This window comes from Drosophila suzukii, chromosome X, assembly GCF_043229965.1.
Source record: "Drosophila suzukii chromosome X, CBGP_Dsuzu_IsoJpt1.0, whole genome shotgun sequence".
Taxonomy (NCBI): domain Eukaryota; kingdom Metazoa; phylum Arthropoda; class Insecta; order Diptera; family Drosophilidae; genus Drosophila; species Drosophila suzukii.
The window spans coordinates 6,174,371-6,644,072 of NC_092084.1; the positions used below are offsets into that span (position 1 = coordinate 6,174,371).

The following is a 469,702-nucleotide window of genomic DNA, read 5'->3' on the forward strand; positions in this document are numbered from 1 at the left end:
TAAAGAGAGAGCTACTTAAAGAAGTCAGCCGACTGCACAGGAAAAAATTATGTTAAAAAAAGATCCATTTTATTTCCAAATTTATAACATCTGAAATTATAAAAAACGATTCTGATTTGTTAGAAATATTTTTGTGGTGTTTTTTTCCCTCAGTGATTTTCTTTGGCTGCAAGTTTTTATCAAACAATTCACCCAAGTTATTGTTTATACAAGATTTTCTTTTATTTACAGCTGCGGTCAAAATAATGGAAGGCTGGTGAATAAAACATGAAATAAGAATTCAGCTCAGGCGAAAACAAGATATTTTTACCCTTTAATTGCTACGAAAATGTTCCATATTTTGAGCAACAATAGGGGCAAGCTTTGAAAAAGAATTGTTTTGAAAATGTCTTTGTTTAAATAAAGTACATTTTGTATATTGTCATTTGTTAGCAGCCTGTGAACTTTCTTTCAGTGCACAAGCAATGTTTCAAACAATCCCGCATTGCACTTGCTTTAGTTTTAGTTCCAGCCCGAGTTTTGATTTACGCACTGCGTAACGCATTTTTGAAATCACGACCAAAGTCTGGGGAATGGGTAAAACTTTTCCGAAGCATCTTTGACCATCGCCCCCCGCCCATGGAGTCCCCCATTTCGGCCCGATAAATCCAAAGTCCGGCAGCAGCTGGGCGCTTCCGGCGCAGCATTAATGAGGGGGTGGGGCGGGAGAGGGGGCGGCGGGAGACATGTAAGTAGAAATGAAAACGAAGCACAATGAGCACATCCGGCCTTGTTTTGGGGGGAGGGGGAGTAAATAGCGATAGGGGTAAGTCTGCACTCTAAAAAAAACTAGGCAAAGCTTTCTCACTAAATGTATGTGTAATTTTAAACACTTCTTACTACTTTTGAACCATAAAAAAAATGTATTGATAATCTTTACAATGGTTTAGTATATTTAAGAAGTAATTTTTTCCATCTGTTGCCAACTGTATAATTATAAAAATATCTGTTCATATGCAATATATTTTGTAAATTATTCATTTTTAAACCTTCTTCAAGTTCAACACACATATTCAATTGAAAATAATGTAAATTAATAGGCTTGTGCTTTGTTTATACGGGTTGGGATTTAAGTCAATAGGGTTTGAAATCACTTATAATACATAGTTTCTAAATCTTACAACAATGTATGTATTTCGTTCCTATACAAACATACTTTGGAATTTTTATGCCACCTCTATTACGCACTACCTAAATTACTCTTTTTACATTTGCTTCTGATTAACCGAGAAATTCTTATAATAGATTCCCAAATCAAGTCCACTTCAATAATTTGGGAATTTTGAAAAACAATGGGGATTTTATGGCAGTGCTGCTGTGGGTTAGGTGGGCCAGACAAACGGGCAGCAGAAAACCCCCTCGTCTCCAACGCAAGCCATTAAGAAATTTGAAATTCTTGAAAAATTAGCAGTGCAACAAGAAAATAAAGAAGAAACCGAAGCGAAGCGGAGAAGAAAGCGAAACCAGGCGAACTCTTCGCCGAGAATAATTAATGGAATTTTTGAACTTTTAGAGCAAAATGCCTGGGAGACAACTGCTTGAACAGCATTTTCATTGATGCCATGCTCCTGGCTGCATGCGCCACAAATAAATTTGTCGTCGACTCTCGACTCTGGCAGATTGTTGCAACTGCCGTAGTCGTCCAGCCCCCCAAAAAAATACCAGGCGTTGTGAATGAAAATAGAGCAATTTGCATTATTCGCATTCGAGCAGATTTGCGCTTTAATGAATTGCACACAACTTGCCAAGAAATAAAGATGAGCACAAAGTACGGTATGGTAAATGAGATACGTCTGCATCTGTCTGACTTGGCACTTTGTCTACAGGGGATGGGGATGGGGATGGTATGGTATAGGATGGGTAAGGATTGGAGTGCATGCATAGTAGCCTTACCTCCTCCTCCCAAAGATCCCTATCTGATATTGGGATTGGGGTGTCTGTGTCCCCGCAATCGGAATTCGCTCATCTCCATCAAAGTTAATGCGAAATATCATTTGCATTCGGTCCGTGCAGATCGCCAAATGAAAAACCCACCAACAGCTGTGTGTCTGATTCGCCATATTTCGTTGTCAAAAATAACAAGGGAAAAATAAAGCACCATAAGGCAAAATGTGGAATGCCCTAGAAATCATTTTGGAAATATTGAAAGCCTACTTTTAGACACCACATTCTCCAGTGGTTTGAATCTGATAGAGTAACCCAAAGTATCTTTGAGAAATAGCTAAAGAACTATTTTATTTGACTTCCCAAAAGAGATAACACATATTTTTTTGTAAATCAAACTTCATAAACATTCCCGGATTCATACTCCAGAGATTTCAGTGGCACCCCTGCACAAGTACATTTCGTAATTCGATCTGGTGAATAAAAACAAAATCGCTTCCCTGGCTTGTCTAAATTGTTATGTATGCCCACTTCAAGGGTAACTGGAAAAAAAAAGAAAAGCGAACAAACGAGCCATAACTCATGTCGGCATGTTCATTAAATGTGCTACGTTTGTCCAGTAACTGGCAGTGCCCACTGCCTACTGCCTACTGCCACATCCACACCCACTGTAACTGCCACTGCCTTTTGCGCCCACTGTCAAATGCACCGGGCCCAGGACCTGCCTTCAAAAGGGGGTGGCCGTGGCGGACTCGTATTTTATTGTCTATGTGCGCATATGGTCAGCTCATTGTGCAGTCAGTTGTATTGCCATTATCATCTGCGACAGCCATCAGCGTGCTCATCGTGGGGCGATTAATGCGCCCTTCATCCAGTCGCAGATACGTGTTACATCTATCACACATCGTAAACAGTCCTACTTCCCTAACCCGAACCGCCATCTGGTAGCAAAATAGCTAGAGTTGCAGATACTTGAGGTTACAGAATAACCATTTATTCTATTATTGAGGGTTAAAGAAATCCCTGGGGTTTTTAAAAAGGTTTTTGTATGGAACTACTTAAATATTACAAAAAAGTTAGAGTTGCCGATTCTTCAGATTAGAGAAAAACATTTTATTTTATAATCAAGGGTTACAGCAATCTTTGGGGTTTTTAAGAGTAATGGAAATTTGAAATATTATTTAAGACTCAGCACGTTCATATTAACGAAGCTCGACTGTATTGCCCAGGGGTGGGTGGACTGGGCTCGGTTCGTGGAAATCGCTGAAAATGTGGAAAACCGCGTCCCGTTCGCTGACATTTGTCCTCGGCGGCCTGCAAACTGCACATGTGGCCGGGCCCTCGGGACCCAATGATATTAATGCCGCTGCCGCTGCTGCTGCAACATACCTACAGCGAATAAAAAATAATGAAAAAAAGCTGGGATTGATTTAAGCCAGCTGCGGAGACTGCATCAAAAACACATTCAACACCAATCCAACCCATAGAACACATCGTTCTTGTGCAGAGGCGAGAACAATTTGCACTCGGTCGGATTATGTTTCGTGTGAAAGATAATGACTCTACATATGTAAATATTTATGGCCTCACTTTGAGGAACAAAGGCTTTTGAACAGAATTTAAAGAAGAAAACATATACATAGACTTCAACCTTCAAATATAATTTAACTTAGAAAACTTAGAAAACAAACACTATTTTAAGACCATTACTAAAATGAAACCATATATTAACATATTCATATTCAAAATTAGAAAAGTGTATCATTATTTTTAAAAAAATGAAACATTTAAAAAATATTTTTTGCAATTTTTAAAAGTTTTTGTTTTACTAATGGTAAGTCTTTTGCATGAAGGTTATATGACTTTTAAAATTTAAAAAGTAAATACATACATAGACTTTAACCTACAAATATAATTATAAAATTTAAACCTAACACAATTTGAAAACTATTGTGTACATAATATTTTGAAACAGGTATTTAATGGTTAGAGCTAAATTAGAAAAGTGTATCATTATTAAAAAGAGAAACATTTAAAATTCTTAAAATGTTTTTTTTTAATTTTTAATAGCATACACTTTACCAAGGGTAAGTTTTTCGCACGAAGGTTATATGACTTGTTCATTAAAAATGCCACAAAGTTAAAAATAAATTAAAAAAAGGAAATTAGTTAATTTGTGTACATATCTTTAAATCAATCAACTTGTGAATTGGATTTCTATATTAGGATGGTGTATCGGCTGTCAGGAGAGTGACAGCCAATAGGAAGGAGTGTATCTTGGCTATACCAGGAGGGTGTCTCTGCTATGTGCATCCTTTTTCTGTTGCAGCTGAACGGGCACACTGGAAAGCTAACAAAAAAGGAGGAATACATTTTTTGCAGCAATTAAAAGGAAAAACTAGAAGGGGCGGCATAAAAACAGATAGTTAAGTGCTGTAACTAGGAAAGAACTTATACCGATACCCTGGCATAGTAAGTACTGGTAACTCCGCCGGCGCAAGCCGCCCTTTGAAAAACAAGAGAAGTGAAAAGCGTGATCTACCAAGTGAAAAAGTGTGAACAAGAAAATCCAGTGCTTCGCTCGGGAAGAGGAAGCAAAAAAAAAAATAAAGAAAAAGGAAAAAGGAAAAGAGGAAAAGAGGAATCCGGAAGCAAAGGTAAGTGCTGACCCTGGGCAATTTCCGTTCACTGGTGTTCTTTTTTGTGTGATTCCCATTCGCAGGATAGGCTTTGGATTTTGATTCGGATTGTAGAAATTGTATAGGAAGTAATCATGAGTTTTCTGCCGGGGGAGCCGGTTCCGCCCGGTTTCGAGGAGGAGGATGTGACCCGATCGGCGGTCATTCAAAAGCAGATCGATAACTATAGCGGCGGTCCCCTGATCGGCACCGAGTACACCATCGAGCTGCACGAGCCGGGCCAACTGCGTCCGGATTACTTCTGCGTGCTGTGCCAGACCTGCACAGACGGCCGCAGTGCCTTTGTCCACTGGACATCGCACGCCCATCGCATCAAGTACCTAAAAACGCATTTCCAGAAGGCCCACGAAGTGCTGCAGCAGCTCAAGCGCACGCCCAACAGCGCCGGCGATCTGGTGATTGCCACCGGCAATCTGGTCAAGTCGATTGAGGAGCATTTCGGGCGGTCACGCAACATGTTGACCTCGTCCGGGGAGGATTTTCGCCGCTTTCGAGGCAAAATGTGCAGCCAGGTACGGGATACTTTCCATTTTGATGAATGTGCCGGGCCAGATTTTGCCGAAGAGGCGCAACGCATTTTGCGCAGCTTGAAACCGGATGAGTCTATTAAGATTAGCATCAAGACGAAGGACCTGGCGCCCGCCGGCGATGGTAACAGCAACAGTAAGGGGGATGATAACAATATAATCTCCTTGGACGCCATCTCCAGTGATGATGAGAACTTTGGCGCTCCATCGGCCCCAGTCGTTCAGATCCCAAAGGCGATGCTGCGCAAGAAGAACATGGCCGAAGATGCCAGCGGGCGTGGCGTGAATCGCTCGCCCCCGCCTCCCGGCGGTGTGGTCAAGCCACAGCAGCTGCCCACGCCGAAGGAGCTGTCCATACAGGCCTCCATCATCGCCCAGGAGCGCTATAAGTGGGAGAAGTTCCGTTGTATGCTGGAACTGCAGCTTAAGCAGCTCCGCGACGAAACGGAGACGTACGAATCGAATCCCGAGAAGCATCCCGATTACCCAGATGAGTGGAAACAGTTCTGGAACCGGCGCTACAAGCAGCTGCAGGAGGAGAAGAAGTGCGATCCGAATCAGTACGACTACAAGCCGGAGTGGATTAGTTACTGGAAGGATCGCCGCATCGAGCTGTTTAACATATCGGTGAATAAAATCAAAAAGGATCTCAAGGAGAAGTTCAAGCTGGGCGACGAGGACGAGGAGAAGACCAAGGAGCTGATGGAGCGCTACAAGATCCGTGTGGCCAGCCCGAGGGAGGCGCCGTCCAGCGCCAGCGTTGTTAATCGCCACAAGCAGAACTTTCGCAACAATCGGGCGACCGGTGGTGCGGCTGCAGCACCTGAAGCTGTCATTGATATTAGCGATGATGAGGTGACCAGTCCGCCGACACGTGGTCGCGCTCCCTTTGGTCGACGTTCCATATCCCGCTCGTTGTCTCCGAAGCGTGGCGCAGGAGGACGTCGTCCCATCCGGCGTTCGCGCAGCCGTTCGCCGCGTCACAACTACCGGCGTGGATCATCGCGCTCACGATCGCGTTCCCGCAGTCTGAGGCGCAGATCCCGGTCGCCGCTCTACTATCGGCAGCGCGAACATCGTGGTCACCCCTCCAGAGAGCGAGTCCCGTCGCCCGGCCACAGGGATTATGGGGACCGCCGCAGCTTGGAGCGGGAGCGCTCTGCCGAGTACTATTCCCGCACAGAGGGCTATGCTCGAGGGCCACCGCGCAACTACGATCATGTCGAGACATTCCGCGTTCTGGACTCTCGCGTCTATCCCGAATACAACATGGCCAAGGTGCGCTCGATTTCGCCAACCGTCTCATCCATCAAGGAGAAGGAGCCCTCGGAGCCCGTCGAGGAGGGCCCACTGACCGTGGTCAGTGTGCTGCGCATGCTCTCCGCCGTCGAGGAGCACCTGGGCAGCCTGGGGCCAAAGGCCCTCAATCTGCTCAGCAAGGCGCTGGCCATGGAGATGGTCAAGCCGAATGCCGCCGACGATCTGCTGCTGAACGACGATAACTGTGTGTTCCTCGAGACCACCAAGGAGAAGCTGAAGGGCATCCTCATCGCCGAGGTGCTGGACGATCCGCAAAAGGTGCGCGTTGTCAAGAAACTGATCACCAACATAGCAGCCATCATCTTCCAGGCGAGCACCCGAGGTAAGGCTACCCATTTATCCATATCCCAGCTCACACGTACTTCTATCTCTCTCTTTTTCGCGATCGTGGTTAGAGGTTAGAGGAGCAGAAGGTAAGTATGAGTGTAGAGAATAAAGGTGGCCATCCGGATGGCCTTTGCCCCTGATTTACTTGGCCGCGATTGTCCGTTTTTTTTTTCGATAAGTCCTTTCCTTATTAGTGAAGTTCCAAAGTTTAACTCCTCCGTTTTGAAGTAATGTGAGTTTTGTGCCAATCGGTTGAATACTTTAGATTCGGATTTTCAAAATATTCAAAGTCGTTTTCGAATGAAACCTGTTTATGTGTTGGTGATTAAGAAATATAAATTAGATTTTCCTTATTTTTGTCTACTAACCTCTGCGGTTTAACACCAAAAAAATTAAGTGTTTTTCACAATAAGTTTCCTTAATATTAGCATTTACGAAATAAATGATCTTGGCTGCTGTTTGGTACAAACTGGGGTTATATATCTATGATATAATATAACTTATATCGCATATCATTTTGGTTCTTTCTCACTATATCATAAACGACAAAACTGTTCAACGAGAATCCGAAATAAATAAAAACTTCTTTGAATTCTGGGCCAGGTATTTCGATCGTTAGGTGAATTAATTGTATCTCTCGGTTCGCCTACAGGGTTTAAAAATGGTATAATATGTAAGCGTGTTTTGAATTGTTGCTTGTTGTGGTATTTGTTGGGATTTTCTGGATTGATTTCCATGCTTAAGGGTTTCTCACAGATCAAGTGTATTCATTTTTTCGATAATCTGGTTTTCACCAAAGTTCTTAATATAATTTCGCCTTATGAAGGTCATTTGATACAGACCTGCTAAAAATAAAGGAAAAAAGGTCACGTTTTGATTGGGCAGGTCTTACATGTTAAGAACTTCTATGCTGGGGGCTTATTTTTCAATTTTTAACATAATTGGGTAGAGTTTTACGAAGTTTTATCATACAAAACATTGGCGAATCGCTGTGATTTTCAGCAAGAAAGCACATGCGCCTGTAAATATTCGGTATATTCGATTTCCGGTCAGCTTTCCCTTATTTTTGATGGGTGTGTGAACAAAGTGTGCCAACAAACCGCCAGCAGTCCAGTCGCCAATCCAAACCACACCACATTCACATAAGTATAAATGTAATTTTCGTAGTTCCGTGCGATACCGAAGCCGAGGCTCCATTTGCAGAGATCTCTGAATACACACGCTTGCCAATCCTTACTGATTGTTTTCTTTTGTGTTGTTCCCTTCCCCACCCCAACCGTGTCTGGATGATCTAGGTATTACCGATGTCATCGAGGCCAAGGTCAAGGCGAATGCCAATCCGGCGCCCATTCAACTGCCCTTCGACCGGAATGTGGTGGCCCCCAAGCTGGCCAATGCTTTGGTACTCAAGGGCTACTACGATGTGAGCACCGGCGACATGAACAATCTGCTGCACTTGCTCGCGCTGCTGGTGAAGACGGACAAACAGCGCCGTCAGGTGGATAATAATAATGGCCTGACCTTCGGGGAGATTCAGTCGAAGCTTGGCCTGCAAAAGGAGACGCCGGCCGATAATATGGGCATCGATCTGGACGAGCTGATGAAGGAGGTGGAGAACCAGCTGAACAAGGAGACCTTGGACGTGATTGTCGCCGGTCCGGGAGCAGCGGCCAAGACTCAACCGGATGCCGCCGTCGGCGGTGGCGGCAGCAACGGCATGGAGTCACTGACCGACTCCGATCTTCAGACCCTACTGCAGAACTTCAAGTTCTTATCGAACGAGGAACAGGTGCATCTTATTGGCCATCTGCGCAAGCTGGAGGTCCAGGAGCCGTCGCGCGTGGAGCGCCTGCGCAAGTATGTGAATCTGGCGGAGCTGAGTGGTGATGGCGAGTCCTGCAGTGATTTCCTGTCGCGCGTGGTGAACATTGGTGGGGCAACGAAGGCTCCGGTAGAGAAATCCAAGTCCACGGCTTTGATAAAGGGGGGCATGGCCTCCTCCTCCTCCGGCGCCGCTATCGCCTCCTCGGCCGCCACCAAGATTGTAGCTCTCTCCTCGCTGACCACGCGACGTCCCAGCACGGATCGTGAACGGGATCGCGATATGTCCAGCCTGCCTATCAATAAGCAGCGACGCGGCCGAAACACGCCCAGCTTCATGATTGACGACGATGACGACGAAGACGACTATAACTTTGACGATTTGGTAATGAAGGCCTGCGATTCGAATGGTAACGGCGGCGCCGGTGGTGGTGGCGGCTCCAAAAAGTCCGGAAACGCGCCCATTATACCCGTGGAATCATCACCAAATGCTCTTACTTTCAAGCCAGCTGCTGCCTCCAAGATCTCGCTGAAGGACACCGAAAGCATTATAGCCAATCTGATGGGCACTTTAAGCAAGGGCGGGAATTCTGGAGGATCGAGTGGCGGCTCCTCAGGAGGTAATCGCAACTTTATGATAAACCAGCAGCAACAGCAGAAGAATACACCGACCAAAGGGCCGAGTATGGGTCAAAAGCCGGGCCAGAACCATGGCCAACAGCAGTCGGGTGTGGGCTATCCCAATCCGGGCTATCCTGCACAGCAACAGCAGCAGCAGGGCCGGAACTTTAACCAGGAAGCCCAGCCCTTGATGAACAGCGGCGGACCCGATCCCAGCCAGTATCAAAATCAGCAGCCCTACGGCGGCGGCGGCGGCGGCTATCATCCGTATGCGGGCAATGGTGTGCAGCAGAACTATGGGGCCATGGGACCCGGACATGGACACGGACCTGGCCATGGAGGCTATGGTGGCCATGGCCCTGGCCCAATAAACCCTTGGGCCAACAATGGACCGCCGCAGCCGCCGCCCTTCAATCAGATGCCCCAGAACTTTTTGGGCGCCCAGCAACAGCAGGCGCCTCCGCATTATAACAACATGTTTGGGGGACGTCATTAGAGCCAATAAGTCTTAGATCCTAACTACTTTTAAATCATAATGATTTAAACATAAACTATAAACGAGAAAAATCCCTTGAAGTGCCCGTGTATGCGCGTATCTGCTAGTTGGCAAGTGATTTGAACACCTTTTTTTTTAAGTCCGACACGAATGCTGCTTTTGTTGCTTACAACTGAATGATGCGAATCAAAAGGAAGACAAAGCATTGTATCTGAACAGCAAAAGAATAAAGAAACACGAATGTTAACCTTTTTACCGACTTTTGTTTAGCAATGGCCCTGGTTTCTAGTTGCATTTAAAATTGTTTTTATTAATTGGGAGCGTTTAGTTCTCTAGTTGTATAATAAAATAAATTCTAGAGCTTAAATAAAGAAGACCCTCGAACAAGTTTCGAGTTTTAAATTTAACTTGAGCTCCATGAACGTACTAATTTCGTGAATTGAACTTAGTAAACGTAAAAATTGTGACCAATCAAAGAGCAATAAATGTTTGTGGCTCCAAAAGAGTTATTAATTGTGGAATATCAGACTGATGTTTTGATGTCCCTAGAAGAACGTTCAAGAACCGAGGTAAATTTTTATATTATATAACTTAAGCACCCATTTTATAGCTAACTAACCCAAAGAAAAGCCATGTAACTAAAGTCCCTTTTAAATCTACATGTGTAAAACTTATAAGTGAATGCTATTTGACTACTTACTTTTATTCAAACTCCCACAACACTTAAACCTAACAGCAAACTATTCTTATAGACAAAACATAATTGCAGGCAATAAGATCTGAAAACCGCACCTCCTAATAAATATGATGAATCGAATGCAAAGCCTTGAGACTTTTTATAAAGGAAATTAAGCTTATTTTGGGGTGGTTTTTTCAAGGTTTCAAACAGGAGATATCGAATTCCCAGCAGATCAATAAACACATATCAGGTCAAACGTTTTAACAGACTTTTTATGGTGGAAGGAAGCTACTCCCGTTTCAACTACAGTATGGCAAGTGCAGAAAGTCCACGGACTGGGAATTCAGTATGCCGGGTATCTCATCCTGCAGCAATTCGTGCAGCGACTGACCACTGTGCTTGTAGATCCACCTGCCCGCCGCCACGGTGCCCACAAAGTCGAATCGCTTGGGACCGCTGGTGGGCGAACTGAGCCAGATCTGCTTATTGGGCGTCTGCCGGTTGATCACGTAGGTGCCATGCTTGTGTCCCAAGTTCACGGTGAGCACGCCATCCTGCGGAAACGGATACGGAAACCCACTTAGATTAGACCAAAGGCATGATGTAACAGGCGGATTGAGGGACAGGACTTACGCCGTAGGCTACATCGGTGCCCTGGAGCTCGGGGGCGTTCTCGGTGAGCTGCTCGAAGTAGTCGCACAGACCATCCAGGGTGTCGGAGCACACTCGTTCGTAGGAGGCACTGTCCAATGTGGATTCCGTCTCAATTTGGCTGCTGAAAAAGCGCCGGCTTGCACTGGGTTCCTCCAATTGAATCGCTTGTGTGCCTGCAGTTGGTGTCCTGGGCAAGTTCACTTGGCCGACGAGTCCCTGAGACATTCGCCAGCTTCCAATTGTGGCCAAACATGTCTGCTTGCGGTTCAGGCGGGCGAGCAAACGACCGGCAAACATTTTCAAACCTTTCGTTTTGTTTATATTTTAGAATCGCAGCTGTGGGGCTGCCAACTTGCTGAGAAATGTTTGACTTTCGGTATTTTTCTCAGTTACCATATACCATTTTGGTATATTGTGGGAAGCAACAAATTGTGGTTGTTATATTAATGTTGTTATATAATTAATTACTATTGTGTTTTATTTTTTTTCAAATCATTACAATTTTTTAACTTAATCACTGCAGTATGGCATATGTGAAATACTGAAACTATATTTTAGTATTTGCAAAGCTATCGATAAGTCAGCGATGTTTCCCCACCTCTAGCACCAACGCCGACAGAAAATGGCGTCCGCCTGAAAATTGTTGTCTTTATCGGAGAATATCCACGCTCATTGACCACGAAAACGCGAAAAGATGGCCCTGCCCAGCAACTACAAGCAGATAGCCGTGGGCGGCCAGGGACCCGGCTCGGCCACGCCGCTGCAGGGCGTCGTGGGAGGCAGCGGTGGCGGCACCAGCGGCGGTAGCCGGTCGCGATCATCCGGCGGAGGCGGTGGAGCCGATCGCAACAAGGACCAGACGCCCATCTTCACGCACAGCAACTACGGCAATCCGGCCTTCACTCCACAGAAAGTGACCAAGTCGTCGAGCAGCAAGAACCAGAACGAATCGCGGCTACCCAAACCGCCCAAGCCGCCGGAGAAGCCTATCCTGCCGTACATGCGGTACTCGAAACGCGTTTGGGATAGTGTCAAGGCCCAGCATCCCGAGCTGAAGCTCTGGGAGCTGGGCAAGAAGATCGGGGCCATGTGGAAGCTGCTGCCCGAGGATGAGAAGACCGAGTTCATCGACGAGTACGAGGCGGAGAAGCTCGAGTACGAGAAATCGCTAAAGGCCTACCACCAGACGCCCGCCTACCAGGCCTACATGTCGGCCAAGAGCAAGGTGAAGACCGATGTTGACATGCACGAGACTCCCTCGCGCGGCGGCGGCAGTAAGTCACAGCACGAGCGGCGCATTGATATCCAGCCGGCGGAGGACGAAGATGATCAGGACGAGGGCTACACGGCCAAACACCTGGCCTACGCCCGCTACCTGAGGAACCATCGGCTGATCAACGAGATCTTCTCGGAAGCCGTGGTGCCCGACGTGCGATCCGTGGTGACCACCACGCGGATGCAGGTGCTCAAGCGGCAGGTCAGCTCGCTGACGATGCACCAAACCAAGCTGGAAGCGGAACTGCAGCAGATGGAGGAGAAGTTCGAGGCCAAGAAGCAGCGCATGGTGGAGTCCAGCGAGGCCTTCCAGGAGGAGCTAAAGCGCCACTGCAAGCCGGCAGTGGACGAGGACACCTTCCAAAAGATGGTGCATCGCATGTACGAGGACATCAAGCGTGATCGCCAGCGATTGGATGAACCGAGTGCAAATAACTCTACGAATCCGGTTGCCGCTGCTGCTGCTGCCGCTCCTGTGGTGCGGAGCGAGGAGGCGGCAAAGCCTCCAACTCAGCCGGGCCAGCCAAGTGCCACGCCCGCTACCCAGGAGGCGCCAGCGCCTGCAGTGCCGCCCAAGGAGACACCGCCAGCTGTGAAGCCAGCCACGCCAAATCCCACACCGAGCGCGACGCCCACTCCTACACCATCGGTGCATGTCCATGAAACGGCCAGCAAAACGGATCCCGAGCCCATGGACATTGAGCCGCCGCCCAAGCCTTCGGTGCCGCCGCCGCCCATTAAGCCGGAGAAGCTGGAGATGGCCGCTGCCCTGCCGCCGCAGTCTACGCTCGTCGAGCCCCCGAAATCAGAGCCCGCCAAGGTGATGGCCCAGCCCGGCAAGGTGCCCACACCAGTTCCGACGCCCACGCCGCCTCCAGAGGTGGCTCCAGTGGTGACCGCAGCAAGTCCTGCGGCGACGACAACGACGACGACGACACCAACGCCACCGCCGGTGCAACAGCAGGTGCCTCTGGCCCAGCAACAGGGCGGTCCAGCTCCTCCGCCAGGCATGCCCCAGATGCATCCACATCCCGGGCATCCGCCGCCCGGCCATTCCCTAATGCCACCGCACATGGGGCCACACCAGCCGCCGCCAGGAATGCCGGGCCTGCCACCTCCACCTCCGCACACGGGCTATGCCAACTACGGGGGACCACCGCATGGCCCACCTCCTGGTCCACCGGGTGGACCCGCACGGCCGTACTACCAGCCTCAATACGGAGGACATCCCACGCCGCAGCCCTACTACGCGCCCTTCTCGCCGTATCAGCAATCCTACGGCCCGCCACCCGGGTCACATTATATGTCACCGCGCCCGCCGCCGCCACAGCACAATGGCAATCCCGGACATCCGTATGCACCCGAGCACGGAAGCAATCCGCCACCTCCACCACAGCAGCAACCGCCGCCGAGTCACCTCCACGAGCCAAGTGGAGGACCAGGTGCTCCAGGCGGAGGACCAGGAGCGGCGACGGCAGCAGTAGCAGCGGCAGCAACGGCTGGGGGCGGAGTGTATCCCACGCCTGGAGCAGGAGCGGGACCGGGAGCCCCGCCACCAGTTGGAGGAGCACCGCTGGGCGAGGCAGCAGTAACTGGCGGAGCTGCACCCCCGGCAACGGCGCCTGGCAAGCATACAGAGACGGAGAAGCACGAGGCGGACTAAGGCCAGTAGGAGGAGCCATCCACCTACCTCCTCATACCCAGATCCTAGTTGTAGTCCCTAAATTATAGATACATGCATCGATCCCTGTGTTGTAACATAGCTGTCCCCACTAAAACTCCGCCTCTGTTCGCTGTATACCGACAGAAATACCCCAACTTTGAACCCCTTTTAGGCGACCAGAACAACTCCCGCATCAAAACCCATTCTCAATTAAGTTTAACACACTTTTTTTTCGCGAGGCCTAATTTTAATATTTTAATAATTGAGTGTGCGTCGCATTTTGGACTGTATGCTAAATATACGAGTAAAATAAATGTACGTTTATATGTAAATGAAGAAAATGTCTGTTGTTTAAGTTTTCTGACTCCGCGGGATTCAATTTGCAAGTTAAGGGCAATTTAGTTGGAAATACTTGAATAATCGCCTGGAGATCTCAGCATACTTGCAGGAAAACACTTTAAAATAAAACCATTAAAAATAATTGCCTTTCCTGTCATCAATATTATTTGTTTTTTTTTTACCGAACATTATATTTTAAAGTCCCGCAAACTGTTTGAAAGATGTTTAAAAAAGTTTTAAAGGCAATTTAAAAATGATTCAAAGATATCTTTTTCTTCACATAATTATTACTTTTATTCAACATTTATTATTTTAAAGTGTTTAAAGAAAGAACACAGCTACTTAAATCTTTAACCCTTTTGGCTTAAGTTCTTTAAATGAACCACAGAGGCTTAACCCTTAGCAGGCTCTTGTTGAAAAAAGCCGCTAGGTGGCGCCACTTGGTGGCAGCCTTGAAAAGCAAAACAAAAACATAAAAGGGGGAAGCGCCAAAGCCACCCAGACACACACAAATGCAAGCAGCCAAACTAACACTAGCACACGTTCAAGACACACACACACACGCACCGAGATTATCACACGTAAACAAAGCGAATGACGTTTGCTTTTGATTTTTGGAGCCAACTGTACCATCACAGTACACCTTTCCCCCTCTCGCCATCCCTCTTTCACCATCTATTTCCATCCCGCTTTCGCACAAAATAAAACATTTTGTTGGTGTTGGGTTTTTTGGTTTCTTCTATAGAAAAAACCGTTTATTTTTTTGTTATTTTTTTTGCTGATGTTTCCAGTTATTTTTGCTGTTGCTGTCACTGTTTTTTAGTTATTTTTTGTTTATCGGGAGACTGTTTTTTTAATTGTTTATTGGTTCTTGAAAGCTACGATATGGTATAGACACATATTTAGCCCGATTTGTTTAAATGTTCAATGTGAAACTAGTTATCGACACCAATTTACAAGTATATATATATATATGCATATATTTATGGGCGTTTACAATTGATTACTTTGCATGTGTTTCAACTACATATAAATATTGAGAAATATTCAATGCTTTGCTGTTTTGTTTTTTGTTTCTGTTATTATTCGATGCTCTTCCAAATCTATAGACGTGTATTATTAATTTGATTGCTGAATCATCTTTATATCTTTTCCATCTTTTCTCCTCTACTTCTTCCGCCTAAACGTATAAAATGCAAGTAAATCTAAAATCTTATTTAATCAACTAACTCTGTCACGCCCATCCCTCTTCGTTATATATATATATATTATTTATATATATATATTATATGCTCTGTTTGTGATTTGCAGTAACGAAAGGTGAACAAAATAAAGAGAGTATTAATGTCTAGTGTTTTCGTTTTCTAGATATATATATATATATATTTATGTATATATGCATATACGTAAGTGTAAAGTTAAGTGTACTCAATTCGGTCTTCGGTGTTATATGTGGATATCATCTTCATCATATGTTAAATGCCGTGTGTCTTCGGTTTGACCGCCAGATGGCCACGCCCTCGCCGCCCTTCCAGATATCCGGGGCATCCCCACCGAGCAGTCCGCCATCGTCTGTCCGTCTTACCACGTCCAGCTGGCGTTACGTTGGCCCCGATCTCCAGTTCCGCGTGCCCCGGCAGCCAGATGTTGAGCTCCCCCTTTAGGAAGTAGAAGCAGGCGCCTTAAAGACAACGGATTTCTCGAAACCGGGGTCTGCCAGCCAGACATTTGTTGGAGTTGTTGGTGGCGGATGTTGCAGGCGGACAGACGACGATGGCCGCTCGGTGGAGTTCTCCTCCTCCTCCAAAACAATTGGTGGTGGACCCGGCGGAATTGGGTTCGAAAACAGCGCGGCATCATCAGCGCGAACGAACCGTCGACGCACAGGCGAGAAAAAAAACTTAATAACTAATATATAATAGTAATAATAAGAATTACAAATATTTTAAGCATTACAGTAATGTTGTGTGTTGTTTTGTGTGTGGTGTTCTTCGCATCGGCATTCTGACGATCCGATGATTGACCAACAAAAGGATGATAAATGTATACATGTAAATATGAATGATAGATTGGATCAAAGTGTCGCTGGTGCTCTTCTTCAGGCTCCTTTCCCTCAACAAAACGTAAATCAGAATGGTCTTTTCGGGGATGGACGACAGGGATCGATCCGTTTGCTCCTTGGGATGCTGACCCAGCTTAAGCACGCTCTCCTCGGATGCGGCGCGCCAACTGGATGTCCTTGGGCATAATGGTGACGCGCTTGGCGTGGATGGCGCACAAGTTGGTATCTTCGAACAGACCCACTAGGTACGCCTCCGAAGCTTCCTGCAAGTCGAACAGAAAGGAGTTGTAAAAACCATCAAAAACATTATTACAAGATTGTAACATTTTAAACCCCCCAGTTCACTCCCATAGTATACACTACTAAACCCCTTATAATATTCCCGCGTTTTCCATTCCGTAATAGAGCAAAATCCTCACCTGAAGAGCTCCAATGGCCGCGGACTGGAAACGCAAATCGGTCTTGAAATCCTGGGCGATTTCACGAACCAGTCGCTGGAAGGGGAGCTTGCGGATGAGCAGCTCGGTCGACTTCTGATAACGACGGATTTCACGAAGGGCCACCGTTCCGGGACGATAACGATGGGGCTTCTTTACTCCACCGGTGGAGGGCGCCGATTTACGGGCAGCCTTGGTGGCCAGTTGCTTACGGGGAGCCTTTCCTCCGGTCGACTTACGGGCGGTCTGCTTAGTACGGGCCATATTATCTTCTTAAACTGCAATAATAGAGAGAATTGGTAGCACAAACATTAGATTATTTGCCAACAACCCTTCTAAAATGTAATTTTTATTCAAGCCCACGCATTTTCTCGTCTGCATGTATGTATGCATTTATAAAACTGAACTTAGGATAGACACAATGCAGTTTTTCTGCCAACTTAAAATGCAATATTGAGTTATTTAGGTCTAGAATTAACCAGCTTTGTAGGAATTTCGAGAACAGAACTAATCAAACTATGAATTAAGCCCAAACACTTTAGTTTTCATTTTGATTTACTAATTTCCCCCACTTGTAGTTACCACAAAAAACACGGCGATGCTTTCCAGCTAAGAAGCAAAATGCGACTGTGAGAAACTTTTCACGAACTCTGAACTTTTCGGCCAGCACAGGCGCAGTGCAGCAGCCTGCAGGAAGGTGCAACTGGCCAGGATATTGACGGATATATACGGGTGAATTTGGGGCGGTGAGCCAAAGTTAGGACCGATGCACAGCGCCGAAGCGCTGGCGGCCAACTGACGAAGAACCAAGATTCGTGGTCACAACGAAAACGAGGGTTGAACGTGAATTCGTCGAGACAGCTGCCTCCTTTACCCCCCATCTATTTTTTTTTTTCATCTTCTGGGAACGCAGCACTCGAGAAACTTCCACTTGAGTGGGAAAAGAAAAAATCGTGCCTTGGCAGCACACGCTGAGAAAAATCGAAGATATTTTTTATAATTCACATAATTTACAAGAGAAAATACAAAAACAAATTTTTTGAAACTGGTTTAACAAAATGTCCAATTCACCACGCAGCATAAGAATTTATCCTATTTTAATACATATATTATTATTATTATTATTAGATTATAGATCAAGACTGAATTAAAAAAGATTTCATGAAATGGATCATGGATCCCTTGATCGCTTAATATAATGTATTTTAGATAGTTGTTAAATATACACCTTGGTATACCTATGGATAACTCAAGAAATACAAGTCTCAAGGAATCCCAGCTTTCGATATGTTCGAATTTTGGAATTAATTTTTTTCTCCAGTTAATAAGACCTAATTATACAGACTTTTCTCGCCGTGTAAAAGTTCCACGATCGAGGACCACTTGAAAATCTTATTTCTTTTCTTTGCGAGCAAACAACGTGAGTCGCTGTTTTTTGTGTTCCCCTTCTTTTTGTGTACTGGCACTCGAGCATTTTTCGTTTTATGCGGAATCAATCAAGCTGAAGTAATGAGTTGTAGTTTCCAATTTATTATTACTTCTTGTGCAGGCAAGGAGAAAATAATATATAGGGGAAATGAAAGAAGACTGGAATATATTGGGGCGCCAAAAGAGTAAACATAAACAAAAAGAGGGAAAAAGCGAGCGGTAAAAACTTGGCGCGCATTAAAAGGCGGCACGTTGGAGCGAGACAGTCATATGCTTGTACATGTGCATATTCGCATTAGAAAGAGAGGAGAGGATTGTGAACAGTTAATTGCGTCGTTCCTTCGCTAGCCATCGTGCATGTGTGTGCGTGCAGAGATGTGACAGCTGCACATCCTCACAAAAGACAGCACCGAAAAAAAAAACAATTATGCAATAATATATGGGCAGGAAGGCGGAGCGAAAGAAAGGGGGCATACTGCGCATGTCAAGCGCAGACATGCACATTTGCATTCGGGGGAATTAGTATGCGTTTTTAGTATACACACACAAAACACCCGAGCCAAATAATTAAATAAATTACTTTTATCTGTTTACGCCAGCATAAATACGATTACTCATTCTTTTTGGCGCCAATTTTCGGGCACAAGCTTTTTTCCTTTTTTTTTTGCAAATTTAATTTGCGACTGCAACTTTATTTGTTGCTCCTCTCCTGCGTTGCGGCCATTTTGGAAAAAGCAGCGCACCACAACTACAACAATAATGCAACCATCGTGCGAATACGAAACCTCTCACATCTTCGTGCATTTGTGTGTATCCACCAGCGAGACTGTGTGCGTGTGTGTATGCGCGTTGGAAAATAGGGCTCCGCTGGACGGCCGGCGGAGCCCCGTCAACAGCAAACACCAACTTCCATTAGAGGCAACAAAAAAAATAGAGCACAGCGCACACACACTTTCACCGCCCACAATCACGGCAGCTCCAAGAACAACGCTTAGAGCTACTCAATTCAACTCACTCACCGTTGAACACGACAAAAAATGTATATTTTCACAAGCGTAACTTTTTAACACGAGAATGAACAAATTCGAACAAATTCGGACGGGAAAAAATTTCACAATGACAGAAGTGTGATCGGGGAATTGTCGATACATTTTACCAGCTGGCTTTTTTAGTCCGTGTTTTATTTTCAATAATACCAGAAATATACCGACAGATAATAAATACACTGTTATTGATTTTGTATCGACAATGTTATCGGACATTCCATCCCATTTAAGTGGCAACTCTTCTAAAAATGTGTGAGGTGGGACAAACCGTTATTTTAAAAAATAAAATACATTTCTGAGTTTTATGTTTAAAATAAAAGTTAAGAGATATTCTAAAATACAAATGACAAAAAAACGCTCTAAATTATTTTTATTTTAAAAAGTCGCTTAACAAAATATATATTGTGGTCAAAAAGTATTTTAATTTTCAATTTAAACTTCGCGGGCTTAACAATTCTTTTTATCTTGAGTTGGCAGGACTGTTATTAGCATCTGAGCTAAATTTCAAGTCAATGTCATTATCACTAATATAATTACGCTTGAGTTTACCAAACCAAGAGTGCATACTTCGATTTTTACAATGTCTAATTTAATTGAGCAGAGAAGTGCCATCAAATTTTGTTTGCGGAATGAAATTTCGGCTGCGGAAACGTTGAGGATGTTGCGGAAGGCCTTTGGCGATTCTACCATGTCGCAGAAAAATGTTTATAAGTGGTACAAGGACTTCAAAGAGGGTCGAGAACGTGTTGATGACTTGGAGCGCTCCGGACGACCAACGACGTCAACAGATGACCAACACGTCAATGAAGTGAAGGAATTAGTGCTCAAAAAACGTAGGTTGACTGTAAGAGAACTTACTAATAAGATCGGAATATCAGAAGGATCTGTGAAAACCATTTTGAAAGACCATTTGGGCCTGCGAAAAGTCAAAACTTCTAGCTATCGCCTAAAACCAGGAGACCACTCCGGGAAACGCGTTTCGAGTCGACAGAGGAGACAAAAGCTGAATCGAAAAGGACGCTGATGGAATATAAGCATTTTTTCTATCATTTGTGTGTTGTACATGTGCTGGCAGAGGCTGAGCAGAGCTATTCCCTTAGCCCGCTTAATGGGACGCTGCTATACCGGAAAGTTTGTTCGGCATGTTTCAAGGATTGGAAAAAACGGTGGCACAAGTGCATTTCATCGGGAGGGGATTACTTTGGAGGGGATGGCATTGATTTAGAAAAATTAATAAAGATTTTTTATTTTACAAACGAATTCACCTCACTTTTTGCCGAAAGTAGTGTAAAAAAAGGCATATGCTTTAAATTTGAATGATTGTTAGGTCCTCCAAGCGAGGAACTCCTTTATTTTAGTGATTTGTGTGTTACATTTGAGGTGAGTAAACTACTGCGATTTCTTGTCCTCCTTGGCGGACCTGCCCACGGGCTCGTCCTTGAAGTGGAGGAACACGAACGAGAAGACAAACACGCCGATCATCATGGAAAAGGCGCTGGTGTAGTAGGGGAACGCACTGGGGATAAATCGCTCATACTGCGTGTGCTCCAGCGGACGCACCGACACCTGGGTGGTGCTGTACAAATGCGTGTATCCCACGCGATCGTAGTCTACCTTGAACTGGTAGACGCCGTAGACATCGGGGATTTTGAATTTTGCCTGGTAGGCGCCCGAGTTGGTCTGCTTCAGGTAGGTGCGCACAAAGGGATCGATACGCACGAACTCTAGCTGGATGTCGCTGGCCTTGAAGGCGCGCCACTGACCCTGCACCAGTTCCTCAATACCGATGGTGTAGACGACGGGATCGGTGATGGTGTACGCCTGATCCGGTGGCAGCAGCTCGCCCTCCTTGTGATGCTGCACGGACGCCACACGCAGGCGTCCCGTCTCACCAAACACCCACTGGCTAATGGACTCGGCCACGTCGCGATTACCGGCCAGCTTGTGGAACACACCGCTCTGGGCGTACTGCACCGCCGTGGTGAAGCTTTCGTCGGAGAAGAAGAGCAGCGAGCCGGAAAAGACGACGCGGGCGTTGTTCCTCGCCTGCAGGGCGGCAATAAGCAGGGTGCCACGGCCAACGGCATGCGGATAGTCCGAGACACTGGCCTCGGGATTGTAGCTGTAGGCGGTGCTCTCGGCGGTCAGGAGCTTGAGCACCAGCGGATTCTCTTTGTCGGCAATGAGTCCAGTGCCGCGGTACAGCAGCGGAGCTGAATCCGCCTGCCTGTTGGCCTTGCCCACGATGGTATCCGCCTGGATTAGATTCTTGGCCGATGTGAGGATGGTTGTGTGCTCGCCGGCATCACTGACATCGTAGTGCAGATGATCGATGACCGCCGCGTTCTCCTCGTCCAGCTCAAAGCCGCACTCGGAGGCGAATTCGCGCAGGGCGTCGCCGGATTTCTCGCTGCCCGCCACCAGGACATTGCCGCCATCGTCGACGAACTGTGCCAGGCGCTCCACGCTGACATCGCCGCCGAATTCCTCGACACTTGGTGCGAAGATGATCACGTTTTTGTACAGATATTCGCCGTACTTGGACAGCAGCAGGCTGGAGTCATCGGCCAGCTTGTAGGTCAGTTTGAATCCACGATCTGGAGTAGTATAAGAACAAAAATTTAACTCATATTTCACTTTTTTTTGTCCACGTCAGAGGTTTGCCGGCATTTCAACTCACCCTGCAGCGACTTGAAGAAGATCGAGTGCGTCTCGCGAATGGCCAGGTTGTCCAGCAGAACCAAGGTGCTGGCGTCCGTTTCAAGGACCGCCTGGCAGTGGGCTATCGCCAGGACGGCAATCAGCAGAGCCTTCCACATCATTTTCTTTTATTAATCTTTTCTCTCCGGCTTTTCTGGACACACACACAAATTGACAGGCGGCAGGGTTGCCAGGGTGCGGCTAGATACCAAAAAATACCAAGGAAATGCCAGAAAATTCATCGCCTTCATTGCATTATATATCGATGGATCGATGTTATAATCGATTTGAGTTCCAAACAATAAACAACCAATTTTTTAAAATTCAAACTTGGAATTCCTGTGGCACCCCCCGTGTAAGACGGACAACAAATCAAGATGGACATCTTCGAGAGCTTTTGCCGGACGTGCGGCAACGAGTGCCTGGAGTCACTAGCCATCTACGAAGAGAGCGTCCGGGCGCTGGACAAGATGGTTCCCATCGCGGAGATGCTGGCGGCCTGTCTGCCAGCTTCCCTGCCGCCCCTGGACCAATCCGACGACTATCCCAAGCAGATTTGCCGCATCTGCGTGAGGAAGCTCTCAATGGCCTACGAGTTTAGCCACCAGTGGCTGGGCGCCCACAGCGAGTTCAACGTGGCCCTGAAGTTCGAGCAGCGCAGGAAGCGCAGCTTGGCCAGCAGAAACCAGTCCCAGACCACAACACCATCCCACCAAGCCAAGCCGAAGGATGTCCAGCTGCCCATCGAGACGGCGGAGCCAGTGATCCCGAAAATCGAGCCGGGAGTGGGTGAGCAACTAGGATAACCCCTTCCCTTCCAGTTCATGTACCAAACAACCCCTATCATCACAATGCAATACCCGTAGTGTTCTCTAGTTCCTAATGCCTATCCACCTTCAATCTTCTGCAGCACCTGAACCTGCTACCGTGGAGACGAAGACCAACAGCGACCCCCGGCTTGGTTTCAAGTGCGGCATCTGCAACGAAACTTTTCACACAGAGAAGGCCTGCAAGTTCCACTTTAAATTCTCGCACAAGGATCTTTAGTGCACCTATGGACCTAATCATTTTACTATTAGTTATCTTGCCCACTAACTGCACGACTAGATAGCTACCATTAAATGTATACATTTTTTAATTGCATGCAAATTATTTGTTTTCAGTTAAGACAGTCTTGTGTGAAATGACCAGATATTATTGTAAGCCATATCCCTTTAAGATTAACCATGTTTCATGTTGTACATTTAGATATCTGTATTAGATAGCTATAAATAAATTGAATTTTAAAGAAACGTAATGGATTTGCAAAACTCTAGCTATATAATAAAAGAGAATAAGATAGAGAAAGAACTGACATCTTGAGATTCCTCTAAATTATCCTCGTTGACTAGTTAATGAAATCAAGTGGACTTGTGGAACCTTTGCAAACTCTGTAGAATCTAGATCTAGTGAAAATAAAGGGAAGCGGCAAGGAACCCCCAAGGGTGAACCACTGGACACTGCCTTCTGTACATTTAGTTGTTTGTTTTACTTAGCTATAGCGTAAACAAATAAATCAAAGATGAGCCCGACTTTCGGGGGGTGATCCTCTAGTCGTCCTCGTCGTTGCGGACTTTCTGGGCGCGCGGGTCGTCGTGGCGGAAGACGACGTAGCCGAGCTTGTAGCGCCGGTTGTCGCCGTCCTTGGCATAGTAGTTGGCCACTCCGATGGTGGCCATCACGATCCCGGCGAGGGCCAAGGCGGATCCGCCGACGATGTCCGGAATCTCGTTCCAGGCGCGCTTCAGCAGCGACGTGGAGCCTCGGGCAGCGGATGCGGACATCTTGGTGCTCTGTGGGATCGGAGTAACCCTTTGTTAGTCCACCTAGTACGTTAATTGATTAAGCACAGCATATTTACCAAAAATTAAACGCGTTTAGTTCAGTTACACAACACAAACGGAGACCAAACAGCTGGCAACTAGGCTGCTGACTATCGATAGTTGTTATCGCTGCAGGTGACCAAATTTCGATATGTTAAGTATTGGAAAAGGGCTTTTTAAACTAAACTTTTCGAAAGTTTAAAAAGAAACAAATGACTTTTTATAGAACCCTGACTAGATGTAGGTTTGTATTTTATTTTATTGGTTTTGAAAAAAAGGTTAATCGACAAATTGCAAAAATAGTTAAATATTAAAATTTTTCAAGCTTTTAATAAATGAACAAGTTTATAATTTATTTAAGGAGCCTTTAATTTTTCACAATATAATTATCAAGGATAAAAAAACAAATTGATTTGATTTGGAATTAAAACTGCTATTGCCTAGACGCTACTCGTATGCAACTAAAGCTGGTGTAAATGCAGAGTTCAACACCCAGGATCCAATCATCACGCATCCTGCTCGTAGCCCTCCGTCTTCATATCATTCAAGCCCAGATCCTCGTTGTCCTCGAAGGAGCGATCGTACCGCTCCACAACCAGCCTTCCATCCGGCTCAGCGTCGTCGTCGCTGAGTGATTGCACATATGTGTTGCCGGCCGGATCCTCCAGCACCAGCGTTATCACTTCCTTTAGGTTCATCACGTCGTCGAAGGTTTCGAGGAATCGCTGCATCTGGTTCTTTGCCGCCTCGTCGGCCGAGTCGCGGAACAAGGTGCCGTCCAGCTGATCCCGCATGGCCACAAGCAGGCCTTCAACGGTGGTGAAACGTCCGCACAGAGCGTGCGGACCCACCTCCAAGTCCAGCTCCGGGATGGACAAGCTGCACGTCTCCGACTTGAGTACATCACGTGTCAGATCCTCTTTACCGGCAATCTGTACCCGGAAACGGATACCCTGCGGCTCCACACCGCCGCCGGACTTCACCTCGTTCGTCTTGTGACCACAGGAGCCGCAGACGGTGGCCATGATGACCACCTCCTTGAAGTGCGGGATGTTTGTCAGCTTCATGTTCGTCTCGCATGGCGCCTGGCAGTTGGGACAATTGGTGGGGAACTGCAGCACCTCGCCGTGCAGATTCTCGATGGGCCACGAATCTTCGGCGATGGGCTTCAGCAGGTGTTGCTCCTCGTGGTTCTGCTCGTACAGGCCTGGAATGGAATTGGCAATGTAGTCCATAGCACAATGCTACCTAGCGAACCTCCGATCCTTACCCAATTGCTCGTTTTGCTGCCGGCTGCGGGAAAAGTACGATGTTTTTAGCTGCGGATCGGCGGCGGGGGCAAATGGATTCTCGACAAAGCTGTTGCCGGAGATGTCCTCGAGGAGCAGGCGAAAGGGCGTGGTCATCTCCTTCAAGCGGCGCAATCGCTCGATGTAGTCGTCAATTGAGGCAGCCGCCTCAGGATGATCGATGCGCCGCTTCTCCTGATCCTGCGACAAGCCGGCTATCGTCCGCTCGATGATGCCCTCGACGGTGGTCACCTCGCCCTTCTGCGACTGCACGGGTATCTCCAGCTCCACCTCCGGTATGCTCATACTGGAGTTATCCGATCGCACCACCCGCCTATTGAGATCGGCAACGGACTGCACCTGCAGCTCGATGCGAATGCCGGACTTCTGGATCTCCGACGCCGACTGCATCTCATTATTGATGTGGCCGCAGTGGTCGCACTTGAAGGACATGAGAACCACCTCGCGGAAGAAGGGTATCTTAGTGGGCAGGAGCCGGGTGATGCCCGTTTCGAAGCATCTCATGCAGGCGGACTCGATTTCGACCACTTCGTCGGCCTGCTCCGCGTTGATCTCCCGGAAAATCGGCTCCGGCCGGACGGAAGCGGCCTCCTCCGGCGGACTGGGTGCATTACTGCCGCTGGCGGCGCTCACAGTGGACATTTTTCGGTAGTTATTCACGTAAATCCAGCTGCTATTGTTTAAATTGAAGGGGAATATTTTTGCAACGTGAGTGGTGTGGTGTGACCACCTTGTAAAACTAAGAAAATTCCCTAAATTTGCCGCATATATACTGGTCAACTGTTTCAAAAGCTCGTTCTAGAATCTTCTCGTGTCTGCAGTAAAGCGCTAAAAAATTCTTTTCCTTTGAATTGCACTGCAATGCGGATGTGCATCTGCAAGCGAATTTTTCCAAATTAAAGAGCGTACCTAAAATTATCATTACTTTATCATTTGGATCACCTACACCTGGACCTCTAAAACCGTCATGAAACCCCATACTTAAATTAAAGGGGAATATTTTTGCAACGTGAGTGGTGTGGTGTGACCACCTTGTAAAACTAAGAAAATTCCCTAAATATGCCGCATATATACTGGTCGAGTGTTTCAAAAGCTCGTTCTACAATCTTCTCGTGTCTGCAGTAAAGCGCTAAAAAATCCTTTTCCTTTGAATTGCACTGCAATGCGGATGTGCATCTGCAAGCACATTTTCCCAAATTAAAGAGCGTACCTAAAATTATCATTACTTTATCATTTGGATCACCTACACCTGGACCTCTAAAACCGTCATAAATCCCCATACTTGTTTCCCATCTGCATGTTAAACCAGGTAATACGACTTACCTGACCAATGTTACCTCCTTATTTTACTTACCTAAACCTCTTTAAAAAAAATTCAAAAAGCGAATATATAAACCTCCTTTCATCCCAATAATTTCAGTACAAAGATATCCTTTGTTGTGAACTCATTTAGTTTATTATTTCTATTTTAGCGCAGTGCAAATTTGGTCAGCTCAAAATGGACTCTTCAAGCATTAATTCCTTGCTGGCAGATCAACTGGAACTGGGTGAACGGATTCAGAGCATCATTCGAAATTACAAAAAAGACTCCAGGGGAAGAAAATCGAAACCTGGATATTATAAGGAGCGCCTAACTAAACTGGAACTGCTGTGGGATCAATTTTTCGCAGGAGAGAGTCAAGTTCAACATGCCGTTCGAGGAATGCAAATTGAACATAAATACTTTATTAACGACGTCTTTACGAAAACAAAGAATGTTCTCCTTGAAACTAAGACGGAATTCGCTAAAAAGCTGAACCCGAAAACAGGAGGCATTAAACTAAAATCCACTCCATCAATTAAAAAAAAAATTAAAGTTGAATCAATTTCGCCAATTAAACAAGATATTAAATTTGAATCAATGTCGCCAATCAAAGGAGGTATTGAATTAAAATCAAATTCACCAATTAAGAATGTTCTCCTTGAAATTAAGACGGAATTCACCAAAAACCTGAACCCGAAAACAGGAGACATTAAACTAAAATCCACTTCACCAATTAAAAAAAAAATTAAAGTTGAATCAATTTCGCCAATTAAACAAGATATTAAATTTGAATCAATGTCGCCAACCAAAGGAGGTATTGAATTAAAATCAAATTCACCAAATAAAATCTCATTGAATTCAATGTTCAAAGAACAACAGGTGTTGATGGACAGGTTAGATATTATCATAAATGAAATGTCCGCCGAACCACAAGTTGGTCTTAACCCAGTCTTCTTACCGTATTTGATTGAGATGAAAAATATGCACGAGCAATTATATAAGGACTTTAAAGACTGCCTGTAACTGTTTTATTAAGTTATCTATTATAATAAAACCAGTACAAAATAAATATAAATAAAAACAAATATAATAGCCTTAAACACACATTTTATATTATTATTCAAAAATTTTGTTTTTTGAAATGGTCCTCCTGGTACAATATATCCCAATTCAAAATTTCAAAGGGAAATTCAAAGTCATTTCTGTGCAGTGTATTCTACTGGCACTGCCAAATATCGATAGCCGCAAAGCCAATCGATGTGTGGTGCTGAAGAAAAATCATCGCAGCATCGATAGGTCCATCGCTGATTCTCCACCTCTGCCGCATTAGCGTTTCTTGAGGAAAAGTGCACAAAAACCGCTGTTTTCCGGTGCAGTTAGTGAAGCTGTTTGCTGAAAAGTGAGTATTGTGCGTTTGCCGTGGTGCGCCAAGAGTTTTCCGTGGTCCCCGGTGGTTTTCCCGTGCGGTCGCCGCGTTTTCCACGCATTTTCCGTGTTGCTTTTTTTTCAGCCTGCATGGTGCCCCAAGCCAACTAACACTGACACACTGCTGCCCGTGTACGTGTATGCGTGCGTGTTTGTGCGAGTGCGCATGTATGAGTGCACTTCGTGTTGGTATCGTTTTTTTTTTGCTTCCAGTAGCGTTGTTTTTTTTTTTGTTGTTTATTTTAGTTTTGCAGGGAGCAGGGAGCCCTTGGCCTGCACTGGGTTTTCCCGGGACACAAAATTCCCGGGCGCCCAGCAGGGGTCGTCGTCGTAGTCGTCGTCGTCGACGACGTCGTCGGTGCAACGCGGTGCATCCACTTTCCAGCTAATCTCGCGCCATCCCGCTCGCTCTCCTAGGCCACTCGGCTGCCCCGAGATGTACACACAAATATTCGGCTTTTGCCGAGAGGAGCGCGCTGCAGTTCCGGGAGTCCCGAGTCCGGAGTCCTGGGCTCCTGAGCTCCTGAGTCCAGAGCTGCGCTCAATCCGCATCCTGCAGTCGCGCAACACGGTCTTCAGCTCGCACGAAACTTCTAAAATTGACTTCTGCAGCCTAACAGCTAATTGATTTGCCCTCTCTTTCTATCGTTGCAGCTTGTGGCGCGAACTGCGACGCAAAAACGCATTAAAACTAAAACTCCAGATAAACAGAAGCTACTGAAGGCTGAAATCGCAGGAGATGTCCAATTCGGAGAATATGCAGGGCCAGGAACACGACAACGAGCAGTCATCCGACTTGGAGGTGCGTTTTCTGGCCTAAAAGCCCTGATTTTCATGTCCTGGTTTTAATATCCGATATCTTTTTCCCCCCTGCAGGAGTCCGCCGACAATGTGGGCCGTGATGAGGGCACCGACGAGGACGAGGACAGCAATGGCAACATGCAGCAGGAGGACGGTGACGGTGATGGGAACAACGATGGCGATAACCAGGAGCAGTCCGGTGATGAGGAGCAGAACAATGGCCAGGGTAACGACGGCAATAACAGCTCCGGCCAGCAGCAGCAGCAGCAGCAACAACAGCAGCAGCAGCAGCAAATGGACCGCACCAGTGCCACCAATCTGATCATCAACTACTTGCCCCAGGACATGACCGATCGGGAGCTGTACAACCTTTTCAGCGGCTGCGGGCCCATCAACACCTGCAAGATAATGCGCGACTTTAAGGTAAGAGCTCGGGTTCACCTGGGGATTCGGTCACCAGGTCCCCTGGTTTTCCAGGTGGGCTGGTTGCCATGGGTTACCAGGCCTGGGTGAACTGCACGTCACAGGTGCCATCCCTGTCGCACGTTGCATACACACGAATCTGGATGCTCACCCACGCCTCTCCTCTTCCACCTATTTCCTCTTCCATGAACGCCCACGGAGCAGACCGGATATAGTTTCGGCTACGGCTTCGTGGACTACAAAACGGAGTCGGACTCGGAGGACGCCATCCAGAAGCTGAACGGCTTCTATGTGCGCAACAAGCGATTAAAGGTGGGTTCGTTTGCATCCCCTTCGTATGCCCGTGTATGACCCTCTTTTTTGTATTTGTTGCTACCCGCCCACAGGTCTCGTATGCCCGACCTGGTGGGCAGTCCATCAAGGATACCAATCTGTACGTCATCAACCTTTCGCGGAACATCAACGACGACATGCTCGACCGCATCTTCTCGCCCTTCGGCCTGATTGTCCAGCGTAACATCCTGAGGGACAAGCTCACTGGACGCCCGCGTGGCGTTGCTTTTGTGCGGTGAGTATGGATACGGGAATCGGGAAATGGGATACGAGGTGCGAGATGATCGAAAAATAGGTCAACGTTTCCGATTTAGCATCCAGGTTGGCCCAGATTTATGCAGGAAAATTACACTTTGATTTCCGGATCACCTGTTTTGATTAAAATCTGTGTTCATCCAACAAAAGTGCGCTTTCCGATTTGCTTGTGAAGTAGTTTCAGTGTAAAAATATAAGTGGTATAGAATAGTAACATTTAAACTAGTGCAACGTTGCAACTTTTTGCTGTGCTTATTAAGCGATTATAATCTTAAAAAAAACAATGAGATACAAAGTATTTTGATTAAAAACATTGTGATGCCAATAAATTATTATTAATTAAGAGTAGGGTCAAACCTTCGAGTTCGCGTACGGTTTTTTGGTTTTAAAAACTACTTCTAGTTATAAGTGCTGAATAAGTTGGTTTTAAATTGAAACATTTCATACTTTTTTTACGTTTAAAACCTACTTTTTGTTTACCATGACGAGGAAAAAAAGGGTCTCAGTGTGGCAATATTGTTATTATATTTCAGATCCGGCTAGTGTTGTTTAAATTTGTGTACCAAATCAAGAACCAGATTAAGAAATCTTTTAAAAAACTAGATTGCAACTCAATTTTAAATATCACTAGAAGAGTGACCTATCTCATAGAAGAGAATTTCGAGATCAACGCATTTAAAGATGTCGCGTGTCTTCTAGAAAAGCGATCACAACTTTTGCATTTCTCATACTCTGTGTATGATGATGAAATATATACACTTTCTGTTCTGCATCAATAAAGCAAAAATAGTTTTTCTTCTAGTATATGATCGATATGTAGTTTCACATACCGAAGTGATTTTTATTCCAATGTGAATCAAAGTATAGTCTTGTTTACTTTCAACCTACAATTACTCAGACTCTTAAGTTAGTTTCCCATTCTAAAACTATTATCTCTCACTTGCAGCTACAACAAGCGCGAGGAGGCTCAGGAGGCGATCAAGGCTTTGAACAACACGGTGCCGGAGGGCGGATCGCAGCCAATCTGGGTGCGACTCGCGGAGGAGCATGGCAAGGCCAAGGCGGCCCAGTTTATGTCCCAGATCGGAGGTGGCAACGGTGGTGGAGGCGGTGGCCCGCCGCACATGGGTCCCGGTGGACCAATGCAGCCGCCGCATCACCACAATAACCACCATCACAACAACCACCATAATCCGCATATGCCGCCACATCACCATCAGCAACAGCATCCGCACCAGCATCCGCATCACCATCCGCCGCTGCACCACATGCAGCACCACCATCCCAACAACCACAACAACAATCACCACAATAACCACCATCATAACAACAACAACCACAACAACAACAACAACAATCACCACCACAACATGGGTGGTCCGCATCCACACCACATGCAGCAAATGCACCCGATGGGCATGAACATGGGCATGGGCGTGAACATGGGAATGGGCATGGGCATGGGCATGCCCATCCATGGAGGCGGCGGCGGTGGTGGTGGCGGCGGTGGTGGAGGCGGCGGCGGCAATGGAGGCGGTGGCGGTGGTGGCTTCCACCACATGGCGCACAGAGGTAGATCAAATAGAACAACACGATCTCAAAAACCGCATCCATATAACCATGCACAGAAATTTATCTAAAAACGCCATTAATTTCTTTACACGATATTAGCTGCATCTCACAGGTGAAGTGTTCATGCTGCCATTGCCGATTTGCAGCCGATTCCCCAGCCAGCCGCATCCCGTAGGCAATGGCACTCGCCACAGCCCCAACAAGAACAACCAGAGCAACTGCACCAGCAGATTCAGCAGATTCAGTACGAACCACCGCCCGTCGTAGGCCACCAGAATAGCTACGACCAGATATTATCCCAATCCAACTCCTCCGACTACCTAGTGCCGGTCTACTTCCCAGTCGCCACCTATCCATCGGCCGCCGCCACCTCCACTCCGCCGGCAACAATTACGGCCTATCCAGCTGTGTTGGCCGTGTCCGTTCCAATAACTTCTGACCCAACAACCATGATGGTACCCATTTCCGATGCAGATCCCTCAACCATTTCACTTCCCGTCCCCATGGATGAGGCCATGCACTACTATAACAATAACGAGGAACTGGTCAACTCGGTCACCTACTACGACACGGCCAACGGCGAGTTGTGTGCCCTGGGACTCGTTTATGTGAGCTACCAGGAGCAGGAGCCGGTCATGCCAGAGGATACCATGGATGTCACGGATGCCATGACATTGATTGCCCAAATGAGCAGTGCATCGTTGGCAGATGGAGACGACGGCGACGGCTACGGCGAGGAATAATGGACTGGCGGGGCAGGTGGACTGGGCGGCGGACGTGGCGAAGAGAACGGGCGCGCAGGCGGTGGCAGCTCCGAATGAAAATAGATCGAGTCGAATCGGAAGAGAAAAAAGAAGATGAAGTTGAAGTTGAAGATGAAGATGAAGATATAAGCCAAAACTAAAATATCAATATCCAGTATATTCAATATCCAATAGTAGCCAGAACTCTCTCGCTCTCTCTGTTACTCTCTATGTGTATGTATGTATGTTGTTACCCATATATCATATATGTATATCCATGTCGAGAGCCAGGATCGGTTGAGGCTATACTATATAATATATATTATATCCAAAAATATACTCTGGCCAGGAATAGCAAATCCAAGCATTGGCAGCAGGAGGCGGCAAATACGAGATGCACGGCAGGCATGAACAGAAACCGACCCGAAAGAACACTATCACAGACATAGATTTTAGCCAAGCAAAGTTGATGATGCATAGCGTGTAATAAGATGTAAGAAATAATGTTCCAAAGTACACAAACCCCACACACAAAACCCCCAACCACAAACACACACATAAAGACGGTCGGAGTCGAATCCTTGATTGCACGATTTGATGATTTCGAGAAAGAAAAGAAAAACATAAAATATATATGCACTACGATGCGAATTTTTATGCAAAGTAAGAAATAATTCCAATGAATTTGTATGAGGAGCATACAAAACAAAAACCCCAAACGCAAATGCAAAAGTAATCCGCAATTTAAACCGCGACAAAAAAAACGGAAACTTAACTTACCTTAACCCTAGAGTACGGCGACTTTTCCGGTTACGGCCGGATACTGCGACACGGACAGACTTACGGACAAACGGATATATAGATACCCTACGGACAGCGGACATCGGACGGCTTGCTCTGAATAGATGGTTAATTTGTAGACTTTTAAGAAAACCTACAACAAGAAGAACAAGGGTTCGTTCGCGGCACTTGCTTTTTACTAAATAATAAATAAATTATTGATGTATAACCAACAACCCAAATACACAACACTCTACACTAAACAAACACCTATATATTAGATAATATATATGAATGTATAAACACCCGATTTGCCGTAAACCTCCAACAGAAACTCGACAAGATGATCGCTGAATATGAAATAAACTTGAAATTTTCCAACCAGCATACCGGTGGGACCCCGAAAGTCCCAATTTTTTTTTTATATATAATATTCATAATCTTTAAACGTAAAACCTAGTCTCGTAGCATTATCATAGTTAAGGTAACGTTTTTTTTTCAGAATAAACTTAACTCGCGAAAGAAAATACCGAAATACATGTATTTAAACTTTAAATTCTAAAGTTAATTGATAATAAAACAAACACAAATCGAATTCTTGAGCCTGCGAGCGAGACGGCACGATGGCAGCGCAAGCGAAAGAGAGCGAGAGAGAAGATACAGATGAGCGGTACAGTCAGCACGTTACAATGTTGAGTACAGTGCGGAGTGGAGCTTACAGTTGATATATATTGTACATTGATGTTAGGCTAAGCAAATAAATAGCCAAATATTTGTTTTTTCGCCTAGCTGAATATCCACATATTACGTATTTACACAAATATATAACTTTATTAGTCCTTAAGCGGGCCCATTCGAAAGGTGAAACCAAGGAGCTGTGGCAACCTTTTACTAAAAAAAATGAAAAACCAAAAACTTACAAATTTAGACATATACACACATATTTGTGAACAAACTGAAAACTGAATTTTATGATAAATCTATGAGAATTTTTAGGGTCGTATTCTTGATAAATTGATATTTGAATGTTGAATGTACACTTTAACCAGACACTTAAAACACACACACACGAACACACAGAGGCATCCTGCTATTGGAGTGAATCAAGCAAATTATAATATTTCCTCGGTGTACTAGGTGTATTGATGTATTTTCAGTGTCCAAGCCAAAGAGCCCTTTACAAAATCAAGTTGGTGTAATAAATGTGTGTTTTAATCACAATGCGGCCATGTTTTCCCTTTCAATTGGATATCAATGAGTTTTGAATTAGGCACACTGAATAGGCTTGGCTTTTCGCTCGCTTTTCGACTGATAAGTATTATTTCAGATATTTTCACTTTTAGCCCCACAGACAATCTAACAATTTTTGAATTGCCCGCGCCGTATTGCTTGCAGCCCTGGCGAAAGTCGATCGCCGATTGCCGATAGCAGCAGGCTATCGATAGGCACTGGAAGGCGAGAAAGAGAGGGGACGCGAATCAGCTGCTGGAATGACTGTTGTTGGAAGCGCCAGCGCCTTCCAATGTCAATTAAATAAGCAAAACCAAAACGCGAAGAAAAGCCAAGCGAAACGGAAAGCAGATTCTCGTTGCCGCGGACGAAACTAAAAACCAGGAAATCATCACCAGCACACACACACACATTGCCAAACACCGCACACCACATCCGCATCCGGACGAGGTGGCACTGCGGGCAGGAAGAACGTAACGTAAGTGTTCTATTCTCCGTTCTCTTCTGTTGATTCAGCGGACTTACACTACGCAATAAACGATAACGACCTTCCCCTCGTCCACCGCCACCCTCTGAAAACCACCACCCACCAACCCACTCCCCTACAGCGCAGCAGTGGAGCAGCACCTGCCCACCAACCAGGAGCTACCAGGTCGAGATGCCCCAGATGAGGGCAGCGGCCGCTGAGGCGGTGGCCGCCGGCAGCGCCAACGGGCAGCCGCTGGTCAAGATCGGTCATTACCTGCTGGGCGCCACCCTGGGCACTGGAACCTTTGGCAAGGTGAAGATCGGCGAGCACCAGATCACCCGGGTCAAGGTGGCCGTCAAGATACTCAACCGGCAGAAGATCAAGAGCCTAGACGTTGTGGGCAAGATCCGGCGAGAGATCCAGAACCTAAAGCTCTTCCGTCATCCGCACATCATCAAGTTGTACCAGGTGAGCCAGCGCGCAAGCACTTAGGCATTCCACATATGGGGACTCCGCCCTACAATGTATACTCTTGACCATAAACAGCAACAATCAATTGATTACTTTACCGAAACGTACAACAGAAACGCGATCCTAAGTACAAACAATGAGTTTTCTCGTCATCCTGGTCATTGACCAGGGTAAACAGATCCCAAAGACCAGGGCAGCGAAGGGTTCCTGGAGGTACCGCAGAAACTGGGGCACTAGTTTGCTGGTGACAAGGCCGTTAGCCAGAAAACAAAATAAACATGATTAAAATAAACAAATAACAGAACAAGGGCTTCTTTATGAGAGCGAAGTGGGGAATACCCTTCAAGAAAGAGGATTGGTTCTTGGTGATATAGGTTCCTAACTTTAACAGAACTTTAAAACCCAAACATTCGTTTATAATAATAATAATAGTTTTATAATAGTTTTTATATGGATAACCTATGCCCAAAGAACTATAAAAAATATTAAAATCGGGACTGAGGGACTTCAACCAATAATACAACTCCCATTAATTGATAACCCACTTTGTTACCCCCCAAAGGTTATATCCACGCCCTCGGACATCTTCATGATCATGGAGTACGTGAGCGGCGGAGAGCTGTTCGACTACATCGTAAAGCACGGCAAGCTGCAGGAGCACCAGGCGCGCCGCTTCTTCCAGCAGATCATCTCGGGCGTGGACTACTGTCATCGGCACATGATCGTGCATCGGGACCTGAAGCCGGAGAACCTGCTGCTCGACCACAACATGCACGTGAAGATCGCTGACTTCGGGCTCTCGAACATGATGCTCGACGGCGAGTTCCTTCGCACCTCGTGCGGCTCGCCCAACTACGCGGCCCCCGAGGTGATCTCCGGCAAGCTGTACGCCGGACCCGAGGTGGACATCTGGTCGTGCGGCGTAATCCTGTACGCCCTGCTGTGCGGCACGCTGCCCTTCGACGACGAGCACGTGCCCACGCTGTTCCGGAAGATCAAGTCGGGCATCTTCCCGATACCCGAGTACCTCAACAAGCAGGTTGTTAATCTGGTGTGCCAGATGCTGCAGGTCGATCCCCTCAAGCGGGCCAACATCGAGGAGATCAAGAAGCACGAGTGGTTCCAGAAGGACCTGCCCGCCTACCTCTTTCCCTCGTCCATCGAGCAGGACTCCAATGTGATCGACACCTATGCGGTGGCCGAGGTCTGCACCAAGTTCGGCGTCAAGGAGACCGAGGTTCACAACTCGCTGCTCAGCGGCGATCCGCACGACCAGCTGGCCATCGCCTACCATCTGATCATCGACAACAAGCGCTTCGCCGACGATGCGGCCAACCAGATAAACGAGATCAACAACTTCTTTGTGGCCGGCTCGCCACCGCCGCCGCCGCCACCGCCCGTTCCCCACCAGTCGTCGCTGGACAACCAGGCACCGCTGGCCACCGTGACTGTGGGCGGAGGCACTGCAGCCAGCTCCGGCACGGCCACGCCCGTGCCACCGGCCTCGGGCGGCACGCCTAGCAGCACCATCCGGCCGCATCCGGAGCGGATTGCCCCGATGCGGGAACGCCAGCTGGCCATGTCCGTGCAGACGTCGGGCGGCGGTGCGTTTCCGGAGAAGACCGCTCGCGGCGGCACGCCCATCAAGCGCGCCAAGTGGCACCTGGGCATTCGGTCGCAGAGCAAGCCGAACGATATAATGCTGGAGGTGTACCGGGCCATGAAGGCCCTCAGCTACGAGTGGAAGATCATTAATCCGTACCACGTGCGCGTGCGACGACAGAACGTAAAGACGGGCAAGTTCTCGAAGATGTCACTGCAGCTATACCAGGTGGACGCCAAGAGCTATCTGCTCGACTTCAAGTCGCTGACCAACGACGAGGTCGAGCAGGGCGACGACGTCATCATGGAGAGCCTCACGCCGCCCCCGCTTAGCGTGTCCGGAGTGATGCCGCTGCAGCCGACCGGACACCACACCATGGAGTTCTTCGAGATGTGCGCCGCCCTGATCATCCAGCTGGCGCGCTGAGAAGCCCGGTGACCGCCGTCGGCCGCAGCGGATTCGATGGGATCTTCTCGGTTGGCGATCTGCCATCTCGGACCGCCCTGAGGATTGACCAAGACCACCCGGATGACACAGTCCCACAAAGGAAAGCTGCGGAGGCATGGAGTTTGGGGTTTCAATCACTTGACCACGTTCTAAGATTCGACACAACCACTGCTGATTTCAATCGGAATCGATTCCGATGCGGAATATGCCCTTTGTCCGCTTCTCGAACCCTATTGAATAGAATTAGATGCACAACAAATTGCATGCACAAGAAGCCCTGTTGCCGTTCATAAATTTTATTAAAATTGGAAAAATGTAACATTGAAAATGTAGTTTTTCGAAAATGTGCAATTCGGTGAAAATCAAGGAGTACCCATTAAAAACGGTGGCAGGACTGAATAGCTTTTTAACCATAACACTTGAACTCCGACCCCAGCTTCCCTTTGTGCGGCTGTGTATTCTGAATAAAATGTTTTTGAATTCGGACGACCGCCGGCCGTAACCGCTGATATGCTACCGTTACCCGCTTTTGCCGCATCCATTTCCGCTTCCGGTTAGTCGTAAGTTTGTAGGTTCCGCCACCAAAATCGCACCGATCGGTCGGCGGACTTTGAACCGCCTCTGTTCTGTTTCTATATCGATTTCTTTGTTTATATATACAATGTTGAGTTATATTATTTTACCCGAGAATCCATACCGTATGTGTACGTCTATTTGTATTACGCCTAACGAGAATTGTAATCGGCACCTTGTCTGGGGCATGTTGTTTGGATTGTAACTAGATAACCAGATTTGGGCCAACGAGTTTTATGTATCTGTATAAATAAACCACAATAAAGCGATCCATTAATATTCTAAACCATTAAAGTAAGATTAGTTTTTATTGCATATTAAAGTATTTTGTGCACACTCAGTTTCAATGATTGCAATTCCCGCCTCGACATTGGGCTGTATCGCAGTAACAGTCTCCCGTTTCATTTTGTAAAATCATGACCTCCCAGTTGCAGATCCCAGATCCCATCCAATCCACCTATCCTTCCTTCCATTGAACTACTGTTTCTGCTGCTGCTTCCGCTTCAGTTTGTCGATGAGCGTCTCAATGCTGTTGGCGTCCACCAGGCCGATGAACTTGTCCACGACGACGCCATTCCTGAAGGCCAACACAGCGGGCACGGCCTTCACCTCGAAGGTCTCGACGAGATCCAGGTTCGTCTCCACATCGATGACCGCCAGGTCGATATCGTTCGAGTTCTCCAGCAGCTCTAGCATCTTGGGCGTGAGTATCTTGCAGGGATCGCACCATTCGGCGTGGAAGTTCACGATCACCGGGTTGTCGCTGTTGATGACCTGTGGAATAAAGGATAGGGCATTAGAATTGATGATATATAATTTGTATATTTAGTATTGTTTAAAAGTGTTTACACAACGCAGTGGGGTATTTCCTAGGAACCCATCATAGTATTATAAGGTCATGCACATAACGTCATACTTGATCAGTTTACTTATAGGCATAACGTCATGACATTCGGAATGATTCATCTTGTAGTTTTGCCTGCTATATTGGTACATTTAAATTCCTGTCACTTTCAGATAACCATATTTATTCTTTAAGTTATAGTGGGATGGCAAATAATGGCTACTGCTGAATCTATAGAACACTATATACTATATGATGTAGTTACCCCTCTTCTTATCTTGCCTAATCCACCTGCAATTGATAATGTGTGGAGCCATGTGCTGGTGGATCTTCTGCAGCTGGCTCCCCCAACTGGCTAAAAGGGGTTCAAACCGGTATGCAATATTTTTGGGGGGGCTCATTTGCATACTCGAGCCACACGGGCAAACAAAAACAAGCAATGAGGCGAGTGTGCGCATACACATGTTTGGACACGGGTCGGGTCCATGGCCAAGTGCGTCATGGAGTGGATCCAACACCTCCATCTCCGTCACCACCCCTTTTGCCTTCTCCGCCCCTGCCCCCCCACGGGAAACCAATCACGTACGCCAGCAGCAACGTAGCAAGGTCATTTCCCAATTCCATTCCCGTTCCCATTCCCGCTCCCCCTTCCATTGCATAATCCTGACTCACCTTCTGATCGAACTCGTAGTGATCCTTGATGACCAGCATCTTGTGGAGGTGCTGCGACTGCGACAGGTACTTCTGGGTGGCCTTGGCCGCCTGCGGAGCAATCCTGTGGCAGCTGCTCTGGGCACTGGTGGCTCCGATGGAGCAACAGGCAGCCAGACGTGGCGCTATTCCCTCGGCGGCAATCTTCAGCATTGTGGACTGGGTTACTGAGCTATTCGGTGCGGGGGCGATTGTGGATGTGGATGCGGATGCGGAACACGGGGATTCGCAACGATTAGATTGCGGCGCTTGGGTGTTTAAATAGTTTTTTCCGTGTGTATACTGCGTGTGCGTTTCAATGTTTGTTTATAAACTGCGGATGGAATGCCAGCGCTGTGCAACACTGGCACTTGCGCGGCGTTGCCACCTGGCGGTATGCAGCTCCTCGAGGCACTAAAACTAGCTAGAAAATATAGGGTAAATATTGAAATCGCTTTAATTATCAATCAATCTTATTGCAAAAATACCGTATAAAATCTGAAAATGAATAATTACCTTATGTGACTTTATTCACTCGATCTCAGTAAATTATACGTTAAAAACTAACTTTCCGCTTTTAAAATTCTTTAGTGGTTGTTTACAAAATAATATTATACATTTTATAAGTTATAGCGCAGGAGATATTTTGAATGGATTTTCTCTTTACTCAAAGTTTCTCTGATCACTTTATAGGTTTTGATCATATATTTATTAGACTAACGCACTAATTCAAACAGTGTTTTAATTTAAGCCAAATAAATGATTAATAGTTTTAAAAGACCATCGTAAACTTCTATTCTTTTAAGTTTTCTTAAGTTTTTAATACATGTAATGGAACATTTGTATTTTTATTTATTTAACAACAATTCTGTTCCGACCAGAGAAAAATCACCAGTTGCTTGATTTCCTCCTTCACTGTTTTGAATTTGGCGCCCTGCCCTCCCCTCCTCGTCCGCGCTCCCCCCTCCATCACTCTGTTTCTTTTCGCCGTGCCACAACAAAATCTGGCATTTTGAAGTCGCGCGTTCGCCTGTTCAGCCGCGCTGCCGCCAGAGCAGAGTGTTGTTGTTGTTGCGATTGTTCCGTTCGTTCTGTTCTGTTTGTGTTTTGCTTCCCGTTCTTATTGTTTTTCCCGACTGGAGTGTGTACGGTGCCTCGCTTCCAGTACCTTTTATTTTTTTTTTCTAATTTTTGTTTGGTTTTGGTTATAAAGAGCGAAAAGCGGCAAAGCGTCCTGGCGTAACTGTAACTGTAATTGCCACCCACACACAGGCACAGGCCCACAGGTTGAAAGTCGAGCTCAGAGCGTACATATGTATGTGTGTGGAAAAAAGTGCTGCATAAGGTGCGAAAGAACATTGCGAAAAGCGGAGATTGTGGCATTTGAGGACGAACCGAAGCGGAAGAAGAGGAATACGAAAACGAGCGTGAGTAAAAAGTAGCATAAAAATCGCAGAACATAACAAAAATCAAACGTAATTCGCCATCAAGATTCCAATTGAAGTTTCAAGCTCCGTCTGTGTGTGTGTGTGAGAGAGAGAGGGTCGTTGGTGTGTGTGTGTGTGCGTACGTGTTTTTCCACCCCAGGAGCGCCGCTTGAAAATCCAAGTTGAAAAAAATCCAAAACGCGGTTTGGGTTTCGGATTTGTTTAATACCCTCCCTGTTTTCCCTTTGAAACGTGTTTATTTTCCACAGCTGTTTGCACCTTTTTCTTCCTCTTGTCCTTTTTGCCTGCGATTTATGACATCAACACACGCTTTCAGCACACACACGCACACACTTTGACCAAAGCTTTGTCCTTAGACCAAAGCTCTCGCTTGATTCCGATTCGTGCTTACGGTAAAGTCGCAGTTGCTTTGCTTCCTTTTTACGTCCTTTCCTTTTGGAGCGCGCTTTATTGTTGCTTTCGTTTTGTCCTCGACTTTTGTCGCATTAATTGTTATCGATTTATGGCGAAATGCCACTTAACGTAATTTCCAATCAATGAAGAGCAGGGGAAACGGATATGTACAAATGAGGTTATGATCGTAAGCCAGAGTTTTAATTAACCAAATTAGAGCAGAGTTGATGGTATCTTTTTCTAACTAAAGAAATATTACTTTTGAAAAACATGTCAATTGCAGTTTTTAATGATTCATCATTCGCTTTTGGGAAAAGTATATCATTCCGTAAATGCCTTTAGTTTTTCTGTAAGAGAAGTGTTCCACATTACTTTAATAGGAATATTTTACCCTAGTTTTCCCTAGTTCTCGCGTTGATCAATAGTTTCCAAAAATTTTTACCCAAAAATAATGGAAAACTGAAAACAAAAATTGGAAAAGCTGCCGCACGAACTGTGGGTGGGGGGAAGGAAAACTTTTATGATGATGCTTTGGCCTAAAAATACCGCACCCAGCAAACGTCTCATTTTTCCGAGAGTGCTCCAAACGAATTCTCCAAGTTCCATTTGCGATCCCCTATAGCCGATCTCATGCGATCTGATCTGTTGATCTGTATCTGAACCCAGATCGCCTTGGCACTTTGGAATCATCGACTGAAGGGGATAGGTAGGGATATCCGCGTCTAATTTTGGGCTCGTCTTGAGCAGCAGGTTCTTCTGCCGTCTACCGTCTAGCGCCCAGTACCCATTTCTATTTTCCCGATTTCCATTTCCAGCCCCATGCCATGCCATAGACACACTCGAAGCCCGCACTCTTCTATTTCTGATCCGGCTATATATAGAGCCCCGACTTCGACTTCGGCTTAGTTCGTCGGGATGGGATGGGATGGGATGGCAGGCAGTCGAAAGGTGGAAAGGGAAGTTCAATTACCTTTAAATGGATTACACAAACAATCCAGGAGAGGGGCGGAAGCCTATATTAAACACAGGCACGCACTCACACCCCAGAACTCAGACCTCAGAACTAGATAAAGCAACACAAACAGAGACACAATGCGGAGCAAGGCGATCGGGCCTCTGATCCCGAATCCGATCGCGATTCCGACTCCAATACCGCCCCTTTGAAAGGGCCCCCTGAGCCCCCCGAGCCCCCTGAGCCCCGGAAAAACTGGGAAAAGCGGGAAATGCGGGGCCAGGGGGCGGGGGCACTGCTCTGGCGGTGCTGCCAAAAATAAATTTGAACTCAAATCGCAGCGTCAGGCGCGAGAGGCGAGGAAAACGAGGAGGAGAGGCTGCCAAGGAAAAGAAAAAACCAACGCAACGAATTCGCCTCCAAAGACCGGCCCATGTCGCTCTCTTTGGACCTGCGGTAGTACTTCTGGCTACCCACCCAAATCCAGCACTCTTCGCATCCGACACTGGTATTGGGAGGGTACATATGTACCTGCATATAATAATTAGTTTATTATCATCTTGAATTGCTTAATTTTTGTTGACCCAATCTTAGTTTTCATATCCTATTGATGTGCGAGGTATCGTAGATCTCTTTGCTGTTAAAACTCGCAGCTTATAAATATAAAGAGTGGAGACCACCATTCTAAAAATCCTTTCAGGCTAATAAAAGATCTCATCACTATGAAATCAGATTCCTATATGAACCGTAATTAGACGTATTAGATGTATAAAACCTATGGTAAAACACACACTGATAAAAAAATGTAATAGTATTGAATTAAAAATGTTTTATTTCATATTTAAATGTAATACAATAAGCATTATATTAGGTATAAATATTAAAATTGCATGATTTGATATGAACATATATATAACAAGGTGATATTAGCTACGATTTGATTCAAAGTTTAAAACCCTTAAAGTGTCTATTTTTTAATTTGATAAGATCTGCAAAAAAATTAAATCATGCAAAAAATTTGAATTAGAAAGAAATTTAAGGTACACACAAAGTTTTTATCTATATATTCTTTTTTGTCAGTCTACGTACTTTTCCTATTGAGATTCAGCTTGATTTTTTTCAAAAGTGTGGTTCAAGTTCCCACCAAACTTTACAGAACAAGGACGTTACCATGATTTTCACTGAAACGGATTTCGGCAGGTATTACGAGGCCAGCTCAAGGATGGTGAAGGGGCAAAAGGTAGGGGCTCCAGAAGTCGGATGGGACTACGTGGTCGACCTCATTAGTTTCGAGTTTCCAAAAGCGCACACACACCAGTGCACGTTCAACCAGCCGACACACACGGGAAAACGGAGAAAATGGTGAAAAGCCGAAACGGAATATCGAAAATGGAATATGGTTTTCCATACGTTCGGACCCATCAATTTTCATCATCGGCGAGAGAGCTTAAACAGGGGCTATTTGTAAACGCAGGCATCTGTTAGCTGCTCCCGCCGCCCATTCCGCCCACCCCACCCCGCTTCTAGCCAAAAGCCAAAAATCAAACCGATCCCTCTCTCGCCTCTCGTTTCCTCCGCCTCCTTTTCTACTCCTCCTCTCCTCCCCTTTTTGCCTCATCTTTGGGGCAGCTATTTTTAAAGTCGAAAATACTTTTCAGCTGCCAAGTTGCGAGATGCCAAGTACAGTTGCGTACTCGAGCGATTGGACCAGATCAGATCGGTTTGGATCAGGTCGGGTTGGATGAGATTTGTTCAGACCTTGGGGGCAAGCGGAGGGCAGAGAGAATCAAGCAGGATCTGTACCGGATAAGGGGGTTACAAGGTCCCCCCACAGGTGTCTCCAAAGAAGTCTTAAAGCTCACAGGGACAGAAACTCCATTTATAGTCTCGAAGCTCTTGGAATCAGAAATTCTATCTAGAATTTTGAGTTTAAGGCAAACCAAAAAATGATTATACTACCAGATACTATTGAGGAAACTTTTCAAAATATAGGATTAAGAAAGAGGGTTGTAAGGTATTTTATCCTTCCATTAAAAACCCAGGTGTACTGAAGTTAAAAAGTTAATAGGGCCATATATTACTAAACTATACGAATTTCTGAGGGTTCCCAAGTTACAGAAGGAGATCTCAGGATATGGATATCTTAAGATACGATCAATTGAATGCAAGAGAAGATCTAAGTTAATCTTTCCAAAATATGATTGATAAGCTTTTTAAGGACTCTGGACATCACCGATTACTCCAAAGATTTACGTAATCCTTTGGATGGCGCCCCTGTTGAGGGCATACAAAGCCATACCAGGCTGGATTTTCTTCGGTTTTCCTTCTGACCTGCTGATCGGCCTGGCGCTGCTTTTCACTTGCTTGTGGCTGTGCGCAATGTAAAATCGTTTTTCCCGAAGCTCCGCTCTTTCTCTTTCTCTTGGACAGACACGCAGCCACAGATACAGATACGGATATACGGATACAGATACAGATGCGCGGTGGCAGAGCAGAACTTTCGGTTGGAAATTTGCCAACCCCTCATGGCGCTTTTCGATGCGATCAGCTCGACCCCAATAGACGGCGGACTGGGGACTGGGGACTGGGGACTGCGGACTGGCCAGCAGGGGGGTGCGGGGGGGCGTGCACCTTCGGAGACGCGGCCAACAGGCTGCGACGGCTGCTCCGGCTGCTCGGACCGCTCGAGTCTCGGTATTCTGCGGCTGAATTCCGAATTCGCTTTCAGTATCAAATTAGACTGCGACGGCTGCTCTTTGAGTGCGGCCAAAGAACGGAGATCGGAGCAACATCAGAGCAGAGCATTCGTTTTGATTCGAATCCCGAATCGGGCCAGTTCGGAACGGTAAGCGGTTGGCAGCGGTTATCCGGTACGGTTATCGGGTAAGGCACGCTCTCGTCTCTGCGCTTTGATTTCCACTATTGTTTTTATATTTTATTTTGTTTCGCGTTGATTCTTTGGGGGTCTTAGGGGTCTTAGGGGGCTACTTACGGGCTGCTTGGGGGCGGGGTGGTGGTAAAAGGCCGGGATATCATTTGTTTTTCATGCCAAGAGAAGAGGCGTGGCGTGTGTGGGCTGGCGGAAGCGAACCAGATGAACAGGGCCAGCTCGGAATGCCTCTGCTTTTCTTTGGTTTTCGCTGTTGTTTGTTTGCAATTGTAGCGAGCACAGATCTGCGTCTTCTTCATTCCTCGAATTCTTGATTCGTCATAAGCACATGCATATATCCCTAAAGCTATATATCTTTATAGGTATATAAAGCGTATGACTAAATCTTTGATTTCTGAATTTCCGATCATTTCCATCATCCAGAATATTTGGTTGAAAAGACGGGCTTGTCAACGATCCATTGCTAGAAAATCCTTCAGATAGACTTGAACTTCTCAAGAGTACCTAGGTAACTTGTATGATCTTGAGACTGCCTTTTTGTATAGCTTAGATCTATAGGTTGTTTAGTCTTGGAACTTTGTTATTGATTTAATGTTTTATAATTATGTGTTGTATAAATACATAAATATTTTGTGAGGAAATCCATCAAATATCAATATTTCTAAGATAAATGATAAACAATAAAGATGCAGATATTTACAGAATAGGAAGAAAATGCAATAATGTCAGGCTAAAGAGGTTTTTCCAGATTTAAGTAAACTTTTTAAAGATCCTAGTTTGGGCTTCAGAAACTATGCTCTATAGGGTAACCTTATTTGGCCGTAGCTTATCGAGTCCGGCGGATCAGGTGGGTAGTGGGTGAATCATCCACCCAACTTCCAAGTTCTCGTGGAGCCACAAGCCCACCTTAAGGCGATAAGATAATGCCGGGTAGCCATACAGCCAGATTAGATATTAGTTTCAGTGCGGTTTCAATGAGGCCTAACTTTCCGAAAAGAGAGGGCGCCATAGAGCAGGTTCTGTTTGGAATTCGGTTTATTTTGTACTGTTCTGATCTGATCTGGCTAGATAAGAGGGCTGAAATGGTGGGATCGAGATCGCAGGGCAGCACTCAAGTCAAGAAGTCTTCTTCTGTTCTTAATTCTGATTCAGTTTGTGCTGTGTATCCATACACACTTACACCTATACTTATGCCTGCGCTTTTCCCCGCCGCTTTTCCGCCAGCTCTTTCTCCGCTAATGTTTACGTTTTGGCGTGATTTCGTATTAACAAATTCACTTCTCTATGTATTTTTAATTTTAGTCCAAGGTTTGAAACAACAACTGTGAGCAGTGGAAACAGAACGAGCGTTCAGTGTTCAGCGTTCAGCTATAAACGATATCAAAACCAATAGGAAGAAACGCACACAAAGACCCGAAAACCAAAAACCAAAGACAAAGTCTTCGAGTCTTCTAGTCTTCGGGAGAGAGTGCTGTGGAGAGGGACAGAGACGGGGCGAGTGTGTGAGCGGGACGGAGACGGCTGGCGGTCAGCGACGTTGGACAAGTAGTTGAAAATATTGCGCATACGCCGCGTGTACCGAAGGCAAGAAACAACAAGCCGTGCGCTCTTCTTTTTTTTGAATCGCTCCGATTCAGCTCTATAAAATAAAGCAGAATAGAGGACCAAAGGGATAAGATAAACATAGAGGAGGAGGAGGAAGAAGAGAAGGAGGAACAGGTGGAGCAGGAGGAGGAGGAGGAGACCAGTGAAGAAGAAGAAGAAGGAGAAGAGCCGAGGATCAGCGGCTACGAAGGGAATCCATTTCAGACTGTAGCCGGCTATAAATCCAGGTGAGTCCAGGGTAAACCTTTATATAGGCCAGGTTATAGACAGTTCGATAGTTCATGGTTCATGGTTCCTTGTGTTACAGTAATACATGTTAGAAGAAACGTTAGGACTGGGAATCCTACATTGAAAAGAACATCATTAAAAGTTTTCTGTAAGCCAACTCAAAGCTTTCCTCTACTCAATGCTTCTTGAAGAGTTTAATAATGATGTATTATAATGATCCTTAGCCGGACTGGAGTGGTTTAGAAACTGGAGGCGAGACGATGGGGATGGTTCTTGAGTTCGAAAACCGAACCCAAATCCGAACCCGATCGTGGGTCTCAGTTTCAGCCGCTCGAGATTGGAAATTGCACAACGCCGGCCAGCATTTGCAAGCGCTTTTGCTACGCTCCCACACACAAATGTGGAGGGAACATTACACCCATTGAGACGGTGTCGGTGAGCGCTGCCCGATTCCACGATTCCGCTGCTCTGACAGCCGAGCGGTAGTAGTAAAAATTGTCAACTCAAGCGCTGCGGTCGGTGACGCTCGGGGAAAATGCGTACCCCTCAGTCGGCCGGAAAGGAGAAGAAAAAGGGAAAGCACGCGCGGATTACCAGGAGACTTCGGGGCCCGAGTCGTCAGTTGGTGGTCACGAGGAGGAAGAGCAGAAGAATAGCTCCAACTGCAGCGGGCACAGGCACTTCGATCGTGGGACGCAGGTGCGTTTGGAACCGGGGCTGCCACAGGAGGGGCTTTCGATGGGGAGAGACAGACCTGGAGGTGGGGGTTTCAGGTTGCACCGAGTTATCAGCGTGCAAACAAAGCCAATTAGAACTTGAAACCCTTTCCCACCCCCCAGAGAAGCTCCACACCAAACCACTCCACTCCACTCCCACTCCCACCTCGATTCTTGATTGCCCCCCATCCCCGCGTTTCCTATCTGGGGCTCGCTTTTATCAGCGGCTTATCAGTAAATAATTCCACCTGTTGCGCGGCTTGTGCGAGTGTGTGAGTGTGTAGATAACTTGAGGTGAGGTATCGCATTAAGCAACGCTTGTGCTTGTGCTGTGCTGTGCTGTCCCTAAAAAGCAAACTTTGCTTGTTTGCACTGCTCAGCGCTACGCTGGAATGGAAGCCCCATTGCCAGTGGATTTCGTAGATAACCAAACTGAAACCAAACTGAAACGAACTGAAACAAAACCAAGCGAACCCACACTTGTGCACATGGTTACCGATACAGATACAGATACAGATACAGACAGTCTGCCTCAAATCTTATCTTAAAACTTGACTCGACAGCGGCGCAGTGACGCAGACGCTTAGCAATGCCGCTTCCATTGCTCAGACTGCGTCTGTTTATCGGGCAATCGATCAATCGTAGTCAGGCTATTCCGTTTCCCTGCCATAAACCATCCATTGGAACTTCCGCCCAACATCCTTTTTTTTTGCTTTTAATTGGATGGTTCAGTATGGTGATCAGTATACACTAGATCCATCCGAATTTATATTAGGAAACTTCATGTTTATTATGTTTTTTGATCCTGGAACCATGTTTAAAAAATCCTTGTTCCTTTAATATTTCATATTTCCTACTTCAAAGTTATCCTTTAACCAGGATTATAAAGAAATTTGGATATTACTTACATCCTAAGGTCCTGATATTGTAGGTTAAGTCTCTTTTAGCTGGACTTTAAGCTGGACTTCCCCCCCCCCAACTCATTTGAGGTTATGTAACCCATTCATTAATTAAAACCGCGTGGACCCACATACATACATATGTACATTTGTATGTATTTTGTTCTTCAGCTCTCTTTCGCACTCACACGTCAGCTCAACCCTTACTTTGTTGCAGCTTGAAAGCGGCAAAAAGAACAACGTTTATTTATAAACTGCGCTCATTGTTGGGGGTTTCTCTCTGCTCCAAGTTTCGCTCTCCCTCTCTTTCGCACACTTATTTGCTGTTCTTAAGCCTCTTCTTCTTGCTTCGACTTCGCCTCTTCGCAGGGGGTGGGGGGAGGGTTTGTTGGTTTGTTGTTGTAAACTCGGTTTCAAGCTTTAATTACGTCTCACACATAAGCACTGTGTTGTGTGTGTGTGCAAACAGTTGGGCTCATTGTGGGCGTGTGTGTGTGTGTTGGAGACAGGAGGTCTCTTATGTGGAGAACGAGGAGGAGGAGGAGTAGGAGCAGAGCTCCATTCTTCTTCGCCAGCTATTCCTATTTTTGTTTGCCCAACGCCGACGTCGCTGCTGCACTCCAATCCAACGGTACTTCTGAGCGTGCCCGAATTCGAATTCAAATTCAGTCGAGCTTTGCGCCTCGTCGCCGCCGTTCGCGAAGTTTTGCTGGGCTCGTTCGTTTTCCCCACTCTCTCCTGCTCTCTGGCTCGCTCTCTCCTGCCTGCCACCCACTTTTCTTCGCCCGCTCGCCGGCTTTGGCGCGGCCTCAAAACGTGAGTACCCATTCTCTCTCCCCTCCCTGCCCTGTCTATGTGTGCGTGTGTGTGTGTATGTTTTTTTGTGTGGGAGCGGTGAGTTTCACGCTAATCTCCAATTTCCAGATTAGATATCAGTTAATGCAGCATGTTGTTGCTGTCGCTTGCTCCTCTCTTGCGAACTCTTCTATTTTCCACCCCCGCTAAGAGCAGCTTTGGTTCCATAATCTTCTCTTCATTAAGAAGAGAATCTTCCAGGATCATTTATCGATAAATGGCTTTTGGCCTTTGCACTTTTATCGAGGATTTCAAAGATGTCCGTGGAAGAAAAAGAGAGGGTACGTTCTATGACCTAACTTGTTAATGATAGACAGATTCACTTTAATTTTGACGATTGAGTAACCAAAAATTACAATATCCAGTTTCAATTTCACTTTATTTAATGGTATCCTGTGAATATGAATTGGTATTAATCGTTTTATGTCATCTGTTGAATACTTATCACATATCCACCGTGTTGTAGATATCTATTTATGTGTTTCCAGTGCACTGCTCTCTTTTTCCCTCCCTTTTTGGCTGCGTCGGCAGCTTATCACTCTCCCAGAATGCGCCCACATGTGTGTGTGTGAGTGGGTGGGTGGGTGTCAAAGAGTGGAGCAGTTGCGTTTGTTGTTGCTTTTGTTTTCAATATTTTATTAATTAAAGAATGTCGGTGGGATCGGATCGATTGCAGGGGGGTGGCTGTGTAGTCAGGAAACGGCAAGGGGGAGGGGGTGGCTGTGGCTGGACGGGATCTGTATGGTGCACAGCTGGTGGAGTTTCGTTCAAAAGAGCTTGAGTGAACTTATTTCAAATTCAATTTATTAATTAAATATAAAAGGTATTTCAAGGTAATGGTAACTTTTAAAGGTATTTCGAAATGGAAAACAAATGGGTAAAGTTATAGGTTCAAAAGCAAAGGTCTGCATATCACTTGGAAAATTTTAAAAGAGTAACAATTTTAGACCAACATTTAAATATATGTTAGTTAAGTATACGATTTCAGTTACAAGTCCCTTCCACTTATTTATATTTTATAGCCTTTGAAAGATCTATAGTTATACTTTGGTTTTTACATTTATTTTTTGATTATTTTAGAAGTTAAAGCCCAAAATTTTGGACAAACAAGATCTTAAAGCGATATTCATGTAACATCCTTAAAATCTCCATAAATCTACCTCAAATAGTTTAGTTTTAGTTCAGATTTATATGAGTGTTAAAGCCACAATCTCAATCTTGAATCTCCATCTCGTTGCAGCTTCAAGACGTCTTGCAAACGGCTGAAAATGGAGAAGACTCCCCGGTACACGCAGCGGGAGCGGAACATGGTGTTGAGCTACGCGGCGCAGTACAAGGACGTGATCGAGAACAAGCGCACGGACGCGGAGTCCAATCGCAAGAAGGACGAGGTCTGGCTGCAGATCGCCGACGAGTTCAACTCGCGGGTCTACCACCAGCGTAGCGCCAAGCAACTGCGCCAGCTGTACAAGAACATGAAGCTGCTGCTCAAGAAGGACCTCTGCGGCGAGGACAAGGACAACCGGTCGTTCATGGATCTGCTGAACACGCTGGCGCGGCAGGAGTCCGTCGCCCAGTACATTGCCGAGCAGCTGTCGCCGGAGGGCGCGGGGGGCGGAAAGCCGTGCCTCACGGGAAGCGGCGGAGGCGGCGGCCAGGGAAACGGACACCATGCGGATGACTACGAGGACTCCAAGGTGGGCTCTCATACTCTCTCATGCTACAGAACTGTTCACCTATGAATTAACCCATACTTTCAACAATCATTGTATCTCATACCTTTTCCTTGGCAGCTTATCCTATATCTGTACTCGTAGACTACCAATCCTAACTTCTATGCTTTTCCAAATACCCTAACTCTATGCTAAGCCATTGAAACTCCCCCACTGAAACTCAAACTAAAACGCTGTCCATAATGATTTCAGTATCATTTGTTCTCCTCCCACTTGCAGATGCCCCTCTATCCCGAGGGCATGGACACGGACGTGATCCTCATCAAGTCGGAGACGATCAGCGACAACGAGCAGACGGACAACGGAATGGACTGTCTGGATGACGACGACGACGATGACAGCCTGAGCCCCAAGGCGCCGGAAGTGTGCCTGGAGGAGGAGGACGATGTGCTCTTTCCCACGGATCTGCGTCAGCTGGTTGGTTCCTCCTCCGGCGGTGGCGGCGGCGGCGGTGTCTCCTCCGCCTCGCTGCCCGGGAATGTGTCGAGCAATGGGCTCACCGATACCGTTCGCCGTGCCGCCAGTTCGCCCGTGTGCTCCACAAAGACCTCGGTCAGTTCTGGCGGTGGGAGCTATGCCTCCGCAGCGCCCAAGCCGGACATCACCATTCAGACTGTGGGCCACATACGCGTGGGCAGCTTCGCCAACATCAACAAGACGCTGCAGAATGGCGGCTCCAATCCGTCAGCCATCCTGTCCAATGCCAGCAATGGTGGCTCCAATGCCAGCGGAGTACTGCCGCTGACGGCGGAGCAAGTGCAACAGCACACGCTACTGAACGGCCTGGGCTTGTCCGCCGTCAATCCGTCGCAGTCGCTGCAGGCGGCCATCAATGCCCCCTATGTGTCCGCCACTCCTGTTTCATCGCTGGCCGTCAGCAGTCGCCGCACACCGCCGACTCTGCACCTGCCACGCCTACAGCGCGCGAACAACAACAACAACAATAATAATAATAACAGCAGCAGCAGCACCGCCGGCCACACGAACATCAACAACAACCACACCACAGTGACCGCCAATGGAGTGCAGCTGCTGCTCAACGGCAACCACCATGGCCAGCAGACGCACCATCATTTGGGGCGGGACAAGACGGGCGGCGTGGCCATTGGGGCGGCAGGCAGTTTCAATGGCTACAATGGACTGGCAGTGTCGGCAGGCAGCAATGCTTGCAGCACCTTAAACAGCAGCGGTTCCGGATCCGGAACAGGGAGCAGTGCGAACAGCAGCGGCGTGGGATTGACCAATGCGTCGGGGGCAAGTCCAAGCGGTGGAGCGAGAAGCCAGCACCAGGAGCTGATTAATTCGCTGAGGATCGAGGAGAGCAGGCAAAAGATCGCCCTAATCAATGCCCAAATCGAGTATTGGCAGACGCTGACCCGCAAGCTGAACAGTCAGCCGGGTCACATGCCGAATCCTGCGTGTCCGTGCCACTTCCCCGGAGCCAGTGTGCTCTCACCAGCCGCCGTGGCCGCTGCCAGTGCCTCGTCCTCCGCCTCAGCCTCCGCCGCCGCCTCCACATCTGCCAACTTGCTGCAAACGCAGGCCAGCACCAGCTAGTCCGCAGAGAAGGGGCGGCGGCGAGCACCAGAGGGTCCTCCAGGCGACGATGACAGCGACAGCGACATCATCTCCATTGTGGACATAGACGATGAGCGGTCCGAGGAGGAGGAAGCGGAGGAGCCGTCGGAGGACGAGGACCAGGACATAACGGATTTGACGCTGCCCGACGTGGACGATGAAGATGACTCACAGGATGCCTTGGTCAAGGATGTGGGCGTGGTGGGCGGCCTATCGTCGCCAAATTCACCGCCCCACTCTCCTCCGCCGCCAGCGAAGCGCTCGAAGCGCGAGGAAGCTACCTCCGAGCTGCTGAGACAGTTGGCCCTGCAGCAGAATCAGGAGCTTCAGGAGGCTCTTCAGGAGGATCTCCAGGAGGATCTCCTGGAGGATCTTCAAGAGGATCCCAGGAAGGCTGCCCATCAGGGGTGCTAGTATTTCGTATTTCGTCTAGTTTGCATGCCACCTTTAACTACTATTACCATATTACCATATTTATTTACGCCTAGTTTGAGTGCCAAAAACAAAGATAGGAGCCTTGCCATCGAGAATGCTTGCCAAAGGACCTGGTCTACAGGTCACAACCACTCGCAACCCGCTATTTAATTGCTTACCTAACTTAAAAACAGTGTTTAGTTGAACTAAGTCTTTTTATTGCCCGCTTTTTTGCGTTCTTTTTTTTCTAGCGTTTTTTTTTTCCTTAATTAGTGTGTTTAATGTTAAGTTTGTTCTGTTTGAGAGCTGCAACCAAAAAGAAAGAAGGAGGAATATCTTGACTTTGTACATTTACCTTATAAATTTAGACGTAACTTACTTAATTAGAGCGAGCAGCTAAGAGAACACAAAGAACGAAAACTGTACAAATGTGGTTCCTAATCTAGTCCCTAAACAAAGGAGTGAAGAAACGAAAATGATGCAGAGAGCTAAAATGTTATGCCTAGCCGTGAACTTGTGTATTATTTTTATATATATATCAACCCAGAGAGTTCCCAAGAATCCCTATTCTAAAACCAAAAAAAAAAACCATCCAAAAAACTATAGCTAATTTATGTACTTAAAGAATCCCCGAAACCAAAAAAAAAGGAAAGGAAAAAATGTAGTCTGTACAGAGATAAAAAGAGACAGGCGAAATAGAGAGAGAGAGAGATGGAGAAACTTGCTAGTCGTTGCTGCATAACTGTATTTTAGTGTAGCATATAAACCATTTAGTTATTGCTAATTGTACGTGTAAAATACATATAATTGCCTACCCAGTAACCACAATTTACAAAGAAGCACATGCAGAAACCCAGAAACCAAAAGTGAAAAATCCAACAAAACCAAACAAAACTCTTTATACAATTTTGTAAACAAAAACTTATTAATAAAACAAAGAATTTACTTTGTGGCCTAGCTAGCCTGTTTTTTTATCTTTGGGTTTTTGGGGAGAATAATAAGTTAGTAAGCCCCTATGGATTTAAATTGCTCTGCACTTGGCGCCAAACTATTTTGCATTACCCAACACAGGCCTTTGGGGATATAAGGTTGCCAGATGGATAAACCCACGGCTCATCTGTGAACTAGTTTCCACATCTGGAAAGGGAACCAGTTAATCGTTACTCATCGCTTCTGGTTCCAGTTCAGCAAAAATTGGCTTGCAAATAAATTGCGAAAAGCAGATTGTTTATTTTATGTGAATCGGCAGAAATTGCAGCATCGGATCGGCTCAGCAGAAGCAACAACAAAGCGAGTGAATGAAGTGAACGCGAATCCGACTCTCACGCACACTAGCGTGGGTTGGCCAATCTGAGTGTGTGTGAGTGTGTTTGAGTGCGAATTGCAGATTGCGCATTTTCCCCGCCCCTTGGAGCACCTCAAACACCTGGACCACCTGGCACACTTGTCCACTCAATTGGCCAGCATCCCCAGCATCCTTTGGAGCAGGACAACTGAAGCGGGTCTTCAGTTCCCAAAAAGGAATCCCAAGAAATACCAGCTTGCAAGCAGGAGCTCCCTAGTGACCACCACCTGGATGCCCGGCTTCCACCTCAATGAGATGGGTGAAATGGTACTGGACGCCATCGACGACATCGGCGTGGTCGATGTGTACGATCTGGCCTCCGATATTGGCAAGGAGTACGAGCGGATCATGGATCGTTTCGGCACGGACGCCGTCAGCGGTCTGATGCCCAAGATCATCAACACCTTGGAGCTGCTGGAGGCGCTGGCCACGAAGAATGAGCGCGAGAATGCCACCATTCAGGAGCTGCGCGACAAGGTGGCCCAACTGGAGAGCGAGAAGCTGGAGAAGGCCGAGTTTCGGCGGCGATTCGACAAGGAGCTGGAGCTGATCGAGGAGCAGTGGCGCAGTGAGACCAACGAGCTGGTCGACTTGGTATCCTCGCTGCAGGACGAGAACAAGCGGCTGGTGAAGCAGACCCAGGACCTGCAGTCCTCCTCCGCCCAGAGCTCCGGCCTGGGCGCCAGTCTCACGGAGAGCATCATCAGTATGACCAATCACGAGCTGCACGGCGCCCTCTCCGACACCCAGGTGCTGCAGCGGCTCAAGGAGCAGATATACAAGCAGCGGGACGAGCTGAAGAACCGTGAGCGGGAGCTGCAGGACAAGTACAGCGAGCTGGAGCACGTAAGCTAGATAATCTCTATTGGATAGAAACCTTAACACCTAATCCTTAATCATTCGCAATGATCTTCCCTAGCTCACTATCCAGACGGAGCGGCTAAAGGCCTCGGAGCGGGACACTCGGCGCCGCCACAAGCTGATGCAGGCCCAGGTGAAGACTCTCTGCGAGGAGCGTGCCGATTTTCTGGCCCAACTGCAGGACCAGAGCCGCGAGATCAACCAGCTGCGCAAGCGCTTGGGCCTGGCCGAAAAGGAGAACGAGGATTTGGTGGCCTCGTACGACGACGGCCAGAACGATCCGAATCGGCCGCGTTACACCACGCGCGAGCTCAAGGAGCTGATCAGCGAGCGCGACGAGCTGCTGACCACCATCGACAGCCTCAACGAGCAGCTGGCGGAGCTAAAGCCGCCCAGCCAGGCGAAGGCCAAGCGGCAGCGCCACTTCTCCAGCTCCGACGACAGCGACGAGGAGGACGATGGTCATGTAGCGGACAACGACGATGACGACGAGGAGGAGGAGGCGGCCGAGGCGGACGAACTGGAGCCACCGGCAGCCGGAGAAACGTGAGTGAATCCTCTACATATATTTAAGTCTACTTTTCAGTCCCCATTAAGAAAAGCACCGTTTGTAAGCAATTGCTTAGAGCAAAATGATTAATGAAAAACCATTTACCTGAGTCATCTTTTTTTTTTACCAAGTGCTAACAATATTCAAATAGACCTTATGATGCAAACACTTCATAAACAGGTGATTCATTATTTGTATGTCTCTTTTTGCGTGTTTTGTTTGCAAGGTCAGCAGTTATTTGAATATCGTTGGGCGATTATTGAAATAATTGAAGTCAAACAGAGCTTTGATATTGCGTTTACTTATAACTTAACCACAAAAGCGTTACACTTTAGTATTGCCCCTTAATTTTAGTTATAGAGACTTGTACTATATAAATATACTTATAAATAAATCATTGTGTTTCAGACCGCCTGGTCACGATGCGCCTGTGCAGGGACCGCTGCCCTACGAGCCGGACGATGCGCCCTGGAAGAAGAGCTCCGAGTCGGGAATTCGCAAGTTGTAAGGATACCGCAAAACTAACGAATAGATTTCCCCAAGAAAACCCCTTGTTTACACCTTCAATATTTCGTCTAATAGCTTCCGGAAACTCTTCTCGGATCCCTCGGACGGCAACAACACGTTCCCGAAACGTTCCTTGGCCACGCTCTCCAAGATGGCACTGTCGGCCACGCCCGGTTCCGTTTCCGCCTCCGCAGCGGCGAAGTAAGCGCCCCTTAAAGCATCCGAGTTGGCGTGCATTTCACTTTTCGTTTGTTTTCTGTTTTTCCGTTTCCGTTCCGCTTCCGTTTCCGTTTGCACTGCCCCCCGCACCCCTGCATCTTGCATCTTTATTTATTTATTTATTATTTATTTTGGCTTACGTTTACGTTTAGTTTAGGCAACAGCCTGTATCTGACCCTGTCCCTCGCCATTCACCTGCTCCGCCTGAGCTGTACATACATAGTTTACACACTCGATTGCTGTGCCCTCGTAATTCTAAGTTGTTATGCGATTTTTTTTACGTAATACGCGTGTTTTTTTCGTAACTCGTAACTCGTAACCCCTAACTTTAATGGATATATTTTATACGAAACCACTTTGTATCTTTTGTACTTTCGATTTATTCTAACTTGATTAACGACTACCATTTAAGACTCCAAACATACCACAGCCCATACATATGCAAGTGTTCTAAAGAACAAGAACAAGAATTGTGCAAAGATTGCCGAGTGAGTTTTTAATGAATTTAGACAAACGACAAGGAAAACAAAGAAAAAGACAAAAACAATCCCCATAAAATGTAGAAACAAATGAAAACGAATCGATTAGACTCTGGTTCTGGAACCCCAGATTTTAGAGAGTGCAAGAAGAATGAGAAGGTTTTGCTTCAATTATCCGTAGTCTAACTATCCCCATAACACTTGATTCCCCTACTATCGCTAACCCATATGAGTATACATCTGTTGGAAGGTATTTTAGCATTCTCATAGCAGTTGCCCCAAGCGGCCTTATACATATATATATTACAAATTTATCAAAATACGCAAACTTTAGAATGAAAAAAGAAACCTTAAAACAAAAAGATATATAATTGATATATAATTAGCAAACGTTACAACCTTAGCGCATTGTTTGTTGAATTGAATTAAACTAACTAAACGAAACCAAACTAAGCATATTAGATTCCATTGATTGCATTAGAGTGCACAAAGATGCCAAAAAAAATAAAGGGAAAATATCTTCGAGTAAGCCGATTGTCGGCCAGTCTGAATCAGCGAATGTTTTAGCCAAGAGTTTTACCATAGACTTAGCCATTGACCAGCTCTCTCGAATTGTTGTTACCGAATTAATGTGAATACGAATCGCGCACGCCCACGCCAGTAGCTGTACGAGCAGATATATGTATCCTTCAAAGCCTTAACCACTTATAAGCCCAGTGCTCCCAAGGAGATCTTAGTCGACCCCTGACCCCCCAAGCAGATTCTAATATTCTAATCCATTGTATTAACCCCTATCAGCTTAACCGTATGTAAAAGCAAGTTCTAAAAGGAATGTATGTTGACTTCCACAAAGCACTGCAAGATAATTCGGCGAACAAAACATCTATGGTGATACCGCTTGTATTCCGTTCGAGGGTCAATCTCCGCCTCCTACTCTTACTTAACACCCGGTTCCCACTTTCCACTCACCAAGCACAAAGCGAGGAAGCTCCGGTTACATATCAGCTTTATCGACATCATCGATTTAAACGTGCCAAAGACTAATTGTCAGACCCCCTTTCACCCGACTCTTTCAACCCCATCCCGATCCCCCGATCCCAAGCACCCCACGAACAATCTATCTCGTTTTAATTACAACAAATTGTGGCAACTGAACTTTTATATATATTTGAACATGAGAGCGTAACTGTATCGATATAAAAAAAAAAGATGGACTAACGAAAAGAGTGTCAAGATCGTTTGAGAGAAGATCACAAAGCAAATGAGGATGTTGGAGATGGAGAGACATTGAGTATTTGGTGAATTAATGTTAACTAAATTTATATACACATATACACATGCATTATACATAATATACTTTACTATATACTATGTAATATCGTATTATATGGAACTATGACTAACCAAAAAGAAGGCAACAATTATACAAAATTAAAAGCGTACCAGGGTGCCACTTGGACCACGGGAGCGACGAGAGCGCACTGGAGGATCGGATCGGATCGGATCGGAAGCGACGACTCCACATCCGGGTTTCCTTCTACCCCTGTACGTACATACAATTTATGAGTGGCTCCCCGTGAGCGACCATCAAAAATAAAACTTATGAACCATTGACGTGGATTTCGAGTGCTTGATTTGGGTTGGAGGCAAATGGACAATACCGTTTATGAGGAACTCCAGGTGCTTATCATATCATCCAACGTTATTTCTTATTTTTATTTTACTAGGTTTATTTTAATTTGGTTTTCTTACATTCTTGTTTATTTTTATCTGGTATCAAAATTATTTACAAGGAGTGTTAAGAAAAGTCAAGAATTTGTATCAAGAAAGACGGATGGTGCGTGTTACCAATCTGGAGTTATAGATGAATGATGACTACGAGGGTTCAGTACCATGTTAGCAAATGGAGATTTACGACGATCTATGATTACTGGGCTTTGCCTGATTAGAAATGCGTGGGATCAAAATTATTTAAAAGAAATGTTAAGAAAAGTCAAGGATTTTTATCAAGAAAGAAGGACGGCGCTACCAATCTGGAGATATAGATGGATAATGACTACAAAGGTTCAGTGTTAGCAAATGGAGGTTTACGACGATCTATATAAAATTACTGGGCTATTTCAAATCACCTGGGATCAAAATTATTCAAAGGAAATGTTAAAAAAGTCAAGAATTTTTATCAAGAAAATCTGGAGTTAAAGATGGATAATGCCTATATAAATATGATGGGCTTTGCTTGATTTTAAAGGTTAGTAGAAACTATTAAAAATACCATTCCATAGTATCCTTAAGTCTAGGTTTTAGTTTTAAAACCCTTCATTCCAAATTCTATGGATTTCTTTTATTCTTTCATGAGGATAATGTAAAAATGTTATGTGGCTATGGTATTTGGGTTATTACGTAACCTCTGGCAGGGCAGGTTATCCTCTAGGATTCCCACATGACTCAGACCCATAGAGGTGGAGCTTTCTCCCCAGGAGCTTTTCGACTGAGCTTTGCCCCGGGTCTCTGGCGTGGGTCTGGGTCTGGGCAAGCCCAACGTCTTGCATCATCATCATTAATCTGCGCATCCGCGTCCGCATCCTGCATCTCATGTCCTGCGTCAGCAGCATCTCGTGCCCCCCAAACATCTGGGGTCCTTGCTCGGCGTTCTGCCGCTTACTGGGCTCCTGTTCCCCGTGCCGGGTTTGAGGCGTATCTAGGGCGTGGTGGTTTTCTCCGTTCGCACGACCTTGAGCCACGCCCCCTTCTCCTCCCCCTCCCCGCACCACCTCATCTGCGGCTGCGTTTTAATTGCCCAGCAACAGGCGGTGGTTGTTTTTTTTGTTTCGCTTTTGGGGGTTGCTCATCCTTCATCCGGGGATGCGTTTTGGGCATTCTCAACGGGATTTTCACGCAGTTCCAATTAAGCAATTAAAAATCTGCCACCGGCTTTCGGGGCAAGACGGGCGAGGGGTGTTTGGCAGCCGGAGACGGCGTTGTCAGCTTTTTAATTAAGAAGATGTTAGCGTAATAGGATAGAAGGATATGCGCTGCAAAAATCGTAGGTCGAAATGGGCGCAGCTAATGAAGAAGCCCGCCCTGCGTTTGTGGTCAGTGGGAGTGGGGCAATTTTGCACTAATTGGCCTGGCCAGAAGGAAAAACAATGGGGGCTGGGCAGGGGAAGTTCCCCCGTGGTGGATTAATTAAAAGAAGGAGCATTTAATGGGCTTCTGCAGAGGCCCCGTGCGACGATTTCAGGGGCCTTCAGTCAGTCGATTTTCGAACAGGCCCGCAGCAGCCGCAGCACAGGCTCCATTGGATGCGGAGGGGTAAACTCTCGAAACTCCCGGCAGAGTGCGAGTACAGTGCTCACTGGAAAAGGGCGATGGATGAAAATTTTCAGCAGATTGTGGCACAGTTCTCACTCGATACAGTGCACGCATGAAGATTATGCTTTGCTTAATCCTAAAGATATATATATTATTTAATTGAAATCACTTCCACTTGAAAAAATTTTAAAAGCAATTTTAGATCACTTTATTAAGATGGAGCTTTGCTTAATCCTGAAGATATACTTATATTTTTTAATTGTATTCACTTGCACTTGAAACAAATTTTAAATGCAATTTAAGATCACTTTGTTAGTAAAACTAGATTACATTTACTAGCATGTTAAAACAGTTAATATTAGATTATACTCAGTCCAAGGCTATCCAAAAAAATGATCAAGTAATGACCAGATACTACCAGTTGTCCTTATTAAGAAGTTCTGTAAACATGATTAACACAAATTTTTAAATAAATAAATACATATACAAAATTAAAGTTAAGAATCAATTTGAAAAGCTTATATTTAAATAATGTTTGTATGTATTCCTCGCATTTAAATTTTCCTTTTAACGATGGTACCCTGGTGAAAAGGTGCTGGGTTTGCTGATGATAAAGTGTTTTTTAGTGCTAATAAAGTGGCAAAAAGAGGGCTTATTTGCTGATAGAATTTTTTTAGTGCTAAAAAGGCTCTGAAAAGGCGATGAACTTGTGTCACTTTTGTGCAGAAATGAATCGTAGGACATGTCTATGAAAAAGGGTATTTTTAGTGCTAAAAGAGTGGTAAAAAGGAGCTGTATTTGCTGATGGAAAGGAGATACTGTAGTACTAAAAGGCATTGAAAAGGCGTCGAACTTGTGCCACTTTTGTGCATAAATGAATCGTAGAACATGTCTATGTTAAATTCATCACCACTTTTCATACAAAATCACTGCCAAAACATATTCGGCCAAGTCATGTGTGCTCTCAAGCACCTTAACTAGAAATTGAGAGCACATTACTAGGCTTTACTGTGTTTTAGCTCACCGAAGAGAGGGGCGCCAGAAAATGTTGCCGGGCAACATGTTGCGAATCTTGGGGCAGAGCGAGAAAAAAGCTGCTGCTGCTCTAACGCACACTTTTCGTGCTTTTGCACTGCTCACCGGCCGACTGCTGCACTCCGATGAGCGCCTGTGAACGAAAACTGTTTTTTATACAAGGACATTGCCATCTCATGGCCACCCTAAGATTAAAAGAGCGAGAGAGAGCACGCCCACGCATCTTTCTCTCAGAGAGCGAGAAAGTAGTGAGTGTAAAAGTCAGTCAGAGCGGGATGAAGATAGCGGATTTAGTGCGCGGACTATAGTTGGCTCGCTTGCGCCGCCACCGGCTGCTGCTGGTTTCTGGGTGCCTGGTTAGCGGCCAGCGCCAGGTTGGAACAAGAAAGCGAAAGTGTTAACGCTCGCGTACAACCGCTGCACCGTTCCGCTCCACTGTGGACCGCTCCCGGCGCTCCTGTCGCGTGTGTGTGTGTGTGTCTGTTAGCCGTCCGCCGTTTTCGAGTTGGCCATATGTGACTGACTGGGTAACTGGAGGAGGCCATAATCAGTTGCGTCCGCGTCCGCGTCCAGGATTACCCCAACGCCCCCGCCATCCCCCGTCTCCATCGCGGCACCTTATTGCCATCCCTGTTTGCCTGCTGAATTAGCGACGCGCATGACGCGATGTCGCCGCAACATGTTGGGCGCACTCTCGCCGCTGCTGGCGCCTCTGGTGGCCTGCTTCGTTCGGGTGAATTCTACGAGTTTTGGAGCCGTTGGCTTGGAGCGCTTTGCGCGAGATGTTGCAGCGCGCTCATTGGAATGAACATTCTAGGAACTTGCCCTAGACGGATTAGCAGGCGCCCAGCTTTCGCCAGCAGGCCAACGACCCAAATTCGCAATAAATAGTGAGTAAGCTATATGGTTGTCCCTCTTCCTCTTACAGCCGGCGTGGTGAGTGGTTGGAGCGGGATAGCGTAAGAGCCCGGTTTAGAGTGGGATAGCGGGATAGCCTGGAGTGAGTGCGCCCGGTTCGGGTCACGGCTAAACTTAAAATGTGTAAATTAAGCTTTGAAATTCGCGCGAAATTAAACGGGTTTTTGAAACTGCACACAGACCTCAAAAATATGCCGATGGGCAAGTGGTTACCACATAAACCATATCAAGAAGTAGTAGCAATTTCCTCCGTTTGGCGTTCCACAGCCGCCGCTTTTTCTCGCCGCGACGTGCATTTTTTGTACAATAAGTGCTCCACTTCGGACAGGCGAGCATAAATCGTCTAACGTCGAAATGAACAAGTTCTCCTTTTTGTTGGTTCTCTGTTCTTCCCTTTCTGTCATGAGTTGTTGGATTCCGACTTTGAAGTGGGTTACCAATTTTCATGTTCATTTCTTCCGTAAATATAATGTTTAAAGAGGGTCAGCATTTTGGGTGGGTTTCAAAATAGGACCCTGAAGCTGCACTTCTAGATTCCATAAATTAAGTTATATGATTCCGATTTTGGTGTGGGATACCTCTATGAGTTTGATGTTGAATTCTCTGATAATCTACATTCAAATATTTCTTTTAAAAGGGGTTCAAAATTTTAGCCTGTTTTCATGTTCGATTTTTCAGTATTTCCAATTGCTTTCAGAATGGGAGCCCAAATCTGGAGTTCTAAATTCCATAACTTAAGTTATTGGATTCCGATTTTGGTGTGGGATACCTCTATGAGTTTGTTGTTGAATTCTCTGATAATCTACATTCAAATATTTCTTTTAAAAGAGGGTCAAAATTTTAGCCTGTTTTCATGTTCGATTTTTCAGTATTTCCAATTGCTTTCAGAATGGGAGCCCAAATCTGGAGTTTTAAATTCCATAACTTAAGTTATTGGATTCCGATTTTGAAGTGGCATACCTCTATGAGTTGGATTTTGCATTCTCTGAAAATCTACATTCAAATATTTCTTACAAAAGGGGGTCCGAATTTTAGCCTATGTTCATGCTAGATTTTTCAGTATTTCCAATGGTTTTTGGAATGGGAGTCCAAGTTTGGTCTTCTAAATTCCATAACTTAAGTTATTGGATTCCGATTTTGATGTGGGATACCTCTATGAATTGGTTGTTGAATTCTCTAACGATATACATTAATATATTCCGTTTAAGGGAGGGTTAAAATTTTAGCCTGTTTTCATGTTACTTTTTTCCGTATTTCCAATGGGTTTCAGTATGGGACCCCAAAACTGCACTTCCAGATTCCGTAACTTGAGTTATTGGATCCCGATTTTGAAGTGGGATGCCTTTTTGGATTGGTGGTTGAATTTTCTAACGATCTACATTAAAATATTCCGGTTAAGAGAGGGTCCAAATTTTAGCCTATGTTCATGCTAGATTTTTCAGCATTTCCAATGGTTTATAATGGGAGCCCAAATCTGGACTTCTAAATTCCATAACTTAAGTTTCTGTATTCCAATTTTGAAGTGGGATACCTCTATGAATTGGTTTTTGCATTCTCTGATAATCTACATTTAAATATATATTTTAAAAGGGGGTCCAAATTTTAGCCTATGTTCATGTTCAATTTTTCAGTATTTCCAATGGCTTTCAGAAAAAAAAGTGGCCCAATGTTTTTTTTTTATATTTTGACATTTGAAAATAGATTTATGAAGACAAAATGGGACTAACATCGCTCCGACCACTGCTAAAAACAGTTTTTTTTTTTAACGCGGGCAAAGTCGCGAAGAGAAAAAAAGTATATATAAAAGATTAATCTTCATTGCAGGTAAACATAAGTGATACCTTAGAAGAGAATCTTGGACTTCTTTGGTTCCCTGTTCGAAGTTTGGAGCCTCTCGTTTAACTGGTCACTGGGATGGAGCGATTAGGAAGCGGGCGAGGTGGGCGAAATGGTCACAAGAAGCAACCGAATCCTCGCTGGTCGCCGAACAAAGAAAATCCGGTGGTCAAGTGCCGGACAATGGTGAGTGTCAAGTGTTGATATTTAAGCTTCAGAGCAACCAGCCCCTGGGGTTGTCATTCCCCCCAAAAATGCAAGGATATAAAATTTGGTCAACGAAAGTACGAGATACTAGGGGGCGCAGCAGGCAGGCAGGATGGTGCAATGAATATATGGCAACTGCATTGCAGCTAGCCCCTGAGGCGGGGGCGTTCGTGGGTTGGGTGGGGGCGTGGCAGGGCCTAACAAAAGCAACTGTGGCAGCTGCACTCGTCCCACAGTAAATTCAACTCAATTTAGCTCAGTTCTCCGTACTCAGCTGTCGCCTTCCGAGGAAATCCCATACCGCCCTGCGGCTGTTTTTCGTATAGTTGAATGCCTCTTCGTCCTGCGAAATGGCGACAAAAAGTATGCAACACTTGCCGCGCCGTACCGGAAATGGCATTTAAGCGGATTCCGCCAAGTGCTAAGCTCACAGAAAGACCGGGAAGGGCGTTAGGGGTGGGCGAAAGGTATGCCCCGATCTGAATCTGAATAGCCAAAAGTTTTCCACCGAGCACATTTCGAGCACATAGCATCTTGCCACCCATTGAGCCAGCCTCAAAGGAAACGCCTGAATGATATTTGAAGACTCCCGCTGGGATAACAATGTGAAAGCCAAGCGAAAGCAGTGTAATGGACATAAGTAATCGTTGTAAAGTAAATGGTGAAACTAGGCTTTGTACCGGTGGTTACCTCACAATTACAGCCAGCCAAATTGATTCTTCATTTGTATACCCCTGCTGAAGGTAATATGATTTCAGTCAGAAGTTTACAACGCAGTCGGAACAAGCCGTGTCGGATAAACATATTCTATAGTTCTCATAGGAATGATTGGAGAATGAAATCATATTGCTCTGGGGTAAAGCATTATTTTAAGATTTCATATATCACATAGCCGTCATAGGAACTACTGGTATAATTATATACAAGTCCCACGAATATACGGTTCCTGTAATATGTTTCTGTAGTATGGTTTAATTAGCATGATATGGTTTAAGCTGCAAGGGTATATAAACTTCGGCTTGCCGAAGGTAGCTTCCTTTTTGAATTTGTTGAAAATGTTTTGGGAGAGAATATGCTAGCATGAATACTGAGCCTTACCTTTTAAAACAGAACCACTTGAGATCTTTAAAATCTCTCTTTAACAATATAATGGTATACATATTACAACAAACTTTTCTTAATTGTTTTCGTTTGTGTATTTATCAATGAGAAGATGTGTTCCCTTGGGCACACAAGACACACCCCACAATTTGTTGACGGCTGACACGGCGACAAGGACAAGGACATTGGATATTGGACAAGGACATGACGGGTAGCCGCCATCATCATCAGACGGGCATAATTTTAGCCCATTATGCTGCCCGATAAGTTGATGGGCAGCAAATCCGTTTTGAGCTATGACATAATGTCACATGACTGCAGGAAAAGTTTGGGGCAAGCGAAGAAGAAAGAGAGTTGGTACTGAGTTCAACTACTACCCGTATACGGTGGTAGCCTCCTTTGCCGGCATACTCGAAAGCTTTTTTGCTGCACCGCCTCTGAGCTTTTGCGATGGATAGGGATGCTCCTCCCTCTTGCCAGAGGTCCTTCCACTGGCCATGTGCCAGGACAGTACAGACACAGGACGCTCGTTTCCAAGCGCTGGACGAAGAGCTTTGCACCAGGACCAAAAAAAAATCATATGACTGCGAAAGCTTCTCTGAAGAACAGCTGTTGGGTAGGCGGCGCCCCGATGACGCCATCGAACTGAGGGGCAGCCAGGGGCTAAGAGAGTTCAGGGGTTCAGGGGTTCAGGGGTCGAGGGTCCAACACCCCACACCCCACATCCCACATCCCATAACCCACCATCCAACCATCCAACTAGAGAAGCTATTAAAGCGAAATGTCCTGACAGATGTCTAGACAAAGAGTTGAGAGCCACCTGCTGGGGAAAAAAGTTAAGCGGGAAAACGTTGGGGAGTTTGACTCGTTGATTGATCGATTTCCCAGCGGAGTTACATCGGCCCCGCGATGCTTGACCGCCCCTAGATGGATGAAATATAAAATATATAATATATTGTTTCACATCCCAGCACCCTTAACCCGTAACTCATTTGTCGCGATGCCCGTTTGCGTTTGCGTTCGCGTTTTCGCTGCGGTTTCTCTAGAGCACTTGCCAACTTGCTGGTGCGTTGCGAGCCCCCAGCAAATAGAAAAACACATAAACACAAATAAGGATGAATGTTTGTGCATCTGTAGTGTACAGTGTTTACTATGACCAGCTACTACATATATTATATGCCATATAGTGCACGGCATATAGCAGGTATTCACACGGCCAGGAGTGCTTGTACTTTCAATGGGCTCCCAGCTGCATGGCATTTAAAACATTCGCATTCGTATTCGTATTCGCATTTCACCTGCCACCGATGCGGTGTTTGATTTTCCGCTCTGAGCCTGCCACGCCCACGCGAAAAGCGGGCGGATTGACGTGTTCCTGACATCTGTCCGGACATTTCGGAACTTTATACTTAAGAAAAAGCACTTTCAACTGCTGAATTGGTAAGGAGAACTTTCAAATTGTACATAAAAGGAGGATATGATTTAAGTCATTTCTCCAAGAAATTACAAAATATGCTTGTGATAAACTGTTGGGTCTAAAAAAAAATCCCATACCAAAGTTTCCTGGATTACCTAAAGTAACTGTGAAAGTTCTCTTAAGGTAATATTCGTCTTATAGAATATTCGTTGGTTCCTAGACTTCGTTTTCAGTATGTTAAAGAATTAGACCCTATTTAAATGTCCATTTCGGCTGTTGAATTTAAGGGTTCTGCATTGCACGTATTATGATCGTAAGGATTTCATGTGCTTTCTGGAACACCCTTAATTACCACCCTCTCCCTTGCATTTTTGTATTTTATTTTATAGTTAGTTCGTTCGTTCTTATTCTGCCGTTCTGTTTCTGCTTTCTATTTTCTATTTTTTCTATTTTTCTGTTTTTCTGTTTTCTGTGCTGTTGCCGCGGGCTGCGTACATCGTAGAACGGGGCGTAAAGTGGCCAACAAGCCGTTAAACATGCCCAGCCAAGTCCCCCGTCCTTTTGGCCCTGTTCTCCTAAGCTGTAGAACTCAAACTAAAGTTGGCTTTTTGGGGGAGGAGTTGCATTGGCCAGGCTGCCAGTTTACGCCACCCACTTCCCTCCCTCTTCCCTGGAAGAAAGGAGCGAACAATGCCGAAGCCTTGCATACACAATTATGCAACAAGAACAACAGCGTCTAGAGGAAGATGTTGCAGATACATTACTGCCATCTAGTTGGAGGATTTTCAGAAGAAGAAGGTTGCAAAGTTTGGACAGCCCCCCCCCATAGAATGTGGGTGGAATGGGGAGTTACAGTCTGTTTTATGCTACCATAGGTTCTTATGCATAGTATGCAAAAAGCATATCAAATGTATTGTTCTACGTTGATTGAATTTATTAAGCCATCACGTGGCCCAATCAATATAAAGAGGGGTTTAGCAGAGACTTTGAACAGAAGACTTGGGAAAACTGCATGAGTTTTGCACTAATAATTTTAGGCCAAAACTGTCTAAAAGTATGTAACTATATATTTAAGATTCGAAACGCCTATTTTTTTCAGTTTTTAAAGTGTTATTTTGTGTTTTCCTATATCCTACTGTTACTATAATTAGCAATTTACACTTCAGTTAGAAACCGTAAGACTAATAGAATCATTTTAAAGAGGAATTTTTTTACTGCCTACGTTAAGACACCTTTTTTTGATTTAACAATCCCATATGGTTTTTTTTTTGAGGGTTTCACTTTGAGCCTTGAGTTACCCCTGCGGACTTTGGTTTTTTTTGTCAGGTCCCTTTTGTGGCTCAAGTGATTTCCGATCGTCAGGCTAGTTATTTAAGCCATTATCTTGTAGGCGGTTGCCAAAGAGGGCAGTAAAAGTCCTGTAATTTGGCCTACGCCTAACCTCGATTGTACTTCTTGTGTTCCGCCTCTGCTGCATTCGAATTGAAATTAAAATGTTCAATTTCCAATTTAGTTTGATTGTGATTTTGCGGTCGGGTTAATCGATTATGCTGCATCGATCGATCGGCGATTCAATCTGGCAGCTCCTCCATCACTGCAGTCCATCAATCAAGCGCCTTAATTTCACCTGGCTTTCTCCCTGTCTCATTTGCAGACCCCCTTTGAAGAGCTAACCTTCCCCCCTTTGGGGCGACCTTTTATGCAATTTGCGTGGGCAGCATGGTTCATGGTTCCCAAAGGAAGCCGAATGGGCTGTGGCACAGGGTGGTGGCTTAATTAATGCACTTTTGCCCGTTGACATTTCATAATTGATGCCCAGCCCAGCAGCAGACTTACAAAAGTTGCATAAGCGGGTTGAAAGGGCCCTAATATTATGTAATATATCTCAGATACTTTTAAGAAGTGATTTAATGACTTGTCATTCTTCATTCAATCGAAGAGGGGCCACGAAAATTGCCAGATATTTAAAATCACTTAAGAGTAGCCAGTTTTTATAGTTACGTATGAATGTATGAATCAGATCAGATATATCAGACTAAATTTAGCCATAAAATTAAAGATTGGAAAATACCTTCATTAGTACATGCCTATACAGAGAGAATTATTCAAGTACGTTGTTCTTGAATTGAGAACATTCATTCTTAAAAACCGTATAAGTTCATTTTGGTATCAATGTTCTCAATATTAGAACGAAATGGTGAGACGACAAAAAGTTAAATTGAGTTTATTTATCAACTTTTTGATAAGTATACAATTCTGACTGGTCTAATTTGTTGAGATGTACAATGTAAATACCGCCAATTCAACTTCATTCCATCAAACAAAAATATCTTCAACTTAAAAAATGCCGAGCTATTTTTAAAAACATTTATAACTCAGATGAAAACGTCATAATTTACTTTGTGTATAAGTTTCAGAGGCTAGATCATATGAAACGTCGAGATTTGAACAACCTGGACTGCTACGGCTTGCATGTGCAATCGATTAGGGCAATTGTTCCGATTCGATTGGATTAGATCCGATCGAGATGTCCTGCACTTGGCTGACGTCGCTTGTTATTGGGCTCGTTCGTTAGCGTTTTATGGCTTATTTATTTATGGTTCTCCCAATAAATATTGAGGACACTCGCAGACACGCACTCACTTACACTCACGCCCTCTCCTTCTGGTTGTTGGCCAACTGATGACCCACTCTCGATGTGTGTGAGTGTGTGTGTGCCGCACTGCATAAATCCTTTTGGGCCATCCCCATCGGGCTCCTTCTTCTTTTGACCGGGCTCTAATGTGCGTCCTCGTTTGGCCTGCCATCCTGCCAGCCTGCCAACCAGTCAGCTGCCCCCCGTGGGGTGCCTCGTTTAATTGGCCAACCGACTGCCGAGGGGCAAGGGGATTGGGGCAGGACATGAAGGACATGTTAGCCATTTGGCAACTGACAAATGCCGCACGAAAATGCCGCCACTGGCGGACTTTATTGAATTTGCTCTTTTGGCCCGGCGACTTTTTCCAAACTGCAGTTGTAACAATTGTACAATTGTACAATTGTAGCTGCAACAGCGATTGCGATTGCGACACAATGGCGGATGCGACGCGGCTCCTGCGGTTATCATCCTGACTAGAGCCAAGACGCCGCCCCCGCATCCTCCATCCTCCAATCCCTAAAACCCCATCCTCCACCCCTCATTTCCATGTGAATGGTTCGTGGGCAGAGCAGAAATCAAAAACATTGCAAATCAAGAGGTCAGCAGATTGAGGAAGAGCGGGGTGCCATGAACAAGAAAACGGGTGGGTGATTGCGACCTCAAGGGGGAAGTGTGACCTCACCAAAATCTTAAAGGAGGAATACAGTGGGGTAGGCCGAAACACTTCCTATTTCCCCCTTTCACCTACACTGAGAGGAATGGGCAGGCATTCGAACTAAAGGTTAACATCTTAAGCATATCGCACACTTTTAAATACCATCATATGAGGGTTTCAAAGAATTAGAAAGATATGTTAATCACAAATTGCATTATTGAAATGCTGGAATTGTAAAGTTATACAAAATTCATAAAGGCAACCAAAATAATGTCAAAAGATACCAAAAAAGAAATTTTCTTCAGTTGTCATATTTGTTTGGGCTTTAAACATTTTTATCGTTTAACATGCGGTTAGAGGGTTAGAGGTAAGAGGTTTACATGGTTAGAGTGTTATTTATGATTTAAACTCGTAAACAAATGTAAGAACAAATTTAACTATTAACCAGCTTGTAAATTTTTCTCGGTGCATCGAGACGGCTGCTGACATTTCGCTTCGCTTGAACAGTTGCCATTGCTAAGTGCCGCCTCGGGCGGGCAGCCGTCCCCCAACCCCCCTTTTCGGGATCCCCTTTTCTGAGCCCCCCCCCCTCCCCTTTTAGCCGGTACTTTCTCCGTTTTGGCCTAATAGATGTGTACAGCGTTGTCGGCGGCATTTCAATTTAACTTGCCACGTGTCAAAGCCGCTCGCAATCCAAAGTGACACTCAAAAAAAAGGGGATCGGGTTGGGGTTTGGGGGTTGATGGCAGGGGGATTTGGGGGGATAACGAAAGGTACAAAATGTTATCCATAAGTGCAGGAAAGTGTGATGGTGTGGGGTGTGGGGTGTGCGGTGTGTGTGTGCTGCCTTCTACTTTATGGTTGCTGTGGCTGCCGCATCGATTTACGCCAAAAACTTGCGCCACAATGAGCCCCTGCAGTGCTCCCTCGGCCAAGAAAGAAAGGAAAGGCAACAAAAGACGGCTCAAATAAAACGCAAGCAACGCCCAGCAGGTGGCGCCTTAATAGCCAGAAAACACCTTTTGGCCTTAATGCCAGCTGACGCGGTCCCTCCGAACGGGAAACTTAATTAAGGTGACCGGCCTTTAGGTATTTTCGGAATAAGCTCCTCTGATTTAAAAGTAACCACCGGTTCTATAATTAAACGATTGTTTAATTATTTATTTATATTTCTTTTTATTCTACATCATCAAATGTTTTTTATTCTCAGAAAATTTGGTAATTTCTTTTTACCCCAGAGGCCTTAACTTTTGGAAGTGCCAACAAAGTAGCCTTTAATATTTAATGGCAGCATTAAACATTCAGCCATCACAACATTTTGAGAATTTTGATCTCCGAAGCATTTCTTCTTCCCAAATAGTTTCATGAATTTTATGTTTGGTACATTGGCCAAAGCGAGTGTTTCGTTCTTACTTAATTGCCAACAAGCTTAATCGTTAAATTTTAATAATGTAAATGTCGCCCCAAATCGCCAACCACTCCCCTCCTCCAACTTTTTAACTTTTCGGGGTGCGTGCGTTGGCCTAAAAACAGAAAAAAAGCAGCTGAAAAGCAAAAAGGCAGCCAACAGCTGGCTCTTTGACCTTGAAATTCGTAACTTGATATAACGCAAAATGCCCCAAAAAGTATGCGATGGTTTTTTGTTGTTCTTTGCTTAGGCTACGACGCCATTTCGGGCCAAAAATTTAAGAGGATGGGGGATGCCGGGGGAATTTTGTATAATAAAACGCAATTGTAGCAAGTGCGTGAGGGGTGGGTGGTTTGTTTTGGAAGCCGCCCGAAAGGAAATGAAATATTAATAACAATGAAAGCAACAAGAGCAGAGGAAATCAAGATACCACAAGGCCCATCCCCACGCCCTCAAGACTTGCCATAAAAATAACTGAAAGCGGATATATCGCTGGTGGTGGTGGTGGTGGTGGTTAGTATTACTTACTGGGCCAGGGAACCTGGAACCGGGAACCGATGAGGAACAGGGGTACGCGGGGGAAGCCCACTTGGCTTCGACCTTGAGCACTTGGACTGCGGTCGTAATTGGCCCCTTAAATAGTCGCCGGCATGGAGTGTCCCGAGGATAATTAGTGACTGGACGTATGTATTTAAAGACAAAGACACTTGCCGAGCCCCACACACACGGTAAAAACGATTCCGATGGGAGGTGGTATGATTAATGAGGTCCAGTGACACTACTTTTTATGATTAAGAAGACCTAACGTATCGCTTCAAACCATTTATTATTCTTTCACTATCTACTGATACCTTTCAAAAAGGAAACGATTTGGTTTATTTCTAAAAACTGTTTGTAGTATTTAGAAGGAAAACTCATAAGGATCAACTAGATATTTGCATTATCAAATATAATTTTTGCTATGTTTATAATAAATAATGTACATTTGGCATTAAGGAATGTTATTTCTTGCACAATTTCAATTGAAATGATCATCATATCATAACAATCTTTGCTGCAGTGAAGTGAAGCCTGTTTTTGTTATTAGAGATACATAAAATTTGTATAGCATTTTTTTTGCTGTGTAGCTGGCGACGCTTGTTTTCAAGCACCAGACAAGTGGGTCACAATATTTATTCCCCAAAAGCTGTCTGACTGCTGCTAAATGCATCGAAGTTGTGCCAAGGATTGGGGGCATGGTGGGGTGGCAGAAGTTGGACTGCGGCAACTTCAGCGCTTTAATCTGGGGAATTAGTGGTGGCGCACAGCTCCTCCAGGGACACTCGGGGCTGCATCTTCTCAGTTCTGAGTCCTTAATTAATAATACGTCCGGGCAGGGAGGAGCACGAGGAGGAAGGCTCCAAGAGCCACGAGGCAGCTTGAACTTCTCGGGCTTCCTGTTCCTGCAACACCGCGAACGGACATCAGATGACAGCGGACAGCGACGCATGCCACTTGCAACTTCCGTTTCCGGCCGGCGGCGTCAGCGAATACCACCTGCAAAAATGGTAAAGTGCAGGGAGCAAAACGAAAAAAATCGATGCGAAAACGATCCGAAAGTGCCATAGACTTTGGTTACGGCGCTACGGTTCCATGTCCGTCGGGGTCCTGACATTTTCGGGCCTGTTGGCTGTTGAAATTTATTAGGATTACGCCGCAAAACAGGCCCGAAAACAAGCAAGGACATGGCAAACAGTAACCAACTGCCAAGAAAACAAGTGATACAAGGCACAAAGCGAAACGAACCCAACCGTACTAAACCAAACCGAACCAAAAAAAACCCCACCAAAAGTCAGGTGACTCCCGCGGGAGGGGTGGAAATTAATCCAATACTCGTTCATTAACCCTAGAATGTCAATGGTTGCGAAGTTGTTACTTTCAGTTAACCAAAGCTCGGATTTAATTGTTTTGTTTAGGGGGTGTTGAAGCTATGCTATACAGGTGTGTTTTGGTGTGTTTCATTCGACTGTGGGTTTTTTGGGAAGTCGGATCCTAAACTAATGAACAAAAAGTTTTTGTTCCTAATGAATTAGTAGTTATTTCGATGTCAGGATCATTTTTACCATTGCATAATGTTAAATTGTATTTTTCGTTTTCTCTCTTTTTCGAAGATTCTCAGAAATAACCAAAGCGAATTTCATTAAAACTTGAATCTTTTCTTATTAATTTGTATGTCAGTGTGTCTTAAGAAGCATTTGCACACCATATTTTCAAAGGTAACCTTTCGAAACTTGGGTGTGAAAGGAAACAACTTTTCTGGGGTTAAATGCTGGCGCTGCATTTCCAATTCCTTAGCCCATTTGGCTTACCGTCTTCGTTCGCTTTCCCTGGACTCCTCCTTGAAGTCATTTCTTATAATTAATAAAACGCAATTTATTGCGCCGCCAAATGCCAAACGGAAATGAGCAGCGTGGGGAGAGGTGTTTCTTCTTGAGTGCTGTTATAATTAAAAAGCCCCAGAAATTTAATAAATTTATAATGAGCGTAATTAGCGGAGGAAGCGGTGTTGAAGAGAAGGCAATCCGAGCGGCGGTAAAATAAATGTGGCAATAAAATCAATTGCGTCATACCGCCACAGGGATATTCATTCAAAATGTTGTTTCCTTTTTTTCGTAATATTTTTTAATATACATATATATAGCTGTTGTAAAAAAAGAAAGCGAATGGACTGAGTTTAGCGGTCGGTGGTTGTAAGTGAGCTGCGCACGCGATGCACCTGCAGCTGTCTCTTTCCCACGTGGGGTCCTCAGCTAAGTATCCCTAAGTTTGTTTTTCCCCTTGTATTTATTACATTTCAATATTTTTGGCATGCTTCCGTATTTCGTCGCAGTCGGAGCTCCCCGCTCCGCACTCTTGGCTTCTTGTATCGTGTCGCTAACTTTTTAAAAGCGACAGCAGACTAAAAGCAGTGGGACAATGTATGGGCTTACACAAGGAGAAAAAGGTGTGAGTATCGATTAAAGATATCACGATTGATTTATAGACTTTTCAGAACGATTTATTTCCACCAACAAGGGTCAATAATGTATTGTATACTTTCATATCATCAAGATATCATGATATTATGATCATTTTTGTCTAAAACATTAATCAAGGATATTATCAGGTTTAGGATTATAAATTAAAAGCAGTGGGACAATGTATAGGCCTACACACGGAGGAACAGGGGTGAATATCGATTTATGATTTCCTGATTGATTTATAGACTTTTTAGAGCGATATCCTGATTGATGTAGACCATTACCAAGTCTCAGAAAGGAAATCATTTTCCGTTATGGGATTATATATTCGGAATACTAAAATATATTGATAGGATTTATCTCTATCTTATTTCTATGGTCTTTATATAATTAGAATAAACCCCACAGTGCGTATGCTTAATTATTTTTTGCACATTACGTATACGTTATTGCTTGCAGTGTTTTGGGGGGCCTGTAGAGGGGGCCTTTCCCAAGACCTGCAACCGGCGCCGTCGAGTATGCAACGCCGTTTCGTGTTAAGTTATAATTAAATGAAATCCAGCGCGGAATTCAAATTCAAATTTCGAATTTCGGCTGGCTGTTGTTTTTGTTTTGGTTTCTTTTTATCTCCTTTCGCCCTATGGCACTGGAAATGTGGGACTTTAGTTGGATTAAACTGGGCGTGGTTCCCCCGGTGGCAAGTTGCTTCACTTTGCTTCCCTCCACTCCACTCCACTCCATCCCACTCCCGATTCCACAGCACTTTTCTTCCTGTCGCGGTTGTTACGTGTCTGCCTTGTTTTTTGAAGGCTTTGAAGGGGTCTAGAGAGCGTGGGGTCGAGAGCCGGGGCTTTCGTCTCGAGCAATAGACGGGCCGAAATTTAAAGAAATTCGCTGGAAAAGTTTTCGCCACTTTGCCAACTTGGCTCCAAAGCGACCGCAGCCAAAACAGAATTGCCTCGTTAAGCGGGGATTCAGTTCCACATATAGAACATGTGTATCAAAATGCCACGGAAACTAATCAATATTTTAAAAAGGGTTTTACGCTGGTTAAATGTGGCTGTTTGCATTGCAATGTAGGGTTTGTGTGTTAAGTGATACGCGTATTTAGTCTAGGGATCAATGGACTTTTATAGAACTTGGTAACTTTTTTGTTAGTTGTGAATTAAGTGAAGAAAGATGACTATAATTGCAGTTCAGTTAGGTACTGTTCCCATAGCTGGCCAAGTTCTAGGCTTCTTAGGATATGGTTTTACTAGGCTTCTTAGGATATGGTTTTACTAAAAAAACGAACTTGTCATGTTGACTCGTGTTTGTCTAGAGGGAGAAGTTGGATGTGTGTAGTAATTTATATTTTCATTTCCGCAAACTTATCCATAGCCAATCTATATCCGGCCGCATTTGCATTCCTCGCATTTCCCGACGGCATCAGACGCTTTATGCTTGGTTTTAGCGACCGGCGGCGTCTGAGTCTTGACACCACACCTCCCCATGCGATGCCCCCGATGTTCCACACATGCCCCGAAATCCCCGTTTTACCCAATTCTGTTGCAAACCTAACCAAATTCCCCCTTCCCTTGGCTGTCGTCGCTTTGGCTGGCAGCAATCAGCTGTTCGGCTCCGCTTCGCCAGCTGTCGGCTGCGGTGGCGCCACTGCGCCTGCGCTCCTGGAAGTCCGGCGGCTCTGTCACATGTTTTTCGAACATGCTCGAACACGAACGGACGCGAACGAACACGAACGGACACGAATGCCGCTTCCAGTGTGCCAAAAAAGAGCAAAAGCAAGAGGAAGACGCAGCCGAAAACGAGCCGATTGCTCAGTGTGTTAGTGTGTTTTCCGTGGAAGAAGAGGTGGTTCTTGGTGGGTGGTGAGGGGTGTGTGGAGGGGGGGTTAGGACTGCTAACGGTAACGGGCGCCTAGCGGTAACGGTAACGGGAATGACAAGCGCAAGAGCAGAGAAGCCAGAAGCCAGCGTCGCCTCGTCGGAGATTCAGAAACAGAATCAGAAACAGAAACAGAGTCAAGACAAGACCCAGAGTCCATAGCGAACAGCAGTTCGATAGGAGAGTTGCGATAAACTCAAGTTGCGATTAAATCGAAGCGGAAAAGCCACGAAAATTTACAGCACTGCACTGCACTGCAAATGCGGAATGCGGAATGCCCACTAGATAAACGCTAAATTTCAAAATTCAAATTCTAAATGCTAAGTGCCAGCGCCCGAACCAGCGGCAATCAATCAATTAGGCCCAAAGGGCTGGTGCGCCCCAGTAGCAACAAATACGGCCGGAGAGAGCAGCCGGATACCAATCGACAGCAGAGACAGAAGTTGTGACAGAGAGAAAAACAGAGACCCAGTAGCAGAGACATTGAGAGAAAGAGCGAGAGCATTGTTGGCAGTGACAGCAGTTAAAAATCAATATCCGTCTAAAGTTTATTTCGGTTTCGGTACGGACAACTCAGAAACTTCAAGTTTCTCTAATCGAAATTCCCCTAGAAATTAATAGGCCAAAATTATCCTACGTAGCTTAACTCGATAAAAACTAAAATCCATGCTTTTTGTCAATCGCGTCCGCTTTGTGCTACAAATTTAACATATAAACGTTTTTTGCGAGTGTAATCGTGTGTCCATTTTATGCTAAACTTGAACATAGAGTTTAAAGAAGTAACCAAAGTTTAAGAACAACTTGCTCCATCCAATGCCATGTGTGTTTTAATAACGTTAGAACGGCTCCGGTCCAAATAATTAGTGACAAATAACCAGTGCAATCAGCCAAGTAAATCCAAGTTTGACCAAAAAGGTGAGTAGTGCTCTCGATGAAAAGTGATGAATGAGTGTGTCGTAGGTCAGGGCACTTTGGTGCTTCATGATCAGATGGACGGCTGCCTGGGGGCGGGGATTAGGCCTTGCATGTTGCATCTGCATCTGCATCTGCATCGGAATCTCCGTTGCCATCTCCATCTGCATCCCAGACCGTGGATTTGCCGCACAGCAGGAGCCAACGCCACCAAGCTGTTCGAAATCCAACGCTTGGCTGCCTCTGCGCTCAGCTGAGCGTTACACAAGCACACACAAGCGCAGTCCGCATCAAGAGTCAGCTGTTCGTATACACGATTCTGTGTCCCCCCCCCATCTACCACCCACCCACCTTCCATCCTCCAAGTTCTCGGGGACCCGACAGCCCAGCCGGCAAACCGACATTCGCGACGAAGGCTAAATCGATATCCCACTCTGCCGCTGGCAGCTGTTCGCAGCTAGTTTGGCTGGAAAATCAGATGGTTGGTCTAGGAGGCCTACCCGGTCGCTTCCAGCCATCTTTGCCAGGCCAAAACGGATCATTGAAAGATATAATAGGGTGCCTTCTTCTATTCACCACTTGTATTAAGCTCTAATACATTAAGAATCCAATGTATTTGTATTTCCCGAAACCGAAAATTAAGGGAAGATGGTCTCCTATATTTCTTTTCACAATGATACTGATTCAAAGTTTTATTTTTTAAGTTTAAAGAAGCTAATTTATGTGTACTTTTTTTGGTTTAATATGTATACCTTATAATTTCTTTATATGATCCATGATTTGGTATCCTTAGGCATTAGACGGTATTACCCCTAAGTGATCCTCACTTTCATCTTCCCGGACCGGACTGGAAATTGCGTAATTTCATTAGCGTTAAGCCGACTTCCAGGCGTGCGCCGCTTTCCCGCCGCTCCCAATCGGCGAGCCATTCAGTCTGGGTTGCTATTCCGATTTCCGATTCCTATTTCGATTCCGAATCCGAATCCGCCGCCCCGGTCTTTGTCACATTCAGTCGCTGTTCTCCGAGTGTCTTGTGCAGTTGATTAGCCGCTAAAAGCCGGCGCCAACAGCTGACCACGTGTGAGGAGACCAGAGTAAGTGCGTCCGGGCAGGATCCTTCTGCGCGCGGCGATGTGGGGGGGGAGGTCAGCTCTTAAAGTTGCGAAAAATCGACAATGACTGACGAAATGGGGAGAGTAGGAGCCGGGTAGGGGGGGGGCAGGGCCATAACGCGATGCCGGTGCCATAAAGTGCCGGTACGGAGAAACGAAGCGAGCCCCATAACCGCTAACTGGAAGCGGCGAGCCAGCGAATCCGAATCCGAGTTCCCAGTCCCGAGTCCGAGTCCGGCGAATTGCCGAGTCATCCTTTGGACGCGACGAACCCACAAGCCGGCCCCCAACGAAGGGCACCCAAGTTGCGAATACCCTTGCAGAACAAGGAATTTTGTTAAATACATAGTTGTCGGTGCTTACAGAAGGTGATTAAAACTGAAGTAGAATTAAGAAATAACAAAGGAGTCTCATAGAAAGCATCAATAAATTCTACTCTAACGGTCCAAAGATCTTTCTTCCGAAAAACGGTTACTGCACACCTTTAGACACATTTTTGGGTGATTTTTGTGCATTTCCCCTGAAGAAGGTAGATTTTCCAAGGTATTTTGTTGCTTCTTATATCATAAATATAAGCTTGAGCTTTAGGAAGGTATAAAAACAACCGTATAAATATAGGATTCCTTGGAGTGTCATACTCCAATAGCTCAAAATAAAGTGACTAATTGATACATTTCAATTAAAAAGGCACTAAAATGTTCAATCAAAATGTTATTAATTTTGAGACTTAAATTTTTTTGGCTTGTTGATTGAAGTTAGTACTAGGTTTTAGGAAAAAAAAAATAAAAAATCAATCATGTTTTTTTTTTAATGAAAATGTAGAGCATATGGAAAACAAAGAAAAGCGTTTTTTTCAATTGTTATTTTAATTCAATGTCATTTAAATATTTGGAAAATTATCATTATTTGATTCATTATTTGTTTGTCCTGGGGCTAAATAAAGGAATACTGTATGTGTCGGCAGAGATAGGTTCTAGAGATAGAATTCAGATAGAACACCCCTGAAAGACGCCCGTTTGGTAAGGGTATTTGAGCAGGCACACGGCCAAAGGACTCTAGACGAGCCCACAGCTGAGCGGGAAAAGGAGAGGGAGAGAGACGGCGCTACTGGGGGCGACAGAGAGCGAGCGAGCGAGCCTGCGCCCAGCTGGAAGTTCCAACCACGGCGGCAAGCGCAACTGGAGTTGCCGACAACTGCACAGCCGACAGCGAAAAACCGACAACCGACAACCGAGAACCGAGTGGCTTTGGCGTCGCTGCCCCACTGGCTTCTTCGCTTTTCGCCCTGCCTTTCGCTTCGTGGTGCGCGATGGCTCGATTGAAGAATCAGTCGTCGTCGAGCTTTCAAACCGTTTGCAGCGAGCGCCAGAGCAGCACCGCCAGGGATTCCTGTCCAGTCCAGTCGAGCCAGAAACTCCACTCCACTCCAGCCACAGCAAAGGAAAAGCAGGCAGCCGCAGCAGCAGCAGCAGCAGCAGAAGCAGCAGCAGCAGCAGCAAAGCAAAGCAAAAGCAGCGAGCAGAAAGCAGAGAGAGAGGGACAGAGACAGAGGGGAGAAGAGCCAAAGTAAATTGGCCAGAAAGAAGTTCTTTCTTTCGCCTAATTCTATTTTTTTTCGGTGTGTGAATGGTATGGTAGTGTTCTCGTGCCCCATTGATTGGGAACCTTAGTATTTTTTTTCCAAGTGCCCCTTTTTTTCTGTGGCTTCTTGCGGTGGTGATGCGGTGATATCATATAACCCACAGCACGTGCTGAGTGGGTTACCCACTTGATTCCGCCGGCTTCCACTTCCTTGCCACTGCGGCCGGAGTTGCATCGATTATTCCGGTCCCGGCTCTGTCCAAAGCAGCGTGATGATCAAAGGAACGGAAAGGAACTGCTCCCGAAATAGCCGTCTCATCCATCATTTGTTTCCGCACTCAGCCGCCGGGCACCGGGAATCGAGGACGAACCTCACCCTACATACATGTGTGTGAAATGCCGGCAACTCCAAGAACAAGAGCTCCACGAAAAAAAAGAAAAAAAAAATTGAAAAATAACCGAAGAGTATCCGATGAATCATCAGCAGGCCGTGGATACGGCACTTCGTGCAACTCCGGCGCAGTGGAGCGCATCGCTTTTGGTTACGGGCACGCGACCAAACTGCAGTTTCTAGGGGGAGTCGAGTTTTCCAGGGGGGAGGAGCTGAAGGATTACGGCAGCAGGGCGACACCAGAAAGGAGTTCGTGCTGGCTGCTTTTTATAGTTTTACAGTTGCGCCCCTGCAGCCTGAAACGGCCAAAATAGAAAAGGGGGTGAATGTGAATCCGGCCCGGCGGACGACCGACCACGGGGTGGTCTGATGACGTCGCCTTCAACGTCGTGGTTTCCATCGCCATCGTTGCCATGGAGCGATGACGACATCTTTGCCAAAGGAGCGTGTGGATGGATGTCCCTTGCCTTTACTGGCACTGCTGTTTTTTTTTTTTGTTGATTTTTCAACACCCCCAGTTCACATAGAGGGTGCATCAGTTTAAAGACCTTGATCTCTGGCTCTATAAGGGACCCGACCATCAAATTTGGTATATGCGTTTATTGGGGTCCCATTTAACTGCAGTCGAACGTTGGTAACTAAATTCTTAAAAAAGAAAAAAAAAACCCTTACGTATTTTTCTGAAGATAAAACCATAAATATCAATGATGGTGCTGTTAGCTTTTTTTACACCCCCAGTTCACAAAGAGGGTGCATCAGTTTGAAGGCCTTGATCTCTGGTTCTATAAGGGGACCGTACACCAAATTTGGTATATGGGGTAAATGGACCCCCAACCAATTGCAGTCGAACGTTGGTAACTAAATTTCAAAAAAATGTTAAAAAATTATTATATTTCGTCTTCAAGATATAACCATAAATATCAATATTGGTGTCCTTATTTTTTTTATGTTTATTGCTTTGTTAGTTCCCTTTGTGGCAGTGACCAAACTTACAGTACTTGAAAGCCACCTTGTTTTTGCGGCATATGAGTCGTTCGTGGTTGTTGTTGGTCTATATGTGCAAGGCGGCCAAAGTTCAATGGATTTTATGTGCGGCAGCTCCTGCCTTCCTGTCCGCCGCCTTCCTCCTTCTCCTCCTGTCTGTGGGCCGTCTTTTTATAGCCACTCCTCCGGCTGTTTTCCTCGGTTTTCCTCGCCCGGATGACGGCTGTCTGGCAGCTCCACTGGGAAACTAAGGGGGAGAACTTCGGACGGAGAGGCCTCCCGCTCCCAGTCATATTGCGCTTAAAAAAAGAGTTGGGGCGCCGATAGTCCTTATAAATAGTACAGTGTGAATGGACGAATGGGAGGGTATGGTATATATTCCCATGGCTAACTCTACCATTTCTTTTCTTCCTTCCAGATCCGACGATTGACGAAAAGGGTCGAGCAGCAAACGCGGAGAAAGTAAAATAAAGAAAGCAAAACCCGAAGAGAATCGAGAGTAAAAAAAAAACTAAAAAGAACACTTAAGAACAAAACAAAAATCGAATTTCCATGTTTAAATCGCAAAACCAAAATTATCGATTAACAACCAATTAAAAGGAAAACCAAAGAGACAAAAACCAAAAGTAAAGTAAATTGCTACCAGTAAACGCTAGTCCAAATCTTCACTATAAATATATATATATATGTATACAATATATATTTAATTAAAAATACTTCAAGAAGAACACGCCAATTGCCGCAAAACTTACTCCAAGCCGAAAACCAAAACCAAAACCAAAGATTTCCATTAAACAAACGCAAAATACCAAATACCAAACACAGCTTCAAAGTGTGCACAATAAAACAAAAAAAAAAAGTTAATAACAAAAACCAAAGAAAGACAACCAAAAAAACCAATATTATTAAATAAAAACGAAAGACAATTAAGCAAAGTCGAAGAAGAAAAAGAAGTACCAAAGAAAACTGCGCCAAAGTCACGGCCAGCAAACAAAAAGTACAACAAACAAACAAAACAGCAAGACATACAAATAATACCAACAAAAGCAGCAACAGCAGCTGTGAAGTGAAGCGTCACCACTGGCCACGCCCACTCCCCGCGGCCCAGCCAACCGCCCCCCGTTTTCGCAATCTTTTGGATTGGCAGCGCATCGTTTCCAAGAAATCTTGCGTGTGCCGAGAAAAATTCAAACACTAGAAATCAGTGTCGGTGAAAGACTCCCTTACCAAAGAAAGCCCATCTTTTTTTTCGAGTGTATACGAATCAGTTCCCTTTTTTTTCTGTGTGACCCAATCGTAAGGCAACAGCAACAACAAGAACAACAACTGCAACAACTGTGATGGGAGATCAGCCAAAGGCAGCGACTAACGCAACCGGAGAAGCCGAAGGCGACGCCGGGATGGCCTCCAATCGCCAGGATTCGCTGCCCAACGGAGCAGCAGGAGCAGGTGCAGGAGCTGGAGAAGGAGTTGGAGTTGGAGTGGGAGCAGCAGCTGGGGCAGGAGATGGAGCAGGATCAGGAACAGGAGCAGGAGCAGGAGACGGTGGTCCACCACCACCACCACTGATGACGGACCCAGAGGATCACTCCGTTGGTCAGGGCATCGTGGGTCCGCCCAGTCCGCTCACCGGCTGCTACCTGCTCATCGTCCTGGGCGAGCCGCACTCCGAGGAGCACAAGGACAACATCTTGCAGCATCTGCTCAAGGGTGAGTTCTAGTTTCATCCACCACTATTCTTTAGAAACCGTAGACAGAGAAAATTCGAACGTTCTAATCTGAGTTCAGAATGTTCTTAAAAATAGAACAATATTTTTAAAGATGAAAATGTTTTTATCGTGCTTAAATCAAGATGAATTGAAGGTATTTACATTGTATATCTCAGCAACTTAACTATTAGCTCAGTCAGTAGTGTATACATGTTGAAAAGTTGTTAAATAAACTCCATTTAACTTTTCTCTTCTAATGTACGTACACGGCATTTAAGAAAAAAAGTTCTCAAATCAAGAACAATGTACTTGAATATTTCTCTCTGTGTAAGCAGAGAATCGGACAATGGGTCCCTAAGTCGATAAATCCTTTAAGAATCATATCGATTAGTTTTGGAAAACAACATCTATATTAGTACAGATAGAATGATAATTGAGATTTCTTCTTTAACGTACCATCCAGATATAATATCTAATTTGTTACCTTATTCGTAAAAAAAAGTTTAAGTAAGCACATTGCTTATTTTTGTTAGACCTTACTAAAATATTTTACAAAAATTGGTTCGCTTAGAGAAACGTTTAATTTAGGGGTAAGTACTATTATCGTATTAGCAAAAGTTTCAGATTAGAATAACTAATTAGAGATTTTGAAATGGATGATATTCTAGAAATTCTGGATTTATCTGATATTGTTTTATTCAGTAAATGTTATTGAGTTTCTTGGAAAAGAAATTACTTTTAATAAGTACAGAGACAAAAATGAAGCTATAGTATACGTTGGTTCAGTATCACCCCTAAACTTTAATAAAAACATGAAAAATCCCTCCTATTAAATCGGATGTTTTTGCCAAAGCTATTTTCTCGATTATGTCTGAACTTACATCGCAAAAACTGCACCTCAAACAAGAATCTGCATACAAAAAGTTTGTAACCAGAACGTTTACACGTATTTTCTATGGAAATTTAGCTTTGGCAACAGTTTTTTTTTTGTCTTTTTTGGCTAAAAGCAACTCCTGCTAACACTGGAAAGCAGAAAATGCAAGGAGATAACTTTGCATAGGTTTGTTGATCTTTGAAATTCAACAGACTTTAATTCGTAGCGCATGTTTTCAGAGAAATTTTTTGATTTGGCACCCAAACCCAAGAAAATATCATTAAACGAAATGCATATTTAAATGCGAGAGTAGAAAGTCAGGGAATGCAAATGAGGATTGGGAGTCGGAGTTGGAGTCTGTGATTGAATGCTCGTGGTCGCGGTGGCGGTCGTGGTCAAGCCTGGCCGCTTCCCGTCGCGTGTCCCGTTTGGAGCAAGTCGGTCCAAGTCGGACTTAGATTCAGGCACTCATTCCATGCTGATCCATTCCAATCAAGAGCTATCAAAATGCACCCACCCCACGTCCAGCTTTTTCACACTTTGCTGGCTGCCGTCGCCTCGTCTGTTGGGTGCTTCTAATTAGCTGGATTGGATAGGATTGGATGGAGACGGAGATGGAGATGGAGGTAGAGATGGGAATGGTGGATCCGGTGGGGTGGTCGAATAAAATCACCTGCTGGTTTCATCTTCATATTTCACTTTTCTTCTGCCATGCTTCTGCTCCCGCGTGTCTGACACAGTTTCTCCGATTCTTAATAATAATCAACTCGGTGACGGGGAGTGGGGTAGTGATGGGTTTTAGAAGAGGTAATACAAAAAAAAATAACCTGCCATCGCCGGAAGTCTCGAGACCCAGAACGACTTTTACAAGCCATTTATTGCTAATTTCCGCTTATTAGCATTGGAATAAATTAAATGGGTTGGCTAAATAGAAAGCAGTGGTCTAGAAATCTATGCAACTTTAAGTTATTTTTCACTTTGGTAATATAGTTGAACTTTCGTTATATAGAACTTCCCTAACCCAAGGTCTCAATAAGATGGGATAGATAGATAGATGGTAATAGACTGTAAAAATGCTCATAGAGTGCAATTTATAACTTCAAGACTCTATAGCTCCAATTTTGTTGGTGGTTTGATTCTTTAAAATTCGACTGTGATGGGATTACAATTATATAGAACTTCCTTAACCCAGGTCCCAATAAGATGGGATATATAGATAGATGGTAATAGATTAAATAGATACAAATTCTCATAAAGTGCATTTTATAACTTCAAGACTCCATAGCTCCAATTCTGTTGGTTGGTTGATCCTTTGCAAATCGACTGTAATAGGATCTACCCTAAAACTTGTAGATTGTAAGCACTAGCGACTGAGAGTGCTAAATATCTGTATTCTATTTTTAAAAAAATCCTGATGCACAACCGGTTAGTTTTTACAATACCATCCTTTGATATAACGAGTTTACATATTCGTGGGCGCATTATAAAAGGCAAACAGGAGTGCTGAAAGGCTTGCTAGCCACTCCAATTACCTGCTGCCTGTTAATCGAGTTCCCATTTCCGTGCCCGGGCACTCCAAGGAGCCCTGTCCTGATATCCTGTCGACCTGGTGCTGTCCGCAAACTCAATCGGGAATGTCGCTGATAATTCGATTTAAGCAAATTGCGCATGAAAGTATGCAGGGCTGCCAGTATTCCGAGGATTCCGATGCGAGGATGCGAACTCTCCCACTTTGCCAGTTTAATTAAAATCGAAAGCGCACACCCACGTAACCCGGGCACTGAAAGGCAGGCAGTGCAAACAGTGGCGGATTGTTTGCTTTTAATTGTATTAATTATTTTCATGTTGATTGCATTACAAACAGCAACATGAAGCAACAACAGGCAGCAACAACGGCCGCTGTAATGAAAAGGGCAATTGGGTCAGAGTTCACAGTTCGCGTGGGGGATGCACTCACCTACGGATTCAGATTCAGATAGAGATACAGATGAGGATGCAGATTATTAACAAATATTTGATTTATGCAGGCGACAAACCGGAATGGGCGAATGGGACCTCCGAGGTGTGTAAAGCTAAAGGGTAAACACCAACTACCCAACTGGGAATATGGAATACGGAATTCGCAGAACGCCAGTACGGCACTTTTTTTTTTGGGGGGGGGGTGTGGCATAATTGCCGGACTCAAAACACGGTTCCCCACTCTACTCGCCCCATCCGGAAATTGCAAAAACTCGCCCGTGCGGACCCAAAATTAGTCGCCAGCCTAAGGCAAGGGGTTAGAGGAAGCTGGGTAACCTGGGGTGTGGATTACCTGGTAAAAACATTCAAGAGACACAAAGCGAACAAAAAACGTGCAATGTTTGCTCAGTTCCGTTGGTTTACATTAAACAAACAGCCCAGTGGCGGCTGCAAGGGGGTTGAGGCCTTCTTTTTAATTGATTTTGAAACAAAAATGTGGCGGCAGTTTAACGGACACCGGGGACAAACGAATCAGGAAAATATAATAAATTAGTTTTAAAGAAAATATTATGGCACTCAAAAACATGCTAGGAGTCAAATAGTTGCCTTGCTGTTAAAAACAATAAAGACTAGATGAATTGTAAGCTTTAACTTTAGGTCGTAGAACTTTTTTTCCATCCACAATGCTCCTTGCGTAGTCAAGTGGTCGCCACTTGGACACTTCACTCCGCCACTTGGCTCCTCGTTCACCTGACTTGATGATGTGGAGACCCATTTCCCCCTAGATTTCCCTTCTCCCCTCGTCACTTGATTATGAAAATTACGTGGCTCAATTGCAGTCACGCTTCCCAGTCTCCCATTTGCTTCTTTCATTCTACCTTACCAAATTTCGTGGTTCATTTTTAATTAACTTAAAAATTAATCAATAAAAAATAAAAGCCACATTCTCAAGGTCGTCCATTCCTCGGGGTGGAGAATCACATAACCTTATTATGACAACTGTTGTCGAAAAAGGGCAAAGAGCAGGGGGCGATGGGCGATGGGCGATGGGCTATGGGCGTGGCACTTAAATGTGTGTAGGCCCAAAAATCGATCAAATAAAAGGGGTAGACAGGGCAGAGACGGTGAAAGAGGGGGGGGCCCAAAGCGAAGAAGACGCGTGACAAGCTTCGATTTTGTTGATATTTTTAGACAGTCCAATGGGGCTGTCGGCTCCCGGGGGAGTGAACTTTTGGATTGCGTGACAATGGGGGCCGGGATGTGTGACAGCTGGGCGATGCAGGATATAAGATGCCGGCGGCGACAGGAGACTCTTCCTGGCCAGAAACATGCTACGTGACTCTTGCCATTCGAGAAACCCCCCGAAAATACTGGACACGTTCGCTGGGACAACAAAGTAGCGCTGACAATACAATGACAGCAATTTCTGCTGCACTCGCTGCTGGGAAAGTGGCTAAGGCTAAACAAACTGCTGACAGCCATCTAAACCAGTGTACCAGTCGATCCCGAAAAAAGATTCAACATTGCCCGACTGTTTGTTTGCCTCTCTGCCACTCTGGGTTCTTTTCGAGGTACAGGTGGGAAAAGAAGGGCTTTTGCCGGGTGTTTTTCGTAAGCCACTAGAATATGTCACGCTCGACTGAATGGCAAAGAAAGCGATCGAAAATAGGTTAAATACATAGTACAGGCACTGAAAGAAACCTGTTTTACATCACTGGACTTTTTATCTGCCGCTGCTCTGCCGGCACACGCACAGTATGTAGGATGATGTATGAGATTTTTAACCTAATTCATTTGTTTTATGTTAAATATTATATTAATGGGACTAAAAAATAAATCGAGACAAAGATTTTGCCGAAACAAAATCAGTTTAGGTTTTAAGATTAAGAAGATTCGAATTTTAAGATTGGAAGGTCTATCTCATTTCTTGAGGTTAACCCGCACTTTCAGCAGAGGCCAATGCGGCGTATGCGCGATAATCGATTTTGAATAGAAGAAACGTACGGAAAAGGGCGTTGATGTGGGGTTTTTGTTGTTGGTGGACGATGGACACTTGCGTCATCAATCAGCACACAGACAGACTTACACACACACACACACACACACACGGCAGACAGAGGCAGGGGGACATTAAAAATGCTTTTATTGCAAATTAATTGCTTTGAAGTGCATTGGAGGCCACTCACACACACACACACTCGCATGGGCAGAGATCATGCGACGCACCCGTGGTCAGCCGCAGACCACGCCCAAACTAAACCCAGCCGCCCCCCATGACCTCTGCCCTCTGCCCTCTGCTTTTGGCCGAGCTCATGTTACGTTCGTTTCACTTTAATTAGTTTTCGTTAGGCTAGGTCGTTTCTGTTACAGTTTGAGCTTCATGATGAGCGTGTCATTAAATTTGCAATTTAATTTGTCATTATTCTAATGAGCCAAATGCAGAGTGGCGAAACTGACTGTCCTGTCCAGTCCAGGATCGAATATTGGGAAAGATGGCCTAAAACTTTAGTATCCGAATACCCGATAGCGCGGACCTTTGGCCCGAAAAGAGTTTGCCAAGGGATTTGGCCGGGACGTGTGCTAATTAGCTGCTAACTGCTTCTTGATGGCCCAATCGCAATACCCCAGCCGCAGACCACTTGACCACAAATTGAAATGTCCAATGCGAAATTCATGAACTGGAAAGCCTTTTGGAGGGAGGGGGGTAGAAAGGATAAGCCCTCCGTCCACCGCCCACCATCCACCTATCAATGCTGCATCTGATCCCAAAACACTTTTTGGCTCAAAGTTTTGGCCAACAACGAAGAACGAAGAAAATAAAACCCATTTCCGAGCGGCAATTTCATGAACTTTCTCAACTGTCTGGCAATGCCATAAAGAAAATGGTGTTCCCGTAACCCCCCGATCCCTATAGCACTCTATAGTGTATACTATATGAGTATATGTAGTATATAGTGTGTGTTTGTAAACTTAAGTAAATTCAGCCTCATGTGTGGGTATAGAGTTTCCTGGCGATTTCTTGGCGAAAGGTGAGCTTCAAGGAAGGTAAAATGCAGGAGCAACTATACGAATCGACTTGGAAATACCCTATAAAGGGGCTTGGATGATATGAAGTGAATATTCTCAGGCATTATGGTTGAAAATGCCCTACAAATCATTTAGAAATGTATAGATTGGAAATATGAATTAATCAAATTATATTCCTTTGGCCAATAACCAATATTTGATGGCCTGGGCCTAATACACTCCTGCTGCTGCTGCTGCTGCACACATGGTTTTTTGGGGTGGAAGGTGAATTTTGGTTTGGGGCACAAATGTATTACCCGGTTGGCAGGCATTTTGCTTACAACTGCAAATGGAGAGCGAAAAGTTGGACTGCAAAATGGGCCGCTCCCTGGGCATGGTCAGCTATAAAAATTGCTTATCTCGTTACATTTAAAGTGAAATACAATTCGGCTAATGCAATTGGCACACGAACAAGACGCAGTACTATGTAGTAACTACTTGGGCGCCGGGATGTTGGTAATGTTGGCTTTACGGGTAATACGAAAAAATGTGGGAAAAGTAGGAGATTCGTGTGTATGCACACTCACGTAACTAAAGCCTTTCATTTTGATTAACGTTCCGTCGTTTTCATAGCGGGGAAAAATGGTTTTACGACCCTCGCAAATGCATAAGTGAGGCAAAGAAAATGAAGGAAAAGCGCTGGGAAAACTGTATAAACGGGATACTGGCAACTCCGAATCCGACTTAGCCGCAAAACTGCCGACTTGTGCACATCTTCGAAGCCACTCACACTCACTTACGCTCACTCATTGAAGCTCGGAGTGTCGGAGGAGTCGACAACGTGAAAATCATGAAAATTAATTGGCAATCTGGGCCCCCACCTCCGGATCCCTCCGTTCTCTGCCCTCTCTACTCCGCATTTTCCATTTTCCGCTCCTGCTGAGCCTGGCACAAATTAATGTGCCGCCATTTTGAATATTGCACTGGCCCCGTCTTCTTCTTCACCTCCATCCACATCCACATCCAGGTCCTCCTTCACCTCCTTCACCTCCACCTCCATTCTGCGGAGGTTCTGTATGCAAATGTTTGCCCCGCAACTCCAACAGAACTCCGGAAGTCCAACAAAAGTCGGTCAAACGGAAGCACTACGTGATTCACTCCTTCCCGACTATATATACTCCGCCAGACTTTCTGCTAATTTCATTCGGGATTGCAATCCGAGCAATTTCTATTTGAGTTTCTGATTGATTTGAACTCATTTGTTTAAGTTGGCAGAGGATGGCAGGGAGTGGCCGGGATTTAGAGGGCGAGCAGCGGAATAGACCGTGGATATGAGGACAGAAAACTGAAATATCCCCAGTTCAGGATATAAAGCGAAAATGGGGAAGATTGTCGAAAAATAGGTCGCAGTATTTCTGACAAAAATATCCCTACTTTTTCCAGTAACAAACTAGGCTACCGATACCCATCACTTTCCAAAAAACTGAAACCGACTGTTTTGAGCAGCTTGCTAGATATGCTAACGATCCCTATCTCTTTAAGAGAAATTTATTTTTTGAACAATTTTCGCATTTTTTGTAAGGGGTTACATCATCTATTTTTGCGAAAAATGGAAAAAATAAAAAATTTCCAGGTTTGAATGTCAATCGATTGGAAATTAAACAACGAGCTTAACGAGATTTGACATTCCTCATTCTGACTTTTATTTTTATTTTGGCAGCCAAAAAACGGAGTTTTTATGGCAAAAAATAGGGTTAAAATTTTTGTGAAAAATGGAGATTCCGATTTTTGCCAAAAATGCTAAATTTTTTTTCGGTTTTTCTTTCGTAGTTTAGCCAAATCAAGGCGTACAGCTAAAAAAACCGACTGTTTTGAACAGCTTGCTTAATATGCTAACGATTCCAATCACTTCAAGGAATATTTATTTTTTGACCAATTTCCGCTTTTTTTGTAAGGGGTTACATCATCTTTTTTTGCGAAAAATGTCAAAAATTAAAAATTCCTAGGTTTGAATACCAATGAATTGGAAATTAAGCAACGAGCTCAACGAGGTATGACATTCCTCATTCTGACTCATATTTTTGATATGGCAGCCAAAAAACGTAATTTTTATGGCGAAAAAAGGGTTCAAATTTTGGCAAAAATACAAACTCAGATTTTTGTCAAAAATGCGACATTTTTGTTCGGTTTTTCCATCGTAGTTTAGCCAAATCAAGGCGTACAGCTAAAAGACCGACTGTTTTGAGCAGCTTGCTTCAATTGCAATCGATCCCTATAACTTTAAGGAACATTTATTTTTTGACCCATTTTCGCATTTTTTGTAAGGGGGTTCATCAGTTATTTTTGGAATTCAGTTTTTTGTCAAAAATACATATTTTTTAGTGGCTTTTCAGTCGTAGTTTAGCCAAATCAGGGCGTACAGCTAAAAGAACGACAGTTTTGAGCAGCTTGCTTCAATTGCTATCGATCCCTATCATTTTAAGAAAAATTTATTTTTTGACAAATTTTTTCATTTTTTGTAAGGGGGTAGCTCGCTTTTTTTTGGGATTCAGACTTTGGTCAAAAATACTCATTTTTTAGTGGTTTTTCAGTCGTAGTTTAGCCAAATCAAGGCGTACAGCTAAAAGACCGACTGTTTTGAGCAGCTTGCTTAATATGCTAACGATTCGAATCAATTTAAGGAAAATAAATTTTTTGACCAATTTCCGCTTTTTTTGTAATCATTTTTTACATCATGTTTTTTTCCGAAAAATTTTGAAAATAAAAAATTTCTAGGCTTGAACGCCAGTGAATTGGAAGTCAAATTGCGAACCCAACGAGGTATGACATTCCTCTTTCTGACTATTCGTTGCATTATGCCAGCCAAAACAGGGATTTTTTATGGCGGAAAATAAGGATTCACATTTTAGTCAAAAATACTACTACTAATACGAAACATGGCGCAAAAAAATGTATGATACAATGACTTGCCATTTGTTGTGGTAATTTCTTGATTCCTTAAGATCCCAAAAATATCTGTTTCAAAGCCGAGTCATAATTACTTGCGTTTTGCCCAGGGGCAACCCATAAATCAATTAAAGAAGTTAAGACACCTAGTTCTTATCTCGGGACCCTCGTCCCTTCATGGACTTGTAATTAGCGTAACTTGTAGTGTAATTAATTGTCAACTGACATTGTTCTCATAAATTTTCATCTGCCGCCGGCAAACTTTGCTGGTAGAAATTTAAGTTGGAGCAGCTGGAAATATGAAAATGGCGATGGAGATGGAGTCGTGGAATATATAAGGTATTGGATATTGGAATTCAATCAGAGGGGCCATAAATTCGCTTTGCATAATAACAAGTATCTGGCAGATACATTTCTGCCAGTTGCCGCCGCATAAAATTGCAATTTTGATTCCTCAATTTTTTTTATGCACACATATTTCGTAATTTTATGGCAGCTGCTGCCCGTGTCCGTGGGGCAGCCTAAAAGATGGGTGGATGGCTGGAGAAGATTGGTCTGGATGGTTGGGATGGGTTGTGGGCTGTGGGCTGTGGGTTGGAGCTGGCCATTTTCATGCTGTGACTGCTGCAATTTTAGTTTGGCGCATTTGCGAAATTAAAAAGCTTCTTGCATCATTCTTGCCTCCTCCACAGCCTCATAATCATCGTCATCGTTCGCAGGCAGTCCTTCCCAGCATCCCAGCATCACCCATCCCAATCCCCATCCCCAGTCGTAGTCATCAAGTGATTTGTTGGTCGCTTGCCAAGTGCAGCTGGTGACACTCACATCCCATATCCCACAGTCACATGTTCAAATGTGTTCAGATGTTCAGATGTTCAGATGTTGGGGGACAAGGCACAGCGGACCCTGACTTTGAATCGTTTCTCGAAACTCTTTAATGAGCTAAGGGAGACTAATAGATCTAAATTGCTATGACTATTCCCCCGTAAAGCTGCGTGGGTCCTTTAATCTTTAATACTTTTTCTTGAATAACGATGGCAAATGCGGTAAAGAAGGCTGAGCAGAATATACCAAGGTAATCCCTTTTCTCCTTCAGGCCCGGCTAAAAATATTGTTTTTCCCAAACACCTCCGCTTAAGTTGAGGCGGCTTGGATTGCAGCAATTTAGCTTAGCACACCGCCCCCACAATCTGATTTATTCGTACTTTACTTACGCCCCCCCCCCCCTCCGTATTTATTTATTTAGCCCACCGCCCCACTTTGTTTTCCGCTCTTTTCCCCATGCAAAGTTATATTTTATTTATTTATGGCTCTTGCGCGGCACCGTAGAACATAATCCATCCAATCCGAACCGGTGGCTTATTGATTGGCTTGGGCATTAATTGAGCGTGCCAAAGTTGAGATTGACTCGGAAAATGCATTTTCATTTTCACTTAATCGCAATTAAAGTTCTTGTGGCCAAAGTTGAGCATGTTTTTGGGGCAGGATGCTGGAATGAGAGCACAGTGGTTGTGAAATGCGGATCTTTGATTAAATAAACTATACAGCACTTTGAACAGGTTACCTCAGATGTTATAACTCACAAAAAGGTTTGATAGTTAGGGTGGAATTGTTATCTTTAGGTAATGTGAAGATAATCGCTTTGTAAAATAAAGAAAGCATTTTGATTTCCCATACTTTAAAAATGAAATGTAAAAGACAAAATATTTCGATTTCTAAAGAGACAACCTTAGATGTTATAACTTACAAAAGGATTCGAAAGTGAGGATATCTTTGGTATCTTTAGGGGTATCTTTAGGTAATATAAAGCTACTAGCCTTGCAGAGACTTAAATTAAAATGGAATAGACGAAATATTAAGATTTCTAAAGAGATTACTTAAGATGTTACAATTTTAGGAAATTAGAAGGTTAAGAACTGTCTATATCGACAGCTGTAGAAAATGCTTGAAATTTTCAATTTCCCGTCTGCCAATGAACGATGAAATGTTGATCACGAAAAGAGCTTGCTCCTCATTTCTCCTTGGCCTTTCCCCTGCATTTTCCGCTTCCAGTTTTTCCCAGCCCCCTATAGCATGTGTGTGAGTGTGCTTGGATCCAATTTGTCGCCTTGCCTGGGAAAATTGCGAAAAATCGTTGACAAATTGCATTTGAGGCGCCCTCTTCCTCAGAGCTGCCTCCCCTTTTTCCCCATTTTCCTCACCGTTTTCCCTTGGCTGACTTTTTACCTTTTCGTGCCCGCATTAGCGTTTCCCCCACCCCCCACCCCCCACTGAACCCCTCACCCACAACTATATTCAATTGCCCTACGTTCGTTCAATACAAATTCATTTCGATTTAATCTGGCATCACCTCAGACTCAAAAAGGCGTTTCAAATGCTTTTTATTGCCCTCACGGCAAACGCTTCGTCTTTGGCCAACTTTGTATGTCCCTCGGTGGTGTGGGCGTGGCAGATAAGACTCGGAACTTACATGGCTGTCCATTGTGCAGAGGTAAAGATATGATGGTAGATGGTATAGAACCCTTGTACCTCTGTACCCCCTCATATTTAGGAGCTCTTGACATTTGCCGTTATGCAGTGTGCAGTATGCAGTAGTCAGCCATGAAATTGGAAATCCATAATGGTCGAGCTCAACACGAGCGCATAAAAGGCGCACAATTGTGCATCTATCTTCGATGCACACTCTGTAGACCATTGTTCACCTCAAAACGGATGTGGCAACAGCTGGGGAAAGAGGTTCTTTGGGGATGGGGTTACGGAATCGGAACCTGTAACTCAATGAGAGTGGTGCACTTCACTTCTTTTCCTTTTGAGCAGTGGAGTCGATGTAAATATTTGATTACAAGTGCATGTCCTTTTCCATTTTCCTGAAAATGTTGTTGTGTAGCTTTGATTTGATTTACCATGTATATCACTTGCCTGCCGGTAAACAAAGTTTTTGATTCGAGCAAGTAATTCTGCAAATTGAAGATGAAACTTTCACATACCCAAATCCTGTTGAGTTTCGAAATTGGATAGATGAATAAATAATATATATCAAAATGTATCCAACGAATTGAGCAAATATTTGATTTTTTCCACTTCATTAGTTGTTCACATCAAGTGCTGAATAATTGAATGTGCGTGTGTGTGTGTTGGCCATCAATAAATAAATGCTTATGAATTTCCGCTAGAATGATAATTTTTAAGTGGCATTCAATCCGCAATCAATATCTGAAATGCATCCTTCGTTGATGAATCACCCTCATTATTGACTTTTTGATAGCATTAAAGGATAAGCCCGACAGCTCGCAAAAACAAACACGCGCATAGCATGTTGGGAAATATTTGCAATTATGCAATTAGTGAGAAACAATTAAGACCGTCATGGCGAGGGGCGGTGCATTTTAGTGGGCGTGGCAGCCAGGTAACTAACACCCTAAACACCCAAACACCCTCAGGTGTGCAGAGCAATTAGCATCAGCTCCAGTTACATTTCCAAACCACAATTACAAAAGTTGCCAGTGCAAATTGAATTAAAGTAAGGGGTAGGGTATGATTAAAACTATGTGCAAAGGGATTTAAGGAGATACAAATGTAGGACTTCATGTAGCATAAAGTAGGAGTTCCTTTCGCAGGACAACATCGAATTAATTAGCACATAAACCATATGGATCCCTTGACCATTGAGCATGTAATATGAGAGAGTGGCCATTAAATTAAGTACATCTGGGGCACCTTTCTGGAAACCCTATTCTGTAAGTATTATGTCTCTTGTCATACCAAATTTAGTTAAAGAAATAAAAAATATTAAAAAAACGTTTGGAGGAATGCCACTCAGATGTGGTATTTCGCGTAGTTATGGGTGCTTTAGAAAATCTGAAAAAAATATAATCTATAAAATCGAGTCACATACCAAAGTATATATAATGTTAAAAAGAAAATCTGAGGATCAAAGCATTGTACATACAAACATCAACTTTAACTAGAGATCCGTGACTCTCTGCGAGTTCAAAGCGAAGATATGGAAGATGCATAAAAGACCTCGAGTGTATCTGCCAGATGAATTATTTTTAGTCATCTTCAGTAAACTTGAAATCCGAGGGATTCGCGGGTCGCGTTTATTCCCGCCTGTCATACGCAAAAATCTTGCATTCGCGCGGCTCGCGGACAAATGCAAATCTATTTTTAGTTAGTTTGCGGAAAATGCTGCAGTTGCAGTGGAAAATGATTTCTTTTTTTGTTTTATGGGAAAAGCAGACACACACACACACCCGCAAACCCGTGTGCAGTCATTGTGACAGGCGCAAGTCTGTGTCAGAAATGTTTCCTTTTTTTGGCTCTAGTTTTCGCTTCTATTTGCTCACTCCTTCTGTTGGCAGTAAAATCGAAGAAATATAAACAAACTGAGGTGACCCAGGCAGCTATAAAGGGGAAGGGGTGGCAGCCGTGACATGTGGCAGGAGATATAGTACGATATGGAGTGAAGGGATTGTCCATGCCATTCCATACCAAACCACACCACACCACACCATACCATACCATACCATTTCAATTCCCCGAAAACCCCGAAAACCCCGAAAACCGCTCCTTTCCTCGGTGTGCAAAGTGTTGTGATTTATGGAGAACGAGAGGATGGTAGGGTGGCGTTTTGGGCAGGGGAGATCGAGCGAGAATGAATCCTACAATCGGATTGCAATGCGAACTGTGAACTGCTCGGAGTTTTCCCCTCGCTTTCATTTCGATACCCTTGCAGAGAGTTTTATAGTTTTTGTAATCCGTTTCGCAGTTGGAAGCGGATTTCATTTATTATCCTTTAAAATTGTAAGAAATACATATGGCTTTTGAAGCAAGGCATGTTGAATTATAATATTTATATGGAACCCAATCTTTCTTTTTAACCAAGTAAACTTGTTCTCAAAGTTTCAAGAACAAATAATCTAAACTGGTTTGAATTATTTGGGTGTTATAAGGCAGACATCTTTTATTTTGATGATTTAACTGGACGATTTTTGTGTAGATACTTTTGAAACTTTGCAGATTTCCGTCTATGATAGTTGCCAACCAATAGTTTTTAGTGATTGGTAAGGGTATATTATTCCCGCCTGGCTGCAGTTAGCTGTCTTTTTCGTTTTTGCTGGCATTTCTGTCAGAAGCAGTCAAAAATCTCCCACAGCGGTAGGGACCAGGATAGAGGAACGAATGACCCTGGGGCGCAGCGGGTGGAAGGTAAAATTCGAGGAATGAAAATTCTGTGGAAGAGTCATACCATCCACATACCATCTCCACCGACCATCTCCCATCGACCATCTCCATCTCCCGCATGTAGAGATAATAGAATTTTCAGATTCATTTTCGGGTAGATGGCAGGTTACAGCCCACTAACGCCGCCCCCAAAAATGTTGCAACCGCACGTGGCAGGAAAACATTTATGAGCAATTTATGCAGGGCTATAAAATGTTAAAAGAGTTCACTCGCCGTCGCTGCAAAAATCCCCGTTCCCATCCTTTTTGGATCATAGTGTGTGTGTTTCCAGGGCTTGTGTTCTCTTGTATTGGGCGAATCGATAAAGTGACATAAATTATGCGAAACCCGCTCGCACATCCTCATCCTGCATCCTGCATCCTCATCCTGCATCCCCATCCCCATTCCCATTACCAATCCCATCCGCACACACATAGTGGTACATTCTTGTGGCCTTTGTCAGCTACTGCAATATTTATATGCCACAATACCCTACTTCTCTTCGCAAAATTGGTTAGTTCTTCCCACCTCACCAATCTTCCAAAATCTCACCGACCGCCCAACGAATTTGCGCATTTGTATTTCATATTCGGGGCTGCTTCTGGCCCATTCGGTCTCTTGGCCAAAAACCAAAAACGCTGTCCAATCATTTGGCCTCGTTTGCACACACAAATTCCCGTTTATTGTTCTCCGCTGTTTTGTAGCCTAGCGGTAGCCTATAAACATTGATTAGCCATTAGGGGGAACACAACACTTCAAAATATATTGCGCATTCGTCATGTATGCCAGCCAGCCACCTAGCAAGGATTGGAGGATGAGGTACTGGGGACAGGACACCAGGAGCAACCGAAGTTGGACATGACTCAGCAGTGGAGGCGATGGTAGATTATGGGCAGTGGGGACAGGAGCCATTAGATAATGACGCATGTCCCAATATGACGCAATTCTCCACGACTGTTCTCCGATTTTCAATTAAAAAATACTAAAGCTGGAAAAAAATATACCTTTTAAATCGGAACTCATTTCCAAAAAGATACTCGGACTAGTTGGGCTTAGTAAATCTATATATATATATCAGAGTAGTGTATACTTATCAAAAAGTTATAATTTTACTTTTCTCTTCTCACCATTTTGTTCTAACATTGAGAACATTGATACCAAAATGTTCTTATACGGTTTTTAGGAATGAATTTTCTCAATTCAAGAACAATGTACTTAAACATTTCCCTCTGTGAAGTGAAAAATCTTATTCCAATGAAAACGAAAGGATATAGGAATTTTAAACACTTTAGACTTGGTAGTACTATGTTTATTACTTTTAACATTTTTTTTGATGCTATACTTTAAGGATCTGAGGGAAGCGTCCTTTTGATGGTGTTTTATCGACCTCCCATGAGTTCGAGTTCCAATTAATTACAATCCTTATCGGGATATACATATCGCTGGGTGCGCAATAACATCAACAGCGTGTCCGATGTTCGATGTCCGATGTCCTTGTCCGTGTGTCTTGGCTCATCAAGCTGGCCTTATCGGCACGGGGCAATCAGGCGCAGCATTGTTTTCGCTTTTGTTGTCCTCCTTTTTGGCCCTCATCCACGGCCCCATCCTTTTTTCCATACTCATCCTCATCCTCGTTCTCGTCCTCGTCCAGGACCTGTCACAACAAAGGACTCCGATGCGATCCGAGGAGCCAGTTATTTGCTGCGCCTCGTTTACTTTACTTTCGATTCGCTTTAATTGTTATTGCCTCTCTGCTTTCTATCTTTTCACCTCCCAACTGGGAGATAACCGCCCTCCCTTTATTCACCCACTTGGTTGGCTGTCCTTCAGCAGTTCATCCTGGGGTTCCACTCCTCCTCCTTGAGATTCATCTTCATCTCGAGCTTGTTCTTCTTTGCCATCCACTTGACTCAATACGCAATTAATGGGTGCAAGTGTTTAATTTCTTTTTAATGTGTTTATTTATGCATTTCCAAACATTTAGCCCCTTTTGCGCCATTCTGCCCCCCTCTCAAAAACAGTTGCACTTTCTGCCGCTCTTTTTCTGAATCTGAATCTAAAAGGGGGGTTGTTTTTAAGGAAAGGGGGGGGGGGGGGGGCGAAGGCTGTAGGAGAAGCGCATTCATTTGGCTATGCAAACTTTTTCAACGCGCTTTTCTGGCTTCAAGGGCCTGGCAACAACGAACGAACGAACGAACGAACGAACAACGTCAAGTGGCTTTTTAGCTACATCAAAATCAACACTGCTCCCCCTGCCCATCGCCGCCCATGTAGAGTAGATGTAGTAGAGTGGCTTTTCGAGGGGGGCGCGTAGAATTATGCAACTATTTGCTGCCAACAAGAGGGGAAAAGCGGGTAGGGACGCCTATCAGTAATCATCCATGGCAAGCGGAAGCGGCGTCACGAGCAGGAACACATAGGTGTCGCAGTGGGTTGCCAGGGGCGTGGTTTCAGGGCTTCGGTGCTCCAGGGCTTCAGAGGATGTGCCCCCCCGGTGACATGGAGATGGAATGGGTATGTAGAGCCGAGAATCGAGGACCCCGGACACAGGAAACAGGTGTCTGTCTGTCTGACACGTCTGCATTCGATTACCTGGCTGTCGGGCGCTCAATCGCAGCGAATGCACAGGATAATGGGTAGGGGAATCGGAATCGGAATCAGAAACAGAAACAGAATCGCAATCGGAATCAAAGGGCCCGCGGCCCTTGTGTGGGGATGCGGAAAAAATGAGATTGGCCTGGTATAGTTCATGGGTCCTCCAACTTATAATACTTATGGATAAAACTTGTATGATATTACCTTTAATTTCCACTAACGTACTTAATTTATTTTGAAAAGTTATGGTAACCCCATATCATATCTGTTAATAAATTCATAAAATGCGATGCGGAAAAAATGAGATCGGCCAGGTATTATCCATGGGTCCTCCAACTTATAATATAATACTTATGGATATACTCGTATGATACTACCTTTAATTTCCACTAAGTGACTTCATTTATTTTAAAAAGTTATGGTAACCCCATATCATTTCTGTTTTTAAATTCATAAGATGATGTTGATTTGTAGCCCCTTATAAGGTCCTCCAACTTATAACACTTATGGATACATGACACTAACTTTAATTTCCACTAGCTGACTGCATTTATTTTGAAAAATTATGATAAGCTATATCATATCTGCTTTTAAATTCACAAACTGTTGTTGATCTGTAATCGTTTTTAAATATATCTAGCCAATAGGTCAAAAATCAAGCCAGTGTCATAATGCAATAAGCTAGTTACTTAACCTAGTAGTACTGCAAGTTAAAGTATAAACTGGGAAATGTGAATGGGATAATGCCAAGGCATAGATTAGTTGATATAGAACAGATTTACAAAGGTGTTTACATAGCTAACCCAGAATCTGGGTTTTCGATTACTCCTTATGTAACTATGTTATTTTAAGTCCTCTCCCAAAAGTTTCAATTCCATTGAACTGACTATTAACATGAAAATACATAAAGTTATAAAATCGACCTACTTGTGTTTCAGTGGTAGCAAGCAACTTTCGTTTTCCATTTTTTTTTTTTTGGTTAAAACAGCAGGGAGCTGCTGGGGTTAAGCCAAAAATTAAATATAAATAAATAATAAATAAGCAGTGAGTCTGGCCCTGGCACTGGGCAAATTGAAGTCTCACTCGCAGATATCAACGCACAAATAATAAATGAGCGACGGCGAGGGGCGATGGCAGAGGTTCTGACTTGGACTTGGAATCGGAATCGGGACGGGGATTCGGTTTCGGTTAAGGATTCGGTTGAGGATTCGGTTTCTGTAACGTTTCCGCCGCTGTCTTTCGCCTCCGTCTGAGTGGCTTCATTCGCTCGATGATTGCTCAGAGGAAGGAGGGAAGGTCCCACCGCATATATCCTTATCCTTACTTTATATATACGTATATATATATATCTATATATATATATAGTACATGCTGGCGTCGCATATCCTGGGCGCGCTTCCTCATTATTTTTGTGCAATCGCTGTAGGCGCTTTTGGCTGCCGTCGTCTGCCCCTTTTTTCTTTTTTTCTCGGCTGCCTCTGCCTTTGCTTTATTCTTCGCTTTCCCTTTTGTTTGCCCACACAATGTCCTGATCCTGCCTGAATCTGGCTTTATACTATATAGTCAGCGAGTGTGTGTGTGCGGGTTGGTTGAAAAGTGTTAAGATTTTACATTTTTATGCCTCGAGTTCACTTTTTTTTAGGCCGCTTTTGTTGCTGTTGCCAGCCATTTGTGCAAATTGCCGCAGTGAGCGGTGAAGGGCGAAGGCGGGGCAAAAGGGTAATATTGTTATATTTTTCTGGCTTAGACTTTGGCTTGGTCTTGGGATTGGGCTAACTCACCTCCACGTGGCTGATGATCTGAAACCATCTGCCATTCAATGATATTGCATGGCAGCAGTTATGCTCTCCCCGCGGAAAAGCGCTTCATTTGCATCTCCTGGCGGCGGCGGCGGCGGCATAAAAATGAAAGTTAAGCACTCATTAAGGCATCGTTTGAATAAGTTATTCACAAGAACGTTACGATGCCGGGGTCTTCGGAGGGTTCATTAAATTTTCCAAGGGGCTTAGGGATAATTTACAATCTGTCAGATCATGGAAATTAAAGGGGCTCCTACTTGGATGGTTGGGTGTACGGGTGTATGCTTGGCTCCTTTTCTGCTCGTGGCCCCTTGAACCTGTCACGTAGGCCTTAAAGTCTGAGCTTCCGAGTGCCCCAAAAGTAATTTGATTAATTTACCGGCACACACACCTGCCCCTGGCCCTGGCCCCCTTGAGCTCTTCATGCCATGCTGCATCCTCATAAATGGAAAAAACACACAGGAGGGCAAAACTATGGAAAATGTGGGGAGAGCCGGAGCATGGAGCATGAAAATGATGGAAGAGCCCGGCCCACGTTGTTCTGGGCCTGTATTTGCAAATGCTCACGTTGTGAAGTCGGACTGCTGACTTAATTTGTTGACTAAATGACATAATACACAGCTACAACGTCAGGCCAAACAAATATCAAAAGGCGTTCGGGGTGCGTCCAGTTCAGTTCGGTTCAGTTTAGTTCAGTCCATGCGTATTGTGACCTCGACAGCTCCCTCTTGACCCCCTGTTTTTGACCCCCGTCCTCCCCCTTGTTAGGTCATTTATCAAAACTGCGCATTGCCAACCGTTCACAGACGTTGTGCATAATTACACAGATCTAATGTGCGAGTGATGAATGGCCCCAAGGCAAACGGAATGATCCTGGCACCAGTTCTCGAACTAAATCCATCGTTTATTCAACTAATGCATTTCCATGTGCATAATGAAGAACTGTTATCTGTCTTATATTTCCCGGCTAGTTATAAGTTAACCATTTAACATTAATGTCTGGGATGACATAATGATTCCCACACTAAAGGCCTTATGTCCTTATGACACTTGCTTGGTTTTTGTTCTAAAAAGTTGTGACAAACTATAGCATATACCAGTTTTGATTGTATATAAAAATTAAAGTAAACTAATAATTTAGGCCTTAATTTATCTAACACAACCTTACTTCTTTCTTTCTTCACTGATCTTCCTTTACCTTATGCCTTTTCCTTTTTTCTTGCAGGTTTCCTCTCCTGGGACGTTTCCGACTGTCACGTCGACTTGGAAGAGGAGCTCAATACAATTACACAACATGCGCCCGAGGGCGAGGAGGCTCGTCACGGTAAGTCCAAATCCCGATTATAAACTATATATATACGATATCATTATCATATCATAACCCCAATTAGCCAATTAGGCAATCGCTGTGCCATTCCACAGAGATCATCGAATTTGAATCGGGCAACAGCAACAATGGTTGTTGTGTTAAATTACAAAAGTTATTCCAACGAATTATTATGACAATTGTCTGTCCACAACAGTGGGGATTCCAGATTCCGGAGGGCATGGGCTCCTCGGATGAACAACAATTGAATGCACAAAAGCCGAAAGCTCAACGCTTTCATGCTTTGTTGTTTGGCTGCTTTGTTGTTTTGGCTTTTGTGATAAACCCCGGGCCCAAAAGCAGCTGCATTTTCATTTGCCCAAGTGCAACAGCAGCATACAGCACAATCATCATCATCATCATCCTCAACATCATCATCATCCTCATCGCCATCGACAGGAGCAACAATAAGCTGACTGACGGCACTGTTGTCTTTGCGGATTAGTCTAAAATGCTGTTGAAACGCACTCAAGTGGCTGCCACTGCATCCAGCAAGTCCCGCATCCGCGTTCTTTGCTGTTTGCCCACTTTGTTGACTTGCTCTGGAGATGATTGGGATTTGTTGTTCCATCTTCATCTTCATCTTCCTCTATTCCCCACAAGCCGTGCAATTTGATCAAAATCCCGCAGACTCACTGGCTATGATTCAATCCATCCATGAAGATGTTGCCTTGTTTATTAAAGTTGGTCTAAAATTTGGAAGAGCTTGAAAGTTCCCTTTTGATTTTATACTTTCCCTATTATTGCATACGGTTAACTTTGATTTCTCAAGCCCCTTTTTGAATATGCCCGGCGTGGGAAAAACTCTCCCTTTGGAGGACATTATTTTCAAGCGACAATGAAATGAAAAGTATGCTTGAGAGGACCCGGACTTGGCAGTGATAAGGCGCGTTCTTCTTCTTGGCAGGCCTCTTGCTTGATGCCGATGGCGATGGCGACGCCGAGGCGTTGTCCTTGAAGGACATGCTAAGTGCAACACCTGCGCTCAATGCCCTCCATTTAGCCATTGTCCGGATGGGGAAAAGTTGGCAACGACAGCGGCTTTTCCATTTTCCATTTGCATTCGCAATCGCATTTTGTTTGCGTTCCCCCCTCGAAACTACTTAAACAAAATTCTCAAGTGGTGCCGCCACAGAGCGGTCCAGAGACCAATAATGATGGTGGTGCAACAGCCATAAGCATAAACCAGAGGAGGATGAGGACCTGTGGGGGTATGGGCCACTTGAGGCTCGATTGAGAATGCACAGAATGCACTCGCTTCGCCGGCCTCATTGTGCTCGCCAGAGATCCTCGTCCCTATCCAGGGATCCCGAGAGGAATAAAATACGAAAAAAAAAGCCGACAAAGGAGCGTCAGTGTCCAAATTGTCCACCTTCCTGCATGGCTGCCTTCGAAGCGAGAGGATGGACTTCTTAAACTGCCCAAGGTGCTGGCTGAAGGTTTTTCTTTAACGGCAAAAATTCGTTAACAAGCACATGATTCATGAAACCCAACTCCCTTCTGCCTTCTCACAAATTCACGTCCAACGTTGGCCTCAAGCCCCGACACTGACCCTCAACCTCATCAGCATTTCTTCTTCTTTTTGTGCAGGCCAAAAACTGAGCTTGATGCAGTTTACTTAAGTTTCCTTGTGGGACGGGAAAAGTTTGTCAACTTTAAAAGTCCACCCTATCAAGAAAACGCCCCCCTGGGTTCGCGTGATGAAGACAGGCTTCGTTAGGAAAAAGATGGTCGATTGGTCGATGGGCGATTTGCTTTGCCCTACTCGCTATATGTCCTCTACACTCGTTACGCTCACTCGCTGTCGACTTTAAAAGTTCACCCTATCAAGAAAACGCCCCATGGGTTCGCGTGATAAAGACAGGCTTCGTTAGAAAAAAAAAAATGGTGGGATGTGCAATGGCGATTTGCCCTGCCCTACTTGCTATTTGTCCTCTACACTCGTTACGCTCACTCGCTTATTACTCTAACTCGATGTTTTTACTCTACATTACACACTCACAATACCATCGTTTTCTCTCGCTGTTCTCATTCGCTGCTCCTTACATGATATTTCCTTCTTGTTAGCGCGTTCTGTTCTCTACAATTTGTTGGGTCTCAGCTTCACTTGCTAACATATTTTCTCCAACCTTGCGATCCTTGAGTTCTCACGCCTCCCGCACTCGTTCTACATAGTACCCCATTTTGTTGCCCAACCCGCTCTTGGGATTATCTGGGGATTTAGACACATTCTTATCGTGCCTAAGCCGAATCCCACATAAGCAATGAAAAGATGTTCTGATGAGAGGGCGTGGCACAATAGGACACCAAAGCCGTATCACGACCCAACCTAACCTGAAAAGCCATACAAATTCTTGAGATAAAAGCGTATGCAAAATTGATAGAAAGATAGAGTCCGTCCGTGCCGTCTACACACACATCTAAACGAATATAGGGAAATATACGAGGGCTCATGCCTACATATATCTGTGGAATAGAGCGAGTGAGATGGAAAGTGAGTGGGAGTCACGCACACAGGCGTGCCTACAAGGCCGTATTGACAATGGCCATGTGTGTGTGTGTGTGTGTATGTGACTGAGGCTCATGCATAATTCAGCCGAAGAAAGAGACGGGCAATATGGACTATTTGTATGTGACAGAAAGGGAGAAAAGCAGTTGGGCAAATAGCAAAGGCAGACTGCCAGACTGACTAACTGACACACCCACATGAAATTCGTTTTTTTTACACATGATTTGCATACCCCCTGGTCTTTGGTTTGGTTTGGGTGGAAAATTGGGTGGGACAACTGGTCTGGTCCAGCCGCGATAAGCAAATAAACTATAATGATGTAGAGAGGGATGCAGCGAGAAGTGGCGAGTGTGTCTGTAGACAAGGAATGCGGGTAACATGTTGACAGGACATCAATTAATATCAGCGAGAAGGGTGGAACAGCTGACGTCTGTCATTTGCGGAGACTCTTCGCGCCGCATCCTTTTAATTTTGTGCCACCATCACGGTTGGGAAAATGTGAGAACACATCGCTTGACGTTTACAACATGTTATTGGCTTTGTTCAACAGGAGCTCACTCCACCTCCCCAAATGTTCCTCTGAGTGGCCCATGAGTCCATCTACATTTACGTAACCGGAGAAGATTCCAGCATATTATGTGGCCTGATTAATGATGGGCGATGGCCAGTGGCCGATGCCTTTGCTCCTGGATAGCCAACCAACCATTGATATTGATACATACATATAAGGATGCCCGTGCACACAGCACCTCCCCCCAATATTCTCTCACAATGCAGCTGAAACCGCTAATTAAACTATCATCATCATAATTCCCAGGGATTAGTGTACTGGGCGTTTATAAATATGGCCATGTTGCCAGGTCGGGATAAGCGCAGCCAATTAAGCCGTCCACCCGCCCACTCGGGGGAGCTGAGAACAAGAAGATGAGCCGTGGGAAATTCACAGCTACATGAATATGCACAGCGTTAATATACATCATTCATCAGCTGGGGGATGACCTGGCCATATGTGAGCTACGGAAGCAGAACTGGCAAATGGGGATACATTATTAATGTGACTTTACACGGAATATGGAATACGAAATACGGAAGACCATCGGGCATTTCCTGACCCTTCTTCTACAAATAACAATAATAGCTATCCCCATAATATATCTTAAAGAAAAGTATTCCTAGAAAATAGTTTCCCAAGGCCTGGCGAAGATTTAAATTTAAACTCAATGAGTTGCCTCATTATTTAATTTGGAAGACTTCCGTCTTTTTTTGGGCGGAGTTTGAAAGAGGAGGGCGCAAAAGGTCATTGGAAACTTTTTTTAACACGTGCGCGTTGGTTTGACAGTAAACTTTTTCCAACTGTGGTGGCGACTTGGGTTCAAAAGTGGGCAAAAGGGTGGGTGGGAGGTCAGGAGAAGGGCCGACCGTCGCCTATAACTGTAATTACTTTGCAGCCAAACAAAAAAGAGCCGAAAAAAAAGTAAAACGAAATCATAAAACACAAAAAGTTTCCGGCTGCTGGTGTTATGCAAATTTTTTTTTTACCCTATTTCTCCCTTTGTTTTGGAAAAGTTCGTAACTCTGGTCCAAAGCCGGTTGCAGTTATTAACGGTTAATCTGGCGCCATGTTGCCACTTTGGGATGAGGTGCGGCCAGGACAGCATAGCTATTCTATGGATGAGGATCCGAGTCCGGATTCTAGACCATTCTCTCCTCATTTCCGTTCGGTATTATTTGTCAAGTGGCAACTGACTGAGCCCTTGCTGCAACTTTTCATTGTGCGTGGGTGTGCGGTTTGGCCAACTTTGGCCACTCCTCAAGTGGACCACTCACTCCTGACCGCTGACAGGCCGCTAAACTTTTCAAGTGCCCTGTTCCACTAGACAGTCCACTATCCACTATTATTATGCCATACAAGTCGGTTCGGTAGGGTTGGTTCTTATAAAATAAAAAACCATTTGAAGCGGTTGAAAATCAAGGCATACCTTAGGCATATCGAAATAGAGTAGTAGACTCTGGTTATTTATGCGATCGGTATCTTGTTTCTTGCCAGTTCGATTGGTCTCAAATTGGAATCCAGTGAAGCAAGAAGGCGCAAAGAGATTACCAGCAAATTGACAGTCAACTTGAAGCCCTATTTCAATTGGAATTTATAGCCCACTGCATCCGAGTCCGCATGCCATTCCATTCCATACCATTCGAATCCAGTTTATTCCCCTTCCGGGGGAACCACCTTGATGTGTAGGCCACTTGGCAGTGACTTGGCCACCACGATGCTAATGTCGCCTGGCCCCAGGCCACTACCCACTACCCACAACCCACTACCCCTGCGATCCCCTTTCCCCAGGACGCGACGTCTACAGCCCGGTTATAAACTAAACATTCTTACGATTATGCCCTGTGCTAGGGACAGCAAAAAGAAGCTAAAGTAGAAAAATGGCAGAGACAGCTCCCGAGGTAGTAGGCGACCTAAATTCGCCAAATTGCGTATACGCACAGGCTGTCGGTATATGTATATATGTACCTACCTATATATGTCACTGCGTTCGCTGTTCCGAGCTTGGTGCGTGAAATATAAGCCGTAGGACAACACGCAGGTTGGGTTCTGTTGGTTTGGGTTGGGTCGTCGAGATTATCATTTATAAAAAGCACAAGGGATACACACGACACAGGCCCAACAGCTGGACAGAGAGGAAGCCATACGAGTTGACCAACAGCCATCCACCGATGCTCTTGTCTTGTATTTTTTACGCGTACGTGAGCACATTTGACCACTGCCCCTGGGGAGGTGGTATATAATGGGTGATGGGTGGTGGTGCACCCATCCATCCGCTTATCCATCCACCCTGCAGTTGGCTTGTCAACGACTATTTAGTGCGGAAAATGCGTAAATTATTTACGTACGTACGCATTCGTATTCGCATAAAACCATTTCGGACGAGGGCGAACCGAAAAAGCCTCATCATAGCCCTCATCTGTCTCATCATCATCATCATCATCATCATCGTTGTTATGTGGTAACCTAGGGATAGAGGTGGAAGGTGGGAGGTGGCCAAGGTCGCCGACAAGGTCGCACCAACCTGAGAACCACACAACTGAGGGCTTAATTAAAGCATTAAAATTAAAGATTCATTAAATAATTTCTATCCATGGCAACGGCGCTTCAAGGGGATGCTGCTGGGATGCCAAAGCCGTCGAGACAATAAAGCCAACGCTTGACAATCCAAATCCACTTGATGCGCCGTGCGTGCTCGAGTCCAAGTCCGTGCCTGGCATCCCAGGCATCCCTGGCATCTCTGCCATCCGATGCAGCACCTCTGACCATCCGCTTATCCATTCATCAGGGGATGGAAATGGTGGGCGGGGGAGTGCACCGTGCACTGTGCACCACCCAGACGGTGTGACTGCCCCCTGACAGAAAGAGGTCAGATCAGAAAGGGATGCAAGTGGAAGCGATGCCTTAATCCCACCAACTCCATTTCCGCCCATAAAATCTGTGCTAGACGGACTGCAAAATCAAAAATGAACCCAGAAAACTAATATGACAACTTTGTTTGTACCCTTTTCTTCCAGGCGAACGACTCATCCAGTATGCCAGCGAGAATCTGGTGACGGAGGTGCTCATCCACCCGCAGTACAACACGCTGATCCAATGCATGCGAAACCTGCTCAGCAGCTTTACCCGCCACCGGCACATCATCCACGCCGGCTACACCTTCAGCGGAAATGGTTCCTGGATACTGCAGGTGAGTCACGGTCACGATCCGATCTCCTTGAGTTCCTAACCTAACCTAACTCGTGCCCATGCAGGACGGAACATTCTCTGTGGCGGACTTCTCGGAGGCCTTCCAGGAGCACGACGTACAAAGGGTGATCCGGGCCTATGCGGACACCATCACCATGAACATTCACTGCGCGGACGCGGGTCTGTGGCACACTCTGCCCGAGAAGGCCTTTGCTCGCCAGTGCCGGATCCGGATCAATCCCGTCGACGTCCTGGACACGAGCAGCGAGTGTATCAACGGATTTATAGGTACGATTTCCTACATCCGAGAAATGGAGAACGGAAAATAACCAAGACCAAGTGTTATCAATTTGAGAAATTAATATGAAAGTAGTACCGAGAGCAATTTAATCTCCAGTTATAATGTTTTTTCTGAGAACCCTGAACTTACCAAGCTGTATTTTTGCACAGATTACCTGGCGCCCATGGTGATGCCAACTTCGCTGAGGGAGCTGCTCGAGACCTCGGACGTGGTGGGAAATATCCGCTTCACCCACCCCACGCTATACGTCTTCCCCGGCGGCCAGGGTGATGCTGCCCTCTTTGGGATCAACGGCTTCAACATGCTTGGTAAGTACAATCATACGTAGCACTTATCTTAGTAACTCAGCCTAATCTCCTCCTGCAGTTGATGGCGGCTTCAACCGTAAGGCATGCTTCTGGGACTTTGCCCGGCACCTGGACCGACTGGACGCGGTGCTGATGACGCGCCTGAACAACAGCAACGTCCAGGGACTGGGGGCGGTGGTGTCGCGCAAGCGGGACTCCCACGTCTACCCCCAGATCGGGCACTTCTTCGGCAATGTACCTGACCGCAAGGGCCTGCCCAGCCCCGACGGCGACAAGGATCGCGACCCACTCTTAATCGATCTCTTCGAGCGCGGACACGGTATCGTCAGCGACCTCAAGGCACTGGATCTCAAACCACAGGGCTGCTACCGCAACCAGGAGCCGGTCAACCTCTACCACAAGGTGGGTCACGGCACTCTGGACATGTATGTGATAAGCCCAGCGCGCGACTCCAAGGAGGTGAAGGAGTTCCTCCAGAAGTGGCACGCCGGCGACCAGCGGCTCTTTGCCGCCCGTGAGTCGCGCGACTTTAACTTCCCGCTGCAGAACTTGGTCTCCATTTGCGCCCTGCTCGTTTGGCAGCCGGCCAATCCGGACGACACCATCACTCGCATCCTCTTCCCGGGCAGCACTCCTGACTTCAAGATCCAGGAGGGTCTCGAGAAGCTGAAGCACCTGGAGTTCATGAAACACTCCACCTGCACAGCCAAGTCGATTGCCCCAGCCATCCAGACTGTGGCCGGAACGCGAAAGAGCCTGAAGTCCGCCATTGAGTCTACTCCGGCTCCGCCCAGCGCCAGCTACAAGTCCAGCAAGTTCGGTCCCGTGGCCAGTGCCGCCATAGCTATCCAGCACCCTCATCCTCAGCAGCAGGACAACAAGGCAAAGGAGGCTGCGGCGGCGTCGGCAGCTGCATCTGCCGCATCCATTGCCCGCACCAAAGCGGATTCCATGGACACGGATGTAGAGCCGGAGCAGGAGGCGGAACCTGAACCCGCTGACACTGGGGATGAGGCTGCTCCCGCCGAGCAGGAGGCCGAAGCGGAAACTGAACCCGAGCACGAACAGGAAACCGAGCCAGTCGAGCAGGACAACAAGGATGTGGGCGAGGAGAAGAAGGTGGAGGTTCTAATCATGAAGCCCCAGCAGGCGGCAGCACCAGCAGCAGCCCCAGCCTCTGGCAAAGATGGAGTGGATGCAGCTCCCGCCGATGCCACGCCCACCGGCGGCAAGCCAGGCAAGGCGTCTGCCAAGGGCAAGGCGGAAAAGCCGCGGGCGGAGGTGAAGCCCGTGGTTCGGTCCCGCATCGACACCAAGCCGCCCAAGTCCATGGACCGCAAGCTGGCCAAGCGGGACGAGAAGAAGAGCTCGCCCACGGCCACACCAGCAGCCCGTGCACCAGCAGCCCGCGACGCCAAGCCGAAGGTGCTGAGCCGCCCAGCCACCAAGTCCAGTCCCAGCAGCACTCCGGCCAAGAGCGCCAAGGAAGCCAACAATCGCAAGGTGCTAGAGTCCAAACAGCAGGCGGCTCGCGTTCAGGCCACCAGCACAGCCACCTCCAGGCGAGTCACTAGCGCCACCAGCGAACGGCGAGTCCAACAGCAGGCGGAAACGAAGACAGCGGCGACTGGGGCCACTCAGGCGGCCCAGAGGAAGCCGATCTCGCGAAGACCACGTGGCGTTTCGCCCTCGAAGCGAGCACCGGCACCTGGTAGTCCAGTGAAGCAGGCCAAGCCAAGGGCGGCGGACCTTAAGAAGACGCGCCTGGACAAGGGCGGCACCACCGATTCTAGCCTGGTGTCCACTCCCTCCGTCGACGAGGCGACGGCTGCCAAGAAACTACAGGACCTTACCGCCTCACAGGAACTCGACGCCGAGAAGCAGCGCGAACTGGACGACCTTAAGGAGGAACAGGAGGTGGTGCGCGAGATCGAGGCGGTGTTCAGCCGGGACGAAATGAAGCGCCACCAGCACCAGCAGATCAAGGCCGAGCTGCGCGAAATGCCCGCTGAGGGAACCGGCGATGGTGAGGATGAACCCGAGGAGGAGGAGGAGTACCTGATCATCGAAAAGGAGGAGGTGGAGCAGTATACCGAAGATTCGATCGTTGAGCAGGAAAGCAGCATGACCAAGGAGGAGGAGATCCAGAAGCACCAGCGCGACTCGCAAGAGTCGGAGAAGAAGCGCAAGAAGAGCGCCGAGGAGGAGATCGAGGCGGCCATTGCCAAGGTGGAAGCAGCCGAGCGCAAGGCTCGAATGGAGGGCGCCTCCGCATCTGGACGGCAGGACCAGGATGAGTCGGAACAGGAAGCGGACCTGGAGCAGAGCGAGATCAAGGCCGAGGTGCAGGAGATCATTGCTGCTGCCAAGGACATTGCCAAGTCGCGTACCGAGGAGCAGTTGGCCAAGCCCGCTCAGGAGGAGGAGTTCTCTTCGCCAACGCCCGAGGAGAAACTGAGCAAGAAGACTTCGGATACCAAAGACGACCCAGTCGGAGCTCCAGTCGACGTGCTGCCCGTCAATCTTCAAGAAAGCCTGCCCGAAGAGAAGTTCTCAGCCACCATTGAGTCGGGGGCCACCACAGCGCCCACACTCCCCGAGGACGAGCGCATCCCGCTGGATCAGATCAAGGAGGACCTGGTGATCGAGGAGAAGTATGTCAAGGAAGAGACGAAGGAAGTAGAGGCCATTGTAGTGGCCACCGTACAGGCTCTTCCCGAAGCGGCTCCATCCGCAATTGAGGCCGTGCTGGCCGCAACTACTAAGGATGCCCCCAAGGACGCCAAGAGGGATATTTTGGGCGAGCTTCCCGACTCTGGGGAACGAGTGCTGCCCATGAAGATGACCTTTGAGGCGCAGCAGAACCTTCTGCGAGATGTTATCAAGACGCCCGACGAAGTGGCCGATCTGCCCGTCCACGAGGAAGCCGATCTCGGGTTGTACGAAAAGGACAGCCAGGACGTCGGTGCCAAGAGCATTTCGCATAAAGAGGAGTCTGCCAAGGAAGAAAAGGAAACGGACGATGAAAAGGAGACCAAGGAAGCAGAGGTCGAAGAGGAGCAGGCTGAACCGAAAGAGGAAGAACCCCCTAAAGTGGAACTCAAAGAGCCAGTCGAGGAGGTGGTTGTGGAGAAGGTCGAGGCAACTGAAGCTGCAGTGGAGAAAAAGGCAGAGGAGGTGGTTGTGACCCTGGAGACCGAACCGATTGTGGAGGCAATTGTGGCCCCCACCCAAGAGAGCCAGGATCAGCCAAAAGAGCAAGAGAAGGACATGGAAGCAGAGTCCGAACAAAAGGCAGAGTCAGGAATCATAACCGAAAAGGAGGCCAAAAAGTCGGCCAGCACTCCCGAAGAGAAGGAGACCAGCGACATTACCTCCGAGGATGAGCTGCCAGCCCAGCTGGTGCAACCGGTGACCCTACCCCCGAAGGAGGCCAAGGAACGTGAGGACACCGTCTCCATGGAGAGTCCCGCCACCATCGAGGAGGCCATAGAGGTTGAGGTGCAGGCCAAGCAGGAAGCCAAAAAACCAGAGCAAGGTCCGGCAGAGGGTGCGAAGGCGGACACGTCAACTGCTGCCTCTAAGGAGGCCTCCCGTCCCGAATCGGCGGCAGATGAAGCTAGGCCCGACGAAAAGTCTCCACTAGCTTCCAAAGAAGCTTCGCGCCCGCAATCCGTTGCGGAGAGCGTCAAAGATGAGGCTGAGAAGCCGGAGAGCCGACGGGAATCGGTGGCAGAGAGCAAGAAGCCAGATAGCGTCAAGGACGAAAAATCCGCACCCGCCTCCCAAGAAGTTTCCCGACCAGTCTCAGTAGCGGGCAGTGTTCAAGCGGAAGTCGAAAAGTCCAAGGAACCCTCCCGACGGGAATCCGTAGCCGAGAGCCATAAGGATGACAAATCCGCGCCAGCTTCCAAAGATGCTTCGCGGCCTGAATCCGCTCTTGAGCATGTCCTAGATGAAGCCGAGAAACCGGAAAGCCGCCGGGAATCTACTACGGAAAGCATTAAACCAGAAAGTGCAAAGGACGAAAAATCTCCCTTGGCCTCGAAGGAAGCCTCCAGACCAGAATCTGTGGCAGAGACCACCAAAGACGAGGCAGATAAGTCGAAGGAGCCGTCCCGTCGTGAATCCATCGCAGAAAGCGTCAGGGCCGAGAGCACAAAAGATGAGAAGTCACCGCTGGCCTCCAAGGAAGCGTCCCGGCCAGAGTCAGTCGCTGAAAGCATCAAGGATCAAGCTGAGAAGGTGGATAGCCGCAGGGAATCAGTGGCCGAAAGCGTGAAGCCAGAAAGTGCAAAGGACGAAACGTCCGCTCTTCCCTCGAAGGAACCTTCCCGACCAGAGTCCGTTGTGGAAAGTGTCAAGGATGAAGGCGACAAGACCGCAAGTCGTCGGGAGTCTGTGGCCGATAGCATCAAACCGGAAAGTGAAAAGGACAAGAAGTCCCCACTGGCCTCTAAGGAAGCCTCCAGGCCGGAATCCGTTGCAGAAAGTGTCAAGGATGAGGCTGAAAAGTCCATTGAACCATCCCGACCGGAATCCGTTGCAGAAAGCGTCAAGGATGAGGCTGAAAAATCAAAGGAACCATCCCGAGCGGCATCTGTAGCAGAAAGCGCCAAGGCGGAGAGCACGAAGGACGAGAAGTCCGCCCAAGCCTCCAAGGAAGTTTCTCGACCAGGATCAGTGACAGAAAGCGTTAAGGACGAGGCTGAAAAGTCAAAGGAACCATCCCGAGCGGCATCCGTAGCAGAAAGCGCCAAGGCAGAAAGCACGAAGGATGAGAAGTCCGCCCAAGCCTCCAAGGAAGTTTCTCGACCAGGATCAGTGACAGAAAGCATTAAGGACGAGGCTGAAAAGTCAAAGGAACCATCCCGAGCGGCATCTGTAGCAGAAAGCGCCAAGGCGGAAAGCACGAAGGATGAGAAATCCGCCCAAGCCTCCAAGGAAGTTTCTCGACCAGGATCAGTGACAGAAAGCGTTAAGGACGAGGCTGAAAAGTCAAAGGAACCATCCCGACGGGAATCGGTAGCTGATAGTGCCAAGGAGGCCAAGTCCCCGCTTGCTTCGAAGGAAGTCTCAAGACCCGGATCAGTAATCGAGAGTGTCAAGGACGAAGCTGAGAAGCCGGAAAGCCGCCGAGAGTCGGTGGTCGAGAGCATCAAGGCCGAGAGTGCCAAGGATGAAAAGTCACCGCTCGCCTCGAAAGAGGCTTCCCGACCAGAATCCGTGGCCGAGAGCATCAAAGATGAGGCAATTAAGTCTAAGGAGGAATCACGACGTGAGTCCGTGGCTGAAAGTCTTAAGGCGGAGAGTGCCAAGGACGAAAAGTCCCCTCTTGCCTCCAAAGATGTTTCGCGACCAGAATCGGTTGCCGAAAGTGTAAAGGATGAAGTCGTCAAATCCGCAGAACCTTCGCGACCAGGATCCGTTGCGGAAATAATTAAGACAGAAATCGGCAAGGTTGACCAGTCGCCTATTGCCTCTAGGGATGTCTCCAGACCAGATTCAGCGGCGGAAAGCGATAAGGATGATACTGACAAGCCAGAATCTGTGGTGGAAAGTGTCAAGCCTGTTGCCGATGACAAAACTGCTCCAGCATCAAAGGAAGTTTCACGACCAGAGTCTGCTGTCGAAAGCGAGAAGGATGCGGCTGAAAAGGAAAAAAGCCGTCGTGAATCAGTTGAAAGTGCAAAGCCAGAGAGCATTACCGACGAAAAATCCTCAGTTCCCTCAAAGGAGATTTCTAGGCCAGAATCTGTGGTGGAAAGCGTCAAGGATGAATCTGAAAAGCCAGAGAGCCGCCGCGAATCGGTCGCTGAAAGCGTTAAGCCAGACAGCACCAAAGACTCCAAGGAACCATCCCGACCAGAATCAAAGGTGGAAAGCGTTAAAGATGAGTCTGACAAATCGAAGAGTCCGTCTCGACGAGAATCTGTTGCAGAAAGTGTACAGGCCGAAAGTGCTAAGGACGATAAGTCTGCATTGGCCTCAAAAGAAGCTTCTAGACCAGAATCCGTGGCGGAAGGTGTTAAGGAGGAGGCTGACAAGTCTAAGGAACCATCTCGACGTGAGTCGGTGGCAGAAAGCGTGAAAGATGAAGCCGCCCAGTCGAAGGAGGCCTCTCGTCCCGATTCCGTTGCAGAAAGCGCCAAGGGAGAAAGTGCCCTGGACGAAAAGTCATCATTGGCATCCAAGGAAGCCTCCAGACCAGCATCCGTTGCAGAAAGCGTCAAGGATGAGGCTGACAAGTCCAAGGAGCCATCCAGGCCAGAGTCGGTGGCACAAAGCATTAAGGCGGAGAGTACTAAGGACGAGAAATCACCGCTGGCCTCCAAGGAAGCTTCCAGACCAGCATCAGTTGCAGAAAGTGTGAAAGATGAAGCTGAAAAGTCCAAGGAAGAATCTCGACGAGAGTCGGTGGCCGAAAGCGTTAGGGCGGAGAGCAGCATCGATGACAAACCTATTCCAGCCTCCAAGGAACTATCTAGGCCAGAATCCGTAGTAGAAAGCGTTAAGGACGAAGCAGAAAAGCCAGAGAGTCGTCGCGAATCTATGGCAGCTTCACCAGAAATAGCCGAAGAAGAGAAGTCTGCGGCAGCTTCAAAGGAAGTTTCTCGGCCAGAGTCTGCGGCGGAGAGCGCTAAGGGCGAGGCAGACAAGTCAAAGGAGCCATCCCGTCGAGAATCTGTAGCCGGAAGCGTCAAAGCGGAGAGCACTAAGGATGACAAATCTCCTCTGGCTTCCAAGGAAGCATCTAGACCAGAATCCGTAGTGGAAAGCGTGAAGGACGAAACTGAAAAGCCAGAAAGTCGTCGCGAATCTTTTGCTGAGAGTGCCGCACTGGAAAAAGCCAAGGACGAGAAGTCTGCAGCAGCTTCAAAGGAAGTTTCTCGCCCAGAATCTGTAGCGGAGAGTGTGAAAGACGAGGCTGACAAATCCAAGGAGCCATCCCGGCGGGGATCAGTGGCAGAAAGCGTTAAACCAGATAGTTCAAAGGATGACAAGTCTCCACTAGCTTCTAAGGAAGCTTCCCGACCAGAATCTGTGGCTGAAAGCGTGAAAGATGAGGACGAAAAATCAAAGGAGCCATCGAGAAGGGAATCCATCGCTGAAAGTCTAAAAGCGGAAAGCGTCCTGGTAAGAAATTGATATGTTCTTAATTATTATATCAACTAGAACGGCTGATCCTTTTCTTACCTTATTTAACTTTTATTTTATCTGTGTCTTAATACAACAATGATTTGTTTTAATATTTTCTTGTTTTCACCCTCTACTTAGGACGAGAAATCGCGCCCGGCATCCGTTGGTGAAAGCGTAAAGGATGAAACACAAAAACCAGAAAGTCGTCGGGATTCGGTCGCTGAAAGCATCAAGGCCTCTAGTGCTAAGGACGAGAAGTCTCCATTGGCTTCGAAGGATGTGTCCAGGCCAGGATCCGTGGCTGAAAGTGTTAAGGACGATCTTGAAAAGCCCGAAAGCATCAAGGACGACAAGTCAAAGGAGCCCTCTCGCCGCGAATCACTGGTTGAACCGTCTGCTGTCATTTCGAAGGAGTCCTCTCCCAGGCCAACATCTGTGGCCAGTGATCATGAACCTGCCGTCGCTGCTGAGGTCGAGTCCAAGCTTTCCATTTCCCCCAAAGACGCATCCCGGCCAGGGTCTGTTGGTGAAACTGCCTCCTCGCCAATTGAGGAAGCGGCCATGGAGTTCTCGGAGATAGAGGTCGTGAAGAGAGCTAGCCTTGCTCTTAATCTGCAAGCGGGCTCTGGAGGAAAACTGCCAACGGACTCGAGTCCCGTTGACGTGGCCGAGGGTGACTTTTCCCATGTCATGGCTTCTGCCTCCTCCGTATCAGCCACACTTACCAAACCAGCAGAGCTCTCGCAGGTTGGTGCTGCTGATACGGTCTCGTCTCCTGTGGACGAGGCTCCCAAATCCCCCTCTGCTCTTGAGCAAGTATCCCGACCAGATTCTCCGGCAGAATGCGCAAGTGCGGAGAGTGCCAAAGATGACAAGTCGGCACTCGCTTCGAAGGTACCCTCAAGGGCCGAATCAGTTGCAGAAAGTCACAAGGATGATGATGTGCAGCTCAAGAGTTCAGTGGATGAAAAATCCACAGAAGTGAAGGATTTGAAATCTCCAGTTGCCTCCAAGGAAGCTTCTCGCCCACCTTCGGTCGCAGAGACAGCATCATCGCCGATCGATGAAGCTCCCAAAGACTTGGCCGAACTCGTGCTACCTTTGAGTAGTGAACTAAAGGGTGATCTCCCAACTCTGTCGAGCCCTGTGGATGTGGCCCATGGGGACTTCCCCCAGACAGCAACACCCACAAGTTCTCCTACTTCAGCCCAGCCTGAACTGTCCAAAGTGGACATTCAGAAGACAGCATCGAGCCCGGTAGACGAGGCTCCCAAATCTCTTATTGGATCTCCGGCAGAAGAGCGCCCTGAATCTCCTGCTGAAAGTGCCAAGGATGAAGCTGAGAAACCTGTTTCCGTAATCGCCTCCAAAGAGGCGTCTCGGCGTGAATCCGTCGCAGAAAGTTCAAAGCCAGACAGTGTTAAGGATGAGAAGTCTGCACCCGCTTCTCAAGAGGTCTCTAAGGAAGCGTCCCGACAAGGATCCGTAGTAGAAAGCATTAAAGACGGAGCCGAAAAATTCAAGGATTCATCGCGTCCACCGTCCGTAGCTGAAAGTATTGTGGCGGATAGTGCGAAAGACGATAAATCCCCTCTTGCATCGAGGGAGATTTCCCGGCCTGGATCGGTGGTGGAAAGTCTCAAGGACGATGCTGAAAAATCTAAGGAATCATCGCGTCCACCGTCCGTTGCAGAAAGCACTAAGGGGGAAACCGCCAAGGAGGTTTCCCGACCTGAGTCGGTAGTGGAAAGTGTTAAGGACGGGGATGAGATTGCTGAAAGCCGTAGAGAATCTGTTGCTAAGCCAGATGACAAGCCGTCACTTGGCCTAAAATCAGAAACTATCGTGAAAGCTGTCGCTGAAGAGGCTGACAAATCCAAGGAACCATCTCGCCGAGAATCCGTAGCAGAAAGCACCAAACCGGAAAGTCCCAAAGACGAAAAATCTCCGCTGGCATCTAAGGAAGTCTCTCGACCTGGATCCGTCGTAGAGAGCATTAAAGATGATGCTGAAAAGCCTGAAAGCCGTCCAGAATCGGTCGTCGATAGTACAAAGCCAGAAACCAAGGATGCGAAGTCCCCAACCCCACCAGTCTCAAAGGATGCGTCCCGTCCAGACTCGGTAGTCGAAAGCGTTGCAGCTGAATCTGAGAAGTCCAAGGAACCATCCCGGCGGGAGTCTATAGTGGAAAGCCTCAAGGTAGACAGCACAAAAGACGAAAAATCTCCAGAGGCATCAAAGGATGCCTCCCGACCAGCATCTGCCATCGAAAGTCTCAAGGATGAGGATGAAAAACCAGAGAGCCGACGTGAATCGATCGCAGGCAGCCTTCCAGCGAGCAGTACCAAGGACGATAAGTCTGCGTTGGCCTCCAAGGATGCCTCAAGGCCAGAATCAGTTGTTGAGAGCCTCAAAGACGAAACTGAGAAATCCGAAAGCCGTCGGGAATCCGTTGCCGAAAGCATTAAGCCAGAAAGCTCCAAGGACGAGAAATCTCCTCTCGCCTCGAAAGAGGCCTCCCGGCCGGAATCCGTAGTGGAAAGTGTCAAGGATGAAGCAGAAAAATCAAAGGAGCCATCCCGATCGGAATCCGTAGACGTAAAGTCGCCACTCGCCTCAAAGGAAGCTTCCCGGCCAGAATCGGTGGTGGAGAGCATCAAGGACGAAGCTGAGAAGCCCGAAAGCCGTCGGGAGTCAGTTGCCGAGAGTGTTAAGCAAGGTAGTGTTAAGGACGACAAGTCGCCCCTCGCTTCCAAGGAGATCTCACGCCCAGAATCTGTAGTGGAAAGTGTAAAGGATGAAGCAGAAAAATCCAAAGAAGCTTCACGACGAGCTTCCATCGCAGAAAGCACTAAGGTGGAGACCGCAAAGGGTGAAAAGTCACCACTTGCTTCGAAAGAAGTTTCTCGACCTGGATCCGTCGTAGAAAGCGTTAAGGATGAAGCCGAGAAGGCTGAAAGTCGTCGTGAATCCGTCGTAGAAAGCGTGAAGCCAGAAAGTGCAAAGGACGAAACGTCCGCCCTTCACTCGAAGGAACCTTCCCGATCAGAGTCCATTGTGGAAAGTGTCAAGGATGAAGGCGACAAGACCGTAAGTCGTCGGGAGTCTGTGGCCGATAGCATCAAACCGGAAAGTGAAAAGGACAAGAAGTCCCCACTGGCCTCTAAGGAAGCCTCCAGGCCGGAATCCGTTGCAGAAAGTGTCAAGGATGAGGCTGAAAAGTCCATTGAACCATCCCGACCGGAATCCGTTGCAGAAAGCGTCAAGGATGAGGCTGAAAAATCAAAGGAACCATCCCGAGCGGCATCTGTAGCAGAAAGCGCCAAGGCGGAGAGCACGAAGGACGAGAAGTCCGCCCAAGCCTCCAAGGAAGTTTCTCGACCAGGATCAGTGACAGAAAGCGTTAAGGACGAGGCTGAAAAGTCAAAGGAACCATCCCGAGCGGCATCCGTAGCAGAGGGCGCCAAGGCAGAAAGCACGAAGGATGAGAAGTCCGCCCAAGCCTCCAAGGAAGTTTCTCGACCAGGATCAGTGACAGAAAGCATTAAGGACGAGGCTGAAAAGTCAAAGGAACCATCCCGAGCGGCATCTGTAGCAGAAAGCGCCAAGGCGGAAAGCACGAAGGATGAGAAATCCGCCCAAGCCTCCAAGGAAGTTTCTCGACCAGGATCAGTGACAGAAAGCGTTAAGGACGAGGCTGAAAAGTCAAAGGACCCATCCCGAGCGGCATCTGTAGCAGAAAGCGCCAGGGCGGAAAGCACGAAGGATGAGAAGTCCGCCCAAGCCTCCAAGGAAGTTTCTCGATCAGGATCAGTGACAGAAAGCGTTAAGGACGAGGCTGAAAAGGAACCATCCCGAGCGGCATCCGTAGCAGAAAGCGCCAAGGCGGAGAGCACGAAGGATGAGAAATCCGCCCAAGCCTCCAAGGAAGTTTCTCGACCAGGGTCAGTGACCGAAAGCGTTAAGGAAGAGGCTGAAAAGTCAAAGGAACCATCCCGAGCGGCCTCTGTAGCAGAAAGCGCCAAGGCGGAAAGCACGAAGGATGAGAAATCCGCCCAAGCCTCCAAGGAAGTTTCTCGACCAGGATCAGTGACAGAAAGTGTTAAGGACGAGGCTGAAAAGTCAAAGGAACCATCCCGACGGGAATCGGTAGCTGATAGTGCCAAGGAGTCCACGTCCCCGCTTGCATCGAAGGAAGTCTCAAGACCCGGATCAGTAATCGAGAGTGTCAAGGACGAAGCTGAGAAGCCGGAAAGCCGCCGAGAGTCGGTGGTCGAGAGCATCAAGGCCGAGAGTGCCAAGGCGTCCCGGCCGGAATCCGTGGCCGATAGCGTAAAAGATGACGCTGCCCAGTCGAAGGAAGCCTCTCGTCCCGAATCCGTTGCAGAAAGCGCCAAGGGAGAAAGTGCCCTGGACGAAAAGTCACCATTGGCATCCAAGGAAGCCTCCAGACCAGCATCCGTTGCAGAAAGCGTCAAGGATGAGGCTGACAAGTCCAAGGAGCCATCCAGGCCAGAGTCGGTGGCACAAACCATTAAGGCAGAGAGTACTAAGGACGAGAAATCACCGCTGGCCTCCAAGGAAGCTTCCAGACCAGCATCAGTTGCAGAAAGTGTAAAAGGTGAAGCTGAGAAATCCAAGGAAGAATCTCGGCGAGAGTCAGTGGCTGAAAGCGTTAAGGCGGAAAGCAAATCTTTTCCGGCGTCCAAGGAAGCATTAAGACCAGAATCCGTTTCAGAAAGCGATAAGGACGAAGCTGAGAGGTCAGAAAGCCGTCGTGAGTCAATTGCCGAGAGTGTGAAACCAGACGCCTCCCGACAACCTTCGGTGGCGGAGGAGGTCACAAGGACCGACAGCGTACCTGATGACAAATCGCGTCCCGAGTCCGTGGCTGAGAGTATTCAGGCACCTAGTAAAACAAGTGACTCGTCACCCGCCCCATCCAAGGAAGCATCTCGTCCAGCCTCAGTCGCAGAAAGCGCCGCCATCGACAAGTCGCAGGAGGCATCCCGACGAGAGTCAGTGGCCGAAAGCGTGGCGGCAGCGAGCGTCAAGGATGAGAAGTCACCGCTTCCATCGCGCCCAGAGTCGGTGGCCGAGAAGTCAACAGCTGCCTCGAAGGAAGCCTCTCGCCCTGCATCGGTGGCGGAGACCGCCTCCTCTCCCATTGAAGAAGGTCCACGATCCATCGCTGACCTTAGTCTGCCCCTGATCCAGACGACAACCGAGGCCAAGGGCAAGCTCCCAACTCTCTCGAGTCCCGTCGATGTGGCCGAAGGAGACTTCTCGAAGGCACAAGTTGAGCCCTCCTCAGCTCTTCCAGCTACACTTTCCAAGCCAGGAGAGCTCTCCCAGGCGGATACGGCGCAAACAGCCTCCAGTCCCGTAGACGAGGCTTCTCCAGTCCTGGAGGCCATCGAGGTAGCTGAAGAGCATATCACACCTGGCGATGGGGTCTTGAAGGAGACACCTGAAGCAGACCTGCTGGGTCTGAAGGAAACCAAATCAGAGACAGCGACCGAGACCGAAACCGTAACCAAGCAGTCGGAAGCATCGTTGTTCGAAACGATTTCCTCCAAGGTGGAGGAAAAGATGGAGAAGCTGGAGACCTCGGTGAAGCAGGTGGAGGAGAAGGTCGAGAGTTCAGCAAAGCAGGTTGAAGAGAAGGTCGAGAGTTCAGTGAAGCAGGTGGAAACCACTGTGGCCGAGACTCTGGAGCAGGTGAGCAAGGAGAGCACCGAGCAGCTGACCCAGATCAAATCTGTGCTGGACACCAAGATTAGCAGCGTCACCAGCCTACTGAGCTCTGCAGTGGAGACCGTTGAGAAGAAAGTGCAGGAGGTCACCGAGAAAGTAAGCGAGAAGGCAACCGAAGAGGTTACCGAGCAAGTCACCAAAGTATCTGAAATCTCTACGGAGAGTGGTCAGGACAAGAGCAGCCTGGAGCTGGGCACGTTCTCGGAGCTGCGGGAAACGCACATCACCACCGTCGGCTCGCCGGAGTTCACGGTTACGATCTGCGAGCGGGATGAGCCCGTATTGCACGACATCAAGGAGGAGGACGAGGAGCATCGCTTCTCTCCTCCCAGCGATGGCGACAAGACTGGAATCCTCCCGCCCCAGCCGATACGACCACTATCGCCGCGCGAGGAGGAAGTGTTTAAAATCGTTGCAGACGTGGCCAAGGTTCTCAAGTCCGACAAGGACATCACCGACATAATACCCGACTTTGACGAACGCCAGCTGGAGGAGAAGCTAAAGTCCACCGCCGACACAGAGGAGGAGTCCGACAAAAGTGTTAGGGACGAGAAATCGCTGGAGATTAGCGTCAAAGTGGAAATCGAGTCAGAGAAGTCATCGCCCGACCAGAAGTCCGGCCCCATCTCCATCGAGGAGAAGGACAAAATCGAGCAGTCTGAGAAGGCTCAGCTGCGCCAGGGAGCAGCGGCTGTCAGTCGCCCAGAATCGGTTGCCAGCCAGGTGGAGTCGGTGCCCTCTCGTCCAGAATCAGTGGCCAGCCACGAGCAGAAGGAGGCGGACTCCCTGGCCAAGGAGACCACATCTCCCCTTCCCAGCAAGGAGGAGTCCAAACGCGAGTCTGTGCTCTCCGAGAGCCACAAGGGTGAGAGGATCTCGCGCCCCGAGTCCGTTGCCAGCCAGGTGAGCGACAAGGACGTAAAGATCTCACGCCCAGCATCCAGCACCAGCCAGTTTAGTACCAAGGATGGCGATGAGGAGACGACAGAGTCGCTGCTCCACTCACTTACCACAACTGAGACCGTTGAGAGCAAGCAGGTGGAGGAGAAGTCGAGTGTGGAGTCTGTGTCCACTTTCGTTACCAAGTCTACAGTCCTCTCTAGTCAGTCGGTCCAACTCCGCGAAGAGTCCACCAGCGACTCGCTGAGCAGCAGCCTCAAGGTGGAGGATAGCTCCCGACGCGAGTCGCTTACCAGCCTGCTGGCCGAGAAGGGAAGCACCATAACAGGCGCCAGTCTGAAGGAGGACACCAGCACCTCCGCCTCCCAGCTGGAGGAGCTGCAGGTACAGTCGGAGGAATGCTCGTCGGAATCAATCGTCAGTGAGATTCAGACCAGCAGCGCCCTGAAGTCGGTCAAGGAAACCAAGGACACCAAGGAAATCAAGGAGACCAAGGAGACCAGCAGCTTCAGCACCAGCACCACCAGTGCCACGAAAGACGATAGCCTCAAGGAGACCGTGGCCGAGTTCCTGGCCACCGAGAAGATCGTCTCCGCCAAGGAGTCATTTAGCACTGAGGCCGCCAAGTCGGCCGACGAGTGCCTGAAGAAGGTCACCGCCAGCAGCGTTTCCAGCTCCAGCACCACCGCCTCCCAGCGGGCGCTCTTCGTGGGCACGGACGAGTCGCGACGGGAGTCCCTGCTGAGCCAGGCCAGCGAGGGCCGCCTAACCCACAGTGATCCCGAGGATGAGGAGCCCGATGATGACGAGGACGAGCGTGCCAGTGTGAAGGAGAGCCGCTCCAAGTCCATTGCCACCATCATGATGACCAGCATCTACAAGCCTTCCGAGGATATTGAGTCAATTGACCCGCTCGCCGAGGAGGAGCACGAACATGTGGATCTGCTGGGTCAGGAGGCCACCTCCGCCTTGACTTCCACCTCCACCACCACCACCAGCAAGACCACAACTCTTCTGCAGTCCAGTGAACAGAGCAGCAGCACAACCACTAGCAGCAGCTCCAAGACCTCTGCCTCCAAGGTGGAGTCCATCACACTCACACAGATAGATCAGCAGTCTGGCCAGGATCAGGCCCAGTTCCAGGCTGAGCCCGCTGACCGCAAGACTCCGCCAACAGCGCCCGTCAGTCCAAGCGTCAAGCCATTGAGTTCGACAGGATCTGCTGGCTCAGTGATTGGAGCCGGAGCTGGATCTGGAGCCGGTGCGGCTGGCGGAAAGTGTGAATCCAGTGCTGCCAGCATCGTCTCCTCTTCGGGACCACTGTCGCCCAAGGACATCAGCGGCAAGTCCAGTCCCGGAGGACTTACCTCCGAGAGCCAGTCCATTCCCACTCCGCTGGGTCGGGAGTCGCACACGGAAACCCCGGAGTCCTCGCCCAAGCCCACGTCGCCTTTCCCGCGCGTCACCAAGGATGAGCTCAAGTCTTTGGAAATTCAGGTAAGTCAGAAGAGTATTAATTTTGTAAATCTTATATAATCCTATCCCTTGTAGCAGCACGAACAGGAGCAGATGCTGGCAGGAGCAGTCGCTGCAGCCGGAGCTGAGTGCGAGCCAGATCTTCCCGAGCTCCACGAGCTGCGCGGACTCGAGTGCACCACCGCCCTCAGCGGCAGCACAGATAAGATAATCACCACCACCATCACCACAGTGACCAAGGTGATCTCGGCGGACGGCAAGGAAATCGTGACCGAACAGAAGACGGTGACCACCACGGACAGCTCGGAGCCGGATAGCGAAAAGGTGGTGGTAACCACCACTCGCACCACCAGCGAAAGCGAACGCGACCAGCTGCTGCCCAAGGAGGTGTCGCTGCTGCGCGACGACGACGAGGACCTGCTGCTTGGATCCCCGCGCAGCACCGCCAGCTACGAGCTGCAGCATTCAAGCTCCGGCGTGAGCAAGCGTTCCGACCTGGACGCCGATGGCGATGAGAGCCAGGACGACATTCCTCCGCAGTATGGCAGCGAGGAGCACTCGACGGCGCGCTCGATCCTGCTGCCCCGCACGGCCGATCCCATGGCCACCTCCTTCTACGGTGCCCTGCCCGACAGCTTCGGCGCCGCCGTTTCAATCAAGCCCAGCACTGAGCCAATCCCGATCCAGGGGGTCCCGTCGGGCGACAGCCAGTCGTCGGAGAGCGTCGAGAGCAGCAGCCAGACCTGGGCGGGACACAAGTTCCTCGACCAGGCGGACAAGGACTTCCAGCGGGCGCTCGAGGAGCACGTGCAGGCGCGCGGCGCCGAGGTTATGTCTTCCGTCACCGCCAAGTACTCCTACTCGCCCTCCAAGGCCGAGGAGATGGAGCAGATCGTTACCAGCACTGCGGAACGCCAACGCTTCCCGCTGAGCGATGTTCAGCGCGCCCGCGTGGCGGAGAGTGGCTTCGCCACCGTGGGCAGTGTGACCTCCCAGCCGCAGCAGCAGCAGGAGGAGGCCGTCGCCGCCACCACCACCACCACAACCACAGCTGCAGCAACATCAGCAGGCGCCATAACCACAACGAGTTCCACTGGAGCCCTGCCCAAGGACCGACTGGAGGAGTGGGGCAAGCCCCTGGGCCTGCCTTCGCCAGCACCGCTGCCCGTGGAGGGCGGTTCTGATATTCGCACCACTCCCAAGAAGGAACGCCGCCTGGTGGCCACCAAGACGCGACTGAACAACGAGAAGAACCTGCGCAAGCGCAGCGAATCGCCCAACAAGGCGGGCAAGAAGCCGGCGCCCGTCTACGTGGACCTCACATATGTGCCGCATAACGGCAACTCCTACTACGCCCACGTGGACTTCTTCAAGCGGGTGCGTGCTCGCTACTACGTCTTCTCCGGCACGGAGCCCAGTCGCCAGGTGTACGATGCGCTACTAGAGGCCAAACAGACATGGGAGGACAAAGAGTTGGGTGAGTACCGCGCTTCTTCCTAACATTGTTTCATTTGCTAAATTCCTTTTCGATTTCCTATGCCTACCAGAGGTCACCATCATACCCACGTACGATACCGACGTGCTGGGCTACTGGGTGGCTGAAAACGAGGAGCTGCTAGCCAAGCACCGCATCGACCTCTCGCCCTCCGCCTCTCGCTGCACCATCAACCTGCAGGACCACGAGACCTCGTGCTCCGCCTATCGCCTGGAGTTCTAGGCCACGGGCTTGTTTATTGCATTCGACGATGACTAGGCCAACCCACAACGCACCCAACCAGCGAAGCAGACGACGACGACGGGAATGAGGATGAGGACGAGGACGAGGAGAGCACTGCCAGGAGATCGAGTCTATGTATGGCTTACAAAGTGCTTGGACTCGAGCTCTGGCTACCAGGACAAGGACTAGGACAAGCACCATGACGACGACGACGACCACAGCAACAGGACGAGATTGAGGATCAGGATGATGATGATGATGATGACAAGGACAATGCAATATGGCAAGTTTCGTGCGCAAGCAGCCGCAGGAAACGGAAATGAGACGGACGCAGGCTGATATGGCGGAGTACGGGTCACGCGAATGACGCCATTTTGTTCACCAATGCCGTCTATTGAGCTTTCGCCGACTTATTTCTGCCAACCAAAAGCTACGTAATTAATTGATATTTAGTTTAAAGAAATTAATTACCAAACAATGCAACGCAATGCAGATCCTCAGTGGATGAGTCGAGAAGAAGACACTTATTTGTTGCTTTCATTGAATAACGTCAAGCTACCTTGCCTAGTAATCCAAAGATCAAAATAGTTTTCAAAACCGCATAGCTAAAATATACAAAGATGGAAAAAACTAAAAAAAACCAAACCAAAAACTAAGAAACCAAAAAGCTAAAAAACCAAAAAGACGAAGAAAAGACGAAAGGAGAAGAAACTAAGATGAAGTAAGAAAAGACACACACTCTATATATAAAGAAATTAATATTCATGTTTAAAAATGTATTAGTCGAAACCTTTACGAGCCCGTCGTATTGTATTCGAATTTTAAAGCGAACATTAGCTAACTGCAAGTGTATAACCCGCAAAGTCAGAGCTCTATGTAGCCGTAGGATAATAAGCGATCATAATACAGAGCGAAGGACAAAGATCGAAGGATCTAAACTTAATCAAACGTTGAAGGCTAGCAAGCGATTACAATTACGATTTACGATTTACAATTTACCCTTCACCGAAGCAAACCCAAATCCAAAATTCCATATTCGAAAACCGATAACCCAATTAATTGTATAACTCAGGCTCCAAATCGTTTTCGTAGTCCATTTTCACCGCTTTGTTTCGTTACGTTTTGTTATATTGCGTTTGGTTCCGTTGTTCCAGCAGGCAGCCGCAGAAAGACTTACAAACCCAAGAAGCTATAGCAACCGATATACGTACACTTCCACTTCCACAAATGGGGGTTAATAGGAGAGAAGAAGTAGAGAAGAGTAGGGAACTGAGAATTGGGATGGTGATGTAGCTAGGAACTGAGAGTATCGAGTAATAAGGAGCTTAGGACTCGACGCTGTTGCTGGAGGATCGAGGATGGATAAGATGAGGTACGACTAAGAGTTGGACGGCAAGACGACGAACGCAAGACGAAGACTACGATGACGACAAAGTCAATGCTGATGTTACTATATAAGGATTACAAGGGTCTGAGTGGGCTAAGCTGGTATGGGGTTAGGGATAGGAATAGAAGGCCTATGTTGGGTGGGTTGGGGTTAGGGTGGAGTAAGGAGTGAGGAGTGAGGAGACAGTGAAACAGCTATTGTGAGACAAAAACGAGAATGAGCAGAAGGTCGATAACTAAATACGAATAAATATGGAGTACACAAAGTGAATGAAGGTTATTTTTCTATATTTTTTTTACTTTTTCATAGTCATAGAATAACAAATTTGCAAACAAACAAACAAGCAAGATAAATATGCAGCAAGAGCAGGACGAGAACGAGACGTGAACCAGGCACACAGGCAATTTTAATCAACTCAACGTTACCAGTAACCAGTAACCAGTAACCGCAAAAGCGGAACATGCAATTCGAGGCCACAGCAAAAACAGTCCAAAAGAGCCAGTTACAATTATAAATTATAGACTCGGGTGGTGCGATGCGCTGCTCGGGACAGACTTTTTAGGCTACGCGTATATTTTTGAGTTGCTTTTTATATACAACAGCAACAGGTCTGCAAACGTGCAACATGCAACGTGCAACGTGCAACAGGCAGGCAGCAACAGAAACAGACAACAGTCACTGGCAACCGTCCAGTCTACAACCGTTTGATAAGCAACCAGCGAAATTTAAGCAAAATTATACACACGTAGGGCTAAGAGGGGCGGGGATACGTTACTCGAGGATGCGGCGGTCCATTGGGCCTTCCTGATAGGTCAGGGTTGTAAGGTCCAGGTCCCGATCCCCTTTCCGATCCCGATCCCGATCCCGATCCGCGTTCCCCGTCCGACCAGCACATGCGATTGGGATATTGAATACCGATCGATACCGAGCGTCTTTCGATTATTAAGTAGCATTGCAGTCTCCGCTTCGAGGATTTTAAATTTATAACCGAGAAAACTAAAAGAAAAAACAAAAAACAAGAAACCAAATGATCAAGTTTATTAAATATTAATTATTTTCCAAATTCGTGCGCTAAGCGAAACAAAACATAAACTAAAACCGAAGATGGTAAAGATAAAGAATACTCACACATGAACTATATACACTATATATATATATATATGTACTTGAGCGTATTGATGTTGCTTAAAACGAAAAACCCCAAAAAAAAAAAAGAACTCTTCTCCCAGCCAGAAGACATTTTTTGCCTTTCACGAAACGAATTTCCCCTAAGATACGAAAATATGAGAACTTGTTAACTTTGCCCCCGTTTGTTTGCGACTTAAGTTTCGTTGAGATCAGATCAATCAGATCAGACTATATACACGATACACTATACACCACACACCAAAAACCAAAAACAAAACCAAACCACACGCACATGTATCCATTGCCTTATATCCAGAGAACAAACAGATATCTGCATCATACCTTATATTAGTCTAAGAATCAAATACGATATGTATGACCTATGAGAGTTTGTTTGTTGAATTTGCTTTTACTTTTTAGCAGCTTCGATTTAAATCAAATATACATACTAAACGCACACACCCCCGCACACACGCAATCCCCATATGGTGTGTGCGATGTGTGTGGGATCTGTGTGTGCTCTATATAATCATTAGTACAGCAAGTGCATGCAGAAGGTAAAATTGTTACAAACAAGAGCCGAGCGAATAATCGCTATCTGGCGGATGCGGATGATGATAAGATGATGATGATGATGATGCATCCATGTAGCCATAGCTATACGGAGACAGGGAGAGAGCGAGCCAGCACAAAGATCCGATAATGGGCAAAGGTTACCGCGAAGAAATATATATGTATTACATTTTATGAAACGTCAAGCTTATCTCAAGAACTATTTCCAAAACAAAATCTAAAATTATAATAAACGTATTTATGTGAAGCCCGGGTGTGTTTTGAGTCCTTCTCGAGGTCCTCGAGGTCCAACAGGTCATGAGGTTAGGTATCTGTCTTCGTCTCCAGTTTCGACTAATCGACTCATTTGAGAAGGGAACCCATGTTGATTGATGGCCTGACATTGAACTAGTGGCTTAATTGATCATGATGGATGGGCCACTTGGCAAAACTGGCAGTCATATCCCTATCGCAAGGATACGAGCAGTCGTCTGAAGTTGGTGGCTTTTGCTGGACGGATTGGTGTCTGGCTTCAGTCAGTCCCAGGTTACCAAGGCTTATATCTTTAGGTAAGTAAAGTACATATAATCAACTATTATTTATAGTTCATTAGCTAGTTCTGCAAATATACGAGATCTTTAATGTAGACTTTCCTATTATTCTCTAAACTGGGGTTCGAATTATACCGATTTTGATGGGGGGCACTACCTAAGCACTTACCTAATCCGAAACGACGAGACTGACACAGAGACACCTGCGGAGCTAGTGCAATTCCGTGTGTATAGTCAAGTAGAAATCCTTGTCCTTGATATAGATCTCCCTATTATTTTCGAGACTATGAATTGTTACGTTTGCCATTGTTGTTCGTTCACTTTAAAATTTTCTTATCAACTGTGTGTTTTCCAGTCCGAGCTCCCGAACCTTTTGACATTCGAAACGCATGGAGCACTTGATTGGTCAAATGGATTGGGGATGGAGGGCACTCAATTAGCGGAACAGGGAAGTGATAAGCTAATCTAATTGATATCTTGGTATCTCCCAGATACCAAAATCCAGTGACGCGGCGTACTTGCATATCAAACAGAGAGAGTTCATCATGGATACGCTGAGGGCTCTCGATCCGCTGCACCGCGTCTGCCAGGTGTGCAACCTGTGGCCATGGCGCCTCGTCCCCCCACCAGACACCGAGGGCATCCTGCTCCGCCGATCCCGCTGGCTGGAGCTCTACGGCTGGACCGTGCTGACGGCGGCCAGCGGCTTCACTGCCTACGGCCTCTTCCGGGAGAGCAGCGACCAGGATAAGTCGCAGGAGGAAGCAGAGGAATCTTCGACCATTTCCAGCATTGGTCACACGGTGGACTTCATCCAACTGGTGGGCATGCGGGTGGCCCACCTAGCCGCCCTGCTCGAGGCTCTGTGGCAGCGGCAGGCGCAGCGGGATTTCTTCGCAGAGCTGGTCGAGATCGACCACCAGCTGTCCGAGGCCTTGAGGGTGGACGTGGAGAGCGTTCGCCTCCAGATGCGCCGGCATACGACGAGCCGGGCTGTATGGATGATGTGGGGCTATGCGGTCAGCCAGTTTCTCATCCTGGGTGCCAAGCTGCTCGCCCCGGGCCACCGCTTCCCGGTGTACTGGATCTTCTACCTAATTCCTATGCTCGTCTGCGGTTTGCGCTACTTTCAGATCTTCACCGCCACCCAGATCGTGCGGCAGCGCCTGGACGTGCTCCTCGTGGCCCTGCAGCAGCTCCAGCTGCAGCAGAAGAGCCCCGCGGTGGAAGCGGAGCCAGAGGAGCACGCCCATCTCGAGCACGCGGCCATGGAGCGGCTGATTGCCGTCAGACTCGTTTACCAGCGGGTATGGGCCCTGGTGGCCCTGCTGAACCGCTGCTACGGTCTCTCCATGCTGATCCAGGTGGGCAACGACTTCCTGGCTATCACCTCTAACTGCTACTGGATGTTCCTCAACTTCCGACAGTCGTCGGCCTCGCCCTACGACATCCTGCAGATCGTGGCCAGCGCATTGTGGTCTGCCCCCCACCTGGGCAACGTGCTCGTCCTCTCGCTGCTCTGCGACCGAACTGCCCAGTGTGTGAGTAGACCGGAGGATCCTGGGGGTCATGGGTCAGACCTTCTCTAACCGCCTTCTGGTTTGCTTTCCAGGCCACTCGCTTGGCCCTGTGCCTACACCAGGTGGATGTGGATCTGAGGAACGAGAGCCACAATGCTCTGGTGAGTACATCCCTCTATCCTGTGTACATCCCCGTGCTAATCCCCGTTCTTCCCCAGATCACCCAGTTCTCGCTGCAGCTGCTCCACCAGCGGCTCCACTTCAGCGCTGCTGGTTTCTTCAATGTGGACTGCACGCTTCTCTACACGGTGAGTGGATGAAGTCGGGATAACAGAATGCTAAAGCGCCCTCCCTTTACAGATTGTGGGTGCCACCACCACATACCTGATTATCCTGATCCAGTTCCACATGAGCGAGTCCTCCTTGGGCGGCGGATCGAATGGAGGCACTAACTAGCCAAGCGGAGAGACCCAAAAACCTTATTTTATGCACCAGACAAAACCCCTTTTATTTTGATAAAAAAATATTTTAATAACCTTATTATATTTATTTTTAACATGGATTAAACAAATATTACGTCTACTATATTTGGCAAACTATGTTGTTTATTGTTGTAGCCCTAAAATGTAGGCAATAGTTTGAAGGAAAACAAATTCACCAAAATTGACCACATCAGAGGTCAAAATCAATCAAGAATCAGTACGTAAATAACAAATTTCTTGATTTTTGATACCAGGCCAACATAATCCGCAGAAAGTGGATGGAGGATTTAACATTTTCTAACTGGAAGAGAACCGTTAGTTTACTATAGGCAGACTAGAGATGGGCAATCGCTTGGTCGGCAAGAAATGCCTTACATATTTTGAAGCGGCCCACCTCTAGGAGGGCCTTGAAAAATAATCGTTGGCCACCTACGAATTTTCCTGTTCGCCTGGTGCTTGAAATCGAAAAATCGCTAGTTTACTTCAACATTTTGAACGGCTTCGTAACATTTTATCAGCCAAAGTGCTGGATTTATTGGTCTCAGACACCAGGCAAACAGAAAACTTAGCAAGTGACAGCTGGTTGCTAAAACCAAACATAAATAACTGTTAATTTTCAAGATGGCGGCCCTTTCCATATTGCCCCACCCCCTTTTGACCAATAGGAATCTTTCTCCATTGGAAACAACCGTTAGTTGAGAGCCAAGCACAGACTAGAGATGAGCAACCATGGCCGTGTCATGATCTTGTCACGATATGCACGAAATAACTGTTAAGTCCTATGTATTTGCTTAGGCCGTGACAAAGGGGAACAGTCACGAGGGCATCTCTAATGAAGGTCAGATTAAACTAATCAGCTGATCGAATTTCCACCTGCTAAACGTTTATGTTCGCCTGGTGTTTGAAATTAAGAAATCTACCAAGTTTCATCTGCCAGAAGACAATTTAGAGCGAAGAGAGCTCGTCAAAGTGCTGGATTTTTCGTCTCAAACACCAGGCAAACAGAAAACTTAGCAAGTGACAGCTGACAGCTAAGTAAACTTATTTTTCAAAATGGCTGCCCTTTCCATATTTCCCCACCCCCATCTGACCAATAGCAATCCTTCTCCTTGAAAAACAACCGCTACTTGAGAACCAAACACAGACTAGAGATGAGCAACCATGAAATGTATCACGAGCTTGTCACGATATGCACGAAATTACACTTAAATCCTATGTAATTGCTTAGGTCGTGCCAAAGGAAAGCAATCACGAGCCCATCTCCAGCTGAGCTTAATTAAACTAATCAGCTGATTGCCATTGACTTAACAAATTTATATTTTCTATTGAAAAATATTGAAAATAATTCCAAAAAAATGCGTTCATTGAGAGAGAGTCGATTGACTTGGTTGACTTGGCCAATGGGCTGGACGATGGCTGGGCATTCCCACGGAGTCGGCCGAAGTTTGCCTTCGATAAAAAACCAGGATAGGCCAAGCGGTAACCTCCGCCTGGACAGGTCGCTCCATTTTGTCCTGGCGTCGTTCGATGGTCTCTCTTTAAAGTTCGTGTTCAGAGACCTCCTCTGCGGGAGCTCTTGTGGGTGGGCCAACGCCCTTGGCCGGCCGGGGAAATGTGTACTGGAAGTGGCTAAAAGGACAGTGGACACAGTGGCCGTAAATGGGGACAGACAGGATCACGAATGCCCGGAGGAAACATTCTCGTACGTAAATTGTGAGCCGCAGTGCCTAATGCAGATGGGACAAGCAGGGTGGGTGGGTGACGAACAGGTGAGGTGATGAGTACAGCAGCTAGTTGAAGTGGGGCGGCAAGCAGCAGCGGAAGTCGCTGCGGTACACCTCCTGGGCGGGGCGGAAGGTGCGCCAGTAGTTGGGGGCGCAGCAGATGATCCTGGCCAGGTACTCCTTGAACACATCATATGTGGGGTACACGAACCGCTCGCAGTGGCGCTTGTGGTGGTGACGGCACTCGGTATCCGCGATCCAGTCGCGCGCCAGGTGGTTCTCCTCCAGATTCTGGGCCTGCTGCAGAAGTGGGTGAACGCCAGTGGTGGTGGTGGGGCCCCCTGCGGCACCACTGGGGCGGGGCTTGCCCTGGAGGGTCACGGCATCCCTGAGGGAAACGGTTTAGTTAGAGGATTAGCGATCATCCAAATATGGCACCTACTCTAGGCCTTGGGCAATCATGCGCTGCACTCCGGGGCTCTGGATCACACGGGAGAAGTGGCGGCAGCGGTTGGCCCTGTCCAGGGTGCACAGGTACCAAGTGGGCATCAGGGCGAAGCGCACCTCGGTCAGGATGCGCTCGGCGCACTCACCCCGCTCAAACCACTTGTGCTCCAGCCAAAGGACCACCGAAAGGAAGATCTGTCGGTGTAAGAGATTATTAGAGGGAGCCAAGGGTGATCATCATCACTGGACGAACTCACCTCGATTTCCGAGTTGACGCTGAGGTAGCAGTTGCGCAGGATGTGGGTGAGCTCGTGCTCGGTAAAGTCCAGGAAAAAGGTGGAGCTGACAATGCAGAGGAAGACGCGCGAGATGCGGGTGAGCATCAGCTCGCACAAGATGCGCGCCTGTGGGTGGCGACGGGCCTCCAGGTAGGCCTTGAATGCGGTGTCCTCGTTGAAGAACTCCATCTTCTCCAGCGACGACCACAGTTGCCGCAGCAGCACCGGGATCTGCAGCACCTCCTCCGCCACGACACGGGCGAACAGCTCCCGCTCCTCGTCAACTTCATGTCCAAGCTCCTCCAGCTGAGGCAGTTGCTCCATGAAGTGGCGTGCCGCATAGATCTTGGCGTAGTTCTGCAGCACGCACTTGAAGCAGCGGTAACGCTCGTTACCGGTGGATATGCCCGCCTCCATCAGCGTCCGCTCGCGCAGAACGCGGAGCAGCTGCTCGGATACGCGCTCAATGGCCGACGGCGACGGCAGGGGTGTGGGACTGTCGTTGATGCCGACCAGCTCCATCACGATCTGGTTAGCCTCGCCATCGCCCTCAGCGCCGGCGCCGTCGCCTAGACGGGTGAGCATCCGCACGATCTGTTGGCGCCCGGCCAGCGCCTTCAGCTGGGCAGGATCGCCGGCGTCGGCCTGACCCTCGCTGGTCGAAGAGACAGGGGCGGATGCGGGACCCGCCTCGTTGTCCGACTGTTCGTTATCGCCCTGGGCGCCGCTCTCGAGGACCTCGGCCTCTGCTTCCACCTCCAGCTCCGGCTCGGACTGGGACTCCTTGTCCTGTTTTTCGTCCTTCACCTTTACCTCTATTTCCTGTTCCTCAAGTTGCTCCTGTTGTTCCGCTAGCTCCTGCGGCTCAGGCTGAGGCTGGGGCTGGGGCTGAGGCTCTGGCTGCACAGGTGGACGTGACTGAATTTGAGCTTGAGTCAATGTGGAGACGGTGGCCACCGACATAAAGACCTCTACCGGCTCCAGTTCTTGGCCTTGATTTTGGTGTTGGTTCTGGTTGTGGTTGTGGTTGTGGTTGTGGTTATGGTTGCGGTTGCGGGTGCGCATCTGGGCCTGCGCCTGGGCCTTCTGCTCGTCGGAAACGGGCCGGCGGGACATTCGCTTCATGCTTGTACGCAGAAAGGCTCGCAACATGCGCAGATTAAATGCTTGTAAAATGAGTACTAAAATTTAGATGGGTAATGACTTTCGGAGCAGCTGCTAGAAAACTAGTGTATGCTACGTTTGCTAAAACTTTCTGATTGTTCTCTGATCCCGGATGACAATCCGTGTCTGACGTTGTGTGGAAAATTGCGCCGAAATTCGAGGCCTACTCTGACATCGATTTTTTTAGGATCCACGTATGCTGCTTAGTTGGTCACGATCCATTGGTTCTCCGGCAGGATGAAACACTTCCAGATTCAGAAAGATTCGTCCTCCCTGAAGATCTCCATAAGGTAGGGGCACCATCACCGCGATCTCAAGCCAGCCCTTTTCCGCCAGTAAGGGCAACGGTTCCAGGGTGTGGAAAACGAGCCGTATGGTGGACATGGTTCCTTAATATCTGTATAACTAGTTTTTCTTCACCGGGAAATTCCCAATTTGCAGACGTTGCGCCTGCGAACCACAACAAACAAAATGGCGGAAACAAGATGGCGGTGTGCAGGGTTGCCAATCTGCGATTTTTTGGCACGAAAAGCCCATTTTCAAATGGTGGGTTTAGCTGGTTTTAAAACCCAACATAATGAATGCTAAAATGCTTGGCTTAATTTAACAATTTAAGTTTTTATATATTTTTTTAAGATATTAAAAAAGATATAATAAACTTAATAGTTGTAGCTGCGAGCGATTGAATTTAACCATCAAATCATAAACAATTGTGAGTGAATGAGCCAAGTGAATACTCAAAAGCTATTATAAATATGAGGCATCTTAATCGTCTCGCTTCGACTGGGTCTATTTATTTACAAAACAAGTCACTAACTAAGCACTAGAGTGGTCATCCCGTAGTCCGGCTATCTAATCTGGGCGCGTAGGGCAATGCCGCTGGGAATCTCTACACTGTTCACCCGCAGGAGCTGCACCAGGTTGCGCAGGAACTCCTGCGACACCTTCAGCTCGTCGTCGGCCTCCAGGCGCTCGAAGAGATCCAGCGCCGCCTCGTAGTCGTTGCTCCGGCAGAACTGCGCCAGCAGCAGGTCGTAGATTTTCTGCTCGTCGATGGTCCGCTGCACGCCCCTCACTCCGCGCGCCAGCCGGAGGAGCGTCCGCACGGCGCCCTCCTGGCCCAAATGCTCGCAGTTCTTCACCAGCAGCTCGTGGTTGATGCGGAACTCCGGGTTGATGATTAGGCGGCGCAGCTGCGTCTCCTTGCCGGATTCGGCAAGTGCGAGCAGCAGGGCGCTGTTCATGTTGGCCGACCCGTGGACGCGACTCACCGTCGCCGTAACCGCAGCCAGGTGCTGCTGCGCAGACTCGGTCGTGGTGCCGGGGAAACGGGCCAGCTCTTGCTCATCCCCATTACCAAGGCGCACCAGCAGCGACAGCAGCTCGAACTGCAGGGGAGTGTGCTTGTGATTGTTGGCCAGCCGCTGGAATTCGGCCACCGCCGCGTCCAGATCGCCCTTCAGCAGCCACTCCCGCACCACCGGTCCCAGCAGGGCATTGTGTGACTGGCAGTAGCCGAGACCTCGGAGGAAGTCCAGCGTCTCGAGGGTCAGATTAGTTTGCTTCGGGCTCTCCGCACTTGGGTTCTGCGAGGCGGCCAACTGGGCCACGTTCGTCAGCAGCTGCCACACATTCTTGATCACATAGTCGCCACCGACGACCTTGTGCTGCTCCGCGCGCCGCTGAAGCAGCTGCTTGGCGGCCTCCAGCTGTTGACCGTGCACCAAGAGGGCGGCGTAGTCGATCAACTTGTGCTCGTCAATCTGAAAGGCTGAAAGAGGAGGGAATACGATATTAAAATACAATCTATAGGGATCTTGGGGATAGCTTCTACCTGGATAGGTGCTTCTCAGGCGCTCCAGGCTTTTCTGGGCGCTCGACAAGTCGCGTAACTTAATGTGTAGGTCCAGGATGGAGGCCATCATCCCTGCGCTCGTCTGGACCTTCAGAGCCTGGCACTTGGCCAGTAGCTGCTGGGCCCGCTCCAAGCGACCACTGCGCACCGAGAGCTGCAGCAGACGGCGCAGCACGCCACGTGGGTTCAGCTGCTTGGACTCTAGCTCCACCAGATGGCACTCCAGTTCGTCAAGGCTCATGTCGCGCGGATGCTTGATGAATCCTCCGTTGAGCGAGGCAGTATCCGCCGGCAGGGAGACCTGGGAGTTTCGCATCTTCTGCAGCGTTTTGGCGAGATCCTGAATCAGCTCGGTATCCTCGGTGGACTGCCGGGCCAGGGAAAGTAGTGCCTCGGAGGCCGCAGGCGAGAGCTGCAGCTCTAGACGCCTCAGTTCGTGCAAGAAGCGGCGCAGGGAGGAGGGGTCCTGGCGCAGGCGCGTCTGCGGTCCAGTCATTTGCAGCAGCAAGGCGCCCACGAAGTCCTCGCCGCGCTGGAGAGCCTTCTGCTGCAGGGCTTGGATGACCTGCGCGAAAAGCTCGAAGCGGTTGGTGGCACGGGCATTCACCGCTAGCGATGACAGCGGTTGGAGCAGTATGGAAAGGTCTAGGCGCGTCGGATACCGCTTGAGCAGCTCCAGCACTTCGGCCATCTGCTGTTGCTGCAGCAGGTGGCTAACGACCGGTCCCAGGGTCAGCGAAGGCTTCAAACCAACCGACTCCAGTGATTTCACAGCCTCCAAGGGCTGCGTCAGCGTTTGCTTGAGGTGGGGAAGCAGATACTGGCGCAAGGTCTCCTCGTCGCACTCCACGCGCAGGCGCTGCATTTCGGCCACCAGGCGCAACATGCCACTCTCGCCCTCCCGCCGGTGGTGGTGCAGGATCAGGGGCCAGAAATAGTGTGGGCGCAGCTCCTCGCCGGCTTCGGACAGCACTTCCAGGCAGTGGAGTGCGGATGAGGGCAGCCGGCGCAGGGCCAACTCAGTCACCAAATGCAGGGCGCGGGCATTCTGGTTCCGCTGGACCAGTTCACTGGCGAACTGTAGTGTTTGCTGCAATGGGACGTGAGCTCGGAAGAACTCCTGCAGCAGCAGTGCGCCGTACTCATCGACGTTTTGGTTTTGTCCCCCGAATTTGGGAGCGGGCAACGCAGCCACGAGCTGGATGGCCACTTTGGTGCGTCCCTGGTGCACCAGCTGGATGCACAGACTCCTGATTGCGGGCGGCATGTCAAGGCCGGTTAGGAATTCTCGCGGCAGTTCCTTGACCAGCTGCTGGGCCAGCTCCGTATCCACATTCTTGCTGGCCAACACTCCACGTAGCATCTGGAGCAGCTGAGGAGCGGTGAATCCTGCCTCCGTCTGCAGCAGCTCCTTGGCCTGGGTCACCTGGCCGTTCTCCACGAGTGCCTCGAACCACAGCGCCTGGGTGCTGCTGCCGGGCTGTATTCCAGCGGCCCGCATGCTGGCCAGGACGGACTCTGCCCCGGGGAGGTCCCCGTTGCGTGCGTGGCCCAGGAGCAGGGCGTGAAAGTTGTGCTCCGTTAGGGCAAAGCTCCGCTCGCGCATCTCGGTCAGCAGCTCGGTTGCCATGCGCATGTTCCCTGCGGAACCGGCCACGTCCAGGAGAGCACTGTACAGGGCGGCGTCGGCGGCTCCGTGGTAAACAGCAATCTCAGCTAGCAGGGAGCGATGGTCGGGCAAGGGCAGGCGGTTCTGGCGCAGCACCTGTAGCCTGGTGTGGTAGTGAGCCAGCGTGGGGTGTCCCAGTTTGAGGAGTTGTGCCCAGAGGCCCTGGAAGAGCTGCAGACGCTCCTGGGCGCTCTGGGCGGGCAGTAGCTCGGGCACGCACGAGCCCAGGAGGAAGTGCAGCTGCTCGACGCTCACTCCCTGGGTCGTCGGCGTGCTTTGCAGGTGCTCCAGAATGCGCTGACAGTGCTCGTAGTTCAGCAGGCTGTGCTGCTGGTAGTACGCCTCCAGCTGCGACCACACATCCTCAACGCTGACTTCCGGCCTTTCGGAGGCGGGGCGGCGGCTCCTTCTGTCAGCCGCACCGAGGACGCCGCTGGTGCCCAGAAACCGCCGCTGCAGTGATGGAGCTGCTGGCGGCATCCAAGTCATCGGCGTCATTGCATAACGCAATCCCAGAGTGGCGGAGGATGCCCTGCGTCCTGGCAGTTGGCCCACTGACCGCCACACACTCTGCAACAGTCTTGCTCGCTGCATATCGGCCTACTTCATTCAGTTTTCCGCGAGATTACGAGATTTATTTTAAATACGTTTGGTAGGCAGGGCAAAGCAATAAAAAAAAACACAACACGCGCCGGCAATCAGCTGAGCGTTCCAGTTGGAAGTTATCGGAAACAGTGCTGCCCATCGCGAAGATCGTTTGAAATGGTTTTCCGTTACTTGGACCGTTATATTGTATGGGATTTTGAATTCATTAAAAATTTTTTAATCTGAACAAGAACTCTCACCATGTTATTTGAACTTTAATTTCTTTAAGCAAATATGATTTGAACTTTAATTTAAGTGGGTACTCGAAAAGTAGGATACAAGCAGCAAGTAAGGAACCTCTTGAGATGTTGTGTGAAGATAGGGTTTTTGAAACCCATAAATAACGTATAAAATATGTAAATATGGGTGTCACTTATACTCATTCCAGTCGTCTTGCCTGCATAGCAGCGGATCTGTATCCATGTCGCGGACCAGGGACCTTCCGTGGTCCGCCGGCCCCTCGCCGGCCCAAACGTCCTGGATACTGGTGACATACTCGGTGAACTCGGTGACATTAAAGCGGTGCTGGTACGGGAAGGTCAGGCGACTGTGGTGGTACGGACAGTTGGGGTGGTAGACCCACCGGCGCGGGAAGACCACCCCGATGCGGTGGTCATCGCAGACGGCGAAGAATTCGTCGATGTCGTCGTACTGGCAGCGCACGCCGATGAAGGAAATGGCTTGCTCCAGCGAAGTCATCGTATCCGGGTCCCGGTTGAAGGCCAGCAGCACGGGATCCGGCCGGAAGAGCTCATCCTTGTCCGCCCGATTGATGGACTCGCGCAGGCTGAACAAGAAGGTCATTGGCATGTGGTGGAAGCGGACACAGTTCATCAGGCGGCGCATGTACGGCAGGCGCGACGGCTCCACGGAGTGTCCCAGCCAGCGCAACACAGCAAAGAACACCTCTATCTCCGAGTTGACGCCTATGGCGTCCTGACGCAGTAGTATCTCCAGCACTTGAATCTCCAGGTCTAGAAACTCGGGGCTGCCCACCAGCGCCAGGAAGAAGTTGCGAAGCCGGCCGAGCATCGCTTCGCAGACCTCGCCCAGAGCCGGCAGCTCCTTGGCCTCCTGAAAGACCAGGAAGGCCCTCTTCTCGCGCACCTCGTCGGTGGACAGTACCTGCCAGCAGTCCTTCTCGAGCAGCGGGACCCGCAAGTGGCGCGCAGCTTGGAGTGTGGCCACCGCCACCTGGAACTCCGGCAGCTGCTCGGTGCGCATCCAATCGTAGAGAGCCACGAAGCCGCGTGCAGGCACCTCCTGCTCACAGAACTCGAAGCGCGTCATTCGCCAGTCGCGGTTGGCGAACCACACCGAGTAGCACTTCAGCAGGTTGGGGATGCACTGGAACAGCTGATCGCCGATCTTGATACGGGTGTAGGCGCCCCGGTTGCCCTTCACCATATCGGCCAGCACATCCGGCACCGACGTCTTGCGCGGCACATTGCCAATGGTCACGGGATAGGGCCTGACCTTCAAGTAGGAGAACACCGAGCGCAGCGGCACCTTGCAGTCGTTATCCTTGAAGGCCTTCCAGTTGGCGTATTCCTCGTCCGTGAACATCTTCCACCGGAGCTCACCCTCCTGCTGCCTGCAAAAGTCCTTGGGCCAAATGTCATCCTCGGAAATGTGGGGGGAGATGGACTTCGAGCGTTTAGGTGGTGGCTTGCCCTCAGCCTTTTTACCTTTGCTCTTGGCCCCGCTGCTCCTGGCGGTCTTGGCCTTCTTGGCCCTGTGGAACCGAGACCTAACCTTCCAAGTCTTCGGTTGTTCCGATTTCTTGGAGCCCATCTTCTTGGGTGCAGGCGTGCTCTCGTCCAAGACGAGCGTTTTATCGGAAAAGGCGCTCCTGGCCGTATCACAATCTCCGGGCTCCATGGTGGTAGTGGCTGGTCTGGAAAACGTACGGAGCACATAGGCTGACAACTTTGGACATAGCCAACTTGATCTTGTGTGCTTACCCGTAATCTACAAGCCCTACTTTTAGAGGATATGATAATTCAAGTGTATACACTGGTACCGCGAAAAAATTGAGACTTAATCCTGGAGCTCGAGCTCCAACGAACATGTTCGTACCTCTATGCACTAAACTCTTATGTCTTATGTCTTTATTATACAATAGCTAATTAACCAGATCTCCAACGGATCCCATCCTACAGCTTGCTTTTGGCTAAGCGACGTCGCTGCGCAGCCATCGGAGTGCCTTCCGCGCGCAGCTCGGCCAACAGGGGTTCCCGCCAAGGACGGAGCAAGAGACGCTTAGTTGCCAGCAAGGAGGCGGTGGGCAGGAGCAAATACTGGTCCATGCGACGCCAGAACCCCTGCGGATCACTCACCACGCTGGCCACGAGGCCGCTGTGGAGGGCAGTGCTGGCATCCGCCCGATCGCCCAGGCGCAGCAGCCAGTTGACGTGGGGCACAATCCACCCGGGGCCCACCTTGGTGCAAGCATCCATGTGCGAGAAGGCGGGCTCAAAGGCAGCGGACGGCGTGGCAAAGACCAGGTCGCACAGGCTGCACACACTGAGGCCTAAACCCAAACATTGGGCCTCGACAAAGGCCACCAGGAGCTTACTGTGCGCCAGCAGCTTTTTGGCCAGCGAGCGCATCACAAAGTTTGCCGCCTTTTCGTGAATGTACTGCTCCTCGGTATCGTTGCTGCACACCGCTTCCTGCTGGCCCACACTCTGCCGCATCCTCTTCTCCTGACCCTGTTTCAGGGCCAGCGATTCCGCCTCGCTGCCGCATCCAGCACAGAACTCTCCCGACAGCACCACCAGCTGGATACCGGTATCCGCATTAGCCAGATCCAGCGCGCGCATCAGCTCGTAGATGGTGCGGCGATTCCATCCCCGCTGGAAGTGGATGTGGAGCAACCCAGGGGGCTGCTTAATGACCAGCTCCCTAAAGTGCTTGTAGCTCCTTTCGTGCGTGGCCATCGTAGCTACTCCGTGATCGAGACTGAAAACAGCAGCCTGCTAAAAGACAAGGCGGACGTAAAAATCTGCGCTTATCAGATGGTCAAAGTGCAGCTACGCCTTCATCTCACGCATCTTTTGTGCTCAATTCAGTGCGCTAATCAACACATTTGCTGGTGGCAATTTCCATTGGTGTGTATGCTAAATATATATGCAATCTTTATGGACCTTATTGGGGTTATCTATGGTTTCCTCTGTGGGCCAAGCGATTTAAATCTTCCAGCTTAACGATGTAGGTATCCGTGTTCGTCAGGTTCAGGGAACTTTATTAGCTACGTAAGAACTATGTTAATAATATACAAGTGTCTCTCAGACACGCCCTCCGGAATAAATAACCAATGGACTACAATCAGTGCTCGTCCAAGTGTGAGAACTTCTTGCGCAGCTTCTCGCGCCTCTCCTTCTTCACGTGACGCCAGGGCTTGGCTGCCGGATCACTGCCGGCCACCAGGGAACCGTCGTTGGCCAGGCGCACATTCGGGAAGTTAGCGCGTCCCTTGACGTGAACGTGGGTGGGCTTTGCGGAGAAGAACTGATTGTCCAGCTCCTTGGACGTGCTCTTGTCAATCTGAGAGACAAGAAATATAAGTAAGCGTTAAACCCGACTAGTCCAAGTGCAAAATCTCACCCGCATAGCTCGCTGCTGCTTGCTGGGCAGTTGCGATTCCTCGACGACCTTGCGCTGGCGCTCGGGGAAAGTGTGATACTCTGCCTGGGTCACCGAGGGCGGACCCATGGCGTAAAGCAGTCTGCCATTGACGTAGTCTTTAAGCACATATCTGGCAGAGCGCGCCTGATCCGGTTGTCCGTTGGAGGTCATAAACCCGCGATTATCTGAGACATGCCGAAAAGAAAGAGAAAGGGCGAGTTAATAAATATCAGATACAAAAAAAAAACTGGGCATTATGTACTCACATCCATAGGCCAGCAGCAGCTCCTCGGAATGCGGTGGCCGCTCCATGTCCTCGCCTTCCAGCGGCTTGGCTATCACGATACCGTATTTGTCCTCAAGGACATGGCGCGGAATGCGCTCGCACAGCAGGTTGACGGCAGGCACGTGGTCGCGCATCTGGTCGATGGGCAGGATGCCGTTGAGCAACATGTCCGCCTTGGTTAGAACGAAGCTGGGCATCACCAGACCGGGACAGTCGCAGAGCAGTATGTCCTTGTCCAAGAAAAGCGTCTGAAAGCGTTTAGTTTTGCCGGGCGTGGCCGAAACGGACACCTTCTTTACTGTCATCAGCGAGTTAATTGTGCTGCTCTTGCCAACATTGGGATAGCCAACCATGCCGATGGTCACGTGCTGATCCGTGTGTCTCGGACCGGTGTAAATGTGGCGCAGAAACTCAATTAGCTCCAGGCGCGACAGCAAACGGGGACTATTCTTATCCCCAGGTAGCTGCGGCAGCCGCTCGGCTTCCTCCTCTTTATCCACCTTTAGTTTATTTTCGATGGCGGTCAGTGTGTTCTCCACCTTGTCCAGCGACTGGTGGATCTCCTCGGCTGCCTGGCGCAGCTGTTGTACCTCGGGAAAGGATTCCTGGCGCGCCGTCTCCGCCTCTCGCTTTAACTCCTCCTCCACCAGGGTGGCCGAATAAAATGCCGTGCGAATGCCTTCGCTGTCGAAGTACTCCGCCCAGTGGCGACGTTGCTCCTCAGTGAGCAGATCTGACTTGTTTACTAGGATCATGTTCATCTTTTCCGGGTCCACCTCCTTTACGTAGCGCTCCAGGTCGACGCTGCGGAATAGCAGCGGATTGCGGGCGTCCACAATCTGGACAACCACGTCGGAACGCTCCACTACGCGCCACAGCTGGCGCCAGAACTCGAGATTCTTCTCGTATGGCGTCATAAGGATCTCCTCGTCCTCCTGCAGCAATGCCAGGTCTCGGCGCCAGTCCAGGAAGGCCTCGTTCTCGGCCCGTTCCAGCTCATCGGCGCTCGTCTCCTTGCTCCACTTGGGGCGCCTCGGGATCTTCAGTTGGTCGCGGTGCTCGTCATGCTTTTGGTGCATGCGCTGCTCCTGCGTCTTGCTGAGCAGTCCCACGCGCTGCTTGGGATTCACGAACGTGATGTTGAGCTTCTCGGCCTGGAACTCGGTGCCGGCCAGCTCAGCGGTGCGCAAAAACGCCTGGAACGAGGACTCCTCGGTGACCGAGGAAAGGTTGAGGCGGCCCCAGTCGTAGCCATCCTGCAGCTCGGTGGTGTGCAGCTGGAGGAGATTAGATGATACATATTCTGACACTCTGCACCCTCCCAACTGGCGATCTTACCATTGTGTCGTTGTCCACCTTGCGGCGGGGTGTGTGGCCAAAGCGATCCTTGATCAACTGGCGGCCCAGGTTGGACGCGCCGCCATTGTTCTTCTTGCCCATGGCGCTCCTACTAAATTCGTGAGTCTACGGGACGAAGCAACTATTTGTATTTTAAATGTTAAATGTTTACAAAATATCACACGTGTTTTTGACGCGCAGTACTTTCGATTCGATTGTTGAAATCGGATCAGTCATCGATGCGCAACAGCTGAAGCTGGTATCGATATGTGTCTGTGCTAGAATGGCGGGAAAATATAAATTTCCTAAAATACCAAATATTATTTATTAAAACGACGACGATTACAGAATATTGGCTATTTGTTTATTTTTGGTACACAATCGCAGATTGTTTTGAATCTCTTTTGCTTTCTGACACACGCTTTGCACTTACAACTATGATTCGAATGGTCTTCCAGTGCGCAACCTCCGACAGAAGGCAGCACGTCCGGGAACACAGAGGTTATTCAGTACGGATCGGAATCGGTGTCCTCCTCGCTGTCGCCATCAAAGTCGCCATCCCACACAATAGGCCAGACGGCGTTGCGGGAGCAGCTTCCGCCCAGGGCCTTGCAGAACGTGTTGAAGGTGTTGGCCTGGCTGAAGCCCAGGATCTCGCGCTCCTCGTAGATGCGGTACGTGAAGGTGCTCTCGTAGGTGCCCACGAAGTAGCGGGCGTAGGCACAGACCAGCTGGTCGACCACCGCCACGCCCCCATCCTTCAGCTCGCGCCGTTGGACGTTCGACTCCGGCGCAAAGTGAACGAAGCGGAAGCGGTAGAAGAGCTCCTTCAGCTCCATCAGCTCGTAGGGCGTAGCGTCGCTAGCCAGGAACACTGTGGTCAGGTTGAACGCGCGAAGCAACTGCTTGACCTGCTGGGCGGCCGCCTTCAGGGTGGGCGTGGTCGCCTCTCGCGATCGCACAAAGTCGCCCCGCCTGAGGTGGGCGCACAGGTAATCTCCACCCCTCGCGTTGCGCTTTGGTCGCTCCAGCTCCCACATGGCGGGCCGCTGAACACCGGCTGAATCGGTTGTGGTGGCCAGCGCCTGCTGTCGGAAATCGTCGGCCACCTGGTCAAGATGCCGGGCAAAGCGCATGGAGCGTCGGGCTCGCCAAAAGTGTTCGTCGCCCCAGTGGTCGTGAAGCACGGTCTCGGCACTGAGCAGAGCGCAGGTGCGCATGTCGTCGGCGTCCTCCGTCCCCGCCGTGTCCTCGTCGATGGCCCCGCGGAGCAGCTGTTCCAGCAGTCCTGCGCTGCCCTGAAAGCGGACGCAGTGAAAGCGGCCCACGCGCAGCTCCGGCTGTTGCAGCAGGGGTCCACCCGATAGGGATCCCTCGCTGCACGGCTTGTCCGTAATGCGCTCGAACTTGTCCCGGAAGATGCCCTGCTCTAGCATGATCTCGTAGTGCTGCAGCCGGAAGGCGTGCGTCACGTGGACAAGGGGGGCGCCCGGATTGCCGAAGAGCCGCTGCTCAGCCAGAAACTCCTCGTAGTCCAACACGGGCGCGTAGCGGCGCAGGCTGGCCAGGTCGAAGAAGTGACTCCAGGGCAGTCCAGCCTGCTGCAAGCCCTGCGAGTGCCAGTGGTAAAGGCGTGGCCACGGTGGCAGGACGAGGCGCACATTGCGGAACCGCTGGCGCCTCCGCAGACGGCGCACGAACACCGCCATGCGAATGTAGACGTCCCGGCGCAGGTTGAAACCCTCGGAGATGTTCACGTCGTAGAGAATGTACACGGTGCCCCTCAGGGCGAGCACCTCAGGTGGACAAGTCTCTGGCAGTGGCAGGATCTCCGACAGCATTCGTTTGGCACAGGTGGCGCTGCTTTTCCGGAAACCGCCACTTCTCCTGCTTGCAGTCCCGTTCCGGAAGGCGGCCTCCGTGCCGACCAGCAGGTGGAGGAGCAGGAGCAGGAGGAGGTGGACATGGAGCAGCGCCAGTGCCGGAGGCCCAAGCCTGGGCCAGCTCCCTCGCATTTTGGCTTTGTTTTGAGTTGGGTGTTGGTATTTTCTTTGGGTCAGAGGAAAGCGCTAACGCTGTCGGTATTTTTTCAGAAAAAAATCTAAAAAGTATTTGAATAGGAAATTGTAACGGCTTCTGTAAATATAAAGCATAAAATGTAACTTAAGAAGTGTTTTTTCGCTTTATTTTTTACATCAGGAATTGTTGAAAACACTATGATTTATATTTCTATAAATTGAAAGCGATGTTTTTAAAATTTGTGGGCATCATATCACCGATGTCTTTTTCTTCTTCATTTTATGTGAATTATGGTGGGGTTGGCCAAAGTCTTAAAGGACTTATACAAATATCTAAAAAAGAAAATTATTTTAAAATCTGTATTCAGTGGCGTAGCCTGGATTTTGGTGCCCCCTGGATACGCCTCTGGGCTCAAGTCAAGTCATGGGGATCTAGAATCTCTAGCAAAAACCCCAAAAAGCTCTGCGAAAGCTCGCCACGCTAATCTCGAACAGCTGACTTTAGCAAAACATTGCTATTGCTATGGCATTTGGGGCCGTCGGTCTAGTGACTAGTCAGATACGAGATACGGAAGCCAGGCGAGCCGAGGAGGGCGCGAGATGCGGACGCCGTGCGTAACCACAGTACAAACTAGAATTCCAATAAGTTAGTCTAACTTAAGTTCAGGCCCCTCTCCCCATCCAATAAAAATCTGCCAAGAAAACGTAAGTAACTATTCACTACTCACCTGACAAAAACAACAACAACGATGAAGGCGGTGGATTAAATTATGGCCGACACGATCTGTCACGCTCTCGTTTACAAGCGACGTAATCTGTTTGCGTAGTGACTAGTGGGAAAGGAAAGGAGAGGAGAGCCAAACGTGCCGTTATTTTCCATTCATTTTATTCTCCCTCTCTATTACATAAAGTCCTTGCAAAAGTGCTTCCTCCTCTCGCGCCATCCCACTCTCGTTCGCATTGCGTGAGAGCAGTGCCAGGAGCGGATTCAATGCAGGGCAAAAATGAAGCATTCCAAAAAGTTACTTTAATTTCATCATTAGTAAATACAAATCCTTTTTATACATATTTTCTTATTGGACGAAAATCAACCAGTGTAATGCTTACAAAGCGCTCAATTATAACAGAAAACATAACAATATTTAATATTTAACAACTCTTCAACCAAGACAACCCCAGTGTCCGTTAATAAGAGTTATTTGTAATTTTTATTATTATTGACTACTGGTAATTTTATTTATTTTTTAACGAATTAGGCTGATTTGTATGCACTTTAAAGTTAAGTGTAAATTTAGTATTTTTTGCTTTCCAAGTTTTCTGATTGTTTTATACTTTGTGGACAAGTGTTAAAATTGCGTTATTTTTCGACTTATTAAACAATAATTCGCAATGGGCCTTTTTAAATTTAAATCACAAACAACTTTTGACTTGCGGTCCGTGGACAACACAATAGCATTGCCTCTGGGCGCAGGTTGGAAGAAACGAAATATTAATTAAGGGCCCTCAAAACCCAATAGAGATCCGCACCTGACAAGAATGCACTGTGCATATGCTGCTCTCCTCCCACCAACAGGTGCTCTGCAGCCAAGACTGCACATGTTGTTGTTCCGTCCCGCTCGCTCGGCTGAGGGTCAAGATCGGCGCGAAGAATTTCTCCCCGAAGCCTAATAATTGTGCATCCCGATTGCCATGTTCGAATTTAGAAAGTGCACTCATCGCACGGCTAGTTTCAGCGCAGCGTCCGAGACATCGAGACCCCATAGCCATAGCCCCATCATATACCACGGCAAGTACTCTCCATTCTGACCATGGCCAGCTCCTGACCCCCGCCGCCCCTCGCAGACAATGACCTTCGAATAGAATAGAAAGGCCTCTCCTCCGTCGTCGTCGTTGATGTTGTTGGTTTAGGTTAGGCAATACAATAGCTTAGGATCCGATCCGAAACGTTACATGTTCTCCATTCTGGCCAGCTCACGAGATGGTGCCACAGGCTGTGAAGCTGCTCCAGTCCTCGCTGGGCCAGTGGCGACGCGGGGTCGCCAGTGGAGTAAAGCTGCATCCCATGGCCAAGGGCGCGCTAACGTACGCAGTCATGTGGCCCACGGGCAGCCTGATCCAGCAGGCGCTGGAGGGACGCAAGCTGCGTAAGTATCCACTCCACTCGTCCATCGCATCCATGGCTAACTCCTACCCTGCACCCATAACCAATCCTTCACTAACGATTTGCAGGGGACTACGACTGGGCCAGGGCGCTCCGCTTCAGCTTGTTTGGAGCCCTGTACGTGGCGCCCACTCTGTACGGCTGGGTGCGGCTCACCAGCGCCATGTGGCCGCAGACCAATCTGCGCACGGGCATCGTCAAGGTAAGATCTCAGACTCCATCACGTGCTCCAGCTTCAGCGGACTAAGCTCACCCTCACACGCCCCTTTGCAGGCCATCACGGAACAGCTTTCCTACGGGCCCTTTGCCTGCGTAAGTTTCTTCATGGGCATGAGCCTGCTGGAGCTGAAGACCTTCAGTCAGGCCGTGGACGAAACGAAGGAGAAGGCTGCGCCCACGTACAAGGTAACGCCCATCCCGCTCCTTGCTGCTCCCAACCCGCTCACAGCCATCTCATTACTACCCAATACCACCCAGGTCGGCGTATGCATCTGGCCATTCCTGCAGACCATAAACTTCTCGCTGGTGCCGGAGCACAACCGCGTGGTGTTCGTAAGCATTTGCAGCCTAATGTGGACCATCTTCCTGGCTTACATGAAGACGCGCCACGAGGAGCAGGCGGATACAGCGGATCTCCCCTGTACATAGTTCTCCGTGTTGTCATATTTGTTACCTGTTGTACGTCCCTTAGGCCAATTGTTGAATTAGATAGCATTAGCGTATGTGAATCGGTATTTTAATGGTGCTAGTGGAGTCCTTTAGCTGCTTAGATCAGGTGGCGAACGTCCCACGACAAGCCGGCCCACCCAAAGGGAAGACAACGTGGAGGAGCTGCCCACCGTCTCCACGATCCAGTCCACATAGGCGGAAACTTCGGTGAAGACGCCTGGGAACGGTGGCCGAGCGCAGGGCTTGATGCTCCAGGAAACAATCCCCACCTGGGTGTCGGAGCCAGTGAGAATCAGCGGGCCGCCAGAGTCGCCACTGCATTGGCCCTTTCCGCCCTCGGGCAATCCCGCACAGATCTGGCTCTCGTGCAGCTGCGTCTGATGCCGATCGCTGCACTCCTTATCGCTAAACACCTGCAGCTGGACCTTCTGTAGATGCTGCTGGACTACGCCGCCAGTCTGAAATTGAATTGAATGATTTCTTATGGATACACCGAAGGATAGCTTTCTTTCTTACCGCATTCAATCCCCAGCCCGCAAGGACGGCACTCGCGTTCCCTGGCGTTTCTTGACGAGGCTCCGGTAGACGCACCGGCTGGACAAACTTGCTCAGAGTGACGGGCTGTGCCAGTTGCAGCAATGCGATGTCGTTGACGAACTTGTCATGCGGCTCGTAGCCTGGATGGACGAAGATGGCGGCCACGAGAGCTAGCTCGCTGGAGTTGCGCGCTAAGATCTGGCTGCCGTACTGTATGTTCACTTGCTCGGGCGAGGAGTTGCGCACGCAATGGGCGGCAGTGAGGACCCAGAAAGGGTTAAGCAGCGTGGCTCCGCACGAGTGGTGTCCACTTTTGGCGCGACGCAGCGAGACCACGAAGGGGAACTCCCCCGGGCCAGCGATGGTGCCGTTGACGATTTTTCCATCCTCGCCGGAGGCTCCTGCAAGGATGAAGGCGATGGCCAGGAGAAGCAGCACGAGCCCTACACGCAGAGCCATGTCGGCGTTCTTTGTGTACGGACCGCGAGTAGAGCAGGGCAATTTATGGGCCACGGGGCCCGCATTCGCATTCGCAAGTGGCTTGTTGTGGGTGGAGCTGGCCATGCAGTTGCGGGCGGGTCCTATTAGCCATGCTAATGAGATGCCATACGCGCGATTGTGACTCTGCAGGGCCGAGATTGCGATGGCGGCCCCTCTGCTGTGGCAGAACTTCAAGGCGGTCGTGGCCCGCTACCCGATAATGCGCGGCATGATATCGTATAGCCTGATCTGGCCCACGGGCAGCCTCATTCAGCAGACGGTCGAAGGCAGACGCTGGGGTGAGTTCACAAACTGCCTAAACGGCAGCGGAAGCTGCTGCTCCTGTTCATTCTTCGATCTTTCGTCTTTCAGGCACCTACGACTGGTGGCGCGTGCTCCGGTTCAGCATGTACGGCGGCCTCTTTGTGGCTCCCACGCTATACGGATGGGTCAAGGTGGGTGACCGCTTCCAAGCCAGTTATCGTTCATATCCCGTGCTCCGCAGATCTCCAGCGCCATGTGGCCGCAGACGTCGCTGAGGACTGGTGTCATCAAGGCGGCGGTGGAGACGATCTCCTATACCCCCGGCGCGATGACCTGCTTCTACTTCATCATGAGTCTGCTGGAGTCCAAGACGGTAGAGGAGGCGGTGGCCGAGGTGGGCAAGAAGTTCCTGCCGACGTACAAGGTATGTTAGGTTTTAGGTCTCACATGTGGAAAGTTCTTGTGTACCAACCTTGACTCCGCTTCCAAGGTGGCTCTATCCGTGTGGCCCCTGGTGGCCACCATCAACTTCACCCTGATCCCCGAGCGCAATCGGGTGCCCTTCATCAGTGCCTGCAGCTTGTGCTGGACCTGCTTCCTGGCCTACATGAAGCACCTGGAGCACCACGAAGTGGATAGTGCTATTTAGTGGACGTATTTCTTATAATTATGATAGTTTAAATAAAATAAAATTAGTTAGAAACACTGTGGTATTTTTCTCCAAAAGCTGGCCACACTATCATGAGCTAGAGATGTAAAAAGATCGATTGCCCACATTCGATATATTCCATCGAGCCCCACCTAGTTGTTTTTGGTTTTTTTGGGTGTGTGCGGTTGCATTTGTTTACGCTGCCCAAACTCCAGAAAAGATACTCTACGCTTGTGCTCCAACTGCGATCCCCTCGAAAACAAGGACACCTGAAACAGCAGCAGCAGCATGCGCGAACTCAATAAGCAACAGTCGCAGGACACCACGGACTCTGGCGTCGAGAAGGGCGACTATCCAAGGGCCACCAGTAAGTGACGCACTCAGGCATGCGGGTCTGACCTGAAATTGCATCCAATTGGCGATCTAAGTCCCTAATCCTCTAACCACACCAATCCCAATTCGCAGATGGCGTGGTCTTCGGCGCCATCGTCACCTTCGCCAGCTTCTTCGTGCTTATGATGTCCTTCTGCTCGCCGTACTGGATCGAGTCCTACGAGGAGACGCGGTCCAGCTTCAAGAACATGGGCCTTTGGCAGTACTGTTTCAAGGATTTCGTGTACCCCAAGTACCAGTTTCCCAAGCAGTTCAACGGCTGCCACAACATCTTCTCGCACGTAAGCACAGGCGTCGCCTTCGCCCCTTTTCTCGGATTTAGTCTGATTTTCTCTTACCCACAGGACTACTACGTGATCCGTGAGTACCTGCTGCCCGGCTGGCTGATGGCGGTGCAGGGCTTCGTAACCATGTCCTTCATCATTGTTTTCCTTGTGCTGGCCCTGCTCTCGCTGACCATTATCCGCTTGCCGCTAAAGCCCGTACTGCAGTACGAGTGGCTGCTCGTCCGCCTCTCCTTCATAGGTACCGGCGTCTCCTGTACGTGTCCCTGGGTCTCCTCCCTCGCAATACGCCTTCTAATCTGATCTCTGATCTTCACCAGCTCTGTTCATGTTTCTGGCCGTGTGCATCTTCGGTGGCTGCGCCTACCGCCGCGACTGGATGATGTACCCCAAGTTCAATGTGCTGGGCTGGTCCTACGCCCTGGCCGTGGTCACATTCATGCTCTTGGGCCTGGCCGCACTGATCCTGCAGCGCGAGGCCCGGCAGGCCTACGAGGCGCGCGGCGAGCAGAAAAACCTGGTCATGCAAATGGAGATGCAGGAGCCGGGCTACCAACCGCCGCGTCACCACCAAAGCCAGTCGCGCAGCCTGCAGGGCTACATATAAGAGCCAGCCCAGTTTTTGGCTTCAATGCATTCCACTTCAATTGAATCCTTAGATAGGATTCTCACAAGCAATCTCGTATCTGCGCAATCGACGCCGTCCAAAGTGCCTTTAACGTCCGACTGCCTCCGCAGACTTTAACCATCGAATATTTACATATTTATATGCGCCCAAGCTGCGAACTCGTCTCCGTCTCCATTTATGATTGTATTAAATAGCACATACAGTTTAAAATAAGATAAATACCTTTTTGTTTAGCCCAATTCGAGCTACTCTATTTTACATTTCTAACATAAATTGATTATTTTTACCCAGGCTCAAAAACTGTATACAACAACTACTATATATCAATATACACGATGTCCATTTATAAGAAAACTGGTGTAAAGACATATCAAATTATACGTATTGTTTGAACTTCCAAAAGTTAAATGTTGAGATCGAATTGATCATCTTTTCATATCGTTTTCTCTGCGACGACCCCCAACTAGCTTGTTCCCCCTGATGAACTGATGGGTTGCGGATGTGATCTGCGCCTAATATGTTTATGTTTGCCTTATCGCACTGATAGCGGCGCCGCTGATTGCCAATTGTTACTCTTGGCTCGCTGCTCCCAGATTCGAGACCTCGATTCCGAGAACGCCTCTTCAGTGAGTTTTGTGCGCTCCGTTTCTTTTCACCTGATCTGCGATGACTCGGAGCTGGCTCCTGATCTGCACCTGCCTTCTCGTCTGGCTCCTCTGCTGCCAGGCGGCGAGAAGCCGTTTTCCAGAGGATCAACAGCAGCCGCGTATCATCAATGGGACCGTGGCCAGGGTGGACGAGGCGCGCCACCTGGTCTCCATCCGCCTCCTTCGTCACGACAACAACTTTGGCAGTGGCCACATCTGTGGTGGGGCGCTGATCGCGCCCAGCAAGGTCCTGACGGCCGCCCACTGCCTGTACAAGTGAGTAGTGATACCGAGAGAGAGGTGCCCGACTCCCTAATGACCAGACCAATGCCCGCAGCAACCAGAGGAAACGCTTTCGCCGGGCCAGCGAGTTCGTCGTGGTGCTGGGCACGCTAAATCGCTTCGAGCGGCGCAACGGGACCATCGTGTCCCAAGTGACCTCCATGGCCTACATGCACACCTTCAGTCCAGACTCCATGCGCGACGACGTGGGGATCCTCTTCCTGCGCACCGGACTGCCGCTGCCCCCAGCCGGTGTCCACCTCACAGTGGCCCCCATCCAGCTGGCGGGTCAGGTCACACCGCCCGGCAGGATGTGCCAGGTGGCCGGCTGGGGACGCACGGAGCAGAGCTCCCTGTCCAACATCCTGCTGACGGCCAACGTGAGCACTATCCGGCACCAGACCTGCCGGATGATCTACAGTTCTGGTTTGCTGCCCGGAATGATGTGCGCCGGCCGGTTGCAGGGCGGTACCGATTCCTGCCAGGGCGACTCCGGCGGTCCGCTGGTTCACGAGGGACGGCTGGTGGGAGTGGTTTCCTGGGGCTACGGATGTGCGGAGCCGGGCTTGCCGGGCGTCTACGTCGACGTTGAGTACTACCGCCAGTGGATAGAGGAACGCAGTGGGGCACTCCCGCACTCCAGGACTAACACCCAGATGCTCCTTTTCCTGCTCCTGTTCCAACTGCTGCTGCGCTATGTTTTAGTTCTATAGAACTCGCTGATTTCTGGATTACCTTGTAAAGCTGTAGACTAAATATTTATGGGTATTCCTGCTTTGGGAAAACCAAGTCACTTCGAAAGACGTTATAATACCAACCTACTGTAAACCTATCATCCGAATTACTCGTTTCTAGCAAGATAACATCGTGTATCTTTATACTATAGAACTTGCTGATTTCTAGATTACCTTGTAAAGCTGTAGACTACTTACCTATGTAAATATTTAAGGGTACTCCTGCTATAGGGAAAACACGTCGAAAGACGTTATAATACAAACCAACTGTAAACCCATCTAGCGAATTACTCATTTCTACCAAGACACCATCGTGTACCATATGATAGCTCTTATCTATAAATCTGCCGAGTCTCACAAGATTCGGATCTCTTGTCGTGCAAATGAGCAGTTGTAATAAGACTCTTTCATTCCACTCAACAATCAACATTTATTTACAGCGAAACACACTTAGATTCGGAAACAAGAGTGAAGGAACAAAGCGGGCCGAGTTTTGAGATTCGGGATGACCATGACCCATCTAACAATTGCGACAGTTGCGCCGAGAAGGGTGCTCCTCCCGCCTGTCATGGAGGCGCAGCTGGTCCTCCGGTGGCCCGTAAGCGATGTTCGGCAGGCAGCGCGACTGCGTGAGGAGCAGGGAGAACTCCCGGTTGCAGGCGGCGTTCTCGATCCGCTCCATGACGCGCCCAACCAGGAGATCGACAGCCTCCTTCACATTGGCCCCGGTGCAGGCGCTCGTCTCGATGTAGGGCAGCCGATAGCGCCGGCAGAGGCCCGCCACCTGCTCCCGGCTGACCACGCGCAGCTGGAGGAGATCGCACTTGTTGCCGCAGAGCACCACGTCCGGATCCTCCGAGTAGGCGTGCGTCCGCAGCTGCGACAGCCAGTTGGCCGTCTCCAGGAAGCTCTTCTCGCTGGTCAGGTCGAAGATTAGCAGGAATCCCATGGCGTCGCGGTAAAAAGCGGTTGTCAGCGACCGGAAGCGCTCCTGCCCGGCGGTGTCCCAGATCTGCAGGTGGATGCGGTGGCGGCGTCCGCGGGAGTTGTACAGCTGCAGGGAAGGGGCAAGGAGGTGCATGGGCTCATATAACATATAAAAAACCCTTTTGAATAGTACTTATAAATAGTAAGCTATGGATATTATAATCCTAGTTTTATGTATTCCTCTTTTCACTTATTTGAATTCAACAACCTACAAAACAAAAATAAAAAAATATAAAACGTTTCATTTCTTAAAACAGAAGTTTCAATATTATTTACCTTGAAAACTTAAAAAAAAGAGTTTTTTTCCTTTCCTATTTAATTTAAAAAGATTTTTTCAAAATTCCAGAATCTAACTTTCAAATAATTATTTTGAATATAACTTACATTTGGATTAGTTTTATATGGAATACTGATACCTTTTTAACAATATTGTTATATCGTCTTGAAGGGAATATTTGTAAATGCGATATTCAACTGAATACTTTTCGTTTGATTTAATAGTAAGTATTTAAAACATTCGAAAATGAAAATGAGAAAAGGTCCGATAGATTTTTAAGTTCAATAGAATGTTCGAAAACTGTCTTGTTTAACATTTACATATGTAGGTTTTACTGTTTTTGGAGAATTTGGCTATTTTTTATAAACATTAGAACTCAAACTGATAATTGTAATATGTTGGGTTATATTTGTGGTCCACTCACCAGCCGCTTCTCGCGGAAGTCGATCCCCACGGTGGAGATGAACTGGGTGTGGAACCGGCCATCCGTGTACTGGTAGAGCAGGCAGGTCTTGCCCACGCCGGAGTCTCCGAGGACCAGGAACTTGAGCAGGTAGTCGTAGTCGATGTTGGCCCCCGTCATTCTGGCGTTTCTCAGCGGGCACAGGGCGTTCAGGACAGCAGACGCATCTTGTCCGCCTGGAAGCGGGATATCAAATGAGCGGACTGTGCCTCTGGAGCTTTTCTGGGTGAAGGTTCTCTGCCCTGCCCCTGCTCCTCCTCCTCCGCCTCTTCCTCTTCCTTTGTGTAAGCCCGGGCTTAGAGTGACAGGGACGGAGGAGGAGGGGCACTCAAGTCGAGAGGCATCTTCATAAGCGTGGTCTCCACCCCACGCCACCCACTTCCATCCCTAATAATGCTACCCCATACACACCCACACACGCACATCCCCGTACCGTGGCAAATATTTGAAACTCATTAAATCCCGATTTATTGATTTTCTGTCTCGTTCTTGGCGAAATTTTGTGTTTCTGTTGATGTGGAGCGGGGGGGAGGAGGGAACCGGAATCCCTTTTTTATTGGACACATTTTGTGGGATTTTTGGTTGCCACATCAAACAAACCGATCGAGATTTCGAGCATTCCCGCTGGAAGCGGTGGATACAACGGTATGCCAGGGGACAGGCTGTCTTAAAAGAGAGAAAAGAAAAGTGGAAGCACCGCAACAACAACAACAAACGGCATCCCAGGAATGCGCTTCTCCCCCGCCCCCTCTCCCTCCGCTAATTAGTTGCGGGGGAGGTGGGGGTGCAGCATCTCATTCCTGCAATCTGGTGTCCTTCTCGCACTAATCGGATTATGGACTCAGCCTGCGGTTGTAACGGTTGCTAGACAACGGTAGCCACCCCCTGCTCCCCTCGCCCACCGTCCAACGCCACTGGAAGGGAACAACAGAACAGAGATCGAAGTAAGCACATACATTCATACATATATATACATATATAAAGTGAGAAAGTGTGAGTGGCCCCCTTCCAGCACTCTATGGAATCCTTTGGTGATGTCTTGTAATCTAATTTCCTCTCGCTTCCGCCTGCTGTCTCCTGACTCTCCTCCCCTTTCCCGTCTCCATATCCGGCCATCTGTCCCCCCTTCTTCCGCTCTCTTCCAAAGAGCACGCACAAGTTACAGTTGTCAAAGAAGGGACAGGTGGAGGCTGCAGAGGGGGCAGAGGCAGCAGGAGCAGGAGCGAGGAGCGAGGAGAAGGGCAAATCGAATTAGCATGCACGCACAGCCAGCTATTGCCATCTACCTCGGCTGACGGTTAAATTTAAACCTTTATTGATTCGCAAGATCTTATTGGGCTCAGGTGGCACAGCTGAGGCCTGGAAACGGAAATAGACTCCTTTCGGGGAGGGGAGAGAGGGTGGTGAGGTGAAACAGAGCTTGGCAATTAGGACCACAATCAAACCACGAGGTATGCACCCAAGGTCGCCCCTCTTCCCATGCCCATTCCCTTCCCTTTCCTTCCAGTGCAGCCAGATGCACTCCTTGGACAAGGACAAGGACAAGGACATTGGGCAGGGACAAGGACAGCTTCCAATTAAAGCTGGCCGTAATTAGCTGCACATCACACATCTGCCTCTGCCCAGTGTGTGCTGCAGGACTTAAAAATAGCCAATGCCACCTGCTCCGCCCGCTCACCTGTTCACCGGATCCGGCTAATTGCAGAGGCGGTGGCAGAGGCGCGGCACGCATTTCCGCCCCGACGCCCGCCTAAAAAGGGCTCTGCGATTCGAATGCGACACTCCAAGGATGCTGAAGGATTAATGCGGGAAACCGTTATTTTAAGCGCGCGCAATTCGTTTGCCCGGGAGTTCCCCCGATGTCCTGTCAAAAGGAAAACAAACTGTGCTCGCTTGGCGTCCACGAGGATGCCGATTTCGGATTCAGATTCCGTTGCCGATTCAGATTGCGCCCTCGAGGATGTGGCTACGGATGCGGGCGTTGCGCTGCCCGACCTGTTGCCATGCGCTGCCCAGCACGGACTGCCGGACTGCACACGAATTGGCCGCCGCCAACGCCAACGCCAACGCCAACTGGCAACTGGCCGCGGAAGCACAGCTTTCAGCCAAAGCTTGCTTGGCCAGCTTTCGATGGGCTTCCGAGGAGCGACAGGTGCACACAGGTGTCCTGCCCCACAGGAGGCCACATCCCGTCAACGGTGCATGGGGTGAATATGTAAGTATGTACGTACGCTCCCTCGGGCAACTTAACTTTTGACAAACATTGCTTGCTTTGAGAAAAAGCTTTGAAAACGAGCTTCGACAGGACATCAGCTTCAAATAGGTTTTGGGGATTGAAAATGCATAGTATTATGTTTTATGTTTATTCGAATAGGTGATGATCGAAACATTATCTTTTTAATAAAATCACAAAATAAGTAATCCTTTAGTAGGACATTCAACATTCAATTGTTATTTTTATAGTTTATTTAAACTGATAAACAGTGCTTGCCATGTTTAATAAATACCTTGCTGATCAAAAAACCTTAATAATACATACAATTCATTTGTACATCACTAAATATTTGTATTTATGTATAAAAATACGAGCTCTGTTCGTAATACTAAATATTTTTACTGAAATTGGAACATCCGCAAATTAAAATGCGCGCTGGGCCAGAACAATCGATATATATCGTCCGAGCAGTCAGTGTTGCAAAACTCCCAATTCAATTGTGTATTCCGAGTGGCTAGTAGAGATTTGTGTTTGAATTTAATTGCTCGGTTGTGGAAATCTAATTTTTATTCGTCATGGAGCCCATGAACTCAACTTTCGACAAGCAGGAGTTCGACTGGGACGCCATCAACGTGGGCGACTACCAGTTGGATCACTCGCAGAACTTTTTCGGTGCGTATGCAGGCTTCCCCGCCACCAAGCTGAGAAATGGCGCCAATTTTGGTCGACTTTTCCTGACCATTTTCCGTTTTTCCCTGCAGCAGCGGCCAACAAGGAGAACCACAGGCGCCTCAGCAATGTTAATGTCAACTACCTACTCTCCTGTCCCACACCGCAGAAGATCTGCCGGGAGCAGTTCGCATCGGTGTCAGAGGAGCCCCAAAAAAATCCCAAACCGGAGCCCCAGGAGCCGAAGACAGAGATCACAGTTGATCACGGCCAGGAGCAGCAGAGTAACGACCTCCCGTCCTGTCCCTCGGAACCCAAAGAGGAACTTAAAACCGAGGCCCAGGAGCCGAGCACAGAGATCCCAGTTGATCACCCCCAGGAGCAGCAGAGCGACAACACCCAGGAGCAGTCCGAAGTGGTGCCGATCAATCCCAAAGCGGAGGCCGGGTCCCCAAAGGTACCTAAGGCGGAGCAGAAACCTGAGGTCCCAATAGATCAGGCTCAAGAGCAGCAGAGCGACCACAAAAAAATTATTCCCCTTAATTGGGGCGAGGACGAAGAGGAGGAGGAGCAGGAGCACATGACGGAGGCCGATCAGCATCTAGTTTACCAGGGCGCCCGTCCGCCCGGGGTTGGCGCCAATCTGCGCCTCCAGTGGAGCCCCAAAAGCAAGCACGAGCACCACGAGGAACCAGGCTCCTCTGCCGCCCCCAAGGCCTACCAGTTCAAGGATGTGTACGAAAGCAAGCGGCTGGCGGCGATGCGCAGGCGCTCCGAGGAGGACAGAAAGGCGCGCCAGTTCCACAGCCGACCCATGCCCAACTTCAGGGCCATGCACAAGCGGATGGACGAGCTGGTGGTCGTCCACAGGATCACCGTGCCCTTGACGCCCGAGGTGGTCAAGCCCTGGCAAAGGCGGGTGCCCGAAGGTGTGGATCAGGAGCGGCAACGTCCGGCTAGCACCCGCTCCAAGCCCTTCAACCTGCGCAGCGAGCAGCGCGTGCGCGACCGCCGCGAATTCGACGCCGCCGTGCAGGTCGGCCAGGAGCAGAAGAAGAAGGAGGTAACAACTAGTCCTAGTAGCCAATAAGTTCAATATCCTTGCCCGTTTGTTCGTTCAGGGTAGGCGTTTCGTTTGGTTCGAAGGTGTTTCGGTTCGATAGTCGAGGTGATTTTTAAATTGTCATTGAAACTAGGTTACTTGTTTTATTTATTTATTTTTTTTTGCTTCAGAATAGATTGTTTAATTTGATATAATAAATGTTTGTCAGCATAAGTACAGTGCGCGCTTATACCATGAACTTTTTCCCAGAGTGTTCGACTTTAGATAGTCTCAATGTTATTGATTTTCCCTTTGAGTGCCCCACTGTAGCCCGTTATTTTTGAAATTTGCTCGCCCACTGTAAGGCGGGGTTGTGCAACACTGGGTTCCCCCCGTATAAAATCGCGATCCGCGTGCGGTCACACTGCGCTCGAAAAATAACGTATTTCCAAGTTGGCCAGGCCGTTTGTTGCCCTCGTCCCCCGCATCCAAACCAAAACTGAAACCAAATATCGAGATCGAGATCGAGTTCAAGCGGGAACCGCTCCCAGTTGCCAGTGCCCAGGACCAGGAAGCCAAGACCAAAGCTGTGCCCTGTGGGCGAGAGCGAGGCAGAGAGAAAGAGAGCAAACAGTGTTCAGTGTTCACTGTTCAGTTTGTTTTTGTTGCTGTGGTGTGAGTGAGTCATGACGTTTCGGACGGCGTAGAAAAAGCCAGTTAACCGTCGTGCATTGCATAAAGCGGGAGCAGCCGCCCTTGCATTCCAGGACAGGATCCCAAACGATCCGATTCGCTCTGAATCCCCAGTGGCCGTGGCCGCCAGGACCTGCAACAGCTGCGCCCAGTCCATACAAACACACACACACTTGCGCACAGGAGCAGTGGCACCGAGTGTCACACCACACACACACACACCGATACACCGACGCACGGGCACAGCCACAGCGCACGCACACAATCGCAGCAGGCCGTCTGTCGTCACAGTTGGCTACACTTCAACTCGAGTCGGCTGGGAGTCGGATTGAACAGTCGGGTAGAAAAGCAGCAACAGCAGCAGCAGTATCAGCAACTTTCGCCGAACCCTAGCTCGAACCCACAACCAAGCCCACTCCCACTCCCAACCGCCGTCATCATGGTGGACCGCCTGGTCAACTCAGAGGCCAACACCCGGCGCATCGCTTCCGTGGAGAGCTGCTTCGGCAGCTCGGGTGTGCCGCTGGCCATGCAGGGCCGCGTCCTGGTGGGCGAGGGCGTCCTAACCAAGATGTGCCGCAAGCGGCCCAAGTCGCGCCAGTTCTTTCTGTTCAACGACATCCTCGTCTATGGTAACATCGTGATTGGCAAGAAGAAGTACAACAAGCAGCACATCATGCCGCTGGAGGAGGTTTCGCTGGAGTCGATTGCCGACAATCAGGCGTACAGGAATGGCTGGTACATCCGCACCACCACCAAGTCATTCGTGGTGTTCGCGGCCACCAGTACCGAGAAGCAGGAGTGGATGGCCCACATCAACAAGTGTGTGGAGGATCTGCTACGCAAGAGCGGCAAGAAGCCGGTGGAGAACCATGCCGCCGTGTGGGTGCCGGACACGGATGCCAGCATATGCATGCACTGCAAGAAGACGCAGTTCACTTTCATTCAGCGCCGGCATCACTGCCGCAATTGCGGCGCCGTCGTCTGCGCCGGCTGCTCGGCCAAGAAGTTCCTGCTGCCACAGCAGAGCACTAAGGCGCTGCGCGTCTGCGACGCCTGCTACGAACGCTTAAAGCATGTGCCCAGCTCCCTGGACTCTGCAGCTGGTGGCGCCGCCGCCTCTGGCAACAAGCTCAACACAACTGCTGGCGACAGCTCCAACGACGAGGACTCCGACGAGGAGACAGCCTCCCCGGGCGGCGAATCGCATGACGAGCCGCGCTTCTACGGCGACAACAGCGTGCTCTCCGCCGCCGACGACTCCTCGACGATAACATCGCCCTCCTCCGCCACCTCCGCGCCGGCGGCCAGCAGCTTGGAGGCTCCCCAGGTGGCTCCGACCGTCCAGAGCTCTCCGCCTGCCGTTGCGACGGCGGGCAGCAACTGTTGAGCGGACCAGATAGCAAATGTTTATGGTAGATATGACCAATTGAACTCTCACACACTCAACAGACATCCTGCAGCCTTGTAAGCTTTTTGTCATAGCCTCTAGCAGTCATCTTCAATGCAAGACTTTTCGAACCTAAGACCTGATGAACATCTTTTGGACCATCTAGTTGTATGTTGGGAAAGTCTAGAACATTACTCGTGACTGCGACCTTGCCTTGTCTTCGTTTTCGTTTTCGGTTTCTTTTCTCGTTTTCCATATTTCACAAATTCCGTTTGGCGCGATAATCTTATCAGCCAAGTGACTGCGGCTGCTGCTGCTCTATTTTGCGCTGGCAAACAAACGGGGTGGAGCTGGAGTTGGGGCGGATACTAAGTGGGCTGTGATGGTCCCCGTATCGGCACACAAGCGTTCCAGCCGCGCCAGGGCCGGCTTATCGGAATGAAACTGAATCTCCCGCCCGTGACTCAAGAAGCTACAAAGCTGAGCCGATAGGGTTAGATGGCGATGGCCAGTGGGCCCGTCTCCAGACGGCGATGGATGAGTCAGGCGGCCAGTCATCCCTGCCTCGGCCCGAAGCAGAGGTTGTGCATGTAAAGCCCAGTCGTAATTAGAATGCAATTTCGCAGCTGTCGCCTTCTTGTTTGCTCTCCTCTCCACTGCATCTTTTAACTACACTACACAACAATCCCATGTATATCACCATGCTTATCCGAAATCCTCTCCGCCTTTGCAGCAAGACGAACAACGGAAGCGATGCGAGCAGGAGGAGATTAAGGAGATACGCAAGATGACCGTATTCAAGGCGCGTCCGAATCCATTTAAATAGTGCTCGATGGAACCAGTCGACTACCAAACATTAATCACCTTGTCCAAATTTGTATGATGTAAAGTCGCTGCTACACATTAACCGCGTCTACTACACCGGTACATAGTTTTACCACATTAACACAGTTTTCGTCTCTAACATTACTTTTACGCGTATATTTCGTTCCCTTTTTTGGCGGATAAGAAACCACTAAAATCGTATGTTTGGCGGGAGGATTAAACTATATGGATATGTATACAATATAAGCAATTTGCAATTGCGATCATTAACTGTTTTCTATTTGTACAAAGCCGAAAAAAAACAATAAATTAATACTGTAAATTGACCAAAATGGGTGTATTAAATGTGTTGCGATGGCCCAGAATGGAGTGCAATGGCGGAGGGCTGGCTTTCTCCCTCTAATCCGAGAAGCGACTCCATTAAAACACAAGACACAAGTCAAAGAGGGATAGAAACATTCAATTACTTTGGATTTTGAGAAGCTAGGTACCGAAAAGAGTATCAATTTGAGTTCATTTTTTTAAAGACTACTTAATGTTGTATAAATAACACTATTTTTACGCTTCTCCACGGAAGGCGTTGAAATAAACAAAATTAAAAAGAATACTAAACTCTAAACTTGTTCACGATGTGTTCATATACATAAGATCACATAGGCCTTAAAAAAAGGAATGAATATTTTGGGACCTAGGAAGAACCCTAATTGAATTTGGATGATTTGTGATTTCAAATCGAAAAGTTGTCTTAAATCACGTACATAATTGTGATTCAGTTATTAATCATAGGGAGAAACCTCGCGCAAAATCACGTGGAGAAATGCTTTATATCCATATATGTATGTTCTACGCAAAAATTTAAGTTCTTATCTGGATTTCCATTTGGATATACGGGGGATGCCACAGAAATCGCAGAGCGCCCATTCAGCGTAAGTTTCTTATGTGCGCCTACATAAATTTTGCACGGCTTGGCGCTGAAGAGATTTCTTTGGCAGCTCTGACATATTTCCCGATAAAAGCCTCTCAGAATTGCAACAACGTGGTATTTAAAGTACACAAAGAGATCAAATACAGTCGCCGCGCTTGCATAAAAACGCAACTCGAGTGAAGAAATAAAAACACGTGGTGCTTAGATATAAACAAAAGATGTTTATTTATGCCGCGGCAGAGGCGCCTGACAACAAAACGCGGTGCTGGTGTAGTGCCATCTGTGACTCTGATGCAGATTCCTTAGAACTGGCCGTCGCTGCCCCAGGAGGTCTTGACGGTGTCCTCGTTCCAGTCCTCCACTCCGCCAACGGTCTCGGCGGCCACCTCATCGGCCCAGTTGGTGGTCTCCTCGACCGGATGGTCGACGGCCTCCTCGATCTTTGGTGGGGGCAGCAGCTCCTTGGCGGCGGCCTCCTCCTTCTCAGCCTCCTCGGGGTCGCGGTAGAAGAACAGGTCGACGACCACGGGCCACTCGACGCTGCGGGAGATGGTGCCGCGCAGACGGAGCACTTCACGGGCCAGCAGCCACCACATCAGACCGATGGAGTGGGCCGACTTGTTGTTGCACGGAATGGCAATGTCGATGTAGCGCAGCGGCGAATCGGTGTTCGTGAAGGCAATCACGGGGATGTTCACGTAGCTGGCCTCCATGATGGGCTGGTGATCGGTGTTCGGGTCGGTCACCACCAGCAGACGGGGCTCGCGGAAGGCGGGCTGGATCTGGTTGGTGAAGGCACCGGGGGTGAAGCGGCCGGCGATGGGAGTGGTGTCCGTGTACTTGGCGAACTTCAGCACGGCGCGCTGGCCGATGGGACGCGACGAGATGACGAAGACCTGTGTGGAACATAAATTTATTAGCAGAGGCTCTGGCTGGCGGAGATTAGGAAGGAGGGTCAATCTCTCCAAGGCGGTGAGACGTGGCTGGTCAGCGGTGAAGTTGAAATCATTGAATTTCATACCCGAAAGATTAGTAGTAAACTCATCACGTTAGCCACGCCCCGCGCTTGGGAAGCTCGCTTCCCGGAAAATAAAACATGTACTCACATCCGAAGCGTTGTCGATGGCCACGATGGCGCGGGCCGCCAGCTGCAGCTTCTCCCAGGTCTTGCCCAGGTTCAGGATGTTCACGCCATCGGCACGGCGCTTGTACACGTACTGCTCCATCTGGAAGTTGACGTTCTCGGAGCCCAGATGGGTGGTGGCCACCAACATCTTGGTGATGTCGTCCTCCTTGAGGGACAGAATATCTAAGCCTCCCGACATGTTAACGTGGAAAGAGTTACGGACCTGCGGATGGAGAAGCGCGTGTTAGTGGCCGTAACCTCAAATGGGTTGGCGATTCCACGTGTCGGCTGGAAAGGCCTGGAATCTAGCTTTTTCCGGAGGCTTCATATGGATGCAGTGCCACAGCCTGGTTCTGGGCCACCAGTCACGGTGAGAGGCCACCAGTGGAGCCCCATTGGAGAGCCATTCCAGGAAAAGATCTACCGGGACTACTTACGTCTAGATGCCGCTGGGAGTTTTGACAAAATGGCAGATTTGTGGGTCGGAATCGGGGAGGTAGACATGTTTCATGGTATATCGATATTTTTGAGTAAAAATACATAATATCGTCATATTTTGTACCCGATATATCGCTTGTATCGCTATTTTATGAAAATATATTTTTGAATCCAACGTAAACGTAAGTGCCAAAAACGTAATTTAAGTCACATACGTGTTCAATAGTTTTGAATTTGTGTATTAAAATTCCTTTTGTTTATTTTGTTCTTATAAAAATAAATAAATAAATATCAAAACCCCTCGATATATCATCGATACGATAGTATATATAGCAACAATCGACCATGTCGAGTTTCACGGAATTTTTATCTTTCGCAGACTTTCGGTATTTTTCTTAACCGCCCTGCTGTCACACTGGATATCGGTTGGAAACTTGGACTACTATTGCCTTTTGGCGGCTCATCGGTAAAATGAGAGGTGAATTTCTATATTTAAGTGTGGTAGTCAAATAATAACATCAAATAAAAGTACACAAAAGAAAAAGCGGCCTAGAGAAATGTTTCGCAAATAATTACATCAAATAAAAGTAAACAAAAGAAAAAACAGTCTAGAGAAGTGTTTAGCTTTTCCAGTTGTCTGGAATACGAAAGACTGGAAGTAATAAAAAGCAAAATAAGCCAGGTACGAGCACGTGGCAAAAATACGATCGCCGTTCCTAGAGTGTGGGTGAGTATTGTTCTAATAGCTAGTACTATATTACAATTGCATTAAAATTAATCCATGATTAGCTAGAGTTTCTTACAATACCCCGTTTCAAACTTGGTCAACTAACAGAAAAAAACAGAGAGAAACAAATTTGATTTGGTTTTAAGCTAGCACTCTGAATACAACATACATATATATTCTGGTTATTTATAATTATAATTTCAATACCTTACCCCATTCGGAAAGAAATGAAAGACCCGACACCTTTTTGTATACACATTTATTGCAAGTTGGTTTGTTTATATTTTAATTTACGTGTATGCTCCTCTCCATCTGTAACTACCACAACAATGTACGCATATTCCATTTGCTTAGTTTATGTACGTGAAACGCTTCTTCGCTCGATTCGCTGGCGTGGTTAAAAAATTGTGTCGTGTTAGTAACTTGAAATACGATCGGCCTTATGGTGCCGCACCGCTCTCTCCTTCGCTCAGGTGTGGACAGGTGTGGGCGGTCGACGAGACTCGGTTTAGACTCAGATTTCAGATACGAATTCAGCGGCGACACCCTCTGAATTCGTTGTCGTTATGTTCGAGAAGATATACATACATATCTTTGCGTTTAAAAATTGATTCGATTTCGATTTATGTTTATGATTTTTCTGGCTTCGTTTCTTCTTATTTTCTCGTTATGTTTAACACCTAACAAAATGCACTCGTTATTCGTGTTGGTGTGGGTGTCTGGACAGTGTGACTGTGTGTGTACGCTCGTTATTCGCACTCGTAACTTAATAACATTAATAATATATTAAAAAAAACATCTTTTTTGTATACATAAACCTTTTTTTGTTTGCTTTTAGTGTCATTTTTCGTGATGTTTAGCTTATTTTCATTGGGTTTAGTTTTAAATTACTAACTACTTATATAATGTAATGTTAACTTGTTTTACTTGTTTTAATTTGTCCGTAAAGGTTTTGTTTTCACTTCTCCTTCCCCTGCTTCTCCTTCTCTACCTCTTTGTCGTTCTTCTCTCCTTCTCTTCTTCCTCCTCCCATCCGTTTTAATGCTAAATTGTTGTCTGCAACATCGTTTTCCAGTTTTGGCTTAGCTTTGTGTTTTGACTCGCTTTGTTTGGTAGTACTCGTATAATAAATTTGAACAATTTGTCTTAAAAAATATATACATATACGTAATAATTAACATTTCGCTATGACCTCCGCTCGAATCATCCGTAACTTGTGTATAAAATATTTCCACTACAAAAAATCACTCTTTTGCAAATAAAACTCAATAAGTTTCTTTGTTTTGTTTTCTTGTTTTTGCTGTTAACATTGTTCTTGTTGTTTTGTCTTTCTTGTTGTTCTTGTTGTCAGCTCTCGCTGTTTTTTTCGGGTAAGTCCGCTAGTTCGTTAGTCCGTTAGTCGAGTGTTCTAGTTATATTACTGCGTTTCAGTTGCCGTCTCGCTCTCACCGCTCTCGTCGTTTTGAACGGCGAGTGGGGCGTGGGCGGGGAACATAACGGTGTAACGGTATAACGGTTTAATTGAACAGAGATGGCTTTAACGAAAAGAGTCTCAAAGAAGCACACACACAGCTGAACGGCCGTGCGTGTTTGGTTGCTGTACTAGTGTGTGTGCGTGTGTGTGTTTAAAGTTGCATTAGTTAGTTAGTTAAATTTGTTTCGTTTACATTTATGTACGCTTTGCTTTGCGCTTTCTTTGAGTATTGGTAATCCTCGCTAAACATTTAGAAGACACACATAAACAAATACCAACACAATACAACGCCTCCGATTCTTCTCATCATTTAGTTTTAGCTCATTCATTATTTACGTCGTTTTTACGTTTTAAGTTCATGCGTTTAATCGTTTAACCTTTGTACATATTTAATTCGATTTTCAAGTTTACTTTAAATCTGATTTAAGCACGTTTTGCTCGCCACAACAACAATGCACATTTATAAATATTTTTTATCTCTTTCTAGTTAGGTGAGTGTGTGTGTGTGTTGTGGGTGTGCTTGTGGGTGGGATGCGGGAGAGAGTGTGTGTGTTTGAGAGAGAGAGAAAGAGAGAGAGAGTTTGCACTAACTTTAGTTTAGGCCACATGCAAGAGAGTCGAACTAACAGGAGAAATTCTCATTTGGTTTTGCTCCTGGCCACAGTGGGAGGAGGGGGGTAGGGTCTTGCTCTCTCTCTCTTGGCGAGCAAGCGAAATGAAACTGAAAGTGAAAGAAACAAAAGAACGCTGGCAAGCAGTTGCCCAGCAAAGCGGAAAGGAGCAACTAAATTGAAGCCTCGTAGTCGTGTGGTTATCTCCTAGCGAGATGAAAATTTCGTTTTCCCCATTTCTTTTGATTCTTCTTGGGCTTTTTCTTCCTCTTTTTGTTTTCTTTTTGTTAGCGGCACATAAGCATTTTCTTTATCAAAATCAGAAAAAATATAAGTACGTACATACATGTATATTCATATGTAAATATTTCTCGTTTTGTTCTTTAAATGTATATGTAAATGTACGTGTATATGCAATAACATTTATATCGTCGTAATCATAGCAAGGTAAATACATATAAATCTGTTAATGTGTATATTTAATAATGGGCGTGGCAACCGGTGCCGCTTCTCTTCCTGCTCCTTTGTATGTATGTATGTATGTTGGTATGTAGGTATGCTGGTATGTGTGGATGCCCTTGCAATACGCTTACTTGAGTATGATTCCGTAAATATATGTATATACTATCCAAAAAAAGACAACAAACGAAACAACAATCACAAACAATCAAACGGATTACATACAAACATAACCAACTCTGGGTTGGTTCTCCTCCTCTTCATCCCCACCTTCTTCTACTTCTTCTTGCTATTCTTGTTAACGGTTAACAGTTCAATCGCCAAAAGTGTAACGGTTGATCTCCCCAGTTTCCTCTTCCTCTTCTTGTTTAATACCTCTTCTGATCTTTAAAACTTATTTTATGAAATACTCGTGCGGCGGCTGCTTTTTGGTAGCTTCTTCTTCATCTTCCATTTAGTTTAACTGTTGGTTTTACTGTTTTACATTTAGTTTAACTTTATACAATCTTTGGGTTTTCTTTTCCTAGGCTGGAAATGTTGGGGTTCTAGGGTTTCTCGTCATCTTGATTCTCGATTATCGAGTTGTGTGCGGTTTTCGTGAGGCGCTTTGGGTTCTCCCTTCTGTATCTGTATCTTTATCTTTGTATTTCTTTTCTATTTCTCATTCTTGGCTATCTTTCGCTATCTGGTATCTCCCTGTCTCTAACTTTCGAAAGCTTTCAGTTTACATTTATTTGAAACGTTGATTTTGATTAGACGTACTCGCTCTAGGATTGCTCCAGTAACTCTAAAAACGTTGCTCGATTGCGGGTGTCTGTCTAGAGTGAGTAGCAGTTCCTCATTCTGATGCTCTTCCAGCTCGAAAAGCTCCAAACGCTTCAGAGCACCGTCTCCATCTCGGCGATTTCCGTCTTGTACGACCTACGATCCATTTTGGTGTTTTTTTTGTGGGAAGAGAGAGAACGGGGTGTGCCCCGAGTGTTAGCTGGAGGATTCGGATTTGGGACACATAGTATCTAGATAGATATAGTACATCATCTATATGCTACTGCTACTTCACACCAAGCATGCTTAACGGATAAAGTGGTGCAGGACATGCTAATTAGCCTGCCAGCCAATGCAAAATGTGACAAATTGTAATCAGGCTCTCTTTTGGGGGTGGGATGGGTAGGGTAAGTGGGTAGTGCATACTGAAATACTGGCAGCTCCGATGGCCAACAAATGCGGATATGTGTGTCAAGGCAGTATGCGAGGATGTTGCCGGGTAGATTCAAAAGCATTAGCCATAATGGTGGAGAGAAAGCCGAAACTACGACGGGAATGGGATTACGGGTGTAGCGACTGGGACAACGGATGGGAACTAGAACTGGGGCCCAGGAGCTGGGCATCATCAATCAATCAGAGTCCAACGGGAGGAGCACTCAAGGGTTCGCATGTAAATAAATTAGTGCCAAAAAGTAAATGCGAAAAGCGAATCATCAAACGGGGGCAAGCTTAGGAGGTGACTGGGTTGGGTTGGGTTGGTCTTCACTGTTCAGTGTTCAGTGTTCTGTGTTCTGCGTTTCGTGTGTGTGCCAGTGATGAGCCCGTCACACGATCGGACAGGTGCTCCATTCCGATAAAGGGTTTTCCTCAGCTTTTCCCCTGGGCATCATTGCTGTCCCTTATCCATCATCAATTTATCACCCCTCCATGCTAAACTTTTGGGCTTTGACTTTGAAGTCTTATCCACGCTTTTCCCGCGGAATGCAAAAAGCGTGTGCATCCACACGAGTGTTTTGCTTCTCAATTTGGGACGGATCCGGATCCCGTTCGGTTCCTCCAACTTAATTTGCACAATTCGCTGAAAAGTTTCGTTTTTGGTGGGGGTGTTGGGGCGATAACCGGTTAACATGAAAGCCAAAAGTCAGCACGGTAACCTGAGCCGGAGGAAAAAGGATTCGCTGCCATCCATAATGATGAGCAGCCCACACACATGCAGGATGCTGGGAGCCAGGTGGAGCCCAAACCCAAGTTTACAATGGAGCCAAAGCCGACATAAATAACTATCCACTCACAGTGTTGGATAAATCTTGGCACGCCATAATGCACACAAGGTGCAGTGAAAGACACAAAGGACGAAGGACTACGGCCAAGAGCAACGGAAAACGGACAACGGACAAGCACATGAACGGACAACCGCAGAGAGTAACGCTCCACCTGTTCGGTAGGCATGTCCGAGCTCGAACCCAGCCCCGAACCGCATTCCCACCCCCCCAAAGCCGCACTGGGTTGGCAAAGCTCTCGGACTGTTTACTTGTCAGTAATTAATGCAAATGTCTCTGTGTGTCCGTTGGTGTGACTCCTAAGCATCCCTGCAGATACAGTGGACGGGAATTTGGGAAAAGACCACAAGAATCCCACAGAACTAAAAGGTAAACTGACAGAAAAACGTCCCTTTTGACTATTACTACTTTGTTGCCTACTTATAAGGGCCTGCGATCTAATCGTAAAAAAATGAACCAAAAAAAAATGAATTCTTATTTGTAATACCCCTTTAGATTTTATGAATAAATATGTGACTATAGTAGTATAAATACATAATAACTGCAAAAATCAAGAATTTTGAATATTACAAATTAATTGTTCAGGGTATACATAAGAGAACTGACCCGCCAGCTTTTAAACTGACCACGAGGTAAAGTCTGTTAGTGTTGCTTATTGAAAGTATTCATACTTTCTGGGGTCGGAAACATCTCCTTCACTGCTTTACAAATCTCTGACCAAAATTATAAGAGGGGATTTAAAAGGACTTTTCTTTCCGGCAGCGACCACTGTGCACCACCACAAGCCACAAACACAAGCGGGTGGCTACCCAAACAATGGATTCGAGCAGGAAAACGGCGGAAAGTCGAACTGGCAAATGTTCGAAGCGGCGACCACCCTGGAAAAGCCAAGCGCGGAAAAGCTTCCACGTAGAAAAAGTTAAGCACGTACGAGCTGAGAGACTGATTTGGGACTGGTTCCCCAAATGTATATTCTATTCTTGGCCAAACACCGATGAAGTGTGGCGTGTGTTATTTAATTTCGAAGCATTAAAGTTCCGATACTCGATAATGCGGCGTCAAAAGTGGCTATTCAGGCTGATCGGCATTAAGTACGGCTTAGCCTTTCTACCCCCCAGAGCTACCTTTCGTCTCGCACAGATTTATAATCCTTTGGATGGCAAAATGGCAGGATGGCTGGATGGCTGGATAGCTGCAACCCATAGTGGAGCACCGCAAAGTTGCTCCTAAGCTGTGCAACCGGCACAGAAACCAACCCCTGACCCCTCATCCCTGACCCCAGCCAGGTAGGTGGTGCAGCACAGATAAAGGTGTTGGCCCCCACACAAAACTGTGTTTGTGTTGCCGGGCTGGACGAGTGGGTGAGTGATTGACTCACTGGCTGGCTGGCTGACCAGGGGAACTTGCGGATTTAGAGGAGGATGAGGGAAGGTGGTGGTGGCCAGCTCCCACTGGAGATGGAAACGATAATGTGGATGCCGGCTACTGGCCGCCCTGATCCGTTAATTGCTGGTCCTGCTGCCAAGAAGGGGTTGCTGCCCACCGACTGTGAGGCAGAGGGTCGTAAAGCGTTCCCACATCCGATTACCTAGTCGGGTCCCGACCCATTGTGGCCGGTATGCAAATGGACGGACCTACCCAATCTCAACCCACACTCACTTCACACAAAGGCCAAGCTCCTGTGTGTGGATGGATGGAAGGATGGATGGATGGATGGTTGGTTGGATGGAGGGATGGACGGACGAAGTCCAAGGACCCAGTGAATGACAACAGGAACTGTCGGAAATTGTGCTATAACTAAAGACTATAACCAGGGACTGTCTCTCTGTGTTGTAAGGGGAATGGAGAAGGGGACTGGGAATGGGACCGGGAATGGGAATGGGAATGAGAATGGGAGCCACACACAGTCTGTCTGGGCTGAATCAGGAACCGAGATAAAGTAATTTAATAAAGTCATTTCCATATATTTATATTAGAGCAGAAAGCACAGAAATGCCCCAAGGGGAGACATGGGAGCAGTTGTAGCAGCTGCCCGGCATCATTAGCGTGGCCAGTAACGAGTCCCGGCCCCGGCCCGGAAAAAAAAAGTCCGAGCACTGGGGCACCGAGCACTGAACCGAGAGCTGGAATGTTATCTCAAGCAATTGCTTAATTTAATTACTGCCACGGGAGTGGAGACGGAGATGTGGGATGGAGATGGAGATGGGGGACACGGACACGGGTTACTGGGAATCGTGCAGAAAAAAGGCATGCACAAAGAAAACTTACCACCTGTATAGATCTTGGGCGCTGGCGGCGAGACTCAGGTTGCCCAGCAGCGGTGGCCGCTCCTTGAGATGATGATGGTTCAGCAGGTCCGAGGAGGAGGCCAGTCTGCAGGCGAACAATCAACAATTTGAGTAATTTGGATTTCCACCAGTGGCTAGATGGTCGACTCACCTCAGCTGTGGCGCCTTGATGCCATGCTTGTCCATGACCTTCTCCAGCTGGCGGACTCGCAGGCGGGACATGTCCAGCTCGTGCTTGACCTTCCAAAGGTGCGTGTCGCAGATGGGATCGTTACAGCGGTGCTTCTTGAGGATCTCGGTGGCCTCGAAGACGGCGCCGCGGAAGGTCAGCGACTTGCCCATGGACAGCGAGATGAGCGCACAGCAGTGGCCGCCATCCTTTTTGGCCAGCCGCTTGCGGATATACTTGAAGTAGACGTGCTCCAGCAGCAGGAGGAGCGCCGCCAGCAGGATGCCGGCCATCAGGAGCAGGAAGGCGGACAGGAACTGCTCGAGGGCCAGCGGGTCGGAGGACTTGTGCTCCTGCTTCCCCGGCCGGCACGTGCCCGTCATCCAGTAGCGTCGCAGCCGCTCCAGGTCTCCATTCGCCCGGAACTCTAGCAGTCGCTTGTTGAACATCTGCACGTACTTGGAGTTGCGGCTGAATGCCAGCCCATAGCCTGAAGCGAAAAAAATTGTGGCAGAACAGAACAGAACCGTAAATTACAGCCATCGAACCAGATCGAAAATACGGATGGGGACTGCGGACTCGCCATAGCATCATATTATATGTATGAGGGCGTTGCCCATAAAAACTCAACTGAGATAGAGCTAAAAAGTCGGTAGAGAAAAATATCTATCTTTTTCAATTAGGGTCTATAAGTTGAACAAATATTATTTATAATGCATGATGCATAATTATTCCACATTTGATTAATTATATATGACCTATAAAGGTCACGTTTAAAAGCAAAGGAACTACAAACACACAACCTTATGTGCAACTTTATTCCCTAAGAAACAATATCATTAAATGTTTAATGTTATCACGGCCAATTTAAGCCCAGGCTTAAATGTTATATTACAAATAAGTGAGTGTTGGCAGCAATAATGAAAAGTTTTGACAGCCTTTAACTTTTAGCCAAGTTGTTTTCACAGTTTACAAGCTAATGGTTGCTGTGTGTGGCTGGAAACTAACTTGATAATAACTCTGAACGACAACCTTATGGCCAACAAAGAGTAAAGATATTAATAGCAGCGGATGGCGGGCAATTGGCCACATATTAAAAGAGGGAAAGGACAAAAAGAAGGGGTAGGAGCAGAGGAGGAAGGCCTTACCCGTCATGGCATACCAGCTGCCCACGGTCATCAGCCGGCAGTCCTCGTCCTGGGCCACCAGATAGTCCAGCACAGTGCCGTCGTAGATGAAGGAGTCCAGGTTGCCGTTGAGCACGGCGGCCACTCCATCGGCCACGCTGGTCTTGTTGTACCTGGGGATTATCGGGAAATACAGGTGGAGGATCAGTTTCCCAGAGGAACACCGGGCTAAGCCTTCATTATCATCATCACTCACTGGCGCATATAGTTGTGCATGACGTTGAAGTACTTGTGGATGGTCGAGTCCGTGTGGCTGTACGGGATGGTGCCGAACTTGAAGGAGGGCTTATGGGAGAAGGGATGCACCAGACGGCTGTCGTTGAGGCCGCTGAATTCGTGGAACTCCTCCCTGCAGGATGAACGATGATGAGCAGAGGGTGAGAGTGCCTAAAGGATGGGTATTTTCAGCCCACCAGCTCACCTAGTTATCATGAAGGCGGCCAGGTTGGCAGTGTATATGGCCAGGAATACCACCGCGAAGAGGGCCCATACGTTGGTCATGAACCGCGAGGTGAAGCCGCGCGGCGAGTCCACATGGACGGCGGCCTGGAAGAGGACGGCCCACACCAGCCAGTAGGTGCGGAACAGGGAGAACCGGTACGGGGTCACGTTGGTGTTCTGCAGGTAGAGCTTCATGTCGTACCCGCTGGGCGAGAGCCACTCGAAGAGGAAGATCATGAAGGTGGCCGCCTGGATGGCCACGATGCCCACCTATGCCAGGTTCATAAGAGATAGAGAGAGAGAGAGGGGAACGAGCAACACTTACCCGTGAGAACTCTGGACAAGAAGAGGAGGAGGAGGAGCAAGAGCAAGTCTCTTTAAGTCTCTACTTACCAGCATCCAGGAGGCCGTGTCGAAGGGCTCCAGGAAGGCCGTGGGCGAGATGATGCCCGTCCGCTTGGCCACCACAATGGCGATGCCCGTCTCCATGAAGGGCTCGGAAAAGTCGACGACCGCCTCCCGCTCCGTGTTGATCATCAGCGAGGTGAGGACCATGTCCGTCTTGCGGTTGACCAGGTCGGCGATCAGGCCGTTCCACTTGCCATTCTCGAGGGTACCCCATTTACCATCTTCGACCCGCACCAGCTCGTAGGTGAAGCCCAGCTCCTCGGCGAACTTCTCAAGGAGATCGATGCAGAAGCCGCTGCAGCACTGGTAAAAGGACTCGTTGCGGTGTGCCTGGCCCACATCGATGTCGGCGGCCATCTCGTGATCGGCCGCCACCCGGCAGAGCACACCGCGGTCCATCAGGCACTTGCCACTCACCGGGTCCGCGGGCGACAGATTGATATAGGGTGCCTCTTCGAGGAATGTGATCTTCAAATGGAACTTCTCCGGCACGCCCTGGGGCGGGGCGTGCGAGTTGCCGGGCCACGCAATGTCGCGAATGTCCAGCTTCTGCGTCTCCCAGGACTTCCACACTCCAATCTGCCCCAATTGGAGTGGTGGATCGAGTTGATGGTGGTGGTGGCATAAGTACAAAGCGGTGCAAGATTGGCAAGATTGATCGGTGCGGGATCGGATGGATTAGTTGGGGTCGTGGATCACAGCGGATCATTGTGGATCATTGTGGATCATTGTGGATCATAGTGGATCATTGTGGGTTCGGGGAGAGTGAGCGTAAGGAGCGTAAGAGTGGCAAAGTGAGAAAGGATCGAGAAAAGCATGCGAGCAAAGCCTCCACTTACCTCCTCCCACACCAGGTTCTTGTTGTTGGCACTGGGCCGGAGATTCATGATCTTGAGCTCCGCCGAGCGCAGATCCCCGTCCGCCGTGAACTCGATGTTGGGCTTGTTTAGATCCCCCTCGATGGACACGTTACGCAAGTACTTGAAGAAGCTGTGAAAGAGTTATACATAGGAGGAGCTTAATATGAGATCCTTTGATCTAGGTTTGACTACCTCTACCACGCTAAAGAGGGGATTGCTAAGGAGGGGATGGATTCACCAATCACCACTTACATTTCTCCATTGTCCCAGCGACCACGACCCTCGTCCTCGCAGGACAGCGACTGGGTGGTCAGGCGGCGATCCCGGTTGGCCGGATCCGTGAGGTAGGCCTCCACCCCGTAGCTGTAGATCTTGATGGCGTTGGAGATCTCGTTCATTAGCGCCGCACTGGAGGTGTCAAAGTGGACGCCCAGCATGCCGACGGGGAACTGCGAGTGGGCGTCCTTCTTCTCGATGACCGACTGACTCACCACCCAGACGTAATTCTCCCCGGTGAGCTTCATCTCCTCGGCGGCCCGCAGGATGGTGATGGCCTCCGTCTGCGTGGCATAGAGCAGCATCACCCGGGCCTCGCTGTTGACCAGCTCCATGAGATCGCTGGTCCGCGTGACCACGATTGAGTTGAGGATGGTGAACTTGAAGTGCTCCTGCATCTCGGCCACCCGCTCCCGCACCGCCTGCACGAAGTCATCGTGGCCAGCTATCTGCGAGGTGACCACCGAGAACTGGTGCCACTTGTAGCGCTCCAGGATGCTCAGCATGGCGGCACTCTGGTGCTCGATGCTCGGGGCCAACTGCAGCTGGAGGGTGGACTGCGAGGCCCGTCGCTCCAGGCCCGAGTTGTCGGCGTTCCACGAGATTACCGGAATGCCCAGGTAGCCGGCCAGCTGGAGGAAGTACTGCGCCGAGGCGGTACTGTGTCCAAACTGTTCGTTGTTCATCATGTACAGGATAGCCGACACGTTTACGCGCAGGAACTCCTTGCACAGCGTGCTCAGAATGGCTGGGGGATAGAAAGACCATTTCATTAGATAATGATTAGCTTAGGGTAAACCCCAAGAAATACGATTTGGTAAATTCAAATGTGTGTAAAGTGGTTAATACACAGAGGAAATACACAGAAAAAGGGTGTAATCTTGCTAGGAAAATGTTAAATAGATATTGAAAATTTCAAACGAGTATAATTTCTGGTTCATTTTTGTCAGCAATGTAGCTGTCCTGGGAAATATGCTCCACTTTGCTCACTGCATTTCAATCCCAGTTCATTTGAATACCTGACCGACTAACCTCACCGTAAAACCGCTTCTGCTCCAGCTCCTGGTCCCAGTTCTGGTCCCAATTCCAATCCCAATCCCACACCCACCCCCACTCCCAATCAAAATCTCAATCTCAGCTCGTGCGTGTCTTGTGTACAGATGTGTGGCAATTAATTGCAGATTAGCCACCTTCCGAACTTGTTTTACGATTGGGTGGGTGCCTTTTATTGGGTTGCCAAGTGTGGTTTTGGCTGGGGGCTCAGAGTTTGGTTCCCAAAATGAACCATCCGGGGAATGGGGGGGATATTGACGCGGATTCCTTTCAGCCGCACGCGCCACCGCAGAGGCCTACTAGCTAATTGACCTACTTAAAGGAGTTGTGGTAGTGGTGGCGATGGTGATGGTGGTGGTGCTGCCTCTAGAGCTTTCTTCTCCATGGTGATCCGCTGTGGCAGCCACATGGTAATTAATTCATATGCAATCCTCTTTGGCTCGAAAAACCCAAGCGGTTTTTGGTGTCATGACTTTCGCAACCTATGCCTTTGTTCGTCAGTGACCAAAGACAATTTTGGAAGTTTGGCCAACCCAGCCAGGAGCTCTCGGGGAGATGTGGGGGGAATCGATGACAAGACATTGTCAAGTCCTAGGAAACGTGCGATAACCCCTGTTCGACCCCCTCCCCCCTGTAGGTCTGTCAGTCTTCTGTCAATGCTTTGGCAAAATGTGAAATCTCATCAAAAAGTTTAATTAACTTTTTCATCACTTTACTTCTGCTCTCTGCATTCCATCGCTGCTGGGGTGGCCATGGAGGATGGGGGATGTGGAGGAGTGGCGGGAGCATAGGTCTGCTAATTTTCCTTCCTGCCCGCAGTCGTCTTGCAGTGTCCCTGCATTCAATTACCATTTCCATGTCGGGACTCGCCCGGATGGATTCAAAGCCGCAGATATGTATATATAGATGCAAAGATACGCAGATGGATGGCTGGATGGATAGGCATAGCCATGGGCATGGGATTGGGCATAGGAATGGGCATTGGCGACCGCACTCGGGATGATGGATCGATGGGCGATGGTCCGAGGCTTGATTGGAATGCGGAGGGCGAGGGGTCCGAGGACTGTGGACTGTGAACTGTGGACCTTTGTTCGCATTTAACCGAGAATAGAAATTCACTTAACGGAATTAGGCCCGGACAGGACTGAGTTCCACCCCCTAGCCCCCACGAAAATTTAATTTCGTTTTAATGGAGCATTTTTGATTCCTCCGGCCCGTCCATTAGCAATTTAATTGCGTGCATTAGGCACCCTGTAATTGCATTACCAAGTGTCGAGTTCTGGGTCCATGTCCTGTTCCTGAGGACTCTCCTCTCCTCTGCTGGGGGACTGGGATTGGGAGCGGAGTGGGTCCTGGAATGAAATCACACTCGTGTGGGGATTAATTCACGCCCCAGAGTGCGTTACATGGCAGGTAATGTGGCGCCCGTCAAGGTAAGCGGCAATTCATCAAGGTCGAACGCCCTCCTCTTCTGAAATTATAATGTGGCGCCCCCGAAGGACTCCGGAAGTGGTGGCCGAGGAAGTTGAAAATTGCGCTGCCACAAAGGAGCGGGCGAAGCTGGCTTTTTGTAATGTGCAAATTGAATTTTGACACAGCTCCGCAGCCCCAATTTGACTGGCAAAGGAGCAGCTTTGTAGGAGGAGAGTGAGTGGAGCAGGAGGAGCTGATTGTTGTACCAGGGCAGAAATCAGCTGACAGCTGTCAACTGTGACTTGGCTCCGGCTTTGAGTCCCTTCGCATTCGTCCTCGCTCGACTTTGTCTACTCTGACAGCAGCCGCGGGAGAAGGCGGTGGAGGTGGAGAAACGGTGGGGCGGGAATGCCACTGCCTCCGTCAACTTATTATAACATCCATTAATTTCATTTAAGCATCATTCAATTGCCTTCGTTTTTATCGCAAGTTATCACAAGTTGCCAACAATGCAAGTGATAGAGTGCAGAAGAGGCATCACGACGTGTGTGTGCGACGCCCAACCACCTCGTTTCCCCATCCGCACTCACACATCCGCATCCACATCCGCATCCTCCTGCCGCTCTTGAGCAACTTTTTACATTACGCGCAACGCAGGCAAGTGGAAAAAGTGCCGACAGGCGTTCGCCTGGCAGAAACATAAATCTAGCTGCCCTCGAAAGTGTATCTCGGGCGCACAGGCAACTTCGCATCCGCATCCACATCCTCATCCACATCCGCGTCCCAGCGAAGTCGGCCTGAAGTGGCATAAAGCACAATTAGGAGTCGCAGCTGTCCCATGTCCCAGCACTTTAGCTCGCACTCGATAATGCAGAATTACACTCGATTCGCAGCTTCAATACGGGTAGAGCTGGGCTGCGAAAGGGAGGAGGTGAAAGTGGCAATGGGAGTGGATATACGGGTGAGTGGGTGGCTGGTGGCTGGAATCGGAATCTGAAACTGAAACTGAAACCCGCATCACAATCGATGGAAAAGTTTGCCTGCTAAGCCAGCGCCCAGCGTATCCGCAACTTGTGCACACAATTAAATATTTTCCGTGATAATTCCGGCCGATTAAGCAATCCCCACTTATTCCTGTCGCATCGCTGGACTCGAAAAAAACTAATTGCAATGCCGGATTGGCAGTTTGAATGACCATGCATCTTCTCAACAATTGCAACATTTAGTCATTTTGTGCATAACTATGCGGAAAAAAACTGAATTATATTGAGCCTATTTTTTGCTTGGTGGGTAATGACTTGTGAAACTATTATTTTCCAATCCAATATTTTAAGGACCATCAATTTCAAAGTTGGGAATTGTGATTTTTTTTGAAGATTTTTATACCCTTGCAGAGTGTATAATGATTACAGTAAAGTATATATATTCTTGATCAGCATTACTAGACGAGTCGATCTAGCCACGTCCGTGCAGGTGGTCTATAAGTCGGAACGAGCCAAATCGGACAACTGTGTCCTGTACCTAGCGTAGGAATGAAAAAAAAAAAACAAAAATATATTTTCGGTGTTTTTTGACATATTGACTTCTACTCTTGAGAATATCAATCTTTTTTTTATATTTCAGAATTTTGATTATAATTTAAAGCAAATCTAAACTTCGGCTTGCCAAAATTAGTTACCTTTATTGTTTATAAAAACTGCTGGCTAGAAGTTAAGTTTAAGTTGATAGGGGTCATAAAGCACTTGCTGACATTTCTAATAACTGACTATATTTATTTAAAAGATTCAGGCCGGCCCATAACATATTTGAAAACATAACGCATGCATTTCTTTTAAAGTAAATCCAGTAAGTCTGTAGAAATTTAAGCAGATGACAAGGGCTTTGAATCAATCAAGCCAGGACTGTTCTTTTCCAAGACTTGTAGGTAAAAATGTCTGTGTATTTACAACCGTACCTGAGAAATATCTTCATAGAAACTAGGTCCAACTCCGAATTCTGCAGAGTATAGTTGTGACCTCATCACCATCATCCTACGCGCTCACGCATACGCACTTATCCGCCCAATGCGCCCACTCTCCCCCCCCCCATCCCTTTCATCTGACATGGGCGTGGCATGCCAATAAAAAAGAGATGCCATGCCTGGCAGGATAACAACAACTCGAGGAGCGGCGACAGGAGCAAAGGACTGAGGGATGGAAAAACGAACTAAACTAAACTAAACTCGAGGCTTTTGGGCCCGGGCGGTGGGAACTTGCCTCATATTTTATAACTTGACGTCACGGGCCCCAGCGCCACTACCATCACCCACTCCAGCCCGCAGATACGAACAGCCGAAACCCGCATGACGACAAAGATGGGATGAAACTGGGGGAGGGGGGGGGAGGAGCAATAAGGAAGCGCCGACGAAAGCGCCCAAACATCTTATCGAATATCAAAGTGTTGCCAGATGATTTTTCGCTTTTCATGCTCTTGTCAGATGAGTTTTGCACGTGAAGTATTCGGCACACTGAAGGGAGGGGTCCGGGAGTAGGTCCTATCCCACCCCAGATTAGGGTGGGCCTTAAGGACATATAGACATGTGTGGCATGCACTTACGAGTAGCAACTATGCCAGCTTAGCTGACTCATGCTTTCCAGCTGCCCCGTGACACGTTGTCGAAGATTCTACGATGTTCCCTAAATCGCGTTTTTCTTTAACGGCACTCGAAAAAAAGCCGAGCCCTAGAACTGGAATAATTTTTTAACTTTTATTGCATAACTCAGGTCTTAAGATCTTTCTTGTGATCTTTCACATGATTTGAATTAAAACCCTAAAAAATTGTAAGCAATAAAATCTTGTTAGATCTAAAATTTTTCCAAGTTGAAAACATTTTTTAAAAATTGCTTTTATTAATGTAGTAGCTCAAAAAAAAACGTATAAAATAAAGGCTTTTAATTACTTCTATCTTTTTTTATGATGCTAGAATTGTTTGCAACCTGCTGCCAGTTCAATCGTTAAAGTAGGGCAATTCCTTCTAAAACTTGCTCAAGAGAAAAAATTTTCTTGGATGTAAAATAATTAGTTTTCTATGGGGTGCAATCTCCTTCATTCGCTTTTTTTAAGTTGTCGAAATTCCGCAGTTTTTGTTGCCATCGAAATAAATCAGATTCATTTGAGCAGCTCGGCGGGTGGTAAAGGGTTAGGGTAGGGAAGGATAGGAGCTCATGAAGGACCTCCCTCCTTTATTTTCACTCAAGGACGCGAGCGTCACAGCCACGTCAAATTACTCCGCAGATGCTGACACGACAAGGAGCTCAAAAAGGGCCGGGTTGGGATGGTGTATTCTCCTATAGGATGTAGTAGAGCCAGTCCGGAAACTGAGGAAGGTGAAACTTTGGTGCAAAGTGTTGCGTCAAAGTAGTTGTCCCCTGTCCCCTCAACCCATTTTGTTGTGCCATCTAGGGTTTCATGGAGCCCGGCAACCTGAGAGCCACAAGCAGGGCCATCCTCCTGCTGCTTTTCCATCTCCATTCCCATCTCCCATCTGCCATCTGCCTTACCATCTCCATCTCTAGATCCCCTGAGAGCATGTTGGCACCCAAACCACAGGGCTGCCTGACCCACAACCGCAACCACTTGGCCAGTTGGACCATTAGGCGTGGTTTCGCCTCAGTTCCTAGCTCCTGGATCCCAGTACCCAGTGCCCAGCTCTCAATTCTCAGCTCTCTGCTCCGTATCGGATCCGTTCGGTTGGTTCTGAGTTTTGGAACTGCCCCGTCCCACCCGAAGAGGTCCATCATTAGCAGCTGAGCGTGTATAATCAGGCAATTCAGTGTCCATTTTGTGTCTAGTCCGCTCGGCAGTGACCACTGTTTACTGCCCCCCAGCCACCAACCCAGTGGTCATCCCATCTGCTCGGCTCCTTCACCACAGGCATGTGTGCGATGTCAACAGACTTAAGCGCAGTTCATAGTTTGTAACCCGAAACCGAATCGACGCACAGGCTCCACCTCCTCCTCCTCCTACTCCTCCAGCTAGATCCAAGTTCAAAAGTCTCCCTGCACAAATAACGAGGAGAAAAAAGGTCGGGGGGGCGTGGCAGGACTAAGCCCGGGGGTTATTCTTGACCTGGCAGTGACTCCAAGGCTGCGCCTTCTTTCGACGGCGCCAATTAGTGGGACTTTGGACTCTTGGACTCGGGCTTGATTTGGGTTCCGTTCGGCTGGATTGGTATTTCTGTGGATCAGAGGTCCAGGGCAGTCATGAAAAATCTGTGTGTCTCTGCACTGGAGAAAAATTGCTGTTTGGTTTAAGAAAAAGGTTTTGAAAAACATTTCTATAGACTTTATTTACTACCCCTTGTCATTTAAGTGTAATCCCTATGCCTTGATTCGTACTGCTTAGCTTGAATGAAGCTTAAAACCCTTCAGATACCCATTTTATTTTCTATTTCTTTTCCATCCTAAGCTCTTTATTTTATGCAGATTGGATACCAAATGTTTTCTTTTTGGCCATAAATGTCATAAAGCGTGAATTACTACACCAGATGGCAGACTATAAAAGGTAATGGGAACTGTTCAATTTATCAGCCATTCGTTTGGTTTTCTTGGGAATTCAGCTACCATTTATTGATGGCATTTTTCCCCCAGTGTGTCTGCGGCGAGGACTCGATGTCTGCTGCTCCCTTTCCTTCGTCAAGGAGCCATTGTCCTGGTCTGTTCTATCCTGGCCCCAATCCCCCAAACCCCCCGAATTCCCCGAATCTTCCATCCCTTTATCTCGTTTTGGCCGCAGGCTTTGGGCCCGTTTCTTTCCCCATCTTTTCTGTCCCCACCGCCTTTTTGACCATTTGTTAGGGGCTTGTTTCGGGACCAGGACACAATGCTGCCGGATTGCCCTTGGCTCACAGGCCGGGCACACATGTACTATTTGCGGGCCAGCCAACTGGGCTCTTGTCTGCCAGCCAGAATGGCGAATGGAGAATCAATTTAGGCCGAATATTTGCACGTTGCCAATAAATATGGGGACGCAAAACCCTCGAATCCCCCGGGGAGGTCCTCTCACACTGTGATTCACTGTCCCAACTGCACTCTATGGACATTAGAGGTGTCCAGTTGGAGGAGGAGGTGGAGCTTTAGAAGGGAGCACTAGGTGGACCAGCCACCTGGAAGGTGTGAAAAGCGCTTGCAGTTAACGGCACACCTGTCCAGGCCACAACAGCTTATTAATGCGATAGTGGGCGGGGTTGTCCAGGGGGCAGTGCCATGTAGACAAGGTGTAAACAAGGTTAACGACGCTAACGTCGCTGATTCGCTGGTCATTCGCTGCCGGTTGCCGGTTGCAGTCGGTGGCCAGCCGGATGGTAATCGCAGGTTCAATGGCTAATAATAAAAGAGCCAGGGGGGAAGGACGACCATGGACCGTGGAAGCTGTCAGAACCCATACCACTTCACCCGCCGGGATGAAAGCAAAAGGGATGACAAGAAAAATGACTTACGTCTGGCAGGGATCAGAGTTGTCGGCCACTGACAATAGAGTGATATATGGTTACGTGGGTTCCGCTGGGTTCTGAGTTCTGGGTTCCGCCGATTCGTTCGATTCGAATTAAAATGTCATTTAGCAAAGTGGGCAAAGCTTAGCTTGGTGGATCCTGCCATTCATTCAATCATCCGCTCATTGACAGCCACGTGGTTTTATCGACAGGGCGGAGTTCGAGTGATAAGTTTCCCCCACCAAATTACCAAATAGTCCAATTGCAATTTGGCTATCGCTTTCGACCAGGTCGCAATGCATATGCATAGCCATAGGCGTGAGTAATCATCATCATTGGTTCTGGGTCAAACGACGGCCGACATTGAAATCGGACACTGGACAACGGACTCGGGACTTTGGACTCTGGACTTTGGCCTTTGGAATTGGGAAACTTGCGGGTCGGAACTCACTCGATTGCACTGAAATCGCTCAATTATCCCATCAATTTGGCTTCGCTGGCCCACTGGCTGCTACTATTGTTATGCAATTAATGCAAATTACCCGGATGAGCAGATACTGATGGACGCGTCAAAGAATGGGCAGTGGGCGTGGCAGTCGGAAACTAGGATAACAGATTACATGGAAAATGTGCAATGTAGACAATCTACATACATACTAGATAGATAGTACTTGTTTGCAGTACATGGCATACCAAAATGGGGTTAACCTGTCAGTATGATAATGTGGCTCTGTTGTTGATGGTTATTATTATTAGGTTGCTGTCCTGTACACTCGCTTTTCACCAAGTTTTCCCCTCATATTGCCTTACAAGCGATGGATGGAGATGGAGCATGGATAACATGTTTTTTTGGGTGTCGACTTTATTTTACCTGTCCCCATAGACTGACTACTACTCATGGCTATGGCCTTCATCTAGGGTGATTGCCCTGCCTGGTTGGCTGTGGACCATTTTCCAACGCTATCGCCATCGCCATTGCCATTGCCGCAAATGAGCCAAACTCGATAATAAGGCCATCAAAGTTTATGGCTGCCACAAGAAAGGGACAAGCACACAAACACAGCCACGCCCCCAAGAGTCGACCTGGTAATCGTTTGTTGTGTCTAGGGGTTACAGTAAATACAATTTGGTATGAAATTACTTTGACACAAAATCATCAACTGCGGCCCAGGCTGCTCACAAGGACTCATCCAACTTGCTGTTCAATGCGGGGCATGTGAATGGGTTAAATGACAAGATGACTGGATGACTGGGTGACAACTTCAACTGGACGACCGCTGAATCGAATTCAATTTCCATACGATTATTATAGAATTTGCTGGCACAAACTATGTCCAGCAATCAATGGCAGGAATGTAAAGTGGATGTGGATGTGGATGTGGAAGTGGATGTTAAAGTGAAAGTGGGAGTGCAATCAGGCATCGGCAGGCGAAGAAAGGCAAAGTTATCCACCTAAGGCGGATGCAAGGGAGGGTTATAAAGGGAGAAATCAAGGCAGCATCCACATCTATGCGTTTATTGTTCGACATTCGAGAGAAATAACAATCGTCTGAACAACTGAACAAGCCCTTTTCCCGTCAATGTGCCTGAGCGAGTGTGCGTGGGTGCGAAAGCTATAGAAATCCATTATAAATTCCCCATAGACTAACGTACATATATGTGCTATATAATATATACATATATATGGGGGGAGGGGCAATCAGCAGACGCAGACAGACATACTTTTGTTTGCCATGTGTTGTAATTTGCGTACACACAGATACTCAGATACTCGAATAGTCGACTCGACGAGCTATCTGGATGCGGGCATGTTCTCAAGGTCCTAGCCATAATAAACATTTAAACATCATTGAAAATTCATTTGGGTTTTGTTTGCACTCGCATTTTCCCCCATTTCCCGCTCTGTATGTGTTTACTTTATCAATTTGGCCAACAGAATTGTGGAACTGCAACATAAAATTTCAATATGCCCCTGAACCTCTGAACATGCCCCCTCCCCTGGCTCTCCATCCACATCCATATGCACATGGCTGACCCGGGAGCAATCAGTCTTTGCCCTGCCCACTTTCCATCGCCCATCGCCCATCACCCACCTCCACTTTTCCACTCGGAGATGTTAAGTTCCCAGTTCCCAGCTCCCAGTCCCCAGCTCCTGTTGCCGCCCTTTTTATAACTCTGCATATTTTTGTGCCACGATGCCAGTAACGGGTTGGGGTTTGGGGGTTCGGGGGCTTGTGGCACTGGCAGTTGCATGTGGCATAGAGAGTGCAATTTGTAGACATGGACACTCGAATGCAATTTTGCACTTGCAAAACGGAATCTGGAATTTGGGTTTGTGCAATCAAAGAGGAAGCGTTGCAAAAGAAAGAGCGGTGGCATAAATTGCCGAAATCACATTGGGTGCATCCCTGGCAACCCTTCATGGCTTAAATGTGCCACTTGCACCATGGCTCACCTGAAATTCGGGCTGTCGCTCAATCAAAGCAGCAGAGTGACTCAGCGTTGGAAGCTCTTGACAACTCTGGCAGAGCCTCAGAAGCAACCCTTCCCCCACCCCCATCCCCCCCCCCCAACCTGCTTGCTTTACATCTCTATTCTAAAGCTTCCCATTTGCATCTGTGGCACCCAAAGCACTTAGCCATTCTGTCGCATTTCCATCGAAATCATTGCAGATCTTACTGTGCAACTCTGCATCATAGTCGGTTGCCCTGGCAACCCTGGATGGCTAAAAGTTGGCTTTCTTTTTAGCCGCGGTAATGGTTTATTCGACTTGTCACTCAATCAAAGCAGAGAGGCACTTGGCAACTCTGTAAAATTGCTCCCCGCTTCCCTATTTCTATTCTTGGCGCGACTCACTTTTCAATCTGCCTTCAACAACGCGTTGACAACTCTGTCAGCGTTTAATTACAGTCCGGCCAGGCCTGGACATTTATTTATGTCCGCCGCGTTTTCTCGCCTCGCATTAAGCATTTTTTCTTCGCTTCCCCATTTTCATTTTTATTATAATTTTCATTTTCATTCTCGCTTTTATTGCGTCGTCGTGGGTGGCATAGGGGGGTTAAGCGCTTAAGTAGCTCCAAATGAACGGCTATTAAAGACGCGCAGGCAATTAAGAGTCGGCCAGGTGTTGAGGCCCACGACCTGCCACCTGCGACCTGCAACCTATGAACTGTGACCTCCCGTCGTCACAATACTGCCAATAAACAATTTTCCCACTTGAATAGCAAGTAAGTGTGTTTGCCGCCTCTCTGCCGACACACACACGTCATGTCAAGTTATACATCGTACACAGAGAAAATTCTGATGTTTTCACCTGAGTTGAAAGAGTTCTTAAAAATAGAACGACATTTTTGAAGTTGAAAATGTTTACATTGTGTATCTCAACAAATAAACTATAAGTCCAGTCAGTAGTGCATACTTATTTAAAAGTTGTTAAATAAACTCAATTTAACTTTTCTCTTCCCACTATTTCGTTTACACGGCTTTCAAGAACGAATGTTCTCAATTCGTAAACAATATACTTGATTATTTTCCTCTGTGTATATATTTAAGTGTATGGCAAAGGAAAGGACACTCACCTGTCGGACTGGGCGTCAGCGACATCATGTCGAAGTGAATGTTCTTCTGCTCGAAGGAGTAGTCCTTGAGGAAGGTCAGCTTGGCGCCGCGCGTCTTGGTCAATCCGGTGACCGCGTTGTTGATGCTGCGCAGATACTCGCGCTTCCCAAAGTTCGTGTGCGGCGCGATCAGGCCGATGTTGAGCTGCTCCTTGTTGGCCGCCGCGCCCTTGCTCAGGCTGCCGCCCCCGTTGGTCAGCCGGAGGGCGTGGCAGGACCTGCTGACCAGCAGGATCGGCAAGAGGATCGCGAGGGCCACGAGGAGCAGCAGTGGAGGGGTCAGGACTGGCGTTGTTAGCCGTCTATTTCTATTGCTATTGTGCTGGCTGCTGGCAGTGTTCGAAGTTGAGTCGTCGGCGGTTCGCTTGATCTCATCCTCATCCTCCGTGCCGCATTTCAGCTTGACGCGACTGGGCATCATGGCTGTGTGGGTGGACTTTGAGGTCCTGGAGTTCGCTGGGATCCGGTGCTCGGGTTGCTCCGGGTGGTCTCTAGTGCATCTGGCCGGGATGCTAGATGATGGATAGATGGATGTATGCTATTGTTCGGTCTGTGGATGGATTGCGTTTTCCTCAGCAGTCTGGGTCCGCTCGCCAGCCGCTTTGCCCTCTGTTCGCTTCCCCGGGGAGTTGTTGTGATTGTATTGGCTGCTGCGCATTGCTAAATTTAAACGGGGGCAATAGAAACCATGTAGAAGTGCCCACCCACATTCACATTAACATCCACCCCCACCATTCGAGCACACATACACCTAAACAGCAACATCTGCAGCAGCATTGGCAACACTCGTCGTTGACGTTTTCCGCCATTTCCGTTTCCGCTACTAATTTGTTATGGCCGGAACCGGGAACCGTGGAGCGCATCTGGAAAATCATGGCCACTTTACGGGGAATTCCGTTGGCAGCGTTTCGTTTTGGCAGCTCCACGGTGCCAAAAGGGAGTGTACTAGAGTATTTATGGACACACCAGCACCACCAACCAGGTGGCAGGTGCTTGCCTCCATTGTTACTGCTACCTTTCCGGTCGCCCGGCGAGGGTATTCCACTTCCACAGGCATTTCCCCAGACTTTCAGACTAACTAGAAACGGGGATGGCAAGTGTCCCGTGCCTTTGGAATGACGGCAGCTTCAAGGGTTCCAACTTATCAACTGGGCTGCTCAAGTAGTGTATCAAGTGCCCTGAATTAATTCCAACGCACAAATATATTCCCAGAAGCCGTAATGAGTCCTGAATGAACTGGAATGTCGAGGAGCAGTGCAGAAATGTGTGTACCACGTTAATGGAGACCATTGTTTCCCTGCTCCCTGTTCCCAGGGTACTTCACCCTTCGAACCCTTCGTGCCCCTAGGAGCCCCTCCATCGCCCTGCCGCCTACGCCGTTTTTCACTCGGATTCAATTTGAGCGCAGCTTGCCGTTCTACATAAATTAAATGCGACATTGGTCCGCATAATCGCAGCCCCACACACACACTCTGGATCCCGCCTCCTGATTCCTGCCCCCCAGCTTGGAATGCGGCAATTGCTCGCGAAATTTTCACTTTGAATTTTGAATGCTGCCAGTGGCGGCGGCGGCAGTAAAAACAGGGCAGAAATCAGGAATCGGGGGGTTGGACTACCCCTCTCCGGTCTCCCGCCCTTTTCTCTAGCCATTATGATAGTCATCATCATTAATATCCCCACATATTGTGGCTGCTGGTAGTTTTCCTGTATCTCATACCATAGTTCCGGCTTGGATTCGCCCTTTGTTTGTAGCTATTGCTACACCGAAAAAAGCTTGTCTAAGGTAAATTCTTAAAAGCAGTAATATTCAAAGTACCCATTTTCTCATTGGTTCCTAACCTCTTCAAAACTCTGGCTTGAAACATTTAACTTTCTTGCTTTCAAATAATACGAAAAAGTTAATAACCTCTTTCTTTTCTTTGGATAAATGCTGCATCATTTCATTTCTATTTTTTCTATGTGCACTGGTAAAACTCTGGTATTGGCTTTGGGCGTCGCCTGCTGCGGCTTCGTGTCATCATCGAATTCCACCCCCCCTGCGCTGGAAGGGGGTTGGCAGGGGTTTGGCAGGGGTTCCTGGCTCCTGCGTCAGCAAGTTGCTCGACTTCATTTCGTGTTGCGGCGGTCGTCGCCTTTCGGATCTCTTGGCTGCGCGGCAAACAGAAGCTGTTTGGGCTTATAATTTGTCGGTTGTCTGCCGCGCCTTACCCCCAAACCCCACCCCATTCCCCAGCTCAGCTCCTCCCGCGTTTTGCTTAGCCTCTGGTCTGGCTTAAACTGTGTTTTGACACTTAGCTGCCTGGCTGTCAATAAGCGGGGGAAGAGCCGTTTTCCTGCCTTTCAGTCTGCTCGTTTGCAGGAAAGAGTGATTACTTTGTTAGGGCCAAGCAGGCACAAAGGAAGCAGGGCCAGAGGGAAGGGTATAAGCAGGGGGAGGTGCAGGAGGAGCAGGAGCATTAGGCTAAGGTTCAGGTCCTGCTCCGCATGCAATGGCCGCCAAAGGCGCCGAAGGTCATGGGCTCCTCTGCGACTGTCTCCGCATTTCTCCATTTCTCCAGGCTCATCTCTCTGTGTGTGTGTGTGTGAGTTTAGGACAGCCGTAAATGTCTGCTCATTCGTGGGGGTCTCTGTGTGTGTGTGTGCGTCTACATGTGTTTCGTACTTTTCGTACATGATGGCGGCAATAAATTGTATCTTATGAGAAAAGAAACCAAAATAACAGACATCCCGGGTAACGTGGCTCATAGAGCTCTCTGTCTCTCTCTATCTCTCTATCCCCTCTCTTTCGTCCTTATCCAGGGTGGTGGCTGGTGTGTTTTTCGGGGGGGCTACATCATTCATCGGACGTGTAATGAATTCACGGCGTATTAAACTTTTGATTGAAAATGTTTGTTGCTCTGGCTGGTCTTGTTAACGTCACTTCCTTGTGTTGTTGTTGTTGTTGGTTGTTCTGTTACAATGGCATTATCATCATCTCTCTTTTGGCAGAGTGTGCGTGTGTGAGTTTATGACTTTTGCCGGACATCTTTGGGTTAGGCTCAACTTGTATTTACTATACTTTGCTGGGGACGGCTTTTGCTACAAGCAAACACACATAAGCCTCGTCTGTATAGTACACTCGAAAAGGAAGCCACAACCGTGCACAGTAAGAAAAAAAAGGTGCAGAATTTTAAGATGATATCAATGAGGTAATAATAAAATAAACCATTATAACTTTTTCCCTGTAGCTTGTACTAAGCTATACCTATTCTATTTACCATTAAAAAATAAAGTAACTTTGATTTTAGTCAATCGTTTTTTCTCGCTGTACTTATACGTGGCCCACAGCTGAACCCTTTTGACAGTTATTTACTTTTTAGCATGGCTTGCCGCTTTCCTGCTCGCCCTCTCTCTCCCTCTTTCTCTCTCTCTCTACCGCTGACCACGCCCACAAATGCAATCTATTTATTTATTTGTGTGTTTCCAGACCCTGTTCTTTTCGTCCTCTCCTTCTGTTCCTTTACTTTCGCCGTGCTTTATCGTTGCCAGCCAAGGGATCCTTGTTTGGCCAGCTCCGAATGGGTTAGCTTTGGGCCAGAACGGATGACTGGGTTGGTTGTAGTGGGTGGTTGGGCGGATGCTGTCTTATTTGACAGTGCGTCGACCGCTGTCAACCCCTCTCCCTTTCGAACACACCCCCCACCCCTCTGGACAAACATGGCTGGTTGCTTATTAGTTTGGCCCAAACGTTTTCTGTCAACGCTTTTTCTTTGTCCCTGCCGACATTTGCCTTATTTTTCTGTTCGCATATCCTCCAAGCATCCAAAACAAAAAAAAAAAAAAACAGAAAATGTGCGGCAGGCGTGAAAAATGACTGCGTGTTATCTATGTGACACTGATGGTGTGGCATGGTGTTCCATGGTGCTCACTCCCCAACGCCGACGAGTCCTGGCCGGCACCTAATTCATTAGATCAGCTCCCTCTTTAGTCTTGTTTTGGCTTGTTGTGCCGCCAAAACAACAAGCAAACAAAAGTTTGCTGCTCAAAAGTTGGCCGAATGCAAATCCCCCTGCAACAACAATGGGGCGAATCACGAGCAACAACAAAAAACGTCGGGCAGGAAGAGGAAAAACCAACACAATGCCAGCTTGTCCCCGTCTCGTGTTTGTGTTTGTGTTGGTCTTGTGTTGTTTTGTGTTTAGCCCAAAAAGTTTTCGGCTCCCGACTGAGATGCAGTTGCACATTAGCAACATCCCTCAACATCCGCTGGCCGCCGATTTTTAGTCGGCAGTTGAGGACCCCATCTGTCAGAAGTAGTTCCCTAAATAGATCTAAACGTATTCCAAGACCTGCGAGGTTCACTCGCGAAAATACAATACATTCAATTTAGGGAAACTACAAGTTTCAATCAAGAAGCAACATATTTATGAAACGGATATAATAACTATAGGTACCTCATATTATAGGTAAAATCATTTTGTAAGACTCTGATTTTTCACCAGAGATTTCTAGTCAGTGCTAAGATTTCTAGTCTTCTGTTTTTGAAGATTTAGGATATGCAAAACTGGTTGATCTAAAACTAAAGTTTATTTTAGGGCAATATGGGGGAAATGAGAAGAGCTTAGCAGAGTTTATTGAAGTCCATCGATTTTGTTAAAAATGCAGTGGATAAGTTGGATAAGTGTTTTCCCATAACCCCCGCCCCACCGCCCCCTTACGGTTTGTTTACGTTCCAGCAGCTGCAGCAGTCGAGCAGTGGAAAATGGGTTGAAAGGAGCAAAAAAGAAAGTGGAAAGTAGAATTTAGAATGTAGAATGGGGGCGTGGCAGGCGGGGGGCAGCGCGCGCCAAAAGCCGCCCAAGGCTGCTTCGCTTGGCCTTCCGCCTCGAATTAGCGAAAATTTCATAATAATAAAAATCTCAAACTTGTTGGGGGCGGCTATTGGGCGTGGGGTGGTGGTGCTGCAGTGGTGTCGAGTGGGTGGTTAGGTGGTTGGGGGTGGTTCTGGGGGGGGGGGGGTCTGTCATTGCAGGCTCTTAATTAAAATGTGTCGCAAGGGGCGTGGCAGGGGATGGGGAGGGGCGGTGTTCCTGATGGGTTGAAGCTTTTGTTTTGCTTTCGCGCTGTTTTCCTTCGGCACTTTTGATGCACTTGGCTATTGTTGTTGTGCTGGCTGCGGTGGTTGTTGCTTTTGCTTTGGCCGTGTTGTTTTTGTTGTTATTGGCACACTCACACTCACTCTCACACTGGCAAACACACACTTGAACAAAAACAAAATAAAGAGTGACAGTGACGTCGAGGCGGTCGCGATAGGGGATCTGCCATGCCACTGCATATCTCCATTGCACTTTTTCATGATTATTTTTATTATTCCATGATGTTGTAGTTGTTGCTGTTGCTGCTGCTAGGCGGAAAGTTTTTGGTTGAGAAGGGGGAGGGGGGGGGGATTGTAAGAAGTGGCACTGCCAAGGGTGGGGTTTCAAGGGGGGTGGCAAGGGGTGCGAGAAAGCCAGCGACTGAAACTGAAACATGAAACAAGTCCACACCCAAAAATTCAAAGACACGCACAAATACAACGACAACTACACAGCAGCGATGACGACGACGCAGCCTCACACAGACACACGCACACTGGCACAAAAAAAAACACACACACACACAGAGCCATGAAGCTGGCACATACACATATACAGGCGCAAGAAAAGCCACGAAAAAAGTTCATCTATTTTGTTGTTGCTGATATATTCCTTTTTTCGCCATCATTCCGCTGTGCTTTCTCTATTTCTCTCTACCCCCCCTTTCACTCCTCCATCTTTTTTTGTCCTTTTTCGATAGCTTCTGTTGCTGTTGTTTTTTTTGCTGCTGCTGCTGTTGCTGTTTTCTTTGTTATAAAACAAAACACAATTGGATTGGCACATGGGCGGGGTGGTGGTCGAATGGGGAAAAGGGGTGGAGTCGCATGTCCTGCATGGCTTACGTTTACGTTTGCATCCTGTGCTCGCAGCGTTCACACGGTCAGTGGGTCTAGTCTAGGTCTAGTCGGGGTCTAGTCCTGGTATCTAATGTCCAGTTACAAAAACCGTATACCAATTCCAAAGTCCCAAGTCCGGTTCCTGAGTTCAAGTTCAGCCGGGTCAAGCCGGGCTTAAAATGGTCTCGATTTGGGAAACAGTTTAGCTAAAAACTGATCCGATCCTAAACCTGGCTCTCTGGTCAGCTCCTGCTGCTGCTCCTGCGGATGCGGGCGAACAGAAACCGAACCGAACAGAACAGAACAGAACAGGACAGAACAGGACTCTGAACGGCACGGAGCGAGCGGAACAGAACGGAACGGAATGGAACGGAGCGCGCTCTGCGGACTGATTGCGACGAGCCACCGAATGGCACTGCCAACCCGGGACGGAGCCACGGAGCCATGGAGCCGCCTCTGTCCGCAGCAGTCAGCAGTTAGCAGCCTCCGCAGCTTCCGAAGCTGCCACGAGCACGAAGCCAAAAGGACGAAGGACGAAGTGAGCTCGGTTTTCCAAAACGACAGGCTGCGGGGATGCGGGGAGGCCGCAAGAAAGGAGCCACCGAGCACTGTCAATGTCACAGAGAGAGAGGCATTGACTTGGTTTCGATTTCGATTTCGTTTCATTTCGGCCTGTAACACGCCCTCCTGCAGCGTATACGTAATATAAGCGTTCTCGCATCCAAAACTCTCGCGCTCTCACTCTCCTCTCTTCTGGATGCTTATCGCGTGCCAAACCCATTGCCAGGGCTGCCACCCAGTCAGCAGGGATGCAATCTGATACGAACCTCTTTAGAACATTAAAAAAATCATCATAGATATTGCATTTTTTTTTAAATATCTATTTGACTGGGAGCTATAGGATATAGTTGTAAGATCCAGCTCGTTCCGACTTATATACTACCTACAATAGAAATAAGACTTGTTTCATCCCGATAGCTTTCAAGCTGAGAGACTAGTTTGCGTAGAAACGGACAGAAGGACATTTCTAGATCGTCTCATCTAGTGATGCTGATCAAGAACATATATACTTTACGATAAACCCCCACATTATACCCTCTGCAAGGGTATACAAATATTTTAAAATATTTAACAAAGACAAACAATTATGAATATATTAGAGCTTTTAATTTTATTCGCCTGGTAAATACCAAGTTGGGAATTATAGAGCCTATGCTAATATGGCCGTGGTATCTGGCAACGCCCGGAGTTCCGCCTTTGGAATTTTGCGTCTGCGCCGCTCTTTGAGAAAGAAAGAAGGATGTTGCTTAGGATGAGGATGCTGGGACTCCAGGCCTTTTGGGCCTCGCCTCGACCTCGACTATTCGACTGCTCCACTGTTGGACTGTCGACTGCTCTACTGTTCGACTGCTCCACTGCTCCAGAGGTGGCCAAAAACCACGTGTTGATTTGTTTTGATTGTGCGCACTTTGTGCGTTTCAGCTCCTGCTTCTGCTTGTGCTTTTGCTTCTGCTTCTTCTGCTGCTGCTGCTGCTAATTTGCTTTCTCTGGCTTTGGCTTTTTACGCACAACGTCTCGTCTCCAATTGAATCCTTTGCGGCATGCTCCCTGCGCAGCCAGGCGGCAGCGTTGGAGCGCCAGGACTTGGAGCCTAGTTCTAGTCCAACGGCTCCTTATTCGCTTAGTCACCCTGGTTCACAGGGGATTGTAAAAAGCTGCTACTACTTTTGGCATACAAAAATAATACAAAATGTATTATTGCTAACCTGGATCTTAATCAAAACTATTTTTAAATCTATTTTGAAATTCGATGTTGGTGTAACAGATTTATTTTTAACAAATGTATGTTTACTTGGCATACTGGTCGTATGCGTAATTTATTTTATGTTTAAGGTGAGTCTCAGCTAAAATGGTTACGTGAGAATTTGTTGATAGTTTTAAATCATTTAAGTTTTAAATACCTTAACCAAATAAGAAAAAATCATGTAAAAGAATTTGTTTTCGGTTCGACTCTTTATTGGCGTACTAGTCGTATACGTGATTAATTTCATGTCCACCCTAAGCATCCGAAGGTTTTCAGAATGGGAACCCAAAACTGCACTTCTATAAGCCATAACTTGAGTTATTCGATTCCGATTTTGAAATGGGACGCCTCTATGGGTTAGTGGTTGAAATCTCTAACGATCTACATTAAAATATTCCTCTTAAGAGAGGGTCAAAATTTTAGCCTGTTTTCATGTTACTTTTTTCCGTATTTCCAAAGGGTTTCAGTATGGGACCCCAAAACTGCACTTCCAGATTCCATAACTTGAGATATTGGATCCCGATTTTGAAGTGGGATGCCTTTATGGATTGTTGGTTGAATTCCCTAAAAATCTACATTAAGATTTTCCTTTTATAGGGGGTTCAAAATTTTAGCCTGTTTTCATGTTATTTTTTCCGTATTTTCCAATGGGTTTTAGTATGGGACCCCAAAAATGCACTTCCAGATTCCATAACTTGAGTTGTTGGATCCCGATTTTGAAGTGGGATGCCTTTATGGATTGGTGGTTGAGTTCCCTAACGATCTACATTAAAATATTTCTTTTATAGGGCGTACAAAATTTTAGCCTGTTTTCATGTTACTTTTTTTCGTATTTCCAATGGGTTTCAGTATGGGACCCCAAAACTGCACTTCCAGATTCCATAACTTGAGTTGTTGGATCCCGATTTTGAAGTGGGATGCCTTTATGGATTGGTGGTTGAATTCACTAACGATCTACATTAATATATTCCGTTTAAGAGAGGGTCAAAAGTTTAGCCTGTTTTCATGTTACTTTTTTCCGTACTTCCAATGGGTTTTAGTATGGGGCCCCAAAACTGCACTTCAAGATTCCATAACTTGAGTTATTGGATCCCGATTTTGAAGTGGGATGCCTTTACGGATTGATGGTTGAATTCTCTAACGATCTACTTTAAAATATTCCTTTTATGATGGGGTCAAAATTTTAGCCTGTTTTTATGTTACTTTTTTCCTTATTTCCAATGGATTTCAGTATGGGAACCCAAAACTGCACTTTAAGATTCCACAACTTGAGTTATTTGATTCGGATTTTGAAGTGGAATACCTTTGTAAATTTGTCTTTGAGTTCTCCAATAATCTACATTCATATTGTTAAGAAATATTTTTTTCTTCTAAATAGGTATCCAATACTTATTACATACTTAGCATACAAAAGACTTGGCCCCACTGTGACCACGATGCTCATCGCGTGTGGTGGGCTTCAAGCGCTGGCAGTTTTCCCTCGGCTTTTGGGTCTCGTCTGGGTTTGGTCTCGGTTGTTCGGTTTTCGGCTTGGATTTCATCCTGTTCCCGCTCGCAGCCAGTACTAAAGCGGCGGGTAAACGCTTTGCGGCTTTCCCTGCTCCCTGCCCCCAGCTTCCAACTCCCTGTTTCCACAGCACCCAGTCGCCTTTGTCGCTTTCTGTGGTCTCTGCCTAACTTGCCAAATTAATAAATTGCCTGTAAAAACGCATAGCCCGAAGAAGATAGCAACGTGTATTCCTTGATTAGATTTGAATGAGTAGGGCGGAGGTGGGTGGTGGCTGGGGGCTGTCTATGATAGATGATTGGGTGTTCCTGTTCCTGCTCCTGTTCGGCTTCTGCGTCTGGTGCCGCCTTCGATCGCCTGGCTGGGATGTTCGGCTCCTTTGATGGATGCGATTGCGAGTCGCTCGTATTGAAAACTCGATTAATTACGCTAGCTGATGATTTTCGGGAGAAAGTTGGAAGGTCCTTGGGCTACAGCCTCCTGTTCTGATGCCTTTGACTTTGACTTTTTTATAATTTCGTTTGCATTATATTCCCTTTAACTCACATAGTGTGTGTGCCAGTCTGCCATTCTGCCAGTGTGTGTATTTAGTAAAATTCTGTTTGCCTCACGCTGATTTCATTGGGCCGATGTTGCCTGCGAGGCATCTCTGTGAAGTCGGAAATCTGAAGTCTGAAGGGTTTTCCCCGCTTTCCTCGATTTCCCTAGCCTGCTCCAAAATCAAAGCAAACACACACACTAAAACCGAGTGGGAAAGAGAGAGAGGGAAAGTGTGTCAGAGCGAGAGTTGGCCCATCAAAGTTTGGCAAGGCTCGGCTCGACTCGACACGAAGCATTTAAAAAGACATTTCAGCAGGGGCCTACCATGCTTTCTCTCCCCTTCAAAAACACACATAGAGAGTTTAGAAATTCGGAAATTTGTAAATTTGAAAATTCGGGAAACCGGAACAGGGGCGAAGTAATTGTGAGACCCTGACTGCCATAGCTGACCACGTTTAAAGTCATTTTCTGCTTCATTGGAGGGCGCTGAAGTCGACTCGCCCTCTGCTGGACACGGAACAGCCCACACAGCCCACACAGGACGTGCGTCAATTAGATGGAACCCTCTGGTTCTGGTTCTAAAACGATCAGGAGTTCCCGACTCCACCACTTCCACTTATTTGCATAAATTCCCACGCTGCAAACTTGGGGGGCACCACTAAAATCACCCATCGAGTGCAGAGCCAACAGGGTCAGAGGGCAAACAGAAACAGCAACAGGATTGGCAATATACCACGGCAGTATAGCACGACATGGAAGCCAGCGGCGGATGGCCGATGACCAACTGCATCCCAGGCACGCGACCCAAATCCGCAATTAGATCACGCCCCCTGCCACTCCCGAAACAAAAACAAATTCGGAACTTAATCACATTTCATTTCGCCCCAGTCAAGCCTGGAATTGGATTGGTATTGTGTCGCATATTCCTACCCAAAAGTTCCAGCATTTCCCAGCCTGAATTTACTTTTAAATTGGCTTTTAAAGTTCTGCAAATCGGATTCCCATCAGCCCACCATTAAGCTTTATATTTCAACTATTAATTAGTCCCATACAGTGGCTTAAGTTTGGTTCACAATGGGTTATACACATCCACATCCAATCGTATCACCTGTCAGAAGTGTTCTCTTTGCCGTAAATTAAAAGAGGCACCGCGCCAACGATTACTTCACACGTCATTCGATTTGACATTCGATTTGATGGCATCTGTCGCTGACAACAATCAGCAGCAACAAAAACCACTGTTCCACCGAGGCGGCATCAACATCATCACCATCATCATCATCATCATCATCATCATCTATGGCAACAACAAGCGACACACATGCGAATGGGCGCGTGGGCGTATACGCGATATTAACATTCGGTATTGAATAGGCTCAGCTATTAATTGGTTCATCAGAGCCCCCGTTGACGGTAAGTGGAGCATAAAATGTGCAGATCGAACAGCAATAACTACAGCGATAAAAAAACACCATCGCATTGCAGAGCCAGAGGCAACTGAAGTGTTTTTTGTGAGGAGAAGGTGGGTAGCTGGGTTGCTGCTGATTCGGTGGAACTGTGACAACATCATTTACGTGTAGTTTACACTTCTTCAACGCCGGCTCCTCTTAAATCCGCATAAACTTGGCACACAAACATGACAGACTTCAATCCACCAGCCCCGCAACTGCCTGCTGCCCTGCCTTTGTATTCAAATTAAGTACGTGCCGGAGGCGAGTGCACAAATAGCGAAAATAGTTGGCTGCCATCATCAGCATTTCAGTGCGCTTAATCAGCCGTGGTGCTTTTGGGGTGGAATGGGGGTGGGGTTTGTGAAGTATGGTATGATTTTCAGGTGGTGAATGGGTGCACCTGCACCTCCACTGATACGGACTGCTAGTGACACGTTCCTCTGTGGCCATGCAACTTGTGACTTGTTCATGACAGCTACATTGACGGGGCCCTGCACAAAGGGGATGGGCATGGGGATGCTATCAAAGATAGCAGCAAGAAAGAGAGCAGTCCTGTCAGCTTGCCTTTAGACAGGCAGTCGAGCAGGAAAGTCTCACCTGAGTCCCGAGTCCGAGTTCGACTCCTGAAAAGGGAAACGGCAAAGGCAAAGGCAAAGGCATGGCAAGATATGGCAGGCGGGGTGGGGAATTGACTAACTGGCCTCAAAAGCACGCACACGCCAGCAGACACCCAACCTACTCCCACCCACCCCCTGGAATCCCAATCCCAATCCCCCCCCTTGGCTTCTTGATGCCTCGTTTTTCTTTGTGCTGCCATGCTTTGACCAGCTCCTCTTCTTTGCTGCTCTGATTTTTCAGCCTCTGACCAAGGGCAAAACTACTGCTGCTGCTGCTGCTGCTAATGTCCCCCAGCGACTGCGGAGGTTATCCCATCATCGTCGTTATCCCAATTCCAATCGCAGTCCGCCAATCGATTGGGGAGCAGGGGCCTCATTAGATTTGATTCGATTTCGTTGACAACAGACATCCTTCCGCTTCGAGCAGGAACAGCCAGCTTCCTGTTAGCTCTGCGACTCCCTTTTTTTTCGAGTTCTCGATACCTCTGGCCCCGTCATGGGGCTGCGTCATTCACATTCACAGCCACCACCACGCCCACACACATCCAATTAGGCCGAAGCCAAAACAAGATTTGCTGCGATTCGGTTAGTTTTTGTTGTATTTGTTGTTTATGCCAAGCACGCCATGACATCAGCTCAAAAACCAGCACCATGTTACTCCACTTGGGTCCCAGTCCGCCCTCAGACGGCCTTGACTTTGGCCTTCTCCAGCTGCTGCGACTTCACTGCAATGCAATGGGATATAGGATTAGCTATAAGTAGATGGGATTGATCAAGAACCCACCTGTGATCAGAGCATCTGCAGGGGCTGGCAAGTCGGACAGGGCCAGCAAAGTGGTCGCCGCCTCGTCGTCCTCGTCGTTCTGGTTCTGCTTGCCCTTGTCCGCCCGCTGGAGCACCTGTTTGCGCAACTTGCGAAGGTAGGCCGCCTTGTACTCCTCGCTTGGCTTGCCACCTGCTCCGTAGCTCACCTCCAACACGGTTAGCGGGATCACGGTGGAGGAGACGGGCACAAGGTCTACCGATACAATGGTTGGGGATTAAAAGGGTCCAGAGTAACAAACTAATCTTGTAGAGCACCCACCTGCCTCGTATTTCTCTTCGGGATTCAGTTTGTACAGCATCGGCGAGGAGGAGACGCTGGCACAGACCAGCAGAAGCAGCAGCATCAGCGAAAGCGGCAGAAAAGCCATGATGATCGTCTAAAGGCCACGCACTAACTGATCTTTGGTTAATCTTGCTCTCGGCTAAGCCAGATTCAAGTTTGAATTTAAATTTGAGAACTCACCATTGGCGGCAACATATATCATGCGATAGGTGGGTGTACGCGCTATGTCACAAACGGTCTGTTTAAAATATCTCCGCCAATCTAGCGGTGTCAGCCATCACACATGTTAGTATTTCAATACGGGAATATACCAGATGTATATACGACACCGTTGAGCTAGCGGTGACACCCACCCCGCATTAAAGAAAGACCGTATTTGTGGTATTTTGAGTAAGGAAATATATGTGAATTCCTCCGCGGTCCCACTAGACGATAGGCCGATAAGTCCAGTTAGTCCTGATATCGATAGCAGTCTTGTTTATTAATGAATTAATTAAATAAATTAAGTTAACTAAAAAGGCAAGGCGACGAGCAGGAAAAACAGCGAGCCGTAAGTGGAGTGACCCCAGAGTGGAAAGGAAGCAGAGAAGCAGCGACGTAGACGCAGGCGACGGCGGAGACGCAGACAACAGGGCGCAACGCAGCGAAACGCAACGTAACAAAGACGCGAGCGAAGGGAAAAGCATGAGCTGAGGCTTGAGTCGCCATCGCAAGCAACGGAATCGCGTGGACAATAAGAGCGGGCAGTTAGCGAGGCAAAGGACTAGGACGAGGTCGAGGTCGCCAGCGGAACTGACGCAGCCAGGGCCCCACTCAACCAGGACGGCGTCGCATCCGCAGGAGCAGCACCAGCAGCAGCAGCAGGTTAACAGCGGAGCACCTCAGCGGAAGCAGAAGCAGAAGCAGAAGCAGCAGAACCATGAGCACCGTGTTCATCAACTCGCGCAAGAGCCCCAATGTGCTGAAAAAACAGGGCACCGACCAGTGGGTCAAGCTGAACGTGGGCGGCACCTACTTCCTCACCACCAAGACGACGCTCTCCCGTGACCCAAATTCCTTCCTCTCCCGCCTGATTCAGGAGGACTGCGACTTGATATCGGATCGGGTGAGTCTTCCTTTCCTCCATGAGTGTCCACCGCACCCATTCCACAACACGCCCCTTGTGTATTAATAGCCGCAGGCCCCAAGTAATTGGTCATTACAGTCATTAGAAGCCCATCAAAAAAGTGTCCGAAAAGTGCACACATGACCCAATGCAGGTCATGCCAGGGGGGATGGCGGGGATCTGGGCCAGGGGCCAGGAGCCAGGAACAAAGAGCACACAGCCCAGAGAGCGTGAGAGAGCGCCAGGGTGTCCTACATTAACTGCAGCTGCAGCCGAGTGTGCTAGTTTGTGCAGTCACAGGCCCTGATTTTGCTGCTGGGCAGAGGCAGAGGCAGAGGCCTTGGGCCCCGAGTGGGCGGTGGTTTGGTGGGTGGCGCCACCAGAAGGTCGCACGCCCCCCCTTCGAAACGGGACAGGCCAAATAATCATGACAATAATCATAACATGAACACGGTCAATCGACAAACAAACATTTCGCTGGCTCCACAGCCATAAATCCACTGCAAACAAGCAAAGCAGCGAGAAATTCCAGAGGCGCACAGACAGCCGCTCTGCCTATTCCGCTTTGTATAAACAGCATTGACGGCGGCGGCGGCCACTGGCTCCTCCTGCTTACTGCCTCCTTTCCCTCTTGCCCCACCAACCCCTGTCGATGCCCGAATAGTTTTCAATAAAAAGTTTTGCACCCTGTGTGCTTGCTCGAGTGGCAGGCAGTGTGTTGTTATTGCGCGGTCCGCGCCTTTTGCTATTGATTAAATTCCGTGCTCACTACCCCCACACGTCCGCCAATTAAGGCAGCCACCACCAGGCATTCAGACAGTCGGCCATTACCTTGCCTAAACGGGCGCTTAAATTGTCTGAAGCCCGAATAGAGCAGCCCCTCGCTGACGCTGAGCAGCAACAGTGGGCGCCATCCAAGTAACAGTGGCTACCCATTCACCTGCTGTCGCTGCAAAGGGGTGCAGGTGGGAGCGTGGTTTGTTATGGCAGGCGGACCCGACCCCGCTCGACTCAAAGTCAAAGTCTGAACTAGAAACAGAGTACGAAACAGGACAGCAAACGCATGTGAATCCACGCAACTACTAATTTCAAATCCCATTCACTGGCAGGACGAGACAGGCGCCTACCTAATCGACAGAGACCCCAAATACTTTGCACCCGTGCTCAACTATCTGCGCCACGGCAAGCTGGTGCTCGATGGCGTCTCCGAGGAGGGCGTGCTGGAGGAGGCTGAGTTCTACAACGTGACACAGCTGATAGCTCTGCTGAAGGAGTGCATCCTGCACAGGGATCAGGTGAGAGTCCGGCCCTCTGCCATCACATTCGTTTCCCTACTAATCCTTCTACCAATCCTTTCAGCGACCGCATGCAGACAAAAAGCGCGTATATCGTGTGCTGCAGTGCCGCGAACAGGAACTGACCCAGGTGAGTCACTAGGTGCACCTGCAAACCTGCAAACCACTCATGCGAACGTTACTCTCCCACCACAGATGATCTCAACACTGTCGGATGGCTGGCGGTTCGAGCAGCTGATCAGCATGCAGTACACCAACTACGGGCCGTTTGAAAACAATGAGTTCCTGTGCGTGGTCTCCAAGGAGTGCGGCACGACGGCCGGGCGAGAGCTAGAGCTTAACGACCGGGCCAAGGTCCTGCAGCAGAAGGGATCGCGAATGTAAGCCAATCCACAGAGCAGCGACCACGTGCCCTCTCACTCTTTTTCGCTGCTGGCCCTCGTTTCGGGTGTGCTGTTATCACCTGGCGCTCGCTGAGCACTGTGTCTTGTGACCATTAGACATCGGAGCCGAGTACTCGACAGCAAATCGAAGGTCGACATGTATATGTGTACCTTATGTAAAAGCAGAAGGGAAGGTGGACCCTGGGTCCGCTGCGCTTCGTTAGCAACGCACAATATATTAAACGTAGATTATATGTATATGTACATAGGGGTTTCGTGTAAATTTAGGACTCTAGTGAAACTCCTCCCTTGTCTGTGACTCATGCTCTCTATCTCTCTCTGTTTAATTGCAGTCTTGGAATTTAAACGCGCTATATATTCACATACAATCCTAGAAACTGAAACCAAACTCCCCGTCATCAACAAAAAACAACAACAACAACTCATTCCCGATCAGAACCAACACAATCAGCCACACCGACCCAACACACCAATTGGATGCATTCAGCAGTCAAGGAAAGCCTCAACAGTCACCCACCAGCACCACCACCACTACCACCACCACACACACCATACAGGATACATCAGATCCACAGCCACAGCCACAGATCACCCACCAAGATCAGCCGGATCAACTCACCCAAGCAGAGCCGGCAGGGAGACTACGCTTCATTTGCATTCGAGACAAAGTTAACAGGTACCACTGCGATTCTCGCCCTCGTGGCCGTTTTGCGCTTGGCTCACTGCAGTACTGCAGCTGCAGTTCTGTGGGACAGTGCGGCACAGCAGAGGCTGTACGGCACTGTGCGGAGTGTGTGCGGGCGTGCATGTGTTCAACTTGTAGTAAACCAGATAGACCCGACTATACGAGATACGAGATACGAAAAACTAGCCCCTGCTTTGTTGCGCTCTATAGCCAAGGCTTCTCAGCTTCGAGCTTCAGCTGCACACGCAAACCAGCCAGTCAGTGGGTCAGCTATCTAGCAGAGGATCCATGATCCTTCCGACCTGCTGGGCTGCCCAGGCACTGCTGGGGCACTCAATAAGCTAGTATATACACATTTAGCGGGAGTTTGTAGGGTTAGTCTTAGTAGTTTTTATCGTGCTTACAATAACAACCCTGACGACGCAGCGGACACTTCGCTGGAGCAGTCGCGATTCCCTTGGTTAAGCATCTAGCTGACAGTAGCGTACACTAGGTTCGAGCTGCATTTACGTGTCCGATCCGATACCAAATACCCAAGCAGGAGTCGCACAGTTCATCCGTGCATCCGAAATCCGAATCCCCCGGAGTTTCTAGATCCACAGAGCTGCCCGTTGTACTGTTGAACGATATAAGATACGAGCGTGTGTGTGTTCCGTTTTGTGTAGGCCCGGTTTTACTACCTTGAGCTTTATTTTAGAAATACAAAAAAACAAGAAACAAGCAAAGCAAAGATATCAACTTTAGGAAATCAATTGAATCACGACTGAATTTATGTGAACCTGCACTCAAAGGAAATACATACATACATGGAAATTGATAGTGCGGAGACACATGTGAAATGAAAAATGTTTAACAAAAACCTATCCGGCGACGTTTTGTACAGACAGGCATGATATCTATAATATGATAAGTACATGAATGTATATAATTTTAAATAGTTACTAATTTATACACAAAAAAAGAAAACAAGCAAATTGATAATGATCCAGAACGTCGCCACCTACTCGTACCCATTTTTGTATCCATTTTGACTTATTTTACGTGCACGGCATGTGCAGTGCCGATTATATAGAGTATAACTTATGCTTACGAGGATTATTTCGACGGAGAACCTTTACACTAGCGAGTAGTAGAACCGCAGCGCCCGAGAATGCCGGACGCTGTGTCCGGCACTTAGCAATACAGAGAAAAGGCAACTGCAAGTTAATACAGACACGGCAACAGATACCGATAGAGGTACGGATAACCCTAGACCTAAAGAAAATACGATAACCTAACCCCTAACCCCTAACCCCTACTGTAACCCCGATAAGGATGTACTCACACCCACTTTACACACAACCTGTACCCTGTACCCTGCAGACGCAGAGGACCAGTCCCGCCCAGATCGCAGCTGCAGCTGGCGCTGGACCGGATCCCCGCCATCCCTCGTCCAGGCTGCCTGGACAATCCCTCACACAACATGAATATATATGAATAAACTTGGAACCCTTTTCTAAAAAAACACCCCCAACGAGTTTCGTCCTGCGCCTGTGCTTTGGGCCTAAAGCCCTTTGGAGGAGCTTGAGAGCTGTACTAGGGTAGGATATTACAGCAAGGACATTGTTCCAGAGCAGCAGCAAGTTCCCAAGACATGTTAAGCTCAATTTGGTGTGTTCCTGATACGCATCGGTAGTACATGAAATTATCAAGGACACGCATCCCAAAGCACCGTAAAAAAGCTTCAAAGGACCAAAACCAGGGAATCTTCCAGAAATCCGCAAGAAAAAAGCACAGCAAGGACACTTTAAAAGCCCAAATTGTATTTGTAAATAAGCTGATATTTCAAATATATATACTACATCTTATGTAATTATAAATAGCTTTTAAATCCATATCCTTTAGATAAGGCGTGAGGATCTGGGGTAGAAAACCTGGTTTTTGAAAATATATTTTTTACTTATCCCATCCCAAATTATAAACGAATTTCTCATCTTGCCAAGAGCGCCAATAATAAACGTTTTTTTCACAATCATTTAGTTTATTTATTTTTATTTAGTTTATTTTATTGAAAATTAATTGTTGAAACCCAGCAGACGCTTGCATTTTGGGTTTTGATCATACTTTAGCGCAAATCGAGAGAATTTCCGATTTTAAGTACCAGGCGAACATAAATTACAGTAGGTGGATATGCAATCTAAAAATGTTTTCTCAACTAACGGTTGATTTCCAGAAATTTTATTTCCCAGCAAACACTTGCTGCCTATTATGTTTGCCTGGTAATCAGAATCAATAAATTAGTCGCAAAACTTTTTGGATTTTGATCATTTTGTCGCGCAAATCGAGAGAATTTCCGATTTGAAGTACCAGGCGAACAGAAATAACAGCAGGTGGCTGTGCAATCTAAATTTCCAGCAGCCCCCAAATGCACGCAATATAAAATAATTTATTGGCCGCACAAAAGTATGCTACAAAATATATTCAAGATAAAATTATTACGACACTAGCGCCATCTAGATGTCAAGTTTTCATTGAAATTTTACGATCAGATGCCCAAAAGTATGCTATAGCAATTAAGTGAACTTTTACGATCAGCTGCCCAAAAGTATGCAACATTTTCTAGAAAGAAAAGGCTAGGAAAATTTTATTTGTGCTTTCTTCAAACCAATATCCAAAAAAAAAAAAATATTAAATATAGTTCTGTTTATTAAATTAGTGAAACAAGTCATTTATAATGTATTTTGTAGTTCTATTTTCCTTTTGTTTTCCTTGCCAGTTGACTGAAATCAGTGCTTTTTTCATCCTTCATATAGTTTCGGTGACTGAAATGAAAAAAATTGAAATTGTATTAGAAATACTTGGGGTGAACACTTCGATGCTCACCGGCTGGGCTTTTCTTTCCTTCAAACTCGACTCCACTTCGGTTCCCCCGGCTCGATGCTATTGATTAGAAGTCGCAACATTGCGAATTTATGCAAAGTACGAGCAAATGTTGGAGTGCGTGAGCTCATGGGATATTCATAGGCGAGTGCAGCTGCCTGCCTCCTTGGCCCAGCAACTAACCTCCAGATGCCAATTGCCTTATCACGACTCGCAGCTACCACCGGCAACCAGGCGGCATTAGAGGGAATAAGAATCGCCGGATGGAGGTGGCGATGGTGATGGTGACACGCGAGTTTGGCTTTTATAGATTCCGCTGGCGCGGGCGGTCCATGCACGCATATCGATACGGGCGCATTAAAATTTAACGGCATCGCAGGCGCAGACCCATTCCCATCCTCCTCCGAGCCACCCAGCCTCCAATCCGCCCCTGCTGCACTAAAGCGGACTCAAACGGAACACGTGCGCACTTGTGCTTATTCTAAACAAAGGAATAAAAACTTTGTCGCCGCGCACATGAGACCACCGCAGCGGAGGTGGGGGCACTGTAGCGGCAAACTTTTTATTTGCCAGTCCAGTCGTCGAAGGACATTAGTGCGTTTCTGGCTTTTATTTCAAGTTCATTCCGATCTGGTTCGTCCATAACCGAGCACTGGAAACAATCTGTTTTTGCAGGCAATCTGGAAGAAAATCAGAACCGAAAATTAATATTTCAACCGTTTTTAAAGAAGACTTTTGAGGGGTTAAATGTAAAACTAAATAAATACGTAAATAATAAATGAATAAAGTGAAAAGATTGCAAAAGTGTATACTCGTTTTTATAAAAAAGTTTTAGTACAACATTTTTTTAAAATCTATTATAGATAAGCTTTTTGCATCCTTGGGATAGCGTTAAAATCAAACATTCTTGGGACAGCTTCCTCGTCTTCTAATTTATTTTAAGAAATGTTTTAGCTCTACACACACAAAAATGTGTGGGTAAAATGGACCAAGACTGTACAAAATTTAAAATGGTATTTCGCTGTTGGGAGAGTAACTATTTCGTGGATCAAATTACCAATTTGAAAGGTTGGGCCGTTTATTATATTATATTGGTCAATTACATAAAAGCTTTGTGAATCAGTTTATTCTGAACAATTTTTTGACAGTGTTGCAGTTCGAAGTCTTATTTGGTTCGAAGTTTTGACCTCGCGGAGGTCTCGTAAAGCGCGGCCCAGAAAGGAACGCAGCAAGCGAGCCTAAGCGAAATTTTATTGGTTTTTACGGGCATCGAGAACTGGGAGCTGGGCTTTCACTTTTCTTTCCTCGACTTTCCTCGGATCTGCTCGTCTTGGGTCTACTACCCACCTTCCCATTTCCCATCCCGTTTCCCATTTCCCATCCCTCTGCCATATCCACTTGCACTTCCCTTTGCCGCTCTCGACGACTTCGACAATGGTAGTCGCATCGCCATCTTTGCATCTTTGCAGTGCAGCCAGTGCAGAGCGCCACCCTTCCTGGCCAAGCCACCATGCCACCATGCCAACGTGCCACCATGCCACCATGCCAATGCCAACCCCTTGTGGGGCAGACGTGTCGCCTCGCGTACGTCCTTCAACCCATTCGGCACCCCCAGACGGCACGGCCGCCACTCCACTCGAGTTCACTTTTGAATAGTGCAGGAAAGTGCACACAGCAGCCGGGAGATGCAGCTCCATCTGCCATCTACCATCGGCTTGAGCCGCCCCGGAGCGCATAAAGACAGTCCTGGCAGGAGCCACCACCGTTTCACTTTCGCTGCAGCCTCCCCTGGCCACCTTGCACCCCTGGTACATAATACCCCCGATCTCCACCAGGGTTCCCTCCTTTTTTACACCTGCCAGGATGGGGCTTCTGCCGCTTCTGGTGGTGCAACTAAAGCCGCGGCCAGCCGAGAATTCTATATCAACATGACAAGGGTCTCGTCTCGCCTCGTCTCAGCTGCAGTCGCAGCAGGCGGCGCAGTCGGCACTCTAATGCATCCCCTCCACTGCCCCTTTTTTGGGGGTGGAATCAGCGCCAAAGGGTTAGAATCCGTCTCGTCTCGTGGCTGTCTAGTGCATCTAACTGTGCAATGTTCGCAGCAGGAGGAGGAGGATTTGGGGATGCGGGATGGGGGATGGGCTAGGCCTTTGTGAGGCTCAAGTGCATGTCGTCATCGCCGGCAACGCCGTGTTAAGTGCTCCCAAACAAAGCGCCTGTTCTCTGTGTGTGTGTGTTGTGTGTGATGATGCTGTTGCAGGGGTGGGGGCGCAAGTGGGAGGAAAGGGGTGTTACAAGGAGTGGGGCATACGTGACGCGTGATTTCTGTGCAATTTAACCCCATTTTGCAGCCGGAAAAGCTGCAACGCCTAAGCACACCCCCTTGCAGTACTGATGACGCACACTTTCTCGCACTCCCCTTGCCCCCCTTTATTACCACCTTTCACCCCTATCACCATCCCCCACTGCAAGTTTCACTTTCCTGTAGGAACAACGAAGCGCTTGACGCCTCTCCAAGGAGCCGGCAAATTGGGCAGCCGGATTAGGAGGTCTCTTCACATGTCTGACATTCATTCCTGCCACTCCACTTGTGCGGCTGGTGGGCAGGGATTTTACGGGATGGAAGAGGGGTGGCAATTTGGAGGATAATCAACAAAAATATTGGTACATTTATATGTATTTCTTTTGATGAGATCATAAGCTCGTATGGCAAAGAGTTGTGTGATCACTTTCACAGCTGTTAAAAAAATTAATAGCCCCACATACACAAAAATATACAAATAAAATAACTTGTAAAAATGCCAATTAAGTAACTATGTATGTAGTTATAAGCAATTAAATCTGCATTGATGTGAAGAAAATGATCCTGTTTGGGTAAAAACATTTGGAAAATAAACCAAAACTAAGTTTTTGGTCATGTATAAAATATTATAAACATGTTTCATACGAATAATGTTTAAATAGTTGAAAGTTTTGTGATCCAAAATTGAGGACTTATAAGGAAATATTCTAAGATACTATTCTAAATGCAACAACAACCATCATTCCTTTTGAACCTAAATAAATACTGTGCAGATCTTTATTTTTTTAAGTTTTCAATATCATATCATTAGTTTTGTGATCCAAAAATTGAGGACTAATAAGGAAAGATTCTAAAATAATATTCTAGACGCAACAACAAACCTCATTCCATACTGTGCAATTCTTTAGTTTTTTTCATTTTTAATAACATATCATACTATATTATTAAAGCTATCGTATAACCATTAATGGGTATTTTCAGCCCCGGCTTGATATGTTGCTCAGCCTCGAACCCCGGATCCTGCAGATTCAGATGTGAACAGGACTAAAACTAAGCAGACGCTTTGACAGAGGAGGGCGGGTTAAATAAAAAGTAGAAAACAAAAGAAAACTCATATCCCTAAGTAATTTGCATTTGAAAGTGGGGAAGTGGGATGTGGGATGTGGGATGTCTGCACGACAGGCTAATGAATGTCGAAATACGCAAACAAGTCCAGATGCAGCAACTCCGGGGAACTCAAGGCGACCCAAATGGTATGGGGTCAAGCTGCACGCCTGGATTATTTGTCAATGCAACAAAACGAGGCGAACGAAACGAAACGAAAAGTTTGAGACGCTATTGAAGCAGCCACCCGGATGGAGGTGGGAGTTGGATTGGTGGGTGGGTGATTCAGTGGGTGGTGGGTCACCTCGCTGGGTGAATGCCAAACAAACTTGTCTCAGATTGAGGGGGTGTGTGCGAGTATGAAAAGTGAAATGAAGTGAGCCGGGAGGAGGATGGGGATGTGGATGAGGAGACGTCGTCTTTTGTTTCGTCCTGCGGCCTTTGTGCTCTGCTCCTTTTCTTCCTTGTCTTCCTTTTCATTCCAGTGCTTGTCCTGGCTGATGTCCCCGTTGTGTTCCTAGTATTCCAGCACTTGTACATGTGTCGCTCCTGTGGAAGTGGTGTGGGTTACCAACTGCACTTGAACTACACAAATTGCGGAGACAGGAGGCCTAGGCGCTACCGATAGCGATGTGATAACCAGAATGCATGGGGAGAAATCTGAAATCTGGAGTCTGAGGCTCTCAGTTGGGGGTTCTGCCAATGCCAATACCCAAGGTGTGCACGTGTATGTGTGCGATGTGCGATTTGCGAGGCCTTTAAGGGATGCAAGTGGCTGCAGCAGTGTCGTTAGGGGTTTCTAAATGTAACTGCCCCCTGCCCCCTGCCCCTGACCCCTTCCACTTTCAACTTGTCTGCTGCTTAGACATACAGCCGAAGAGACAGCGCTCTATTTGCATATTCATATTCGCATACATAGCATGCCTACATATATGTATTATATTTGCGTTGTGTAATGAGGAACCCCCACCCCCAACCCCCCTCTAGTGAGTCAACCCTTTGCATCTGTATAGGTGGGGGGCTCTTTGTGTGAGCCTTTCGTCCCTTTTCTTTTTTTTGGGGAGTTTTCATTAGAAACTTTTTTCGCCAACATCATTCAGTCAGTGAAAACAAAAAGGGTTCGCACCCTCAGCCCCCTAGCTAGCCAGCCCCTCCTCCTCCCCCTCCCACACTTCTATGTATGTACAGACGTACCTAATAGTATGTACACTTTTCCTCAGCCCCACTACCACCCACACCCCCTCCCCCCTCGTTACACACACACAGAGATAAACGCGAATGGCGATTTAGATATTTTAGACATGCGTGTGCACACCACCCAAATTGAAGGTCTGTGGCTGACATGTTGGGCTCGGCTGACCAGTGACCCTTCCCCCTACTGACCCTTCTTCTCCTGCCCCCTCCCCCGCCAAAAAGGCCGCGTAACCCACGACAACTAAGCACGCTTAATTAGAAAGTAGCTGCGGTCGGGAAGGAAGGGGGGTAAAGCTCCCCTTTCGCGTCCGCTCATTTTTCACTGACCTCGCAGCAGCCCAACCCCCTTTTTTTGGGTCTTTTTTTTGGGCTTCGAATTCGGTTGGAAATTTCTGCTCATTACATGACTTGCCTTGGGTACAGATTCGGATTTTCATTGGAGTGGGTGGTTCTGATGGGCTGATGGGCCTTGCACATATGAATATTCGCATGCTGAATTAATCACTTGGGCTTTGGGTTCCCTTTTGTTTTGTTTGGTTGAGTTTGGTTTGGTTTGCTTTGGTTTTTTCGTGTTTTTTCCAACGCTTGCCTAGTGCCACCCCCCTGAAAACCCATGGATAACCCATCCGCTGGCCAGCAACAAACATTTGACGCGGCATCAGCCACTCTAGGCGTATTTGGCGACCCATCTCCCCCTCATTACCATGCGGCAGATCGATAAAAAGTTGGTCCACTCCACTCGAACCCCCTTCCGAATCCTCTAGAGCGCCGGCTGCAGTGCCTCAGCTTCGGCCGCGGCTGGCGTCGACGCCACCGCAATCGTGGACATGTGTGAAATGCGCACATTAAATAAAAAACGTGCCCAAAAAACAAAAAAAGGATAAGAATTAAAGGGTTGCCACCTGGAAACCCCCATCTCCAACCCCTCGGAGCTTTGGCATAGAGCCACCCCCATGGGTTTACCATTGTATTGGGCGATTTCGACTCGTTTTAGATAAGGTGACTAGCAGCGGTTGTTTGGCATTTTAATGCAAAAGTTTTTATAGCGCTGGAAATGATTTCGGCGATTCATTCACCAATGGTCGCCAAATTGGGCATGGTTTTGGGGGGGGTGTGTGGGGGTAAGGGGTCAGCGATTCTGGCCCTTTGTCCGGCTCACAGTGGGATTTACGTGACGTTACTATACGTTACCATGACCAACCACCGCTCAAAAAGGACCCCCTGCATAGAAATGCGGGCAACTGTACCCCTCTGATGAGTGGATGTGGAAACTATGCCCATGTCCATTGGGGACACACAATCGTGGCCAAACGGCGTTTTTAATCGCCCGGAGTGAAGCCACACAAAAATACAGAATACAAAATAAGAAATAACAAAAAAGATGAAAGGCGCAGCGGCGACAGCGACTAAAATCAAAGACGCATCAAAGTTGGTTTTTAATATCCCGCTGCAACAGCTGCAGCTCAAAAGCGGTTGAACGGATGGACTCCCACCGAATTTGGAATGCAGAAATCCCGGATGGAGTGTGTGGGTGGATGGGTGGATGGGCGGATGGTCGGATTGGTATACTGGAATTATGTCGCTTTGAGCTTGTCGCCGCCTGTCAGCAGCCAGAAAAACACACGAGCTGCAAGCTGCAGCAATTGCATCCACAGCCACAAAGCATCTAACATGATTTTAATTATTGCACAACAGCCTCAAAGAGCCGCCTCCCCTTTCTCCCCTTTCTCTTGTACTTTCTACTTTCTCCTTTTCCCTGTGAGTTGCAGCTAGGAAATGTGGTCAAATTAAACAGCTCAGTCCCGAAACAGAATCGGCCTCAGGCTGGGCACAATATCCATTTCTGGCAACTGAGCTCTGCTTTTTAGTGAATGCGAAAAGCTTTCTAAAACCATCTCTAAAATATTCCTTTTCGATAGGGCCACACCCAGAGAAATCATATTTCCTTAAGTATAAGAATCTTTAACTAAAAAATTACTCTGACCTTATATTTTAGGAAAAGCCACTTATTACCTTCAGTTAATTTTTATAGGTAATCAGCTATTAATAATAACTCCTAAGTTGTAGGTCTTTTTTTAGTTTAAGCGCTTGCAAAATATAATATATTCTTATCTGTTCTTAGAATAACCTTTTTATACTCGAATGACATATCAAATTATGTGTAAAATACTTACTATCAATGTGTGTTGCAATAGATTAAACATGTCAATTCCATTCTTCGTAATCTTCATCAAACATTTTTTGTCGCTTGCTGAATTCCTCAGAATGGTTCCTTTCTAAAAAAAATAGATGGAGAAATTATGAATCAATTTATGCTGTTTTATTTAGCAAAAACAATTTATAATTTAATGATGTCTTATAAAAACAAACTCAGAATACCTTCATTTTTTTTTAAATAAATGTTTATGAAGTTAAAATAATAAATAAACGGTTTTGGTGGTGGTTTTTTACAACTAACTACGTTGATTACATTTTAATGTTCCAATTAACTTACATATATGTAAGTGCTGCATTAAAAATGTTCTAAGCTTTCACCTTATAAGAAATGTGAAATTGTTAGATATAAAGGTATTTTATTAAGTTTGGGGTTCTGGGTACACTATCATTAAAGATTTAGACGTACATTGTACATATATTATAATACTTCAAAAGTTTTATTATTTTTATGATGTTTAAATTGTTTATAGAATTAAGACAAAGACTTATGAAACTAGTTCAAGAAAAAAAAGCGACCAAAGCACGAAATAGTTTTTATATCCGGCTTGAACAAGTCTAAACTGTAAGTCTACTTGTACTTTCTTCTTTCTTAAATCTTTGTTGTAATAAATCACAATATATATATTTTGACCATTGACCTCCAGCCGTAGTTTTATAAATTGGTGCTCTTTCAAAAACTTAAAAATATGCGTTCCATCTGTAATCTTTGTTTATCCGCGATCCATAATCGCAGATTTTGGGCATATTCCAAGCCCCAATCCACCATCCCCAATCCCCAATCCACCATCCCCGAACCCCACTTGCCATTAAAGAATTCGATAAATTTGCGAGCCGATGACGCTGCTGTTGTTGTGGTCCGGGTCCTGTGAACCTCCTGCCGAGGGGGAGTAAAAGGGAAGTGGGCGGATGATGGGCATGGCCGAGGGGGTGGGCGATGGGCTGTGGGTGGGGTGTGCGGGTGTCGCACGTAATGCGGGCGCGATTCGTTTTATTTTTGAACATTTTTCGGCCGCCAAAAAGTAAACGAAAACTGCGCTGCAGAAAAAAAAGGGAGGCGCACACACACACACACACACTGGCGCACGGGGCAGTACATATGAGGCATGGTATGGTATGCTGTGTGTGTGACGCGGGTATATAGGCAGTTCGTGCTGGGAGATGGGGATAATAGGGGGGATAGGGAGACAGGGAGATGCTGTCGAAAAATAAATCGAAAAGGCAACACGTCATTGGTGGCAGGCTCGTCCTGGTCGTGGTTCCGATCCCGATCCTGGTCGCTGGTCGATAGGCGTAGGCCTAGCTGCAGTTGCATCCGCAGTTGCATCCGCATTTGCAGTTGCAGTTGCAGTTGCCCAAAGTGCGTGGCAAATGAGCACAAAAAGGCCACGCCTGCTGGCCCCCCTCCATGTGTTGGGTTTTCGGGTGGAGAGTCCACTGTCCAGTGTCCAGTATCCTGTATCCAGCATACCCCTCCTCTGCTGTCTTACTTTTTGCACTGGTGGTAGGTGCGTTACCATTCCCCCAGATCCTTTTTTCCCCTCTTTCCCCATACGCCTTATTTTCTGGCCATCTGAATGTGTGATGTTTTTTGTTACTCCTCCTTTTTTTTCTGTGCTGGCGATTTTCCCTTTATATTTTCTTTTTTTTTTGCTCGCATCTTTTGTTTTTTTGATTATATTTCCTGCACAATTTTAATGGATTTTTTTGTCTGTACGTGTGTGTGATGTGTGTTGTACTGCTGTTGCTGTTGTTGTTGTTGTTGTTTTGGTTGCCGCTTCTGCTCATCGTGATGAGCATTTTTTTGTGTTCAAGCAGATAATTACATTTAAATAAAATAAAAATTGCATGTGGCCCCACCCCTAGGAGCGCTAGGAACCCGAGGAACCCCCTGGAACCCCCGTGGAACCCCCTGGAACCCCAGTCGTCCGGCTTTGCCAACGGCTCCCTGCCCCCTCCGCATCCCGGGAAATGCAAAAAAAAAAGGGGTTGGGCGGTCTGCTTTTTGTTGGCATGTTGTTTATAATTCATTTCTCTGCGTTGTTTGACTTACGCGCACCCCACTGCCGGCGAGTTTGTGCCGCTGATTATGGTCTCTGGTCCTCTCCTGTCCTGGGCCATGTCCATGTCCGGAGTCCCGGGTCCCTGACCGGTGCTCCAGTCCAGTCGGCCGAGCGATGTTGTCACTGGGCCGCAAATTGCGCCGCATGCCGCATGGCGAGTGTAGGAGTAGTAGAAGCAGTAGGAGTATCAGCAGTAGGAGCAGGCAGGTCCTGCCCCTTGGAGTGGCCCAATATACAAGTCATTCGCCTCGACCTGACCAGCGCTTTGTTTGCTCACCAACTGCAGTCAAGCCGTTTGTGTTAATGCTAATTGCTGCCCAGGTGGGAGAAGGAAATGCCAGGAGGAGGAGGAGGAGGAGGAGGCGGCCATGTGCCACCGCATCCTGCGGCTGCCTTTGGGGTCATTTCGGATTCTAAGAGTGTCGAAGCTGCAGTGATCCAATGGGTAATGGGTAATGGGTAAAAGGGTTAAGGGGCTATGGATGATGGGTGGGTGGTGATGGTGGCGATGGGACAGGTGCAAGTGGACAGGTGACACACTACGTAGTGTTCGTGCAGACAGGAAGCCGCAGAAAATTGAATTGTTGCCAAATTTAAAGGTGGCAAAAAGCGACGATGCAACAGTTGCTGTTGAGGGGGGCAGGGAATTCAGGAAATTCAGGATATTCAGGATATTGTGACGGTGCCTGTGCCTGTGCAGAAGTGACAGGGTGGCAATGGCAGAGGGGGGCGAAAGGAAACGCAATAAGAAGGCGCAGAGTGCGTCAGACGCCTCTGTCTCAGTCCCATCACGGGGTCTCCTAGGCTGGACTGGAGGAGCAGCAGGAGGAGGAGGAGGAGCTGGTGGCCTCCTGGCAACAGGCCTTGCTTGTTTTGTTTGTTGCTTTTCGGCACTTCAAGGCCAACGGCCGTCGACCGACAGAAGTTGAGCTACTTCTGGGACGAGTTCATTTGCGGTTTCGTTTCGTTTTGTTCGAAGGAACTTGGTCGGTCGTCCAGACTATGGGCCTCCTCAGAACTCTTCCTCCCATCATCCCACCTTCGCACGGAAAGTCAGACCCAGTTCCTCGAGAATGACATATTTTCGGCCAATCGATATGGCGGTAACCCTTAGATTAAGGCCGCAGTTGGTGGTGGTGGGTAAGTAGGTTTCGGTACTACGAAGTCTAGGATATTTTTGGAACCCCTCTGAGGACCAACTAGCCCCCTTTTTTTGGTTCCACAAAGCTGGAGGCTTTGTCTTCGAACGGCAGTCGTAATGTATCCTGTCATCAGGTTCTTATCCTTCCGCTGTCCTCCTCCTTCTGACGGCCGCGCCAACTGCTCATTGTTCCCTAGATGGGCCACCTGAATTGGGTCTTCGGTGGGCACCTACCTTCAATCTACTACCGCCCATCTCCTGCCACTCTGCAATTGCCATTTCCCCTTCTGGAGGCGCCTTTGTTTACTCGCAATTAAATTAAAGTCCTTTGTTAGCCCAACCGGGTGTTTGGCATTATGAGTAATTACACACTTCTGGGACAGTTCTCGGGAATCACAAAGACCCGTTCTTAGTGCCGGAAAGCCGAGTGGGACACAACTGTACTCCGGCCCCAAAACCATTCTGGCCGGAACCACTTTGCGTTCTGGAACCTAGTGTTGCCTGCTTGGAAAATTCTACAAATTCACCAGAGATCTGATCATTAGTTTCGAGAAATATTCATGTTGACTTTTAATCTGTTATTCTGCAACCTGGAATACTTTTTGTTAACACTGTTGTATTAGTAATGTAATATTATAATATCAACTTCTGTGCAAATCGAATTCAAGTAAAGTACTCGAAAGGGAAAACAGGAATAATAACAAACTTTTAAAAGCTATTATAAAAAGATTTTAGTAGTATTCAGATTTCAGAGTGGCCGTGGCACCCTGCTGAAATAAACTTGCGTCTCAGAATTTCAAGAATCTGCATTCCAAGTCCCAACACTCTAGCTTTTATAGTAACCGAGATCTCAGGGTTCATACTGATAGACAGACAGACGGACAGATATTTTTGAAAAATTTAAATGACATTTTGTTTTGATTACCAATATCAAACTATTGTTCGATTGGGGCCATTTATTAAGCTATAAAAAGCAAATAAAGAGTTCAATCTTTCCTTATTCTCGCCCCATTTCGCATTTTGTCGACTAAAATACTGATTTACTGATTCACATTGGTATAGATTGGTCAATATAGAATCACAGCTAAATATCTTAAAAATTGCTTATACATCTGTGAGAGGGAGTGAAACAGCAGAAGTATAGATGATGATACTATTGTAGATTCCGTGGCTCGACGATTCGGGCAACTAAATTAATTAAAAATTGTGGAGCACTTCGTTGGTGGTGCTGCCACTGCCTGAGTGGCTCAAAGGATCCTGCAGGCGCGGGAAATGGAAAATGGGAAATGAGCAAGTTGCGCAAGGGGAACTAAGCTTGTTAGCAACTTGGCAGAGCCAGCCACACGCACTGCCGCACTGCCACGCCCCCCCGCCGCGAAGGCGCTAAGCGGGAAGGCGGTAGGGCGGTAAGAAAAGGGGGCGGGGTTGGGTGAAAAGTTGGCAAGTCGACGGCATATGCATGTATTATTGTGAATATTATTATGCATATTTTATTTCGGGTTTTGGGTTTAAGTCACCGCCTCACTACCGCATTTTCCTTTCTTTTCTTTTGCACTTTCTTTTTCTTTTTCTCTTTCTCTTTTTTTATATTTTATGTTCTTTTCCTTTCTTTTCTTTTCGATTCTTTTAATTTTCCCTGCCTTTGCAGTTTGTGGTGCATTATTTTGTTGCCGTCTTATTTTCTTGCACTTTCTGCGCTGCCTGGGATAGTTATGCCCGCTTGGTGTTGTTGTGTTTTCGGGCTGCTGCTTTCTTCTTTCAATTTTTCACCACCCCACTGCCATCGGAGTATCCACATCCACATCCACATCCCTCCCATACCCATACCCATTTCCATTCCCATTCCCGGCCAGAGTTTTCAGCGCTCATATGTGCTTGTAAAGTTTTTACTTCGTTAGCATAATGAGAAACCGCGTGTTCATATCCCAACATCCTCCCATCATCCCCACATCCCAGCCTTCCTTGCGAGCAGCCATATAGCCATATTCTTGGCCAAGTTGATTGTGCGCCTTCTTGCGCAAGTATTTTGCACGATGCCTCCAACGGAGGAGCACAGCAAATTCTATTTAAATTGTGTACAACATTATTAGAAAGTTTTCTCCCAGCGCCCAACCGAACAGCCAAAAAATAAGCAGTCGAGGGAGAGGGGATGCTGATGGTGATGGAGATGGAGTCCTCTTGGAAGAGTTGCAAAGAACGCGGGTAAAAAGTGAGCATAGAGAAAAAGTCGAGAAACGAAAATTTTTAATTTGCCTCAAGGCAACGTAGAAACACACGCGTAACCACACAACCACACACCCACACATATTTGTAAAGTGTCCTGACAACACCCACACCCCTAACCAATCCCTATACCATATTCCAAAGTCCCTATTCCCTACCCCTTCCAAGGTTTAGTCCAACGGAGCGAAACCGCAGAATTGTTTTCACTTGCCCTGTGGTCTCGACAAGAACAAGAATTTACTCCTCGAATAAAATAAAACCTTTTAGTCTGAATAAAAATATAAAAATAATTATCAATAATAATTATTATTATTATAGCCCTATTATTTTTATATAGCCGAAGGCCAAAGTTCTAAGTTGGTCTTGGTTTTGCAAACAACGCTAGCATATAAATCAAAAATAAATTATTCACTCCTCGCTTATAAGGCAAGCCATATATAAGTGCATCCCCAGGATCCCGAGTGGTCTGGCCAATTCTCCAGCAAGCTGAGCATCCATCAGGAATCATCCATCATTCTTCATCTCCGGCGATTGCTGGCGCTGACTTAAATGAGCCAACATATGGTGTCTTATAATTTCGGAACCCACCAACTGAGTATGTGCACTAGGGCGGTCCACATTTGCATTGGAATATTAAAAGATATTTTATTGAGAAAAATGCATCCAAGGTTTATCACTCATACGTACTGTTGCCCCTTTGATCAAAAGTTTAGTTTAATCTTATTGGCGTAGATATTATAACCAAACATATGTTCTATGTTCTTACTTTAATAATTATTACAACAAAATTACTTAGATAAGAAGGCTAGAAATGGTAGATCTTTTGTGGACTAAATTGTAACTGGCTTACGTGTCGTATGAGTAATTTGTAAGTCAACTTAGAGCATTTATGCGTTACAACAACGTTAAATACAAGTTGTGGCCCCTGCAATGCACTCCGAAATCTACAAAATTTAAAGGTGAGAGTAGGATTATATTTTTTGGACCACCCTAGTGTGCATATGTACATAATTTGACGAGTGGGTGGTGGGGTGACTGTGAATGGGAAAGAATTAAAACCGCAAATGTAGCTGCGACATTAGTAAGATTGTGTGCGTGGGTGGGCTAACCCAGCGCACACACAAAAAGAATTCTTAACAAACTTTTAATATGCTTGTTGGGGGTGCCACCCTGCCCCCTCCCCATCCATTAACATTACCACCCCCACCCATGCCCCATTTCTGGGGGCCTGTGGCTGCTACGTCAGCTGCGTAGGCAACACTTCTGCCCTGGCAAAAAAGTTAAACAGATAGAATGAAAGGAACTTGGAGCCGCGATGCTGCGGAGCACTTCTTAAGCATATTTCATTACATGTGCCACGAAAAAAAAAGGGGCACGGGGTGCGTCTCAGATGTCAGGCAAGATCGTTCGTGCCCATCATCAGCCACGTTGCCCTGACAAAGGAACCCATCAACCATTTGCCCCCATGCTCGCTGCTCAGGGGAAAAAAATTAACCACACGCTCGCAGTCAGCTAATTTAACCCTGAAAATCCTTGGCACACACGCACATGCCGAGTTCCCAAGCTCCATGGCCTGCTTCCTACTCCACACCTCCCTCTCTGCTCCCTGCTCCATTCCCACAATCCCCTTTGTCTTGTGCCGGGAATTAAGCCCAACTGCTCCACTGGCAACCTCCTCGAGTGCCCCGTTTCCTGCTCATGATTATTTTGAAATTAATTTAAATGCCTGGCGCTCTAAAGCGTCTCCGAAATGTTTCCGAAATGTGCCTCCCATGCATGATGGGTTCTCTTAAGAGCCGTATACCCTGTGGTTATGATCGGGGCAACCTCATATGATCGTCAGAATAAGAAACCGAACCACTGTGGCATAACTAGAACTATTCCCCATTGGACTACACAGAGAGAAATATCCAAGAACATTGTTCTCGATTTGAGAACATTCATTCTTAAAAACCGTGTAAGCACATTTTTGTACGAATGTTCTCAATACTAGAACGAAACGGTGAGAAGAGAAAAGTTAAATTGATAATTATACACTACTGACTGGACTAATAGCTTATTTGTTGAGATATACTATGCATAAGACCCATAAAATCCTCTGAATTAGAATCCAATTCGGTGGCAAACCTAGAACTATCTGCTATTGGACTATCCTTCTTTAGCCAGTGGTTTCTAAGCTCAAACACGCACATGTGTATGCAAATTCAGCCCCATCGGCCGATGGCCTATCAGGAAAACTAAGCAAACACATACAAGTGTGCGTCGGTTCGGGCCAACCACAGACACACACAAGCACACACTCACACACACTCACACACGCAGGGAATCCTTTCGCAAAGCACAATAGTTGAGGATTCAGGATATAGGATTCAGAATTCAGGAGGGGGCGGCTCTTTTTGACACGGCATGCTGCACTATTCGGCAACAACGACACGCATTTAGGTCAGGCCAAAGCGGCGCGACCCGGGGAGGGGGGGGATTGGTTGCCAGGCGGACAGATACCGAGCTCTAGTGAGACTAAGCATGTGCAAGGCTCCCATTGGCTGGCGGCCAAAGCAGGAGGGTTTGGGGCGCACAGGCCAATCACACTATCGCAAAATAATTTAAACAAATCTAGGACAGCGCCAAACCCCCCTCCACAGACCCTCGGCGCCCCTGCGGTCGGTGCTGCGTCCACGAGCCGACGCAGAAACAAGCGCAAAACATCAACGAGGTGGGAGGGAGTGGCAGTGGCGGGACGAAAGGGGGGGGCCGGCCAAAGTGGGCGGCACACGAGGCGAGCCGAATGGGAGCCGAACGGGACTCGAGGTCCTGGCTGCCAGGATGTGGCTGGCGTGTGGAAATGCCGACGGAAAAGCACGACCACGCACACACAAAAACACTCACACACGCAGAACTATGTGAATAGAGAGTGTGTGTGTGTGTGTGTGTGTGTAGAGGCGAGAGGGAGATGGCCTAGGAGAGCGAGCAAGCGAGCGAGTGAGCGGCGACAGCAAGGACGATTTGCTAACCGAAGGACAAGTTGGGACCACACATTCCCTCCGCCCCCTCTGATTAGAGAGGCTAAAAAGCAAAGCGCACAAACCAGCAGGACAGCCGAGTAGCAAACGAGTGCGCTCGCATATCCCGACGAGCCTGCCGAGTGCGGATGCAACGATTTGAAAGGCTTCTAAGTCCCGCTGCCAGCTTTGATTGGTCACGACCAGATGGCCTAGTCGGAGTCCTTCAGAGGCGGGGGTGGGGGGTGTTGGGCAGGGGGTCCTTGCTTCGTGTGGCAACTAATGCGGGTTGCACTGCCCCCAAAATAGCCACCCAACCAGCAGCTAGTGCAGCGTCATGTGGTTGGCTAAAGCAACTAAGGACGAAGACCATGGACGAAGGACCAAGGACCAACGACTAACCACCCCCACCCCACCCCTAGGTAGTAGTAACGCCGCACTGGACTCTGGGGCTAATTCATAAGCATTCTATGCATGTTGGGCGATAAACCCCGAGTTAAAAGCCCCCGCCAGATGCTCCGGATAATACGCACGCACCAAGGTCCTTACGGCCTTGCCAACCATAACCCAAACCCTCGATTCACCCACCCCCTTACACCCACCCACTCAGAGGACTCGCCTTCTTGGCAATATGCGTAAAATGTATTTATGATAATGCCAAAGAGAATTACGTTAATGTTAATGCAAAACTGTTACGACAAACAAGAACAATACGAGAAAATGATGACGACGTAGAAAGAGGCGGTGTGGGGGAACATGGGGGCATGCCACACATAACGTTATCATAAAAGCAGATAAATTCAGCCGAAAGACAAACTCATAAAGGCAAAATGTTTCATTCTATTAAAAATTTTTATTGCAAATTTGTAATTTACAATTTGCATTTCGTGTGTTGGCTTTTTTATGTGGCTTGTCCTGGTAATACGGACCCAGTTACTTTGAGTCCTTGACTTGCGACTGTTGCTGCTTTTGGGTTTCGCCTCTGAACTCTGAACTCTGGTCTCCGGGGCTCTTGAGCTCTTTTGTTTTCGCCGCGCAATTTTATAACCGTTATTCATAATAAAAATGTTATAGAACATCATTTTGGCAATACATAAAAATGCAGCCGGGTATAGATACCAGATACAAGATATGAGATACAGGATTCAGGGACACTAAAGAGCTCCACCCGCTCAATATATGTGTATATACTTATATATGTAACTGCTAGCGGGCAAGTAATTTTTTTCCTAATAAGGTCTTTCAAGCCCATATTCCCATATTCCATATGCGAACCACCTGAAGTCGCCCCCGAGCAGGCCCACACTTGCAGCACTCCTGTCGATGGCGAAATTTTAATAACATGTCATAAAATATTTCCCTGTGTTTGTATTTCCTTCTCTGCACCTCTGGTCCTCCGGTTCTGGTCTTGTACCGCGACATGGCCATAAAAAAGTCATTACCCATCCATACGTGAACCCAGTGCCTGGTTTTTGGGCATAGACCCCAGGTCTCTATCTGGTCTCTATCGACGATTGCATCAGTGACGACGACTTTTGGTAATAATATTTCGCGCTCCTCCCGAAATGAAATTGCACGAAAATAATAAATAAATATATTGTTGCCTATTTTCCATAAGGCCCAGCCACCGCCGTTTTATGATGATCCATAAATGGGGTCGAGTGGTCGAGCCAGCTCTTCAGCTCATCAGCTCTTCAGTCCAGCAATCCAGCAATCCGGCAATCCGGATCCAGATCTCCAGCTGGACTTTGGACGTTGGCCAACTGGGAGCCATGCTTTAGACTAACCAGAAAGGAAAGGCATTTGGCGGGTAAATGGATCCGGACAGGGCCATCTCTTTGTTTTACGGCCCAAGATTTGTGTCTGGCGATAAGAGCAAATAAGTTGGTCCCCTTCGGGACGAAACGGAACGGAACACAACGGATAGGGACCAAGCGCATATGGTTCTTTGTGAACTGCACGGTCTTCCTTGGGAATTTACCACTGATTTCGATAGGATGTAAGCCCAGCTCCAATATCACTGCAATCGGTCTTAAATTTTTAAATTCTTTAATGTTGCTTTACCAAAAGCCATGTAATACAAGACGAGTTAAATAGATCCTTGAAACGATACATTGAATGGCGTATTTCCGCTTAAAATGACACGATCTTTAAAGAAGTACGTACATACAAATTCCACAGCCTTAGAGAATTAAAAAACCAACCCTTGGAGGTGTCCCACTTCCAAATCGGGATCCAATAACTCAAGCTATGGAATCTGGAAGTGCAGTTTTGGGGTCCCATACTGAAACCCATTAGAAATACGGAAAAAAGTAACATGAAAACAGGCTTAAATTTTGAACCCCCTATAAAAGGAAAATCTTAATGTAGATCGTTAGGGAATTCAACCACCAATCCATAAAGGCATCCCACTTCAAAATCGGGATCCAATAACTGAAGTTATAGAATCTGGAAGTGCAGTTTTGGGGTCCCATAATGAAACCTTTTGGAAATACGGAAAAAAGTAACATGAAAACAGGGTAAAATTTGAACCCTCTCTGAAAAGGAATATTTTAATGTAGATCGTTAGGGAATTTAACCACCAATCCATAAAGGTATTACACTTTAAAATCAGGATCCAAAAACTAAAGTTATGAAATCTGGAAGTGCAGTTTTGGGGTCCCATACTGAAACCCATTGGAAAAAGGGAAAAAATAACATGAAAACAGGCTTAAATTTTGAACCCCCTATAAAAGGAAAATCTTAATGTAGATCGTTAGGGAATTCAACCTCCAATCCATAAAGGCATCCCACTTCAAAATCGGGATCCAATAACTCAAGTTATGAAATCTGGAAGTGCAGTTTTGGGGTCCCATACTGTAACCCATTGGAAAATACAGAAAAAATAACATGAAAACAGGCTAAAATTTGGATCCTCTCTTAAAAGGAATATTTTAATGTAGATCGTTAGGGAATTCAACCACCAATCCATAAAGGCATCCCACTTCCAAATCGGGATCCAATATCTCAAGTTATGGAATCTGGAAGTGCAGTTTTGGGGTCCCATAATGAAACCTTTTGGAAATACGGAAAAAAGTAACATGAAAGCAGGCTAAAATTTGAACCCTCTCTTAAAAGGAATATTTTAATGTAGATCGTAAGGAAATTCAACCACCAATCCATAAAGGCATCCCACTTTGAAATCGGGATCCAATAACTCAAGTTATGGAATCTGGAAGTGCAGTTTTGGGGTCCCATACTGAAACCCATTGGAAATAGGGAAAAAAGTAACATGAAAACAGGGTAAAATTTGAACCCTCTCTTAAAAGGAATATTTTAATGTAGATCGTAAGGAAATTCAACCACCAATCCATAAAGGCATCCCACTTTGAAATCGGGATTCAATAACTCAAGTTATGGAATCTGGAAGTGCAGTTTTGGGGTCCCATACTGAAACCCATTGGAAATATGGAAAAAAGTAACATGAAAACAGGGTAAAATTTGAACCCTCTCTGAAAAGGAATATTTTAATGTAGATCGTTAGGGAATTTAACCACCAATCCTTAAAGGCATCCCACTTTGAAATCGGGATTCAATAACTCAAGTTATGGAATCTGGAAGTGCAGTTTTGGGGTCCCATACTGAAACCCATTGAAAATACTTAAAAAGTAACATGAAAACAGGCTAAAATTTGGACCCATTCTTAAAGGGAATATTTAAATGTAGATCATTAGTAAATTCAACCACAAATCCATAAAGGCATCCCACTTCAAAATCGGGATCCAATGACTCAAGTTATGGAATCTGGATGTGCAGTTTTGGGGTCCCATACTGACACCCATTGAAAATACGGAAAAAGTAACATGAAAACAGGCTAAAATTTTGAACGCCCTATAAAGACTCTTAGAGGCATCACACTTCAAAATTATAATAAAATGGAGTAAACAAGTGCAGTGTTGTATAATTATCAACGGGTACCATAAGGGAGTTATTAGTTGTATATGTTTTGTTGAAGTAACCTTGCTTGGTGCTTACCGTCAATTTTAAACCCAAGATATCTGATGATATCAGGGGGTACGGCCAGATCATGTGTTCTAATCTGGCCGTGTGCTAATCGGCGGACGTGAACTTTGAAATTCGCACAGTGGAATTCGAGGAGCATTAGAAGCAAAATGATAGAACTGGGAGCGGAGATGTGTGTGTGGGAAAACGAGGCATTGCCAACGTGCCACAGCCACGAGCTGTATTAATGGCGGGTATAATTTGTCTTGGTGTCGTTGCCACCTAAGCGGGTCCTTCCCAAGTGAAAAAAAACCGGCTAGTTGCCACTTAAAATCGTAAAAAGAAGTCGGCAACAGCCTTCGCCCCTTCCCTTAGACAGTTCGCTGTCTAACATTATAATATTTAATATTATTTTCATTCTTTATTTTTATGGTACTCGAGGACATTTCGGGCACGCAAATGCGATTCGAAGGTGGGGGCATTGTGGGCGCTTATCGCGCATACGCGACGTGGGACCACCACATTCCGCCAGCAGTCCCCGTTCTAGGCATGGGAAATCTTGTGCAATAAAATTCCTCTAAACACTCATAAAAATTGCAGGCATATTAAAAATTGTGTTTGTTTAAAAAAAATGAAATAAAAATAAAAACGGTAACAACAAGGTAGCGGAGCGGGCCCCTTGGGTCGGTGGGTGGTGGGTGGTATTTGATGGTGGGGTGTGGGGTGTGGGTTGGTTGATGGTTAGGTGGTTGGCGGAATTTAGCTCATATGCGAAAATTTTGGGCCTTCAAAGGCGACAGGGAGCTGGAAGCAGGGCTGCCGTGGCCCATAAAACTGAATGGATATTTGAATAGAATTTGCAATAAAAAATCCCGTTAAAAGCCAGCCCAGCCCACTCAGAAATGGGCGTGTGTGTGTGCGTGGGTGGGTGGCAATAACAACTTGTGCGTTATGAAAAACTAATTTCTCTAAACATATGCGCTTCGCAGGCTAAACACGCGAATGAGCCATGGCCAGAACCGAGGAGACAGGCCTTTTACGATCCGATGTGGCGCAGTGGTCCTGTGTCCTGTGTCCTGGGTCTCCAGTATCCAGTATCCAGTATCCCCATCCTCCCCTGCCATTTTTCACATCCCGTTCATGTTCATGTGAACGACGCATGTTGACAGAGAAGATGGGGATGCTGCTTTCTGGGGCTCGACTCGAAATTGCAAATTTACGAGTATTTATATTGATGCCATTTTACTTTGATTTTAATGCGCGACCAAAATGCGTGCGAAGATTTTTAATATTTTTGCCTGTCCCCAGCATTGTTGTTCTTGCTCAGCCTGTTTCTGGAATATTGGCAACCAAATGTTGCGAAATATTTATTTATTTTGACTAGGGCCCTTTTCCCTCTTGCCTTTCATCCACATTCAAACCGCACCACGAAGGAAAGCTTCTCATTCCCTGAAGATCTGGAAAATGGCCTTTAACTTGGTAACTTATTAAATTGTTATTGAGTCTCAAACAGAACAATTAAGAAATGTCAAAATTAAATAAAAAAAATTGATTTGTTTGAGGACTCTGGGACAAAATTTGACTTGTGACTGCTTTATTGTCGTTAAAGAAATTCCTAGATGTAAAAACTTTGGCTTTTGACTAGATTATTTACTATTTTACTACTTAATCAGAAACATTTTTTTTGCAAAAAGTACGAATTTTTCTATGTGCAAATGAACAACGGACTATTGGTTTCTTTATTTAGACCTTTGATCTTAATTATATTTAATTAATAATTAATTAAGACAATTTGCAACTGAATGGTGTGTGGATATTTGGTCCAGCGTGTTAAGGAAGATGGAAATGGGGATTGTTACCCCTAGCATTAGAAAATACCTTTTTTACCTCAATCGTTTCGGATAATTAAGTCATAGAATAAGTCATTAGTCACAAAATACATCCAGTCAAATTATTTTTCATCCCCTGTGTATATTATTATATATTATTAAATATCTACTATACACTTTTTGGGTTTAATTATAACTAAACCTTCAATTTACAAATTCCGGATTCCAGCTAGAGTTATGGGTTTGATTAAGCAGATTTTGGAATTTTTTTGCATAAAAATAAATCTAAAATAAAGAATTAAAATTTGAACGTATAAAAATAGATGTATTAATCATAAATATTTCAAAATCGGATCATGGTAAGAAGAGTAAAAAGTTTGACAACTTTTGGGCATTTTGAAAGGGCTGTAATTTACAACTTGTATATAATAAATCATTAAATTTAGCTCGAATTTACTGCATATTTGGTACTTTTTAATCAGAATATCATACTGTTTAATTATGCCAAGTTGTGCTTTTAATACGTTTAAACTCCCCAGTGAAAGACCTCGAGATTCCGCTTGAAGATCGATTATGCCAATCGATTTCATCACCGGCCACTGCCAGCAGCTCGAGTAGTTGGCGCTAAGGTCAGGGGTTGCCGCTGGGACTTGGATTCTGAATTTTGTATTTTGTATTTTGACGAGTCCTTGCCTCGGCCCCTTTTCGATTGGATGTGGTCAAGGACAGTGTTGGCCCTCAATTCCTCCTCCTTCCAGCCAACCACTTGGACGACCACAATGCAACTAAATGCTCGGAATTAATTTGTGTTTGCAGTGGCAGTGGCTTTCCAGTGCCTACCTGTATGTGATTGCAGGGGGAAAGCAATCAATCAAGGGTAATACGGGGGAAAACTCGAGGCACAGGCGATTGGAGCTGCGGCAAAGGTACCCAGTTCGCTGTTAGGACCAAAAAACAAAAACAAAGGCAGCCGCAACAGCAGAACAACAAAGCAACACAACAGCCAAACAAAACAACAATAGTTTGCCAAAGCACCTGCGGGGCCAAAGGGCAAAGGGCAAGGGGCAAGGGGCAGAGAATGGGGCTGGGTTAGAGGCCGCTTTGTTGCTCTTGTTGCCCCGGAATGTTGTGCTTGCCACTTGACAATAAGCGTTGGAAATCAATTACACACAAAAGCGTCAAGTGGCAAAATGCAAATGTTTGAAAAGCAAAGCACAAAACGCAGTCAAAACGAGTTTAATTGCAAAAAGGGCAAATCAGCGGAGTCGGGTTATCGTTTTGGTTTTTGGTTTTGGGCAGGTGGGTTATATTTTTTTCCCTTCTTTTCCGTGAATGGCAATTCAGCGTTGAAAAGCCTACAAAATGTTAATCGACAGCTTAAGTCCAGCGAAATGTGGGGATGGGGGTTGGGGGGTTGAGAAATGGGCAGAGTAGCTATCAAAATATCGGTAATTTTGTAAAGAAGCGAAATTTATGTGAAAAATGCCAAACAACAACAGAGTGCAGGGCTCTGGAAAGAGTCAGACAGACGAGGGCGGCCCCCCAAAAAAGCAAAAAAAAACAGAAAAAAAGTGCCGAAAAAAGTGGAAAAGCGGAAAAACAGGCAAAGAAAGGACTCGAACTCGAACTCGATGCGATGTGAAATGAAACACGACAACCGAAATGGAGATGGGGGAGTTTGGGGGCACGGTGGGTGGGTTTGCAAAAGGCCCAAAGCTGCATGCAAAATGCCGAAAAAACGATGCCAGGGGAGGCTCACAAGGGGGGAGGCTAGAAAGGGGGCCTGGGTTTTGGGATGGTTGCGAATCGAGGCGATTCGAGTGCAGGCTGCGTGTGAAGCCGGCGATTATGCGACGAGCTGGCCAACAAAGACAGCAACAAAAAACGCCGACTGGCGACCCACATTCGGCCCCTGAACAACAGGGAGAGGAGCCCGAATCCGAGTTCGAGTTCGAGTCCGAGTCCCCCGAAAAACGCAGTACCCATAACCAGGAACAGGAACAGAAACAGAACCATAGCCAAGACCAGAGGCCATGCCACATGAGGCAGTTGCCGAGGCAGGGGCAGGGGCAATTTTTAATGACTGAAAAATAAAAACCATTTTTGGGTTTGGGATTGGGATGCCCAGGCTTACCAGGCTGTCCAGGATGCGTTATCACCAGGCAGCGGTTTGGGGGCGATTCCAGCGCATCAGCATAATGCAAGTCAATGCAAACATTTTATTTGCATTAAGCGTCGCTGCGGAAGTAGCAGAGCATACAAAAAAAAACACAAAAAAAAAAACCAACCAAAAAAGCAACCAACGTCGATAGCTAAAATACATACGCATGCAACACAAAAAAAAAAAGAGCCAAAAAAAGCGATTAAAATAAAACACAAAAATCATGCAGTACATGCAGTGCACCTACTTATGCCGCAGCATTCGGCGGCAGCCAATAAAAACGCAGCGCTGCAAGTTGCGTGCAACAGGAAGGCGAAAAAAGCGCGAAAACCAAACAAAAAGCCGCCCAAAAAGCACAAAAGACTAAAAAAAACCAAAAAAAAAAACGTAAAAAAACAACAACAGAACACATACACCGAAAAAAAAAATGAAAAAAAAACGACGACGAGAAGAGCGGGGAAAAATCAAACAACACATTCCCAATCGCAAAAGGCCTGGGTGCGAGTGAAATGACAGCAGGCTCTCTGCACTGGCCACTGCAACTGCCCAACGCCCACCACCCACCACCCACGGCCTACACCCCACCCCGCCCCAACCACCCACCACCCACCGCCCACTGGCGCTGCAATTGCAACTGCAACGGCGAATGGGAGGGGCTCGGCTTTGTTCGGCGGCACTCGGCTCGCCGCTCGGCTCGCTTGGCCCTGAAATAAAAATAAAAAGGAAGCGCTCAAAAAAAATCCTAGAAATATATAAAAATTGTCCAAAAAGTGCAAAAAAGGCGCTCAAAAAAAAACAGGCTCAAAACGCACACATCCTAAGCCCTGGGCGAGAGCAGGCCGGCCTCAGTCGGAGCGAGCGAGAGGGCACTATGTGAGATGGGGCAGCGATGCAGTTGCAGCTGCAGTTGCAGCAGCAGTTGCAGCAGCGGCAGAGGCCGGGCAGCAGCGGAAGCCTGTTTTAGTTTTTTTGCCAGCAAGTGCATTTCCCAGGAGCGCACTTCAGGGCCCCCAAAATGTAGGCAACGAAAATTGGCAATGTTGCATTTGGAAGACGAAATATACAAAGTACTGGATAGATACACTTTCTTTAAAATAAAAAGTAGTTGGGCCCACTGTTTGGAAGTTTGAGAAGTTAACTGTGAACAGCCTTAAATAAAAAAGGGGGTTTATTACTAATACTTATTTCAAACTATAAGACAAAATATACAAAATACTGGATAGATATACTTTCTTTAAAATAGAAAATTGTTGGACCCACTGCTTGAAAGTTTGAGAAGTTAGCTGTGAACAGCCTTAAATAAAAAAGGGGGTTTATTACTAATACTTATTTCAAAGCATAATAATACATTTTATTAAGTTTTTTAAATGTTTCAAAATTTTGTGGTATTACAATTCCACACACAAATAACAGTTTAGGTAAAAGTGACCAATATAATAGATAAAAATGGTTCCAACCCATCGAACTGTCAATTTGACCAACAAAATAGTTACTCCCATCACAAAAAAATGTGTTTTCTTTACTGTAGCTTATAACAATCTACAATAAAATACTCGTTAGTGTTTTTTATAGTTGCTAACCTCTTTTAACAGTTTCAAACCATCCGTATTGTCCAATTTTAGCAATAAAATATTGAAAAAATCTGCAAATTTTTTTAGGTTTCTATATTAAAGCGCTTTTGCTGCCTGTTGATCTTTTGAAAGGGTTGTAAATTATGGTTAGGCCATCAGAAACTTGAACAGTTTAAAGTTAAAATCAGTAAGTAAAAATATGAAAAACTCTAATTTTAGAAAGGGCACTCCCTCGAAATGCCCGTGATGCGCCCCTGGACCAGAAGTGCAGTTCACTGCCACAGATCGAGGTGCGAGCGAGAGGGTGCCGCGGCGGCAAGGTGAGATGGAAAATGCAGCAGGATGCAGTTGCAGTTGCAGTGGCACCCAATGCGAACGGGTGGCCCTGGATGTGGGGGCCAGGGTGCAGGCAGGCCAACGCAAATTGAAACAAAAAAAAAGTATAAAAACCATAAATAAATAAAATTAAGCAGAGAGCGCTTGGCGAAAAAAAAATCGAAAAAAAAAAGAAAAACCCAAACGATGACAGCGAAAAAAAGGACGATGCGTTGTGCATTGTTGCTGATGCAACTGCACTTTACATACAGCCCGCCGCCCAGTGGGCGGTTCCCGGGGCGCGGTTTTGGGGGGTGGGGGGTGGTGGGTGGCGAATGCAGTTTGGCAATTTAGTGGGGGGAAAAAATGACAAAAAAGGTACAAAACAACAAACGGCGAAATATATTTAAATTTGTTGCTCTTGTGTGAGTGTGAGTGGGCGGTGGAGTGGGAGTAGGACAGGGACAGAACACTGTGCGCTGGCTCGCTCGGACGCACGCAAAAAAATGTGCAAAAACTCCGCCCTAAAATGCGAGGCAATAAAATAAAAATCAATCTAATGAAGCCCAATGCAATATAAAAAAGCGCAAAAAAAGGCCACCGAAAACGAACAAAGATGGCGATAGATGTTCGTATGGGCGTATGGCGGATACGCTAATTTAAAATGTGCAACTATGACAGCTCCTCCTGCTCCTGGCTCCTGGCTCCTGGCTCCTGCTCCATCCAGATCCTGCATCCTCATTTCCACATCCATTCGCTGGACCATTGGCCATTGCCATTTATGGGCAACAAAAATATTCGATTAAGCGACCTCAGCACACAACAATAATATCATCATCAGTCAGTGGGTATGGAAATCAGAATGGTAAGGAATGGTAAGGGGTTTGGGGCCCGAAAATCGAATCATAGCACCACCAGACCCAGAGCAGGCCGAAAAATCAATGGGGCTGGGCCTCGATAATTATACAAACTGAATGCGTCGGCTAGAAAGTTTCCTCCAAGGGTCGCTGCCTGCTAATGGAACCACAACCAGCCAACCCAAACTTAATCCCAATCCCAATCCCGGCCTGCATTTTCCTTGGTTTTCCCGCAGGCGGTTGTTAATTTGCCGGATTAGGCAGAAAAACGAAGAGCCCATTGTAAAAAGAAGGAGGCGAATGGAGGGCAGGACAGGATCCAAAAGCAGGAACAGGAGCAGACGCACACAGAGAAAATTCTGGCGTTCTCTTCTGAGTTGAAAATGTTCTTAAAAATATAACAACATTTTTGGAGTTGAAAATGTTTTAATTTTGCTCGAATCAAGATGAATTGGCGGTATTTACATTGTAAATGTAAAGTCTCTTCTCACTGTTTCGTTCTAATATTGAGAACATTGATACCAAAATGTACTTACACGGTTTTCAAGAACGAATGTTCTCAATTCAAGAACAATGTACTTGAATATTTCTCTCTGTGCAGTGATGGAAAACTAAACCGCAGCCCTTTTATGACTCCGAGGCGAGGCCTTTTGTAGGTTTGCTGACGAAATGCGCCGATAACTTTTTTTATTTCGAAGCTCTAAAAATGAGACATTTCATATTACTTTTACGGCAGGAGCAACTGCCGACTCTCTTCAGGCTCAGCCTCCACATCCACATCCACCTCCTCCTCCTCCTTTTTGGTGGGCCGAAAAACAATTCTGGGCAACCCCTCAAGTTTCTGCTGTGCTCCGTTTCTTTTTTGGGGTTACGTTACGGTTAACGGACACACAGAAACCAAGGGTTGGTGTTGGGGGTCCAAGGGTTGGGGTTCCACCCACTGTGGTGGCAGTGGCACACACTTAACGGCACTCAACGCATACAAAATTTCAAAATCATCAAAAAGTAGAAAAATACGCGTTTCATGCACATTCGCGGCATTTATGAGCCCATCAACGTCGCTCATGGATGAAAGTAACGCGTTTTATGCGTCGTTTGGGTGCCTGCCAAATGTATCTTTTTATGTGGTTCGGCGGTGTTGCAAGCGCAGCTCGCTCATGACCACATGAGATACGCGGGGGCAGGATTGCTCTTGGATTGGGCATGGGTTCAGGATTCGGCAAAGTTCATGGGCGGCGGCACACGGCATTGCCGTAAAAGAAGAAGAAAAAGGAGGTGGAGGCGGGAAAGCCATCAAGTTCAAAGTTTTCGGCAACGTTTACGAGTCCTGCTGCCACACCGCTAGCCAGTAAAAAATGAAGGGCGGACCACATCCGCGTTCCGATCCCGCAAGGATCCTATTGGCCAGGATGCCTGGATGGCCTGGATGGCCGGATGGATGTGAAGCCCACCTGACGAGTGACTAGGCGCCTGCTTAGTGCGTCCGTCCGCTAAGCAACCCTCCATCCATATAACATCAAAACCAAACCCACCATCAAACCCCACCTAAAGGATCTCCCCCCCCCCTTGGGCACTCGTGGAACTAACAAACAGTTTTTATGCGCTATTAAAAATATTCTTTTTATAAGCCCTATAAAAAGAGCAGAGCGACACAGGCCCAAGGAAATCAGCCGGCAATTTATTCGCAAAGCGCTTTCCGTTCACCCAGCCCCCCCCTAAAATCCAACACCCCCGTGGAAAAGCGCTCTCGAGAGAGACATTTTATGCGCACCTAAGTCATTTCGAACAATTTCGATTAAAAAACTCATCTAAACAATTTATGACGCGGCGTAAAAATCAAATCAAAGCACTGTCGGATGGAAAAGTGCAGCATTCAGCAGGGTGGTTGTTATGTACATTTTCCATTGCCCATTTCCCAGTTTACAACTATGCGGGAAAAGCATAAATTTAGAAAATTAGATGACTGCCAGTCCTTTTGGAATTTCAAAGCATCTTCACAGCCTGTTGATTAGTTATTAAACGGTTTGTGAGGGCTTTCATCTCCACAGACTGAGTATTCGGTTTTAGGATTCAACTGGATAGCCAACAACTCAACCCAATCTCCACCGTGCATGTGATATTTGAAAGGCCTTGCAACCATTACAAAGTTTCTAAACTTTACGATTAAGTATAAAGACGGGAAGACAAGCTCCTCAAGGAGCAGGGAGCAGGGCAAGTTAAAACCGTGCGGGATATTAAAAAGTGCACGGAATAATGCTTCTTTTATGACTAAAGTGGCATCGGACGACAAGGGGTGAAGGGCATCAGGAGTGGGAGGTACTGGGGGGGTACTACTTCAAATGTCAGCGGTGGACGGGCGCGCATGAGCGCTGACATAACCCCCCCCCCCCCCCCCCCCGGGCTGGTTCAGGCTCATTTCGTTTTTAATTTCCGTAATTCCGTCAGCAGAAAAATTTTTGCAATATAAAAAGTAAATATCGAAATTTATAGACCTGCAGATGTGCTGAGGCAGAGGCAAAGGCCGAGGGGATGGCGTTAGTGTTCGGGGTGGTCTCAACCCCCTGAACCGCCTGAACCCCCTCCCCCCTTCATTCCGCTCCCAAGACGGAGGCTGAAGCGACATTAAAATGTTAAATAAAAACAGTAACAAAATATACACAAAAACAAACCGAAGAAGACAGCGGCGGCGGCAGAACCATCAACCCCCTTTGGCAACTTACACGAGGAATTTAATGACAACACTAAAAAGTTTAAGCGTTATTATTTCTAGGGTAGCCACCCCCTCCTCCCTCTCCACCGAAAATCAGCTCCAAGGATAAGAGCTTAGGCAGAGGGATGATGGATCCCCGGCAGGATGAATGGATGAATGAATGGGAGGAAAAAATACGACGGCTGTAAAATGGCGAATTCATGACCTGCAACTGCCGCTCGCCTCCACTGTGTGTGTGTGTGTGTGTGTGTGTGTGCATTCTAATGGCAACTAAAAACGAGCGGATTGTAACGATTCGGTTATTACCGTTATATTGCCGAAACAGCGCGCGCTACGAGGCACCCCTCAAACCCTCAACCTCCCCAAGAACCCGAAAAACCCAAAAACCCAGCAGCACCATCCCCATCCCGAGAGGAAACAAAGTCGAAACGCACATAACTCAATCTTCGACGGAGGTACGAAGATGGAACCAACCACCCCTCCCCCTCGTAGATTCCATATCCCCAAGATCCTTTCCCCCTTTTTTTATTGCTAATGGCAAAACGAAGAAAACCCTGGAAAGGGGGGAGGGGGAGGGGGTTTCTTGGTGCTTTTGCTGCTGCAGTTTATGCGCTGCTGTTAAACTTACGGTAGTTTACCGCCGCAACAGGCCAAGCAGCACTGCCACGCCCCTTCTTCGCCCACATTCTCTCTGGCTTAAAAACGAAACAATTTTTACAACTTTGTTGTTTGCCTGCGGCAGCCTTGGCCATTTCTAGTTGCCCCGTAAAGTGAATGTAGTAATTTTTCAAAAATCTTTGTCTTTAATGGACCATTAAGCGCTCTTTCGTTTCGTTTCGTTCCATTTCGGCCGCTGTCCCTGTCTTTGTCCCCTGTCTTTCTACGGAACCGTTCCCACTTAACTCCTTTCACCTCCTTTCGGCTACTTTCTACAACTGACAAGTTGGCTTTTTGGACCCTGGCTAGACTCGCGAGTTTTGGGGCTGAGTCCGCCGCCCATCGTCAATATTGCGATTCGGTTGTAAAAAATGCGTTTTAATGCTTCAATAAAATAAAAAGTTTGCATTAAAAGCGAGCAAGGAGCGGCAGGATCAGGGATGCGCAGGTCCGGACAAAACAATTAGCGTTAAAAATAGACGATGCAGCGCTCACAAATAATTCCCACTTTCCAGTCTCTTGGTATTTCTCCAGGAGCTTAAAAGTTGATGCGAACTTTAGAAGCATATTTTTAGGCACTCAAGAAGTGGAAACACCTTAGAATGCCAAAAGAGGTTATAAAACTGCAGAGTTGCCCCCGTCTAAAGTAAATATCCTGTATCCACTGGTATCCAATCGGTTTGCATTGTGTATTTTCGAGGCAAAATTAATGTTTAATCAACAAAGTGGTCGGTAATATAGCCCCCCTTCCCCCCGAATCCACGGAAACCTCCGCCCCTGTCATCAGGCATGTGGAAAACTAGCGAAATTGCATCAAAGAAACGAAAATATTTGCAGTGCGTGGGCCGGGGAAAAAGCGAAATAAAAATTGAAATCGGATAATGCAAACAGCAAATTAAAAACCAGCCCTGCCATTTTACAGAGAGGGTCCACCATGTGCCACCCCCATCCCATCCCATCCCATCCCATCGTCATCATTGCCTAGCTCCCAGTCCAATAGCAGATATCCGATATGCGATATCCAAAAGGTGGGCTCCTCATACCCACTCCCATTCCCATTCCGCTTACCATTTGCATTGGGTAATGCTGATGCCGTGTTTGGGCCCGCTAATTGAAAGCCACTGCCACCTTTGCGCTTTGCAGCCAAAGACAAATATTGGACGGACCGCGGCTTTATGCATATTTAAAATCAATTAAGTCAATAAATAATAAGGACAACCTTAATGCGATTGCATATGAACGAAATGCGGCAAATGCCGCGCCTGTTTGCAGAGCAAACGAGTGCAGGGATTGCCCATGGAATGCAGGGGGGCGGTTAACCCCCATCCGGATGAGGTCAAGATACGGGCCTGCAGTCCATAGAAATTTTGGACGCGACACGCTTCAAGAGCCCTCCGCTGGCCACTTGCGAGGCACTTGCAAATGGGCCCTATGCAAATGCACTCAACGATGAGTTGCAAATTGTTGCCGTTTGTGTGCCCCATTGAAGGGGGCACACACAAAGCGTCCGCCGGAGCACGCCAGCCGATGCACTCGGCCACGAAATCTGGACACAAAGCCCCATCCCCAAAGTGGTGAAATGGTCAAACTGGCCAAAATGGCTAAAATGGCCAAGTGGAGCAGGGAAAATCTGAGCCAGCGAGGCGAAATCAAATGAAACAATCGGCTAAACGAGCTCCTTCCTGCCCCACTGGGCCACCGAGCCAAAAAAGGACACAAAAAAGAGCTGGCTCGGCAAGGAGCAAAAAGGCAAGAAAAGGACCAAGCAAAAGCAAAAGGAGCTGCCACTGCAAAAGGAGCACCACCACGCAAATGTGGCACACAAAAAAGTGACTGCCGCGTTGGTGGCAAAAGCCAAAAGCAATCAGAGTACGATGCCAGGCGGCCAAAAAGAATGCAACGGAGATGACCAACAAGACAAGCAACAAACACGACTCCACCACGCACCACCCATCGACCATCGACCATTATCCAGGATACCCCTTGCCCACCACACCATGCCTCTCACACACCAAACACCGCACACACGGAGGCAATCAGAGAGTTTCATTCATGACGACGAACTCGAAGCCCCAGTTCCCAGTTCCCAGTTCTCACTTCCCAATACTCAATCCTCAGCCGCATGTCCTTGCCGGGGCCACGGCCCACTTCCACTTGCACTCCCACTCCTCATCCACATCCACATCCACATTCGCGTCCACATCCACATCCGCTTCCACATCCACATCCATATCAACATGCACATCTTTTTGCTTTCGTTTTAGAAAACTCACAGCTCGCACGACACTCGAACCCAGCCAGACCAGACCGATCACGCCAAAAAGAAACTGCAACGAATCAAGGACGAATTTTTTGGCACTCGTTTTTGCTCCTCACACGGAGTGTGCCACTGCCACTGCCATATGACCAAGGCCCCCATGCCCCAACTACCCAACTCACGGCACCAAACTCTTTTCGGTTTGGCTTTGTTTTCCGCCGACTCGACTGTTGCTCCTTTTTGCACACACACACGATGCACACGGCAATTCTTTGGCGTTTTTTGTGCCGAACCAACGACTCCGGCTGCTCGGGTTGGATGGTCCATGGTGATGGTAGCACCCAGTAGCTGGCCAAAAAGAAAGCATAACGCAGGAGGCGACCCAGATATCAGCACTTACGGAAAGTGCTGTCGGTGGCGGGATTCAGCGATACCCAAGCCCATTCTTATTCACCCGGGTGCTCACATTAGTGAGTGGAACCCGCTGACACAGTCGTACTAAAAAGCAATGGCAGTCGTAAGATGGGCTCAGCCGGAGATTCTAGAGATTCCTGAGATGGACACTCAAACTCTTCTCCTTTCCGCCGCCAGGAGGAAGCAGCACTATCAATCTGATACGGACAGGGTCAGGGCGTAGGATCCACCCTTATGGACCTCATGCATAGGTGATGAGCCGGGGCATGCAAAGAACATCCTCATCCGCATCCACGTCCGCGTCCGCATCCGCGTCCGGATCCCAGGCTAAGCCGTGATGCGAACAAAGAAGCCAACAACACGAACACAAATCCCGGTTTGTAAGCCAATTTGCACTTAGGCTTATCTAATGTCGTATCATTTGTATAATGCTCTGCTTGGCCTGATACTTGATGTCTACTGTATGTAGTCAATACTCTGTTCCCGATTCCCGACACTCATACTCATCCTACTCCTATTCAACTCACTCACACCCATTCCCAGTTCGACCCCTTAAGGCCACACTACGCTCGAGTGTGTGGGCGTGTGCGCCTTATCCTGCGGGGTTCATTTCTAAGCTCATTTATGTTTATCACAAATGCGTGCCAAAGTGTGTCGTTATTCTTCCACCTCCCCACAAACAAACGCACACACTTTCCGCCCCTCGCAAAAACCTCCAACTTTCGATGTTGTCGAAGTTGTTGGCGTGGCGCGAACAAAAACATTTCAAATATTCAAAAAAAAAAGCCCTCACCACATATAAGAAAAACCCCTGCCCCCATAAGACACCCGAAATGGGAGTTGCGAGCTGTACTCAACTAGTCGGGACATGTACTGGCCATAGAAATTCATCTAACGGCTGTAACAGGTAATTGAACTTGGTTATATGGCCCTCGGAATGGCGTCGCGCTGCAAATGGAAATGTGGAAATGCTTCGACATTCGCGGGGTTCACGGGGTCGAGGGGTCGGGTAAATGGAAATGGAAATGGAATTGAATGACGCGCGCATCGTGTGGCAAATGTGACGTTCTGAGTACTGAGCACTGAGCACTGAGAACCCAGAACCCAGAACACAGCCCTTCACAGTCAGAAGCAATGCGTGCGAACTATATAATGCGGGCATAAAAAGGATTTGCACATGGAGCATGTGTGCGTGGCAAGGGAAAGTCAAATCCAAGACTACATGCTACATGGAAAATTGCAAATTGTGCCCCTGTAGTTGGGAGGACGGGGCCAACTGTTGAACTGTTCAACTGCTGAATAATTCATGGCCAACTGGAGATTTGTGCAGTGGCAAGATGATGTCTGCTAAGCGCGTTTGATGCCGATTTGTGGCACGCATAACTGTAAATCGCCCCAAAAGCCAGGGCAGCAACATGGCTACAATGATGATGATGCCACTGGTGCTTAGATGGGAATGTGTGTTGTGGGTGTGAGCTATGGGGATTGAATGCCACATGCAACATACCACCACATGACATGTGTGGCAGGAACACTCTGCTCTATTTGCAAGTGGCGAATTGTGCCACAACACAACAGAACCGAAGCGAACCGATCAAAACAAACTGAAATAACCGAAGACAACAACAAAAGCGCGGCAATGCAGCTGCTACGCAAAAAACAATGACTCTTGCCACCGTTGACTGCACTTGCAGCACTTATTTTGCTTCTTGCTGCACACACATACCATCCCCCCCCCCCTCCACTCGCTTCTGGAATTCTCGTGGACACTTGCTGTCGACACTGGGCGCCTGGTGGCCATGCCCCCAACTCGCATGTGTGCCCCATATCCACCCAGCCAAGTGGGTGTGGTGGCGCCACCACGACTTTGGCTTGGTCTTGTTGTCCTCCCCGATTGTGTTAGGGACTTCTTTCTTTTGTTGGCCTGGCCAACAGCCAACAGCCGGCAGCCAACAGGTGGCAGCTACTACTTCTGGACACATGCAGGCGGCATAACCACAGACCACAGCCACCACCACCACCACCACCCCCTATCCAAACCAACCGACCCACCCACTGCCCACAAAGGCTGAAGGACGTTCGGCATGGCGGCGCACTTTTCTTTCCTTTTGGCATGCAACTTTTTGTGTGCACTCTGCCTGCTTCTTTTGGCAGCCGCCTCTGTGCGCTTTCCTCTGTTTCTTTTGACGATGTGGCGTGCAACCATCCCCATCCCCTATTTCCAACCCCCAACCTCCCAACGAAGAACAGTCTGTGCGGGTCGTCGGAAGCCCCTTAGTTGGCCAATCTCCGCTTGTCGCCAAGCCATTTGCCATTTTCGATGCTATTTGCATCAAGACGTTGGTGTTTATATATAAAGGTATTTATTTTAGTTAGGCACTATGGTATGCTAAAGTAATCATACTACGGGAATTTCGTGATTGGAACTCAAGTCGCAAGTATCGTCGCATTTCTAAACTGCGTTGCGGAAGCCAGCGATGTCGCTCAGTTCCAGTGGCTTCCACTGTATGTCGACATGCTTGTGGATCCGCTCCTCCTCATCGCAGCCTCCAGAGCAGTTGGACTTCTTATAATTATCAGCTGGGTCTGTGGTCGAGTCATAGGTAATGGGGGCGTCCAGGGGATATACAATATAATACACACAAAAACGTGTTATGGGTAAATATACCAATACGGATAGTTGGGTAACGTTTTAAAATGATGATGTGAATTGTGTTGTTGCTTTGGTTACTATTTAATAGTAGAACTACCATAATATAGTAAAGTGTTGGGATGTGAATTGTGTTGTTGCTTTGGTTACTATTTAATAGTAGAACTATTATAATATAGTAAGGTGTTGTGTGTACTTTGTTGTTGTGAGAGGAACTATTTCATAGGTCAAATTGACCATTCGATGGGTTATGCACCATTTGAATATGATAATATAATGATAATATAAGCTTGACTTACCGTATTTGTGGTCGTGGTCCTGGTCGCAGGACTTCGGACAGAAGACGATCTTCAGGTCGATGGGCTCGTACACCTTAACGATGAGCTGCGGCACCTTCTCGGTGGGATAGTCCTCGGGGCTGGACACTAGTGGATTGAAGGTAGGGTTAACGGGGCTCACTGGGTCGGTGGTGGCATTGGATGAGATTGGTGTTAGGTGGACCGTTTGGTTGCGGGCCGCCAGCAACCACGGTCTTCTGTTCACCGACAGCACGGCATTTTGGCGCCCTCTGGAGGTGGCCGACGGCACCATCGCAGATGATAGTACCGCCGATGCTATGGGCAGTGTTTTCGATGTGGTCGGTGTGACTTTTTCTATTGTTCTCTTAGTGATTGCCTCTAATTTTCGTTTTTCTAACGCTTTCACCAGTTGACTGGCCATGAATGTTGGTCGTGCTGTTAATGTTTTTGTGGTTGTTGATGATGGTTTTGGAGTAGATGTTTCGATTGTAGGTATTCTATTTGTTATCGTTGTTTGCATTAATGTGTGTGGAATTGGTAGCCTCGCCGGAAGCCCAACTTTGTCGGGAACACTTCTGTTTAGAACCTGGCTAGCAACACCCTTGGTTCCTAGTGCCTGGTTGAGAGGAATTTTGGAGGGAAACTGACTATCCCCGCTTGCCAGTCCCTTAAAGAGAACACCACCGGTTGCGGTCTTCGATTGCCCGTCGTTTCTCGCATCCCAAGTGGCCATTTTATGTTGCATCAGAGCTACGTGCCTCTTGGCCGTGGCTGCTGGTGGCTTCTTGGCTACTAATCCTGTGCCCCCTTCTTTGTTGTCAACATCAGAAGAATTAGCCGGCTCGTCTTCCATATAGTCCTCATCCTCATCATAGTATTCCGAGCTTAGATGTGTCGAATTCTTGGCTCGTGTCGGTGCAAATGTAGGTGACGGCGTACTCGTAGTCGTTTCAGACCTTGTGGTTGAACTCGTGCTGGAAGTTGTGCTCTTCGTAGGACGAGTTGTCTGAGGAGCAGCTGTGGTTGACGTTGGCGATGGCTTCTTGTCCTCCACTCGAGTCAGCCGCTCCTTCAGCAGGCTCAGCAAGAAGCTCTTCCTGGCTTCCAGGCTCGTGACCACACTATTCGGAACCTCATTCCCATCGTTGGGATAGTCAGAGTCCGCAGAGCTGTCGCCGTACTCCAGGTCACCAGTGGTTGTCGGCTGAGCTGTGGTGGAACTGGAAACAGACTTGGTCTGACTTGGCAAGGAAGTAGTCTCAAGACGCTCCCGCTCAGTGGTCGAAGACGGAGCCGGAAGAACTGCAGCCACCGTGGTGCTGGCCATGGCCTTCGGCTGAGTTATCGTCAGCACTTCATTGTCCTCATCTGCATACTCGCTGTCGTAGTACTCGGAGTCCTCCGGCTCCTTCTTGGTGGTGTTCAGTGACACGAGCGCCTGGGGCTGGATGGAACGCTTCTGGGTGGGGGCGGCCAGCTGCTGGATAGATAGCCGCAGGGAGTGGGCGATGAAGGGCTTGGAGGTGGCGAGATTGTGCCTGGCCATCTGGGCAAGGGTCACGCCAGGCGTACGCTGGCTGGAGGAGGATTGCTGACTGGGCGGACGTGGGCTAGAAGTGTGCTCCCTGCTTGGCGGCGTGGTGGAGATTATGTGGAAGAGTTTCTGCAGCAGGTGGGCAGCGGCCAGCGTGGACATGGTCGAAGGTCTAGCTGTTGTCGCCTGCCCAGATTCCCCCTCCCCAGAAGATGGTGCATCGTCCATGTAGTCGGACTCATCCCGCCCACCCAAAATATTCCTACTTTCAATTAAATCTATGCTGGCTTGTCTGTGGTTGAGTTCTTCAGGTTTTTGCTGTGAGTGTAGTTGAAGTTGTTTGACTTGTCGGAGTTCTTGTGTGCATGCGGGATTTGTGTTATCTGTAAGGCAAGTGTTGTGATTAGGTGTCCATGTGTTGCTTGTATGGTGGAGCGTTTGGAATGGACTAATGGATGGTTTTGAGTCAATGACTTACCTGAGGTGGAGTCGGGATCGGGACAGTGCGGTCGCGTGACAGTGGTCAGCTCAGTCGTGGTGGTGGAGTTTTGCGCGGGAATGGTTGTAGGATTCCTCGTGGTGGCGATACTCGAGCTTGTTGCCGTAACTGTTGTCGATTTACCAGTAGTAGTGGTCGGTTTTACTGTACTTGTGCTTGGTTTTGGTGAGGTCGTGGTTACTGTAGAGGTTTTCAGAGTGGTCGTTGTTGACTTTTGAGTGGTGGTTGTCACAGTAGTTGTCTTTGGCGTGACCGTTGTTGTAGGTTTCGGAGTAGATGTTGTTGGTTTTTGAGAGGTCGTACTAGAGACTATTAAAGTAGTAGTGGTTGGGTTTTCGGTACTTATTGTTTTCGTGGTGGAGGTAGTAACTGTTGACGTTTTCGGAGTGGTCGTTATTGGTTTCCGCGTAGTGAATGTCACAGTAGATGTCTTCGGAGTCGTCGTTGTTGTAGGTTTTGGAGTACTAGTTGTCGGTTCTTGACTGGTCGTAGTTATTGTAGTCGTAGTTGGTTTTTTGGTACTTGTTGTGGGCTTAGGAGAACTTTCTGTTGATTGTTTGGTGGTAGAGGTAACTGTTGATAATTTCTCAGTAGTCGTTATTGGTTTTTGAGTAGTGGTTGTCACAGTAGTTGGCTTCGGAGTCGTCGTTGTTGTAGGCTTTGGAGTACTAGTTGTCGGTTTTTGACTTGTCGTAGTTATTGTAGTCGTAGTTATTGGCTTAGGAGAACTTTCTGTTGTTTTTTGGGTGGTAGTAGTAACTGTTGACGTTTTCGGAGTAGTCGTTGTTGGCTTTTGAGTAGTGGTTGTCACAGTAGTTGGCTTCAGAGTCGTCGTTGTTGTTACCTCGGTCGTGGTTGTAGGTTTTTGAGTAGTCGTTGTAGGCTTAGGCGTAGAAGTGGTCGGTTTTTGAGTGGTTGTAGTTACTGTAGATCTTTTCCGAGTAGTCGTCGTTGGTTTTTCGGTACTCGTTGTCGGCTTAGTAGAAATTTCTGTTGTTTTTTGGGTGGTAGTAGTAACTGTTGACGTTTTCGGAGTGGTCGTTGTTGGTTTTTGAGTAGTGGTTGTCACTGAAGTTGGCTTTGCAGTTGTCGTTGTTGTTGTTTGGGTCGTTGAAGTTGGAATAGGTGTAGTAGTGGTCGGTTTTTGAGTCGTCGTAGTTATTGTAGAGGTTTTTTGAGTAGTAGTGGTAGGATTTTTCGTACTCGTTGTGGGTTTCGGAGAACTTTCTGTGGACACTTCGGTGGTAGTAGTAACTGGTGACGTTTTCTGAGTTGTCGTTATTGGTTTTTTAGTAGTGGTTGTTACTGTAGTTGGCTTTTGCGTTGTTGTTGTTGGTTTCTGGGTCGTAGTTATAGTAGAGATTTTCTGAGTTGTCGTGGTAGGTTTCGTGGTAGTGGATGTCACTTTAGTTGTGCTCGTATCCCTCGTTGTTGTTTTCAGGGTAGTTGTTGTAGGTTTGGTAGTATTCGTTGTTGTTTTCTGGCTAGTTGAGGTTTCCTGAGAAGTAGTTGTAGGCCTTCGCGTAGTGGTAGTCACAGTAGTTGGCTTCTGAGTTGTCGGTGTGGTATTCTGTGTGGTTGTTGTAGGATTTGGAGTAGTAGTTTTTGGTTTTTCTGTAGTCGTAGTTACTGTAGAGACTTTTTTAGTAGTCGTGGTTGGTGTTTCGGTACTTGTTGTAGGCTTAGGTGAACTTTCTGTCGTTTCTTTGGTGGTAGAAGTGACTGTTGACGTTTTCTGCGTAGTCGTTGTTGGTTTTTCAGTAGTTGTTTTCACTGTTGTTGTTTTCAGAGTAGTGGGTTTTTCTGTACTTGTTGTGGTTTTAGGAGTAATTGTTGTTGCCTTTTTTGTGGTTTTAGTAACTGGTGACGATTTGTCAGTGGTTGTGCTTCGTTTCCGAGTCGTCGTTGTCACAACAGTAGTTTTCGGAGTCGGTGTGGTAGTTTTTTCGGTAACTGTTGAGGTTTCCTGAGTCGTTGGTTTTGGACTCTGAGTAGTGGTTGTAGTCGTAGACGTTATCGGAGTCGTGACTGTTGTACTTGGCGTTGGTATGGTGGGGCAAGTCGGAACTGTTGGTTTTGGCGTAGTCGTGGTGGTCGTCGTGGTGGTCGTCGTGGTGGTCGTCGTGGGCAGAACAACAATATTTTCCGAAAGGTGCAAGCCATTTAATGCAGGTTTGGTTTTCGGACTCTCAGTTGCATAGGTGTATCTTTTGTGTTGATACTTGGTGGTTTCCTTTGAGGACTCAAGCTTGGTAGTCGTAGTCGCCTGTGTAGTGGGCAGGAGTACAACGTGCTCAGACAGCTTAAGTCTGCCCAAGGCTTCCGCTTTCTCAACCTTTTGGCTTTCTGCTGACGGTTCTTCTTTTTTGTTATGATGTGAAGAATAGTCATATGAGTGATAATTGTCGTATTTGTAATAGGCAGTGGTGCGCTCCGTTGTGGTTGTGGTCGTTGGTGTGGTCTTTGTGGGCAGAATAACCACATTTACCGAGGGTCTTTCAAACCCTCCCGACTTAAGAGCAGGCTGCTGTTCCTTGTCATCTGTATCTGTATCGTAGTCGTCCTCCTCGAAGAGCGGTGGCGCTTGATAGGGTGGATAGTATGGCTGTGGTGCCGGGACATAGTCGAAGCAATCGACTTCGTTGCGCGGACGACACAGTTTCCGCTCGGTGTCAAAACTATTGCTGCCGGGGCATTTAAAGCGCGTCTGCAAGTAGGTACCGCTGTCCTGCAATCGACATGTGTAGTAGAGGGCGCAGTCCGTCGGCGAGCGGAAGGTGCCCTCGCCGGCGCACTCGGGGAACTTGAGCTCGCAATTCTGTGGAATGTAGCTGCCACTGTTCGATATCTCCGTCGAGGGGCACTGGTCACCGGGCAGACACTTGCGCTCTACCGGCGAGAAAATGGTGCCCGCGGGACAGGCGAAAAGCCAGGGCTGCGTCCGGTTTTTGTCGCACCTGTAGTACACCTTGCAGTCGTGGGGATGTGGAAAGCGGCCCTCCTTCTGGCACTGCGGCGGACTGTGGTCCAGACTGTGCTGGGGAATGTGCTGCACGCAGCGTCCGCTGCTCGAACTGAAACTCTGGGAAGGTGGGAAACCGAGTTAGGGGGCTGGCGGGGTGGGGGGTAATCAAGACTCACCTCAAGGTCGCGACATTTGCTGAATATCACACAGTTCGGCTTGCAGACATAGTAGTACTGCTGCTGATCCGGATGGGGTTTGATGCCAATGTAGTTCCGAGAGCAACGATTGTTCTACAATCACACAATATAGAAACCATTTGTAAAATGTAAAGCTATTGTGAATCACAAATTAAATTTTAAATGAATTTAAGAGGGATACTATAAGATAAATGTAAATATATTTTATTAAACTTATTAGAAGTTTAGTAGGTAAAATGTTAAGTTCCTTCAAACTTTTAACCGTATTCGCCCAGAATTTTTTATAAATTTAAAAATTTATTACCTGTAAAGATAATTATACTAATACTATATAGTTATACTATACAAATACTATTTTGAATGTACATAATCCTTTTTTTGTTAATTTGAATTGTAAGCCCATTTTTCTAAGCCAAGAATAAAGTTTATACGGAATGTAACCATTTTTACAGGACTATTTACTCACATAATCAAACCGCACGGGATATCCACCGCCGGGGTAGCTCTTGTAGACTCCGAAAACGTTGTCGTAGTAGGGGCTGTAAACTGGTGGCGGTGGGGGTGGCGCCTGGTACCCATAGCCGTAGGGCGAGGGGTAAGCGTAGGGCGGCTGTCCATAGTATCCGCCGGGCAGCACGGCCGGATGCGAATATGCACTTGGCAGCTGGCGCACCGAGCGACTGGTCGCCACGGAGAGCAGGGCCAGGAGGGCCAGCATCGTCGACCAGAGGCAGTGCGTCATGGTGGGCACTCTTCTTCAAATGGCTTGGATTTCGACTGGAAACAATATGACGTCGTTACCTTGGGCTCATCTGATTGGGGTTGAGGGTTATGGAGGTCTGCTGGTATCCTTAGTATTCCTATTCCAATTCCTATGTCTTTTTGTGGAACCTTGACTGCTACCGCGGTCAGCTCTGGAGTGGCAGTGTTGACTTGGAGCGGGGCAGACGCGCTTAAAAGGTCGCTGGGTGCGCTCGCTTCCGAGAATGTTGCATAACTCGAATGCCGATTGACCGCCGCGTGATTTAAGTACGTTGAATGTACGGTCTGCCGCCCCAAAGAGACCAAGACAAATCTTGGCTATTGGCGCAGCGGGTAGAGTGCAGCGAGCATCGAGCAGAATGTAGACTGCAGAATGCAAAGACCGGAAGAGAGTCTTCGCCGTGCATGCCGTCAGATGCATGACTAAATCGAGCTCGGTGGCCCGGAGAGCGACGTGCGCCACTTCCGCTCCGGAGATGCTCCATTCCCGCTCCATTCCCAATCTTTGCATGAGTAATCTCCGATCCGACAGCTGCTCCGATCTGCAGCCGTTCCAAACGTGATCAATGGATCAGTGGCCAACGCGGAACAGATTCCTGCAATGATAAAAGAAATACGTTAAACTCACTATCACTTCACATCGCACGCAGTTTCAATCGATAGGCCCGAAATTTGGAGCCAAGGTCATGTTGCCCAAACCAAAATTTTGGCATTATTTGTCTTTTTACGATTCTTACACGTACGACGTTGGGAGTTACGCATCCGAAAATACAAGATTCGTGGCTTCTTGATGCGTCATTCAACACGTTCGTCGCTTTAAACGGAAAGACACGAATCGCCTACCGTGCCAAAAAAAATAAGCCTAAGACCCAATATCGGGCACGTTCCCCACAACTAGGGAACAGGAACCACGGATTTGGTGTCGTTATATTTCGAACTCTTAAAACTTTTAATTTAGAAGAAATTCTTGATTCCCACGGTCGAATTTTATAATCACATAGTGATGTTCTTGAGGTTGTTAATTTGCACCATCGATTCGTGCTTATATACGCACTCCAAAATCAGAAACAGAACAGAAACAAAACAACATGCGTGATTGCGTTGCAAAGATTAAAAATAAAATTGCATTTTGTATAATTTTACTCCGCCTTCGAACATGAGTTTTTAGTGATACAGAGAGAAACTGTAAGAAAAAATGTTTACTGATACGGATTAGTGGCATTTCCGGTTCTGAGCTTTAGATAAAAAGGGTTGTCCGATACTGATACTGGGATCGACGACGGATTCAATTACCTGTGCTCCTATCATTGTGAACACTGGTTTGCCTGGGCATTCGGATTACGTGATAATTTAACGGGCGCAGGCCCCCAAGAATGGTATAAAATACCAGAGCCAGAGCAATCGTCATGTCATCGGTGTTGGACAAGCTCGACATTGTCATCTGAACGGAATTCTTGGGATTTGAACACGTCTTGAATTGAGATACCAATGTGCGTGTGCAATAGAATAGAATAGCGATGAAAAAGTATAGAGATCTACAGATATTGCAATGCCATATGGAATAAACTATCTGGTAGAGCGGTTGATCAAAAGTCTGGGATGGAATGTGCTGAAGACATGTACAAAAGATTGCATTCACATGACGTAGAAAAGAGTGAGAATCTTCACTGATGAAACACATCTTCGATACATACGTTGATATAAATATATATCAAGAAAAGCAATCTAGACTCAAAAAATTATAACATTTTTCAAATTCTATAAAAGAGTGCAAACTACCTCTTAATAGAAAACGGCCATGAAGTCACATAGAGATTCAAAGGTGATAGCCGTCGCTTAAAAGTCTGCGGTGTAATGTTCGGAAGAATGCATACCGGTGAATCTTCTGGAGTCGCAGAAGAGATTAAGAAGCTCCATTGATCGTTTCTGCAGCCGGCAAAAAACGAGGGAGCGTAGAAAGAAAACTCTCCACTGCTGGTTTGAAACTCTGCTGGCGATCGAAACTGTTTAGCTCCAATTTAAGCTTTTGCATTCTCCAGTGGGGGGTTCAGAGCCCCACTACCGATCGCTAGAGCGGGGGCTCCCACCAAAGGAAAGAGCTTTTAGTTCCAATATGAGCTCTGTAAAAGCTTGATAAATAGAGCAAGGATCCTGGAAGGCGACGGGGGGCATCCTGGGATCCTGTCCTCCAAGTCTCTTAAATGACAAACTATTCGCAAAGAGCGGGGCATGCCAAAGAGAAGCCCCCTGCTGCTATACCCCAACAACCTGCAAAATCCACCCAAAAAAAAAGAAAAGGAAAAATCCGCAGGCAACAGAAGAGAAATAGTTAAGAAAAGTTTTCCTGCCGGCGGAAGGGAACAAGAAAAGTAGCAGCCAAAAAGACGAAAAATGGCGGGGGAGGGGGTGTGGGGAAAATCCGGCCAGGCGAACAAAATAAACAGTAGCAGCGGCGGCAGAGCTGCGGCAGCGCTGCCACGTCAAGGCTCAAATCAGGGGCAAAAATGGAAGAAGATGGAAAAAAAAGCGAACGACAAACAAGAACAAAAACTAAAGGAAAACTGTATAAAAAATGGTGAAGAAAACGAGACGAAAAGAGCCTGGCTTGCATTGGTATTGGTGCTGTTATATTGGTATTGGCGCCGCTTTCGCAGCCAGCGTCAACGTCGACGGCGACTGCGACTGCGACGTCGGCGCCATCGTGTGGGTGTTGTGCGGGTGTGTGGGTGTGTGGGTGTGTGGGTGGTAAGTGCGTAAGGCTCTCTTCCACCTTTCTCCACTTTTCCACGTTTCCATGTCCCCATGTGGCCAAGACTTTCACTCTCGTTCGGCCGTCGTCGTTTTTCCTTCGACGCCGCCAGCAGCGACGTCAGGTTTTTCTTTTCTGCTCCTGTCGAGGGGTGGGGGTTGGGGGGTGATGTGTGGGTGGTGGATGGTGAGTGGTTGGGGTGGTGCTGATGCCCATCAAGAAGTGCTGCCAAGCAAGCGCTAGAAAAAAGCATGCGAAAGTGCGCCAACTGATAAATTTGCCCGGCAAAAGGCAAGCCGAAAAAGGAAAATCAGGCAACCGTTTCAAGGCTGCTGCTGCCCCACGAGCGGGTCAAAGGTAACAGGTGGGGAAAAGGGGGCGCAGGGGGGGGCACCACCAGGCGACCTTGAGCAACCAGCCTGGTCTTGACGGATGGCAGACGTCATTCTCGGAATGGTAACACAATCGCAGTCCGTTCTAATTACACCAACAGCTGGAAAAGCTGGAAGTTGTGGCTGTGGCAGCAAACCACCTGTAGGCCTGTGTCCAGCAGTGGGTGTTGCCCCACATGGGTGGGTATTAGACAGGACAATGGCTGGTGGGTGGTGGGTGGATCACACACATACACCCACAGACTCTCTGGGTTTTTACTGCTCTGCCAGAAGGATTTTCTCGCGTTTAGCTTTCTCTTTTTTTTTTTTTCTTCTTACCAGGCAAAAACTGTTCTCAACAGGTTGCAACAGGCTGTGTGTTTGTGTGTGTGTGTGTGAGGGGGGTGGGATGTCCTTATGGGCGCCCAGCTTTAAGGCGACTTCATGGGGCTGGGCCGCAGCCGTGTGACCTTCAGTGTCGGGCTAAGGCTAAGCGCTGCCATGGCAGCAGTCACAGTAACAGTCCCAGTCCCTCATCCTGTTTTTAGTCAGTAATCCTGGCAACCAGACATGTGTGTGTGTGTGTGCGTGGGCGTGGACGCGTGTCCTAGCTGAGGATGTGAATGTCCCTGTCAATGCCTCACCAAATCCATCCGAAAATCGCCTGTTGAGCATGTGTATTAGGGTGGTCCCAAGAATGAAATCTTCACCCCTTTACATGGTAGAAGAAAGTGTGAAAAATATATATTCAAAAACTAAAAATATTTTGGGAATTAGACCTTGTGAAAAGTCTTCAAAGTTTCCCTTAAGATTACTAATAGCCAGAAATTCTTTTAAAGAAATTGATTTCCCCTTCACAACTTTGTCAACTCTCTTAACTTATCTGAGTTCAGAATACTCTGAAAAATAGAACGAAATTTTTGAAGATAAAAATGTTTACATTGTTCTTAAATCAAGATGAATAGCGATACTTACATTGCATATCTCAACAACTAAACTATTAGTCCAGTCAGTAGTGTATACTTATTGAAAAGATGTTAAATAAGCTCACCATTTTGTTCTAATATTGAGATAATTAATACCAAAATGTAGTTACACGGTTTTTAAGAACGAGAGTTCTCAAATCAAGAACAATATACTTAAATATTTCTCTTTGTGTACATATATATGCCTTGGGCCCCTCAAGACGCTCCCTAGCTAGCAGTTCTAGTGATAGTGTCCCTCCAATAGGCTTGACCGCTTAAGCGTGTCCTGATTTATGGCTCCTATCTGCCTTGATGTCTTAATCGCCACTCAGTATTCAGTGGGTTGAGTCCCGCTGACAGGGTGCCCACTGTAAACCTGTTTTGGCCACTGGCAACTGCATTGCAGGATTTGAAAAGGCAACGCATTAGCAGAGACACGTCAAGCGAGCCAGAAACTGGGCCCCAAAAGCGAAACCGAAGCCGCAGAAATCGGGGGCAGAGTGTTCAGTATTGGGGGGAGGGGGGATGTGGGGTTTACGTAGGGCCAGGCCAGTATTGAATTGCAGCGACCTACATAGAAAGCAGCGAGGACTGAGAGCTGCACTTTGAGATCGAGATTCGAGGCTTGAGAGGCTGTCATGCGACTGCAACGTGGCCAGAGCCTTGGATCTTGGATCTTGGGTCTCTGGTAGTATGGGATCTCGTCTTGGGACACAAATGTTACGCTCTGCACTCAATGGCAAACGCAGCGCGACGCGGAACTAACAAAACTCGTTCCGCGGAGCATTCGCTCTCCTTGATTTGGCAAACCGGTTGTTTAGCTGGGATTGGGGATCTGGGATTGGGGATCTTGGATCTTGGATCACATCAGATCAGAAGAGTATGCTAGCCGCATTTGATTGAAGTCCCAGCGTTGCTCAAGCAAAGAGGAACTCCCGGGTGACCACTTGGGGCGAATTTGCCAGCAAGCAGACAAAGTTTTCTACTCGAAAATCAAATTAAGTTCCCCCCTTCCCAATGCGGTGAAATTGACTGGGAAATTGCTCTCAAAACAGGCAGAAACACACATGAGACGATGATACGACCACTAAGCTGCGACCCAAGTCCTTGGTCCTTGTGTGTGTGCGCCTTAGTTTGCCGGCACCCTTGAGTGTTTATCATGTAAAACACCAAGAAAACATGTCAAACATGCCAAATATGCATGACCTACAAATTATGCGAATGCGACACCCCGCACACACACACACGCATGGCAGGTCAGGTCGTGGATAACCAGAAATCTGGGATTACTCGGAGCTCGAATCTTGAATCTCGAAGCTAAGAGAGACAACAGTAAGTCGTGGTCCTTTGTCCCCCCCACCCGCCATCAACCCTCAACAAATCGGGGTGAAGTCAAGATGGGTAGCTCCCCTCGTCCACTTCGTCCACTTCCGCATCCGCTGGCCAGGGACCCAAATTCAGAACCAGACCCAAACACAAACAGGCCAAACCTTCTTGACCCGCCTTCGAGCGTGTGAATCACTTTGCGGTCGAGTGTGCGTGTGTGGCTGTGTGTGCTGTGGGTGTCCCAAGTGTCCTGAATGTCCTGGGGGCCATATGCGAGCATTCAAATTAAGCAATAACACAACACCAGAGCGAACAAGTTTATTAAATAAGTCTAAGCTTTCCCCGCCTTCAACGCTCTCGGCAGACAAAAAGGAAACCACGTCAAAGGAAGTCATAATTGCAAATTACACACATAATCATTCGAAGGCCAGAAGTCAGAAAGCAGAAAAGCGAGTGAAAAACAACCGCCGCACACACACGCAGCGCACAAAAAGGGGGAAAAGCGGCACACTTAAGCAGCTTTCTACGTTGCCCCTTCTGAAAATGCCCACCCCCTCCCCGTTGTCCTAGCCCTATGAATTTATTAGAAATTCAAGAGTGAAACTCTCGGATTTCTCCACACTCGATTCGACTCAACTCGACTCGTCCAAGCACAGCACGTCCTCGATTGACTGACCCACAAATGTGTTTAGCTTGTGGTGTCAGGGGATGTCTGCCGGAGGGATGGGGATGGTTGAGGTTGAGCAGGGTGTGGGTTGGGATGGTATTTCTAAGGATGGTATGGCACCACCTTGAGACTCGGGCGGTGCGTGCTGCGTTAAACAATTTCACTCTCGGGCAAGTTTTGCCAACGTGGCTCATGATACTACGGCCTGCCTTTGCCCCAGGTATCGTGTGAATTAATTAGCCAAGACTCCTCCAGGTCTTCCGCCCACCCAAAGGCCCACCAGCACTTCCTCTAACACTTCCACTTCCCCCCTCTAGTTCTATCCCAAGGAGGCGGAAATTAACCCTAAAATGATTTGAACACTTTTATGCCACTTTTGCGCCCCCCCCTGTCCCACTGCCACATGAGTGAGCATAAGGTCAGGCCCATTTCAACACCCCTCTGAACCGAAAAGAACCGCCCCGGGTCCAAGTTTTATGCGGTGTCCGGTTGCCGTTTACCGAACAAGAACCGGAAGCCAAGTCAAACGAAGGCGGCTGTCCGCAAATTAGCATGATATGCGTGCGTGTGTGAGGAAAAGAGAATAAGGGATGGGGACGGGGCAAGGAAAGGGATGTGGAGTGGGCAGCGATTAGGCCCATCAAAGGATTAGACGGGTTTGGGACTACAGAGAGAGAGAGGGGGCAGAAAGGGTTGCCATTGCCGGGGTCAGAGGTTGAAAAGTTCTGACACGCAATTACCCGATCCGATTCAGCTCATGTGTGGGATATCCCCATTTCCATACCATCCCATACCATCCCATACCACACCATATTAACCCCACCCCATCCCATCCCAAGGGTTGTTAATACCGTTTTAAGTGATTTTATGATGAATTTGTGCCCTAAAACTCTAGCTCATTTCCACATATCAGCAACTTCATCATCATTAACACGAAACACTTATGCTGTTATGTTAACTCTAACTTGTCCTGGTTTTTGGTTCAGGTTTGGGTTGGGGTGTTCGGTTTTGGGTTTGAGTTTTGGGTCTTTTGAGTTGCGGGTTCGAGGCGAAAGTTTTTAGTGTGAAAATTTCACAGCCATTTTATAGGCGTACTTAAGTGGTTTGCCTCTTGGCGGCACTTCTAAGCCAGGGCCAACCCCCCCACACCACTGCTCTATTGCCACATTGCTGCTCTATTAGGCACACACACGCACATGTGTGTGAGAGTGTTGATTTTTGTGGCATTTAAGCCTTTTTGAACTTTGAACTTGTCGGTTGGCTGGCTGGCGGGATAATGGGTTGGTGGTTTCCCAGTTTACTGCCATTGGATTGGTGCGCTCGTTCGCTGGTAGTTTCGTGAATTGTTTTACCAGTTTGCCACCATTTGTTGCCTGTTTATTTTGACGGGTCCTGAGTTCGCTGTGTGGGGGTGTGACGAGTCATTTAATGCCATAATCCCGTGCTCCTAGTCGTGGTTTAGTCGTTGTCACTGCCCCGTTCATTGGAATGGGGATGTGGGTGTGTGGAATGGGGGCCTGTGGCTGGTGGTTTAAGTGCCTGAGTGCGTCTAAATTGGCGGTTAACCAGAAGCGTGATTGATAATAAATGAAGGATAAGTTGTTAGGCTCTAGGCTGTTTTCTACTCAGAAAGGGAGTGGGTAGTAATACAAGAGCTCCCCATGAATTAGACCATCACGAGAAGATAAAAAAAATAAGATCAACTTGGAAGGGATCATCACAATTTAAGGAATACTTCTACTAATGAGTGGGTAGACCTAAAGGAACTCACCCTGAAGAAGATCGTTACAAGAAGTTAATCACAATAAGATCACCTTAGAATAGCTCAACACAATTGTAGTATTAAATCTATATGGGAAGATCCCGAGATAAATGGATAGTACTATAAGAGCTCAACCTAAAGAAGATCATTACAATAAGATCACCTTGGAAGAAATCGTCACAAGTTAGGTGTTCCTTAGCTAAGTATTTCAAATACATCTACGTTAAAGGCTGCATTTTGATGAGTTAATGAGTGGGTAGTACTATAAGAGCTCTTCCTGCACATAACCACTTGTTAGGTATTCCTTCCATATTGGAAGAACAAAGATCTGTACCTATAGAGACTGCATTTTCCTGAGCTAATGACGCAACCTCGCCACTAATAGAACTTTGACGAGCTGTAGAGGAGCGAAGCGCGGATGAGTAGAGTACATTGATCCCGAGAGGCTTTATTTTCGATGGAGATTTCTGCACTAGTGTGTGCGAATGACTGAGACCCCCTCCCCAAGTATCCATGTATATGTGTACGACATAAATAAGCTAAACTAACAATCCGAATCCCAATCCCAGTCCCAGTCCCAGTCCGACTCCGAATCAGAGTCGGAGTCAGTTTCCGTGTCCCAAATGGGCTCCTTCACTTGTACAGTCTTTCAAAGCTGCCAAACTAGGGTCCGCTGCTCTTCCCCGAAAGAGTGACTGAGTGAGTCAGTGGCGTGGGAAGGGGGGGGTAGGTAGGTAGGCAGAGGGGAACAACACTTTTTGGCAATACATTTTTGGCAAATTTACTCAGCCGCAGAACGACGAACGAGCGGAGCTTGACGGCGATCGTTGCCTCTCGCTCTTGCCCTCTTTAGGGACTGTAGTTTGAAATGTGCATGTACCCACACATATGCACAACAAGAAAAAAAAAAAAAAAAAAAAAAGCGGACAAAGGCAGAGCCTCTCTCTCCGGGCTACTTCCTAAATTTTGTGTGTTGCCCTCGCTAGGTCGCTGAGCTGCGTTCGTTATATATATGCACTATATCAAGTGTAGTGGTGTGTGTTCTGTGTATATACATATATTGTATGAGCGATCGCTCAGTTGCGCTGGTGTGCGTTGAGAAACCTCAAAAAAGTTGCATTGAAGCCGTTAACCTCGGCAGCGCGTTCGTCGCCCGAGTTTGTTTTTGGAAATTATAAATGCCTTGCCGCGCTGTACCTCACACAGCACCCCCCCCCCCCCTACTCCCTTAAAAAAAAAAGGCAGGGGGGGGGGGGGGTTGATGTGGAAGACAGATAGAGTAGAGTCATTTGCCAAAATGTTTCCTTGGCGGCGAGGGGCTGCAAACTACAAACACATGTGCGCCACCAGAAGACGCAAAAGACCCCTGCGGAGCATGCAGTATGCAGTATGTGCATCTTTGTAGTATTTGTGCTCTGCGCGATCGTGAGTGGCACTAAAAATTACACAAAAATTACGCAAAATAAAACAGCAGAGCTGCACTAAAACCGAGAAAATATATAAAAACAGGGCACTGAAATGTAGAGGGAGGAGGTGCGCGGAGGAGCGGAGGGGGCACACAAACTCAAACTCAAACTCGTTCGGGAAAGAAGATTTGTGAGTTTGCAATTTTTGGCACACCACACACAAACGGGTTTCGATTCGATTCGTTTCGTATCGTTTCTCTTCTTTTTTGGCTTCGTTTTCGGGCTGGCATGCAACTGCCCCTGCACCACTGGCATTGTTGAGCAATTTGCGCACAGCTTTCTATGGCAATGGCAATGGGATGGTATGGTATGGTATGGTATGGTATGGTATAGTATAATATGATATAGTATGGTGTGGTATAGTACAATATGGTATAGTATTGTATGGGATGGTATGGTTTGGAATGGTTATATTATGGTTGGGGCAGTGGATGGTTATGGAGCAGGGGGAGATCCAAGATGCCTGCCCTTAAATCATGTAAGATCGATGGGGAGCCCGGTGCAGCGGTGTTCGGTGTTCGGCGATCGGGCATTCTTCAGGTTTTGTGTTTTGTGTTTTCTGGGCTGGGAGTCCGTAGAAAGTTTTTGTGCTTTGTGCGCCGATCAAAGAGCAGGAGAGGAGGGCTAATAGGGGGTTTGGGAGATTGGGATTTGTCGACGATTTCTCTTTTCTTTTTCTTGCTTTGGGTCTGTTTTTTTTTTCAGCTTGGAAGATGCAACTTTAACTTTGATCGTTTCAGGAATGCAATCTGTTCTTTTGAACGACCAGTTCCCAGTGGCAATTGCAGTGGCAGTTGCATTTCACCTGCCTAACGGAATCAATTAAAATCGTTTATGCTAATTTTTTGTGGGCCCCAGCATTTTTCATTAAGACCTGGATAAACATGTTAAAAAAAAAATAAAACAGAAAAAAATAAAGAAAAATCGACGCAACCACAAAAAAAAAGAGCAGATTGCTCGTGGGCGTGGGCGTGGGCATATGAGCGTGGGTGTGGGGCGTGGCTGACATGGCATGTGGGGAGCTTTGTCCATTGCCCAACCCTCCCACTTGCAGCGGCCCAAAACTCCCACATACCCACACATCCACCCACCCACACACCACACACCCACTAACGCATGGGTCTAGCGTTACATTATATTTTTAACATTTTAAAAATGGCTGCCTTTTTGCCCCACACGTATGTACTTGCGAATATGTGTGCGAGTTTGCATTCAGACAATTTAAGCACATAAATATATATTGGATTGGAAAATGCACAAAAAGTTGCACAAAAATCAAAATAAATAACTGCGCGCGTAGGCATAACAATTTATTGTTTAAAAAAAAGCCCCACAAGCACTCATATTCATACCAAAAAGGAGGGGGGTTACAAAAAAAAAAAAAATATAAGGCAAATAGGCAGCAGAGTGCCGGCCAAATTGCTGTTGCTATTGTTGTTGTTGTTGTCGGCCAGTCGCGTTAACGTTAATATAATCCAAAAGTATAGATAAATACCCAACCCCTTTGGCCTCTGTGTGCCGGTCGAGAGTTTTTTTCACACAGAGATGTTGGCTCATTGGAGTCCTTTGTGTGGTAAATGTGTGGATATGTGGGTGTGTGGATATGAATCCAATCCAGAGCCCTTTCCCGTTAATTCCCAAAATCAAATGCGCACACACGTAGGCTGCTGCCTACTGCGAAGTGGGCGGTGGTGCAGCAGTGGGAGTGGGAGTGGCAGTTAGCCAAAATACGCACTTCTCACCCATCCATCCACCCACCCACACACACACACACACACACACATACAATTCTTCCAACTCTTTTCCGCCTGCATGTCATTTTCATAATACGCGCACATGTATTGATGCATGTACCACGCGGCGTATGTGTAATTTGTCCAGCAAACGCCCACCCATCCACTCTGCCGCCCACTTCCACCCACCACCCACCACTCCGCCCACTTGCAATGCAGAGCGCCAGAAAACAAGCAAAACAAAAAGTGAAAACAACACAAAACAAGGCGAAAAAAAAATGATGTCAGTGGAGAAAACGAGCAAAACAAACGAAACGAAGAGGAAAAAGAGGAAAAATGAACCAAATAAATGTGCACGTGTGTGCGTGCGTGTGTGTGTGCGAGTGCGAGTGTGCGTGTGTGATTAACGAAAATGCATTGGCCTTATGGCGGACAGTATATCCGGTGCCCACTGCCACACCCACCGCCTTTTCCTCCTTTTCCGCCCCCCCCTTGTCAGCTGCATTTGCATTTTATTTTCATGCGTGTGCATCGCTGTATGTGTGTGCGTGAGTGTGTGTGTGTGTGTATAGGGCCATGTACTGAGTTTTGGGCATGTTTTTTTTTATTATTATTAAACCTTTTCATTTTTTTGTGATGTATATTTATTTTTTGACTTTTTCGTTTTGTTTCCTTGCGAGTCCTTTTTTTACGTACATTATGTATTACCAAACACACACACACACACACTCGCATATTTACATACACAGAGGCAGGGAGAGTGAAATATGTCGTTGATGTTAATGTGATATTTGGGCGCTGTTGCATTACCGTTATTTCGGGCCCCACCGTACATAGACAACCGCCCACCACAACCACCACCTCCCCCTTTCACAAACAAAAAATTCCCCCCTTATGTATTTTTTTTCGAGTCCTCTCTTATTTCCTTACTTTTTTACCTTTTTTTTTTTGAGGATTCGGTTGGGGGTAAAAAAATGTTTTTCACGCAATTTTCCAGCCGCTAACGGCAATTTGGACATCAGCACGAAAACATTTTCGGTGGCTGGGTGCAAAACTGGATGATCTGCAATTTCCCTCAGAATAGCAGCGAAACTTTCCATCCAGCGATTTACAAAAGTTGTCCAAAAAAACGCTTGACCGGTATTTAAAAATGGAATGAAAACTATATCTTTTAAGCGTTATATTAGTTATAGTTTGGAGGAGTTGGGCTTGGAACTGGTCAAAAGTACAGCTGATCTCTGGGAATTTCTTAATTTTCTTTGGATAATAATGATTTTCTTATGTGGTTATAAAATAAGCGAAGCAACTTCAACTAATTATTATTCATTAGCTTCATTAGTTAAGCAACCAATTTTATTTGAGATCCTACACCCAGGTAAATATTTTTCGTAAATTTTAATAAGTCTTCATTGATTTTAAATTGAATTATGCGAGTTTTCCTAAATTTGTGAATACATTTTCCTTACCTTAATTTACCTTGCTCAAAAACTATTTTATTCTAGTCATGCATTTTTCCAATATATTAGAAAGCTTCCCCTAGCATTTTAAAAATTCAGTGTGAATATTTTTGAGTGTAAATGAAAATAAGGATTGTAAATAGCTAAATAATTGTTAGTCAATATGAAACGCATTGTGGTTCAATAAAACAACTATGATGTCTAGAACTAGTTAGAAATAGTAGGTAGTTCGACATTATAAAATTTACAAATTAATCAGACTAGTGTTAACTGCAAATTTATTTGATTGATTGATATATAAAATCAGCCATTTCCTGAGTACTCCATCTGAGTCTTCAATTTTGAATTAATTATATAGAATTTCTTCACTAAATATAAATTCTAATATTATATTTTTAGAATTTATTAGAAACATTAGTTTCTAGGCTGCATAAAAGTGTCACTAGATCTAGTCATGCAGTTGATTGCAATACAAATTCAATATCCAGTGCAACCCATCTGGTTCATAAAGATGTATGCACTTTTTAATTACGAATAATTAAGATTATCTCAGAGTAGTTGTGTAGGCGACTGACATTAATCCTTTGCCTTTCATTACTTGGGTCCTTGATGAATACATCCATCCATCTACTGACCGCTCAACAGGTGGCTACTAGCTTTGCTTTCTAGCCGGGGATAGCTAATCCGGGTGGCAAACTATTGCTAGTTGAGATACAAGTGCTTGCATACTGTGTGTGTGTGTGTGTGTGTGTGTGCATGGCCATATTTTTCTGTCGCACACACATTCGAAGCGCTGAGCTCGCTAGGCCTATTAAACAAACATATTACGAGCCCCCCTCCCCCAACGCACCCACACTCACGCATCCATCGGATAGCATCCCAGTTGGCCTGCTCACACTCACGCGCCAAAAGCGGCGCCCGAAAGCAGGCAGCAAAAAATGCACAAACTGCACATGCAAATGCACACACACACACATACACATGGGCCAGGCACATGCATATATGTAGTGGCAAACGCCTAAATGTGCGGCTGTGTGAGTGCGCGCGTGTGTCGGCGGATTTTAGCGCATTTTTATATAATTTCCACTTTGTTGCCTCGTGTGCACATTTATTTATTTTGGTTGTTTTGTCCTCTTTTTTATGCATTTTTTTTTTGTCTATATTTTTTTTGTTAATTTTCTCTGCCACACGCCACGACCTTGCCGCACCACACCCGCCTACTGCCAGCATTAACTGCGCTGCACTTTTCCGCAGCAGCAGCAGCAGTTGCAGTTGCATCGACAGCAGCAGCAGCGCTGCACTTGCAGTTGCATTTTTATAATATTTGGCCTTTTATTTTTTAGTTTTTTTTTGTTGGCTTTTTTTTGTTGCCACTTTTTTAGCATGTTTTTTTTTTTTTTGCCATCCCAGGGACCGCACAAAAAACGCCCATAACTGGAATCGGCTCGCCGGACTGGCCGGACTGCATGCTGCATGCTGCATGTGCTGCATGCGTGTGCGTGCATCCTTTTTTCGGCTTTCGGGGGTTGTTTTGTTCGCCACTACACACACACACACACACACACGTGCGTATCCATGTGCAACGACGCACTGGGAAAAACATCAAGCTGGAATTGCAAAAAAAAATAGGGGAATGCAACGCTCTGCCCGGCGCTCGTGTGCTCATCGTTCGTTCGTTCGATTTCCGTTGACTTATTTTTTAATTTTATTGGCGCCATGTCCGCAGTCGACGTCGCTGTCGCTGTCGCTGCCAAGTGGGCGGTTGGGCGGTGGGTTGAGGGGGTGGGGCAGTGCATCGCACTGCAGTTTTCAGTGTTTTCAGCAGCCAGCAGCAGCATTCAATGTCAGTGCATCGGGAATTGGTAGCTGCGAGTCGGGTCGGCAGCTTTTCAGCCGGCCGGCTCGTTGTGAGTGTAGGCCTACTAGATGTGGCAGCTCGGCTTTTGGTTTTGTTTTGTGTTGCCTACTTTTTGTGCGCGTGCATTTATTTTCGACGCTCTTAGTCCTTGTTTTCTTTTTTTTTTTGCTCTGCTTTGGTTTTTTTTTTTATTTGGTTGGACTTTTTTTTTTTTTTTTTGGCCACTGTCCAGCATGCGTGCGGCTGAAAGTGCGTGTGCCAGAGCGAGTTGGCTGCAGTGCTGCGTTGCTTTGGTTTTTTGCATCCTGCAAGTCGCCGCCATTCCTTCGTCCTCCTCTCAAGTTGTACTTATTTTTTTTTTTTTAATTTTTTTTTTTACACTTTTTGGCACTTTTCCATTATGTGCTTCGTTTTGCGTGACTGCGACTTTTTGATAGGCCTACACACATGCGTCGCTTATTTTGGGGGGATTTGAAAGGTTTGCCTATGTGCAGAGCAGAGCAGAGCGCTGCAGCTGAAAAATGCAGGGGCAACTGTCCATTCTCCAGGACGAGGCTGGGCCTCCAGTGCGTATACGTAATGCTATGTACATTTTTATTTGGTTTTGCTTCTTTTGCTATTTTTTTTTTTTTTGAGTCTAGGCATAGCTCCACCCGTGTGTGTGATTGTTTTGCGGGTGTGTATGTGGTGTCCTTAACTAAATAAATATAATGAGTTGGACAGTGGGACGAAAGCAGCTGAAAAGGGACAAGGACTCTAAATATATATTCACTGAAGCAATTATCAATATTATTTTGATAGTATTTTCTGTTTTCTATCTAAAATCAAACAAACAATTTGAAGGCTGCTAAGATATTACAACTCCAATAAAGATGGATCTTGAAATAAAAAGGTACTAAGTTTTTTTTTATTTACCTTGACTATTAGATCTCAAGATCTCATTTGGGGGATCCTGGCCTACATTGATCGATCACACATCACCAAACAAAAAGAGAGAAAACAAAAAAGCTCACTGAAAACATAATCGAACCCTTTTCGATTAATCGCCGCCCCTTGTCCCACTGCTCAGTAAAATCCCAATGGGGTTTGAAAAGGGTTCGGGGTTGGCTGGATGTTAGCCAAAAGAAAATAAAAATAAAAATCTACAATAAACGCATCGAACTTTTTTTCACATTTGAAATTGCATTTTTGTTAGTTTTTCCTTTTTTGCCTATATATTTTTATATAAATATCTATCTATATGAGGAGTAACCCGAACCCGATGCTGCTGCATTCCCTGCACGCATATTATGCAAGTGTGTGTGTGTGTACTGCAACTGCAACTGCAACTGGTGTTTGTGCATTATTTCTATATAAGCGAATATAATATAAAAAGACTGTGCATTCGCCGATTTCTTTTACTTTTTTTGTTTATTTTTTTTTTGAAATATTTTTTCTTTTTTTTTTTTTGCGAAGCTACGCAGCAGCGCAGTCGGCGTCGACGTCAATGTAGGCTCATAGGCCGAAAAAGGACGAAAGCGTCGCTCATTTGCCACGCATCTGTGTGTGAGTGTGCGTGTGAGAACCGAGGGGGTGAATGGGGGGTGGGGGGAGGTCAGAGGGGTTGGGGCAGGCAAAGTGCACACATATTTTTATAGGGTTTCGATTGCATTTTTTAATTTTTTAGCTTCTTTTTTCCAATTGCATGTGCATGTAAGTGTGCGTGTGTGTGTGTGTGTGTGTGTGTTGCCGTGTATTTGGATTACGCTTTGTAGCTCGTTCCGCGCCCTTTGCCCCCTTTCCTCTTTTACCCCTCTCTTATACATGCACTGCCCAGTTTTTGGTTTTATTTTTTCACTTTTTTTTAATGCCCCTGCATTGAAGTGTGTGTGTGTGTGTGTTTTTTTGTGAGCGATTTTTGCATTTTTGCAGTTTGTTTTGGGCAGATTTTTATTTTTCGGCGACCAGTCCCGGCTCGTCCGACAGAGACAGCAATAGCGGGTGAGCGAGTGAGACAGGGAGAAGGAGCAGGGGGCAGGAGCAGGAGCAGGAGCTTGACCAGGTCCGGCTGAGCCTGAAGTAGGGGTAGTGAGTAGTGCGTGTGTGTATCTGTGTATCTCCACCTATGTGTGTGTGTGTGTGTGTGTGGCCTGGAGAAATGATGGCCACGACGACGCTGGTGACGATGACGATGATGATGATGATGATGTTGGCTCATTACGAGCTGCCTGCATATTATGTGCAGGCCAGCGGTGCAGCGGCTCAGAACCGACTTTGCCGTTGCCGTTGGAGCATTGACAACTGCAGGCACATATAAACATATAATACATACATATAAACATATACACAGACACATAGGCAGAAAAACATAGAGGACATCAACGCCAAAATTTTTGTGAAGCCTCAGCCTCAGCCTCAGCCTCTGTCTCAGCCAACGACGACTGCGACTGCGACGCTGATCTCAAAAACACATTTTCTGGGCAACATTATTTTTCGTATAGTTCGGATCCATTTAGATGAACATCAGTTAGCTATCGGATTGGACGTGCGTCGTTCTAAAGAGCCAACCACCAGAACCAGAACCAGTACCAGGTCCAATACCAAGAGTACCAGCCCAACAACCAAAACCAATTCAGCCCAGTCAGCCCAGTCAGCCAAGTCAGCCCTTCAGTTAACCCAAGTGAAGTTTTAAGTTAAGTTAATACCCCAGTTCAGTTCAAGTGAGGCCTAGGAGCCAGCAGGACACATAGACCAGGACACTCCAGTGCAATGCCAGAAACAATCAAACGACAAATCCGCAACCCAAAGTGGAGCGAGCAACGTGCCCCCGCCCCGCCTTTTTTGTTCAAGTGCTGAAAAACTGTTTTTTTTTCGCAAGTGATCCACGATAAGTGACAACTAACACACCCATCATAAACAATCTGAACCCAAAGATCAACAACATCAAGATCAAAAAATACAAAACTGAGAACCGAGTGCGTGAGTGCTAGTTACAAAAAGGTCATCGTAGCGCCATCACCAGGAGCAGCAGCAGAACACCCAAGCAGGTAGGTTCCCCGCTTTTTTTAAACTCCACTCTACTTAATCCTCGTTCCCTTGGTCACCTACTAACTCCTGTTTGGCGTCAGAAATTACAAAGTTATAACAACAATAACCGGGGGAAGCAAAACATTCACTTTATCATTTTTAACACTTGGCCACGTTGGGCAATGTAGAAAAAAACCAGAGAGCTTCCGTTTTTGCTCCTGCTTTTAACCAGCAGGGATGCAAAGGATGTTGCCACAGGAAAAAAAAAACGAAGGCAGGCAGGCAGTCAGGCAGCAACTAAAACGGCGCTTAGCACAGGCAGCCTTTTTCCATCCTGCCCCTGCTTAACCACATCCCCCAGCCACACCCATGTCCCCTGCATCCTGCATACTGCATCCTGCCACGAGGCATAGACATAGACAGGACCTCACGCACACATGCACATCGCGAGGGGTGCAACAAAAAATGCAAACAAAGACAAAGTCAACAAAGTTTGCCAGCCAGGATGTGCGAGGTGCGAGGGGACTCGACTAAAAAGAGGCGGCAAAGTGTCCAGGAGTCAATTGCCCAACAATCGCCGGGATCCCCAATCCCCAATCCCTGCTCCCTATAGGGAGTAGTATACCCCCCACTACTTCTAATTGTGTGCAACCCATGGCGTTTGAGGTGGCAGATTGGCGGTTGAGGGTATGTGAAAGGGCAGAAAACCACTGGACGAGGCAACCACTAATGTTCACCATTTAATTTCAATTTGCGCGATGCGCTCTAAATCGCTGCTTATTAATTAGGCGCGAATTTAATGAAATACAATGCAATTTAGTTAAAGCTTACTGTTAGTAAACAATTAATTGTTAAACTCAGGGATCCCATCTGATTCTACATTTCGATTTGAGCCAAGGCAATAATTTTAAAGGAAATAAAACCGAAACAACCAATAATCTTAGTAAAACATAAATAGTTATCCTTAAAAAGTCTTTGATATATGATAATAATGATAATGACATAATGAACTGATTATGTACATATACTAAGATTATGCCGTATCTATAACATCAATCTAGTTTCCATCATTAATCAAAATGAGTTTCAGTCATTTTTCGAAACATATTATTTAACCATCTATTATAAAATACAACAAATAGACATCAAAAAACCTACCTATGTTAAGAAATCTTACAAAATAACAAAAAGCACTCCATATTTATAATAGTACACATACTTTTTTATGCTTTCTTTACTAATTGTATTCATACATACTAAAAATACTTATTTATAAGGGATTCGATTTCTGTGTATTTCGTCCTTGGCTCTTACAACTCCTTGCAAAAGTTTTTAAAATGTGAAATTAGTTATCGTTAAGTATTTGAAATCTATTCTGACCTATTTTAATTGTTATAATACCCAATCGGTTCTAGTGCGCCGCATGTCACAATTTTATATTTTTCTTACATTGAACTGGCAATTGAAATTCGGTTTTTTTTTTTTCTATGAATGCATAATCTACTAAAATAGCTAAGGATTCATAAGTTTAAGTGTTCAGGAAGTGCAACAATTTGTAGAATTCATATTCCCTCAGCCATGAAAAGTAAACTGTGTACAGGGTTCAAAGTCGAGGCACTTGGGGTAAACGAATGTACATTTAATGTGTTTTGTGTGAAATTTTACTTCCTACTTCTACTTTTGTGCAAACACCTCCCCCTCAAATCCCCTCAAGGCCCGATTTCAGCCGATCTCCACTGCGATCGGGCGAATTCCAGCGAAAAATTCACGCCGTCTCTCAAATTGGGACTGCAATTTTTTGTTTTTAGGCAAAGAGCAGGCGGTTCAATGACCCAACCAAAACCAAACAACAAAACACAGAAAGCTTCCACACACACACACATACGTAATCCAAACAAAAGCCGAAAAAAACCAAAAACAAAAACAAAACAACAACAAAGGCTCAACTAAATGCCTCCAGATTCTTTGTTTGTCTGTGTGTTTTTTATGTTTGTGTGAGTGATCGAGAGAGAAAAGCATTGCAGTTTGCCAAAAAATGAGCAGAAGAGAAGGAAGAACACATGCAAAGATGACGACGCTCGGAGTAAAAAATTCAAAAATCCAAAAAAAAATTTTAAAAAAAAACCCGAAACAGATTCACGCACACACACAATCTTGTAACGAAAAATATCAAATAGCAAATTACTCATGCGAAGAGGGATGGGGTGGGGTTTTTTGGGGAGGGGGGGAAGAAAGAGGGAGCGAAGAAAGCCAACTTGTAAAGTGACAGTAAAACTTGGAAAAAGGGCACAAGATCGGTTGGTTCATGGAGTATTTGTATAGTATATATAGTATTTGTATAGTATATATAGTATTTGTATAGTATATATAGTATTTGTATAGTATATATGGTATTTGTATATTCGTATAGTGATCCTCACTTCAGTATTACCCTTTAGAACAAGTAACGTGCAAAAAGATTGGGTAATTTCCGAACCCAAACCACATATGGCGCCGAGATTGGAGGACTGTCATTAAAGTAATTATTAAGTATACGCCACATGGCAGCCCAGTCTTTATAAACCTATGTGCTTATTATTAGAAGGGGCAGATATAAGGGTTCCATATTCCAAATATTCTGCGATCCTCTGCTCATAACTGCTCAAACGGACAGGTATGTATATTCTCTCCGTTGCAAATGCAAAATAATGCAACGAACCTTGTATCCGGTTAGACTAGAATTTCGGGTATTAAATGACACAACAACAGGCAAGGGAAGGCCAAACTAAAAAGCTGGCGAAACTGTTTCCATACAGCGAATAAAACGCAGTATAAAAACATATAGTATGTACACCTTGTATATGAATATATACCATATATATATAGTACCTATATGGTCACAAACGCCTACGAAAAAATGCGCAACTGCATAGGAAAGCGAGGCGGGGGTTAAAGAGGGTTTGAAGAGGGGTTGTTGGAAGAACCAGAGCGGCACTTGTATGTCTTCACACACACACACTCACGCAGGATCGTGGATATGTTTGTGTGTGTGTTTCTTTTTGGACTGACTATTCAGTTTGTGCGCTACAAAAGTCGAAAAAACAACAGCGGCGAATTCTGTGTGTGTTTTTTTTATATTTTTTGGCAGTCATTGACCCTCGACCAACGACTCGAGCGAACGATCATGGCCAAGGCAGCGGCAGAGGATGGGCAGAGTTGCGGCAGAGGTGCGGCAGAGCCTCGGCAGAGGCGATGTAGAAAGATAGCAAACAAGTTAAACAGAGAGCGATAGTGTGTATGGGTATGCGTATGCACATGCACATATAAATTCGCATGCCGCGCTGGTGATCTCACCGTTCTCCGTTCTGCATTCTCCACTCTCTACGTTCTCCGCTCTCCACTTTCTTCTGGGGGAAGCTTTCCGGCGGTACAGGGTGCTTAGATGCGTCGGAGCATTGACTTGGCCAAAAGCAATGATTCACGACCCCCAATATCGAACCGATGATGGTTATTTGGATGATAATTATTTGGTTGATGGTGATGATGATGATGCGCCGGCCGTTGACTCCGCCGCTCTGCCAATGACTCTCCGCCTATGACTCGCCGGCAAATATTAGAAGCTCGGAACGCTACGTTCTTCTGCTCCTTCTCGATCCCCCTTCCCAATCCCAATCCCCATCCCAATCCCAATCCCAATCCCAATCCCACATCCCCATTCCAGGCAAGCCAAGCTGATAAGCGCGGTTCAGTGATCGCTGCACGCGGCAAACAACGAACCGAAAGCTAAATTTAGTATCTCGTGCACACAACACCAGCGGTCTTATCAGCCTGGTCTCTCCATCTCTCTCTCTCTCTCTTGCCCGAGAAGAAAGTGCCCACTTTCTCCATATCATATACTCCTTGTCCTGCCACCCAATGAATGAATGACACAAGCGGGAGGAGCTCTCCTCCTTCGCGGCGTAGGAGGAGCTATCAATCATTCCCCCACTGTCAAATGACTAGGGAAAATTTTTAATGAAAAGCATGCCTCTCTCTGCTCGTCGCAAACAAGGAGTGTACAACGTCAAATCCAAACCTTATTGAGAAGGGGAACTAGAGGAAACGGCTGAGCACCCCATACCCCCCCACTACCAAATCTCCATTTCTCCATTTCTCCACTTCCATTCCAGCACTTATCAAAGCCAGCGTCGTTATAGAAATTTTTAAACATGTTTGAACTACACACACGCACACCCAGGCACACCCAGGCACACCAAGACATCCTGCTTGCTCTCTTATTTGAGTAACTCTATTCATCATTTCGTCCTTTTTGGGTGGCGGGGCTAAAGGGGAGCTAACCAGAAGCGGCGAAAAAGAAATTTCCAGAAGTGAAAACTGCTTACAAAGATTTCTGCTACATCTGCACTGTCTCCTGTCGTTTTCTTTTCTTTTCTTTTCTTTCTTTTTTTTTTTGTAATACCCGCACACAACACAGACACACTGACAGCAGAAAGGAAAAGCGGGAAACTGCCTCGCATGTAAGTACAAAATTCTAAAAAAGGCGAACAAAAAATAAAAATATTAATCCTTAGCTTAAACATTTGCCAACGTCGACTCCGCCATCTTCTTGTCGCCTGTCGCTGGCTTCGTCTTCGTATTCGTCCTTGTTTTTCCCGCCCACCACCCATCGCACACATCGCGGCATCAGCCTCTAATACAGCAATCCTCTATTTACTACTATTTCACATTTTTCCTGCCACTCCCATTCCGCCCCCTTATTATTGATTGTGTTATTATTATGCCAAGGCAGCGGAGTCGACTGCGATCGTCGATGCTTTTGTGATTTAAGCGCGAGGAGCGGGAGCCCAGGGGGTGTCTAAGGGGGAGGGGGGGGGGCTGTCTAAGAAGGGGCCAAATGAAAAATGTAATGTACCCAAAAAAAAAAAAAGAACGAAATCAGGAAAAGTAGCGCCAGCAACTACGGCACAGACTATTTCCCCAAAAACACCACGAACCACATACAACAGCTTTCATGGGCGTAGAATCTTTACTTAAGGGGGAGAGGTAATTGATAAGAGATAATACGATTCCTATAGAGATCAATAGCCCATTGGAATTAGTTTAGAAAACTTTGGACAAAATTAAGAAAAAAAGAAAAAACCACCTAAAAACTGAACTTAACTTTAAAACACTCTAAAGGTCTTACTAACTAGTAGAGTTCAATGAACAAAACCTTTTTTTTTTAGAACACTGAATATTTAAATTTATTTTTTGTTAATTTTTTTTTTTACTTTAGCTTATTTATTTTTAAAATATATTAGTAAAAACAAATTACCAAAGTAAAAATGAGTAGAACAATGACTTCTTTCGGTTAGATAAAAAAAGTTATACTTAATATAGATAATAGAAGAAGCCCACGTTTTGCCCCCAATTAGGTAAAATGAAATTAAAATATAACCCTGTTTTAATTGTAAACCCCCCACTACGCCCATGGCAGCTTCTAATCCACCCGGGGAGCGTCCCAGCAACAACTACATTGTCAAGCTGAGGCGTCGGCAGCGACTGAGGCAGAATCTCGACTGCGTACTTGCTGCTGTTGGCTTCGTATCGTTTTTATTCAAATTCATAATCGCAAAATTTTTATATTCTACTTATGCTCAAAAGACGCGCATGTATTGCTCCTTGCCTCTCTTTTTCTTATTTTTTATTCTGCGTAAGTGTGTGTGTGTGTGTGTGTGAGTCGCGGGAGGGGGTGAAAGTGGGCGGGGGACTAGTGCTTGGCTTTGTGCCGGGCCTACAATACAGCCCCTTTAGAGCCCCCCCCCCCCCCTAACTACCCCTTGTCTCGAACCTCCCCCACTGTAATCGGAAACTTTCCTCTTTCTTTACATTTTTCATCTTTTTACTTTTTCCCATTTTTTCCTTGTGCTTTCATTTTGCTTGTGCCAAAAATACAACAACAAGAAGAAAGGGGAGGGGGGGGTGGGGGGTTTGGGGGTGAGAGGTTGAGAACGGAATGAATGAATAATAAAAACGAAGCACTCGATGGCGTAGAATTTGAATAGAAGCTTAGTTTTTCGCTTATACAACAAAAACTTTCTTTTTTCGGGGTTGTTTCCAATTTTTTTCTACTTTGCGCGACGAGTGGTTGGGGGGGGGGGTTCCTGCAGGAGGAGTGAGCGGTTTCTGCTGGTGGTGGGCGGTTGGGCGGTTTTTGGGTGGAAGACATCGACATCGAAGCTGTGTGCACAGCCTTTCTAGAGGAGAAAGGGGGCGGGGCGGGGAAAGGAAAGCGTTTTGTAAAAGGGAAACGCTCACACACACACACACACACACAGGCAAACATAGACGCAAGACGGCAGAAGAAAAACTGAAAAGTTTATAATTACTTATTTTTTGATGAATTGGGTAAATATTAAAAAAGGAGCGCACAAAAAGAAAACCGAACCGAACCGAACTGAGCTAAATTCAACTGAACTGAACCGAACCGAATCGTGGGGGGGGGGGTTTTTTTTGGTAAGGTTTGGTTTGGGTAAAACTTGAAGCGACAGGCAGCCAAAAAGGTACAAGCGAGTGCTTAAAAAGAAATACGACTACATTAAAAATTATCGATCGATTTCTTATACCTATTTTTTTGTTTTCTGCGAATGGAAATTTAATGGAACAGAAACAGCAAAACAGGAGGGAAAAGGGATTATTTAGAGCGGTAATTTTGCAACCCCATCCAATGTCTCTAGTCGATTCTAGAGATTCTAGATTCCATCATTATGGTTTAGGGGCTGCAACGCCCCCCCGGGGAAATGCAGCTGCCGAAGGCTACCCATTCCCACCATCGAACTTAATTGCTTTATCGGCCGCCAATTGGGATGTGGGCGTGGCCGGTACTTCATTTGCGCAATTAATTTATTAAATAATTCAATCGGCTGTTCGGAATATTCCAAGGAAGCCAGGGCACAAGGCTAGCGACCAGACATCCTTATCCTTATTAACTTTCATTGAATTTAAATTTCTTGTTTACCGCCGCCTCAGACCGACCGCAGTACCATCCCAACCCAAAATCTCCTTCTACTTCTACGCCTCTGCTTTTTGCTGTTTGATTTAATCGAGCCCCTCGCGTCTCATAGTCATTAGGGTGGTTCGATTTGGGTGCCTAAAAATAGTGTGGGGGTAATCCTAAGGGGAAATGGTTCTGAGCAAACTAATGATGTTTGACCCGTTTTAAATGCGACTTGTATATACTGTTTTTTTTTAAGGTACAAATATCTCAGTATCCAAAACATTTGTATTACTAAATTTGAAACCCCTGGCTACTATGATACTTAATAAAATAATGATGATGATACAAAAGAACTGTGAAAAGTAATTTTAGACCATATACTTGCTCGCCAATATTGCTTAGAACCCTTTAAAGAACCCCCATACGATATGCCAATCTTTTGTGCCCCTAGAAATCGACCCACCCTAATAGTCATATTTCAAATAGCCAGCCAAAAACTGTTTAGAACCAAGACCACTTGTTCGGCAGCTAAGTATTACGACTCTTTTGCTCTGTTCCACGACGGCAATCCCATCAAAGCAACGCCTCTCGAGTGGCCCATCTCCACTGCACCACATCTCCTGGAGCAGCAAAGTTTCCCAACTATATGGGCTGGTGGGGAAATGCCAACGCTCACATTATCAAAGGCGTACTGGATCTCCAGCCCCCCAAAACGACCCCATCTCTCCATCTCTAACGCTACCCTCAACTCAACTCGGCTTTCTTAGCGCCGGAAAATCTGCGGAATTTATAAAATTTTCATAGTTACAACTTTCTTTATGCAGAGTTCGGGGGATTGAGATGGGGAGGAGGATGGTAAGGAGCAGGGACTGGCATCAAGTTAATGTGCAGTCAAGCCAAGCACCCCATCTTCTTCTATTTTGCAGTTTAGTTTCAAATACATACTCCGCCCCTTGCCGCCCCTTTTTGTTTTTTATTTTTATTTTTCTTTTTTTTTTGGCTAGCAATACTTTGTGCCTGCTCTTTTCTATGCAGTAAACTTTTCATTATTATTATTATTTTTGGTTGCCGTCGCTCTCTCTATTTTTTGTGCCTGTGTATATTTTTTGGGGGGCGCCTCTCATTACGTTGTTGTTGTTAAGTGGGCAAGGGGGAGGGGGTAGGAAAAGAGCGCAACAAGCCCCCCTTTCGACGCCCCTTTTTTCGAACCTCAAGCAACCCAAACCAACTCTCGCAAAACCCCAATCTCCGCGTTCTGAAGACAAACAGACGCAAACTTTTGCAGCAGTGAGGGGGCTCTAGGGGGATTTCTAAAGGGGGGGGGGGGGCTTCTAGGGGTTCTTAGGGCCACAAAGGGGGTGCAAGGGCAAGGACAGGGCCAGACGAAAGAGCGCAGGAACGAAAAGGAAAACCCGAAAAAAGAAAATGTTCGCGTGAGAAATGTTAAAAAATATTTTTATAGCTCCGCGAACGTTAGAATAGTGTTTGTAAGGGATGGTAAGACGGTGGGATTTCTTCTCTCTCTGTGTGTGTGTGTGGGAGGGGGGGAGTGCTCCACCACCCTCTAGGCATCTTCGCTTCTAAATTCTTGTTGTTGTTAGTCAAATGGGGTGTTGATTGAACGGTTGCGCGGCTGTCCTAAAGCCCTACAACAACATCCTACTACTACTACCAACAACCAGCAGCTCCCATTTTATTTTATTTCATTCTTTTCGCCTTGTTTTGCGTTTAGACACAAATTTTTACAGCCCGCCCACGCGGGCAAAGGCAAAGGAATGGGGCAAAGGAGCCAAGTTTGCAAAAGTATTACTTGAACATACATATATATATGTACATATATAAAAAGATTGGCAATGTGCGGTAACTGCCAGATGAGTTGGGGGCGGTGGAAAATCCGCCCACCTTTCAGTGTCTGAGATTTCCGCTAAATGAAAATGATGTATTCGCATGGAATGTCACGACAGAGACTGAAGATGCAAATTGCGATTCAAAGTCGCGAGTTTGAGATACAGAAATCCGATTTAGAGAAGTGAAACTACATTGCATACATTTCATAGCAGGATTAAGAGTAATCATATACCGGAAATCCATTTTTCAAACTAAAATTTAAAAAACCAAAAATTTGACTCATTGCGTACATGGTATTTTAGTACAGAAAGATTCAGAACTATACTATTTGAAGTTGAAAATGTTTTCATTGTTCTTGAATCAAGTTGAACTGGCGGTATTAACATTGTATATCTCAGTTACTATACTATTAGCCCAGCCAGTAGTGTATACTTATTAAAAAGTTGTTAAATAAACTCTATTAAACTTTTCTCTTCTCACCATTTCGTTCTAGTATTGAGAACATTGATACCAAAATGTACTTACACGGTTTTTAAGAACGAATGTTCTTAATTCAAGAACAATGTACTTCAATAATTCTCTCTGTATATATTAAACCCTGTACCGAAAATGAATTCAATTAATCAAAAGTAATATTTAAACGAGAATTCGGAATTACAACGTACTTTTCATAACAAGATTAATGCAAGCCCTTAAACCGAAAATCAATTTCCTAAATGAAAGTAAATTTAGTATCTTAGTGCACGGGGCAGTTATATACATCTGGTTTAAAAGTAGCTGTGGGTCACGAAGACTGTTGGCCATTCTGCGGGCTTTACTACCTGATTAGACCCCGTCTGCTGACTGAGCTAATACCAATATTTGTCGCTGGCAGCCGATAAGACGGATGACGTGCTATTGGGGTCACAATGAGGGAAATAACCCCGTGGCCTTGGCTCCAGATGCAGGCGCATCATCTTAGTTAGATAAATCGCGAACCAAGGTTGTCTTATCTTATCTGCATAACTAGGGGAATAAGCTTACCTGTTTGAAATACCACGAACTGCACTTCTTTTCCCTCCTCCACCATTCGGATCCTCTTAGTTAGAAAAAAACGATATTGCCTGCAAGGATAAAGCGAACAAATTGCATTTGTAATAAATTCCGGCAAGCCATCCATATTGTCTATGCCAAAGTCAGTTAGGGCCGCAATTGGGTTTTTGTCTAAATACTGAAAACTGAAAAAGGGAAAAATGAAAAGCTGGGCCACAAAGCAAACCAAGTGAAATGAATTGCATACATGCAAGTTGCCCTCTCGTCCTGCAAAACTAAATGCGACTTATAAAAAATAATAAATACATAAATTACTTGGGGGAAAAGCGAGCAAAATGCCCCCGGAAAATTAAGCCAAGCCAACAAAGCGGCACGAATCGCACAGTTTTTGGGGTTTTGGTTCGATTTGCGAATACCGCGGAGAAGCGGCGACTGGGAAAATGCTGGAAAAGTCGTGAATCACCCGTGGGATTGCAGGGTAGGCAAATGAAATTAAAACAGTGGCAACAACAACCAGTGCAAATTATAGTTAGCATCAGTTTTGGCTGGTGGCCAGAAAACCAGGGGGTACCCCCTTACTCACTAACCCCTCCCTAAGTTAACCTACCCCCCTTTTTTAAACGTTTGTTTGGCTGCACTGCGGCAGCCGTGTTACACATCGCGTATACGTGATACGTGTTCCCGAAGCGCTTGAAATTTATTCGCTTGTGAGTCGTGCAACTGCCCCATTGCCACTTTCGACCCCCCTTCCCCATCCCCCCTTTTAACCCATTGTTGCCAATGTCATTGTTGTTTTTTTCACCACTGTTTTGATGCATATTATGCATTTTTTTTGCGCTCACAAAGTTAGAAGAAGGCCCAAGTAGCGCGAAAACTCATTTAGTTTTCATCTATTTATGCCCTCACTTTTGAGATGGTTGTATCTTAGCTTTTTAAAAAGCTTTGCCTTGTTATCGATTAATTTCGTTATTTAGCGTTAAGTTAAAAACATATATATAATATAATGTGTATCAATGGTTTATGTTCCCAAAATCCTGGGAAGGGTATTACAACCGCCTGCCAATAGAGTAGGAACTCCCGAAATGGGTTTGCTTTTTTTTGTCTACACCGTATATATGGCGAAATTTAAGCTGTGTTTTTCCATTTTTCGTCAAAATTATTAGTAATTTTTTTCTACTTGGCTGCCTCCACAGGAAAAGGGGGCGTGGCAGGCGGCAGGTCCGTCGGCAGCATTTTAAATATAATTATAATATAATTTGGCGCGGTATTTTTTCGCTTTTCTTTCTCTCTCACCACTCCACACACACACACACATTCACATAATGTGATCCTTTTGAATAAGTGTGTTTGTGTCTATTTTTTTTACTTATTCGTGGTACACATATAGTAGTGTGTAGCTTGTGGTGGGCGGAATGGGCGGGGCGAGGCCGCTGCATTGTTAATGTAATTTCGCTTTTTGTTTCTTTACCTTTTTGTTGCTTTTGTATTAAAATAATTATACTTTTTTTCCACTCATTTTGTTCGTTTGCATTTGTATCTGCATCTGTATCTGTATCTGTATCTTTGTATTGCTTTGTTATAACGTTGGGATGTGTGTGTCGGGACATGTGTGTAAATTGTAGAAAGTCAGTTTTGATAGTTTTTTGCTATTGTTTGAAAGCCGCTGCCATTTCTCATTTTGCATTTTAATGTTGTTGCATCTTCCTGCGGCGCATTTGAGCTTGTAATTTCGTGCAAAGTTTAGCAGGTTTTTTTTTTTTTGTATCTGTGGGGTTGCTACTCATGATGGTTCAGATACTGGTGGGCGGTATTAATGCATCTCATCTCGCTGAAAACTAAGATAGGGGTTCCAGGGGGGCATAGACCCGCTTTATTGCATTTCCATGTTCAACGCTTCGAGAGCAGCAAAGTTTTTTAATAAAAAATCAAACACATGAGTGGGTATAAAAATATATATGTATACTTTGGCCTTAATTGTTATTGACAATCGCATTGAGCAAGCAGCGGTTGAAGTTATCAATTAGAGTGTATGCTTAGTGGGGCTACAAACTGAACAGTTGAATTTCTTTGTTTTTTCTGGGAAATCCGTAAGCCCGGGGTCTCAATATCAGACTTGCAACAGGTGCCGTGACCTAGAGAAAGCCAAGCCGAGCCACCCATCTTGGCAGCTTCCAAGGACGTTGCGTGGCCACTGCGAAGGAGTTTGTCGACAAAAAGCAGTGGCGGTGGAGAAGGAGTAGGAGGGGGATTCAGACACCCTCACACAGACCGACAGACAATGCGAGCACAAACGCGGACACAGCAAGTGAAAGGGGGGTTGAGGATGGGGCTCCAGGACCAAGACCAAGACCCAGACCAGACCAGGCATTGAAATTAAAATCCACACTGTCCGTGCCGACTCTCAAGTGTTTGTCGTTTCCTCGCTCTCGCGGCTGTTGTTTTTTTTCCAAGCTCTTCGCCATGGACTTTTAACTTCCGGCTTCTCCATCACACCTCCTCCCTGGCCATCGCCCACAGCCCACTGCCACCCACATCCACACCCCAAGACCAAGCCCAACCCCAACCCAACCTGTGGCCTTGCCTGGCAACCGAGCCGAGTTGAGCTGGCTCGAGACTTGACTTGACCTTGCAGCAGTGGCAGCTGCCATCTTGGCAGGCAGACTGAGGGGGGGGCCAAGAAGAAGAGTCTGTCTACCTGTCTGTCTGACAAACACACGCGTCTCACCTCTCCCTCTGTGTGTTTGTGTGTGTGTGTGTGTGTGAGCAGTGATAATCCGCATAAAATTACAGGAGCAGAGCCAAGGACGAAAGACGAAGGACGTCAGACAAAGGGGGAAGCTGAAGATGAAGCTGGCCGGGCCCAACACACGCACAAGGCGACGAAAGCGACGACAACGACAACGACAAAGGCGAAAGTAAGGCCAAGGTCGTTTCACACCCACACCCACACACACACACATGGCAATTGACCAAGCAAGTGAAGTCGTCGTCCTCCTCCCTTTGTTGTCGTCCTGGCATGTGACTCACTTTCACTTCGTCCTGCCAAAAAAAAAAAAAAGAAAAAAGGAAAAAAAGCAGAAGATAAAGGAAAAGGCGAGCAACTTCCACCCCCCACACCTCCCCCTGCACCACCCAATCTACACCCTATAGCTAGCACAAATGAACGTCCTGTCTGTGTGTGTGTGTGTGTGTGTGTCTCTGCCTGCGTGTGTGTGTGTGTGTGTCACCCAGTCAAGAGCATATGTGATGCCCGAAAAAAACACACTCACACTCGTATCCCCTTGGCTTTGCCAACTCTCTTTTTCTCTTTCTCCCCCTCACCATCCATGTGTGTGTGCTCCTTAAGTTTTTATGGCTTGCTGACTACTACTTCCGGTATCCGGCTAACGGCATGTCCGGGGTCTGGGTTTCCCTGCCCAGGCAATGAATACATTAACACACTCACCCAGACAGTTAGACAGACGGGCAAAGGGGGGTGGATACACCAGACAACGTCTTGTGCCGTGTCCTTGACGTCCGGCATCAAAATACACATGCGGACCGTCTCCGTTTCCCAGCCACGCCCCCTTCCGTTGGCATTGTTGCGCCTGGGGGTATGCAACAAGTTGCCCAGCTCAGCTCGACTCAGACCGGGCCCAAATCAACAAATTATCACACATTGCCTGTCGTCTGCCGCCCCCCATCCAGTGGACCTTCGATAATATGGAAATTTTCATCATTTTCTACCCCGAACGGAAAAGCGTCGCCCATTTGGCCACACTATGTTCGTTCTCTCGACACACACACACATGCTAAGGCTGAAGGACAAGTCGGCAGACAATGTTGACAGGCAAACAAAACAGAAAGTAAGTGAAAATAAATGGAAATGGAGAGAAAAGGGGGGAAAAGTCGAATTGAAAGCGAGTCCGAATCTGAATTTGAATCTGAGTTCTGAATCTGAATCTGAATCTGAATCTGAGTCCCAATCTAACCCGACCCGCATGTGTGTGGTCTCATATCACCCTTGACCCCTGCCCTTTCGTTTCGAGTGGAAGTGGAAATGGAAGGGGTGGAACAGGACAGGACAAGATAGGACAGGATAGGACAGGACAACCAGACAACCAGACAGCCAAACATCCAGTTAACCAGTCGAGCAGTCATGAGGGATATCACTTACTGGGGCGTCAAGTCAGACGGGTTTTCGCTAGCCAAGTCTCGCCAAGTGTTTCGGCAAAGATTTCCACACATGTACGGGGTTTTGGGGTTGGGCCATGCCCATTCCGATTCCGGTTTGGGCAGGGGTTGCAAGGTCAGGGGTTAGGCGAAGGGTTAGGGGCTCATTTACATGGCCCACTGCTCGTGAGGATTGCGGATGGCTTGATTTGCATTTGGGATATATGTTTTATGAGAGAGGAGGGGATGGGAAAGGGGTCAGGGGTCAGGGGTCAGGCCACAACCCCCGATGGCGGATAATGGGTTATAAAATGCCGATTATTTTGTCGCTTTCGAATCGCTCACTTTTGGGACAAAAACAACGTTTGCTGGTGGGCGGGGCGGGTCAGGGGTTAACCATGTGAGTGTTGACTTATGGCCGGGGTCAGGGTTCAACAAGGGTCTCCCCTGCTCTTTGCCCTCCCATATGAGCCCCTGATTAGTGGTGAAAGTGTAGTCAGTAGAGTCAGTGGGAGGGTTGCAAAACGGGGAGGCCAATTAGTTTTACATATGTTACAAGCAAAATGGCGACCGTCCTGTTTGAAGATATCTCTCTTTCTCTACTTTCTTTTAAAGCCCGCACTGACCCTGAACCTCTTACGAGATCCTTGAGAACTGCAAGGACTGCTTTGCCTTTTCTGAGGGGTTCTCTGCCCCCCCCTACCCCCTGCCCATTGCGCTCATGTTAATTAGTAGCGCCTCCGAAAATATTTCTCGCAAATGTTTTCCACATACACACACGCCAGAGGGGTTGGGGGGAAGGCTGGGGGTTTGCTCAGTTTAAAAGAAAAAGTTTTAAATTAATTATTAGAAAAAGCATCAGCTGCGGTGGGGGCAGGAGTTGGGGGGGGGGGGTATTTGGAGCAGAGGATGTGGTGGAGCTGCCACATGAGCTCCGCAAAAGCTTCGTCAGCGTCAACGGCAGCATGAGGGTTAAGACATACACACACATGCCGGAGAGTGTGTGTAGGTTTGGGTGTGGGTGTGTGTGTGCGTCACCTCCCTAGGCAATTTCCGCTGCCAAATTGAAAAATTACGCGAGCGCAAAGTTTCGCTGCTGCTGCTGCTGCTGCTGTTTCTGTCGCTGCTTTGATTTGCTCTCCCTTTCGCGCTGTCAGGGACACAGCCCTTCCACCGCCCCACCGCCCACAACCCCTACACTTCAACCCCGTTCCCCAAAAAAAAAGCAAGGCACCACAGTCTCCGCTCACTACTTAAGCGGCGCAGCAAAACATTTTTACATTTTATACGCTCATTACATAATTTCAAAGTACATGTGCGGAATTTTAGAAAGCCGAAAGGAGAAAGGAGAAGCAGAGCAAGATGAAAACCAACTCGGGCTTGCCTCTTCTTTTTTTTTCGGTTAGGGTTCGGTTCGGGGCCTTGAGAGTCACCCCCCCCCCCCCTGCACCCCTATACCATCCTTGAACAAGAGCAACAAAAGAGAAAAGACAGCTATCGAACACACACACACACACACATGTATCCAAACAGCGCACGCAGGAAAAACGAGAAAAACGCTAATGAAAATTAAAATGAAAAATTGCAAACGACGTGTGGCATAAAACCAGTGGGGAGGGGGTTGGGGGTGCCACCCACGCACCCACACACCCACACATCCACACACTTGCATACATTAGACACAATCATCGCTGTGTGTGTGTGTGTGTGTGTACTTTCCTCACGCATTTCTCCATCTCCGCCGCTGACAGCGAGAACAGAAAAAGTAGAAACAAATTTTCCATTTTTACTTGCCTGCCACCCACCCCCTGAAACAGCACCCCCCTCCCCCACCCCTTCAGGGAAGTTGTACTTAGCATAGAGGGGATGGGGATGGGGGTGTGGGAGGGGGTGGGAGAAGCGTTTGCCATTAGCATACACTACTCACATTTTATAATACATTTCTACCCCCCACTCCCCTTCTTCACTGTATATGGGTGTGTGTGTGAGTGAGTGTTGTGTGTTCATTTCATTACACGGTACATAATGGATGTGTATATATGTATATATATATGTATGTGTATGCGGGACTAAACTACCCTTTTGCCTAATTTTTAATCTCGAGCGTTGCCGAGAGCAACGACAAACGGCAAACGACAAGAGCGACTAATGTCGCCTACTTACGTCTTCTTGGAATGGTCAGTGGGGGGTGGGGGGTGGTTGACGTCATCTAAGCTAGTTTGGCCCATGGCCAATCCAACAACAACAACTTGGCTATTACATATATATTCATATATATATATATAGGAAATTCTTTTTTATCCCTTTTTGCTGTACAATTAAAAATGTAAATCAGCCGCTGTTCTGCCGCAGCTCTGCCGCCACTCAGTCGCTGCCTCAGCCTGCGTCGCCCTTTTTTAATTCTCTCCCCATTCAAATTTTTTTCAACATTTTTCGGCGGCTGCTTTGATGGGTGGGTGATGTTTAGTTGGGTGGTGTTCCTACCCCCTTTACCCCTCCATTTCATGGATGTAAATATTATATTTATTTATTTCGCGGCTGACAAACACACACACACACACACATCTCTAGCCCTAGCTTTTGCAGCAGCACCCGATTAGGAATACTTTGCCACTGCCGCTGCTCCCCTAATCTATTATTAAAAATGTTAACTGAAAGCATTCCTCGTATAAATATAGAAGGAGAGCGAGAGGCACACAAAGCCAGGACCAAGGACTAAGGACTAAGGACTCACGGCACAAAAGGAGGCAACGGCAAAGGCAGGCAGGGCAGCAGCGAACATTAATACATATTTATTGTTGGTACAAGCAATTTAGCGAAAAGAAATCCAAATTATATCATAACTTTGTGTAGTGCGCCATCTGGGGTTTAGTTGCCTGCCACATTCCCATCCTTAGATCCTGGCTCCGAGCTCCCAGATCCCTTGCTACGCCTACAACAATGCCACACTGTGAGAAATATTCAAGCACATTGTTCTTGAATTGAGAACTTAACGTTCTTAAAAACCATGTTAGCACATTTTGAATTCAATGCTTTCGATATCAAAACATAAAGATGAGACGAGAAGGGAAAGAAAAGCTGAATTAAGTTTATTCAACAGATTTGTGATACTGACTTGACTAATAGTTTAGTTTGAGAACAATTTTGACTTAAACAAGAGAGAACAGATAACCGTTACTCAAAATTGCTGAAACAAACTTGCGCTACGCAGGAATCTCTAGAATGTGCATCCTCCTTCCTAACTTTTCAAGAACATTTTCAACTTAAAAATGTCGTTCTATTTTCAAGAACATTTTCTTCTCAAATGAGAATGCAAGAATTCTCCCAGTGCTGAGCAGCAGCTGAATCTGATACTGAATCTGGTGAGTGGAGAGTGGGGAGTGGAGCGTGGAGCATAGACACCAGACTCCCGAGGAGCGGGAGGAGGAGCTCTGGAGGAACAGGAGCCGCAGTCAGAGCAATAATTCTATGCCGACGCCATTGTAGCCACGTTAAAGATGTTGCCACACATTTTTGTAGCGTTCGCTCTCGGTTCTCCTTTCGCCTTTCTCCGTTTCTCTGTTTTGTTTTGGCCTTTTTCCCCCACTCAACCCCCAACCCCCCCCCCAAACAGCGAGTCCTTTTTTTCCTACTCATCGGAGCAAGAGGAGCAGGCATTGTAACAATGAAAACAATTACAACAACAATTGCGAATAAACATGCAAAAAGCAAAGTAGAAGATGAAGTAGCTAAGGAGGAGCTAGTGGGTGGTGGGTGGTGGGTGATGGGGGGTGGTGGTACAGAGGGACAGAGGGACAGGACGAAGGACCTTCGCGAATGGAAGAGCGAGCGAGAGCATCCGAATCAGAATGAAATGTTTTCTAATAAATTTTGCTTTATGTGCGCGGCGCGGCGAAGACGAAGGCAAAAGGAGCCTGTTGAGGAGCAGGAGAAAAGGGAATAAATAAAAATAAAGTTTTATATTCATGTACCACACACACACACACAGAGAAACACACACATAGGAAGAAAGAGAGAGAGAATTGCCACCCAATTGCCATTAATATGGCGGCTGCCTAACATCCATCTGTGTGTGTGTTGGTGTGTGTGTGTGAGTGTGTTTGTGTAAGTGTCTCTAATGCCAAGTTGCCGTTTATTTTAACTTTGCCACCAACTTTAGAGGCAACCCACAGTAGTCCCAGTTGGCTCTGTACCCCTAAGCCCCCCCCCCCCCCCAAAACCAGCACCCCTGCAACCAGCACCCCCTCCCCCACCCCCACCCCCTTGATCAACTAAGCCGAACAAACTTTTTCTGCCATTTTGTTGCTTCTCTTTTACTATTTCAGCCACATTTTTACACTTTTTTCTGATTTTTTTTTTCTCATTGAGTTTCTCTTATTCCCCAGCATTTTTCTCTTTTTTGGGTTTCTGTTTTGTTTCACCCCCCTCTCGTACCTTTTTTTTTGTTAATTTTTTAACGCATTTTGCGTGGGCCGCGTTTACTTAGTTAGTACGAGAGAAAGAGACGAAGAATGAATGAGCGAGGGAGTGGTAAAGTCGCGGATTGCGACAGCTCCAAAATGCCGCGACAAAGGTAAAAGGATTTTTGTGTAAGTTAGACGCGGGGATGATGAGCGGAAAAAATAAAAAACGAAATAAATTAAATGGTTGTGTCAACATCAACAGACACTGCGCAACTTCCTATGTGTGTCTATGTGTTGTAAGCATTGGCACGGGGATTACCTGGTCTGAGATCATCGATCGTTGGGACCCAAAAAGGTTGATCTACCCGGGGAAATTTAATCTTCTCCTGCCACTAAAAACGTTTAAATAAAAATATATTTATTTTAAAGTAGTTTGTGGGCTAGATCGACTCGGCTAGTGCTCCAGATCAAGAATATATATACTTTATGGGGTCGGAAACGCTTCCTTTTACCTGATACATTCTTTCCCACGAAAGAAAACCTTTTACTGTAGAAATAACGGGTATAAAAATGAAATAATAAATTTATTAAATAAAATAACAATCTCAAATGTCATATAATCGAGATTACTTTTTAAAAAATCCAAAAATGCCTTAAAAAAAGGGGGGGATTAAAATGTAAACAATAATTAAAATAAAAATTGTAATCCAATATCATTGTCTGATGTAATAGATCCTTTACGAAAACGCTCAAAATAATTCATAACGTGGATATAATAATAAAAAAAAAAAACAGAAAACGGGGTTGAAAGCATGCGCGAATCCACGGAGTGGGGTGGGGGTAATGGGGATAGATCCCCCCTCGGGTTAAAACGTGTATGTAATATGTATTTTATTCCTTTTTTTTTTTTATTCCTACTCAACTAATTTTTTTATATCCCCCACAACCAAATTCTGGATCCGCCACTGGTTGAGAGATACTATATGCTATAATTTTTAGTGGAGGTCCCGGTCCCGATGGCTATTAACATTTACGCGCGCATAATGCAAAAGGCCCAAATCGGATTTCGAGGGGGTGGGTTGGATATATTCCATATATGAGGAATGGGGCAGGCTAGTTTTAGCGATGCGTGCAGATACCATGAGATGATCCCGGGGGCCATAAACCGAATAGAACTGCCGAATCTTTTACTATCGGTGGCATTCTCATTCTTTATGCGCGCATTAATAATTTCGTATTGGCCGCAATAAAAAGCACCAAAGGAAGGGCGGAAGGAACGGATTCTGGATTCTGGGTTTAAGATTGTGGACCACAAAGCGAAATAACAAAAATCAAAGCATGCCCAGGTCATTAAAGTTAACGCTGGACCGGGCATGGTTATGATGGGTATGGGTTTTGGGTGGCACAGGGGAAGGTTTGCAGCTGGAGGAGGAGGAGTAGGGGATAGTCACTACTCACCGCTCACTGCCAATACAATTGAATCCCCGTTCCCGTTCCCGTTCCCGTCCTTGTCCTGACTCTCCGTCTCTCTGTCTGTGTGTATGTACCGCCACTTCCTCCTAATCAACCCTTTATGAACCCCTAAAAAAGGCAAAAAGGAAAAATGCCAAGAGAACAACAGAAACTACAGGGGCAAGTACAATAAAATGTAAAATTAGAAGCGAAGACTTTTCTCGGGGCGAGAGATTTTTAATATCGACATATCCGTCAGTTTCAGCTTCCGAATTAGATGGAAATTTACCTGGTATCTGAAAGATACTCTACTGTTTGATCAAATGGTGATCGATTGCTAAAATGCCGAGCACAGGCGGCTAGGCTAGTCTTTCCGCCCTCCAAATTTTCGCTTCATAAGCCACTGGAAAAAAAAAACTTACAGCGGATTTCAAAGGCGCGGGGGGGGAAAGGTAAGCGGGCAGGGGGCAGGGGGCCAGCATCCACCAGCCAGCATCATTAAGGGTAGTTTCGAGCATCGTAAAAAATATAGAGAAATAAAATTGAAAAAAGCAGCAACAACAATAACAAGGTCGGAAGACGAAGTCGAAGTTGGCGGCAGCAGCCGAGGCAGCGGCGGCGACTGAGGCAGCGACTGAAGCAGCGACGCCGACGACGCACAACTACAAACACAAAGAAGTGTGGCAAGGGCGGAGGCGGGGGCGGGGCAGCGGTAAGGGGGGGTAAGGGAAAAGAGCGCAGAAACAAAAAGCGAAATAAATAAAAAGTATCGATATAGAAAATTTTTGAAGAAAACTGCGCTGCGGCGCAGCTGCTATCCTTGAATGAGTTCGCGAATGGGCTTGGTGGGGGAGGGGGGTTTGGGGATGGAACTACAATTTTAGAGGGCTCTACCCCAAGCACCACCACCCCCACACCCCACTCTTTTTTGGCTAGGCAAAGCTAGGGAAACGCGAAGGCCAAATCAATGAGCGGCATTCCGAGACAGCGAGTAGGGGGGTAATAGTAGGGTGTATCATTAGGGTGTAGTAGTAGGTTGTATTAATAGGATGTAACAGTAGGGTGTAGTAGTAGGTTGTAGAAATAGGATGTACGAGTAGGGTGTACAAGAATGCTGTTGCCATTGGGTGTACTAGTAGGGTGTACCAGTAGGGTGTAGAAGTAGGTTGTAGGAGTACGATGTAGCAGTAGGGTGTACTAGTAGGGTGTAGGGGAGTTCTAGGGGAGCAGGAGCCCTTTTAATTCCACCGCCTTACAATGAAACTTTAGCCCAAGTGCCCCCATCCCCGAGACGTTCTGTAGTTTCCATGGATATATCTGGGTCAGACACCATCGAATCGTTAATACCCCTCCCCCCTTTGCAGCTCTTCCAAAATTAAAGAAATATGTTCCATTTCATTTGAATGTGGGGGTTTTGGGGGGAGGGCGTTGGGCAATGTTGCCGAAAACAGTAGCTACCCCTTGCCAATCCAACCCCCTCGCAGCCTCATCCACTGACTGGGATTCCTTATTCCACTGCTCCAGCGACGTCGTCGTCATCGTTCGTGAGCGTCTTTCACCCCTTACCGCTCTACACCTTGCCACCTTTTTCCAGCAGCCATTAAGTTTTCTCGCTGTAATAAAAAATTTTTCTCTTTTTCGGCGCTCATCGGTGTGTGCGTTCTGTTTGTGTATCTGTGTATGTGTAGATACTAAATTTTCTAGTTCGTTTTATTTCCTTTTTGCCTTTGCCTCAGCATTAGTGTTTATTTATTTTTTCTGCTCTCTCCCTCATTCTTTCTTGCGTACTTTTCTTTTTTTTTTTTTTGAAAAGAAGATTTATGTAAAATGCGGCTGGAGGTGGGGGGTGGTTAAGGGAGCGGAAGAGGTGGGTGGTGGGGAGGGGGGGGTAGGGCAGCGCCGCCAGCGTCGGCAGCAAAATAGTCGCAGATGCTGTTGCTGTAAGTTTCACGCAGCTAAAAAAGCAAACTGCCGAAACCCATCCATCCAACCATCCACCCAACCACCGCCCCCTTCTGCTGCCTACCTCAACTTGTGGCTGGGTCTGCGCCCCCTCACCCTCACCCCCGCCCCCAAACCCCCCTTGCCCGCCCATGGCCCGTCGTCCTTCGTCCTTTTGCTGGAAGGACTTTTCTTTGACGCGGCTTTGGTCGCGACTGGCACACGGCAGGGGGGTGGGTCGGTGGTTGAGAGGTTGGGTGGTTGGCTTTCGGCGGTGCTGCTGTGGTGGTGGGCAAAAGTTTCGGCAAGTTTAATGTTTAGATTTCTAAGACGCCATCGGATTTTCAACTATAAAATATTCTTTTCATTTTTCCACAACAGCCACCCCACCCACAACACCCACACCACCCTTACCCGCCAGAGCCATTAAAAGCAAACGCTGAATTATAGTACTCCCTAAATACATATACATACACGCACAGCAGGGCACACAGAGTACACTGAAAAAAAAGGAGTCATAGGAAAGCGCCAATAAGAGTAGTATTAAAATCAGTACATATTAAAGACTTAAATTAAAATTAATTGGTTTAAAAATAACACCACCAATCCAAATTCTAGACTCTTTAATATAGGAGTGAAACTGTTAAGTACACAGAGAAAATTATTCAAGTACATTGTTCTTGAATTGAGAACATTCCTACTTAAAAACCCCGTTAATTTTGGTATCAATGTTCTCAATATTAGAACGAAATGGTGAGAAGAGGAAAGTAAAATTGAGTTTATTGAACAACTTTTTAATAAGTATACTCTACGGACTGGACTAATGGTTTATCTATTGAGATATACAATCTACATACCGCCAATTCAACTTGATTTCAGCAAAATAAAAATATTTTCAACTTCAAAAATGTCGTTCTATTTTTAAGAACATTTTCAACTCAGATGAGAATTTTATATTATTTACTCTTGAATCTATACTTTAATTTTATTACTATCTATAATATCTTAACTCTCTTTTTTTATATTTGGGTGTAGGTTGAAAGTGGGGATGGGCTGCTTGTTGCGGTACTTAGATGTTAGTTGCTAGTTCGTCCTTCGGAGCTGGCTTTCCGTTTTGGGAAAGCACCGTGGTCACAGCACAGCACCAATTCAATTCAGAAAACTGAGAAACTGAAAACTGAGAAACTGAAAACTGAGAAACTGAAAACTGAGAAACTGAAAACCCAAGGCTGCGGGTTCATCGTGCGCAAGATGCAGTTATTGATAGAAGAATGTCTGGTGGTCTGTGCAAACTGCCAGAAAAACAGATCTCGAACAATTGGCTTTTGAGGCGAAGCGGCGCACATTCAATATTTGCACATGCCACACACTCGAAACGAGCGACACTTGTGTGTGACTTCTACCGCTGCCTTAACTACCCCCAAACCCACTCCTAATCCGCCCACCGAAAGGGGAAAAAAATAAAATATAAACTTTAACAAACAGAAACGCGAGTCCGCACAATCGGTCATGTTGAAGCAGCTGTTGGGACAATTTTGCAAGCGCAACTCCAATGACAATGATCCCCGAATTAGCTGGGCAATTGACCTTAGACCACTGTGCACTGTGGCATTGGTCGAAGGCCACGTGCCTGGGGATGCCTGGGATATCAGGAGGTGGGGGGTTGTGGATTGGGGATTGGGGGTTGAGGTTGAGCGGGAAAATCTAACAAAATCGAAGCAAACGGAAAACCAAAGTTTTACTTACCCCCGCCCAATTGCCACGCACTTTGTTGCTGCTTTTCTGCTCGAAAGGATTTTAGAATTTGCCGCATTTTGTCTCTCAACTATGTGCAATAATATGAAGGAAAGGAAAACCCCAACCCCAACTAAATGGAAAATGAAGGGCAATCAGCGGTGGAAGAAGAAACACCCGAAATGGCATAGAAGTCGCATAGAAAAGGAAGTGGCTGGCGAACGAAAATGCCGCAAAACGTGCCTCTAAGTTATTTTTCATTTGCCACGCTCAGCGCCAGATGACCCTCCACCCCAGCACCCCCAGCCCCCCCAAAACCACCCCCCTCCTAAGAACCTAAGAGAGTAGTAGTTAGGCCAAAGTAACAGCGGATGAAGGCAGCGGGCGGAAAAGCGAAGGGCAGCCCATTTTAAGATTTATGTCGGTGATTATTTCTAAGTTTTTGTGCGCTCAACGATGGCCATCGCAGCGCCCTCGTCCTCGTCCTCTATCCTCTATAAAAAGAAGGAAAACACTGAAAAGAAAAATAATAAAAGCAGTGGGGGGGGGGGGGGGTTTGGTCTGGGGACGAGAAGAAAGCAGCAGGTAACTAAAGGAGCCGAAGAAGCCCTAATGCTAGACGAGGTCCTGGCCAGATAATTCCAACGCCTTGCCTGGCAAATGGACAAAAACCAGTGGCGTGCGGGTACGAGGGGGGAGGGGGGGTGGACATCAAGGGAAAAGCACAACTTTTAGAAAATGTTAGTTTTGTGAATAGTCTTTGTACGCGGTCCTTTTGCGGGGGGTTCAAAGTTGCAAACATTTCTTGTAAGTAGAACTGAAGAAGAAGAGGAAGGTTTGTATACAGTACCTATGGAGCTACGGAGGTGATTCATCTCAGATCTTGGGTTGCGTACAAAGCACGCTTCACAGATACTCACGGTTGATAGTTCACATCCCAATGTTCTCCTTCTACCCCCCCTTTCCCATGGCAAATCTCTCTCCCCCTCGCTAAAGGCATAAAAAATCTAATCTAATCTATCTAATGTGCCACCCGCCGCCTGCGCACTCCTGTTGTTGTTTCCGCTTTTTTCTAAGCACAATACTATTTTCTTATTTTCGTTTTCCGTTGTTGTTGCTACATTTAAAATGTTTTATTTGGCCATTTGTATGTTTTATGGCATTCCTTGTTACCAACGGCCTCCCAGTGTTACCCAACCCCCACCTCCTGTTTCGCAGGATACACTTTCTCCTTGGTACATGTCCTGCGACAGGTGGTGCAGGTACTCAAAGGGGATCAAGTACTTTAACTTCTTTAAAATGCTATACAGCAGTAGTTTAATTTTAATAGAAATCGATGTGCATTGATTCTTGGTTTCGAGTGGGTAGCTTTATATATATAGATCACAGTATACGAACTTCCCTGATTGAAAGTTTTGATCCAGTCTAGTGATAACTTATCATTTGCTTGAAATTTGTTGGTTCAGGAAGTAGGTTTTTCAAATTGATAATAGTTTTTGACGGTGGAGAATTGAGGGTTCGGTGTTTAACATCATTTTTTCTGGCCCTTTTCCTTTGTTGCGCTTTACTTTATTTAATTTATGGCCCGCACACGGAACAGGCAGCAACATAAATAAATAATTGAAGCTTTATAAATCTAAAACAGTCGCCAGTAGTTGATAATTCCCGGGCAGCCCCGCCCCCTTCCCATCATTCTATGTATGCTCTATGGGTAACATGCTTATCGGCGAAACTAAACACAGTAGCGGGCCAGGACTTTAAATCAGGGGGTTCCCCAACCCCTAGTGTGCCCGTAGATTTTTACACAACTTTTTTTTCTACATCCACTGCTCTTTGCTGGTTCTACTACTACTACTACTTGTTTTCCAGCTCCCTGTCAAGTTTACTTTCGTTTTTAGTCTGCGTATGCTCATTCATTCCAGCACGAGGGCATGGGGTTCAGAAAAATGGGACTAAGAATAGGGTTTGAGGGGACAACCCCCCCCCCCCCCCCCCCTCACGGGACTCAACTTAAATGCGACCACTAAAAAAGAGCAGACAGCAAAAGCAGGAAAAAAGCACGCACACACGCACATGAGAAAGCTGCTGCAAAAAAAAACGATACGATACGATATTAAAAGTAATAATAAGTGCCTTCGAGGAGGGTGAGGTGGACCACCCGCACTTAGATATTGAAATGAGTATGTTTTTAAATATAAAAGGATGCCCTTCGCCACACTCACACACACACAGGCACATACACACACATATCCCCCTAATATCCACTTACAACAACAGCAACTAATACAGAAGCAGCAGCACAGCCAATGCAAAAGAAATATATCAAGCAACCCTCGTGTGCTTTTTATTTTCAAAGTTACTGAAAGTCTCGCTGCCTCTCGTTCTCGCTTCCCCACTCCTTCGCCCCGTCTCTGTCACTCTCCTTTCGTTTTCATTTCACCGTGCTTTTTTTAAAGGCCGCTCGGTACTTAGTTGTGGGTCTGAGATGTGGAACTGGATCTGAATCTGGATCTGGATATGGGTGCGGGTCGCGGGGGTGTCTCATCTATTCAGCTCTTGGGAAGAAACTCTCTAAACACCGCACATGACAAAGGCCGCGGGGTGGAGAAAGGAGACGGGAGAAAGCCATGCGACCCCGCCACTTATCATATGGCAAATGCACCGAGAGAATATTTTAGGGCAGACATTTCGAATTTAAGCTAAGGTTTAAAGCCTAGAAGACGCATGAAAATTCAGAGTTCAAAACCTAAGGATAAAAAAAAAACATTTTTGTAAATTTTTTTCACAGCTTTGAGTTCAAAACCTATGGATGAAAATAGAGAAAACATTTTTTTTTTTCTTTTTGGACCTCAAGTCTCTAGGTACTTTAGAAAAAAAAAAAAAAATTTTTTTTTTTTGTTTGTTACATTAAAAAAGCACGGCTCGTTTCTTTTTTGTTCAATAATATAGTTTTCCGACATTTCTAATTTAAACTAAGGTTTAAGGCCTAGAAGACGTATGGAAATTCAGAGTTCCAAACCTAAGGATACAAAAAGAATACATAGCTTTGTAAATTTTTTTTACAGCTTTTCGAGTTTAAAACTTATGGATAAAAATAGAGAAAACATTTTTTCCTTTTTGAAGCTCGGTTTTTTAGGTAGTTTAAAACAATTGTAAAAATAATTTTATTATTTTTTTTTTAGTTTTTTTTGTTTGTTACATTAAGAAAGCACGCTTCCTTTTTTCTGTTAAATTATGAAGTTTTGCGATTTTTAAAATTTATTTATTACAAAAAATTCTAGTCACACAGCGTCTAAAAAATTAACTTTTCTCCATCACTAATTCCGCTTATCCCGCCTGCACTTGTAAACCCTTGCCATGCGTTTACCTTCACCTCTGCCAGCGTCTCTGCCGCGTCGCCCACACACACACATACACACACATGAACACATACCAGCAGGGTGAACAAGACGAAATTGTTTAACTACGAACACGTAGTTAAAAACGAAAAATCGGAACCCGCAAACGAAGATGAAGGCGGCGAAGGAGGCGGCCGGGGAAAGGGGGAGGGGCTGCTAACTAGCGACTGCAACGGCTGCGACGTCGACGTCAAAAATTGAAAAAATAAAATATAATACACAACTACAGCGACATCGGTCCTTACACACACACACAGACACACATGCAGGGGGTGGTTTGCCTTGAAAAAAGAATTTCGCGCAGTAAAATCTAAAGCGAAATTGCCGCGGAAAGGCAAGGCAAGGTGGGGGGGTGGAGGGGGGTAAGGGGGCAAGGGGTTTTCAAACGAAGTGAAAAGTAAAGAAAGAAATGGTGAAATAAAAACCTTGTTTCCGCGCAAGTTACAAGAGTACTCCCCCGCAGACTTTCCCCTTTACATTCGCCTAAAAAGCTAAGCTCACACAAACACACACACACAGAAAGAGAGAGACCTGCACAGACTCACACACACAGACTCACCTTGCCGAGCAGAAGAAGTTCAGATATTTGCTAGCAATAAAAGTAGTAATCAGCTGGAGGGGGATGGGGGGCAGCAGGGGCGTAGGGCAGCAGGGGGGGTCTCCGAAAAGCTCCGACGGCGCTGCCGAGTTAGAAAGAGATGAGCATTAGAATGCAGGGGCGGGGAGTTGGAGAGGGGGCACAATAAATGCGCCGCGTAACGAGAACTTTTCATTTTATGTAATTTGAGTTCGCTTTTTTCCGGCTCTGCTTTGTGTATCCCCCCTCCCCTTTGAGCTTCACCCGCACTTTCTTTTTGCCATCGTGCTTTGCTCACTTTTCTATAACATTCGAATTTTTAAGTGAGTCTGCTTCTGTCGCAGTCGCTGCTAAGCCCCCCTTCACTTCCTTTTTTTTCCTCAACAGCGAGATACTCCATGAAGTTTGATTACTTGGGGGGATATACTTCATTAAAATCTGGCAGATTTCCATACTTAATATTGTAATTGCTAGGAATCTAAATTAATCAAATCGTAGATTACACTCTAATCTATTGAAATCACAACGGATTTGTAATTCTTTATAAAGGAGTCTAAAAGTATACTACAAAATATTTTGTGCCTATAAATTGGTTGGTAAATACGCATATGCATACTTCTAGACACCTATTTTAATGATACACAGAGATAAATATCCAAGAACATTGTTCTTGAATTGAGAACATTCGTTCTAAAAAACCGTGTAAGTACATTTTGGTATTTAACAACTTTTTGATAGGTATACACTACTTACTGAACTAATAGTTTATTTGTAGAGATATATAATGCACATAAATACCGCCAATTTAACTTGATTCGAGCAAAATTATATTTTTAAGAACATTTTCAACTCAGATAAGAACGTCAGCATTTTCTCTGTGTAGGTACTAATCTGCTGAAGCATCGTTTGACATCAGGTTTGAAACATTATTTCTTAAATACTTAGCATTTATCTTGTACCTCTAATACGATCGATTTGCGTTCGAGGGTATCCCTTGCTTCGACCCCTGGGCTTCATTAAAATCTAGGGTATTTCCATACTTAATATTGTAATTGCTAGAAATCGAAATTAATTAAGTCCTAGATTACTATCAAATCCTTTGAAATCACTATGGATTTGTTCATTATTATAAAGGGGCCTTCCAGGGTATCTCCAGCCTCGACCACTGGCCTTGTCGATCCCATTTGTTCCCAAGGAAGACAGTTGCGATTCGCGACACTTTGCTGCGACTCCGAATGCGGCACTTTCTGTGTGCTCAAATTACGAAAGCGACATTAATTTTTTAGAATTGCGCGTATGTGTTTAAGGATAGCGTTTGTCCTTAGTCGCTCCACGCGTATCTTTTAGACGTGTTTTTGTTTTTTTTTGGGGTTGGTGGATTTTTGGGGGATGCCGCTCTGCGCGCTGGGCTTTGTAATGGGTAGTAAACGCGCATGTTTGTGGATGTAGTTGTATTATTTTTTACGAGCGCGATATGTTGTGCAAAATAGCGGGCGAAGCAGCCGAAACAACCTGCCCCTGCCCCCCATTACCTTGAATTTTTTCCCTGTTCTCTCTCCATTCCACATAATACATCAGTTAAAATATATTATTATGCCTTGCTCTTGCTCCATGGCAAACAAGGAAGAACAAAAAAAAAAAATGCGAAATTACCAGGTGGCGGGGCACAGGATTTCCAGGATGTCACTCCATCCCCAGCTTTTTGGGTCGTCCGTCTGTCGCGTTGCACTAAATAAAATGTATTTATAAAAATTTTGCATCCACTTATTATTAACTTTTTTTGTGCTGTGAACACTTTGTTCGCTTGATTTCCACTCGGTTATCAGTTTGCAATGGGGATGCTCAAAAAAAATGGTTGGGGAAATGGTGCAGAGAGTTTATTATTGGATAAAGGGGGGTAGACTGAAAAGTTAACCCTAATTCAGATTACAGATACCTAATAACACGGCGCTATCAACTAGAATCGGCACATGCGAGTGTTTGGGCTATACCAACCATGGCAATAACCCCATGGATTCATTCCATCCTGCCGGGACAAAGTCCTGGACATCCTCTTGCCCTTCTCACCACGCCTGAAATTATTTTATGTGACAATTAAAATGCATTTTTGTGAAAAATGAAAGCCCCATGAATAATGGCAAAAAATATTTGGCGTCACTGGCTTTTTCTACATAATGCCCGACTTTTTTTACCGCAACATTTCTGCACATATACAATCACACACACTCATGGGGGAGGGGGGTTCAGTTCGGTCCGGCAATATTTATATTTGCCTATGTAATGATTTTTTATTAAAAATAGAAAAGAATCGAACAAAAAAAAAAAGAAGAATAAAAATGAATGGCGAAAATCGCAAATCCCCTCAACTCACAACCCCACCCGACCATTGCGAAATTTATCGATGAAGCGTTCGAAAAAAAGGCCGCCAAATGAAATGTTAATTTTATTTTGATGTAATATTTAACAGCGACGCGTCGCCATCCAATCCTCCGAGCCACCAATCTCCCGGCAAAGGACCTCCACGGACACAGACACATATGGCGGGTATATCTGCTGGCAGCTGACATTGCTAACAAACAATGCAAATCACTGCCAGCTCCCCATGACTTCCACTTTCCCCACCACCAACCAACCATCTTTCTGCCCCGATTTGGTTTCGGTTTCGGCCGTGTCCATGCGTCAGTATGAATGCCATCCTGTCAAATCATCATAACAACAGAAGAGTGAAAAAAATAACGTTGTACTGCGAATAGAAAGAGCATGACTTGCCATTCACATCCATTTTATCGTCTATGTATAACCAAAGATCAAGCTTGTCAAATATGATCATAGCTTACGATATTTAGAAAGAGGGAGCAGGAGTTTATGACGTATGTTAAGAAATACACTATGATATAGCCGTTTGATTATGATCAAACTAAAAGGCTTCTGGAGTTCCAATGGCTTTACGGCACTGTCTTATATTTCGTCTAAATGACTGAATTTATTTAAAAAACACTTTTTTTGGAAAAGGCCCATTTTTTCTTAGGGTTGCTATAAATATATAAAAGTTAACCCATTTAGTTAATTGAAATATAAGCAAGTGTCATAAAGGCATACGAATTTTTATTAGAAAATAGTCTATTAGAAAAAGTATATTATAATGTATTGTAATGTTCATAAAAAAGAAAGTATAGTCGACTTGCAGGACCTCTTCTATGATCTTTTTTCTAAATTAAAACTAGCTTAAAACTTTAATTAAAGCTTGAGATATTTCTAGTGTTTAGCGGATCGTTATATAAGATATTTAAGACGGCTAGACTAAAACCTTGATGATATACCTCTCGGTGTACTGAATTTGGCTTGGCAAACACATGTTGCGACTTCCACTTCATTTGGAGATCAGATCAGCAGAGTAGGCCTTAAAAATGTGTAACCCCCCTGGCAGCCCAAAATCAGATAGGACTCAATGTAGTGGCGAAAATCAGTTTGGGAGGATTGGAGTACCAAAGGTCCCCCCTTTTTTGGTTCTTGGTTATGCCAAGCCGAGCACTAAGACTGCGCACAACAGCTCCAAATGAACGAATGAACACTCGGGCTAGAAAGGCCAACACACGCTCACACGCACCGCAGGGCACACATATACATATTCATGTATGCAAAAAGAAAGTAAAAACGGTGCGCGGGCCCCAAACGACATGCTAAAAATTTGTATAGAAAATTAGTTAAAAAATTACTCCGCAGACACGCGCACGCATGAAATAAACAGGGGTTTAGTGGGGGGTATGAATGTGGGGGGGGGGGGTTACTTTACATATGCGCACACACACACAGAAACACACACACACACAGACAAAGACGGAGAGAGCAAGTCGCTCCACCAGTTAGGCACAGTTGGTATTAGTGGGCGGTGTTAGAAGTGCGCGCATCCCCCCCTTTTGCACCACCCCCTCACTCCCTCCGCCCCTGTCATCTATGCTTCTTTACCGCACACACCCACACACACACTCACCTACACCCCCAACCACACACACACACACACACACACACTCACATGGGCCATGTACAATTTTAATGTTTAGAGTCGCGCGCGCTTAAAGTTTGTCATAAAGCACCCCATTAAAAAAGGGCGAACAGCGAACCTAATGGAAGGGGGCAGGGTTTTTTTAAGGGGGGTTTTTACTTGGAAGGTATGGTAGGTGGTAGAGGCAGAGGCAGAGGCAGTGAAAGTGGGTGGCGAACCTAATGGAAGGGGGCAGGGTTTTTTTAAGGGGGGTTTTTACTTGGAAGGTATGGTAGGTGGTAGAGGCAGAGGCAGAGGCAGTGAAAGTGGGTGGCAAAGCCAAGCCAGAGGGAAAGACAGAGAGCTCCATCAAATTAAATACAAATGCGAATTAGAAAAACTTTTTTCCCATTTTTTTTTCCTGTGTTTTTTTTTTGGTTTTGTTTTTGGGCTGGCTTTGTGTACATATGAAAAATTAAATTGGCTGCTGCCGGCTTCGACGTCGTCGTCGTCGCTGCTCAGAAATGCAGCCTCCGACGACCGTCGACTGTCACTAACAGACTAGCGCGAATGCTAAAGAGCCAAGAAGTGGTTAAGGGATGGGGGTTGGGGGTTCGAGACTAGGGGATGGGGCACGCACATGCCAGCAGAAAAGCAAAAAAGTTTTGCCAAAAAAGAAAGTGCTCGAGGGGGATGTAGTTGGCATGGGGAAGGGGATGGGGATAGGGGTAGGGATACGGTTAGGGGTAAAGGAGTGGCACAAGTTAAAACAAACAGCCGAGTCAAAGCAAGCACGACCATAGAAAAGGAAGTAGAACCAGTCGAAGGCAGGATGATGGGTCTCCAGCTGAAGCCAAGTAGTCGAACTCCCAATGCACTCTACCAGGTGATATGTGCCCATATAATAAAAAGAAAAGGGGGTATTTATAAGCCTTTTTTTATTTTATAGCTTTAACTTCGTTTTTAACCCCGAATATCTCAGAAATTCCCTAGAAAGGCCAAACAAAACTGCATTGAAAGCGATTTCAACATATCATACCAATATTCAGATGTTTTGAAAAAGAATTGCTTTCTATAAGATCTTTCGCACACCCGTTAAAAACTATGTTCTTATATTTGGATTGTTTACTATGGAACAGTTTCTTGGGTATAGTCATAGAATTAGTATTAAATTCCAAAACTAGCTATAGTTTTGTTTTCAGACCATCTAATAATTGTAGTCTTATTTTTTTTTGGTGTACGATCTATAGTGAAATGATGTACATATACTCCCTCTAAAGAAAAATCCCCTATTCGCAAAATGCTAAATTATTTGGCATCGAGTGGGGGATGGGCGGGGAAGGGGAAAGGTTGTCGCGGGGAAACGCACAAATTAAAAAATAAGCTTCGCAGCGCCGCTGCCAAAAGTGGGTGGTGGGCGGTGGGTGGTGTTGTATGGGCAGGGGGAAGGGTACTCTTCATCTGCACGCACCACAACGCACTTTTCCACAAATACATTTGCAATTTATGTACCTTTTTGGCTGCGACGCGCGAAATAATAAAAAGGGAGCACCGCATACAAGCACAGCTCACACACACACACACACACACACATAAGCGCGTAGGCAGTTGGAAAATGTTCTATATGGTTACATATTCATATGTGTTCATATGTGCGAGTGCGAGCGAGAGGTAGCGAGTTTACATAAGCCCCACCAAAAGCGAACGCAACTTTTTCCAGTCCGCGGGAAAGTGGGTGGGGCAGGGGTTAGCTCAACTTTCTTTGCATACTTTCTGGCGTACATGTATGCACCCCCGATACGATACGATCCGATCCCTTCGAGGGTATTTCCCATTCGGTTTTCCGCTGTCGCCTCCATTTCCCGCACCCCCCTGCCCCCTCTCATTTCCCGTCGTTTTTTACGTTGTCGTTTTGTAGTTGTTTTTGGCAATTAACCAAAAGTGGTGGTACGCTCCCCGGCCCTTCCCACTGGTTTTCAGCCCCCACCCCTGCTGTCACACGCATGCTTTTGGGAGCCCACTCCCCCCCCCACCATTTTCCAACAACCCCCCTCCACACTCGGCACTCCTCTATCACCCACTTGAAAATTTTTTAAATATTTTTAACTGCCGCGCTCCACTCGCTCTGTTTGGTTAATATTTTTCCTGTCGGTGTATATGTGTGTGTGTGTGTGTGGGTAAGTGTGTGTTTGTGTTTGTGGGGGTGTCTAGTGTTTGCCACCATCCCCCTTCCCCTTCCCCATCAACCCACCGCATATGCGTAATATATTAACCAAAAACAAAAAGAAAAGAGAGAAAAAACAAAGGCCCCAAAAAGTAGGTGGAGCAACAAATTTCAGCTCGCTTCTGACACTTGAAGCTTACTCTTTGGCTCTTTGACAATTATATATATAGGCATTAACCATATACACATAGTTCTGTGCGGCACGGCACATAATTAATAATTGGGTACAACTTACCAATACAGAAAGTATTATAAAGTTATTTCTTCCAAGTGCTGAAAAAGAAAGGAAAAAGACTAGAGTTATTCGATCGATTGATAGATCATTTTATAGATATTAAAATTATATGTTCCCGATCGATAGATATTAAGATCATATATTCACATGACCTAGGCGAAACCCACTAACCGAGTTCCTTTCCACTTGTTTCTTTCAGCCTAAAAAAAAACCCAACTCTGATCGCAGGTGAGTACCATAAAATTGTATAACAGGGTTCAAGGGGTCATGGGGATCAAACGCTATAGCCTTATGACCCCTTAGAATAACCAAAGGGTGGGCAATTGTCTTATGGTAAGCTCGAATGCGATAGGCAAAGCCCAAATGACAAACGTGCATGTGAGGGATGGCTCACAGATACTCACACACACACACACACACATACGCACCCCTGACGGGACACACACACAAGCTCCAGCTATTCCTATTGGCTAATTACTGCGAACCGAAAACTCACTCCCCCTCCTTGCCACTCAAAAATAATCTGCATATGTGTGGGTGTGCGTCTGTGAGTGTCTGTGTGCGTTATTTAAAGCAAGTCTAGCAAAATATGCTGAAACTTTGGGCCAAAAACGAAGAAGACGAGCCCAAAAACGAGGCACCTACCACCCAAAGCAGTTCGCCTATGTGTACGTAACGCGAAAATCTAAATTATACTATATGCAGCAAAGAACAGAACATCCAACCGAACAGCCCAACAAACAAAGACAACCGCCAGAAGCTCTAGCCGTAAGTCTATCTTCGTATCCCTGAGTAAGTGTGCATGTGTGTCTGGCTGCATGCCGATAAACGAGGAATCCGTCTTCTAAGATTTTAATGCAGCTACAAGAGAACAGCGAGAAAGCACACACACTCGGAATAAAAAATTGGTCCTATATTTAGACTGAAGAGAATGTGTTTAGAAAAGGTAGGTACTAATATTCGATTTCTGAAATCCCGTAAATCTTCTCTAATTAATTGAAATGAAATAATATTAACATAAGAACCCAAGTTTCTGTCCTACACGCAGAAAAAATGTCCTTGGCTTTGGTCCATTGACCTTAATTTAAGGAACTATGGACTAAGGTTTGCTAAACATATTTATATTGAAGAACCATATAAATTTAAAGATTAAAAATGGTTTTACGTGGGTTTACATTAAAAAATGGTTTTTAGTCAATTTAGTCATTAAATATATTTGGTAGGTACATGTTCAGTTCCATGTTAAGCCATTTCTAAACAAGTGTTCTTTAAATAAAAGTCAATGCACTTAAATCAAGGATTTTTTTTTTAAGTGTATTTTGTTTAATACCAACAACATTTAATAAATTAACAATGAATATTTTCGGGGAATATTTTTTCAATCGGAAATTTAGAAATCATGATGAAAATGGATAGCTTAACCTAAGAGAATGTCGATCCTAAGTGGCGGATTTTTTGATTGAAAGAAAGATCTCAATCCTTATTTACTGAAATCTAAACTATGCTTTTTGCTCAACCTAGCTTATTTATCCCTATTTTATGATAAATATAGCTCAGCTATTTTGGGGTCTACTTTTTTTTGAGTGCAGGAGCAAAGCTTGGCGCGCGCCACATGCAGCTTAAATAATTTGTCGCATTTGCCGGCTGCCTAGATGCTTTCTTTCCCTTTCTACTTTCTACTTTCCTAACCCGAATGGGAGGCCATCCACAGCCACAGCCACATCCACCCATTTCCCATTCACAAGGAACTACGCGAAACTACAACGAAGACGTCAACATTCACATCCTTATCCTTATCCAGCTTCCTTTGCTCCCTCCTCACACTCACACACACACACACACTGTAGTTGCTCGCTTTCTCTCTCTCTCTCTCTTTTTCCCCGAAAAAGGAGCCAAAAGATGGAGAGCAAGGAAAAAAGAATACTTCGGGCGCACTTGTTGGCATCCCATTGCCATTGCCATCGTCGTCGTTTGCTTTTCGTCTAAGAGCACTGTCGAAAAAGAGAATCTCATAGCATACTTCTTAGGAGGGGGTGCTACCCCCCCCTGCAGCACCCCCAAGCCAGGGGTGTCCTTGCAGGAGGGGTGCGTCCTGCGTCGAGGCGCTACTGGTGGGTACTTTACTTGATGATTATGGCGACGATAATGATGATTGGAATGGCTTTGATGGCGTTGAAAATGAAGATTGCGTGTAGTAGATTTGCTCTGCTGCTGCTGCTTCTTCTTCTTCTTCGACTGCCCGCTGCTTGTGTGTGTGTGTGTGTGTGTGTTAGTGTTTTTGTGTGCCTTATCCTTGTACACGTATATGTGTGTGTTTTTAGATGGGGCGGCTTATGGGTAATGCGTCCAACTACACACTATCAGCATTTGATTTTATTACGCTCATTTGTATGTACGTAGTTTGCCGGGTTTACCTCACCTTCTAGGATTTTTATTTTTTTGTTAGAAAGGGTGGGGGTGGTGTTATTATATAGCTGGGCGGTCGGTCGGTCGGTCGGTCATTCCGAGCAACAGGATGATGGCTGGCCGAGTGATTCAAGTGCTCCTTTGCTCAACTTTGACCTCCTGCGGCAGCATCTTCGTCGTCGACTTTTGCCGGCTGACTTTATTTTTGCTCCGAATCACGCCAAAACTCAGACTGAATGGTAAATGGGGAAATGGAGCTGCCTCAGTTCGGTTTCAGCCCGGCCAACATTCGGTTCCAGCCGAAATCGCCAGCGTCTTGGGCAGTTAGTAACCGTTAAGACGTCGTGGCTGCCTAGTCGCGTGTCCTTCGCTCTCGCCCGTCTCTCTTTTTAGTTGCCGTTTATGTTTGTGTCTCGACATTCTCATTCGCATTCTCATTCTGGCCGGCATTTGCAAGCAACAAGAAAGGTAAAAGGATCTGTGAGATCGGCGATCCAAAAGATACTTCCCCTTTTGTATCTCTCTCTCTCTCACCCTCTCTCTCTCTCTATCTTCTGTTTTATCTCCCAAAAACGTTGCATACTTTTTCGGTGCGGGGGGGCGGTGCGAGCGAGATGGCCAGCCAGAAACTCCTGAGCGGGACAGAGCAAAAAGATAACAAATTAAAATTTAAAAAACGGCTCTCCTCACACACGCACGCAGTCACGCTCTTCAGCTCACCCACACACTCACACACACACACACGCAGGGCATCCTTTTTTATTCGCTTGGTTATTTTTGTGCGTCGATTTCCCCTTTCGACGGCGGTGGGCGGTGGGCGTAGTAGCGCTCGTAGTTCTCCTTTATGCACGTGTGTGTGTGAGAGTCCTTTTTATTTTCGTGCTTTACAAATTTTTGTATTTTTTATTTTGTCGCTTCGTCGTTTCGTCCTGTTTCGCTGGCAATTTTTTTTTTGCGCGCGCTCCGCTCTCGTGTCGTCGTGTAAACGCGTTTTTTAAATTTCCCACTGCTGCCGGCATCGCACGGGGGTTGTTTGTGTGTGTGCTGTGTGTTCTGTGTGTTCTGTGTGTTGTGCTTGTGTGCGGGAGAGGGAAAGGGAGAGGGGGGCGCAGCATGCAGTGGGGTTGGTTGCGGATGGATTTTTTCCACCGCCACACACACATACGCTGACTCTTTTTTCCTGCCGCCGCTGCCGCCGCCGCTGCTTCTTCTTTCTCTCCTCTCCCCTCCCCACCCCTTACCATTTTCCTTTTCTCCCGCTTGATTTTTTTTCTACTTTTTGTTTCAGCTGCGCTGCTGCCGCTTTTGGTTTTTAGCATTTTTCGTTCGTTTTTCGCATTTTTGTTTTGTTTCTGATTTTCCTTTTTCCCAGGCTCTGCCTACGCGGGCTGCGCAGTCGCTGCCTCTGCCAGCGTCGCAGTCGCATCCTTTTTTTTTGTACCGCCACACGCAGAAAAAAAGAGCAAACTTCGTTCTATCCGCGTGTGTGTGTGTGCGTGTGTCTCTCGTTCGCTGTGTGTGTGTGTGTGTGAATAGTTGTTGCTGCCCCTGGTGGGCGGTGGCTGCTGCAGGGGGCGTGGGTGAGGTGGTGGGGGGTGGCAAGCCAGCGAAATGAGTAATGAGTGTTTAGTACGTTGTTTGGCGGGTGATTTTTATGGCAGCGCTGCGGCAGAGCCAGCTGAGGGAGGGGAGAGGGGGTGGTGAGGGGGCAGCTTCACCGGACAGTCCAATAATCCAAAGGATGCAGTGCAGCAGCAGATGGTAGCTAGTGAGTGCAGGCAGCGGACGGTCAACGTACAAAATCGTAGCATAGCATTCAGGGCTATCTAATTGGAATCCTTGCCTTGCCAATCGCCAATCCCTCGCTCTCTCTCCAAGTGCGTCTGTGTGTGTGTGTGTGTGTGTGCTGGTGTATCTGCTCCTGTAATGACTTCAATTGTGTGCTAAACTTTCTATTCCACGGTCGCGCAGATATATTCCGGCCCAGCCAGCCAGCATCATCATCATCACAACTTGGGCACCAAAACAAAGCTCCGTCGGCTTCGCTGCCACCGCTGCCGTCGCATCCTTCCACTTTTTTCGTCCTGCAACGACTTCGGGCGTCCTTCGGCTGGCTTCGGCCGCTCCTGGCGGCTTGGTCCTGCTGCCGACCGCTGCCTCTGCCGCCGCCGACGTCGCTGCCGGCGTTTGCTACTTGGACTTCAATCGAGTTGGGTTTTTAAAAATAACGTTAGTTGCTGTTTGTTGCTCGTTACGTGCGCGTGCTGCGACGCGAAACCAAAAAACCCAAAAATCAGCCACCAACGGAAACGGAAACTGAAAACTCACAACTCAAATATCCACAAACTCCCAACTGACGTTCCATCATAATTCCCAATCAGAAATCAGATATCAGAAAAACACTCAAAGATAACCGAACGAACTGTAGTTCTGTAGTTTTTTTTTATTTGTTAAAAGTGCTAGTTAATCCCGGGAATTTTCGGAATTTCCAACGTTTTGTAACGCGCCGATTGTTGATTGTTTTCATTTTTGTTTTGGTGAACCGCAGAGATGGCAAGTTGTGCAATAAATCGCATCTAGAATAACCAGAAATCAAAGTGAACAAATAATAGGAACACACAAGGCCAAAAAGTGATAAAGCAGCCGATCCGAGAACAAATTCAGAAAAAAGAGTTAAGAATCAAAGTAAATACAATCTGATGAGGCAAGCGAATTGAAAAGCGACCAGCCGCAAACAAGAAACCCTGACAAACTCTGTCCCAGTGAAAGTGAGAGTGTTCCCAAAGACCCCGAGAGCTCCAGAGTTCCGGATCGCCGCAACAGGAGGCGATGCACCTGCCACAGCCGGAGGATCGCTCGCACACAGACATGTAAGTGGAGCCATGTTTTCGGAGCTATGATATGATTGTTCAAGAAACCCTAGGGTTTCGTTCTCGGTGTGTTGTTTACCAACCTTGCGGGTAAAGCTTTCCCAACTCCCCGTTTGATTTGATTTTAATATATGGCATTCCCATACTATTGCCACCAACTTGCTTTTCTCATCTTAATCTATTTATTAACCGATCTTCTAAATCAATGCCTTCTCCAAATGCTCAAACTTTATATTTAATTTATAATGCTATAAGAAACACATACGTTTTTGTTTTTTATGGAATTTCCCCGCGAGCCAATCTTTATATTTCATGGCTTGCGTAGGCCTAGTTAGGTGTTACTACATATTTAAAGAAAATATTTTGAGATCTAGAAAACTAATAGAAATTGTTTAATGATCTTCGATATAAAGGTCTGCTCTATGTGCGAAGGATTCTGTGCACATACCTAATTCCAATAGGTTAAAAAAAGAAAATATATTTATGTTTTGTATTTTATCTTTTCACGAATGCCAATATTTATGTTTTTTTAAATAAATTAACTCACTAGAAATAGCGGTTACTACATTCTGTAACTCAATATTTACAGATCTCGTAAACTAATGATGACTTCTTCAGTGATTTTTCAAATCAGATTCTCCTCTGTATGCATCGATTCTTCCAAATATATAAAATTCACAAGATGTACATTTAAAACTGAACCAAATATTTGATTTTTAATTAATTTACGAGTTTGAATTGGAATCTGGATCTTTTTAATGTTTACATTACCTTTATCATAATAATACTATTAAGGGCTAAAATTAGTGAGTTACTAATTTTTGTAATTAAACATTCTGAGATCTTAAAACTAATGTAGCTAAAGCTTATTATTTCAAAAACTTGCCCCGGCTACATCTAGATTGAAGTTCTGTGAAATTTACATTTTATATAGTGGAAAAATTTGATTCGTTCTTAAAAACATTGTGTTACAAAATATTTATTAATACATTTTCAATATATTTTCACTATCTTTTCAATATATTGGCAAATTTAAGATATGGTTAAAAAGTTATAATTTTTTTGTCACATCTTTTCCATTATCAACAAAACCACGTTACAATCAATTACGTTAGTTTAAATTTCGTACTTCTATAATTTCCCATTACTCTGTGCATACATTCTTCTTAATATTACTCCATTATTAAATGGTCTCTTGTTATGGCTAGGATTCTTTCATGATTTCCATCACAAAGTTGAAAAATAATCAAACTTTATTGATTTTATAAGTTCATATCGCAAAACTTTGCATTATTTCGGCATGGCCTTTTTGCACTTGCCTATTTTCGCATGCCAATGGGATAGAAATGGGATCTTTTCTTTATCCATTATTTAGATTGTTTGCATTTCGCTCTCGCGCTGCGATCGAACATTCCTCATTCGTCGCTTCGCATTCAGTATTTCGTATTTTATATTCTGAAATGGCACTGGATCGACTGAGTGAAGTTCGTTGAACTCGATCAAAGCTTTCGTCTTGTAAACACTGGGTGTTCCAAAGCGATCCGAACCGATCTCTAACGCGTTTCCGTCGTTGACCTCCTCGCATATTACGTATACGCTCGAGGAGATACTAGAGAGAGGGAGAGATAGAGATAGAGGTAGAGAGCGAGATGACGAGTGCGTGAGCGGTACGAACTGGGTGACTAACCCACTGCAGTGCCAATTAGAACAAACGGCGACAAGTTCAATGCGATCATTTCGCCTTCGCAGTCGCAGTCGCAGTCGCGCTTTTCTGTTTTCAGTTTCAGTTTTCTGTTTTTTCTGTTTTTGCCTGCTAACTGCCGCCTTCGACGTCGACGTTACGCCGAGAGGTTGTTGTCGAGGTCTCCGTTTCCAGCACCTAGAGGTTAATGCCGGTTGTAATTGCAAAGCACCCAATCCCAATCCCTATCGCGAACCCCATCCCAAGCCCAATCCCCGAACCCAAAACCCAAGCCCACACAGAGAAAGTTCTGACGTTCTCATCTGAGTTGAAAATGTTCTTAAAAATAGAACAACATTTATGAAATTGAAAATGTTTTTATTTTGCTCGGTATTTACATTGTATATCTCAACAAATAAACGATTAGTCCAGTCAGTAGTGTATACTTATCCAAAAGTTGTTAAATAAACTCAATTTAACTTTTCTCTTCTCACCATTTCGTTCTAATATTGAGAACATTGATACCAAAATGTACTTACACGGTTTTTAAGAGCCAATGTTCTCAATTCAAGAACAATGTACTTGAGAATTTCCCTCTGTCCAACTACCACCAACAAAGGAGCGAAGCTTAGAGATACAGTGGTCCCTGGCCGCGCAACTCTCCTTTTTTCCCGGCTAATCTGTGACTCGGTGACATTTGCGGTGATCTTGAAACAGCCATAAACCGAACTGCCTCTCACAGTCGCCGCAATAAAGACATTATAGATACATATGAATAGTACGTGTATGAATCGGCAAGAGGTCACCGCAGACAGAAAACAACATTAAAAACAATTCTTGAAAAATGCTAGCCTAAGTGCGAGACCAGCAGAATTAAAAAATCAAAATCGCCACGCATGAATCTAAAAAAAAAAACCGAAAAAAACCTTTAAAAACCCAAAAAAAAAAACCCACAAAGCGACAACAACATGAGGATGCAGCAGTAAAATAAAAACGCAGCAAAAACAATGAACAGAAACTCAAAAAAAAAAATGGGCAAACAAGATGCAAGTGGCAACAAGTTTCTCAGTCTCAGTTGCTCAGTTTCTCCTCAGGGCCAGCAAATCTGGAATCTGGGTTATGGCAAACAGGGGGACCCACAGCCAGAGCCATGTAATAAAATGCGGTAATGGTAACCAAAATATTAAACAAGTCTTCGGCAACATCAGCAGAAATTGCAGTTTCAGAAGGGCCTGAAAACAAATGCGAAAACAGGCCGACTCTTGAAAGAGTTTCTGACTTTGGGTTTGGGTTTGGCGTATGTGGGCTACACTTTCAATTGGAACCTCCAAAAGAAATGGGAGGGAGGGGGTTGCAATGGGGGTTACGAGCCGAAGATGCACGACGTCGTTTTTTTTTTTTTTCTCCCCGCTGAACTGATAAACGCTACGATCGCAAGTTTGTGTGCGTGTTGTATCTTTCTTGCTTTTAGAGTTACATAGGGCGTACAGCGAAAGTTCCCGGTTCCCTTTCCCCAAACCCCGAACCCCGAACCCCTTTCCCTTTCCTATCTCCCCCTATTTACAGCAGCCCAAACATATTGCCATTTCCAATTATATTTGTGTGTGTGGGCGGGTGCTCGTTGATTCGCTCGTCATTTCCCCCGAATTTTTTGGTCGGCCTGTGTGACAATGAATAAACAAAACTTCTAAATGGGCAATACCAGAAAATACGAATGCAAAATGCTACAAAAAAGTGCAAAAAATGTATAAAACAACAACGGAAAAAAAGAGACAACGTAATACAACACATATATGTAGAACCCCCGAAAAAAACGCAATTTTCGGCCGCTTTCGGCTTCGCTGCCGTCGTCGCATGCGCAGAAATTTAGCTCGTTTTTTTTTGGCGACAGCGCTGCAAACTGCGCTGTAACTGCAGCGATCGGTTCGCGGATCGCAGATCGCTGCTGTCGACGTCGCTGCACTCCAAAAAAAAAGCGAAAGAAGCGCACACACAATCGCACACGAGAAGTATATAACAAAAAAAAAAAAAAAGGCGAGCAAAAGGCAAAAAACGTATAAAAAGTAAAAAGCAAAAATGCAAAAAGCGAATGAAACATACAGGCGGCATTAAGTATACACACACGCACACACTCTCCCAGGGAATTCTCTGATTCAATTGGGCAGGCACACACACAGGCACACTCTCAAACACACTCACCAACACAACAACACAACAACACACCAACACACACACACGCACACCGGCAGAGGGCAGCGGCACAAGCCCAACACATTTAACTGCATTTTTTCGGAACTCAGTTGAGCTTTTTAATTCGATCGGTTCAGTTACTAAAGTTAGTTCAGCCTAAACGCACAATTTCAATTTCCATTTCTAAATTTGAGCTCGAATTGAATAGCATTAGTGCAGCACCATCTTCTACAACCCTAAAGATACCATCCCACACACGAGGATTTGGACAGTCCTTTCTATATTTTTTTGTGTGTTTTTTTATCAAGTGCATCACCCATTAGCAAAGACCCAAAAGACCTTAAAGACCCAAAAGATCCCCTAAAGACAAGGCACCCAAGTGCTCCAAAAAAAACCATCCCGTGCGCGATTCGCGCGCGATTTGCATCCAAAGAATCTGACCTAAAATCAGGAGCGAAGAAAGCGGAAGAAAGCCAGCCCCAATAATAATTCTCAAGTGAATAATCAGTGTGCCTATGGAGCGCCGCCATGAGCGAGGATGCGCCTTCTGACCGAGGTCACAAAAGCAGCCGCCAGGTAAGGGTCACCGTTACCGTTTCCCCAATTCTTCTCCGGGAGAATCAACGGGAGAATCCCTTCTCAGATACAAATATTGGGGGGGGGGGAGAGATCCACATAGATACACACTGAAATTTGATTCGGATTCGCCATAAGAAGGACATTTGACTCATACGATGCAGCTGCTCTCCTTGGCTGTCCCTCATTAGCACTTTGATGGAGAGTCAGAAGAGCCAACCCCCATCCCCCCCCCCTCACAATTTTTTTTAGCCTTCGAAAATTTTCGGTGCATCTGCATACAAAGACACAACCTTACAGATACAGATGCACTGCAGGAAGCAGGGCACAGCACAGTAGCCTCTTTCTACCTCTTTCTACCCCATCCCTTCTTCAATTCTCCGCTGCATTGTTCGTCTTCTCCGCCATTCTTCGCTTCTTCGGCTGCAGTCAGTCGGAATCGGAATCGAAATCGGAATCGGTATGGGAATCGGGATCGCTATGGGGTATCGGTACGGGGTATCGGTACGGGGTATCGGCATCGGAGTGAGACGCTTCGTGAAGCTCACGGCCAAGGCAAAGGCAATGGCAAAAGGCAGGGCAGCTGAGGATCTGCACTCGGCTCCGCTCACGAAGGCCAGTTGAGCAGCAGGGTTCGGGAAAGATCGAAAGCCATACTGCAGTTTGCTGTTCAGCGTCGCACTGAGCAAACGTCGTGGGGCAGCTCAACGCATATTCAAAAAATTGCGAACCGCAAACTGCAAGCTGCAAATTGCAAATTAAGATCCGTACATCGTTCGCGCAAAGTGCAAGACGCGCTGAATTCGCAAGTTCACATTATAATATCCGCATACGCATCCGCATTCGCATCCGCATCTGGAAACAGCTTGCTTCCACACCCATTTTTGTTGTTCGATTCGTTTCATTTTTTTTCTGTTAATGTTACTCGTTATATATAATATATGTAGTCTCCATCCTTGTTGCAACCCACTCAGGCCTAGTCTTCTGATTCAATTGGAATCAGAATCGGAATCGGGTATCAGGAACTCTCAGGATTAGCTCTATGACAGGTAAGTCACGTGAGGTCCCGCTGCAACTTTCGCTTTCGGTGGGGGGTAACACTAGGTAACTCTGGAAATGGGACAACAGCAACAAGAACGGGGGCCAAATGGCCAGACAGGCACGCACTGAAGCGGTTCGCTTGGGGATCCTACTCCCCGCAACTCTTTTATCTCATCCAGCTCAACCCCCTCCCCCCCTTGGTTTTTTTTTTCTGTTGTGTTAGTTGTTAGGGCGACCGAGACCGAGACCCAGACGAGTCACTCAAACGACAACAACACTCCATCTCTATCCCCATCCCCATCTCTATCCACATACCATCCCCATCCCCATCCCCACCCCTATACCATTCCTATTATCAAGCATTCCCCATCTGCAAGCCACAAAGACCGGTACCCATACACTCACACGTCCACACAGACACACACACACACACACACAGCAAGGTGACGTAATGGCAACTACTCCACTAACACATTTTTCTGCATTCCTGCAACGGAGTGGAGAAGAAGAAGAAGCGGTGGGGGCGTGGCGGGGTGGGAAAGTCGCGCGACGAGAGAAAAACTGAATGAAAATTGCAGGCAGCCAACGAAGCGTGCCTAGCAAAAAGGAAGAGCGAAAAAAAAACATAAAAAGCGACAGAAACTAGAGACGTAGTCAGAGAGCCAGACTACGAAAACGATGGGGGGGGGGGGGTTGAGGTTTGGTGGGGGTTCAGAGGGTACAGGGTGTTCGGAGGGTATGGGGCACACACGTGGGACGTGCTGTGGAGCTCGGGATGCGAATGTGGTGGATGTGGATGCTAGGAAAAACAGAAGAGGAAGGAGAGGAGGAGAGGAGGAGACTCGCCAAAGTGGTGGCCCCGACTAGACGCTGTCTGCGTGCTGTTGGATGGTTGGCATTGGTATTAGGGTGTCTGTGTGTGTGTGTTAGCCATCTGTGTGTGCGACTGGCCGACATTCAAGGTTGACGGGGCATAACTTGTTGTTGCCCCTGCTGCTGCTGCTGCTGATGCTGCTGCAATTGTTGCTGCCACGGATTGCAAATGCAACGCAGTTTCAGTTACAGTTTCTGGAACTTTATGAGTAACAGTTAGGTCACAGGACTTCCGTCCCTATATGACATATATATATATATATGTATATCTACTGCTACTGTTAATCAAAGAGCAATTAGAGAACTCCAGAGCAGACTGGGAACTAGCAAGCACAGTAGCACCACTTCCGTTAGCCTTGGGGCCCAATCAACTGGAATCAACTGGAAACGGCGGCCAATTGAGAGTCGCACACACAAGTGGACAAAGCAGCAGCAGACCTCCATAGAGTTTTGAGTTCCCAGTTCCAAGTTCCCAGTCATCCAGTCCTCCAGTCCCGTGACTCATGTTCTAGCACAGGGCACTTGTTTGGCTGCACCACAGTCGCAAATGCATCCGTCGTCAGACAGGCGCAATAACAAATGGGGATCACGATCATCATCACCATCACGATCATCATCACAATCGTGATCATGATCACCACAATCGGCGTAACGATGATGCCATTCAAGGCCGCCGCAAATTGTGAGGAGTAAGGAGTTGCAAAACAAACACAGAAGACAGCCAGAGCTACAACTACAGCTACAGGAGAATTGAAAGCGAAAGCGAAGGCGCAACAGAAAGACAGACAGAGACAAAGTGCATAGTTATCGCTATAGACATATAGATATATGGATATATACATACATACACACACACACATTGGGGCGAGTTCCCAAGTTCTCGGAAACGGTTACTCCAAGGCCAAAAGCCGGATAGACAAACAAATGGCACAGGCACAAAGGCTAGGAGATAACTCTTCTCCATTCTCCACTCTGCAGTCTTTTCCTTCTGTCTCCGTCTCTGTCATTCTCCAATCTCCTTTCTTCTCCCACTTGCTTCTGCTCCATTCGCGATGTTTCTATTTCTGCCCAGGCACAGATACAGCAGACACAGGAGACCCTGCACTCAGAGAAGAATTGACCCTGAAATTTAGAAAATTTTTATGAATTCTTCTAATTGAATCTTGAAATCACAAGAACTACTATCTTCCTAAATAGTTTAGATTTGAGAAGTGGAAAAATTTGTGTTTCTAAAACCGTCTACAATTTGTTTTCCGAGTGTGCAATTCCTCACTTCAATTCTTCTGCATTCTGCACTGGAACTCCCCTTTCTTTTGCTGCCGCTCTCTTTTTTTTTTTTTGCTTCTTCCTGCTCTGCTGGCTCAGTCAGTCAGTTGGTCATGAGTGTCATGTTCATGTTCATAGTTGTGGGGGACTAGGACGTCCCGGGGAATGGGTTCGGGAATCGGTAGGGGTATGGGAATGGGCTTCTTCTTCGATGCACTGCCAACCGATCCGATAGCTGGTTAATTTTTTCGTTTATTTCCTGCACTTTCGTTGACAACTTTGGGTTTTTCACTTGTGCACTCTGTTGTTTTCTTGTTTCACTTTTTTTTTTCGACTGAAGAGGTTCTCAGCTTTCATGGAAGGGGAGGGGGTCGAGACACCGAGGGTCGTCTTCTTATATAAACCGTTATAGCTGGGACTTTTCTTTTCTTGGGCTATGACACGGGTAACCTGAGACTGTCTCGGCTTAACGGTAAATGTGATAAACAGTGACAATGACCGTGACTGTGATGGTTCCCCGGTCTAACCCCAAAGAAACCCCCCCTCTCCCCTGGCCATGGATGGCCCCCCTTGCAGACTGCAGAAAAAAAACGAACGGAGTAGAAAAGCGCTGCGAATAATGGGCACAAAAAAAAGTAAATGTGTACACTCGGTGAGCCAGATGCGCATTGAAACCCCCTCCCCACACACACACACACTTGCACCCAACAATGCATTGACATTCAGTATCCACAGAAGCAACAAGCAGAAAGAACGCCAAAGATCAACGGCCAAGAAATTTGCCAGTCCCGAAAAATACACAAAACTTGGGGCACACACATGTGTGTGCTTTTTTTTTTTTTTTTGTTCGTATTGCAGAGCCTAAAAATAATGCCCCCTGTCGCACCCCTTTCCAACCCCCTCGCCACCCTTGCTTTTCCCGCTGGAAACGAAGCTCGCACACACGAGGCCATCCGATCTCAGCCGATCCCAGCCGAATCGAGAATGGAGAATGGTGTGTGGGGAGCAGGAAGGGGGTGAGAATGAAAATGGGAATATGGCAACAGGAAGAGGGTGTCGGAGAGGAAGAGAGCGGGAGCGGGGAGCCCTAGCTCTCTCGCGCAGTTGTGGCGAGCACATTTTTTTTATCTAATAACCTTGTGCAATGTTATTAAACCCCAAAAGTTTCTTAACCTCAGCGCGACGTCGGCAGCGACGCTAGCTGCAGAGCAGAGAGCAGCTTTTTGATGAGAAATGCTAATACATTGCAGCGTGCCCATGTATGTACATATGTATGTGTGTCAATTGATCGCGAGTGTGCGTATGTGTGTATGTGTGCCACATTGCGCAAAATGGTCTATAAAATTAATGAGCTGGCCACGCACATACATATGTACACACATATCTACATGCACATTCGCACATACAAAGGCCTACTATGTAAAGGCATCGCCATATCAATATGTATGTGCGATGGGAATGGAAATGGAAATGGCAATGGAAATGGAATGGAAAAAGCAAACAAGCTAAATCCCATGTAATGCGAATTAAATTGTGTGCGTGGAAAGAGAGAGAGAGAGGGGGGAAGGGGAACTGACTTTCGCTTTGCATTCGCTTTTCCTTCTTTTCGATAGGCTTTTGTATTGCATTTTATTCACCGTTTTTTCCCACTCCTCTTTGGCGGCTGCTTCCTTTTACATTATTAGTGCGCGATTTGCAAGAAAAAAAAAATATACTCGTATATATAAAAACACACTTTGCACTTGAGTTTTTTACGAATTTTATTTGCTGCGCTGGCAACTTAGAAGACCCCTATTCCTATTCCAAAAAAAACGATATAACAAAAGCAGTTACGTTGCAGTAATTCTGCCAACTCAACTTCCAGTCGTTCCCATGTTTTCTCATTTTTGCGGTAAACGGGACAGGGATAGAGAGGGATAGAGGCAAAATGCAAATTTCCAATTTTGGAAAGGCAGCAGAAATGGCGCAGTTACTTACAGTGATCTCCCGATAGACAGTCACCAGATCCAGATAGAGATGTACATACATACATTGTATTCCATTCCAGAGGTGAATGCACCCATTTATTACACTCATTATTTTGCGCGCATGTATGTGTGCGAGCGACGCGGATGTCCCGCTAGAGAGCGAATTTCGCATTTGTTTGTTATTTTCGTACGCTTTTGCAATTTGCAGTTCAACGTTCATTAGAGCGGCGGCGGCGGGCCAATAACTGATTGCCCTTTGGTGGCGAGGGGGGTTGTGGGGTTCAGGGGGTGGGTTTACTGCACTTATCGGTTATCGGGCAACGCGAAAAGCTCCTCGCGATAATGGACAACAGACGCCGTCACACTTTTTTGGAGTTGCACGAAGCCCAAAAAACGAAACGATACCGCTTTCGGTTATTCTGTGGGCGGTACAGAGGGCGGGGGCGGGGGTGCTGAACGCTTGGAGCAGTTCAAAGACCCCAATGACGGAGGCAAATATCACAGCGCGCACAAATCCACAATCACTTAACTTATGTACTTCCCCTTCCTTTTAATTTTTTCTCTTCCAAGGAACAGGGCACTTAAAAAAAAATAGATGGTAACAACTCCAAAATCCGTGGAGGGATGGTATGGGCTCCAATGCGATTTGCGAACTAAACGAAACTAACCGACGCTGGAAAATGAACGTCGCGATCTAGCGCAAAACTATTCGCATTCCCATACGCTCTCGCGGCCTTTCCATTTGATTTGACTCAAAGAGCAGCAATTCGAAACTTACATGGCCTAGTGCTACCCATTGCTCTATGAGGGGAAGGGGTATACTGAACTGAGTTGGATTTCATTTTGGTTTGGGTATATACATATTGCACTTAAAATAAAATCCACTACATATTTGAAAAGTTTTTAGATCCTTAGTTTTATCTATATAATGAAAGTAGTTTCCTTATAAATAGTCAACTATTTTCGTTGATTAACGGGTATCTCCCAGTCGTGCATCCCCACTATAGTGTTATTTCTTGTTTTTCCACTAGAGAGCTAGAGAGAGCGCTAGCAAAAGCGCTCAAATAGAAACTAGCTGGTAATAGAAATAGTTGAGTGAGTGAGAGAGCTACTGATAGAGAGAGGGTGCTCTTTGGCTTACTTCCAGTGGGAAGCCGAAACTGGAAATTCGCATGCAGGTACATATGTATGTATGTGGGTGGCAGGAGGAGGCTGCATTGCTCTCTGTCTAGCACTATTGAAGATCGCCCACTCAGTCTTACACTCACATGCTCATGCTCTCCCACTCTCTTGTGATATTTTTTGCATTATTTATTTGAAGCTTTTTCGACTTTGGCTGGCGAATTTGCGAATTTGTGCGGGGTAAACGACCGAATGTCCGACAAGCGATGACTAGGTTAAGGTGAAGGTCAAATTAGCAAAAATGCAAAACAACTACGCGCAAGAGAGGCGGAGACGACTCAAAAAAAAAAGAGAGGGAGAGCGGCGACGACGAAGCTGACGGCGCAGTCGCAGCGCACTAACAATAGAAATCAACTTTGTCAGCGGGAATGTTGTTGGAAGTGGCAGGGGGAAGGGGAGTTGGCAGAGCCAAAACAAAACAAAAGAAATGAAAAGGCGGCGCAGGCAGCAAAAGCCCAAAGAGGAGGAAGAAGAAGAAGAACCTGAAGCGTAGACAAAAGTGGTCAGGCTCTTGGATTTTTTTTTTTTAGATTTGTGGAATGGAATAGGCATGGGCATGGGCATGGATTTCCAGACAGGAAAGAGGGGCGCGGGGCCGGCTCTTCTTCTTCGCTGTCTGGTGCGATCCTCTTCCTCCTCCAGGAAGACTGGAAGGGGTGGGGGGCGGAGAGGAAGAGAGTGTGCTGTTTCTGTTTGAGAGTGTTTGTCCGCACGCTTCAACACCATTGCAAAAATGGCGAGCTTTCTAATGCGCTCTCATTCTTTCGCCTCCTCTCTCTCTCTCGCACTCTCTATTATGCGCAACTAGCTAGGCAGCGACGCCGGCAGCGGCCGAGGCAGCGGCAGCAGCAGAGGCGATTGAATTGGACGAGACCTTGAACTTGGACTCAGTTTACGAGTTGAAGAATTGGGTTTTGCTTTTGTTTTGAATGGCTATCGCGCTCTCGCTCTCTCACTCTTCCACTGGGTGCTAACTGTTCTACTTCTATGTACATACATATGTATGTATTGGCCCCTCCTCTCTTTCCCTCTAATTGCTTACAATTAGCCTAATGGGCTAATTAACACGCATTAATCAGGTGCCCTACAGGTTCGGTTACCCAAAGTACATACGAATGTGTGTGTGGGGCAATGCAAATGCAAATGGAAATGACCCGTTATGGCGGCGGTGGGTGGTGATGGGTGGCGTTTGCCGTTTACCGTTGGCGTCTAGCATTTGTCTAGCCACACACACACACCGATGCACCCTGTGCAATGCACTCGTTGTAAAGCTCTCCTTGCTTAACATCCATCCACCCACCCACTCTTTCTCTCTCTCTCTCTGCTAGTTTTTACACAGAACTTTCGCTTTCACTACTCTCTGCTCTCTGCGTGTGTGTGTGTGTTTGTTGGCCGTTAGATTTTACATTTGGCCGGCATTCGGTGCTTGGAAAAGTGGAAAAGGGGGGAAAAAAGGGGAAGGTATTTGCAATGTGTGCGATTTGCCATGTGGAAATGTGATGTGGGCGCCACAGCGTCTAGCCGGCAACAAGTGGAAAGTGGAGAGTGGAAATGTGGAAAGGGGAGAGGTAAAGGAGGAGGAGGAGGAGTAGGAGGAAAATGGGGGACAAGTGGATGTGGACTGACCTTGTTTAATGCTTTGTAAGCTGTCGTAGACCAACTTGTCACGCGCCATCCCTCTCGCTCTTTCTAGGAAAAGGAAAATACATACGTACACACACATAACTAACTCAAGTAACCTTGAAAATAGAAACCGCACACACACACACACACAAACACACTTGGCGACAACGATAGGAGCAAAAAGCAAAGCAAAATCCAGAAGAAATAAGCAAACTTTTGCGGCCAAACACAATAGAAAGAGAAAGCAAAAGAGGGGGAGGGGGCGGCAGAGCGAGGGGCGACAAACAAGTTTGCGAGGGTGGTGCAGGAGATATGGCACGCCAATCTGATCCAATCGGATCGTCACACACACATATGTATACCTCTATTTTCGCACACTCGCATTATACAATTTAGTTTCCAACTGAACAAACTACTATACTCATACTCTGGCTGCTCTATCTAATCGCGTTCGCTGCTGCTCTTTTGGCTTTTTTATTCATTTCTTTTTTTTTATTAGCTATACAGCGCAGTCAGCCAAATAATTGCTTTTATTTAAACTCGCACACAGACACAGGCTCATTTTTTGGGAGTGCCAAAAAAAACGACTGCAACGAATTTCGACTTTTTCTAGAACTATTTTAGAGAGCGAGAAAGAGACAGCAACAGAGAGAGAGAGAGAGGGCGAGAGATGGCTAGCGAAATGCGGCAAACAAAATTTAATAATAATACGGCCACAAAGGCAGCAACAAAAAAAATGTAGTATTTAGCCTTGAAAGTTCGTAAGCACTACGGGTAGAGCTCACACACACACTCGTACATACATACATACATATACAGCCAAGATCTGTCGACTATAATATGCAGAAATAAATAAAAAACGTAAGCGGGAGAAAATTTTGTCAAAGTGTATGTATATAATTTTAGGTTCTTTTTTCTATTAGTTGATTAGTAGCACATAGCGATGGGTTTCTCCTTATTTAATGGGTTTTTCAAGGGAATTTTATTTTATTTTTTTTCGAGTGGGACTTTCTTCTATTCTTTCTCTATGATTATTAGTTAGTTATTAGTCAGCCGGCAGCAGCGCTGCGACTGCGACGCGCTTGCTTAGTTCTATGCACAAAAATTCAACACTAAAGAGAGAGAGAGAGAGGGAGAGCAAAAGAGCCAAAACCAAACACAGAGATCGAGAATATAAAAAATTCGGCATTCGCCGCTGGACTTTTTGTGCAAAAAATGCTTTTTTTCGCAGCAGGCGTGCGCGTGTGTGTGTGTGTGTGCTGCGTCTGGGAATTCTACATTCTAATACGTCTCAACTGGGATCTCCTGCTCTCCTTCGCTCGCTCTCTTTCTATCCTTTGGCCAGGCCCGCTGCTCCCGCTATCGCCATCCCTGTCCAATCCTTTCGATCGAAAAGGCGATTTCGTTGCGACAACAGAGCGTGCGCGCAATCGCTCTCTCTCCCGGTAGTGCCATCTCGCTCTGGCCAACATCCAGACGGTAGAGAACGCACACACAGACATAGATTGCCAAAAATTTTGGGGAATAGTGTGTTTTTTTTTTCGCCTGCCTAATGCGCTTTTTGTGTGCCGTCGACGTCGGCAGAGGCAGAGGCAGCGGCAGAGGCAGCGACTGAGACTGGCACGGCACTCTCTTCTTCTTTAGCGCAAATTCAGTTGAGTTTCTACGCTTGCAATCACCAAACGCAACAAACACAAAATACACGGGAAACGGAAAACACGGACACGGACTATCCATATCCGATCCAACCAAATAGCCAAAATCACCCAAATAGCCGAGATACTTATCTGAGATACATCCGTAGATATCCGCAAATCCGCAAGCGGATGATCCTGGAACCGCCCTCGCGCTCGGTATCACCGAGCTCGGCTCAAAAGCCATGATATCGGCAGTCCAAGATAGTTTAGTTTAGTCATCGGTTCGGTTCGTTCGGTCGGTCGCTCCCCCGAAATCGCTTCGTTTTAAGTTCGGTTCGGATCTCGGTTCTCCTCCAGAACTTCCAGTCTCCAGTCTCCAGATTCTCAGCTTTCCAGCCTCCTAGCTAACTAACGGTTCATCCTCGCCGCGTCTCTTTGTGTGTGTGTGTGTGTGCCCCAAAATTTTTTATATATTTTGTTAAGTGCGTTATAAGTACCTAAAAAGAAAGAGAAATTGCGTATACGATAAATTGCGTATACGCCAGCAGAATAGTTTAACACCGAAATATAGTAAATTCAGAATTACCAAAATCCCAAAGTTTGCAAATTGAAAGAGCAGCTGAAATGCTTGAAATATGCCCCACAGCAGGGCATCGGATTCCAAACAGAGCGCCAGGTGGAGAAAGGTGAGCCTTCTTGTTGCAATTTGAAGAATCGGTGGGAATGGGAATTGGAATGGGAATAAGACTGGAATATGGGTAATGGGAATGGGAATGGGAATGGGTATGGGAATCAGAATGGGAATGGGATGACGATATCATAGCGAGGGGTGCTATTTTTGTGCGGACACATCACTCATACGTATCAGCGTATTGTGGGTTTGTGCTAGTCAACTGGCAGTACATACATACATATAAAAACAGAAAAAGTGCAGCGCATACCCGGCGGACTTATCTAATAGTTTTCACTTTCAATGTCGAGCGAAAGCTCTGCCGCTGTTGCTGAATCGCTTATCGCAACCTTCGCAATTCGCAATTCGCATTTCGCAAACCATTTGGCGAGAGCGGGACGCAAGACATGCGAGTGAGAAAAAAAAAGAGAGAGAGCCCCGAAAGTTTTCTGTATTCAAATTAAATTTTTTTTTGGAATTTTTTTTTTTTTAATTTTTTTTTTTTGCCTTTCTGCAAGATGTCCAGATGGGAACAGAGCGGAACAGGGAACAGGCCAACTGCTCCCCGACCCCTGTGTTCCCACCATACAAGTGTTCTTGGTATATTCGCATTTGTTATAATTCGCTTTTTTTCATCACTTTTTTGTTCACTCCTCCCATTTGCGATGCGTTGGCTTTTTTCACTCCGTTTTTTATGGCATTTTTTTTTTTTTTGGTTTTTTGTTGTTTTTTGGCGGTTCTGCACTCGTTATAAATTTTTTGCTTGTGCTGCTGCTTCTACTTCTTCTGCTTCTTCTACTTCTGCGAGTGCTAATTGTCGTCTTGATAGTTTATTTAATTTTGATTCGCCGTGTGACATAGAAATGGCTTTTTGCTGCTGCGTCGTCGCCGTGGTTGACATTTTAAACTGCATTTGTTAACAATTTTTAAACATTTCGCATAGTTGCAAGCGAAACAGCAGCAGAACAGGCAAAAAAACGCAAAAGCGAGCAAAAAAGCCAACGTTGCAAAGCAGAAACAAATGCATAACTTTCAGCTAGCACGGCACAAATTCGTTAAAAAAAAAATTATATACTATATATGTAGCATAACCAAGGCGAACTCTGAACTGCAATGAACCTAAAAGAGGGGGGGCTTCTCTGTTACCGAACTCAAATTCTAATTGTTTGCTCTTCTGCTTTCTTTTCGCTTGCAGTTAAGTAATCATTAGTGAATACAACACAATACAACAATCATCCAAGGAATCAGCAAATACCATTTAGTAAAGTAACCGAAAACAGAAGGGGAAAAGGATCAATAGGAGAGCCACAGCGCTTTCTCTCCTTTCATCGGTGGGCCAGGCCGCCAAAAAGCCGTCAAAATACGAAAGAAGGTGACCTCGAAGAAGGCCAGCGTTGTGTCGGTTGACGACGATCACAACAACAACAACAATAACAACAACGACCACAACGCTCGGCAGCCCACAACAACCACAAGCACAAGCACACCCACACCAACGGCCACACCAACACCCCCCACACCTGTCGAACTGCAGCCGGTACAAGAAGCAGCATACCAATACCAGCAATACCAGAGTAATCAGAACCTAAACCAGAGCCCCAATCAGAAACCGCAATCCATCGAAATGGACGACACACAGCACTTTTGCCTACGCTGGAACAACTACCAGAGCAGCATAACCTCGGCCTTCGAGAATCTGCGGGACGACGAGGCCTTCGTGGACGTAACCCTCGCCTGCGAGGGGCGCAGCATCAAGGCCCACCGCGTCGTCCTCTCCGCCTGCAGTCCCTACTTCCGCGAGCTGCTCAAGGTGAGTGCTAATCTCTAGTTCATAATCTCTTAAAGCCGTATAGACGGGCACTCAGGTTCCCAACGAAAAGAAAGTGTATTTACCGCATCAAAATTAAAGTTATTATAATGAATTTAAAGTGGAGAATACATAGGTAATAGAACTTCCATTGAAATAAGATACTTACTGATATAAAGGAACCCTAAAAATAGGTTTTACAGCACCAAAAGTACCATTATTAAATAGGTATTAAAATCCAAGTGGAGAATAGTCAGGGATTCCAATTACCAAGAAACTAAGATTCTTTCTAGCAACACTTAAAATGATGTTTTCAACAGATCGTATAACAAAAGAATATTAGAAGCCATCCTTATAGCGAACATAGTGGAAAAACCAGTTAAAAAGTAATGATATTATTCAAAACACAAGCAACGGACTTTGTAATGCTTTCTTTCAGATGAAAAAACAAAGCGTGTAGAAAGCGTTTCGACCCAAAAATTTCCTCTCTTTCTGTCTGTAGAATTTATGATCTATATGCTAAAGATGTGGATGTGATTTTTTGTGGAACAAATTGTAGGGATTCTGCTTGTTTTTTTTGCGTAAATACTTTCGCAATTGCATTAACACATTTACAGTTACAGCGATGGCAGCAATCTGCGTGCTTGGCTGTATGTGTGACCTACTTAGCACCCATTGCAAATTTCTCCCTCTTTCTTTCTTTTGAGATCTTCGTTTTTATCTCTGTTTTTGCACACACACACATTTAGTACGTATGTATCTACATGTGCAGCAGCCAGTTCCAGTATCTTGAGGATACTTGGGGGATTGTACTATATATAAAGTATGGGTTCTGGAAGCGAGTGGTTCCGATCGGTCCACCTCAAAGGAGCAACGGAAATTACTCACTTAAATGCCGCAAAACCAAGACCCCTACCGCGAAAATAACCAAATTGTTCCGCCAAAGTTAGTTTAGCCAGCAAGTGGAGAAATAGTTGTGTGCTTTTAGCTAAAATACTGTGGATAGGAGTAAGTTTAGCCGGGGATTGGAAAAGGGGAGGGGGTTTTTGGCGTTTTGCTAGCACTTTAATTTATTTAGTTGCACACGATGGCAAAAAAAAAAAACGACAAGAAAGGCACAAAAATCACGGCATTTGTCGACGGATTGCGGAAAAAGTAAAGTAAAGTAAAGCGAGGAAGGAAGGATGGATGGAAGGAAGGAAGTTGTGTGTACACTGTACAGTCGTAACACGTTATGAGCTCTGGTTATTTAGTAACTATATATATTCGAATGCGGTGCAAATGAGTCGATGGCATGGGACAACGCTACGTATGATTGATTTGTGTGCCCTGATCATGCAACGCATGCGAATGGATTCGCAACTTGCAACTGGTAACTAGAGCAGGCTAAAATGAGGCGACTATACATAGTCTATAGAGTGTAAATGTCAGGACTACCTCATGCCTTTTCCCTTTGCTAATCCTTGAAGTTGGCCAAACTACAAAGTAACTCACAAGCCAAAGTAAACTTGCAACTAATGCAGACCGCCCCGCTCAAAAAAGCCCGCAGTTTGGTTCATTATTTTTATTATGACATTAAAATTATGTGGAATCGTTTACGTTTTGCCCGCCAAAACTTTGCGCGCTGCCTGCATTGAAAATATTTGCACGCAATTGCGGTTTTTGAGCGACAGGAATGGGGAAACCAACAGCTAGTTAGAGAGCGGGTTGCGGGGTCAAAGGTTGGGGCACAGGACAGCCTCGACGTTTGCCATTTGCATTGTTCGAGCTGTCATTGAAGACAGCCAGGGGGTCAGAGGGGGACCAGAGGGGGTCAGGGGAGGCCAGAGGAGGTCCTGCAGCTGAAATTATATAAATTACAAAGTTCCTTCCCCCATTTCTGCAACTCTTACTGTCTCTTTCGACATGATTTGTTAACATGATAGAAAACTTGCTGTGCTTTCCGTTATTATTTTCCGTTTTTGTTCCAAATTATGACAAACAAAAAGAGTGTAGCGCGCGCTTCGCAAACTTGTCAGTTTTGTTTGGTTTTTGGGCAAGAAGAACTGCAATTAGGAGAGAATTCGGTGGGGGGTTAGGGGTTAGGGGCCAATCCCCAGCACTGATTACGCAACGGCTTTGGCAACAGAGGAACGAAGGAACCCGAAACAAGAACATGTCAAGAAGTCCCTGGCAAAGTTTATTCTCCACCTCCAACCATCGCAAACCCAAACCCAAACCCAAAACAAGAAATTGCGCGAGCAGAAAAAGTCGGCATTTAATTTGTTAAAAAGGCCAACTAAATGCAGCGGGACAAAAAACCAGCAATGCCAACAAAAGGCAAAACGGGCCGACTGAATTTTTACTTGAGCTCTCTTTTTTGCTGTGATGTACTTGCTGTAGAATTATGTACCCAAGAAATTAGTATACAAAACTTTGCTGGCTGCCAGAAGGCAATGCAATACAAAATAAAAATACAAAAAATACAAAAAATATAAAAAAGAAGGGAATGGCACTGGCACAAAACTTTGTAAATTCAATTTGAAATACATACAAGTGGGCAGTAGGTGGCGAACAAAAGGAGACAGTGGACAGTAGTTGTTGCAACTGGCAAACTGGACAAATGGACAAATGGACAACTGAACTCGCCCAGACAAACCCAGACACTTGGCTCCCGCCCAGCAAAACTGGCCTGTACTGGACTGGAGTAAAAGACCCAGCACTTGGCGTCGCAATTGTGCGCGACTTTGCGCCTATGCATAAATATTTAATTAACTGCAGCGCATTATTTTAATTAGGTGTAAAAACTGCCAAACAACAAAAGCCCCGAGAAAGACTCCAGGGGGAGACTCCCAGATTCAGATTCAGATACAGATACATTTACAGATACAGATACGGATTCGGATTGCAGCTAGAGGTGACTTAATGGGGGGCATTTGCTAAAAGCATTTCTGGCTTTTGTGTTTCGGGCAGGCCAGGGCCACGCCCACAGCGCCTCATTAGCATTTTCTATAAGTTATATGATATATCATGATATTCTATGAGATATAAGATATATGCTATATTATATAAGCTACATAATATATGTTATTTGATATATTCTATATGCAATTTTATATATGATTTAAGATATATGGTATATAATATATGTTATACGCCATATGATATATGATATATATTCTGATATATGCTATATCATATATTCTGTAAAATATAGGATATATGCTATATGATATGAGCTACATGATGCTATTCTATTTGATATATTCTATATGATGTTAAATATATGGTATATAATATGTGCTCTATATGCTCTAAGATATATGCTACATAATATATCCCATATGACATACGCTAAATAATACATGTTATATGCTATAAGATATATACTATGTGCTATATACCATATAACATTTACCAGCTGCATTGGAGACGATCTTCCGATCATTCTTTGCCGTCTCCTGACGCATTTCTCTCTCCTCAAGTTGACCTCAATTTCGCAATCCCCCACACACACTGGCAATCTTTTAGCGCTAACTCAATCGCAAATATCCAATATGTGTGTGCGTGTCTGTGAGGGCACATAAATTGCACAAGCCCAAGCACCAGCCAGTAAATAAGACAAACAGTTTGTGCATTTTGCAGGGTTTCTCAGGGCAGAGCAACAAAAGACGAGGCGAGACTTGACCCAATTTCTAGCCAGGCAGCAGCAGAAAAACACAGAAAAAAACACAGAGCAAAAGCAGAGGAGCAGCTCCCTTTGTTGGAGTTCCACTTGATAAGTGAAACTCACTGTACACACGCAGCAAAAACTGGAATGCACTGGCCCTGAATATGTGCTTAAAGTAGAGGATGGGATGGGGATGGAGATATGGGGATGGGGATTGGGATGGTATGGGGTATGGTATGGGGTATGGGGTATGAAGGGAACACATGGCAGAAACAGAGGCAGAGGAAATAAACTGCAGCTGGCTGCGAATCGAAAAGCGAAACCAGCGAATGCAAACTTCAAATCGCTCGTTGGCCTGTTGACATTTCAGCGACAATTGAAGGTTGTCTGGGCCAGAGCCCCCTGATAATTGCCCAGGCAAACAGGCTTATCGAGTGATGGCTATGATGCGGGGGGACTCAGGGTATCTGACTCACCCAACCAACACACAACAACTGACTAATCCAACTCGAATTTTCAGAGCACACCCTGCAAACACCCGGTCATACTGCTGCAGGATGTGAACTTCATGGACCTGCATTCGCTGGTGGAGTTCATCTACCACGGCGAGGTCAACGTGCACCAGAAGTCCCTGCAGTCCTTCCTCAAGACCGCCGAAGTGCTGCGCGTCTCGGGACTCACGCAGCAACAGGCGGAGGACACACATAGCGTAAGTATTAGGACGGGAGAATAACCAGGATGACCAGCTCGACTCAGTCCAGAACTTGCAACTCTATCCCACAGCATTTGGCTCAGATACAGAACCTGGCCAATTCCGGCGGCCGCACGCCGATCAATTCGCACGCCCACTCGCATCCACATCCGCACCATGGTTCGCTGCATGGCGACGACGGTGGCGGCTCCTCGACCCTGTTCAGCCGCCAGGGGGCGGGTTCACCACCCCCGCCATCGGTGGTGCCCTCGCTGCCGCCGCACATCAACAACCAGCTGCTCAAGCGGATGGCCATGATGCACCGCAGCAGTGCCGCCGCCGTGGCCGCCGAGGAAACATCGCATGCTCTGAAGCGACTCCGGGGATCGGACAATGGATTGCCCCTCTCCGGCGCCGTTGGCGGTGGTAGCAACAACAACAGCCCCGACTTGCCACCGCTCCATGCACGCAGCACCTCGCCCCAGCAGACTCCGGCCGACTTTAGTACGATCAAGCACCATAACAACAACAATACGCCGCCGCTGAAGGAGGAGAAGCGTGAGTGTTGATTGGTTCTGATTCGGTGAGCTCTAGGTTCTAATTAATCCCTTGATCAACAGGCAATGGACCCACTGGCAACAACGGAAACTCTGGCAATGGAAACGGCAACGGAGCGAGCAACGGCAACGGAATCTCCATCAGCGACAAGCTGGGCAGCCTCACACCCTCGCCGCTGGCTCGAGCGGGCGCCGATGACGTCAAGTCGGAGCCCATGGAGCTCGTTTGCTCCAACAACAATGCCAACGCGAATGATGAGCACAGCAACGACTCCACCGGCGAGCACGATGCCAATCGCTCCAGTAGTGGCGACGGCGGCAAGGGATCCCTGAGGTAAGTTATCCCCTAAAAGTCCTGAAATCATTTACGATGTTGCCTAAAAGTATGCAGTGAAACAGAAATATAAAATATATCATAGCATACTATTAGACACCTCTGCAAGTTTTTGATTGATTTGGTTTTCAGATAGTTTTTTAGATCACACACCAAAGTGTCTAAAAGTAGACAGTGAAAAGAGGATTGAAAATATAATATATTTTTTTGACTTGGAATTTTTTTTTTTATACTGTCCTAACGTGAACAACCAATAATTGTGATGATATAAGACTTGGGACTTGAGTTTTTCATCCATTAAATTAGTTTTAAGTGCCAAAGTACTTATCCAAATTCAGATCAGAATCATTTAGCTTAAAAAATAAGCCTTTTACCTTGATGATCAATTCGTAGTCGTAGGAAAATCTAGTAACACTCCTAAAACCCCATTGCAGCTCTGGCAACGACGAGGAGATCGGAGACGGACTCGCCTCACACCACGCCGCCCCGCAGTTCATCATGTCGCCGGCGGAGAACAAGATGTTCCATGCCGCCGCCTTCAACTTCCCCATGAGCAATCTCGATCACTCAGCGTTGCTTGGTGCGTATACGCAATGTGCGCAGAGATCGTGCTAACTAACTAACTAACGCTTTTCCTCTTGCTCTCCCCCTCTCTCTCTTTGTCTCGCTTTCTCCATCTTTTTCTCTCTCTCCCCATCTCTCTCTCTCTCTCTTTCTCGCTGCCCATTCTGATCGGTTTTTGGCCACATCTGCGATCCAATCACAGGTCTCAACACACAGTTGCAGCAGTCCGGTGACCTCGCCGTGTCCCCTCAAGGTGAGTCCGAACATTTCTCTATCCGTACTCTATTGTTCCGCTCTATTTGCGCTCAAAAGCTCATTATTACATTTTTTACATCAAATGCAAATGCAAATGCAAGTACCAAAATAATATACCAAAGAGTCTATCCAAGTCAGATACCAGAATACCAGATACCAAAAGAAATGAAAGGCTAAAAGCAAACGTAAACCTAAAAGTAAAAGAGAATACGAATACTAAAAAGCTAAAACCAAAAAAAAAAAAAAACAAAAACCAAAGCCAGAATCTAAGTCAAATAATTATTTAATAAACTGCTGAGAGATCATTTTTAACATGCCCGTAATTTGGTTGAATTTTCGAACTACATAGTTTAACGTTCCTTTTTTTGTTGTTGTAACCTTTCGTTGTCATTATCATTATCGTTTTCGTTTCCGTTTCCGTTGTTCTTTTGTTTCTTTCGAGTTTTGCGTTTCGACTGACTTGAGGACACACACATACATACATACATGTCGCATATGTATGCGTGTCGATCAGGAGCAGGACTTTTGATTTAACTTTCGATTTATTTCCCGTTGGACTCAACTCGAATCCGCACCCGAATCCAAAAAAAAAAAGAAAATAAAATAAAAAACGAATTCGAACTTGATTCTTGGAACCAACGGCAGACCCGAAAATCGAACCGATCCCAAATCCCAACCCCTACCAACAAAAAAAACTCCGGTTCGTTGCGATTCCAAGTTCCGAGTTCCCGTCGTAGCGTATAAAGTGTATAAATTTCTTTCTTGTTTGATTGTTTCGATGGTAAATGTTTTCATTTGTTTCGGTCACACTCACACCCTCACACACGCACATGCCAGACCAGAAGAACCCAAGGGTATTAAAACCCAGAACCTAGAACCACCCACTCAAAAAGATTCTACCACGAACCCCCCTCCTCCCAAAAAAAGAAACCTCCAAGTAACTGCACATGCATATTTAGTCGGTTTTCCATGTCATCCGTGTTACGAAAAAGCGCCAATGATGATGAGAAGTGATACATAATGATTATAGAGAGTTCCATGCCAGGGTAATTGCTGAATAAACGCTTGCCGCGAAACTTTGGCAAACAATCTGAGCAACAGGCGTAGCCACACATCCGCATCCGCTTATTGCAAATTCCCGCTCCGCGTGTTTGTTGTTTGATGAACTACGCAAAATTAATTAACTCGCAGCTTTACAGCTCATCTGCCAGCCGCAGAGTGTTTAGCAAAATTCTATCACAAGTTTCGCGTGTGTGTGCTGCGGTTAGGCCGCAACAATCCGTAACAATCCGCAGCTCAAAATGTTTTATATGTTGCCACTTAAATAAGATAGCTAGTTCTATATGAACTCCCCGATCAAACCGATCACCCATCCAATCCTCATGCCTCAAAGAATCATCCCAAGGCCAGAAACTAACTTTAAAAGCAACCGAATGCCACACGACAAACACTCTTTGACGTTTATGTTTTTGAATTCTTAACCGTTGTTATTTCGACTGCGTAATCCGCTAATCTATTTCCGTTTTTGTTTTGCATTCTTTGCGTTCTGTTCCGTTTCGTTTCGTTTCGTTCCATTTTTGTGTGCAAATTTTTTGTGTATTCGTAATGAAAAACCCAAGTAAAACAAATGAATTACCAGCAAAATGTACTACAAAACAACAGCAAAACGCACCCACTCACACAAACAAAACACGCACACACATTCACGCCAATACACTGCCCTATTACAAACACATGCTTAGAATTCCAAAAAAAAGCGATCCCAAGCTAGAAATTATAGTACGTTCAGTTTTTACCCATATCCCAGAAGGAGCCACCTTTTTTTGTTCTTTTTAGAAAAACTATGAAGGAAAAAAATTTTAATTTTCATTTCGATTTGAAGCTTTTATTTCAGTAGAGTAGAATCCCAAATCAATCCCATTTCGTTGCGTTTTCTTTTTATTTGTTTCGTTCCATTATGTTCCATTCTGTTTTTTGTGCTACAAGATATGGCTGAAAAAACACTAGACATAACACGGGAAAATCCCCGCAGAGAAGCGAACACCGAGTACATTTTGCAATCGAAATTTTATTGGTGTCAACTTTTAGTTTCCATGTAAAACGCAACGCATTTGAAGATCGAATATATACATACCTACATAATATATATATATATATTGAATATTGAACTCTTTCCTTTATTTGTACGTCGTCGTGCTTGTGTCTAAAACTATGTAAACCCCACCCGAACCAAATTAACCACCCATCGACCCGCTCCCCCCATTAGCAAAAGTCAAAAGAAAAGCTTTATTTACAACAATTGCATTGGAACGAATTTTCACATTAATTTTCAATGTGTCTTTTGTTAACAACTGTCGAAGCCCCCGCAGCCTGTGATGGAGGGAAAAGCGGTTTTCATTTAGTTTACCACCCAGTCCAGACCCCCGAAAACGCCACCCTCCAAAAAATGCCCCTGGGTCAGTCTCTTGCTCTTGTCCCCTCGAATTCGGCCACACTTTGCTTTGAGTACACACAGCCCGACCAGACCCACCGACCCCGCAAATTAAAAGCAAAATCAAAACCCAACCCACAATTACTCCACAATCAAACAGCCCCCCACATTCACACTCACACTTAAATCGACAAATCCTCAATGTGCTGCTGCAAATACAGAAGTCAGTGCACAACCAGGTACATGTAAATCCTTTGATAGCCTAGGGCTCCGATCCCCTGATCCCTGATCCGTGACCCGGGGTCGGAGGATCAGCCAGAACTCGGCACAGATTGGCATTTGTTTACTCATGCGCACAACACAGGTCACAGATACAGTTAGGTACAGTACACACCAGGCGCGCTTCGTTTCATTCCGTTCCGTTCCGTTTCGCGACTCTCGGCAGACCAACCCATACGCAATGTGTTCGCACTCGACACCGCACGCTCCACACTCGAAACAATATACGGCCACACTGTAGCCTCAAATGATTACCTGGCCACGCTAATTCACAGCACGCACACAAACTCACTCACACACAGGACTCACACATACAGGCTCCCCTTGAAAATTGAAAATTGAGAAGGAGGCGAATCCTTCGCTTTTTGATATAGTCAAAAGGCACCCACACCATACACTCACTCACACACATGCATCCCCGCCCACCCGCACGCACACACCACACATACACACATACATACATGAACTATATTATGCGCTCCAACACAGCTAACAAAAAAATGATCACCAGAGGGAACTAACACCGAAGTTGATCGACTAACGCTAATCTTTATTTACTTTCCAATTGTACTAACCGACCAAAATTTAAAATTCCCCCAAATAATCGTGACAACTCTACATATATATACACATATATACATATATATATATGTCTATGTAAATCTACCTACCCACACACGTATATATATGATTCCAAAGTATATACATAAATATTGTTAAGAATTGATCGATCTAACCCCCTGTATACGTATATAAATCCGCTTTACTAAACCCCCCAATGGATTCAAAATCAAAAATACAACCACCGCCCACAAAAGGCGACCAAAGCAGACAACTCGATACATGAAACAATCACACCCACCCACCTCCTTTCTCCCCAAAAACCCAAAATCCCCACCTACCACACCACCCACCACCAGCACTAAAGAACACAACAACTGAGAATATCTCAACCCAACAACTCAAGGCTTCAAGTATATAAATTTGATTGACAAACCGCTTTAAATTACGCTCTATATATAAATATATATTTGTTGCTCCTATTTATTAAACCAAAGAACACAAACACACACACAAAACACTGCGAGAAAAGGAGAAATCAGAGTTATATCTTACGCCTAGCATACCTAGAATAAATTACTTTAACTCCCGTGCGAAGCATTCAAAATTCACTAATTTTAAGTTCCGCAATTGGTGACCCAGGCAAACCGAAAATTGAAAATCGAAAAATGTATCCACCACCAATCTATTTAAGTTACCACCTAAGCACACGAAAACGAATTAAAATCTGTAGACGGAATGGAGGAGTTGGAACTGGAGTCGATGCTATTGGGCTAAAATACATAATTGCTTAAGGAACAAGTTACCAAAAACGATAGATAACTATTAAAGCCCATAAGAAGGAACCTAAAAATTAATACAAAACCTGCAGATCCATCAACACTCCTCCAATCTGTCAACAGCCTTAAAATACAAACAACAAATAAGGACCAAGAGCAAAAATTGTAATCTAAGCCACAATGTAAATTTTACGAAATTCTAATAACATTGAATTATCAAAAAAGAAAAGAAATAATCGAAATTTAAATCGAAACTAGAAATTACCATTAAGATTCCGGAGAGAGATGATGATGTTAAAGACAAAGGTGATTTGGCAAGGGTTTAATACTAGTGCTTTTTAAGTGACACACCCACACACAACCCCGAATCCCAAAAAAAAAACACACACACAACCGCAAACACATACACACACAGAGACACACTAGGTACGGGAAGTCAAAGAACACACAAACCAACAACCAAATACACGAACAATGATACAGATACTGATAATATGATACTGATTTTTATGGTGATGGTGTTTTACCAAACACACACACACACACACAACACACGAGCACCCAGACACACACACACACACAAACAAACGAAACACTTGTCCTCCCCTCTGAACGTCTGATTTTAAATGCTCCTCCTACTATTCCTACTCCTAAATTGTAAATTACCACACACCACCGCACACTATGGTAATGAGTTAAACAAAAAAACAAACCAAACTACAACAAAACAAACCAACCAAACAAAGTACCCAAAACCAAAACTAGCCAACCAACAAGTACCTCAAACTAAACCTAAACCAAATACCAAAACCAAACAAAAGAACCCCAACAATTTTGCACACGTTGAGTATCGGTAGTGTCCATCATGCGATCAGATCGACATCGATGTCCATTTTGTACGCAGCCGCCAGGAAAGAAAGAATCGATTCTGAACTGAACTGGAACTGAGCTCTCCACTGAGTAACAGTCACAGTTTGGGTCGTATTCGCAGTCACTGTCACAGTCACTTCAATTCGGTTTCGAGTTGAATGGTGAATGGTGAAATAAAAAAAAAACTGAAACTGAAACGTCGACGAACAATCAAAAAAGAAATAAATTTCTCACATTTGCCATATGCGAAGCCAACCGTTTTCTTTTCCACATGCCATCCTCCAAAGTCCCCTGATATATATATCCCAACTCCCCACCACAACCATCTACTTCTCTCCCCCTCTCTCTTTCTGTATATCTCTCTCTCTCTCTCTATCTTTCTAATGTCACGCAATCCGCTAGAAAAACAGATTGAACAATCGAAAAATAAATCCAAAGTTAAATTAGCCACTAGCTAAAGCAGAAATGAAGCAAACTTATATATATTTGATGCAAAAAATGCTAACGAAATTCTATTTCTGATAAAAACCATCCGGCAAATACACAAGAAAGCAACTGAAAATAAATCATAAATTCAAAAATTCAAAAATTCCAAAATCTAAATCCAAATCCAAATGAGAAATCACGCAAAATTGAGACAAAAAAAAATCCAATCCAATTCAATTCAATAAAAACTCGTTGTCCTTGGGCTAATGCGACGTTTTCTGACTTTCTTCCCCACTTTGTCGTCAGGTAAACTGACGACAAATGCTACAACTACTACTACAACAATAAACAACAACTTGATTACCAACAACAACAACAACAACTACGATTACTCTCTACCAACCAAAAACAACAACTCAAAAACAACTCCAACTACAACTCCATCACCACCAACAACAACAACTCCAACTCGACCTACAGCCATCACAAGTGCCTCCGGCATCTGTGGCCTTAACCTCTCCACATTTGCAGCCAACGGGAGCAGCAGCAGCGGCAGCAACGGCGGCCTCTCGGTGACCGCCCTGCTGCCCCAGCAGCAGCAGCAGCAGCAGCAACAACAGCAGCAGCAGCAGCAACACCAGATGTCGCAGCAGCAACAGCAACAGGCGAACAACTCCAACAGCGGTCAACAACAGCAGCACCAACAGCAGGCCAACGGAATCCTTGCCTGCAGCACGCCCACGCCCAACACGCCCACCACCCAACAGCAGATGTTTGCCGCGGTAATGGCCAACATGGCGGCCTCAGCGGCATCCGCATCCGCATCCGCATCGACGAGCGGCAGTGCCAACAGCTCGCTGAACAACTCCAGCTCGGCCTTGAACACCTCAGGCGGCAACGGCGGCGGCGGCGGCGGTGGCGGTGGAGGCGGAGGTGGACTCAACAGCGCGGTCAGCGGCGGCGATGACTTCCGATGCAGTCCGTGCAACAAGAACTTAAGCTCCCTCACCCGCCTCAAGCGGCACATCCAGAATGTCCATATGCGCCCCACCAAGGAGCCCGTGTGCAACATCTGCAAGCGCGTCTACAGCTCATTGAACAGCCTGCGCAACCATAAGAGCATCTACCATCGCAACCTCAAGCAGCCGAAGCAGGAGCCAGGCGCCGGCGGAGCCACACAGGCCACGGCCAATAGCTTCTACCATCAGCAGCACCAGCAGCAGCAACTGAATCACCACTCCTCCTCATAGGGCTTCATGTACTTCGACTACCGCCAGCAGCATCCGCAGCAGGCTCCGCATCAGCAGCAGCAGCAGCGGCACCACCACCACCACAACCCGCACCCGCATCCGCACTCGCATCCGCACCCGCATCCGCAACACAGAGGGTTCTCCAGTTGAGGGGGAGCAGGTTTTTGTTAAGTTTGAATGAACTGAATGTCAAGCATATGTAGGTGTAAGGCATAGGAACCCCCACACACACACACAACCAGACACAAGACGGTGCTTTTTGTACACATTAACTATTAAAGACCAGGACTTAAACAAAAAAAAAAAGGATGAGCACTCTCACAAAAACACAGTCTAAGCTAGTTACAATTAGTTGCCTTCGGTAGTTGCTAAGCACAGGATACACAGTTTATACAGAGTAAATTGATAGCCGTTAATAACCCTAAGGTAGCCCAAAAGAAAACCTCTCCCCCCCCCCCCCCCCCTGTAAAGTTTCCAAAAGTTATGACCTTCCCCCTTTCCCGGAATCCCAAACCCCATCCAATCCAATCCCATTTCACTCTTTGTCGTCAGCTATACAAGTCTTAATACCGTTAAGTAGGAGCTAACAGAGGTGCCCGTAGTGAATTCTTCGAAATGGCTTTAACTAAATACAATTTATCCGATGGACAGCATATTCTGTATACACCTTATGATAGGCACAAATCGTATATCGATTTCAATGGGGGGATATGCAAAGCGTTAGACGTATGAATTATCTCTCTCTGCACGTTACATATTAAAATAAAGACCAAGCTGCAGTTTTTTTTACCTTTTACTTAGTATATACACACATAAATATATATAATGTTGAAGAGTTACGATTTATAGAGGTAGTTTAGGAGTTTACGAGAAGAAGAAGAAGCGATGAGCGAGAGGGAGCGACCGACCGAACGACCGACCAATTGCAAAGATCTTTTCTATAGTACTCTAAACTAGTTATCAAATTCTAAATAGTTAGGGTTAAGAGCACAACAAGAAACACCCACACACACACAAACACCCATGCACACACAGAAATCACGATGCATATGTATGTCTAGACTAAGAAAAATGTTTAACCATAGGCTACCATTTTTTTTTGCATTTTTTTGTATATTTAATGTTAGTTATGCGAATATTGAATAATTATACCGAAATGTTTGACCGGATACTTCGATGAGTAAACCTGTGTTCGTTAATTTTTAGTGCTGCTAAGTAAAGATACAGACACATGTATGTGCGTAAGACCTATGAATACAAGCAAATATATATATATATACATATAAACACCACACACATACCCACACAACCACAAGCCACAAGCAGTTGAGATCCATGTATGATATGAAGCGATTGCGGTTCTGTGCGAAGAACTTCACTTTCTATTCTAATTCAATTCATGATAATTACAATAAACGTCTACACATCAAAGCGATATTTCATTTACCACGCCCCCGCTCCTGAGGTCACAAACCCCCTCCCCCAACCCCCAAGCACCACGCCTTCCGCCTCGTTGTTGTATGCATGTCAATCGAGGCGTTGTCACCCGCCCCCCGTGGGAAACTAACAAGAAAAAAAAATCCAGACCGACAGAGGTCCATTCCCCTCTCTCTCTCTCTGTCTCACTCTGCGCCTATCTCTGTCTGTCCAGCCACATATCATGCACATATTGTCCTCACTCATAACCATACATTAGCTAGATCGTAGTGCCAGGACTTGGCCCTTCGTCCCGCGTCAATGTACCATGTCATGTGTGCCGAACCGAATCGAATCGAATCGAACTTTGACCCCGTCACACTCACACCTACGCCGACACACTCGCACACTCTCTCGGGTCGAGCGCGAACTTCACCTACTTTAAGGACCCCTCAGAAGCAGCCTCAGCTACAAAAAAACTATTAATACTACTACTAAAATCCCACATCCAAACCTAAATCCAAATCAAAACCAACCAACCCCTCCGCTCCACCCTTAAAATGGGCGGTAAAACAAAAAACCCCCCTAACCGCACCCTCAGTGAAACGCTAAGTATCTGAATCTGAATCTTAGAGGTGCCCGCGATCCACTGACCCCCGAACCAACCCTCGCACACAACCGAACATTGGAATATGACCCCTGTGTGAGACCCAAAAACCGTTCCCCAGCACGTTTAATCTACCGCACATTTGGTTCTTTTTAACCGAAACCGAACCCAAACCCTGAACCCTGAACCCCAAGCCCCGAACCCTTAACCTTGAACCCCCCAAAAAAACCAAACCCAATCGAACCCAACACAGGCAACGGTGCTGCGATTGAGTTTGAAAAAAAGAGACACTAGTGACAACCGCAAGAAAAAATTGACAACTTGCAACTAAAAACCAAAATAGAAAAAAAAAACCGAAATAACTAAAAGAGAAAATCAAAATAATACTAAACATTTTATATATACAACAAATCAATCAGGCCAAACATGTTTCAAAATTTTGCTAAACTTAACAAACAAATTAAGAAAATCACAATCAAAATCGAAATCGAACGAAAAAAAAATCTGAACGCTGAACAAAATTGGAATTGAAGTCGAAATTGAATCGAAAATCGAGAAATGCGAATCGAATCGAAAACAAGACAAGACAAATTGGTTTTAAAAGCATCCACGAAATTCGTGACAAATTACCAACGATCAGATTACACCTAAATTGGCAATCAAAAAAAAAAAAGACACCATAAAATTATTCACCAGTTTACAAGGTCGTTCCCAAAGTCGTGGCAATGGCAACTGCAACTGCAATCGTGGTTGCAACTGCAATTGCCACCGATCGGATCGATCGATTTTTCCGAATTCGAAACGAACCGAAACGAAATTCAATTCGATTCGAGCTCGAATTCGAATTTAAGCCGAGTTCCCCACCTGCGGCATGAGAACTGTGCGAATTCGAGTTTAACAACAACCACTACAAAACTAGCCACAGCAACAATAACAACAACAACAACAGAAACAGCAACAGCTACAGCAACAACAACAACAGTCAACAAAACCGTTTTATTACCATTTTATTTCCATGCGTTTTCCCCAAAAAAAAAATCAATAAATAAACAAAAATGGGAATGAAAAGCCAACCCGAAACCAAAACCAAACCGAAAGCCAAAAAAATCGAAACTCCGAAAATGCAAAAATTGCGAATCGCACTCCGAATTTGAATCTGAACTCGAATCTCCGAGAACAGCAGCGTTTTTTTTGGTCAAAACCAAAACCAAGCCAAAATGTTTTAAGGAATGCGTTCGCAAAAAAAAAAAAATGATGAAATTAACAAAAGCAAAATATTGAATAAACAGTTTGAAGCAAAGTTAGCAAATTTACATTGTTTTGAGCCTGGATTTGTTAGTGTTATAAAATTAAAACAAAAAACATACAGAAACAGATACAGTTACAGATACACTGACAACGACAGTTACGACACACTAACACCAAAAAAAAAGAAAAACAAGACAAGGACAACTACTACAACCACACACAACCAACTAAACAACAACAGAAAACCCAAACAAACAAACAAATAACAACAAAGTCAAATATACAGAAAAGTCACTATTGTCTCTTTTTTTCTTCTCTTCCTTTCTAAATGACCGTTTAGGTGGCAGCACCGGCAGCCTACTCGGCGGCGTCATAGTGCCCGGCGGTAGTGGTGGTGGCACCCCTAGTAATAGTAGTAGCAACAACAACAACAACAACAGCAACAACCAACAAGTAGAACAACAGTCATCACCACACCAACTCCTCCAACAACAACATCATTCCACACCACATACCAACAGTCCACAACAACAGCAACTGAAGCAGGAACAACTACAACTCAAGTCAGGAGGAAGCAGCAAGTCGAGCGACCTGCACATTGCAGCTGGCAGCGAACGTAGCCTATCCCGATCCTCGCAGGGATTGGCCGAGGCAGGCGGTCACAGTGCCACGCCCTCGCCCTCGCCCACCGCCTACCACAAGCGGGAAAGGGAGCGTGAGAGGGAGCGAGAGAGGGAGCGAGAAAGGGAGCGAGAAAGGGAGCGTGAGCGTGAGCGGGAACGAGAACGATCGATGGATCGCGAGCGTGACCTCGACCGTTCCACGGGCGGCACGGGCGGAGGATCGCCACCGCCGCCGCCGCCCTCGCATCACTCGCACTTTGGCCAGCATCCGTTGTCGCTGCTGCCCAGCCACCATCAGCTTCATGCCACCCACCATGAGCTGAGCGCCGCCGCCGCCGCTGCCGCCCACCATGCCCACGCCCATGCCCATGCCGCCCATGCGCATGCATTGGCCCGCGCCGGATCGCCCCTGGAGCACCATCACCTGCTGCACCATCGACGCGCCTCGCTCTCACCCTCGGGAGCCGCCGGCGTTGGAGGAGGCGGCGGCGGTGGTGGCGGCGGCGGCGGAGGACGAGGTGGTGGCGGAGCGGGTGGACCCGGCGGACCGGGCAGCAGCCTCCTCTCATCGGTACGCGCCCAGGATGTGGCCCAGGCCAATAGACTGCTCCTGCCCCTGCCGCTGAATGCCTGCCATCGGTGCGACGTCTGCGGCAAGCTGCTGAGCACCAAGCTCACGCTTAAGCGCCACAAGGAACAGCAGCATCTGCAGCCGCTGAACAACGCCGTGTGCAATCTGTGCCACAAGGTCTTCCGCACTCTGAACTCGCTGAACAACCACAAGAGCATCTATCATCGCCGCCAGAAGAACCATCATTCGTACTTCCATCACGGAGCCGGTGTGGGTCAGGCGGGCAGTCCGGGCAGTCGGCTCCATCAGTCGCTGAGCTCGCTGAGTGCCGCAGCGGCGGCGGCTAATAATAGCGTTAATGTGGGCGGCGGAGCGGTGGGCGGGGCCGGTGGCAATGCCGTGGCCGCTGCAGCGGCAGCAGCAGCAGCTGCCGCCGAATTGCTCCTCTCGCCAATAGTTGGAGCCGCCGCGGTGGCCGGTGGGACGGCCAGCTCTACGCTCCAGCTGGCGGCGGCGCATCAGCAGCAGCAGCAACAGTCATCGCCGGGCATTGTCAAGCCGTGCATGGACTTCTTATAAGATCAGCAGCAACTCTTGCAGCAGCTCTTCCACGTGGCGCTCAACAACTCCGCGGCGGCAGCGGCGGCTGCAGCGGCAGCAGCTGCGGCGGGTGGCGGCGGCGGCGGCGGAGGATCGGGTCCCGGAGCGGGAGCTGGGCAGGAAGCGATGAACGGAGGCGGTGGAATCGGAGTCGGAGTCGGAGGACAGGAGTACGGAGTCGGAGGAGTGCAGGGGCCAAGTGGCACGCCCACTGTCGATCTCACACAGCTGGAGCATTCAGGCGGAGGCGGAGGATTCCAGCACCATTTGCCACACCATCTAACCCACCAGCATCCGCTGTCCCACCAGCATCCCCACCAGTTAGCGCACCCGCATCCCCATCCGCACCAGCATCCATATGAACGCATGAATTTACTAGACCAATAAGCCAGGCGCAGGAAAGTATGCTACGAAAGATGATCGGGCAACACCAGACACACGAACACGCACACTCGCACACAGACACAAATCAAGAAGAAGAAGGAGGAGGATAAGGACAAGGAGGAGAAGAAGAGGAATTACGAAGCAAAGCGGAGGAGAACCGACCGAACGACAAAGAGGAGCACGATGAGATTAGGGACGACTACTACTATACCATTTAAATTTCGGATCTCACAGAACGGAAAATTCAAAGACTTTTTCGGCCAGAACAAAAACGGAAATGAAAGAAACCTAAAATACAAAGGCAAACATCGAGACGAAGCAATGATAACGATGATAAAATAAAAGAAAGTGAAAGCAAAAGGAGAGGAGAGGAAGACAAACAAAAAAAACATTTTTAGGCAAATGGAAAAACTGTGATTATTTACGACTTGATTATAAAGCAAGCAAAAACAAAGGTCTTTTACGATAAAGCTATATAGCTCTTTATACATACATGCAAACAAACAAACAAACAAACAAACAAACACACACACACTCTCAAACACTCAATGAGATCGCGCTGGAATCGGAGGACTCGGAATCCTGGGCAGGACACGTATACATATAAGCATTTTTTTTGCCCATCCCAAATTGGGATGCGATTAGAGTTTGTGACGTTAAAAACTAGATTAGGAGAAAGCGGAGCTCCAAAGCTTGGAGCACAGGATAGAAGACTGTTAACCATGCCACATGCCACCCGCATACCCACACACCCACATACCTACTACCCACCAATCCACCCACTACCACACATGCCACGCCCCATTGAACACGTACCCCTAAGTATTACCCATAAAAAACGCCAGATGCCAACGCCATCGAACTGAACATCCGAACCGATCTGAACCCCCCCAATCGATAAAGATGTGGATACGAATGCAGCCGGGGATCACAATGAATCTGCATCGGAATTACTGAATCGATGTGCTATGCGTCATGTCCAATTATCCCCATCATCTGTACAGCATCTAACTATTCTATCTTCCTCACATTTGCATACTATGAACACCAACCACACGCCCATAAACCGAAAAAAAAAACATACAACTAATGCATTTTTTTTGTTTTTTTATTATCATTGTAAGATATCAGAGATATATATATATAAAAAAAACATATGTGTACATTTAGCAGCCACTAAATATTCATCAAATGAGTAGCAAGGTCAATGTAAAAACCACAAGAATGTAAACCTAGCCCTAAGTGAATGTGTGTGTAATACGATTTTTTTTACTTATCTACAATTAAAAGCGTTGCTCTTAGGAAAAAAAAACACACACGAGTATACATTTGTACATGTATTTGCATAACTATGAATACGAATATGAATATGGATATATATATATATATATATATATATAACTAAGACTATGACTCAGCATAACGCATACACAGCAAAACCATAAATCAATTTTGAGATGAAAGTCAAAAGCGAGGTGATCTAAGATTGTATATAGGTGGAAATAGCACTGAGGGGGTTTATGATTATGATGATGGGAAGAGTTCATGCGCGTTTCGAAGCTTGGATAAAGAGAACGGGGAAACGGGGACCAGGACTGACTAGTTTTAAACTCAACCGAAGAAGAACGATGAGCGATCATCGATAAAAGTTAGCTGATAGCTCAAAAAAAAAATGAAAAATTCGACAATGAACAATGAAATTGTTGGTCCCCAGTTGATATGTTGCCACTTATTATACATATGTAGTACTATGCTTTCCAATTGGCAGACTTCGCGACACTAAATGCATAATCAAAATTAGCGACCAGATATTTATGGTATAGATTTACTTTGCTTCCAGCACACCTTACCTTAATTTGAAGACTGATTATTCGAAGTAGAACTTTGGAAGGGGCGAGGACTAGAACTAGAACAACCCGTAGCAGAAGCAGTCAGGCAGAGGAACCGCAGAACGGCAGCGAACGACATTATTTTTAGGCGCGTGCAATTTCATCTTGGGTTTTTGGGTTGGGGTCCCCCGATTGGGGATAGCGATAGGAAGGATAGCTAGGAGGAGTGCAGTAGCCTTAGTTAAAAGTCACACCTATATGACCTATTTAATATGTATATGTAGGAGAGAAAAGAGAGATAGAAAGAGGGAGAAAGAGAGAGTGGAAATGAATAGTTTGAGTGCTGAAACGTTGTGTGCGAGTATAGTCGAATTTTATTTTTTATACAACCTATTATATTTAACTCTTAGTGTAACTCACCCACGCATAATCTAGGCGCATGGCGAAATTTCTATTTCCCCAATGTATGTATTTTTTTTTCTTGCTTCTTTTGGCAAACGAAAAGTCTGAAAAGTTGATTAAGTTGAATCACCCACGTTTTGATACCAAAATTCGATTTACATAGCTTATGCACATACGACTATAATAAGTTATACCGTACGAGTACACCCTTAACTGTGTCTGTATCTGTATCTGTATCTATCTATAAGGAGAACCCTCCGTTTGTTATGCTGGAACCCAAGCGATCAGAAATCGCCAGCTGCAATGCCATATATGTAGAGCATCCGAGTGCTGTCCCCAGCTCTCCGACCTCACCCCCAAATGTCACCTCGTTTTTATTATATTCAATAAATGTGGAAATGTAAATCCAGACTTATTATGTATGAGTACTGAGAGTCACATAGCAGTTCGAAGAAGATAAGATGTCGCAGCTTTGCACTTTAAATGTCGATTATTTAAAACATGTACTACTTGCTAACAAACAAACTAACAAACTAACAACTAACAGACATCGCAGATAACAGTTCACAAGCCCCAGAGAGTGTATGAGAAGGTACATCATGTGAGTACAGAGCCCAGAGCCCATAAACTCAACTAACTAAACTGAGGACCTAACCAACTAACTAAACTAAATAGCATATTGATACTCGAAATAGCAGCAGTAAGACCTCGATAAGCGGGGAGTCCTAACAGAATACCGAAATACGAAAATACCGAAATCCAAAAACCCAAAACCGAACTCAGAATACCGATTAAACAATACCGAATAATCAATAGTAGGTTCGCCTGTTTAACGTGTGTACTATGACTACTTTTTTTTCCTATTCGTATAGATGTTCTTCCCCTAGCCCCTAGTCCATAGCCCCTCCCCTTAACCGCAAATCGCAAACTTTCCTAATCCCTTTCCAGTTAAGTGAATGTATGCATACTGAACCGTATTATCCAATGAACCATTAGCTCCAAGCCACATAAAGCTTACAATTACAATTACATTAACAACTACAATTACAATTACAATTACAATACGCGATATTTAAAGAAAATAAACTAAACTACAGTAACAGTAACAGTGCAGTAACTACATGGCTATACGTACATAAGTAAAATAGCAAATCCGAGGTAGCAAGAAAGAGAAAAGGGCGGCTTACCCCCAAAACATTCAATCGAATATGCATAGAAATAGAACCCAGACGGTGTTGGGTGAAGAAAGGATGCGAAGGGAAGTGATTGGGATCACCCAAATGATCCTCATTCCATTCCATTCAGCTTCTTTCTGCGCTCAGAATCAGAAAGACAAGCCAATACAATAAAAAAAAATATCTCATATAGTTGCAAACACTCGTACACAAACGCTTGCATACTTATAACAGTAGAAATATAACCCATACCAATATCCGTAACCACCACACCCACACCTCAATAGAACTCGAAATCGAAGCTGATCGGAGATCAAGCGAATCCAATCCAGTCCAATCAAAAAAAAAGAAAAAAAAAACAGCATTAGTATAAAAACAGAAGTTTCCTTTGGCGACGAGACTTTCCAATTGTTTGTTTTTTATTCCCCAGAAGCTCGAACTCGAACTCAAACTACAATAAAAACTATTAAGTTTTCCACTCTAGCCTAGTAAGAAATGTACATTTTTGTCTCCTGTACGTTCACTTGTATATAAGCAAGGTGCCAGCACTAGAACTAACCCAACACACACACATACATATATATGCAAAGCAAAATAACAGAAACGAAAAACTTTGGATAATTAATAATTTGATGTATTTGTGTAAGTGTCAAGCAGACAACTCTAAGGAAAAGCTATAGCTATAGCAAAAGCAAAACCAATACCAAAACAAACAACTCCGAACCGAAAATAAGAGAGAGGAATGAAACCCCGTTAATTTCGTTATACGTAAATCGGAAAAGAAAGTTCATTAAAATCAGTCGAACGAAAAACACTTAAAAAAAAAGAAGTAATACGCAACGCAGACACATTCACACACACACTCAGACAGACAGAAGGAAAAACGAAGTATTTTCATAATTAAAAACAAAATGATATCGTGTTATTATTTAAATAAATAGAATGTATATAAGTGAACCATTGTACGTGCCGAGGATTTCTTTCTTAACCCACCAACCTGGTTGTCCTGTTGTGCTGTTGTTCCTGGGTCACCGAAATGGAACTTGGAATTGGGAATGGGGAACTGGGAACATGGGGCGCTTCTTTTCTGACCCTCCCTTGACCACGGCCTTGACCCCGGCCCTGACCCCGACCATGAACCCAACCCTTGAACCTGTGTTGCCATCTGTGCGAGTGTCTGGTGCTGGGACCATTCATTCAGTCCACTCCACTTCACTTCATCCGCGTAGAATGTCGCCTAACCTTGTCATGGTCGCCGCTCTCAGTGTCCCCAGTCGATCATCGAGGCCTAACACCAGTGCGCTATATTAATCCAACACTGCCTTACCACCACCCACCACCCACAATCCACAATCCCCACCCCACCCACTACCACACGATAACTGATAACTGATAACGCTAGATGTAACCGTAACTGTTAACTGTTAGTCGATAACATGGGCCACTTACTCATCACCAGCCGCCATTGGTAATGGTGCACCACTCCAATCCCACAATCCAATCCAATCCACTCAGCTCACCCCATTCCGGCTCCAAAGGAGTGCAGCGGTGGTGCAGCGACTGGACTGCAGTAAAATATATATATCTATATCTATAATTTTAATTTGTTTTTTATGTATGTATATGTAATGTTATTTATTTATGTCTTTTGCCATTTTGCCACATGCCAGACACTCGACACACACACCTGCAGTTGTTTTAACCCTCTGTGCTGCCGGGTGGCTATTCATGTGTGGGCAGCATTCATTAGAAACATTTCAGTTCCTACCCCCCCCCCTAGTCACAGCCCAAAAAAAAACCCCCCAGCGTAAGAATGGTCCAACGAATCGTGACCAAAGCCCTGCGTGTATATGAAGTACATACTATGTATACAATATCGGTCATTTTTCCCGTAGTTAGGATAAGAGGTTCCAAAACCACTAGAACCAACCAATACCAAATACCAATCATACCAAATCCAAATCCACCAATCCACCAATTTGCAGGAAACTCGCCCAAGAAACTCTTCTCATGCCAGCTCTGCGGTAAGCTCCTCTGCTCGAAAGCCTCGCTCAAGCGCCACATTGCCGACAAGCACGCCGTGCGCCAAGAGGAGTACCGATGCGCCATCTGCGAGCGCGTCTACTGCTCCCGTAACTCGCTAATGACGCACATTTATACCTACCACAAGTCCCGTCCCGGCGAAATGGAGATGAAGGACATTAAGCTCTATAACCAGTTCAACTCGTCGATCTGAGACTTAACGCCCTTGCCGGGTCGCCTAACCAGCGTGCCGCAGCAAACTCAGCAACAGCATCAACAGCAAAAGCAAAAGCAACAGTCAACCTTAGCGAAGAAAGCCAGCACGACCATGACCATGACCATGACCAGTACCAGTACCACCACCACTCCAACACCGACCCTGACTTCTACCTCAACTGCAATGACAGATCACCCGGATCGTTCCGATGACGGGCTTTCTATTTATCCAAAGCGACCAATGCCGCTGGACGATCAGTACCAACTGCTTATCCAGCAAAGACAGATAATGACGCTGTATGACTACTACCTCTATCAGCGTAACAGTCACAGTCACAGTCAGAGTCATAGTCACAGCAGCAGTCACGGCCCTTCGATTGCCACCACGAGCAACTAGAGACATCGACTAGAACCTTAGCTCAAAACTTAAAGCAATGCCATTATGTAGTGATATATATACATACCTATACATCTACCTACCAATCTATTATACACGACGAACAAAGAGAGTAGACCCCATTATTATTATTAGGAGGGGTAAGACGATTACGAACAATATATATTATATGCTTAACAAATAACAAAATACATTAGACATTAGGTAAGCTAGTTATAGGAGGTCGTTTGGAAGTCTTTTAGATTATAGTTAGATTAGCCAGATCATCCTGTAGACTTGCTGACTTTTTCACAAACTCATGCCTATGGACCAGTATAAAGATTACGGATATACACTATTTACACTCTGTGGCCTTCTTTTACCTTATACCTCATACAACGTACTCGTAGTCAATTTTACAAATATAGCTCCTTTCGTGTTAATGTTAGTTCGAAAACGGACGGACCTCGCACAAGTTGCCTTTCTGAATATCTACGTAATTTCTCACTCGACCTAGACAAGCTACCGATTGAACAGATTGTAACGTGCTTTCTTCCGTAACATAAATATACTACTATAAAACAAAAAAAATAATATACAATCATAAATATATATATATATATATACATAATATGACTCGAAGACGAATAGTTGATAATGGAAAGTAAAGCACAACTTAGGCATAAGCCCCCCAGTTCGCCGATCAACTTGTGCCTAGTGCTATAAATGCTGCATCAACGACAACAACAATGGCGTGGGATGGTGCGGCTCGGCTTGGCTCAACAACAACAACAACTACCACCAGACAACAGGCCTCACATAAAACACAATTTATCGAGCGGAGAATGAGACACAAGACGCCAGTCACTAGAGACCCAGAACCCTGAATCCTGAAAGCGGAAAGATGTGAGCTGGCTCCAATTGACCTCGTACCTTGATGTAATGATGATGTACCAGTGTACCAGAGCCGCAACTTTAACTTCACTCGCTACCAGCGACTCGCTACTCGCACCCGCTACTCGTTAGTCAGTCAAAGTAGAAGATCGCGCGCTTGCTAAAGGTTAGCCCAACATCTTAAACTACATTGGTAGCCAAGTATCCGACCATGCGCCGATACGTAGTTAGTACATTACATGCTATCTCCCTCTCATGGCCTCGATCTACACACTGTCTCACTCTCTCTTGAGCCCCAGCCATCTCTACTCGGCTGTATCTGAATCTCAATCTTAATCTGAATCTATCTGTACACGTATCTCTTTCCACCTCTGTATCTATCTTCTATCTACTTGCCATACACACTAACGATCCATCGAGCGTGCCTCGCCACCTCGGTGCTATCGATACGCTATACTCTGTACAAATTGTTTCTAGATGCAAACAATTAACCAGACCAACCACTGTGGTATATCAGCGTTGGTCAGCTTGCCACTAAATCTACGCACTCTCCTCGTCTTAAAGCGCCGCTCTGGCCACCATCCGCCTAAGTACTCTTATGTATATTTTAACCATTGTATATTGCCTGCTCACTCGCGCTCCGAACTCGCCTCCCTGCTCTCGCTCTCGTTCTCACTTTCCACTAGACTCGCCGTAGCTATAGCCTAACCTCTAACCACTCATGTACAAAAAACATCTGCGACCTGTAAGTACGACCCACTCACTCGCTACCGTAGTCGATCTCGATCTCGCTCTCCCTCTCCCCCTCCCCTCTCTCTCTCTTCGTTTCCTACTCGCTCTGTCTTCTATTACTCGCTCACACGCCTAACAAGTAATAATCCATATAAAATCAGTGCGTTCACCTATCTTTCTTCCTACTGCTCTACTCTACTACTCTATAACTCCCTGTCTATCTGAAGCTTTACTAACCGTAGTGACCAGAGCGATCTCGCTCCTCTTTGATTGATTTGGACATTTTCAGCTCAAGTCGCGAGAAGATTCGTCCGGATGCGGGGGAATCCCAATCCTCCAACTAACAGTCCTCTCTCAGCTCCTCTGTACATCTGACTTCGAACCTCTGCTCCTCTTACGCCGCGTTGACTTGGCATCTGCGTTTCCAGTACTCGTATTGTTGTCTCTTTCCTCTCTCTTCCTCCTTTCTCTGTCTCATTACCTATTGTTCCCTATGATGCAACTGTACAAATAAGCAACATATGTAAAAAGAATACTTATTTCAACTATAAACATAGAATTACGAAAATATAGAGAACTAAAAATGGATAAAGAACGCTGCAACTACAAATACATAGATCCTTAGATAACAGTCTCTTCAAATAATTAACTTTTTGTTTTGGTAAGTTTGCGTCGTTGGAGGGCCACGACAAAATAAACATACATATGTACATACCATATGTAAACCGAATCCAGACTCGCCACGCTTCCACCACGCTTGATCTATCAAAATCGAGTCGGGGCCCAATTACTAACTGCAATCATAGTTTATCATTTACTTACCGCTTTCGTTTTGTTCAATTTCCCTAATTTACTTGCAAAAGAAAAGCAAAACAAATACTAAACCAGCCTAACCAAATGAAACTGAAACCGAAACAGAAATCAGCCAAATTGTTTGAAACCGACGAGTGAAAGCTCGCAAGACACATCTGAAATCGATATTCGAAATGTGATTAGCTTCTAATTTAGTCTAATGTTTATTGCTTTACTTTTGATTCTTTGCTCTCGCTTGCCTCTCTGCATGCTACTCGCAACTCGCTACTCGCTACTCGCTTTGCCTCATCACCACTCGCTGATCGCTTGCATGCGTGTGACTTCATTTGCTTGCTACCCTACATTTCCATCACGCACATACCCTCTCAAATACACCCCTACCCACACCCACGCATAGACACTCATACATACACACACATACGTATGTGTTTTGATTGCATGTGCACTTTGTTTGGTTTTGTAGTGTAACTCGTTCGTACCTCCTAATGTATATATATGTACAATCGGTTGTTAAATAGCCAAATTTCCCTATTTACGCCTACGAAGTAGTAGCAAGTGTATAATGTACAGACCAGTTAAAAAAAGAAACACTCCAGATCCCAGAATCTCAGACCCCTGTCGAATCCATCTGCTCGTTGGCACATGCATGAACATTCCCCAATTCCAATCCGATTGGGAATTGGGACTTGCCAGCACCAGAAATTCGACGGGGGCGCTGAAAAGTGGTATCTTTAGTAGGAAAGCAGTTAGTACAATCAAGTAGAATTCCTTCTCTGCCATAACTTCACACATATGCAAATAACATAAGCTCAGACATGCTAAAGAAAAACAAAACTATCAATATCAAAATTTCAAGGTCCAAACGTATCAAGCCATTGACAAAATTAACCGCTTCCGTTTCCGATCCGATGCGTTTCCGATTCGTTCTCTAGAGAAATGTATAAATAACTGAAAAAACAAAATAGAGCGCAACGAACCGGAAACCAAGTTCGGAATAGCCAATGTAGTGGCAAAGAGCTTAAAATCTGAACTTGAAACCGACACACGCATTTATCTTTACCTTTATAATAAACACACATATATATTCGAGTATTAAACTATATAACGCTTTACCTCTACTCTCTGCTAGCAACCAATAAAAATTCAATTCAATTCAGGAAGTTCTTAGTGCTAAAATAGAGCATTCAAGCATTTACTACCTACCGTATTTTATTTTAAACATTTTCCTCTATCCTGTCCTGTCCTCTTAAAGTCCCCCCTCCCACCAATCCTTTCGTATCCCCATCCTGTTCGAACCAAATTGACAAATCTACCATGTATCTTCACCCTTTTAACGTGCACTTTTATTTTCATACTTTCTGAACAAAACCACAAAAGCAATATAAATATCAATACCAAAAAAACCGATAAATAAGCCTAAACCAGTTTGAATTGATAAGACCTCCACAACCCCTATCAAGCAACCCTATCAACCAACCAATCCACCTCTGTAGCCACAATGCCCAGTCCAAAAACCCACTAACGCCTCTCTTTTTGTATCTCCTGTGCAGGACCGCACAGCATCAGCCGCTCTGCAGCGACCTCGCCCACCAGTTCTACCTCATCGCCGCCGTCGCCGCCCACAGCGCTGACCTCGCCCACAAGTTCGCTGAATGGTAGTTTGGCCGCCGCCGTCTATAACCTGCATCATGGTCATGTTTTGGGGCATGCCACCTCACCGCCGCGTCCTGGCAGCGTGGGCAGTAGTGTGGGCAGCAATCTCTGCACCTCCTCCTCATCCTCCACGGGCAACAACAACAACAACAACAACAATGGCAGCAGCAACAACAACAACGGCAACAGCAACGCTTCGAGCATGAACAACAACAACAACAGCACGAGTCCTGGCAGCCAGTCAGCCGGACAGGCGTCCGCAGGAGGCGGTGGCGGAGGCGTGACCCAGACGGGCACACCACAGCTACCGCTTCGCATGCCACCACCCACCAGCGGGGGCATCAATGAGCCCCAGGAGTGCCCCTACTGCCGGCGCACCTTCTCGTGCTACTACTCACTGAAGCGGCACTTCCAGGACAAGCACGAGCAATCGGACACACTGTATGTGTGTGAGTTCTGCCACCGGCGGTATCGCACCAAGAACTCCCTGACGACGCACAAGAGCCTGCAACATCGTGGCTCTAGCGGCATGTTGAAACGTCTGCTCAAGACATCGGCCATCAAACACGGGCTGGTGGGACACAATCATGGCCATGGCCATCATCCGCATCCGCATCATCATGCATTGGCGCATCCGCGGACCAGCCTGTTTGATTTCACCAGCGAGCTGGGACAACCGCCGCCGGGCATCCAATAGGAGCTAAGTTGGAATGCCATCTTTTAGAGAACGAAACTGCCGGGTGTACCATCATACCATGATCAGCATGACCACCAGTGAGCAGCAGCCAAGACCAGCTACAAATACTTTGCCCATTGTTTTTACGCACTGGACCGAAGATCCCCAATCCTTGGGAGTCCCCAGCTTGCAACTAGGTCTTAGCTAATTAATTATTAAGCATAATTAGGCATTTTTTGGCGTCAACTGTTTTATTATTCTTATCCCTATGTTAGGTAATTATTACGATTATTATTATTATGATTAATTATTATAATGAGAACCAGAACCATTTTTTTTTTATGTATCCCCCTATCTTATCTATGCGTACTATATACATATATTAGTTATTTTGTGCTGCTCTCACCTACTTAGTAGTTGAAGCACCTTCGCTGCTTCATGTGCAATACCTCAAGAATCGTGTAAATAATTTCGATAAATCATAAATACCTCTGGAACTGCGCACGAGCAGGCCAAACAAAACAAAAACAGCGTGAAGTTGCGTTTAAAGAATACTTATTAGAGTTAGAGTTATGTTACCATTTTTAACGACAACAAACAAACAAACAAAAAAAAAACACAAAATGGGAAGAGAAAGAAGGACTAGAACACACACACACACACTTACACACATGTTGGGGGCGTGACCCGAGGGGGGCGGGAACGGATGGAGCAATAACGGTACATATCATATAATCTGAATCTGCAGCATAAACTAAGCCTTCAGATGAAGCTGCATCCGAAAACGCAAACGAATCTTAAATAGAATCTGAGCCACCTGTCGGGCGCCATCGGTACTCAGCCCCCCGTTGAAACGCAGCCCAGCATAGATTTATTGTTGTTGCTGATGTTGTTGTTGTTGTCTTGGTTCAACACAGCAACAAAAACAAGCACACTCTCTCACACAATCATACAACAAAAATGTATTTTTTTTTGCTAGTTTTTACCCCCATATAAACCTAAATATTATTTGCCAACAACTGCTGCGCTCCAATGTGCGTTCTCTAAAAAGTCGGTTTCCAGTAAGAAAAGATCAAGATCCTACGGATCGGCGGCAAAATAGATATAATAATAAGATGTGTGTACGTTTTTTTTTTCGAAGGAACCTTACTGTAAATGTAGCACTTATATAAGAAAAATAGTATAAGAGATTAACGCAAATCTAATGTTAAACATAAAGTCGGTAGAGCACAGAGAAGTTTACCATGCAACAAGCTAACAAACAAACAAAACCAACCAACAAACAAAAGAAAAACGTTATCAGGGATAAAATATCAAGTATGTAGTAGAAAAGTCATTTTTTTCTACTTATTCACATATACGACGAATAAAGTAACAGAAATTAAAATCATTTTTTTTATATACACAAACATACATATATAGAAACACACTCGCGTATGAAAGATAAATGTGCATATATGCGAACTGTACTAAAGTCTATGTATACATGTATATACTATACACCATTTACCATATATACAATACAATATATACCGATGATGTACCAGTACTAGTACGTGTGGTGTACCGAAGAAGAGCTGTAAACATTTTTGCAAATCGAGGATTAACGTATTAAAAACAAAACCGCAAAGTAACTCAGTGATTTTTCACCAGCTAAGTACAAATGTTCTGAAATTGAAATTAAATTTTAATAACAAGTCGTAAGAGCAGAGCAGAAAATGAAAATGTTAAAGAAAGAGGGAGCAAATCAAGTGGAATTGCGAATATTCAGAGCGGTATCTCAGAAATAGCAACAGTTTGAACTGGCGAACGTTGTCGATCTACAAAGCAATATCTATTCATGGTCCATCAGTTTATCGGTAATGTCCTTGAAAACAGATATATGTAACTAGAAGAAAGAACATAAAACTGCCCTACTCAGACTGCAAGTGCAAAAATTACACCCACGAACATCTGTGTTAGCAAAGATTTTGAAAGTCAAATGAAAATGAAAATGAAAAAGAAAGTACGAAGAATGTGTATCAATTCAATGTCTCAGGAATTTCTTAAACTTAACCAATTTACAACTTATATTATGGAAACACAGCAGGAACGTCTGTAGAAAGACAGCTACCAAATCTTCCAATCAAAACACACCTCTAATGAGGCATATCATCATCTCTTCATCATCAAGTGCGAGTTTTCCTTTCCGATTTCTTGTCAACAAAAGCATAGATATATAGGGCAGTAACAAATACAGATTGCAGTAGTAGGAATAGGAACAGTTGTAGGCGATTAATTAGTATTCTTTGTGCCATGCTATCCAGACGAAACCCTAGGGATAGGAAATGGGAGGGGAGAGATAGGATAGGATCAGACTCCCGTAGAGTGTAATAGGGATTGGTTGAGCATTCTCGAGGTCTCTTTCCTTATCAGCGTTCAAGCGAAGATCCATCCAGGTTAAACTACATACATACATACATACATATATGGCTAACAGCGTACTCAGGCATCGGACATAATAATATCATGGCTCTGTAGATCTGACATAGTCTTAATTAATTTATTCAACCTTACAAATACAGAAACAGTTACTTGTGAGCGGTCAAGGGAAGGAAATTTCGAAAGGTCAGAAGGTCAGAAGGTATAAATGGGATAGGTGGAATCAAAATGGTATGGAATAATTAAGGGACGAGCTGTGTGGCCCTTTTGCTTTTCCCAGTCGAGGGTCCTGAAATTCTCTTTTTCATCATAGCATAGTTTTAATTCTTCCACTTACACTTACTTTACACGTATTTATGATATATATTTTTTTTGTTAATTTTAGAATTTAATTTTAAATGTGTTTTATACTTTATTATTCTGAACTTAAAGTGAAAATTAAAGTTTATTCTAGTGTTTAATTTCTTAAAATTTGTAAGACATTTAATCCATTTTTTTAATATTACGAATACAAAAAGAAAAGCAGAGACATGAACGAAAAATAATGCAAATGCAAAACAAACTGTGATCTTAAAAAATCTTTAAAAAGTGAAAAATTTTTATTTTCCTTGTACGAAATTCCATTTTGGCTGTTTATATTTTTTAATTATGTTACCGCAAAACGAGGCAGTAAGTCTGACTCGCAAAATTTATGTTTAGAAACTCAACGAAACTGTGAATGCGAACTTTTGTATTATTTTTTGTGCACCTTCTTTATACACTTATTGTTTATGTATCCAATTAAAAACCTATTCAAAATTATACTTTTTGGCATGTTACAAAATAAACAAATCATTTTAAGCAAAACAAACACAAACCATATTTTCCTCGGCCCCAAACGGTAAACGTTGTTGGGAGTTAGATACATATACTTTATTTGTGACTATATTATTTAAAGACTTTTGTTTAACCTAAATCGCCTTGAAAAGCGAAACATCGGGAAAACTCAGGGAAGCTTAACAATGCTCAGGAAACCCCTATATAAACGTAACCTTCTGGGTTGCCTTTTCCTCGACCGGCAACCCCTCATCGCCCCTAGATCGTACTTACTATACAGACAGAAAAGATATAAATAGAATCAGAACCTGGTGAATTTCTTACGAAAGGATCTAGCATGGCCAAAATAAACTGATAGAACGACGCATATAATCGTACCATTAATAAGAAGATTTTGAATCATATTAATGTAGTTTATAGCTATAAAGTTCGTATAAAGATATTCTTAGAAATAGAAACGTATATGTATACCCCCATATTTGACGCACTTTCCCCACCCAAAGGCAACCTACACATAAATACATAATGGTTAAGACACCAGAGACATTTGACAGTCACTGAATTTCTATCTAAATATCTATTTATCTGTTGTTATCTGTCACTCTCCCATGCGCAAGTACCTTGTACATGTATGTGTGAGCAAAATTTGAAATTGAATATGAATTTGAAATTGAAATTGAAATTGAAATTGAAATTGAATAATCGAAGAAAGCGTAAAAATTACTACAATGATGAACAAAATGCAACGCATATCACAAACATTCAATACGATAAGAAAAGGAAAATTATTACAAATAACAAATTAGAACACAAAACTTAAATCGGAAAACAATTAGATAATTGAAAATTATTAGTCAAAATTATTTATTATATTATATACAATACATGTGCATATATGTACATACATATATAATTCTATATATGTGTACAGGCATATACATATATAGGCATATGTAAATATGCCCAAAGCCAAATACATTTCGGAACTACGCTGTTTATTAATTTAACTTTTCGGTATTTAAAACAAAAATCTGTGATTAACTACAAAATTTAAATTTTAAAAATTAATTGTATAGCGCCAAATAAGCGATAACGATGTTTAAGCTTAATAGCAAGCAAACCAAAACAAAACAAATGAAAAACAAAAAGAGAAAATGTCGAATCAGACTCGGAACACGAACTTTTTGGATTTTATCTAATAGTCAAATACGATGTATATGCGGTTGCATTTTTCCATACTTTCGGCTATACATACTCACATGCATATTTCACTGAGAATCGGCGCACTCTCTCGGATGCCAAGGTGACCGACAGAGATTCGGATTCAGATGCAGATATAGATACACTTACACGCTGACACGTCCTTCAACCGATACAAATCAAGGCACAATATATGCAGATTAGTTGTACTTGAAGGAAACCTGAAAGAACATTTAACATAATAATATTACTATTTTTTTTTGTAGGATTTACTAGAAATAATATATATGTAATTTCGAACACTTTTAAAGTCCGAATTTATTAACAAAATAAAACGAAAAAAAAATAGAAGAGGAAAGGAGAAAGCAGAAAGCAGAAAGCAGATGAATAATTATCATAAAGTCAAGCAAAAAAAATTACACGTTAGTAAATAAATGGCACAAATAACAAGAAACTCATTTCATGCATACAAACATACATGTATACAAACTAATTGTACATTTTTTTATTACTAACCCTATTGAAAAATTAAACAAAATCCCCTGACAGCATAATTAACGCAACGCAGGATGAGGGAGAAGCAGTTAAGATCGAAAATACAAAAGATATATAGAGATCGAGTCAGGAGAAGTGTAAAAGATGTTTATCATGACGGATTGCATTTTGCATGCTCAAGTGTACTGACACCATTTTAAGTATGGACACACACACATGTTTAACGACGGCAGGAAAGCACGCATCCAACATAAATATATATAAATAATATAATTACATGTATACAAAGAAAACACTAATTATTAATAAAAGAAAAAAACAAAAAATAAAGTGTTCGCATTTGTTGTTATTCGTTGGGTGGCATATTTTTGCGATTTCCTATTTGCATATGCATTCAAAAGGTAACGGCTGAAATTTCAAATTCGATACCCAAACCGATTACCGATTGCAGTGCCGCCAGAGACTTTCGTTAGTTCTATGGCCGGCCATCGGACTATCGATAGCCGCAGTGCCATCACTTTTTCGATTGGGGCGTATTGGATTGGGGGATATAAACACTGCAGACCTTTGTAGGAAAACACAGCAGCAGAATGGCCCAGGGATTGCCCAACCAGCCCAAGTTCCTGCCACGCATCGAGCGCAATGCCTCCGGCGCCGGCAACTCGTACGTGGCCACCGCCTCCGGCAATCCCTTCGAGACGGACGAGGAGGATGAGATCTTCAGCAGGCACAAGATGGTGCTACGGGTGCCCAGCAACTGCACCGGCGACCTAATGCACCTGGCCGTCTCCCGCAACTGGCTCTTCTGCCTGATGGGCACGCCGGAGCGGACCACCCTGCTGCGCTTCTTTCTGCCCCGCGCAATCCCGCCGGGCGGTAAGTGGGCTCGTCATCTCCTGCTCCAGCTTTTTCTACTCTTTGCCTTGTCCTTTCAGAGGCCGCCCTGGAAAAGTATACTTCGGGCTCGGGCTACAAGATAACCAGGATGTTCCTGGACCCCACCGGCCATCACCTCATCATCGCGCTAGTGCCAAAGTCCGCTACCGCCGGCGTCTCGCCTGATTTCCTCTACATCCACTGCCTCGAGTCGCCCCAGGCGCAGCAGGTTAAGGTGCGGCGCATCGAGAAGTTTAAGGACCACGAGATAACGGCCGTCGCCTTCAATCCGTACCACGGCAATGAGTCCACCACTGGCTCCATACTGCTCGGCACCAGTCGTGGCCTCATCTTCGAGACCGAGCTGAACCCCGCCGCCGACGGCCACGTCCAGCGCAAGCAGCTCTATGACCTGGGCCTGGGTCGTCCCAAATACCCCATCACGGGCCTCAAGCTGCTGCGGGTGCCCAACAGCAGTCGGTACATTATCGTGGCCACCAGTCCCGAGTGCATCTACACATTCCAAGAGACGCTGAAGACTGAGGAGCGCTCTATGCAAGCAATATTTGCCGGCTATGTGAGCGGTGTGCAGGAGCCGCATTGCGAGGAGCGCAAGACCGACCTGAGCTACTCGCAGCTCCGTTTCTTCGCCCCGCCCAACAGCAAGTATCCAAAGCAGTGGGCCTGGTTGTGTGGAGAGGGCATCCGTGTGGGGGAGGTGAGTAGATTAGAAGCTGCTTCTAAAGACATCCGTCCACTAACAGCTTTGGGTTGCAGCTCTCCATCGAGGCTAACAGCGCCACTACCTTGATAGGAAGCACGCTGATTAACCTGGACTTCGAGAAGTCCATGCACCTGTCGTACGAGGAGCGGCGTCTCAACATTCCCAAATCATTCGTACTCACGGAGTACCACGCCGTGCTGCTGTACGCGGACCACATACGGGCCATCTGCCTGCTGAACCAGGAGCAGGTCTATCAGGAAACCTTCGACGAGGCCCGGGTTGGGAAGCTGCTGAACATCGAACGCGACGAACTCACCGGCTCCATATACGTATATACCGTAAAGAACGTGTTCAACTTAAGGGTGACGCGCGAGGAGCGCAACGTTTGGCGAATCTACCTCGACAAGGGCCAATACGAACTGGCCACCGCGCACGCAGCGGAAGATCCCGAGCACTTGCAGCTTGTGCTCGGTCAGCGGGCGGACGCCGCCTTCGCGGACGGATCCTACCAAGTGGCGGCTGACTACTACGCGGAGACGGATAAGTCCTTCGAGGAGGTGTGCTTGAAGTTCATGGTGCTGCCGGACAAAAGACCTATCATCAACTACGTGAAGAAGCGTCTCAGCCGACTGACCACAAGGCCCGTGGAAATAGAGGTGGTCGACGAGGAGGAAGCGAACAGCATCAAGGCTCTGGTCATCTGGCTCATTGACCTCTACCTCATCCAGATAAACATGCCCGACCAGGACGAAGAGTGGCGCAAGGCGTGGCAGACGGAGTACGACGAATTCATGATGGAGGCTCCTGTGCTGGCCTGTACGCGGCAAAATCGCGACTCCGTCCAGCAGCTGATCGCCGAGCATGCGGATCCCCATAACATGGCCCAGTTTGCCATCGCCATCGGCGACTATGATGAAGTGGTGGGGCAGCAGCTGAAAGCCTCGTGCTATGCCGAGGCATTGCAAACGTTGATCAATCAACGGAACCCAGAACTCTTCTACAAGTACGCGCCCGAACTGATGGTGAAACTGCCGAAGCCCACGGTGGACGCCCTAATGAGCCAGGGCTCCCGACTGGATGTGAAGAAGTTGGTGCCCACGCTCATCCTCATGGAAAATCGCGAGCAGCGGGAGCAGACACAGCGATACCTCGAGTTCGCCATCTACAAGCTAAACAACACGGATGACACCATCCATAACTTCCTGCTGCACTTGTACGCAGAGCACGAGCCCAAGCTGCTGATGAAGTACCTCGAGATCCAGGGCCGCGACGAGACCCTCGTTCACTACGACATCTTTTACGCCCACCAGGTGTGCACCGATCTGGACGTGAAGGAGGCCCGCGTCTTCCTCGAATGCATGCTTCGCAAATGGCTATCCGCGGTGGAGCTGGCCCTCACGTTTGACATGAAGCTGGCCAAGGAGACCGCGTCGAGGCCGTCGGACAGCGAGTTGCGCCGCAAGCTCTGGCTTCGCATAGGTATCTTGATTTAGTGCAGCAGTGCCATATATTAGTCAGCTAATGATCCTCACTTATTTACAGCTTATCACGACATAAAGGGAACCAACGACGTTAAGAAGGCGCTTAATCTTCTCAAGGAGTGCGATCTTCTGCGCATCGAGGACCTGCTGCCCTTCTTTTCCGACTTTGAAAAGATTGACAACTTCAAGGAGCCGATCTGCGATGCTTTGCGGGTATGAGAAAATCTCCATTATTTTAGGTTACTTCGGTTCCAATCAGTTTCTTTGCTCGACAGGAGTACAATAAGCGTATCCAGGAGTTGCAGCGCGAAATGGCCGAAACCCAGGAGCAGTCCGACCGCATCACCGCCGAGTTGGAGGAAGTGCGGGAGTACAGCGTCACCATGACCGCAGAGGACACTTGCGGTGTCTGCGAGATGATGCTGCTGGTGAAGCCCTTCTTTTTCTTCATCTGTGGCCACAAGTTCCACAGCGACTGCCTGGAAAAGCAAGTGGTCCCCATGCTGAGCAAGGAGCAATTGAGGCGCCTCACCACCCTGAGGCAGCAATTGGAGGCCGAGGTGCAGCCGCCGGCGCAGGCGCAGTCGCTTATCTTGAGCAACGAGCAGGCGAAGGAGCTGCAGCGGAAGAGAGCGACACTGAAGACCGAGATCGAGGACATCCTGGCAGCGGACTGCCTTTTCTGCGGCCTGCTAATCGACACCATCGACCAGCCTTTTGTCGACGACTGGGAGCAGGTGAATGTTGAGTGGGAGTAGGAGTGTCCACCTTCGTTTGTTTCCAAATATTTATGTACATATAGAGTATTTATTAATAAACCTACACAAATCACAACGGTTTCGACTAAGATCGCAGCCCAAATCTCTCGTCACCCTCCCTGCGCGGCAGGTCAGTCGACAATCTGCATGCGCAGCTCGTTTGTAACAAAGGACATGACCGTGTTGAGCACAGCCTGCTGGATGGAGGCGTTCTGCATGATCAGCGGCAGGAGCAACACCACATCCGTGGGGTGAATATCGGCCACGGCCTTGGACACGTGCTGCACCAACTTCTCGCGCTGCCTGTCGGTCAGGTCGTTCAGGATGACTTCGCCCAGCGGCCGGAATGACCCTGTTGGCGGGCAATGTCATACATGGAAAGGCGTCTTTTTGATTGGAGTTCAATCAATACATACCGCTGGTCATCTTGTAGGCGGCTACACCGCCGGCGGCCCCGCCCACCGCCAGTCCCACTGGGCCCAGGAGCATGCCACCCGCGAAGGAGCAGGCGGCGCAGATGGCCGCTCCCTTGCCGGACTGCTTCACGGCGACGCGGACGTTGTGATCGTCCGCCACGATGGCTATCGCCTCCATCAGCTCACGCGTATCTATGGGCATCTTTTGGCTACGTGGTCTTGTCCCGAATTTCGTAATGCAGTACCCGTATTTCCCGTTTAGACTTTGTTCCCGTATTCTAGTGGGTTCTCTTCGATGGATGCGTCATCAATCCTATGCCGATCCGATCCTGATTTTTTCTTGTGGTACGTTTGTGTTGTGGACTTCAAAATTTTAAACTTGGCAACAATGATAAACAATGATTTATGTGAACAGAGCTAAAAACACACGACTCGACTTAAAAAACATCAGGTTCCAGATTAGAGCAGAGCAAAAGTCGATTTTTGTAAAAGTATCGATAGCTTACATTAACCCTTAGTGCGCTTTCGGAATCAAAATCAATCAGTAATAAAAAAACAAACTCAAGCTATGGAATCTGGAAGTGCAGTTTTGGGACCCCATACTGAAACCCATTGCAAATACGGAAAAAATAACATGAAAAATATGAAAATATGAAATAACATGCTAAAATTTTGACCCTCTCATAAAAGGAATATATTAATGTAGATCGTTAGAGAAATCCACCACCAATCCATAAAGGTATCACACTTTAAAACAGGATCCAAAAACGAAAGTTTTGGGGTCCCATACTGAAACCCATTGGAAATACGGAAAAAAGGCATCCCACTTTGAAATCGGGATCCAATAACTCAAGTTATGGAACTTAGAAGTGCAGTTTTGGGGTCCCATACTGAAACCCATTGGAAATACGGAAAAAGTAACATGAAAACAGTCTAAAATTTGGACCCTCTCTTAAAGGGAATATTTTAATGTAGATCGTTAGGGAATTCAACCACCAATCCATAAAGGCATCCCACTTTGAAATCGGGATCCAATAACTCAAGTTATGGAACTTAGAAGTGTAGTTTTGGGGTCCCATACTGAAACCCATTGGAAATACGGAAAAAGTAACATGAAAACAGGCTAAAATTTGGACCCTCTCTTAAAGGGAATATTTTAATGTAGATCGTTAGGGAATTCAACCACCAATCCATAAAGGCATCCCACTTCAAAGTCGGGATCCAAGAACTCATGTTATGGAACTTAGAAGTGCAGTTTTGGGGTCCCATACTGAAACCCATTGGAAATACGGAAAAAAGTAACATGAAAACAGGCTAAAATTTTGACCCTCTCTTAAACGGAATATTTTAATGTAGATATTTAGAGAATTCAACCAGCAATCTATAAAGGCATCCCATTTCGAAATCGGGATCCAATAACTCAAGTTATGGAATCTGGTAGTGCAGTTTTGGGGTCTCATACTGAAACCTATTGGAAATACGGAAAAAGTAACATGAAAACAGGCTAAAATTTGGACCCTCTCTTAAACGGAATATTTTAATGTAGATCGTTAGGGAATTCAACCACCAATCCATAAAGGCATCCCACTTCAAAATCGGGATCCAATATCTCAAGTTATGGAATCGGAAAGTGCAGTTTTGGGGTCCCATACTGAAACCTATTGGAAATACGGAAAAAGTAACATGAAAACAGGCTAAAATTTGGACCCTCTCTTAAACGGAATATTTTAATGTAGATATTTAGAGAATTCAACCAGCAATCTATAAAGGCATCCCACTTCGAAATCGGGATCCAATAACTCAAGTTATGGAATCTGGTAGTGCAGTTTTGGGGTCTCATACTGAAACCCATTGGAATTACGGAAAAAAATAACATGAAAACAGGCTAAAATTTTGACCCTCTCTTAAACGGAATATTTTAATGTTTATTATTAGGGAATTCAAATACCAATCCATAAAGGCATCCCACTTCAAAGTCGGCATCCAATAACTCATGTTATGGAATTTAGAAGTTCAGTTTTGGGGTCCCATACTGAAACCCATTGGAAATTTGGAAAAAAGTAACATGAAAACAAGCTAAAATTTTAACCCTCTCTTAAACGGAATATTTTAATGTAGATCGTTAGAGAATTCAAACACCTATCCATAAAGGCATCCCACTTCAAAATCAGGATCCAATAACTGAAGTTATGGAATCCGAAAGTGCAGTTTTGGGGTCGCATACTAAAACCCATTGGAAATACGAAAAAAGTAACATGAAAACAGGCTAAAATTTGGACCCTCTCTTAAACGGAATATTTTAATGTAGGTCGTTAGAGAATTCAACCACCAATCCATAAAGGCATCCCACCTCAAAATCGGGATCCAATAACTCAAGTTATGGAATTTAGAAGTGCAGTTTTGGGGTTCCATACTGAAATATGGAAAAAATCCAACTTGACCAATATTCTTATTTTTTAACTTAAAGCTTTACAAAAATATTGCCAGCACACGGAACAAATGCGAGCCATAAGGGTTAAATTGGCAAGCCATCGTGTACTATCGCCCAGCACTGTTAGTTCTATCGATGAATCGATAGCCCGCGGCGAACAGAGCGTTTAACAGTAAGTGCTCTGCTACGCTGCGCGTAACAGTTTGCTTTTGTTTTGTTCACGCTTCGTGAATTGAGTTGGATATTTTTGTTTTCCACAAATTCTACGCGTAGGAGTGCGGTTTTTTATGCGAATTTGTGGCAGATCACTTGGCAGAGCAACCGAGTCCGTGAAACCGCCAGAAAAGAGCTCCCTTGCGCTGGGACTGGGATTTGCGCAAATCATTTAAATTGTTGACACTTCCGTGTGATTATGATTCCTCATATGTCGAATTCCACTTGGTTCCCACGCCGCCCCATCAAGGAGTAAACTCATCCAGGATAAACTGGTTGAAGGCCAAGCGGAATCCAATTTTTAGAGGCGATATGTTGGCTTACTCCCACGTAAGTCCAATGCGCATGCAGTTCCACGAGTCTGTGTGGGTGCGGGTATATGGTATAGGGGCTATATGCTGATATTGTATCTCAAAAATACTGTAAATTACTGATTCGCGCATATCTCTTGGTTCTGTGGGTGGGGTATTTACACTCGGAACTCTTTAAACAGGTACGAATGGTATGATGCTATAAGTAGGCCCTATACCGTATTACTAGTTTGGTAAAGTATATTTTGGGTATTAATACAGTATATTCCTATAGTAAGGCCTAGATTTTATTCCCGAACCAGTTAAATATAATATTGGGCAGTTGTGCGCACCTAAGTACCCACCATAGTATGTAAATATGATATAGAACTAAGACCTATTCCGTAACCACTTAAAATAAATTACTGGGATATAGTATGCACCTATGTATGCATTGTACTTTTTTATTAAGATATAGATAAAGCACGTTCCTTTAGAAGTAACAGCATTTTACTATTTTATTAATATACACGTTGCTTTCAAAAACGATATCCAGTTAAAATATATTGTTGGCTATGTTGTTTCCAACAAGGCCCATGTTTCAGAAATAGCTCCTCCATTCCGCCGAAACTGTCAATTTACCACCAACCGACCATCTAACCCGCCCACAATTGCTTCCCAACACAATTAATCTTTTTATTGGCCTTTTATCACATACGGATTCGATTCGATTCGTTAATTAATTGCCGAATTAGCGTGGCGGTGTCATTAGCAGTAAAGCCGCAAGACGCTAAATCGACTGGGTAAACAATTGGGAACCAGTTGGATACCCTTCTCCGGATCCTCCTCCCCCGGAGTTTTGACCTTCCAACTGGTGCGTACAGGGTGCGCCTCCATTACCCTAATTACGGCCACCGGAGGACCGGACGAGCCAAGCCCTCGTCGGGCTAATTCGATTCGTAAACAAACGCGTCTGCTTGGGCAAATATTTGCATATGTACGTCGAACGTGCGACTCGGTACTTTTCCCCCCATATTCCCCCCCTATCCAGTTCACCATTCACATTCACTAATGTGCCATTTGATTGTCGTTTTAGGGCTTATGGCTCCTTCTGCTGCTCCTTGTGACAGGCGCATGCGCGCGGCCAGAAAACAGTCAGGACTCCTCCCCACATCAGCATCCCCATGCCGCGCTGGAGGAAGGTGAGCAAGGGACAGCCATACCGGCTCCTATATCCACGGCCGATAATGTGGGCATAAGTGAAGCCACTACGGCATCAACTCCGCCGGAAACGGTGGCCCAAAGCGCATCCAATTCGGAATCTGTGACAGAAACGACAACTACAACAACAGCATCGGCCTCATCTTCGTCCACGTCCTCTTCCACCTCGACCACTTCGGCCGCCCCTCCTCCGCCGGCTGCTCCTGAAGTACCGGAGTACTTCAAGCACTGTTTCTATGCCGAGGAGCAGCTGTGTGGTGGCCCCACCTTTGACGGACGAACCGACGCCATCGAGGGCCAGGCCTCGACCACTCCCCAATCGGACTCCCAGAACAGAGGAGCACTGGGAAACAGCCAATGCCAGTGCAAGGAACATCCGGCGAAGCCCAACTCCTGGTACTGCTGCAACATATCGCAGCTGACGATGATCTCGAGCTGCAGCAACATATCCAAATGGATCAACCTGCACGTGCGCAACATGACCATGGAGGACATGGATCTGTCCAATCCCATTTTCCGATCACTGCAGTCGCTTGCCGTGACCGATGGCAACATCACGCGACTGGTGAACGCTTTTCCACGTCTCTCGGCTCTCAAATGCCTGAATATATCGAACAACAACATCTCGGAGATCCAGCCGCGGGCGGTAAAGGATGTGCCGCACCTGGAGTTTTTTGGCATGTCGAACAACAATCTGTCGCTGGTGCCGCATCGGAATCAAAACAAGAACATTACTCTGGATATCAGGTGAGGCACCTACACACACCTTCATGAATGTTCAGCAAATTAAAAATCTTAACTCGACTCCTTTTTAGTGGCAACATGCGCATGTTGTGTAACCCACTCAACGAGATCATCTACAACGAATCCATAAACTTTGTAAATCCCAAGCACTCCTACTGCCAGTACAACGTCACCAGCACCTGGTTTCAGTCTACAGACAAGGTGTCCGTCGAGCAGTTGGAGAACAGAAAGCGTTGCATGACAAACTGCCCGGTGATCCCGAACTACGGTAGCTGCAATTGCACACTGCAGAATATCATGATCATTCAGGACAACCAGTCGAAGCCCCAGTGCCATGTCGACTGCTCCAATCTTGGCCTGGTGGAGCTACCGCAACGACTGCCGGACAACACATTTATGCTCAATATCACAAACAACAAGATAACCAGCCTGGGCGATTACTTCCAGACGAATCCCACCTACCACAACATCAACCGCCTTGTGGCCGACAACAACCAGATATCCTCCATCTACGAGTTCGAGGGTACCAAGTTCATCGAAACCTTTCAGCGCATCTACATGCGGAATAATTCATTGAGCAAGGTAAGTAAGCAAAGATCTTATTTCCAAGTGGATCCGGATTAAGAGTACCTACCAAAAATTTAGATTCCCGAGTATTTCCTAAATAATGCCCTAATGGACTCGGGCCTGGGTCGTCGTATCTACTTGGCTGGCAATAAGCTCCAGTGCGACTGCAACTCGGCCAAGACGTTGCAAAACTGGCTGAAGGAGCGCAGCTCCGACATACCCGACTACATGGAGATTCGCTGTCGCAACCTGCCCCAGAGTGTCATCGAGCTGCAGGAGGCCAAGCTGTGCCAATCCCCTCCCGACTGGACCGACTACATATACTATTTAATAGCCGCCGAGGTCATCCTGTTGCTGGCGCTTATTGCCAAGGTGTCCTACGATTATTGGGTCTTCAAGACTGCTGGCTATCTGCCATGGCCAGCTAGCAAAATGCCCAAGTTGCCCTGCGATTGGCTGTGTGAATCGTAGAGTTGTTTCCTCACCGGGGGGTTCCTAGGTCATATAAAGCAACCGACAGACAGACAGAAAACTTTGACCGTGACATAATTCACATGACAGAACGTATTTCCATACGTGTTCCATCTAATTCTATATATCCGACTGCGGAACTATGTGCCTTTTATATACATATGTGAACGATTTTTGTTGTTATTAGCCCTAAGAACTGTATGCATGTACTTGTCGTAATGTAGTGGGTGCATCTGGATATATACATATTTACAGAGTAAAGTTGATCAGATCAGAGTAAGCATATCTCGATATCAGTTTAGTCAGCAGAGAACAACGACGAATAAATCAATAGACAAAGTCATGTTCAGAGTCCATTTTACGAATGATATTTATTGTTGTGGTTTGTTGTGATTTAAATAGAATAATTATTATTAAGAAAAAAATACGCACTTCTTAACTCTTTCGATGCAGCTTAAATCTGAATTGAGTTCTGCACCTGCAGGATTTCTGGTTTTAGACCGTCTCCGCCTACTTGGCGATACTAAATACCTTTTAGGATAAGGTGTAGGTGAATGGGACGAGTGCGTCTGCGAGTGTTTTTTTTTTTTTTGGTTGGTGTGTGATTGAGAGTGTGATTTGTTGTGTGCCTTTTTTAAGGAATATAATTGGGTGTACGATGCCATTTTGAATTGGCCACGTTTCCTTGTATAACTTTATACTTAAATATCTTGAGTTGGTATTATTAGGGGACCTTTAAACACTGCCTTTCGCATAGTTCGTTATTTATTATCTTCGTATGCATGTATATATGTTCTTTTAAATGTGTATTCGTTGCGTGATTTTGCATGTAAATATATGTTATACATATTCGTCGAATGGCGCTAAATAAATAATACAAATCTACTAACTTAGGTAAATATTTGTCTTTGTGTATATGTAAATGTAAATGAATTGAGCGCGCACCTAAGGGTTTACATATGTATGTGTTTTTGGCATTTTAGTCTTGAAGTCAAGTCTATTGCACCCGGGGCATCTAAACTTATAGGGCCTCTCTATAGAAGATACGGCTGGTAGCCGTTATAGGCGGCCATAAAGTATGTATGTATCGTCAGCAGAAGCCTGGAGAAGGTGACCTGACCTTCTAGGGGGTTGGGGGGAAGTGGATTGAGGGTGTGTATTTGAGCTATTGGATATACATATAATAGAACTATGAATTTATACATACATATATGAGTAGCAAGTAGCAGATACATATACTCTAAAATGTTCATTGTTACTTTTTCGTGTAGTGTTAGATTCTATGCTAAAACGCTCGACTTGTGCAGCTCCCCTCCGTTCTGACGGACCGAGGAGATCTCACTTAGACTTCGAAAATTGAACAATTTAAGGAATACGTGTGTTGTGAGTGTCTAATTGATATAAGAACGTGGCAGAGGTGCAACAAATTTCGTTTAAGTCGTGTGTTACAAGTAAATTTAATCGTAAATTAGCCTATAATACTGAAGTGTAATACTGGCTGAGCAGTAAAAATAACAAATCGATGTGTGTGCATGAGTGTGCTGGTTGTCTTGTCCATCCACATCCACATTATGCCCCCCGAAACATCGGAATACATATATGTACATACTTATATTGTAGGGATATAGCGATGCTGATGTAACGATTCTCGGTTAACTTTGGGTTATTGGGATTTGCTAAAAACAATGCAGTCAAGAGATCTCGTCGACAAAATACCCGAAAGCCTGATAGAGTAGGGAGGGAAAAAACCTGTCGATCTGTCACAGATTTTTTGGGCAATGCCCGTGATCGTGACCTACCCAATGGATATGGTTTTGGGGTCTATGGGGACCTGCGTTCTGGACCACCGACCACTGTTCGATGTTGCGTCTAGCGTTGAATGCATATAGAGCTAAGTATATGTGTATGTGTTACCCATTTGATAGGTGCATCGTGTAAACAATAAAACCATCGGTAGTCCGAAGTCTACACTCTCCGAAATTCCCATCAAGAATAACGAGCTCGAGGTCTCTTTTTTTTTAGGAATGGAAGGGGGAGTGCTCGTGGCCTTTTGTGGGGAATAAAATTAGCTAGTCATCGTTTAACAAAAATAAGTACAATATCTTTTTGCTTTCGTATTTCATATTGTATCTTGATGAGCTACATATATAGAACTATCAGTCTCACGTCCCATACCAAGGTAATAATAAAAATCTATGACATATTTTTAGTACATACGTAGATCTGTACATGTGCATAATAGTTTGTTAATCGTAAATCGGCTTGTGTACGTACGACTGTGTAATGTGTGGTGTAGCGTTATATGCTTTGCTATGCAGAAGTGTGTGTTGGTTGTTCTACGTGTGGTTGGTTGGTTGGTTGGGTTGGGTTCTGGCCAGGTCCTGGTTCCGGGATCCTGGATTTTTGATTTGGGATACGGGGTCAAGGGGCGCTGCTGGGGCATTGACACATCATCCACATTGCATGGATATATCTAGGCTTAGTGCTGGGTCTTATGGTGTTGCAGCCGGAGTCTTGCAATATGCTCGGGCTCTGATCGCTTCCCCTCCTGCTGCTCTTGACCTATGTGACCTATAATTTCATCGAAACAACAACAAAAACACAACATGCAACAAGTACATCAATGTAAGCGAATACATACATAAATACATTCATCTGGGGCTTTTTACGCTGGTGCATAGGGTGTATGGTATATGGTATATGTGGTATGCTATACAACATTTCCTATGCCCGTTTCATTTTTTTTTTATGGAGGGTGCACAAATGGTGATTACGCATTAGACATACGGTTTTTGATTTGTGACTCGACTCAACTCGATTCGATATATGTATGTTTTCGTTTTTGTTTTAGTTTTGTTTCCGATCTTTAGCTTTGCGTTTTCACAGACAACACCTAACATACAACATCGGATGCTGGAGTTACTGGAGTTGTGCAAATACACATTTATGTACGACAATTAGATGATAGTAAATACAAAAACCCTAACAAACGAAAAGGTAATCTTTGTCATTCATATTCATTTGTAATCATCGTTTTTGTTCTGTTCTGTCGGAATCGGAATCAGTATCGGAATCGTTATCCACGCAAATATTGGGGATGGTGTTGATAGGGCCTCGACTAGAACTCGACTTGGACTAGTCTAGGCCGCAATTTCAGATGCTCCGCTCCGATTAAATGTCAATTTTAGCTTCGTTCCACGCCAATTTCCAGTTGTGTTAAAGTATCTCGGTCTCGTACAGCTGTTTAGTGGTCGTCGTATTGGCTGTCTGGTGTTGGGAATTCGAGTTGGAGTTCGCAGCAGCAGCGCCCGCACCAGCCGTTCCCGCAGCTCCTCCACCACCACCTACACCACCACCACCGCCGATCGCACCGCTCGTAGCATCACTGGCCACCACACCATTGGTAGCCGCAGCAGCAGCCGCCGCCGCCGCAGCTGCGGCTCCACTAGCCTCGCAGGCTAGGCTCAATGCGGCGATCTTCTGCTGGATGTTGGTCTCGCTGCCCAGCTTCCGGAGCAGCGTGTTGCTCCCGCCGCCGCCACCGGTCATGTCCTGCGATTGCGACGATGAGGACGAGGAGGGGCAGGCCACATCCACCGATGGCAGCTTGCTCATCTGCTGCAACCGCTGGTACTGCTCCTGCAACATCTTCTGCTTCTTTAGCAGCTCCTGGTGGCGCATCTCGAGAGCCACCTGACGCTGGACATGATCGTTGCCGGACTCATTGCCGCTCGAGTTGTCCCCGCTTGAGGTGTCGCCGCTAACGACAAGGGGGACGACGACGGGTTCACCCACTGGGTGGACACTGTTTCCCATGGCATTCGAATTGACTGCGGCAACTGTGCTTTGTGGCACATTCGGGCTGGTTGGACTGGCCAGTGGACTGCGTGAGCTGGTGCGTGGCGGCGGAGGTGGCGGGATGCGCTTGTGGCCCACCTTGGTGATCAATTCAGCGTTTCGCTCGGGCACGGGTGGCTTGCTGCTGCTGCTGCTGCCGCCGTTGGCCATTGTAATCTCGCTGGCCCGCGGACCAGTCGGTGGCGGCGGCCCAGGAGGCAGTTCGCCATCCGACTCACTGGGATAGGAGTGCAGACGGCGCAGGCTGCCCATGTTGGTGTGCACCATTAGCTGTGCCTGGGAAGGCTGCGATTGCGATTGCTGGTGGGTGAGCACTCCGCGCTGAACCTGAGCCTGAGCCTGAACCTGAGCTTGAGCTGGCACACTGCCCGAGGCGACAGCGATGACCATGCTGCCGGTGGTCGCCTGCTGCATATTGACGCTCGCCTCCGTGTAGAGACGGGCCTGCGATATTTGCGTGGTGACGGTGCTTTGTACTGCGGCCTGTGCGCTTTCATCGGATGCCGAATCTTCAGGGCGAATCTGCGGAAGTAGACTTGGACCCCTTGAGTTTGGCTGGGTATGGTGGATGGTTGGTAATGGCTCTTACCTCGTATAGTTGCTGGTGTTGCTGCTGCTGTTGTTGCTGCTGCTGCTGCTGTTGCTGTTGTTGGGCAATGGGCTTGGAGAATGTCTTGAGCTCATCTAGCAGAGCATCGAGTGCGTTTTCGGGTGCGAGTCCCCCGCTGAGAGCGAACGACCCCATCCTGGGTGTTGGGATTGGCTACAAGAACACACAATTTGGCGGTAAAACACAGGCACTAATGCAGCTCCCGCGAGGCGAAGAATAGTACATAATATATATTTATAGTTGGTAGTCGAATAACATCTCACATTTATACATTCGGCAATTAGGTACTCAAATAGGACACATATTGTATATATATTCTCGCAAATTAACTGATTACACATACACATCTGATACGATAACGATACGCAAGTAACCCAGCATTAAATATTGGAAAAGTATGTACTAAACGAAAAAAAAATTCGCTAGGTCGTTGAAAAAACGGTGCAGTTGCATAGGAACGGATCATGCAGTGAAAAAAGCCGTCTTGCAGCTAAACTCTACTGAATAATCAAAAACAAATAGGAACACATATGGAAGGCTTCCATTGGAAGCGCATACATATTACATGATCGGTTGCCATATATAGAATGTCCAGTAAATCAAATGTATATTCACAAGCAGGCAACAAGCAAAGGTAAGCGTTCTACAAGTGGAGTGGGTGAATATGGTATGATATGAAAATAATATTTCCAAGACACGAGTATGTATAGTAGATGGTATAATTAACTTTAAAGACGCCGCGGCGTAAGAAACAGGGGAGATGCGGATGCGGATGCGATTGACAGATGATGGCTGGTTAGATTCCTGTATTATATGGTATGTAAGCTATAAGCTCTAAGCTGAAATAAATTGCAAGCCATGTGGGACGCATTCATGGATTCTAAGGAGGTATTCACCGGTTACGATGCAGAATGTCGGGGGATAAGTGTCTTTCTATGTAGTATTGTATATCTGAGTTTCTATGGATCTTCCCTCATGTGCAGAGCTTTACCGGTACTAGATATCAGTTTTAGTTTAAGTCAAGATGAGGGTCTCTGATTGCTTAATTGGTACTTATGCTAGTTCTGATTTTGCTTCTGATTTTGATGATGATGGTTTCTGGGGGAGGAACACACCTTTAGAGTGTGTTTGATGGGGGGCTGATAGGTCGATGGATTGATAGATTGTTGAAACTTCAAAGACAACAATCGATGAGTGAGAACAGTGACTGAGAGTGATGACTGTTTGCATACTTGATTGACTGCAGTACAATTGGCCGTTCGATTGTCTGGTTTATGATTAATTGTTAGGTACTATATAGGTGGTTATGATTTGCGGGCGTGGTGGCTCGGAATGTTTGGTATGAGGGAGTTGGTTTAGTTTATGGGGAAGTAGCTGGTGTGTACGTACATAAACGGGGGTACACACACATATACATACATACATATTCTCTAATTCGTATATTTGTATATATACACACACATATCATATCATATGCGTTGCTCGCAACTACAAAATATCAATTAAAAGTTAGACAGATTAGCTAGGTGAGCTCTTCTTCTTAGCGGGGAGTTTTCGTACGATTAGAGTAAATGGACACATTTAATGAAAGGAATTCGGGAAGGGGCACTTTTAAAAAAATTCCTAATTAATCTTTATCTACATATCTCGGTATCTTTTTGTTTTGCATTTGTTTTTGTGTTTAACTGTGTGCCACTTCCTGTTTCGTTGAATTCGTTTAAAGCTCAAACCGAAAGGTCATTCGTATTCTCGGACAACAATGATTGATTACGTGACTGGGAGGATGGATGTTCAACCGGAACCGGAAGAGACCCAGGCAATCAAGTTTTATGCGAGCTGAACAAGAAGGAGGTGTGTACACATTTGGGAGGAGGAGACAAAGACAAAACAACATATATGTACAACAAGGAACGAGCACCAACAGAAGACTTGCAAAGCAGCAAACTCTGAAAACAAAACTCCTCGTATGGATACGGATACGGATATGGGGGGTGATTGGGTGGATGTGGTGTATATTAGCTTCAAGGGGTTCTTAAAGTCGGGACGGGAAAAATGGAACACTGAGTCAAACAAAAGTGGGTGTTCGAATACATTAGCCCCTTTGAAAACACCAACCGGTGTGGATCGGTTCACAAGATTACTTCCATTTATATTTACCATATTGCTCGGTGGGGGACTCTTAGGCATTTGCAATCGGAAAGCAAGTAAAGAACACTAATGGTTTGGATTTCCCCCCAGGAATAAATTCTGAAGAAAGGCACAGGAGAGTGTCCCAAAAAGAGCGTCTTAATCAGAAGATTAGAATTACTGGCTACTGATTCAGATCGAAAAGGGGATTTTGGGTAGTTCTCGGGGCTTTTTGAATGGTAAGCACACAGACAATCATTCAAATGGGCTTTTAAAACTTATTTTTATACATATGTACATACGAACTGGGATATGTAGCTATGGGTTGGTTGGTTGGTTCTGGGGGTTGCGGTTTCTGGGAGTGTTCTTCTGGTGGCTTATGGACAGCTTTTTTTGATGAGATTTGATATGGGTTTCGAGTTTATTACGAGTATTAGTTTAGTTAGAAGTTTATAGCAGTAGTAAATAGTATACAAAATATAAACTAGTATGTTTAATGCAGAGCAAATTATGTTTAGCAAAAAGAAAATTGAATTAATTTTATGATTTCATCTTTGTCAAAAAGGTTTCTTTGCTTTTTGGTTTTTATTATATTTTTGGTTTTGTTTTTGGATTTTTTCGGTTTGTTTGTATTTTTTATTTTTTTGTTTTGTAAATATTTCTTTTTTATATTTGAATTTTCAGTCATTACTCAGTAATTGCCTCTTTGAAGTTTGAACTCCATCGCCAGTTAAACTATGTGGGTTGTAGTTGTTGTTGTAAACGTTATTCAAAAAATGTTTGAGAAAAGGCAAAAAGAGAAAACGAAGGTAAACCTCATTTTATAAGACGTTAGCTTTGCTTTATAAATTAACGGTTGTGTTCTGTTTGATTATTTTGATATATTTTTGGTTCTCAGTATGTGATGATGATTGCAACTGGATACTTTGATATTTGATAATAGTTCTTATGAAATGTTTTGGGTATCTGTTATTGTAGCTGTGGTATTCGGTTGCTAGTTAAGTGTTCAAATATCTAAGACCCAACAGGGCAAGCTCAGAACAACAAGCTTGAGGAATGGAGGGGCTGCAAAGGGCAATAGCAGGGGCGAGTTCAGGTGGTCAAGGGCACAAAAGGTCACGGGGTCAAAGGGCAGGGTGTCCGGGTGGGTCAGTGGTTCAATTGGTAAAGCTTCGCGGTGCAATGCGATCGCTATCCCATTCGAATTTTTTGAATTTTGATACTGTTACTCTCGCTGAATGAATTTTGTTGAATGGTTTCGAATAATTTTTGTGTGAAATGAACGATGAACCAAAACACTATTTATGTAACAACAGCCAATTGCAACTTATTCATAATATAAACGCACAAAAGATAAACCGAAGACTACAAACGAATAAGTGTAAGGTAATCAAAGTATTTTTTTTTTGGGTTGATACAATAAAGTGGGTTCGTATTCAAAATTTGCACAGTACCCAATTCAAATGGTTAATCACCGCCAAAACTTGAGCTAGAGTGTTGGACAAGTTATTTACATACATCCAGAAATGTGCTTTTTCAGGACAGACGGAGAGAGATACAGACGGACGGACTTGGTGGAAAAGCGGGGATTCGGTTCGCGGCACCTACATATATTTGTTATATTATATGTGATAATGTTTTTTTTTTTACTTGAAAGTATCGCAGGATCGCAGATTCGGGTGAAAGCTACGAGTCTCGAGAGAAGATCAGATCTTATCTGGTGAGGTGGATTCGAAATAAAAGCATAGCAAACTCGATATATGTTAGGACGAAAGCAACTAATCTCTGCGATAGAAATAGTGGAAACAATACTTTTATACATATGTATATATAGTCATGACACGTTATGGAGCGGTATAATATGTATATAAGTATATATGGAAATGGAGGAGCTATGGCCAGGCCGCCTCATAACGCTTTCTTCGATTTTGATTTGGATTTGGATTTGAACTAGCTCTGTGTACTGTGAACTGTCGCAGCAACACGGTCTCAATCTCTCCCGGGACCCTAGATGCATCGCACTCACCTTGTCCGGCGCCGAGATGTCCGCCGATCGCGGCGGCTCCTCACTAATAGTTGGCTCATTGGGCGGCAGCCGTTGCTCCTGCACGCTGGCCAGGCTGCGGAGGCAAACAAAAAAGTAGATAATCTCTCAATTTCGGAAGCGAGGAGCAGATGATTGATGGATGGCCACCGAATAAGGGGCTACAAACCGTTTGAGCGTCACCAGGGTGCCAGTTAGTTTCTTGCAGCGACGCAGCGCCGATTCCAAGCGATCGGGCTCTTCTTTAAGGAACTTTTCTTCTCGCACCACCTTCTCCATCTCGTTGGACAGGATGCAGCGCAAGCCATTCGAAAGGGCCGGGAACTTGAGCTTCAGCTCGGCGACAGTTTTGCTGAAAGAGGGATCAGGGGTATCAGGCTTAATTGCCCATCATTGTATCATCCACTCACCTAGCCCGACTCAGCACCAAGGCCATGTCCTCCACGGCGGTCATGTTGACGCGAGTGCGACGGTTGATTACCTCACCGCGCAGATTCTCCACCGATCCCTCCAGGTCGCTAAGGTCCTTCTCCAGTCGGATGACCTCCTGCTTATACAGCTCCTCTTCGCGCGAAATGCGAGTGGCATCCTGGTCGCCCTGGTGATCCCAGAAGCTGCCGCTGCTCGCCAGCAGGGTGGCGCGAATGCGCATAAACGTGCCCTTGATGTCCTCGCGCACGGCAACGGCCTGGGCCTGGGAGAGGCGCCTCAGGGTGCGGACCTCCATACGCAGGTCCTTTGCCTTCTTCTGCAGGCCGCGCAGATGGTTGTACACCTCGGGAGCCAGTGCGATGTCCGCTCGGTAGTTGGGATGGGCGGTCTGGGCCAACACGATCGGCTTGGGCGGCGGCGGAGGCTTTAGGCGGTCGCGCTCTAAGAGGGTAGGGTGTCATATCAAATCAGGTGGGGAAAAGCACTTGGGAAATGTGTTCACAACACATAGGAAAACGTGGCTGAGGCATGCGTGACGGTTTATGGTTTATGGTTTATGGGTGACGTTCTTACCTTGTGACGAGGTGCGTGGTAGGGTGGACGACTTGATTGCCGGCTTGGTTGGCTTTGTGTCAGCTGTAAGATCCACGCCCGTTTCGGAGGCAATGGGTGGCAGTAGTGAGAAAGGGAAACGGATGGGTTGCATTGTGTCTAGAAAGCGATCCAAGCACACCATTGCCTTACACTCAGAACAAAAATCGCCAAAAAATATATATTACAATATTCGAAAAGGTTTAATAAAATATATTACACAGTTTCCATTGGAAACCATGTGCCCCAGTAATTTAAGGAATTCTAACAATGTTCATTCTGAGTGTTAGGGTGTGTAAATAATTTACCGGCATGTAGAGGGTTGTGAGACTTTGGTATTCCCTGTATATCATCGCTAAACGATACGGACTTCTCAAAGGACACGGATTTTTCTGCAAAACAAGGACAAGACATGTGACATGTGGCTGTTGAGAGTGACTTTGGAGGATTGGGTTTCCTGGTTTTGGGTGAGACTTACGGCACGAGTTTTTGCCCAACTTGGGAGCTTTCTCCCGAATGTACAGCTCGTCCCCGGAGCCGTTGGCTGCGCAGCGTGCGGAAGAGAGAACAAATGAGATATGCATGTAATTAGGGACCGGACATTCGCATCTAAGATCTTAAGAAGTTCCCCCGCGAGATCCCGAGCTCTTAAGTTCTACAAAGCAGTGCCAGGCGGTGCAGCCAACAGTGCTCCAAGCTAAGCGGGTGCGCCGTTTACACAACATCTAGGGGGATTTCCGGGGATTCAGATTCGGAAGATGTTCCCGAATCCGGACACATACCTTGCATCTGCGACGGTACGACCAGGTAGTTGGAATCCAATGTGGGCACAGCCAGCGGGGCAATCTGTGGATTCTGGTTGACCAGAGCCTTCTGCACGAGGCCCGTCAGGTTGGCCAGCTGTCGTTCCATGTGCTCCACACGAATACGGTGCAAATCCTCTGGCCTGCAAGTAGGTAAGCAAACAAAAAAATCGTGGAATCAGTAAAAAACTTACAAACAAATTAACGAAAAAAAAAAACTTGTCTCCAAGTGTTGAGTGCCGCTTATTGGGCCACACATCCGCTGGCACTGCATCGCTCCAATTGCGCAGCCAAGCCTATGCATCCGTCATCGCAGTGCAGACACCGGAATTGGAATTGCTATCGGAATCCAAATCCGAATCCACGTTAAAGTCGAAACGCGCTGGTCGCAACAACACTTAGCGCAGGGGAGCGTGAACCGAAAGAATGCAGGCGTCCTCTCTTCCTGCGATGCGACTTCGATATACCCTCTACCCCATCACATATACATATCCCCCGAGCCAGATCCCCTCCAGCTGGTGCCAATATACCCGTCGCTTCGCTGGGTAATCGTTGGCACGCAATGCCGGTGGTGATGCCGGTGGTCCGCTTTCGCAGTCGTCAATGGAAGGCAACTCGGAGCGGTGGCAGTGCAAGAACCAGTGCACCAAGAGAGCTTGCAGCCAAAACCATGACTACCTGCAGTGGTATGTACCAATTCATATTCCACTCAATTGGGTAACCATTTACCAACATGGCCCTGGACTCATGACGAATCCGAATGGTCAGTGGTCAGCACACCAGCGCGGTTTGCCAGCTGCCTGGTTAACTTTCAGATGGACGAGCTGCTGCTGCTGCAGAAGTCAGTGATGAGAATGGAGGAGCAGGACAAGGCCAACATGCCTATTCCGATGGCCACTGAATGTCCGGAGCAGCAGGCGGAGACGGATGGACCACCATCGCAATCGCAACTGCCGGAGCGAATGGCCTTGATGGCTGCAGATCGGTAAGACTGCTTTAGTTGCCATAGGGTGCATCTATAAATAGACCATTGCAGGGGTGAGCACGATACCACCGGCTCCAGTGGTCCCTGGCACTCGCATCCACAACCGCATCCGACCTCCTGGATGGAACCGAAGCCCTCCAAGTTGCAGACCCTGTTCCAGATCAGCATCACGGCCCTGGCCTTTCTCTCCTTCGGCGGCTATCTGCTCTGCCTGATCGTGCAGGCCATCAAGAGCAAGGGCACCACCTACTTCCATCCGGTGGCCACGGCCACCACCACCTCATCCAATGGCAATGTGAAGCGCATCAAGGTATACCGGCGCAGCAAGCGGAATTCTGCTGCGCCCAAGGGAACCGGCGCCTATCTGCCCAACCTGCTGCAGCAGGACTACGCCTCATACCGGAAAGCTGTGCGAAATCGCGGATGGAGCATGCTCACCTAGTGGGATCGTATATCTGGTTGCCGCGATGCGTTAGACGATTGGGTCCCACCTTGATGCCGTACAGTGCGTACTGATCCTCGGTCATGGTTCCGTCACTGTGAATGGAAATGTCATTTTGGGGAATAAGTAATGATTCTCCTACTCCCCCACTCCATATCCCGCCACCTCACCTCTGCTCCTCGTCGATAATGGGCGCCACCACAGTGCCCCTTGTGCCGTATTGACTGTAGTACGGCTCCTCATAGTTTCCACGGCTGCTGCGCTCCGGAGAACTGGTGTATCCGTCTGTAAAGGCATTCTGCTTGGTTAAAACAGCGACTTTGACTGGTAGATATAGTACATATATGATATATAGGTGGGTAGTTGATAACTAAGTGTGTTACTCGGTACTCTATCATTTGGTAGTTAAATTTAGGACTAACGAAACGCAATAAATAAAACATAAGATCAATTCGTAATGAAACGGATGGGATGCATGATTGGGGCCGCATAAATGAATGCTTTCCGATTGGTATTGGTGTTATGTTAAGTGCACTGCCAATATCGTATTATATTTGAATTTGTAATCTGTAATTTGAATTTGAATTTCCAGCGGTTCCATAAAGCAAGCGCAAGCCAATTGATGATCAAATGTACACAATGTGTAATGTACTGTTCACATTCCACACATACTGTTCATAAGTATGGAAATGGAAGCGATGTTAGCTATAATTGGGTAGAAAGGCAAATTCTCGTGTACCTGGAATGCTGTATAACTGATCCGGGGTGTAGGGAAACAGGGGTTCCATGCTACCCCTTGGATTGAGTGATCTGAGTGGTTTCACAGGTGCTCCTTTTTCGGTTTCGATTCAGATTGGTTCGGTTCATTTTCGGGTTTGAGTGTTGTTAATGGTTAATGGATGGAACATGAATCATATTTAGACTTGGCTTTCACTGGAGAATGCGCATGACTGCGGGAGAACTGAACTGAACCGAACAACGTAAGCCCGCCAAAATACTGAATACTGAAGTCCCGGGAAGGAAGTAGGAGGCAAACGGGGCAGGGAGGATCACCTGGGGAGGAGGAGTAGGAGGTTCGGTAACGGTTCGGTATTGGTCAACTGAAAACATGGGTCCACTACTCGGAACGAATGGAAAGAATACGGAATTAGTCGACAGCTTCGACCATGCTACGCACCCATCGACACCTTGTTGCGTTCTGATGAGTACATGCCGCGGGGCAATGTCTGCGACGAGCCCACGTAGTAGGGCGCCGGTTGTTTCCCAATCTGAAAGATAGATGGATAAACGGTGTTTCAGATTAGTTCATGGAATCGCCGGAGGGCAGTGGCAGTAGCAATTGCAGGGACAGAGACAGGGACAGGGGCATGGCTATTTTGATTAACACTGCCAATTGGCCTTCGTTCAAGTAGTGAAATGAAATGTCCAATATGGTTTCTCCTCTCTTTAATGACTATTCGTGGCCTATCCCTAACATTGCGCACAGACACGTACTCGTAACCACACTGAGAGAAATGACTAGATCTATTAACCGATTTGCAATAACACATTCTTTATACATTATTATTTATAAAGCTGCATAAATAATTATTATATTATAAGTGAAATTTAAATATACATAATTTCTGGTAAGAAAGAATATCTCTAATCAAGCTGGTCAATTATTCATTATAATCTAAATGAAATTGAAATATATCTGTTATTATTTGAGTTTATTACCCACAAAACTAAGGAAAATAATACCGAAATGAAATTCATCTAAAACCAAAATGAACCAGTTCTAAGTTTTAAAACCCTTTTTGTGATAGCTCCTTATAAAGTTTATTTCTTTTCAGTTCACCAACATTGGTTAGACGTTTGTTTTGATTGGTATCCCAGCGCTGACTTGTGGCCATGGCAAGATGAATAACAGTTAATTGGCATATGTACCTACATGTACCCACCCACCACTCGATCAATCCGATCCACTCACTTGCCAAATTAGCCAAATACACAGAATTCAAAGCTTTTTTCTGCCTGAGTAGTGAAGGTATCATTGGGGATCAGTGGGTCGAGCGACATGGTTAGTTCTCCAGTCAGTTCTGGGCTCATTACGTTATGGATTTGCAAATTAGGTGCTGGATGATTATCGAACTGCAACGATCCCTGGAGTGCAGCAAGTGCAAGTGGTTGGCTCATTCAACGCCTGCTACGGCAGACCACAGTCACAGACGCCGCAGCCCACAGACCTCAACCAGTTTCAGATTCAGTTTCGATTTCAATACAACAATTTTACAATTTGTTACAACTGAGCGCGACTGGCGGCCAGCTGAGCAGAGTGGCGCTTGGAACTCGGAGCTGGGAGCTCGGCAGAGCTGATGTTTTTGTTACGGAGGCAGCGGCTGGGTTTTCGGCGCAACTCAACCTGGCTGTGGCGCATGCGTGGATGATTAGTGAAGTGCGAGACATCGCGGCAATCGGACGTTGCAGACGCGTGGAAGATCGAATCTTCCAGACCCTGATTGAGGCTCAAATTCAGATTCAGATTCAGATACAGATAAACCCCCGGATTGCATCCATACTTAATCAGAGATACGGCTACAAAGATACAGAAACGAAATGGCGCCGAGCCTGTCTTTAATTTTTGTTAGTGTCGTGCTCCTAAACGCAGTGGCCTCCTTCGCCTGGAAGCCCATCGCGGGATCCCCCAGCGGGATTAGCAGCAGTGGCAGCTCAGCCTCTTACAGCCTCAAGCAATCGCATCCGGGGTCGGCGAGCAGCAGCCATGAGATGTCCACCAGTTTTTCGCAGTTCACACCGGCCAGCGAAAAGGAAGCCATCGACGTCGACGAGGACGACCTGCTCCTGGGCAGAGCGGCTATTGTGAATGGCGTGGATGCGGGCGCCTCGGTGGCATCACAGCATGCATCTGGCCTCAGCTTTCCCGATCATGTGGAGGACCAGTACGAATCGTACAGCATTGAGGACGAGACGCCCAAGGAGCCGTTGACCTTCACGCGAACGCCACTGTACGGTGCCGACCGGTGCAGCGTCAAGAAGTTCGCTTTTAATCAGGACGGCGAAGTAGAGTACACCAATCGGATGCCAGAGCTGGACCAGTTCACCCTCTGCTTCTGGATGCGATTCACTAACCACAGCGGCGACCACGTCCTCTTGACCTATGAGGGTGAGTCAGTTTGGGTTGGGCTTGGCTTGGGTGGTAGTTTATGGGTGGGTATGGGGATCAGCCTCTCACCGTGACTTGCTATGGCGAGACAATAGATCCACAATGACCACTGTTGCATAAGCGGCAAGACAACGGGAGATGGGGGGGGAGTGGTCGGCTCAGAGTCTGGTCTCTGGTGACGGACGTCGAACTTTTGATGGGCCACCGCTTTGGCTAAAGAGACCTTCGCTGTGGGCAATGAAATTTCATTTGTGAATTTGTGGGCCACGCTCCGGCGATCGCACCTGGCTGCGAAAGTGAAAGGAAGTCCACTTCCTGATGCAAGTCAGCAAAAGACGACAGGTAGCCACCGCTCTTGGTTTGATGGTCAACGATGCTGAGATGATGATGATGATGAAGGCTGGTAAAGATTATGATGGTCTTTGGATGAGAAGTGGTGCTATACAAGAGGCGGCTGGCTGACAATGTCTTGCTATTTTTAAGATTTGCTTTGTTTTCCAACGTCTTGAATTTTTGGAAATTTCTTCAACTGCCCCATGACGCCGTAGTCTTTGCCACCGTTGGTCTTAGTTTTCTTGTTGTGCTGCTGCTGTTGTTGTTGTTGTCGTTGCGGTCGCATTACATAAGCGATAATTTACCTGTTTCCAGTTGGATGTCTCGTCGGCATTGTTGGTGTCGCACTCAGCTTGAGCTTCAGCTGCGGGCCTTAGCATTTGACATAATTCCAAAGCCTCATTTCAAGTAGCGGGGATCAACGATCAGCGATCTGCGATCAGCGATCAGTGATCAGCAGTGGGGCTTCCGGATTTACAAAACCCAGCCCGTTCCGCCGCTAGGAAGTGTTCAATTTTCTCACACAGCCGGTGCTGCGTGCGGTGATTCATATTTAAATGTATGCATATGTGCCTGGCAAGCCTAACAGGATTTGCCACTTGCCGGTTTTATAACCCAGCTATAACAGAGCTCCTCGCTCGGATGGGCTTCCGGATCTGCTGGGTTATGGCTCTGTTATGGCTTACATAATATTCATAATAGTAAGGGTAAGGGTTAGGGTTTAGGGTAAGGGTAGCATTCTGCAGTTGGGTAATACTGCTCCGATTTCGCAATCTCAATCGTCAACTATTACCAATCTGATCCACTTGCGCTTATCCATCCATTCACACATTCACAGCTGGAAAGGAACCACGCGAGGTGCAAATCTGGGTCGCAAATGCGCAGAATTCCAGTTTCCTTTCGATGGCCATAAAAGGTCAGCAAATGTACAGGTGAGTCGAAACGAGACGCAAACGCAACCGCAACGATCCATCAATCGAGGCAGTCGCCAATCTATCCATCCAATCTTTATCGTTTCTGGGCAAGATTGAACTACCCGCTGAAAATGCGGCAGTGGCATCACATGTGCAGCTCATGGAATGGCAAGACGGGCGAGTGGCAGGCATGGCTGAAGGCAGAACGCATTGGGCGTGGCTTCCACAACTCGGTGAGTATGAATGGACTCCAATTACGCTGCCAATTGCGAAAATGCCAAATACATACATATATGTAACAGCGGTCGGTCGCGTCCCATAGGGAAGAGCTCTGCCGCCACGCGCACAGTGTACACATCGAAAGGCTGTGCTGTGCAAATTACTCATAAAAATGAAAGATTGTATGGTGTGCCGACCGCTGAAACGACCCAATTTTCACTTTCGCATGCTGTAATCGCCACTTTAATCTCTGCAGTTAGTGGGTCATAAAATCCCAGCGAACGGAAAGCTGCGCTCCGGTGGAAGTTCGGTCACCGGCGAGGTGAGCCACGGCCTGCACTTCGAGATGACGCTGGTTCAGGTCTACCGGGTGGCACTCAGTGCCGGCAAGGCGCATCGCGACCACAAGCACCACCATGTCCACCACTTCGACCACGAGGGCCAAGAGCTCTCCAGTACCACTCGTGCCCCACCCTCGGTGAGTGTATAGTCAAAGATTTATGTTCTTCCAGTAGGACCCGGCCTTGTAACACTCCTGCTCTCCTCAGATCAATCGTCCCCAGCCCATGCACACGCTACTGGCCAGTGGACAGATCCCCACTAGGGTGCGCATCAACTTGGCCAATCCACCACCACCGCCGCCGTCGGCAAATGGAGCTGCCGCTCCCGCTCCTGCTGCACCCACTGATCCCGCCCAGCAGGGCATCACCATCAATACGAACTTCGTCAATGGACAGATCAACGCGGGATCGCGACTGGTTGCCCAGCAGCTCCTGGGACTCTCGCCGGGTGGCCAACTGCAAGCCAATCGCTTCCAGATGCTGAGCAACTCGGCCAACGTGAAGTTTATCGACGAAACGGAAACCCACATCCAGTTCAAGCGGGAGACTGAAACCTCCAAGAAGCTACAGAAGCGCGGCCTGGTTTTGCTGGACGATGGATCCGTGGTGGACGACGGATCCGGAACAGATTCCAGTCTAATCTACAATGGACTCGCCGACTTCGGCGGCCAGCAGTTCAAACAGGACCTGACGCTCAAGATGAGCCTGGAGGAGGAGATCAGCACGCACGACCGGGAGCCCGCCGAGGAGGAGGTGAAGGCGGTGATGGCCATCTGCAGTAGTTGCCAGACGGAGCCCTTCCAGGGCGCCATTGTATTCGCGTGGAAGGATGTGCGCGAGCACATGAACAACGCCCTCAAGGGCCTCAGTGTGGGTCCGTGCGGCAACTTCTAGTTGTCCAAGGACCGTGTCCAAGGACCCAAGCTTGAGCTTTCCCATTCCCCATCTTCCTTGTCTGTTTTTTTTTGTTTGTTTCTATATGGTGTGGGCACCTCCAGTCCCACATGTCCATGTGGGAGTCAACGCTTTACACTGGCGCCACCAGGGCCCTCCCAACAATCCTTGACTCGCTCATGGACACCCAACCACTTTCCCATCCACATTTTCAATCCCTATCCCAATTCCACACCCTAGCAATTACGCGGTGATATTGAATAAAGGACTATTTAAATCAAAACTCACCTTTGACTTGTGGATGTGCTGGTGCTTGTAGTCCGAGTCGAACTCCGGCTCACTGAAGTAGCTCTGATCCTGGTCCCAGTTGGCCTGCGCCGGGGGCAGGGGCTGGGGTATGCCCGGGCCGCCGGGCAGGATCTGGGGCGGGGCCGCCACCTCGGTGGACTCGAATAGGCGCAGCACGGAACGATCACGTATCTCGCGGAGATGGGAGCGTACATCCTCCAGCTCGTAGAACATGTCCTTGCTGGCATCATGGATGTAGATCTTCACATTCGGCCCCTCCAAATACGACATTGTCAGCTGGCGCGGGAACGAGCGCACGAAAAGGGCGCGTACCGTGTCGATCGAGGTGATCTCGTTGGGCAGCAGGGCGCGCTTCGTCTCCGAGCGGTACTGCAGAAAGACCAGGCCCAGCGGGCGCTCCAGCGTTTTGGAGGGCGTGCGTACCACGGGGAGCGAGGAGCGCTGCTTGCCGCCCCTCCGGAATCCGGTGCTGGCCGTTTCCACCTCCGACATGATGCCCGGATCGTCGTCGAACAGAGGTCCCTGATTAACGGGTGCATAGCCCCTCATCGGCTGGTTTTTCTTGTTCTTTTGGGCGCGCGTGCTCATCTGTAAAAGAGTAATGGGATATGATGATAATAGCTGAATGGTTAGGGATCCCTCATCCTTCCAACCTCCAGATCCATGGCGCGCTGCTGCTGGGGCGCCATCTGATGAGCATGGGGATGCTGGGAGCCGCCGTAGACCAACATGTCGCCGCCGAGCGTGTGCCGTCGTGGATCATCGCGACGCATGGCTCGTCGTCGTTCGTCGCCACCTGCGAAAAAGAGACACTCATGTACATCTCTGACTACTCCTCCTGGTCATTGGACTTACCCTGTTCGTTTGGCGGAAGTCGTCCCGATTTTGCTTCATTCTGCCAGTCTTCTTCTGAAAGAGAGCCACCATAGAGTTAGTTGGGTGCCCACATACCATCCCGTTCTCTCCTCCTGAGAAACCCACTGTACGATACTTACCGCCTTCTCTTCCCTTGCGCTTCTTCTTCGAGGAGGAGCTGCTGCTGCCGCAGGCGCTCTGGTTAGAGGAGGCGCTCTTGTCTTTGCTCTTCCAGCGGATCAACATCCTGGCTCTTTGCTCTTGCGGCTCTGTGTGGCTCAGTGGATAAGTTGCAGCTGCATGAGGGGAACGATGGGGGGAAACGGGGCGTATGGGTAATGTGAAAATGCCACTGAACTTTGTTTACGTTTGATATACCGGCAACAACACGCTGAACCGCCCACACACACACACACTAACAGTATGCAACTTTGGTGTAGATAAACCATATATGTACATATGCTCGCCCACATCCTGGCACCCTACCCTACTCCACACAGAAAGGGTGTGGGGGAGTGGCACCTCTCCAAGTGCCTAATGCAAAAAGCATGCAACGAAGTGCGCAAACTCTGCAGCACGGAATGAAGCAGGACCGAGCAGAAGGCGTGACTGGAGCTGGATCTGGAACTGCATATGGATCTGGATCTGGACACTGTCCAGATGAGGCTCTGTCAGTCAGTAAACTGTGTCAAAAACCTTTCGTTTGACTCTTAAGAGAGCATCATAATTTGAAAATCTCATTTCCGGAGATAATGAGACAGAAATATTGCCCATTTCCAAAAATCTATTATATAAACTATCACTATTTGAGTTACATTGAGTTACATTCAGCTGCATGTTCAGATACATTTTGCCTGTTGTTCCCAAAACACAGGCTCCGTGTAAGGGGCACAGAACGTGGGGGAACATGAACAGACATGTGTACATACGAAACATGGTATACTTTTTAGTGCACGCACTTCACGGGTTTTTGTGTGCCTGTGTATACTCATCCACCCACTTCCACACATCCCATCGGCTTTAAAGCGAGGGCACTAAAGGAATTTTTGATTAGATTTAGGTGCGGTGCCTTCAGCTCAATCCCGTTTTTATTTTTCTTTTGCCCCAGAGCACACCTTTATTTGTGTCAAAAACATCCAGTTTCCAGTTGGGAAAGGGGTGGGAACATGGAAACAAGAACACGAACTTGTGGTTGTTGACTTTTCCACACACGTCAGCGGTTAGTTGGCTGCATTCCGTGGAGTTTTCACAGAGGATCTCCTCCTGTATCCTGTCTCTACCTTGTATACCTATGCACATATGAGGGTGTGTGGGCGGTTCACTGGGACACCGACACCGCCGGCGGTGTTTCTGGCTTTTTCTGGTACTGCACTTGCCTTGCCGTTTCCAAATCCGATTTCGAAAGGTTCCACAATAGATGGGGCTCCAAGTTTTAGGCCCGACCGTAGCTCATGGTTTTTTGGACAGCTCACCGTGTGTCCATAAAATGTAGATTTAATTCAACACAAACACTCGACACTGCACTCAGCTATCAGCCAGCAGCTATCAGGAGTCAGGACTCAGGACTCGGGACTCGGCCACCGACGACGCAGCATAACGGCAGAAGAGCAGAAATATTTCTGGTATATCTACACCGGAAAGCGTTTCCGCCCTAGCCGAATGAAGTCTGCGTGGTTGGGTTTTTGCGGCGCATGCGTGGGCATTCGCTGGGAATCGCAGTGAACCCGGTTCGGTTCGTAGTGTTCCCGGACCTCCAGAGTCACTGGGCAGCCTGGCATCCCTGCATTCCGACAGTGCCTTGCTTGGCGTTGTACGTGACGCTTGTCAACTGCTGTCGCCGGGGAATCCCGAATCCTTGGTGAAAGTGCCAAGCGACTGCCTATCGAATGAATCCAATCGATAGCAGGGCGGAAGTCCTTTAAAAACAGGTGCAGGTGACGCAACCAACGTGCCGTGACGCACATGATTGTCCTGCGCCGACTATCTGTACCCCTGGCAAACCGGGTCCCGGGTTCCAGGACTTGCAGCCTCCACCTGCTGGAGTTTGCCGGCCAATGGCCGAGTTCTGAGAAACGGCAGTTCGAATCGAATATGCGGGTCATCAGAAACTTTGTTACGGAGGAGGAGGAACAGGTCCTCATTCGGGAAATCGAGCCTCACATCAGCCGCTTGCCCTACGAGTCGAGTCACTGGGATGATGTGGGTACAGTTGAATGGTATGGGTTATGGGTTTACTTCATGTCATCTTCACAGGCGATTCATGGATACCGCGAGATGGAACGCAGGAATTGGTCTCCCGAAAACCAAGCTGTGCTGGATCGCGTCTCCATAGACGCCTTCGGCGGTCGGGTTATGCCCTTTGTCCACATCCTAGACCTGGCTGAGCTTGGAGTGATCAAGCCGCACGTGGACAGTACTCGGGTGAGTTGTTGGACTGCAAACAGGGCACCAAGCTACAATGCTTATTTCCCATTTCATTCGACAGTTTTGTGGCCACACCATCGCGGGCATCAGCCTGCTCAGCGATTGCGTTATGCGACTGAAGCGGGTAACCAAAGATCCTGATCCTGCGAGCCAATCCGCAGATGTGCTGCTGCCACGATTCTCCCTTTACATAATGAGCGCCCTGGCGCGCTACGAGTTCACGCACGAAATCTTGGCCAGAGAAGAATCCTGGTTTAAGGAACGTCTGGTGGAAAGGCATCGACGCGTTTCTGTCATTTGTCGCAACGAACCCTAAACATTATCCAATTTTAATATGGCTTCTTGCCTCAAGTCCTTTCCATGACATCCAATCCTTAATATCATGATTTTTCATTGGTTCCTGATGGTTTCCAGCTCTTTCGGGGAAAAGTATAGGTCACATGATCGTACAGGTATATACAATGAAAATTTATTCCGATTTGGTGATCAGTTAAATGTAATACAGACGGCGAACTGACACGGATCACACACTGTGTGATTCCCCCAAGTACTATCCACCTAATAAAATGTACATAATGTATAGCTTAATCTAACTACTTGTACGGTATAAATATTGGGTTCGTCTTCCCTTACATCTCGCTTTCAAATTTTCTATTCCCTCCTCTAAATTTTTAAAATTTGTGATTTTGTTTCTCAATATATGTGTTGATGCTTTTCTACTTTCTTTTGTACGTTGTCGTCTAGTTTCATTTAAAGCTTAAAATATGAGAATGACAGAGACAGGAAGAGATTGAAGGGAAAAAGAGTGAGATGGGATATGGAAAGAGGGAAAAGTACAATGACTCGGTGCGGATTCAAGGATTACTGGGAAACGGTGATGTTTTGTCGCTTAAACTACCTTCATATTTGCACTACTACTAGCCACTGCTAGGTAAAGTCTGAGCCGTACGCTCTGGGAATGATATTATGGCGATGGGTTCTTCGATCTGGCTGTGCATCAGGACGCTGTCCAGGTGAGGGGCTCATCCCAACTTCCGGCGTCGCGGCAGCTGTAGCGGCAGAGCCACAACGGAAGCGGACGAGGACGCAGTCGCCATCACGGGAAGGGCCAGGGCCACGGGTGAAGCTAGTCCTCCGCCCACGTACTGCAGGTGCTGCACCACCGAGAGCTGCGGCTGCTGTTGCTTTAGCAGCTTGGCGGCAGCGTGCGCCTCCGCCGCCGCCACCACGACTGGATGCGCCAGCTCGGTACCGACTCCTGCTCCTCCTCCGTTGGCATGTTGGCCGGTGCTCTCGCAGTCGTCGTCGTCTGAGATCAGTGATATGCTGAGGTCGCTAGACAGTTTCAAGGAGATGGGCGTGGGCGGCGAGGGGGCCACCAGCGGTGCCACCTTGGCCCGCAGTGCCGGCGACAGTTTCTGCAGCTGTTCCGGCAGCAGGTCGGTCGTGTATTCCGGGGCTCCACTGAAGGCCAGTCCTTCGCGCAGTTTGCTCAGCGAGAGCTCGTAAATGCGATTGGCGATGACCGTGTGCACGGTGGTCTCGTCCGGCAGCGTGGCTGTGATGCCACCGCCTACGTCCACCTCCAGGAAGCAGCTCGTATCGTTGCCACCGCCACCGTCTCCTCCTCCTCCGCCGGCCATGACCATTCCGTTGCTGGCCGCCGTGGGCGCTCGACAGGGCTTGAGATGGCCGGACAATCGCGTCTGGCAGTTGGCAGTGGTGGAGTTGCGCGGCACCAGCGAAACGGTTACCTCTTCGATGGTCTCCGATAGGGTGAGCGGTGCAAGGGGCGGTGGCGAGCGCATGGAAAGCTGAGGGCGCGCCATGGCCCCGCTGCTGCCTTCCTGGTCGTTGTACTCGTCGTCGCTGGTTATCAGGATGCTCTCGGTTAAGAGTTGCGAGTGGGTGCCGACTCTGCCTCGACCCTGCCTTCTGCCCACTCTAGGACGTCGCTGGCCGACAGCGAAGGGGGCGGGTATCAGAAGGCGATTGTGGCTAGCGGCAGTGGATGGTCCAGGTCCAGGTCCAGCCTCCTCCCGATCGTCGTCATCGTCGTCCGACAGCAGGTCAATGGTCACGTCCGCCGGCAGGGTGGCCGCCACATGGCGCCGCTGCAACCGGTCAGTCTTGGATGTGATCACTGTTGCCTGTGCGCGCATCTGGGCCATGCAAATCCGCTGGCGCTCCCGCAGGCGTTCCATCCACCGGCAGCGGCGCCGCTTGAGCCGCCTGTTGTCGAACAACCGCGGCGATATGTAGAATGGTTCGGAATGTCTCTGGTTCATGGTCTACAATTGGGAAGGTTAGTCTACGTGACTCAGTGGGCTACCGTGTCGCCATCTGCTCACCGATTGAGTAGACTGATCTGCCGGCGGTGGTGGTGCCTCCGGGTCGGGGTCAAGTCATGGGCACCGGGCACTGGGGCTCCTCCTCCTTCTCCTTTTGCTCTTCCACAGGCAGCGGTACAGTTGGATCCGCTGCAGCAACTTGCATAATTGCGTGGCGGGCAAAGCGCCTCCAGGGGCGGCGGCGCGGGATTAGACGCTGCGCCTCCCGCCGCTGGACATGACGAGATGCGGGCTGGCCGAGATGGGTGCTTTTCCACGGGACAGCTGCTCAGGGTGCGCTTTTGTTGTAATTTAGAATTCTGTTTATAAAACTGCATCGATAAACGCCACACATCGATAACGCGACCGTCGATAGTCAGTCCCGTGAGCAACCATGGGCGGCCACTGGTCACACTACGTCGCTTATGCGCGAAGTCGATACTTAATTAGCTAGTTTGGCGCGCAATTTGAATAATTTCAGATTTGGTGCAATATTTCAATAGAAGTCAATATCATTTTTATCATTTGATAAATTATAAGACTATTTCAGATATCTGTTTAACCACCATCAAGCCTAAATTGACTGAGCAAATGGGCGGTAATAAAAGTATTCAATGCCGCAAGTAAAAGATTAAAGACTCCGCGTTTGTAAGAAAAACACTCAAGCTGATTTTGGCACCACCCACTATTTTGAGAATCACTCGACTGGCGCAGGCGCTCGTATTAGAAAAGCTTTCACTCAATTCCAACAGGAGCTTTCACTCCGCATCCGCACGACGACCGAAACGAAAAGAAAGTGCCCAAATTCGGACGGAGTCAGTTGGCAGATCATCGCCTCCAGATACGGATGTAGCAGACGAAAGACATGCTCTCAGGACTCGAAGTTTCTGCGCTTTACGAGCGCCCAATACGAATTATATTGGCCTCAGCCGAAAATTACAATTAAGTTTTAAAGTAGATGATTAGAGAGTTTAAGGGATTAAGCTCCAGTTCTATAAGGATAGGCTCAAAAGTGAAGACGAATTTCTGGATAATTTAAACAGAAGTTTAAACAACTAAAATATGTATTTAAACAAAACTAGATTAGTTAGGTATAATACGCCCCCAGAAATGTATCCCATTATGAAAAACCATTTTGTAGGAAGTAGTTACATCATTAATCAATTAATAGAGAACTAAACAGACCGATTTTAGTTGCACATATGCCACTTTGGGATCCGAGTCAAATTAGTCAAGTTAGGTTTTCTAGAAATACATTTTCGGGACTCCTTTCTGTAAGCAAACGAAATTTTCTAAATAGCTTTCTATACAACTCTTTACAAACACTAAAAAGTAATCATACTAAGGGAGGCCTAAGCAATATAAGTTGAGATATGCATCTTTGAAAAACCATTTCTTGAGCTATGGATGACCTTTCCTTAACCTATCAAAAGCATATAAATAGCTAACATCAGGAACTTTTTATAATTGAAACCGTCTTACTAAAACTGTAATAAACGAGGGCCAGTTTCGACTTATAGCTTAAAAAACAAAGAGATACCACCGGCGAAGAATCTTGATTAAGAATCTTATTTTCTTATATCTTAATATCTTCACTGGGTTGCAAACTGCTGAATCTCAAAATTAAATACGCTTTCATGAATCTAAGAGGTCAAATTAGTTATTCTAAATCCTGGGGATCGCTAATCATTTAAAATTCATTTCTTTCGGGCAGCTTTAAGAGAATGCAACACCCACGAGTCAAATAGAGTCCCGTGGGAAGGCGGGAAAGATCCGATTTCAGTAATTCACGCGAATGGCTCATTTCCCAGCTCACAGAGTAGCAAAGGAAGGGATCTAGAGCTGGAGAGGGAGACGTATACAGAGGAGCTGCCCTTGGCGAAGGAGACCCGCTTGGTGATGGAGGAGGGAGCCGGGTGCCGAGAGACAATAGACAATAGACAGGAACCACAACAGAAATTATAGACTCGGTCTTGACTTGGCTTGACTGTAGCCGGCGCTTTGCGTTTGGCTGCCAGCAGAGGACCTCTGTACTTGGTGCCCTTTACTCCGGGCTCCGTGCTCCTTACTCCGAGCTCCTTACTCCTTGCAGCGCCAGCTGCAGCCCCTTTGACTGTTTGTGTTGTGTTTCTGGATTGCACTTTGGCCGTTTAAATCCGCGAGGTGTGGAGCTGGGAGCAGGGGGCAGCCGCATCTTGGCGCACCACACGCACCCGTAATCGACTCCCCCTGGCTTTGGATCCGACATCCGACTCCAGCTCCGACTCCAATCCCGCCCCAACCCGTGTCCGCCTTGCAGGTCTTCCAGGCCAGACTCTGCCTGCAAATGTTTCCTGGCTGAGGACTGAGACCTGCATTAAAATGAATTCCTTTTGAACAGTCGAGCGGAGGCAGGCGCAGGAGCAGGGCACCCAAGTCGATTTGAATGAATGCACGTCCTTGCTGCTCATCCTCCCGGTGCTCATCGTCCTGATGGCGGCAAACAGGGGTTGCCCGCCAGCCTCGTCGCGTCCTCAAGTGTTTGCCTTCCTCAGGTGTTGAGTTGAGTCGAGTCGAGTCAAGTTGGCATTGTCTTTTTGTTTTCGCCGTCTGCCGCAGTTGTTTTGCTTTAGAGCTCCTCCGGTTTCTCCGCCCCCGTTCCGCCAGTTGCTCATCCTTATCCGCATCCTCATCCTCATCCACCCGCTCAATTTTTTATTGTGTTTTGGCATTACGCCAAATGTGCAAAGCCAACAAAATACCAAAAGATTGCACATTGCACCTGTCCTTGGGAACAGCGCTTTGGTTTACTGCTCCTTTGGCATCCAATCCGGCTAGTCGCTCCATGTCCTTGCAACTCTGGCTCCTGCTTCTGGTGCTTCTGCTGCTGCTGCTCCTTCTTCGTTCCCTGATGGCCAGCTCATCGATGATGCTGATAGTGAATGCTGTTGCTAATGTGCCTGCCGCCTGGAAAGACGAAAGTACATCGGTTACTTTGATGATCCTCCTGGGAGCTGCCCCTTCTCCTCTGTGTCTTCCGTTTCCATAAGCAGTTCGCGTGTACATCCGCTTCACAAATGTGGGACAGTTTATTCTTCCGACATATAGGAAAACGTACTGCAAATCACTGCAAAGCACTGCCACAATCATACTTCCTTCATTCATTAACTTTGGGAACTCCTTTGTTAGCCAGATCAAGGGGCTTTTCGTCTCCGCTTTCACTAAATGACTCCTTGCGTGACAGTAGCGATGACATCTGAAGGGCAGCTTCCACCCATTGTCCATTGACATTATTATAATTATCGAGACCATTTCCATCCTTCATCCTCATTAGTGCACAGAAAGAAAATCACGTTAGGATCATTTAATATTCGCATGTTAAATTTACAAAGGATAGAAAAAGATAGCAAAAAGCAAGATGGCGAACATATCAAAGTGATACTCTCCGTATCTAAACAGCATTTAATCTGAATTTTATCAAAATGATCATCATTTCCATATCCATTTTTTCAAAAAGGTACTCCCCGTATCTAGATAGAATTTATAATTTTTGTTCTCTTTTTTTATCTAGATAGAATTGAAACTCTATTGATCTATACAGAATACTGAATACTGAATTTAATCAAAATGATCATCATATCTTATAAATTTTTGTTCCCTGTGTGGAAATACTTGGACTAAGTGGACACTGAGGTGAACGACAATCAAAGGTATCAAAGGTAGGGTACCTGCGGTGGGCACAAGCACTTTGCAAAGGCATCTGTTCCGTTTCCGTATCTACATCGGCATCGGTGGTATCATTGGTTCCACTGCGGCAAGTGCCCGGGCAACGGTAAGTAGAAATTTGCGTCAATAGGATTGTTAAAGAGGCTTAAGTTAAATGGGAAAACTTCCGAATCAATGAACCGCAAATTGCATGCGAAATGCCAAAACGAAAATGTCGCCGGCCGAGTGTGCGTGGGTGTCCTGCCCAGGATATGTATGGCTGGATGGGTGGTTGGGTGTCTGGTGCGTGCAGGCATGGCTGATGGTGCGATGGATGGGTAATGGTGTGAGGTAGGAGTCAAGTTAACTGAAAATGAAAACGAAACCAGACTCTGAAGTCGCTGCCAAAATAAACAAGCAAGCCGCGGCGACCAAAATGTATTTATACATATCCATATGTGGCAATCCTTCTGTCCATATGCAAGTCTGGTGGGGGATGGCGCTTCTACTTAGGGTCTTACTCCATAGTTGACCACAAGGACGTGGCAATAAAATATCCTTTGGCCACTTGCCGAAGCGCTTGTAAATGCATCCGTCCGTAAGTGAATCGAGTGGAACACACTGGCAATGCCATGGATGGGACAGCAAAGTATTTCATAAATTCGGTTTGTTGTTTTCTTTCGGCTATGGTCTTAGTCCTCCCATCCTACCAACCTGTCATCCTCACATCCTCACATCCACTTGCCAACCCGCCGAGCTAATGGCAATTTCATTTTCCTCGGCAGATTCAATTTCGCGAGTTGTCCTCGCTGGATCGGTTACGGAGAAAGATTTCTGGACGGGAAGTCTTCTCAGGGAGGTGCAGCTCCAAGGGGAAGCTGGGCCCGACTGCATATACTTGTGCTAATCTGGATGGGGGATACGTGATTCCGTTTGCCAGTGTGTGTGTGGGCGGGAGTGGGAGTGGCACTTCAGCAGGCCTGCGACGTTTGTCTGTGTATTATCCTTGGTAATGCATGCAAAGATGCTGCAAAGTAGCTTAATACTTTATGCTCGCAATGAAAAGCCTTTTTACGATCGCATTATGCTTGTACGTACTTATATTTCAGTATAGTTGTGTATATCATGTGTCTATTCGATACGGAAAACACACCCCAACCCCAAGCCGAACCCAAGCCCAAGTCCCATATCTATATCCCTATACCCAGTCGAGAGATGGGTATGGGGGGATGATGTGTTTGTGCGATTGAGGGAGTGCTCGCATTAACTTGTTCAGGGCTTCGCCGGCGGAGTTCGTTTCGTTTTCGCAACTTGTAGCCGTATCGCATTTTACAGCAGGGTGCATGTTAAATGTGCACCAGGGCACCATGTCGTATGAGTGATATCTGCAGTACATAAACTATGCAGTAAATAAGTTTATTATCACCCGGCTTGTATTTCCGCTGGCTGCTTTGGATTCAATATTGGGCCACCCACCACCATTATTCCCTGGTTGGGTACTCAAAAGCTCCATTTTATTTTCCAGTCGTCTTTTTTTTTTTTTATTCTTGAGGAATGGGCCCAGTTTTCGGTTGCGTTAGAGGAACTGGTGACTACCGGGGCCGGTAGAGGTCGAGTTGGCCATGTATTTACATGCCCAGTGTAGCTCCACTTCATGGCTTGACTTCATATTTTTCTGCAACCGGACGGAGCAATCGGCTACTTCCTTTGCTTCCCTCTGCATTGTTGTAATTATTTTGCTGGCGCTACCGCTTCTAATTAATACAAATGGTTTGATACACAATAAAGATATTTCAACTTGGCTCGTTACTGGTCGTTCCGCGACCCTCTCCATCCGTCCTCAGTGTCCTGCCTGTGTGTCCTCGTTGAGGAAAAAAGTTTTCCCATTTCGGAAAGTTTTTATTTTGTGCTGCTGCGTTGGCTGATTTTGCTGCTTCTGCTGCTCTTCTGCTGGCCTGCAGTTGCACTGAGTATGAGACTATGACTATGACTACTGGCCCACCAGCCCACACAGTTATCTCTTTTGTTTTGGGGCTTTTGCTTTTGCTTTGCTTGGGTACTCTGTGCTTTCCTCTTCGACATCGCAACCAACGTCATCACAATCACAATCACCATCATCATCATCATTTGGCCGTCTCGTCTGCTGGTTGCCTTCTGTATTTAATACCCTTTTTAAAGGGTATTCCAAATTGAAACAATGTTAGGGATTTAGGAATTAGCAGAAGGTGCTTGATAAGATAAAATATTAGCTTGTTTTAGATGTTTAATGGTAGAACTACACAGAGAAAATTCTGACGTTCTCATCTGAGTTAGACTTTTAAGAACGAATCTTCTCAATTCAAGAACAATGTACATGGATAATTTTCTATGTTTACCAACTTGTATAGTATTTCTATTTGCTGGTTGATTCTAGAGATGGTTTATATGATAAAGAAATCACTAAAGCACTAAAGTCTTTTGAAATCACTAATTGCTTAATGGGCCTACTAGAGTATCCAAGTTTCGGTTTTCCAAGTTGACTCTACTTTCTTGCTCAGCTTCTGTTTCTGCGTCTTCATCAACGTGCATTGTTTTTGTGTAATTTTGCAATAAACAGCAAAACAATTTAAAGAAAAAAAAACGAAAGGGCTGGCATGAATGTCGACAAAGCAGAGGATGTAACGTTTTGCCAAGTGGAGCGACACTGAGCCAACCGCACTGAGCCATCTACCCCATGGCCACTATACCATACTGTACTATACCGTACCGAAATAGGCAACGCTAAAAACCTAGTTAAAAAGTTGCGCTCGTCCTTCGTCTTCCAGAGTCCTTCCCCACGTTGGGCCGTGCACTTTTAAGTGCGACCAACCAACTGTTCATCCGCCATTTTCACAACGCTCCAACCTCATCCTCATCGTCCTTATCAGCCTGCCAGGAGGGGAATACTTTGGGTTGAGTTTTGTGGAAGGCAAATGTTATGCCTTCATTTAATATGTGAGCTGGACTTGCGGCCGTTTGTGTGGCTCTGGTATATGGAATGGTATGGGGTTTGGGACTTTGGAGTTCACTGGCGGCCCAGTTAATTTGTTATTGTTAGTGATTACTTCGGCGGAAGCATGCGGTTCCCCCCTTTATTCGGGGGTCCACTTTCTAATTGAAATGTATTTGCAAAAGTTTGCGTTCAATTTGCATTAAATTCTATTTAAACAGACCTCGAACGAACTCATGAGTCTGTTTGGCCCAAGTTTCTGTATATATTATCCCCAGCTAACGAATAGAAAAGTTCTGAATTAACATGGTTGGAGCGTAAAAAAACCGAATGAACTGACGAATTTGAGAAAGGACTAAGCCACTAAGCCAACTTAATGACCACTCATTACCGCTAATTGATTTCAATTAAATCACGCCCAAAACGGCTCCGCTAAGAAAGAAGGAATTGCGGTTGATGTAGCCACAACAACTTAAACAACAATTACAAAAATAATCAGGAAACAGATCCGGCAACAACAATGGCCAAGAATGAGCCAAAGGAGGAAATGTCTGAAGGCAAAACAAGCAGAGGCTAACACGGACAAAGGGTGGTTGATTTTATGGTGGTGGTGGTGATGATGGTGGTGGTGGTGGTGGTGTTTGTGCTCAAACGCCTCAAGTGACCAGCCTTTCATCCTTTACTCGCTTAACAGGATATACCACGATATCGGAAAGGATTTCTTTGCTAAGAGACGAGCATCCACATAAAGCGGCCATAAATTAGGGCATTTTTAATAGAGTCCAAATCCGAGTCCGACGAGCTTTTTGCCGGCAACAACTCTGGCTACTTAACTTGATAAAAACGACAACACTTGAGCGGTGCCAAGTTTCCCTGATGCGGACACCATCGGCCATCCGTTGGCTGGGTGACTGACTCATTGGCCAGCTTCCATCCTTCATCCAAACCCTTGGCGGCAAAGATTTTCGGATAAAGTTAATTACAACTCATTGGGTATGCGCTCTTCGCCGGGCAAAAGTTGGAAAGCTGCCTCAGCCAAGTTCACGTCTTTGTCCTCCGTCTCCATCCGTCGGCAGATGCTCTGATGGAGCAATTAACAATGAAACTACTCTTTCTAATTGGATGAAACGCTTTGCAAGTTCTCCGTTATCCGTTATGCTTCGCTTAATAGCTGCTCCGAGTTCCAGTGATTGCCATAATGGGCCGGTGATGTTTGCCTCGAATCTATTTTTGGGTTTTCTATTTTTCATCACATCATTTATGCTGATTTATTCAATGGAAAATGTAAAAGAACGCAAATAACTTGAAATCAAAATGAAGATTATATAAAACATTTACAGCTATACCAATGGGTTATTTTTATCCAGGTATTCCTGGATGAAATATTTCTTATTTGTCTTTTCTGAGATGTAATATTGGCTACTTTGCTTTCGGTAACGAAGATAAAATAATGTTGTTTAATTCATCAAAGGGCTGAGGTTGCCTGTGCCATGCAGACAAAAAACATCCAATTTGCTTGTTAATTGAAAACAATTAAGCTGGCCACGGGTTTCTCCACACGCATTCTGCAGCAGCAACAACAGCAGCATCAACATCATCTGCATCCATCAGGTGCTGCATCGGTATCGGCCCCTGGCGAGGATTACCCTCCTCTCCACTTGCTTTTTGGAACTTTTCTATTAAACTGTTTGCGCGGCCTCGGTGCCTCAGTGCCTCGGTCGGGTCGCATTTTTCGAGGCTGCTCCCCCTTCGTTTTTAATAGCGCGTTGTAGTTGTGGGGTCGCCATGCCGCCCCAGCAACACAGTCACCAACAACAAATTAATACAAATAGTCTGCAGTGGTCTGGTCCATAGATTACACTTTCGCAGACAGATTCTTGGCCAGTAGCCTGTAGGGTAGAGCCGGGTTGTCTTCGGCAGGCGGTCAAATAGTATTTTATGGGTACAATTGACTTTGGTTACTAGCAAATAGTAAGATTTCATTAAATTGTATACGTATTTTCTTGTAACTATTTCGTTCGTAACTATTATATTGGTAAGTTTTTGTTTTGTGTGTAGAGCAATCGGTAATGGGTACGTAGTGGTCGGTTCCGTAGGATGTTTCTTCACTCCCATCATCATCTGTGGCTAGAGCTATCATCGCTCTGCCTGCTTCTGTTCCTGCGGGTTTGGTCTTCGACTTGGACGTGGATTTGGTCGGGGGCAGCGGCTAATGTGCTTTAAGTATGCGGACAAAGGAGCTCTGCGGCGGCGACTGTAGGAGTAGTAAATTATTTATTGGTATATTTGGCTTTTGAATTGAACACTTACGGAATAGGGGGTGCAAGGCTAAAGTAAAAAAGTTTTAATAGAATTTCTTGTTTGATATCCTTTTTGCGAACTGCTTTGTCTGCCCTGCCTAAGCTTTGGCATTTCCCACTTTCAATTTAACCCCTGCCTCAATCCCGATCCCAATCAACTTGAGTCCTTCCATTCGACGCGTTAGTTACATTGTATCCCCGGCTTTGTTCGATTTCCCAGCATGTTTGTCTATTTGTTTGCTCGTTTTGTTCGCACCTAATGTTTTGATATTATTGCTTTCCAAGTGTTGTGTCCTGAGCTCTTCTCGGTTGGAGAGTATTGAATGTTGAAATTGAATCCCAGTCTGTAATCTGAAATCCTCTGACTGTGGGATCACCACAGGTCGACCGGATTTGGATGACTTGCTTTATCCAATTACATAATTAGAACAGGTATTCGAACAATAGCCAATAACTAATAAAATCAAAAAGTCCGGTTGAGTGTGCGATTGCATTGATAAACACAAAATCCTGTTGCAAAATTCAAATTCAGCGGGTGTAATCGGGTTTTTGTTCCCGATTCCGATTCTTGTTTGTCAAACATTTGATTTGATTTTCGGGCGAAAGTGCGTTCGTTACAGCCGAAATATGGCGTTATAATAATTTTCATTGCAAAATTTACACATGCATAATTAATTAGTATCAAAAATTTAATACTCACACTTTGTATCTGCTTAAATATTTACACTTCGTGCCAAATTTGTATGCAAATCGCTTTGCTACAGACTGACAATAACGAGCACACACATACAGTCACACCCGCACCGACACTAGCACCCATCCGCTCTCTCACACACACACACATACAGGGAGGCACACACACAGGCACACGCGAAATGTCAGACAATTAAAAAAGCATACTGCACGGGGTACTTGACTAGCACCTGACTTTAAAATATCTGTGAGAACGGAAATTCCTATTTAAAAAAATCATTTTGATTATCTTAAACCGATTTCTATAATATTTGTAGAAATAATTCTTATTTTTATTCTTATTTTCTTACAAGGAGGTCAATTGTTGTGATACACATTCGGATATACGTAAATTCATTTAATAAAATATGTCAAATTAATTAAATTGTCCGAGTAAACTTTAAATGTGCTAGCACAATAAACTCAAATTGCTATAATATAGAATTTAGAATTATTCAACAGAGCCTTGAAAATTTCTTGAAAGACCTTAATACATTCTTAGCTCAAATGATTCTTTTAAAAAAAATATATATCTTATGGTTCCATTTGATACCATCGATTTGGTCAGGCATATTGTTCAGCATTCTATTCCTGGTTAGATACCCGTCACTGTGGCCCGCCAGTGTTGGGCAAACAGAATCGAAAACGGGTTGCCTGCCGCTGGCGTTCCTGTCCTTCCCATCCTGCCCATCCTTCCCCTAACTTCCCGCCCATCACTCCTACCCAAAGCGGTGGGGGTTTTCGACTGGGCGATTGGACTGCGGATGGTCGGACTGATGGGTGGTTGGTGGAACTGAGGGGAATCCGGGAGAGGACTGCTGGTTGATTGTTGTTTTTGAAAACCCTTTTGGTGTTTGCATTTAACGAACAGGGCCACAACGACACAGCAGCAAAAACAACAATAGAGCCAATATAACAGCCATGATGGGATGAAATGGGCTGGGATCGGGAACAGGGAACAGGGAACGGGTAACGTAGGATGTGAGGACGTGGGGGAGATGGGAAGCTTTGGCAGTGGAGCTAATAAAAGGCTCGTTACAATGAAAACAAATCAAATCGCAGGCCAAGCCATCATCCGTCAGACCAAAGCAAATCCCAGCGAAAATGAAACACGGCTAACGAATGCCACCGCCAAACAGGAAGTAGTTTGAATTTCCGGTGTCATTGGAACCCCCATACCACTACAATACCCCACCCCCCCTTCCCCACACACATCCACATCAGAGGATGCTTTCCGCCTAAATGTTCAAATTGATTACTATAGTGGGATGAGCTGAACGCGGCGAAGCCTTTGGGGAGGCGGTTTGGTTGGCCAGGATGGGTTAGCCAAGCGGTGCTCAGGGATCAACTCAGCCTCACTTTGAAATGCCATTAAAATGTATTTACAAACGCAAATTGATAGTGATTTCGGTACGGTTTGGATCTGGCAAGGAGGAACGCGTGCCCTGCGCTGGTCCGGATCCGAGTCCAAATCCGGGTGGGTTGGTCCGTGCTTGTGGTCGACGTGTTGACGTTGCAGCTTAGCCGTCGATTTGTCAGCAGGCGCGAGTCCTGCTGTGCCGCGAATAAGCCGCTTGTACGGCTCGGACACTCGCACTCCGGTCCATGTGTACCTGGCCGATGGTCACATGGTCCGGTTGCCGGGGTTGAACGACCAGAGCTAGTAGGTTGTGCCAAGCTGTTTCACTATTCACATAATGCAATGGTGCAGAGGAAGGGCGAATCTCCTGCCAACTACCGCATTCCTGGCACTGGATCCGCCTGTTTGGGGCTGTGCGTGATTGCCCGACAAGAGTAAAACTCCCCAATTCGTATGGAAATCGAGTCTTTGATAGCCATAACTTGTTAACCGGAACTCCAGAAATTGTCAGTTTAACTAGGCTAACAAGTGAAGTTTTTTTTCGCTTTTCTTAATACCAACAAATAAGTATATATTATAAAAGTTATTTTACGAACTCGATACCAATTCCATTTTTTAAAAATAATTTAATTGTATAAACTCGTGAATAACTTTCTTTTTTACATTATAGTTAATGCCAATTTTACAAAGTTCTTTTTCTTGTTTTTACTTGTTATTTGAAGGAAGACTAGTTCCTGGATTATCTTGTAGATACGAAGAAGAATCACACAACTACGATGACAAGTTTAACTGCAATTATTCTCAAATGAACTTCCCTTGAAATGCAATTTTAGGCATGTGTCTAATATATGCAAACAATTTACTGCTGCCAGCGTAAAAACAGAGCAGCAGGAGGAGCTAGAGCAGGACATTCCAGGAGCAGGACTTGGACATATACACACACATGTGTGGGACAACGGAAACAACAATGCTAAATCAATATGCAGAAGAACGAGGGCGCTGACGAACCAACTTGGTAAACAAGAAGCGTGACAAAATGATAAAGTGTCGACGCCGCCATGAGGCTAAGAAAACAACAACTTGTTGGTTTGGTTTGGGTTTGGGGTCCACGGAGGAGCTGACTGGGCAACAGGACGTGGCAGAGCAGCCATGGCAAAGTGAGCAATAAACATACGCGATTAAATTCATTATGAACACTTGAACAGCACACAATACGACTGTGAAATGACAAACCTGATTGCGAATGCCTGAATGTCTGTAAATATGTGTCTGGCCTGGGTGTGCTCCTGCTTCTGACTGTGGTCCCTCGGAGTCCCTTGGAGTCCCACATCAATTCAACATTGTTTTGCCTTTGCCGCTCGTCTATCGTCGAGGCTGTTCCACAATGGCCTTGCTTGGATCTTGGAGCCTGTAGCCCGGAGCATGGAGCATGGAGCATGGAGCATCCCTTGCTGGGGACGAAACACGTTCGTGACTTGTGTTGCTGAGGTCTCCCCGTCTCTTGGCTTTTTCAATCCTACTATATGTGCGAGTGATTGGAGTGTGCGTGTGCGATTACTAATTGCATTGCTCTGATATCAAATCAACATGCTTCCGCACTGATTTCCACCCGAGATTCGTATGGAGCTAAAAGACCAGGAAACTACGCTGGTCTGGTCACCTTGCATCCCAATCCAAAGGCCATTCCACTGGCCCAGTTTTCTGGCGCAGAGCTTCCTATAATCTGGACCAGGCCACCTAATTGGTTGCCCCTAATTGGTCTAATCAACAGTTGGCGAGTGACCAAAATTAACCAACGCGAATTGTTGCATATTGTCTTCGCTGCTTGATATGCCGTGTGGCCGGGATGGCTGTGTGGATGAGTGGGTGGTCGGTTAGTTGGCTGGAGGACAGGAGGATTCCCCTGGTCGTGATGCGATAATTGCTGTCACAAACAGTGGATGTGAATGTGGATCTGCATCAGCATCAGCGTAACCATAAACCGTTGTCCCACCCACTCTACGGCCAGTGCGTGTGTGTGCATGTGTGCGCGGGTAATGGCGCGGTTGGCACCACATTTCGCCATTCTCCGTTCTCCTCCACACTCGCCATTTGCCATCGGCCTCGCATTCGTACTCGCATGTCCACCGCCATCGCTACCTGCCTTCACATCCACATCCACGTCCACATCCACATCCACATCCACGTCCATGTCCACGGATGACAGGCCATGGCCGCTGGTTTTAGTCAATTTTGGTTTGTCGCCTGCAGGTTTGGAGGTTTTCAGGCTGCTGCTCGCTGGATGACTCGATAACTTAGTAGTTTGTTGCACTAACTGCCTGTTGAATGATGTCCTAGCAGGCACTAGGCGCTAGGATACACCCGTAACTCTGGCCAGAAAGGCCAGTTGGAGCTGCAGCATCAGGATCAATAGGGTGCGAATCGGATATATGGTCCGGGGGCAGGAGTTCTCGTTGATCCATTCCCGAAAGTGGTAGACATCGGTGTAGATTCCAGCCGAATCGGGTTCGCCGCAACCCGTGCCGAAGGACACGATGCCGGTCACCTTGTTGTCACAGATGAGCGGGCCGCCCGAGTCACCCTGGCAGCTGTCCACCTCGGTGTTGGTCTGGTCATTGGCGCAGAGCATGCCCGAGTTGCTCCAGCCCAGCTGCTTTCGGCAGAAGGAGTCTGGCAGGATTTTCACATCGCCATTGATGACCTCATCCGGAAGTGGGCCGAACTAAACCGAAAAGGAGTGAGATAGGATTGATAAATGGATAGACAAGTACACTCAGAAAACAAATTTGAGAAGTGAGCCAAGATCGATTTTATCTCAAATACTAAAAATCGAAATAAGACTACCTTCATTTCTATTTCAAAGAACTTCATATCGAAAAACAAAAATCAAGAACACTTTCGTCTTGGTTTTAAGAACATTTCTTCTCGAATTAGAGAGAAGACGAGTTCTCAAGTTTAGATCTATTAATCTTGTATATTCCATTTTGTATTCTTGTATTCCGTTTTTAATTATTCTGTATGTAGGGCCGAACCTGTATAACCGTTCCCCAGCCAACGATGCTGCACTCGACACCGGCCACCGGAGCCTTATTATACAGAGGTATACTGGCGGCAGAGCCCCCTAGATCGAGATCATCCTTCATCAGCACAATACCAATGTCATATTTCTGCGATTTGCCCTTCTTGTACTTAGGGTGCGGAATGAGTTTTTGGGCTTGAACAATCTGTGTAGAACCGCTTTTCACCAGCCTCTTTGGCGTCCCAGCGATGACCGTCAACTTCTTGGGCATCAGCTTGCGGCGACTTCGCATGTACATTATATTGGTGTATTATAGCTATAAGTATACTACATACTCACTTGGAATATAGGCAGTGAGCCGCTGTTAGAATGGCCCGTGGGCTAAAGATCGCACCGGCGCAAAAGTGGTTATCCCCGAAGAACTTCTTGGACTTGCCCAATCGCAACGAAACCACATATTTGACCAGTTTGTTTGTTTTGGGCCGATATCCGCCTGTAATTAGGAATTGAAAGTCCGAGGGTTTCGGATCCTTCTCTGGACTCTCTGGATCTTGGAGCGGCATATCTTGCAGTTGTGTCGTGTTCAATTCCGGCACCAGCTCTGACTTTACAAAAATTAGCAAAAAGCACACAAAGAATTTGGACGGACTCATTTTGAATCATTTTCTATACAAATCTGACTGCAAACGACAAAGCTCCAATGTTTCATACCAAAATGGGGACCATTAAGGCTGAGGGGTTGGACGACGCACTGTCACTGGAAGATAGCGTTTTCAGCTATCTGATAAACTGATGAAAAAGTCGCCTTCATAAATAACTTGTAGTACCATAAAGTGTGCGTGTGAAGCAACAGGAAGTATTTATTTATCCTGGGGCTCCAACTAAGCCGCAGCCCAGCTATAGCGGCGAATTGCATTTGGCACTGTTCAGGAGTCGAGAAACCACACATACTGCGTTGTCAAGTTTTTTCCCGCTCCCTGGTAGACATACCCTTGCCACTAAGTAGTTGCTTGTTTCATGTCACTTAAGTCGCAGCCTTCCCTTTCTCTTCCTTTCCGGAAGTCTCGTATGGGAGGCACGACGTTTGGAAGGCATTCGACGACCGGGGTGAAGGTGTCGACCGGGTCGTTATCATTAATTTGCAGCCTGCTTTTTGCAATAATTTACAAGACCTTTCTTTTTCCCCAGCCAAACTCACCAGCGCACCATGGGCATGCTCGGTTGATGGTTGGTGCTCGGCATCTGGTAGTCGATTGGGTCTCAGCAGGCAGTTCCAAGGACCCTGAGCTGCTCCTTGAGCTTTTTGCCGGCGGCGAACACTGGTTCCGCATTAAAATTGCTAGCACTTCTCTGCTTTATACATTTAAAAGATATTATTGCCAAGCTTAAATATGATAAAGGCTAAAATAATTATAATGTTATAAAGTGTCACTGATTTTAACATTTGGCCATATTTATTTTTTTTTCAATTTATTCCATCGAAAATATGTTTGTAACCATTGTGCAGAGGGCTTCCTGCTGCCTTGGCCAAGTTTTTAAGTTCAGTTGTCATTTCACCCGCTTACTAGAGACAAATTTGTGCGGCAGGACAAAAAATGGTATCCATTTTTTACACAGCGACCCACTTTCAGACTTCTGCCATCTTCATGCGTGATAATGGAACTTGGGCAGCTTAAAAGTATACTCGAATTCGAGCTCGCTGCATATTTTTACTCAGCAATTAAAGGGCTCGGCCCTTTGGACAAATACGATCCAGATTAAGAGTCCAATGCCAGCAAAACACCAAAATTTATTCGAAGAGCAGTCAGTGGCAAATCTGAATCGGATTTCGAGACAAAGGCAGGAGCAGGAGGAGCAGCTGCCCAAGTTCCCCAGGAAGCCAGGTGGGTGTGTGTTGGCCAGGGAGCTGGGAGCAGGGAGCAGTTGTCACCGGCCAAACAATTATGGCACCTGACTGCCCTCAGATAGCAGACCATTCGCCAGACATGCCACACAAGCCGTGCAGACATGCAGGAGTGTGCTCTTCGTATTACTTATCGCCACAGACGATGCCGAGCTTTGATTATTGTTGCCTTTTGCAGTTTTAACTAAAACGCATTCGGCTCTGAAGTTCTGGAGTTGTGGAGCTGCAAGGCTCTATGGTAATCGTAATCCCCTTCCAGCCATCGAACGCCCCTGTCCTGTATTTGTTTGCATACATTGATTGAATTTGTTTACGCCATTAAATTTGCAAATTGCTATCGGCAACTTTGCATAAACTGCAGTGTAAGATTTTACCGCACAACTTGCCCGTCCGTCTGCTGCATGGCTAATGCCCTATTGTCCGTGTGGACACGGTGGTTCCGGACAAGGACAAGGCCAGGACCGTGACCAGGACCGAGGACCCAGGACCAGCCCTCGTGTGAGTGTGGCATACGAGTCATTAACTATTCATATGGCAAACCAGAGGAAAACCGGCAAAGCAGCACGGGAAAGAGGCACTTGATGACACATTTGATTCCGCCTGTCAACGGCCGACAGCCAGTAGTCAGTCCGGGGTAATTTTCACCGCTTCGGAATCCGGAATCCAGACTCCAGACTGTTCAGTCTGTCCAGATTGCCAGGACTGTCACCTAAAAGCCCTTGGCCTGAGAGAGCCTTGCGCAAGGATTCGGGGCTCAGCCGGATGAAGCTAAGTGGGCTTGATATCCGGTTGACCTTCGTCTGAATCGCATTTAACAGGCATAAACAGTGTTTAAGCTGCCACGAAATCAGGGGTGAATTGGTAGACAGAACGGCGCTGATAAATTGAAATTATTTCTCCCGCGGGCTCTTTTCTCTGGCTCTGTGATAAAGCCCTGAACTGGGAAATCGAAATGCGGATAGCTTTAAGACTCAGTCGGAATGTGCGAATGGCTTGAAACCAGAGCCGGAGTTCCATCGTGAGATGATGATGATGATCAGGTGGCAGGGGGCTATATATTTGCATTACCCCAGCAACCCACTTGGCAACTCGACTTGCCCACTGCACTGCCGCATTATTTAACTTGTGTGCCCGGCCCCTTAAATTTATGATAAAAGTTTTCGGTTAACGCAAAAGGTAGAGGCCTCATTCAATACATATTTCAATATTTCTCATTTCGCGCTCAATTCGGGTCAGCCTTTGAAGGTCAGTGGTGTGGATTTAAAATGGTGTAAAGCAGTGGTCTTCAACTAAAGCAGGGCAGGGGCCCGCGAGATAGGAAATTCCTCTGCCGCTGTTCTTTTACTCGTCTTTTTTCACCCAGCCGATCTGTGATATTATGTCGTCACTAATCACTAGACCATTTCCAGATTCCAAGTATCTGGAGGCGCATCTCGGCCATCTCGCCTGCTGCAAATTACTTTTCCGCTCGACGAGAGCACTGTAATGAGCATAATCCTAATTATCTCGGCCATTTCGCTCTGGCTAGAGTTACATGGCCATCTTGCCACATCCTCGTCGTCCACCTTCGTGAGCCGGTTCATCCAATACAGTGGGCTCCTTTGAAGCTCTTCTTCCACCGAGCTCCTCGCTTAATTACATTTTTTCCCCAGACCCACCCACACAGGGCATGCACTCCAGAGCGAAATGGCCAGGAATTTTTCCACGGCTGATTGAATTTGGAAATGCTGTCGGCTGCACTCCAAGTTGGCGTCGTCTCTGTCCGACCAAATTACATTAGTCCGGTGCACTGCAGTCGCGGCTTATCTTATTAAGGGCAGTCATAGATACGTGGCTTTCGCCATAAAATTGGACAACACATCCGCATGGAGAACAATCAAATCAAAGTCTCAAAAGCAATGGCTAAAAGGCCTATAACACCAGTTTACAAAAAAAAATTGATGAAATACGCCTTTCAGGAAACCTTTGTTTTCCGGTAAGATACATCTCCCTGATTAAGAAAAGGGCACTTAAAATTTTTTCTATGGTACCAATTTTTTTTAAAGTGTAAAAAACGTTTTTTGCACTTTTTTATTTTATAACTTGAGTTGTTATAAACCGAATTCGGTCATTAAGGACTCATTTTACAGGTAATAGAATGCCCTTTAACTTTCTTATACACATCATTAAGTTCCATTCATTAGTTCAAAAGCTACACTTCGTCAAAGTTGAAAAATTTGGAAAAAAATCAAAAACGCTGGCATAAATGGCTTCTTTAAAAATACACGCGTAAAAACCGAAATTAGTTTTATGTTTTTTTCTTGATGGCTGAACCATAACGGAGAATATGCGCCATAGATCACGACAATCCGTTGGTAAATCGATTTTTAACAGATTTTTAAACGTATATACCCAAGTTCATTATTCGGGAGCAGCGGCCGTTAAACGTTATTTTAAATTTTCAGTGTTGGGGAACGTAAGAATTTGGTGCAAGTTGTTATGCATAACGTCAGTTTCCTTGCTAAAAATATATGAAAATGATTTCCTCGTAACTGCAATCGCATACTCTTTAGCTTGCCCAGCGCTATAGCAAAGAAACTGACGTTATGCATAACAACTTGCACCAAATTCTTACGTTCCCCAACACTGAAAATTTAAAATAACGTTTAACGGCCGCTGCTCCCGAATAATGAACTTGGGTATATACGTTTAAAAATCTGTTAAAAATCGATTTACCAACGGATTGTCGTGATCTATGGCGCATATTCTCCGTTATGGTTCAGTCATCAAGAAAAAAACATAAAACTAATTTCGGTTTTTACGCGTGTATTTTTAAAGAAGCCATTTATGCCAGCGTTTTTGATTTTTTTCCAAATTTTTCAACTTTGACGAAGTGTAGCTTTTGAACTAATGAATGGAACTTAATGATGTGTATAAGAAAGTTAAAGGGCATTCTATTACCTGTAAAATGAGTCCTTAATGACCGAATTCGGTTTATCGCAACTCGAGTTAGAAAATAAAAAAGTGCTAAAAACGTTTTTTACACTTTAAAAAAAATTGGTACCATAGAAAAAATTTTAAGTGCCCTTTTCTTAATCAGGGAGATGTATCTTACCGGAAAACAAAGGTTTCCTGAAAGGCGTATTTCATCAATTTTCTTTTGTAAACTGGTGTAATTTCATATCAATTAGGTTGAACTTGCAATATCTTGAATTCAACCAAATATAGTCCCTTTCGCCACGAAAAATCGCACAAGTCAGCAGATAGCACGTTCAATCGGGAATAAGTTTGGCAAACAGGTTAGGGTTCCGCAGACTCGCTCCCTAACCCACGAACCACCTCCTGTCTCCCATCTCATATTCTGGGAGGCGTCGACGCCACAAAGTGGCTTATTATAATTTCCAAAATAAACTGAATGTATGCTTTGGTTACCCGCTTGTCTGTCTAAAAGTGAAAATAATATTGTAGTTGAAATATAAACATTGACGTGCGCTGTGTGTATGTGTCTGTCTGTGCCGGTGTGGGATGTTGGATGAGGATGTGGATGAGGATGGGCGGCACGTGGTCATTGGTGTGGTGTGCGCTTTATGCTCGTGCCACTGGAACTGCCACTCCAAGCCGGAAAACGAAAAGGGTTCAATTCCCCCTCGACCATGGCAGTCCACCCATTCCATTTCATTCCGTTCGAGTCCAGTCCGTCTCATCGTGTCCTATCCTGTCCCGTCTCTCTTTTGGCTGCCAGACAGTTGGCCGGCATTCAGCATAAGCATATTAGGCGACGCCATTCGGCGGTGGGTGGTTGATGGTGGGTTTGGGTTGTTCGAAACTGGGACCGAAACTGGGGTGACACTAAAACGTGACGTTGAATCCAATGCGATGCTCAAGCGTGTGAAAATACCAGAAAGACGTGTTGCTATCAAATGGTTTGAATGCCGTCGCTGGCTTCGCATCGCATCGCAACGGAATGGAACGGAACGCTTGGCGCGTGTGCTCTTGGCCGCCAAGCGTATTTATGGCGCACTCGTAAGTTAACAGACAGCGGAAGTGATACATCAAGGACACACACTCAAAACTCCCCCTCCGAACGACCATTGGAGCGCGCCCGCACACACACACGTCTGTGAGCGATTCGTCTTTACACGTTTTAAATTAATCCTGAAGTTACTTAACTAACAGTTTGAAACTGGTTCCGCTGCGCCCGAATTCGAGTTTTCAGCCAGTGAGGGATTACGATTACAAAACAGTAACAGCCACCGCATATCCAAGTGCAAAAAGGTTATAATGGACGAGCTTGGCGTTGATTTGCCTGTTGGCGGGGCATCAACGGATCCGCTAATGCTGACTCATGAAATCAGGGTCAAATGTTTGCAGCATCGTTGATGCAGGCTTTATGGTCGGTCGCCTGCTCAATTAAATCTCCGGCGCCTCGTCTGTCCTTCCTCGTGTCATCCTGTCATCCATTTGGATGGGGGCGTGGGCCTGGGCGTTGGCGTGGCTGGGTTCATCATATGCGGATCGCTTAACCTAGGCGGCTGCTCCTTGTCACTGCCAGATGCCTCTACCTTACCCTTAGCCTTGCACTTTATACAATATCAAGATTAGCGCCTAATGTCGGACGAGCGGTCCCTCCACTTTTCCTGCCTCTATCTACGATGGTCGTACTGTGTATGGATGGTCGTTTGGATTCCAGGAAGGTGGCCCTTGTCCTTTGTGCTCCATGCTTCATGCTCTGTGTGGGCGTTGCTGGTGATGGTGCTGCTGCTCCTCCGGCAAAGGCAAAATAAATTACCACTCATGTTGTTCTCCTTTTGGCGTGGTTGCGGCAGGGGCGGTCATTGTCGTCAACAAACATTTTGACACTTGCTCCGTAACCATAAAAGTCAGTCAGTGTTGGGGCTTAGCCAACTTTAAATACCTTTGGACAGATTAAAAGTCTCGTTAACCAAAATGTTTGCAGCTTTGCCTGTGTATGCCCTGTATGTATGTAAGGGTGTGTTTGCTTGTTTGCCTTTGTGTTTTTGTGTGGGTCATCGTGTGCGAAAACTATCGCCATGCATAAATTGCTTATGGAAATGGTTTTAGCCCTGCGGGGTTTTAGTCCGGATTTTGGGGCCACTTTTGCAGTCTGCAGTCTGCAGTGGTCCTTCCATGTTTGAAAAATTACTGAGCATTATACTTGAGGGTCACTTTTAATTACTTTCCAGAAGGTCATCATTAATGAGTGTCAATGGGCGCGCGTCCCTCTCTCTCTGTGTTTCGCCCTGGAGCATATCCTGGGCATATTGATCGGCCCACTTCGAGTAGGATACCATAGAGAGGCGGCAGTGTCTCCAAATGTGTCGGAAATTAAAGCAAAAACTTTTCACATTTGTCGCCCATTTTGCGGTTAGCCATTTGCAACTTTTGCTCAGTTTCGTCCTGGCCCTTTGTTTCTGTTTACGTTAGCAAGGACCTTCTCCCCTACTTGTTGTTTTTGTTGTTCTTGCTATTGTTGTTAGTGCCCACTGCTGTCAGCATGTGTTGCTTCACAATTTGCATGCGTGTGGGGTGAGCGCATAAGGTGAGCGCATAAGTATGCTACACTTTTGAAGTTTGCTCACACCACTCGACAAGTGGCGCCCGAACAGGGTTTTTCAAGTGGCGCCCAAACAGGGTTTTTCAAGTGGCGCCCGAGCAGGGTCCAACTAGACGTAATGTCTGGGTAATTGGCTTTAGTCCCTAAAACCGTTCACATCGTTAAATCACATCGCCTGCCAGCACTTCGCGCACCAGAATACTAGGATACAAGGATACCAGTTTACCAGGATGCCAGGACACCACTAACACACACACGCAAACAGGGCATTGTGGCATGTGTGAGTGGCAATAATTTATGCGCGTTAAATTCTAACCGATTGACTTGTCCATAGGCAGCTGTTTGCCGCATCAGTGGTGGCAAGTGGCAAGGTCGAGAGTGGGTAAGTGGGTGGGCGATTGGGCGGGTGAGTGGGTGGTGGCCTGGCATGCCGCCATGCGAATTGGCTTTATAGCCAAAGTTATTTTTGTGGCGCGTTGTTGTTGAGGCGTTGTTATTGTAATTTAATAAGCGGCTAATTGTTGTTAATCAATTGTTTAACAGTTTACAACATATTGTTGCTGCTGCTGCTGCTGGTGGTGGTGGCGTAAATTATTTGTATTATTTTTTATTGGCCGGCTAAATGTTGCTGTTGTTTTTGTCTCAACAGCGTTGTTTTTGCACGCATTTTAATTGCAATTGTTATTGCAGTTGCAGTCGCAGTCGCCGAGCTGCGTTTGTATTGTTATTACAATTACAATTCATTGTTGCCACGTCCGCCACGCTGTTTGTCGAGTCTCAGCCCATCCTGTGACTCGTGTATTTTGTGGTCATCCTGGCCAGGATGAGCAGCAGGAGTAGGAGCAGGACCATGTGCTGGAGGAGCCACATCAGAGGGAGCGTAGCGTTACAGAGCCCTTGCAGCTGCAGCTGCAACTGCAACTGCAGTCGCCGGCCGCAATTATTCTGTTGCTTTATTGTCTGTTATAATTAAATCATTTGATTTCATTGTTTGGATTTAACATTTTGTGTGAGCCGTGAATACCTAGGCACATAAATACTGCCCATCGCACACATCACACATATAAACACGTATATATAATGCGTATTAAACTTTCACTATCTGGCTTTGCAGCACTAATTGAATTTTTTAGTATGTGAATGCCTAGGCAAATAATCATGCAAGCACAAACACGCACACACACACAGGACACCGCCTGAATCAGACTTTTTGGCCTCCTGTTTGGAAGGGTGCGCGTAATTACTTATTAAATAACTCATAAATGTTAATATCGATATGCACGAATTTTGTTTACCCATCGTCCCTTTGACATGTGGCGACTAGCAAGCCCCCAAGACCCAGTCTTTTGGGTCAGGCGTTGCGGAAACGCGGAAGAAACATGGAAATTATCTTCCACTTTGGTTTACCTAGGGACTCGACTCGCGTCTCCCGACGTATTCTTAATTTGCTGATGAAAAATTTGCACGTACTTAGAGCAAATGGCAAGGTGTCGAGCTGCTTGTCCTGGCATTACCTCGGCGCTCAGACACTAATGAAATAAAGGTGGGCCCGAAAAGGCCAGAATGACTGGGATGGCCGGGGATTTGGGATCCTGCTCCAATCTTGAGCGATAACAATCCATCTTTTGTCTAGCAGCGCTACGTGTCGTTGTCGTTTTCATTTCGGTGTTATTTTGGAGGGTAAGCAGGGCGAGGGATGAGGAATGAGATGGCAAGGGTCTGGTGGGGATAAGGCAAATTTATTTATACACCCAAATGAAGCAGTCGGCTGAAAGGAGGAAGCAACACACAGGACTACAGCAAGGACTTCTACAGGGCTGAGGGCCTTAAGTCCGAGCAGACATGAGTTACCGTTGCCAAATTAAACATCACCGACATACAATTTATGAAGCCAGACATTAAGTCGGGGGCCCGCAAGGAACTGAAAATATATATTTCCTTGGGACCGTTGGGTCCTGTGTGTATGTGTGTGCTTTGTTTAAAGCGAACTAAGGACATTACATTTTACCGGCACTAATTCCTACATAACTGATGCTTATCCCAGTTACAAATTAGAGCTCGGCGGTGTAGTCCCTAACCCCATGCTGATCCTCCACAGCTGGAGATCCTCGAGAGCAGTCTTATCAGCATTATCCACGAGACTCGCTATCATCGCAACTCTGACTTGTCAGTGTCAACGGGTTAAGTGGTCGTTTTTGGCCTAACAAATTCGACACGGGCCAAAAATTCCCCAATGGGTAAAGCACATGTGTGTGTGTGTGGAGTGGCGAGGCAAGAAGATGTGGCATGGCCACTGAAGCCACAATGCTTAACGTAATTACAAGTAGTTTTACGGTTGAGCTGGAGGCAACACCAGGACCAGAAAGGAGTACTCCAAACCTGGCTGGAAACGTTATCTCAAATTTGGCAAGGCCACAAGGACCGCACGGGCCACCGGCCCCCAAAAACAACTCAGACTGAAACTCAGACGTCGGTCTTGTCGAGAAGGAGATAAAAGAGAAGCAAGATGCAGGGAAAGCAAGCAAAGGAGCAGAAGGAGCGCGAGAACAATGGAAATTACGAGTTTCAATTTGTAGAAAAATTTATTATATCCATTAAGTAAATGGGTTTCGAACAATCTACCAGGGACCCCAAGAAGCCAACCTATGACTCATTTGCTCTGTCGGCCGACGACCATGCCCTTGTACTTAAGTGTAAACAGGCAGGAGGAGCTGAAAGAGGAGCATTTCGGAAGGAAAAGGGACGGAGACGAAGACGAAGACCACGACGCATCCAACGCAAAATGTCAAAATTTTTGAATGGCCCTGCTGCAGCTGTGCCACCGGCAAGGATGCTCTGGGTTCGGGGTTTTCGCCCTGGGTCTCGACCTGCCAAGAGGCAACCGCAGAGCTCGGTCCAAGCCCTTGGCATCCATACTACACAAACCAACCAAACCGAACCGGCTGGGAGTGAATCATAGACCGCAATATAAACTTTTATGCTTGCCTTATTTGTTTTGTCTGTTTGCTCCTGCGTTTCAATGTTTCCCTGCTTTTGCTGTCCCTATGAGTCCGCTGCGGCTACGGCTGTTTTCTTTTCCATGTTCCCAGGACAATGTCCTCCGCCGCTGGCCTGTCGCCCGAATCCTTTCCTGTCTGTCTGCTGTCGTCACTATCAAATGGTTTTTCTGGAACCGACATGTTAATACGTTTTGTGGCCAACATTTTAATCAGTTATTTTTGTCCCATGTAGCCATCGCACATATTTATTTCATCTTCTTGCATTTCAAACCAAAGCAACAAGCTATCAATATATGCTGCACCATCAAATTGCACTTGAAAACGAAACAGTTGCAAGACGTTGCCCTAGTCCAAATATCTATTCTCTTGGATCCATCCTGTGTAGCTCGTAAAGCTTTATCGATACATCTGCACAATTTAATTTAACCGCAACTTTATTACATTTCGCTGGCTGCTCTGGGATGTAGATGAAGAGGAAGATTGAGATGGAAATGGGAGATGGAGATGGAGGGAGTCGTCCCATCGGTAGGATGCAGCCGTGCCAGCTTTTCGGATTGAACTCGAGCATAAGCCGGGCCAAGCTGTTTGATCTCGCCCGCTCATTAATATGCACGGCACCAGAATCAGTTTCGACTTGCGACTTTCGACACAATTTTGACTTTATCTGTATCTGTATCGGTGTGTTCTCGGTTCAGTATCTCTATCTGTATCTGTATCTGAATCGGGGCAACAGCAACAGCCAGAACCAGTGATGACATCATTGGGGGGGAAAAACAAAGCGAAGAGCAACGAAAAACAAAACATTGACAGTTGACTTAAATGAAAGCACACGTGGCTCATAGTCTAAACAGCTGCTGGAAATAAAGTTTGGCCTTCTGATTGCGATTGCGATTGAGGTGGAGTTGGAGTTTGAGTTTGGGGGTCCTGGGTCCTGAGTCCTGGGCCCATCCCTACCAAAACGCCCCACCCATGACCCGATGTCGTTTTCAATATGCCAGTGCTTAAGATTTTCAATTTTCGTTTGTAATCAGCCGTTTGTATTTGTCGTCGTGGGTGCACATCATCCACCTCCCCCCAAGAACCACCAAGACCCACACTCAGAGAAAATAATACTCCAAAATATACTTTAACTTTAGAAATACTCCATTAATTTCTTTAGAAGGAGACTTATTAGTTTTTAGAAAGGCCAAATTTTTAACAAGCTGAAAAAAAATTACTATATATTTTAAGAAACAATTTTTTTTTCTAATTTAAAATAAGTTTTTCATAAATATTCTAGGAGTATGAATTTTAAAATACATCTAGGAAAACAGATTTTTATGAAAAACATCTCTTAAATTGGGGTGTAAAAATGTTTTTCCTGAAAATATATGGCAATTCTTTCTGGATTGTGTTAAAAAACTATATAACACTTCAATTCTTTCTAAAAAATAAAAAAGTATTACAAGATTTTGGAAAAAGGTTTCTTAAGCTCAAACATTTTTCTTAAATTAAGAAAATATTTCATTTAATGGTGGTTTTCTAAAATCTAAAAGTAAAGTTTTTTGAGTGCACGGACAGACATACTTTCGACGCTTCGACACTTCGAACACACCGCAGGTGTAGCAAAAAGTCAACTCAAAGATGAGCAAGTTCTGCGGATGGAATAAGTGCAGGGCAGACAGGAGGACCGGAAGACAGGAACACAGAGAATAAGATGGAGGAGCATGCAAATGCAAATGTTTTCCATACGACGCGCTGTCGTTGCTTGAATTTTAATTTGCACAGCCACCAACTTACGCTGCAACATTGCAAAAGTGGCAAATGGCGGGGCTGCGAGATGCCATGATGCCCAAGTGGATGCAGTCGAGCACCCGAGCATCCATTTCCCAGCTCGCATCCCGCACGTTCAAATACATGTTCGTTGGCGGCTCATTGCAGAATAATTTGCATAAGCTTTGCACCGCCAGCCTCCCTGAGCTTTGTGAGATTTTATGTGTTGCCACTAGCTTCACTTGCTCCTCTGGCCATGTCCTCCTGCTCCCTCCAACTTTCTCCACGGGGTCAGAGGTGAACGCGTGAGGAGTCGTGAAAGCTTGTGGGTGTGATTTAAGCGGAATGTTCCGGAGGGGTCACGCAAATTAGCCGACTCACGTCCAACTCAGACCCATCTCCATCTGTAGGATGCACATCCAGATCCACCTGCAACGCCCCGTCGGGAATCTCATTCTCGATGATTCGCTTTTCATCTGCGTTTGTTTGCAGCCAGACAATTGAAGTGCAATTTGCACATTTCCCAAGGTCTGCCGCTTGCCGTCAATTTCCGTCCACAATTAACGAGGCTGCGCGGATGCTAATTTGAGTTTTTGGGCGAGGTCAGGGTTCAGCACTACTTTACTCCTTCACCTTCTTCGCTGGCGGGTCAGTTGGCCGGAATTTTCTGGCAAGTGTCTTAAATATTTATTGAATTCCACAGGCAAAGGGAAAGCAAGAGCTTCACATTACATACAATCATGGCCCGATTGAGTGGACAAACAATACGTGCCGAGAAGGCCTTCTACCTTTTCAGGGTTTTCCCCGTTATTGGTTCGGCGGAGCAACAGATACGAATGGTACCCGTTTGGGGCGATGGTGGGCCATCAGTAAATGGTTACAAATTGCTGCAGACAGCCAGCTGGCCTGGCTTAGACACAACTTGAACTCCGGCGATGGCAAATGGCAAACGGCAACGGCAACTGTTGCCACTGTTGGAAGTCAACAAATGAACCTTGAAAATTCATCCAAAAGATGCCGGACGCGGGTCTGCTACCGGCTACCGAACCCCGTTCCACACATGCATACCTATAGATATTTTTGGAAGCACTGTATACATGTCACGTACGCACTCACACCACAGCCCATTACACTTTCAGGAGCAGACAGTTGTCGTTGTCGTGGCTCCAGCTCCAGCTCTTGATCCTCCATCCAGCTCTTCCACCTGGTTCTCCTCCACCACCAGTGCCCGGTGTCGGCTTACTGTTTACTTTCCGTCGTCTGCTGTTTTGATTCCGGCCAGCCCGGCGCCTTATTGGGTCTTACCCAAAACCCATTTAATAATCTCATTTTGCCACAATAACAGAAAATATGATTTTCCCTCGAACAATCGCAATCCGAAGAGTCGAAGGAGTCGAGAAGTCTCTGAATCCGAATCCGACCACGACAGACGACCCGCGACCGCCGATGGATGATGGTAGCCAAGTGAAATCTCTGTGGAGCTGTGGATTGGAGGGGAGTAAAGTGGAGTGGAGTGGCCTGGAGCCTGTTGAACAAGTAATTGAATACATACGTGAACTGAATTTTCAATAATGAAGGCTTCAGCTGTCATTATCTATTGCGTGTTATCCTTTTTATGATTCCTATTAGTGAAATTAGTTTTCTCCCCGTGATCACCGGTCCATTGTTTTGTTTTTAGGTTGAATTATATTCCGGCGAAACATGTAATTATCCCTCAGGGCCGTATGATTGATGCCAGCTTGCCAAATGGTGAATGGCTTTTTAGACGTATCAGGTGTGCCGCAAATTGGGCATCAAAATTTGTTAGCTAATTATGCGTAAATGCATGAACGCGAATGCTCCTTCTTAGGTGCTTATATAAAACCATACCGTTCCGTTTCCATGGGCGCCAATCGTATACCCTATCGACGTAAGCCTCTTTCTGGAAAAAGAAAAGGGAACCTCCGTGTGAACCGAACCGGTAGTGGTCGGTAGTTGGACCAGGACCAGGACCATTCCCGCGTGCACATTTTCAGGAGGGATTTAATTAATTTGTTTTTAATTCAATTTAACTTATTGCCTTTTCTCTGGCTACTCTGGTCTCTGCCCACTTTTTCCCAAAACTGCCCTCAGATGGCGGCGATAGCCTACCCTCTGTGTTGTGTGGCCCCCGTCCCACGTACATTGTATATTGTATTTTGTATTTTGCATTACGTATTTCTTTTTCACTCTCCGTACGTTCGCATTTATTAAATGGCACATTTACTCTGTTTATTGGCCTTAATGCCGGCTTGCTAGCGAAATTTACATTTTAAAACAGTTTACTCTGCTCTGTTCGGTACTGTTCTGTTCAGTTGCCCCAGCCTCGACGTCACTTGGCCGGGGCATTGTTAAAACATTTTCATTGGCCTTAAGTGGAAATTCATGTGTACAATAATTTGTTGCGGCAGTGAGTAAAAGTAAACCGAATACGGTCAATGAGCTCTGGCCCAAGTAATTTGCGGGCAGTCGTTAAAGCCATCTCTACTTGGTTACTTCTCCACTTGGCTCAGCAATCTGTCAATGCATTCGTTGTCCTTCACCCTTTGGAACACATCCTCCAAATGCGCATCGGCCAAAGGGCAACTTATTGATTTTCTAGCCGCAGACAAAAAGCGCAGACAGGAGTCATTGGCGGCGGTCGGTCAGTCAATCCGCGTCGTCTTTCAATGCCGCACCGCTTGCAAAATTGATAGCTGTCGTCGCCAGATCCATTCCTTCCGCAGCAACTCCTGCCCCCTGTTTCCAACATCCCATTCACCTCCTCCTCCTCATCCGGATTCCCACTCCCGGGGGCAGCCGCATGTAAACACATTAACCCGTGCATTCATTAATACGGCAAATATTTGCCAGTCCAGACGAGGCGTCGTCGTCGACGATGGCGTAGGCGGAGCAGTTGGGCATTTTAAAGTAAACAGAATTAACAACAAAAGCCGGCAAGGCCGCGGTTCACGGACACGCACATAATCACATCCGCGTCCCATTCCCATTCCCCGTTACCATTTTCATACTCATTCACACCGCCACAATCTCACAATCACGATCACAATGTGCCACTGCCACCCATTAAAAAAGAGCAAACCCAACCTAAAACCAACTTTAAGCGACCTGTTTCGCCAACTCTCGGTACCGTCTAAACCCAAATGACGGCCCCCGGGTAAGCCGTAACTTTCGCTGCTTTAACGAGCGTGACAAAATACTTTTTGACCCTCGGGGAGTCCTAGTATTGGCATGGATATGGAGCACGGCGCATGGAGCGCCGGGCGCAAAGGGATGCCAATTGGCCAGCCAGTTTGGCTCGCACTCGACGGGAGACTACCATGTGTACACACGCAGAATTGAAAATCAATTAGATTTAACTCACAATTACTGAAGGGTTGTGTAAGAGAACAGGTGTACGGGCGAGCAGATGATCTGAAGAACAGATGAAAGTTTATATAGAAGAGCTAGGTAAACACATGAAACGGCACAAGCGAACAGATGATCAGTAAACAGATAAACTGAGAAATAGGTGAACGGGTAAACAGATGGTATATTGAATACATGGGCTAAATAACAGATGAACTGGTGAATATGTGAGCTGGGCAACAGATGCACTCTTGAATGAATAAAATAGTAAAAAGATGAACGGATGAACGGGTAAGCTGATGAACGGGTACACAGATGAACCGGTGAATAGATGAGCTGGGCAACAGATGAACCGATTGAGCGGATGAACGGGTGAGCGGATGAACAGTTGAGCAAGTGAACATATAACCGGGTGAGCGGATGAACAGCTGAGCAAGTGAACAAATGAACGGGTGAGCGGATGAACAAGTGAGCAAGTGAACAAATGACCTTTCTCCGCTTTAGTGCATTAAATTTATTTGTGTTGCGTCTTATTGTTGGCCAACCGCCATTGGACACCCGTCAGTCAGGACTCGTCCCCTCCCTCTCTCATCCTCTCTCACTCTGTTGGTGGGCATTTTTCATGTGACTTATTTGCGTTTGTTGTGGTCAGTGCTCCTGTTGTTGTCCTTTGCCGCCGTTGCCATCATTGCTTGACTTTTTTATGCACACATTTAAATGGCGTGGGCCAAACAGCCGGCATCATCGGGAGCAGGAGCAGGAGCTGGAGCTGGAGCAAGTGCTACCACGGTGGACAGCAGCAACATCAAAAAGCAGCGAACCTATCAACACACACCCACTGGGTACTTTGTTGTTGCTGTGAATTTTAATCCCCTTTCGTTGAACGTCAGTCAGTTGGAGTTTTTTGAGTTGTTGGAGCCAACTCCTGCTCCTACTCCTCCGCTTGCCTTAATGCCAAGCGCCAACCGTGGACAGCAGGCAGTTTCTTTGCCATTTGTTGTTACTGTTGATGTTTCACTGTGGCCTTTATTGCGCAGTTTGGCGCTGGTCGCCGCTGTTATCGTTGTTGTCTTCATTCATCAGAATGGAACCTTGAATAATTAAAAGCAGTTTCTGATTACCTACCACATCGTTATACGCTCACAATCCACACATTCGCCCGCACAGGCGGTAGTGAGGTAGTGAGGCAGTGACGTAACGCAAGGAGGAGAGTCCTGGCGAGTCCTGGTCCCACCTGTCCATCTGTCTGTGTGCGCATCTGTCTATGTGTGTGTGTGTGTCTCTAATTAAACGGCAAACAGGATTCGAGTTGAGTTGAAAGCACAATGAAACAGGAAACGGAAGCCAGTCGCCATGCAAGCGGACTGCCCACACACACACACACAGTATACAGGCAGCCCACCCACCGTGCACCTACACCCACACCCACCATACACCCACTTTCATGGCCGTTGTTTGCGTTTGTTTGTTGAGGCTAAGCAGCAGCAGTGTTTGCCGCAGACGTGGCATCCAGCGTCATGACCCCAACAGCGTCCCGGTGCCCCTGCGTTTTCCTGCGGTGCTGCTGTTGTTTATGCACCAGGCACGCCCTGCTCATTTTACCATCATTGTTGGCCCTGCCACTTTCTTGCCAAGCGCCCACCCCCCGCACTGCTTTTGATTATATCCCTGCACCCGATATTTTAGCCCATACGACTATTTTTCGGCATTTCAATTATTTTGACTACGCATTCGCCATATAGTTAAGGGGGTCCTATTCTAAGTAGTCGCACCCTTGCACATTGTACAGAACTATATATGAAGCCCCTATTTTTAAGGCCATAGATCTAAATATTGTGTGTGCGTACGCTGTACGTATGCCGGCAGAGGCTGATCAGATTTATTCCCTATGTCCGCTTAATAAATAAGACCCCACAAACTTTTGAAACTTAAATGATACGGGCTTTAGAAGATAAGCGCTCGTTTACAAATTTAAACGATATTAAAACAGCATATTTTATTCAAGATTATTATAAAAGAATGAAGTCACACATTTTATAATTTTAAAATTCCACGAACAAATGACGAATAATGAAAGGTAAGTGGTACCCGTAATAATCAAAGTACATCCTTAGGCGTACTCGAAATGTGGAAATGTATTGGCACCTCTAATTCCAATAGGAACTGGTGATGCATACCATCGAAATGTGTTCTTCGACATGTAGTTATTAATTAAAACAGGTTAGTTATAATTAAAACACTCCCAAAAAAAAAGCGAACACCTGGCGGAGAAGCCTGGTCCAGGAACTCGACGGGGTTGCTCTGCTCCTAATAAAATTATATCATTTTAATTCCTCAACAGACGCACTTTGTTGTGGTTCCTTAATACTTAACGGGCAGCCGGCTGACGAGTTGCTGACAGTGCCTCAGAGTCTCCTCCATCGCCATCGCCATTTCCGTCTCCGGATGTAATTATGTAGCTCTAGTTTCGCCCACCCAACGATGGGCAATAATAATAAAATCCTTTCACTTTCACTTTCACTGGCGCTAACCGAGAAAAGCCGAGCTGAGCTGCCTCAGCGATTATTGCGCATTATACTAATCAAGGTGGTTTTGCAAGATGAAAAGGTGGACCGAGGGGATGGGGGATGGGGGTGGTAGGACTAATCCGCGCCAAGGACTTTGGCTTTCGTTCCAGCTTTCACAGCTCCCCGCCGAACCGAAGCAGCATAATGTCGCATTCATTAAGCCAAACAGCAGGTGATGCACACCTGCGGCTCCAGCTGGCTGCCTGGCCACCCCATCCTCTAGCCTCCATCCACATCCACTTCGTCATGGCAGGCGCTATCGCGAAATTGTTATTTAAACCAGCTTGCGGGCTTTTTCCGCTCACTCCGGTGGCAGTGGCACTGGCGCTGGCACTCTGGCTCCTGTGGAAGCATCTGCCCCATGGTATCCTTTGCTCGCCCTGCGTATTCTTTTAATTCTCTTATGGCTGCCTCCTCCATCCTGCATCCTCCGTCCTCCATCCTGTCCCGCTCCGTGTCATAGCTGGCGACGGAAGCGGAAGGCGCTGAAATGCGCGCTAAAAATTTCAAAATAATGAGTGCCTCTTTCCCGAACCCAATCCCAATCCTAATCCCTATCCCCTATTCCTATTCCTACCCATTATTATCGTCCTCGCTGCCAGCTTTTGGCCACTGAACAGAGGTCTCAGCCAGTGCGCCACTTGCTTTAGTTTTCGCACTGCGATGCAGCGTCGCGTATGATTTTGATTAAGGGCCACCTGCCAGGAGTCCTTGCCCCGGCTCCACCTTCCCAGGTGAGCACCGCCACTCCAGTCAAATGCGAAATTAAAAAGCACACAAAGGCGACTCTGAAAGCAATGCAAAAGAGCAGCTCAAGCGAACTCTGGTGGGCTCTGGTTCCATATCACATATGCTTATAGTATAGTGTAGTGTAGTGTGTCCTTGGATCTGGGGGGGGGGGGGAGTACAATGATTTGCCCCTTTCCGTTTCCATTTCCCTTGGACTTTCATGACTTTCCGGTCCAGCGAGCGCAATGGGTCAGCATCAGCTTCGGCTTCAACTCATAAAAAGATATGTGGTCAAGATATACAGATACAGATACGAGGCGGCAGCAAATGGAATGCAATGCGGTAATCGTCGGGGCTTTGACTCTCGTCAACGAAGGGGATCACGTGATAATCTTTTCACTCGCCCGACTGCTCAGCAGTCAATAATTTGTCAATATTCAAATAATCGAACAGTCAATGTCAATGGATTGTGCGAAGTATGGTATGTTGGAGTATGGTTTGTCTGCCTATAATATACATATATACATAAATGTACTACATATATGGCCAACACCACGTAGCCAGACCACGGCCATACAGTCGAGCAATCCTTGTCAATCATTTAACTAAATATTTAAGCACTTTGCCCCTTCGGCAAATTCAATTTTGTGTGTTGTGTGCATGCGGCCACTTCCACATCCACATCCCCATCCACTGAGTCCCACCTTGCGATAAACAAACCACGAATGCGGTACACACGCGCGTCAGATTGAAGTCCGGCTCGGTGGCAATGGCAATGCCGAATCCGAACCAACCGCCAACCACCCATAATCACCCACATCCACATCCACATGCACACCCACACATCTGTTCGTTCTTATGTGCCCAAACACACAACACACAGCACACACCGAGAGAGTCGTAAACATGTACACACACAACCAGTCAATGTCATATTTGCGAAAGTGCAATAAATTTCATATGAAGTTCGTAATCGATTTTGACTTATTGAAACATTATGATTGAAAGACATTTATGAGTGTACGAAAAGGTCTCCGGAGGGTCAATGCCAACAGAAACGCTGACAGCCAGGCAACCCAAAAGTTGGGGGTCTGTTATGGAGTGTGGAGGAGAGCTCTAGAGCTGGAGGCCAAAATGCCGGATGGACGACACGCAACACGTCGGGCGGTAAACCGGGTGAAATGGCTAAGTTGAACTGAACTGGGTGGGAAAAAGGGGAAATCACACAATCAGCAGTTATTAGGACTACCTCGGAAGTCATAAGACAGGCTGTTTAGCTACCAGTAAAGACTGCACATATATAAAATGTGGAAAAAAAAAACTGGAAACGCCAAGTTACCACCAGATGCCCCATGTTCCTGAGACTTGGCTGAAAGTGACTAAGCGGGCAGGATGTACTACGTTTGTCGAACGGAAATCGAAAAGCAGCCAGAACCAGAAGCCAACCGAACGTCTCCGGTCTCCAGCTCCGGCGTATTGAGCTGTGAACGCCAAAGAAATTGCCAACAAATCTTTCAGGACAAAACAAAAGGGAAGGGCCAACGGGGAGGGCAATCATCGGGGAATCAAATTGGGATGTAAACACGTAGATAATGTGCTCATACGTTTCACTATATACGCACCCAGTTGAGGGAACGGCGAGGCAGGAGTCCGGATCCGGGACTCGGGATTCCGGACCCTCCACTCCGTTCCATGCCACATTCGGGGTGATCTAACCCACGTAAGTGGCTGTCTGTCGATGGGCGACCTTTGGCTCTGCTCGGTGCTCTCGATTGGGTTGGAATACCAGTAGCAGTGCCCTCCACCCATCATCATCATTATTATATTCCTTCGGCGTGCTGTCAGGCGCCTTCTTTCCGTTCTGTTTGCGTGTTTGCGAGCTGTGCGGCTTAGATTGCCAGGTCTCTGGATTCGATTGGCATTTGTGTTTCCGTTTCGTGTTGTTTGTCTTTCTCGTGTTGCGTTGCCTTGTTTGTGGTTCCTAAAAATTGGACACTTAAATACTGTGCTCGCATGGCCCTTGTTTATTCGCCCCCTCATGTTTGCCAGCCAACTGACAATTTTATTTGCTGTCAATTGATACAACAAGCTGTTGGCCCTGGACTTGGGTTTGGTTTGGGTTTAGCAAAGTCAAGTCGATTCGCCTCGAGCCATTCGATCAAAATCCTTGGAATGGGGCAGTGCGTGTTTCCCCCATCCTCATCATCATCATCCGTCGTTAAAAGACCCAATGAACGGGAGTAGTTAGCCATTAATTGCTACAATTGGCCAACGATTTAATTTGCAATAAAATTATTACATTGAAATATGCATAAATTGTATCGGCGAAAGGCAATTATTTATTTATATTCAACATATGCAAATAAACAGATATTTTCGTCTGTAAATTCGTTTGGCAAATAAGCGTCGACAGCCAAACAAAAGCAAAACAGACCATGGGCCACAACGACAACATCGAACATAATAGTATGCCATGGCAAAAGCAATTTATTCTCCGCATAAAACAACTTTGAAACATCTGCATATGTGTTGGTTCTTGGACTCTATTAATTGTTTTGATGCTGAATCTAATCCCAAGCCTTTCCCGATATATGAATGTATGTAAACTGTATGTAATGTCAACCCATCTCCTGACATTTGCACCATTTTAAGGTACTAAGTACTGCCTTTGAGTAAATCTATGAGTTTCAGATTCATAGGTTCCTTAAATCCTTTTCTCATACATAAGCGAAGCAATAGTTCTCACCTGACCGACTAACAAATGACATAGATACTAAAAGACATATATTTAGCATTAATATTGGTAGTATTAAAAACCATATAAACACCTCTTCCACTACTTATTTCATTAAAGTAACATTCAGTTTAAGCTAGACAAATATTTATTTTGACCCACGTCTTGAATAGACAATTGTGTGTAGAGCATTTTCAGATTCGATTTGTTCTTCGCCTTGCCAAAAGTGGCAAATGTTTATGGTTAACGATAAACAGTCAGCCGTAAAGAGTGAATAGGATGTGGGAGCACGCACTGGGCAAATCCTTGAACGTATAATTTACAAAGTAAATTTTAATTAAAAATCCTCATGCAATCCTCAGCTATTTTAATTGAAGCTAAATGACGTCACAGCATATTTTTCGACTGTCGGTTATCCAAGGGATGGATAGCCGCCCAGGAGAATGGGGAGCCGGTAATTAAGCGTGCCAGCAAACTTGACTCGGAATCGGAGATAACGCGCCCAAGCCACGCCAAAGAGTTCATAAAAAGAAACGCGTCGATGTGGGACGAGGATGAGGATGAGGATAAAGATGAGGATGAAGGAGCATTGTTGGTGGAGGAGCAGGCTGGCACTGGCGAGGAAGGGTTTGCTGAGTGCCGTCCTCACTCAAGCTGTGGCAGTCAAGAGGCCAAAGGAGGGACAGAGGCAGGCGGACGAAACAACTTGGCACGCTTTGTGCGAATTCTTCAGAAACAAATTAAACGCGTTTTAAGACTTGACGGCTACCCGACAGCCACGTCATTACGCCCCCCCATCATTCCACTCCATCGCGTCTCAGCTCAGCTCATCTCATCTCATAAATGAGTCAAGTTGTCATCGGCGAATGAGATCCCTTCATTGAAACGCGATGGTAATGAAGGAGTTAATTATGGAGACAAAGCGACTGCTGTCCAGGAGTTTGTAACTCATCCGTTGACCTGCTGGCCATCCCATTCCCCGATGATGCTATTTTGTAACTGCGAAATTTGCCATAACATTGGACACAATTATGTGTTATCTAGCTTACCCCATAAGCATTGCTTATGTCCCTTATCAGTTGCCCAGTTGCCCAGTGGACGAACCAAAGTCTCCCCCCAGTTCGGGGGCCAAAATTCAGTGGAGCGTGCAGTTTGTGTCCTGCGTCCGATAAGATCAGTGAGCTACAAGAAACTTCTGACCGACGCGTCGGTTAATTTTAACGTTTGCCAGGCAAATTATTTGCCATTTGCCATGCGAAGGGCCAGGGCAAAAATTATAGATATATAAATATATATTATGGCAGTGCGTAAGCTGATTAGCAAGGCGAACTAGTGGGTTTCCCACACTAAATGACCAACAGTTTTATGTTTTCAATTAAGTGATAAGGCAACTGTGGCAGAACCGAAACGCAGACACAATCCGCGTGGCAAGTCAACCGCAGGGCATTGCGAATTATTATCGGGACTGCGGCAAACAAAGTGCTCCATTCTATTAGTCAATGCGATTCTTTCTTTTTTTTTCTTGCTCCATTCTATTAGTCAATGCGACTCTTTCGTTTTTTTTGTTCACCGCAATGGGGCGTATACTTGATGCAGCTGCTGTTGTCCTTCTCCCTGGGTTGGGGTATGGGATACCCTATAGTTGGTTGACTGTTGCTTGACTTGACCCATGGAACACAACGCCTGTCGACTGTTTATGGGACTGGCGGCTGCTTTGTTTAAACTTGTGTGCACGAAACTTTAAAAAAACAACAATAGCAACGGGGACGAGGATGAGGAAGGGTGGCAGGAATGCCAAAATGCCATCATTACCAAGCGACAAAAGTTTGTCCTTTTGGTGGTGCTACTTCTCCTGGCCTGATCCTTTCGGGCTGTGCCAGGAACAGCCGCAGTTTCGCCTTCGCCATCCCATCCATGTAAAGTGCTTCTTGACTCGGCCGTGTAGGCAAATGAAGTGAACGGTTTCTGCGTCTGCCACTGCCACTGCCACAGCTAAAAAATAAAATACGTAATAAAGGGGAAAAGAAAACAAACGCTCTTACTGAGCACTGAAAACTGAGAACAACAAACAAAAGGCGGGCAGGGCAGGGCAGGGCACCCGCACACCGACAGAACCAGGACCAGGCCAAAACGAGGACCAGGCCCAGGCCCAGGAAACTTTTCACCCACCGAAAGCCACCGACTACGGCGAAGACTGTGCCGCTGACAATAGAAATGCGTTCGGAAAAGTTTATTTTATTTTGTTTTATACTATTTCTGTGTGCTATTTTTGGGGCGACGCACGAGTTTTTCATTTGATTTCCGCTTGCCACACTTTTTGTGACCTCTCCGCCCCTCCCCCAAGTCACAAACAGAAACAGAGCCAGAACCAGGACCAGTTCTGGTTCAGATTCAGGATGGGAACGAGGAAGCTGAGAAGGACGAGGAGGAGGACCAGGAACTGGGACCGGCTCGGTCATCGGGCTAAAGAGCGTATGTTTGTTCACAAAAGGATTAAGTTGGGTCTGCACACAACACCAAACTGAAAGACCGCCCCCCACCGTCCCATTTGCAGCCTCCTCCCCGCTGGGAGAAGTTCGAGCTGAATGGCGAAATGGCTTCATTTGCGCCCGTAGTAATGATATGGTGGTGATATGGTAAACCCACTTTTTGTCGCGCCGGCAGGGCGTTTAAACACATATTTATGCTGCTATTTTACACTGTGCACGATTTTAGATCACAATAAAATAAGTATATAATAAAATACAAGGTGCAATTTTTGAATACCATGCTCTTAAATACATATGGATACCATCTGTGCATAGAAAAAATCATTCCATGTTAACTGAGAAAGATATGAAGTTTACCTATTGAACTTAACGTTCATGAATTCATCCTTAGGACGAATGACAAAATTGTATGAAATTTTAGATCACAATAAAATAATTATATAATAAAATACAAGGTGCATTTTTTGAAAACCATGCTCTTAAATACATATGGATACCATTTGTGCATAGAAAAAATCATTCCATGTTAACTGAGAAAGATATGAAGTTTACCTATTGAACTTAACGTTCATGAATTCATCCTTAGGACGAATGACAAAATTGTATGAAGTTTTATAGTTGCTAACATTAAAATATAGCGTTTTATTGCAGATAATAAATGTTGACATATAAAGGAATACTACTCACTTTTATTGGCATTCGATTTTTGAAGTTGTACCTTGTCGGTTGGTTGATAGCAGAAAGATCATTCGGAATTTCTTTAGGCCAGGGATCCCTTAAGCGAGCGAGGTTAAAATTTCAAGGATCCTATTATCTTCAAATGCTGGCGGCACAACATGGGGCTCTTCTGACATCCATACAAAGGAACTTAATCGTAGGACTGGCACAATTAGGTGATCTTAACTTTTCACTCAAATCCATCGCAGTGGCTGATTAATATTCTAGGGTTGTATTTCAAAGAGGCCTTGTCGGTGACGTCATCAGAGTCGGCCATTTTGTGTCACAAATTTTCTTTTCTCTTTTCAATATGTACATACATATGTACCCATCGCAGAATGTTCCAGGGTTGTATTTCAAAGAGGCCTTGTCGGTGACGTCATCAAAGTCGGCCATTTTGTGTCACAAATTTAATTACATACCTACATATGTATATATTTATGTAGTAAGCAAAAAATAAGAGCAAAGTGGAAGATTCCGATTTCATCACTTGTAATTTGTATGTGAACATATTAATACATGTATATAAGTAGATATGTACATAAGTATTTACCGTTGATCGAGTCAGGGCCTCAGATCTGTGAGCCAGGAGAAATGGCCTTTTATTCGAATTTCTCCATGCCGCTGGGCTTTTATTTGTTGGTCTACTAACGATCCATTCAAAGCGTAGTAGTCTTCACTTGCTTTCCATTATTCTTTTTATCTTATTCAGCATAAATCGGGCTTTATTTTTAGCTTTGTCACTTAATGATGTTCGATTGGCAAAGGGACGCTTAAAACTATCGATTGTATGTGTGTGTGTGAGTTTGTGTGACAGCGTTGCCACCTCTCATTTATTAACTCATCAAAAAATATAGCCGAAAAAAAGCTAAGATATATATAAATTGAACATTTGGCTATATGTAAATGCAGATCCCGCTATAAAAATTTGGTTTAAACCATAAATAGGTACACAATTAAATTTGTATATTTAGCTAGGAGATTTTTCGCAATTTACTATATCTGTGCTACTTAATAGCTTATTAAAAATGTTTTAGCTTTTTTAGCTATATATTGTTAGAAAGCGAAAGGTGGCAGCGCCGCCATAAAGAATCGATACTTTTTGACGTCCTTTTGCCAATCGAACTTCATTAAGTGAAAAGCATGAAAGAAATGCCGATTTAGGCTGAAGAAATTAAAAAGGAAAGTGGAGAGCAGCACACAATTACTCAGTTTTGAATGGTTCTATAGTACGCCAACAAATAAAAGCCCAGCGACATCGAAATTCCATAGTTCACGCCGTTCTTTTTGGCTTGGTGATCTGAGACCCGGAGTCTGAACCGTGGAAGTCAATTTTGTCTATATACTGACAAGCCAGGGTAAATATGTATTAAAAGTTATGGGATCTTTCCTAATTTTGTTTTAACTTATATATCTACGTATGTAAATTGTTGATGGCACAAATGGCCCATTTTTGTGACGGCTCCCTATAAATTTGCCCAGTCATCGCGATAGGTTTGAGCGAAAGTGTCACAATCAGCTAAACGCGCGAGTCCTACAATTAATTTCATGTAAAAGTAAAGCTCCAGGTTTTACCTCCAGCCGGCATTGTATGAACCGAATCGAAGTCTGGAGTTGGAATTTCTCTCGGATTTGTGCTTATTGACTTCGAGAAGTTGGTTCCCGTATATTATCGATGCAATTTTAATCCCTATGATCTTACTGACGCAAAGCTAAGCAATCCAACATCAGTAATCATGTGAGTTATTTATTATATAAGCATGTATTTTCTTAACCTTTGAAAAATCTGCATTGGGAACTAGTGAAATGTTTATTATTTTCCCAAAATGATGTCACCATAATATACCTTTGTAGAGAATAAGTTTGATCCTGATTTGTATCTCTGTAAGAAAAACCTTTCTGTCCCTGTATATTCTTGATTATCATCACTAAGCAAGTCTATTAGCAGTGTTTTTCTGTTTTTTATACAGACTTTATTTCGAAGGAAGCTATTAACATGAATTGTTACAAATAGTATATTTTTGGTGCCCTGATAAGTGCATAAAGTCTTGACAAACGGGAAATATTTCGTTGCTTTTCCAGATGTTTTCACATCTTTCGAAGTTTTTTCGGGTGCACTCGAGACGAATATAAAATCTATTTGACAGGCTAAGTTTTTGGCGTACATTTTGTGTACCTCTGTTTGCTTTTCCACCATCACCGCCAGTCTAGTTTTAGCAGTCACATTTGATTCCGTTCGGTTAAGTTGTGAACGTTTCAAGTTACCCAAATTCAATTGGGCTAACTTTTTGCGGTCTAGGGCCTCTGACATTCACGCAAATGCTCATTCTCGACCATTTTGCCAAATTCGATTAGATGAAAGTGTGCGTTCAATTCAATTAAAGGCAGCCGATAAACGAGTGCGATTTGCTTGGTTAATGCCTAAGCCATAAATCTCCATTCTGTGGCGGCAATTAAAATTTATCTTTAATTGGCACGTGTATCCAGTTGGCCCCTGAACAGTGCACCAAATCCAGATCAACCAGCCAACTGCCAACTGGCTTCTTGAACTTTGCCCAGCCTTATCGGCATTACGGTGCTCGGATCCAGCTGGGTTGGGATTGGGACTCGGGACTCTGGATGGTAACTGGTGTCCGGATCGCACCAGGCGCTGGGCACACCTGCCGCTTAACTCCTGAAAGGAACTTACGATTACAACCCTTCACACACACACGCATGGGCGTACCCGATGGGGCTGCAAAAAGGAGCAAATTGTAATTCGGATTTAATTGCCTGTTAACACGCACCCGCGCATAGCGGGCAAGACCGGTAACAGCTCGTAAAAAAAGGCGCGAAGAGGAGAAAAGAGACAGGAGGCCAGTTAGGACTACAGCAAGCCGAAAACAGGATACTCTCTCTCCTTGGGGTCTTGGTTATTTAAAGATAAAGACTGATGAAATATATATCAATATACAAGGTGCACATGTATATGATATTGAGCAGCACAAGTTTCGAATTTTTTCTTCTCTGTCTTCCTCACAGTCATTTTATTCGACATCTAGCTTTCTTTCAGTATCAGATTTACATTATTCAATGGTAATAATAATACGTTTATGTATATATCAACAAAACCTGTGAGTTAACATTCATACACGTAACTTAGTTAAGCCGCAATAAAACTTGCCACAAAATATTTATTTAGGAAATCGAATTCAAACGCTTCCTGTCAAAGTGAATGTTACTTCCATGCGGAAAGTGCATGACTTTAGGGATTGTAAATGAGTTAGCACAAGGGGAAACAGTTAGGCATAAAGTGAACAGCTCGTAATTTACTTAGTTTGGCACTGGGTTTGGTTTTTGGAACAGCTTAACACTCAGCGCTCAGCTTGACTTCTTCAGCGATTTTTTCGTTTTTTTCTGCCAGAATCAACCGGACGGAGTTGCAGCTAATCATTTTTTCCAAACTTTCGCCGATAAGCCGGCCGCGAATATCCGCATAATTTGTATATGTACAATGTACATTGTGCATACTACATACACAGGACGGTCTGGGGCAAATGCCTTCCAAATGCTTTGAATAACTATTAAATTTCCTCAAACCAAGGCATGCCCACAACGCAATAAGGATAAAACGAACCACATCAACAACATCAAGGTCCCGCCGGATATACAGCCGGTTAGCAGGGCTCGAGCCGGAACGAAAGAAGTGCTGAACTGTGCATAAAGCGCAGATAGACACGGAGATATGTGTGGCAACTGACATTCATTACGGCATAAATTCGTTTAGTTGCTCGGACTTGGATCGGGACAGGACCCGTTCCTGGCACTGAGATGCGAGAGATAAGACCAAATGCCGATGCCGATGTCGACAGCAACTATTTCTTGGTTCTCCCAACTCCATTGGCACCAGTGCTGCACGCACTGTGCAGGGCCATAAACTTAGGGTTCCAAGGGATGCAGGTTGCAACCAAGTACGTCTACGTCTGTTTGCATGCAATTAACTTAACCATCCATCCTGTGACGTGGCAAACTGTGCAAGGATGTGTGTAATTTAATAAGTTAATAAATGGATGAGGTTGCAGCCAGTTTCCAGAAATATGACTTTTTCAAGTTGCTCTTCAAAGACGTGCCATTTGGGATTTGGAAGGCGGTATCCCCCCTGACAGAAGGCCATCAACGTGGTTAACCCCAGATCAATCTGTCGGATTGATGACTGACCCACAACGAGGTGTCTCTGCTAGCTTGGCCACTTGGGCAGCTACACAAATCACTATCTGGGCGGGTCAGCAGTTGCCCAGCAGGCTGATTGAATGAGTGAGTTGCCTCGGTTACCTCGGGCTATGACATCGAAGTCAGTCAGTCAGTCGGGCTCAAAAGGTGGCCAAAAGCCAAATCAGACCTTGCAAATGGGGTGGTTCTGGTGGGTGATTCGGAGAACACTCAGCTGGCTGTGCCACGTACGTCCTTAACGATGAAAACATTACACAGCTTTGCCTAATTGCCCACTTAAACGTCAGTTAAGGCATGCACCTAAAGATCCGTACACCCAAACATCCATATATACATACCATATACCTCCTCGCACCATACACCCGGCCAAATGCCATGAAAACGTGCACACACGCACACTTGGCTGTCAACAGCGTTGCAAGAACAACAATGACTTGAGCGTTTTATAAACAAATGAAACAATTAATTTGATTCCACTCTCCAGCCAAATCCTATTAACTGCAAGGTAAAAGAAATGCTTTCTCCCAAACCCACCTCCCCACGGCACTTAAGTGTATGGGCGAGGACGTACGTACATACATGCTACACTTTCATGCATACTTAATTTGTCAGCTTGGCTCGGGTTTACACCCATTTTAGATATCGTTAACTAACTAACTGTTGCTGCGTTCGTCCTTCGAAAAGGTGTCCTTGGGGGAGGAGGGTGGGTGGTTGAACGGATGGGACTAGTCGGCGGCGGCAGTGGCCTGCTGAATTTATGGCCGCTCACATATGGCGCCGCAAGGTGTTTTCATTTAAATTTTAGGGCGGCTTAAGACAGGTCGAGTTGAGTTATGCATTAAAATTTAAACTATGCATGTGCTCAGGGCTAAAAACGCGCAAGGGGTGGCAAATGGGTTGCCCAAATGGAGGACTCGCGCGAAAGTTACTTTCTAGCTGACAGTTTCGAGAGAGCAAGGATGTGTGTGCTTGTTAGTGTGGTAATTAGAAAATTTTATGTGATTACATGGCCATGTGTGAGAAGCGTACCACGGGGCGGATGGTTGATGGTTGACAAAAAGAGCGACTACCGCTGTCGTGGTAGTCGAGCGTGCCAATGAGGAGGGAAAAGTACAAAAGCGCCTATTAGAATATTAATAGAATACTAAATATATCGCCAAGTGTGCCATTCTACCCTTCAGTAGCTACAGTAAGCCTTTGTCTAGATCGGGATAGAATGGGAATATGGAATATGGGATATGGCAAATGGGAACAGTGAGCAGTGACTGAACTTGAACCCTTATTCTATCCTACCCTATCCTATCATATTCTCATCCAGTGCAAGTTTTCAGAAGGGTCTGCTTGGCCCCAATGGACTTGCATTGAGGACACAGGCTCATGTCCGTGGAGTTGCAGCTCCAGAAGCTTTCAAATTGAATTGACAAGCCCGCGCGTCAAAACTTCAAAGCTCCTGCCGGCGTTTGGCAAGCTCGTTTTCGGCTCAAAGCAGCGGTCCTTGGCTCAGAGAATAACTCAATTTAGGCGCCCGAGGATTCGTCGTGTGCCGTCGTAGGTTTCGTCGGAAACTCCCACAACGACGACGACAACGATCATAAGGACGAAGCCAAGACCACGACCACGGGTACGACCACATCACTTGTGCCGGCTGTGCTGGGCGTGCAGGGCCCATGTCTAGCTAGTTGGAGTCCTGTCATCGTCACTCTGCCATCCTCGGCGGCGGAGTCCTTCGCTTAGACGCACCCACAAAGCACTTGAAACACTCTCCTCTTCTCTGCGATTTCATCTAAGTGGTGCTAGAAGGCGTTAACCAACGAGCACTCGGCTTGAGTTCTCGTTTGAGCGCTTTGCTGGAAAAAGTGCGCACAATCCCAGCCGTCGAATTAAAAATCCGTATGTCCAACCAATTGCAGGGTCAGGAGTTGTTGTTTCACTTTTCCCGCCTTACTATACGTTCTTGGATTTATTTTCCAATAGATTTAGTTAGATTGAGTTGTTGATAGGTTTCTTGTTTACGCATGTATTTCTCTTTTTAAGTATTTTGCTGTATTACAATATATGTGATATAAAGATTTCGTATTTTTCCTCCGTATTTCCTATATAAACATTATGTTTCCTAATCGTGCTAAAAAAAAAAAAATCAACAACAAATTAAACATACTGTCCCTTTAAAAGCATTTGCATTAGGTGTACATACATACAGATACAGATACATATACATTTATTTTTTTATTTATATATTTATCTATATATCAAGTGCTTTCACACTTGATAAATTCAACGGCAATTTCATATTCAACTCTATTCATATTTATATCCATAGCCATGTTCAAACTCCATAACCCATATTTATTTTCGTATTCATATTTATACTCATATTCGTATTGGTTTTAATATTTGTATCTGTGATATTACACATTTAGGTATAGGTATAAATAGCTCTTGCGATTCATTGGATGATATTTCATTGTCTTCGTATTGTGTTTAATGCCAGCATGCTGCTTCGGATTTGGGATATTCTGATTCTGATCGTAGTTTATCGTACAAACATTTTCTAAATTTCATTAGTCGTTTCGAGATTATCTACATGAATACATTTAAGAGTACGTCCTATTCAATTTGTATTTGTATTGCAGTGTGATGCTATAATGCAGTATTTGAGTTCTATGAATTAGACAGTCTTATGTACAATATCTCTGGACTGCTTTGTGGAAAGGGTTCGGATATTTTATTAACAAATCATCTGAAATCTATACTGAACATAATCGTCGTAAATTGTATCATTCTATTAATTCGTTTATTAATAATAACAGTAAGAAGAATTAATAATTAAAAGCTATTAGAAATACTTAATTTGTGCCTAGAGCTTTGATAACAGAAGGGAATCGCGTTATGCATATAAGGCGAACTGTGTCAAAAATGGTTCTTATTATGATAACATTTTAGAAAAAATAAAACTTGGTGTCTAAAACCAAATAAGTTAAAAAAATCTTAGGCCTCAATTAATGTTAATACAGATATGGGTTTCTTTGCTGACGGCATCCTAAGTTTGACTATGGTTTTATATTTGTCTATATATGTATTTACTTCTTTAGTAATTACTTTGGTGATAGTATGTATATGTCTATTTGGGGAAATGCCTATGTCTCCGAATTGCCTTTTGTTATACTAGTACACAACATCCAAGTGTCTAAGAAGCTCTTGATTTTGTCCTTCGAGTTTGGGTACAATTTCCTAATTCCCTCGAGAGTGGGTATGAACGATTCTGGTCGCAGGATATTCGCGTACGCACGGTTGATCAGCAATCGATAATCAGTGATCAGTAGTCATATTTGTTTAAGTGTTTTCCACTAATTAGGTATACGGTATACCGTTCTATGTTACAGTTAGCATATGAATAGTTCAACATGTACGTGTGCGTATGGGTAATGCCTGTGCTTACAGATATACATAGTTGTGATCTGCTCCTTGGTGAATCCATGAACCGCATACTTGCATACCAGGCAGACTGTCCGGATCCTGGAGACGCAGCTCTCCTTAACCAGAATTCGATCCGAATCCGAATCCGGACGTGGACGTGGATGTGGACTGCCAGCGCGCGCCGTCGTGCAATCATCTGCAAACCGTGGAGTCATCGCCCGCACATATCGAATGCGGTGCCGCCAGAAAGAGCTTGCCGTTGGAGCAGGCGCAGAGCTGGAAGACGCGGTGCATGTGATCCCTACTCTGGGCAGTGCCCAGGATGGGCGGCTGGGCCGTCCGCAGGTTGGGCATCAGTATCTTCGAGGACTCCAGTCGCAGCTGTTGTTGCATTGGAGAAGAGCAAGAGCATGGAGGACAAGAGTGTGATTTGGCGACTATGTACTACATTCTACTCCAATCTACATACTAGAGACTCAGATCTAACCACATGGCCAGGATCTAGCCTTTAATCATACTTACGCTCCCATCGAGGGCTCGAAACTTCACGTCTTCCAGGGCCACGACTTCTATGCCTCCCGCCCGCGATTGCAAATTGATGTCCTTGGCCGCCGTCATCTCCAATTGGCGGGTGGGCGATTCGAGTCTGTAATTAAATCAGTAGCGCAGCGGCACCTTGGTTAGTGAATGGGGAACAGTTCGCAGTGGAACAGTGGGAGGATTCACTGGATGACCGGAGAACGTCTGCCTAATGAAACGGAAAGTCGCTCAATTGCGGCGGCGAATGCATGAGTGGTGCCTTAAAAACATTGCAATTTCAATTTGAATTGCTGATATGACTTTGCGTTGACATCAGCTACCTGTGTTGTGTTGTCGTCAACTGAAATATTTGCGCCTGTGTATCCGTGTATCTGGTGCCAGACAATTTGTAATTTTCATGAACCAACAGGCAGCTATCACCAAATTTGTCAATGAAAATGTTATTACAAGCCGCCGATCCTGTTAATGGTTCATGTGTACACAGGCACCCACACGATGGATGGATGGATGAATGGCATGGGATAGGGATATGTGTATGGTGGCATAATGCAGCGACTGCCTTTCCAGCCCCATTTTAGCCCAATCCCAGTCCGATTCCGGCGTTAGCCAAACGGGGTAAAAAAAAGTCTGTCCCCTTTAGCGCTTTTTAATTCACTGCCACCGTTTGTGTACATTTCTGACAAATGTGTATAAATATTTTTGCTCCCCCCCGAGTGAGCTCAGTGAGCTGAATACCGACACCTAGTGGGGGGGAGGTGGGAGGATTTGGTGGTGCCGGGGTGCAGGTGCAGTGCATCACCACCTGTCCTGTGACGATGTGTGGGGCGGGTTGTGTTGTTTTCGTTACCGCAAAGGTGACGTTGACAGAGGCCCACGAACACCAATGCAGCCGAGTGTTTGCTTTTAATTTTTTATTTCTCAGATTTCCCCCAACCCAAGAACGCGGACTAATATGCCACAGAATGCCCCACGCGGAGCGGATGCTGCTGCCCCCATGCTACTGCGAATTCCTGCAAATTTATTGCAGTCATTGAATTTCAACACCGGTCGACATGGCTTTCGATTTCTTTTACTTTAATTGGCCCTGGCCAAGCACAAGAACTCCGTAGATCGGATTGGGATTGGCTGGCCAACTGCTGGCTGCTACTCACCTCAGCTCCCGGCCGGGTTCGGCGCGGACATGGGGCGTCTGCACGGACTCCCGGAAGACGGCCCCGCCCTCGCCGTCGATCCGTAGTGAATGGGCTCCGATGGTGACTTCATTGCGGTTCACGGAGAACAGGCTGCGTCCGTTGGTGTCGTTGATGCGAAATCCAGCGGACAGGCACTCGAACTTATCGTGTCCCAGAAATAAATGATTCTCAATCATGCCATTCGGGTCACGTGTATTGATTGAAAAATTACGTGATGATTCTGTTGATGGAGTTGTGGAGTCGTAAAGTTGTGGAGTCGCGACAAGAAATGGCCAAGGAAATAGAAACAGAAACAGAAACAGAGATGCCACAAAAGATGAGATAGATATCGAGATATATACGAGGGATTGTGTATGATAAGGGCAGGGGAAAATTAAACCGAGTGTTTGTATGACAAATGCGGATAATTTTAGCAGTAATTGCAATATAAATAAGAAAACACACACCGCTAAACAGCCGCACAGAACACACACATGCATGCAGATGAGGGATGGTCACCTGGTTAAGATAGCACGTAACAAGACGCCGGAAACGGAAATCGAATCTCAGCTCCCCTATTCCCTATATCATTGTCTCAGGTCCGTCGCGGTCGAGCATAGCCATCGCTCTTGGCTATCAACTATCAACTATCAGCCATCGCTGACAGCCACCTGGTTGGTGGGTGGGTTCTCCCTCTCAGTCAGGATCCGTATCCGTCCGAACCATCTGCAGCAGGAACACCACCCCACCAGCCACTTCCGAGCACGTATCTGCGGTTCTTGCTTATCGCTAAGGGAAATGCTCCGCTGCTGCCGGTGGTTCTGCTTTTTGGTAGCACTTTCCTGTCGACACATGGACGAAGGTCCCTTGGAAATCGCATCAGTCTTCTTCTGGCCGTGCTTTCATATGGTTTATCTGTAATTGTACATCTTGGCTGCTGTTCAAGATGTTCAAGGTGCTGGAGGAGCAACAGCCCCGATCTCATTTAGCGACGCTTAGCGTCTTTGCCATTGCCGTGCTGAACTTGCTTGATATCTGTTGATTTATGTCTTGACTGGCACCGGCACACATTTGTCGTCCGTCGTCGTACCCCATTTGCACCTGCCCCATGTATCCTACCTATACCACACCTATGAGTCTGCCATGAATGTTTAAGCTCGGCGCACTTGCCCTCGAGCGCAGGAAAACAAATGGGCCTGCCGATGCTCCTCGGAGGCTGCATAATAGCGGCCGGCAGCGCAGTTCATTAAACATGCGCTGGATGGATGGATGGGGTGTACGAGTTGTATGGCTGAATGGCCAGTCATCGGAGCAGGAGGAGGTGGAGGTGGAGGTGTCCATGACTTTGACATTTGCATAGGAAGTTCAACTGTGACAGTCCACCCCAAATCCTAAGCGATAGCTCATCATGGCGTGACCACGATCTAACCAACCTAATGTGCAATGTTGAGGGGGAACGTGGGCAGTAAAAATGTATGAAATGAATATTAATAGGTGGCATAGGCGTGGGGGTCGCACTGAGTGGTGGGGTTTGCCTGTGTTTGTTCGCACCTAATCGCTCGATAAGGCCAGAGGCGTTCCACGGGAACGCAATTCACACTCACTCACTCACCTATGGAGATGGGTTGTCCGTGCCGCGAACGGATTGTCGAGGCGCGCAGCATGTCCATAATTATCGCTTGTCCCGACAGCTGTATGCCACCGGGTACGATTTTCAGCTGACCCATGCCCTCCTGAAAGGGGTTAGAGGTTGGTAGTTGAGTAGTTGAGTAGTTGGGGGTTCAATATCCCACAGAGAGAGAGAGAGAGATCTGGCATGTAATTACCGTTGAGAACTCCATCACTTTGAGTATCCAGAGGGTGAGCACGAGATTCGTGATGATGAGCAGCATCAGCAGCAGGAGCAGAGTGTACAGACACTTTTTTCGCCATCCGATGAGGCCCAAATACGTCTCGATACCACCAACGAATCCGTCCACATTGGAGCGTCCAACTGGGGCACTGCGATTCCCCCTAGCGTGGCCATGACCATGACCATGGCCATGGCTGACCGTGGCTTTGCCTGTCGTCGCTGTCACAGTGGTGGCAGTCATGGCACCACCTCCTCCTCCTCCTCCTCCTCCTGCTCCACTTCCTCCCTTTGAGCCTGCTCCACTGCTGTTTCCGTTGCCGCTTGGACCGCTGGTGCTACCAGTTGTCATTGGGCCAGGGCCAGAACTGGAACCAGAACCGGTACCAGGTCGGTGGCTGCTGGCCTTGTGCGCCCGCTTCGGCGTGGTGCCAACTGATAATCGCTGCGAGTTTGGCCCAAAGTCACTGATCTCACTGCTGCCAGCAGCCAACATTGCTGAGCTGCTGCACTGCAGCTAGTGGCAGCATGAGTTCACGCTCATGGCTGTCTAGGCTGTTCAAATATCCTGCAAAGGAAAGTGCAATTAAATATTTAAAGTTGTGGCTACGCTTCACTTTACTAAAATCTCTTTTAAAGGTGTTTAAAAGTATGCAGTAAAAAGAATTTGGATATTCGTAACGAATCCATTGGTATTCTGGATTGAAAATCCATTATGGCTTACTCCCCTATTATAGGTTTTATTTTAACCTGCGTTGATATAATTATAATAATGTATGTGAATCTTGTGGTTCAAATAAATCTGTAGTGATACATTTTTAAAGGTGCCTAAAAGTATGCATTACAAATAAAAGTTGTTCATTTGTAATGAATCCATAGGCTCTCCAGTCTTTTAAATATTTTGGATAGGTTTGTTTTTATTAAATCTTTATATTTAAGGGGATTTGAATTCACTTTTAAGAGTCCAAAAAGGATGCAGTGAAAGTAAGTTTTTTTTCGATGTGGCTTCTGGATTGAAAAAATATGTAATTGCATTCTTTATTGACACCTTTGGTTTTTTTTTGTCGAAAGCACACACCTATTTAATTGTTTTAAATGTATGCATCACTGAAATCTATTAGTTTGCGATTATTATGTATATGTATAATGAAGCGCATATGTTTCTGTATAGACTTGATAGCCTTGTAGCCATAAATCCCCGTCTGCAAGGGCTGCTTTATAGAATCCTCGTTTGCCGAATGGTCTGCCAAACCGGTGGAATTAAAATATGCAGCAGGCTGTGGCAGTTAGCCTTCACTGGAAGCATCCAGCTCCTGGTCCACATGCAGTTGCAACTCCAATTGCAACTGGAACTACAAATGCGCCAGTTGATGACTTTAGTTGCGTCAGCTGTTGGCGACTTCACACGTGCGGCTCTTCAATTATGCATGCCTGCAGCAACTGCAGCTACGTACATTTTGCGAACTGCGAACTGCAGACTGCAGGTGGATGTGAATGGGAATGCGAACATATATATTTATATATATATGCTAAGTGGGAGCAGAGTGGGCGGGACATTTACATGCATGAGCTGTGAAAATAACGACAGGGTGGTGGGTAAGGGAGTATTTATTAAACCATTCTGTCAAAAGAAATCATAATAAATAAAATAAAAAGTCATAAATGAATAAATTATAGACTTTTTGCTCATAAGGCTCATAAATAAATAAATAAGTAATTCTAGAATAGCAAGTAAATTATTTTCCAGCCAATCTGATGTCAAAGGTAATTAGTTGAATGTGTCTGTTTTAATGTTTCCCTTGGTGCTTTAAAGCTTACGTATATCAGTGTTGATCTCTCGATTTTTATACTATTTTGGTGTCTATAATTAGGATCGAGACACGTCGCCCCATCACCATCTTAAGAACCAATCAGCATGAGTTATGAAATACATTTTGTGCGCGCTCAATAAAAATGTATAAATAAATGTATAGATAATTTCTGTTTCGGCAGCTTATTTTTATATTTATTCACTTCGTAAGTACGCGGCTGCTTGGTATAAATGTTTGAATGCTGGTTCACTCTTTGGCGAAGGCTTTTCGAAATTCAAAAAATCAAATGCTGAATAGTTTCCACATGGTGAACCATACTGAGTAATTGCCCGTAAATATTTTTTACGATCTATTCTTTTCTGGTCACCTCATCTCGTGGTTTCGGCTCGTAAGCTCACCTACTATGAGTCTGTTTGTAGTTCCTAACTACACATTCTCTTTGGTCCGTGACCATGGGCCAATTTTTGTTTATATTTATCATAATGTTTATACAGTTCGCGTAGGCAATTACTTCAATTGTTTACGCACCATTTTAGTGCATTCGAAGTGACGAAGAGCATAGAACAGTGAACTGCGGGCAGGGAAGGCTACTCCGCGGATAATTGGCGTAATTTAAGTTAAGGATTTGCGATCTGCACAATGCTACTTAAACCGCTTAATATCAGAATCCGAATACAGTATCTGAGGTGTGGCATTTGCGGACCGAACTCGGAGAGCAAATATAAAAAATCGTAAAAGGGAGACCAATGGAAATATTCGTCCAGTATAAAGGAATTAATTTAAATTGCCAACTAGCAAGCGCAGGGAGCAACAAAAGGGAATGCTTAGGGTTTTTCCACTAAATGTATAAAAAAGAAAGGGTTAACACAGCCATAGAGGAATTAAATGTTTTCAATTCAGCTCCATCATTGGAGTAAATAGCAAAGTCCCAGCTGCTAAGCAATTAACAGGAAAAACTTCCACAGTCCCATTTTGTTATTTATTTTGGAATGCTTCTAGTCTAGGCCCACTGCAGACACAATCCCAGATTTACACCCCAAAAAAAATTTATTTAAAACAAAATCATGAATTTTCGGCATTAAAGGTAATTGAAACCAGTGTTGTATCCACAGCAAAAATGCCATTTTGTCTACTTTTTTTAATAGATACCTTTCCTATTAGATGATATCTGTTATGCTGTGCTTATTATTTTTAATGAGAATGATTTTTGGTACTAACAGTATGTTGAAACGAGTTACATTTTCACAGTCAATATGTTTTTTCTTTCTATTTGTGCTAGATGCTTTTCCTATTAGATGATATCTGTTATACTGTGCTTATTATTTTTAATGAGGAGGATTTTTGGTATTAAAAGTAGGTTACAACGTGTTTAATTTTCACAGTCAAAATGTTTTTTTTCTTTTTTATTAGATGATATCTGTTATACTGTGCTTATTAATTTTAATGAGATTGATTTCTGGTATTAAAAGTAGGCTAAAACGTGTTCAATTTTCACAGTCAAAATGTTTTTTCTTTTTTTTTTATTAGATGATATCTGTTATACTGTGCTTATTAATTTTAATGAGATTGAATTTGGTATTAAAAGTAGGCTAAAACGTGTTCAATTTTCACAGTCAAAATGTTTTTTCTTTTTTGCTTTGAAAGAGACGGACCATTTGCTTATTTATAGTACATTTATGTTCGGGGGTGACACACTATTTACTGTGGTTTGGAATCGCTTTTAAATATCATGTTGGATGTATAAAAGTATGCAACAATATATTTTTGAACTCAGAAGTAGTACAATGAATTCATTCTGAAAGACTTACTGCATACTTTTATACCCCTACCAATGACAATGTTAAGATATTTCCACATCCTGGTGATTTGTGTCGCATCCCCATTATCATTTAAATTTTTTCGTGCAATTAACTTATTAAAATAATCTCTTAGCTTTTTTAAGAATGGTTTCATTATTTCGAGGTATTTATTTCTTTGGGTGTAGCCAGTAATCTGGAAATTCGACCAGATTCCCAGCCGGATGAAGGCCAAGGATCGTGCTCCGAGAATTGTTCAAGGGAGCTGAAGGTGATTTAGTATCTGCAGACAGGCAGTGGGTTATATAGTACATAGCACGCACGCAAACGGAATCAGGATCGGGAGACTTTCGGGTGAGGACTGGCCAAGGACCAAGTGCAATGTGAACTCCGCTGGGCACAAGCATCACGTGCGGCACGTTATAAAGTTGCCCATACAGTTGCCCTCTCTTAATTTTGTTACTACATCTCCATTTTATTTTTCTCCTGGTTTTGCCTTGGCTGCCGATGGTGATGCTGCTGCCACACGTTTTTATTGCGACTTGTGTCACATCCATGCATACGTCGGCTGCAGATTTTCCGTTTTACATTGTGATATTCATGGGGAAATTACTGCACCCGCCGTGCGTACGCAGGATGTTTAAGAATATATGTATGTATGTGCTTTTGCGGACAGGATTCGAAATGGTTATGCTACGAAGATCATGGCTGATATTCCCTCATTCGGAACTAGCCATCCTGTGCCAAAATAGCAACGACTAGTTGTCCAAAAGCCCTTGACGGTGGATAATTTAAAACGAATGGCAGCCCAATTGGATGCCGAGAATGGAGTCAGGTGCCCGACCGACCCATCCGTTTATAGAAATGAACTCGTAAATGGAAAATATTGCATTGTCCTGCTATTAAGTTATCAACAAGGACGGACGGACGGACGGAGGCAGACACGGGCGCAGACATGACCGGAGACGGAGGCCCATATGCATATGTGGTCGGGGCGGAAGGGGTTGCGTTACCAACTATCCACAACTATCAACTAGTGAGGTTGAGCAGGCTGTGCCACGGCACGTTTCTGGCCAGGGACCGGGTCCCTAATACCCGCACTGAATCGTAGTCCCAGTCGGCGTCGTGGTTTTGGACATAATACTCCGTATTCCGACTCCAACTCCGGCACAGCAGTTTCATATTTTGCAACCATTTCATGTTGTTGTGTCTTGTGCGAAAGGTGGTTGTATGTAGTTGCCACACTTAATGGCGCTCGTACGTTTTAGCAGCAGCAGCAGCAGCAGCAGGAGCGGCAGCGGCTACACTTGTACTCGCATGTATATTGTTATGTCCTTGTTGCCGCCTGCAGGACATTTTTATTCCAATCATGCGTAAGTGGCGTAAGGGCCAGGCCGTAAACCTTAACTTTTCCGCACCCATGTGGGAAGAACCTAATGGGAGCCGAAGCCCTTCGAAGGGTTTTGCACTTGGCACAGCTCCAGCTGTGTTTTTGGCATAGCACGGATAGAAAATTAACCAAAGAACTATACATATCCTTTTTGAATACACTCGGCAAGGCTCAGTACTCAAGCTAACAAAATTGTTTCGAAAATAAAAATCTTCATAAAAACATTTTATGTTTTGAAAGGATGTACTTTGTATACTGATCCTCACTTGGCTAAGAAATTCATTCTGATCTTTCTTTCTTAACATCGTTAACTTGTTTAAAAAAATTTAACATTTTAAGTAATGTCTGATTTTTAACACGTGACTAGCGCGATAAACATAAGATTTGAATACAAAGAGGTGATCATCTCTATAGACAAGCCCAAATCAGCCCATTTTTGTGGCTACTGTAATCAAGATCATATACGTACTGTTGGATTTGAAAGTCTTGATAAACGCAGATATTTAACCTATTTCACAGCTATTGATCTCTTCGCCGAATTACGACACACACTCAAATGAGAGTCCGATCGCGACGACACGACGCGCTGACCTTCACAATTTCAATTGCCATCCAAGAACAAAACGCTCAGCATGTAGCAAAAACAAGGAACACAGACAAAAAATTATGTAAAGCACTCGAAAGCAATTTTTTTGAACCGCCTGAACTTGAAAAACTTGGGAATTGGAGCAGTATGCCATATGCCATATATACCATATATGAAGAATCCGCGCACGGGTACCGTCCTCTATCGCGGCAGCACAACAACTGACGGAATCGGAATGGCAGAACAGAACGGCGGAATCGCTTTGCCGGAACATCAAGCATTTCGCAGCCAGTCGCTGCTGTTCATAGCTGGGATTCGGATTCGGATTCGTGTCCGCAGAGCTTTCGCCGAGCGATGCCGCCGACCGTGTTTCACTCAAACATCGGTTGGCTGAGAACGTCTGAGGACCCCAGTTCCCCCCAGTCCCCAATCCCCACCAAGGGAATCGTCCTCGCTCGGCACCACTCGAGTGGCTCGGGTCTCGGAGTCAACGGTTTGTTTACGTTTTTAAAGCAACACGTGGTCAGCAGGAGCCACGTGTTGCTGTCATTCTGATGCCTGATATCTTGCTATTCGAGGTGATCTGGGAGATCTCCACAATAGAGCCAAGCCGATGGACTGTTCGATTGGCTGCTCTGGTTCCCTTCATCCTGCGCAGAGCTTGATTAAACTTTTGGCACAATTTGTAAATTATTCAGTGTTGTTATATGTGAGTCTTTTGTCAGCAGCCGCCTGTTCCATGCACTCGGAATAATAATCCACCTATAACTTAAACTTTTATTAGAAATAAGTTCTGATTAATTATTGATGGTAGGAAAAAAAAATTTCATTAAAAAATACTTTTCTATAACATTACTTTCAATTTTATAAATCGTTTAGAAAAATTCCCATTATGCTCTTCCCCACCTTTCAAATAAGCAGACTCTAACTCATGTATTTGCTTTAGTTTTGTAAACCATACTATCATTTATTATAAAAAAAATACATTCAGTACTTATTTATTTTAATATGAAAGTCTTATTGGTATTCTCATGCAGAAGAGATTTAATAATTAATCATATTCATTATTAATTAACTTAAATATTAACAGACTTTAAAAAATGACTTATGTTTGAAACTGAATGAATGTCTTCTAGAATGGAAAACTGGAAGTACATTTTTTTGAAAGTTCATATTTTGTTCCGAGTGTTCCAAATGGAATTGTCTCTGCTCTATGTGGGGCGGCCCCGTCTCATCCGCAATCATCTCTTTCAGCCCTTTGTTTGCCCCATGCCCATGCGTATTTATAAATTAAAAGCGTGTTCATCTTTGGCCAAAGTTCATAATTTTTGCGCCTTTATTGGGAGCACGCTCGCAGGGGCGGTAACTGCTGGTCTGCCTCTTTTGTTTAAGCCAGCTAAAGTATATACATGCAGTGGGTTCAGGTCCTTCTAATTGTCCTTGCCAACAGCTGCTGCTCATGGTGCTCCGTTGAGACGGAGCAGCGAAAGGAAGTGGGAGGTCGCTTCGGGTCAGATTCAGAGATTCAGAAGGGGGCACAGGGTCTGTGGGGTAGTATGGGAATGGGTATGGGTAAGGGTATAGCTTTGGGTGTTTAGCCTGCAATTGTTCCCTGTAGATCTGGCTTTGGGCGATCAGGTCACAGGGCGGTCCTCATTTGCGGCTGCTGCCTTAGTTGCATTCGCATATATGTATAGAGAGGCATTAGAAAAGTGAACAAAAAGCCAACCAGCACTTGTGTGCGACGTTGTGTGTTGTTAAGAGCTGCGGCCACTTTTTGCAGCTGCTCGCCTAAAAGACCTTTGTAGTTCCCTTACATACACACAATCAAGGAGGTGGTCCTGGTTAAAATTTAAGTTGGACCACCCAACGCACCCACATCCATCCCCCTCGGCACAAAACACATATGTATAGAGAACACCCCACCCACACACATGTTAATTGTGCTCCGGAACCAGGGCACGGGTTTCCTAGAACCATCCTAGGACTTTGGATGGTCGGAACAGTTGTTGTCCTCTAGGACGGAGGACCCCCTGTTTCCGTCCTTTCCCTTTATGCATTTATAATATCTTAACTTGTTTTCAACTGGATTTGCCTCTTGAATTTGTCAGCAGCATGCTTGTGCTGGAAAAATAATGAGCCTCTGCCTTCTCATACATAAGTATATGAAAGTAGGGTTCTTAGTTGTCATTTAAATGCAGGCTATCCCTAAAAGTAATTAGAGGCCCAGCCCAATCATGGATTGAATGAAAGCCACAGCTCACGTATTAAATTCCAAAAGATATAATGAGCAATCTGGCCAGTTGATTGGGCAGTTAGGAAAGCTATCGCGATGGGTTGTGGGTCGGTGGTCACTCGAGCCTCCATGTCAATGACAATTTATACAAATGCCGAGCAAATAGTCGGGTGTAGAATGGGAATGGCTATGTGTGTGTGTGTGTGTGTGTGTGTTTACCTGTGGACTACCAACTGTGGACTACGTCCGGATACACGATTTTGCGGCCGGCGTCGGCTCGAATCGACTCGACTGGGCTCCAAGTTGTGCAAACAATCATAAATAAAGCAAGCAATCAAACATGCTGTTGTACTCTGATTACCCTAATTTGTATGCCACAATTTGACACATGACAATTGACACTTAGTTACAATGGGTGCCAACAACATGGGTAACATCAAGCACTGCAGCCACACGGCCACACAGCCAAGCGCACATATTTGGCAATCATTTATTTTAGAGCCAATTGAATTTTAAGTAGTCAAACATGCATATGACATAAGTGCGCAGCCACACACGCATGACAATGCACCCAGGATATGTAGATATGTATGTCTGTGTCTGTGTCTGTTGGCAAACATACGCATCCCGATGCATGTGTCCTGTCGATAAAAGGCTCCACTGCACTCCGCTTCAGGACACCCACTACCATTCCCACCACCATTCCCACTTCTGGCCCGAAAAACAGAGTGATCGCCCTTTCAAATCATGGCCATAAATATGACAACTTGAATTCATTGAATGGTTTCATTTCATTGTTCCCTCTTTTGTGGGAGGGAAAATTAATTGGCCAAACTATTTGGCTTTAACAGCCACTAAACGCGAGCTTCAGGCCCCCTTCAGTGTCCATTCCCTTGTTAGAAGTGTCGTGCGAGTGTCATCGCAGATTAAAACTCAAAATTGATGGGGCAATGTTTGGAGTTTTATTGTCATGGCCGATGAACACGAAGAAATTCTAATTCGATTTTCTGAAATTCGAGCAGGCTAGCTTGGCTTAGCCCTGACATGTAGGTGGCTTTGGGGCACCTTCAGAGTATATTTTCAACAGCATTTAGGTATTTAAAGGCTACCAGAAGAAAGTTCTAGAGAAAAATGCGTTTCTATGTCTCCGCTTTGACGTCAAATTGTATCACTTATACGTACTGTTGTAACAAAAGGGTTTTTTAATCTAGGTGGCGTAGATTTTGGATTTCCCTTTCCTTAGCAATTATTAGAACTGTTAGAACTATTTCTTTTTGACTAAATTTTAACTGGCATACGTGTCGTATGAGCCATTTTAAAGGAAACTTTAGAAGCACCTAGGTAAATTTAAAAATACAATTTAGTAGTTTTTAAATTTTACCAGCCAAATCAACCAAATTTAAGGGTGATCACATAGATGCTAGATGGTGCTACCCATATATATAGTCAATAGACCTGGTCCATCAGTTGTTTCAATGCGAATTCAAAGTTATTGTTGTCGCTTTGACAAAGGCAACTGAATGTGCTGCTGTCCTGGATCTGGATCATCCCATCATCATCATCACCATCATCACGTGGCGCGTTGGTCCCTCCTTCCGGTTCCTGTTGCTCTTCCTGCCGCACAGCCGGTACATGCCAGGGGGCACAAAAAATCAAACAGCTTACAATCGGTCGACGCCATCGCGAAGTAGGAAAATCGCATCCTTGCCGTTCTTTTTCTACAGAATCTGGCCAAAGCGAGGGAGCCCATGAATAATTCCACTTCAATTCCACTTTGTATATTTCATTTTTGCTGGCAGTGCAGCATAGCATACATCACGGCAACAGCGTCAACGACAACGACAGACGATGATGGGGCAAAGGACGCAAGGGACGAGCTTGGCGACTGGCTTTGCTGATGACTGACTGACTAATTGGTTTACCGACCGACTGACTGCCTGACTGACTGACCGACGACCGAGATTGGGACAAAACATTTCGAGTTTGCATTATTCTCTTATTAATTAATAACAATTTATAGGCCAATCCCATTTGGCCGGGCCAGTTTATCTTTTCATATGTCCCCCACACATTGTTCTGATGGGTATATGTACATTCAAAGGCCTTTCAGCCAACCACCCAAACATTCGATTACAAACCACCTAGAAAAATAGTGCAGAGAAAGTTGGTTAATCTATTTCAATCAGTGGGTTATAACGGGTATCCCATAGTCGGATCTATAGAACCCAAATGCTATGGCTTATTTTGGTTTGTTTATGCCGCATCTCTCTGCACTTAAATAAACTTTTGTGTCAAAATTTTATCAATTATTCAGTTAAAATGCATGGCAAATCCTGTTAAAACTCTGCTGCAGCAGCAGTGGCATCAACAATAACAGCATCGATGACAATGGCATCGAGCACAAAAACCAAAAAGCCTGATCGGATGGTAGGATTGGAGGATGTGAGGAGGCATCGCCACCAATTGGACGAGGAGAAGGAGAAGAAACCATGTCACTGGCCACATATGGCCATTTGTCAATTGAATGATGGGAATATGAATTTATGGCATTAAAATCTTTTGGTTTTTCGGCCGTTTGGACCAAGTGAAAGGGAAAATGAAACCAAAAAAAAGGAAAACCGGAAAACAAAGAGTTGGTGTGAAAGCGGACAAAAGCTGACTAGGATCAGAAGGCCCGGCAAAAGCGGATTATTCGTAAAAACAAACTGCAGCCGAGCAAAAAGAAGAGGGCTCAAAACAGAGCACACACAATGCAAATACCAGTGCTCGACGATATGGCCAAATGGCATTGTCGCATACAAGTCAATTGAAAACACACTCGATTGCCACATTTGCCGCCCTTGATAGCCAGAATGTTGCCTGTGTGCTGAATGCCCCAGAGAAGCTGACGAAAAGGTGAACCGAGCGGTCGGCATTAGCCACATTGTACCAGGTATATCAGCAGTCATCGCTTGGGTGAGTGGCACTGTAAATAAACAGAAAAATTGGTCTACAATTTCGCAGTTTTTCCAGCGCAGTCTGTCCTGAGTCAAAACCACTTCTGAAAAGTCCAAGGAGGGGAAAAATATGCACGTGCGTTCATATATCGACATTTGATTTTTCATTGCATACTTTTAGACACCTTTCAATCACTTGAATGGTTTTAGTAGCTCTGAGATGGGACTATATCATCAGATTTGTGAGGACTACTAAAAATTGTCTTAAGATGCGTAACTAAAGAGTTCAAGCTAGTTTGCAAGTGCGTTAATATAACTACATTTATTTTGCATTGCATACTTTTAGACACCATTTTATTACTTGGGCTAATTTCTGTGGCACTGTTCAAATGATGAGCAAATCTGATTGGACTATATCATCAGATTTGGCGAGGCTACATATGGTGGTCTCCTTACGCATACTCCCCAAGCGAATTCGTCACTCCGTTCACACACAGTACTTCTTTCCGACTATATGCATGCATGGTGCTTGTGTGCCTGCGCGGTGCGGAGAGGAAGGAGCTCTTGTCTAAGCGATTTTTGATTACACTTCCGACGGAAATTATCATATATCCTTCTACTTGAATAATTTTCATGGAAATGCGCGACAGAGCGCCGAGAACGGTAACCAACCTTACCATCAATAGGGGGCTACTGATACCTCTCTCTTCGGCAATACGACTGAGTCCTGATTCCCCGGTTTCCCAGATTCATAAAATCCGGCGAGACCTCTGGCCTAGTGTGAGGAAATTGTTTCATCGTCAGCGCTGCGATTCATCGATGGATGACTGAATAGTCACTTTACTGAACCAGAGAAACATTTAAAATTAGTATCTCCCTTCACTTTTTCATTTCCAAAACCCGGCAAAAAACCCTCAAAACAGGAAAGAGGATGGAATGGGTAGGATGGAGAAGGATAGGTTGGGTTGGGTTGGTTTGGGATAGGAGCGTTAATCGAGAAGCAAACCCCGAGAGGAAACCCGACACTAATTAAAGGCATTTGTTGTAGCAGTTTCATTCAATTAATTATTTCGGCTATCAACGCTGTCAATCTTTTTATCTGGAAATCTGCCTGGCAGCAGCAGCGGCTTGGACTTGGACTTGGACTTCGACTTCGACTAGGACTAGGACCCAACTTCGTGCTCTGCTGAGCTGATGGTGGTGCTGCACAAGTTATTTGTTTTGGCAGGCAGCCGCTGGCAGTCGTCGGCAACCAGCAACCAGCAACCAGCAAACAGGAACCGGTCCACGGAGCTGAGCAAGTGCAGGGAAATGCTTTGTTTCACGCTCCGCGATGCGTTTACCCCGGCCACATCCTCCTCCTCCGTGCTCCTCGTCTCGTATCCTAGCTACTCCAGCTTGCTGTCCATCATCCGTCAGGCTTTTTCCACAGCTACTATTTTGCAAATTGCCTTTTGTTGTTCATAGCCGAAGTGGTTTGGATGCTAATCGAGAAACTGGACAATCGCTGTCTGATTCGTCAGTTCCGTTTTATACTAAAAATGTAACTTATCAGAGAGACTCGGTAACTTGCCCGACTGACCAAATCTGCGCTTGGCCCCACACCGGGAAAAGCCACCTGGCGAGTCCTTGCTATCCGGCGCCTCGACATCAATGTCGCCCCATGGCAGATAGAGTTTGCTTCCTCAATGGGCCAGTGACTCACCCAAACACTGGGAGCCAGTGACCTTTTTATGCAAATATTTCCCAAAGGCAGTCGGGCCAAGCCAGCATACTACATTGTATGAGCATATGTACATATGGGCGTTGACTGCTCGGCCCCACAAAACTTGGCCAGTTAGCCGTCTCACGTTCGGCTTTATCTGTATCGTAATCTTTATCTCTTAACGTCAATGGAATACCTGCCAAATCATGTATGTGTGGCCAATGGGGATGTCCTTTAGTGACCTAAAATTAAAGCTCAACATTAAATGTATGCGGAGTTGGCTCAGGTTAAGTAATATTTTGTTGGTGGGGAGCCACAGATATCACTTGGGTTCCAAAACATTGGTGGTCAACAGATGCATGTTGAATAAGGTTTGTGGGAGTGATTCGTTCAGCCGAACATGTTGAAGTGTGAGTCCTAAACGGTGTTCTATACACTGTGTGTGTGGTCAGAGCAGCGGCAGCGGCCATTGTTTAAAGTCTTAGAAATTTAAGGAAACAAAGGAAAGTTGTATTTTTAATGAAAATCCGAATATTAAAAAATACGAATACTTCTGTTTTAATGAATCAATCTTACATTCGCAATCGAATATAAAGTTGCATACGCCTTTACAAGTGATTTTTTAAATGAATCTATCTATCATTTGGATTTATACTTAAATGTTGCATACTTTTAGACACCTTTACAATTGATTTCTGTGGCTCCTTGGAAATATGGATAGTGAGCCTCCAATTTGATCGCCAGCTCTGCGTGAATCCCCTTCAAAACCCAACGATATCTGCGTGCCAAAGAGGCTTTTGTGCCAGTGTGTTTGGCTAAACACGTTGCCCACGCCCGTGCCCGGGTAACACTGATGCAGTGAATCGTGGCTGGCAGCGCCGTTGGACAAACGACGACGTCGGGTGAACGGCGCTATTGCAATCTAGATTTGAGATGGGAATCGTAAAACCGGAAATAAAACAGGAAAATTAAAAACGTACAAAAGGTGCAAACCAGAGAGGCGCGGCACGAAGGTAGTGTGCGCAAACAGAGAGGAAAATGGCACACGGATAGACAGTCCGACATCCAGGCATTCTATCCGGGGTGGCGGCTACTACTGCCGACTACTGACTACTGACTACTGACTGCTGGATTCTAAGAGCAACATTCAGCGCCCACTCCGCCAATAGACAGGCGGGGCCAGCCAGGTAGTTAGACAAACACACAAAGGCTAAAAAAAAAAATATACAACTCCGAGGGCAATATGTAAAATGAAAATTGCAAAGCGGAGGTGGCCCTCCGAATCCGGCCCACACACAGGTCTTATTAAAGCCTATAAACCCATTGAGCTCGTTTCTTTTTTATTGGCGACAAGATGTCAAGTCTGCTTTAAGCACACACACACACACCTTCCAAAGTCAAGAAGCAAACAGAACTGGCACATATTTAAATCGGTTCAAGTCGGCAGCATTCGATTGAATCGCACGAACTGGAGGAGCTGGAGTCCAAAGCTGGTCCAAAGCACGCAATGATGCCATAAACAGAGGGCAGGAAGGCCAAAAACAACAGCAACAACAATGGCAATATCTGGAAAGCGAACGTGGCAGGACCAACGCCAAAAATGGCACAATATTTCCACAGAGAGTGGAGGCGAAAACAATTACTTAAAGCAATTCTTCCGAACCATTTGTACAAAATCCACAAATTAAGGCACTTGCTCTGCAGACAGCCACAGAGGCACGTCTATCCATAGGATACATAGGTACATACATATATAGTACGTGGGGTGTCATGACAGCTGTCGAATGTCGACTACCGGAACTCCCACTCCCAACTCCCCAAACTGCTCATCTATCTGACATCCGACGGTTAGACTGTTAGACTGCTGGCTAAAAGCCGTTAAATCGCGGTGCAGGAGCCACAAAGCCAATGCCGAAAGTAAAATCAAAGTCAATAACGAAGAAGCACCAAGGAAATGATGAAAATCAAGAGAGAGAAAAAAAATCAAGCAATCAAATGCAATAAAACTCCGGGAAAACAGATACCAAAGCGAATTCGGTAAAAATAAAGAATGGTTCGCTTTATAAGATTTAAATATGGGATAGGGAAAACAACAAGTGGCACACTGCACACAGAATGGAAAATGGCCAAAGAACGGAGGAAATTCGCCAACATTCAAACCAAACAACAAATAAATTTTCCTTCGTTTTATCCCTTTCCAAAAAGTTTTGTTTTCCAATAGCCGTTTTTTTATGCCTTTGGAACTAACTATGTTTGTCACCAAAAATTTAATGTAGCTTAATGTTTGTGTAAATTTTGACATAAGAAGTTATTGGAGAAAGAAGAATTAATAAGGATGCCATTGTCAAATTGAAAAGTATTCTAAAAATTGACCAACAAATTTTACGTTTCTCAGTTTAAATACCATTCAGACTTGTATACTCCGTAAATTAAACTGAAAAATCACCTCTGAAACCTTAAACTGAAAATGCATTAAACTGACAATGATATTGTATCAATTTGCCTCTGCGAACTTATGTTTGTGTGTGAAACTCCTTAGGCAGTTAATTCTGCCCACGTTTCCGCTCAATTACCTTTCGCAGCTTCAACTCAAAAGTTTTTCTCAGACGGCATTTGCTTCTCTTCTGGGGAAACCTGGAAAAGTTTCCAGCGATGTATTGTCCAACGACTGTCTCACATTGATTCAAAACCGATTGTGCTTTTCCCCCGACATTCTAGGAATCATCAGAAAGGTTGTGGAGGTGGATGTGGATGTGGAACAACCAGGACGACGCACAAGGACGAGTGCAAGCCTTTGCTGCCACGACGTGCTCATTTATTTATGACAATTTATGCGTCGGCGTCGTGGAAACATCGCGAAAAGACAAGAAAGGCGGCAAGAATCTTTATTCATTGATTATTTAACGACTTCTTAAGTGGTTTCTTAAGTACACAAAAAACTCACCGCTTATGTGCGATTAAGCCAAAGTAGAGGCAAGAAGTAGAACTGAGCGTGTGTGTGTGTTTTTCGTCTAGGCCAAGTCAAAGTCAAAGTGAATTGATGAAGTCCCTGAATCAAACTTTTACCGCATCGCTGGCACAGTGGTACCTCGGACCATGGACTCTCTATTTGCAAACTGAATTGTCGGCAGCACGTAGTAAGCATCATAGCCAATGTCATTTGCTCAACTTCCGTCGACCGTTACGCATTTTCATGCAAACTTGAAGCAAAAAAAAAATATAAAAGGAAACGAGCAAAAAAGGTCAAAGCAACTAAGACGGGATAAACTGGACTGCTTAAGATGCTCAAATAGCATACGGGCAAAGTTTGTGGTCCCTTCGCCAAACCAGCAGAGTTGTGACCCCAGAATGATGAAAAAAAAACCCACCACCACTGAATGTATTTGTGGGAAAAACCAACGAGCTATAGCTAAAATTACCAAGGTTTTGAAATCACTTATAGAGTGTCTAAAAGTATGCTACCTATATTATTCTTACCCAAAGATGGTATTCTTTTAATACAACTGGTATTGGAAATGTATACCTTTTAATATGATTATATTCCACAAAGGTAACCAATCACCGCAAAAAAGCTATGTGTTGTAATACATATTTGGAATTCGTGTAAAAAACCTAACCTTAGTATAACTCAGAACATAGCACACTTTCATGGGCACTTGTCGTTGAAGTGAACACAACAAAATCTGTGGAATATAGAAATTAAATTAGTTGCCTCCTTCACTCCTCCTTCATTGCTAATTGCGCGATTTAAGGAACCAGACTCCGTGTACTTGTGGATGTGGTTGGATGGCTCTACTGTTCCACTGATGGTTTTCGCTTGTTGGTTGTTGGTGTTTGTGTGGCAAACAGCGGAGCGTTGAAATAGAACTTCCGGCGACAACGGAAAAAAACTCTAACGAAAATCCCATCGTAATGCAATATTCATTTTTCTGGTCACGTACGTAAAGTAAATCAATTAAGTTGTCATAAATTGTAGCACTGCAGCCGACGACGAAGCCTCCCTTCCGTCCCCACACCACTCCTCCTCCTGCCTCCTTCTGTCTCCTCACCCATCCCTATACCCATTCCCATCCCAGGCTATCCCCATCCCAATGTCTCAGTCGGGCACTCATTGCCGCCCTATATAGGATACCCCGTAGCCCATCCTTTCCGCCGGAGTCTCCTGCGTGGCTGCTTTTTGTTGACAGGCTCTTATTTGATTTGCGTTCTATTTGTGCAGCAAATTGAGCGGCATTTTCTTTTTTGCGTTCGTTTCCCCCCCTCTATGATGCCAGCGACTATGCAAAGTGTCTCATTTAATCCTCGAAAATACTCACAAAATGTGTATATATATACACTTTTACAATGCGCAACGAACCAGAAACCACAAAATTTCTTGCGAATTTTCTTAGCTATTAAGCCATTTTTTTTTTGTTTTGTGACTTGGTAGAAGAATCTTGAGCAGTTAGTTGAATTGGAAGCGTGTCTAGGACTCCAGAACTCCTGACACTGGGCAAGCTGCGTATTATTCTGCCTGCCATTTTTAGCGCCAGGACCTAAATGGTTAAGATGGCCACTTAACGCGAAAAGCTTCCAAGTAAGGCAAATGTTTATTTTATAAAAATTTCGTTTTTGCGCAGCACTTTGAGGCGGCACCTCTTGCCCAATGTAAATGTTCTTGAATGCTACCTACAAATATTTTTTAGATTTAATTTTGATCCAGCAAAAGATTCGGGGGCAGCATTCTTGGCTAGACAAGAAATATTTCTAGCTGCTCAATATACAATAGCCAGCTTAATATGAAGGTATAAATTTGAAAACGCCCCATTCCCAGGCAGACAAACAATTTACGATGACACATTGTCGTCGTATTTTTCGTAGCTGGAAGCTGAGGCCACATCCAAAGCATTCCGAGTAACCAATTCGCTGTTGTCTGAACCGCACGCAACCCCACTCATCCACTCAGTCGACCCATCGGGGTTCAACCACCCACTGCCACTACCACACCCACTTCCACTCCCACTTTCACCAGGGATTCGCCAGTTCCATTCTTGGCCGCAGACTTGCCGCACTTTAGTTAAGCTCAAAATGATTGCGTATAATTTGGCAGCATTTAGTGGGTGCCACCACCAAGGAATCGGGCTGAAGGACCAAGTCCTGAAACGGGATTTCTCTTTTATTTCAACAAGGATTATTTACTTCGCCAAAGATTCAATAACAATTTTGAAATGAGCGTAATTTCGTAGGGCTTTCGCTCCGTCGTCGCGGTATAAGCCCCGAAATAATGTGGCATAAAGTGACCCATTCCATTCCAAAAGGAAAATCCAGGGAAGTCCAGGAAAATGGGCCAACTAAATTAGACATTTGAGGAGTACTACTGAGTAGTACTTTGAAGAGAGTCCACCCAGTTAATACCCAGAAACCAGGACCACTGTAACATCCATGGTTGAATGAATGGTGAGTCATCGCAACTGCGGCAACCACACACACACACTTATCAATTAAAAGCTTTGCACCGAAGCCACCGATAAAACCGCTGTCAGTTTAGCTCCGATCCGAGTTAATGGCCTTTTATCAAGTCGTTTTCGGGTTTTGTGTGCAATTTTAATTAAAGTTGATTAAATGCCGGTGCGGGGGTCACATGCATTATGACCTGCTGTCAGGCAATGCCGTCGCCCTGGTTCACTGTCATCGCCAGGATGCTTTTCAAAATGATCCCAATACCAATTTCAATCCCTATGAGTCCTAGAGTCGTAGTGTAGGGTTGGCCAGGTTGGCACTCCGATACATTCAGTCAATCACTCGTCTCGTCGTTTTGGATTTAGCCGAATTAAGGAAATTAAACTTCATGATTTTAAACATCCATCTAGATAGCCGATGAACCGACTGAATCTGCTGACCTTTTCCCCAGATATCATGTAATTGTTGAGACTATTAAGGAAATTAGATTTTACCCTGCGGCAATGCTCCACTGTTGTTCTTCCTCTCGCCAGATACTACATCTACGTTTTTTTTTCCCCGATTCGATTCGGTGTGTTGGTTCTTGCAGGGTTTTTGCAATCACGTTTTGCATTTTGCAACTCCTGCCCCCAATTCGCAACCCTCTTGTTTGCCGGCATTACGTTTCGAAATTCGAATGCAGTATGCATGTGCAAATCTAATAATTCTTTGCCAACTGTCACTCCATTAGCGGCAAATCCAGCGGAATGAAGCACTGATGGGTGGTGCGAGTGGTGCACCGAGTGGTGGGCAGGACAACGGCTAGGAGCAGCCACTTCCTGCTACTTGAGCGATTTTTTAAGGGCGCTAGAAGGGTGTAAAGAGGTCAGATTTGGGGTATTATGTGTAAGCATGCGTCTGCTGGTGGATAAGGAGGTACGAGTATGCCAATTGCCCCCTGAGCTATGTTTGTGCGAGCACATCCATCTTTCAGTGTCCCTGCTCCCCTGACTGTCTGTCTGTCTGTCGGTTCTGTCGCCGGCCAGCCAATGTCTGCCCTGGTGAGAATTTCTTCTAAGCAGGGGCATTCAATAGAAATTAATGGGGGGTCTATGCTTAAAATACTTAAAATTCACCTAAAAACCACGCTGTAGTTTTGAAATCAGTTAAAAAGTGTCTAAAAGTATGCAATGAGAAAATAACAGAATCATTCGAAACTAAAGAAAGATTTATAATATATTGTTGCATACTTTTGTACAGCTTTACAAGTGATTTGGCTACAAGAAATAATTCCCGATTTTAGGCCCTTTTATAGTATTTAAGATTTCTGTATTTTTGGAATCCTCATAGACATGAATCATTCGAAACTAAAGAAAAACTTACAATTCATTGTTGCATACTTTTGTACAGCTTTATAAGTGCTTTGGCAACAAGAAATACTTCCCGTTTTTAGGCCTATTTTTTAATATTTCTGTATTTTTGGAATCCTAATAGACATGGTTCTATAACCCCTGCCTACGCCACTGCTCCATGAATGCCTCAATGTGTGTGTGTGTTTGGATACTATTTCGAGGTTTGGCGATTTATTTTGCACAAGTTTTAATTTCCGGCAAATTTCCTAGTACAATTTCCCTTCTCAGAGCTGCCGTTGCGCTTTTCCCCCACTTGCATTTCGAAAGTGGCGCACTTTCCCCCACTTTAGACCAACCCACACCACCCATCCGCCCACCCATTTCCCGCTTCTATAAATTACCCTAAGATGGCGACATGGCTTTATTTGGGCCATTGCGTATGGTATGTGTTTGTGTGTGAGAGATAGCTGGTGTGAAAGGGAGCGCGTTGGATAGTTCGGGTCAAAGTACTCATATATTGTAGATTTGTGCAATTTTATGTAAATTAGGCAAACGCGATTCTTCGAGTTTCTTGGCACTGTGCAAGTATCCAGTATCTAGTAAACCCATTCATACCAGCCTGCGCATATCTACATATATCTATTATTGTTCGTCATTCGGAAGCTTGCCAAAAAGTCTTATTTTGGACACTATGGGAACTATGTTGTTCCCTTGGCCACGTGCCATTTGCCACTGCGCTCACGGATAATCACTTCATGGCAGATGGATGGGTTTCGCATGTTGACGAACAACTGCTCCTGATGCGAACTCAACCAAAAACAGATACAGAGTGCCAGAATAAAAAAGAAAAGAAACCGAATGCCAATCATAGACAATAAAGATTGCAAAATTTGCAAGGGAAATCGGAGAGTGGGGCCAAAAGTCGCGACTCCACCTCCTGGTGAAACACGACTTTCTACTTTCTGGACCGGTTTTATTGCCCTATTCACCATACGGTTCGGCGGTTTCCCAGCTACAGACATGTTGTCCCAGGACGTCCGTTAAATGAAAATGCCGATGCCAATGCTGATGCTGATGGCCAGCAGACGGCGGCCACTTGATCTGGCCAAAAAGCGTTTGATTTCGCTCACACACAGAAGCCAGCCAACCAGCCAGCCAGCCCACACAGTGCTAAACAAAACGTGGTCCGAAAAATGTATCAAAAGAAAAACCAGAGAAAGAAAAACAATTGGCATTCAATTGACGGCAATCATCGACAGGCCGTGATTCCAATTCGCTGCTGCATCTGCATCAAACATACATATGTACATACCTACACCTACAGCACATGGGCTCCAAAAACAGGAGTACTCTCGTCCAGGCGGCCAGGATCGGCGAGATGAAATCCTATTAGGGGTTCACTTTTTATCTCTCTGCCTAATCGGTGGGAAAACGGGGATCTGTGATGGTCAGCTGGGCATCAGTGTGTCGATTTGAAGGACATATGCAGACCCGACTGATTTTTACTTTCGAAAAATGTTGTTCAATTCGATTTGATTCCAAATCCTTTTTACATGCAACTTGGAAAACTTACGCAATTTTTGTATATCATTTAAAGCGTTTCAGAAATAGGATTATTTATTTAATGCTTAAAACATATTTTTAAACAAATCTGGTTTATTTTCTCTTCCTCATGTTACATTTAAAGTAGCTTCTAAATCCAAAAAACGTATGAAAATGTAGAATTTAAGTGTATTACTTTAAATAGAAAAAAATTATAAATGTAATACTTTTTTTTATTAAAAAAATTATTTTCGGTTAAATGATGGCCATTTTTTTGTCTGCATGTTTAATTAAAACTAGGTTTTAAACCTAGAAAACGAATGTCAATTTAGAGTTTAAATCCTATTTCTAGTTTAACTTTTGTGCAAATCTAATGTAAGTAAATCACTCGATGGGGAAAAGCGGAAGAGGTCTGACATGTTACTTTCTTTGATTCGAATTAAATTGGAAAGTATACCTTAAAAACCGAAGACTGAATACTCTGATGCCAAATGCAAATTATAATTTGGTTCCGTTCGTCTGGTTCCTCCATTCCCTTATCATTAGAAAACAAAATGCAGAAAAGGCGAATGAGAAGTCAAGCAAGCCAAAAGGCAAAGTTTCATTTCCGTTTCGTACAATTAAACTTGTTTAAGTTGCCCTTTATTTTTAGCCTTTGGCTGCCAGCACACGCTGCCCCGGCCGTAGTACAACTTTTTATTTAGTGGACTTCCGGGGCAGCAGAAGCATTATATAAGAAGTATAAGTATTTGACGCGGTTTGGGCTGCGCCTGTCCGCCCTGTCCAATGGCAAGTAAGTATATCTTATTATCAGTAGTTGCCACGCAGTGCAGAAAAACATTGCCTACCAGAGGAGCCTCCTCCTCCATCTCCTCTTCTCCTTTGCCACCCAGCAGCCAATAACTTTGGCCATAATTCATCAGTTCTGCACGCTGTAAAGTCCTTTCAACTGCTGCTCAGTTGCCAAATATGGTTTTTCTGCTTGCCTCGGCAACTATATATTTTCGGTTGGGCCAAGGCCTGAGCCTGCGCCTGTGCCTGTGCCTGGTCTTTATAAGTTTATATTTCTGTCTTTTCCCGTGTCTAAATATGATACATGCCCATGCCACAAGTTGGTAGTTTCTCCAGTACAATAGAGCAGTGCCTTCACTGCACTCTCGAGCTAAGAAACAAACCCCCTATCCCATACCTTACCATACCATACCATCCCATCCTTTTCAAGGCTGACAGCCCACCCAGTACCAAGTATCCAGTACCCAGCCTGATCTTCCCACTGTTCTAGTTGACTGCCGCTGTTCAGCTTGTTTCAATTTTTCTAGCAAAGTTGATGCCGGGAAACAGATTGTTTGCTGCAAACACAGAGCCAAACAACAAGGGCAAAATCGGGGTAAAAAGTGTCGGCGCTGCAAATTTTCTTTAGCAGTTTGAACTTCTTGCCTTCGTGGAAACTCCACTCCACCCCGGTGCATCCACATCCACATCCGCCGGGTTGGGCTGGGCTGGGCTGGGCTGTGCTCCGTGATCTGGCGGCGCCACTTGCCTAGTGGCCATGCACTCTTATCTGCTGATGGTGTAAATTTCTTAAAGTTACCAACTTGTCCATTGTTGCTGGTGCTGCTGTTGCCGATGTTCTGCTCCTGCTCGAGCTACACTCAGAAAAAAAACAAAATACAGCTCTGAAAACTGTTTTATCGAGTTCCAAAAGTGAGCCGAGATTGAGGCAAAATCAAGAATGCTTTCGTCTTAAAATTCAAAATCCGCTCTAATTCTATTTAACAGTCGAGATTACTTTCATCTATATTTTAAAATCGATACTACTTTCATCTCTATTTTAAAATTTCATCTTAATTTTAAAATCGCTTTAAACAAGATAATCGGGAGCACTTTCGTCTTGATTTCAAGAAGTATTTTCATCTCCCTCTTAAAAATGAGACTAATTTCATCTTAATTTTAAAATCGCTTAAAACAAGATAATCGAGAGCACTTCCGTCTTGATTTCAAGAACGTTTCTTGTCGAATAAGCGAGAAGATGAATTCTCAAATTACGAACATTTGATCTTGACTCCTCTTCCTTTCTCAATTTTTATGAGTGCACTTCTTTTGCTCCTACCAAGTTCAATTTTCCTTACCATTTTGTTGGCGTCTTTTGGAAAGTGGATAGTGGTCGACCGTTTGTTGCTACTGTTTTACATTGCCAAGCAGTCTGTCTGGGCTTTAGCCTTTTATTTTGCTGTTTTCCCCGCAATTCTGCCTTCTGGCTGGGTGTTCTGGGGCTGGTATAAATAATATTGCAGCTAATTTAGTTAATAAATCATTGAAAAACGCTTCGAAGGCGTTGACTCGGGCGTGGCCTGGCAGGAATTTCCGCTCGCCCATTCCGAACCCATTCAGGCTGAGCCATCGACACTCGACTTTGGTGAGGCAGGCATGAGGTATGTATATGGGGTATATGGGATGTGGCATGCATATGAAGCCACTTCTTGGCTAACGAGATGCAACGTTGACTATATAATTCAGCATGCAATTCAGCATGCCTGGCTGACAAGGTCGGGTAATTATCAGCTCGATTAAACATTTTGTGCCGCTCGAATTCAATTAAAACATTAACAAACAGGTGCCGGCGGTAGTGGGAAATCGGGCAAAACAGATACTAATGGGATGGACAGAAGGCCAGAGGGCCCATGCCAGAAGCATAGCATCGATGTGGTCGCCTGCTCCTCCCGTCTCCCATCACCCATCTTATTGGGCCCAGATCGAAAAACACTTTGTAAATGGGCCCTGCTACCGCTTGGTGCGTGCATATTTGCCCATTTACATTGCGAATTTTTGTTTAAACACGCACATGCAGATCAATCAGAGTCAGTCTTGGCCAGCAGAAGCCTTTTGACCCACCGTTCCACCCACCCATACCCACTTTTACCCACTTTCACCCACCACCACCCACCGCATCGCATCGCATCGCTGGCAGTGTTAACACACATGCAATCGGCTGTTTGCGTACATTGGCACGCTTTTGAGGGGTTTCGCTCTTCTTGCTGTTGCTGTTGTTATTGCATTTAAATTTAAATTTTTTCGAATATATTTGCAAAAAAAAAAAATTCCGCATTCAAACGAGTTGAAACGCACAAACACAAACATTTGCTTACTTTCCTTTCGCAGTATTTAATTGCACCGCAACTTAAATTTGTTGGCATTGCATTTATCACAAATGTGTAGCGTGTAATATGATTGTAATATACATATAATTGGATTTCTATTCAGCGGTCTTTAATTTATGTTTGTATTAAGAGCCTTCGTAGGAACGATCGAAAAGTTATAACACTTCTCGGCCCCAAAACATAGTTATTGGGTGGTCCGTATTTTGAAGAGGTTTGTGGTTAAACTCTCTATTAATCTACCTTAAAATATACCTTTAAAAAGAGGGTCAACATTTTAGCCTGATTTCATGTAACTTTTTTCCGTATTTCCAATGGGTTACAGTATGGGACCCCAAAACTGCACTTTCAGATTCCATAACTTGAGTTATTGGATCCCGATTTTGAAGTGGGATGCCTCTATGGAATAGTGGTTGAATTTTTTAACGATCTACATTAAAATATTCCTTTTAAGAGAGGGTCCAAATTTTACCCTGTTTTCATGTTACTTTTTTCCGTATTTCCAATGGGTTTCAGTATGGGACCCCAAAACTGCACTTTCAGATTCCATAACTTGAGTTATTGGATCCCGATTTTGAAGTGGGATGCCTCTTTGGATTAGTGGTTGAATTCTCAAACGATCTGCATTCAAATATTCCTCTTATGAGGGGGTCAAAATTTTAGCCTGTTTTCATGTTACTTATTTCCGTATATCCAATGGGACCCCAAAACTGCACTTCCAGATTTCATAACTTGGGTTATTGTATACCGATTTTGAAGTGGGATGCCTCTATGGATTAGTGGTTGAATTCTCAAACGATCTGCATTCAAATATTCCTTTTAAGAGAGGATTCAAATTTTAGCCTGTTTTCATGTTACTTTTTACCGTATTTCCAATGGGTTTCAGTATGGGACCCCAAAACTGCACTTTCAGATTCCATAACTTGAGTTATTGGATCCCGATTTTGAAGTGGGATGCCTCTTTGGATTAGTGGTTGAATTCTCAAACGATCTGCATTCAAATATTCCTCTTATGAGGGGGTCAAAATTTTAGCCTGTTTTCATGTTACTTATTTCCGTATATCCAATGGGACCCCAAAACTGCACTTCCAGATTTCATAACTTGGGTTATTGTATACCGATTTTGAAGTGGGATGCCTCTATGGATTAGTGGTTGAATTCTCAAACGATCTGCATTCAAATATTCCTTTTAAGAGAGGATTCAAATTTTAGCCTGTTTTCATGTTACTTTTTACCGTATTTCCAATGGGTTTCAGTATGGGACCCCAAAACTGCACTTTCAGATTCCATAACTTGAGTTATTGGATCCCGATTTTGAAGTGGGATGCCTCTTTGGATTAGTGGTTGAATTCTCAAACGATCTGCATTCAAATATTCCTCTTATGAGGGGGTCAAAATTTTAGCCTGTTTTCATGTTACTTATTTCCGTATATCCAATGGGACCCCAAAACTGCACTTCCAGATTTCATAACTTGGGTTATTGTATACCGATTTTGAAGTGGGATGCCTCTATGGATTAGTGGTTGAATTCTCAAACGATCTGCATTCAAATATTCCTTTTAAGAGAGAATTCAAATTTTAGCCTGTTTTCATGTTACTTTTTACCGTATTTCCAATGGGTTTCAGTATGGGACCCCAAAACTGCACTTTCAGATTCCATAACTTCAGTTATTGGATCCCGATTTGGAAGTGGGATGCCTCTATGGAATAGTGGTTGAATTTTTTAACGATCTACATTAAAATATTCCTTTTAAGATAGGGTCCAAATTTTACCCTGTTTTCATGTTACTTTTTTCCGTATTTCCAATGGGTTTCAGTATGGGACCCCAAAACTGCACTTCTAAATTCCATAACTTTAGTTATTGGATCCCAATTTTGAAGTGGGATGCCTTTATGGATTGGTGGTTTAATTCTTTAACGATCTACATTAAAATATTCCTTTTAAGAGAGGGTCAAAATTTTAACCCGTTTTCATGTCACTTTTTTTTAGTATATCCAATGGGTTTCAGTATGGGACCCCAAAACTGCACTTTCAGATTCCATAACTTCAGTTATTGAATCCCGATTTTGAAGTAGGATGCCTTTATGGATTAGTGGTTGAATTCTCTAACGATCTACGTTAAAATATACCTTTTAAGAAGGGGTCCAAATTTTAGCCTGTTTTCATATTATTTTGTCCGTATTTCCAATGGGCTTCAGTATAAGACCCCAAAACTGCACTTCCAGATTCCATAACTTGGGTTATTGTATCCCGATTTTTAAGTGGGATGCCTCTTTGGATTAGTGGTTGAATTCTCAAACGATTTGCATTCAAATATTCCTTTTAAAAGAGGATCCAAATTTTAGCCTGTTTTCATGTTACTTTTTTCCGTATTTCCAAAGGGTTTCAATGGGACCCCAAAACTGCACTTCCAGATTTCATAACTTGGGTTATTGTATCCCGATTTTGAAGTGGGATGCCTCTATGGAATAGTGGTTGAATTTTTTAACGATCTACATTAAAATATTCCTTTTAAGAGAGGGTCCAAATTTTGCCCTGTTTTCATGTTACTTTTTTCCGTATTTCCAATGGGTTTCAGTATGGGACCCCAAAACTGCACTTCCAGATTCCATAACTGGAGTTATTGCATCCCGATTTTTAAGTGGGATGCCTTTATGGATTGGTGGTCGAATCCTCTAACGATCTACATTAAAGTATTCCTTTTAGGAGAGGGTCAAAATTTTGCCTGTTTTCATGTTACTTTTTTCCGCACTTCCAGATTCCATAACTTGAGTTATTGGATCCCGATTTTGAATTGGGATGCCTTTATGGTATGGTGGTTGAATTCCCTAACGATCTACATTATAATATTCCTTTTAAGAGAGGGTCAAAATTTTAGCCTGTTTTCATGTTATATTTTTCCGTATTTCCGATGGGTTTCAATGGGACCCCAAAAGTGCACTTCCAGATTCCATAACTTGGGTAATTTAATCCCGATTTCGAAGTGGGATACCCTTACGAGTTTGTGGTTAAGTTCTCTAATAATCTACATTAAAATATACCTCTTAAAGGAGTTTCAAAATTTTTCCGTATTTCCAATGGCTTTCAGAATGGGACTCCAAACCTGTACTTCCAAATAACATTGCATTCTATAATAACATAATATTTCTTTAATAATTTCATTATGATTTTTTATTATTAAAAAGTTTACTATTTAACCACAAACTAAAATATAATTGTTGAGCTCAAAATATTGTGCATTTCTTAGAGACGCGCTTTTTATAAAAGGAAATGCGGTAAAATAAATAAATGACATGCTTTTCGCCGGAATCAAAGTAAACTTTATCGTTGTTCTCGACAATACCCAAACAGCCTTAAACGATGTTTGCCTTACTTTCGCAAGTGCGCATTTTTTCTGCTTAAAAAGTTACAATTCAAACGCCTAAGAGGTCGGAAGTATAAACACGATGCGGTACATTTTGTTGGGGATGCAAAGGAATTTTTAATATTTTAACAAGAAGCGGTTGGGTGGATAGAGATACGGATGCCGACCGGTAAAGATTGTAAGACAAGAGTCAGGAAGGTCATGAGTGGCTAGTCGTGGGCCGTGGTCTTAAGCATTAGCAGCACCGTAGATCTTGGTAAAAAAAAAAGGAAGCACAGTATGGAAGGCACACACAAGAGCAAGGGCGAAATTATTTTGCAATAAATTTTGTGACATATTTCCATGAATGTGAAAAACGCTTAAAGGAAAAGGAGCAAGGAAACTCGCAGGCGAGCCGGCAGACAGGTAACATCTGGGGGGTAGTCGGTGGTTCAGTTCGGTTGGGATCGGCGTACATACAGACACATATTAAATGCACATCAGCGCAACACAATGGCAACTTAAATTGTCTAAGAAAATGTCACCAAAAGGGATTTCTTCTGACGTTTGCTCGTAAAATAAGAGCAAATAAAAATACTTAGCGTGGGAAAGCGGCGACCAAGAAACCCAAGAACCAACTCGCAGCGCGGCGATTTCGCAATCTGCGACTGTGACTTTATGACAGTTTGATTTATACATTATTGAAAAAGTTTTGTCGCAGGCGTAAAAATCAGTCGCCAGCACCGACAATCACGTAGCCAATGCGACATTAGCACTGACAGCGACACCTCAGCTCAGTTCGCAGGCACTGAAAGAAAATCGACCTGAGTATGCAACTATTTAGACATAAATATGATTCTAACTGAGTGGCAAATCGTTTCTAATTAGGGGATTATTAATTATTAAAAAAAACCGAATACTAGTTTAAAACTGACACAAGAAAAATGAAATCACTTAGGTGTTGAAAAGTATGCAGTGACATAATAGGAATAATTGCATCCCATTAGACTGCTAAAAATTGTTGCATACTTTTAGATACCTTTTCAATGGACTTACAATTTGTGAGTTTAGCTTGCACTGTTTTATAAATTAAATTAATTAGATGATTATCAATTATTAAAAAAACCGAATACTATTTTAAAACTGACAAAAGAAAAGTGAAATCACTTAGGTGCTGAAAAGTATGCAGTGACATAATAGAAATAATTGCATCCCATTAGCCTGCTAAAAATTGTTGCATACTTTTAGATACCTTTACAATGGACTTACAATTTGTGAGTTTAGCTTGCATTGTTTAATTAAAATTTAGGGATTCCATCGATTTTTTTTTTGGTGCACAACTATATTTCCTGAACATAGACTGCTCCAGGACACGTTACGCACAGTAAGCCCATAAATAATTTTGACGCCAAAAATGTTGTCTTTGAGCCAACATTGAAGCAGCCACGCCCTCACATCTCCGCCCCCCGCCAGCCGGCAATGAAGGGAAATTCATTTTTAATGCGCTCTGGCTGGTATCAATATCAGTATCCCTCTCATAAGTCCCCCGGCCCATCTATAGACTATATAGTATGCGTATGCAAGGCGCGGAAGTTTTGCTCAATGGCCCTCTATATCGATGTCTTGGCTCGTGAATATTCGGCTGTCCCCTCTCCGGACGCTGGCTGCTACTTTTTGGCATCGAAATTAATTAAAAAAGTTTTCAATCAGCCTTCCATGTGTCAGTGTCCTGAAAAGGGGGGCGGCAAAAAGAGAGCAATAAGTAAGCACTTCTTGTTTTATGCGATGACGACTAAGCGTCGAAAAGTGCCATCAAGTAACGCCTCAATATCAGGCAAATAAGCACGGGGCAGAGGCTCTAGGTGCGGAATGTTCCTGTTCCTGTCCTTGGAGGAGCTGCTTTTGCTCCTTCTGAAGGCACTTCTGGCACTCTGCTTGCACAAACAGTTCCCAAAAACAAAGAAATCCGCGTATGGGGGGGCCTAACATTCTAGCCTAGGTGAGCCATCCCACCTCCGGAGCAGTTTTCGATGGCTTTTGATAAAAGTACAGCAGATATAACACCGGAGGTGGGAGCTGCTCCGTACGTACATTGAAAAAAGTTTTAATTTATGTCAAAAGCTTTCACCAAGAATTTTAATATGCGCACAATTTTTGCAAAGTTGTCCCTACCGCGCTTACTTTGTGCCTGGTTGGGCCGTTTTTGGAGCAGAGCTCCCCATCCACCATCCTCCACTTTATATTCAAACTTATCGAATCCTTGCGAGATGCGATGCAACGACAACATTCTGAGCAGAATGCTAAATAAAAAACGATTTTGGAATTCCTAGCCTCTTAAACACGGAGAGTTAACTCATTGCCCACCTGACAATATTCTCGGGGGCTCACCTTTCTGCAAGATGTGTAACACTCCACTGTTATGCAATATAATTCTCGGTGTCAGGATGCAATTGCTATCGATGTTGTCAATGTTTGCCATACTATTCTGCCACAAATACAACACACTCCGACAGCCACAAACACGCAAACAAAACCAAACCAAAGCAAACCTTTCCAACTTCAATAAAACTCCTCGAAACGTCCGAAGTCTCAAGTTTCTTTTCTGAGGCGATGACACTTCGGGCTTGCAATTTTTTTTGTTTTGGTTTGTGTTTTGCATATTTACTTTGCACATTTTCTTCACATGGCTGTGTATTGAGCATGTAGTCTTGGTCAAAATAGCCCTTTATCTGCAAATTGACACACGAGTTTGGCCCTCTCAACACTCGACTGTTTCAGTACTTTTTTTTATTTTAGGAGCTCCATTCAAGAGGAAGTTTTCAATTTGGGTATGCGAATGGAAGCACATCATAGTTATTTAAAAGAGTTCCATTATTTGTTGGAATAACACGTTCC

General features: G+C 46.0%; 45 protein-coding genes, 2 long non-coding RNA genes and 2 other non-coding genes across 92 annotated transcripts; 24 read left to right on the forward strand and 25 right to left on the reverse strand.

The window, feature by feature from the left end:
- The first annotated feature begins 4,249 nt into the window (after nucleotides 1-4,249).
- LOC108016760 (uncharacterized protein CG7065) lies at nucleotides 4,250-9,981 on the forward strand. Of its 3 annotated transcripts, none has more exons than XM_017083513.4 (4): nucleotides 4,250-4,580; nucleotides 4,651-6,791; nucleotides 6,865-6,882; nucleotides 8,092-9,981. In XM_017083513.4, exons 2-4 carry the CDS (start codon nucleotides 4,697-4,699, stop codon nucleotides 9,732-9,734), a joined length of 3,756 nt encoding a protein of 1,251 aa, XP_016939002.2. In that variant the 5' UTR covers nucleotides 4,250-4,580; nucleotides 4,651-4,696; the 3' UTR covers nucleotides 9,735-9,981. The 3 variants fall into 3 exon arrangements, with proteins under 3 accessions (XP_016939002.2, XP_016939001.2, XP_016939003.2); XM_017083512.4 differs by having other exon boundaries at nucleotides 4,251-4,580; nucleotides 4,646-6,791; XM_017083514.4 differs by lacking the exon at nucleotides 6,865-6,882 and having other exon boundaries at nucleotides 4,252-4,580; nucleotides 4,646-6,791.
- A 686-nt stretch (nucleotides 9,982-10,667) lies between these two features.
- Nucleotides 10,668-11,409, reverse strand: fh (frataxin). Its single transcript, XM_017083515.4, has 2 exons — nucleotides 11,047-11,409; nucleotides 10,668-10,967 (listed from the first exon to the last, which is right to left on the reverse strand). Exons 1-2 carry the CDS (start codon nucleotides 11,362-11,364, stop codon nucleotides 10,713-10,715), a joined length of 573 nt encoding a protein of 190 aa, XP_016939004.1. The 5' UTR covers nucleotides 11,365-11,409; the 3' UTR covers nucleotides 10,668-10,712.
- Nucleotides 11,410-11,661: 252 nt separating this feature from the next.
- Bap111 (Brahma associated protein 111kD) lies at nucleotides 11,662-17,122 on the forward strand. Its single transcript, XM_017083203.4, has one exon. The coding sequence runs from the start codon at nucleotides 11,762-11,764 to the stop codon at nucleotides 14,003-14,005; it is 2,244 nt and encodes a 747-aa protein (XP_016938692.3). The 5' UTR covers nucleotides 11,662-11,761; the 3' UTR covers nucleotides 14,006-17,122.
- Nucleotides 15,694-19,444, reverse strand: His3.3B (Histone H3.3B). 2 transcript variants are annotated; one of them, XM_017083516.4, is made up of 3 exons: nucleotides 19,291-19,444; nucleotides 16,826-17,121; nucleotides 15,694-16,669 (listed from the first exon to the last, which is right to left on the reverse strand). In XM_017083516.4, exons 2-3 carry the CDS (start codon nucleotides 17,105-17,107, stop codon nucleotides 16,541-16,543), a joined length of 411 nt encoding a protein of 136 aa, XP_016939005.1. In that variant the 5' UTR covers nucleotides 17,108-17,121; nucleotides 19,291-19,444; the 3' UTR covers nucleotides 15,694-16,540. The 2 variants fall into 2 exon arrangements, with proteins under 2 accessions (XP_016939005.1, XP_016939006.1); XM_017083517.4 differs by lacking the exon at nucleotides 19,291-19,444 and adding an exon at nucleotides 17,426-17,445.
- A 1,178-nt stretch (nucleotides 19,445-20,622) lies between these two features.
- On the reverse strand, nucleotides 20,623-22,209 carry Ost48 (dolichyl-diphosphooligosaccharide--protein glycosyltransferase non-catalytic subunit Ost48). The gene is made up of 2 exons (XM_017083314.4): nucleotides 21,998-22,209; nucleotides 20,623-21,914 (listed from the first exon to the last, which is right to left on the reverse strand). The coding sequence occupies exons 1-2, from the start codon at nucleotides 22,137-22,139 to the stop codon at nucleotides 20,707-20,709; spliced, it is 1,350 nt and encodes a 449-aa protein (XP_016938803.2). The 5' UTR covers nucleotides 22,140-22,209; the 3' UTR covers nucleotides 20,623-20,706.
- Nucleotides 22,210-22,290: 81 nt separating this feature from the next.
- Nucleotides 22,291-23,850, forward strand: Dlip1 (Dorsal interacting protein 1). 2 transcript variants are annotated; one of them, XM_036820296.3, is made up of 2 exons: nucleotides 22,291-22,806; nucleotides 22,884-23,015. In XM_036820296.3, exons 1-2 carry the CDS (start codon nucleotides 22,395-22,397, stop codon nucleotides 22,898-22,900), a joined length of 429 nt encoding a protein of 142 aa, XP_036676191.2. In that variant the 5' UTR covers nucleotides 22,291-22,394; the 3' UTR covers nucleotides 22,901-23,015. The 2 variants fall into 2 exon arrangements, with proteins under 2 accessions (XP_036676191.2, XP_016938826.2); XM_017083337.4 differs by having other exon boundaries at nucleotides 22,295-22,806; nucleotides 22,928-23,850.
- NdufA3 (NADH:ubiquinone oxidoreductase subunit A3) lies at nucleotides 23,517-24,076 on the reverse strand. The gene is made up of 2 exons (XM_017083339.4): nucleotides 23,918-24,076; nucleotides 23,517-23,849 (listed from the first exon to the last, which is right to left on the reverse strand). Exon 2 carries the CDS (start codon nucleotides 23,838-23,840, stop codon nucleotides 23,607-23,609), a length of 234 nt encoding a protein of 77 aa, XP_016938828.1. The 5' UTR covers nucleotides 23,841-23,849; nucleotides 23,918-24,076; the 3' UTR covers nucleotides 23,517-23,606.
- Nucleotides 24,077-24,205: 129 nt separating this feature from the next.
- On the reverse strand, nucleotides 24,206-25,831 carry Zpr1 (zinc finger protein Zpr1). Its single transcript, XM_017083302.4, has 2 exons — nucleotides 25,150-25,831; nucleotides 24,206-25,086 (listed from the first exon to the last, which is right to left on the reverse strand). The coding sequence occupies exons 1-2, from the start codon at nucleotides 25,829-25,831 to the stop codon at nucleotides 24,386-24,388; spliced, it is 1,383 nt and encodes a 460-aa protein (XP_016938791.2). The 3' UTR covers nucleotides 24,206-24,385.
- A 229-nt stretch (nucleotides 25,832-26,060) lies between these two features.
- On the forward strand, nucleotides 26,061-27,592 carry LOC108016531 (uncharacterized). Of its 2 annotated transcripts, none has more exons than XR_011604692.1 (2): nucleotides 26,061-26,198; nucleotides 26,662-27,592. It is a non-coding gene; the product is annotated as an uncharacterized protein (transcript). The 2 variants fall into 2 exon arrangements; XR_011604693.1 differs by lacking the exon at nucleotides 26,061-26,198 and adding an exon at nucleotides 26,214-26,498.
- A 145-nt stretch (nucleotides 27,593-27,737) lies between these two features.
- On the forward strand, nucleotides 27,738-31,568 carry ssx (sister-of-Sex-lethal). Of its 2 annotated transcripts, XM_065868236.2 has the most exons (7): nucleotides 27,738-27,891; nucleotides 28,572-28,719; nucleotides 28,794-29,141; nucleotides 29,346-29,453; nucleotides 29,528-29,709; nucleotides 30,676-31,301; nucleotides 31,414-31,568. In XM_065868236.2, exons 2-7 carry the CDS (start codon nucleotides 28,657-28,659, stop codon nucleotides 31,566-31,568), a joined length of 1,482 nt encoding a protein of 493 aa, XP_065724308.2. In that variant the 5' UTR covers nucleotides 27,738-27,891; nucleotides 28,572-28,656. The 2 variants fall into 2 exon arrangements, with proteins under 2 accessions (XP_065724308.2, XP_016938752.2); XM_017083263.4 differs by lacking the exon at nucleotides 31,414-31,568 and having other exon boundaries at nucleotides 30,676-31,371.
- Nucleotides 31,569-34,327: 2,759 nt separating this feature from the next.
- On the forward strand, nucleotides 34,328-37,911 carry AMPKalpha (AMP-activated protein kinase alpha subunit). Of its 2 annotated transcripts, none has more exons than XM_017083258.4 (3): nucleotides 34,328-34,532; nucleotides 34,668-34,991; nucleotides 35,557-37,911. In XM_017083258.4, the coding sequence occupies exons 2-3, from the start codon at nucleotides 34,713-34,715 to the stop codon at nucleotides 37,021-37,023; spliced, it is 1,746 nt and encodes a 581-aa protein (XP_016938747.2). In that variant the 5' UTR covers nucleotides 34,328-34,532; nucleotides 34,668-34,712; the 3' UTR covers nucleotides 37,024-37,911. The 2 variants fall into 2 exon arrangements, with proteins under 2 accessions (XP_016938747.2, XP_016938746.2); XM_017083257.4 differs by having other exon boundaries at nucleotides 34,331-34,532; nucleotides 34,663-34,991.
- LOC108016594 (thioredoxin) lies at nucleotides 37,907-39,491 on the reverse strand. Its single transcript, XM_017083281.4, has 2 exons — nucleotides 39,134-39,491; nucleotides 37,907-38,391 (listed from the first exon to the last, which is right to left on the reverse strand). Exons 1-2 carry the CDS (start codon nucleotides 39,323-39,325, stop codon nucleotides 38,095-38,097), a joined length of 489 nt encoding a protein of 162 aa, XP_016938770.2. The 5' UTR covers nucleotides 39,326-39,491; the 3' UTR covers nucleotides 37,907-38,094.
- A 7,645-nt stretch (nucleotides 39,492-47,136) lies between these two features.
- Nucleotides 47,137-53,819, forward strand: LOC108016574 (streptococcal hemagglutinin). Its single transcript, XM_017083246.4, has 3 exons — nucleotides 47,137-47,366; nucleotides 50,378-50,834; nucleotides 51,063-53,819. The coding sequence occupies exons 1-3, from the start codon at nucleotides 47,203-47,205 to the stop codon at nucleotides 52,425-52,427; spliced, it is 1,986 nt and encodes a 661-aa protein (XP_016938735.2). The 5' UTR covers nucleotides 47,137-47,202; the 3' UTR covers nucleotides 52,428-53,819.
- Nucleotides 53,820-54,013: 194 nt separating this feature from the next.
- Rilpl (Rab interacting lysosomal protein like) lies at nucleotides 54,014-58,437 on the forward strand. Of its 3 annotated transcripts, none has more exons than XM_017083262.4 (5): nucleotides 54,014-55,053; nucleotides 55,127-55,614; nucleotides 56,027-56,122; nucleotides 56,201-56,326; nucleotides 56,497-58,437. In XM_017083262.4, the coding sequence occupies exons 1-5, from the start codon at nucleotides 54,439-54,441 to the stop codon at nucleotides 56,627-56,629; spliced, it is 1,458 nt and encodes a 485-aa protein (XP_016938751.1). In that variant the 5' UTR covers nucleotides 54,014-54,438; the 3' UTR covers nucleotides 56,630-58,437. The 3 variants fall into 3 exon arrangements, with proteins under 3 accessions (XP_016938751.1, XP_070853657.1, XP_065724307.1); XM_070997556.1 differs by having other exon boundaries at nucleotides 56,502-58,437; XM_065868235.2 differs by having other exon boundaries at nucleotides 54,015-55,053; nucleotides 56,201-58,437.
- A 5,494-nt stretch (nucleotides 58,438-63,931) lies between these two features.
- Nucleotides 63,932-129,872, forward strand: futsch. Of its 5 annotated transcripts, none has more exons than XM_036820279.3 (10): nucleotides 63,932-64,110; nucleotides 81,632-82,923; nucleotides 102,550-102,648; nucleotides 108,767-108,939; nucleotides 109,004-109,226; nucleotides 109,389-109,547; nucleotides 109,606-116,684; nucleotides 116,826-124,841; nucleotides 124,896-126,297; nucleotides 126,368-129,872. In XM_036820279.3, exons 2-10 carry the CDS (start codon nucleotides 82,554-82,556, stop codon nucleotides 126,535-126,537), a joined length of 17,691 nt encoding a protein of 5,896 aa, XP_036676174.2. In that variant the 5' UTR covers nucleotides 63,932-64,110; nucleotides 81,632-82,553; the 3' UTR covers nucleotides 126,538-129,872. The 5 variants fall into 5 exon arrangements, with proteins under 5 accessions (XP_036676174.2, XP_065724296.2, XP_036676172.2 ...); XM_065868224.2 differs by having other exon boundaries at nucleotides 63,954-64,110; nucleotides 124,899-126,297; XM_036820277.3 differs by lacking the exon at nucleotides 63,932-64,110 and adding an exon at nucleotides 76,370-77,148.
- Nucleotides 129,766-130,607, reverse strand: LOC136117364 (uncharacterized). The gene is made up of 2 exons (XR_010654933.2): nucleotides 130,325-130,607; nucleotides 129,766-130,167 (listed from the first exon to the last, which is right to left on the reverse strand). It is a non-coding gene; the product is annotated as an uncharacterized lncRNA (long non-coding RNA).
- Gr2a (Gustatory receptor 2a) lies at nucleotides 129,934-132,262 on the forward strand. Of its 2 annotated transcripts, XM_065868238.2 has the most exons (5): nucleotides 129,934-130,173; nucleotides 130,647-131,696; nucleotides 131,768-131,836; nucleotides 131,894-131,983; nucleotides 132,036-132,262. In XM_065868238.2, exons 2-5 carry the CDS (start codon nucleotides 130,701-130,703, stop codon nucleotides 132,129-132,131), a joined length of 1,251 nt encoding a protein of 416 aa, XP_065724310.2. In that variant the 5' UTR covers nucleotides 129,934-130,173; nucleotides 130,647-130,700; the 3' UTR covers nucleotides 132,132-132,262. The 2 variants fall into 2 exon arrangements, with proteins under 2 accessions (XP_065724310.2, XP_065724309.2); XM_065868237.2 differs by having other exon boundaries at nucleotides 131,768-131,983.
- A 1,188-nt stretch (nucleotides 132,263-133,450) lies between these two features.
- Nucleotides 133,451-136,240, reverse strand: LOC108016576 (uncharacterized). Its single transcript, XM_017083256.4, has 3 exons — nucleotides 134,586-136,240; nucleotides 134,324-134,523; nucleotides 133,451-134,269 (listed from the first exon to the last, which is right to left on the reverse strand). Exons 1-3 carry the CDS (start codon nucleotides 135,756-135,758, stop codon nucleotides 133,948-133,950), a joined length of 1,695 nt encoding a protein of 564 aa, XP_016938745.2. The 5' UTR covers nucleotides 135,759-136,240; the 3' UTR covers nucleotides 133,451-133,947.
- Nucleotides 136,241-136,517: 277 nt separating this feature from the next.
- On the reverse strand, nucleotides 136,518-139,984 carry Lrpprc2 (Leucine-rich pentatricopeptide repeat containing 2). The gene is made up of 2 exons (XM_017083245.4): nucleotides 137,605-139,984; nucleotides 136,518-137,541 (listed from the first exon to the last, which is right to left on the reverse strand). The coding sequence occupies exons 1-2, from the start codon at nucleotides 139,886-139,888 to the stop codon at nucleotides 136,619-136,621; spliced, it is 3,207 nt and encodes a 1,068-aa protein (XP_016938734.3). The 5' UTR covers nucleotides 139,889-139,984; the 3' UTR covers nucleotides 136,518-136,618.
- A 157-nt stretch (nucleotides 139,985-140,141) lies between these two features.
- LOC108016578 (uncharacterized) lies at nucleotides 140,142-142,039 on the reverse strand. The gene is made up of 2 exons (XM_017083260.4): nucleotides 141,904-142,039; nucleotides 140,142-141,836 (listed from the first exon to the last, which is right to left on the reverse strand). The coding sequence occupies exons 1-2, from the start codon at nucleotides 142,008-142,010 to the stop codon at nucleotides 140,309-140,311; spliced, it is 1,635 nt and encodes a 544-aa protein (XP_016938749.3). The 5' UTR covers nucleotides 142,011-142,039; the 3' UTR covers nucleotides 140,142-140,308.
- Nucleotides 142,036-143,081, reverse strand: LOC108016588 (enoyl-CoA delta isomerase 2). Its single transcript, XM_017083273.4, has one exon. It carries the CDS (start codon nucleotides 142,879-142,881, stop codon nucleotides 142,096-142,098), a length of 786 nt encoding a protein of 261 aa, XP_016938762.2. The 5' UTR covers nucleotides 142,882-143,081; the 3' UTR covers nucleotides 142,036-142,095.
- Nucleotides 143,082-143,169: 88 nt separating this feature from the next.
- Ns3 (nucleostemin 3) lies at nucleotides 143,170-145,408 on the reverse strand. The gene is made up of 4 exons (XM_017083255.4): nucleotides 145,194-145,408; nucleotides 143,836-145,132; nucleotides 143,549-143,754; nucleotides 143,170-143,488 (listed from the first exon to the last, which is right to left on the reverse strand). Exons 1-4 carry the CDS (start codon nucleotides 145,293-145,295, stop codon nucleotides 143,270-143,272), a joined length of 1,824 nt encoding a protein of 607 aa, XP_016938744.2. The 5' UTR covers nucleotides 145,296-145,408; the 3' UTR covers nucleotides 143,170-143,269.
- Nucleotides 145,409-145,535: 127 nt separating this feature from the next.
- O-fut2 (O-fucosyltransferase 2) lies at nucleotides 145,536-147,251 on the reverse strand. The gene has a single exon (XM_017083261.4). The coding sequence runs from the start codon at nucleotides 147,206-147,208 to the stop codon at nucleotides 145,700-145,702; it is 1,509 nt and encodes a 502-aa protein (XP_016938750.2). The 5' UTR covers nucleotides 147,209-147,251; the 3' UTR covers nucleotides 145,536-145,699.
- Nucleotides 147,252-147,740: 489 nt separating this feature from the next.
- Nucleotides 147,741-150,094, forward strand: LOC108016592 (mpv17-like protein). Its single transcript, XM_065868240.2, has 5 exons — nucleotides 147,741-147,916; nucleotides 149,182-149,355; nucleotides 149,441-149,574; nucleotides 149,646-149,777; nucleotides 149,850-150,094. Exons 2-5 carry the CDS (start codon nucleotides 149,190-149,192, stop codon nucleotides 150,018-150,020), a joined length of 603 nt encoding a protein of 200 aa, XP_065724312.1. The 5' UTR covers nucleotides 147,741-147,916; nucleotides 149,182-149,189; the 3' UTR covers nucleotides 150,021-150,094.
- Nucleotides 150,087-151,212, reverse strand: LOC108016585 (trypsin-1). Its single transcript, XM_017083269.4, has 2 exons — nucleotides 150,558-151,212; nucleotides 150,087-150,499 (listed from the first exon to the last, which is right to left on the reverse strand). The coding sequence occupies exons 1-2, from the start codon at nucleotides 151,140-151,142 to the stop codon at nucleotides 150,131-150,133; spliced, it is 954 nt and encodes a 317-aa protein (XP_016938758.2). The 5' UTR covers nucleotides 151,143-151,212; the 3' UTR covers nucleotides 150,087-150,130.
- A 3-nt stretch (nucleotides 151,213-151,215) lies between these two features.
- On the forward strand, nucleotides 151,216-152,029 carry LOC108016591 (uncharacterized). 2 transcript variants are annotated; one of them, XM_036820294.3, is made up of 4 exons: nucleotides 151,216-151,357; nucleotides 151,431-151,513; nucleotides 151,564-151,746; nucleotides 151,813-152,029. In XM_036820294.3, the coding sequence occupies exons 1-4, from the start codon at nucleotides 151,222-151,224 to the stop codon at nucleotides 151,969-151,971; spliced, it is 561 nt and encodes a 186-aa protein (XP_036676189.1). In that variant the 5' UTR covers nucleotides 151,216-151,221; the 3' UTR covers nucleotides 151,972-152,029. The 2 variants fall into 2 exon arrangements, with proteins under 2 accessions (XP_036676189.1, XP_070853659.1); XM_070997558.1 differs by having other exon boundaries at nucleotides 151,222-151,513.
- Nucleotides 152,030-152,122: 93 nt separating this feature from the next.
- On the forward strand, nucleotides 152,123-153,684 carry pck (Claudin superfamily protein pickel). Its single transcript, XM_017083274.4, has 4 exons — nucleotides 152,123-152,338; nucleotides 152,437-152,645; nucleotides 152,709-152,904; nucleotides 152,969-153,684. The coding sequence occupies exons 1-4, from the start codon at nucleotides 152,260-152,262 to the stop codon at nucleotides 153,253-153,255; spliced, it is 771 nt and encodes a 256-aa protein (XP_016938763.1). The 5' UTR covers nucleotides 152,123-152,259; the 3' UTR covers nucleotides 153,256-153,684.
- Nucleotides 153,685-153,812: 128 nt separating this feature from the next.
- LOC108016587 (trypsin-3) lies at nucleotides 153,813-155,358 on the forward strand. Its single transcript, XM_017083272.4, has 2 exons — nucleotides 153,813-154,199; nucleotides 154,261-155,358. The coding sequence occupies exons 1-2, from the start codon at nucleotides 153,943-153,945 to the stop codon at nucleotides 154,916-154,918; spliced, it is 915 nt and encodes a 304-aa protein (XP_016938761.2). The 5' UTR covers nucleotides 153,813-153,942; the 3' UTR covers nucleotides 154,919-155,358.
- On the reverse strand, nucleotides 155,358-158,715 carry Rab27 (RAS oncogene family member Rab27). 2 transcript variants are annotated; one of them, XM_017083276.4, is made up of 3 exons: nucleotides 158,345-158,715; nucleotides 156,628-156,747; nucleotides 155,358-155,993 (listed from the first exon to the last, which is right to left on the reverse strand). In XM_017083276.4, the coding sequence occupies exons 1-3, from the start codon at nucleotides 158,396-158,398 to the stop codon at nucleotides 155,460-155,462; spliced, it is 708 nt and encodes a 235-aa protein (XP_016938765.1). In that variant the 5' UTR covers nucleotides 158,399-158,715; the 3' UTR covers nucleotides 155,358-155,459. The 2 variants fall into 2 exon arrangements, with proteins under 2 accessions (XP_016938765.1, XP_016938764.1); XM_017083275.4 differs by having other exon boundaries at nucleotides 155,370-155,993; nucleotides 156,628-156,842; nucleotides 158,345-158,700.
- A 647-nt stretch (nucleotides 158,716-159,362) lies between these two features.
- On the forward strand, nucleotides 159,363-163,832 carry mei-38 (meiotic 38). Of its 2 annotated transcripts, none has more exons than XM_036820290.3 (3): nucleotides 159,363-159,553; nucleotides 159,646-160,613; nucleotides 163,409-163,832. In XM_036820290.3, exons 1-3 carry the CDS (start codon nucleotides 159,457-159,459, stop codon nucleotides 163,499-163,501), a joined length of 1,158 nt encoding a protein of 385 aa, XP_036676185.2. In that variant the 5' UTR covers nucleotides 159,363-159,456; the 3' UTR covers nucleotides 163,502-163,832. The 2 variants fall into 2 exon arrangements, with proteins under 2 accessions (XP_036676185.2, XP_016938757.2); XM_017083268.4 differs by having other exon boundaries at nucleotides 159,365-159,553; nucleotides 159,643-160,613.
- On the forward strand, nucleotides 161,003-163,832 carry rush (rush hour). Of its 2 annotated transcripts, none has more exons than XR_005014795.3 (2): nucleotides 161,003-162,752; nucleotides 163,409-163,832. XR_005014795.3 is itself a non-coding variant. In XM_017083270.4 (2 exons), exon 1 carries the CDS (start codon nucleotides 161,725-161,727, stop codon nucleotides 162,673-162,675), a length of 951 nt encoding a protein of 316 aa, XP_016938759.1. In that variant the 5' UTR covers nucleotides 161,006-161,724; the 3' UTR covers nucleotides 162,676-162,700; nucleotides 163,409-163,832. The 2 variants fall into 2 exon arrangements, 1 of the variants encoding a protein (XP_016938759.1); XM_017083270.4 differs by having other exon boundaries at nucleotides 161,006-162,700.
- A 794-nt stretch (nucleotides 163,833-164,626) lies between these two features.
- Nucleotides 164,627-166,130, reverse strand: sta (stubarista 40S ribosomal protein SA). The gene is made up of 3 exons (XM_017083317.3): nucleotides 165,989-166,130; nucleotides 165,532-165,774; nucleotides 164,627-165,321 (listed from the first exon to the last, which is right to left on the reverse strand). Exons 1-3 carry the CDS (start codon nucleotides 166,091-166,093, stop codon nucleotides 164,728-164,730), a joined length of 942 nt encoding a protein of 313 aa, XP_016938806.2. The 5' UTR covers nucleotides 166,094-166,130; the 3' UTR covers nucleotides 164,627-164,727.
- On the reverse strand, nucleotides 165,335-165,440 carry LOC118878354 (small nucleolar RNA snoM1). Its single transcript, XR_005014896.2, has one exon. It is a non-coding gene; the product is annotated as a small nucleolar RNA snoM1 (small nucleolar RNA).
- A 3,559-nt stretch (nucleotides 166,131-169,689) lies between the features above and the next one.
- Nucleotides 169,690-194,852, reverse strand: Nmdar2 (NMDA receptor 2). 2 transcript variants are annotated; one of them, XM_017083752.4, is made up of 11 exons: nucleotides 194,444-194,852; nucleotides 188,449-189,147; nucleotides 176,911-177,682; nucleotides 176,638-176,788; nucleotides 175,784-176,377; nucleotides 175,371-175,660; nucleotides 175,146-175,298; nucleotides 174,911-175,062; nucleotides 173,745-174,252; nucleotides 173,577-173,678; nucleotides 169,690-170,181 (listed from the first exon to the last, which is right to left on the reverse strand). In XM_017083752.4, the coding sequence occupies exons 2-11, from the start codon at nucleotides 188,906-188,908 to the stop codon at nucleotides 170,139-170,141; spliced, it is 3,225 nt and encodes a 1,074-aa protein (XP_016939241.1). In that variant the 5' UTR covers nucleotides 188,909-189,147; nucleotides 194,444-194,852; the 3' UTR covers nucleotides 169,690-170,138. The 2 variants fall into 2 exon arrangements, with proteins under 2 accessions (XP_016939241.1, XP_016939240.1); XM_017083751.4 differs by having other exon boundaries at nucleotides 173,574-173,678.
- A 6,075-nt stretch (nucleotides 194,853-200,927) lies between these two features.
- On the reverse strand, nucleotides 200,928-201,582 carry LOC108016721 (uncharacterized). The gene is made up of 3 exons (XM_017083449.4): nucleotides 201,441-201,582; nucleotides 201,141-201,374; nucleotides 200,928-201,081 (listed from the first exon to the last, which is right to left on the reverse strand). The coding sequence occupies exons 1-3, from the start codon at nucleotides 201,547-201,549 to the stop codon at nucleotides 201,038-201,040; spliced, it is 387 nt and encodes a 128-aa protein (XP_016938938.2). The 5' UTR covers nucleotides 201,550-201,582; the 3' UTR covers nucleotides 200,928-201,037.
- A 320-nt stretch (nucleotides 201,583-201,902) lies between these two features.
- inc (BTB/POZ domain-containing protein inc) lies at nucleotides 201,903-206,457 on the forward strand. 3 transcript variants are annotated; one of them, XR_010654930.2, is made up of 6 exons: nucleotides 201,903-202,569; nucleotides 203,679-203,864; nucleotides 203,929-203,994; nucleotides 204,060-204,244; nucleotides 204,601-206,189; nucleotides 206,267-206,457. XR_010654930.2 is itself a non-coding variant. In XM_017083869.4 (5 exons), exons 1-5 carry the CDS (start codon nucleotides 202,384-202,386, stop codon nucleotides 204,611-204,613), a joined length of 636 nt encoding a protein of 211 aa, XP_016939358.1. In that variant the 5' UTR covers nucleotides 201,903-202,383; the 3' UTR covers nucleotides 204,614-206,457. The 3 variants fall into 3 exon arrangements, 1 of the variants encoding a protein (XP_016939358.1); XR_010654931.2 differs by having other exon boundaries at nucleotides 206,316-206,457; XM_017083869.4 differs by having other exon boundaries at nucleotides 204,601-206,457.
- A 1,163-nt stretch (nucleotides 206,458-207,620) lies between these two features.
- Nucleotides 207,621-315,525, reverse strand: Mur2B (Mucin related 2B). 5 transcript variants are annotated; one of them, XR_010654928.2, is made up of 10 exons: nucleotides 314,884-315,525; nucleotides 300,004-300,041; nucleotides 275,897-275,976; nucleotides 248,415-249,306; nucleotides 247,928-248,041; nucleotides 244,766-247,868; nucleotides 242,754-244,670; nucleotides 214,587-214,688; nucleotides 207,816-208,492; nucleotides 207,621-207,754 (listed from the first exon to the last, which is right to left on the reverse strand). XR_010654928.2 is itself a non-coding variant. In XM_036820438.3 (8 exons), the coding sequence occupies exons 4-8, from the start codon at nucleotides 248,688-248,690 to the stop codon at nucleotides 242,257-242,259; spliced, it is 5,544 nt and encodes a 1,847-aa protein (XP_036676333.2). In that variant the 5' UTR covers nucleotides 248,691-249,306; nucleotides 275,897-275,976; nucleotides 300,004-300,041; nucleotides 314,884-315,524; the 3' UTR covers nucleotides 242,151-242,256. The 5 variants fall into 5 exon arrangements, 2 of the variants coding, with proteins under 2 accessions (XP_036676333.2, XP_065724298.2); XR_011604690.1 differs by having other exon boundaries at nucleotides 214,587-214,684; nucleotides 242,750-244,670; XR_010654929.2 differs by lacking the exon at nucleotides 214,587-214,688.
- LOC136117365 (uncharacterized) lies at nucleotides 265,233-301,183 on the forward strand. Its single transcript, XR_010654934.2, has 3 exons — nucleotides 265,233-266,090; nucleotides 300,203-300,231; nucleotides 300,709-301,183. It is a non-coding gene; the product is annotated as an uncharacterized lncRNA (long non-coding RNA).
- Nucleotides 315,526-319,325: 3,800 nt separating the features above from the next.
- Nucleotides 319,326-355,937, forward strand: br (broad-complex core protein). 5 transcript variants are annotated; one of them, XR_011604691.1, is made up of 9 exons: nucleotides 319,328-320,001; nucleotides 321,181-321,795; nucleotides 325,962-326,150; nucleotides 326,225-326,690; nucleotides 326,753-327,023; nucleotides 327,458-327,603; nucleotides 327,790-327,840; nucleotides 345,279-346,967; nucleotides 349,897-350,037. XR_011604691.1 is itself a non-coding variant. In XM_065868230.2 (8 exons), the coding sequence occupies exons 2-8, from the start codon at nucleotides 321,610-321,612 to the stop codon at nucleotides 339,480-339,482; spliced, it is 2,742 nt and encodes a 913-aa protein (XP_065724302.2). In that variant the 5' UTR covers nucleotides 319,326-320,001; nucleotides 321,181-321,609; the 3' UTR covers nucleotides 339,483-344,258. The 5 variants fall into 5 exon arrangements, 4 of the variants coding, with proteins under 4 accessions (XP_065724302.2, XP_065724303.2, XP_065724305.2 ...); XM_065868230.2 differs by lacking the exons at nucleotides 345,279-346,967; nucleotides 349,897-350,037 and adding an exon at nucleotides 338,050-344,258 and having other exon boundaries at nucleotides 319,326-320,001; XM_065868231.2 differs by lacking the exons at nucleotides 345,279-346,967; nucleotides 349,897-350,037 and adding an exon at nucleotides 333,495-337,907 and having other exon boundaries at nucleotides 319,326-320,001.
- A 176-nt stretch (nucleotides 355,938-356,113) lies between these two features.
- On the forward strand, nucleotides 356,114-359,522 carry dor (vacuolar protein sorting-associated protein 18 dor). The gene is made up of 5 exons (XM_017083857.4): nucleotides 356,114-356,483; nucleotides 356,543-357,201; nucleotides 357,261-358,686; nucleotides 358,750-358,901; nucleotides 358,964-359,522. Exons 1-5 carry the CDS (start codon nucleotides 356,198-356,200, stop codon nucleotides 359,444-359,446), a joined length of 3,006 nt encoding a protein of 1,001 aa, XP_016939346.1. The 5' UTR covers nucleotides 356,114-356,197; the 3' UTR covers nucleotides 359,447-359,522.
- On the reverse strand, nucleotides 359,476-360,341 carry LOC108016930 (protein Nazo). Its single transcript, XM_017083858.4, has 2 exons — nucleotides 359,863-360,341; nucleotides 359,476-359,798 (listed from the first exon to the last, which is right to left on the reverse strand). The coding sequence occupies exons 1-2, from the start codon at nucleotides 360,062-360,064 to the stop codon at nucleotides 359,578-359,580; spliced, it is 423 nt and encodes a 140-aa protein (XP_016939347.1). The 5' UTR covers nucleotides 360,065-360,341; the 3' UTR covers nucleotides 359,476-359,577.
- Nucleotides 360,342-362,479: 2,138 nt separating this feature from the next.
- On the forward strand, nucleotides 362,480-366,155 carry hfw (leucine-rich repeat domain-containing protein hfw). Its single transcript, XM_017083530.4, has 4 exons — nucleotides 362,480-362,836; nucleotides 363,893-364,764; nucleotides 364,833-365,343; nucleotides 365,407-366,155. The coding sequence occupies exons 1-4, from the start codon at nucleotides 362,819-362,821 to the stop codon at nucleotides 365,797-365,799; spliced, it is 1,794 nt and encodes a 597-aa protein (XP_016939019.2). The 5' UTR covers nucleotides 362,480-362,818; the 3' UTR covers nucleotides 365,800-366,155.
- LOC108016764 (coiled-coil domain-containing protein CG32809) lies at nucleotides 366,145-386,461 on the reverse strand. Of its 14 annotated transcripts, none has more exons than XR_001767778.4 (19): nucleotides 386,099-386,461; nucleotides 384,863-385,018; nucleotides 384,723-384,776; nucleotides 384,521-384,663; nucleotides 383,847-384,455; nucleotides 378,869-378,959; nucleotides 378,431-378,523; nucleotides 377,862-377,976; nucleotides 377,688-377,786; nucleotides 376,244-376,407; nucleotides 375,940-376,005; nucleotides 375,770-375,853; nucleotides 375,444-375,506; nucleotides 374,849-375,311; nucleotides 374,608-374,790; nucleotides 374,421-374,514; nucleotides 370,247-370,420; nucleotides 368,441-370,179; nucleotides 366,145-368,370 (listed from the first exon to the last, which is right to left on the reverse strand). XR_001767778.4 is itself a non-coding variant. In XM_017083519.4 (18 exons), the coding sequence occupies exons 2-18, from the start codon at nucleotides 384,966-384,968 to the stop codon at nucleotides 369,016-369,018; spliced, it is 3,762 nt and encodes a 1,253-aa protein (XP_016939008.2). In that variant the 5' UTR covers nucleotides 384,969-385,018; nucleotides 386,099-386,461; the 3' UTR covers nucleotides 366,145-369,015. The 14 variants fall into 14 exon arrangements, 10 of the variants coding, with proteins under 10 accessions (XP_016939008.2, XP_016939007.2, XP_016939013.2 ...); XR_005014839.3 differs by lacking the exon at nucleotides 366,145-368,370 and adding an exon at nucleotides 373,086-373,129 and having other exon boundaries at nucleotides 369,932-370,179; XR_005014840.3 differs by lacking the exon at nucleotides 366,145-368,370 and adding an exon at nucleotides 373,086-373,129 and having other exon boundaries at nucleotides 370,055-370,192.
- Nucleotides 376,286-377,693, forward strand: LOC108016769 (uncharacterized). The gene is made up of 4 exons (XM_017083533.4): nucleotides 376,286-376,417; nucleotides 376,495-376,950; nucleotides 377,033-377,249; nucleotides 377,301-377,693. The coding sequence occupies exons 2-4, from the start codon at nucleotides 376,827-376,829 to the stop codon at nucleotides 377,689-377,691; spliced, it is 732 nt and encodes a 243-aa protein (XP_016939022.2). The 5' UTR covers nucleotides 376,286-376,417; nucleotides 376,495-376,826; the 3' UTR covers nucleotides 377,692-377,693.
- Nucleotides 380,015-383,841, forward strand: b6 (pentraxin-related protein b6). Its single transcript, XM_017083531.4, has 5 exons — nucleotides 380,015-380,857; nucleotides 382,029-382,122; nucleotides 382,217-382,337; nucleotides 382,580-382,801; nucleotides 382,872-383,841. Exons 1-5 carry the CDS (start codon nucleotides 380,290-380,292, stop codon nucleotides 383,556-383,558), a joined length of 1,692 nt encoding a protein of 563 aa, XP_016939020.2. The 5' UTR covers nucleotides 380,015-380,289; the 3' UTR covers nucleotides 383,559-383,841.
- A 73-nt stretch (nucleotides 386,462-386,534) lies between the features above and the next one.
- On the forward strand, nucleotides 386,535-387,734 carry LOC108016770 (alpha-ketoglutarate-dependent dioxygenase alkB homolog 7, mitochondrial). The gene is made up of 3 exons (XM_017083535.4): nucleotides 386,535-386,921; nucleotides 386,976-387,143; nucleotides 387,208-387,734. Exons 1-3 carry the CDS (start codon nucleotides 386,685-386,687, stop codon nucleotides 387,460-387,462), a joined length of 660 nt encoding a protein of 219 aa, XP_016939024.2. The 5' UTR covers nucleotides 386,535-386,684; the 3' UTR covers nucleotides 387,463-387,734.
- On the reverse strand, nucleotides 387,594-389,839 carry a6. Its single transcript, XM_017083532.4, has 2 exons — nucleotides 389,498-389,839; nucleotides 387,594-389,437 (listed from the first exon to the last, which is right to left on the reverse strand). The coding sequence occupies exon 2, from the start codon at nucleotides 389,432-389,434 to the stop codon at nucleotides 388,169-388,171; it is 1,266 nt and encodes a 421-aa protein (XP_016939021.2). The 5' UTR covers nucleotides 389,435-389,437; nucleotides 389,498-389,839; the 3' UTR covers nucleotides 387,594-388,168.
- Nucleotides 389,840-402,870: 13,031 nt separating this feature from the next.
- LOC108016678 (trypsin) lies at nucleotides 402,871-404,709 on the reverse strand. 2 transcript variants are annotated; one of them, XM_017083396.4, is made up of 3 exons: nucleotides 403,879-404,709; nucleotides 403,553-403,823; nucleotides 402,871-403,242 (listed from the first exon to the last, which is right to left on the reverse strand). In XM_017083396.4, the coding sequence occupies exons 1-3, from the start codon at nucleotides 404,190-404,192 to the stop codon at nucleotides 402,871-402,873; spliced, it is 957 nt and encodes a 318-aa protein (XP_016938885.1). In that variant the 5' UTR covers nucleotides 404,193-404,709. The 2 variants fall into 2 exon arrangements, with proteins under 2 accessions (XP_016938885.1, XP_016938887.1); XM_017083398.4 differs by having other exon boundaries at nucleotides 403,875-404,002.
- Nucleotides 404,710-434,559: 29,850 nt separating this feature from the next.
- Scgdelta (sarcoglycan delta) lies at nucleotides 434,560-445,356 on the reverse strand. The gene is made up of 6 exons (XM_070997391.1): nucleotides 445,003-445,356; nucleotides 439,514-440,104; nucleotides 439,300-439,420; nucleotides 437,667-437,928; nucleotides 436,498-436,621; nucleotides 434,560-436,356 (listed from the first exon to the last, which is right to left on the reverse strand). The coding sequence occupies exons 2-6, from the start codon at nucleotides 440,030-440,032 to the stop codon at nucleotides 436,168-436,170; spliced, it is 1,215 nt and encodes a 404-aa protein (XP_070853492.1). The 5' UTR covers nucleotides 440,033-440,104; nucleotides 445,003-445,356; the 3' UTR covers nucleotides 434,560-436,167.
- Nucleotides 445,357-469,702: the final 24,346 nt, after the last annotated feature.

Coding starts and splice junctions, on each gene's coding strand:
- LOC108016760 (XM_017083513.4), top strand. CDS start 4,697: ATGAGTTTTCTGCCGGGGGAGCCGGTTCCGCCCGGTTTCGAGGAGGAG.
- fh (XM_017083515.4), bottom strand. CDS start 11,364: ATGTTTGCCGGTCGTTTGCTCGCCCGCCTGAACCGCAAGCAGACATGT. Junction 10,968..11,046: donor GCACCGATGTAGCCTACGGC/GTAAGTCCTGTC, acceptor CCGTTTCCGCAG/GATGGCGTGCTCACCGTGAA.
- Bap111 (XM_017083203.4), top strand. CDS start 11,762: ATGGCCCTGCCCAGCAACTACAAGCAGATAGCCGTGGGCGGCCAGGGA.
- His3.3B (XM_017083516.4), bottom strand. CDS start 17,107: ATGGCCCGTACTAAGCAGACCGCCCGTAAGTCGACCGGAGGAAAGGCT. Junction 16,670..16,825: donor CGGCCATTGGAGCTCTTCAG/GTGAGGATTTTG, acceptor TTCGACTTGCAG/GAAGCTTCGGAGGCGTACCT.
- Ost48 (XM_017083314.4), bottom strand. CDS start 22,139: ATGATGTGGAAGGCTCTGCTGATTGCCGTCCTGGCGATAGCCCACTGC. Junction 21,915..21,997: donor CTTCTTCAAGTCGCTGCAGG/GTGAGTTGAAAT, acceptor ATACTACTCCAG/ATCGTGGATTCAAACTGACC.
- Dlip1 (XM_017083337.4), top strand. CDS start 22,395: ATGGACATCTTCGAGAGCTTTTGCCGGACGTGCGGCAACGAGTGCCTG. Junction 22,807..22,927: donor GAAAATCGAGCCGGGAGTGG/GTGAGCAACTAG, acceptor AATCTTCTGCAG/CACCTGAACCTGCTACCGTG.
- NdufA3 (XM_017083339.4), bottom strand. CDS start 23,840: ATGTCCGCATCCGCTGCCCGAGGCTCCACGTCGCTGCTGAAGCGCGCC.
- Zpr1 (XM_017083302.4), bottom strand. CDS start 25,831: ATGTCCACTGTGAGCGCCGCCAGCGGCAGTAATGCACCCAGTCCGCCG. Junction 25,087..25,149: donor GCAGCAAAACGAGCAATTGG/GTAAGGATCGGA, acceptor ATTCCATTCCAG/GCCTGTACGAGCAGAACCAC.
- ssx (XM_065868236.2), top strand. CDS start 28,657: ATGTCCAATTCGGAGAATATGCAGGGCCAGGAACACGACAACGAGCAG. Junction 29,454..29,527: donor TGCGCAACAAGCGATTAAAG/GTGGGTTCGTTT, acceptor ACCCGCCCACAG/GTCTCGTATGCCCGACCTGG. Junction 31,302..31,413: donor CCACCACATGGCGCACAGAG/GTAGATCAAATA, acceptor TGCATCTCACAG/GTGAAGTGTTCATGCTGCCA.
- AMPKalpha (XM_017083258.4), top strand. CDS start 34,713: ATGCCCCAGATGAGGGCAGCGGCCGCTGAGGCGGTGGCCGCCGGCAGC. Junction 34,992..35,556: donor ACATCATCAAGTTGTACCAG/GTGAGCCAGCGC, acceptor TACCCCCCAAAG/GTTATATCCACGCCCTCGGA.
- LOC108016594 (XM_017083281.4), bottom strand. CDS start 39,325: ATGCTGAAGATTGCCGCCGAGGGAATAGCGCCACGTCTGGCTGCCTGT. Junction 38,392..39,133: donor ACTACGAGTTCGATCAGAAG/GTGAGTCAGGAT, acceptor TTTATTCCACAG/GTCATCAACAGCGACAACCC.
- LOC108016574 (XM_017083246.4), top strand. CDS start 47,203: ATGCGTACCCCTCAGTCGGCCGGAAAGGAGAAGAAAAAGGGAAAGCAC. Junction 47,367..50,377: donor ACTTCGATCGTGGGACGCAG/GTGCGTTTGGAA, acceptor ATCTCGTTGCAG/CTTCAAGACGTCTTGCAAAC. Junction 50,835..51,062: donor ATGACTACGAGGACTCCAAG/GTGGGCTCTCAT, acceptor TAATGATTTCAG/TATCATTTGTTCTCCTCCCA.
- Rilpl (XM_070997556.1), top strand. CDS start 54,439: ATGCCCGGCTTCCACCTCAATGAGATGGGTGAAATGGTACTGGACGCC. Junction 55,054..55,126: donor AGTACAGCGAGCTGGAGCAC/GTAAGCTAGATA, acceptor GATCTTCCCTAG/CTCACTATCCAGACGGAGCG. Junction 55,615..56,026: donor CCACCGGCAGCCGGAGAAAC/GTGAGTGAATCC, acceptor ATTGTGTTTCAG/ACCGCCTGGTCACGATGCGC.
- futsch (XM_036820279.3), top strand. CDS start 82,554: ATGGGAGATCAGCCAAAGGCAGCGACTAACGCAACCGGAGAAGCCGAA. Junction 82,924..102,549: donor CTTGCAGCATCTGCTCAAGG/GTGAGTTCTAGT, acceptor TTTTTCTTGCAG/GTTTCCTCTCCTGGGACGTT. Junction 126,298..126,367: donor ATGGGAGGACAAAGAGTTGG/GTGAGTACCGCG, acceptor TATGCCTACCAG/AGGTCACCATCATACCCACG.
- Gr2a (XM_065868237.2), top strand. CDS start 130,701: ATGGATACGCTGAGGGCTCTCGATCCGCTGCACCGCGTCTGCCAGGTG. Junction 131,697..131,767: donor GCGACCGAACTGCCCAGTGT/GTGAGTAGACCG, acceptor TTTGCTTTCCAG/GCCACTCGCTTGGCCCTGTG. Junction 131,984..132,035: donor ACTGCACGCTTCTCTACACG/GTGAGTGGATGA, acceptor CTCCCTTTACAG/ATTGTGGGTGCCACCACCAC.
- LOC108016576 (XM_017083256.4), bottom strand. CDS start 135,758: ATGTTGCGAGCCTTTCTGCGTACAAGCATGAAGCGAATGTCCCGCCGG. Junction 134,524..134,585: donor GCGTCAACTCGGAAATCGAG/GTGAGTTCGTCC, acceptor TTACACCGACAG/ATCTTCCTTTCGGTGGTCCT. Junction 134,270..134,323: donor ATGATTGCCCAAGGCCTAGA/GTAGGTGCCATA, acceptor CGTTTCCCTCAG/GGATGCCGTGACCCTCCAGG.
- Lrpprc2 (XM_017083245.4), bottom strand. CDS start 139,888: ATGCAGCGAGCAAGACTGTTGCAGAGTGTGTGGCGGTCAGTGGGCCAA. Junction 137,542..137,604: donor CCTGAGAAGCACCTATCCAG/GTAGAAGCTATC, acceptor CTCCTCTTTCAG/CCTTTCAGATTGACGAGCAC.
- LOC108016578 (XM_017083260.4), bottom strand. CDS start 142,010: ATGTTCGTTGGAGCTCGAGCTCCAGGATTAAGTCTCAATTTTTTCGCG. Junction 141,837..141,903: donor GTAGGGCTTGTAGATTACGG/GTAAGCACACAA, acceptor TACGTTTTCCAG/ACCAGCCACTACCACCATGG.
- LOC108016588 (XM_017083273.4), bottom strand. CDS start 142,881: ATGGCCACGCACGAAAGGAGCTACAAGCACTTTAGGGAGCTGGTCATT.
- Ns3 (XM_017083255.4), bottom strand. CDS start 145,295: ATGGGCAAGAAGAACAATGGCGGCGCGTCCAACCTGGGCCGCCAGTTG. Junction 143,755..143,835: donor GCTGCTGCTGGCCTATGGAT/GTGAGTACATAA, acceptor GGCATGTCTCAG/ATAATCGCGGGTTTATGACC. Junction 143,489..143,548: donor AGCAGCAGCGAGCTATGCGG/GTGAGATTTTGC, acceptor CTTGTCTCTCAG/ATTGACAAGAGCACGTCCAA.
- O-fut2 (XM_017083261.4), bottom strand. CDS start 147,208: ATGCGAGGGAGCTGGCCCAGGCTTGGGCCTCCGGCACTGGCGCTGCTC.
- LOC108016592 (XM_065868240.2), top strand. CDS start 149,190: ATGGTGCCACAGGCTGTGAAGCTGCTCCAGTCCTCGCTGGGCCAGTGG. Junction 149,356..149,440: donor GCTGGAGGGACGCAAGCTGC/GTAAGTATCCAC, acceptor AACGATTTGCAG/GGGACTACGACTGGGCCAGG. Junction 149,575..149,645: donor TGCGCACGGGCATCGTCAAG/GTAAGATCTCAG, acceptor GCCCCTTTGCAG/GCCATCACGGAACAGCTTTC.
- LOC108016585 (XM_017083269.4), bottom strand. CDS start 151,142: ATGGCCAGCTCCACCCACAACAAGCCACTTGCGAATGCGAATGCGGGC. Junction 150,500..150,557: donor CGGGCTGGGGATTGAATGCG/GTAAGAAAGAAA, acceptor ATTCAATTTCAG/ACTGGCGGCGTAGTCCAGCA.
- LOC108016591 (XM_070997558.1), top strand. CDS start 151,222: ATGGCGGCCCCTCTGCTGTGGCAGAACTTCAAGGCGGTCGTGGCCCGC. Junction 151,514..151,563: donor CGCTATACGGATGGGTCAAG/GTGGGTGACCGC, acceptor CGTGCTCCGCAG/ATCTCCAGCGCCATGTGGCC. Junction 151,747..151,812: donor AGTTCCTGCCGACGTACAAG/GTATGTTAGGTT, acceptor TCCGCTTCCAAG/GTGGCTCTATCCGTGTGGCC.
- pck (XM_017083274.4), top strand. CDS start 152,260: ATGCGCGAACTCAATAAGCAACAGTCGCAGGACACCACGGACTCTGGC. Junction 152,339..152,436: donor CGACTATCCAAGGGCCACCA/GTAAGTGACGCA, acceptor CCCAATTCGCAG/ATGGCGTGGTCTTCGGCGCC. Junction 152,646..152,708: donor GCCACAACATCTTCTCGCAC/GTAAGCACAGGC, acceptor TCTTACCCACAG/GACTACTACGTGATCCGTGA.
- LOC108016587 (XM_017083272.4), top strand. CDS start 153,943: ATGACTCGGAGCTGGCTCCTGATCTGCACCTGCCTTCTCGTCTGGCTC. Junction 154,200..154,260: donor GCCGCCCACTGCCTGTACAA/GTGAGTAGTGAT, acceptor CAATGCCCGCAG/CAACCAGAGGAAACGCTTTC.
- Rab27 (XM_017083276.4), bottom strand. CDS start 158,398: ATGCGTGCCGCGCCTCTGCCACCGCCTCTGCAATTAGCCGGATCCGGT. Junction 156,748..158,344: donor TAGCCGGATCCGGTGAACAG/GTGAGCGGGCGG, acceptor TACCTGCTCAAG/TTCCTGGTCCTCGGAGACTC. Junction 155,994..156,627: donor ACTTCCGCGAGAAGCGGCTG/GTGAGTGGACCA, acceptor CCTTCCCTGCAG/CTGTACAACTCCCGCGGACG.
- mei-38 (XM_017083268.4), top strand. CDS start 159,457: ATGGAGCCCATGAACTCAACTTTCGACAAGCAGGAGTTCGACTGGGAC. Junction 159,554..159,642: donor TCACTCGCAGAACTTTTTCG/GTGCGTATGCAG, acceptor TTTTCCCTGCAG/CAGCGGCCAACAAGGAGAAC. Junction 160,614..163,408: donor AGGAGCAGAAGAAGAAGGAG/GTAACAACTAGT, acceptor CCGCCTTTGCAG/CAAGACGAACAACGGAAGCG.
- rush (XM_017083270.4), top strand. CDS start 161,725: ATGGTGGACCGCCTGGTCAACTCAGAGGCCAACACCCGGCGCATCGCT.
- sta (XM_017083317.3), bottom strand. CDS start 166,093: ATGTATTTTTACTCAAAAATATCGATATACCATGAAACATGTCTACCT. Junction 165,775..165,988: donor ACTCCCAGCGGCATCTAGAC/GTAAGTAGTCCC, acceptor CTCCATCCGCAG/GTCCGTAACTCTTTCCACGT. Junction 165,322..165,531: donor CCATCGACAACGCTTCGGAT/GTGAGTACATGT, acceptor TGTTCCACACAG/GTCTTCGTCATCTCGTCGCG.
- Nmdar2 (XM_017083751.4), bottom strand. CDS start 188,908: ATGATGCCCAGTCGCGTCAAGCTGAAATGCGGCACGGAGGATGAGGAT. Junction 175,661..175,783: donor ACACGGCCTCCTGGATGCTG/GTAAGTAGAGAC, acceptor AACCTGGCATAG/GTGGGCATCGTGGCCATCCA. Junction 175,299..175,370: donor GCCGCCTTCATGATAACTAG/GTGAGCTGGTGG, acceptor TTCATCCTGCAG/GGAGGAGTTCCACGAATTCA.
- LOC108016721 (XM_017083449.4), bottom strand. CDS start 201,549: ATGGCTTTTCTGCCGCTTTCGCTGATGCTGCTGCTTCTGCTGGTCTGT. Junction 201,375..201,440: donor CGAAGAGAAATACGAGGCAG/GTGGGTGCTCTA, acceptor TTGTATCGGTAG/ACCTTGTGCCCGTCTCCTCC. Junction 201,082..201,140: donor TGCAGATGCTCTGATCACAG/GTGGGTTCTTGA, acceptor ATTGCATTGCAG/TGAAGTCGCAGCAGCTGGAG.
- inc (XM_017083869.4), top strand. CDS start 202,384: ATGAGCACCGTGTTCATCAACTCGCGCAAGAGCCCCAATGTGCTGAAA. Junction 203,865..203,928: donor GCATCCTGCACAGGGATCAG/GTGAGAGTCCGG, acceptor CAATCCTTTCAG/CGACCGCATGCAGACAAAAA. Junction 203,995..204,059: donor GCGAACAGGAACTGACCCAG/GTGAGTCACTAG, acceptor CTCCCACCACAG/ATGATCTCAACACTGTCGGA.
- Mur2B (XM_036820438.3), bottom strand. CDS start 248,690: ATGACGCACTGCCTCTGGTCGACGATGCTGGCCCTCCTGGCCCTGCTC. Junction 248,042..248,414: donor ATCCCGTGCGGTTTGATTAT/GTGAGTAAATAG, acceptor GTGTGATTGTAG/AACAATCGTTGCTCTCGGAA. Junction 242,391..242,753: donor GGACCACGACCACAAATACG/GTAAGTCAAGCT, acceptor ACTCGACCACAG/ACCCAGCTGATAATTATAAG.
- br (XM_065868230.2), top strand. CDS start 321,610: ATGGACGACACACAGCACTTTTGCCTACGCTGGAACAACTACCAGAGC. Junction 327,604..327,789: donor CGATCACTCAGCGTTGCTTG/GTGCGTATACGC, acceptor ATCCAATCACAG/GTCTCAACACACAGTTGCAG. Junction 327,841..338,049: donor CCTCGCCGTGTCCCCTCAAG/GTGAGTCCGAAC, acceptor ATGACCGTTTAG/GTGGCAGCACCGGCAGCCTA.
- dor (XM_017083857.4), top strand. CDS start 356,198: ATGGCCCAGGGATTGCCCAACCAGCCCAAGTTCCTGCCACGCATCGAG. Junction 356,484..356,542: donor CCGCGCAATCCCGCCGGGCG/GTAAGTGGGCTC, acceptor TTGTCCTTTCAG/AGGCCGCCCTGGAAAAGTAT. Junction 358,902..358,963: donor CGATCTGCGATGCTTTGCGG/GTATGAGAAAAT, acceptor TTTGCTCGACAG/GAGTACAATAAGCGTATCCA.
- LOC108016930 (XM_017083858.4), bottom strand. CDS start 360,064: ATGCCCATAGATACGCGTGAGCTGATGGAGGCGATAGCCATCGTGGCG. Junction 359,799..359,862: donor CGCCTACAAGATGACCAGCG/GTATGTATTGAT, acceptor GCCCGCCAACAG/GGTCATTCCGGCCGCTGGGC.
- hfw (XM_017083530.4), top strand. Junction 364,765..364,832: donor AACATTACTCTGGATATCAG/GTGAGGCACCTA, acceptor ACTCCTTTTTAG/TGGCAACATGCGCATGTTGT. Junction 365,344..365,406: donor GGAATAATTCATTGAGCAAG/GTAAGTAAGCAA, acceptor CCAAAAATTTAG/ATTCCCGAGTATTTCCTAAA.
- LOC108016769 (XM_017083533.4), top strand. CDS start 376,827: ATGCCGGTGGTGATGCCGGTGGTCCGCTTTCGCAGTCGTCAATGGAAG. Junction 376,951..377,032: donor AACCATGACTACCTGCAGTG/GTATGTACCAAT, acceptor CCGAATGGTCAG/TGGTCAGCACACCAGCGCGG. Junction 377,250..377,300: donor GCCTTGATGGCTGCAGATCG/GTAAGACTGCTT, acceptor AGACCATTGCAG/GGGTGAGCACGATACCACCG.
- b6 (XM_017083531.4), top strand. CDS start 380,290: ATGGCGCCGAGCCTGTCTTTAATTTTTGTTAGTGTCGTGCTCCTAAAC. Junction 382,338..382,579: donor GGCGTGGCTTCCACAACTCG/GTGAGTATGAAT, acceptor TAATCTCTGCAG/TTAGTGGGTCATAAAATCCC. Junction 382,802..382,871: donor CCACTCGTGCCCCACCCTCG/GTGAGTGTATAG, acceptor TGCTCTCCTCAG/ATCAATCGTCCCCAGCCCAT.
- LOC108016764 (XM_017083518.4), bottom strand. CDS start 384,968: ATGTTGATCCGCTGGAAGAGCAAAGACAAGAGCGCCTCCTCTAACCAG. Junction 378,960..383,846: donor AGCACATCCACAAGTCAAAG/GTGAGTTTTGAT, acceptor TCTATCTTTCAG/ATTGGGAAACAACCGGCGCC. Junction 377,787..377,861: donor ATTATCGACGAGGAGCAGAG/GTGAGGTGGCGG, acceptor TTCCATTCACAG/TGACGGAACCATGACCGAGG.
- LOC108016770 (XM_017083535.4), top strand. CDS start 386,685: ATGATTGTCCTGCGCCGACTATCTGTACCCCTGGCAAACCGGGTCCCG. Junction 386,922..386,975: donor AGTCGAGTCACTGGGATGAT/GTGGGTACAGTT, acceptor TCATCTTCACAG/GCGATTCATGGATACCGCGA. Junction 387,144..387,207: donor CGCACGTGGACAGTACTCGG/GTGAGTTGTTGG, acceptor TTCATTCGACAG/TTTTGTGGCCACACCATCGC.
- a6 (XM_017083532.4), bottom strand. CDS start 389,434: ATGAACCAGAGACATTCCGAACCATTCTACATATCGCCGCGGTTGTTC.
- LOC108016678 (XM_017083396.4), bottom strand. CDS start 404,192: ATGAGTCCGTCCAAATTCTTTGTGTGCTTTTTGCTAATTTTTGTAAAG. Junction 403,824..403,878: donor GCTCACTGCCTATATTCCAA/GTGAGTATGTAG, acceptor GTACATGCGAAG/TCGCCGCAAGCTGATGCCCA. Junction 403,243..403,552: donor GCTGGGGAACGGTTATACAG/GTTCGGCCCTAC, acceptor TTTTCGGTTTAG/TTCGGCCCACTTCCGGATGA.
- Scgdelta (XM_070997391.1), bottom strand. CDS start 440,032: ATGTTGGCTGCTGGCAGCAGTGAGATCAGTGACTTTGGGCCAAACTCG. Junction 439,421..439,513: donor AAGTGATGGAGTTCTCAACG/GTAATTACATGC, acceptor AACCCCTTTCAG/GAGGGCATGGGTCAGCTGAA. Junction 436,357..436,497: donor TTCGAGCCCTCGATGGGAGC/GTAAGTATGATT, acceptor ATGCAACAACAG/CTGCGACTGGAGTCCTCGAA.